Raw genomic sequence first — 576,716 nt, 5'->3', positions numbered from 1 at the left:
AAAAAGCAGAAAAAAACCGATTTATAGACAACAAATGTTTTATGAGTCTTTGTAACCGTGATAGAGAAATTAATTTGAGCCACGATAATGGAAATTCCAGAAAAAGATAAATGAAAACATTGGCTGTTATCTACTAATTATTTTTTCATCCTTTCACTCTTGAGCAAAGCGTTTCAAAGAATACAATGCTCTCTCTCTCTCTCTCTCTCTCTCTCTCTCTCTCTCTCTCTCTCTCTCTCTCTCTCTCTCTCTCACACACACACACACACACATACTAAAGCTCCTATTCAGTTAGATCAATCTTCGTCAGTACAAGTCTTTAATTTTTTTATTTCATATGATTTTCTAAAATTTTAATTGATATTATTTTTCAGAAAAATGAAATGCTCTTAGTTTTATCAAATTTTCAGTTAGAGCGCATCAATTGCATACAGTTAGAAAATAACTTTTAATAAAAATAGTCATATTTTTAAGCGCATTCTTCGAATCTTATCTGAGTGACATTTCACGAAGCCACAAGAAGCGGGTCGTCATTAGAGGAGGTATTTAGGAGTTGAAGAAGCGCTGAAAAACTTTGATGAGGACGTCAAAATAAGAATATGCTTTCAAAAGGCCTCTCTCTCAATTGGTCGTTTCTCAGACGTTCTCAAAAATGAGTTCCCCCAAACTTAAAAAGTTTTTCAGGAAAAAAATAAAGAAGAAAATTCCTAAAGTTATGAAACTTCAATCGCTAAGGAGGCTTGGAAATATTTGTCCTGATATATTTTATATTAGCCTTTTAAATCAAGTTTTTTTTCGCCTCCTCCTCCTCTTCTCGCTCTTCTTGATAAGCCGTCAAGGAGGTTGATGAATCCCCGATGAGGTCTTGTGATCCATCGGTCTGGCTGAGCAATGTTTACCAAACAGGCGAGATGTATCTCGCTCGGAAACGATGAAGTCTCGAACGCGAAGCCTTCCCCTGAATGATGATAATGCTGATGAAAATTATGCCCCTATTTACCTATAAACATCTTCATGATTCCCGCTGCTTATCTGTTCATAGCAGTTATGTTTTCATTGTTTAATCTGTTCGTAACAATACCGTTTTACTTAGTTAATCAGTTTGTAGCTATTCCGTGTTACTTAATCTGCTTATAGCTTCCCGTTTTAATTAATCTGTTCGTAGCAATTATGTTGTCATTAATCTGTTCGTAGCAATTCAGCTTTAATTAATTAATCTATTCCTAGTCATTCTGTTTTATTTAATCTATGCATAGCCATTCTGTTTTATCTAATCTATTCATAGCTATTCACTTTTACCAGTCTTATTGTTGTATTTGCATTGCCTCATCCCGGGGAGGCTTATTGCAAGCCAATTACAGTTTCTTTCGGATTTAGGTTAGGCAAGGGTGGAATCCCACGTGTTTTATGGCTGGGAAATAACTCGGGTAAAGCGACAGAATCCTCCCTCTGATGGCTGGCTATGTTTTATTTTCGTTCATTTGTCACTGTTTCCATGAGAACCGGTTTTAACATTTTTATTTTTGTCCCGTATAAAAATCGGTCTTTAAAAGCTTTCGTGTTCAAATAAAAAAAGAGTGTTTTATTTCTTAAATGAAATGGGTTTTTTTTTTATTTTTTTAATTATTTGCTTTTGGTGCTTTCCGTAAGGAAAATAAGAACGATCTTTAAAAGCTTTTTTTCTTTAAGTAAAAAATTACATTTGCTTTTTAAATGAAAAGTTTTTTAAAAATTGTTCTGGTTATTTACTCTTGGTGCATGATATTTCCTTAAGGTATGTTACTCGAGCACATTTTTTCTCGTTTGAATAAAGGAAATTTCATGCTGATCTTTGTAATAAATGGCCAGTATATGCGCTCCATATATATGAAAATGATGGGTTTCTGTGTGCGAAGTTTTGACGTCGAGGTGCTGAAAGGTGCCAGAAAATATGCTCGCGGAATAAAAGACCCTTTGGTAGGAAAGAAAACAACGAGTACAAACATGAAAATAATAAACGAAGCTTCTGTAGAGCTTTGCATTTATGTCAGGTGCACCGCTGCATACTTTCTAAATTATATTTGGGACGTTCATTTGTAACATAAACTATTCGAAAGCGTGAACTATTTCAATAATGTGTGGGGAAGCTCATTGTACCTAAGCTATCGAATATTGGTATGGAAATTTGAAATATTTAAAATTTTGCGTGTGTGTGTGTGTGCGCGCAAGAGAGAGAGAGAGAGAGAGAGAGAGAGAGAGAGAGAGCAGGCTGGTGTGTGTGTGCGTATAAGTACTTATTGATAATGGCAGGAATGTGAATTCATTTTTATTTCACACATTTCAAGGAAGATATTTCTTGTGAAGTGTCCGCTTTCATTGGGTTGTGCATATGCTTTAGGTTCTCAGATAGTTTTGTTTATTGTACATTGTTTTGTGGATCATATAGTCCTGTGAAATTAATTATATATGTACATACATAAATACATTATATATATATATATATATATATATATATATATATATATATATATATATATATATATATATACGGTATATGTATTTATAGGTTTATGAAATATTCGCAGTTCTCCTGAATTGTCAAATATGTACAGATTTCTGAAGTATACAGTTTTCTAATGTACGTTTTTCACTGTATGACTACAATGCACATTTCACGTTCCCAACCTGGCTTGCATGAATATTGTATATTCTGAGTCGTGAGTATGTGAAATTGAATTTGTTATTTTTTTTTATTTAGATGGAAATTTGAAATGAATTGTTATGCTGACCAAAGATTAATGCCGGGATTTTTCTCTCTCCCTTTTTCTCGCGGTAGAATGGTAGAAGTTTCAACGTAATGGGATTCTCTCTCTCTCTCTCTCTCTCTCTCTCTCTCTCTCTCTCTCTCTCTCTCTCTCTCTCTGAAAAATGGCCTCTCGACGTAAATTGGAAGTTTAACTCGTTGCAAGGGGTGACAGAATAGAATAAAGTATGTTTTCGGGAAACTGAAAATAAATTTAATTTGAAATAGCACTGACAACATTTCTTCCCTTCAAAGATCTGATCGAAGTTTTACTGGTCTGTAGCATATTTAGAAGCCATGGTAAATTTTAGCCTCTCAAGACCCCAAGATCTTCATACCACCGATAATAAAGGTGAAAATGGATATATAGAAAACTAATGTGCTATAGGATCGTCGCATTAGGCTGTAGTACCCACTTCCCGTAACCCTCTTATCTTTAAGTTGGTCTTATTATTTGTTGTTTTTGCTCGTGTGCATTGAACAAGCTGAATAGCCATTGTTGATACCACACAGCTATCATGTTAAGTAACAAAGTATTGAAGAACTGAAGGAAGCGGGAGAAATAAAATCGAATATGAATTGAATTGACATAATGAAGCGGAAGTAGCGACAAAGAGCTGAAACAATCATGTCCACAGATTTGCATAACATTACTAGAAAGATTATTCTTCGTTTCATACCAGAGGAAACCAGCATTTTAGGGCCTTCATGCTAAAAATAGTAAGCTGAGAGACTATCTGATTAAACTTACAATATCCTATGAACCACTGAAAGAAAGATTATATGTGACCTGGATATTATATATAGGAACTGCTGAAGTTGGTGTAGTTGGGCGTTGACCCCTTACAGTCAGAGTATGAAGAGTTTTTAATAATGGAGTGTGTATGTAGACCTTTCTCTCTCCCTTCAGTGAAGTTGATTGTGCCTCTTTTGATAGCTCTAGTGTCAAAAAGTTCTCCGGCCCTAATATGTAACAGAGATGATCCCTTTTCGATGAAAGGTTTGTAGTATGGTCCATTAATACTTCAGCACTCTTGGTAACATCGATTTTTAAAGTTCTTTCCATTTCTGACGGGCAGAGGTTTATTACTCCTGCTTAAATCACCCAGCCATCCTTCAGCTGTTGATACAGTTTGTTATTCTCACATGTGCTTAAGAAAACCGTATAAGAACTTAATTCTTTATTTTATAATTTTTAAGAATGGAATGAAGGTATATTTAGCGCACACACATAAATACACACATATCTATATTTATACACACACACACACACACACATATATATATATATTTATATATATATATATATATATATATATATATATATATATATATATATATATATATATATATATATATATATATATATATATATTATATATATAAAGATAGATATGTAATATAAATTATGTATTACCTTGTCAATATCTGTTCTAAAGGGGCTTGCCAGAGACTCGTGACTCTCAGATTTTGGAATTCTGCCTCTGGTTTTTTTCCTTCATGCCTAAAATCTGGTTTACAAGACATTGGTATGTAGCTTCCTTCTAGGTTAGGCAACACTCATTCACGTTGCACCAGTCATTTTTATTTCACCGATCTATTCCTATTTTATGTGCCATTTATAACCACTCTCTTCAGATTGACGAACATTCCCCAGCCTATCTACCTTTGCTTATTTTATTGTCAAGTGACAATACGGTTTCATCCTTGTCCTATTCCCGGTCGTTGTAGTTGTTCTCAGCTGGATAATCTGATTTCTTGTCGATCTCCCTTGAGTCGTAGGAAACCTTACATCTGGCTGGATGAAGAACTGATTTCATTACAAGTCATAGGTCATCGTCCTTCCCTTTTTACCCATTCCGTCGAACATTCCCAGTTTCCTTTACGCCAAGTCCACTCTTCGTTCCACTGTTTACGTTGCCTTATATATATATATATATATATATATATATATATATATATATATATATATATATATATATATATATATATATATATATATATATATATATGTATGTATGTATATATACATATACATATTTATACACGCACAAACACACGCTTACATTTACACTTGTGTGTGCATCTTATAATAAGCAAGCTCTAAAAGAACAGTCACTACATATATGAAAAAAGAAGATAACATAAGAAGTGAGAAGTTATATTAATATAGAACCAATTAGATATATCAGTAAAGTGACGAAAGGAAATATAAACATGTTTAGGCGAAGGTTTTAAGTGTATTAATAGGACAGAGCCCCAAATGGCCCTTTGTTTGGGATTCATTTCTTGCTAGAAAACGACAGCACCTTGGCATTCAAACACCCATGACTCTCTTTGCCTTTATGAGTGGTAGACGAAAGTTCAGTGTTCTCATTCATTTTGTTTAGTATGTTTTATCTCTCTCTCTCTCTCTCTCTCTCTCTCTCTCTTACATGTGTTCGCTTATTGTCCTATTTGTTACTACTCTCTCTCTCTCTCTCTCTCTCTCTCTCTCTCTCTCTCTCTCTCTCTCTCTTGTCTTGTTCGTTTATTGTCTCTGTTTGTTTTTTCCTTAAGATCGATAGCGCCAGTGCTCAGAGCGTTTGGGTTGTTGATGCATTTCCGAAGCAAAACGTCAGAATGAATCGTTGTTTTGATACACGAAACAGCGATAGCATTGGACGAACAGTATATAATTCCCAATTCATTGTTGTAGATGAATTCTCGTACGTGTGCGCGTGCGCTTATATTTACGTTGAAGTGTGAATGTATGATATGTATGTATGTGTATATATATGTGCGTATATATATAAAATATATATATTATGTTTGTGTGTGTGCGCTTGCGCATATTCATTTATGCACACATTTACGTGAGATTACTGTTTTGTTTGATTTTATATGTTTATGTTGCTATAATCTATAAAGACATTTACTGATAGTTTTTGTAATCCTTCAAGCTTGCTGTTCACGTTGGGACCCGGCTTTTAGTTGGCTGTGTTTTATGAATGAAGATCGTTGTTTGTTGAAAGCGCTTTTATTAAAGGGAGAATAGCTTTTCCGAACTCCATTTTATATTCGTCTTTTTTGGATGTTTATTCCAAGACTAATCTATATCGAGACGAGCAATGAATTTTTCATTAGTATACTATATGTGAAGCTTTCCATGCAAATTATTTTGTTTTAGACATTATTCCTTTATCATCGGTACAAAATGTAAGTAACCTCAGGTACACTAGTTTACGTATCATACATCATGTTACCATCCTCCAAACACAGTATAAGTGACACCCTTTTCATCATTGCACTCTAGGGTGTAAACCTTCCTCTCCCCCCCTCTCCCCGGTTAAGCTAATAAATCTCTCTCTCTCTCTCTCTCTCTCTCTCTCTCTCTCTCTCTCTCTCTCAGTGATGTTGATTGGACGCAAATGACATTCACTTGTTTTTTTATCTTAGATTTTTAAATACTTATTTTTATCGTCATCATTCTTGAAATTTGTAATAAACTATCCCTGTTGTTTTTTTTGGTTTATGTAAATATGCCATCAGAGAGGATGGTAATATAAGAACGTTCAGTTCCTTATGTTGGCACCTGGGATGAGAGAGGCTTGCCCCGTGCTGGACGACGGCTAGTTTTATATTCATATGTGGATAAATATTGCGTTCGATTGATATTAGTATATTTAATAGTAATTCACAAAGACCTCATATCTGTATATGTCTGTCTGTCTATCTATTTATCTATCTGTCTGTATATGTATATATATATATATATATATATATATATATATATATATATATATATATATATATATATATACAGTGTGTGTGTATATGTACATATAATTACATGATGTGAATATTACAGTTAGAATCTATTTTATAGTTATTATTAAACGTTGGAAGTTTGCTTCAGTCTTTTTTAGGCACTCGGGTGTAGACGAAATGGTGTTTATTAAAAAAGTGTACTTATTTATAATGAATGAAGAGAATAATATATTTGAGGGAAGGAGGCACATCGATTGCTTTGTTGAGCAAGTCATGTGACAGTGCGGAAGGCAGGAGAATAGCAACTTTCCTCCCCCAAACTTCTTGCTCAAAGTCACCCTTAAGTCTCGGGTCTTCGTCGAATCTGGGGAACTTAAAGTTGATACTACTTTTTTCCTGTGGATATTTTACACCAGCTTTTGGGGGAACTCTAAGGACTTTAGGATTGGGATCGCATCGAGTGTATTAGCTCTCTTCCCACGGTCCGCACGGACCCTTTTCAGCTGTGCATGTCGGTGCTGCCTGTCAGTCTGGATTGCTCTTTTTTAACCGAATTGTTGGGTTCGTTGTTTGTTTAATTATTGCAGTGAAGTAGGAAATGTCGAGGCACTTCGTATTCCTGCATAATTTTGTATCTCTCTCTCTCTCTCCTTGGTCGATAGTGTAATTTATCGTTCATTATAATTAGGTTTCATCAGTGGTCAGAATTCCGGTAAATGGTTTCACTTTCCGCGAGACGTTCCATAATTTTAGTGTCTATCATACTTCCGTGGAAACACTGATACTGGCGGAACGCAGCTCGAATGTGCTGGCAATTCAACGCTTTGCTTTAAAGGTCCCTTTTGAGGAGTGTTATAAAGTCCACCGGAAAACTTTTGAAAGCGGTGTCCATAATTCTTGTGTAGGAGATGGCAGGGGGTTAGCGTCCCTTTGGTGACTAAAGAAGATCCCTGTTTTTCTTGTGGAAGGTAAAGGAAGAAAATTGATGTTTTGTAAAGGCGGTGGCAGCCAGTTGCAGATGGAATAGGATTTATGATTAAATTTGACATATATTTTTCTCTGGATAAAAAAATGGAAATGTTAATATTAAAATACTACCTGATGAGGCAAATGTGACGATGTAATGAAAAAACCATTTTAATAGGATGGACACTAAGTATCCATGCTAAACTGTTTTAATAATGATAATAATAGGATAGATAAGGCTATGGTGCTTGAAGTTATAAAGAAGTGAATATCCTTCTGAAGAGGAAGTTACGTATTACTGCGGAGAGATACTCAATTAAGATAAATGCCATTTTAAAGGGATGCTGCAGGACATTGCTGAAGCCCAATGAAGTAAATTAATGACATTTCCAATTACAGGGATGGTAATTTAATTCTTGTAGAAGGTGAAAGGAAGATTTATTTCTTGTACGTGAATGTCAGAGTTACTCAGAAGAGAGATAAAATCCTTTTAATGAAACGAAAACAAAATTCTTATAAAATGGGATTTGAAGCCATGTGATTAAAAGATGAAGGTAATTCCTAAAAACGTCTGTAATTAATGCCCTCCTGTCGTGTTATCAAGCATAGTGTAATAATGATCCCTTTTAAAAGAATTTCATGGCAGTGAGGCAAAAGAACATAGAAAGATATTGAATTCTTTGGCAGGTTAGTTAATGATGCCGATTTGTTAGAGTGACGGGAGATCGTGTAAATCTTTTTTTCAAGCCGACACAGAAACGGATTAAGCACAAGCAAATGAAAGAGAGGAAGTTTGTTATTGAGCCGTATGGAATGATGTAGTATAATATGTTGTGGTGATATTATTATAAGTTGTCTCCTTTTGTTAGAATTGGGATAGTTTTTTGTGACGATTGTGTTATTTTTAGCTGTGATATGTAACCATGACAACTGATTATCCCTCTTAGCGATTGTGTTATTTTTAGCTGTGATATGTAACCATGACAACTGATTATCCCTCTTAGCATCTTCTTATGACATGGATGCTGATGTAACAAAAACAGAAATGGAAGTACTGTATCCTCATTTGAAGGATGGTGACGTGACTGATAGTAGTCTGATGAGGTTCTGAATGTTAGGGCGGATGTTAAAACCAGCATGAAGTCTTGAAAGATGGAAGTTGCTCGTATACATAGTATAGTTTGTCTTAAAGCGAAGAGATTGTTTTAGTAACTAAGAGCCCCATAAAAAAAATAAATATCAAGGCATTTAAATTGAATTTTTGCAGTTCCGGAATTGGCAAGAAAACATGTCAATGATAAATTCATCTATGCTGACTACTTACTTCGTAAGTACTGACAGGAGGACATTTGAAATAGCAGTCGGAAGGACAAGAGAATATCAATATTAAGTGTCCCCAAACTGAAATGCGGGACCTTCTAAATTAAAACTCTCTCTCTCTCTCTCTCTCTCTCTCTCTCTCTCTCTCTCTCTCTCTCTCTCTCTCTCTCTCTCTCTCTCTCTTCTATGAGAAATCCAAGAATCAAGTTCAACGTCAGTTACCATATTGTGGAATCAGATGAGATCATTATGTATATTCTAATTATCATCATTCTCACTCTTCTGATGCACTGCTCAGGTCTTTGAAGTGCTTTCTTGAAAGGAGCTTAGGATTCGCTCATTCTGTTGGCATCTCGGTCTTCATTGTGATCTGTTGCCTGTCACACGAGGCTCCCAAGTTCTCTCGCAAGTTTTCAACAGAGCAGATTGATAGCTCCATGCCACTATCCTGGCTAAAGCTCATGTATCAACGACGCGTGACTTTCTTTTGTTGGTGGTTACCAATCCAATCTGTGACCTGATCCAAGTTATTTTCGGTATTTAACTGACAGTGAGACCTATAGTGTAAAAGAGGTTATTATATATTTTGTTTTACCTTTGCACTCATATATTTAAAGTGCTTTATGGTTACCTTTGCACTCATACATTTAAAGTGCTTTATGGTTACCTTCGCACTCATATATTTAAAGTGTTTTATGGTTACCTTTGCACTCATATGTTTAAAGTGCTTTATGGTTACCTCTGCACTCATATATTTTAAGTGCTTTATGGTTACCTTTGCACTCATATATTTTAAGTGCTTTATGGTTACCTTTGCACTCATATATTTAAAGTGCTTTATGGCTCCCTTTGCAATCATATATTTAAGTGCTTTATGGGCTGTTATTTCTGCATTTATTAAATCCCGTTCAACCTAATTTCAATTTCCGCACATCCTGTGATTTATTAAGGCCATTCATATTTCATTTCAATTCCAAAGGGCTTCTCATGTCAAGAATTTTAACGTTCCTCTACGACAAAAAGTAAACTTAGATATTTTATATATGTCTGTTAAACATGATTACAACCATTGGTATTCTGTGATATGAATCCAATTCTCTTTTATTGGGCATGTCATATAAATATAGAGGTTTTTACTGGGTATATCTTATCGAGTCACTTTAATTCGTACGCTGTACAAATTTGTTCCTATAAATTTATTATGAGGTCAGTCTTTTTACAATTTATGCAATGTAAAATCAGCCATTGTATTTATTGCACACGGCTTACGTAATATAAATGAGGTCATTTCTGTTGTTGCTGTGGGATAATAGATTGACAGTGTCTTTCTCAAATGCATGAATTCTCAAACGATTTGCAGATTTCGGCGGGTTTTTTGTCAAGATCAGTTTCCCGCATAGCTCGCAGGGAAGAGTGATGTCGATGTCTTGTGTTTCGTATTGGATATTCCAGTCTTTCGAGTGCACGTCAAGGGCGTCCCTGTTGCTCCTGCTTTTGCAAGATAGGACTCTCTCTCTCTCTCTCTCTCTCTCTCTCTCTCTCTCTCTCTCTCTCTCTCTCTCTGTTCTTGCAGCATAAGTTGTTCTATTTTTTTTATATCGACTATTTTGAGCAGTGATAATACAGGACATATCGACATAAAATGTGTTGAGCAACATTTTTATCGACTCCAGATGCTAATTTCTTTTTTACCATCTAGTAAATAGGAAAATAGCATCTATGATTTATTCATTATTATCATTTCCGATAGCTCGGCCTAGAAGCTTGAGTTCTCCCAGTTATTAAAGTAATTTTGAAAAGACTCTCATCACTTGATGCGAAAATGAAAGGTCAGTATTCTTTGGATTTTTGTGTTTGATAAATGCCAAGCTGAATCGAAGAAAACAACACCTGAGTAAGGTTGGTTTTCAAGAAAACAAAGTTGACGTGTCTTCGTACCCTGAAACGTTTTAGGGAGACAAGATACGGTAAGACCTATTTCGACTATTTAATGGACAAGTCTTTTTGCATTTACTCTCACTGGTATTGTACAGTCGTAGACGAAATGGAAGCTGTTATATTTAAAACAAATAACAGGTTTCTCATACGTATATGGAGTCTTGTTATTTTCTCATTAATTAATCCCATGGTTCCTTTTTTCTTCTTTAATATTTGGGTATCGTAAATTGCATGAGCAATTAGGTGGTATATGAATCACTATGTGCAGTTAACTTCTGCATAATAAGAGAATGAAAATTAAATATTCATAAATAATAATGGTGTTTGTCATTTTAATTTTCATGATACATAACTAGGACTGAGTGGTTAGAAATATGGTGTCATCAGTCTGAATGCTGCGTTTTAACAGTTTTATATAGTTGAAATATGAAACAGAACATGTTGACATTTTTACTGCAGTTCGTTAACACTCGGTTATGTGTTTTACGTTGATAAATGCTTTATTTTTGAAATATTAAATAATTCATGGATGTTACATCCCATACATCACCTCTCTCTCTCTCTCTCTCTCTCTCTCTCTCTCTCTCTCTCTCTCTCTCTCTCTCTCTCTCTCTCTCTCTCTCTCTCAAGTTTGAGAATTAACTAGAAAGTCTGCCCCTAGCCATGAAAAACAGAACATCTTTTAATAGTGACAAATTCAGATGCATAAAATTTGGTAAGAAATCTCGGTATTTCGAGCTTTACCTCCATACTGATGGAAAAGCCAGTACAACAAAGAATCAAGTAAAAGACCTGGAAGTCTTCATCTGAGACTATCTAACAAGGTCTACTCACATTGACAGAATCATTGCAAGCCGCCGTAAGTTGTCGTCATGGATACTGACGGCAATTTCAAACCAGATTAGACCACACCAAAATAACTTTGACCTGGTGAATTGACTTGAGGGGATGCTACGCAACTTCAAATACGTTGAAAACTTTCACAATATTCCTTATTGTATTAAACTTAAGGCAATGAAGCTCAGTAGCACCAGTTATTATTATCTTTTTCAGAAGACTACCCTAATTCATATGGAACAAGTTCACGGGGGCATTGACTTGAAATTCAAGCTTCCAAAAATTAAGTTATAAATTAATAAATAAGATAAAATTATATTAAAATGGAAGGAAAATAGCATTAGGGTAGTAATGCATTGCATCTTCGCTTGAACTTTTGGAGTTCCAATTGCACGACATCTTCAGGGAGACTGTTCCACAGTCCAACGGATCGAGGAATAAAGGATCTCTGGAACTGAGAAGTGTGTCAGATCTTTGCCTTTTGGTTCCATCATAATCATAAGCTGGGAGTTGGATGCTTTACTGCCCCTCCCAGTTCTTTGTGATAATCTGGGCCTTCTCAATGCCTGTAACATATGGAACTGCGTCCACAATGCATCTCAACCATCACACAACAAGCAGTACACCTATTTAATCATAAATGAGATAAATTTCTGGTAGATTTCTCCACAAATGATTTTATACTGGAAGTCATATTTCCCTCTTACTGTCATTTTACAGAAAACCCTCAAATTCCACTAAAAAGCTTTTGGAAAACCTTTAAATATCACTACATAAGAGGTTACTAAAGACTCATAACTCTTATTTGATATTTTGTTTGAAACGCTTTCATTTCGCTAAAAGATTTTTGTACTGAAAATATTGAAATTTCACTAAATTGTATTGTGATGAAAATTCAGATTTCTAAATGATATTTTATTGAAAATAATTACATTTCCCCTACATGATATTTTACTGAAAATCTTTGAAAATCACTACATGATCGTGTACGGAAAATCCGGCAATTTTACTTCACAAGAACCTTTGAATTACCAAAAGAATATCTTTTCTTTGGAAAGACCGACTGAAATTAATTTCTAGGTAACCCAACTATTTTCCTCCTCCTCCTCCTCCTCCTCCTCCTGCTCCTCACCAACGAAGGAATAACGTGCCCACAGTAGTATATATTGAGTCTGGCTTATTGTAGAACGAAAAGAAAATTGTAGTGGTGTTATTTGGTGATGAAAATAATCTTGGGGCCAGGAATAAAAATCTTTCGGTCTCTTGTTTGCTCTGTTTTTGTAATTTTGCTCCAGCTGCTGTTCTTTTCTTCTGTTTTTGTTGGAAGTTTGAAGGTGATTTGGTTTTGTTCACTCGATGTTTTTTCACACCATGTCCCTATAATTTAGTATGTATGTATTTAATATTTGTTATTTATTTATTTATCATTTATCATTTATTCAAATCTGTGTCAGAATCACTGGTATCACACAAAGTCCAGCATATGTTTACAGGATTGCTATGTACTGAATAAATATTTTAAGGAAAAGCTTTTGGCCTTCTCGGTTGTAGTCGAGTTTACTCGCACCATAATCAGATGCCCAACAGTTGATTTTCGATTTTCTGAATAAGAACATTTTCATTTTTCTTTAGATAATTACCATAACAATTGAGCATCTTGGTGCGGTATTAGTTGTATACTCTGTTATTGTTTTATATATGTTTTGTAACTATAGATTTCAATAATTTTATGCAGAATGAATTAGAACGACTGGGAATATTAATAAAAGGGCTATTGCTTAGGGTTCTAAGTTTTTTCGCATGATCTCAACATCTTATTTACACTATTTTAGTTTGCCTTTTTGTAATATGTCTGTCGTAGCCTCTATGAAGCGATTTTGACCTGATGGTATATGCAAAGAATCACTGAAAGGAGTAAGACCTTCTCCCCATTTTTTTTCGTACTTTTTATAAATCGAAGGGTGAATAATGTTTTTCACACTTAGCCATGAATACCAGAAGCAGAAATCCCTTAATATGTGTGTGTGGTGGGCGCCGGATAATGCAAGGTTGATATTATTATGAAACTTAGTCTCTGCTTTAGTCTGCAGTGTTGGCATTCCGTTTGTTCAGCAACAGGTGGTCCGTGAAATGGAGTTTCTGATATCTTCTCGTTCATGATGTTGGAAAATAGATATTATCATTATAGTCACTCGTGGCGGTGCGTTTAAGTTATCTTTATACCTCAAACATTATGCTGTATTAACAGAAGTAATCGGTATTCTTATTGCAGGCATTATTATTAGTGTTTAGATTTTTAATTGCTGCTCTTGATATTAGGCAGTATTAGTGTTACTAGCTTTTAATACTGATTTTTTTGGTTATTGGTTTTTTCCAGTTTTACAATAGATTATGCTTTCTGTAATCACGGTTTTATTTTATATTGTATTTTAATCAACGTTGAATGCATATTTTACCTTTCGAAGAATAAATACTTATTGTAAATATGAAAAGCAAATTGTGCAAGTTCAGGACATCGGAATTAGTGGTAGACACCGCACATTGAATATGGAATTAAATCACTCTGGCTCCGAAGCCATTTGGTCCCGCCCGAATTGACTTAATGGAATAAGCTCGTGCTTCACCGCCGTCTTGGATGATACGTATTTAGATAATTTTAGTGTTATTTCACTTACTATCATTTTGTTTTTGCTTGTTGTATTGCGTATTTGTTTTTGCCGTAGGGATAACAGTATTAGAAGATGAATTTATTCAAAAGTAATTTGAAGTTACCCCTTTCTGTACTGTCAGAAATTTTCTCATTTTCAGAGAGAGTGAGAGAGAGAGAGACATAAGTTTGGCTCTGCAAAGATAAATAAAGTTAGCTGAAAATTGGATCCGCAAATTAATTTAAATCTCAAGCAGTTCTTTTTTGAAAAAGTACATTTGAAGTTGCCTGCAATTCTCGGGTAGTTACTATTTCTTTTTATTTATTTTGTTTTGATAGTGAAGTGAAAATTCCACTTGAAGTTACCAGGGAGTTGGCCAGACACAGATGGTAAGACGTTACCATGATAAATGAGTGATATTCTAGTTTATTGGACAATGCTCAATTAAATGTAAGTAAGTCAAGTTAAGTATACCTTAGTTTTACCAGACCACTGAGCTGATTAACAGCTCTCCTAGGGCTGGCCCGAAGGATTAGACTTATTTAACGTGGCTAAGAACCAATTGGTTACTTAGCAACTGGACCTACAGCTTATTGTGGAATCCGAACCACGTTATAGCGAGAAATGAATTTCTATCACCAGAAATAAGTTCCTCTAACTCTTCATTAGCCGGCCGGAGAGTCGAACTCGGGCCTAGCGAGTGCTAGGCCTCAACTCTACCGACTCGTCCAACGAAGAGCTAAAAAGGAATCTTTTCTAAGTATACCAGAACAGTTGCATCCCTAACAGGGATTTTGCTCAGGATTATTCTCCAGGTGACTTTGGCTAGCCCTCCTTTTACTTCCATCTTTGACCTGAGAAAAGATCTTGGATCTAACCGACGGCTTATCGTCACATGGAATTGCTTATTGCAAGTATCTTATTCTATACAAAAAAAAATTGAGGTGGGAAAACTCTACGGTATGTAACATCCTTATTTGCATCATCATCTCTGCATCTTTCGTAGATCCGTCTCCCATTTTCGATTGGCCGCACGTAACAAGAACGGCTCTAGCTGTACCAGAATACTTGCTGAGTTGACTGGATTTTCCATTATACCTTCATCGCGCAAGTACCCGTTTCTTGTCTCTAAATCGCGGTGTTAAAGAGAGGAAACAAACAGGATTTTGTTTTTATGTAATTATTTGGAAGGGAGGGAGGGGGGATGAGTGCTTCTCGCAGGAGGATTTGTTACTGTTCAGACTGCATTTGAGATCGATGTTCCTTCCTTCCGGCGTAGCCTAAGCCACAATTCTCAGAAGGAAGAGAAGGTTAAAAGAAAGGATTTATGTTGGGCAGACTTATCCTCTGATGCATGCTGCTGATCTTCATTCCATTTTTTCCCTCTTTAATGTTTCGAAATGTTAATCATCTCTTTGCTAGGATGTCAAAAATGACCACAAGAAGGGTTTGGGCAATGTTCAGTGAGAGATTAATCTGATGAAACTAGTAAGCTGTAAATGGAAAGATTAGCCATTTTTTATTTTTTGTGTAGTTAATATTCTGTTTTAGCGAATGCTGTTATTGGTATGCATTACCTAATTATATGATCTTATTGAAAGATCTTACAGATCTCTCTCTCTCTCTCTCTCTCTCTCTCTCTCTCTCTCTCTCTCTCTCTCTCTCTCTCTCTCTCTCTCTGTGGGAAGAATTCTACGTTTATCGAAAGGAAATTGACTCAGTACTTTTTGTGGATGATCAGCTGACCGTTCCAGTTGTCAGAATGATTATAACACTCCTCGGGATAGAATCAGCTTATTTGCAAAAGAAAGCATATTCGCTAATATTCGAAAGTTTCAGTGTATCAGCGTTACTTCGCTTCCTCTTTGAAAGGCTTCCCAGTTCTATAATGCTAAGATCGTTTAGCGTGAAGTTACGTTATTCTACTTACTCTGTCTTTATACGAGTATATATATATATATATATATATATATATATATATATATATATATATATATATATATATATATATATGTGTGTGTGTGTGTGTGTGTGTGTGTGTGTAAAATGTACAGAAGAATTAACGTCATCTGTACATGCGTGCCTATTTTATACTCACGAATATTGAACTACAAAATCGTTAAATGTCATTTCCTATACCTTAAGGAATAACTTACACCAAAAGGAATTGTAAGTGATCAGTACTCCTGCCTGGGCTAGGGTTCGAACCTGGTTCTTTGGTCTAGAAATGACTATAAACACTCGACTGTGACCACTCGGCTTTTCTCAGAAGCACTTATATCAAATATTATTCTCTATGGTATAAGTTATTACCAAGGGTATAATGAATTCGATATTAAACGCTTTTTGTGGCTTGCACATTAAATATAATATCTAGACAACTCCTTTATGTGACTGTGTGGTCGTTATTGGCCAGAATTATCATGAGTGTCATGATTGCATTTCTGAGTGTTTAGGAGAATAGCCGCCCTCGGAAAGGGCGGCGTTGTGGTGATTAATCTGATTTGTCATTAGACAACAACAAGCAAGGATGATTAAGTACCTGAATATAATGAGGTTTCGTTGGCGAATCATAATGGAGCTGTTGAATTATAGCCGACCATAATGAGGCGGGGGCGCCTCCTTGCCCTGTGCCCGTCTTGCAGTTGACCTCCGGTGCTCGCTAATTAAAACGTCTCTTTAGAGTGCCGATAATTGAGCTTGAGTGAAGCCATATATGAATAAATGGCCGCTGATGAGATTTTCCTTTGAGTTGGTTCAATTATACGAGGGGTCTTTTAAGCACGTGCAATGGAGAAGGTGCTTAATTATATTTTTTATTCATAGATCAAAAACAGGGATATGTATGTGTGGAGAGAGAGAGAGAGAGAGAGAGAGAGAGAGAGAGAGAGAGAGAGAGAGAGAGAGAGAGAGAGAAAGTAGGGCCTTTTTAAGTATGATTTCATTGCTAGAGGAAGGATAGGGTATTGAGAAAAGATTTTGCTGTAAATAGCTCTTAAATTGATTTTCCTCCATTGTGCTGTCGTAGGTGTTGGTCACGTGGACTTCGGTCTTTTGTTTTTTTGAATGATAATCCCTTTTATTCCAGTTCGCCTGTCGTATCCATAAACCTCGTTTCTTCGGGAACTCCGCATGTTGCAACTGAACTGTTTGCGCTGCTATATTTGGGTGACGAGAGAACTCCAAACTGGTTCCACTGATAGCAATTTCTGCAATAAGAATTATTACAGAAATTGCTGGGAGAGAGGAAGCTGTAGTCTGTATTCAGCTGTAGTCTGTCCTTACAGTAACAATAATGATAATTATGATAAGTAAGAGATAAGGAATTTCCCGATTATGTTCAATAATTGAAAGAACGGGCACCACCCCCACAATAATAATGATAATAATAGTAATAATAAATGTATTCTGTGGTTGAGAATAAAAACACAAAAGTCACCACAACAACAAATATAACTATTATAATAATTCTTTTTATATGCATATACGCAGAACATTCATTAAGACGTGTGCTCTTTACGTACATAAACATTGTCTTCATAAATTGAAACTAGACTTACATTTTTATGAGTGCCTTTGTTTGATCGTTTGTTATGAATATATAATCTATAATAATGAAAATCCGAGTGGATCCGTCTTCTTTGTCCGCCCGGGGTGGGGATGGGGAGGGTAGAGGAGACATGACACATCCACCCTCCTCCTGCAAATCAGTTTGTCTGCTCCGGGTGGGGGCGGGGTAGGTAGGGGATCGGTAGGGTAGGGGAGACATGACGGTCAGCGCCAGGTTCCAGCGTAGCGTAGCGCGTGCCAAAGTTCATTTATCATAATAAATTCTCAATTCAGACCTAATTTTACTCTTCACTTTTATCTCGTTATTTGTGCGGGGTTGATAAAGTTATCCTTTATTTGAGTTATCTTTATTTTATATTTATTTTTCTTTTTTCCTCCCTTTTCCTCTCAAGCGAGGAGGTCGAGGCCGATAGGAAGACCTCCTTGAAGTCGGAAATGGAGTTTGTGCTTCAAAGTTTCGAAAAATAAATGTCATGGCATGTTTTTCTCGATTGTTTTGACTTTACCGTTGTTTTCTCTACATTATTATTTCAGATTACTCTGGAAATATAGGTTCGGCATTTGAGAACTATACTTAAAAATTTGTTTTACAATCGTTCGAAATGAGTTGAGGTTGTGTTTGTGACGTTAATAATGCCATTTCAATTTTTTTTCGTATATCTTCGCAATTACTTCAGACAGGTTTTAAAAAGAAGTGAATCCTATTAGTATGAAAATCGTTGGAACTGTTTGAAAATATCATATATATTGTGACGTTAGTTGGATGCTTTAAAAATACACATTTTCTTATATTATCAGATAATGGCATTTTATTATAGTTATTATTTTGATGGAATTTATATTTGTGATAGCAATATTGTAAGAAACAGATGCATTCATTCATACATTTTTACTGATCCTGAAAGTGAACATATATGAAAGGACTTCATTTTTTCTTTATCATGATGAAAGATCTTTCATATATATAAATATATATGAAAGATCTTTTATATATGTGTATATATACATATACACACACACACATATATATATACTGTATATATATGTAGAGAGAGAGAGAGAGAGGTGAGTGGCGTTGTGCATGGAAGTGGGTGCTGGGGAGGCGAGGAGTGGCTATTGTCCGACGATGGACACAATATAAGTAAACGGTAAATGATTAATACATTACAGCTTATCAGTCAGTCATTTCTTTTGTCAGTCACTTAGAATTTCCTGTCAATTTAATGTAGCAACCGTTATGCTGTCCTAATCTGTAACTTTGTCAGTTGTGTAAGAAAATATTCCCCTTTTTTGATAGGCGTTTTCCTTCGCCTGTTTTGAAATTGGCTTCCTGTGATTGTGAACTGATTTTTATATAATTCTTCGTAACTAATATTCTGACTTATATTCTGAGTTAAAAAATGAGCATCGTATCTTAATTGATCATTCTTTGGTAGTCTCACTTGAAAATGTAGTGTAGTATCAAAGAAATAATTCATTTTGGATGGAGTTGTCAGTTGCTTAGAAACAGTCATATGCTAGAGATCATTCTACAAGGGCATTATCATTCTTCAGCTGGTTGAACTGAATCTGTTCTGCTTCTTTCTCGTTTCACAGAGTTTAGGAATATACCGAAAACCTTATATATTTTCCTTTACCGAGAGACAGAAATTGCTCCGTAAATCTCCGGCGGAAGGAAAATTCATACGCGTGACGGGAAGAGGCTGGCTGTGGTCGATTTTATCACCGAACATATTGTTGTTTTATGCACTGATCTTTCTTTTGTTTCTGTCTCATATATATGTTTTACAGGTTTAAATGTTGCCTTGTAATGTATGTACGCTTTGTCGTAAGCATTTACAAGTTTTTCAAAACTTTAAAGTTTTCTTTACTGTCTAAAAGTTGATAAACTTGTTGCTAGTAAACTGCTGCTGGTAATGCAGTGTCAGACTTAAGAAGAAGAAGGAGAAGAGAAGAGAGAGAGAGAGAGCCGAGAATAGAAAAAGATTTATTCGCCCATCTTATTTACTGCCACTTGGCTTTCGCGAGCTATCTTCCGACCTTCCGACTGAACGTCATAATGCTTGTTTGTCATCGACGTGAGCAAAGTGGATAGACGGAGGCAAATCCAGCTCACTCACACACTTGAGGGATTGTTGGGAGTAACATTGAAGTGCGCCTGGGAGTTTAATATCAGCTGGTAAATTGACTCGCAATGGGATTCTCTTGCTTGTACGTACATTTACCCACATTTTACTCTTTTTATTTATTTATTATTTTTTATTTTGATTCTCATATATGATTAGTATTGTCGCTGAAGAATCATCTCCTACAGGTAGGACATATTGTTATGGCAGGACATATTGTTATCCATAAGTTATGGGGAATAGGAGGATTAGAAGATTGGGATAAAAGAAAGACCGGGTGGTTAGGTACGTGAGAGAAAGAGAACAAGGGTAGGTGAAAGTGAGGGAAAGAGAAGCAATGATAGGACAGAGGCCGGACATCTTTGCTTTTCTTCTCAGTATGAGAGGAAGAAGAAATTTAGAAGCATATGTCATTTTTCTCTGGGTAATCCGCATAAATGGTTGAGTCCCATCGTTGAGGGCGTTCCCAGAAATGGTGTTAAGTTCCGCGCTGGGCATTTTGCGGTCGATTTCTCCTCCATTTGTTTTGACTTCCAGGGTCTCTCTCTCTCTCTCTCTCTCTCTCTCTCTCTCTCTCTCTCTCTCTCTCTCTCTCTCTCAACCATGGTGTAGTGCCGGTGACTCGGGAATAACGAAAATCCTTGGGATTGCATTTGGAAAGGAAATTTACTGTACTTATAAAAATCATACTCAGTCAGTTATTTTGCACTTTAAAATTTAAGCGTTAATGGAATTATAACACTTGCCGTGAATCTATATCATGAGTAGAATGAAATTCTGATGACCTTTGTCTCTCTCTCTCTCTCTCTCTCTCTCTCTCTCTCTCTCTCTCTCTCTCTCTCTCTCTCTCTCTCTCAAAATCCTAAGCCTCTCTACTGCTAAGCCATTCAGTCAGAAAGAAGTCCCACCTGACTGGATGGTGTTCTCTCTCTCTCTCTCTCTCCTCTCTCTCTCTCTCTCTCTCTCTCTCTCTCTCTCTCTCTCTCTCTCTCTCTCTCCGGAGGGTTATCCAATTAGGTGGAACAGAGCTGATCCAAATGGATGGCTGTTGCAGGGAGGAGCTTAGGATTAGAATTTTTTTCATACTTTTGAGCATGTTTGACTTTTTCCATCCTATTGTATACTCACCTTTGTCACAGTTGGCTAGGCAAAGGCTGTTTACATAAAGAAAATTCTTGCTGCTCCATGATATATTTGAATCCAGTTTCATTCTTTCTCCGCATTTCGGTCAGTGATATATATAAATATATATAAAGAAACATTGTCCTTAGATCCATTAAATAATACAGAAACATTGTCCGTAGATCCATTTAAGCCCCTTATGTGTTATGGGACTCATCTACCTCATCCATTAGATCCCTTTTCTATGGAGTCTTCCCCTTTTTTCTCGAGAGGAGCCTTGGGCTTAGATAGATGTGATTTCGTTGAGAGCCAACTGATTCAGCCTCGATGTATTTTTAGAAGGTTTTCTATAAAACTTAGAGTTATCTGGAAAACTATTTTTGTAGGATCAGAGGTTATTTTAGTCAGTATGTTTCTATAGGATTAGAGGACTTGATGAGTAATTTTTAAAAGAAGAGAATATTTGAGGAATTAGGATTCTATTGAAATTAGAGAGCATTTAGAAATTTATTTGCATGAGAATGCTGACTACTCTTTTCCTAGGTGACTATATTTCACGCGTTTCCGCGTCCCTTAGAACTAGTTTTACTTCTTCAGACGGTCTGGGCGATTTGCAGCAAGGTCATCATCATACCTCAGGAGTGACAGGTGGATTTGGGTATACCAGCAACGGGGAAATATTGAGTATCTGTCGATGTAGGAACGAATACTTTATACCTCTCGTATCCGAGTCTGATAAATGTGTATGGAAAAGAGGAATACACTTCATGAATTCGACAAATCACCTTTTGCCTAGGTACGCCTGGGTAGGGGCCTAACACTGCTTCTATACACTACATTTGACTGGGGAGCTCTTCTGTGTTTTCATTTTGTTTATTAACCACGGTTTTCAGTTTCTTATTTTTCGTGTTGCAGAAAGACACGAGCATTGCATGTATATGTATATTATTTGTTTCACTGATATTGAGGCTTTTCGTAAAAAAAAACTAGATTTTGCTCGTATACTTCTTAACTTTATCGTTGAAAAGTCTTTTAATTAATATATCGTCTTGGTTAAGGTGTGGGAAGTCTTGCATAATTAAGTAGACAGCCCTATAAGCGTGTTGATATTTCTTCATATGGATATTGATCATTTTTGCCTTTTTTTCTCTCATTCGTGTATAACAGTTATCTTGGACATGGCCGTAGTTAAGAAATGTATTGACTTACGTTGTTTACATATTTATTCTCTCTCTCTCTCTCTCTCTCTCTCTCTCTCTCTCTCTCTCTCTCTCTCTCTCTCTCTCTCTCTCTCTCTCGTGGCTCGAGCAAAACTGTCAAACAAATGGAATTTATATCAGCCAATGTTTTCCTACGTTAGAACTCCAGATATTATTTTAACCAGCTGTATATACTAAAACACATTTCCGTGATGTAAACCCTCTCTCTCACCAGATTTAATAATAATAATAACAGCAAAATCATAAGTAAATTTCGAAAGTAGAAATTGGTCTTCTGAAACCGCCTGCTTTCTTAGGTGATTTTCTGAGGTTCCAACTTAACTTGCCACTACTTCTTTTCCTCCCGCTTTCTTCTCTCCCTTCCTCCCCTTCTCTTCTTCCTGCTGCTCCTCCTCATCCAATCGCTATCCCCCATGGCCGTCCTCTTACCTGACCGTACTAGATTACCTCTTATGTGACTCACTTTGAAGTTTCTTGATAACATACTTAACATTAATGAACCCCAACAACTCACGGCTTCTCACGCCCGCCAATATAAGTCCCGGGAAAGTTTCATGTCGATTATCAGCGGGATGCTGTTGCCTTATTATTATTATTATTATTATTATTATTATTATTATTATTATTATTATTATTATTATATTTAATTTTGACACTTCTTGGACATTAAAGTATGTTATCGCTGTTGCTGTTTAACCTAATATTTTATTTTTGCATTGTTATCTTTTGTAATGTTCTGCTATTTCATATTTCGATCATTTGAGAGGACATGATCCAGTAATGGCTTGATACAGCTAGAGTATAATTTAACAATAGCCTACTCTTGGCTAGGCGCGATGGAATCGATGGGCTTCTTTTAACACTCACGCGAACAGAAACATTTTTGAGTTTCTACGCCAGGTCTCTTATCGCCATGAACACATTACTCACTTCTGAAAAGTAGTAAAAACAAATTGCAAGTTTATGTGTTTAGATATGACATATTTTGTAAGGTCCTTCAGCTGTCAAATTGAAGTTTTCTTTAATCATATCACGAGTGTGTAGGATCTCTATTGTTTTGATGGAATATGGGCTCTCCTCAGGTGTCGGGTTCCGGAGAGATTTTTTAGACATTGAGTCAAGGCATTGAGTGGCCATAAGAAAAATAGTTGGGGAAAAGGTGAGAGAGAGAGAGAGAGAGAGAGAGATGAGTAGAGCACTTTGCATTTGTTAATTCTTTTAACAAATATTTCCGGATTAATTCGTGTTTTGGAGATAAGGTCTTGATGTAGTTTGGCAAATTTCAAGTATTTTAACTCCGGTTGTTGTTTATATAATTGTGAATACGATCAGACATCCCAGGAATGATTAGATATATAGAAAAATCGTTTCCTTTTGTCAGAAATTAAAATAATTTTCATGTGATATCGTTATTTGAATCAGTGAGTTCTGTTCTATTACAAAATTACTTAAAAGTACTACAGTACTTGCATATGGTGTAGTATTCAACTTATCAGGCAGAAAGATGGCTCCAACTGAGTACATTAATTGAATAACCAATATGTTGTGTGTGTATGAGTAGAGATGTAGTTAAGAAGGTTTAGCAAAGTTTTTTGTTATTTATATCATGTCATCGCATTTATATACAAACTCGCCGTGGTTGGTCCCGTTAACATAAATACCGTGATTATGTCTTTGTCTCGCTGCTGTTCCCTTTTCATCTCTCTACATAATTGCTTTTAATCTTCATGAGTAGCTTTATCTCTGAATTGTGCTTTTGGTGCCTCCCTCCCCCTCCACACCCTTTCTTTACCTTTCACCTTTTGTCTTGGATGTGGGATGTGTGTGTGAGATGAAGATTAGCTGCTCCTTTGCTCTATTTATATGCATCAAGTTGTGGTTTTCATTATACGTAAGCGGACACACAAGCACAGAGACCCTCACATGCACACACGCACACATAAACACATGCATATTATAGTGTACGTACACGTCCAGAGAGAGGGAGAGAGTGGACGGACGTTGGTGCTTCAAGAATCTTAAAACACGAATTTCTGTTTTGTAATTTTTTTTATATAGAGACATATGTTAAAGAATTCTTTTCGTGAAGTTATACTGATACATCGCTATAAATTGAAATCATTCGTATTAAGAGCGAATGTTATTCTTTGCAGTGATGGTGTTTCTGCGCGCTGCTGCGTTGGCATGGTTGGGCGTCCTGCCGGTGGTGTGGTGCCTACCTCTCGAGGGCGTACGCAGTGCCCCACATCAACAACAGCAACCCACACTCTTAGAGGACCTCTCCCCTAATAACCTCCCACCGCAGGACTTTACCCAAGACGATTATCAACAGCTTCTGACGCGACAGCCTGACTCTGCAGCAGCTGCGCTCAACAGGTAAGGCTCTCGTTATCCTCCTCGTCCGCCTTTGAAACTTTCTTCTTGATTAACTGCCTTTCTTTTGTTCTTCTCTTAATGGGCTTGGCCTTCCAGAAAGGTTATTGGAGAAGACCTGTACCTAACATAATGCAGAATTAGGTAGAAGGTGTTCTAGTTGTAGAGGGTAAATACTACTGTTACAAAATGTTGTAAGATTTTATAATGACGGCAGTGCTTATATAGACTATGCTAAGGAATGTACGTCTTGTTTGAAATAATACTGGGTGACTCTTAAGGATGTCATGTTTCCGTAGTTTCCAGTGTTTTCGTGGATAGAAAAAGGAGATGAATCTGGAAAAGGTAGATGTAGGAGCATGTGTGTGGAATACGATATTGGAATAGGAATGGGATCTGGAGTGGCAGTTTTTCGGAGATGAAATGATAATGAAGAGAAGTGGCATGGTATGGTGAAAGCTTCTGAAATATTCGCAAGAAGAGAAAGTTGTAAGTGTTGCAGATTATGAGAAAATGAGTGGTGAGGTGTATCGAAAAATCAGTGAAGCAAAATAGGTAGGACGACCTGCAAAAGGTGCCGCTGCCAATAATACTCGTTAGTGCGCTGCTAAAGTTAAGCCCATCAATGACGAATCCTTGTTTCGCTTGCTGAACAAACTGTGGAATTGGCTTCTTTAATGAATGAATATTATATATATATATATATATATATATATATATATATATATATATATATATATCATAGATAGACTGATAAATGTTATTTTTGAGTGAATGCGCGTGTTTTTATGTTTAAAAGATGATAGATGTTATCATGCTTATATTACATGGTTTGCAGTAACTCTCCGTCGCTTTAATTGGCAAAATTATGAAAACATATCTCTGATCTTGGTTAGATCACTTGCTTAAGAACGCCAAAATGGTTTGATCATAGAGCGTAAATTTTAATTGGAAGTTAGGGTAACGTATATGAACTGTAATGCAAACTGTAATTGCCCCGATTCTTTTTTTTTTTTTTTTTTTATTCTTACACTCATGGAGATCCCGGTGTTCCCTTTAGTAGTATTCCTATATGATTACTACTGTACATTCTAAATTCTTTCCTCCTGCTGTCTTGCAGTATTTGAGTATAGTTGAGTTTGCTAGTTCAGAGTTTAACAAACGCCTGGTTATGTCAAGTTTTTGAATGTACGTTCTATTGTCAGACTTTCCTGTGGTTATTTCTTGAAGATTCGTTGCTTCCTTCCCTAAATCGTGGACCTTTAAGAATGAAACTCGTACATATTGGGCCTAGGAATTATTTGTGGTGTTGGCTGACGCTAGATAGTTCTAAATTATTCATTCATTTGTTAAGTAACTTATAATTATGTCAGGGGGCATAACGCGTCGCTGTTCGACCAGACTAACCTCTGCTATCTTCCCGTTTACGTGGCAGTGATAAATGATATCACAATTGGTCTTTCAAGTGCGGCAAATGACCCTGTGACATAAGCAGCAAGTCCCCCTGGCTTCGTTTGGCTGTTACGTAAGCTGTATAGGGCACACAAACGGGGACAATTCCGCTGTAAGTCGAGGCATCCCTTTCAAACAGCAGTTACTAGGCAGACCCTGAAATAGGTGTTAATGTTTGTATATCTGTGCGCGGTTATGTTGTTTGAATATTCTTATTATTTTCACTGTTTCTTTGATTTGTGTTTATGATTAAAGTATTGTCATTTCTGCGTACTGTACAGTATATAATCTTTTCCTCTTATTTTTAGGTTTCAGATGTGCTCGCTGTTTACTAATTTTTTTTTTTTTAATGGGCAACTGTAGATTTGTTACTTAGGGACCTGGTTTTCATCAAAAATTTACATTCCGTGCAACATTCATTGCGTCTGAAAGATGTAATTTCAAAATTGTATTTGACTGGAGTAAACATTGCTTGTTTTCTCTTGTCTTTAGGTAAGGCGTTAATATCAGTGACTATGGTTTCAGTCATTAGTCAGTGTTTTATACAACCCCCTCATGCATGATTTTTCCAATTTCGCATTTGCTTCATGTTCGTCGAATTAAAAGTGAAAGAAAAGAGAAAACCTAAGGGGTTACCTTCCACAAATTATCTGACCTGATATTGCCTGCTTTTAACCTCATCATGCTCCCAGACTTTTATCGTCCGCATCACTCCGCTTACATCATTTTGATCGCCCTATTTGTTAGCCTGTTGTTATAATGCTTCTGTCGTTCGCCTAAGTTGAAAAATGTCGCCGCGTCGCAAAGAAAGACGAAAGCATCGCTTCAACAAATTGCTTCAAATTTTAAAGGTTTCAAGTTACCCGGAAATGTTGATCAGCGCGAGGACGGCGATAAACAGCTGCCTCTTGTCAAATTTTTCTTGACAATGCCTGGATTCATTAAGAAGAAAATGTGTGGGCCTTTTCCATCCTCATATTCTACCCTTGTCTAGAATGACACCTCCCTGAGAGAGAGAGAGAGAGAGAGAGAGAGAGAGAGAGAGAGAGAGACCTTCCCAACAGTTTTAATCATCCCTGGAATTTACCGAAAGTCCGGAATGCAGTCGGAGGCTGTAATCAATTTACACCGACATAGCAATGCTGCTTCTGGAACGTAATTATCTCATTTTTTGTGCGGTTGTTGTGACTTGTAGTTGACTCGAGTTCTTTCCCAGGTGCAGGACGGATTTTAACTTTAGATCGGCTGCTCCCGTGCCATTGGACACTGATTCCGTTCTCTTTCCATTCAGTCATTACTCGTCGAAATTAGGAATTTAATTCGACGTCAAATGGGACTTTTATCGAAATGTAATATAATTCTGCGTATGGTGGGAGGTTATTTGTCGAAATGGAATAAAATTCGAGGTGAATAGAAATCGGCTACTTACAGTTGATGGATGAGCAATGTAGGCTATCGAATCGCGGAGCCACAGGAGAACGGGGAGGGAGGGAGGATCGGCATGAAAGGAAGGGACGAGACCCTTTAAACAATGAGTGATTTCAAGTAGGAACGAAAGGAGCTGTTTATTAAGGAATGTCAAAGTTAACCCCGGGCGCTCCGTGTTCTATCAGCTTTATATCCTGTGTTTGCAATAAAGTTTACCCTTTTTAATTCTTTTTAAAGAGGATGAAAGGGTCTCTTTTAGCTATAAAGTCATTTCATCAAAAATACCTGTCCTTCACGCCCTCCATTTTTCAGCCGTGTTTTGTCCCCTCGTGATTTTTACATTTGGAAATATAACAAAAGTAATTAGTTTCGTATGCCAAGTAATCGGATTAAAGGCGATGTGTCTCCGGTATCAAGAAAGGGTTACATGCTGGATGAAAATGAATAGAGGCATAGAGAACAAGATATGTATGATTAACTTCTCAGTTTACCAGTCATGTGCTTCGCTTCATTTTTACTTGACGTAACTTCGGCGTTGTTGTTATCATGAAAGAAGAGCCCCTTGCGTTCTCTTACGTAACTGTATTGCTTTTCCAGAAAGGCAAAAGGCGAGAAATAAGATCTATGGCAGTATCGAATATCACGCCTGATCACTGAGTCGCAAACAGCTTGATTGCACTGTAGTGTGACTTATCAGGTAAATGTAGACATCCCTCGGAATTCGAGGTCTTTTCTCCTTGAATGCTAAAAATAAATAATAAACGGAAACCAAACAAACCGACTTCTGTGACGTAGCAACCCATTTTGAATCGATGGGAATTACCCATGGACTTCGAGGGAAAGTAACAGAGATCAGGGAAGGATTGAACGGATGGAGGAATAGAGAGAATTGGTAGGAATAAAGAAGTCAGTGAAGGAAGAAAGGATGCGAAAATTTTGGAAAAGAGTTCTTACAAACAGTGTCATATAGTTTTATCATTTGTATGGTTTTACTGTGATTGATCTTTTCCTGTGAATGACCATGTTCAGTTTCATTTGTTATTTTAGCCCACTGATATGGATTCCTATTATTTTCATGAATTTTAGAAACGCCTTACCATACGCAAGGTGCTGGGATTAGTTTATTAACATGCAACATGAAAACATTATAGTATCTGATATTTATCATTTGATTAAAATTTTGAGTGTAATTTTGTATTTCAGTATTCTTCTCCTTGAAGTTGGCAGTGTTGAATGACTTGTCCTGGAGAGAGAGAGAAGAAATAAAATGTGTACCCAATTTAGAGACCAGAATGATGAGGTGAACAGCAGACCATTGAAAACCATCTGTATGAATATGTTTATATATTCATGTTTTTAGTATTTTGTCCTAAAATGAAAAGCAGTATGTGTGCCCAATAAATTTCTAGTTTAGTAATGACACTGAAACGTTTCAAAATAGGCTAAATTTATAGTGATGTTGATACTCTTATGTTAATGGAAAGTAAACCAGTATTGGGAACACCGGCAACTTATGTTAAAGAATTCGGCAGTAATGATTTCTATTATTTAAATGCAGGTATTAATAGCTTATTATGAGTCATAGGGCTTCAGTTATCATTTCTGTTGTGACCTACATAGGAGTGCACTTACAAACAGCAAAAATTTGATGTGAGGGAAAGCCTCACTGCATGGGAGACCTCGAAAATACGCTTTTACATGCTGTTCTTTTGTTTTTTTAGATCCACCGTACGCTCCGTATTGTTGACTCGTACTTTTATTTGCAACTTTTTATACGATTCCCATTGTACAAATGTTAGCTGTTTGTATTGGAGATGTGCATTTCTTTCATCTCTGATTCTGAGGCGTGAGCCAAGTCTCAAAACATACTGCGAATTTTTATTATCTAGATTTCTTTGGCAATAAAATAAATGAAGGTTATATTGCTGTCGTTATGTATATGTAAACAGATATATGTCTAAATGTATATATATATATATATATATATATATATATATATATATATATATATATATATATATATATATATATATTTATATATATATATATATATATATATATATATATATGAATTAGTATCTCAGGGTTCGAATGCCTTTAGCTGTTCAAAGCACTCACACACGTTTTACCAACTTTAGGTTATATCGATTTTAAGACATGTATTACGTTTTTTGACCAGGTTTTAGACGAAAAACAGATGAAATATTCGAAATATTCTTAGACAGCTTTATCACGGATGTATGGCCATCAGAGCAGAAATTGGACGATCTTCCACAGCCTCTCCCTGCGTGCTCGTAAGTGTGTGTGTATATATATTATATATATATATATGTTTGTATGTATATACACATACATACTCACACTTACTCATACTTACAACAGGCAAATCTCGAAGTAAAAGCATATTTTCATTTAGGCGATAAAGTTATTCATAATAAACATCGACTGAAAAGTTTGTTTTCCTGGGCTGTTGAGCTGCTTTGTATTGTTTCATTGCTTAAAGTTGAATATAATGTAAAAGTATTCCGTCATTGGAATGAAAAATGAGTAGATAACGTTGCGTGTGTTTGTGCGTGTTTGAAATGATAATTCGTTGACACAGACAGATAGAAACCACGAATGCTCTCCAACGATAGAATTCATAACTAATGCTCAAAAGCTGTTTGGATTAAAGGATCATAAGAACTGCTTGGTCTCGTATGATTACACAGACTGGCATATCTTCTTTGCTGTTTGTCTTTGTGATAAACCTTCTTGTAGAAAATAAAGAAAGAAGTGATTGAAGATGAAAGAATGTTTACATTGGAGCAACGTTAGACTTCACTTGGTAGCTCAGTGGTCTAAGTCACTGCCTATCGTTGTTTCTGAAGGCAGGCATTGGTTCGAACCCTTCCGCGTACCAAGCACTTACAATTATAATTCCCCTCTGGGTGTAAGTTATTCCCAAGGTATAGTGAACTGGATATTAAACGATCGTCGGGGTTTAATAATCGTGAGTGGATGATGTTTTTTAATCAGCAGAACGCTACAAGATTTACAAAGCTCGCTTTTTAAAATGCGTTATATATCTAGAAGTTTAAGATAAATCACATAAAAACAGATCTGATAAAGACAAAGTACGTAATGAAAATAACAGTTAACCCAAGTAATGATTAATGAGGTCGAGTCTTACAGATATTTGTGAACAGTCGTATCCTATATTCATTACAGGTTGTTTGGAGGTGAAATTTAGTGGAAGACTGAATGAATTTCAATGAAATAATGAGCAGCCTGAATAACATTAGGATATTAAGTAGACTGAGTTTTCATACTACAGTAAGATTGGACAGTACAGTGTCTAGTACGATCTGTATTGCCTTATGTACATGGATCATGTACAGCACTGGAAATATATCTAAAATGTTTTATTTACATGTAAAGCTTTAAGAAGAATATTGGACGTAAGATGGCAGGATAGTGAGAAATGTTACCTTAAGGAAAATCACGGAAGTTCGATATGCAAATGAGATAATAATGAAGGGGAAATGGAGATGGCTTAGAGATAGTGTTCCCAGCCCCCCTCTCTCTCTCTCTCTCTCTCTCTCTCTCTCTCTCTCTCTCTCTCTCTCTCTCTCTCTCTCTCTCTTTCTTCTCCTGGCGAGGAAGAATAGTAATGAAAGTATCTGTAAGCCAAGCCAAGAGAGATCCCGCTTTGATGTTTTTTCCAATTGTCATTAAGGTTAGAGCAACTAATGTAATAATCTAATTATGGAAGTATTCCAAAATTTGTAAAGTAAGTATTCACGTCACTCAATATTATTACGGTGATGGTTTCATTTCCAATCTGTATGGACATAGCTTCCTGTATTTTTGTTTTCTATTACAACATTTTTTGTTTTCATTCAACTTTCGACCGGAATATATTTGATTTTGGCTGTTTTTATCCGAACCGCTACATTGATGTACAAAGCGGGTCGGCTGTTTTTGTTTTCTCTTTGTTACAGTTATTGTTATTTGAGGCTGAGCGTGTGAACAGCCCATCTCCTCCTCCTCCTCCTCCTCCTCCTCCTCCTCCTCCTCCTCCCTCCTCCTCCTCCTCATGGGCTGACCTCTCTTACCTGGTGGGCGCTGATAGGAGCGAAGTGGTGTTAGCGGGAACCTGAAGCTTTAAACCTCTAATGGCTTTATTGCTTTTGGGCAAAAAGTTACGAGCTTGCATTTGCCCTCCGTCCAGGTCACACGCCGAGTTAACCACGTGGTTCAATTTCCATCTCCTCTGATTTAGCCGCGGGGATTGGAAGCACGCTTGCGCGCCCTTCGTGGTCCTTCGCCTTTTAATAGTTTTGTGGCAGGTGTCAGTCAGTGTCCGGCTGGGTTAACAGATCATAAAATGTATTGCTCTGTCGTACTTTAAATGGATTTTTTCCCAGAATGCGACGTGTGTTTGTGTGTAGCGCGCACGCACGCACGCTTGCAAGAGAGAGAAATTGCATATTTTTATTTTTGCTTTGTAGTTAAGCATCATTGCCATTTTTTCTCTTTCATTTTATTGAACTAAGCCTTATCATGCGATTTCTTGGACGGTTATGAAGCTTGAATTATCCTTTCTATAAACTATATTCATTCATCTTTTTCCTCTTCTCTCCAGATAAGAATTGAGGGGTCGTTCAGGTTTCTCGTTCATTGATGAATCAAAGTGATCAACTCTCTCTCTCTCTCTCTCTCTCTCTCTCTCTCTCTCTCTCTCTCTCTCTCTCTCTCTCTCTTGTTTTCTGTATATTCTCTTCGTAAGCATTGTTTACTAGGTCTGGCGATAGCTCTTCGACAAAAGCACTGGAAGTCTGGACATTTGTAAGCTCTTGAATCGCAGGACAGGAGAGCTATTAAGGATTTTCTCAATCTTCTTAAATGCAGTTCACTGAAATGGGATGGCATTGTATATGTTAAATGCACTAAAGGGAATTAATGATACTTATATTCTTTAACTTGTGAATGTCGAGTTCTAGGAAGATTTAAAATTACGAAAGACTTTCATATAGTGTGCTTCCGGCGTGAAGGGTTTCCTCAGTTCCAGGTACAGTGCATTGCGCACCTGGTTACTTGGCTGAGTAAACAGCATTGAGTGAGAGGTTTTTTGATCCGGAAACACAATATTTACTTTGATTCTAAAAATCCGTAGATTTAAATTCCATTCCAAAGACGAGACAGAATAGAGAGGAGTAATAATTGTATTGTCAAAACGAAATGTAGATACATAAAAAAAAATAACTAAATTAATAAAAAACCGCGTAGGTTTTTATCTGCCAATGCCAAACGCGCATGCTATTTTCTTCTAACTCTTCTTTTCTTTACTGCCTTTGAGCGCAGGGAAGTAATTCAAGGAAAGAAGACCAACGCACATATCTCGAAGCTTCTAAATTTCCAGCCCAAAAATATCGGGTGGTAATGCTCTCATTAATATTGTTATATTTTTGTGTCCGTATGGGGAAACACAGAACAGTTAACGTAGCTAAAAGAGACGTAATTTGTATATAAAGGAGGTCAACATCTTTGATTTTTTTCAAACAATATTGTAAACTTACTGTGCGTAACCTGTTTATTTTATTTTTATTTACTTTTTTTTTTTGCAAAGGATCATGGTATTACGACAGGGTATTCAGTGTCACTTTAATTATTCGGCGCGGAAGAAATTCCCACTATTTTTTTCAGATAATTGGCGATTGTGAGAGGAATACATTTCCCCGCGTATTTTTATAAAAGTAATTAATTACTCTAATCTGCTCGTTACACCTAATTAGCCGCTGTTTGGAGAGCCACTGTAAACAGCCCTTTTGTTTTGTTTTTGAAGAGTTTCTTGGACATCGATAAAACTCGAGCACCGAGTAGGTGTTCTCGTTTGCGCTTTTGTGACGAAGTGTGACATTCGCTTTCAGAACGGAAACCAGAAAGTCTTTTCGATTATCTTTGTGGTGGGATGATGAAGTGTCTTGAAAGAAACACTGAAAAAGACGAGCCGGATATTGTGTGGAAAGCCTTACGAGGAAATCGAAACAAGAAGAGAGCGTCAAAGACTTTTAGACTTTTCTACTTTTCTTTTTGAATAAGGACTGAAAGCCTGGTGAATTTTGAGGATAAATTTTCTCCTTTCTATCCTGTTCATAATAATCATTTCATGTTCATTTTCTAGTACGTTGTTTGCGTTTTTTATGCCAGATTTTCCATCATAAATCCTTCGCACTATTATATGTGGACTTAGGAATCCTTAAAAGCGCTGTTTACGACATTTTGTATCCTTCTTTTTCTTGATAAATTTAAACTTGCTCTCGTGAAATTCTCTATCGCCTACGCCCTTTACTCTATTTTTATACATTTAAATTTTTAGTTTTGTACCGTTCTTTATCCTTCTTCCATTATTTCACATTGGTTCATAATCATTTTTAAAGTTAGATTTGGTCCATTTAGTCTGTTTTCTGTTCAATCTATATTTTAATTCAGTTTTATGGTAATGACAGCGGGTGATGACGGTACAGGATATATTCCAGTCTTAGGCTTACAAGAGACTTCGGGATAGAGAATTGGTACTGTTAACTGTCGCCGTCACCTCTTGCTAAGTTAATTTTTGATGGCAGTGGGGCCCGATCACAGAAAGGGAGAATATACAGTATGTACAAAGTCAAAAGGGACTTGAAATATACTATTTAAAATATCTGGTGTTGAAGAAGAAAATATAAAAGCACCTTGTAGTATTAATAGCTCAGGTGATGCAGACTGTGAAGACTGCTTGCCCATTGGTTCAGTCTACCTGGAAATACTACTCCTTATTAGCTCAGTGGGTTGAGTGAATGTAGAAGAGCTATTTCCAAGGATTAAGGGTTTTAATGACTGAAGTTTACACCTAACTGGGAAAAGATTAAGTGCATACACATTCTCGAACTAAAAAACGTGGAATTAGGATAAAACAAGAATGGGTACACGTAAGAGATCGTTAAAATGAGGGCTTTACGGAATAGGGATCTGGGTGTCATGAAATTAACCAAGAGCGGAAAACACGTTGCAAAAGGGTATTTTGTTACAGGTCACCAGTACCTGCTTGGAAGAGTGCCAGTGTCAACATTTGTTCAGGTGGTCGAAAATCTTTCTTGTTTACTCATAAAAGATAACTTACATGAGTTGCAAAGCAATTGATCATACCTAGAATATGTGGTATGTCGCTTGAATTAATTATTTGATTTTCATAGCAACTGACCTTGGTGATAAGCGTGACCTTTGTGAGCAACTGACCTTGGTGGTCGGGTCGCATTTGACAGAAACTGAGCTGGTAATTAGCAAAGCCTTTCGTGGCAACTAGGCTTGGTGATAGGTGTGTGGCTTTTGTGAGCAAGTGAGCTTGATGTTAGGGTATCATTTGATAGTAGCTGAACTTGGTGATTGTTGAGAACTTGTGGTAACTGAGGTTGATTTGTGAGGCCTTTGTGAGCAAGTGAACCGGATGAATGGGGCGTTTTGATATGAATAGTAAATGGTATTCATTTCAAGTCGTTATGCGGTGGGGAATGCGTCATATTTGTGGAGATTTGCTCTTGTGTTTTTGATGAGTGAAATGACATCGTTTCATTGGATGTTAATTTAATGGTGAAACATTCTTTTTTTTTCTGAATGATCTACAAGTGTTCCTCTGGCTTATCTCATAACTAGTGCACTTTTATATATTTTTGTGGGATGATGGGTGGTTTACAGAGCTATCTAAATGTAAATCTAACTAGGTTTAAAGTGTGCCTTTAAGAGAACACCCATATCTATCAGTGTAAAATGACTTTTGTAATCTCATTGGTTTTTGTCTCATGGAATACTTCAGTTAAACCTGAGTCACAATTGATTTAGCAAATGTAAGACAGCTTTATACATTTTGTACTAACGCACTTTTTCCTTTTCTTGGTCCACAGTTACGATGCAAGCGAAACTTTGCCCTACATGTACCGATTACAGGAAGGACTAGCAGGTGCTGGCCTGCCCGCCACCGGGTTAGATGGTGACGTCACACGCCTCGAAAACCCCGACTGGATGGCCGTCGATCCCCGCTCATACCTCTTGGCCCAGTTCCTGGAACACCCTGCTGAAGAGGTCAGCCTATATCTCAGTCTCAATCTGTCTACTTATCTTCCTTTACATCTTTCCTTCCCAGTAGGAAATGCCTTTCAGTTCTTTGGAAAATTTTGGTCTTTCGGTTTGGTGAGTTATCGTAAATGTGTCAGTTAGCTTTTTATTTAATTATTTCTTTAGCATTCATTCATTTCTCATCTCGCTAGGACTTTAGACGTGAGGGGTATTTGTTAGAAGTAGTGAGACGTACTAGGGGTTAATACTGAGGGTTCTAGTGAACCTCGAAAGATATAATACTAAAGAAAATGGGAAGGATAAAGATGCCCCTAACCCAGCAAGAAGCCATAGCGCCACCTCATGAGACGTGGAAGATGATAGGTATGAGGGAATTCAGAGTAGTGACTGTACAAGTCTTACATTTCAGTGGGGTCTTCATTGCTCCACCCATTTTTTTACTGCTACGTGTAGTCAGCGCATGCTGTTCACATTAGATTATACTGGCTGAATTTCAAGCGTTAATGATAATTTTATGTAAAGTTATACGAAACGTCATCCATTATGGTGAGAACTGAGGTCACCGCGATATAAACAATTTAATAGTGTGCCAAAGATTAGATGTAAAACTCGAACATCGTTGTCTTCACCTTAATGTAGCCATTGAAACCAAGTACAGCATTCTGCGTGAATAACATTTCCAGATTCTAGACTGCTTTATCAAATGTTTACTTTCGAATATTTACTTATCATCTGTCAAGAAGACGAAAAATGTAGCAAATATTAGAAAAAGTATCATTTATTTACTAGTGTCTGGACGCACCTCCTTTACACAGGAATTTTTGCTCCGGAGTTGTTAGTTTTTCTGATATAATAATGACGTATAATAAGCTGTAGTCTGTAAATAGTGAATAGGGCCTCAGGGAAAATCTTGTAACCGAATCTTGATTCATGAAATATCTTACAGCTGTTTTGTGGCTGGAAGAACATTGGGAACACGAGGTGCCGTGTGTCACGAGATTAATCTTGACGTAAGACCTGGAACGTGACTGTGGCCCTCCCTAAATTCTTAGCGTCTCTTGGCCGTGTGAAATATAGTCAGAGTCAGGGCTTTACTTTGCTCGTTGGAAGGGGTGTTATTTCCTCTCAAATCATTTTATATCGTAATGATTAGCCTCTTTGAGTGCTGGAACCGAGGAGGCCTGACCTTTGGATGTGATTGGTGGTGATCTTGCGATTCATTGACATTAACTGATTACCGTATGCACAATACTTCAAGTATACTATTTAGTTACTTGCAGTGGCACATATAGGAATTTAGTTACTTGCAGTGGCACACATAGGAAAGACCGTGAACTGAATTTCTGAACTCGGATATTTAGTATATGAGGTTGGGGGCGGGGAGGCGGAGGGTGGGAGAGGAAGCTTGTCATATATCAGATGCATTCTAGAGAGGTCTGGGAAGAGGTGTCGTAGCCGTGAAAGAAATGGCTAAAATTAATCGCCATATTTTCGATATAATTGAAAATTAATTAGTAATGAAGATCTGCAGTTATGGATAATCGATTAGAAAATGGAGTAACCGTATGTAGAGCCTGCGTAAGACCTCTGACCAAGTAATGGCTCGGTGTAGGGAGATAAATGAAAGGAAGGTGCGACGGATGGGAGCCTTTGTCGACTGCTCATTAAAGGGGCCGACATCTAATTACTTAGGAAAAAGGCAAAGAACAATGGAAAAAATGAACAGGGAAACTTGAGAAGCCATTATTATTTTTCATTATCATACATAATGTGCATAAATATTATAAACTTAGCTTTAAATTTTTAAATTTCCATTAAATAAATTTGTCATGTATGAAAAAAGTAAGAGCAAAGAAGAAAATAGTATATATAAATATTAAAATAATAAATATCAATATAATATTTTGGCACAATTGATCATTGAGAATATTATTATTATTATTATTATTATTATTATTATTATTATTATTATTATTATTTACAAAAGGGACAGGTCATCTAGACCATAACTTTCGGAGAGGGTTTCAGCATGAAAGAATGCTCTCACGTAAGAAATAAGAAATTGATCCAAGTATGAGAGGTATATTGAAAAATAGATGAAAGTTATTATTTGATAAAATACCCTCAGTGATAGAAAAATATGTATAAAAGGTAAGCAGTTGTAACGAAAGTTACTGCAGAATGTGAAATTGTAATACTGTACCACAGAATTCCAAAAGGGGTTTTACGAAATAACTCTCATATATGCGTTCTCAAGTTACAAACGCGTACACCCGTAATCACAGTAATGATAATATTTGAAGAGACTCTCTTGAGGAGTTCTCAAAACGCATCCTGTTTGATTAGGGCTACTTAGGCAGTCATCAAAAATCAAAAGGGGGTTACTTGAATCTCACATCCAGTCCCATCGTTGTGCAATGAAAATTACTTTTCCTTTGTAACTAGTTTTGTCCATCGTGTGAATCCTCGAGGTCGTCTACCGTAGGTCGTCTATATATATATATATATATATATATATATATATATATATATATATATATATATATATATATATATATATATATATATGTGTGTGTGTGTGTGTGTGTGTGTGTGTGTGTGTGTGTAATGTATATATATACATACAAATGTGTATGTGTATATATATGTTTATACACACCTGTATATATATGTATGTATGTATGTATGTATGTATGAAGGAGAAAGAGAAGAAGAAAAATAAATGTAAATCCGCTCAGGCGAATAACAAATTTTCAATTTACAGTTACCTTCCTCTAGTCCGACAAAGGACAGCCAGCTGTATATTATGTGGAAATAAAAGCATTTGGCAGTGTTGCAAGCCCTTGTAATAGGATGAACATCCTTGTTAAACTCTTCTGTACACGGAAACCCTTCTCTCCAAATATTTCTCGTAAGTAGATTTGGAAAGATCATGCTCAACTGTCCAGGTAGGAATTACGTGTGTCATGTGAATTCAGGTATATATATATATATATATATATATATATATATATATATATATATATATATATATATATATATATATATATATATATATATATATATATATATATATATATATATATATATATATATATATATATATATATTTATGTATATATATTTATGTATATATATATATATAATTATATATAAATATTTATGTATATATATTTATATATATATACACACACAAACATACATATGTATTTGTATATATATACAGGTATGTATGTGTATGTATATATGTATACATTTTTAGCGATGCCTGGCAATTCACACTTGTGCATTGCGTATTCACTCCGTGACCTATCACCGTAAAACTAGTATCGACATCATTCTAATAATTGCAGAAATTCAGTTCATATTATGTAAATGAGGATCGTTTTTTATGAAGTTATAAGCTTTATCTTTGGAGCAGCTGGCATATATTCCATTTCCATGGCAATATCGTGCTTATTACGCAGAATGTTTCATGATTATAGGCGACCTGATTTTTCCCCCAGTGTTGCTAATAATAACTACAGTTCGTCGATAATTGCTGCGAATTTGTTAAAGAAGTCAGTAATTGATTCCATTGTAGTATTCAGTATTATTTTTGACCTTTTTTAATGGAAAATTTAAATTAATCATCTGGAGATGGTTTTCAGTACTGTTTTTCTATTTACACATTCATCATTCGACCATGTAGGTTTTAATGAAAACAAAATTGTATGTATATGATATAACACTAACAAAACAACAATGAGCTCGAAGACTATTCTTTCCAGGTTTGGTTTTGTACCAATTTGAATTTTGGTTAATAGTCTGGGCACATTTTTATGATAACTCCTATTATTATTATTATTATTATTATTATTATTATTATTATTATTATTATTATTATTATTATTATTATTATTATTTGGACCGCTAACCTGTGGTTCTCCAGGCCAGTACTAAATGCATTCGTTCACAGAGGGAATAGAATAATTGGAACCAGATATACTACTGAATATGCAGTGGAAGTATACCTGGCCTACTGTTCCCATATTAATGGTTTAACCTACTACCTTTCTCACCGGCATTGAACACATTTAATTCTCCTCCCCAAAGGTAGTGGGATGAAGTAGGCATCATAAGCAGACAGTCTCGTCTGGAAATAGATAAAAACAAACTTTCAAATATGTAAAGAGGCCTTTTTTCGCGATTATTGCTAATATTGAAAATTGCCATCCAGATAAGATAACAATTAAAAAAAAAGTCATAAACAAGGGATTTGTAGTAAAATGCTGAGGAAGACAAAAGGAAAAGATAAACAAGAAACAAACAAATAAACCTGAATATTTTCACAGATACAAGCAGCAACTGAGGCATAAATTAGAAAATTTATACAGTCGACGCGGATCACATGCAATATTATTAGTTTTTCAGGTCAGGTAATATTAACTGAGTTTTTCTGATGCAGTAATATTATTTGATTATTTTGAAATGTAATGGCAAAGGAGGATATAAAAAATGTGTTCATGAAGCTGATGGTCTTTATGTTCATAGGAATTTTCTGGTAATATCAGAGTTTTTTTGGATGATATGCCACGGCCGTGGGTGTAATCGAAAACAAGAAATGTAATGTTATTTGAAATGGCAGATCCGAGTGACATTAATTCTCGTCTCTGTTCCGCGGTTGAGTGATATTGATGGTCTCATCGTCTTGCACGCGAGAGAAATGCATTTTTGCTTTTGACGTTTAATTGAAAAGCAGTGCAATGCGATATTTTGCTGAATGTGTGTGTGTGCTGTGTACGTTTGCACGAGCGCGTCTCTGTGAGTTACGTGAGGAATGAGAGGACATGTACACACATTTGTGCTGAAAAAAGGGGAGGGGGAACATAAAGTACATCCATATATGTGTGTGTGTGTATTGTGTGTATATATATATATATTATATATATATATATATATATATATATATATATATATATATATATATATATATATATATATATATATATATATATATATATATAATATGAACAAGCCATTGCCATTAATAGAATGACCCTTGAGAAAGAAAAATAAAACACTAGGTACTAGGTACTTCCACATTTATCTTTCAGTTACAGAACCAAGGATGAATCCCATGTTCAGGAAACTTCCTAACAGCCACTGCACACACATTCTGTATGCATGTGTGTGTGTGGATAAATCCAGCACCATATTCCGCCTTGCGTAGTTATTTGTTAAGACCAGTAGTTCAAAGACCTCTGTTCCCATTTGTTGAAATATTCAGAATGTCCAAGGATCCCATGTGACTGGCTAGGCAGTGATAATCTGGGTTGTCTCAGATACAACGGAAACTCTGGTGATCGCAACAGCTCTGACAGTAAGAAGCTTCTCGTTTCCTTTTACTTGCTCCAGGTATTTTAACTTTGGATTTTATTAGTACTTAAAATTATACTCTTAATACTGTATATATTAGGGTACTTTCAGTTCCTTTCCAAAGAGAACCCTTAGTATTGCATTCTTATACCTTTTTTGAATGGTTTCTGTTGGAGATACGTTTTGCTTGTGTCGGAGTTGAACCGATGTGCCGAGTAGTTGGTCGAAAAGTAATAAATCTCTCTATTCCATAAAGTAACAATGACACTGGGTTTGCCGTTGGATTATAAATAAATAAATTAATAATTCCTTTATTTTCGTCCCGGAATGTTGGAAATATTTATTTGTTGAGTATGAATGATTTTTGTTACATTTAATGTAGAAATAATGTTTTTTCCGCTCCGATTGAAAACCACATCGGATAGTATATTTAGCCGTGCATTCTCTCTCTCTCTCTCTCTCTCTCTCTCTCTCTCTCTCTCTCTCTCTCTCTCTCTCTCTCTCTCTCTCTCTCTCTCTCTGTAGAGATAGGATCCATTCATTCTTTTGTAAATTTTGTATAACAAATTTAGATTTAATGCCCCTTTTTAGTCCGAAAGAAAATACTTTTAACATTAAATTTAGTTAAGAATATAAACCATTATCACGTATATTATTTCTTGCAAAACATAAAGGAGGCATTATTCATGACTTTAATGTAATGTTTTTGAGCATCTAAGCGAAATTTGTTTGATAAAAGAAAAAAATATTAATAATAGATGTAGTAGAAGTAATAATGATAACAGGAAAAAAAAGCGCTGACTTTGTTGAGCTGATCGTTGAGAATAGGATTAATGTATCCCGAATGTCTAAGGCTATGGAACATTACGTAAGGCAGTTATGTAGAATAAGCAAAGTTAATAGGTTTCATTTGCCTCATCCACCACGACGTTATGGTCAATTCCTTCGGCAATAATAATAATAATAATAATAATAATAATAATAATATGGTCAGTATATGGGCGTTCGTGATACAACGAGAGGAGAGGAGACCAAAGCAGCGAGATAAGTACCTAGTAGCTAGTCTAGAGTGGTGGGTCGCAATCACCGTACAAAAGACCATTTTGGCGATCACACCGGAAGAATAACATCTCAAGGGGTCTCTACTCTGAAAGGAAAATGCGTGCGGTGGAAAAATTGATTGGGGTCGATATTTTTTAGTAATTGAAATTAATCAGAGCGATGCTTCTTAACCGCCAGTTCCTTACTTATGTTAAGACAGAAGGTCTTTATACCACAGTATACTCATGGTCATTGGTGTTTAGTTTACCTCAGGTCATGCTTGAATGGGTCAAGTTAGTGCCTTTATGGCCGGCTTTGGTCTGAAACCGAGTCATACACTCACTCTCGTGGCTCTCGGATTTCATAGTGCAAACAGCCGCTCGCATTGATACCTTTAAGGGCTGTTACTGTGATGATTATTTTTTCGGAGCCTGGAACAACATTAGAACGTGTCCTTTCTTCGGTTTAGGAAGAGATTTGTTAGAGACCTTTCTCAATCTAATGATGTTCTAAAAAAAAACCTGAATCGTCTATATCTTGCATATTAGTAATAGCTGTAAAATTAAGCAAGCCAGTAATCTGAAATTTTATGTATTTATCCATTTCTGTATATGAGAAAATACGATTGATAATACAACAAAAACATGTAGGCTAATGGACTCCAAGATTAGTGTTTTGGCTATTTGGTACATCAGGAAAATTCTCTTATTGTCCTTGGCCTTCTCTTCATAATATTCCCTGAAAAACAAGCATGGTAGACTAAGGTTTCTATTTTTGAGAGGAACGAATACCTACGCAGTGAGTTTAGCCATCACTGGTAAGTTATCATCCAGGATTAAGCGAGTGCATATCTAACCCCACGTCCACCCCTCAAAAAATCCCCCATAACACAAAAGTTTTCTCTCTCTCTCTCTCTCTCTCTCTCTCTCTCTCTCTCTCTCTCTCTCTCTCTCTCTCTCTCTCTCTGGAATCTGGTTGTAGTTTGTCTCATCTCTCTCTCTCTCTCTCTGGAATCTGATTGTAGTTTGTCTCAGCGAAATTAGAATATCCGAGGGGCACGTTGAAGCACAAAGCAGCTTGGTAGTGTCTGCGAGGAACCAATCAACGTTCGGGCACCGCTACTTGCACAACCAGTCACAAATTGAAGGAGGGAGCTGGAGGGCGGATGCATGTTGGGGGAATTTTATTTACAACCTCTCAAAATAGTGGGGAATTTCTTCAATAGCCATTTCATTAAATAAAAACTAGGATGCTTGTTTGTTAATTACAGATGTTCATCTACATAAATAGTTCTGCTTCAGAGGTAGTTTTTACTGGTAAGTTGAAGATTCCGTACACTCCTATTCATTTTCCATATATCCGTGAGAAAATTTTTGAAGCAATATTACAATGAGTTTTTCTCATTTTTATGATATCACCTTTTAAAGGAAACAAACCATACAGGCCTTTGACTCTTAACATATCAGTCAGATTATAAGCAAAAAACAAAGAAAAACGTCCACACATTATAAAGTTAAGTGCTTTTCTTGGATACAACATGCTCGAGTATTTTTCTTTTATGGTACGGTAGAATAGCAAATGTTCGAACGTCGAAGCATTTTGGTCTTTATCTTTTTAATGTAACAGCCTCTGTTACAGTCATCTAGTTATCCCTGTTTAGGCTTAAACTGATGAAAACAAGGCGGGAAAGGATTACCGAAACTGTAGTTCTGTTAAGAAACGTAGTCATGATGGTTTCCATTTATTAAATATTATGTTTTCTTGATCAGGTTTGTCAGAAATCTAATTGTAATTACTCTTTTAAGTGGAAACGATGTTCATAAGATATATATTGAAATCAAGAAATGTTGTCGTGAGTCCATTGATAATGTGCATGCATTGTCATACTGATTATGGCTTATTTCATGAAGCTTTAGAAGACTTAACTTTTAATACGTTATAAACCGACAAATAATGTCACTATTAATTAGCCCTCCCTTCATTAGTTGCAATAGTTGTTAGCACAGCGTATGTGTGTGTGTGTATGTATGTATGTGCGTACGTATGTTTTTAAGTAAAGATTCGCTGGATATTCTGTGAAAAGAGACTTAATTAGATAAATGACGAATAGAAGAGGGAGGGAAGAGTATCTTGGGAAAGGTGAATAATGTTATTGTCATAAGCATAATGTACTTGAAAGAGGAATATTGTTCAAATTTATTTTATTTTTGTACCAGTTAAATGCAATTATGGAAATTAGTCAGGGTTTAGAGGAGCTTCAGTTAGTTTCATCAAGTCGCGACTTCCTGCAGGGAATTTATTTATGCCCAAGTTTCCTTTAATGGTTACATTAATGAGTATGCTTTACAGGGATGCGCACAGTATTTACATTTCCTTTGTTATTTCTCTATGTTTTTCAGAAATGCAAGTCACATGCTAGAGTCTTGGATAAAGAGGGAAAGGTTTTGTTTTTGTTTTGTTTTTTTTTGTAGGGGTGGGATCAGGGGATCTAGTTGGTCGAAGAGTGATTGAGGCTTCGCCCGAAAGCTCTAAGTAAACTGCTTGGACTTATCTTGCAGAAGCTGTAACTGTAAGCTGTAATCTTAAATGGATTAATTTTCCCAGTGTTTTAAAAGCTACAACTAATAAAGTTTAGGAACCTATTTATCCATTGTCATTAGTAATAAGTAATCTACCTCATGCTTTAGAAATTTAACATTTTAAGTGTATTGTACCGCCTTAGCTTTAAATAGAAAGAAAAGGCTTCTCCGTATTGCCCATAGACGCTTTAAAGGAGATGCAGGTAGGCGTTAAGTGACGATGGAATTACGGGAGGCTCGCTGTCCAATTGATTTTGCATATTGATCGGTGTCCCTGAAGGAAGCCAATTAGGGGAACAACGTCCGGTAATGGGCAATCAGGCGGGGGATTCGGTGATTATGGGTAATTAAGGAAGTATCCGTCTCTGGAGTCTAAATGGGTTAATTTATTCTTAGTGCATCGAGAAACTCGAGACGAATCCATGAAAAGAAGGGAATGAATCAGAAGGAGTAAGGAAACCACCTCGAGGAGATTTAAGAAGAATGAAACACTAGGAAAGATGTAAGCGGAAACCGAAGTACTTCGAACAGATGTAAGAGGAGTGGGATATTTTGGAATGGTTCAAGAGGAAACAAATACTTAGGATAGATTCAAGATGAAGGAAGACAGTTTTTGTTGATTCAAGAGGACGTTAACTTAGGGAATGAATAGGATGAAAAAATACTTTGGACAAATTCAAGAAGGAAAAAGAAAGAACGACGTGTGACAGATTCAATAGGGGGAAGAAGACGTGACAGATTCAAAAGTTAAAAAATTAAAATCCCTGGGATACATTTAATGATAAGGGGAAGACTTGGAATAGAGTCACGAGAAAAAGATGACTCTAGCTTTAGAGAGTTGTAGCTGAGCTTCAGTGGAAACACGGATTGAACTGCGTAGAGGAACAAGAAAGGAACACCAACTATAATTATGGAAGAGAACTGGGGAAAGTCTCCTAGCTACTAAGTACTTGATTCGCTTCATAAGTCAAAGATGGCAAAAGCGGGTCAATTTGACCATAATTGGAATTCCCCGTTTATCGAAAAGATTGATGTCATCATGCTCAGTAGCCTGTGTTTGAAAGTCACAGCACAATCCTCACTGGCCAGGTCTTCACAGATTACAGAAGTTCGCAGAGAAGAAGCATTTTGGTTGGCTGTTGACACATAGCAACATAATAAGTCATAGTAACAGGGATGAATACAACTGCAGCGATGCATGATTCTCTCTCTCTCTCTCTCTCTCTCTCTCTCTCTCTCTCTCTCTCTCTCTCTCTCTCTCTCTCTCAAGCACTGATATTTATGGATAGAATAATTCCCAGTTATAATAATGTAATTAAGTGACCCCTCGGAATCGATGTCTTCCGATAGATTTTGGAATGAATTGAAAACCTCAAAAAAAGAAAAATCCAAAAAGTCGAGAAAAATAGATCAGAATTTTCAGGAAGAAGTTTAGATCTTTGACATTCTACCGTAAAATGAACATTTAAAAATATAATTTACCTTGTCAGTGAACAAATTGGCAATCAGTGACCGGTGTCAAAGTGGATGCTTGAAGAGTATTTTATTTCGTTAGGTTTACCTAAATTTTCACACGGGGTTATTTTGCAAAACGAAATTCATCTCTCTTGACAGTCAGCTCGAACACTCAGACATCATCCCTAATGAAGAGCATGGTGGATACGGAGCTGAAATATATTTCAAAAGCATAGGCGATGGGAAAAATTGAATAAAGGATTTGATAACTCGTTTAGAACTTTGATAGACGTCACTCCGCAAAAAGAATTTTCTGCAGTCAAATACGTAAATCATTCCGTGTTTGAAAAGGTTTTCAAGGCGAACGGACAGAAAGATATGCGAGTTGCTGTTAGAGCTGTGTAAAGCGATTGAAAATAATGCAGAAATGCTTAATAACGACCAATTAAATTAATCTTATTTTAATTTATTTGGAGTAACTCATAACTCGATTCTGGCTGGTATTTTTATGTTAGTGCTTGGCAGTCTTGTTTTCCTATGAGATCTACCAGTCATTTCATTCTGCCAATAAGAATGTTCTCTCTCTCTCTCTCTCTCTCTCTCTCTCTCTCTCTCTCTCTCTCTCTCTCTCTCTCTCTCTCTCTCTCTCTCATCCTTTGGTTAGCAACATCTGTCATATTACGGAATTTGTTTTTAAAACAACCTTGTTGAAGCAACTTGGTTTTGAACTTAACGTGCAAACGTAAATGTAACTTTTAATTATTTCCGTCAAAGTCCTTGCACAATAGCTCGTGAAAGAAAATGGACTGGCGTATGATCCAAATATTTTGTGTAGTATTCTTGTTGAGAAAATATGTATATTTGATATTCCAATGGTTTTCCATTCCGAAAAACTGATGAAAAGGGTTAAAAGGCCACGTATAGGAGTAGAGATTTAATCTGTGGCAGCTCGCGGTATGTTTTTTAAAATATCAGAACCTGTCGAGTCTTCAGAATGTACCCTGATAACACCGCCTTTAGTTATATGGACACTTTTCTTTTGTGACTTTCAGGCTTATTGAATTGACGAACTTTGCAAATCAGTGTATTCCTTGCCTCTTCCAATAATTGTCATGGGGATTGTCTAAGGCTTCACAAACCATATGTATTTTGAAGAACACTTGTTGGGGTTTGGTAGTATCATTTATAATTCAACTTTATATTTCCAGGAGAGAGTCTCTCTCTCTCTCTCTCTCTCTCTCTCTCTCTCTCTCTCTCGACTCCCAGTTGGTAATTTTTGCTTGTCGAACGTAATTTCAGTTATTTTCCTTAATAATTTTACTGAGCTGATCTCTGTTCTTATGATCTTTTGTCTCCCTCTTTTCAGAAATTCTCTGTATGGTATTATGATGCAAGTTTGTTTTGATCCTTGCCCTCTCTTTTGCCAGGGTGTCTTGTCTTAAACAAAATGTCATACATATCTTTTGCGTATGATTTTATTTCGTTCATGGACCCTGTTTTATTTTATTTTCTGAAAACTAAATCAGAGATATTTGTATTCGATATTAGTTTGGAAGTTTAGGGAATTCTTACCCTTGACTCATGAAGACTGGGTACCTTTTTGTAGCAAAATGCTCGTGTATTAGAAAAGGGGACATCTATTTCCTCGGCATGTTTTTCATGTGTGGAATTGAGATTTTGGTATTAGACAAAATTTTCACATTTAATTGTATATATTTTTCCTCTTGTGATTCGTTGCTCCATGACCTTTGTTAAAGTGGGTGTGTTGAGAGATAATATTCGATTTGTTGTTATCAGTCCCTCTAGATTGATTCATTTCCTTTTCAGTTGTTAATGTCAGTTTATTTTCCCTCAGTCTTTGCGGAGGTATTTTCTGTTACATATTTTACCTTTTGTTAGACAGACAAAAGAGGTACTATTGTTCGCGTTGATATCTCAATGATTTTATGAACCAGATATTGGTTTTATCTTCCCCCTCAGCTCGGGAATTTGTCTTATCTCTCTCTCTCTCTCTCTCTCTCTCTCTCTCTCTCTCTCTCTCTCTCTCCATTCTGTTACGTGCAATCGATAACCAGAGCGAGATGTCGTGATTTATGTAATTTTTATACAATCTCTCTCTCTCTCTCTCTCTCTCTCTCTCTCTCTCTCTCTCTCTCTCTCTCTCTCACACACACACACACACACACACACACAATATATAAGATATCTGAGGATGTGTATATATGTGTGTGTGTGTGTGCACAAGCGGTGTTTTTCATTTTACATAACTAATATTTTCATGACTCTGCTTTTCACTTACATAAGATCATATACAAATACATCCGTGGATCATTGAAATATAAGTACAGAATTGCCACTGAAATTCATCTTTGAGATCTTTGAGGCTCGATGTTTGAACTTCAACATTCAAGAGGCGGCGAGAGAGAGCTTTACCCACAGATACAGCTGATGCTTTTAAGCATTCACGGCGAAGCTCTTATCCAAATCCTTGGATTTGCCCGGTATTTCCACCAGAAAACAAAAGTCACTCCTTGACACTTACAAGCTTTACACATTGCCTTATTCACTGTCTCCCTTACCTGCTGTCTTAGTTACTGTATTGTGTAACCAGTGTTTTATCACTGTCGGTTTAACTTCAAATCCATTAGTTCTTTTTATTGTGGTTGGGTCGTTTAATTTGATAACATTTATAGTAGCATTCTTTACATTTTTATCTTTGTGAAAAGTTATGGAATGATGAAATATTTCAAGGCATGCTACAATTAAATCAATGTTCGGCTTTGAATAAGTACTTAGTTTTATGTGCTCGTAATCGGTATACGACGAATTCTGTCATTTTCTTTCCCGTCCTCAGTGATTTTCACTGTGTGTAATTCTTAAATTCACTTCATTTCTTTGTTTTTCCATTCAAGTGTGCGTATATGTACATAAATGATACCGGCAAACTGTTCGAAACATGTCGTAAAAGAATATGTATCAACTATTATGGAGACTATCTCTCTCTCTCTCTCTCTCTCTCTCTCTCTCTCTCTCTCTCTCTCTCTCTCTCTCTCTCTCTCTCTCTCTCTCTCTCTCTCTCATATTTGAAGAGGATGTGCTTCTTGAGGCGTATTGCTAATCCCTAGAAAAGTAGAGAGAAAGATAAGTCTGAAAATGCGAACCCAGATGTGAGCCTTTTTAGAGGCTTAAGTTCAAGTGCCTTACAGTCATACTTACTAGAAAGAGTCACTGGTATTCACGCTCGTCGATTTCGGTGTGACACGGTACGATTTTATCTCTCTCTCTCTCTCTCTCTCTCTCTCTCTCTCTCTCTCTCTCTCTCTCTCTCTCTCTCTCTCTATTATATATATATATATATGTGTGTGTGTGTGTGTGTGTGTGTTTGCATACATATACATATACATATATATTGTATATTGTTCATTGGTCGCGATTAAGCTCTGTCTGAAATATCCATTATGCTTCTGCTGACCTAAGCGATGAGGTAGGCTCTTGGAAGTCAGTTAGCTATGGAGGGCTACAGCCAACGTAGAGAAAAACCAAGTAGACAGACCCCTCACCTTATCCCAAAAAGACTTGGCTGAAAACCATGAAGTTAACATACAGGCGAAAGTATTTAAAAAGTCTTGACCCTATTAAATGAAATGAAAAAGAATGACGGCAGTTAGCAAACTTTGCTGACGTAGCATTCGTCGTAGATAGCTTTTTATAAGAGTTTTGTCGCTGTGGTGGTGCTGCCAAATTGTGCACGTGTATGGTTCAAGTGCCTTACCGACCATTGCAGATGTTGTTTACCAATATAAAATGTCTTGATAATCACAAAATAAAACAAAGTCGTTACCATTGTGAATGTATGGCACTGATTAATTTAATTCCCAGTAGATCAACTAATTATATATAAGTTTATTTTTTTTTTATTTAAGTGCATAATTCTGATTCGGTAATGGTGACTTATTTGCAAGTGAATGGTGCCAGTCCGAACTGGATCAAAAGGTAGAGTACAGGAGATTGAATGCGCAGTTTGCGCTCTTTGCAATTGGTAATGTGTCATAGCTATGACCCCTTTTTTTCCTTTTTTCCATTTTTTTTTATTTGCTGCAGTGGGCTTTGCCCTCACATTCACAAACAAGAGATGGGGATTCTGATATATTGTTTACCTGTGATGTTAAACTGTGATTTATTGGATGCTGAAAAATTGGGGGGTGGGCGCTTGAATACATTCATAGCGCGGTGGTTCATATCGACAATAGTTTGCCCTATAAACGTTACACGTATATATATATATATATATATATATATATATATATATATATATATATATATATATATATATATATATATATATATGTATATATACACATATACGTATACATGATATATATGTATATATATATATATATATATATATATATATATATATATATATATATAATGTACAGTATATATATTGTAGGCTTCCACAACTTTAGCCACTGTATATACTTACACTGAAGGCTTATTAATAGCGTGTCAAACCACCCTATATACAATGTATCATTCACTTTCGTTTTCCTTCCAATGCGTTTTCTACTCCAAGTTATATTCAACGTTCTCTAGGTCATCAGATTCTCATTCCTGTCAACACATCCGATTATACAGTTTTGTTATTAATTTTTTTATTTTAAACTTGGGTATTAGTTTACTTATAGGTGCATTCGAAGAAACTGGCGCATTCTAAATTTACGCAAAAACACATAAAACGTTAGGAAAGATTAAGATAATATATCGTGCCTTTTTGAAATAGCTGGATAGGTAAAGGGCAGAAAGCTACTGAAACGTGGAGAAGAATTTATGAAACTCAGAGTATTGAATAGGTATCTTCTTGAAAACTGGTTCCTTTATGTCACTAACCTTTAAATCTGGCCTCTGTGACAAAGAATTTAAACTTGCACCAAGTCGTGTTTTTCTACAGACAGCCTCCGACACCCGTCCCTTGAGATAACAAGAACTTCTAGAAATAGGTTGGAGGTCATGACAGGTTTTACTCGGATTGGTACCGTTGAAATTATTCAAAATTTCAGGTCATGGTAGTCATATCTTACAGAATCTTAGTCTTCAAGTTTTTATGGGTATCTAATCCCAGTAATATCAACATAAGATTCATCACATATATTTTTCCGTTTATAATATAAACTCTTTTGACCGGTGACAGCTGCGATAGCTAAGGATAAGGGGCTTACTTTCCCAGGGACCCGGTAATTTTGTTGATATCATCCACATACAGGGTTTTTTATTTTGTTACTGTGATTTTTTTTTCGGCGTGGCGTTCAAACAAGGGAAATAAATAAGGAGCTACTTTTCGTGTTATGAGCAAGTATTTTTGTGACTAGCGGTCTTTCTTGTGTAGTATTTAACCACAGTTGAAGGTATAATATTTAACTCTTATTTTTTATCTGATGTCAGAACTGCAGCAGAGCAAACAACAGGCTAATGTGACAGGATGTTGTTTGCTAATCTTGCCTTCTATCATTGGTCATCAATTTTTTATGACTTGCTTCTAACGCTCTACTGAGCAAGTTTATCTACGGTATTGGTATGTGGTTTTTGGTTGATTTTCTTTATGTTTACCTTATTTTCTGGATATCTCGACACATTGTAATGCTTTTTTCAGCAAAAGCTGCATGTACGCAATAGTAACGTTGCTCGCTCTTGTTTCATGACCTTATGCTACGTAATATCTCTTGGTGATTCCTTCCGTTTAGTTTCCTTGGTATTTTCTGCGCCAGTCAAAATTCCATCGAAAATAATCATACCGACTGGAAACTAATTAGCCTTGTTTCGAGCTGCGAACGACTTTTACTTCTCCCTAAAACTGTCCATGCCCTTTTTATTTATCTCCTAATTAATACATAGCAAGAAAAATAGGCGCGTTGTATTAGCACTTAATTGGAAGCATCGTTTTGTTTTGACCTCTCTTTAAGTTCTTGTCCCTTTTTTCATTTCCTTCCCATTGTTTTCACAGCTTCGTTCAAAGAGGGACCTCGCAGCGTCATTTACTTACTTTTATCGAAGGACGTTCATTCCCTGTTATCACGTTGGCAGTGTGCAGACAGGCGACGCAGTGTGTCCTTTTAAGTGTGCCATATTTGTATACGACGCATTTTCCACCTACGTGGATTTCAGTTGAGTGCATCTGCGCACAATCACTAACATTTGACATGAATGTACTTTAACATGAAATCAACTTGTCAGATTCACCATATCTAACTTAATACAGTGAGGAACCGGAATGATATCGAGTTAACTTCACTATGAGTGTGAAAGAAAACTCTTCCTAGATAATGTCAATATTCCATAAAGGAACGAATAAGTCTCAAAGACGCCTTGAGTAACCGAGGGGAATTGCTGTACGTCTTCCGCTGACAAACCTGAGTCCGCGTTTTGAGAGTGAAAAAGAAACTGTAAGCCTCCTTGTTTAAATGTATGTGCTTGTTCTTTTAGCTGTAACCTGCGCAGTCATGCCTTCCTCACTCATCTCTGAAAGTTTTGAAAATGTCTCACGATGAGCGTAGGCAGCAGTATACTCCATTAAAAGAATAGTTCTTTGGAGGTCCTTACCCAAAGTCTTTTATGTTTGAAATCATCTCTAAGAACATGGGTACATTTTTGTAAGTACTTTGAAAGCAATAAGTTTTCATATAACTCATTTTCAACATCGGACACGTGTAATTAGTCACGGAAAAATGATGTCTACTGCATTTCCCCTCGGTTACTCAAATGTCTTTGAGACTTATTCATCCCTGTAGGGAATATTGTCATATCTAGGAAGAGTTTTCTTCTACATTCGTCGGGGAGTCAACTCGATAGCATTCCTGTTCTTCGCTAATCACTCCAATGGCATTGTACACATCTACTTCTTGAGTCATTTCTCCGAAGAACTTGGCGCTTCACATTCTAGCAGATCCTGTGTGAAATTGTAAAATGAAGGGCTAGAGCATCCGAATATTTTTCATTCATCCTCAAATTGTTGAAATGATTATCTCTTCAAATGATTTAATTCTGCTTTCTGTTTTTGTTTCCAGAAGTACATATCAAGTTTGTAGATATGAGGCGGGTTTTTCTTCATATAATAATCATATAATAATCTAAATACATCCAATTATGATTTTACTTCGAGTCATACAGTTATTTGAGTTGTAAATTTATCATACATAAACAATAAACGTTGTAAAATTTGAATAGACTTTGGGTTGACCATATTGGAGAAAAAAGAAATACTTTAGTGAACGACACTGACGTTTTTTGTAGTTGACCAGTTTTATAAAAATGAGAAAAAAAATGAATGATCACAGTCTCAGAATTCTGTAATGCTTCTCCGCCTTCTTTTCTTTTAGGGAATCCTTTGAGCACATTTTCTCTTTCATGTTATTTGGTTCTTTTGGGACCGTTGTTCTGAAAGAGATCTGTGGTATCGCTTTGCAGAGATCTAAATAAGAAAACCTAATTACGAAGATGAAAAAAAAAGATATATTTCTATAAATAACTTTTGTTCATGTTCAAAATCTTGTTTTTTACACGGGGAGTAAATGTAGAAAAAATTATTAAAAGTTTACTTCTTTTGTAGGTCGTGTTTATTTTGCATTTGTTCTTGATCTTCCTGGAAACGAAATGTTCGGAAGTAATTTTAGCAACAGATTGCGTTCACTTCTTTTCCTTGTGGGTAAAGAGATTGAGTAGAAATTCTCAATCGTTTGCCTTGCTGGTAAATAGCCATTTATAACGACACACACTCTCTCTCTCTCTCTCTCTCTCTCTCTCTCTCTCTCTCTCTCTCTCTCTCTCTCTCTCTCTCTCTCAACATTTCAGGTATAGAAATTATTCTAATATGGTGGTTCAAAGACTAATGTTGTTACCGATAAAAGAAGGTAATGGTAATTCAGTTTCTGCTACAGAAGAGGAAGAGCTGTAACCCCTCATCTTTATCAATTTTGTTGGAGCATTATTTAGTACCTTTCAAAAGTATTTCTTGCTATGGCTATCATTAGACACGTTGTTCAGCCTTGTATCAACCTGTATAACTTTTGTAAGTTCCTGCATGTAACTTATTTCTTAGTCTCGCCCACGTGGAAAGTTTAGTCACTTATTCACACACCTTAATACACCTTCACGCCCAACTGTACCTCTTCTTGGAAACTGTCCTTACACCTTTCTCTTTCTGCTTTTATAGAGTTTTTGAGCGGAAGTGTCTTGACCTCATAACCACGTCATAGTTCACAAGACGTGTCGCCCGCTTCACTATTCACCATTGTTAGCAAGCTTCACCATTCACTATTTCACCATCGCCGTTTTCTGCTCACCTTTCTTCTTCGGTCACCATCGAGTCCACATCGAGCAGCGACTGTTTATCTTTAACATCTCACCTTTTTCTTTGTATGACTATTGAATAAAAAGAAAAAGAAATAATTTACATGTTTTTCGGGGCTACAACAGTTTTTACACGGACACAGTTGTAAATAACAACTGCAGTGAAATATGGTCCTCAAACACCGTAGAGTTATGGGATATACAGTTTTCGTATTGCGGTAGAGAGTAGTATCGATTACAAAATTAATTGGCTCTATATTGACACGAGCAGCTAGGGTGCAAATTTGGTGTGTTATTTATTCTGGCCCTGTCTGAGTAAACGAGATTCCACAAATATTTGTAATCAAATGTTGCAAGTGATTTATAGGAGTAAATACGGTTTTTTTTTTTCAACTCTTTCAGAGTGAAGATTTTAGACCGCCTGTATGTGGCAAATTATTTCGGGGTGAATTTTTTCGCTTTATGTTCATCCCACAAAAATGTGTGTTTCTTTGCGTCTCGTAAATATTTAAGATTTCCTACCATTGGCCAAGGTACATGCTTATGCACAGTGCTATACGTTATTTTGTGATTATCGAAACGGAATTACAAACATTGCAAGTATATTGTGACATATTTTGGTTACACGTCATGATCCTTTGTTTCTTTGATGTTTTGCAAAACTTAAATTTTCAATTGGTAAATCGTACATCTAGTACAAATGCGACTTTGGTGTCACATGTTTCATCTTCAGATTATCTCATATTAGTAACAAGTCTGCCGAGGTTTGGAATATTTTTTTATATAAAGGTCTTTCCGTTTCTCCTACTTGTTCTTCCTCATGAATTGTGATTTTTTATTTCTTTTGCATTATTAAGTAATGTTTTTCATTGTATTATTTTATTTCCTTTGAATTTTAGTATTCACAGTCATTACATGTCTTCTGATCTTTTTGTCAGCTTTCCTGTTTTACGTTATTGCATATTTGTGCGCGTCCTGTAATTCAGGATCAGTTTTAAAGGGCTCTCTCGATCCTTCAATATCGAAACACTTGCATCATTTAGAATACAGGATTGCAATGGTTTGTATAAATCTGGGGGATCCTTTTTCGTTGAGTAAAACGTCCTGTTATGAAATAATATTCCTTTATAGTACCAAAATTTTATTATATAATTAGTATCATTGACCAGATGTCACGGTCATCGGAGGGGGAAAGTATTGTAAATTGAAAATTATTGAACGTTCCTCTCTCTCTCTCTCTCTCTCTCTCTCTCTCTCTCTCTCTCTCTCTCTCTCTCTCTCTCTCTCTCTCTCTCTCTCTCTCTCTCTCTCTCTCTCTCATCTTACTTAGAGGGAAAAAAAGACAAAAAAGATGAATCTCTTGTTGACATTAAGCCATATTATCAGGTCATTGCAATTTAAACCTGCTGGGTAATTCCAATTTGGGATACTTATATTTAATAATGCATAATTCATGCGGGCGAACCAAAGGTTATATTGCAGACGGGCCATAAGCTAGAGAAATATTTTGGGACTCCCTCTTTTGTAGTAATTCAAGAGTGGAGTAATGCCACTTAATGTCTATAGCTGTTGGAGATTTTGACTGCAGTGACACATTATATTAAAGAGAGAGAGAGAGAGAAATATCACATACTGAGTTTTGAGGGCTTTTTTTATTTAGATATGACGTGGCCAAGATATTCATGTTGAGTTTGCTAATGAACTATTTTGTGTTCAAACATTCCAAGTTCTGACGTTATCCTTGACAGAAAGACAAGTATTTTTCCATATTTGATAATTAGATGAGTCGTAAAGACTAAGAAATCTTTACAAAGGAAAGGTTTTAAAACAGACTAAAAGAACATTATTGAATATTACACTCTGATGCTGTTTGGAGACCCTTTCGCCTGGTTTTTGCTAAACAAACCCATATTTTTTTAATGTATTTTGCACTATCATCTCTGACGTGGCAAAGTTGGTAGATATGTTTGGTGTCGAAAGCTGCGGGAGTATGAATCCTCCTTGGTCCTTCTTGTCGGAACATTACCTTCTTCTCTCTCCTGAGTTCCGTCCACATTCATTACCTCTGCATCCTGTCGAAAAAATCACTTTTGCAGCTTCCGATCTCACATCCAACGTTCTCTGGGTTACTTCTTGTCGCGTCTTTGTTCGCCATTACAATTTATTTCCTGCATCCTTACTTTTGCCAAAGTAGTTTCCGCCACGCCTTTCTTTCAGCCGAATCGACTTGGCGTCATTTCCAGCAGACTGCATAAACGTTGACCTTTTTGTCGCCCTACGTTTTAAGAAATAATTTTAGTGTTCTTTTCCTACCTTCTTACAGATATACATACATACATTCGTTTTTTACAGAAACTAATGTTCTGAAATGTAATTTGGAAAGAAGCATTAGTATTTGGGGCAATAAATTTTCAAAAGGTAATGCCAGTGTAGTTCATTAGGGAACGTTTTATGGCCTTACCCGAGAGAAGTAATGAACAGTGCCTTCCTCCTCCTCCTCCTCCTCCTCCTCTCTGTTTTGTTGACTTAATGGCATTTTCGGTGACCAGGGAATGTTTCTCTTAAACACAAATATTATTCGTACATTGGGTTTGCAATTGTGAAATATGAGGATTTTGGCAAGCTTCTACTATGTTGCTTAAGAAGGCCATGTTCTTTGCGGATTTCTCATACGCAGTATATGCCTGTGATGTATTTTTCTATTTTTCTAGCTTATCTTCGTGACGTTTTTCACTTTTGGTCTTCCAGCAATAAGTTAGCCCGTAGAACACAGTTTCCGTTCATACAATGCTTATGTTCATATTTAATTAGCCTTCAAAAGACGGATAGAGTTTATCGATACAAGAATAGAGGTAAATTCTGTTGCATCAGGATTTATTTTACATATAATTGAGCATGTTTATTTTAATGATATCTTCGATTAGGCTTTATTAGGATATCCACGTTTCTCCCCGAGAGTCTGCAGCAGATGTGAGTGACGTGTGGTATTCAGTAGTAAGAAACCAGATGTAAATTCTGTCTTATCGTCGAAATTTTATAACTGCTGTGAAGTAAATGGTTGATGTTGTAGCCATTATTGTCAAGATCTCTTAATATTAAAAAAACAAGGGCTTTTACAGCAGTAAAATCAGTAGTGAAATTAACTGCTTGTAATTTTTTTTAACTCGATATGCCGTATTCATTTTGCTCTCTCTCGAGTCATTCTATGCTCAGCAGACGTTCATATTATTATTATTATTATTATTATTATTATTATTATTATTATTATTATTATTATTATTATTATTATTGAAATATAGAAGAGAAAATATCAGGTTGAATTGTGAACGTCCACAGATTCTTATGCTAATTATTATTATTATTATTATTATTATTATTATTATTATTATTATATTATTATTATTATTATTATTATTATTGAAATATAGAAGAGGGAATATCAGGTTGAATTGTGAACTTCCACAGATTTTTATGCTATTATAAGAAAAAAGAAAAGGGCATTTCCTCTGTTGAAATTACTAATCTTTAATTTGAAATTTGTGATCCAGTGGGGACGCATTAGTCTCACAAAAGCATTTGCTATTGATAGCTAGACTGCACAGTCACTGTAACCCACACAAACATTATATATATTATATATATATATATATATATATATATATATATATATATATATATATATATATATATATATATATATATTATATGTGTGTGTGTATGTACTGTATATATATATATAATAATATATATATATATATATATATATATATATATATATATATATATATGAATGTATGTATGTATGTATGTATATGCATATGTGATATGTGTATATACGTGCAAATATGTGTTTCAGTGCTAGGTAATTTATTGTTACATATGGATTATGAACGAATATTTTCAGTTTTATCTATATGATAAGGTTGTTTCCAAGTATATTTAAGGTATTTTGCTGCGAGGGGGTAAGAAATCTAGCCATCCAAATGACGATGATAATATTGTGGGGGAATAGAGCTTTTGTCTCTCCGTTTAAAAAAGGGTCAGATAAGAACATCAATCAGTTGTCGATAGAGAGAGGGGAAGTGAGGGGAAATTCATCAAGAAGCACATGCAGTGCACACACGCATTCGAATATACTGTACTTCTGGCTCCCTATTGTTGTATGATGATGATTTATGATTTAGAATCTCCTTGCCCCCTCTCTCTCTCTCTCTCTCTCTCTCTCTCTCTCTCTCTCTCTCTCTCTCTCTCTCCTACACGCACACGCATGCATATATATATGTATATATATACAGTATATATGTGTGTATGTATGTATGTATGTATTTTGAGTGTATCTTTGCTGAAAATGTACTTGATCCTTTCAATTTCATCAGTAATTTGGGTGTTCAAATTACTTCAGATGTTTCTTGGATAGATTGCACATCTCTAATTGTTGATTGTAAACCATATTTGTGCGTGCGTGCGTGTGAGTGCGTTTCTGTGCTTTATATATATATATATATATATATATATATATATATATATATATATATATATATATATATATATATATATATATATATATATATATATATATATATACATATATATATATATAGAGTTCCGTTCAGCACTCTTCATTAACTTTTCCCTCACCTTTCCAAAAGATTTTTTTTATTACTATGGCGATTTTGTTCATAGGGTTGGAGAATCTTATTTTGTTAGATGCTGTGGTAAACCATCTTACGTTACTTTTGTGATTGTGAGGTTTCACAGTTAGCGACGGGTCTCAGTACTTATAGATCAAGGTCGCTTAAGAGAAGGGGATTGTCAGTGACTACCTTTGTTAATTCGATTATTTCTCTGAGAGTGATGCAATTTGGAACATTTAAGTGGATTAGGACAGATGTCGAGAGATGAACCACTGGCTTTGGGTGGCTGTTATATTCTTGTTTCCTCCCAAAAGTACTTTGATGAAAAGTCGATTTGTTTTGCACGTTCATTTTTCCAGGTGTTCAAACCTCAGTAACTCAGTAACTTTTTTTTTTCGAGAATTTCTTGGTAGAGTACTTTCAGTTCATCCTTAACCTTTTTATAGCTAACTAGGCTGACATATCTTTGAGGAGATTATTATTACTTTTCTAGTAATGTCAACGTATTGCAGATAGCGCAGTCTAACACTAAACAGGAATGAGTAACGTTATTAGAAATTCTTTTTCATTGTTTTATGAGTAGTTCTGATTAGTTGTAGACAGATGGCGAGTGGGATACCTCGTCCATCAACAGTCTTAGAATAATTGATATTGAAATGGTGTTTAATCAGAATTTTTAAAATTGTGTTGCTTCTTGTGTTGACCCTTTGCATTTGATGTACTGTTTTAATTTGGAAGATATTGCTCAAGAAATAAATGTAAAATAGCGTTAGTTCATTTGGCTCACATCCAACCTGAGGACGGAAAGATGGTAGGTGATTTTATATTTGTTTACGAAAATTTTGAGAATAATTGACGTTAGTATCGAAATTATTTCTTCGGTCTGATAACTTAATATTATTATTAGGAGTTTTGCATTTTTGGTACTGACAAGTTGTTTCCCACCCACGCTGGTCCGTGCATTCCAAGCTTTAAAAAACGATCTATAATAATAAAATCAAAAAGGATGTGAACTTGTTTGTCCTCCCCCGGGTGACAGTAGGGGAGACATGACACAGCCACTGACTCCCTGCAAACCAGTTTGTTCGCCCCGGGCCGGTAGGTAGGGGATCGGGAGGGTAGGGGAGACATGCCACAACCACCCCCCTGACTCGCGCAGCGTAGCGCGCGCCATCAAGCTCGTTTTGAAATAATCTGTATTATCGGGGACGAGAAGTCAGTCGATAACATTTCAGTTTTGTTAACATAAGTGAACAGACTAAGTTGTAACTGGACATTCATAAAAGTATCGGCACTGCTTTTGTCCGAAGATACAAAAATGGTCACAGCCACCAAAGATTACACCACGAAATGTAGCTTTATATATGCGTTGTTTTGTAGTAGTATACATGTATGTATACTTCACACACACATATATATATATAATTATATATATATATAAACTATATATATACTGTACATACAAGATGAACAGTATCATATTATCAGCTCGTGCTAAGGATATGATTGGACCTTTGCATATTAAATTCCCTCTTGAAGAAAAAAGAACTCGCCATAACTTAACAAAACCCAGTAAGAAAGTTTATAATTATACATTTATATATATGTATATGTATATATATATATATATATATATATATATATATATATATATATATATATATATATACGAATTGGTTTTTTATTGAGAAAGTTTTTCTTTTTTGTTGTTAAAGGATGGAATGTAGCATAACGTCAGTAGTTGTTCTATATTTAGAGCGGTCGATCGTTAAAAGCTTTTTCCCGTACTGGTTAGCGTTGTTTTTTGAGACCTTATTCATTTGATAGGTATCGTTTGTCTTCTCTATTTTTGTATGTTGTGATGTCTGACGGTAAAAATTGCATAGTGAAGGACACGGGCTCTTGGGTTAAGAATCTGATTTAATTTTATATTCAGTGGAAATATGTCCATTGCGTCGATTCCTCTGTTTTGTGGAACTACTTTTCCTATTTACATTATGATCGAGAACGGCCTTGAAGATCATAGGAATTGCAACGCCACACAACAAAGAATAATGAAATTATATTTGCACTAGAAATTGCTTCGTCATTGGATTTGTCAGTGGTGAGACTACTTCAAGGGAAATTTCTTTTTATTTTTATGTATTTGTAATAGTCTTCTTCACATAATTATATCTTCATAACACCTTAAAATGACTTACGTTACTCAATATTCAAATTCCTGCTCATTATCGCCCTTCTGATTTTTAAACATTGCGATGAATTTCCTTTTGGATCGCAGTGACTAGACATGACACCAAACACTTTACAGTCATGCCCTTTGTCTGATTTTTACTGAAATACTTCCATTGAATTCTGTAGAAGTTCGACTGTGTGCGTAGCAAAACTTAATCACAATTTGAGATGAGTCCAGATGGGGATTCTGGACTTTTTGTCAGATGGAGATGGGCTGCGAGGAAGCTGAAGAAGTCGTTGGCGACAGGTTATTTCAAAACATAATTGGTGGCTTGTCATCAACATATTAAAGAGGCACGGCTATCGTCTAAGGAATAATTTTTTATGTTTTGTAGATGGTTCCAAGCGCGATTGCCAGGGAGATTTTTCCACCTTAATTCTCCTTTTAATATGAAAAGTCCTTCCCAGAAATGCAGGAAACATTTTTATCATTGTTCCGTAGATTCAACAAGATCATTTTTCTGTAAAGAGAACACATTTTATTCCTTTTGCTCCAATAGAATCTAGATCACTAAGATCAAAATAATCAGTCTCCTGGTTGATAATTAGTGTGTTCAGTCCTTATTTCAGAGACAAATAGAAAACTTTTACAGACTTGAAAGTTTACAATGTTAATTATTATATGATGTTCTTCAGAACAAGTTAGAAACGATTTACAACAATCATAGGCTAAAATTTGAGGGCAAAGGTCACCCTTTAAGCAAAAATCAACAATTTATTCATTCACGTCAGGGCGTCAGTACAAGGCATTCAAATGTTTTTTAAACTGAAATCTCATTTACAGTCAGTTCAGAAAGATCGCTGTCAGAACGGGAGGGAAAGCGACTTGTAATAACTGTTAGGAGTTAATGGTCAGTTCATGTTATGGAACTCTGTGTCCAAAGCCCAGTGGCCTGTTGGTTTACCTTTTGTTGGCTCGCTGATGGCGCTTTCAGGAAACAGTGCGGTCTGCCTTTTATGCTTCTGTTTCAAACAGATTCTGTAAGCTATCTGCAGCACCCAGTGACGCTATTTTCCAGAGAGAGAGAGAGAGAGAGAGAGCACTTCATACGCATTTATTTTTGTCCCGTTCCTGGTCCACTTTACCCAATTGCCATCTGGAATTGTAAAGGAAAATGGAATGTTTAATACCTATATGTACAGTAGGTAGGGAACACATTATACACGGGCTGTAAAGCACACACACGCACACAACTATATATATATATATATATATATATATATATATATATATATATATATATATATATATATATATATATATATATATATTTATCGGACCGCGTTCACTTAAGAGCTGTATTAGGTACGTATGTAGACGATTCATTATTCCCTTGTTTCTTTCAAGGTCATTCCGCTTGAACACTTCCTCTCTTTGTCTGTATCGGTCTTGTGAATGATAACCAAACAATAACGTCTCTCCGCCCCTCTTTCACTCCATTTTCCTCTTTGTCCTTCTCCGATGCATTGATATGAGAGAGAGAGAGAGAAATGAAACTGACCTAAAAGAAAAACAAGATGAATAGAAATAATAAAGGTAAATATATAGTAAACACAAATAAAAGATTGGTGTGAGAAAAGGAAACTAACTGGATGAAAATAGATTAGAATATGTAAAGAAAATCAAGGCATTGGAAAAAACTGTCAAATATCGGGGTGCGTGGTAGGTAAGTCCCAGATTGATAAGAATACGTATTAGCATTATGTATGAAAGCACATAAAATACCCCTCCAGAAATACAATGAATATATTTTTAGCGCTATCAGAACAGGTTGGCTTATTACTACTATTTGCTGACAATCTAGTTATCATAATTATTTTCCTGGCGCACGTTAAGCTGACGAAGATTGCTGGCCTCTGGGGACCAAGACATTGTTTGCCATGGGTCACAGTTAATTGATGAATAAGCTAAGAATGAGTGCATTGTTGAGAAACGTAGGAAAGAGAAGTAAAATTGTTCATTGTAATTTGGTTTGAAAAGAGAAGTATAGCGAAATAGATATAACAATTTTTCACGTTTTTAATTTATCGGTATATTCTCAATTATAGAAGAGGTCAAGAAAGGCCCACTTCAATCATAACTTAGGTATACCAAGTCTCTGTTGGAAATGAAAAGATAAGGCGCAGTGTAATAAATGTAAGTGCACATTAATATGGCTAGCTCTGTTAAGTGGAGAATAGCCTCTCTCTCTCTCTCTCTCTCTCTCTCTCTCTCTCTCTCTCTCTCTCTGTTTAATTCGAGTGAGAGACTCGTAAAAGGGGTAGAGGCAAGGCAGTCAGGACGAGGGCTGCGGATCCCACCATAGGAAACTGGGTTACCTGTCACTTTCTCCTGAACCTTTGATATTCCGTGCTGGGCTCTTTAGCATCAGTGCCCCCCCCCCCAGCCTTACCCCTGTTTGGCACCTTTACCCTCCAGTCGAGGCCCTCTTCTGTGGCCCTTACCTCTTTCCCATTACTTGCGTGGTCACTTTACTTTCATACGTTGCTATGCTAAATCGTTCTTGACAGTGTTTGTAGAGAATTATTTTTTCATCGAGATATTTTTCAAAATATACAGGTTTACTTATCGGTGATGTATATCCATGCGCAAAAACGAAAAACTTGAGAGAGAGAGAGAGAGAGAGAGAGAGAGAGAGAGAGAGAGAGAGAGAGAGAGAGCATTACCGAAGGTGAATGGTACAGCTCTCGACTCACGTTTGATAGGTCATCAACCTTAAAGAATTACAAGTGTGCACTCTTCTGGCTGCAACCCCTCCAAACGTAATAAATTGTTATTTGTAATATTTTATACATACATACACACATACGCATAATCCAACTAACTGTACTTATTCTTGACTATCAAGACTGTATGTCTGAGTACTGATACATCAAAGGAACGTTCACCTTCAAAATTGAATATTGAGATTATATGGCATTTCAGTGATGGTATTTGTTGAAGGCAATCAACGTTAAATATCTGGAGAGGAGTAGCTGGAATAAATTAAGGAGGGAGGAGACGGCAAATGATAAACCCGTGGGAGAGAGAGAGAGAGAGTTTTATCGGTACCATTTATATCTCTTCCTAGAGGTTGTTGAATATATAGAGTGAGTTTCCATCAGTACCATAAGCGATTACTTCTTTTTTCTGTTGTCTATCAGTACCTTTCTCGATATGAATGGTGTGTTTAATGATGTGGAAGTTATATAAAGCTGATACACGGAATTGAATAAAATGCTGGTTTGATTTAAAGGAATAATAGTATTATTTCGTTGGAAATGATGTTAAACATATCTTTCATAATATATATTTTATCTTTCGATTATTTTGAGATGTAAAGGCTTCCTTTAAAATGAGTGGGAATGGTTTTTTTTTTTGTGCTCCCTGATCAGTACCAAAATGTAGGGACTGCCTTTACAAAAAAAAAAAAGTTTGTTTCCCATCTCCCGTGCAGTATCTAAAGTTTTCAAAAAAGGCAAAAGATGCGGATACACCGGGTTAAAAAAAAACGGTTTCTATGTAAGTTTATTTTTATGAAGTGTGCACTACGACCCTCTCGATTCCACGTTCATGGCTGCACAGCTCCGAGTCGAAAATCACTGGAATTCTTACCGGAATGACGACCAACTGGCTGATTGTAATGAATCACGCTGAATTCCTCGTGGAAAGTTGCAACTAAGGATCAATTTGTAACTGGTGTTTGGTATTTAGAAGCTATTGGACGTACACACAAACAGATTAACAAACTTTTTCAATATATATATAATGTGTGTGCCTCTGTGTATGCAAGTATATATGTATGTACAGTATATATCTCGAGGGGATTAAATATTTGGCAAACAATGTCAGTGAAATTTGGGGCATCATGATTTGTAGCATAAAACATTACTAGAATGGTCGTGATGCAAATGAACAACGACAGTGGGAGATAAAATTAATTTCATCTGCGATATCGAAGGATCCACTCGAGTATATTGAAGCCAGCTCTCCAGGGCAGAATTTAAATAAGAGATAAAGGACAAAATGAAGAGCTTTTACTTGACTTTTTAATAATTTGTATGGAGAAATAAACCTACAGTTTTGTAAATGTATTTATATATATTCTAAAATAAAGCTATGGAGAGAGCTTTCGAGAATCTGTAAATATTCCTTTTCAGTCGTACAGATTCTCGAAAGCTCTCTCCATAGCTTTATTTTAAAATATATTTGCACAGTTACATAACTGGGTGTTTACTTCTCCGTTTTAAGACTCATGACACTATTAGTATTTTTTAATCATTTGTCTTCCCATACTCACAACTAAGTGCATAAAAAAATTCGTTACATTAAACGTTGAGGTATAAGGTGTGTGCATGGTGTGTGTGTGTGTGTGTGTGCGCGCGCGCGCATGCGTGTATATATAATGCATATTAGTCTCTTGCTGCACAAGTATGTTGAGGAAGTTTCCAGGATTTTTCAGTCAGCTGATTAGATGAAGAGTTGAGCGATCAACAAATCGATTATGGTTTTAAATCCTCCTTCCTGAAAATATAATTAATTTGAAAATTGGTCTCCACCGCCGCGGACCAGAATAGCCGCCGAAGTTACCATCCTTTAAAAGCCAACTTTCCGCAAGGTAATTATAACTTCGAGATCTGCGATGGATGGACACCCGTGACGTTGATAATACGGCATAAACGCCCCCTTGAAATGCAAGGGGCAAAGACCCATTAAAGATTCTTTCAGGATAATGTGTTTTAGATTTTTTTAAGATTTACTTCATGGGATTAGTTGAGTTATTGTGTTTAACGAATATTGATTTTTATTGGATTTAATTGCAATGATTATTGTTCTTTGTTGTAGGTTTTTGGAAATTATTTTGCAAGGCGATGAATATATAAGTAATTATGATGAGAACTGGTTACTTACTGCTTTGTATCTACGATTCCTCTTTACCTTGTATTTAATCTATCCAAATATTCACTTATTAGATCATTTCTATCAGTAAAGCTTCTGCTTTCCCGGCTGGTCCAGAAACAGTTTCAGTATCACCATGAGCATCATTACTCTTTAATGAGTTCATTTGGATGACAGCGTAATGACTGTAGGCTATTCTCTTTTGATTGGTCCGGAAAATGGTACTTTTCGACTTAAAAAAATTATTGCAACATTTTGATTTACATCAAGTTATGACTTAGGCTTTAAATGCCTGATTGGTTGGCAAAATAGACTACTGCATTTGACGTGGGCATGAAATTTTAGGTCAACCCGGAATTGTCACTTAGTCTAAAAAATTGGCCAACATAAATTTTATCTCTTTATTTTAAATAAAATGTATATGTTACGAACAAGGTAAATGTACATTTACGACTTGGCCTTTAGTTCTAAATCATCAATGTATTTTCTGCAGTGGGTGGAGGACTTGGTGATGAAAGCAGTGCGGGCGTGTGCTCACAAACTCGGAACGAAAACATCCTGCACGTTCAGGGGCATACACAGGTCGGATAGCATTCCTCCGTAGGGCATTCAGGCGAATATTACCGGAGATTTTTCCAAGAGAATGTGTTCGCATCATTTAAAACCCGCAGCCTGTTGCGTTCCAGTCTTATTAGGAGAGTTTTTTCGGCGGTGGGGGTTGGGTGGGTATGGTGGTGGCCGATTTTGGATGGATGATGGAGGTTGAAATTTTAACGATGTTATTACACGTGACGAAGTGTTCGGTATATGCTTTGAGCGCAGTTTTTCCTTCATTTTCTTTTCATCTTAAAATAAGATAGACATAAATTTTTACTCACGCCCATCACGAAATTGGATGTAGGCTATGCATTCTGTTTCGGAGTATGTTTGTCTGACTATCGTCAAGATATCCAAAAAACGTTAAGTGAAATATTACCTATAAGTGGGTGGTTCTGGGAAAAGAAAAAGTTTGTCAAACTATGAGATGAATCCAAGTGAAACTGAAGAGGTAGTTCTTTGATACAACGAATATTTATAATACTCCAGTTATAGTGTAAGTGGGTCGTTCATCTTAACCCATGATCGTCTTTATTTACATGTCGATCTTGAATCTTCACCTACACACAAATATATATATGTAAGTATACACACACACACACACACACACACACACACACACACACACACATATATATATATATATATATATATATATATATATATATATATATATATATATATATATATATATATATATATATATATTTGTGATAAAAGAGTAAAATTACGATAATGCATCTTTTTGGACAAGTAGAACAAGTTGACCGTTATATAAGAGAGAAATTGAAGCAGAGGCGTTTTCCCGACGAGGTGAATTCTCTGCAGAACTTAAAAAAGTATTCAACTTTTATTTCCCCCTGGCTGGCGTTAAATAATATTAATGCAATAACAACTGAATTTTCCTTCCAAATTTTTTTACTAAAGTTTCTTGGTTTATGGTGCGAATCGTGTTCTTGTTCAGCCCTTGAAAGCCTATTTTTTTTTATCCTTGAACATCTTAACAAAGTTGTTTGGCAGACACGTGTTTTTTTTCCCTTTTTGTGACCACGGACTATCAACATCATTGTACATCTGTTTTCGGGTTCGTGGTCACTGCCGTAATGATTTTAACTTAGTAACAAATGCGTGAATATAGAAACCGAGTGAATCGGTATTAATAAAAAGCAGTTCGAATGAAATGAATCCGAAAATGTAATTATTGCTGGCCTTTGAAGTGTTGAGGGTTATAATGACTTTGAAACAGATGCGCAATTAACGCAGTGAAAAAAGAAAGAAAGAAAGGAAAAAAGACTTCGTGTTAAAATGGGAAAACTCAAGCGTATGGGCGTTTAGAGTCATGCGTGATTTTGACGGGTAATTAATAGCGTAATTTTATGTAAATGTTTGATGGCATTTTTTACAGTGAGGTTCTGAGGATGGAAAAAGAATCGGCGTTTTAGTTGACTGAAGTGTATGACGTGTGTAAGGAATATCGTGGTTGGGTCTTTGTCCCCTATACTGTTTTGCTTTTGTAACTGTAGAGCTCTCATTTCAAAAGAAGCGATTCATTGCTGAAAAGAACAGCAGTTAGTAGAAAGAAAGGTTACAGTAAAATGATTGACTGATTGATTGATAACTTTGTGTTGTGGGGCGTATCAACGCCTTTACTTACAAGTTAGACTAAGAAGGGTTAGAGGCAATGCAGATAAAATTTGAAAAACATTCCCTAAAAGCGAGTTTGTTGCTAATGAGTTACGTTGCACGACTCCAGCAAGAGAAGTTACCCAATTTAATACAAACAGGAGCCCGAGCTGATACAAGACCAGCATAATCTAAAAATAGAACAGAATCCCAATTTAGAACAGTAAAATGATACAGTTGAAGAGAACCCTCCCTCATAGAGTCATCTTGGATGGAATTCAGTTCAGGTACTCATTTATCATAACTCTCATTTCAAACGGCCGCGGGAGGGTTGGGGGACCTATAGCAGCCCCGTGTCGTTACTAATTATCTGTCCGGCTGAAGTGTTATTTAACCTGCCACGCTGCAGGGACAGGGATGATTATTAGGTAGATTCTCCCGTGTGGAATGTTTATGGGTTCACATTTTGTCCAATTCATTTGTAATCTAGTAATGGTCATTGGTACTTTGTCGGAAAGCTGTCTTCTGCCTTTGGTATCGCATTTCATTTTGTATGTATTTTTTTTTATGGATGTCAGTAATCATTTTTATTCGTTATATTTATTGCGCCAACAATGCAATATTTATCATTAATACCTTTCTTTAATACCGATTGTTTCTTTTTATTTGTGTGTGTGTGTGTGTGTTCTTTGTTTTCATTTCATTATGCATTATTTTCTTCATAATATTTTATTCTTTGTTTTTGGCGGTTGTATTTTAGTAATTTATTCATTGCGTATTTATTTACTCATTTATCTAAATCAGTCACTTTTTATTTCTGTATTTACTTCAGTGAATTTCTCTTAACCAAATTAATTGGATTTATTGCAAGAAAGTATGAATGAAAGAACATCATCAAAGAGAAGGAGGTGATTCCATTCAACGTCAGATAAAACTTCCAGATAATTCATTTCCCAGTAATATCTGTCCAGTAATGTAAAGTTCGGTCGGAAAGTCAAGTGGTGAGATCAGAAGAAAATACGACCGAGCATTAACAGATTTCATGCGCCCTTTTGCTCAACCTAACATTGCTTGTAATACGAACATCATTAGAACATAACAGAAATGAAAAGAACTGCTTTTTAGAGTTGTTCCAGGTTACTAGGCTAAGATCCATTTTTTAATTAGCGGTGATATGAAGAGAAGGTTTACAAAATCTTTCTTTCTGGAAAATTACTAGTGAGCTGCACTCTAGTTCCTTGATGCGCGTTTGCGTCCCACATGTATGTACTGTATACCTCTGGTTTCAGTTTAATCGCCCCTGGTTTTTAGGAAGTGAGCATTTGTTATATATATATATATATATATATATATATATATATATATATATATATATATATATATCTATATTTAATGGGGAGCACAATATAAGTATGGTCTTTGCATTTTTAGGGTTATTGTACCTCAAGAGAAATCTCCATTACCTAAAAGTCGCATACTAACCCCGTCTGTATAAATTCAAAAAATATATAAATGAAGCAAGGAAAAGAGCAGATTATGAGCAAGACCCAATTCCATGCGAGTGATGATATGTCGGAAACAGGGTTTTGAATCTACTCCTCACTCTAGACGTGATTAGTATCCGAACACCTGGTCGTCAGCCTAAGGCTAAGCGAAGATTGCAATATTCGGAATGTGGGGTATGTGCCCGAACCTAAGACTGTATTAGAGTATTTATTTAGATTACCACGCTAGATTTGTTTGATCCTTCGTGGAGTCGGCTGCTCTATAACATTTATAGGCTGTTTTATTGTAAAGATCTTTTCAACTCAGTCACTATATACATTATCTATCGTTTAAGTGTAGGTTAATTCACCATAGCCTTACCGGATCCAGTGTTTATTGTAGTTTTAATCTGGTTTGGTTACTTTTTGCTATAAAAGCATTTTTAAGAGGAAAAAGAAACTTGGTATTTTAGGGATACGAACGAAATATCAAATTCTAACCTGCTACATATAGTAGGCTTTATTTTTTTATTTATATAGTAGTTCCTTGGTTGGTGTTGAGGGGAGGGGGTTCCTGTGAGCGAGTTCTAGGAGGGAGGGAAGAGGCTGAAGTATGTATAGTTCTCAGACATTGTCAAAAACCCTCTGAATGTGGGAATTTGGCACACTTGTCAGAAACACAGTAATATTTACATATTTCCGCCCTCTTTAGCATGGACCTTGGTCTTTGGTGTCATGGAGTGACGTCATCAGTTCACAGATTACCTTAGTTGACGACGCTTTCAGACCCATTTCTTCGTATTTCATTCTTATTTAAAGTGAGACCCCCTCAAATCACCTTCTTCCGCTATATTCAGTTTCCTCATATGTATTTTCATATTATATGTTTGTATTTATTTTTACTGAAAGTAATGAGTCCATACTATGATTTTGTTAGTCATAATTAACATGTAAAATTGGTGTACAATTATCGTGTTTCTTTGCAAGCATTTTCCAGTAACCCGTTCCTCTGTGTCCTTGCAGGCTACTGGCAGCGAAAGCAACAGTATGATCCCCATCAGGAAGATTAGGAATAGTTCAAATACCAGCAGCATTACCAACAGCAACTTCGAAAACTCCAACAGCCAGGCAAAGAGAGCCTGGCCTCATGGTTTCTCCCGACGAAGGTCCTCTGGGCTGTCCCTATCCATCGATGCCTCTATGAAGGTCCTCCGGGAAGCCCTGTATCTGGAGATGGCGCGGAAGAAGCAGCGCCAACAAATGCAGAGAGCAAGGCACAACCAGGAGCTCCTAACCTCCATCGGCAAACGGGACGTTCAACAACAGCTCCGAGGCGACGGGCCTGGTCAGGACCATCTCCCCGGGGATAGGTAAATATTATCTCACTGATGCGAGCATCGAAGAATTTTGTTTAATCCTCTGGTTCCTGTTCCTATTCCAAAATTAAAGGTTCGAGATGATGTTCCCAAAATAAAGGTGCGAGATGCTTTTCAACATTTTTTAAAGTTTGAGCCACTTTTCCAAAGCCTCAAGAATCAAGATGATGTTGCAAGACTGCTCAGATTCCAGACCCAGTCTCAGTCCTGTTAAGACTCGAGATGCTGTGGAAAGATCCCATACTTGTATTTCTATTAAAAGCTTATGAAGAGTGCTGTTGCTTGTTGGTCTAGCACTTCGCCATTTGAGCATCAGTTATTGGCAATATTAGATACCTTAATTGGCTGCAGGCAATCTTTTCACCCTGCAAGTCTTAGCTCATTATATATTGTTTGCCTTGCCTTGTAGTGTTTTTCAATATGGGACAAACTTCCTTAATTTTTCATTCATTCTAAATGCCTTTGTAGGATGGCACCTGTCTTATTAGGGAAATTTTTTAATATATATTGCATAATGGCTAAAGGAGGAAATATTTTTTAATATATATTGCATAATAGCTAAAGGTATGTTATCTACTGTAGAAAAGAGTAGTGTAATGCCATAAACTAGCTAGATTTTGACAAAGAAATTGTAATCTTATAACGGCATTTTCCAGCGGTGCACCATATGTCATTTTTATTGAACGAAAAACGGGAAATTGTATGTCTGGCGCATTGCAGTGAAGGGATATTCTCCCCTGATTTTCAATTGGTGTAATAGAGCAAATCAGCACCGCTTTACTCCCTTGTACTCTCACGAAACACCGTCTGGGACTTGACTGTTTGTTGTCAGCAAAGTCGGCAGCTTTCTGTGCTACACGTGGACATCACGATTTGATTTTCATGAATAATTAATGCGAGTTTGATTGGAACTATGCAAATTGTTTTCCTTGCACCTTAACGCGTTATATTCTTTGCGTAGAGAGGATGAGGAGGGACGGAATAGTGCTAACGAAGTCTGGGTTCGCCTTTACATCACAGGAGGAGACCATTTTACCCGGGGAGGCTCTTGAATAGAATTCGTTAATCACGAGTTTCGCACCAGAATAGAATTGTGTGAAGACCAGTGCTTTTGTGGAAAAAGCATTTTCCCTATCGCTTCTGAGCTGCCGTATTTTTTCTGTTTATTTCCGTTGTTTATTCATGCGAGTAGGTATTGAGGAAAATTGGCACCATCTCATGACGAGGGTGAATATATATTGCGATCATTAGTACAAATTCTTTATAGAATTGATGCTCAAGGAAACAGGATTAATCTTTTGTTACCTTGGCCTTCAACTATTTCCAATGCTAAATCTTTGCAGTTAAAAAATTATTTTCCATTTATCGATTAATTTATTCCTTATTTTTTCTTCTTGGAAAATGTGGCATTAAAAGCATTGCTGGTTAACTCTTTTACGTTCAGACATAAATCTGAATTTTCTAGAGATAAGTGGGTGGTTTTGAAACATTTTTTAGTGATGTACGCAGTCTATATCAGGCGATGATGTCATTTATAGCCTTGAGTAATAACGATATTTTCCTCTTGGACTCTTAAAATTTTTTTAATGTCTTGTTGTTGTTACTTATTGAATTTGTCATAATTATTTCACTGCGATAAATGGTAAAGTTTGTCTAAAGTATTTTAAACTTATCACCGATTCTTGACAAGTTTTTTCCTCATTTCCATCGAAAAGTCACTAAGCCTCAAAGCTTATCTTTGAGAGCTGCCATACAAAATCTGTACAGTAACAGTTGGTAGTTAATTTATTTATTGATTATAAATTAGGCTATACCTAGTCAGAGAGTTTGAAATCATGGCGATGTCTCGATTTTTTCCTCTGGTACACCACCATACAGCGAAAGAGTATTTAGCAAATACGCTGATGCTTCGCCAACTGTGTATATGTATGTCGTTCTAATAGTCAAAGGAAAATATTCATAAATTCAAAGGGACTTGGAAATTTTGACTAAGAATCCGTTTTCTAATGAGAAACTGATTAAATGTGACCTGCTAATAATAATATCCCTCCTAGGTGATTATTAGATTGACATTTCCATGGCGAAAGACGGAAACAAGAAGATCCCTTCACTCATTAGTTGATTTTTTCACAATTTGGATATCGTCTGATTCTTGGGCACATTAAAAGCAATTTTTTTTTCAAAGTTTGATGATTATAATCAGTACGCACCACACCTCGTATTACTCATTCACACTAATTTTAATTCGCCGGTAGTTTCGGCTCTGCTGTGTCTTCATTTTATTCAAGTCTGAAGATAACGTTGCTTTAATGAATGAGACTTACGAACTATTTTCCTACCCTTCTTATCCCACCCCATGATGTATTGGGAGGTTGGTTTAGTAAGCAATCTTAGACCCACTTTCTCTGTGCCGTTCGCAGTGTCGAGTGCTTTATTGGACCCATCACTTATTTAAAAACCATTCAGAGTGCCGTATTGTCGTAAGAATATGTATTTTTGTGTTTAGTCAACTTGAAATGAAATCTTTGTTCAGGTTGATGACCGACCTAGAAATCAAAAGTTTATTTACCTGAACGTGTAGACAGACGTCACTTTTGGGAGACCGGTTCTGTGAAAGTGAATTTATCAACCAACGTTGTAGGATTTTTCTTGATGCTCAATGTTTTAACTCACTGCTGATTAACTTGAAGTGTTCACATTTACTGGCAGTTTTTGGGTAAAACAGACGCTGCAGCTGAGCAGAGGAATGTAAAAAGTTCACCTGTACAAATGTCTCGCATTAGTTCATAAATAAATGCTGCTGATACATTCATCTGAAGTTCATAAATACGAAGGCAAGTGAGGGTTATACCGGTTTCTTAATGAAGTTTTAATAAATTAATTTCCTCGTCATTTGCTTGCATGGTTACTGATGGCCGTTTATTTCTTCTCTCCCGCAGGATCTAAATTGAAGCAACAACTACTCCTCCGCTCAGTTCATCCGCGTTGATGCCTTAGACCCCCCAGACCACCCCCTACAGCCCGGTCTTCTTTAGGACACGTCGGTGGTGGTGCGGGGGGCGGTGGCCCCAAATGTGTATTGCTCCCCCCTCCCCCCTCTTCGACAGCTAAAACTGTTCCTCTCAAATGGCGGATTTGCTACTCTCGAAGCTGTGGAACTACTCCTCCTCCTCTTCATTATCATGAGCCTCCCTCCTCTTTTCTCCTCCTCCTCCTCCTCCTCCTCCACCTCCTCCTCCTCCTCTTCCTCCTCCTCCTCTTCTCCCTCCCTTCTCCAATAGCCTGGCTCTGCTCTCCTCATGGCAGTTTTATCCACTTGACAGATGACAGATATCACGTAGCCAGATAGAAAGATGAGATTAGTCAGTAGAAAGGCCAAGCAGGTGCAAATGGAAAGTGTCTGTGTCTGTGTATTTCTGGCGATGCGTCCTCTCTCTCCTGATACCTGGTTCAGTATTACCTTTTTTTACCCTTAAGTATTGGAACACAGTGTCTCGGTGCGCGCGTGACGTCATTGTACGACCTCAAATGTTAGTTGAGTAAACTAAATATACTTTTCAGATGGCATCCACAGAAATACGATCCGACCTTTCATCAAGGCGTTATTTACAGTGGTCCAAGTTTCATTTTGTTGCCGATTCATTTTGTGTGTAATGAAACCCATTGGAAATTACCCTTCTGCTTCTATATTTACTTACGCCACGCGCAATTAGACTGCGATTTTTCGTTCGCTAATGCTAAGCGTTCGTTTCCTGTTAATTACAAGGTCGGGTGTAACTGAGTGATGCCATCCGAACAGCGTCGTTAGTTTACTTCGGTGTTTGGAATCCCGCAATGACGTCATGCGGACTTTTGGTAAGGACCGGGACGCTGTGTTTCATTTTCACCGCTACCTCTGTTGAGAAGCTTTGTAGTCGATATTTATTTATGGCATTTATCAAATCTATATTTTTGTAAGTTACTTTGTAAAGCAGCCTTACGGGCTTTTCGAGAGGACGGAAAGAGGGAAAGGAGACAGAGAGAGAGAGCGAGAGAGAGAGAGAGAGAGAGTGAGCGAGCGAGACAGAGAAACAGAGGAAGAGGGAGATATATGATACAGTGGAAAACAAAAGGGGAGGTATAACTTACCATAAAGACTGCTATATTAGGCATAACTCTATATATGATATATCTATAAATATGACAGAAGAATATGATTCCAGTATAGAAGATAAAGTCTGCCATGACATATAAAATATATCTGTGTAAATACATGCCATATTCCCTATAAATATGATATGATTCATAGATATCATATATCGATATTATCATTATTATGTAGAATAATCCTGCCCAGATGACAAATATACTTGTAAAGGAAGTATATTTGATAAATGTACTAATATGATATATATTGTATAATTGATTAATTTGATGATTATTTGATGCGTATTGTTATCATCTGGAGGCCAGTTGGGAAATTCATGTACAAAAAAATCCAATAAAAAATAAAAAGGTTATTTAAGTTTTTGGGATCAATTGGCGGTTGCCAGTCATTTGACAGGAAATTAAACTTTTGGATTCATTTTCGAGGTTAATATTGTACGTGTAATTGGCTCTTAATTTCCATATAAATTGACGTTCACCAGACAAATCCTCTTTTTTTTTGTGTGTGTCATTTATAGTAGAGTTCAAGTCTTACTTTCTGCAATGAGTTTGATGCAGATTCCTGTAGGCACTTCATTTCATCTCGGTTCTTTCTCATTTTAGTCGTTCAGGTCTTTTCATCTTTTAAAAATATTTATTTCCTCACTCAGACTTTCGCAAAATCATTCTTATGAAGTGATGTGATGTTTGAATATGTAGGCTCTAAAAATACATTTATATCGTTAGCGTTAACATGTATTTATATTCATTAAAAAATGATTTATTTGTTTACGATATTTTATGTAATATATTTCAAGACTGTTCTTTATTGTAACGAGAAAAAGTGTATTAAAGTCCATGATTATAGTTTTCACCTCTTTAACTTTCACATTCTCTACATTGATTGTTTCTGTGGTCATTATCAAGTGAAAGCATTACCTTGAGTCGACCAGTTGTTCTTTCATGGAGTGGCAGGGATTGCATCGGACTGTGACTGTGTACATCTGCCAATCAAAAGAGCGAGGCATTATTAAATCGGAACTAAAATCTGACTGGTTAAACAGGAGTTTTGTGGATCATGAAAACCTGATAGTGATTGGAGAAACTTTATGAAAATAAAGGCATTTTATTCACTGATCTACGGAAGTATCTTTAAAAAATTAACTTTGATTGTGAGAAACAACGGTTGACAAGAAAGGACCAAGTCAGTAAATCCTAAAAGAAGATACGTACATATACAAATATATACACATACATACATGATGTACAGTATTTTAGATTGCTTGAAGACCTACTGAGTTGACATGCCTTTAGAAAGAAATAGAAAATGTTGGGTACAGAAATAGCAAACTTGAGGAGTGTTTTCCTCAAAAAGGGAATGGAGATCCATACATTGGGTAATTTCACACATGCCTTGTAATCACGCTCATTTCCATTGCATATTATTTCGAGATAACTGGAAAGAAATTAGTTTCAGAATTTAAAAATGTTTTATCAATTTGTTAAGAAAGGCCTCCTTCAGTTAGGTTACTTCATAATTCGCTCGAATTGAACGGTGTTTTTTAATAATACGAGACAGATAAAAAGAAGGAATATTGATAAGCACATGTTAAATAACAAGGAGAAAGAGAGAGGCAGAAGGAAGGAAAGAAAAGGGAGGTTATCAAGCGAGCGAATGAGAGAAGGTGGAGACAGGGAAACAGAGAGCGAGGCAGGCACAGATGTAAAGAAGAGGACGATGCATTTTTGGCGTTATTTATTACAAAGAAAAATATTTATCTTTAAAAGTATTCTGGTGAAATATACAGAGAAATCAAAGCAGCAAAGTTGATGTTTCATTTTCCAAATGAGATTTACTTGTATTTTATGTACAGTATAACATGGTGTGTATATATATACATGTATATATATATATACATATATATATATATATATATATATATATATATATATATATATATATATATATATATATATATATATGAGTATTGGCAACAAGTATTATTTCACAATTTCCCAACTGGTATCAGCAGCTGATAAGCAATCTTCACAACCCTGGTAACAGATTTGTCCAACGCTTATAAATCATTCATCTGGTATTCATTATTTTCCAATATCCCTCTCGAGGGAGGGAAAAAAAAAATAGCGGAATCATATTCCGATAATGACTTTCGGCCAAGAGGAGCGAACGGAGCGGGTGTCGGCGCGCCATCAATCTAGACGACAAGAGACGCGGCAACGAAGGTCTTTTGTTTGTCTCGTATTTGAAATACATTGGCCTCATGTCGAGTCTCGCAGGGAGCTTTGTTTTTGATCCTCTTTTAATTATTCTTCAGGGAGCAATCGGTACAATTTTTTTTTATTCCGCTAATAGGTTATAATTTAAAAGTCGTTTTAATGATTAGTTTTTTTATAATCCCTTGTTGTGTTTTTATTTTTTACTTTTGTAATGTCAATTTGCACGTTGCCTTTCGGTGATTTTTCTTCATCTTTATTTATCTCATTCTTAGACGTTTTTTACTCTTCATTTTATTCGTACTTGAATCGACGATGTAGATTATTTTTCTACGATGCCGCTTAGAATATTTCATTGGAATTTCATCCTTTATCGTTTATCTTGGTTTCATTCATGTGATGCACTTACTACCAACTATTACCCCTTGTGTTCCCGTAGTTTTAAGTTCCCTCTTTCATAATCTTTTTGCACATGGCGTTTAAATTTGAATATTTCACATTGAAGAGGCTGGAAGTAGCATTATAGGTAGGAAGATTTTTTATCTTTTTATTACAATAACATCTGTTGCGTTTTACCTTCCACGACGTCATGTACTTTCATATATCTCTGCTTATGATTTTTCTTTTGTTTCGTCGAAATTTTTAGCCATATGTTTTCAAAATATCCAACTTGACTTCCTTGTCCGGTTACCTCATTTTTTGTATCATATTTCATTCTTGTTTCATTGACGCATTCTGAGTGACTTCTGAATTTCACTTACACAAAGGAGAAAGATAACTTTTTATCGCTTTTAGGGCGAAATCTGGACGGTCCAACTCCGGAAACGTATCATCATCGTTAATGTTTTTTGAGTCTTCCATATATTTTCATAAAAAATAAAAGGTTCTCGGCCATCGGTTTCGCTTTATATTGAATTAAAAAAATGGATTCTGAAATTTAAATAAATAAAATTCAGTTGTTTGCTGAATAAGTTGTAATTGTTCAATGTAGCCGACCGCTACTTACCTGTTATTTTTTATTTATAAGCATTTAAACATTGTACTGAGTTATTGCCTCATAAGTGAGAACCTGGTTATAGATACTTCCTTTGATTTTCTCTTTCTTTCTGTCAGTTAACTCGTGACCTCGACAATGTCTGGGTTTATTTAAGATAAAAATAGGAAAGCTTTCAAAAAATAGAAATGATACATAAACCGGAAAAAAAAAGTTCTGCAACCATACCTGGTGGGATATCCATGTTTTGATTTATGTACTGAAAATAAAAATCTGAAGTATTTGATTTTAATTGAGTTTTATTTACTTGACCCTTTTGAATATATATAAATACATATGTTCATTACATACAATATATATATATATATATATATATATATATATATATATATATATATATATATATATATATATATATATATATATATATATATATATACTATACACACGCACACACACACCCACATATATAATATTAATATATAGAGTCATGCAGTGTTGTTTCACCAATAAATCTTTGGTTAGGTCGGTGTAAGAGTCTGTTTCTCATAATACAAATGACAGCTGACCGTTGGTGGTTGGTGTGGAGAAGCTTATTAGACCAGCAGCCTCATCTCAAAATACTTGGTGATAAACGTATGGTTACTGAATTATTAAGGAATAAAGTCATGAAAATTTCCTTTTTTTTTGTTAATGGGGGTTTGATTTTGCTATGATGGAATTGAAGTCTTCGCAATATACTGCTACTTGGAATTCGAAATAGTATAATTTATTTCGCTCTTATTTAATAGAAAATGTTCAGCAACCCAAAGAAATTTCTACGGGACAAACGCCTATATTATGTCAGTATAGAAAAGCAGGACTAAGAGAATATTGAGTTATAAGTTTGAGATATTAGTTGTGCGATGATAAAGTTAGTAAACAGTGGCAGCCAGTATTAGACTTAATTGAAGTCAAAAGTTGCAATGAAGATTATTATTGCATCACTTGTAAAAATAACCTGACTTTCCCCTTCAGAATTCCAGAGGAAGGATGTTATAGCTGTATGTCTTTTACTGAGTTTTAAAGAAATGAATTTCAAGGATGGTGTGCCATAATATTGTACCAATAACCGTAAGTGAACAAGTTCATTTCATTGGCCTAGCAGTTTGGAGATTGTTGGTGGATGTGTCTTGAAAAGGGATTTTTATTTAGATCAGGAGGTATACAGATGAATATTACAAATGATAAAAGGAAGTAGGAGACTAGTATAAATATGGTAGACTTGTGGTCATGTTTTAAAAAGAGATGTCAACAGAAAGAGATGCATAACGTGGTAGAACACATTTCTCGTCTTGTCGTAGCCAGTACATGTATTTCCTCTACATTTACAACAGTTGCTGTTGTTATCAGTTGTTCCCAAACCTATATCTGGTATATAGTGCTTGTTTACTATCAGTAAGTTACAGATCTTTATTTTTTTTTTTCCTCGTGGAGACCTTGTATATCGTCCTTTTGGTGCCAGAATATAACCTGGATTATGATGAAACTCTAGTGTTGATGCGGAACTTTAACTGTAGCAAAGGACCTCGTGTGAGTAAAGTGGATGTTCTTATTATTCCTGTCAGATAAGTAGATAGATGACACTTTCAAGTTACGACAACTGAATAGGAATGATAAAGATGTGAATGAATTAAGTATCAGAAGTCCACCCATGTTTTGGAAAAGAATTTGGTACTCATTTGGGTTTCAGGAGGTAGGCTTGAAAGCCTCTGGAAGGGATTTTGAAGTGTCAGTCATCTTGATTTATAAATCTGTAAACGAGGAACTTGAATACGTTGGCTCAGCAAAGAAATTAAGGCAGAGTGAGTCTAATGTACCAGTTACCTCATTTAATTAGTGAATTAGAGAAAGAGAAGCCTGAAAACAATATTATTTGCGAGAAACGTTATTTTAAGTTTTCAACTGGTTCTTTTTGCTGTCTTACCTCCCGTTCGTTTTCTCATGGCTTTGTCAGGCATACAGAATAATGTTTACAGAATACTATGTATGTATGTCTGAAAACGTTCGATATATATATATATATATATATATATATATATATATATATATATATATATATATATATATATATATATATATATATATATATATATATATATATATATATATATATATATATAGGTTTATCTGCAAACACACACACACACACACACACACACACACACACATATATATATATATATATATATATATATATATATATATATATATATATATATTATATATATATATTATATATACACACACGTATATATATGTATAAATATACATATATAATATATATATATATAAATGTCTATGGATAAACCTGATACATACATCTATTTAAATACGTTTAAATTGTCAAAAGGGACTTACTTTCTGCGTTCATAACATTTTAGGCTCTGCTATTCAGTCTGAGAGTATGAAATCGCCCCCCTTTCCCCAAGATAAGGTCCACGCAAAAAGTCTTCGAAAAAGAAATTGCCATCCTCCATCTTCCAAACGTTTAACTTTCCTTGTCTTGGCTTTTCCTGATTTAGGGAAATTTTTCAGTTTCCAGACACCTTGGAAAGCTGTCCCTTAACTTAGTGTATACAAATATACCACGTAAATTTACATATTATATCAAGTAAAAGGTCTTATAAAATTTGTTTTCCTCTTTTTGGTGCCATGAAGGATTTATTAGGATGAAAGCTTACTTCCCCATTGTAATTCGAATAGAGTGGTCCGTGTCACAAGCTCTCATAGAGAAAAAATGTAGATTCATAATTATTTTATACTAGTTTGATTTGTTACTTTTTATACCTGGTGATGTGATAGCTTTGAGAAGTGGCCTCAGAATTGTAGGTATATTAGGTAAAAATGTCATATTGAAGGACTGAAGAAAGTGTAACTGGGTTTCTTCAGTTTTCTTACAAAAATACAAAAAGGGGACTCAATCATTTTATAAAGAACTGGTGTAAAGTTTAAGTCTGAATATGTTAAGACTTCTGGGTGAATAGCCGCGGGGCTGTATCACAAGGGCAAGTCAACCCGTCTCTGATTTTTCGACATGATGCAGGATTAAATGTCACCAAAATATGTTGTTTGTAAATTGGGCACTTGCTCCCTATTCCCTATCAAAGTACGTATAATCAAGAGTACGTATATTGCAGAACAAAATTCAGTATTAGCCATGAACAATCGCACCTTTCCAAAGGGTATACAGTACATATAACTAAAACACCACATTAATTCATATCATATGATATCTTTTGGCTATTTGCAACGCCTTGGGAAATGAGGACACTCCCTTAGTGACCTCGTAACATTGTTTATGCTTCGTGAGCATGATCCAGCTTGATATGGCCTTCAACTCCGTTCTTCAGATTGCACCGTCATGTATGAATTTAGTCTTGCTGACATTCCATCTCTTTTCTGCTTGTGACTTGTCTTGGGGACCTTTTGTATAGTAACGTATATAAATAAAAAATTGGGTAAATGATATTAATCTTACAAACGAATATGTAAGAAAACGGAGAGAAAAAGTGCAATATTGTTTAGCCGATTAAATTGACAATTTTTCGTTATGATGGCTCTCGTATCTGTGCCGTTACCTGAACGATTTAATTCCCTTGGCAAAAATCTTTTAATCTACTTGATTCGACCAACGGGAAGGTCACGCCTTCCATTCTGATTATGTTAACGTTTTATTCGAATGTCCGTGCTATGCAGGAGTTAGATTCTGTGTCTGTTGCTGTATTCGTTTTCGCTTCTTCATGTCCAGCGTTAATATCATACTGATCAATGAAATGAAAAGTTTGAAGGCTTACTCTCGTAATTTTTTTTATTCGAAACGTTACCTCTTTCAAGCAAGATCGTATAGAATAAAATGAGAGTGAAAACTCCATCTGCAGCCATAGGTTGATATCGCTCTGAACAACACATATTCATCCACCTTGCATAAAGAGTTTTTGTTGCTGTTTTCATTGTAGTGGAAGATTTCTCGTGTCAGAAATAGCAAAAGAACACAGATAGTTATAACTTGTGAAACGGAGGAACTTAGCCTTAGTGAAAGAGTTTCGATAGCTGTAGTAACTAAGCTCTCGTTCATATAATGGACTTAAACATCCCTGACCATACATTAGGGCTTGTCTCAATTATGAGTTGCAGTAAATGTTAATGTAAAGCATTATAAAGCGAATTTGGAAAACGGAAATTTTTTTTCTGTACATAGATATGTACTGTAGAACCGTTTGCAGACCCAAACTATACGTTATTTGTTAAAAGGACTACATTTAATGTTGGTTCAAAATATTTCATATCACTGAGTCAAGATAAATATTCGTGGGTCATGCGTAAAAGTAACCTACTTTTGATATTATACTAGTCTGCAAAAAGAATGACTCTTGCATTTGGTAGCTGTTGGATTACAGAATAGTGATAGCATTGGAAAGGCTGCATTTTGAAAAGGAGAATAAGTTTCACCGTAGAAGACCGCGTGTACTTCTGTCTAGCCTTACAAAGCATTAGTTCAAAGCTGCCCTTGACCATGAAACCTTACAGTTGTTTCATTTTTCATATAATATTAATCATATATGTAGTCTGCAAAACTTTGGCATTGTCATCTGCCAAGTTTTTCCTCTGGAGCTATCCCCAATTAGGAAAAACTGTTTTTAGTGAATTTAGGAAATTAACAATAACACATTCACCATACCTCTGGTGGTCAGATCAGCTAAAGTTGAGCAATGTTGGGTCTGGTCAGTTCTCGGATGGGTGACCGCCCACCCCCCAAAAAGTTCCATTTGTTATTAATTATTCCAAATTTTTGCTATGAACCACCTCGTTGTTGAGGAAGTCTGTGAAGATGGTCTTTATTAATAGTATGTAATTAGTGTGAGTCGCATATGGATCTAAACAAATAAAAGTGTCAAATTGGCAATGAAGTTTTCGTATGTCGCTAAGCTTCCTAGTAATCTAGAATGACAAATCGCGAATTTCGATAACTTTCCAGCAGAGACCATGCCTGCTCGGTAAATGACAACTCTCTGTTACTGAGAACTCAGGGTTCATTTATGCGCAATTTTATATTGGCATAGCAACGAGAAGTACTCTCTTCTATAACGACTTGTTCATATTGTCAGTCATATATATATATATATATGTATGTATGTATATATATATGTATATATATATACATATATATATATTGTCACGAAGTGATCAGGTACCGGGTTATTACACATAATAAGACCAAAAAATTTACCTCACTTCAGCCAGACACTTGAAACCTCATAACAAAAATATTAAGACTGAATACTCTAAAGGTACAGTGATCCCTTAAAACTTGCTTAACACTTGAAAAATCAATCTAAATTTATCAAGTTATGGATGAAGTAACAACTGATAAGCTATAAACAGACTAGGGGAAAAATGGCATCACTCCATCAAATACTATAATTGTTTTCTGGTTCTACTTCACTTTGATAAAGGAGAACTAGACAGACATACCACTTACCTTGAACACACACACCAATATCTCTAATCACTGGTGGTCAAAATGAAACACTGTGCTTTTAAAAATTTAATCAGACAAATTTATTTCTAAGTTCAAAAGTTATAAGCAGAGTTCACAATCTCAAAAGATTTACTATTACTTGACAACAGTGTAAAATTTAAGTATTTCTTAACCAAAATTAATTCACAAAACTTTATCATGAAATCAATTTAATTAAGTAAAATTCAAACCATTAACTCTACTCATGTTTTAGATATAAATCTGAACATCCGCAATTAGCCCAAGTGTTCACTAAAATATTAATAAATGGAACACTAAAATATTAATAAATGGAATCAACACAGGTATTCACTGAAATCTCAATAATAAGTATGCACTGAAATCTCAATAAAGCAAGTTAAACCAACAAAACGCTAAGTAATCACCAACACAAAACTTTGGGTAACACTGTGAAATTATAAACACATAAGTTTATGAGAGTAATAGGAAAACACAGACATATAAGAACGAAATATGCAAAAAATGGAAATATACCAACAGCAATTTCACTCAGACAAAATATGATTAAAGATTATATCAATCTCTCAAAAGATTACCTTCACTTTTTTAGAAAGGCTAAACTCACGTCTTTCTACAACTTCCTCAATGACAACACTTCAATTTTCAACATAATTACAATACCTTACTCCTTTTGTAATGTATAAAACACACTTTCTTTCACCATGGTTGAAGAACACAAATATTTTGGAACCATACACAAAATATTACATTTCGTGGGAGAGTTTTACTAAACTTATATATTTCAGGAGAGCAACCAGTATATAACCTAATATGAATTGAGAGAGAGGGAGGGGGACTTCCTGTGTCTTTTAGACCCCTTTTCAGACTAACTCTGTTAGTCCAGTAATCTTATTTTTATCCTCAAACTAAGTTGCCAATTAGTCACTTCAAATCTTAGAATAACCTGAACCCCTTTCATTCTACATTTTAGAATACCTCCGAGAATACCTAGGACACCTTCTTTTACAAACAGAATACATGAATACATACAGTATTCTAAGGCTTAGAGAAAATATGCCTGTGCTCTTATCTACATGATTGGCATTTCCCATTCTGGCTGGACACTTATGTAAATAGAAGTCCATTTGTGAGCGATCTGCGGGAAAAAAAAAACCCTGTGAATCCCTTGTCAGATTTCTTATTTCTCCTCTCATACCCTTGGTAAAGGCGCTCAGCTGAGCAAATAGCAAAACAGGATGTAGTTATCTGATTTCGTCTCAAAATATCTCCGAAACTTTAACTCCCACTATCTCCCACAAAGCATTATTAATTTTATTTCAGTCCATACATGACGATCACAAAAGAAAATACATACAAGCATTGTGCAAAAGCATACATTACAAAGTCACCTCATTACACTTCACAACATATGAAACAGCTAAAAGAAAAATCACATCAGAATACATAACACACATGTCATCTGTAAGAAAGAAAAAAGCATCTCAAAATCATATTATAATAATATACACACACACGAGTGTATATATGTGTGTGTGTGTGTAAAATCACAAGGACTTCAATGATATGGAAGGTCCAAAAGAGATTTTTGAATTTCCAGGCTTTCAGAGGCTCGTCTGCCTCCATCTCCAAGGAACCAAATACTGAAAAGCACATACATGTCGGATGTATATCATCAGCGGCTTAATCCTCTTAATCCTCGCCAAGATTAGGGGAAGTAAGCTGTAGATCTTGGGCATATATATATATATATATATATATATATATATATATATATATATATATATATATATATATATATATATATATGTGTGTGTGTGTGTGTGTGTGTGTGTGTGTGTGTGTATATACTTTTATATGTTTCCTGGTACAGGTAGATTTTACGTCTCAAAATTTATTACTTTACTCTAGAGTGACCATGTAAGATAACCAGGAGCATATAAAACAGCAAACTAAAGGAGTTATACAGGAGCTTAGGGCTCTTACTCAAAGGGAAAATGCGTGAAACACGTGGGTACAAAAATAGGCATATTTACATAACAGACAAGTTCAAAGGAAAATTAATTAAATAAAAGTTAAATTGCTGCTGCAGTTGAAAGTCCTCCAAGGATGGGGGAGGGAAAGCTTGGGGGTGCCAGGAACATGAGCCATGGAGAATTCCGCTACTATTGTCCTTCTGAAACGATATGGAACACAGGTTACAGTCTAATGCAGGAATTGGAAAATGCTTTCTACTCGAGGGTGCGCTGAAGGCGCCAAGGACAACCTCGAGGCTTGACTAGTGACTTGAGTAAGGGGGCAGTGAACACGTGGGCCGGGATTAAACCAAGAAAATCAGGGGAAAGCAAAGACACTGGTCCAAAAGTCTAATGAACGCACAATGGCGAAAGCAATGTGACTAAGCAATCTTTCAGGGCACTTTACCGTCCTACAGGAGTGTCTAGCGCTGATGTTGAAACAGGGCTTCGTTCCAGTCCATCCCACGGGGCGTCAGCTATGGTCCACATGGTTTGGAGACAAAGGCTGCCCACCCAAGGCGTGCTCTTGGGACATGGATCGGTGGAGTGGTGAAGGGGCTCCCCTGAGATGATATAGGGCTGCAGTAGTGGAGTTCCGCTTGCGATATGGTTACACTTCACCGTTCACCAATGATACTGGCCATGTGGTTGGGAGACAAAGCAGTCCACATGGCAGCAAGGGGTGGGGGAAGGAGACGTCTTAACATGTGACCTCCTCCATGTAGGTCTGAGCTGTGTGTGAGGCTGACCTGAGCATGTTGGGACCTTTTATGGCTTCTGCCTGGGCATGGGGTTGGGGGGCGATGGCCTGACCCAGGTTGTTGGTCCTGTAACAAGAAAGAGCACCAAGCAAGTTACTGCCCTAGGCGAAGGTTATCTTCTGAGTGTGCCTCAGTACCCTCTGGGATGTCTGGTTCTCAACCCTTCACAGTCTCACTAACCCATAAATACCCTAACACAGGTCCAAATAGACAGGAGCCTGTTTATCGCATCTATCGATTTTACAAAGGCAGAACGTGGGAGTCTGTTTTATTAGCTTATTTTTTTGGCTATTCCTTTATAATACATATATATATATATATATATATATATATATATATATATATATATATATATATATATATATATATATATACATGCATACATACACACACATACATACATACATATACACGTCCGACATGATGTGTGTTTTTCATTATTTGGTTCCTTGAGGATGGAGGCTTTTTTTTTTTTTTTTTTTTTTTTTTTTTTTTTTTTTTTTCTTTTTTGAGTCTGAAAGCTTGGAAGTTAAAAAATCTCCTTTTAACTTTCTGTATCAGTTAGGTCCTCCGTGAAAGTAATAACTTTACAAAGTGATTTTGAGTTTTTTTAAATATATTTATATGTAAGTATATATATATAATATATATATATATATATAATATATATATATTGTGTTTGTGTAATGATAAGTGATTGCTCCTTGTGGCCACGAAACATATACAAAAGCCAAAACAGGTGATGACTACCAAATACTATTCAAGTACTAATCAGGTTTTGATTAGATTATACGACAGCTTGTAACCAGTTCGACTTGTACCTACGTTAACTCGTGATCTGGTCGTCACGTATTTAGGGCACCTCGGAACTAATGGCATTGGTAATTACTGTAGCAGAGCAGCATTAGTTAAGCAAATGAGAAATTGCGAACATTAACGAGTATGATTTATATTCTAATAACGCGGAGTTCCTATGCTCATTTCGCAATAATAAAAATAAATTGTCAAGTTGGGAATATTTATAATCAAATAACATTACATTATGGAAAAGGGTTTGGAAAATTCTCTCTCTCTCTCTCTCTCTCTCTCTCTCTCTCTCTCTCTCTCTCTCTCTCTCTCTCTCTCTCTCTCTCACACACACACACACACACACACACACACACACACACAGTTATTCCATGTGATTACAGAAGTTAGTAGTACGAAAGAAAAAGAAAATTATAAGCTGATCGAGTGGCATATACTTGAAGTAATTTCAAGAACGATAAAGACAAGACTTACTGGGAACATATCAATGCCGTATGTTTTAGAAAAGAGGTAACATATCCTATGAGTCTTATATTCGTGTGACAGTCTGAATATATATCGTTTTGTTTTCAAAATTCTGGTATCGAAACCAAAGAAACGGGAAAGTGTTATAGTTATGAGCCTAAGAAAAAGGCTATATTTCTCGTTAGTTAAACTGGGGTGTTTTAAGTGGGGAACGGTGTGAGGTCTGTATTCTTTCATTACAGACATGCTCTGTGAAGACGTACATATACATAAAACACCATGGGCTAGGAATGCAAGAATAAAGGCGACTAAAAGGACAATAATATTGTAAGTTATTCCTAGGGTATCATGAATTCGGTATTAAACGATATTTGTGGTATAATACATATATATTATTTATATATATATATATATATATATATATATATATATATATATATATATATATATATATATATATATATATATATATATATATATATATTTACTCCTTCGCTAGTGGTTTAAGAATACTGCCATCTTAGCCCTCTATCGTAAAATGCGACCTAAAAGATCCATTGTTACCTTGTAGACGAATTGTTAGTTAAAGGCTAGGCCCGCCGCCGATGACTTTGTGTGGGTTAACAACTGCGAGTGCATGTAGTCATAACAGACGTCAAACAAATCTTTAAACCTTGCCGGATGCGTTAAGGAATGAGGATAAGGCTAAGGCGTCCCCTTAATCGACTCCGGTCAGGATCGGCCTACTAGCGTGTTACAAGGACCAAGGGTACCACAGGTTCACTACTGTGGTTAAAGAATGCTGGTACCACGACAGGGAAGTTAAAAGAAATTGTTGATCAATGCTTTATGTATACAGACTAGGTGGAAGGGAAAGAGAACCAGAGAGGTAGATAATAGGTTGAAGCTTTATTATTGTTGGTCACAGATAGGAAGAAACGGAGTAGGAGTTGTAGTGGATGAGAGAAAAAGAGTGGAAGTAAAAAAGAGTTAGTTGTATGCTTGTTATAGCAGGGGGAGATATCGTTAATGTAATGTTAGCTTACTCACTCGAGTTGCCAGGTTCAAGAGAAAGAAATAATTAAGGATGAACAGGAAACATCAATTAGAACGGTAAAAGATGGGAAGAAAATAATAATAGGAGTGGATATGAATGATAGAGTTGGGAAGAATAGACATGGATATGAGGAGGTTCATGGAGGCTACAGATTTACAGTAAGGAATGAAAATAGAAAACATGTATTCGAATCAGCCTTCATTAACACTTGGTTTGGGGGAGGCAGGTCGCCATATAGTAACATATGAGAGTTGGTGGGCAGGTAGATTACATTATGGTTAAGAGGAAGGATAGAAGCAGTGGAGTAAATTGTAAGGCAATTCTTGGTGAGGCATGACTGAAACAACATAATGTAGATTGCTAGTGAGGGATATTAAGATTAGATATAGCAAACCCAGATGGAGGCTGAAGAGATCAAAAGTTAAGTATACCTTAGTTTAACCAGACCACTGAGCTGATTAACAGCTCTCCTAGAGAGGGCTGGCCCGAAGGGTTAGAATTATTTTACGTGGCCAAGAACCAACTGGTTACCTAGCAACGGGACCTACAGCTTATTGTGGGATCCGAACCACATTATGACGAGAAATGAATTTCTATCACCAGAAATAAATTCCTCTAATTCTTCATTAGCCGGTAGGAGAGTCGAACGCTGGGCCAACAGCGTGCTAGGCGACAGCTCTACCCATCCCTCCAACGAAGAACTAGGATTAGAATAAGGGGTCCCAAAGGGAGAACAGTGTGAGCAATAGGAGGAGGTTTGTAAGAGAAAGACATCAAGTAAGAATAAATTTGCGACGGGGCTTGTGAATTGGTAGTCTAGGAAACATTTGGAATGATATGAAAAAGTCATGAGCAAAAGTTGCAGAGGAACCGAATGGATGAAAAATTATGCTACCCCTTCACTACCCGTTAGGCAGGAAGGAATTTTCGCGCGAGCACATAAAATGTCCGTGACATGGAATTGGGAGAGAAACTCAAGTTTGAAGTTCAGTAACTGGAATAGAAACAAATTATAATATAGAAAATATATGAAAAGAAACTATCATTACAAGGAAGTATTGCTGTCTTAGTAAATTAAAAGCTATCTTCCTCTTAAGACAAGCCGATCTCGTTTTCACCCTCTACTTCAGCGTGGAGTTCTTTCTTCTTTAAATACATCTATATTTTTGTTTTCGCTCTACCTGTTAAGTTCGTAATTCCAGGCTAGACATAGCTATTTCATATGAAACAGCATTGAAAGAAGATGCTCATTCTAGATACTATTTTTTTTTTTTTTTCTGTTCACCGAAAAAAGGAAAGCCAACTAAAATATTTCTCATAAAAGGAAACGTATAATTTCCATTGTCAATTTACGTTAGGGTATCTCACATTTTTCTTTTGTAAAAGAAACACCCCTGCCTTCAGCGTACCTTAAAATATAAAGCTACTTGCGTAATTAATCTGTAAACTCATTTTCTTTCAATGTTACGTAAGAATCATTTTTTCCCCTGATTTTCTCTGTGAAACTTTCGGATTAATAGGCTTTAGCACTCATATTTGCCCAAATCATCCAGAATGCAAAAAGGCAGATTCTAAACCTAGAAGCTCTTATAGAAGAGAGAAATATTCTGTACAAAACCCCCTTGGGGACGAGGACGGGGATGGGATGGAGTGGGGGTTTGGGATCTGGTTCCCAGCACATAAACTTATAATACTGCTGACATTCTTGACAAAGGTTCTTTGGTTTTGAAATGTATGCAAAGCACGGTAGAGTTTTCCATGTACTTTACTGGTGATTTAATATCCGACATTGATATACACAGTAATTTGATATCATGTTAGTTTTACTGGTATCAGAAATAAACCGTTTTTATATATATATATTTCATCGCACTGAACCGTACTTGAATCTTGCCAACTTTTTACGGAAAAACCTGTGAATAATTATACAGCGGATATTTTATAATGAAGAGGTGTTGGGAAATGTGCATTGTAATCCCTGGCAACCGCATTTTCCAGTGTAATTAATCAGTAAGCGCATTTCACACCGTCAGCAACTAGAAAAATATATCCATTTATATGGGTTGAATTTGCCCGGTAATAATAGTTGGAAAATGTAATGATAAAAGTTGTAATCCTTTTAACACGTGTTTTTTGTGAACGCGATCATGCTTTAAAAGTAACGCAACCAAACGCTGCTCCAAATGCATCACTGTATTAGTAATAATGATGTGTGTAAATAGTGAAACGATTTTTGAAGTTTTTTCCGATATAGTTCTGTAGGGAATTTTTCAGTCAGTTTTACCTTTTCCACTCTTCCTTCAAAGTGCTGAATAAAATGTTTCTACTTTGGATTTCCATAATAGCTTTAGCTGGACTTCGAAATTCTCAGCTCTACACAAGAGCATCGATTTATTCATATATTCGATGGCTCTTACGCCATCTAGGGCCAGTATATTAGATTTTTAAATGTTAACAAACCTGCCCTGAATTACGTAGCTTGTTTGCAGAGAGAGAGAGAGTCCCAAAAATAGATTTATCACTCTTTATCGAGTAATTTTTGTAAAAGGGGATTGATCATCTCCTTTGAGAACTAATGAGTGTTTCTGGCACCTTCCATTCCCTCCCCCCCCCCTTTTTCTTTTTTTGGGCACGAAAAGGAGCTAAAATTCTTCACTCTGAAATGTCACCCTCTCGGCTGAACTCCTTACCCCTCATCCTTTCCCTTTTCAGAATTTTTATAATAGAATTAAAAAAAAAAAAATGATCCGCCAGCGTTAATGAGCGCCGTCTTTGATCTTACCTGAACCAAAGAAAAGAATTAGCAGAAAAAAAAACAACTGAGAAGGGAGTATATATAAAATTCATTCATCTTGTAAGTTTCCTCTGTTTTTGTTATATGACTTATTTATTTTTTTAGGTAAATGTATTTTGAAACCGGCAACGGAATTTGTAATTCATGGAAGTTTTTACTGTTCGGGTTTACATCTTGAAATATTCTGCATTGAAATGTTTAGAACTTCATGAAATGCTTTTGTATTTCTATAAATATTTCATATATATTGTTAAATATTTCGTATATTATAAACTTTATGTATTTTGAAATAATTTGTTTTGAATTTCTTGTCTGGAAATACATATTTCATGACATTTTTGTATATCAAGAAATATTTGTGTTTCATGTCATCTGATTTTAGTGAACTATTCTGTTCATAAAGACGCTTCGTAATTTTGTGAAATACTTTGTATTTCCCAAAACGTTTTGTAATACATCAACAGGAATGGAACGTGGACCCGACGGCTTTGTTATTCTCCGAATATATCTATTTCAGCCAGGGAGCAGTTGTGTAATACAGGTAGGCGAGTCATTATTTTATTATATTATCGCCACCACGTGGAGGAGCCCTTTCACCCACTTGACATTTTTCGACGATTTAACATTTAATATTTTCCCCCCACAAATGAAAACACCAATGACATGATGTTATTATGTTGAAAGTATGAACATTCCAAGACAGGCGTCTGCCGTTGCTTCGACCCATCGGGCTCGTTGAGCCATCTCCGGAATGTAGAAGCTGCTGCTGTTTACCTGGTGACTCGTATCCTTCAGGAATGTCAACAGAAGGAGCGTGGCACTTCAACCCATCCTGTGTCGGTAAACACAAATTAAAAGGAGGAAGTTTAGGAGGTTTGTAACATTTGATAATCTTTTAAGAATAATATCCACAATTATCTACATGTCAAAATGCTTCGATATCTAAACAGAGAGCTTTCAAGAGCCTGATCATGTGAGCTGAGCAGGCTCCCAAAGGCTCTCCTTACAGATATTAGTGTGTTTTGATAGAAAAATTACTGTGGAATTCACACGTCATCGTATTTCATATTAGCATTATAACTCAAAATGTGCGAATTTTTCATAGAACTTATCTGGAAAAAACTTACCTGAAAAGCCAATCGCAAGTAAATCTTCCTCGGAATAGAATGCTTACATGCGGAAAAAATGAACAGAATAAAATAACAAATGAATATCAATAGAAATAAATATGTCATTAAACAAATAACTAATGATCGAGGTAGATCAATTAGTTTGTCTCTGATTACTTGAGTGGGAGTGTCTGTTGTTATATTACCTTCGAACGACATGCTACTGTGCCTTCCTTTCGCTTATTTATTTATCATTTGGTAAGCATTTTGTCATTTTTTTACCGTGTGATTTTCATATGTATACGAAATGCACTAATGTATTTTACCTCTGTTTTCTTTTTCTTTTTTTCCATGAATGTACAGTTTATTTGATGGATGCGGAATAACTGGAAATGAGGGCATACAGTATTAAATGCAGACTAAAGCTTTCGTTAATCTCGTCGATCTTGTTAACTTCATTTTAATGCTATTATGATTTTCTTCTCTTTACATAATAATTCTCCCCTTCTTAAATATATGTTGAAGTGCTGGGTTATTTATGAGTGTCGAAATTCTGGCGTGTTTTGCATAATTACATTATGTCGTCCGACATCTGACTTTGTGATAGATGTTAAAAAACATTGGTTTTTGGTAATGTTTGAACCAAATTCATTACACTCTTAACTTTAGAAAAATGGTGTACAGACACTCTGTCACTTCTTATTAGCTCTCTTTACAACAAAATATTTCAGTGAAGGGGAATTTACTTAACGTTTTTGCGATTTGCCTGACCTAGAGAGAATTTGATTTTTCAAAATGTCCCCCTCTTGATTCCTTTAACTGACGTGCATTCATGCCTTTTACAAAAACTAATGTTAGGTGGACATGCTGACGAACAGCTGTAGCGGTCTTTTTCATAACACTCGTTTGTCCTGGTTAGTTCTTTCTTTTTTGTAAGGCCACAATACCGACATCGAACGGACTCTTCTTTATTGCATTTCATTCCTGGGGGAAAACATTAAGCTTCTTAATATACTGATAATGCCAGCGTTCGGCATATATGGAAGCTAATGACTGCTGTCTCGGTTTTTACAGAAAAGACGCCTTTTTATGAACCGGCTTTAATTGGTAAAATCAGTATTAATAATCCCCTTGAATATCCGTTTGGCGGGGCGTGAGACTAGCAACCTCATCCCGAAATGCTTGCTGAAAAGTGACACCATCCAAATGGAAAAGGAAAATAACTGGAAAAATATTATTGATAAACGACGATATGATGTTGGTGATGTGTGATGAAACACTGAATGAATATCGCAAAAGCGCATTTTGGGATGCTCACCAGTATTTCGAGAAAGGTCTCTCACTGCTTGTTGTAGCGACGAAGAAATTAAAGTCTGGCGTTTATCCCCAGGTATGAAGTGGATCCAATAAGTTGAAAAATGGTTTCTTAAAACTTTATGGTGGGATGGAAAGCAACAACAAAATACCTCCCCATTGTGAAATTCGGACAATGAAACTGAAAACGATACAAGATTTGTTTTAGGAAACGTTTATTCTTCTCAAGTTTATTGTGCTATATTTATAACACAAAAGTTGTTCAGGAGAAGTGAAGTAATTTTATTTCGTGTTTATTTTACACTTCCATTTATTACAAAAGTATCCTTCTTTTAATTTTTCTCATTCTCTGTTTAATAGGAATTGCAGAAGCTCTTAACCGTTACTATGTAGCAAATACAGTCGAACAAATAAATAAAGATAATTTTTCACAAACATTTAGGAAATAAGCCACTGTACTCTGATACCACACGCCATTTTCTACATTCAGTAAGTTTTGCAAAAAGCCGTAGAAATTCTTGTAAGAGTACAGTTATTTTTGGACAGCGCAAGAAGCATAAAGAAGCGAGAAAAGTAACAGGGATGGTTTTATATCTCGTTTGTCATGAATATTATTTTTCTGCTCCAGTCGTAATCGATTGTATGTTGTTTCGGTGCTGATTTGTATTGCATGTCTTTCTCGTTTTGCTTCAGCTTTGAAATCATAGTACACATTCCCGTCCGGATCCCTTGTCTCAGTATTTTCACGACAAATTTGCTAACCTTTTCGCTTCGGAAATTGAATTTTGTTTATTTGCTTGTCTGACAGATTCTTTTTATTCTGTGACTTCCTTTTTCATCGCGTTGTTTGACCGAAAGGTTAGAAACTTGTCAGAGTCTTATTTCTGCTCTTTCTTTTCGATATGTTTCAGAAACAAGGAGTTGTATTGCAAAGCTTTTCAATTTTATTAATTTTGAAATAAATATTTTGAGGATTACTTTAGTTGTTTTTATTTCATTTCATTACTGCTATTATTAATGTATATTTTACACCATCAATGCTTTTTTAATAACATTTTGCCTAGTGAAGTTATCCCCCAAAAGATTCGTCTGCACGTGCTACGTGTATATGTTTGTGAAAAATATTTTGCAAAAGCAAGTGAACAGACAAATATGTGGAAATTATTACAAAATGATGAGTAGATACTGAAGTTTTTTTGCCTCATTTAATACACCTTTATATGGGCACCATTAGTTGCACGAAGCATATGAAAACGGCACTCAGTTTCTTGCCATATTCACTGTAGCATAGCCTCATCATTGGTGGCAATGGCATCAGTGATCTTGTGCTTGAAATCAGTGATGTCCCAAATCTTTGTTTGAAACACGACATTTTTAATATAACCCCATAGAAAGAAGTCCAGGGGAGTGATATCTGGTGAACGAGGTGGCCAGGGAATTGGACCATCCTTTCCAGTCCACCGGTCTGAAAATGTTTGAGTTAGGAACCCACGAACATGCATTCCCCAATGTGGTGGTGCCACATATTCAGTCAAACGGTCAAGGTAAACATCTGTAGTAATTGATGTCTCATTGAAGAAAAATGGACCAGTGATTCGACTGCACATGATCACACAACACACATTCACCTTTGGACTATCTCGGTGAAGTTCCCTAGTCACATAGGGATGTTCTGGTCCCCAGAATCTCACAATTTGTGTGTTCAGTTTCCCTGAAACTTGAAAGGTTGCCTTATCACTAAAACAAACTCGGGTGAGGAATGTTTCATCCTCAGAAATTCGTTCCTGCATGTTAACTGCAAACCCTTTTCGTCTTGGTTTATCACCTGGCTCGAGTACCTGTATGAGTGGCACTTTGTAAGCGTAAAATCTCTAGTTCTTGTGCAGGACTTTGTGCACTGTTGAACGTGGTAGCTGTAAGTGTCTGGCAGCAGTACGGATGGACTTTGTAGGAGAACGACCAAAGGCTTGCCTTACACAATCGATGTTTTCCTCAGATGTTCTTGGTTGTCCACTCCTCCCTTTATCCAACACTGTCTATCTCCATGAATTTCTTGTGCCATGCACGAATTGAGGGACATGACAGTAGCTCTCTTCCATACTTAGTTGTGTAGTTTCGCTGAGCCTGCGTATCCAATTTTGTTTCAGTAAACCATGACACATATTATGCCTTTTCTTGAGGAGTAGCCATTTTTTAGGGGTTCATTTAACAGTACTTCTTTCATCAATAGGGTACCTGAAATACACACATGCAATGTGATTAAAAACTTTGATGACTGCTGAGTACATAGAAGAAACCTGATGAAGATATCTCATCAATGGCTTTTGTAATATATATTTTTTAAATTGTAAAGAGACTTTATGGGTACCCTGTATATATGCGCGCGCGCGTGTGTGTGTGTGTAAGCATGTCAAGAGAACGAATTCTTACGGCTTCTGACCGTAAATAGTGTCTAGTTCCGTGAGCCACACGCATCAAACACCGAGAGGAAAGATTGAAGTACGGCATTCGTCAACTTTTATGAGGGCTGCAATTCAAACTGGCGGACCTCCATCACATAAGCTAATAGCATCTGTTACAGAACTATTGATTAGACGAAGCAAAGGCATGCTTGTAAAGTATAGCGCCTTTACTCCCAAGGTGCAGGCATAACCCTTTAGAAAATATATGGATATTTTAATCGCTGTCCCCGATCGATTACATAGTAGGAACAGACATCGTAAGCGTTATGGCCTGTTTCAATCCTCACTATACTCAGTTCGATGTATACATGTCTCTCACAAGTGTTTGGCTTTAATGTCAGGTTAAAAAGAAAAGCTTGTCAGTTTGGACAGTCCTGCTGTTGAAAACTTCGGATATTAGCAAAGGAGTCCAGGACAGTATTTATTCAGTGTTTGCTCTCAAGGTTACACACTTACGCATTTCTTACATTACATGCTTACGCATATCTTTCACCTTCCGGTGTTTTGTTAAAGGTTATCTTTAGAACGAGTTTTTTTAATTATTTAGTTGATGCTTTCTTTATTAAATTTGGTTTTTAAATGTTTCAATGAAAACATTTGTTTTGGTTTTTATTGAATTTTCTTGAATACATTATTTTTTAACGTGTATTTTTGAAGCAGAAATTACATGAGAAACCATTTTTGCAGAGCCCAACTGATGATATAGAGAGCGTGTGCAATATTGTCGTCATTGGAATTTTCCATGGGTGCAGTTTGCTTGGTGAAGTCTTTATGCGTGGAATTTCCTTGACACCTCTGAATGAATTTTCATTTAATCATCTTGAAAGAACATTTTAAATCCTCATGTCATTACATATTGTTATAGGAGCTTTGCATCTACCGAATGAAGGGGTGACTGGCTTCATCATTCCATGACAGGGGCTTCAAGGTAATAACTTTAGCTTTCAGCATCACCCCACCCCATCGCTATATGATCGATTATGTCGTTGCTTAAACATATTTCTAAATCACTTGAAGTTATACAAGTGTATATATATATATATATATATATATATATATATATATATATATATATAATGTCACGATGCGTATCAAGTACCTGGTTATTAAACAACTAATCTCAAAAATTCAAAAATATACCTCACTTCAGCCAGATACCTGAACTCTCATAACATTAATTATTACGACTGAGTACTCTAAAGGTAACAGTGATCCCTTAAGAAAAAACTTATTTATCAATCACTTCAAAAATCAAACTAAGTCTATCAGAATATGTGTGAGGTATCAAAATTAAACTAGAAATATTCTAGAGTAGAAGGGCATCACTCCATCAAAAAACTGTAACTGTTTCCCTGGTCTTAATTCACTTTAGCAAAACTAAAAGAACAAAACATGTTTATCACTTTGCCTTATGCACACATAATCAATCCTATTCACTGGTGATCAATAAATGAAACACTTTTTCTAAAAATGTTAAATACAAAAATTTATTTTTAAATTCAAAGTTTATAATTAGAATTCACAATCTGAAAAATTTATTATTACTTGAAAATAACACAACACTCAATTAATTCTTGAATTAAATTATGAAACAAAACTAATTCACAAAAACTTTATCAGGAATTTAAATTAATCAAGCAAAATTTAAACTATCAAGAATTACTCAAGATTTCAAATGAGATATCAAATCAAGTATGCAATGTTAAATTACCAAGAAATATTTAAAAAGCTATGTAAATAAATGTTACATCACAAACATAAAAAATGTGAAAATATAAAGAGATTGTAAATAGAAAAACACGCAAAAATACACATAAGATTTATCAATAATGATTTCACTTGTTCAAAATTTCCTAACTTATCATACCATGGTATTAATAAGTAAAATTCACGTTACCTTACACAAACTTGTGAAAACCTCTGTAAATCACTTGCTGCAGCTGCATTACCACAATACACACTTTTTTACCAGGCACCGTTACAAACTAAATAACTTTGCTAAATTCAGATCTCAAAAGTTAATGCTAATATGTGACCACAAAACACTACGTTAATCTCTTTCTAAGAACGAGAGAGAGAGAGAGAGGGAACCAATTCGACTGGTCTCAGAAATCAGAATGAAACAAATTTTAGAATTCCAGTAACACGTGAAACAATTACATGATGTCATTAAAGCATTTTGGGTGCGAGATACAATGGAGAAGCTTCTAGAAGGAAAGTTACGTCATCCCAGCAAAACGTTTTGAACGCAATCTTACAAAACATGGCGTACGTGACTCGAACAACGCATGTAACAACATGAAATCACTCGTCTTGAGCCCGTATGGGACGAATCGGCATTTGTTTTCAAAACCTGTCATCACTAACCCAAAACAAAGCGCTCACTCTTATCTTAACTGATGACAATTGAAATGAATCAAGCCCTTCCTGGACACACACACACACACACGTGTTCAAATACTACGCTTTTACCAAGAAAGATATTATTCAAAACTACGTTACTATTAAAATTGTATTAACAATTCTAAATTACGCTATTAAGTTACTGAATCATTAGCTCTTTTGAGATCTGATGCCAAACTAAATATGGTACTTTAACGATCATTATCATTACACATAACACATGAAAAAAGTAAATATGTCAAAAATATAGGAGGATATACGTATTACAAGGCAACATCATGAAAAAATATATATATATATATATATATATATATATATATATATATATATATATATATATATATATATATATATATATATATATATATATATATATATATAATTATTTATATATGCATAAGTAAATTATATAGTTATATACATATACATATAGATAGATAAAATGTGGTATATATCCTAAAATGCTATAATTCCGGAAGCATGAGTTCACAAATTTTTGGTTTTGTAAAAGTTCCAGACTCGAATTGGTATGAATTGTTCTGTCACTAATTCGTGCCAGTTGAAGCAAAAGCGAAGACAAGGCATCTAAAGTTATAATTAATACTTAATCGACTTTCCTCCCACTTCTAGAGTTGCTCTCTAAATTCTTTCTTTGGATTCGAAAGTCACACACCATGTTTAAGCAACGGTAGTTTGAAAGCTAGGGAGAAATTACTTATTTTTCTAGAATACGCAGATTTCCCGTCATTCTGATACTAATATATATACATACATACATATATATGTGTGTTTTATATATGTGTATGTATATTTAATTCCCATTCAAGTCAATGGCATTGTTTGCAGATACAATCCTTCTATCAAACTTCTTTTTCTCTTCAGGCAAAGAAAGGAGACAGATACAATACTATTTTGTATCCAAAGGCTACTAATGTGGGTCGGTCGCTTAACGCCCGTGGCGAGTGCCCTGACACTTAAAAACGCTCTGTGGTAGCTGCGTACGTGAGACGTGCAATTACAGACTGTTGCTCATGCAGGACTCGAACGTGTAAGGCAGCTCCTAACTAATAATGGATACCACAGCAACGTAGTAGAAGGTTGTATACGAAAATGTTGGATGTGCATGCCAGCACACCAGTGACGATGCCTACCTCACCAGGAGTCACATTGTATTTTAAAGCAGCATATCACAGCCAGTTCTAGAATGAGGTCAAGATCATGAAAAGGATCATTGCCAGTGGTACAACACCTACGAATCCTAACGAGAGTATTTCCATATGTGTCTACTGCCCCCCGAACGTAATCAGCAACCTAGGTATACTTACTTACTTTGTAATGCGAAATAGCACGGCCCCGTAGAGAGATGTGGAAATTGGCCAACATAGTATACAAATTTAAATGTACCGAAGGGGCAGTTGCTACATTGGTCGTACCACTACCACTCTACGCAGGAGATAGCAGTCCCACCGCGGGGCAATATTCCAACACTACGTAGATGACCACGACCGTAAACCGACATTGGAAGAATTATGAGAAACCACAAAGATCGTGCCTAGAGAAACCCAGTTCCACAGATTGCAAGTAGCAGAGGTTGTAAGTGTAAATCAACAACGGCCTGCATTAAACATACAGAGGAACATGGACTTCATCCTCCCTTCTTCAAAGAAACCACAAAACATCCGTGAGTGTCCGATGGAGAAACGAGCGACAGAACACCTTTGAACACAAGACTCGACCAGAGGTAGGAATCACGCCCTTTGCTGCAGGCTGCAGCATCGAGCGCGCCTTACGGAGTACCAGGAATGCCCTTGCTGCCCTCCAGACAAGCAACGACACAATGAGACCCTCTGACCAATAGAAGTTCAGCACCCCAATGTCCGCTTGTAGTAGTAAAAACCTTGTAGGTCAGTTTGTAATTTAGTCCTGAATATGTCGCCGATGCACGATGAAACGGTCCGTCGACTAGAATAAGTAAATGGAAAGGAACGTGAATAATTTTTCCTTACTCCTGAGAAGCTTCTAAGGAGAAAAAAAGAGGCGTAGACTGATTCATTCTTGATAAAGATACAGTATCTGCGAACAGTGCCATTGACTTCAATAGGAATTGCAAAAGAAAGAGTGTGCCTAAATAGCATAATAGCATATATATATATATATATATATATATATATATATATATATATATATATATATATATATATATATATACACATATACACACACACACACACACACACACACAGTATCCACAGTAACCCTTAACCTCTCAATTTCCTCATACCTTTTGGATACAGTTGTCACTAAAAGCATAAGATACAGCATAGAGCAGATGAAGAAATCTTACATCCCCTAGTGGAGTTCGAACTCATGTATGACAGATTAGGGCAATGTTGACCCAAACTACTCTGCCACGAATATAATGATATATATATATATATATATATATATATATATATATATATATATATATATATATATATATATATATATATATATATATATGTGTGTGTGTGTGTGTGTGTGTGTGTGTATATGAGAGTGAGAGGGAGAGAGAGAGAGCATGTGTCTGTGTTTCGCAAAATAATTCTCCATTTTGAGAGGTGCATGGGAGGAGCTAAATCCATAAACAAGATTTTCCTCCAATGGCCTCTCTGGAAAATCCGGGCTGAGATGTTCAGAGGCTTCTAATTTTGAACGCAGCGGTGTCGATCAGATAGAAGTTGATTTACATACTGTATTCTTAAGTTCTATTTCTTCTCTATTATGCTTAGGAAGGGGTTGAAAGAGAGACACTGGTTATGAATGGAAAAGGTAGTATTCTCAAGGCCATCTGTTTAATATAGTTGTTTATCGAGATGATTTGGCCCATTCTTCCAGTGGCCGTCTTTACATTTTTTGTATCTGATTCATTCTTTCATCCTACCATCATCCTTTGTTTTTATTCCCACATGCCCATAGAAAATAACTACTTCCATTCCTCCATCTTCTACGTTAACATTCAGTTTCCATTTATCTTCATAATTATGGTGAAAATATACCATTTAGGAAATCAGATATAAAATCGCAGAAATTCTGATTTTAGACATGAACGCATGGATTTTATTGTCTTCCTTTTTTTCCAAAATCATCCAGGGTGCTGTATCCATCAAATAGAACAAGGATTTCCCTGTTTCAAAAGAACAAGTAAAATGTGAAACAGCCTCTGGGTTTTGCCTCACACTTTCACCAGAACTTAATCTTGCTGATGATTCTTTTTCAATGAGATTAATTATTTTGAACCCGTGTAGGGAGATTTTTCTTTGACAAGACAGCTTGAATAAATTAAGTTTATTTTTAACCAACTAATAAAAGTTTACTGTAATTTCAGGATGTTAAAAATGACTCACTTACATGGAAAAACTAATTACATTTTTACAAATAAGTACAGAAAGACTAATGGGGAATACGGTGAGGTACAGACCAACTGGCTATTTCACATAGATTTGTTTGTGTCTGTGAAAATTTGAAATCCTTCCCCTGCATACTCCGACCTCATTATTTTCATATATTTATTTCGAGCTCCAGAAACATGGTGCCTTCTGTTAAGCAGACTTTAAATCTCGTGTGGTGTTTTACTACTTAAAACGGCATTATCTGCATATTCTAGTTTGTCAAGCTTCTATGGGTACTTAAACCTAAACCCTCTCTCCCATCTTCGACCACTCATTTCATTACGAAATGTGTGAGGATGGCAAACAGCAAAGGTGAAATAACATTCACTGGTTGTACTGCAAACTCACCTGACAAGATTCTATGAGCATTAATTCTGCCTAAACTTCGTTCGTGGATAATTTCAAATACGTATACTTACTTAACATTTTTATTACAACCTACATAGTACACTAACTCTACAGGTACCACAATAGTCAGGTTAGCTTTCTTTAAGACCTTATAGATGACTTTCAGTCCCGTCTTTAGGTATTTGTCCTAATTCCATGATCTGCAGAACAGTCTAATTCGTATATGAGGTGTCATTTCAGTCTTAGATGAAATCACCCCTGCAGTGATTCCATCTCCTAATTTTTTTATGGATCCTGCTTCAGGTCTTCGCCAGTTTCTGGTATACCAGTCAGATTACCCCACCCCCTCAACACTTAGGAGTTATTAATCTTCACCCATCTATCTTCATTCATTCCTTCCACATAACAAAGCCAGGTCAAAATACTACAACCCATATATATATAATATATATTGTGACGAGCTGTCACATTAAATATTGTAAATAAAAAAAGAATTTTTCAAAATACAGTTTTGTATTTTCTGTAGAAACATTCTTATAAATTGTTTTATTTGTATTTAAGCACTTTCTGTTCCTGTTTAAATGCTCCTTGGACATTCTCTAGTCCAGTACTTTAAAAAGTTTACATTTGTCCTGAAAAGAATGTAACAGATGAGAGAATCACAGCTGTTCATGCAGTCAACATCTGCTCGCTATTTTATATTGGTGCTTAATTGTGGTGTAAAGTGATTCTTATTATATATTAGTGGGTGCATTATAGTTTTTAACTTTTATTAAAGTTAAAAGTTTCTCGAGTGTTTCCTTATTCTTGTGCCTGGATCTTGGTGTTTTGGGTTATTAGATTATTTATTAGTGGTATATTAAGTGCTAAATAAAGTTAAGTTTAAAGTGAACATAATTCAGTGATAAACTACAACAGACATATTTTGTTTTGGTGGTAATTTTTTATTATTGCCTGCTGACTTGTATTATAACAAGCCCATTACATCGCTACCATACCACCTGGTAAAGAATATACTTGCAGTGGTGACAATATATATACATATATACACATATACACAATATATATTCTGTAAATAATATATATATATATATATATATATATATATATATATATATATATATATATATATATATATATATATATTTACAGAATATATATTGTGCGTATATATGTGTATATATTATATATATGGATTGTAGTATTTTGAGATGGCTTTGTTATGTGGAAGGAATGAATGATGATAGATGGGTGAAGATTAATAACTCCTAAGTGTTGAGAGGAAGGAGAATACCTAGAAAGGATTGGATTGGTGAGGCAAAAGATGTAAGGGAGGGCCTAAATTTCCAAGAAGTGTGAGATTATATGTACTGTAGGGATGAATGTCGCAGGTGTGTATATATACATATATATATATATATATATATATATATATATATATATATATATATATAATATATATATATATATATATATATATATATATATATATATATATATATATATATATAATATTTCGACATTAAGACTTTTCTCTAGCAGGGTGTCGGGAAAAATCACCAAACTAACATACATTCATATATATATATATATATATATATATATATATATATATATATATATATATATATATATATCACTAAACCACGTGGATTTAGTGATATTCTCAAGCACGCGTTCCTTCGTGTTGCATTGATATATATATATATATATATATATATATATATATATATATATATATATATATATATATATAATTTCTGACTCACGTCGGGATCGAACCCAGGTCTCTCAGGTGGAAAGCAAGGGCGTTAACCACTGGGCCATACAACGCCCTTGCTTTCCACCTGAGAGACCTGGGTTGATCCTGACGTGAGTCAGAAATTTATTTCTGTTCCACACGTGATTGTGTGTTGATGATTTCTATATATATATATATATATATATATATAATATACACATATATATATATATTATAAAATGTAAATGGTACCTTAGTCCAGTGTTTTTCCTCACTAGAGAGTGTTTTAAATTATGCCTAACACCTGAAAGATCCTTTGTGCATTTGTATTAAATTTTGTAGTTGGTATTTAGTCGACTGGTGGGTCTTAGGCTAGTATCATTTAAAAGGAAACGTACTTACAGCAATATGTTTGTAAGTGTCAGTGTGTTTTTGATGAAGCGATGAAGCTACAGAATTACTTTTTAAAAGGAATTCTCCCTTGATTCAGCAGTTAGTGGATGAATGATGCAGTTAACATCACTCTTGCTTTTATCTGGAGTCACTATTTTTCAGCGAAACGACCTTGTGCCATTGATTTAGTAACAATTTGCACTTTTGAGATTCTTATAACTTCCTTTGTTTCACCTCTAAATGTACGTGTACGTTCCAATAATATGTTTTAGACTGTGTTGTCAGATTAGGGCTCATTTTTCGTTGAATTTTACATGCAAGCTCGAGGATAAAGTTTAGACGTTAGTAAAGACGCTGTGTAAAAGTAGCAAAAGCAGCAAAAGAAAGAAAATTCACTTATTGGTGGGAGAGGAAACGAGTTTTGAAATGATCGATGGGGAGAGGGGGAAGTGATCTGGTAGAAGCCGAGACTGGAGCATTCTTTTTTTACGGTGAAGGGAGGTGTCAAAAAAGGTGAATTCACCCCCGTTACTTTTAGAAATACGTCATTCAGCCAGCAACAGAAAAAGGGATGCCGTGGCCTGAATTATTCTCTCTCTCTCTCTCTCTCTCTCTCTCTCTCTCTCTCTCTCTATTTGGAGGGATCTCCTATGGTTTAGATATCTAAAAAATTGAAGATCTTTCTATTAACCATGAGAGAGCATATTACCATTGCGGTCCAGAATCTAATTTCTTAAAGCTTGGAATTAAAGGTGTAGAGAAAAATTCGCTAATTTAGAAAGAATGGAGAATTTCCTCGAATTATTACAAGCTGGGACAAAAGGTATGTGATAAGTCTGTAACCCCAGTTGTATTGTGTCAGAGAGATGACCATTATGCAGGTGACAAGTGCTTTTTATTTGGGACATGATCTTTCGCTCTGAATTATACTGTGATATTCTGCAGATTACGAGTAATTTTACCTTTCTTATTATTGGCATAAAATTCGATATAGTTGTTTTCATTAGCTTTCTGTCCATTATCTGATTTAGTTTTGTAGTAATTAATTTTCTGCTCTTTGAGAGGGCAGGTGAAATGGTGTCGATAATAACCCCTTGGTGGAGGGCCTCTTAAGCAAAAAAACTGAAAGTAGTTTTCCTGAAAATCCCGCACCTTCACCAGCTGGGATTTATTTATCCTTCACCTTTTTCTTGAAGTGCCCTTCAGGTATAAATGGGTAGATTTCCATGCTCGTAGCCCCGTACGGGGGTAGTGCCGTCAGTGCACCTCATGCGGTGCACTGTAGGCATTACTTAAGGTTCTTTACAGCTTCTCTTCGGCCCTTAGCTGCAACCCCTTTCGTTCCTTATTCTGTACTTCCCTTCATATTCTCTTTCTTCCATATTACTTTCCTTCCTCTCTCAACAATCAATTCATAGTGCAACTGGGAGGTTTTCCTCCTGTCACACCTTTCAAACCTTTTATGTCAATTTCCGTTTCAGCGCTGAACGACCTCATAGGCCCCAGTGCTTGACCTTTGGCCTAAATTCTATATTCAGTTCGATTCAATCCATGATCATAAAATACTTGCTGAGAACGGAGCAGTAGGAGGAAATTGGATGAGATTGTTACCCACGTGATTCAGCTCGCGGTAAGTAGAGAGCTATAATCACAATTATCGTCATCGATAATTCTTTGCCTTATCACCTCCATTCTCTTGCGTTTTATGATTCTTCACTTTTCATATGAATATTTATTTGATTTGGCAAGTCTTGTAGCTCTTCCATTTTCTTGGTTTCTTAACGTCAGTTCTTCTTACCAGAATTTTTATTTATCGCCGTATTCCCTGTAATACATACCTTGCCCAAGGCTCCCCCCCCCCCCCCCGCCTTCTTTCTAGCTCACAGACCTTTAAAAAATTTCCTCATTTCTAACCTGCTGAATTCAGTTCCCTTCGCTGGCATTCCAAAGTCCTCTTGTGTACTGATGTCATCCTTTCTTAATGGCCTTTTCATTAATGTTTCACTCATTAAAACGATGAATGATTTGAATGTCTCGCTGAGAAATTTGAAGTGATGCCAGACCTGGTCCTCTCATTTCCTTTTCTGCAAGTCTGTAGAATAGTCTCTCTTCAGTGTCATGAACATTAATGCCAGAAAGTTTACAGGGGTTTGTAAGGGCAATTAATGCAATGCACCAGAACACTTTTTCTCTGAAAATTATCTTATTTCTCAAGTGCTGTACAGTTATAAATTTTTTTTATTTACCCGTGTTATCCAGCTTTTTTTTCCAATCCCATTTTACTACACATCTTGGGGGTAATGATTAGGTTATAATTGAAATAAAATTGCCATAGACTTCAAGAATGAATTAGAAAATAGAAATGGTAAAGGTTCGAGTCTTCAAGATATAAAAGGGCTTCGTGGTCCAAAGACTCATTATAAGCATACAGGGAGAGGAATGGAACACAATGGTAGTTCCTCGTTGGAAGAGTCGGTAGAGTTCTCGACTAGCACTTTGCTAGGCCCGAGTTCGAGTCTCCGGCCGGCCAATGAAGAATTAGAGGAATTTATTTCTGGTGATAGAAATCCATTTCTCGGTATAATGTGGTTCGGATTCCACAATAAGCTGTAGGTCCGGTTGCTAGGTAACCAAATTGGTTCTTAGCCACGTAAAATAAGTCTAATTTTTTCGCCTTCGTTAGAGTACTGTTTATCCTACTAGAGGGAAGCGACATTCTGACCTTTCCAGCCCCATATGTAGGCTGACAGACAGCTTGGAAAAAATATCTTGAGCAATGAGTAGAGAAGAAAGAGAGCGGCATTGCAAGGAAATAAGAAAAACGTTAATGAAAGGGTGGGAAATTGGGTCAATATGGTGATTTGACGCACTAAGTATCTAAAGAAAATTTTGTTCTGGTGTGTAAAAAAAGAAGCCTTTAAAAAAAATATGCCATTCGTTGAAGTGAAGGAAAATGACAATGGTTTCTACATTACCACATGACCATATTCTGTAAGGATAAAAAAAAAAAAAAAAAAAGAATCTTGATTTGTGAGGAATTTGGTTAAAGAAATAAAATCTGGAAGGATCGTAACTATCAAATACGATCAAGTTTGCGGTGAAATTTGTGAAAAAGGGATTTCATTGTAAAGGAAGTAGACAACTGTAGAGATCATAAAATTAACACATCTGTGGTTCACAAGGAAATGTGTAAAGGAAGTAGTAAAATATATATAAAATTTATTAAAACATGCTTTTATTAAAATGCACTAAAAAAAAATAATTGTTTGAGAGACACCAGGATTTTACAATTAATCATGTCTACAAAAATAAAAGCGTGGGCTCCAAATATGGAAGGAAATGCTACAAGAAATATATATATATATATATATATATATATATATATATATATATATATATATATATATATATATATATATATATATTTTTCTTGTAGCATTTCCTTCCATGTTTGGTGCCCACGATTGTATTTTTGTAAACATGATCTTGGTGTCTCTCAAACAATTATTTTTTTACTTTTCAGTGCATTTTAATAGAAGCATGTTTTTAAAGAAATTTCCATTTTTTATTTTAAAGTTTTTAGTTTTGACAGAAATTGTAACCGACTTATGATCGTAGTTAACGAAATTGATATCCGTTTACGGGGGAGAGGGAGGTAGGGAAGGGGGAGAGGGAGTAGGAAGGTGGGGGAAGGGGAAACGGGGAGAGGGGGATGGAAGAGGGGCGAAAGGGGGGAAGGGGAGGGGATGGAAGAGGGAAGGGGAGGGGAGAACACAGCTTAATAAACACTTGATCATGTGCTCTGGAAGGGATAAGGGCGAGGGAAAGGGGGATTAACACTTGATCATGTGCTTCGGAATGGGGAAGGGGAGGGGGATGGAAGAGGGAAGGGGCGGAGGAGGACACAGCTAAATTAACATTTGAAGGGCGCTCCAGAAAGGGAAGGGGAGGGGAACACAGCTAAATTAATACTTGATCGTGTGTTCTGGAAGGGGAGGGGGAAGTGGATGGAAGAGGGAAGGACACAGCTAAATCAACATTTGATCGTGTGTTTGGGGAGGTGGGGGATGGAAGAGGGAAGAGGGAAGGAGAGGGGGAGGACACAGCTAAATTAACACTTGATAGTGTGCTTCGGAAGGGGGAGGGGGGAGGGGGAGAGGTTATATAGAAGATAGATTCTACCGAGTCAAAGAAGTTGTGAAAATCCGAAGTTTCATACAAATCCTGAGATGCTGGGAGAGGTGATTGTAGGGCCACTAGAGGTCACTGCTGACCTACTGATCATGTAAGGTCGTATTGTCACCGGGATTGAGTAACCATGCAAAATTTCAAATCCATCGGACGAAGGGAACAGGTCGAAAATTGAGTTACAAGATTTGACCCAAACAGACAGACAGACAGACAGACAGACGCATAAGTCAAGTTAAGTAAAAGCACGTAAAAACTAACAGGGATCATAGCATTCACAATAACCATACTGTGTTAGGGACTGGGTAAAATAAGCCAAAGCTGTCAAGGGATCATGACATTCTCACAAGGAATTCTTTGTGATAAACTGGGTAACAAGTAAGAAATAGAGGTGATCATAGCATTCGTACATGGACATGCTTTGTAGGAAATTAGGCGAAAGAAGTAAAAATTAGAAGGGATCATAGAAAATTTGAAGGAATCAGCATTTACGCGTGGCTGCGATTTTTGTTGTTGAAGTAAATTAAGGATAAATTGGAGGGGTTCATACCATATACATTTGACCAAACTTTGTGATTAGTTATAGAAAAGAAGCAAAAGCGTAAAGGGATCGCAGAATTCACTTATGAACATTTGTATGAAATTAAGTAAAGAAGCAAACATACAGAAATGGAATTATATCATTTGCGCTTGGCGTGCTTTGTAAGGAACTGAGAAAAAGTAAAAATTGGAAAAGAGTCATAACTTTCGTACATGGCTAAGCTTTTTACGGTATTGAGTGAAAAAAGGAAAACCTTCCGCAGATCATAGCGTTCATGTATTCCATGCTTTTTAAGGAAATTGGCAAAATAATTAGAAGTTGCAATGGAATTATACTGTTCTATCCTGGCTATGCTTTGTAAGAAATTATGTGAAAGCAATATCAGTCTGGAATGGGACCTTAGGATTCACACATTGGTCAGCTTTATAGTTATGTAACGAGTTAAAACTTATGAAATAAGATCATTTTTTCAGGCTTCTTAAGTTCGTTTGCAATTTCCAAGAAAGGAAATATCTTCAGATAGGATAAATTCAGGTTTTGGAAAGGCAAGCGTGTTTTCCAGTTAGGGTTAGAGAGTAATTTTTGACCTCACTCAAATCGGTGTACATTTTTCTGATTAGATTGTATACAATTATGGTGCGGTTGTTTAGCACAAGTTTCTAGTTTGTACACGTAATGTCTGAGCGTTTAGCCCTCATTATTATTATTATTATTATTATTATTATTATTATTATTATTATTATTATTATTATTATTATTGCTTGCTAGTTGCGATTGGCTGTAATGGCACCTCTTCATAAGCAAGCATGTAGAAATATTTTAACGTAATGTATTTGGTTTCTGTTTTTAAGATGTTTAGAGTTTATTCCCCCGACATGTTCTGTAGTCATGACTTCAGTATATAAGATCCCGGTATCGTTCTTTGCTCATCTGTATTTTGAGAAGCTGGTATATATGTTTTTTTTTGTGGGGGGGAACCATTTGAACAGTTGGCAATAGAATTTTCAATTTTTTTTTTTTTTGTGCTGTAATAAAAGGGAAGGTTTACGTTAATTTTACTTAGTCTTGTAGTGATTCATTCAGTTAAAAATGAAGCTTTGAACCAAACTATCAGACGCACTTCGATGTTTTATGAGAGGTGGAACGATCAATTAATAGGAAAACGGTAAGCTTAGTAATGTGACATTTACTTAACGTTCAAGTTTACTCTAAAAGTGGAACTAAAAACCTGCTGTCTGAATTTGAATAATGACAGTAATAAAGCTTTAATTATAAAACCGACAGTACGGCGACATCAGTAATTGTCTCTGGCCGTAGATTTATTTTTACTTCTCAACATTATTTCCCTGAGGGTGAGTCCGGAAAATATGATAATGCTACCTCAGCTTATCACAGAGAACAAAAGTGACACTCTGAAGCAATGTCCTGAATAAGCCAGAATTTCTTGGTGCTAATGCTGCTGCTATGGATTTTCGGGCCCATTGTAACTCAGTCCGCTGGTACCAAACTCCTGATGTCTTTCAGGAGTCCCATTTCTTTTCTCAATAGAAAGGTATTAAACTTAACCGTACGGTTAACCTTCCTCTTTCACTGGCTAGGGTATTGGGGTTTCATTATGACCCACTGCCTGGTGCACTAGACCCCATATGTATGTATACGTGGATGTTTAAAAAATATAATTAAGATTTATATACTATATATATATATATATATATATATATATATATATATATATATATATCAATTATTATGCATTATCTCGGGAATAACTTACACCCAAGGGAATTTATAGTTCCCCATACTTGTTAAGTTATTCCCGAGGTTTAGTAATAATGGATAATAAACGACATTTGTGAATATGAAAAATGTCATGGTGTATGCAACAAAACTTGACATATATATTTATATATTTATGTGCGTTTGTGTGCTTTGATAAATTTGTATACTGTTCAGCAGAATTCCCTGGCCCTCGGGTAGTCAAAGAACTTTGTGCAATATCTGCAAGGATATACAAGAGGTGGAGTTCCTCTCATATTGTTAAAGCTAGAGGTTATTTTGCAGTGCTTAGCTTGTCTAGCTCCCTTTTGGCATACTCTCTAATCCAGATTTGATACTTGATGCTATATATGTATCTCATTTCATGACAGTTGGCTGAATTAACCACAAATTTATTTTCAGCCAAGTGTAAAATGGGATTACGGATTAATAAATAGAACGTTTGATGGCATCCTCCCCCTTCTTCGTAGCCCCAGGGTTCCATAACCCTTTTCCCCCATCCCCCAGTAGATTTTTCTTGTTGAAATGGGGCCGCTTTATCGCCTCCGAGAGTGAAGAGGGGTAGGGGGACTGAAGGTCTCCTTGGGTGGGGGAACCCCGATGGCTGCCATATCAAAGGAAAATATGAATGTAACAGTTGCTGGCATCATGGTTGATGGTTATCTCCACATTTTAATTAAACTCTGATAAACACCCTATCCAATTTCAAAAGCAATCGTAAACTATTCGGCGATGTGTATTGCCGCTGAGTGATCTAATTAATATTTGTCAAAAATAAAAAAAAATAAAAAAAAGCAGATGTACAAACGAAAAGAGGTTTATGTTATGTAAAGGAAAAAATTAATCCAGTGATTATTTAGTTTTGAGGGATGAGATTGTGGTTAAATCTCTCTCTCTCTCTCTCTCTCTCTCTCTCTCTCTCTCTCTCTCTCTCTCTCTCTCTCTCTCTCTCTCTTGTGTATCCTTCCAAGTTTGTTCTTTATTAACATAGTGTTTTTATGTTTTTATTCCCTAGTGTTCCTGTTGATGGGACATCGTTATCTTTTCATTTTTCCTGTTATTATTTCGTTATGTCATTCAATCTCAGTCCATCTGGAGTTTCCCAGGAATCGGCTGACTTTCATCGTCTTCTTAATCTCTTCTGAGTAAGAGCATTTATCTCAGAAGATACAAAACAATAAGAAGCCAAGAGCTTTTCTTTATAGATACTGCTCCACGTGTGTCACGGAAGTCGATTTATGCCACCATGCACAGAAACTTCTCCCCCCCCCCTTCTCTCTCTCTCTCTCTCTCTCTCTCTCTCTCTCTCTCTCTCTCTCTCTCTCTCTCTCTCTCTCTATTCTCAGTGAATCACTTAATTCATCAGTTTTTAAAGCTGTGGATGGAAACCCACACCCTTCTCTCTCTCTCTCTCTCTCTCTCTCTCTCTCTCTCTCTCTCTCTCTCTCTCTCTCTCAGAAATATTCCATGGGAATCACAAGCCTACTATTTATATCACCGTCAATGCAAACTCTCTGTCCTTGGGAAATGGTTCATGTTTTTTACTTTTTGCAAGTAACTGGTTGCCCAGTGGATGCCCACCACGCTTCTTCAGAAGCTCTCTTGGGTGAGCATTCAGCTGTTTAGCCACAAGTATTTCCCCTAGGGTGTAATTGTCCCACCAACATTTGCCCTCCCTTGAGAAACACTTTTGGTAAGCAGCTGGTTGCCCTAGGGCTGCCCATCATGCTTCTCCAGAAACACTCTTGGGTAAACAATCAGCTGTTTAACCGCATGTGTTTCCCTCAGTGGGGCAAGTGTCCACCAACATTTTCCTTCCTCTGTGGAAACACTTTTGGCAAGCAGCTGTTTGTCCAAGGGTTGCCCCCCATGCTTCTTCAGAACTCTTTGGTGGGTGAATAGACAGCTGTTTGGCCACAAGACCGAAGTGGCAAGTCTGCCATCAACATTTGTCATCCCAGGGAAACAATTTTGGCAAGCAGCTGGTCACCTGAGGGCTGCTCACCATGCTTCTCCAGAAACACTCGTGTGTGAACAATCAGTTGTTTGTCCACAAGTGTTTCCTCCAGGGGGCAAGTGTCTCAGGAACATTTGTCTCTCCCAGGGAAACGCTTTTGGCAAGCAGCTGATCGCCCAAGGGCTGCCCACCATGCTTCTTCAGAAGCGCTCTTGGGTGAACTATGAGCTGTTTGGCCACAAGTGTTTCTCCCAGGTGGGCAAGTGTCCCACCAACATTGGCCCCCTTGGGGAAACACTTTTGGCAAGCCGTTTGTCACCCAAGGGTTGCCCTCCATACTTCTTCAGAAGCACTCTTGGGTGAATAATCAGTTGTTTATCCACAACTGTTTCTTCAAGGGGTGAGGGCAAGTGTCCCACCAACAACTGGCCCCCCCTTGGGAAACACTTTTGGCAAGCAACTGGTCTCCCAAGGGTTGCCCACCATGGTTATTCAGAAGCACTCTTGGGTGACAGTGAGCTGTTTGGCCACAAGTGTTTCCCACAGGTAAGGGGGGAAGTGTCTCACCAACATTTGCCCCCAGGGAATTACTTTTGGCAAGCAGCTGGTCGTTCAAAGGCTGGCCACCATGCTTCTTCAGAAGCACTCTTGGGTGAACAATGGGGTGTTTGGCCATAGGTGCTTCCCCCAGGGGGCAAATGTCCTAAGAACATTTGCCCCTCCTGGTGAAACACTTTTGACAAACAACTGGTCGCCCAAGGGTTACCCACCATACTTCTTCAGAAGCAATCTTACATGAACATTGATCTGTTTGGCCACAAGTGTTTTCCTCAGTGGGGCAAGTGTCCCACCAACATTTGCCCCTCCTGGGGAAACATTTGAAAACCAGCTGGTCCCCCCTATGGCTGCCCACCATGCTTCATCAGATACACTCATGGGTGAACAGTGAGCTGTTTAGCCATAAGTGTTTCCCCCAGGGGGCAAATGTCCTAAGAACATTTGCCCCTCCTGGTGAAACACTTTTGACAAACAACTGGTCGCCCAAGGGTTACCCACCATACTTCTTCAGAAGCAATCTTACATGAACATTGATCTGTTTGGCCACAAGTGTTTTCCTCAGTGGGGCAAGTGTCACACTAACATTTGCTTCCCCCCAGGGAAACACTTTTGGCAAGCAGCTGGTCCCCCCAATGGGGAACAGTGATCTGTTTGGCCACAAGTGTTTCCCGGGGTGGGGGGGCACGTTAAGCGTCCCAAGAACATTTGCCCCTCCCTGGGAAACACTTTAGACAAGCAACTGGTCGCCCAAGGGCTGCCCACCATGCCTCTTTAGAAGCACTCTTGAGTAAACAGTGAGTTGTTTATCCACAAGTGTTTTCCCTAGGTGGGCAAGTGTCCTCCCCCCCACCCCTTAGACAACGCTTTTGGCAAGCAGCTGGTCACCCAAGGGATGCCCGCCATGCTACTTCAGAAGCACTCTTGGGTGAAGAGTCAGCTGTTTGGCCACAAGTGTTTCCCCCAGGGTGCAAGTGTCCCACCAACATTTGCTCCCCTTTGAAAACACTTTTGGCAAGCAACTGGCCGCCCAAGGGTTGCCCAACATGCTTCTTCAGAAGCACTCTTGGGTGAACAGTGAGCTGTTTTGCCACAAGTGTTTCCCCAGGGTGCAAGTATCCCACCAACATTTGCCCCCTTTCCCTCCCCCAGGAAGCACTTTTGGCAAGCAGCTGATTTGCCAAGGGTTGCACACCATTCTTCTTCAGAACCACTCTTGGGTGAACAGTGTGTGCCCACCATGCTTCTTCAAAAATGCACTTAGGGGGTGGGGGGGAAGTGAGCTGTTTGGCCACAAGTGTTTCCCCCAGAGGCAAGTGTCCCAGAAACATTGACCTTTCCTGGGGAAACACTTTTGGTAAGCAGCTGGTCACCCAAGGGTTACCCACCATGCTTCTTTAGAAGCACTGTTTGGTGAACGGTCAGCTGTTTGGCCACAAGCGTTTCCCCAGGGTGGGCAGGTGTCCCACCAACATTTGCCCTCCCTGGGGAAACACTTGTGGCAAGCAGCTGGTCGCCCAAGGGCTGCCCACCATGCTTCTTCAGAAACGCTCTTGGGTGAACAGTCAGCTGTTTGGCAACAAGTGTTTCTAACGCCATAAATACATGCTCTCTCTCTCTCTCTCTCTCTCTCTCTCTCTCTCTCTCTCTCTCTCTCTCTCTCTCTCTCTCTCTCTTAACATTCTGTGTCAACCACGTAAGTCAACAGTTTATAACACCATGGAAGCAAACTCTCTCTCTCTCTCTCTTCTTACAGTAGGTCTCTTACTCTGGAAGAATGAAATCCTCCCCTTTCATTCCTTCCGACGTTTTGTGCATTCACGTCATATCGAAGTTGTCTTCAAAGCAGCTCCATTCGAAGAATAGCGGCAGGAACGCCTCTCTCACATTTCCTTTTTCGGCTCTTAAATGAATTCAGGATTTTCTCTCTCAGATATTTATACTCCCAATTTATAGAGTACAGATTTTTCTTTTTGTGAAAGGAGACAAATAATGTGTTGTTGACATCCATAACAATGTTGCTCTTTCGAGATTGCCTTGTAAGTTTAGTATATTTTATAATCGTATGCAATACTGCATTTGACTATCGGTTTATGCCTACGGTATATTCGTAGATCATGTAATATTTATATTCATATACTTGTATTTTAAATTAAGTCTCCTGTCATGCAAGTGAGAAGGTTCAGTTGAAATACTGCACAAAATCATTTAAATGAGTTAATTCCTCCTCCTAACCCCCCCTCTCTCTCTCTCTCTCTCTCTCTCTCTCTCTCTCTCTCTCTCTCTCTCTCTCTCTCTCTCTTGTGGGTGAGTGGAAAATTAGGGACCTTAGATTAGCGCGATTAGACCAAATAAGGAATAAGACGGCAGTGATACCAAAGCAGAAAATTGCATGAGCATAGATAAAACGGCCATTGAGAGAGATGAAAGGACGCCGGAGCAGTTGCAGCTCAAAGGGAACTGACACCCGGTAAGGGGAAAGGAAATCATATTCAAATAAAGATCAAATAACTTTCGAAATCTCATGTTTATACCGACAAGAGGATTTTAGAGGCTATCTGATAAAAAGACGAGAGGACCGTTTAAGATTTATGTAAATGATTTAGGAACTCTCTCTCTCTCTCTCTCTCTCTCTCTCTCTCTCTCTCTCTCTCTCTCTCTCAGAAAATCCTTCGATAGGTTTTTTTTCTTTTTGGTGGGGCTGGAAACCTTCCGGTCTCCCGATACCGCTCAAGTAAGAAAGGAGAAGATGGAAATAAAATATCGCCTCGGTGGCATATTGATGTTTCAAGGTGCTGTGTTTACATTCGATATTTGGAAAGATCCATCGCTTTTCTGTGTAATGGGGAAAAAAAGTCGTTGACTTATCACATTCATATTCTTCGTTTAATCTGCGGTTTCATTCATCTTTTGACTGATAGTTTTTCCCGTCGTGCCTTCTTTCCTTTTTCTTTTTTTTTTCTCCTTTTTTTTTGGGGGGGGGAGGTAAAGTGGTATTCTGCGTAAGGAAACAGCGGGAGAATGTGAAAGAAAAGATAAAGCACGTTGAAGGAAATTGGTCAGGGCAGCTTCGGTCTCCCGGCTCAAAAATAGTGGGGAAAAAAACTGTTAAAGGAAACCCATAGATCAAAAGTTCTCTGTCTGACGTGCTCACACACACAACTGTTAAGGTGGGTTGGCGTGAATTTGGTACCACATGATATGTTATTCATGTTTTTGTAGTTGGAACTTTAATTCGGTTGCGTGTGCATTTCACTATTTGTTTCAGCAAAATCGTGTGTCTGTGTTTATTTGTTTATATATATATATATATATATATATATATATATATATATATATATATATATATATATATATATATATATATATATATATATATATAAATATATATATAATATATATATGTGTGTGTGTGCGTGCGCAGAAGGATTTCAAAACGCTTCTAATGATGAAAAATATGAATCGTTTTACTGATGCTTTTATTCCTTTATAAAACTAAATTTCCAAAGGAAAAACTCATTGCCAACGTAGCCTATATGCGTTAATCCTTGCATTACTTTTCAGCTTTGCAGAAAGCTAATTCTATCCGTAAAACCACTGAATCCGGAGTTATGATAATGTTTTGGGGGGGCGGGTTCCAGTTTTTGGAAGTTTAATGTTGATGAAAAAAAAAAAATCTTCCGGAGATGCAGGGAACCTGGTTCACTGTTGCGCTGAGTTGGAAAAGACTTTTTTGAATAGGTTTGCTTCTGGCCAAGTTATTTTTCATTCCTGCTGTTCAGTTGTTTTGACGTTTATGGTCCATAACACCTTGATTATTCTTTATTTTCGTTAGATTTACGAGGCATCACGCTTTACTAGAATGGCACATTCGTAGCACATCCATTTGCGTAACTTAGCGCTCCGCAGATTTAAGATGTGAGAGAGCTTCTACATTCTCTCTCTCTCTCTTTCTCTCTCTCTCTCTCTCTCTCTCTCTCTCTCTCTCTCTCTCTCTCTCTCTATATATATATATATATATATATATATATATATATATATATATATATATATATATATATATGTGTGTGTGTGTGTGTGTATATATATATATATAGATAGATAGGTAAATAGACAATTTTTTAATCATACGGCTGTTTCCTCTGTGCAGGGGATGGCGCGAGGATGGTGCATATTCCAACATGGAGTAATAAATAGGGATTAAATAGGGAAAACCATAGTTTTACTATAGAGATGGCTATATTTACCATGTGATACCTTGTCCAGCCAGTGCAAAACATTCTCAATCAGTCTATACAATCTATACAAAGATCATAGACAAACAGTAGTCGTGCATAAGAACTCTATATTATGGCATTTACTTAGTACATTGGGCGCAGTTTTCCAAGAGCCCAGAATGATTTACGCTACACCCGAACATGTTGCTTCAATACTGCTTTCTTTCATATTCATTTAATGTTTCACTCGGATACAGCCATAGACTCTCAGGGAAGATCGAATTGTTTAGTCTTGTTAATCTCAAACGGTTTCACGTTTTTCTTTCATGCCTGGAAATTTGTCATTCTTCTTTGTCTTTGTGAACATTAATGACCATCTTATTTCACTTTTATTTATTATGCATGCAGATGCATATATGTTTGCATAGTGATAATTGTTGGCAGCATTAAAAGCAAGTAAAGAGGAGGATCTGGGCGATGCTAAAGAAGATAATACATTAGTGCTGGTAGTCAGGCGACTTTGAGGTCAGTTTTCTAAATATCTTTTTTTGCAAAATATTTTCCCTCTTAATATTTACCATCTGAATAAATGTGTACGCTGTCAGGGTTACTTAGGATGGATTTTCTGTTTATGTACTATTTTTTATATATAAATTTTGCATTTTCACATTACGCTCGAAAATCAGGTAAAGAGATCTTGGGTAGTTGGATGAGGTCAACATCGCCTCCTACCGTTGAGCAATGACCTTTTTCTTTGATTGCTATCCGTTCCCTGTTTTATGGTAGATAAAACCCGGTAGTGGCCATATGACTAATACCCTAGGTTCTTGATTTGTGCCATAACCTTTCAAGCTGTGCCTTCCATATTCTTCAGTTTAATTCCGTTGCTTGAAGTTCTGCAAAGCACCATTTAATCGTTCTTATTTGTGCGTGTGTATGTTTTTTCTAGCTTCTGTCTGTTCTTAATGGTTTTATTTTTATTCATTCGGGTATTATTAGGAGCTATTCGCATTTCATGTGTAATTGATTGTATAGATTTTCTACCATCTATTGCTATTTATCCCGTGCTACTGATCACTGGCCGAATAACTGAAATCTTTTAACAACAGCACGCATACTGAACCGAAAAACAAAATTTCCTTAGTTCTGGAAAGAAGGGAAATTCAGGTGCGTAATTTTGAGGAAGGATGTGTTCAGTAAGCAAATCCAATTTAGATTTATGTTGCTGATGAGCCAGAAAAACGTTAACTAATTGCTGTTCAAACATAACATACAGATACTTGCACTGGCTCTGAGAAATGCCAAGGAGAGATCCAAATGGCCTCCATAACTCTATTTCCGGTAATGAACATTTGCATTCATCACGATCACCAATCTATTTGGGGCCAAACGAGAATTATTGGTGACATAGATCTTACAGGTGTTTCTGAATGAGTGGTAGGATAACGATTATTGCATCATTTGGAATATTTAGGGTGAGCCGATGTAAGGCTTAAATGATTCCTGCACGCCATTTGGAGGATTCGTGGATATGAAATTAAAAATTGTTGGTGGTTCATCGGGATCATTTATGGTTTCTCAGGGTATTATTGTTCTTATATTCCCATTTTTTCATATAATTACCTCACCAGATTCTTAGCACTTTCACTGTAGTGTCTTACTCCCTCATTACTCGTTCGTGTACATTGTCCTTCGCAGTTATTCTGCCATCTAGGGTTATATATAATTTCTTGCTTTGCACTTTTATATCTACATCTCAGATCGCATTTGTATATTTTCTATCGCTTCTCTAATTGACATTTATATATTTTTATCCATTTTTAAATCAATATCCTATACTGTTGCCAAGTTGACTTTCTTTTCAACCTGCTCAGATCTCATTGTTTCTAATGTATCTCTTATTATTACTATAATCTAGTATTTCTTACATTTCCTGTCAACATATTTGCCCTAAACTGAGGGTTTTTTCACATTTCCAAAATATACATTTTCCCATCTTTCTTAGTGTTCGGCTTTAAGTACATTTGATTAGGATACGAATGAATTTGCTCTATCCTTCAGCCTTCAATACAATAAAAGTCTTTTATTTTATATATATATATATATATATATATATATATATATATATATATATATATATATATATATATATATATATATATATATATATAGGTGTTGTTTGGGCATTGACGTTTCTTCAGGCCATTCTTCCCTCTTGCGTTGTACTGTAAGGTACTTAAATTTCCTTAACAAACTTGATGAATTTTAATATATTTTTTTTTCTGCTTTTATGTTAACTTTATAAAAAATTTTACTGTCGGTATAATAATTGTTATTTTAGCTTTAGTTTTAACTGCTCTTTATAATTTATTGCAGACTGATGATGTGCAAAGGATTGCACGAAACGTCTCTGAATAAAGAACTTTGAAGGCTTCTTGTCTTATGGATCTCCTGATTATATGTATATATATATATATATATATATATATATATATATATATATATATATATATATATATATATATATATATATATATATATATATATATATAAGGAATATCTTGAACTTTACTCAGATTTTCTGCCGGTTTCATATCAACCTTTGGCGTCCGTTTGTCTCTCTGTCTATCCACTTCTTCTTATCCGCAGTACATCTTTGCATATAAATATCTGTTGGTGCCATATGGATGGTTAAGGTATTGTGGTTGTGTAAAAGGGGTAGCAGGACAATCCATCCCATAGGGGCGGGTTCTTGGGTGGGTGTGCTCCATAATAGTAGGATTTCAGAGTTGCAGTTAAGGTTCTTTGCAGCGTCCCTTCGGCCCCCTAGCTGCAACCCTTTTCGTCCCTTTTACTGTAACTCCGTTCATATCCGTTTTTTCCCATCTTTGGTGGTTGGACTCAACATTCCCTCATTTTAATTCTTTTGTCTGGTTACATGAAATTATCTCCGCCGTTATGTGGGTGCCTTTTGAAGACGTGATTAATAGGTTATTTCTTTACATTTTTATGAATATTATATAGATGTGTGAGAGTATATATATATATATATATATATATATATATATATATATATATATATATATATATATATATATATATATATATATATATATAATAGTTTTCAAAATATCTTATCCTTTGGCTTGTTTTTTGTCTATGTGCATTCTATTTGGTGAAGGCTTTCCAGTCAAACAACGTTTTCTGTTTCCAGAGGCTTCCCTTATCTTTATTTTTATTTTTCTGTGTTCTTATTGCACATTAATCACTCGTTTATTGCTGGCAGTTTTGTGTGTTTCTCCAAAAAATTTAAACATTTGTTTGTAAAAACCGCTGAGCTAATTTTGAATTAATTTTGGATTCTTATGCATCTTTCTTATCATGCTGTTTTCTATGTGTTCTTTTGACCCTTTTCGTGTGCTTAATTCGTTAATTTACATTCATGGAATTTCCTTTTTTCTTCCCAAAGAGTTCCTACCGTTATGCACCAAATTCTGTTTTCTCTTACCTAGAGAGAGAGAGAGAGAGAGAGAGAGAGAGAGAGAGAGAGAGAGAGAGAGAGAGAGAGAGAGAGAGAAATTTTTACGATAGTTCGACATAATCACAAACCACTGAATAATCTCCCCAAATGTGAACTTAAAAATCGAAAGTATATAAAACCTAACCATAGGCATTTTATTGATCGATATACTCAGAGGTGTACTGTTTTCGTTCATCCCTCGATAGTATAAAAATGATTTTAGATTAAATTCTATTATATAACAGTCATAGTCTGTTAAGGTACCACCAATGGTCCCCTTTTGTAAAAGTGGCATTTTATTACTCCTGTTGATATACTAATGATAGAAAAGTCGCGATATATCGGGATTTGGCAAATATGGCATTCCTAAAGATCTCATTTGCTTCATGAATATGAACACAGCGAGCATCCAACTGGTAAACAAACTGATGAAGGTTTCTGGGGAAAGTTTGAAATCCGTATGTGAATACTGATAAGCTGGGAAGTCTGGGATAATTTTTGAAATAAGAGTCGGAGATGTGATGTTTACAGTTCGTTGAATGATCTCTGCTTTAGGCCTCAGGTTTTTGGAAACTTAATGAAAAACTGAGCCCTGACAGTTACAAAAACAGGCTGAAAATGAAAAACTGAAGTGTGACAGTTACAAAAAAAGGCTGAAACCAATCATAATTGCTGGGATAATTATCACATAAGCTCAGTGTGGAATGCTAAGACTGTGCCCTTAACTGGTTCCTAGGCTCCAATTTAGCATACTAAATTAGTGAATGTACATTTTCCTTTAAAAGTTACTGAAATATTAAAGAAATTTTGCAATTACATTACACTGGGAATATATCAGTAACGTTATGTCGCTCCACATATTCTTAAAAGATTTATATAGTTAAACGCGGATTTTGCTCCCGTAGACTAAGTATTTTATTCACAAAAAATGTATTGATATGCAATGGGAGTTGCTTACTAGGGTATGTTGAATGTTGTTTATCAGACAAATACAGATATATGTATATATATATACATACATACATACATATATATATATATGTTATGACCCGTGTTGGGCCGTAGTGCAGGATCTTATGCACTAAAGATAAATACTCAGTGTTGTTACCAGGTACACAGCAAAACTTAGTCAGTGGAAACGAAAACACAGGGGAAAAACTCTACAATATTTATTACAAACAAAATCACAAGAAAATAACCTTAAATCAACCTTGTGACTGCGGAGGATATACTGAACCTCGTAAATCCCGTGGGATTCCTAACCACTAAAACTAAGCCCTACATAGAAAAAAAAACTAAGAATAAACATCTGTACACAGGGGCAAAAATGATGCCCAAAGCAATAACTGGCCAGAAAAAAAATACTAATACCTATGACTATAAGAATACGAAAGAAGGCAAAGGATAAAAGAGAGAAAACTTAAATCTCCTACCTAGGATTTATAAACTAAACTTAAACCTAAAGATGAACAAAACCAATACCAAGGTGCAACAAAAAGACTGCCAAAAAACTCATTACAATATACATATATAAGATATAATTCACCAAAAAAAAATTAAATTTAAAACAAAAAACAAGTAAACAAATGGCATTAAATGTCTTGCCTTAATGAAGGCCGTGATCCCGTGCACCAGGACTGCTATCAAGGAAGACTCAGATACAGGTAACCACAGGTGAAGGACAAGTCGGAGACGTCCTTGTTAATAAAATAAGGGCAAATCCCTACCTGATATCTGTCTCCCTACAGTCCTCCTTACGAGCCTGAATGCTCCCACTGCTGCAGCAAAAACGGGCGTCCTGGTAAACACAATGCCAGCTGCTTAACGTCTCCGTAAGTGCAGGAGATAAACGACTGCACTTACCACCTTAGGAAACTTTTCCCACTAAGGTGGCAGCACGACGAAGTCGCAGGTGACTAAGTCAACTGCGACGCAACCAGGATACTCAGTCGCAAGTGACTAATATACACCTGCGAAGGGCAGCTCCCACACGGCAAAATACAGAATACACAACGTCGCAGGTGACCGAAGTGTACCTGCGAGAAACAGCTCCAATAACCATACACAGGACGAATATTCAATATTCCAAAAGCGCCAGCAGCATATCCGTCAGGGAGAATCAAAAGGCCCGAACTGACTGTCGAAGAGCCGCGCTCCTCCAATGTCAAACGCTGGTCTCTTTTCACCAGCCACTCGAAAATAAACACAGAAAAAAAACAAGCGTTAATGAGGCACTTACAAACATATAACGAGCGGGGAGGAGGTTTAACTTGACGAACAGCAGACAGAAGCAAAGCTTAAAATTAAAACCTTAATAACTAATATTCTTACGCTAAGTTTTACTCGACCAGCAGTAACAAGGCTGATAACTACCAAAAAGCAAAAGTAAATATAATTACGTTAATACATAATATATATATAATATATATATATATATATATATATATATATATATATAGAGTATTACATTCACCCCGTAACAAACCCAGTATTAAATAATCCGTTAATGAATACAGTATACGATATATATATATATATATATATATATATATATATATATATATATATATATATATATATATATATATGTGTGTGTGTGTGTGTGTGTGTGTGTGTGTATGTATGTGTGTTTTACAGGCAGATTTCGCGAACCGCCTGGTTTCGCTATCTGCCTGTAACATATATAATTCGCTCCTTTGCCAGAAGAGTGACATAACTCAAAAATTGTTATTTTTCAAGAGAAGCATTTTAAAGTTTAAACCTCTCTATACTCTCTATAGTGTAATAGTGACATGTCATGCCCTCTAACGGTTCGTATTACAAATACAAATATGACGTTTTTGCCAAAATATTAAACAAAGAACGGGCTATCCGCTAGTATCAATAACTCAAAAAACACATTTTTTGAGTTGTGTCACTCTTCTGGCAAGTGAGCGATATATATATATATATATATATATATATATATATATATATATATATATATATATATATATATATATATATATATATATATATGGAGACAGACAGAGAGAGAGATCTCCCCGTTACAGACAGAGAGAGAGATCTCCCCGTTAGGGGTGGCTCAAGAGGAAAGAGTACGAAGCAGTCATATCTGCATTATACTTCCATTGCAAAATCATTTACGAATCTCCTGTCCAGAGAGCTTCCACAATGTACCGTGATTCATACCCATTCACATTTGGCTCATCTGCATGTCGAACCATATACAGTAAGTACCGCTCACCTTTACCCTCTGGCGCGTAGGTCATTCTCTCCTCCATCCTTCCAATACCATAGTTTTACTTTGTGTTCAGCAACCTGTTGTTCTCTCTTCCCACAGGACTAAGCCACCTCAAAACACTCTTATATATTCTTTTACCTATGCTAGCATTTTAAACCATTTCTTATACGTCTTCATAAGGTTCAGCGATTCACTTCCTTGTGTGTCACGCGTACTATGCAAACAGCTAATTTCACAAGCTTTGTTCTTCTCTTATTGTTTTATACTTCAGCACTGTAACTCCATAGAGGTGAGATGGTTCAGCAGTCCTCTATATATTCTTACCTTGGCTTCAATGGACATTTCAAGTATTATTCTCTCTCATTCCGACTCACCATATCTCTCACTTTCATCTTGTCTTCACATGTTATGTTCACTCACAGATTCCTGCTTGAATGAACCCTTTCCATTCTTACCCATATTGATACTATTGCTCCACAGTCCTGTTTTCCATTTGTCTTCACATCTTTACTCTTGCTCACATTTACGAGTATTCTCTTGCTCCACATGCTAAACACGTAAAAGATTTTAGTTGCTTCTGCAGTTTCTCCTCACTATCTCAATTAGCACTCCATACATAAACCATTCCACCATTAATGCCTGACCCATCTCTCATCACTCATCTTTTTTCCTTTCTATGAATTTTTACGCCTTATCTTTCATATAAATATTGAACAGCAATGGAAACATAACACCTTTGTCTCTAACCCATTTTTACAACACACTGTTCCCTCTCATGTCGGCATATTTTAACAAAAACTTGGCTCCCATCATAAAAACCTTTAATCTCTCCACGACTCACCTTCCATGCCATACATCTTCAGCACCTCACTGCCTCTCTGTCAATTCTGTCTCAAGATTTTCTATTTATGTGTTGACCAAATATAGCTTTTTACCCATGCTTTCAGGTTTCTCGCTACTTGGTCCACCCACCATTTTCCTTGCCCTAAGCCATGCTGCGCTTCCCGCATCAGTATTTCTGTTATCATACTTACACAGTTGAGAAACTAGCAGACACCTTCCGTGTTATACTAAGTAATGTTCCCTTGATTTCTTCCAGTCGCCTCTATAACTTTGCTTTTATTCAGTGGATCAATAACACCTCACAAGCATTCCTTTAGAGCCCTCTCATCATCCAGTCATGCCCTTCAAACCTTGGGCAGCCGGTCAATCACACTGTGACTACCATATCACAATATGGCTCTCGTAATCCCATCATCGCATGGTACCTTTCCATTCTTCCGCCTCGTTAATTGCTTTCCTTACATCCCCAACATTCAGTTCAAAACAAAATTTATCAAACATACATTAACCCTTTCCACTTAAGCGCCGTTCAGATCTACCTTACTTTTATTGCCCCCATTCAACAAATCTTCAAAGTACTACATGGAATCAGGACAGCATTAGCTTCAGACAACTTCCTTAAATAATGTGAGATCAAAAATCTTCTTTCGCATAATTTCATCAGTCTCTCTCTCTCTCTCTCTCTCTCTCTCTCTCTCTCTCTCTCTCTCTCTGTTCTGATCTACCCTGTCTATCTTCCTGTATACTTGTACCTGAAGTTTCTCATAGGTCGTTTAGTTGCCACTCACATTTTTTTCCTTCACTGAATGTCTTATTTTCTCATCCCATCCATCTCATCATTATATGTTTGTTTTCTGTTTATATCCTTAATGGTAGAGTAGGGGGCTAGTGTGGGTTCAAATCCCTTCATGGAAGTAAAGGGCTTTTAAATTTACTTCCCATCTGAATTAGACATGTAGTGCTCAGCTTATCCAAAAGGCATGATGAAATTCAGACGTTAAGAGATCATTATTTTTTAATAAGACGAAAACATATACTGTATAAATGAAATAAAAATATTAATTGCATATATATCTGTGTGTGCGTGTGTGTGTGTATGTGTACGACTACTGGACGATGGGAACAGGTTAGTCCTTGAAAGCTTGTAACTTTTTGAGAATATAATCTTCATTTGATACCATCCTGTTTAAGTGAGGTCTATTATTATATATATATATATATATATATATATATATATATATATATATATATATATATATATATATATATATATATATATATATATATGTGTGTGTGTGTGTGTGTGTGTGTGTGTGTGTGTGCGCGCGTGTGTGTGTGTGTGTGTATGTATGTGCGTGTGTCTGGATAGATAGAGATAGAGAGGGAGTTTCGTTGCTTAGAAACTATCTCCCTAAATGGTGTGTGTTTGGAGCTTCAAGACTTTAGGAGCACTAAAAGTTTTAACCTTCAGATATCACGTTTGTTTTCTTGGGATCCAGCAATTCTTTTCTTGGGGTCTCATATCGGAACCGGGGTAACATCATCTTCCGTATTTCATATAAGCCTTTTGTTGAGCGAAATCTCTGTGACTTTTCGCTCTTGTTCGTGGAGAGAGAGAGAGAGAGATAGAGAGATAGTTTCCCTGAGTACGGTGAGAGGAAAGTCTTTTTTACTTATTTCGATTGATGACAGTTTATTCGTTGTGCTCTTTTCGGCATAACTGGATCTTACTAAATAGAAAGTAATTTGAATTTTAACTCTTAATTTTCTTTTTCCTATGTTGTAGGAATATATAGTATGTTATGAGATATTGAACTTTAGTGATAAGTAGATTTTCCTTGCAGTCATTATTTAAATGTCATTGAAAATCTCTCTCTCTCTCTCTCTCTCTCTCTCTCTCTCTCTCTCTCTCTCTCTCTCTCTCTCTCTTTATATATAAATATATATATATGATATACAGTATATATGTATATCATATATATACTGTATATATATATGTTCAATGAATGCCAGTGCACATGTGTCAGTTAGTTTTTTAAGACAGTACTTGTCCAGTTTCCTACGTCTCTACTTACCATCAAAGGTAGCATCTTCCAGGAAGAGATGAAAATTATTGCTGTTTTGAGAATTCAGTGTTTTAGCAAATAACTTCAGACTCTCATCAGGGTTATACTAGTTCTACAGTGGAACTACATTCCCAGGTTTAGCTGAGTACAGAAAAATCATTAAACAATGAAACCGTGTACCACGCAACTGACTACAGGACGGCCTGCAGAGGAAGTAGTAGTTTGCCTTCGATGGTTCTTCTCCAGTGGATAGCACCGGAGTGCCCAGTGAGAGAGTAGGGAGAGTGTTCGCCACCCCAGCCTACTAGCCAAAGAACTTTGCTTTGAGGAGAAGGACTTGTTTTACAGGATAGAAGGAATCTAGGACCAGTCTGGTTTACAAATTTAAATGTGTACACATCTTGATAAAAGTTACATTGACCACACGATGATGAGTGAGGACGCTCCTTCAAGCACATTGTAACAGCGAGGCCATACACTAGCATTTTATTGACGTGCATGAAAAAAGGACTCTAAATGATCTTTTTGAAGACACCTCAGTTGCTCACCAGGAGGATGGCTATATGCAGCATGCTGTTACTGAAGCACTTAGCACTGAACTGCAGCAGCTTATTCTGAATATTTAAGAAAATGGTGTTACAGACTACTAGGGCTCTCCAGAGTCCTGAGAGGCGTCATGGAGAGTCATCAATAATATTCACTTTCTCTTATTATGAGTTTTAAAATTCGTATTTAGGTTCCTTTTTTTCGGTCTTTTTTTTTTTTGTACTTTAGCTATCCCATGTTTTGATGTACTGAAGTATAGTTATATTGTAGAACTAGTATAGCCCTCATTATACCCGTAAGTTTGTAAAGTCCCTGCTAAATGGGTTTTCTGTGAAGAACCTCCCGTTTTCTACAGTGCCTTTTGCTTGACCTTAGGTCAGGATAATTAGCCCTGTTTTTTCTATGTAATTGTACATTCATCACCAATCCATATTTGTCCTTGTCTATTGTGTATGTTACAGAGTATCTTTGTATTTAATCTACTATTTTTATTGTCACATTATCTATATGTACCTGTCTTATTTTTTGCATAATGAATAATTGACCTCAGGTCACTTGCATGTCTTTGTACTGACGTCCGCATGCCGCTTTATAAGCGGGCTGCTTCCTCAATAAACTGGCAGTACTCACCTACCTGCTCTTTTCTTTAGCACCCTCTCACAGTGGTGACTCCCTGAGTGGTTCCCGGAGCCATTATCGGACCCAAACGGCGACTCAGTCTTGGCCCCATGAACCACCCCACGCCCATAACGGACTAACTACGGCGCTCTAACAGAGCGTTCGGCCGTTGCCGACGAGGGCCGTTACCGACCCTCGTCGGCAAATCACCAGCGTCATTAACGGACCCACATGGCACGCTCCCAAGCGTGTATTGACGTGAGTGTTAACTCACACTCCAAGTGAGAGCGCAAAAATGAGCATGGACGTGGACATCCCCTCCCACATACAAATAACCGCAAACTTCTCAGAGGTGGAAATCTCCCTCGTGCAACCCCCAATCGCACCCTCCCCCACGCCAAAACCCTTGCGCTCCTCCACACCAGCACTCGCTCCTTGCGCAATGCCCCTCCCAACGGATCAACCAAGGGCTGCCCTCACCATAAAGCTGCCGCCGTTCACCCATAACAACCTGACATCATGGCTCTAGAGGGTCGAGGGGCAGTTCAGGGTGGCAGGCCTGACTGATGCTGCAGGTGGACATAGTAATCAACGCCCTACCGGAGGAGATATATAGGAAGGTCCCCCCATGGGTGACTTCGTCTTCAAGCCCTGCCACCTACCAGCACCTGAAGGCCTCTCTTGTCGAGACCTGCTCCCTGCCAGTCTCCGAGAGAGCCGCCTGTGCCCTCGACATCGCCATCAACCCCCGGCAGGACACGAACCACCCCGAGAAGGACAGCAGCGGCAGGCACAAGGAGATTAGCCTGTCGAGGGAGATCCTCCTGCGGCAGTTCCTCCCGGAGGTTCGGGCTCAGATTAAGGAGCCCCACACCCTGCCGGTCGAGGTCCTCATAAGAACGGCGCAGCAGCTAACAGACTCCACGAGGGTGGCGAAGCGGGTATCCACGCCCGCACACCCCGTCAACTGCCTCCAGCCGGGGAACACAAAGCGGAGGAGATCAACGCCGTCACCAAGAGGCGGCCACCCTATCACCAGAATAAAGAAAGGCCGGGGCTTTGCTACTACCATAGTAATCAACGCCCTACCGGAGGAGATATATAGGAAGGTCCCCCCATGAGTGACTTTGTCTTCGAGCCCTGCCACCTACCAGCACCTGAAGGCCTCTCTTGTCGAGACCTGCTCCCTGCCAGTCTCCGAGAGAGCCGCCTGTGCCCTCGATCTCGCCATCAACCCCCGGCAGGACACGAACCTCCTGGAGATGTGGCACGCCCTCCAGGACCTCCTTCTCCTCCCCGAGAAGGACAGCAGCGGCAGGCACAAGGAGATCAGCCTGTCGAGGGAGATCCTCCTGCGGCAGCTCCTCCCGGAGGTTCGGGCTCAGATTAAGGAGCCCTACACCCTGTCGGTCGAGGACCTCATAAGAACGGCGCAGCAGCTAACAGATTCCACGAGGGTGGCGAAGCGGTATCCACGCCCACACACCCCGTCAGCTGCCTCCAGCTGGGGAACACAAAGCAGAGGAGATCAACGCCGTCGCCAAGAGGCGGCCACCCTATCACCAGAATAAAGAAAGGCCGGGGCTTTGCTACTACCACTGGAAGTTTGGCAAGGATGCTCAGAATTGCGAAGCCCCCTGCCTTTTCGCCCATCCAAAAAACGGGGGAGGCGGCAGCCACCCTCAAAGGCCACCATGGCAGCAGAAGCACCCAGGAGCCTCACACCGGTAGGGTTCTACGTCCACGACACCATCTCCGGCAGGATGATGCTGATCGACACAGGAACCATGCGGTCAGTGTTCCCGCCTTCCAGAGAGGACCGCAAATGCCCGCCAGACCCGGCTGCCCCCCTGACAGCTGCCAACGGGTCCCCCATCCTCTCCTATGGCACCAAGCTTCTGTCGGTCTCCATCCCGAGCTGGAGGTACAAGTGGAACTTCATCGTCGCGGATGTGAGGACCCCACTTCTGGGTGCGGACTTCCTGGCCCACTTCAGACTGGCAGTTGATGTCAGCTGCAAACGCCTGCTGGACACCGAGTCCTGCCAGTCCCTGCCCCTGGCGCCGGGCCCCAGCGCGCCCACAGTATGTTCCATTGCTCCCCACCAGTACGCCTCCCTCCTGAAGGAATTCCCTGAGGTGTTCAAGCCCAAACTTCATCTGGTGCCCGGAGCCCCTGCCAAGCATGGAATTTACCACCACATCAAGACGAGGGGCCCCCCGACGCACGCAAAGTCCCGGAGGTTTCCCCCTCAGCGGCTTCAAGAGGCCAAGAATGCTTTCACCGGGATGGAGCATATGGGTATGTGCAGAAAGGCCCCCAGCCCGTGGGCCTCTCCCCTTCACATGGTGCAGAAACCGGACGGCTCCTGGAGACCCTCCGGCGACTACAGGTAGCTCAACCTTGCTACAGAACCAGATCACTACCCCCTCCCGAATATGCAAGACCTCACGGCCTCTTTCCACGGGGCCAAAATATTTTCAAAATTAGATTTGTTAAAGTCCTATTTTCAGGTACCAGTAGCTCCAGAAGACATTCCCAAAACTGCCATCGTCACGCCCTTCGGGTCCTACGTCTTCGCCTTCTCCACACAGGGGCGACTTTCCAGAGACTGATGGACAGCATCCTGGGGGACTTGAACTTCTGCGTCTGCTACGTTGACGACATCCTAATTTTTTCAAGGTCGCACAAAGAACACCTGCGGCACATCTGGAAGCTCCTGCAGCGCCTGCAGGAGAACAGCCTCGTCATCAGGTTCGACAAATGCACCTTCGGCATCGAAAAAGTTAACTTCCTAGGCCATGAGATATCTCCAGAAGGCATCCGCCCACTTGCATCGAAGGTTGAGGCCGTTGTCCGATTCCCCACCCCTACCTCCGTCAGGGGTGTACAATAATTCCTCGGGATGGTCAGCTACTACAGGAGGTTCATCCCCAGGGTTGCGCACACCATGGCCCCCCTGACGGAGATCCTGAAGGGCCATCCGAAGTCCTTAGAGTGGGGCCCCAACCAGCAGCGGGCCTTCTCCCTGATGAAGGCTGCCCTCACCAAGGCAACAGCCTTGGCCCACCAGGACCCCAACGCCCTCCTCCAGCTAACAATGGACGCCAGCAACACCGCCTGTGGGGCCGTCCTGGAGCAGGTCATCAACGGAGCCCCAAACCCCATCGCCTTCTTCAGCAGGAAGCTCAGCCCCACCGAGTCCCGCTACAGCAGTTTCGACAAGGAACTCTTCGTGGTGTACCAGGCAGTGCGCCACTTCAAGTTACTCTCCCCTCCTGGAGGGTACGCCCTTCACAGTTTGGACGGACCACCAGCCGCTGGTCCACGCCTTCACCAAGATGTGGGATGCATAGTCCTCCAGGCAACAGCGGCACCTCGCAGCCATCACAGAGTTCACCTGCACCATCAAATACCTCCCCGGCAGGAAGAACCCTGTACCGGACGCCCTCTCGAGAATCGAACTCAACGCAGTGCAGCTCGGGATCAACTACGAGGACCTCGCCCGGGAACAAGCCACTGACCCAGAGATTCCAGCCTGCTGCGCTGCCATCACGTCGCTGAAGTGGAAGGGCATGCCTCTTGCCCCTGCGGGGCCAACACTGCTGAGCGACGTAAGCACTGGCCACCCCTGCCCACTGGTGCCTGCCTCCTGCCAACGTCTGGTCTTCGAAATCATCCATGGACTGTCCCACCCCTCCGGCAGGACAACGGCCAAGCTGCTGGCAGAGAAGTTTGTCTGGCACGGCATATGGAGGGACACAACGGCGTGGGTGAGGCAGTGCATTCAGTGCCAGACCAGCAAAGTAGGGCGTCACACTGAGTCGGGGGTGGGCGACTTTCCTCAGCCGGGAAGACAGTTCTGGCACATCCACGTCAACGCTGTGGGTCCTCTTCCCCCATCAGGAGGAGCCAGATTCCTTCTGACAATCGTTGACCGCTCCACCAGGTGGCCCGAGGCGACTCCCATGGAAGAAGCCACTGCCAGTGCGTGCGCTGAGGCCCTCCTCTCCATCTGGATCAGCCGGTTTGGTGTCCTGGACCACATAACTACAGACAGGGGTCCAGCTTTCCTGTCCGAGCTGTGGACCGCCCTGGCATGCCTGCTGGGGACCACTCACCACAGCACCACCGCCTGCAACCCCGCAGCCAACGGATTGGTGGAAAGGTTTCACAGGTCCCTGAAGGCGTCCCTCATGGATCGTTGCACTGCCGGAAATTGGAAGTATCAGCTGCCCTGGGTCCTCCTCGGGTTGAGGACCACCCCCAGAGCCAACGACGACCCGTCCAAAGCAGAAAAATTCTATGGGGAGTCCCTCGTTGTCCCAGGCGAACTCATCACGCAGGACCGGGACAACCTAACAGCACAGAAGCTCCGCGACAGGGTTGGAAAGTTCGCCCCCTGCCAGCGGACGTATACCGACAGGACGTCCCCCTTTATGCCTCCCGGTCTGTCCTCCACCACCCACGTCTTCCTCTGGAACGATGCCGTCCACCCGCCCTTAACAAGGCCCTACAGGGGGCCTTTCCTCGCGCTGGAGAGAAACAAAAAGGCTTTCTGGGTGGCCATCCATGGGAAGGACGACTGGGTGTCGATAGACCGCCTCAAGCCCGCAATCCTGGAGGAAGACGTAAACGGCACTCCCCAGGCCCCCCTGCAGGAGACATCGCCCCACCCACCCACCCTGCTCACAAGGAAGTCGCACGGGTGCCCCTGGAAAGGTCTGGGCCCAGGCAGGGAGTCTACCAACCACTCCCGCACGCAACACGCCAGAGTCGAACGCACCCCCCACCTGGCATCAAGGAGCCGCGTCCCTCTCCGCCGCCCCAGCAGATACTTGCCATGATCAGACGTTACCTACGTTTTGGGGGGGGGTTAGTATTGTAAAATCCCCACTAAACGGGTTTTCTGTGAAGAACCTCCCGTTTTCTACGGTGCCTTTCATCTGACCTTAGGTCAGGATAATCAGCCCTGTTTTTTCTATGTAATTGTACATTCATTACCAATCCATATTTGCCCTTGTCTATTGTGTATGTTACAGAGTATCTTTGTATTTAATCTACTATTTTTATTGTCACGTTATCTGTATGTACCTGTCTTATTTTTTGCATAATGAATGATTGACCTCAGGTCACTTGTATGTCTTTGTACTGACGTCCACACAGCGCTTTATAAGCGGGCTGCTTCCTTAATTAACTGGCAGTACTCGTCTACCTGCTGCTCTTTTCTTTAGCACCCTCTCACATGTTAATGGCTGAAACGACACTGAATAACAAAGGAACAATGTAGCAGTAATTTATAACCTTTTCTTCTAAGTTTTACCCTTGAAGGTAAGGAGAGATACAGTGAATTGGAGCACTATTGTCTTAAAACAGTCATCGCCACGTGCACATTGACATTCCAACAAAATTGTCAAAGAGAAAGAATGAGCCAGAATGGCATTTACATTGACGTGGAAATGGGTATAGTGAGCAGAGTTTATCGCATTCACATAACCACAATTATTCACAGATTTACTCCCATCTTTTATACATGCAGATATATATATATATATATATATATATATATATATATATATATATATATATATATATATATATATATATATATATATATATATATATTTATATGATGCTACCTATGGAAACTTACACCCATAGGATTGGGCCCTATACCTTTTGGTTTGATATAGAGATGATAGTGATTTTTCTATTTAGCCATCAGAAGTTGATTTCGGCTTTGATGTACATTTTCCTGTCGACTCCAGGTTCTGTGCAGAATCAAAATAAACGAACGTCATTCTTACGATAGTTTTGTCGCTGATTCACACGTGACTTTTTTTGTGTGTACATTTTCACATATTAAACTACAAATATCCTTTGATACGAATTTATTTTATTTTGGGAATAGGTTACACCCGAAGTAAATTATATAGTTGAGCCTTTTCAAATGACTACGCTTGGTACCTCATCCCTCAAAGTGACACATCTGATAAAAGCGCACATACCAAACCTTTTCCTGTCTGACAGAGCGGCTCCCAAGTTTCGACATCCTCCACCTACATTTGCAACTGTTGCTCTTTTTATCATTTTTTCATGCACGGGGGAAAAGCAGATTTCGCTGAATTCATTTCCAAAGCCCAGAGCGCTATGATTAATCACCACGGTTTTCCAGTTATCAATGTTTTCTTTCCACGTAGCTTAATATTACATTGGTATAAAGAAAACGTCTTTAAGTCTGAATTTTGTGTTTATGTCAGAGGTTTTTACACGCATTTGGCATCGAAGTTTATTGAATGTAGTTCATATGTTTTGTGTTTAGTAATGCAACTGAGATGGAAGCTGGTAATGAGAGGGAAAGTGTTAGGCCATCATCCATCAAGTATACTACCATTCAACTTGACGTGATTTGAAGAGAGTCCTCATCAACGTTAGTTCTGTAAAATTCGATCCTGCGTTGGTTTTGTCCGTCTGTGATGTAAGATGGTTCTTGGTATCTTCCAATATTGGCATCGTTTTTATTTATTAAATCTCATCCTCAAATTCCATATTGTAAGAGAATCAAATCGGTTTAAGTTTCGTGTTTTGTTGCGTCATTAAAAGGTGTATCTTACAGCTTACTTATCCATAGATTGTATTCTCTCTCTCTCTCTCTCTCTCTCTCTCACACACACACTTTTGGGAGGGGGTGGGGAGCAAGTAATAAGACGAATGTTCATATATCGTTTTTCCCTTGCATTGTGAAAGGTTTATGTTGGTGAAATTCCTTTGGGAAATGTTCCATTAGCATTCTTGTATTATGTACATTACTCGTATTTTTTTTTTTATTTACCACTGTGACAGCCACGTGATGAATTGCTCTGCCGGGTATGAAAATCTCTTGTGTTTATACTCATAAATGTCACTACTCTCTTTTGGGAAATTATTAAATTTTATGGAAGGTTACTTTCCTTCAAACAGGGAAGGGTCCGGAGAACGAAGAGGAATACAGCGTTTTGGCTAATTGATTTTTCATTTACAATAACTGGTCCTATTTTAGAAGTTCCAAAGTTGTTAACATTTTTAATGATTCTACTGAAGTCGAGAATTGGTCAAGGTATTATTCATCTGTTTCTTTTAGTACTATAAAAAATACTGTCAAAGAATTTTAACACTAAGTTTAAGATTGTCTATAGCCATACACGTTGCGAAGCCATTTTCTTTGACTCGGGTAATGAGTTAGTTTAGAACTTATGAAACTTACGTTCAGCGATAACTGATTTGATTATTCATCTAATCGTTTGCACGTGAGAATGAAAGTTAAAATCAGGTAATCTTGCATATTATTTTTATTAGAAGATGAATCTTACTCATATGGAACAAACCCACGGGGGCCATTGACTTGAAATTCAAGCTTCCAAAGAAATAAGAGAAGTAAAGGGAAATACAGAAAGAGGAGATCTGACGTATGAAAAAAGGAAAAATAAATTAATAATAATATTCACTGTGATTTGAACTGACACTGTTACGATGCGTTCACACTAGTGTTAAACATGTATGCACACGCCCGGCAACTTACTGCAATACTTCACAAACAGGATGAATGCGAGTCAGCGATTTGTTGGTTACTCTTGCCAGGACCCACCAAGACAGGTCGGCCAGGCAATGAGGTCACACGGCCTCATCGCAGGCAGGACTTGGGTCCTGCTCTTGCCAGTGCTTCCTACGATTATCCAGCATTCGCTAAATGTCCGCTCTTCATTTACAGTCGGTGACTTATTTTCAACCTGTTCGTGATATATAAGCGGTAAGTTGCCCACGTGTGTTGATGCTATGTTTTAATGTATTAAGGACGCACCCTTCAGCATATATTGGGCAAGTGTATATTTTGAACATTTGTTCCCTCTATACAAACGCAAATCCAGTTTCATAATATAAATCTTTTCTGTGTGCTTCTAGGCCATGTGCTGGTTGGTAGCAATAATTGCATGGACTACAAGCAAGCCCGTAGGTAATTAGTGCCATCAGCGCACCTCGTGCGGTATACTGTAGGTATTATTTAAGGTTCTTTGCAGCGTCCCTTCTTCCCCTAGCTGCAACCCCTTTCATTCGTTTTACTACATCTCCTTTCATATTCTCTTTCTTCCATCTTACTTTCCAACCTCTCCTAACAATTGCTTCATAGTGCAACGGCGAGGTTTTCCTCCTGTTACACCTTTCAAACTTTTTTATTGTCAGTTTCCCTTTCAGCGCTGAATGACCTCTTAGATCCCAGCGCTTGGCCTTTGGTTAAAATTCTCTATTTTATTCTATGCACAACAAGCTGAACTTTTTGAAAAAGAGTGACTCTGCACCATAACATGTTATGTAATTGGCAATAGAAAGTAATTATAGCTAAATAGAAAGTACATATTGTACTCCCTATTTTCGCCCTGTGCAGTGATCTAACTATAAAAATGAAAATGACTATTGCATGCGTATGGGTCTTGAAATACACCTGAGATGGCATTGTCTAGTGGACCTTAATAGATAACCCTCAGAACTTTATTAGGTTTTATACAGTCCGGCAGTAATCTCTGTTTTGATAATGACTTCAAACATTCATGATAGGTTTCTATCACTACTTTCTTTTTTAATTTTTTTTTATTTGTTTCTATCAGGATCACATAAAAAACTAGACCATGTATTTTTCCATATTTTCTCTATATAATGTTTAATGCCATACAAATACCATACATAATATTCATGCATAGGAAAGTTTTGATATGATACAAAATCATTTTTGCGTATTTAAAATTTCAGTGTACCCCATTTTCCCACCCGAATCAGGAACGCCGGTTAAAGTTGGTAACGCATCTTTGCTGCGCAAGATATTGAGTTAGGTATGGATCTGTGTTTGTTGTTGCCGCCCTGTTTTCTGTAATTGTCAAACAATATGCATATTTTGACTCTCTCGTAAGAATCTTGGGTACTTGCAGTCCTTATGTTTGCCTCTGTTTATTGTCGGTTTGTTTCAGTTGTCAGCTGTTCGAGATATAGCAAGAGTTGCACATTTTTGTCACTAAAGTGGTTGTGAAATGTTCAGTAAAATATCAACGTTTTTTTAAATCACTAAGAACCGTATCCTTATAAATTCTTGTCCAGAGGCGCGAAATTTATAGCTTTGTTATTTGATATCGTCGGCATCCTTTTTCGAAGCAAAATAACAACAGAAAGCAAAAGAATTTTCCTCTTCGGGAAAAACTGCGTCGCATTTTCTCTTCTTTTTATTTTCCGGTCGCGTGGAGGTCGTGTGAACCTCTAACATTTCGAGTAAAAGGTTATTAATAATAACGTCTTTAATATTAATTTTGACTGCATTTATATATGTAGGTATATATATGTGTACACAATTATATATATATATATATATATATATATATATATATATATTATATATATATTCACACACACACACACACACACATATATATATATATATATATATATATATATATATATATATATATATATTTTCTCCTTGGAGACATACTTGAAGTAATATATGTATGTGAATATATATATATATATATATATATATATATATATATATATATATATATATATATATATATATATATATATATATATATTCACATACATATATTACTTTTAAGTATGTCTCCAAGAAGGAGAAAATAACATATATTACTTTAAGTATGTCTCCAAGAAGGAGAAAATAAGCACAACAGTCACTGACACATCCAAGCTTTAAATGATGAATCTTGATTGAGCCCTTTATGTAGAAAACTTCCACTTTATTCATCTACCTACATAGAAAGCTATTTAGCAGTGCCTCCCTACAAACTACACCATTCATCTCATTCTTGCACTCAGTATCGCCTATCGAGGCCCTTGCATTCTAGGTCTTGTTCCCTTCTTCCCTCATATCACTTTGCAGCAACCTGTCGCCCTCGTGACCTCTTGACACATGACCAGTCATAATATGACCACTGTACCGCATCATCTCGCATGTAATGACATCAGCTCCAAGCGTCTACTCATTCCTCAACTTATTAATTGCACGCTAATTTCTTCATAGATTAAGGCGGCTTATGCCAGTATGGGTCCTTTCCTAAAGGCGGCCTGGAAATATAGTAGTGCTGAAGGGTATGGGAGTCCTGTAATGGACCGTTGCACTCTGACCAGCAAATAAAGATGCCTAGAAAGGCAATATTTTTACAAAAGTAATATATAGGGAGATACGTGATGACCCATCAAATTAAGGGTTGCCAAGTCACTCGAGCCGGAAGCCACAAAGTGCGTATCTAAAATAGAAATAACAGAAGGCAACATTGCAGTGGGCATTGGCCAACTGGGAGATGGGCTAAGGAGGCTTGGCGTCAGGTTGAAGTCTCAAGTGTGCGTTAGGTGTCCCATAAATATCCATTAGGTAGGTTGAATAATCCCGTAATCTGTAGGTTTACTGATGTCTTCTCCTCACTCGTATGAGGTAGGCATTCAAGGTTAGTCCCAGTCAATTATTTCTGACCCGGCAGTTTGAATGTCTTTGGTGAGATGGAGTCCATGCCAGTTTTATAGTGTCTGTCAATGGCAGCCTCTTTGAAATGGCAAGTGAGATCCCTAACAGATGAATCCTTGATTATCCCGTAATCTGAGACTTCATGCAGCTCAGGCCTCACTTTGACAGGTGTGCCCGTATACCAGGTTGGCCCTTGGAGTTTGGATAGTCAAGGGACAATGTTCGTCTTCTCTTGAGGATCCTCAGTCTTTCTCAACTGATGATACAAAACAATTTTCGTTGTAGTTATTCTATCCGAAGTCCGTACATTGTTGGAGATTATTTACTTAATAATTTCTTCGTCTTGTTTATTATAAACCATTGGTATTGGACTTTGGTAAAAGAGGGTAACGGTGTCACTGTAGTTGATTTGTTCATTGATCTGGTTGTTATAATGTACATTTAGGATTCTTTTGAAGTAATAATGTTTTAGTGAGAACATAGGAGCTCCAATAGTTTTAAGACCTTTTTAGACCAAAGGAGAAATGACCAATATATGGCCCCAGTTTGCTGGGCAAAATGCTGACACGTCTTTCGTAGGCACCTTTGTTATATTCGGGAAGTTTTGCGTTGTTGATATTTTATGTTTTATGTAGGGATCAGAAAAATGCCCAAAAATGAGGAATGAGATTTATAAACAATTTTCAGATTTTTGGCTTAAAAAATCCCCTCACTTCAACTGATACGTCATAGCGGTTTTAGAAGGCCATTAAAATAATTAAGTTTTGTTTTGATTTCTATTAATTTTCCCCAAAAGTCTGTACTCCCATTGTTCCAAGGTATTTGCTTAACATGCTTATGAAAATCAACCTGGACTTTATGATGAGTATATACAGTATGTATGTATGTATGTATATATATATATATATATATATATATATATATATATATATATATATATATATATATATATATATATATATATATATATATATATATATATATATATATATATATATATATATATATATAATATTTTAATCCCATCTGATGAGATTTCAACACGTTCTTTACCAAATTAATTGACTAACCTTTTACCAAGCATCTGATTCAAATTAGAATTTCTTTTCTGGATTTACTAATAATTAGGGGTATCATGAATTACAGGTTCATAGTATATAAAAAAATCAATTTTTTCGATATCATATATTATTTTTCTTAGATGCCACCTTCTTTCATCAAAGTTCGGATTAGCTGGAAACTTATTTTCAAGACCCCTAAGAATTTTACAATAACTCAGGATTAATATCTTCCAGGTAAGTTATAAATCGAATGTTTTCTTTCATACCCCCGGTGAGAGAACACATTAAATATACCAATAAAATTCCAGGATGACAACAGGAAGGCTGGTGAAACTCTGGAGAGAGAAAATTCTTTTGTTATTAGATTCCCAAAATATCATTAGACCCAGGGATCACTAACATCTGATTGGAAAATGAAACGCCAAGAAATATTGGTTTATGAATTGTACCGTGTAAGGCGTGTGATCAGTCTTATGTGGATTTCACAAACAAAAATGCCTTCCCCAGAGAAGAATAAAACACCCACAATTGGTAAGATACAAACACCAAAAGTTTATTTTTGATCATATAGGTAGCACTAACCACGGTTTAAGTTGGGATGCATCACATAACTTTTAAGTTAATATGTGTCGTTTCAGTGGTCGATTACTTTAACTTATTTAATTAAGAAGACCAAAAACGTGAATCCCAAAGGTTATGGAAAGAAAAAAGACTAACAGTATCCTTTCGGATTCTATTTCAAAGAAGTTTAAAACTCATTTTCGTGGCTTAGCCAAACTGAATAGACCCCACATATCCCCTAATTGTTTGCAATTTAAAAAATCCTTCACGTATAAATAAGACTCCATGCACGGCCAAATCCCTTGTTGTTTGAAAAGGTGTAGAGATACTACCTTAAGTATATAAATCTCTTCAGTTTTAATTATGTTCAATATAGCGATATTTATATGAAAAAACTACAGAGGCTTTTGGAAAAAAAGGAATTGCTAGCTTCATGCTGCTCTCTACCCATCGTACTACCCACACAGTCGACTAACCACGGGATACATATCTAAATGCTTAGTTCAACTGAGGCACAATGATTACGGGATGCTCTAGGAGCAAGAGCCCGTGCCTGCAAGTTACTGGCTAAATCTAAGTAGTAGTAGTAGTAGTAGTAGTAGTAGTAGTAGTAGTAGTAGTAGTAGCAGTAGTAGGCACAATGGATTCCTCGTGAAAAGGGCGGTTTTTTCTACCCCCGGTTTTGACCTAAGGTCTCCCGCTGCTGAGGCCAGTCTTGAAAACACCAGAGAAAAGTATTTGTAAAGGTATTGATATTAAATAGCTATATCTATCTATCTATACATATATTTTTATAGATAAAATTAGATATTTATCGTAAATAAAAAATTATATACAGTATATATGTGTGTGTGTGTGCTTTTAGACGTGTGTATTGTGCACTACACATAGTATTATTATTAGGCCTCTTGCTCTCTTTCCTCAAGTTTTCAATTCCTAACTTCGACGTATGGAAGCCCCATTTGCCTAAACTTTTCCTAATCTTTCGCGGTGTATTGAACTGAAAACTTTTGCCTTTAGTAATACCTAACTGTATATTGGATTTCGATAATGAATCCATCGCACGTTCTAGGGTTCCCATTAGATCCCCTTACACACTAAAGAGAGAGCGAGAAAGAGAGAAAGAAGGAGGGTGGCGTTAATTGTCCAGGTTGATGGTCCATGGAAAGAAAATCGCTTCTTCCGTCCTAATCATGAGTAATTAGGTCAGCTGTTCGTAGACTTCTTGGTTTGTATGTCTCACGTCTATTCAGATGTATTTTATAAAAACTTTAAATTCATATTTTAATTGACTCCTTGAATACCTGGTAAGTGATGAGTGAAGTATATTTTTTGTTCTGTTATTTTAAGATACTACATTTCTGTGTTGTATGACCGACAGCGACTGTCAACTTTTGGAAATAAATCAGTGAATGAAGTTGTGCCAGAATCTTTTACATTTTCAGTCGTTCCGATTTTGTTGTTTATGATGAACTGTGGTTTAATTAATAAAATATAAAAATAAATAAATAATAAAAGCACGAAAACCCTTACAGCATTTGTCGAATTTAAATTTAAATTTTTAAAAAATATTACTTAACTTATGAATTTTAATATACTTTCTTAGTGTGGAAGCATGAGTAAATGTATTTATTGTGTGTATGTGTTACAGTATGAGAATGTGTGCCTATGGGGTATTTTATTCTAATCCTTCGGGCCAGCCCTATGAGAGCTGAAAGTCAGCTCAGTGGTCTGGTTAAACTACTTAAATAGTACCACTGTTGTTTTGAAGATTGTGAATAAATTAAATGTGTAGATAGATATCCTTCCCAGATTTAGATCGCCGGCAAGATCTTATGGGTTGGATCCCTCGCACATGGCTTACACTCGCCTCAAAAAAGGTGTATTTTACTTCGTAGATTTTATTCATTTGCTTGTTATTTTACTTTTGTTCTTTGCATAATACTCCTTCACTTAATATATCTTCAGTACGATAAACAGTGTCATATCACAGTATCTCAGGATATCCATAACCATATTGTGAATCACTCTCCAAAATCTACAGGTTTGGTTCTTAGTTGTTTCTCTCTGACGTTCTCGTCAAAGATTCAGAGCAAAATCCTCGTCACAGTCTACCAGATAATTTTACCCTTTTGTCATCTCCGCACTATCAGATATGTTGGAAATCTGTTGCTTATTTCTCAACGGCAGAAAGACACACTATATTGACAGTATAACATACGATAAACACAGTATGGATAAAGTTTTTATGAAGCTAATATCTTTCCTCTTGTTATTGTGATGTCTCTTTATCGTATTTTGTTTGCTATAATCGGATTCTGCCTTCATGATAAACCTGAGTCGGACCGTAATGCCTGGTGAGGATCATCTGATAACGCCATATTGTCATATATGTACAAATCAGCCCTTAATCGCCTTTAGCGTCTTGTCCTCTGTAAGGGTCGTTGACTGCAATATCTTATCGTCCTCTGTTTTAGATCGACTGTTTTTTTATTTGTATATTGATGTTAGTTTTTTTTTCGTGATGAAACAGTATCCCATTCCTTATTGTCGGGCACCAGGATATAGTTAACATATTACCTGTTGAAGTATTTAAATGTGTGGCTGGAGAAGTATACAGTGTATAAAAGTCAAATATGTATAAAACTGGGGAAAACTTTGTGTATAAGATGATTCTGTTATAATGGTCCAGACTAGTTAGTGCAGTTTAAGTGGTTCGATGTTCTTGTTCATTTAAGGAACTGATCTTAGAATATCTCTTAGTGAGTACTTTTGCCAAATATCCCCTTCCTCTGTAAATGATTACTTGAATAGCGAAGGTTCTTTGATGCCACAGTCATTGTGACTATTTATAGATAAATTTATCATCGTTAAAAGCAATACTCGTATATGATCTGATATTACAGTTCAGGTGTTCATCACAAAATATTAGCGAAAGATTAGAGGAAAGCGTTAGCAAGAAGTTCTTAGTTTCTAACCTGTGATTTCCTAAGTAGGTGACGTTTTTACTTCGTATGAATATGTTTACCTGAAAATCACGTTTTCTGCCGTATCGTTTAAATTATTTCATACTTTTAGGATTTTAAGTCACTCACAGACTACCTCATTTTTGCGGTTGAAGTCGGGGTCTTTTTGTCTCAAAACAAATTGTAGCATTCCCAGGAAAGTTATGAAATTCATTCAGAAATTATCATCTTAGTAAACGATTTAGCGTTTATATGGAATAACCCAGAAAATCCATAACTGGCTTAAAAAAAAGAATAAACTGAATAAACGGAAGACGCAACTAATATTTATTGAAATCATAAGAAACTAAGGAGAATAAGAGTGCCATTCATGATGACCCTCTTATAACTGACACCCATTTAAATCACTGAAGAAAATAAACAATAAGGTACTGTTAGGAATAAGCGTTAGTTCGACCTATTGGTTTGCAGTGGTCATATCCATATGATGCAGAAGCGTCAGTGTCATAAGGCCAGGCACCAGAGGTCAAATGTCGGACTGAGTCTAGAGGTCCAGACCATTAACGCATTATCTCCACTTACCTTTGGGAAGATGTCCGTTGTGACATAAGCCCAGTGTGAATTAAATCAACCGCAAGCTCCTTCGTCATTTTACTATGAAACTCTCCAGTCACTAAACTTCCTGCCTCTTTGTTCTTTTTCTGTTCGTGTATCATAAGAGGGTGAAGAAATCTTCTTTAGGTCAGTATTCTTCTTGAGGAAATTATTAATGGATCAATTGAATCATACGTGTCTGTGTGAGCATCATTTAGTGACAATGCAGAGGTTATCCGAAGGGCTGAAAATTTCAGTTTTGAAAAGCAAAGTCAGTATGTTAAATTCTACATCGAAAACCTTAGAAGGGAAACAAGAACAAGAATCCCTTGATTTGTGTTTGCCACTTGATTCTGTTGCTTGTCTCAGGCTCTGAATTTAAATTTTTTTTCTTATTATGCCTGAGATGTGGAAGACTATCGCAGGTAAATTGTGACGGAGTTTTCCTGAAATCATGAAAAGTGGACAGCATATCAGCAGGTAGAAGCAAATGAATTCTTATCTTGTTTTTAGACAAAAGGCAGTGACTATTTGTATACCTGGAAATTCCTGCAGGTTTCCCTGTTATATTCTTGCTTATGACTAGAAAGAAGATATTGTTTGCATGGCATTATTCTCAGGGTGCGTGGAAGAGGCAGTCCGTTTTTTCCAATAACTACTGTGACAATGAACCAGTTTTTCGTAATAGTAAAAACCATACAAACAATAATAAGGTGCATGAAACCATGGAGAACGACTTTGGGAAGGAGGAAATGAAGTCAGAGTTCATTCTTCTGAAGTCAGGTGATGCTCAGCAATTATGAAAAAGAATAAGGTTTGACTTAAGGCTAGCCAGTGTTCATTTAATTTTGAGGTTCAAATGTGAATGATCACCAACTTCCGAAGTCAGAAATGTTGTTATTCCTCTTATGATTAACAAGAGATGCCTTTCTGTTCAACATATCTTAACATATCCAACCTAATTTAAAGCTTTTGTAGTAGTTCTGAATGTCAGTTGTTTCGAGTTGCAATCTCCCAAATTTAGAACATAAAATGTGTTTGATTTTCCAGGAACAATTTTGAATGGAAGGCCTTCTGCGTGGCACTCCTTTTGTGTCTTCTTGATCATATTGGGACTTTTATCTCTTATCATTTTATAGCCTTTCCTTTCGCTACTCTTTAGTAGTGTGCTGTGCTTGGAAAATAAACTGAATTATGAAGACATTTCCCCTTGCTTAAGGACAACTGTGGGCATTTTAGACACTTCGCCGCTTTATCTCCACTTTTCCTTCCATCTGTGAAATGGCGACTGTTCTCGCCGTGACGAAACCCAATTAAACCTTGTGGCCTGGAAACAAGGGACTGGAACTGCGTCATAATACCTATTGCCTATTTACCGTCGAGGGAAACCCATAATGGAGGAAATAAAAACGGAAATCATGGGAGTCCATCGAGCCGCGAACCTGGTTCCAGAAATCATCCCAAAGGTAAATAACCCGAATGAAAGACAACTCTCTCTCTCTCTCTCTCTCTCTCTCTCTCTCTCTCTCTCTCTCTCTCTCTCTCTCTCTCTCTCTCTGGAAGAGACCTTTTCAGAGGAGTTTGTTTTAATCATAGAACAGGTTATTGGAAACAATGGAGAAGGTAGTTCAGTCCAGATTGGAGGTAAATTTGTAAAACGTTGCAAAGACAAGAAATGAAAAACTTTGCGTTTGAACTTCAGATACTTAAGTTGCTGAAGTGATACGAGATTGAAGCCTTAGATCCCTTGCACAAATTAACGTTATTCCTAACACTGCCACAGATTGTTCCGTGACCGTATGCGTAAGTATGAAACATTGGTTCGTGGGAAAGTATGCTAATCTTTAGAGATTTTAGTATTTCATACTTACTTTAAGCAACCATGAGTCACGTCATTTGATGTTTATATATACTGCATATGTGTTCAAATTATTTCTACTTTTAAAAATTGTAACCCGAGAACCTAGTACTCTAGATTCAACAAACAAATTCAAGCTTGACAGAGCTTATATATTCTCTCTCAATATGTAAACATTCTTGCACATCACGACGTCTACCTGGTTGTGGTTGATATAAATATTTATTCATAGGGCTGGCATTGACTGATGCGTTCAGCCTTCTGAGTTTTATTGTTCTTTATGTTTACTTTATGCCTCAGTGACGACGGCAATACTTCAAGAAGACAGCAACTTTCGTTTAATTTGTAGCAACTCATACAGGTGGTACAGTAGTTCACTTTGTCCTCCTCAGCATTAAATTTACAAGAGATAAGTTTATTTCATGTGGAAAAAAAAAAAACCTGTGTACCGTTAACGCACGAGTTGAGAGGACAGGTTATGAAGTAGATGTCTAGTCATATGCCTTCTCTCTCTCTCTCTCTCTCTCTCTCTCTCTCTCTCTCTCTCTCTCTCTCTCTCTCTCTCTCTCTCTCTCTCACACACACACACACACACACACACACACACACACACACACACATTCCTTCAAATAACTACTATGAATAATATCTAGAGTCCATAATGGGGTGGACCAGGTTAGCATCTGTGTGTGTGTGTGTGTGTCTAAATACAGTATCTCCTTAACTGCTCTTTGCATTTATAATAGTCAGATTTCCTTATACTGTAATTAGTAACCTTTGGCGACCTTACTGTACATCATAAATGTTAGCACCTATGTATCTGATACTTCACTTCACTTGGGATACGAATTAATTATCTTTTAGACACCTGAAATATTTTTATATTAAAGTAATTGATATGGTTTTAACCGAAATGAAACAATATGTAAAGGAAAAAGCCCTTAATCTCCAGCTTTTAAATAAACGAATCATTTATTGTAACTGCCTTACAAAATTGAATGGGTTTCGTTTTTAGTTTAAAGGTGAGAGCAAACACATTGCCAAAGGCAAAAATACCTCCACTGTTGTTGAATTCATATGAGCGCTATTATTTTGCAAAATTGCTTTTCGATGATATGATATATTTAGTGACTGCAAACTATTCCTGACTGTTCTGAATGTTTGGGGATTTAATTCGCCGCCCGATTCTCCACTTCTCGGTAAATTTTATGTGTTCGTCCGTGAGACTTTTTGGTGTCGACGTTTGCTTTCCATTAGCATTGTGGAGCTTGTCCTTTGACTGAAAGCAGGCGAAGAGAGGAATCGAGTTCCCTTCAGAGAAAAGTATAGCCATTGGATTTACGTTTTTAGATGAGGCTATATAATTCTCTTAAAATGAGATTATAGGGTGCCCAAACCAGCTGTCACTACATTGGATGAGCGTGCAGAATATGGAGAGATACCCAGTTTAACGTAGGAAAAAATAATTAACCAAATCTGCCATACCCTAAAACCTGTTCTAAATGGAAGCTATGGAAGCTCGCTTGTGAGGGGCAGTCTAGTGAACTCATTCAACCTATAACGTCCTTTATGTGCAGTACATATCCATATAATGCGAAAGTGTTGTGTCATTTAAGTAGAATCTATGTAATTTGCGTTTTGTTACAGCATTCAGACCCATGTTCTTCCTGACTAGGCAACCCGGACCCTTAAAGACCACCCTGTGACGAAAAGAGGCTTTCTGTCGAAAGGAACTTTATTTTCAAATGGAGTAGCTGTTGTTAGTTTGAAACGTAAGAGTTGCATAGATGCTCTTAACGTTTTTGCATTTGACAGATTTCCTGTGGTCTGAATTTTTACTTAATTTTAGAAATACAAATTTTTTAACATTTCAGCGTATCCAATACGTCAAGCTCCTGTTTTTTTTCTTTTGTTTCACTACATTCAGACATTTTTTTTACAGAATTAGTTAATTCATGCTTTAGTTATTTTTGCATACAGTATTTATGAATTTATTCGCAATTGTAACACCATTTTATTTGTCATAGTTTGTTTTTCATACTTCACTTGTTCGATTCTCTTGCAAAAAGCATTACTGGTGAATCCGAGAGGTATTACTTCATTGTTGCAAAGGGTACCATCACATCATTGACCTTTGAGCTGTAAATGAAAGTCAGCAATCCAAACAAAACATTTTATACACCACACACACACACACACACATATATGTATATATATATATATATATATATATATATATATATATATATATATATATATATATATATATATATATATAATCTATATATATACGTAGAAAAAACAACTGTCGTTAATTACACACTCACAGACTCTTTATATTATTTTTCACCAGCAGTTTGTATATTTTTGTACCGTCACCCTAGTATGTGTAATGTTATTTTCTACCACTATGTATCAGCTGTCTTGAAAATGTCTTAACTAAATAAGGCGAAACCGGTTAAGAATATATATGCATGTATTATGCATATATGTATGTACAGTATACACACACACACACACACACATATATATATTATATATATATATATATATATATATATATATATATATATATATATATATATATATATATATATATATATATATATATATATATATATATATATATATACACACACATATATACATATATATATATATATATATATATATATATATATATATATATATATATATATATATATATATATATATATATATATATGTATATATATATATATATTCCTAACCGATTTTGCCTTATTTTGTCAAGACATTACACATAGTGGTAGAAAATCAAGATTACAATCCTTGCCATTTTGCATTTTACATGTTTCTTTTAAAATTAACAGATGTGGTTATACATTCGTAGGTTGATATCCATATTCTTACCAAATATTTCTTTTATTTTTTTAGCCGAAACCGTTCGGGATTCGCGCTTTTCGCTTCTCCCAGTGATATTTTGCATCTATGCACACACACATGACCCAGAAAGAATATATATATATATATATATATATATATATATATATATATATATATATATATATATATATATGTGTGTGTGTGTGTGTGTGTGTGTGTATATTATATACATACAATCGTTAAGCTATAAATGTTGTTTAATATCTAATTCCCTTTTCCGAAGGAGTATTATAATTGATAAGTTGTTCGTCAAGTGGCAGGCTCGAACTGCTGAACAGCTAGTACCAACGGCATATATATATATATATATATATATATATATATATATATATATATATATATATAGAGAGAGAGAGAGAGAGAGAGAGAGAGAGAGAGAGAGAGAGAGAGAGAGAGAGAGAGAGAGAGAGAGTGGTTCCTTCACTTTATGTATGTCTATCCATGGAATTGATCAGTAAGACAGGTACTTCCTTTGTGAAGACTGCATTCTTATTTGCGTAGCGCATTTCTTATTATTTTTAGGTGAGAATTTTCTTTCTTTCAAATGTAATTGCATTCATGTGAAAAGATGAAGTTGGTCATTCTACCACAAGATTTAATTGACCTGAATTTCTGACGATGAACAGAAAATTATGGTGTGCGACGATACTGATCTCGGCTGACTAAGAATTATGGCAGACTCTCTTCGCAAAAGGAATCCGAGAGGTAGTCTTTAAGGGCGAAAAATCCCGTGAAATGAGAAGCACGAAACAAGCGGCGCACAAGCAGGAGACCAAAGAGCAAAAGTGCGATGAAGTGCGGAGTTCAATTACTTTGCTCACTGGGTCACGCAATCGATTAAGCGGGATGAACGTCTTGGTGCATATGTCGGGGGTGTGTGGTCTCCGGTCTCAGCCCCCTCCCACCCCTTAAGTCCTCCTCCTACGCAAGCGCGCTTACACTTTTTTTTATGCGTAAAACCTGATTTTGAATTAAGAGCATAAATTTCAGTGAAATCAAGTGCTTGTATTTATTTTATTTCTTAACCTGATGCATTGCTCCTAATAAAGTCAAGTGTTGACATGCTTTAAATCGAGTGGTGTTCTTGTGATCAGGTGTTTATATATTTTTGAATCAGGTGCGTTACTCTTAATTAAATCAAATGTTGATATATTTATGAAGTCAAGTGTTTATATATATCTGAATCAGGTACATTACTTTTAAAGAAGTCAAGTGTTTCTGTATTTCTGAATCAGGTGCATTATTTTTAATTAAAGCAAGTGTTGTTATACTTATGAATCAGGTGCTTTACTTTTAATTAACTCAAGGTATTTATATATTTCTGAATCAAGTGCCTTACTTTTAATCTAATCAAGTCTTCATATATCTCTAAACCAGTGCATTATTTTTAATTAAATCAAGTATTTATAAATTTTTGAATCGGGTGCATTACTTTTAATCAAATCAAGTGATTATATATTTCTGAGGCAGGTGCATTACATTTAATGAAATCAGTTGTTTACGTGTGTTTTTAATCAGATATAGTGGTTTTGATTACATAAAATATTACAGCAAAATCCACGGCTCTTTGCAGCTAAGCTCCGCCCACTGCACGCCAGTGATTGGCTAGCTCTCGAAAGGGGAATGACGTCAAACTAATTAACGGTCCATATGATTATCAGCAGTGCTGGATTTTGGCGGAAATTCGTCCGAGAAACGGATGATGACGTAGCACTTCGAAGACGACGGAAATGGCGGAAATTTTTTTCCGCCATGTACAGTATATTCACATGGCAAGAAAGGAAAATAGCACTTGCACTTGTAGAATGAAATTTTTATACCAAAATTTTGTATTTGAGTTTTTGAGCCGTTTCTACATTTATGAATGGTTTACTGATAATGAATTACACTGACTGCCTGGAGAGAATGGCGGAAAACTTGACGAGGCAAAAACTGTTGTCTTTGGCCGATTTCCCAGATATCCTACCTCTATGAGGTAAGGCAATCGTACCTTCATATATTTAACCCATTCATTAGTAAACCTTTATGAAATATCATTAATAATGGAATAAATTTACGTGATGTCTCAAACTTGAACAGGTACTTTGTGATTGCTGCAACCGCGACGAAAAACTGCAGAGAAGCAGGAGGCGAGAGTGAGAATACGCAGTAAGATTTCATGAAAGGATCCTTTGAAAATAAACGTGAATAAATTGAGGAGGTTATGGTGCACATTAATTAATATGGCCTTGTTCGAATCTCATGCTTCTCATGCCGTTGTAGTCAGACTATAGCTGCACTATAGCAAAGGCCACCGTGCTTTGCAGCTAAGCCCTGCCCACTGATTATGTCACGACCATTCCCTGAAGCAGAGTGATTGGCAATGGTTTCGAAAAGTTGGTTAATCTGTGGTTCTTTTCATCTTCATTTATTTTGCAATGGTTGTTTTACCGAACTAAAATAAGTTCTGCTGATTATCAAAAAGAAACTTTTATTATCGCCTGACATAAAATCATAATACACATCTCCATAAAAATGGTAAAAAATCAGGAAAATATGAATGGAGTCAGGAGTGTTCCGCGATGCTGGAATGTTGTGTTTCGTGCAATTGTTTAAATTGCATTGTTATTTTCTGTACATAAGATAAAAGTTTATGATAATATTTTCAATAATATTTTATGTTTCCTTGCATAAATTAAAAAAATTTTCTACAAAAAAGTTGAAAATTTTACTCTTACTTGGCTACAGAAACGTAGGTTCAAGGGCCTATTCAGCTTTAACTGATCATTGACCTATTGTATACTAGACTATATACCACTAGATTATGCAGGATGCTGTGTATGCAACATAGTTACTTTTTACCTTTGCTAACTTGTGTTGCATAACTTGAATAATTGCTTTACATGTCACTGGGATTATGTGCCCCAAGAAACTACTACAGGCGCCAAAGCAAAGCGCGGCCAGCAACCTCTCGTACAGTGATATTGGTTGTCTTGTACAAGCGTGCTTTTTATTTCTAGAAGAGGGGAGACCATATATAATAATTCCATGTCGGTCTGCTCGTCCATTCTCCGGTAGTTAAACCAGTCACCAGGGTAAAGTTTCAATTCATTAAATAAATAAGCGTGAGATCATTCATTTCTCTTCTCCAACTATACATACATACATACATACATACATACATATATATATATATATATATATATATATATATATATATATATATATATATATATATATATATATATATATATTTGCATCCTTCTCCTGTAATTTTCAAACTAATTTATCATAAGCCTCATTTTGCTTTCCTACAACTTTCAATAAACTCCTCCAAGAACTCATCTGCCGATGTAGCTGCCATGTTTCCCTTTCAGTGTCTAGTTGAAACTGAAGTAAATCTTGAGATCACGCCATAGATGTGGAGGCTTCTGGCCACCTTAACTAAAACGGAAGCCACGAACCTGGCAACGGCAGGTTACGAGCTGGTCAGAGAGGCTGATGGACTCCGCCCACTTTTAGTTGTAGGAGAACACCATGGACGGTGAAGTTTATTTCCGGTTCAGACGACCGGATCCGGCGATCGTAACGTCTCTGGGGACTTTAAGAGGGCCTGACAGCTGCTGATTCCCTTAAGGAGGCAGGCCACCATCCAAAAGGTGGGCAGAAATCCAGTTTCAATGATGGGAGACAGAGTTGCCTGTCTCGAACTCTTATACCCAGCCTTAAGAGGGCCTAACAGCTGCTGATTTCCCTTAAAAGACAGGCCACCATCCAAAAGGTGGGAAGAAATCCAGTTTCAATGACCAAGACAAAGTTGCCTATGTCTCGAACTGGTATACCCAACCTTAACCGGGCCTAACAGCTGCTGATTTCCTTAATGAGATAGGCCACCATCCAAAAGGTGGGAAGAAATCCAGTTTTGATTACAGATGCAAAGTTGTCTATGTCTTGAACTGGTATACCCAACCTTAAATGGGCCTAACAGCTGCTGATTTCCTTAATGAGACAGGCCACCATCCAAAAGGTGGGCAGAAATCCAGTTTCGATTTCAGAGGCAACGTTACCTATGCCTCGAACCGGTATACCCAGCCTTAACATTAAGTGGGCCTAACAGCTGCTGATTTCCTTAATGAGACAGGCCACCATCCAAAAGGTGGGCAGAAATCCAGTTTCGATTACAGAGGCAACGTTGCCTATGCCTCGAACTGGTATACCCAACCTTAACCTGCCCTAACAGCTGCTGATTTCCTTAAGGAGACAGGCCACCATCCAAAAGGTGGGCAGAAATCCAGTTTTGATTATAGAGGCAACATTGCCTGTGCCTCAAACTGGTATTCCCAACCTTAATGAGCCTGACAGCTGCTGATTTCCTTAAGGAGATAGGTCACCATCCAAAAGGTGGGCAGACATCCAGTTTTGATGACAGAGGCAATGTTGCCTATGTCTCGAACTGGTATACCCAACCTTAAGTGCACCTGACAGCTGCTGATTTTTAGGAGACAGGCCGCCATCCAAAAGGTGGGCAGAAATCCAGTCTCAATGACAGAGGCAAAGTTGTCTACGCCTCGAACTGGTATACCCAACCTTATAAGTGGGCCTGACAGCTACTGATTTCCTTAAGGAGACAAGCCACCAACCAAAAGGTGGGCAGAAATCCAGTTTCAGTGAAAGAGGCAAAGTTGCCTATGCCTTTAACTGGTATACCCAACCTTAAGTGAGCCTGACAGTTTTCTGCTATAGCCTATCTCCAAGTACATTATTTTAAGTTTCTATTAAGCTATTTTTCATTTTACATTTCTTGTATTTTCAGACTGAGTGATGGAGTTAGATACAGCCATGGCTAATGACTCGGAGGAAATCGGATGGATTGACCAAATCCAGGCTATAACCTTCAGAGAGGCCAGGGATGCTGGTGCATCCTTCATTTCACGTTCCTGGATAGCTAAATACATTAAAAGAGATGAATCCTTTGTTAAAAGAAACTGGAACAAAAATCTATGACTGTCATCGTGAAAAAGTGTGAGAATCTTGGAAGGCCTGAAGTCCTTTCTCAGGAGTCAAAAGACATTAGCTGAGGCAGTGGGTAGACCAAGAAAGTCTTTACATAAATTGGTGCTTGAACTAGAAACAAAAAGGGGAAAGAAGAGAAGTTATTGTGCTGTATATCGTGAGTTGAAAAAATCTGGTATCAAGCCATTTCATGTTGTCAGCAAGCCCAACATCACTCAGCAACAGAGAGAAGACTGTGCATGGTTTTGTGGTTCATTTCTTAAAGATTGGGATGAAGCTGACTTTCTCCATGTTGCCGCAACAAATGAATTCTTCATTTACTCAGTTAGGAAGCCAAATCATAAAAATGACATCATTTGGGCTGCAAAGTTGGATGATATCAGCGATGACTTGCGCTATCGCCAAGTTGTGAAATTTTCTGAATGTTTGGGAATTTTTCTGTTTCACAGCCAAATGGTTAATGTGGATCATCAAAGAAAAGGGACAGTCATGGAATGGTGAATACTTCAGAGAAACTGTGCTTACTGGTGGAGTATTTCCTTTCCTCAAAGATCCTGAAAATGTGTTATCTGCTGAAGAAGTCACATTTTTGCATGATGTGGCACCATGCTTCAAGGCCCTTCAGACACAGGAGCTGCTTCAAAACGGTATCGATTTCTTCTCGTCAAGTGAATTTCCAGGTAGCTCCCCTGACCTTAATGTGTGTGAAAACATTGGTAGTATCTTAAAGGATTGTGTTGAAGCGCGCACAGCGAGCTATGATGGTATACGAAGCCTCGACGACCTGCGAAGAGAGGTGACCGAAGTGCTCAGGGAAATGGCGTTTGAGTCTCAGCTTTTTTGCAATTTGCTGAAATCATACCCCTCAAGAATGCAGGCTGTGGTACAGGCAGATGGAGGCCACACAAAATATTAAATACTCAGAGAGAAACTTAAATAAATACCTGTTCTGAATTACTTTTGTTTTTGTCTATATCAATTTTAGTTTATGCTGTAGAGGGGGGCTCTAATTTCGAAACACCCTGTATATATATACATATATATATATACTGCTCCAGAAAACTCTGAAGGACTTCCAAATATTTTCCTGCACCTCCTTGTGCTGACTGTCCCTTTTATCCAGATATTACTGTTTAACTGTCTCTTTTATCCAAATATTTCTGTTCTGACTGTCTCATTTATCCAGATATTACTGTAGTGACTGTCTCATTTATCCATGTATTACTGTACTGACTGTCCCATCCCATTTATCCAGGTATTACTGTACTGACTGTCCCTTTTATCCAGGTATTACTGTAGTGAACTGTCCCATTTATCCATGTATTACTGTACTGACTGTCCCTTTTATCTAAGCATTGCTGTAGTGAACTGTCCCTTTTGTCCAGGTATTACTGCGGTGAAAGTCCCTTTTTAGGGAGATGTGTATTATGATTTTATTTCAGGGGATAATATAAGGTTTCCTTTTGATAATCAGCAGAACTTAATTTAGCTCGGTAAAAAAAAAACCATTGCTAAACTAATGAAAATGAAAAGAACCACAGATTAACCAACTTTCCGAAACCATTGCCAGCCTATCAGCTTCAAGGAATGGTCGTGACGTAAGCAGTGGGCGGGGCTTAGCTTCAAAGAACCGTGGATTTTACCATGTACGTTGCTTGAACTGAAGTTAAGCGTCTATATATAATTTTATTAAAAGTCTATTTTAGAAACAAAGTGTGAGTCATTTTCACACTGTTAAAAATTAGTTTAATACTGTGTCTGCTGCTGCTGCTGCTGAATGCTCAATGAAGCAGATTTATTGTCTTCTTGAAATATTAGATGCAATGGCTTTGTTTTTATCACAAGTATTTTTAGGTTCGTCCGTAATTTCATCATCAGTTATTACATTAAATCATCGCCAACCAGGTGATTTTTGAGAATAGCAAATTTTGCTAATGAATAACAGAAAGAGGAAGCTAAAGATTTAAGAAACTTAATGCGTAATAAGTATAATTTATTTCACAGGATAGCAAATTATCGTTTTACAGAGCAGCAGATAGTCAGACTTACATAGGTACATGGACAGGTTAATGAAACTCACTAAAATATATTATGAGAGACGGAAGACTGAGGTAAATTGAAAGAGAGAGAGAGAGAGAGAGAGAGAGAATTGCTGCAGTACTTGAAACCTGATACAGCCTGAGGGAGAACTTCATACTCTTGATGGTCCATTAGGCATGAATTATGGTTATAGCTTAGTTATTAGGGTAGTTTTCAAGCCATAGGAAATACATGTAGCCATGAAGCGAGATCATATTTTTCACACTAAATGCCAAGAGGAGTAATTCATGGTTAAAACAGAGTATGGGGGAACAAAAGGTTTTTTTTTTCTATAATCAACTTCCCTTACGTATGGATATGTTCAGGTCCACTTTCATTTCTTTTGTAAGGAAAATTTTTAGTCTTGTTTATTCACTCATTTTCATTATTTAATCATTTCGAGTAATATTAGGCCTCTTTCTTAATTTTTATCGCTTTGCGGTGTTTTATCACTTATGGGTATTCAGTTTTTTGTAAGCCTAATAGGGAAATGCATAGCATTTTGATTTTTACAATAATCAATATCTAATTACTGGCTTTTTCTGTTCTTGTTCGCTTCAAATTATACACCTGTAAGCAGTTCTGTCTTCCCATATGCATTTGGGATTTTTATGTTGCTTTATACACAGCCTCATTTCCGTCACACATTGTTCGATATTGTAACTGTCAATAACAATAACGTCTTTTCTGCCTCGCGGGAGTGTGCGGCCTTCTATAGACTTGCCACGCTTTCATGTAGATTGGAAAAATCTTTTTTTTTTTTCTTCCATTCTCCCGCCTTGGTCCTCACGGCTGACCAGACTACCTGATAATATCACACTACTCGTTTTGGCTGTTATTATTATTATTATTATTATTATTATTATTATTATTAGTATTATTATTATTATTATTATTACTGGAGAAAGAAATCCACTGCCGCGTAACTGTATATTTTTTATTTTAGAAATCAAACTCTACAGGAGCTTTCGAGAATCGTGTAGATTCTCGAAAGCTCTCAGTGGAGTTTGATTTTTTTAATATTTGTGCATTTACATAACTGTTAATTTGTTTCTCCATTTTAAGACTCTTATTATTATTATTATTATTATTATTATTATTATTATTATTATTATTATTAAAGAACAAATCCACAGTCATGTAACTGGGCAGACATATTTTTATTTTAAAAATAAAACTCCGAACAGAGAGCTTTCGAGAATCGTATAGAATCTCGAAAGCTCTCTGTAGGTTTTTATTTTTAAAATAAAAAACGTGTTTGTACATTTACTTGACTGTGGATTTGTTTCCCCACTTTAAGACTCATGGTACTATGGGTACTGTTGTTATTATTATTAGTATTATTATTATTATTATTATTATTATTATTATTATTATTATTATTATTATTATTATTATTATTATTGCTTTCCAGCACACACCCTTTCCACTTAAGGGGGATGGATCCAAAGTATCTCACCTTTCAGCTTCTGAGCAAGTCCTTTTGGGATGGGAATGCAAGCCCCATGCCATTGACTGCCGTGGCTTCGACCCATCACTTTTGACTAACTACCAGGTAAAGAATTAACTGCTTATTAACAAGGTTGCGATTGATTATAAAGAAATTAGGCCGGATATGTTTCTCACTTTGTGGAATGAATCTCTGGTCTTTTATTTGGTAAGGCAAGATCGTTAACAGCTGAGTTATTTTATTATAATAACTACGTTTTCTTTTGCTGTAATTGCATGTTAGAATTTCTCTTTCTCTTTAAATAAAATCAGGAGGTGGTCACTAAGCAGCGCAGTCCACTGGTAACGATGGGCGATTTCTCAAGATTATAGGTCGTTCGAAACGTGAAATTGCCCATTTTTCACTCCTTTGGTCCCAAAGGTTTTACAGTTATTGAATATTATTGGAATTGTCTGGATTTATTGCTGAGTTTGCTAACGTCGTGTGTGTGTGTCTGTGTCTGTGAACAGGTTTTAAAATTTTGAGATTTGATTATTCTGTAAATGATTAATTGTTTCCAGAGAACAAAATATCTGAAATACTATATCTGTTATTTATCATATTATCAAGCTGGCATTAAGCCATCGGAAACTGACCCTGTTTTCAACGAGCTCTTTTCGAGAAATATGAACATCATCCGAGTGGATGAATTTAACTTCGCCATGAGGTTGTAACTCTCCCCGTATTTTTCAGATACTCACTATCGATAACGCAGACTTTTCATAAACAAAGATTCTCCAGAGGTTATTTATCTGTGAAGTCGACCATTTTAAACAGCCATTAACAAAACTCACCTAAAGGATAAGGAATTCTTCTTCATTTTCTGCTTCCAGAATCATTTAACCAATCCATATTTGGAGAGTAGGTCTGACATACCTTCCTAGCAATGACTGGTCCTGATTTGATCGGTAATGCCCGTCCTGGTCACTTTGCCATAAAAACTGGCCCATAAAGGCTACAAATCTCCCTTTTTAAGAGGAAAGGCAGTAATGATATATATATATATATATATATATATATATATATATATATATATATATATATATATATAAAGGACTATAAATCAAAAGGCCTTGCAGCACTCCATTGTTTCTCTTTCCTTCGTGGATTTGTCTTTATTTATATGTTCATCACGTTCCATATTTTCGTGATTCAGTTACACACATATATATATATATATATATATATATATATATATATATATATATATATATATATATATGTGTGTGTGTGTGTGTGTGTGTGTGTGTGTGTGTGTGTGTGTGTGTGTGTGTGTGTGTGTGGGATGAAACTTTATTAAGGTAGACTTGGTTACCAGAAGATCAGAGTCCTGGCAGTTTGTATCCTCGTTAGTTCCTCATTGGGATGTGGGTTCCGTTCTCAGCTAGCACTCTGCTGGGCCCGCGTTCGAATCTCTGACCGTCCAATGAAGAATAAGAGGAATTTATTTCTGGTGATAGAAATTCATTTCTGACTATAAAGTGGTTCGGATTCCACAATAAGCTGTAGGTCCCGTTGCTAGGTAACCAATTGGTTTTTAGCCACGTAAAATGATTCTGATCCTTCGGGCCAGCCCTAGGAGAGCTGTTAATCAGCTCAGTGCAGTGGTCTGGTTAAACTAAGGCATACGTAACTTTTGTATTCTCGTTTTGAAACGAACCGTCACAGAGCTTTAATTCTAAGATCTTCTTCTCAGCTTAGTCGCGTTACTATAAGGAGTCGCCGTTTTGGATGAGCTCATTATGGCTCATTCCATATTAGGTTTTGGCATTTTTTTTTTTATGGTCGGATACCCTTCCTGACACCAACCCTCCCTATTTATCCGGGTTTGAAACCGGTGCTGAGTTGAGCTGGCTACCCCAGTGGTTAGGTTAGCTTTAATTCTAAGATCATGCCTTGAAATACGTCAAATAATTTCATTTCTGTTCAAACAGCCACCGGCTTTAATAAAATTGTATACAACAAAAGAGATATCTACTGTATATGATAAAGATATGAATATTGGCTCAATAATTGTGGTAAAAACATCATAATCTAATTTTCGCTGTACGAGCCAAAGTCTGTGTGATAAAAAAAAATATCTATTTTTAGTTAGCAGAGGTCTTGGACAGTTTAATGCCTAAAACATTTCAGTGAGTATTCAAGAAAAAAAAAAAATCTTTGAGAAGCATGACAGATAAATTGTATGAACTTATTTCATGGTCTTCTTGCATGCCGCAGATTTTTGCATAGTCACCCACTCACTCAACCGACACGTTTTCTTTGAGTTACTCGCAGTACCGTCAAGAATTGAATGCTGAACACCCTCCCATTATCGAGGCATAGCCAACATCTCTCTTAATGCTTTGTTGTAATGAGCATTTGTTTACCAAAACTCTCGTATTGAACATTATATGTAATTAAATGACGTACGTTGCCTGTATGATAGTAATTGTATGCTAATATGCTAATCATATATATATATATATATATATATATATATATATATATATATATATATATATATATATATATATATATATATATATATATATATATAATTATATATACTTATATATATTATGTACATATATGTATGTATGTATGTGTGCGTGTATGAAATTGTAGTTTTAAATTCTCAACAACTATGACAGGGAAGAAGTTTATTTTGTGAAGAAGAAATGGGGAACGTTCTAGTGTAGGCGCCAGAAGTGACTATATATATATATATATATATATATATATTAGTGTATGCGTGTATTATGCTGGCCATTTTAGACTTCCAGCAGCATCCGTAAATTAAATGAAAAGGTTTTCATCGTAACATTCTTGATAAAAGGTAAACCTTTCTCGCTTCAGACAAGGTCAAACGGATCAACATTACACGCTATTCCATTTTTATGTCCGAGCTGAAATCCTACCTTGTTTTCTCTAGAGCTCTAGAAATTTCAACTTCTGAAATTTTGTACGACACTATTTTACCTTTAAAATAGTTCCTCTGTCCTTTATTCTCTTTTGAGCCGAGTACTCCCTATTAGTTCTCTGTAAAAGAAAACTATTGATATGGATATTTGTCCGTCCGTCCGCACTTTTCCTGTCCGCCCTCAGATCTTAAAAACTACTGAGGCTAGAGGGCTGCAAATTGGTATGTTGATCATGCAACCTCCAATCATCAAACATACCAAATTGCAGCCCTCTAGCCTCAATAGTTTTTTTATTTTATTTTAGGTTAAAGTTAGCCATAATCGTGCGTCTGGCACCGCTATAAGTGCCAACAACACAGGCCACACTGAGCCGTTGCTGAAAGTTTCAGGGGCCGCGTCTGAAAGTTTCATGGGCCGTGGCCGATAGTTTCATACATCATTATACGCTTCATAGAAAACAAGATTGCGCCGAAGAAACTTCGGCGCCTTTTTTACTCGTCATTTGTAACTTCTACATTTGGTTTTATTATTTCCTCACTCTTGTTTGCTTCCACTAGCCTGAAGTAAATTTTAGCCAACGTTAACTCTCTATCAAAATTACAAGACTTGTCTAAACTCAGATACCTGTTCTTCAGTCAAACAGTATTCCTCTGTGTAGTGATCTAACATGAGTACAGAAACTAACTTAAGTGCAGTTTTGCTGAAGGATGTTTTAGGTTGTTCTTCCATAGAAAGCAAATTCTGCCCTCTTCGTCTGAGGAAGAATTAAATCTTTCCAGCAGGGTCATTAATAAATTCGGACATTTTAAAAAGCATGATGGTGATTGCTATTATCTTGCACAGTACTATTAATTACCAAGAGCGACAGTAATTAGCATGTATGCTTTGGAAATGAGTCACAAAAAACACTCTGTACGACAGAATAACTTACGCAAGTAAATTAAGAGGGTAAGTCAGAATTATACGAATGCTGCGGCATAGTTATGTACATGTTCGTGATTCATAACAAATATTAACATAAGTTCATTGGGTGATGCATATGACAACGATTTAACTAGTTATTATAAGCGGCATTAAAGGCGTTAGAAATAATTTAAGATTGGGAATTGCACCATTCCTTGCTGTTTCCTTGAAGCGTATGATCTTGGGGACACTTTTTAATTGATAATCATTGTTTAGAGTGACTTCTATTATTTCCCTGTCTGCAAATGCAGTAACACAATTCCCACATGGAGGGAACTCAGTAGAGATTAACAGTGTTGTGCTGACAAGAAATGGGACAGGAGCCAGTCATGTGCTATTTGGACTGAAGGGTGGAAGCTAACAAAACCTTTCAGAGAATCCAAAGTACTCTGAGTCACAGTATATGCCGAAGTATTTTCCGTTACTGTTTAATTCGAGTTCCAAAGGGTTGATTGATACAGTAACTCAGAGTACTTTAGATTCTCTGAAAGGTTTTGTTAGCTTCCACCCTTCAGTCCAAAAAGCACATGACTGGCTCCTGTCCCATTTCTTGTCAGCACAACACTGTTAATCCCTACTGAGTTCCCTCCATGTGGTAATGTGTTAATGCATTTGCAGACAGGGAAATAATAGAAGTCACTGTAAACAATGATAATGATTATGAATTAAAAAGTGTCCTCGGTGACCAATAAGATTATATACTTTAAGGAAACAGCAAGAGAGGGTGCAATTCCCTAGCTTACGATAAATACAAGGGCACAGTCAAGCAGCTAAGCTGTATATAATTCATCGCTATGAATTACAGCCCATTCCATTCTCTGACTTTGCGCCATCGATAAATAGCATCGCGTGATCCTTATGAATAGCATCACCTTCAAGGAATTTAGAGTTAGTTCATTGTACGGGAGTGTTCTTCTCTGAGAAGGATTTTGAGCTTAGGGAAATTTCGCATATAATTCAACGTGCGATGTGGGGAGGGTTACCTTCCTGGCTCTTTTTTCCTCTTGAGAGAGACGTCGTTAATTTCCCCATTTATTCTGTTTTGAAAGCTTAGATGATCTCTGCCTCTGATTCTCTCAGAGTCACCAGCTTCTTTTAAAACATCGAAGGAATTGGACAGATTTAACTCAACACAAATACCAAAGGCCCAGGCTCGAATCCTGGCCGGCCCACAAGCACTTACCAGTTTGGGTAGCAGTTTGGGTGTAAGTTATTCTCAGCGTAAGATGAATTCACTATTAAACGATATCTTGTGTATATATATATGTGTGTGTGTATGTATGTATGTATGTAGGCTATGTATGTATGTATGTATTTATGAATTATATATATATATATATATATATATATATATATATATATATATATATATATATATATATATATATATAATATATATATATATATATATATATATATATATATATATATATATATATATATGTATGTATGTATATTTTATATAAATTTATATACATATATATTGTATGTATATATGTGTTTGTGTGTATGTATGTGTGTGTGTATTATAGTGAACACATTAACTCATTTATTAAACTTTACCCAGATTTAATTATTAACTGGGATTATTTTGACCTTTCCTTGAGTATTATAGATTATTAATAGTTATTGGCACTGGAAATCGAAGAGCAGCCTTAACTCAATTTTTAGAAGTGAGGTTGTGTTCTTCCGAAGAAGAAAATAGCCACGAACGTTAATATTTTACGTCAGAGAATTTTTTCAATCGACGAAAAATGTTCACGTTTCAGCATTTCGAAAATTTCTGTCACACCATTTCGAATTTCATTATGCAGTTCGTAATATTATTAGCCCAAGGAAATTTATCGCAGCAGTTTATAATACAAACGCAATAAGCGTGTATTGAACATTTGTCATAGACGGCTAATATTAAGCCGTTCATTTATTGGGGATGTGATTATGAACGAAGGGAGAGAGAGAGAGAATTATTTTTTTTTTATACAAGTATCTAAAACTATCGCATCGCTGACTCCTGCGGGAGGTAGTGCACCTCTCGTCGTGCACTGTAGGCATTACTAAAGGGTGTCTGCACCGTCCCGTCCTACCTTAGCTCCACCTGCTTTTTTGCCAATTACTTTCATTCCCGCTTCTTGTTCCGTTTTGCTGCCCAACTTCTCTAACAATTACTTCTTAACGAAATTGTTGGTTTTCTTCTAGTTTCATCTTTAGATCATCAGATTATCTCATTTCTTTTCTGGATTTTCTTATCCTCACTCCAGCTTGCTCTTTTTTTTCTCTTTCTGAAGTGCTGAATGGCTGAAAGTGCCCCAGTTCTTGGCTCTATAGCCTAAATTTCATGATTTATTCATTCATTTGCTACATACCTCACAGTTCCGAAGGTCAGTCCTCTAATTGATGCGTATTTTTTTTTTTTTAGATTTACTGACGATTTGGTAAATGTAAACAGAACTGTATATACGGTAGTTTTGTTGTATTGAGACATTTATGTTACACACTAAAGTCATTTATTTGTATTCTGGGGTGTTTTGCACCTTTAATTTTCGAAGCGAATCGTTGGTTTATTTGGCTGCTTTCTGCTGCATTGTGCTCATTAATTGTGTCTAGTTCTACACCTTTCGCTCTCCTAATTGCTCTGAATTATTACCCGGCTAGCAAGTATTTATGATATATTCCCTTATAGTTTCAGCCCATTGTTTACATTGAAATACTGAGAAACACAGCACTGTATCCAAACAGAAGATCCCTTAGAAAGGCCTTGGGCTATTACTGGCGGATAAATAAGCCTGTTTTTAAAACATGACAGGATGGTGTGTTTTGATTAGGTTTGTTTGTTTGTCATTATTTGTCTGTCTGTTTGTCTCTTTCTTTTCATCATTTGTCAGCCGGAGGAAGTAGGAAGTTATGTGTGGACTTCTACAAACATTTTACCAAAGGTGGGAGTCTAACTAGCGAAAATTTGTTAGCCCTTAGGATAGAAAGGAGTGTAACTGTTGAGGTTGAGGAGGTCCCTTCTGCAGGTTGGATTTTCGTAACCTAATTTTATATTAGCCTACCCATGCAGACAGAGAGCCTCACTATTTAATGTACTTTTGCTTAACTGTGTACATATTTTTATTTTAAAACTGCATAGGAAATTCTGTTTATTTCAGATATTCTGAAATATTCGGCATGAGTAAGACATTAACATTATAATTATTAGGTTTTAGAAGTTCTTATTTGAATTCTCCTTCCCTTACCCTGTCTGAATCTGGAAACGGAAGGGATCAGTTTCCCTTGCCCTGTCGTTTGCTTTGAATAATTATAGTTGCATCTGATAAAACTTCCAGAATTGTTCCTTAATTATGCCTTTCAAATCCCAAGTTTATTTGAGGTTGAGGAACTTCGCCCTGACACGATAATGAAGCTGACTATTTGTTGAGCAGATTTATCTCTGATATTGTTGAAAGCTAACTTTTGTTTCTCGAGAGATTGCAGTTGAATACATATTTCATGTGTCGTAAGGACACTCAGACATAAACACGCACACTTCGTTGCTGATCTGTGCAGTTCGAGAAATAGGAAGAATTTGTTAACGTGCACATGGTTAAGGTCCGTAGTTCTGAAATGGCGTTCCAAAATAGTTTCCAGTGCTTTTAAGGTCAGTTAAATATTCTTTTACAGCTGGAGATGGAAACGTCGTTTATAAAAAAAACTGTGATCAGTATTGGAGACCTTTTATAAGATACGCATCTAGTTTTATCAATGTTTCGTTTCTAAAACATCATTTTCAACACACACACACATATATATATATATATATATATATATATATATATATATATATATATATATATATATATATATATATATATATATATATATATATATATATATATATAAATAATTACACTAGTACACAGTTGAGATTCCAGACAAGTAAAGGTCTGTTTTCCCAACTTTCTGAAAATTACATGTATTTTGGAATTGTAATGTCACTCCATCGGTAAAATTTGGGATAGTTGCTCAATTTCTTTGACTCCCAGATTATCATAGTTTAACTTTTCAGGTGCATCAAAGGCATTACACCCAGGCTTTTGCGAAACTGAAAAAATTAGAAAGGAAAACATGAAAATCGGAGAGTAAAGTGTTAAAAAAACCTGATAAATAAGAAAGAAAACAGAAAAGGAGGTGAGACAGGAACAAGGGAATAAAACGATAAGAAAAAAATAATGAAGACCATGTTTTTGAAAAAGAAAAATAAAAGTTAAAGAAATAAAACCAAGCAAATATTAAACAGAATATGAAATAATTGACGAGGAATCTCTGATATAAAAGTGATCAACTGAGAAGGAGGTATTATACATGAATAAAGAATATAGAGGAAACAAGGGAACGGTAAAAAAAACTTCGGTTGTGAAATAGACAGAAAGGGGGACAAGAAAAGATATCTGCAAGAGGGAGAATCGTTCAAGACAAACTAGACACTAAGAATGTTACAAAGAAAAGAGAAATGGAAACGTCACCCACCTGAAGAAAATCTACAGATATGCATTAAAGAAGCTTAAAATTGAATACAAATCCAATAAGAAAGTCCGCATAATAGAAAATGTTCTCAAAATTTATTGCTATCCAGTTTTTAAAATAGATCTGAGAATTCTTATCTCCACCCAGTGTACAAATCTGGGATATAATTAGTCCAATCTGATTAACGTGTTCACAAATGTTAAGGAATTGCTTAAATATTTCTTTTGTAATCTGGATCTTAATGTGATCGAATTACCTCAGGTAAAGGGAAGTCTCATATTACATTGCCGATTATATTTAGACGATACTCAAGTTACATTTAGACAATATTCAAATTACATTTAGACGAATACTCAGTAAGAAAAATATATAAATCTGACGATTCATTTTTCAGCCCACTGGGAATTTCGACAGAAATGTAACCAAATCTTATTACAGCTACGTTTTTATATAGCCAATGTTTCATTGAAGTCTTGACCATCGATGCATATAAAATTATATATATATATATATATATATATATATATATATATATATATATATATATATATATATATATATATATATATATATATATATATATATATATATATATATATATATATATGTATGTATGTATGTATGTATGTGTATATATTAACTTTCTCACATACACAATTATTCTGTGCATGGTAGAATTACTAACAGGACCTCATTCAAACTAGATGGTATCTAATGGAGTATTTATTCAGAAAAAGTTACAACTCCATTAGATACCATCCAGTTTGAATGAGGTCCTGTTAGTAATATATATATATATATATATATATATATATATATATATATATATATATATATATATATATATATATATATATATATATATATATCTTAGCAGATATTGATAATGTTAACGGTCCGAGTAATTCAAGCACTGTCCATTAATTATGGGCTTAGCATAAATTAAATTGGTTGGCATAAATCGGTCACCACCCCCTCAGAGTAAGCCATCCTCAATATTATTATTAAAACAGTTTAACCAGACCACTGAGTTGACTATCAGCTCTCATAGGGCTGGCCAGAAGGATTTGGGTGAAATGCCAGGTCTAGGCATATGCTCTCATACTGGAACTCACTCACACAATAAATACATTTATACTCATGTTTCCATATGTACTCACTAGAAAGGTATATTAAAATTCAGAATAAGTTAAGCAACATTTTAAAATTTAGTTGTTTTAAAATTCATTAGCCCTCCTAAGGGGTTTTGTATTTTTGTTATCTACTTATATTTATATTTTATTAATCAAATCACAGCTCCTCATAAACATTAAAATTGGTATTACTGAAAATGTAGAAGCCTCTGACAAAATTTCCCTCATTGATCTACAGTACTTCCAAAATTTGATAATCGCTGCAGGTTATATTTTGGGCATTCACACAATACGTGCTTGACTATTATCAACTCTGCATTCTGGGCATTAGGGAGGAGGGCCATGTGGACTGTTCATCACGTGTCCATGTGTCAAACGAGTATGGCCTGTTCATCACGTGTCCATGTGTCAAACGAGTATGGCCTATTCGAAGACGCATCAGCATTACTTGTGTGTGTCTCTCTAATATGAACAACTCCATTTTCCAACACTGGATTTTATCTGTTATAATTTATTATTTTCAGCTTCTTCGTTCCATATATTTTGCCATTTACTTACAATGATTGTTTTTACATATCTTACATAGTCACTAACAGGGATGTTTACATTAGTTCATGTCATGTGGACCACTTTTTTAGCTGCTTTATCAGCCTCTTCATTTCCTTTAATCCCTACATGGGCAGGGATCCAACATATTTTTATATTTTTTTCCATTATTAAACAATTTATGGAGTGAAACTTAATTTGTTGTCCAATATTATTTTTTGGATTGTACCTTTGAATGACTGTAGCGCTTCTGGAGTCGCTGTAAATCACAAAATCATTAAATGAGGCTTCTTTAATTATTTTCATGGCTGATGCTATTGCACATAACTCAGCTGTAAATACTGAGGCATTATCTGGTAGAGAGAACTGATACATTTCATTATCTGGTAGAGAGAACTGATACATTTCACCTTGGGATACTGCAGCATATCCCACTCCATAATGGTGACTTAGATCCGTCGGTGTATACTGCGTAATGTGGACCTTTTTGGATTATATTTTCTACTGTATGTTGTCTATGGTGTTCTGGGGTATATGAATAACTTTTTGATAAATATTTTAAGTGCATACAAATTCTCATTTTATTCATTGTTCAAGGAGGAGGTAACTTTACTATTAAGGGTAATTATGTATTTATATTCAGTGACTCAAACAATCTTCTAGCTGTAATTGGGAAAGGAGGTGGATGACTGTTTATAAATACATCTCTTAATCCAAAAAATTTTTTGGTTGGAGAATCATTTGTCTGAATTCTCAGGGCACTCTTCATTGTTACTAGCTCTCTATGGAGAGAGAGAGAGAGAGATAGTTCACCATATTCAACTTATAAAAATGACGTTGGTGATGATCTAAAGTCTCCTGAACATGTTGTAAGACCTTCATTATGAACTGGGTCTTATGTTTTCAGCGTTGCATCTGATGCCGAGCCATATATGTCGCCTCCATAGTCAATGATAGACAGCACTGTTGCTTTATATGAGACAGTAAGGGTATGTCTTTTGTCTCCCCAAGTAGTGTTCGATAGTTTTTTAATTAGATTTAATGCTCTTTTGCATTCTGATTTCATGTATGTTATGTGGGCTTTCCAGTTCACGTGAGTATCAAATACTAATCTCAAAACTTTTGCTGTTTGTCTAATTGTTATATATACAGTACTATGGTTTCTGATTTTTAAATCTATTTCTTTACCCTTTTTCCATTTACTATTTTTATAAAACATGACGCTTGAGTTTTATCTGTGGAAAATTTAAAGCCTACAGATGAGGCCCATTCATCTATTTTTATTATGCTTTTATTAATGCCCCGTTCTGCATGTTTCAATCGGGATGATGAATCATATATGGCAAAATCATCCATATAGTAGTTATTTTAATTCCAATACAGTAGGTAGATTTTTACTGATATTTATTTCTAAAGTAAACAGTGTGCCAATAAGGACACTTCCTTGTGCAACACCATTTTCAAGTGGAAATATACTTGGCAATACATCACCAATTCTCACTTGAAAAGTGCGATTTGTCAGAAAGTTTTGGATAAACCTGGGGTAATGTCCACGGATGCAGTTTTTATGTAATGTTTTTAATATTGCATATCTCCATGTAGTATCATATGCCTTTTCAGTGTCAAAAAAGATGGCTATAGTAATTTGTTTTTGTTCAAATCCTCTTCATATATGGTCTTCTAAGTCAGATAGAAAATCCAATGTAGATCTGTTACACTGTGACCTGAATTGAGTGGGAGTCAAAATTTTATTTTCTCATATGTGCCATGTTAGTTGAGCATTTACCATTTTCTCTAGTAATTTGCATACGCATCTTGTTAAAGAAATTGGTCTGTAATTGTTTACATTACTGGGATCCTTTCCAGGTTTTGGGATAGGAATAATTATAGCTTCACACCATTCATCAGGAAATAAATTTTGAAGCCATAAGTGATTATAAAACTCTAATAAGTATGACTTTGCCAAAGGTGCTAAGTAGTAGATCGTTTCAGAACAAATATTATCACCCCCTGGGAGAGATTAATTGCTGTTCAAGAGAGCATATTCCAATTCTTCTATATTAAATTTTCTTTTATAATATATATCTTTTGTTGTTTCAAAATTTATTGTTATTAATTCTATATTATTTTTTGTTGTGTGGAAGTGTTCATCTAAATTATTATCACTACTTACATTTGCCAAGTTTTCTCCTATTACATTACTTATTTCTTCCTGACCAGGCATTCTTTTCCCATCTTTCAATATGGCGTGTCTACTGTAGGTGGTTTAACATGGGAACAATTTATTTTCTTGAATTTTTTTATATATTTTGTATCGGAGTGTTATTAGAGAGGTCTGACACACATTTCCTATATGAAATGATTCTTCCTTGAATTACTTTTCTTTAAATTTTGCAGATAATTTGTTGTAGAGAGGTTTTAATGTACCAAATTCTAGTAATAATATAGTAATTTTTTTTAAAGTTCCTTCTAATATCGGTAATGTTTTATTCACTTTGTTGAATTTTTTATTTAAATTATCTAGTTGTCTCCCTATTGAGTGTTTTATTTTTATTAATAATTCTGTTAGCTTATCAGACACCATTCTGAGACTGAAGAAAACTGTTCCGGGCTATCCCAGTGACTACAAGAGGGGCGCACAGGATCCTTGCTCTTCTTGTAAGGCACAGATGAAGAGTTTGCGAAGTTCACTGCACGCCTTTTCAGCAGGCATGACTTGTCTGAACAGCGCAATTGACGCCTGGGACTGAGCACCTCAGAACTTGAGGACATACGATGAGCGTCCACTGTAAGGCCTTTCCAATGGCCTTTGGTTGCAGTCTGGGACATGTCAGCATTCTGAACCGAGGGGCCAACTGCTCGTGGGCAGACCCCACCGACCTCCCTTAGGCTACCAGTTTGACTCCTCTCAGGTGCTGGGGAGTATGCCAGAGACCTTGGCCTAGGAGAATCGGTGGGCCGAACAGCCACCTCCTCCACTACCACTGCACTAGCACTGGGTGCTAATGGGCCGCTCTGATTCACTTTTAAACGTGAGCACTTTAACCGAGGACGCTAATTTGGCGGTCGATTCAACAATTAACTCAAATCGTGTGTTGATTTTCAACTCCAGGCTGGCCATGGGGATGGGATCGGAAACGTGAGAGCTGGGTAAAGGAGAGGTTTGAACAGGTAGAGGAGTTGGAATGGGATTCAAAGAAATTAACAGGAGCATTCGTATCTGACTTAGCAGACGAATCCTGACTAGCTAGTGCTTTACTAATTTCCCTAGCGGTCGCTTTCCTTTTCCTGTCCCTAGCAAGTTTCTTTAAATGGGAGTCTAAGGTCTTCCATTTCTTTATGTCCCAATCATTACATTCTGTACACCTCAAGTCAACAGAACATGTTTGTCCTCTACACTGAATGCAAACCGTGTGCAGGTCATACGATTCCTTAGTCAATCTTGTATTACAACCTTTGCTACAGTACTTTACACTAGAAACACTAGTGTCAGACCTTATGAAAAATTTCAAAAGACAAGTAAAAAAAACGGGCAAAAAGTCGTAAACCGGTTAATCAAATCTTGCTTATCACTAACTAAATTGTGCCGCAAGTCTAGCAAAAGAATATTTCACCAATTGCCAATGAGAGAAAACAACCAGCACAGTAAGAATTCCAAAATTCAAGCTGGTGCCAACCACTGGACTTCAACCATCAGCCGGCAGAAACAAATGGAAGCTCTTTGCTAAGTTGTTCCTCTTCTTCCCCGCTAGTAGGCGGGGCATGCACCATAACCCAAAACAAGCGAGAGGGCCCTCGAATTTCAAAATTTTAAGTTGCCGGATAGTAGAAACTAATGGCTATGTAATTATTGGGTAAGTTACTTATATAAAATGAATGGTTCAGACTATAGATCTACTGCATTATTAAAGAGGGAACAGAGAGAGCTGTGTCTTATAAGTCAAAACTCCACGTCTGGGTGTTTGATTTGGTAGCCTAGCTGCATCTGTGCCTGATCTAGCATGTAGCTGGCATGAGCTGCTACCTCACAGAGGGAAGAAAGAAGAAAATCAGTCAATCTGCCATTCTCTTCTTATCTTATGCCCTCTGAGTACCTTAGGTTAATGCTTTTTTGTCCAATAGGAGCATGGGTGATTACAACTGCTGAGCAGCCACCACACATCCACAGGAGAAGGTATCTATGTAGAATGAAGTAAAGGTGGTCTGGTGTTTCCAGGCACCTGACCTCATTACACATGCTACTGAAAAGTTGCTTTGAAATGCAAAGGATAGTTCCATGCACATAACTTCATGAGCTCTCTCTCCAAAACTGTATGATGCACTTCAACTGAAGTGTTATAGGTCAACTGATTATAGCGCAAAGCCAGAAAGAAAGGAAATTTCTGGAAACCTCATCCCTGTGCTCGCCAGAACTTCAAAGGGGCACTGACACTGGCCTATGAAGTCAGGTCCTTCTTAGGTAGTACCTTATGCCTCACACCAGACAGAGTAGCATCTTGTTCAGATACCATCAACAAAGTCTAGGAGAGAGGAAATGGAAAAGTTCTTGTATCTCTCATCTGGAACTGATGGGTTCTGGGTTTTTGCCACAAACTTAGGAATGAAGAAGAGCAAGAGAGATTCCCAATACCTTAAGTGCTGGGTGAGATAAGAAAGGCCATATGACTCACCAATGCACTTTGTCAACACTATGGTTGGAAGGAAGGCAGTCTAATGTGTGAGGCCTTAGTCAAAGGCCACTCTGTACCTACTATCTGGCCCTGGCAACTGAGCTGCTCTATCATAACATTCCTCCTACCCAGAATGTACCTGACTGAATGCTTGAGACTGAGCTGATCTGCCCCATTCCTCCTGCCCAGAATGTACCAGACTGAAAGCTCAACAGTGAACTGCCCCATCTCACATCTGCCTTGCCAACAGAAGTAAAGGGGGATTGCCCCCATCCCATGCTTACTGACAGTCCTAAGACTGCTCATCAACACTAAAGAGTGACCTGTCACCCGCTCTTGGAATGTTTGCAGGGCTAGAAGCTCCACATACATTTCCAAAACGTTGTTTTGCTTATGAGGTCTGTCCTCTATTCACACACCTGAAGCATACATAGTGCTCAGGTGCATGACACCTATTTCCCCTTTTATGCATCAGTGAATGAAAGCATCTTGATACTGGATAGTTCAAAGGGACTTCTGCAAGGAGCTTCGTGTCATCCAAGCACCAAACACCACGTCCACTTTCCCTGACCTCCCCACTCTCTGAGAGAGAGAGAGAGAGAGGGGGGGGGAAATTGCTTGAGGATGACCCACGTTACTTCAGTGACATCATTACAGTGAGGTGCTCAGATGGGAGGATTCCTGTCACAACAGGATCTGTGCTTAAACCTCCCTGAGCCTGCTGACATGAGTCTAAAGGAAAGAATTTTGCTACTGCTCTGTCCATGAACACCCACATACTTTGCCTTCTGCTATGGTATGAGATCTGACTTCTCCTGGTTTGCAAGTAAGCAAAAACCATTGCTAACCCTTAATAATGAAGGTGCTCACTCAAAGTCTGATGGAACTTCTTGCGAGAGGGTTTCTGAGACCCTTTCTTCTTCTTCTTCTTCTTCTGCCCACAAAAGGAAGAAGCAGAAAATGAGGAGGAAGAGCTTGATGAGGAGGAGGAAGATGATAATGTGTTTGAGTTTCTTCACCTTACTCTGCCTACGAGTCTGACTCCCTTTGGCAACAGTGGAAAACATGTTTAGCAGGAAGCAGCACCAGATTCTGCACATCTAACCAGAAATACGAACAGGGGAAAAGTCCAGGAACACAGCAAGACATAATCACTAAATGGCAGTTGGCAAGAGAAAAAGTGCTCATCACTGCTGCTTCAGTTGTCACTGATGCAAGTGCAAAGGGAGTTAACTGTGAAGGAGGAGCTTCCTCAAATATGACAGGTGGCTGAGGTGACCTATCAAAACTGATGTGGTTGCCAGGACAGACCACCTAATGGCTTTGTCTGCTTCTTGGGAATGAGATCCAACCTCTTCCGTTCATCACAATCACCAGGCTGTTACATGCAGCACATGTATACCACTTGGGTGGGTCCAAGCTGAAAGCAAAGGCGGACACTCTCATTAACACCCACAGGGCCATTCATCAGTGTAAAACATAGGGCTCTGAATAAGTTGACAGTCCTGCCGCAGACAAAGTTGTGGTACTTCCAGGGTCCTCCACCAGTTGCTCTGGCGCCTGATCTTAGGACACATTCAACCAGAATGTGGAAGATATGTATCTGGAAAGGTGAACAGGTACATTTGCTGTCATTCAAATAATTTTAATGTTTAGCATTTGGCAATTTCCATCTTACAGGATAATACTTTACTTACAAACATTTAAACTATATTTTTCACAAGAGTTTAGATTACATTATTGATTTTTAAATTACTTTTATCCTTAAGGAAAACAGACAGGAATTTTGGATGACGCTTGTAATATGGGAAACAGAATTAATGTCAGTTGCAATTTGAGAGGAAGCTCATCTGCACCCCCTAACCTACTTTCTATCGGATGATCAAATGGCTCCTGTGGTATTTCTGATTCTGGCATTACGGACTGTATTACCGATTAAGGTCATGCAGTGGGGCAGATGTAACTAATGTATCTCATATCCACAGGCAAACTACAAGATTAATCTCAGAAACTGCACATAGCTCCCTAGATGGTATGAGAGTTTAGTCACATGAAAAGTTCAAGAAAGTTTATACTTTCTTGAATGAAGAGTTTGGAGACATTTAAGACCACTAGTGTGAGCAGAATATAAAACTGACTGTTTTTTTTGGAAAACTACCTTTGTGTTACATAAACCCAGTACAGGTATATTTCAAGTGTAAAAGAGAACAAGGGTTAAAGTTAGACTTCAGATTTAGTCTCTATGACATGGGGAACTGTATCAATTATGCTTACTTTTCAGCTGGTCCATTTTCATCAGGTTAATCTGTCCATTTATTTGATTAAGTTCTTTATGCTTTTCACTAGACTGGGAAGGCTTCTTCTGCCCTTCTTCTTTTTCAGGAATTTCTTCTGTTTCTATTTCTTCTTCCTAGAAAAAAAAATTCACTTACCTCATGCTAAAAATAGCAAATTTTTAAAGTAATTTGCATTTTTCCTAACATACAAACCCAAAGTTCTTTACATAGGATTTAGCTTGCAAACGCGAGCTGGGACAGTCGTTTAACTTTTAGACAAGACTGTTAACCACTGACGGGTAGGGGAAGACCCACCCACCTGTCGGTCTGCGCTCCACTTTACTTTCCGGTCCGGGTACCAGAATGAGGGGTGGCTGAGGTGGGACGTAAAAGCAAAGAACTTTAGGTTTGTATATTAGGAAAGATACAAATTATTTTAAAAATTTGCTATTTATTCCTAAACAAATACAAACCTTTGTTCTTTACATGAGACTTACCCAGGTGCCAGAATGAGGGGTGGCTGAGGTGAGACGTAAAAGTAAAGAGCTTTAGGTTTGTATATTAGGAAAGATACAAATTACTTTTAAAAAATTGCTATTTGTTCCTACACAAATACAAACCTGTGTCCTTTACATAGACTTACTCACTGGTGGGGGAAGTATAGACAACTCTGAACCAACTGGTTGGTTCTACCCACCTGGAAACACCTTCTTGGTCTGAAAGAGCTGAGGAAGGAATCCCACACCTCTAACTTGTTTAACATATGGGATGTTGCAACTGCTAGACTTCTGGGCATAAAGTAATGAGTTTGCTTTCATTACCTTTGATGAAGGCTTGAAGGAACCAATAAATATTCATCAGAGACAATAAAACTTGCTATTAAAACCAACAGGTTTGTTTAATTGTCTATCCCTCTTCCCCCCCTTGTCTCGATAGAGGGGGGGACATTTATCCAATCAATCTACAAACAAGATGAGGGACAGGATACCCTCGTCCTGTATTCACCTGCATATCTTGTCTGTCCGGTGCGTGACAGCTCGCTACCTACTTCTCTGCAGTACGAGAGAAAAACTAAAAGAGGAAAGGAAGGAGACCAGTCACTCACACACACTCTCTTGCCTCTCAAACACCTTACACAAAATGTTACCTGTTTCCTCAGGGGAGCTGGGTGAACTACACAACTTGCTGGGCAGCCACCTGACGGCCCAAAGAAAAATGTGTCCAAGGACTTGTGGGCAACGTCCCAAAGGTAAAATAAGGTAAATGCGGTCTGCCATGACCACACACCTAATCTTATTACCTACTGAACCAACAGATCCTTTCGGAATGCCAAGGACAGGGCGATGCCCCTAACATCATAAGCCCTTGCCTGGACCAAACTCCTGTCTTCCTCATCAGAAGAGTACACCCTTTTGGTTGTCTCATGAAGCCAGAAAGACATAGTGTTCTTGGACACCCCTTTCTTGGCCAAGCCTGTCCTAATGAGGTATCAACACTCAGGCCTCACATGTCGAGTTCTCTTGTGGTAGTACTCCAGCACCCTAACCAAACAAAGTAGCATCTCATCCTGATCTGGGGCAAAATCAAGCATAACAGATCCTCATCCCCATGAGTGCTTAACTTTGAAAGAAAGGCTATGAAGCTGACCCACTTTCTTCAGTGAAGCTAAGGCAAGAAAGAAAACAGTCTTCAAAGTCAGATCCCTGTCTGACGACTCTTTACAGCTCATACAGAGTACGAGTTAGGCTCCTCAAAATGAGAGTCACATCCCACTCGGGGGGCTTGAGTTCCTTAGGTGGGCAAAACTATTTGAAGCTTCTCATTAGTGCTGAGATCTCCCACAAGGATGAGAAATCAACTTCCTTCAACCAAAGGACTTGGCCAAGGGCATCTCTATAGCCCTTAATGGCCAAAACAGAGAGACGCTTCTCTCAGCAAAAAAAGACGAGAAAGTCTGCTACTTGATGATGACAAGCTCTGACAACAGAGATATCCCGTCAACAACACCAACTACAGGTACCACTCTGCATGTAGCCACTTAGTCAACCAAGTTTCGGGGTGATCAGGACCCTATTGATTACCTGATAAATCAAACAAATTGGAGGGAAGGCAAAAGCTTCTAAATTGTCCCATGGGTGTTGGAAAGTGCCCTCCATCATAGCCCATGGGCCTGGCATATTTAAGCAGTACACCCTCCATAACTTGAAGTTTCTCCACAATGTCTTGGTGTAGGCACCATTCTGTCCTTATCACCTGACAGGCAACAGAGCTTGTCTGCCACTACATTCCAAGAACCCAGAATGTACCTTGCTGACAGATCTACTGAGTGTGCTACTGTCCACTCGTGCACCTGCATCGCCAACCTGTGCAGCTGGAAGGACATCAGTCCTCCCTGCTTGTTGATGTATGCCACTACCATGGCACTCTCACTTAACAACACCATGGAGTGCCCCCTCACTCAGTCCTGAAACTCTCGCAAGGCTAAGAAATCTGCCTTGAGTTCTAGGACATTGATGTGGTGTCTGTTGTTCTGGTCCCACACACCTGAAATCAGCAACTCCTCCAGGTGTGCGCCCCATCCCTTGGTCAATGTGTCCGACAACAGAAGCATCTCAAGAAGGGGAGTGCACTTGGCACTCCTGTTATGAGGTTTCTGTCGGCTAACCACCAAGCTAGATCTCTACTACCTACCTCCAACAGAGGAATAGGAGAGAAAGGAGGGTCCCTCGCCAGAGACCAAAACTCCTTCACCCTCCACTAAGAGGAGCAGAAGTGAAGCTGCTTATGAGGGACTAGCTTCCCCAACAATGACAAGTGACAGAGAATGACCTGCCACTCCCGAGCAGGTTGTTCCTGTTGAGACAGGAAGTTCTGTGCTACCTCTCTACACCTGCTGATAAAAAAATCTGAAGGGATGAATTTCACTGCTGCTGTGTCTGTCAGCAAGCCTGGATACTTTACCTAAGTTGTAATAAAACTTGAGATGATGATCTCTGTCCTGAAGCAACTGCAGCAACAAGCTCGCCAGGACCAACCAATCATCCAGGTACCTCAGAAGACATATCCTGTGTGAATGAGCCCAAGCTGAGATCAACGTGAACACTTGGAGGCAGTTGAGAGCCTGAAACAAAGTGCCCTGAACTGCAACACTGCCCCCCCCCCCAGGTAAAGTGGAGGTAATTTTGGGAGGACCAATGGATAGATATCTTGAAATATGAATTCTTCAGATCTACCAGAAGCGTAACGTTGCCCTCTCTGATGGAATCAAGAACTGAGTGAATTGATTCCATCTTGAACTGGGTCTGGTGAACTAACCGGTTCAGTGGAGAGAGGCTGATGACCAGTCTCCAACCGCCTGTCACCTTCTCCACTAGGAAAAGACAGCTGTAAAGCCCTGGAGACCGGTCTTTCATGACTTCCACAGCGCCTTTCCAGAGCATCACATTCACTTCTTCTCAAAGGGCGCGATTATTCTGCGAACTGGGAACATATGTTTGGTATCAGACCGGATCAAAAGTGAAGGGTGGTGAAGACTCAAAGGATAGTAGATGCCCTACCCAAAGGACAAAAAATATAAGGTTATATGCTATCAGTGTGAAATTTTTCCTAATATAAATTACACAAATAAATGCCTTAATGAGGTTAGGCCAGGACATGGTATTCTAGTAAAGGTGGTCTGGTTAAACTAAGATATACTTAAAGGTTTGTTCCCATCGTTGTACACTCACCCTAAAGTTTTCTTCATAACATATAAAAATATTTGCTATCAATATATTGGCTCCGCGCCTGTTTTTACCTTTTCAACTGGTTTTTTCTACACTTTTAGGGGTTCTGATACTGGCGGTGCATCTGTTTGTTGTTGGCCAAATGGAATGTCCCTTCGCCGTGTTTAGCACTGGCCCCGGAGGGAGGAGGGGTACCCATACGTTAACAAGTTATTGCACTTGCCGGACGGGATATGAACCGTTCGAAACAGACGTACCCGTGCTCTGTCTTGTGAAGATCGCGTATGGAAACCCCTTGTTGGATGGACATCAGGGGTTAATCACAGGTTAATTACACTCGAGCACCAAAAATTAAAGGTAAATTCATAATTAGCAACCAAAGAACTGTAGGAAAAGTTAAGTTAGAAGGCAGTCGCCACCGCGGAGCTACTATATAGTTCTACCAAATTTTCTACATAGCCTATATACGTTACCGCCGTACATGTTTTCCGTTCAGATATTGGAGAGGCTCAGATATTGGAGAGACAAATAAACAAACAACTGTGAGGATAAAGTAAACAAACACTGAACAACCACGCCTACACAAGTCACGAGTCAGACGACAACTCACAGCAGCAAAATCAAGCTTTGCGGTCTTATACAATTATTATAATATTATGAAAAATAGTAATCATTAATTTGACTATCACTAATACAGGAAAACAAATCCCTTACTTAGATATGGGCGTTCTGGTGTTGTTGCTATCCCATGGAGGCTTGACAATTCCCGTTTGCTTCGTCCCTCTCTTGTAACAAATTTACGAGACGCAACCGTTCAAATTTCTCCCTCATAAGGCCCGTGCTTCTTTTGCTTATGGCAATGGAATTGCGTGAATGCACCACACGGTAAGAAAATCCGAAAAGGAAATACATCACAAAGCACTAACTAGGACACCGACTGAACCAGAACCACAGTTACCACACACAAATTGAGACGGTTTGTTGGTAAAACTCGACTCTCTGTTTGGAACTGTTACGTATGTATATAATTTCATATTTCCGAAAATACGCGGTAAAAATATGTCAAGAAATATAAAATATTATATGTATACTAGTTGGCATGGTACATCTGTGATATGACTATGACAAGTTCAAAATATCGAGATACATAGATATATATTTACTTTATTATTTTAATATTTTTTCTTAGAGAACGAACAAGATCTTATCGTAGAAAATGGGTAGTTTTAGTAGGTAACTAAAGTAAGTTTCTCGCTTTCTACAGTACTATCCAGACACGGAAAACCATACAGACATTGTACGACAATTTGTCGCTCAATGTCGCTCATACAGATACTCGTACATATTTACTGTGATATTTTTTTTTTTTTTTTTTTGAGAGAGAGGCAGTTTTCATCGTAGATAATGTGTATTTTAGTAGGAAAGTAAAGTATATTTCTCACTTCCACCTATAAAGTCATACAGAATGTTTGCGATAATTTTTCGCTCAATGCCGCTCAAATGCCGGTAAATGCAGTGAACAAAAATGTAAAAAAAAAAAACAGAAATTTTTTTAGCAATAACATTTCAGGACATGTTTATTTAGATATATACAAGTCCAAAACTGTAAAAAACTTAAAGTCGATAATTCCTCGAAATTCGGCGATCAGCGCGCCCCTTAAAAACTACTAAGGCTAGAGGGCTGCAAACTGGTATTTTAATCATCCACCCTCCAATCATCAAACATACCAAATTTCAGCCCTCTAGCCTCAGTAATTTCTATTTTATTTAAGGTTAAAGTTATCCATAATCGTGCTTCTGGCAACGATATAGGATACGCCACCACCGGGCCGTAGTTAAAGTTTCATGGGCCACGGCTCATACAGCATTGTACCGAGACCACCGAAAGATAGATCTATTTTTCGGTGACCTTGATTATACGCTGTAGCGGCTGTACGGAAAATTCGACTGCGCCGAAGAAACTTCGGCGCATTTTTTACTTGTTTTCTTTCGTTTCAGATGTCACAGAAAGTAGGAGTAACCCATGGACAGTTGTAGTCATGATGATAGCCCTGGTTACCCCAGTCACAGGAAATATAGTTCTATACAGAAGGCTCTTCTACCTGGAGGAAATTGCGGCTCTTGTTAATCCTTCAGGACATAATTATACCCTCTCCGAGGAAAGCAGTATCGATCCTGTAAACTCTCTGTTTAGCTGTCAAACTTTCGTGAGAATCATTTGAAGAAAAGATTTTAATTCCTTTTGTATACTTATATCCAACTTGCTGCCATACGCGACAGCAGAGAAACAGCAAAAAGGTCAAATTCCCCGACCAGGATCTGCACGCGATTTCGCCTTTCTCACGATTAAGTATCTCCTCTATTGTTTTTTTTTATTTTTTTCATTTCCTTCGGTCCTGAGGAAAGGTCGTTAGGCTACCTATTAATATGAGCACTTAAAAAAGTAATGATTATAATCCAAAACACCGTAAAGATAGTGAAAGTTTAATTCACGGCCAGTCTTGCTGATTACCATGTATGACTTAGGTATGCCAATTGTCTTATAATGAAGACTGACGGCACCGATAACTCGGTATATTCTGTTTCGCGCAATGTTTTTCATACAATAGAAGCTGTATATATATATATATATATATATATATATATATATATATATATATATATATATATATATATATATATAGAGAGAGAGAGAGAGAGAGAGAGAGAGAGAGAGAGAGAGAGAGAGAGAGACACAAGTGCACGTAATCTGAGTCAAGGGTGTAACTTTGTTCTTTTTTTAATACATTGTAAGTATCATGCAAGTACGCTGCATATTTATGAGGCGTAAGTGTATAAGGGTGTAAATTTCTATTTAAATGACTTTGCGGATCTATAATAACATTTTTCATACATAATACAAACGTATTTTAGAACAGGGAATCTATAAAAACACGTTTATGTGAAATTATACATGGAGCCCTGGGCGCTTCATACGCGTATGCTCTGAGGGTTTTCAAGCCTAATATGGGGAATGCTGCTCCAGTACTCATCCATGGTAGCAATAACAAAAAAAAAAAGCATCCTTCATTTTTCGAGAAGGATCACTCCTGCTTTACTTTTCAAGCAGAGCTGAAGTTAATGTTTAACGGAACAACATTTTTGTCTGAGTTACACGAACCACACTTATGAGTGATGAAGAAAATGTCGTGAGTCAAAGCAAATAATGTTGATGGCGCCTTTCCTTTTGTGTGGTTCAGGTACCTGAGTTTAGAGAGGTCCTGGGAAGACGTGGCGAGAATATTGCACAAGCAGCAGAAGCTACATGATTTGCAACTGGAAGTGTGGAAGGCTAAGGTTGGGAAGGCATCGTAGCCTCAAAGACGTAAGTATTTCACTTTAAAGACAGGGAAGTGTATATATATATATATATATATATATATATATATATATATATATATATATATATATATATATATATACTTGGCATTTACCCTGTAGGGTGGGTAGTACCGTCAGTGCACCTCATGCAGTGCCCTGTAGGCATAACCTAAAGTTCTTTGCAGCGTTCTTTCGGCCCCTAGCTGCAACCCCTTTCACTTCTTTTACTGTGCCTCTGTTCATAGTCTCCTCCATCTTACTTTCCACCCTCTCCTAGCAGTTGTTTCATAGTGCAACTGCGAGGTATTCCTCCTGTTACACCTTTAAAACCTTTCTACTCTTAATTTCCCTTTCATCGCTGATTGACGTTATAGGTCCCGTCAGCAAATTCCTGAGATGTATGCTAGTATTGTACCAGCCCCGGTTTTTTTGCCATCCCCCTAGGTTAGGTTAGGTTAGCTTGGGTTAGGTTAGATTAGTAACCCTTAGTCGTAGTTTATGTGTGGGAAACATAATGAGATTATTTTCAAGAAAATTCTATGGTTAGTTTTTAAGATATGGCATCCGGCTTTTTTCAGGGCAAGGTCCCGGACTCGGTTACATCCCGGGAAAATACGTCCCGGCGCTTGGCCTTTGGCCAAAAAATCTGTATTCCATTCCATTCCATTTTTTACTTGGCATTTATGCGTATTGTAGCAATAATACTTCTTATCACCAGGCATTACTACTAACTTCTCATGATGGTTTATGACCACTTTAAAGTCAGTTGATGCCAGAAAAACATTTTGGTCTCTTGAAAAATGAAAACACCAAAGTTTCATCCACACCAAATCTACACTGTAGTAATTGATAGTCATCTATAGTTATATCTAAACTCTATGGGCTTTAAGCTTCTATTTTCATATCCAGGTGTTTGTATATGTATACAGTATATTTGTTTGTATGTACAGTATATATATATATATATATATATATATATATATATATATATATATATATATATATATATATATATATAATATATATATTGTATATATATATTTCTGAACAGGCATGTGGTGATAATATATGAGCCATTAGTTTAAAAAAAAAAACAGAATGAGATGGATACAGTATTATTACTATTAAAAAGAAAACATATTTACCTGATGATTTCGGCTAACATGATTTACCTTGGACATTTTCTGTTAATCCCATCCCATTTAGATACATAAATTTGTGGAGGCTAGATTTCACGGAAATATTCCTGCATTTTCTTAATCCCCAGTGAACATTTAATAAATGTTTATGATTTTGCTCAAGAAAGTTTACAGTTTATCAGAATTAAGTTACTGGAACTTTAATTTTAAAAAGGGGATTTTATAGGTTATTTTCCTACACCTTTCTGAACATGTAGATTACATGTGCTTGAAATTACACGTACACTCAAACACAAAACACAACTATATACATACATATATATATATATATATATATATATATATATATATATATATATATATATATATATATATATATATATATATATATATATGTTACGTGGGGGCTTGGCTGATGAAATTATTAATTAAGTAATGTAATTTATGAGGCCCTGAGTTGCCAAGGGCCCACGTAAGCTGTCATTTACAGCTAAAAGTTAACCTCAAAGACAGGCAATTACTTAATGGAATAAGGCCGCCAGCCGGGGAATCACAATACAAGGGATAAAGGGTTACCCTGCAACACATGGATTACACTAAACCCCCCTTATTCCCAATTGGTCCCAACAAAGAAAGAATGTGTAGTTAGCGAGGGAATTACATGAACTATCGCCCACGTCGGACACAGTCAATTTTCCCTTTGCTTCATGTAAAGTTTTAACACAACGGATGTCTGTACTATTAGATATTGTACGCAATTTAGTACTGGTAAAGGTTATTTCTCTTCCGAACAATGGGATCGAGACACAAGGCTGCCTGAAATGCTGAAAATTACTTATTTAACCCTCCCTAATTCCTATTTACTGCATGGGAATGGTTTATACAGTCGTTAAGCAATATTAATTATTCTTACACTAGACTTCATAAAAGTAAATTGTTTATACCAATACCGTAGATGGTGGCAAAGAGGGAAAACAACGGAACTGGAAATACGGAAAGAGATAATAGCGAGTCAAAGAAAATTTGGCAAATCTCAAACTTACCATTGATGTAGGTAGCTGCGTATGCAACTGACAATCAGAAGTCTTGATAATAGCCGTCGTCTCAGCTCACTAATATCATTGAAAACAGTAAGGGGACAAGCACAAAGAATTTGTTATACCCCACGCATGCGCATTGTGTGGCAGCAGGTCTGAAATTTTGACAAACATCGCGGAATGCATAGGACAAAGCAGAAGGAAGCTTAAGACCACCTTTACTAGAGGTTACTGGGTGAAAACCCTCTCTGTGGGGTAAGTCCCTAATGCTAACCTTGCGTAAGTGAAGACGCCTTCTTGTCTTTGTTCGCGTTATCTTTCCTACAATAAAAATGCATAGAGGGCAAACAGCAGAATATTTATAAAAATATATATGTTAAGAGCGAGAGAGAGTGAGAATATGTGTACATTTAAAGCTAATAATTGCTTAGCAGTGATAGTTTCTTAGTTTCTACTACTGTATTTTTCTGTGGCTCTTTGCATGACTTAGGTCAAGGGTGTGGCTGACATATTAAAGGTCCACTCATTAGCAGACACCTTTTTTGAAGTTTTTGTAGTTTACTGTTCAGTTGTGTCCTCTGAAGTGAATGTGTACTGGGTTGTGAGACCTAGGTTTTTATGCAAATTTTTTACGCAATTCTGTAGGCCTAGGAACGTACTTTGACCAGGGCTGGAATTAGTGTTAATGGGAATGATGAGCCAAAACACTGGCATCGATTGCCAGGGTGGAATAGTGACATATAGCAAAATATTTTGTTGACCACTCAGGGGAAGATGGAGAACTGCAGGGTCTCAATGACCTCATTGTTGACCTGGTCACGAAGGTTTTATGGTGTAGGTGAAAAGAAAAATTATTCTTTTAGCTGTAAATAATGAAGGGTTTTTCTGCCTTTATGCAAAAGGCCGTGAAGATTTGAAGGTGCCAGGTGATGAACCCTCCATGAGTGAAAAGAAAATGGTATGGAGGTTTCTGCACAATGTTCATCTACGATTCATCCGTTGAAGTATGAATGTGACTGTAATCACTGACTTATTTTTTCTCTGGAGCCTTCTCATGTATTGGGTGATTGATTATATGTGTATATATATATATATATATATATATATATATATATATATATATATATATATATATATATATATATATATATATATATATATATATATATATATATGTGTGTGTGTGATGCAGAATACATTTATATGCTGAAGTGTATATAATGTGTGTATGTGTTTGTTTTGAACTTTGATTGTTTTATTAAACATGCTGGGTATTACTGCATACCTCCTTGTTATTTGTATCTAAAAATGACTGCATATTGCATGAGCGCAGTGTGTTTGTGTCACAATGAGGTTTATTCTCGATTGTTAGGAAATATTGTGGGAATGGATATCGAAAAATGCCTGATAAGAGACATCCCCCGCAATGTGATCCCAGATTTATGGGCTAAAATGGGAATGCAGGTAGTGGTAATTATATCCTCCATCTTACTCAGTCACGAAGCTTTACCTCTAATTGCGGTGTTATTGTCGTGTTAGTGTGTGTGTGTATATATATATATATATATATATATATATATATATATATATATATATATATATATATATATATATATATATATATATATATATATATATATATATATATATATATATATATATATATATATATATATATATATATATATATATATATATATATATATATATATATATATATATATATATATATATATATTATTACTTATTAGCATGGGAATGGACCAATCTAATAGAGATTTTTCACAGACCTTGCAGAACCACTTACCGTGACTAATCGTAATCAATAGAAACACCTGGATAGAAAAGGTCACCACTGAAAGCTCTGATTAATTACAAGATTCTGCTTCATTGCACAGTTACAGCATGGCAAATGAAAATAGAGCACTCATACTATTCTTAATACAGCAATCTATGATACAGTTTAACAGCAAATATAACTACTAAGCTTCCAGAATAAGAAAATTAATTCTACAAAATTGGAGCACAAAGGAACCTGAGGGCTCAGGAAACACTATGGGATCCTTGGGACTTCAGTTACAGGAACATTAGCTTGCAGCCTGGCAAGGTTAATGAGATTGCCTCCTGATGGCAGATTTTCCACTACACAAGGTGGTTGTGAAAGAACACGAAAGCGCTTGGTACTCCTTTATTTTTCCTGTAGCCTTGGCTATATATATATATATATATATATATATATATATATATATATATATATATATATATATATATATATATATATATATATATATATATATATATATATACTTTTTTATATATATACATTATACATACACTGTATGTGTATATATATAAAATTTCATACTTATATGAATATATGTATATGTATATATGCATATGTATGTATATATATATATATATATATATATATATATATATATATATATATATATATATATATATATATATATATATATATATAAATATATAAATATATATATATATATATATATATATATATATATATATATATATATATATATATATATATATATATATATTCTTATGGTTTTACCTGTGAAGGGGCTTGAATTCTGAACAGGGAAATTGCCTTTATGATTTTTCTAAGAAAATAATTCACTAACCATGAGAAATTCTTGTATCTGACTATTATTTTGGGTTCAGGCAACCATAACAGAAAAAGAGATGAGCTGAATGTTTAACCCAACAGGGAGAAGTTGGAGACAAACACTTAGGTTCGCTTATATTTACATCAACAACAAATCAGAAGAACGGGGACTAAATGAGGCATGGAAACAGAGTCCTGGCAAATAACTAAATTACAGTAACAAATAATAACTGAAGAATGTCGAAGAAATCCATTTCAAGGGTACTGTAGGGTACTGCAGTGGTTGGGACCACGGCAAGCAGGGCACAATCAAAGGGAAGTTTCCACAGCAAGCATCTCTGTCTGCAATTGAGAATGCACGAGGTTATATGACAGAAGAAACAGCACAATCAAAGGAAAAATCGAGAAGTGCACTGAAGGTACCAAGGTGTCTCGATTTGCGACACCGGAAACACACACTTATGAGTTAAAATAATGCACTGCAATAATAAAGTCAGGTCTAACATGGAAATTTGAAAAAATGAAATGGAAAATCAGTGAAATAATAAGTTCGTAACTGATAAAGAAATACCTCTGATCAGGGCATGTTACCTTTGTCAGAGCTTTGTCTTCGCCGTAGATAATAATGGAGGAGGAATTTAAGTGGGGGCTTTCACTGGAAGAAATACTTGAGCTAAGCAAGGTAGCCACGTGTTCACGGGTATGGCCCAGAAGGAGCGGAAAGTCAAAAGGGGAACTGCTTCAGTCTCTGCAGCCAAAATGCCTCTCTCTGAGTTTAGGTCACATGGCCCCTTATATGACCTTTGGTGGATTAACTTCCCACGCTCTCTTGACAATCTATTTTCTATGATTGCACCCGTGGACCTTTGGCACGCTGTCTTTGACCCGGTCAACCGCATAGCAAGACAAGGGCCACATGGTAGGTTGGTTGCTATAGGCCTCTGAAACTCTCTCCTCGAGTTAATCCTCTTCACCAGCTCGTCATAGTCTACAGCAGAGATTTGTCTCCAAGCAGCTTCGTTCCTGGAACAGAGGTTTCAGAGCAGTCACTGGTCCAAACACAAAGGGTTAAAGAGTGTCTAGGGAGCAATAAGTGAGAAATTAAGAAGGGGCAAATGTTTTCCATGGCCTTTCTGTAAGTCAGCAGTATGATGAAAAATGACTGTGCTTCTTTAAAGAGAATAAAACAATTTAAGTTTTACGTTAACTTCTCTTAAAGGCATAAGGGTTATATGTTACTTTACTCCCTTCTGTAAAACTTGGAAGGCGAGTTAGCTTGGGAAGGGTGTCCCTTTTGTAATATATATATATATATATATATATATATATATATATATATATATATATATATATATATATATATATATATGAGTGTGTGTATATATATATGTATATATAAATTTCTGACTCACATCAGGATCGAACCCAGGTCTTTCAATTGAAAGGCAAGGGCACTGCCCACTAGGCCATACAAGTCATAAAAGAAGTTGGAACCTAAGTGCCACTGCTCGCATACCAGCGTGTTTTCCCCAACTCCCCGACTCAGCAATGACCCAATTGACAGCATTTCATTCGAATTATCCCTTCTGAGTGAATATGATAGAAATAATCAACACACAATCACGTGTGGAACAGAAATAAATTTCTGACTCTCATGAGGATTGAACCCAGGTCTTTCAATTGAAAGGCCTGGGTTCGATCCTGATGTGAGTCAGAAATTTATTTCTGTTCCACAAGTGAATGTGTGTTGATTATTTCTAGTGTGTGTATATATGTATATGTGTATGTATATATGTATATATATATATATATATATATATATATATATATATATATATATATATATATATATATATATGACTATTTATCACATCACCGTGATTCATATACAATCAGAAAGCTACAAACGTCCTTTAATATCCAATTGGATATTAAAGGACGTTTGTAGCTTTCTGATTATATATATATATATATATATATATATATATATATATATATATATATATATATATATATATATATATATATACATACATATATATATATATATATATATATATATATATATATATATATATATATATATATATATATATATATAAGATTTGATGGATTGATTTTAATTGAGTTATTCGAGTTCATAAGTCCATAATAAAATTATGGCGTCGGAGGAACAGTCAATCCCGGCTTAGAAACTTATCACCCTATTAAGAGAAAGTGAACACGTTAATGCCACTTTCTTAAAATGTAAAGCTTTTTTAAGTTTGGAAAGAATGGTTAGGTTCGTTTATACTAAACTAGAATTTTGATGAGGAATTTAGGGAGAATTAACTCTAGCCGAGCACTCGGGCAGAAATGCTGACCTTCCCTACGTTATATATTTGCAGTGCGAGATCTGTGCTCTTCGTAATCTGTTCGGCAAGAATTCCGGGTATTCTTATACAGCCAAAAGTTTTTTGTCCCTTGGAATTTTGTGTTGCTTTATTCATCGAACGACTAATATTCATGCCTTATGAAGTCTTCTAATGTCCGTAAATTATCGTTCTCTCTCTCTCTCTCTCTCTCTCTCTCTCTCTCTCTCTCTCTCTCTCTCTCTCTCTCTCTCTCTCGTTACATACGTGTGCGTGTAGGACCGCCAGAGCTTATGAGCAAAATTATTCATCCTGTAAGACTTTTCTTTTTCTTATCAATTTCTTGCTAATAACATTTAAAAAGAGCGGAATAAAAAGAGAATGTTTCACTGGGAGCATCTTGATTCGATTCTCATGACCTTTTAGGTGACAACTTTCTCCATCAGCCCAGAGAATGGAGAAAGTTTTCCTCCTTTCTTCCCGGGGAGTACAAGTATTCGAAATACTTTCTACAGGTCCTGGCGTGCATTCTAGCCGCGGGTGTATTTATGTATGCGTACATGTATGTATTTGCTAGAAGTATACATACCCGCACAAATTGTTTTGCTCGTTTGCATACGTGGATGCGTAAGAATAATCAGGAAAATATTAAAAGTTCATCAGGAACTTACTGGAAAGGCAATTTATCCTTTTTGGTCCTTGTGCATAAACATACTATACATTTGTATTGGTTTTGGCTAATAGTTATTGCGCTATAAATGTATAGCATTTTCTTTATTCAGTTAACTTTAGCTTGTCATTTTGACCTTTTTAGTTCGTAATTTTACTTTTTTTTTTTGGCACCCTGGTATGAATTACAGTATTGTTTTTCAGCTGACACCCGAAAGAGTATCATATTATGAAAACTAACTCTACGCAGACTGGTCGTAGAAATATATTGAGAATCAAAAGTTTTTTTTACCTTTTTTCCATACATCTTAATTTGGAATTACTCGCATAAATAACACTGAGAAATATCCCATTTTAAAGGCAATTTACACTTGAGTTGCATGGTGCAAAAAAAATTATACCTATGCTGTAACCTCGATTTTTGTTAATATTTTTTGGCCAAATAGGACATTGTTGTTTTTTGACTACCTACAGTTCATCATTTGGAGTATTGTTCTACATTAAAATGCACCAAAATCTCCATCCTAGCTTGAAAAAACTAAATTTACATAGACTAATCAAAGAGAAATATTGTTATGAGCAAGTGTGGTCAGCGAGAGACGGGGTTACCGTGATAACTGTTATATATATACTGTATACGAGCTTGATGGCGCACGCTACGCTGCACTGGAACTCGGCGCTGCCCGTCATGTCTCCTCTACCTTCCCGATCTCCTACCTACATCTCCCCTTCCCGGGGCGGACAAACAGGTATGCAGGACGAGGGTAGATGTGTCATGTCTCCCCTACCTTCCCGATCCCATACCTATCCCGCCCTCACCCGGGGCGGACAAAGTGATTTGCAGGAGGGTGGATGTGTCATTCTCCCCTACCCTCCCGTTCCTCTACCTACCTCACCCTTACCCTGGGCGGATGGACAAGAATGATCCACTCGGACTTTATTATTATGGACAAGACTTACTGGTATAGAGATACACATCGTATTTTAAGTGGTTGGATGTATTTCTAATTATTGTTAAAATGGAATTTACTGGAAAATTGGCTGTTTAAGGAAAATGTGTAGCAGTGGGCAGAAAGGGTGTAGTGTATTGAAAGCTTATGATTATCTAAAAAACTTGCAGTAAACTGAGATATGATAGAAATTAGTGACAGGTAATATTTCCATATACTTGAGCAGTCAAAAATCACTAATTACTCAGTTTTTGCAGCGCTTGAAAACCACAGTTTACGCACTGTGTACACAATAATTTTATGCTAATAGAATTCATCATAATTTAACATGGGTATTTTTACTATCAAATTATTATTATTATTATTATTATTATTATTATTATTATTATTATTATTATTATTGTTGTTGTTGTTGTTGTATTATTACCTTGATCTACAGATCATGAATTGATAGCTTCATTATAATTTTCATGAAGCAGAACTAGAATCTTCCAACAGTACGTTAGTCTTCGCTGTGTATAAGTACCCAACAGCCTTAAATGACCATCTCGTACGGAAGAAACAAGCCATTAATTTGAAGAAGTGGTTTAATAACAGAAACAGATATATCGTTTCCCTTTCGCTCGGTTTTATTTAATTGCTAATTTTCGAAACACACGATCAGCATTTTCTTCTTTCGTGTAAGAAGACATCTGAAGGGGGGAATTAAATGGAAGGTACTTGAGAGCTTAATGAAGTCTCTCTCTCTCTCTCTCTCTCTCTCTCTCTCTCTCTCTCTCTCTCTCTCTCTCTCTCTCTCTCTCTCTCTCTCATACTTCCTTCGCATCTCTCTTTCTTACTTCCTTCGCATCTTTCTTCTTTTCTCCGTGTAATACTTTCCCTTTCCACCACACTCACAATTCTTATCATGTCTTCTCTTTGAATGCCCTCTCTCTCTCTCTCTCTCTCTCTCTCTCTCTCTCTCTCTCTCTCTCTCTCTCTCTCTCTCTCTCTCTCTCTCAGAGAGTGACTTAATTTTATCCCTGTCTCTGTTCCACAAAGCCTGGCATTACCAGTTACCGGTTTCTCTTCATGGCTGCTCTATAGACTCGATCCCCGTCCAAGGATAAGGCTAAATGAAAGTCTTACAGAAAGATTAAGATCTCCGTTTTTTATTAGGGATCTTTTATATAAAAGGCCAAGATTATTTTTTTTTGAACCATGATTGCGTTTGTTTTGCTCTTCACTTTTATTTTTTTTTATGTTTTTATTCTCCATACACGTTAATAATTTTAATGTTTTTACTCGTTGTATTGTCAGTTTAGTTACATGCTTTTCTGGATTTATGTTCATTAATAATTTTATTGTACTCTTCTTGTTGCCTTATCCACTGCATTAATGGCAGTACTTCAAAAGATATTCAAGTTGCAGGTGAACTGAATGTTTGTTTTGTTACTTGAAAGTCATTTTTTGTTCATTTTGTTGCTCTGTATATTTTTTCCGTCGACAGTTTATGCGTTTATTTCATTTACTGCGTGCTGTCCGTCCAGTGGTAGAGTTGTGTACCTTGAAATATATTATTGTATATAATCATATATTTATCCTTATTTGTGTGGGTATTCATCCTTATTTTTCATTTTTTTATTTTTTTTTTTAATTTTTCTGTTGCTTTCGTCCGATTTTTAAGACAGGGGAAGCCAAGTCAGTCACGTTCTGATTCGATTCCAGTCAGGATTTGAGAGCGATTCTCACTCAGAGAGAGTCCTTCCTTACTCAGGGTTTGTCCTTGGGTAATATCGGCAGTTTTGTGTGTGTTTTGTGTGTGTGTGTGAGTGTATTGCAGTGTATCAGAACTTTAGGTGACACTTCATTGCACATCTAGCAAACTAGCAACTTCAGTCTGCAGTTAATGCATTCTGCATGTATTAATACTGCGCTGTACCAGAATACCTGAAAATGCATCATTTTGCATTTGAACTGTTGCGCTGCAACAAAACACAGTAAACCACCACCCTACGTAAGTAGTATTCTGATCCCAGTTAAGCTTCGTTCGTTGTAAGAAAAATGCGCCGAAGTTTTCTGTACAGCGTATAATGATGTATGAAACTCATTGCCACGGCCCATGAAACTTTCAGCCACGGCCCGGTGGTGGCCGGTGTTGTTGGCACCTATAGCTGTACCAGACACAAGATCATGGCTAACTTAAACTTAGATAGAATAAAAACTGCTGAGGCTAGAGGGCTGCAATTTGGTATGTTTGATGATTGGATGGTGGATGGTCAACATACCAATTTGCAGCCCTCTAGCCTCTGTAGTTTTTAAGATTTGAGGGCGGACAGAAAAATTGCGGACGGACAGACAAATAGCCATCTCAATGGTTTTCTTTTACAGAAAACTAAAAACTGTGAACGTCTTGCATCTGTCAGTGTACAGGAGTACGGCGAGTTTTATGTAGGTCACAGTGAAATTTGCGTGCCAACACAGTGACTGACCAAGAGATGGGGAAGTTGGGAAGGGGATCCCTTGATGTTTGGTCATGAGGACCGCTTATGGAACGGGAAGTGATACCAAAGAAACACGATGCGATGCATCTTTAAGACCACTTAGGAAAATGAAGGTTGTAAAGTATCGCAAGCAATGTAATGTAACTGGGACTCAATTATTATCGTTATTGTTCAGAAGATGAACCCTGTTCATATGGAACGAACCCACAGGAGCCACTGATTTGAAATCAAGCTTCCAAAGAATATGGCGTTCACCAGAAAGGAGCAACGGAAAGAAGAGATCAGATATTAGAAAAGATAGATAATTTAACAAATTGATAAATAAATAGATACAAAATTTAATAAAATAGATGCCGAATTGTTTTAGGGGTAGTTTTGCATTGCATCTTCGCTTGAACTTTTGAGGTTCCAGTTGCACAACATCCTCAGCAGGGAGACTGTTCCACAGTCCCACGGTGTGAGGAGTAAAGGACCTCTGGACCTGAGTAGTTCAGGCACATTTACTGCATGTTGGTGTTGCTGTTCAGGAAATCTGGTCGCTCTCGGCATGAAAAGAGGATCAGGGATCAATTGTGAATGGAAAAGATCTTTGTTAAAATACAACTTATGAAAAAAGTACAAACAAGAGACTATCCGTCGATGGTCCAAATCATGACTGCTAATATTAGGAAACAGAAGCCTACCACCATGAACCACTCTATCTAAAAGAGATAAATCTCTGGCAAAAGCAGAGATCCACACCGGAGAACAGTATTCTAGTAATGGAAGGACAGATGACTTCAAACAGGTTACACTGATTTTATCACCGACATAGATATATGAGACCCTACGTACAATAACTAATTTTCGTACGGCATTTGCTGACACTTTCAATAGGAATGTAAGGTGCATATTTGTGGTTTATGGAAAAACTCAGGCATTTGAAATCGGATGAAAAGAATTACAACGGACTTTCATTTCAGGTGAACTATTGCCAGGGCCGGATTAAGGCGGGGGGGCCCAGGGGCCTGGGTCCCGGGCCACCCACCAAGAAGGGCCTCCTACCAATAAAAACAATACATTTTAATTTAATAAGGTTAATATTGTAATCGGGCACTTATATCAAGAAAAGTGTCGAGAGAGTAATCCTGGCTATACATATAACTCCATAAGAAAGAATGAGCTATTATAATTATATGTGTTAGTTACATCATTATTTTTATATAAATAATTGTAACTGTATATGTGTAAAAAAATATGGTAAGAACAACTTATGCTTATTTTATTTTTTGTTTATGCATGTTAATAACATCAGACGAATAGTCCTATTGTAGTATTTCCTAAATAAAACTGTCCTACTAATATATTAGTATTACTGTATTTTGGCTACTAGATTAATTAGACTATAGTTTGTAGTGTATGCAATAGGAGTTGGAAAGGGGGCCTCCCACCAGAGTGGGCCCCAGGCCTCCCATCAGTTTAATCCGGCCCTGACTATTGCACTTGTAGCACTGCTGCAGTGGTCTTCACGCGATAAAATTATCCATCGTAACGGATAATATTGTTCGTTTTTTCCCGGGACAAAATGATTCATTTTGTAGTCTTTGTAATGTTAATGTGATCGTTACTTCGCCTGATTTCGTACCATAACTCTTTAGGAGTATGATACCGCATATAGACGGTAAGGTCGTAGACAAAAGCTAGGTCATGTATAGAAGAAAGGGTTATTTTTATTTGACTGTATTTTGATACAGTGAGTTTTTGTATTAAGGATATTTTAGATTTTATGATTGAAACTGATTTTTTTCAGCTCGCTAATCGGCGCTTAATAACAGTAATAATAATTTAATAATGTGCTTCTAGCTAATGAGGAAAGATAGAGACCCAATGTATGCAAACTACCATAATCTAATACAAATTAGAAATAATGGATTAGCGAGTGCAGTTGCTGGAAGGGGGAGAGAAAATGGAATTTACTGGTGCTGAAAATGCTACCATTTTGATTCCCTCTCTTCGTAATAACATTTGGATGCCGCATTGAAAATGCCCTGGCTGAGTGACTGCGAAAAAGAAGAGGGAAATATGAAATTCTATTACTGTTTGGTTAATAAGCTTATTGTTTCTCGATGCCTGGGATTTCCACGTGTGTCTGTGCGCGTTTTTTCTTTTTTTTGTGTGTGGGAGGGGGAGGGGACGGGGCGGCCAGTGATGGAGGAATATCGGAATATTTCAAAATAAAATTCCTGGTGTTTTATATGGATTTGGAACGGAAAAATAGATTTCGTCTTTTTTTTTTAATCAGCTCGACTTTTCATTAGTGTCGCGAGCGTTCGCATTTTTACTTTCTTTATTATTTGCTCTTGATATACCTATTTACAGTCTTCGCTTGCATCTTTTCGTTAAGGACTCCATTCATAAGGTAGATGTATCCTGAAAAAAAGGCATTTTACAAGAGAACTTTTTATGAACATCAGTTCCAGTTATCAGTTAATTTCGTTCCATCGTCATACAGTGCATGACTGGAAAAGAAAAAATTAATGGACGTGAATGACGCTGGACGTCAAATATAAAGTAATTGTTGATAATCGTAAAGAATTAAGCAACTGAAAAATAGTGAACTGGAGTTTGAGATATATTTCTGAGAAAACAACAGGATGTTCATTGGCAGTGTTTCCTTCTCACAGAGGGACGTTCCAAAAACAAATTCAATGGTCATTTCCACATCATACTTTAACTGCCGAATCACAGATGAACCTCATGTGCGCAAAACTACCTCATTAGCTGCACTGAAGTCACACCAGGAGCCCATCTAATTCCCCAGACACACTGCACCATTCACTTACATTTGCACGCACTCTCGTGCTTCCTGATTAATGCTCTTTCTTTCGTGTGCCTCTTTCATTCCCTCTATGCAGCTCTCTGTAGGGTTTTCTCCTTCCTGCAGAGATTTCTGAATTATATGCTGTTTTCAAAAGTCTATCGTCCTCCATACTTCCCACATGACCAAACCATCCTTTCACCTATGCTAAGCTTTTGACATCTGTGTATATTCATACTTCTCAGCCTTTCAATTCTTCTTACATTACATATACTGCATGAACAGTTCATCTCAACCACCTCAACATTTTTTTCTTTCATTCAGCATCAGCACATTGCTGCTTTTAAGTGAGAGTTGGCTTAAAAACTACATGATGCATTTCCACCTTGGATTCCATTGACAAAGTTTTTCCCAAAATTTCAACCACCCTCCCACGTTCCTTACTTTACTATTCGGTAGTTCTTATTTACTAATGTTGCCATAGTCCTTTGATGGGTTGATGGCGATTCTAAGAACAAAGACTGAATTCGACGGGTATATGGGCAACAGGGTCAGTATCAACTTACATCTCTTGATAGTCGGGTGGTTAAAGCCACTGTCAATTGTTGTTTCTAAACCAGACAGCGGTTCGGATCCTGGCCAGTGCAGAAGCACTTGTCAGTTATAATTCCATGTGCGTGTAACTTATTCCCAAGGTAATCTGAATTGGATATTAAATGGTATTGATGAAATTATTATTTTATATATATTATATATATATACATATATATATATATATATATATATATATATATATATATATATATGTGTGTGTGTGTGTGTGTGTGTGTGTGTGTATATATATATAAAGAGAGAGAGAGAGAGATACACATACTTTTATATGTATAAATATATAAAAAGTATATTTATGTGTGTATGTATGTAAGTATGCATATATGTATCACAATTAGGGCATTAAATATAAAACTAATGGTTTTTACAACTACAAGGGTATACCCCAATTATTTACTACAATTATTTGATGACTCGGCGTTTAATTTAGATACCTGAGGGAACGATTGAAGAATCCTTACAACAGTATTCTCCTTTCCTATCGTTCACTAAGCGTCCCCAGAACATATCATGAGAGAGAGAGAGAGAGCGAGCGGGAATGGCGGAGCGACAACCACACCTCGCACAAGACGGACCACACGCGATCAGATCTGGAAGAAAACAAACATCGTTCGTTCGAAATTACAGGGCGGCGAATTCTTATTAAAGAGCGGCGAAGGATAGTTACAGGGCGGCCACTTTCAAATTACAGGGCGGCGAAGTTCATGAAAGAGCGGCCGAGTGAAATTACAGGCGGAGCCGTCGTTACGGATTAGCTCGAAGGAATGCGAGGAGAACGAATTTCCTAAGAGGCGGAGGGGGGGGAGGAGAAGGAGGAAGAGTCGCTCCGCTGCAGAGGCATCTTGGCGCGACCGATTGGTCTCGGGGCTCGTGAGAAGAGAGGTGCACAGTAGAAGCCCTTAATTATTAATATGAGTTCTTATACGTCTGTCTGTCTGTATATATATAATATATATATATATATATATATATATATATATATATATATATATATATATATATATATATATATATATATATATAGATGTATATATATTATATATATATATATTTATTTATGTTTGTGTGTATGCAATTTGTTTAAATTTTTACATATATCAATATAGAATCCACGTACGTTCCTTACGTATTGTAACACTTATGATCAACTATAGCAACAACTGTCTTAATTTTTCATTCACTACCACATGTATTTATATATATATATATAATATATATATATATATATATATATATATATATATATATATATATATATATATATATATATATATATATAGTGTATGAGAAGAAAGAGAGAGAGAGAGAGAGATTCTGAGGACGCTGGAATTCATTGTGTATGCGAATTCAATTCAACCCAACTGTGCCTCAGTTTTCCATAGTGGTGAAAACTAGACGACTGTGGTGGGTCACAACCAGGGACCAGGGTGGTGACGGGCATCTGCTCAGAACCAGAATACTTACATCGTATGGAAGTAGCCAATTGTTGGTGTTGGGGTGGGCGGGGGCGGGATCTGCTTAGTACTTGGATGGCACACCACAAAGAAACGCCAGTCGCCGTTGCCATTGAAGCCCTCCAATAATTTACGGGGTTGTCGTGAGGCTAGCAACCTCACCCCAAAATATTTGCATGAAACCTGAAGACTAACACTATCTTGGGAACTATATTGTATATATGTATATATATATATATATATATATATATATATATATATATATATATATATTTGTTGTATGTATATATATATATATATATATATATATATATATATATATATATATATATATATATATATGAATTTTTATCATATCACGTCATTGGAGGGTATTAGAGGGTGTTGGAGTTACTTAGGTACCAATCCATTTTCACTTATTATTCCCTTTTGATGATATTCCGTAAGTAGTGCGAATTGGGTATTGTACGACATTTGTAGCCTAATGTTTATGTATAGTGTATATAATTATATGTGTGTATGATGAATTGCTTCTGCATTGGTAGTAAGCACTACTGCCTGGGCATCAGTGCCTTACAAATTACAGAAGAGTGCCTACCAAAGGGCTGTTACTTCATTCAGAAAGGAAAGTTGGATGTATGGCACTTTCTTAAGTCACTGTGGAAGAGCAAAGTTTATAAGACTGGGGTTAAAAAAATATGTATTAAGTGTAGTGAACGGATGTACAATTGGAAGTAAGAGGTGCTTGTCGCGTCAAAAGGCTTTGGGAAGTGCGCAAAAGCACAGAAAAATAATCCTGATATTTATCATTGAAATGGGGTGGAACACTTTGGGAAGAATGTCCTAGTAAACGTTTATGGTTGTGACTCACCACAGTTGTATAACTACACGGTACATATTTCACTGAAAAAGAGTGAATATAAAAAGTGCGGGTTTCTATGACAGTATCTGTTTGGTTAAGAAATAAGATTCTTGTGAAGTGGCTTGGTCAGACTGAGGGGAGGAAGATGACTGGTTGTGAGAAAGGTGAGTAATTTGAAAGTTTTTGGCTGGAGGAGGAAAGTGAACCCTAAAGAGTAATAAGTGAATAAGTCAGACGTTCAAGACCAGGTATTGTATATGGTTTTATAAATTCAAGAATGACATACAGAAACTCTGGCCAATGTCTGTTTGCACACGTCTTGCTTGACCTATTTATCTGCATGATTACAAAGTAAGAGGCTTTTCTGCATTGTTTCCGGCTTATGCCTGGGAATTGCTTTGTTACTCTACTGAGGCTCACTTCACTTTCTGCATGTAGGGTGAAAGACCAAGACTCATTCTGCTGAAAGTCTCATTAGTCACTGCCGTTGTTTTAGTTTTCTGCAAAAGAAAACTATTGAAATGGCTATTTGTCTGTCCGTCCGCACTTGTTCTGTCCGCCCTCAGATCTTAAAAACTACTGAGGCTAGAGGGCTGCAAATTGGCATGTGGATCATCCACCCTCCAATTATCAAACATACCAAATCGCAGCCCTCTAGCCTTAGTAGTGTTTGTTTTATTTAAGGTTAAAGTTAGCCATGATCGTGCGTATGGCACTGCTATAGGTGCCAACAACACAGGCCACCACCCGGCCGTGGCTGAAAGTTTCATGTGGATCATCCACCCTCCAATTATCAAACATACCAAATCGCAGCCCTCTAGCCTTAGTAGTGTTTATTTTATTTAAAGTTAAAGTTAGCCATGATCGTGCGTATGGCACTGCTATAGGTGCCAATAACACAGCCACCACCGGGCCGTGGCTGAAAGTTTCATGTGGATCATCCACCCTCCAATTATCAAACACACCAAATTGCAGCCCTCTAGCGTTAGTAGTTTTTATTTTATTTAAGGTTAAAGTTAGCCATGATCGTGCGTATGGCACTGCTATAGGTGCCAATAACACAGCCACCACCGGGCCGTGGCTGAAAGTTTCATGTGGATCATCCACCCTCCAATTATCAAACACACCAAATTGCAGCCCTCTAGCGTTAGTAGTTTTTATTTTATTTAAGGTTAAAGTTAGCCATTATCGTGCGTATGGCACTGCTATAGGTGCCAACAACACAGGCCACCACCGGGCAGTGGCTGAAAGTTTCATGGGCCGTGGCAATGAGTTTCATACATCAATATACGCTGTACAGAAAACTTCGCTGCATATTTTACTTGTTTCTTCCTGTTTATCCTCCTTCCGAAGACCTCGGCACTTGCAGCTACAGTATTCTCCTCTACCGATTTAAGTTGTTTTGAAAAAGTCTGGTCGCCAATACTATCCATAATTTTTTTTTACACTATTTTATTTTTATCTCGCCTTTGCTTTGTGATTTATCTACTCTTCTTGAGTAAATTATTTACAGAATCATGCAGTCCCAATTGCTTCATTTCTAAATCTATTATTCCCTGAAACAAGAGCTCTATCACACGTACTCTTTTCAAAAGTAGCTAGACAGTTTTTATTTTCTTTTTTCTTTTATGATAAGCAAATCTCTTATTTTTATAGACTAGTCCGCCCAGAGTGATTAACTTTTTTATTTATAATGATAAAACAAAGGGCTGTTCTCTTGTATTTTTCTCCATCTGATGTCTGATATGTCATTTACTTACTTTTAACACTAGAAATCAAGGCTAAGTCTAAAATTAAACTTCATCCTTTAATGAAAGAATACGACTGGCTTATATTTCAAAACCCATGTTATCTATCTCTGTCCCTCTTTCTCTCTCTCTCTCTCCCAGTGATAATCACAACATATTTTATTCGCTGGAGTAACATCTTGACCACATTTAGTATTGTTTCACAGTTAAGGAAGAATGTCTGCGGGTAGCTAAAATCTGTAGAGCTAGAACGATGCAGCACTTGTTGTATCAGGGAGACTCTTGGGATGGGTGACAGTATAAAACTAAGGCATTAGGTCGAGGATTGCCGGAATAAAAGTAGGTGTGGCAGAAGGAAAAAATTGCAATAGTATGTATGGGTCAGGAATGTAAGGGGATGACATTGAATGAGGATTGTCTCTGTAGAAATCTGAGTGTATGTCTTACTAGGTTTGTAGGAATCTGAGTGAGCGTATGCCTTACTAGATTTGGGAACGTGAACGGTGGTTATGATAGATGATTTCAATGCAAAGGTAAGTGATAGGAAGTAACACGATCATAAGGATATTTTATGTCTATCAGCTACTTTCTATTGTTACTCCAGTCTAAATCATCTCTTCCATCTCTGATTACCTTTTCATTATAAACTCCACAAGAAGGGCAAACAGCAAAGATGTGAGTTTTCCCAACAACCTCAATAATTACTGCAAATTCACTTGACAAGGCCCTGTTAACATTAACTCTGCATCTTAGCTTAAGGATTATTTCAGTTAGAGTTACATTACTTTGAGATGCCTTCTTGTAATCAACAAAGGGGGAGGGGGAGGGGGGTTTCTAATTATCAGCCATTGGTACAAATATGTGATTTGTATGTGTCCTACCTTTTCTGACACCAGCTTGCTCATCTGTAAGTATTTTATCAATATCCTTCTCTAGCTTATTGGGGCAGGGCATGGTCAGTATTTTGGCAATGACTGACGTAACTGCAATGCCTCTATAGTTACCTCATTCACCTGTATTTACTGCATTTGGTATGATTTCTTATAACCATTCATCAGCATTTGGTGTTAAATATACTTGATGATAAAAGGATCAGAAAATGTTCAATCACAGAATAGATTAACCAAAGAAGGTAGTAGGATGCATGCAAAAGATTGGATGGAAGTTTGGAGTGCCTATGGAAGCATAGTTTTGAATGTATGAGGGGATTGTTGAGCCATCTCACCTCTGTGGAAGTTGAATGCTGTAGAGATAAACTGTTTATATAGTTGGTGTCCCATAAGAAGAACTAAAAGGGTGAGAAATATGAAGATATACAAAAGAAAAGGTTAGCATGGGTGAAAAGATGGATCAGAATGATTTGAGATGGTTCTGTCCCATGGAGAGAGTAGATGATAGGCTGGTGAAAAGAGTATATTATCAGAGGTACAGAGATATTGAGACTGGAAAGAGAGGAAAACCTGGAAAGGCCTAGAAAGCTGGTGTGAGGAGATATTGCAAAGGAGCCCCAACATCCAGAAAGAGAGAGTTTGTGAGCAAGATAAAAGTGAATGGCACAGTACATGTAAGTAGTTCAGCCCGTTGCTGATGAACCTCCTGTATGAAGCGGCTTATGCAGCTGAAGTTTTTTGCACGGGGATTCAGCCATGATTATGTGTGTATGTGTGTGTCTGTGTGTTCACGTGTGTGTGTGTGCACACAAATATATGAATTATTATTTAATAGTTCAGCAGTTTAAATATCAGGGGGGCATGGCCATACTTGAAACATCCACCCTCACAAGAAAACCGTCGTAGTAATTTTTCATTCGTAAACAATTTTTCTGATGCTTGTAAATATACAGGTTTTAAATTCCGCGCATTAAGAACAAATTATATTATACTCTGGCTACATCAACAAATGAGACTAAATAAGTGACTTAAGTGACTTAGAATTAAGGATTGAATGGCTGAAGTGCACGAGGGTCCTGGAGATTATGAGAGATGAAGTTCCCTTTCCTCACTTTTTTCGCAATCGCAAATATATCTTTAACCCATTATGTGTGACGTTGGATTGAGACTGAAAGGCATCTCGCGTGATGTTGAAGATTGCTTCTGCCTCTTCGCCGTGAAGAAAAATTGCTTGATATAATAACTCTGTATCTTGTACACAGGAAATTGCTTCATATTTGTCCTTAGTGTTGATGACTCTGATTCTGCCCGATTACTCATTTCGTTAGAGGTTATTATTCATTTCTCTTATTGTCGACATTTTGGAGGATTTATGATATTTCGCATTCTGATAATACACAATAGGAGCAAAATTCAGCTTTTACAGGCATAGAGTGAAATCTTTGCTCCTACCCAAATGTTGTCCACAGTTCAATTACAGGCCCACAATATATTCCTCCACCAATCTCATGTTACAAATCACATAATGATTATACAGTACGACATTTTGGTTTTAACATCAGTGACCTTTCCCCACCGTGTTGACAAGTTTTAAATTACTGTCTACTTGCCCTAAACACAGAGATTGTCATATGATATATTAAATGACAGTGATCCTCAAGATGAGGATTTTGCCTCAAGTATCACCTGCAATTCCCCCAAAGGTTGGGGTAAAATGACAGTTTTTTCAGTCTAGTTTGTGATACCTTTAATGTGATGTATACCATGACTAATTTTTTACAAACATTTCCATGTTAAAAAGAAAGGGATGCACATTGATATCAGTGACATCTTTACTAACTTCTGCAGAAAGATATAAAAAGTACAAAAATATGATAACTTTACAACTAATAAACTAAAGCTTTCAAAGAGACATCTTAACAATGTCTTTATCAATTAGTTAGGGCATGTGCGTCAATGTCAACGCGGACTGCAGGCTTCTAACTATACCGTTACTGTACTGAAGTCCCAAAGCATGTGCATTTTTGGCCACCAATGACCCCCATGCTACCCCTATAGAATGGGATGAAATTATATTTCTCGTCATCTGCTCGTTGAGGAATTTTTTATGACTTATCTTTTAAAATATTTCCATCTATTCAACTAGAACTGTCTTACGGCTGTTTTTAAAAACACTTCGATGTTGAAAAGAATGAACCCTTTACATGAATACAAGTATTCATTTTGAACGAATTAACAAGGACTGATGATAAAACTAAGATCTGCACATTTATTCTTCGTAAACCAAACAGCCAATACTGACGGTAGAATTAAACCCATACTTTTGTTCTCTGCACCATACGGCCAACAATAATGGCGAAGTGGCCAAGCCCATGGTACCAGTGATGAAACTAAGCCTTCGCATGTATGCTTTCATTGCACTAAGAAGCCAGTGCTGATATTAAATGTTTGCACTCCTTGCACTAAATAACCAATATAAATAGTAAAATGAAACCCTCACGTTTGCATTCTCATGACACCGAATATCCAATATTGATGACAAAATTCTACCACACACGTTTGTTTTCCCAGCACCATTTCTCCAGTATTCATGCTCAAGTGTTACCGTCACACAGTAATTTGTTCTTTTCACTATAACCAGTATTAATGCTAGAATTAAACTCATATGTTTGTTTTTGTTGCACATAACCCAGTTTATGGTCAAGTTAAACCCACGTTTTCTCTCTTTGTGCCATAGTCAAATATTTGGCAAACTTGAACATGCTGTTACTCTCTTTGCACCAAATGGTAAATATTTATGGAGAAGTAAATGTCGAGCACGTTCATCAGGGCATTCCCCGTAGGGAGTTAGTGCCGTCAGTACACCTCCCGTGGTGCACTGTAGGCATTACTTCAGGTTCTTTGCAGCGTCGCTTCGGCCCCTAGCCCCCTAGCTGCAACCCCTTTCATTCCTTGTATTGCTGTACCTCCGAACATTGTTTCATCGTACTTTCCACCCTCTCCTGACTACTGTTTCAAAGTGCAACTGCGAGGTTTTCCACCTGTTACACGTTTAAACCCTATTACTCTCTATTTCCATTTCAGTGCTGAATGACCTCAGAGGTCCCAGCGCTTGGCGTTTGGCCTAAATTTTATATTCTATTCAGGGCATTGTACTCCTAGTACAAACAAGCAAAACTTGAATTTTGCAAATAATTTTAACAACTAACCACAACTGTCAGAGCTAGAAAATATGCCCACGTGACCTCGCCTTCAGGGGTCATTTCTTGTTCATCAGTCAGTGGGAAGGCAGCCATGAAATTTATAGGTTATTATTCCTCTGAATCACATATGGAGTTTTATACACCTTTCAAAATCCTACCCTAAGAGTCACTTATGACACTGTGATGCGTCATTTTCAGCCATGTTTAACTTGTAATTTTAACACTTTAATTGAGTGTTTAAACATTCCCCTACAGAGTAAAAGCATTCTCCTTTAATAGATCTTAATGAGTGGTCATAAACAGCGAGGTAAAATATCTCTTATCGTAACTCTGACTCTGGTACAGAGGACTGGCCTTCAAAGACCTGCTCCCTCAAAGCCTTAATACAAGGAATAGAATCTAGGGCAAGAGGTTTTTCCCCATGTTGCTCAGGTCCGATGCAGAATTTGGTCGGAAAAGAAGCAAATTAGCTCGTTCATCTCTACTCTTACTTAGTCTGATTGGCTAGCATCGAAAACTCTTTGCTGCGTAACTTTTGATCCTCGAGTATTTCTTGGATCCTTTTATTTTCTTAAGCTGAATAGATAGGACCCTACTGATTTTTATTACCGGGATATGTTTTATCGATGTAAAATGAATTGAGAAACGTTTTTCTATTGTTTTATTTCTCTTTCTGTATGCCTCTCTCTCTTTCCCTCACATCTTTATACTTGGAAGTAAAGGAATAATCTACGTGCTTTGAGCTAGCTTTACAACATGACTGAATTTTCTTCTTTTCGTCGTTGCCTCCCTTTCTGAAATAAGTACAAGTTTATTCTGTAAATGCTACACACGCGCGCGCGTGTTTATACACACACACACACACACACACACACACACACACACACACACACACATATATATATATATATATATATATATATATATATATATATATATATATATATATATATATATATATATATATATATATATATATATATATATATATATATATATATATATATACTTTATATATAGTGTATATATTTACATTATATAAATATATATTTATATATGTATATGTGTATATATATATATATATATATATATATATATATATATATATATATTAGACTGTACACCTACATTATTTACCATACGTCTCTTTCCTTTCTCTAAGGGTTGGGCCAGAAGCCTATACACTTCCAGTATTTCATCCAGTCTTTAGGGGTGAGGTTGCTAGCCCCAAGGCGTTGTTAACCATCTGCAGCTGGGTAGACTGGTGGAGGGTAGGCCAGAAGCAGTCCACAGACCTAGAAAAAGCTCTATTCTACCACCATCCTGGTAACAATAATTGCTTCATCTTCCGTTTACCCCCATAACCTTACTCTTGTTTACATTTAATGTCAGCTTGCTTCTTTAAGAATCACTTCCAAACTCTTTCTCCACATTTTACATTTTCTGTTCACACTCCCGGTCTATTTTGTATCATTGAAAATATTCCATTACACACTCCGTTCATGCTCTATAGGCCAGAATTTAGCTTCCTTGATGTATTCAAGAGTGTCTAAGCGTGTAGCAAGATAACATACACCATTTCAGGCGATCATTCTCCTAGCCATGTTCACGAATGCCGGGAGAACATCCACTCTACAATATTATATTACAAATAAACTTATGGATTGTTAGGATGAAGATTACAGAATTGCAAAACTATTGTTTGTTTACAGGTATTATTTAAGTACTCAAAGTCCCGTTTCCTTAACCTAATTATATGAATGTATTTAATTGCCTGGGTTAAATATATTTAGAATATCCTGATGTGTAGCAAGGCTCCATACACAAATTCTGGGTGAGCAGCCTCCATGCTCAATTCACGAAATCTAAGTAAACAACCACTGTGATTGTTTGAAATATTTTCACGTAACAGTAATGTATATTGTATTACAGTGATACATACTGTAATACATTATTAGCAACCTTCCGGTTATCAGGTTATCAGGGTGAACACTGAAGTATGTACAAAGCTGTAATATGTTCCCTATGATTATTTACGTGCTCTAATAGAATTTCCACAGCCCAGTTATATATACGTATGTATTTTATGGTTTGGGCCCTGACTTTGGGTTGAATTCGGAAGTTACGGGCTTGATTACAACACTTCCCCACACACAATCACTCATAGTCTTTTCCATTCGTGCATATTGTGCCCTTTCACATTTGTCTAGCTTAGAGCCAAAACATCCTGTCTTCTCTCCAAAAGCAAATCGGATAACTTTCACTTCTTATCTTGTGCACCACATCGTTTCCATTCAAGACCCAAAGACCTAAAGCCAAGTAATACTTCACACAAAGTGCCCTTCCCCCACATAAATTACTTTCTTATCTTTCCCAACATCTGATCACTAGCTGCAATCACAAGGTCTTTAATCTTTGGGAAAAGTTGCGTAACAGCAAGACAATTCTAACAAGCAAACAGAACGAGGAAAAAAAAAATATCCTCCTTGTCGGAGGGAATGATAGTGGGTCGTGTGAGTGGCGGATGCTTTAGCTAAAGTTTATAAAAATCAGCATTCTTAGAAAGTGTCGAATATTCTCTGATGAATGAGATGAGGAAATATGGAACAAACTAAAAACGAATAAATTTGGTTTGACTGAAGAGAAATTGACGGAAAAGAAGCAGTTGCTTTTAAAATGAATTCTGCAGTGATACCAACATTCAAGAAATGACTCATCCAACTGAAAATGACATTATTATACAGAGATATTGCAAACGTTATATTCCTGGATCATTCTCCCAATTAAAGAATTTCATGAACCAAGAATGCAAAAAGCAAAGGTATAACCTTTCTGTGAGAAAGAATTTGGTTTTCATAGAAAGATTAAACTTTTTTCTGAAATTTAAGGTGTAAGAATGATTCCCTTATTTTTTAGGTGATTAATTACCATCGAAACTTATTCATAACGTCGATGGCCATACGCGTTGCGACGTCATTTGACTTAAACCAATCAATCATGCCGACAGGAAACGTATGCACGGCCTTCGCCCTAGAAAACTTGTGACAGTATTTTCCATATTTGGTTTTGGCTTAAATTCCAGACAAACAGAAACTCTGAGGAAGCAGTGAGAGAATGTCGAGCTAAAATTCCCTTCTGGCAGAATCGTGTTTGCTTGTTAGTAGGTCATATTTAACTGCTGATATTTGACGAAGGAATCGGGGTGATCTGTGTGTGTTTTTCCAATTTACAACGTCAGAAGCGTTCTTTGTGTCTTGCGGAGAGCAATTTTTGTATCTCCTGCGAAAGAGTCGCAACTGAGTCTCATATTTTGCAACGCCGAGCTATTTTTCGACTTAACAGAAAATAGCGAAATATTTTGTTTTTCAAAGGTGCAGATGTGACACTAATTGGTTTCCTCCGACAGTAGACGAAGAGAATGAAGTGGAACTTGAGTATAAAATTGCCATAACCTTTGGGTTGATGCTTTTCTTGCTCTCCTGCAATTTTTTTTCAGTCTCTTACGGAAAAAATTTTAGTTGTCCGGGATTGCTTGTCTATTGACGGTTAATCTCTGTACAATGATGATTGTTCGGTAACAGACTGAAGTGTATGTGGACGAAGAACTCTCTCTCTCTCTCTCTCTCTCTCTCTCTCTCTCTCTCTCTCTCTCTCTCTCTCTCTCTCTCTCAGGCGAATGTTAAAAGACCTTTAACGGGTCAAGTGAATTGGTGATTTGTACAGCGATTTGTATTTTGTTTATAAAGTTAGATACCTCATTAGAAGCCTTTGCATGAATAAGTGGCTGCCTAACTTCCGGCAACAATATTTCAGTTATTTAAAGAGAGAGAGAGAGAGAGAGAGATGAAAATATTTGATTTCGTTCAAGTTTTTTTTTTTCTTGCGCACTCATGGGTAATCTACGGGAAATACACTTGACATTCAGACTTGACGTTGACCAGCCCAGAGAAGCCTCTTTCATTAATGGTCCTCATTTGAGTATAAGGAAGCGGGGTCTGTAATTCAATAGAAAACATATTTCACTGACAGCCTTCATTTCGCGTTAAGATATATGAGAATAAACATTAGAGCTGAGGCAAAAATTAAATTTATTGCATAGAAACAAGTAATACTTCTAATAGACAACACTGATTAATTGATTATAAACCGGCATCCAAAAAGTTCAGGTCATCGATGCCAGAAATATAAAAATTATATGCAATGAATAATTTGAACCCTACACAACAAAAATCATGATAAACATTTTCCCAGAAGCATTCATCAAATTTATAGGTATTTTATAGATGATTCAGAGTGTTACACATATAAAATCTTTACTAAAACTGATAAAAACCAACGATTAATTCGCTTTTGAATAAACCAGATATCCTCAACAAAATATAATATTCGAAAGGATTTATTAACACCATTCTTTCCGAGGGCTTGGGAAAGAAGATAATTGCCTTCCTCATCCCGGTATTCGGGGAAGACGCTTACACTACAGTTCCCATAACTAGAGCATTTGGCATTAGTTCAGCAAGTGCAGCACTCCCAAGGGGGGGCAATCGAATTACCAAAACAAGTGAGGCTGACCAGCCGTCAAAAGATTATTAGTCATACGTCATATGTGACCTGTAAATTCTGAATTTTCAAAAGACCGTTTCCTATCTCCTTGCCATATTACAGTGTAACACCATAAGAGATATGATGTGGTAGTTGCCAGCATTTTCTGGATACTATCAACAAGACCTTATCACTAAATTTGCCAATCCTCCTTCAGTTTTCTGCTTGGGATAATGTTCCCAAAAGGCAAAGGAGTTTTTCTCGGTTTTTTTGTTTAATGAAATTCATGACCAGTTACAACCAAATTTTGTCGTTTCTTTGCGACTTATTTCACCTGACGATGAATAGTATCTTCCTTGAGGAATACCCATATTCAACTCCAATAATTCACGCTGCAAAAGGCCTGTGTGAAATTCCGCCTTCCTTGCGCTTTAATCTCTACAAATGTCCACTCATCTCCAGCCTCCGGTCTCACTGGCCTTCCAGCTCTTCTGCTGCCCAGAGGAAACCATTGATGCCCAGAGGAAACCATTCTGACTCTTATTTTGTTCTGTTCTCCTGGGGGGCGGGGGGAGCTACGAAGTGCATGTTCAAGCCCTCTCAACATCTCTTTCATCGTTGTCTCATCTATAAATGTAACTTAAGTATTTTCCTTTTTGTTATCATTTTTAACTATTCGGCCATCTGACTCCTCATATTCTAGTAAAAGTTTTGTTCTCAAATTGAGAAAATCTTTCAAGTGTTAACTTCATTCAATTGTGGATGCTCTATAATCATTGCTTCGTTTTCCTTACATTTCATAAGTTCCATCTCTACATATACGATGCATTCTATTAAGCAAGCTTACTAAATCTTGTTGCGTCTTGCTGATTTACACAGCATCATCTTCGTATTCTAAGTTTGTCAAGTTTCTGTCGTTACTCCAGTCTAAATCTTCTTTTCCATCTTCAGGCACTTTTTTCTTTATTAAATCCATTTCACATAAGACTCCATCACCATTAACTCTACATTTACTCTTCATCATTTTTGGTAAGGCGAGCTTTATTTCGATACCACTTTTGTCAATTCATATAAAATCATTCGTGATTCAAACTCAAGATGTAGGTTATATCAGGTGTAACATTTAGTTGCCTTACGCTTGATGGTAACTTGTTTTCTTAAATGGCGTCTGTGTCATTACCTTCTTAAGAGAGAGAGAGAGAGAGCGAGAATATGATTGTTTCATCAACGAGAAATAAGTAATGAGGGATAAGTATTTTTCTTTAATCTGAAATACCTTCTTAACATATATTTTCCTCAGTGGGTCTGAGTTCCCTTGCTTGAGGGTTCACGCTTTCTTCGTCCATTTATTTTTCATATTTCATTTATTTTGATAATAATAATAATAATAATAATAATAATAATAATAATAATAATAATAATAATAATAATAATATTGGGCAGCGGTATAGGTAGAGCAAACGTTCTTAACATGTATCATTAACGAGTAGGTTTAACACCAGAGGTTTATATATGACCGAAAACAGATGCCAAGATGAAGAACACCATCAAGAATAAAACGACTTTATCCATCAAAGTCGTCGAGAACATTTTAACTTAATGAAACTTTTGTCTTGAGAAGTTCGCTTGACTGCCGCACTGTTTCATGTTCAATGTATCAAATACGCCTCTCTCCGCACTTTTTTTACCCTCTGTATTTATATAAACTTCAGTTAGGGGGAATGTGCTGCACACTGTCTGTAAAGATTATTTGCTGCAATAATGTGCATATGACAATTTAATGTATAAACGCTATGTAATATATTTTCCTTTTATTCATGGGAGAGGGAAAGAGAGGGGGATGACTCTTGTTAGCGAAACACTTGGAAAATTATGTGAGCATTCAGAGGGGTATCACTTGTATGACTTAGTCAAAGAAACCGACTTACTTTTATAATAACTTATTTCGTTTCCGAAATCTACTTGCAGACTTCCTTCATGTGGTTCAACGATAAAAACCGCGTTGCAACACGAAGTCACAGCGTTCACCAAAGGCGCCGATAAAAGCATAAAATTTGTCAAAGAGAATACTGTATACGCAGAGATATCTTCGGTCGTATAAAATAACTAGCAAACCGAATTGCAAGTTGCAGTTGCTCTCAAGTGAAGGCTTTCCGAACAGTGCAGAGCCGTTATCTAAATGACGATGAGAAAATGGAAGTGAACGAATACTTTGCTTGCATTATTTACGGCCGCGTAAATACTAGGTTTTGCCCCTCGAAGGCTGGTGTTGAGTCAGACATCAATGAGCATTTGATTTACCTCGATTATCGTGTAATATCATTCATCTCGTAAACTTCAGGAATTCCGTATTATGGGTTATGTTTTCAAGTCTCAAATTTTTTTGAACATTACGAAGATGGAGATTAAAAGCGAAGTCACAGCTTCTAAACCACGTCGGGTTCAGAGAGAAATTACCTGTCTGATTGGCTGATTTCCTCGGTGTCGGCCTTGCTTCCTCTATATTTTCCATGAGAGAGAGAGAGAGAGAGAGAGAGAGAGAGAGAGAGAGAGAGAGAGAGAGAGAGAGAGAGAGAGATCCTATAAATGCTCTCACACCAGTTGAGTACCTCGCTCAATGCTCTCCTGCTCTCCATCTGCCATGAGAGAAAGAAAGAGAAGATTAACTTATAGTTTCTGTAACTCAGGTGTATTACCTTGCAGAAGGCTCTGCCTCTTCCTCTCCCATGAGAGAGGGAGAGAGAGAGAGAGAGAGAATACGATTATTTCATCAACGAGAAATAAGCAATATTTTTGTAACAATGAGGGATAAGTATTTTTCTTTAATCTGAAACACCTTGAAATACCTGATTTCCTGATGTCGGTAAAACAGAGAGTACATAGCATTTCTTTAGCCGAAAGGGCGAGAGAGAGATCGGTAATGTTTGTTAAGTGTGGACCAGTAAAATAAACAACTGGAACAGTGAGAGGTAAGTAACTTCCTTAGTCTCTCTTCCTTGTAACAGTGAGAGATAAGTAAAATAACGCTCATTTGAAATAGTGAGAGGCAGTAATTTTTTAGTCTGAAACAATCAGACAGGTAATTTTCTTTTCTCAAGAAGAGTGAGAGGTAGGGATATTTTCCTTAGTCCAAGCAGTGAAATACATTTAACGTTTCCTTAGCCTAAAACCATGCGGGCTAAGTGATACTCTTCTTCAGTCAGAAACAATGAGAGATCAGTTACTTTTCCTTCGCCTTAAAGTGACGGATGGTACCTATCCTCAGCCTAAAGTCGTGAGAGATCAATAACTTTTCCTTACCCTGAAAAAGGGAAGTCAGTCATTTTTCTGTCGCTTAAATGAGTGAAAGATAAGTTAAGTTTTCTTCTGAAGCAATATTTCTTAGTTTGAAAAAATAAGAGATAAAATCCTCTTCTTAGTATGTACAATGAAAGATAAATAACTTTCCTTATCCTGAAAGCGTCAGAGACAAGTAATTGTTCTCAATCAGAATAACCCTGTGAGCTAAATAGCTTTTCCTGAGTTTAAAAATACGACAGAACCTAAAACTGATCCCGTGAAATCTCCCTCCTTTCGAGACAGACTCTCACCTGAAATTCCCGATGAGTCTCTTCGAGGGAGAGATGCTTTAGGAGTGAGAAGTAAGAGTCTTGCTTTCACGGTCAATCTTGATGGAGCCATCTGCAAACGATGTCTCGTTGAGCCTCGCTTCCTGCTGATTCGTCCGGAGTCTTTCGGTATGCAAATGGCACAACACAACTCCGACAGAAGTTTGGGAAAATAGTTCAGGGTACAGACATTGCTTTCAGCAGTCCTGACGCCAAGCCTGTTTCTCTTATCAAAGTCTCTCTCTCTCTCTCTCTCTCTCTCTCTCTCTCTCTCTCTCTCTCTCTCTCTCTCTCTCTCTCGTTTGGTGCGCGGGAATTTATTACTTTTTGGTGTTTTCTGACATTTATTATTATTATTATTATTATTATTATTATTATTATTATTATTATTATTATTATTATTATTCTGGTATCTGTTTGTGATAATGGAATAAGTTTTCGTTACACTGAGTTCTGATTCTGAACGTGTATAATTTAAGGAAGTACACCGTTTAGTTACTCAGCTATTCCTTGGGTGTGTTATTTCGTCATAAAGATAAAATCTGAACGAATGTAAGACTCCGAATTCATCTTCACAAAAGCACTCTATATTACTTTTCCTAGGTAAATCTCTCAACCATTGACATACTGTCTCAACTAATATTCCTTTGGGATTTTCTCATTTTTTCCTGTTTTGCAATTCCCGAAATAGCTGTTATACGTTCACGAATGCTGCATTCACAGCAATGGCCTCCTTTTAGTTTCATTCCGCCATAATCCTGATCGCCTTGCAATGCAGCGAAACTTCTCCCTTGAAGACGATTAGAACCCGCAATATTTTACGCTTTTTCCCCGGAGTGGGTCATGCATACGACGCCGCCGCATATTTATGCCTTACTCAGGTCTCTGACGAGCGCTGCAACTTCGTCGTTTCAAGTTTTTTTCTCTCTCTCTTTCTTTAACGAATCGGCTTTGAGAGCTGATTTGAGGAAGGATTTTATTTTATTTTACTTTATCTTGTTTCGTAGATATGATGGTCAACGAATGGCATGGAATTATTCCCCAGTCCAACTTTTGTTCCGCTTTTGTGTAACTGGTATATTGTCTCCATCCCCTGCTGCATTAATTAAAGTGATGTAGAATCTTTAATTATCTACCTGCGTTTCACTATACCTAAGTGTTATTTCCAAACATTTTCTATACCTGCTGCTCTAACTAAAGCAATCTATATCTTGTTTTTCACTTCACCTGGTTGATTAACTCATTTGCCTCAAGGAGGCAGTCAGATTTAGTGAATGTTAACATATAATGGTCAGCTAAGCGGAGCCAAGAGCCAGTGCCGAAACTCTTGCTGATCCATTGCTATTGTAAAGCGCCGGTGTTCTGCAAATGCGCGGTTGCCGCGACGCCCTCCTCTGGAAATCGAGATCGCAGTTTCTCTGAAAAAAGTTAAGTATATCTTAGTTTGACCAGACCACTGAGCTGATTAACAGCTCTCCTAGGGCTGGCTCGAAGGATTAGACTTATTTTACGTGGCTAAGAGCCAATTGGTTACCTAGCAACGGGACCTACAGCTTATTGTGGAATCCGAACCACATTATAGCGAGAAATGAATTTCTGTCACCAGAAATAAATTCCTCTAATTCTTCATTGGCCGGCCGGAGAATCGAACGCGGGCCTAGGAGAGTACTACCCGAGTACGATATCGACCCATCCAATGAGCTTTTTCTCTGGACTTCATTCAGAAGCGTAACGGAAGATGTTTATCGTAGCTCCTGCACGAATAGAAACATTGCCGAGGATAAAACGCACAGCGAAGGAAGATTTCTCAAAGTGGGGACAACTTTTAAGTAAGTTGAATATTCTTGAAGTTCGCTCGTTATGAGAGAATATTCAAGATTGTTTCCTCTCCTTCGATGATATCAACATCTTAGCTGTCGAAGCTGGAAAGGCCCCATGGTCTTCTTCGGTCATTACTGCTCATGACTTGCGAGCAACTTGGTTGGGATGTTATCATGTGTGTATATATATATATATATATATATATATATATATATATATATATATATATATATATATATATATAAGATAATCAATTAATTCCAGGCACACACCCGAACTAAATGCACACGAGAAAGACCAACTATATACATACCCTACTCCGTTTTTTGTTCATTTTAGTATTTGATGTTTGAAGACAAAAGCTTTGAACTTTGGGATGGGGAATGTCTCCTTTAGGGAAGGCGTCATTTCAGTGTTCAGTGAGATATTTAATTGATCTCGAAGAAACTGTGTGAACGGAGAAATGACCCCTGAATTAAAAACTGCCGTGGTTTTCGAGTCTTCTCCCGAGATATTCAGCAGAAAGTTGAAAAATTCCGAAAAATCATACGGCAAAGTAAGGATTGTTATTTCAAATGTTACTGCCCTCCAGCTTTGCGTTGTTATTGAAGAAAACGCATTTGCTGGTTAGTTTATAGGAACAGTTTCTTCTCTTACGAAGGTACATAGTTTCCTTATATATACGAAATATTTTTTCAAATGTGCTTTCCACTCTGTGTAAATTATGCCTGCGCAGTCTTTACACAACTGTTCTTTGCATTTTAGGATTTTCAAATTTTACAAAGTTATGCTTGCAAATCTATGATTACTTCCGTTTCTTGGTTCTCCTTGGCATATTATTCAACTCTTCAGTTTCTGGTCGCCTTACCACCTGCAGAAGGAATCTCTTGAGACTTATGCTTGTTCCTGCAAACCAATTACAAATGCATTTCCATTTTACACTCTGATCAAATTAAAAAATGTCTGCAGAGGAATTTGAGAAAAGTCTTGTTCATTAAAGTCGTTATTTAACTTACCCTTCCTTTTCCTTGAACCAGGAAGAGATAAGTAACTTGTTCTTTTTATGACACAATGAGATACAAGAACTTTTCTCTGAGCCTGGAACAGTGAGAGATGATAAGCTCTTTTAAGTTCGAAACAGTGAGAGGTAGGTTGCATTTCTTTCGTCTAGAAATGAAATATATATGACTTGTTTGTGTGAAACAAATCGATAGGCAGCTTTTGAAGAGTCGGAAACAGGGATATATATAAGCCACTTAAGGTCAGAAGCAATGGGAGATAAAAGACATTTACTCAGTTGATTTCAGAAACTCTTCTTCTTTAGGAACAGTAAAAAATAAGTAATGTTACCTTAGCCTGGATCTGTGAGAGATAAGTAATGTTTCCTTAATCCGAAAGTTTTCCATAGTCTTAAATAGGGAGAGGTGGGGGTCATTAATCTGGAACAGCAAAAGGTAAGCCACCTTTCCTTAAGTGTGAAGTAGTGAAAGCGAAGTCATTTTTCTTTCTTAGAATTCCTTAAGAAGCAGTAAAAGGAAAATAACTTTCTCTTGGTTGGAAACTGAAAAATAACTAAGTAACTTTGTCACGTTTAGACTGTGAGAAATAAGCAGTGTATGCTTTGAAACATTAAGAGCTAAGGAACATTCTCGTAGTCGGAATCTTTAAAAGATAACGTTTTCTTAATGCGAAACACAGTGAGATCTGTAGCCTTTCTCAGTCTGAAACAATGAGAGCGAGATAAATTTCCAAATTAGGAAGAAGCAACTTTCCCTGTACGGAGTGAGTGACTTTTACTCAGCCTAAAACATTGAGAGGTCAGTAAATCATTATTAGCCAGAGTAAGAGATCAGTAAATTTTCTACGTCACAAAAACAGCTTTCATATCAGTAACTTTTCCTTCTGAAACCGTGAGAGCTAAGTAAGTTTTCATTAACTTTTGTGAGATAAGCAAGATTCCGAGTTTCTAAAACCGGCTCTCCTTTCGATACAAACTCATTTTAGATTCCCGACAAGCCTCTTCGAAGGAGATTCTTTAAGCGAGAGATGTAAGAGAGACTTGCTTTCAAGGTTACTCTTGATGAAGCCATCTTCAAACGACGCCTCGTTGAGCTTCGCTTCTTGCTGACTCGTCCGGAGCCTTTCGGTATGCAAATGGCACAACACAACTCCGACAGTAGTTTGGGAAAATGGTTCAAGGTACAGACGTTGCTTTCAGCAGTCCTGACGTCAAGAGTATGTTTTGTCACCTGTCATTTTTAATTCTTCACTTTTTTGTAACCTCTGCAGTATTATTCATGGTGAAGAAATGCCGTTAAATATGAAGAATATAACGGAGGGTCAAGATAGCAAGTCTCGAATTTAGGGGCTTTACGTAAAATACTGCCCGAAGCTCTACCAATGGCCTTTATTATGCATACTTACATGGTGAGGATTGAGACTAACACCGGGCTGGATGACGGTAAACCTAAAAACTGTGAATATATTTTGTTCATTATTGTTACTATTATTATTATTTTCAGGTAGGATTCGAACCCATGCATATTATGTCATTTTATCCCAACATGCATGGGTTCGAATCCCATCAGGGAAAGTTAGTCTCTTCGTAAATATATTATTATTATTATTATTATTATTATTATTATTATTATTATTATTATTATTATTATTATTATTCGCCATGATATTATGGTTAGTTTTCGCTTAAGTAGACGCTGATTGTGAATGCATGTAAGTTTGGGTTCTCTGAGAGTCTTCTTAATCAAAACTTATTAGGATTTCTTAATTCATGGTTTTCTGTTGATAACTACTTTGACCATGGTCTTAATATGTAGGGCTCTGTATCTTGTCCCTTCTTTGTGTCACCTTAAGTAGAATTATGTTCATCAACATTAGTTTCTGCTGACCTTGTTAAAGCGAATGATCTGTGTGCATTTCTGCTCTTGTCACTTTCGTCCATTTCAAATTTTAAGGTTTTATACCTAAGAAAAGTAGATATTTTTACATGTTTTAACAACTGTGGTAATAAAGATGGAGGTCTTCCCCTTTTTAGTTTTCTGTAAAGGAAATCTATTGTGCTTGCTTTGTCTGTCCGTCCGCCTTCAGATATTAAAAACTACTGAGGCTAGAGGGATGCAAATTGGTATGTTGATCATCCACCCTCCAATTATCAAACATACCAAATTGCAGCCCTCTAGCCTCTGTAGTTTTTATTTTATTTAAGGTTAAAGTTAACTATAATCGTACTTCTGGCACCGCTATAGGTACCAACAACATAGGCCACCACCGGACCGTGGCTGAGTTTCATGGGCCGTGGCTTAGGCCACCACCGGACAGAAAACTCGAATGCGCCGAAGAAACTTCGGCGCATTTTTTACTTGTTTTTTGGTGTGATAGTGAGAGATTTTGGTGCACCATTTCTTTGGATGTTTCGCTTGAGGTGTTTTCTCTCAAATCAAACGGAAAACGTCTCAGAAAATTTTTGTTTACTTATACAATCATCCCCACCATTTATGTTACCGAACAAACCCATGAAATCCACGGGCTGACTTTGAGGTAGTTCTGTCCTCAAGTTATCAGTGTGACAAGTCCTATTGATACCTCTCAGATCCGGATATTGTCAGGCGGTCAACAAAACCACTACAGCTCCCACTATTGACCTCGACAGATAACCTCACTCTTATATCCTAGCAATAGTGTCACCTCTCAGTTATCAACACAGTGAGGAGTTAATGAATTTGGCCAACAAGATAAGGAGAAGCTAAGTGAATTAAATGGAGTTAGGGGATTTGAAAGTGCAACTAAGGGAAACCTCTACTGTTGTAATAGTCAATAAGGAAGTAGGGCAGTAACATGGAAGAGGGGAAATGAGAACAGAGGTAGAGTCAAAGAACAAAATGTGGGCACAACTGGAGAAGGGAAGGGAGAGAGGAATAGCTTTTTGGGGGTAAGTGGGTTAAGGAAGGGGGAAGATGGATTTTTTGTGATTTAAGGAAGTGAATTAGGACGGGGGTTACGAGAGTATGGTGGCATTTGCTGAATGGTGGGTGGTAAGGGTCTGGTCTAAGGATTTGGAGGGTGTCAGTGTGAGGTGGTGAGTTTTAAGGGGGTGTTTCTTGGACGGAGCTAAACTTGACTGAGCATCTGGTGAATCTTTTGCTGTTTGTTTGACTTTGGGAGAATCACGATCAGAAATCTTGCGATTGGTTGTTTGCTGTGTGATGTTTGGTGATACAAAGTTGGGATGGAGTAACTTCATCACCCCTGCCATCTTTTACATAGGTCATATATATTGGGAGAGTTTCTTGGCACATGTTTGCACACTGAATATATATATATATATATATATATATATATATATATATATATATATATATATATATATATATATATATATATATATATATATATATATATATATATATATATATATATATATATATATATATATATATATATATATATATATATATATATATATATATATATAGAGGAGAGAGACAGACAGACAGACAGTTAGTCACAAAAACTAATAAATATGGTGGGTTGGATGGTCAGTTATTATAACATGGTTATATTTGAAATTTCTATAAATATCCACGTTAGTTTGCTTGCTTTATTATTGTTTGCTTGCATTTAATTACGGTTATTTGGTTAGGGTACTTATGTGAGAATGTCCTATTTGCCATCGGTAAATGGCGTGGAATTGCAGTTATACACACACACACACGCACACACACACACATATATATATACATATATATATATATATATATATATATATATATATATATATATATATATATATATATATATATATATATATATATATATATATATAGATATTATACATTTTTATATGTTTTATATATATGTATGTATGTATGTATGTATGTATGTATGTATATACTGTACATTTACAGAAGTAGTAATTTTTACTCTAAAATATAATCCGCATAGTCTTCCAAATCCAAATGCCATATTTGAGTATTTTGATGGGGAAGGCTCATTTTCAATAATTTATATATATTCTCTCTCGCTCTCTCGCCCTGAACCCGACGTGGTTTTGAAGATATGACCTCTCGTGTAATCTTCACCTTCATGATGTTAATGGGAATTTGAGACTTTAAGACGTAACCCATAACATGGAATTCCTGAAGTTGACGAGATGAATGATATTACATCGATAATCAGTTAAGTCAAATACTCGTTCATCTCCCTGATTCATCGCCAGCCTTCGCTGTCAAAACTTAGTGTTTATGCGCCCGTAAATATTGCAAGCAGAGTATTCGTCGACTTCCATTTTCTCGTCGTCATTTAGATAATGGCTCTGCACTGTTCGGAAAACCTTCGCTCGGGAGCAATTGCAACTTGCAATTCGTGTTACTTGTTATTCTATACGGCCTGAAGATGTCTCTAGGGACGGTCGTGTACAGAGCTACTTACTCCTTCGATGGCCATTTGAGACATTTTCTTCCAAACAATAAAAAAAATTAACTGCAAAATGACGAGATGTTCTTTGACTTCTGGACCATGTAAGAAACAGACGTTCCAATATATTGTATTTCTTTTACCATTTGGAAAAATTATTTTTTTTTTATCTTCGAAGAAGCAACAAAATATTTCATCCATGGATATATTTCTTTTTCTTCTTGAAATCCATTGTGATATGAAAACTCTCATAAATATCAGTTTCTGAATGGGAAGCACCAACAAAAGGCTTTCTATAAGTTATGCATTATGACATCTACCATTCACAGTAGTGTTATTTAAAGTCCAAGAATCATAAATTGGAATAATTAACGAACGACCATACCATGAGTAATATGAAATGTCTGTGTATTAATCGGGGTGTGCGCTTGAAATTAATCGTTTATCTTTTGATGAAAACATCCCAACCAAGTTGCTCGCCAGCCATGAGCAGTAATGACCGAAGAAGTTTTTGGGACCTTTCCAGCTTCGACAGCTAAGATGTTGATATCATCGAGGGAAAGGAAATATTCTTGAATCTTGAATATTCTCTCATAACGAGCGAACTTCAAGAATATCCAACTTACTTAAAAGTTGTCCCGACTTTGAGATATCGTCCTCCGCTGTGCGCTTTTTCCTCGGCAATGTTCCTTTTCGTGCAGAAGCTACGATAAATATCTGTTTCGCTTCTGAATGAAGTCGAGGAAACAGCGATCTCGATTTTCATAGGATGGCGTCGCGGCAAATGTGCATTGGCAGCACACCGTCGAAGCTTTTCTACACTAATGGAACGGCTAGAGTTCTGCACTGGCTCTTCGCTTCGCTTACCTGACCGTAATGTGTTAACATTTACTGAATCTGACTGCCTCCATGGGGCAAATAAATGATTTCAGTCACTTGTAGTGACAGTCAAAATATATAGATTACTTTAGTTAGAGTGACAGAAGTAGAATATGGTTTCTAGTTACACATTGATCGATACAGTATAGTGTAACATACATAGATAATGAAAGACTGCTGTAGTTTGTGTTGCAGAGAATAAAGACAGTAGAGTAGATAAATTAGATTGATGAATAATTACAGGCCATTCCCCGATCATCATATTTGAAATAAAATTAAATAAAATCCTTCTTCAGTTCAACTCTCAAACTCGACTCTTAAAAAAAAAAAAAAAAAAAAAAAAAGCTTGAAACGACGAAGTTGAGCGCTCGTCAGAGACCTGAGTAAGGCATAAATATGAGGCGGCGTCGTATGCATGACCCACTCCGGGGAAAAAGCGTAAAATATTGCAGGTTCTAATCGTCTTCAAGGGAGAAGTTTCGCTGCATTGCAAGACGATCGGGATTTTGGCGGAATGAAACTAAAAGGAGGCGATTGCTGTGAATGCAGCATTCGTCAACGTATAACAGTTTTCCAGGAATTGCAAAACAGTTCAAAACCCTGAAAATCCCAAAGGAATGTTAGTTGACGACAGATATGTCAATGGTTGAGAGATTTACCTGGTGAAAGTAATACAGAGTGCGTTTATAACGGATTCGGAGTCCTATATTACGAGTAGTTCGGATCTATTTTCATGACGAAATAAGTTCCTCGTTGGACGAGTCGGTAGAGTTCTCGGCTAGCACTCTGCTAGGCCTGAGTTCGAGTCTCCGGCCGGCCAATGAAGAAGTAGAGGAATTTATTTCTGGTGATAGAAATTCATTTCTCGGTATAATGTGGTTCGGATTCCACAATAAGCTGTAGGTCCCGTTGCTAGGTAACCAGTTGGTTCTTAGCCACGTAAAATAAGTCTAATCCTTCGGGCCAGCCCTAGGAGAGCTGTTAATCAGCTCAGCGGTCTGGTTAAACTTTTTTTTGATGACGAAATAACACACTTGAGAAACAGTAGAATAACTAGCCAATGTACTTACTGGAATGATACACATTCTGAATCAGACGTCAGTGTAATGAGAACTTATTACAATATCACAAACAAACATCAGAAAAACAACAATAATAATAATAATAATAATAATAATAATAATAATTATATTATTATTATTATTATTATTTTATAAAAACACCATAAAGTTAGGAATACCCGCGCATTAAAAGAGAGTGAGAGAGAGAGACTGGAACCGTGATAAAAGAAACACGCTTGACGTCAGGACTGCTGAAAGCAACGTCTGTACCTTGAACCATTTTCCCAAACTTCTGTAGGAGTTGTGTTGTGCCATTTGCATACCGAAAGGCTCCGGGCGAGTCAGCAGGAAGCGAAGCTCAACGAGGCATCGTTTGCAGATGGCTTCATCAAGTGACCTTGAAAGTAAGTCTTTCTTACGTCTCAGTCTTAAAGAATCTCCTTCGAAGAGACTTATCGCGAATCCCAAGTGAGAGTTTGTCTCGAAAGGAAGGCGATTTCCAGGATCAGTTTTAAGTTCGGTCTTATTTTTAAACTCAGGAAAAGTTATTTAGCTCACAGGGTTATTCTGATAGGGAGATTACTTGTCTTTGACGGTTTCAGGATAAAGAAAGTTACTTATCTTTCATTGTTCCAGAATGAGAAAAAGTTTTGATCTCTCGTTGCTTTCAAACTGAGAAAAATTTGCTTCCTTTGTTGTTTCAGAAGAAGAAAGGTTGACTTATCTTTCGCTCTCTTAGGCGACGGAAAAAAGGACTGACTTTTCCCCTCTTTAGGCTGAGCTTAAGGATAGGTACTACTTATCTCTCATTGCTTTAAGCTAAGGAAAAGTTACTTATCTCCGTTTTAGGCTAAAGACAAATTACATTTCACTGTTTTGACCGGGGAAAATACAACTACTTCTGCCATTCTGCCTTTTTTGCATTTAAAGTACTTGTCTTATTGTTGCACACTAAGAAAAAGGTGCTTATCTCCTGCTGTTCCAAACTAAAATAAAATATTGATTATTTCTCACTGTTTCAGATGAATGTATTATTGCTAGTCTCTCACTGTTACAGATTGAGGTAGAATTACTGATCTTGCACTGTACCAGACCAAGGAAGTTGTTTACCTCTCATCATTCCAGTTGTTTATCTCTTGCTGTCCACACTTACTAAATATTACTGATCTCTCTGCCTTGAGGCTAAACTACAGTATTTCCTATTGTTATAAGAAAAGTGTTTATCACTCTCTGACTGAAGAAACGTTATTTACATGTTACTGCTCCAAACTATGGAAAGATTAGTTGTTTTATTTGTTTTACTAGAAAAGGGTTACTAGCTTTCACTGTTGCAAACCAATGAAAATATTTTTATCCCTCTCTGTTTCGGACTAAAGAAAAGTTAGTTCTATCGCACTGTTTCAAACAGAAAAAGTTGCTGACCTCTTATTTTTCTAGAGCGAGTAACTTTACTTATCTCTCACTCTCAAACTAAGGAAGGGTTGTTTTGTCTCTCGCTGGTTAGACTAAGGAAAAGGTTTTCTTAATATACCTCAGTGTTCGAGTCATAAACAGTTTCTTACCTCTCACCTTTTCAAACTGAGGAAATTAGCCTATCTGCCACTCGTTGAGAATAAGGAAGAGCTACTTATCTCTCTGTTTCAGACTCAGGAAAAGTTAGCAGTCTCTCACTGCTATAGAATGAGAAGAAAGTTACTGATTCCTCACGTGTTTGCAACCCTCATTTTTTTCACCTTTCGAAAACATTTCTTGTTCCGCCATGCTGCTGGCTGGGGAAAAGTTACTTATCCCTCCTTGTTTCAGAGAAAGAAAAGGTTACTTGTCTCTGACTGTTACTTAATTAACGAAAAGTCACTCATGGGTTCAGGCTAAGAAGAAGTGCCTGGTCCTTCACTGTCTTAGACCGATGGGAATTGTATTAGGAAGTGCTTTAGGAAGTAATGGGAAGTGTATTAGGTTTAATGTGACTCCGATTGCTAGGTGCTTTATCTTGGCTGCAACTGAAAGGTGGATAGTTTGTCTAGTCCAGTTGGAGAGTCTTCTGATCTCGGAATATTTAAGATAGGAGCAAATTCATTCCTGCTCTGTGCTGACGTCTCCCAAATTTCAGGTGTATCGGTTTTATTGTCGGTTCCCTCATATTTATTTAATTATCATCTTTTCCTATAAGTTGTCTCTCCCTCAGCAGGTTGATTTCCCTTAGGAACCCTCTTGGGTTGGGGTTGATCGTCTGTTGACTCTGACCTGAAGGGTTTTCAGCTAAAGATTTAAGGAAAGAAAAAAAAAATAATTAACGGAATTCAGTTCGCATTGATAGATCACCCATTTTGTGACGCCGTAAGGTTTTTAGCAAATAACAAATAAAGCAAGTCTGCTATAATGAATTCAGCTCGTCCGAAGTTTGTGTTATCGGGGAACCTTGCAGTAGCTAAACTAGTCTGTTGTGTCAGTGAGGCGAGTGACCAGATGGCATTACGGAGCCAGAAATGAAGGAGGAAACTGTGTGGAAGAACGGAAAACTGGAAGAACCACTTAAAAATTCGCTTCTCGCCCTTCTGAACATATTCAAGCGCCTCTGTAAAGAAGGAAAATTACAAGAAATACGAAAAAATCACAGGAAAACCTTGACATTATAAAAGTCGGTGGAAAGAAACAAATCATTATACTGACCATTCGGACACCGTGTACTGCCGGTGTTAATGGGCGATTCTTTCGCAAAATAGCGACCAGATATAGTAAATTGTAAAAACGAGAGGGAGAGAGAATAAATATACTTAAACAATTAGAAAAAATCTAGGCGAAAAGATGAAGATTCGGTTGTAACGCAAGAAACAAAAGACAACCCAAATATTAAAAATAAAGCCTGTCTATATCCTTCAGGTTTCCACAACACTTGCCATTTACCTTTACAGCATGATAACAGAAGTCTTCAAAATACTGAACCTTCCTTCATTTATTCTATTATATTAATTCTATTTATTCTATTAAATTTATTTTTGTGCTTCATATCAATAATTAAAAACTCAAATAATATTTGGACCGTGTATCAGAGCAGTTTTAATCAGTTAGCTGGGATTTATTAGTATTTTTCTAAAAGTAATCTCCAAATTTCAAGCCAACAGACATTTTGCGTTCTAAGGAACTTTTACTCACATTTTTATTCATTATCTTTGATCATTTAACTCAAATTAAACTAGAACATAAATATAATAGCTCCCAGTATTTTCGAAAGAAAAAACATTATTATTGTAAATAAATAAATATACCTGTGAGCTCCTTGGAGTAACTGCATATGACACGTGTAACCAAGAGAGCTGCTCAAGCACCAGCTAATAATTCCAGGAAACGATGAGAAGACGAAAAAATCCGTTCATGAGATCCAAGGAACTGATGCAAATTGCAATCCCTGATTTGCATATGATGATCTGCGTTGGCCGAGAAACTCCCAAAGCTAAAGAAGCTCGGTGATTACTCGATTTAGCCACAACTCTTTCATGTCTCATCATACGGAAGGAGTGACATGCAAATGAACCTGTCGAGTTCTTTTTCATCTCACGAAGAAGGTCGATAAGCGTCCTCAAAAGAGTCATTTGATAATTTTATGAAACTGAAGAACAAATCTGATTCTCAGAAACTTTATAATTAAGATTTCAGATTTCCCTTTCATTCTCAAGCTATAACTGCTTTGACATGGTAATTAATTAAAATTATTAAAGATAACAACAACCTCTTATATGAAACCTCTTTATGGCGTTCAGTCCATATTGTAGGGCTTCGTTTATTCATGTGGAAAAACAAACCTTCACTTTGTTTATGGAAGAAAAATACCTGAAGATTTTGCAGCTAAGGGATTTCCCGTGTGGATACATATGATTTCAAAATGTTTTAATTATTGTTCATGTGTTATTGATGCCCTTAAGGAGGTATTAGTAGATTTTAGGAGCTTTTGGGGTATTTGATTCAGAAGTTAGGTTCATAAGAAACCACTTTGCAAAGTTAGCATATCCAGCATAGTTTGTAAAAGATCTTACCAAGAAAAACAAGAAAATCTGCACACAAAGAAAGGTATAAGTAATATAGAAAAGAGAAACATCGTGAAATTGCGCTTCGGTAAGAGGGTTACAGAAAAAAAGACTAAGGAATGATAACAACGAATTCATGTTCCATTTTAGCAAATACCATCAGGTGTAACGTGTAGATGAACAAGGCCTCATATAAAGATTAAAAATATGAGAAATAAAACGCAGGCGATGTATAAGTTATAAAATACGAGAATTGTAAGCCCTCTTATGTGGGAGAAACAGGAAAGAATTTGGACAAATTTCTTCCGAACGTAAAACAAACGACTGGAATAATATTTTAGCAAATCATTGTTGGGACAAAAACCGCAGAATCAACTGTGATTATTATAAAGTGGTAAAAAAAAATGGTAGAGTTGGGAAAGCGGCATCAATTCAGTCCATACCACGGGGTCTGGAAAAAATTCTTTAGGATCAACACGAATTACGTCGTACTGGACTCCGGCATTTTGGATGTGGTTAAAGAGGCTTATGTGGTTACTGTTTCTGTGGTTAACCAGCACCACTTATCTGGTAATCCTAATCCGGACCCAAAGGGAAAACCTTCACTGTATTATCTTTAATGTTAAAGGAAATGGAGGCTTGGTGAAAATTTTGCAATGGCAGAGAATACCAAGGGCAATCTTCACTTGCATTTTTTCTGACAACGGCGGCAGTAACTCGAAAACTGAAAAATTTTGCAGTGTTATAACTATATATCTGTACTTCGAAAACTCTATGCGAGAAGGATCTTTTTATCTCTCGCAATAATTATAAAAATACTACTACTACTACTACTAATGATGATAATAATATCACAATCTCCCTCGTATTCAGAAATATAATAATACTCGAGCTAGAACAATAAGAAACTCAAGCAGGACAAAATCATATAAAGTATTCCAAAGAACATAACCATTTAAGCGTGAAAGGCACTTTGCTGAATGACATGGTCGATGAAGAGATTTAGCCTTCACTGACAGTTGATGTGGTAATTACTGTGTGGAAGCACCTTCTTGATATGACATACGTGATAATCAAAGAAGAATCTCCTGTTTCTGGCACAGAGTGAGTTCTGATCACTTCAGTAAATTGTGATGGGGTTTCCCCTTCTGGAAGCACTGCTCTGGCCTCACAGAAATCATGTCTTGGTAAAAGAGCAACTGTTATTGTCAGTCGATACTGGTTCTTTTTTGCTGAAGGAAGTGGGTTATTGAGATCAAGGCTAACTTTACAAAGAGTTGAACCGCTTTGTAAGGTGGCCTTGACAATGGTTTTCTTAACGTTGGCTTCGGTTCTGTTCGAGTACAGCATGAATAAGTCAATTGTCTGATGTCATCAACAGAGTATGGTAAGATTTGACTACAGATCAAATGAATCGTTTGTTATATCAGGGTAACATAAATCCGTGTGGAGTTGAACTTGTCTAAGGAATGATATCTGTAGCAGTGCTTCTCTACCTGCTCGATAAACTGTCATGCTGTATGATTCTAAGCTGTTATTAGTCAAAAGTGACAGCCTATAAGGTAATGCCACCCAGTAACAAGTGCTTCCTCCTCCATGGCTTAATGTCTACATTCCGAAGAATGGGGAGGAATTGAATTCAGTGAGCTGACCTGATTGACAAAGCGTGGCAGCCATGGCATATTCAGATGCATCAGTTTCAGCTTCAAATGGTTCTGTAAGATCAAGAGCCGCAGCAGCTGAACTATAGATTTGACGTTCCGTAGATTTTGAAAAGCATGACAAGATAGGGCTTTATAAAGAAGCTTTTATCAATAAGTGGGTGGATTGTTTCAGAGAATTTTTCTATTAATTTTCAAGCAGTGCACAGATACACTCATTATTTGCTTCGTTTTCAGGTAGTGGTATTCTGAGTAGAGGGGGAGGATGTTGGTGGTCAGGCTTCATCATTCCATCTTCGGTGATATAGCCAAGAAGACTAATAGCCTTGAAAGAGAATGTGCATTTTTCGTTTAGTGTCTGGCTATATCTGTGAACTGTGTTCATGAACTGCTGCAGGTGATGGTCATTTTCTGATATGTTGTGCCCACTTACTGTGATACTGAACATGGCCATTGCAAAAAAAATGTTCCAATTTCTCAGTTGTTATAATCTCGTCTGTGACGTGTTGGAAACATGGAAAAGGAATTGGTTAACCTGAATATGACTGTGGTTTGCTTCAAATGCAGTATGGCATGCCATTCTGTTTGTCTATTTGATTATAAGCACTCTGTAGATTTTTGGTATTGAGAAGTTTTACTGAGCTGCAACTTGACCATTTAAAAGGAGATGGCCATCCAAATGGGTAAAACGTTTTATGGTCACGAGAAATTATAACCACGTGTCGTTTACTTATGGTTTGCTCCTTATATCCCAGGCTTAAGCTCTCCAAGCTCAATTGCTAGACACGGTGCCATTTTTTTTTTAATGGTTTCTTACCAGTGAACCGATAAACTTTCAATCACAGGGAATATAACACCTTGACCACACAGCAATCAGCTTATGATTAGTAGTAAGTTTTGCTAACAGTGATAATGGTAAGTCTTCCGATCATAAGAGTTGGCTTTTCTCTATCAAATGGAATTTAAATGTTAGAGTTCTGCTAAAAATTTTCAGTAAGAGTAAAGTGTAAAGAGGAAGTCCAAGCCCACCCCAGCTTTTTTCAGAATTTCAAGAGAATTATGGATATAGTTAGTCACGAAATGTTGCTAAGACCAGTTACATCCAACTGGATACGTTTCTTAATAATGAATTGCATCCTTTCACAGACTTTCCCTTATCAGTAAGAGTAAAATGTAAAAACTAAACTCATTTATTGAACATTGCAAGAAAGGGAAAAAAAAATATTAGCTATAAATTACTGCCCAGACGAAATGTATCGAGTTGAACAGATTAATAAATTCCCACCCTCGTCCATTTACATTCCCGAAAAAAATATCGAAAACCTATCTTCGTTTTCCGTTCCCAATTGGCACCAGCTTTAAACAGTGATTGACTTTGATCATAATGCATCTCATTGTCAGTGAATTTCCCGGCTTTCAAACTCATGGTATCCTCGTCAAACAAGTTAATAACAGATGGCCGTGACACTTCAGAACCTCAAAAGCTTTGAAGCCTAAACTATTCACTTGCATGTCATTTCATTCGAGAGGATATATATATATATATATATATATATATATATATATATATATATATATATATATATATATATATATATATATATATATATATATATATATTTTTGTGCGTATGAGTGTGTGTAATGATCATAATAACCCCTCAGCTTCTCGATTTCATCATATCTTTTTGATCCACTTAACACAACAAGCCTTTTGAGCCAAACAGGAAGCATAAAATAGATACCCAACCTTACTGTACAGATATTTCTGGTAAAAGTTACCTGTGATTCTATACTATATTATATATATATATATATATATATATATATATATATATATATATATATATATATATATATATATAGAGAGAGAGAGAGAGAGAGAGAGAGAGAGAGAGAGAGAGAGAGAGAGAGAGAGAATTTTGCAAAATTGTTGAATATGAAGAATAGAACAGATGCAGAATTTAAATGTGCAAGTCAAAAGAGGTAGTAAAAGTTGAGAATGCTTATGGAAGTGAAAGAGAAGTGTGTAAGGATCGCAGTTAAGGGACTGATGAATGGCAAAATATCAAGGATTGTTGGGTGAACAAGAGAGGTACTGTAGTGGTACCGGAGTTTTAGGGAACTAATGTTTTAGGGAACTAATTGTAAATGAGAAGAGTAAAGAGCATAGTTTAGTCTCATAGTTTTTTGTCATATCAAGAAAATTTCTTAATCGAAGGTACGCAATTATTCCACGTTACCTACAATCTAAATTTTATTTTTTCTTATTTTCAATTTATACTGTAGGAGGTATCTTATGAACTTGTAGATATACAGATACTATCCTTTACCTTTCTTGATAGTTAGCACGGTAAAAGTTATATTGATTAAAAATTTTTTAATTATTATTGTTGTTGTTATTATTATTTACAGTGGCAATAACATACAAGGTCAGTTTCGTTTGTAGTATAAACTGCTATTTGGCAGATTAGGTAATCATGTTAAGCCAGTAACCATAGTTGTTGCAACGCCATTTTAAGAAAAAATAATCTAAAACTAATTTGGATGGGAGGAAGTAACAAGATATTTCAATTTTTGCTGTGTGTGTGTTTGTGTGAGAGAGAGAGAGAGAGAGAGGGGGGGACACTGAAATGCCAGATAACTCGAACTTCATGGAGGTGCAACGAGAGAGGAAGAGCGAATTTCATTTTTGCGCCGGATCGAACCAGAGTAGCAACGCGATCGCACCCCGGGAGAGCTTTTGTGAAGCAGACACCCAAACGAGCGACGACCGGGACACGGATGGTCTGAGCAAAAGCTAAAAGTTCTGGACACATTACCTGCCTTAGAGTGTGCATCGGTTTTGGTGCCAGACATCAAGCCAGCGGTGCAAACAAACCACTACACCTTAATCAGTTGGGTTTTTCACAAGTTTATGAGCGTTCCTTACTCGTGAAATTGCAACCCTCTCTCTCTCTCTCTCTCTCTCTCTCTCTCTCTCTCTCTCTCTCTCTCTCTCTCTCTGTTAAATGATCAGATATGTAAAACGTCCTGACCTTAGGAGCATCACTGACCTGCAACTGCACTGAGGTTGTGCCACACACATACACACACATATCTATATATATATATATATATATATATATATATATATATATATATATATATATATATATATATATATATATATATATATATATATATATATATACATGTGTCTGTGAACAAAGTTACGGCCACGAAGGAAAGCGTGAAATAATGAGATGCTAAGTACTTTCGTCTTATTACCAAGACATGGTCACAGCAACTAAAGATATGCAGAGACAAGGGCGTATATATATGATGGGTATAAGTCCTAAGGGAATACAAAAAGGTTGGGAGGTCACAGAACGGTCAACGGATTAACATCGAAATCTATAGTGGTAATCTTTATTCTGTCTTTCAAATCCTTCTTTAACCAGTCTCTGCAGTTTCTCTTCACTATCTCCAGTCAGTAGTGTATCACCTGCGAACAGTAACTTTCCACACTACATTCACGACCTATTTTTTTGCTTCCGGCTTTCGTCTAATTTTAGTTCCCTCACTTCTGGCATCCCTCCATCCACAAACATATCTGTCCATTATAAATGATATAGGAAACTTTTTTCTGTAATAGTCCGTCATATTGCCGGTATTTAAAAGAGAGCTTGTACTTCCATTCTCTTTTTTTTTTTCCTTAAAGCAATTAGAATGATCACATGTTATTCAGTTATAATGTTCATTATTTATTTGTGCTTCCCAGCTTTATAAAATTGTTAGTAAGTGGGTCCTAGATAATATGTATTTGCACACACACACACACACACATACACACACTTTGTGAGCTCACGCACTCAGCGCATGCAACAACACTCGAGCCACTCACGTTCATTGAGAATGATTTGTGGAACCGCTCACTTTCCAGGGAGCTTAATCCAATTTGCAAGGACGCTTTTGGTCGGACTTCGGAAAACTGGGGAAAAAAAGTGGCGAAAAGAAGATAGAAATGGAAAAGAAATCGTGGGATGGTCTGGCCATTTCCTGCGGCGAATATACGATGCAGAAGTGTTGACTGACCAGCGAAAAGCGCGCTGGCAAGCTTGTGGTCTGACCTGAGCTGGCGTGTGCCGTGCGCGGGATAAAGGAAATGCAAATAAAGACCGAAAGAGCATACAGTTTCTCGATAAATATTTGGATATTTAAGTGCTATATCTAATCTCTTGGAATGTACTATGAGGTTTCTTTCCACACACCAGGGGAAATTTTACTGTATTTTTGTTAAAGTTTACTGTGCTGAGTAAATTATTTTTCAAATAGATTTTTATTTTCTTGATTTAGGGAAGGTAATATTGTCGATGTCGATAAGGTTACAGTAAAGCTAATTTTATCCTGGTTGCAATGGGATTAATTGCAGGAATTGTGGAAGATTACAGCATCACGGTTTCGATTCTGCATGTCGTTAAAAGGCTTACTATCTACCTTCAAAACATGAAAGTTGAAAAAGCCGAGAATTAGCAAGAAAGCTGCATATGAGAGAAAAAAGACACGAAGGTTGTAAAATTAATATCGGGAGAAATAATTAGGTTAAGAATGGTTGAAAGGGATGAGATAAATAAGTTGACCAGGATATCTGGGACGGTTAATGGTGTAAAAACACTACACACATACATGCACACAGACACACACACACACACACACACACACACATATATATATATATATATATATATATATATATATATATATATATATATATATATATATATATATATATATATATATATATGTGTGTGTGTGTGTGTATATATATATATATATATATATATATATATATATATATATATATATATATATATATATATATATATCTATATATACTCTGGCTGTTCTTTGTTCCTGCTTTTCATTAATTTCTGTGGCCCGCCTCTCTGCTTGTCTTTGCTTGTCTCTTTCCCGAGCTGCCATTGGCGGTTCTGGACCATCATCAGTAGTGCCTGTTGTTGTTCTAGAATTACCCGCTGAGTCCATTTCGAAACGAAAATTGCAAAGCTCAGCCAAAAACCCTTTATATACCGTCGGGTCACTTAATGTTGAAAATTTCGGGATAGTTTTATTAAAATATTCTTGAAGACGTCTTCACAACTCCAGGATCCTTTGAAGCAATCTTCAGCTCCTGAAGCATTCCTGGTGAAATGTCCATTGGATTATAACGTCTTCTTAAATTCTTAAAGACTCCAGGATTCTTGTCAGATCCGCTTCCCTTCAGGGAAGAAATCCAAAATCTGTTTTTGGAATAATTTTTTCCACCTCCTGGAGAAATTCCCATTGGATTATAACATCTTAAATCTTAAAAACTCCAGGATCCTGGAGACTTCGGAATTCCCAGAAGCCTCCGGACACACACATCTGGACGCACACAGACGCAGAAAGGCAGCCAAGGCAGAAACAAACATACACGGAAAAGCAGCCAAGGAAATTAATACAATAGAGATATATATATGTGCATGTGTGTGTGTATTTGCCTAGAGGAACATGTGTTTTATACTTTTTTCAACATATAAGCCGTTATCCATAACAAAGCTGGCTCCAGAGTAAAAACATCACAACAGTCACTCCCAGTTCAGACCCCCTGCAACATTAAACACTTCATACACCAACACCAAAGGCTAATTAGCAGCGAGCCAAACCCCTGTGCTCATACTGAGTCATTCACTTGTGTACTGCATGTACTCTCGTGCATCCTTGTTATTAAGGCTCTTCCTTTCCAAACACCTTTAAAGTATACACTTTTATCTTCCACTCTTCCCACACGAACAGACCATCTCAAAACACTTAACTATCCTTCTATCTACGGTAACCTTTTTACCACGCTTAAGTATCTCCACATTTCTCACCATTGTAATATTATTTTTCACAAGCCCCCATACACTGTTAAAACGCCCCTTCATATTTTCCCACTTGGCCTTCATAGATACTCCAAGTCTCTGCTCAGTCTCATGCACACACTCCTTTCATCACATATCCTGTGACCCACTTCTCCCACGCTATTGTCATCCTTATTGAAATTCATTGCTTCATCGTCTTAATTTCCAATACTAACATAACCTCATCTTGCCTTGGTATGGCGGTATTAGAGTGACTGATTAGCTGATGAGTGTTTGCAAGATATGTCTGGATGAAGGAAAAGTTTTGAAGGAGTAAGTGAGAGGAATAGGTCAAAGTTGATAAATGTGTCTTTAAGAATCACAGGGGCATAATACTACTTGATATACCGGGGAAGGCGCATGGTTGACATTATTTGAGTAATGATAGCCAGCAGAAAGATAGTGGAAAAGAAGTGCTGGCCTAAACAGAGAATGTTTGTGGATCAAGTGATTATCAAGAAACAGTAATATGAAAGTTTGAAAGTAATGGGACAAAGTTGTATGCAACAAATGTGGACCTAGAAAATGCCGTTAATAGAATTAATAGTATGGCACTGTGGATGATGCTGAGTATGTAGCTCATAGACGATAAGTAGCTAAAAGCAATTAATATTTTTGTCATGAAAGCAAAGCATATGTAACGTCCAGAGCTAATCCAAATCTCATATCTTTATGGATGGAATAGTCCAAAGTCAGAGAAATGCAATTAGACGTACAGGTAGATGAAAAGTTGTGAGGTAAGAATATTGTTTGTGAACAAAGTGCGGAATGCTTAATGCTTGTAGACGATACTCTGCTGGTTGGGGATAGTGAAGAGAAACTGCAGAGACTAGTCTGAAAGTGTTTGCAAAATGAGGGCATGGATGCTAAAAGAATGGAATTCCGTGATTCATGTAGGTACTGTATTGGAGAGTAAACATAACAGATAATGGTAGGATAAGAGATGTAAATCATGAATAGCCGAGGCAAGAAGAAAACAGTGTGTGTGTGCGAAAGATTGGGAAGAACCTTGAATTGTCTATGGAAGCCAAGGTGGGAATGTATGCAGGTGTAATTAAGCTGAATATACATTATGGAAGTGAAGCATGGATATTGAATGCACAGAAAGAGGAAAAACTGAAGCTGTTGAGATAACTGTTCACTAAAGTCACACGGAAAGTATGTGGTGCAACATGGACATTGCTGCCCTAGAATTGCCAGTGGTTTTGGCAAGGCAAAAGACTGCCGAGTAAAAGGCCGTGGACCTTTTGGTAGAAAGAAGTGTCCCTTAAAAGACAGATGAGTATAGCATAGTTTTAGAAATTCATTTTCTTCATGTTTGGATTGAGAGACTCGGCTATAGTGAGCAGCTCTTTCACGAGAAGGTCACTCTAAAATCAAACCATTGTTTTCTAGTTATGGACAGTGTCCTAGCCTCTGCACCATGGCCCCTCACTGTTGGAGGCATACTCAAGCAAACTTTTATGTCAGCTTCCTAGTTTTTCTTGATTTTTGAACGGTGTGGTGGGCAGGCTTAGTAGAGGATTGGAATATAAAATTTAGGTCAAAGGCCAAGGTCACTAGGCGCTGAAAGGGTAATTAAGAGCGAAAAGGTTTAAAGGTATAACAGGAGTAAAACCGCGCAGTTGCACTATGACACAATTGGTAGGAGAGGGTAGAAAGTAAGACGGATGAAACAATTTAGGAGAATGTGGAAAGTAAGATGGAAGAAAGAGAATATGAACCTTGAGTAAGGCCCATACTGCACCGTGTCAGGTGCACTGACAACGCTACCCCACTACAAGGAGGCTTAGTAGAGGAGCCAAGGATACCTAGTGGTTTATCAAGAGGTTGTCTTACCTCCTTATCCTTACCTTTCCTTTACCTTCATCTTTGAAATTCAGTTTCAAAACCATCACTACTGTCCTTCCTTGAGTCAAAATGGCTATTCTGCTTGGTGCGTTGCCTCTTCTATGTTGACGGGTTTTTACCGAGGTTTTGTTGTCTTTTGCATGGAATCCGAATACCAGTCTTTTTACACGTAGTCATGTTTTTACTGGTTTTGTTATCATTATTATTAAGTTCGTATGTAAGTATGACAACATTTGCATTGATTTTTGTATACTTGTGTCCATACTCTGTTGAAGTACCACATTTTTCACACTGCCTCGCCCTAGCTGTCTGAAAATGTGAAAATTGCCGACCAGTTTTTATGGCTATGGTATGGATTCTGATACCCTTCAAAGTTTGATACTTGCTGTCACTTTACTTAAACCCTCATTATCGTTAGTCTTAATTTAGCAGATTTTCTCAAATTCTGATTTGTATATATATATATATATATATATATATATATATATATGTGTGTGTGTGTGTGTGTGTGTGTGTGTGTGTGTGTGTGTGTGTGTGTGTGTGTGTGTGTGTCTGTATGTGCGCCCGCGCGTTTGTGCGTATGTATGCATGTGTTGTTGTTTTTGTCTGTAATTTCCCTTTGCATCTTATTTCTTTTCTTCAAGGTCTGTCATGTAACGTACAGTGGCATTCTGCTTGGAAAGTCAGTAGTCTTTACAGCTTTCATTTTGAAAATGTGGAAAAGATAATAATAATAATAATAATAATAATAATAATAATAATAATAATAATAATAACGTTGAATGTGCGATGAAAATATAATTTTGCATGAGGTAAAGTTTTCAGTAATATTACCCTGTACTCAAGGTTTTATAGAAATACCGTTAGAAGGTAAATACAAACGTGTCAGAAGATGCGTGCAAAGAAGAATGATGTTGGGCATTATGGGAATATGAATCCGTGCGTGAAAGCGCGCAGACGCACAATGCAAAGAAATAAAAAATCGGGGACCCGAATTGGCGGAAACTGAATCGATGACAAATGACAGATAACAAAGGGGGTGAATGCATGAATGGGACAGGAGATAATTGGAAATAAATGAACTCGGCCCACGCCGTTGAGATGTCAAACGGAGTCGCAAAACACGGACACTTTTTTGTTTTGTTTTGTTTTGTTTCGGAGCGATGAAAACAACGTAAATAAATAGATGAGCGCGGAGACTGGAAAACACCCAGACCCTAACGATGGGTGAAGGACGGCGACCCCGTGACGGACGCTTTATTGGGTCGCGTCTGCCTGTTGCTGCTTCTTCACTTTTCAGAAGTTGTTGCGCGTGGCTTTATTTCCCGGAATAGCTCGGACAGTATTCGAAAAGAAATCTAAGAAAAACGCTAAGAATACTTGTTTTCTGGGGGGATGGGGGAGTTGGAGGGTGGAAGGTTGAGCACTCGTTCATCAGAATGATGATTATAGCAACAACACCAGCGCCATCTATTATTTCAGAGTTTAACCTTTACAGGAAACAGTCTTCTTCAGTATAAATAAGCGACATTTTACCTTTAATTTTACAGGGAACTTTTTTCCTATAGAATCTCTTTGTGCTTTATTAATATTTACATTTCAAAATACAATAAAAAGAAATGTACAGATAGAAAAAAGGCTAAGGTATTTAAACATCAGATTTGACAGTTTGTGTAAGAAACACATGGAAACGGGATTTTCCTGTGAGTTTGTGGTCCATGCAAAATCCACTATCAGTGTTTTTACAGCAGACTTTTGAAGCCACTCCCCAAAGTGGTTTAACGTGCAAACAAAAATGCAGAACATTGAAATTATGTCCTATTTCCATGCATTTTTTACGTAAACTGTCAGTTCTGATGTGTACTTTATCCATTCATACGTGGCTGAAGAGACGTAAAAAAATGAATTCACTAAACTCTCTCTCTGATACGAATCAATCAACAATTTACATGAGAGATTACTCCATAGAAACTTCCAATCAGAAATGGATATAACTGACACCAAAGGTACAATATTTCTGGTATCAAGGGCCCGTAAGTGAGTTTGCTTTTTACATGTCGAAAGTTTATCATTCTCATTAATTTGCTTGTGTGGTCAACCATATTGTAGAAGGGATTAGCTATGTAAGATATATTGTGAGCAGCCTCTATAGGAAACATATGACTTAATTTTGTACCAGGATGATTAAGGCTAACTGTCATCCATACCTTTCAGATGTCATAATATTCAAATATGCGCTTGTGAAAATAACTGCCGCATTATAATAAGCGTTTATTTTACCAATACCTCCTTTTGCTCTTTGAGGTTCAAGAATTCTCTCTCTCAGTTGGCTGATAAGTTCTGCACAATGAGCAACGGAAAATTGCTTGCTCTGTCAATTTTGCTATGTCCTTGCCGATGGAAACGCATTTATTGTGTCATACCTTACTTAAAATTATATACATAATAATGATAAAAGATTTTTGGCACATAAACAAAGACCGATTTGAAAGCATAGTTCCTACCGAGGAAGGTAGTGCCGCCAGTGCACCTCACGTGGTGCACTGTAGGCCAAGATCTATAGATATAGACCTTACTGTAGGCATTACTTAAGGTTCTTTGCAGCGTCTCTTCGGCCTCTTGCTGCGACCTCTCTCATTCGTTTTACTGCATGTCCGTTCATAGTCTCTTCTGTTCGACTTTCTACCCTCTCTAAGTGTTGTTTCATAGTGCAACTGCGGGATTTTCATCCTGCTACACCTTTCAAAGCTTCTTACTGTCAATTTCCCTTCCAGCGCTGAATGACCTCATAGGTCCCAGCGCTTGGCCTTCAGCTTAAATTCTATATTCCAGTTCCAAAGCATTTACTCATTTGATCATTCCAGCTTTCATTAATCGTCTCGTAATCATTAAATATTTCAGTTACTGTGAATTTGTTTTTCTGATACTACATTTATATGTGGTCAAAATCTCCCTATTTACCCTGTTAAAGGCTTTCTACTCTACTTTTCATTCAAAGAAGAAAAAAATGCTTCCCAGGTACAATGTTATGCAGAATTCTTCAACCTATTGACCAAAAGTTTGCAGCAAATTCATAATTAATATTAAGCTTTGACATAAGTCTCCAGTTACTCAAATATATTATATCTTTTAGAACCAGCATTCAAATACATTGTCTTTGACTACCCCCGGTGAAGGTGGGTACATAAAACTTATTTTACCATTTGTGTAAACTCTGGTTTTTAATGCTTTTAATAGTTTTTTTTTTTTTTTTTTATTAAATTGGTACATAAAGCTTCATTATCATCATCAGTGAAAGTATTCTCCGTTAACATTGGAAAAGTCTTGTAGTAGCTCCGAGTCTATATTTACTCCGGAGAAGCGTGTCTGATAGAGGCTTCAGCCTGATTTTTTCTCCTTTACATTTTTACAGTAAGTTATGTGAGGATGCTATTTTATTTGCTTACGATAATTTGTGTAGTTACCCCCAGTACCGTTTTCTATGTTGCTTAGCGTACTTAGTAAGTGTACGATCTTCGAGAAGACGTTAGACAGGTGCTTCTCAGCAAAACGTGGTCCCGTTCTAAGCTCTTGAATTAGGATAGATGTTTTAATTTCGTGGTATGTATTGTTGAATTAACACAGGTACATTTATTTATATTTAAAAGCATATATTTAGCTGTATTTAAAAACATATCAATTATAATTTTGCATAATATCTATGTTCAAGATATTTCCAGAGATTTGTGGGTTGAAATGTGTTTTTGAGATTACGTTTTCTGTAAAGTGGTGTGAGTGTGTGTGTGTGTGTGTGTGTGTGTGTGTGTGTACGCGCGCGCGCGCAAGTCTTAAGTCAACAGCAATTTTGAATAGACTAATATCTCTTGTGATCTCTAGTGTACTTTAGACAGAAGAATTTTTTTCAGGTCGATATAAAGATTTTTGTGTTTTTATCATGTGCGTGTTTCTTCGATTAATGAGAAACCGTTATGTTTGCCTTCTGCGATGCGTTGCTGCTTAAGTATTGAAAATTACACATCACAAACGTATATATATGTATGTATGTATATATACCGTATGTATGTATGTATATATACTGTATGTATGTATGTATATAAATATAATATATATATATATATATATATATATATATATATATATATATATATACCCTGTCATATGAGATGTATATATATATATATATATATATATATATATATATATATATATATATATATATATATATATATATATACAGTATTTATACTGTGTATATATATATATATATATATATATATATATATATATATATATTATTATATTTTCCCAAGAATCCCAGTCACCAACTGCTTCACTTAAAGTTTACAGAGACATGAGGTGAGCCAAGAAGGGAGATTAAGAGAAAAAGACAGCTGGCCTGCACACCTGGGACTTAGTCATAGATGTAACCAACCCCTGAACCAAGGTCATATCAAGGGTCTCACCGAAGGAGCGAGGGAGAGACGCGTTGCTGGACGTGAGAGAGACACTAGCTGGACGCGATCAAGACATATCTCCTTCAGAAAGCCAGGCCCTTCCACGTGGTCCTATCTTGTAAGGACCTATAGTCTTCTTACCCGTGAAGCCCCTATCCCTTCCGCCGCCATTTTTCCTCACGAAGCCACCTCTTCTACGAGGTAAAGTGATCTGTTGCAAAAGTTCTTCTGTGTCAGTCACATCGTTCTAATTCTTGTACTAACTTCTTATTTCCATTTCTAAGTGCCAGTATTTCCATATCAACCTTGCCCTTGTTAGGTCAGTGTTATGTAATTGCCTGTGTTTGAGTAATTACATAAAATCCTGTGTTCAAGGCTTCTTGGCACCCTCTGTGCTCGCCTTGTCCTATGTATAATTTACTGTGCCTTTACTGGCTTTTAATTTGTGAACCTCTCTATTTGCAGAGGGTGTGTTAGCCGTGGAAATCTCTCTTGAGTGTACCTTGTGTCAGCCTCATCACACCGACGGATGTACTTTCAAGTTTTCCCAATTATGATTAACCTCTCAGGCCTTGCATGCCTGAGTAGTCCAGTTCATCTTCTGATATTTCATTTCATGTGAATACACGTAATTTTAAACTTACTAACGTGTTTACTTACAAATACCTTGTGAGTAGAGCCCTCAGCTCATGTAAATTCCCCCTTTTTCCTTATTTTCTTTACAAAATATAGGTAAGTAACGAAATCATTCATTTAGAGTGCATAACTGGCTCATGGTAAGCATTTCCCCAGGAAAAATCGTAAAAATATATATAAAGAATTTCCATCACATTGTGTAAAGACTGGCCACTACTACTTTAGAACCTTATTACTCACTGATATAATAACACATGTTTCATCTTTTGGAGATGTCCTGTCTTTAATCTGTCTTTAAAGACTTTCAGGTGTTAAGAATTAATATTTACCAGTCCTTGCTTCATGGTCTCATAATGCTAGGTAGTTTTTAACCTGTTTATCCGCTGTAGCTTGTTTAGAAAATTAACAGAAGCTTGTTTTAATTTAGTTTTTATTGGGACATCCCACTGCTCCATTACAATGCTGGTATGTTTTGTTGGTGTCGCTCTTAAGTCTTTCGTAAAATCGTCCTCTCCAAAAATGAAGTATTCAATTTCCAGTACCATTCAACCCATTTGATATTGATCGTCGTTAATAAAACTGTGTTAGCATTATGATGTGGTCTTTGATAAAGAATGAAATATTTTTCATTGTTTTGTGTTTCTATACAGTTCACATACACACGATTAGTTCTGTAACCATAACTCCATCGAAAATATGTATAGGTAGGCATTTTTTTTTTTTTACATACATCTCTCGGAGTTAATTGCGCTTTTGATACCGATCTTTCGTTACCTGTAAGTAATGTAATTTAAGTCTCTAGCTAAAATTAAATTGGCTTTATTTCTTAAGTAGCCTAATAAAGAATATCATTAGAAGAAAGGTTTTCTCTTTCTTATTTTTGTTAGATCCTGAGGGAAATTATTCCTGTTTAGTGGATTCCTACAAAAATTATACTGTATACCCATTTTATATTTTTTTTCATTTGACTGTACCGAAATACTGGACATATATTTTTAAGCAAAAAACAAGCCCTCCTCCTTCCATCAACTGCAACTGCATTCGCTGGAGACCTTACGTATGTCGTTTCTTAGCAATCAGTCCAGAAGTTTGCAATCTCTTTGCGTCGTATAACCTTTTTATCGGCGTTTATAACTAGCATATTTGGTTTATTTGTCACAAAGATGTTCAGTTGTAATAGTTCTATAAGCACACCTCTCTAGAGACTGTTACTGTTGTCTAATCTTGTGATTGAATAGTCTTGTACAAGTATTTTTAATGTATAGGCTATATTTAAGTATTTCTTTATGAGGACGACATGTCGAAGGTGATAGTGCTTTATTTTCGCTACGTTTTATGCTGGACCTGTTCATCAATTGGTACGCTAAAGGTCCACCAAAGTAATACAGAAGTCTGTATTACTTTGGTCTTTTTTAATAGCACGTTTTTTTTAGGTTTGCTTTTGACCTTATCAATATGCATTCTGTTTCGTCTAAGTTTAATTTCAAACGCCTCTGTTCATCCATTGGTTGTATCTTCAGTGTTGTTCATAACTAGGTGAATCTGTGTATCATCTGCTTAAAGCTTACACTTCACTTTAATTCTTTTTCATAGTCCATGATAATTCGAAAAATTTTATATATATAATAAATAATGTCGCTCCTATGACACTGCCTTGTGGTACTCCTCTTGGTATAGTTTTTGGGGCTGATTTACAGTTTTAGATTTATACTTATTATAGTTTCAAGAGTGAGATTGCACCTATTCATTTCCAGTGCACCTTCTCCCGGGCTTATTTATGTGAAATATTTTATAATAATCGTGTATTACTGAATCAAACAATTCACTAAGGTCAGTTAGTGTTAGTATGGCACACCTATCAACAACTATTTTTAAACTAAATGAGGTCAGTATAACAGGTATAAGCAGAGTATAATACTGTTTCGGTGACGTGATTTCGTCGTTTAAAAGCTGACTGATTTTCTGGCAAGATATTGCACCTTTCAAGATGTTCGACGGGCTACCGGTGATAGAAATCTGAAGTCTGATAATGGACCATTGTTAGAAAATTGGCCGCTCTTTCAATGTCCACGCTAGGAAATGTTTCACTATCACAATATGTTTTATTGGTTTCCTTTATTTTTCATAGGTTTCCTCATACTCGGTCTTTTTTTTTTAACTTCCTAGCTCTTCTGTTAGGGGTTCTGAGAGAAAGATATCCATCTTATGTTCGTTTAGTTGAAAACTGTTAATTATTTTATTCATTTTTGCTCTCAATAAGTTTGCTAATTCAATTCCAAGTTCTTTATAATTTTTTTTAAACCACTTACAAACTGACAGCTTTCCTCGTGTTTGTTCCTTCTTTGAGTATTTTCTGTTAGGGGACCGTATTTTTCCTTCTCATAAAGTCACTTATACCTTATTTTTCGATGTTATGAAATATTGCTCTTAATTTCGAAGTTCTTTTCCACCAAGCCTTTTCAGTTCACCGTCTTTTTCTCCGGGCTTATATTTTCCCATCACTAAACCATGAAGAATTTTGTTTAACTTTCATTTTTTCCTCACTGATCGGACGGCGTTGATTATAATTTTACTTAAATCCGATAACCATCAAAGAAACAGCGCAATCGCTGGCATCAACACTATTTATGCTATCAGTATTATTGCAGTAAAAAGCCGTTTTGAATATTCTTGAAATCACATACACATTCGTCTGAAGATCATTTTTGCTTTCTAGGTGCACTTTCGGTCTTTCTGTATTTAAGTATTCGATTTGCGGTGACGAGAAATCGCAGTCTCCTGAATTTTTTGACAGTTCAGGTTACTGTTACTCTTGACTGTGTCTACGAACAGATCTTGACAATGACTCAAGATGTTTACAAAGTCTTATTACTTCTGTTTTCACTATCGTTAGTCCACAAGATAGTCTTCATGAGTTTGACTTATTTCACCATTAAATATATTTAGTCTAATATTTCATTACTGAAGGTTATTCCATTGAATAATATCTGTAGATCAGCGCTGTTCTTATTATCTTGTTTTTTAAGATGTCTCAGGTCAAATGGTTCATATTAATTTTTTCCTTGGTTTTACAAGCTGTAGTTGCTTTAGGGTAAAATTCCTATTTCCCGCCGGTTTGTCCAACCTCCTGCCTTTGGTATTTGATAAGCTTAATGTTTATCCGGCATCATTTTGTTCCGTGTTTACCTGTCTTCTATGTCATTACTAAGCAAAGTTTCTGCCAGCGGTGTTTTACCAATATGATTATTTTATTATGTTGTTTTCAATGATTCTATTCAGCAGAGACTGAATGTTCGGTTGGCAGCACTCAAATTTCTAGTTGTGTCGAAATCTCTGCCAATTAAGGAGCTGAATTCATCTTGAGAACAACCTGTTTGTCTCTTGCTCGTTTCAAAATGGTCTAGGGAAACAAGCATCCTGTTGGCTTTCATCACTTCATCCTCCCAAAACTTTATCAGCAGCCACATATCCACGATGCATTAATATTTCTTGCACTTCTGAGACCCTTGCCGGACTTGCATCGGCCTCAGATATCTAGAACCCTTTTTTTCTAGCTTGCCAAGCCGCACACATTGCTTGTGTTGAACGTAGACAATTATCCTTTTTATTCAGTTTCACTACAAATTCTCGTGGTTTAAATATAGGTATGTCTCGAATTTCTGTGAATTATGCTGTCTACCGATAGACTGGTATCTTTTTTGTTTTCTGTACTTTGACGGTTCGGGTTCAAAGTGTATGATTTTCTTTTGGTAAAGAAGTCACGCAAATATAACATATTCATACACACACACACATATATATATATATTGTATGTATGTATGTATATATTTCATATATATACATATATGCACATTATATATATATATATATATATATATATATATATATAGAGAGAGAGAGAGAGAGAGAGAGAGAGAGAGAGAGAGAGAGAGAGAGAATGATGATGAGTGTTACCGCTAAGGAAAACGAATAATTAAGACTTGTTGCTATGTAAATCAGGGGAAAACCGACAACTTGATGAGGTAGACAGTATTATTATGCCAGTTCGAAATAGCGGTTTTGACAGAAGCGAAATCAAACTGGTTAGCTGTAATACTTTTTGAATGGCAGAACCTTCACAGATGTGATGAAAGCTGAATAGCGTAAAGGAGTTGTGAATACCTGTCATCATCTATTTGAAATACCTTTGCCACGCTGGGCATTTTCGTCAAAGCTGTTGATTTGCTTTTAAGAACAAGGGACTCCTGCCTTCATCTCAGCAGGACAGAACTGGAAGCGCTGCCTTTCAGTAGAAATTAGCGAGTTTTGGGATGTTTTTGATATAAATATGTCAAGAATTAAGAAAAAGCAAGAACCACAATACCAGAACAGCACTCCAAACAGGGTTGCATAGCGCCAACATAAAGCTATAATGTTTGAGGTGAAGAAAACAATGCTCACCATCAAAACAAAATGCATCAGCTTTGAGATAACTGTTCGGCAATGAGAAATGTGTGAAGTTTCCAAGACACATTTAAAGCAATAAACAACCAAAGCGTTGAGAGAAGTGAGACACTGAATAACGTTTTCATCAAGTTTAACCAACCACTTCGGCAGGAGAAAAGACAGTGAAATTGATAGAAACTGGGATTGCAAGTCACTGATGGAAGCCGTATGATAAATACGCTCTCAAACTCAGAGTTGATAGACAAAGAGTGACCAATTTGTTTTTGTGTTAACAGTAACATCTTTAAAACAATCAGATAAAAAGTTAGACACAAGTCTTAGAAAGGAGTAAAACCCCCGAATTTCTTTGCATTTGAAAACTATTTTGCAAAGTTTTTAAAAGAAGTTCAAATATCAAGAGCGACTGAAGGTCTTACAAAAACTTGCCGAGTTGTTGGCTAAACGCTCGGTGAACCTTGTCTTGCAGAAACCGCATTAGTGATCTGTCAGAGAGAGAGAGAGAATTATCGAAGATAACTCGTTCCCTCTTCTTTTTATGATTTCCCTCCGGCTAGGGCTTGATAACGACATTAGGTTACCCGTCTCAGTGGTCTGTCCATAAAAGAGAATTTTGTTAGGATTTTGTAAGAAATTATGACGTAAAAATAAGATATTAAAAAGGCATGCTTTATGAACAATTTATGGATGAACTTTTTTATTGTCTTCTGAAGTTGCGAATAATATTTAGTGATGCTTTTGGCTTGTTAAATTATAATCATAACCAACTATATTTGATGTATGATAGAAGTTCAAAATCCGTATACTTTCGATCATTGTTCATTGTCTCTATGCAGCTGCTAATGGAATGAATATGTTTTGTCCATTAAATAAAAATAAATCGCCGACGTTATCGATACACTGACACCGTTGTACTTTATGCTAAAAATACTTCGGCTTCCCAGAATGAAAAGGTTTCTTTTAAACAGAGCAGAAGGGAGAGTCAACAAAAGCTCTCCTCAACGCTTTCAAAATATTTAACGAAAATATACAATAGAGTAGAAGACAAAAAAGTAAAAAAGAAGTCACTGCTTATCATTTTACGTTTGATTTTGGTGAGTATTTCCTCCTCCCCTCTGCTGCTGTTAATAAAACCAGGTCCTTTTATCGCTCATTTTGTAACAAAAGACGAGTGCGAGAAAAATAAAGAACTGATTTCGTTATTCACTTCTGTAATATATCCCGAAATACACCAAAAAGTTGGTTCCCCAATTCATATACATTTCCCACGCACTGGTGTCTTCAAATTGACTCCGTGTACGAAGATGCAAAAGGTCATGAATTTTAGCTAATTACTAAATGAGATTGTCTATCTTTGCATTTTGATTTTTCATGAAAAATTGAATGAAACGACCATAACTGGACTAGATTAGCTGTGCAAGAAATGGGTGAAACAGAGTTAAATGAACTGGTATCAGATGAATTCTTACGCCAGCCTTTTCGAAAGTCATTTTGTGTCTGTACCTGGAAGGTACTTTTGTGGATAAAACTGAGAGTCGAGTTAACAGTTTCCTTCCAGCCTTTGCCATCAGGAAAATTGCCGATTTTGGACCCATGTGTTCTACGCGACAAAGTATCCTACGCATATGTCTCGTGTCAAAAGGTCCTTATGAAATTATATAGAAATTGTTAAATTTTTCTGCCGATCTGGAAACTGTCGCGGAAAATCATCTGTAGACCAAATTCAGCAGTTTGGCAAAATTTGGAGGAATTCTATGTCCCGAAGCAGAATTCAGTAGCATACTTTGCTGAAAATGCCAGGCATACAGCACGAGACGTGGACACTTGTGACATTCTGTCTAAGCTACGTCTAGGCAGATGTCTAGATGTGGATGTAGCTGTAGCTTAGACATTCTGTCTAAGCTACATCTACATTACAGACCCTAAAGCACAGCTAAGTATAAATAATACTTTAAATTATTTTTTTTATTAAGTTTTGAAGCATTTATTTATTCTAAATAACGAACATGAAGGAGATATATATGACTAAATGTGTTTGGGGCCATTAGTAGGAATGGTATCGTGCGGACCTTTATGTGTTAACCCCGGATGCGGGTAGTGCCGTCAGTGCACCTCACGTAGTGCACTGTAGGCATTACTTAAGGGTCTTTGCAGCGTCCCTTCGGCCCCTAGCTGCAACCCCTTTCATTCCTTTTACTATACCTCCGTTCATATTTTCTTTCTTCCATCTGACTTTCCACCCTCTCTAACAGTTGTTTCATAGTGCAGCTGCGAGGCTTTCCTCCTGTTACACCTTTCAGACCTTCTTACTGTCAATTTCCCTTTTAGCGCTGAACGACCTCATAGGTCCCAGCGATTGGCCTTAGACCTTAATTCTGTATTCTGTTTTATTATTCATGTGTTAAGTAATGTAATGTGTGCTGTTGATATTATTAATGAGTACTGGTATATGCGTGAGTATTTGATAAATAAAATAATTCTGTGCGCACCTGTATTCAATTGAGAGCACTCAACGAGTCAGTTACCTCCAGTGGAGAAAGGAGGAGAGTGATTGTTTACAAAATCGTCTCCTTGATTAAATAATCTTTTGGGAGGAAAATCGCTGGCTTGTATATTCAGTAAACATCGCATAATTGCGAGGTCTTACGATGAAGGGAATAGTGGTTTATGGCATTTAGCTTACAATGAATGATTCGATAGAAGATTTTAAAAACTCCAGAACAGATTCTAAGCCCTCCATTATGAATTAAGGGTCTTTAAAGTTCATTCTGATTCTGATTTATATATTTGACATCCATTACCAGTTATGGACATAACCAATTACTTTATATAACGACATTACTGTTAATTTATCAACACTCCAAGTAATGCGAGAACGTTTCTTTGGCAAGAAAAGCACATTCTTCCTTTCCCTTTCACGTAAGCAATGTGGTTTTTATAATTCAGATTCGAGTAAAAGAAAAAAACCTAAAACTTTTAAGGAATGACAAAAGAGCATAACAGTATTTCTCATTTTCAGCTCAAGATTATTATTACTCTTCCGTTTAACATCCACGTAAAACATAATAGCTTTAGTTTTTTCGAAGGCGAACTGAACGCTAACAGACCAGGCCCATTTGTCCACTGTATAGCATTCTTTGAGTATGACGAAAATTGGACATTGTGCTAAAATAAACTGCTAGATCATATATTTTCAGGTGACCATACATGTCAACCTATACGGAATGTTGATAAATTATACAAATTTATGCTCTTTTAGATGGCTTGTAGACATGCACATAAGACCCAACGGACTAAAAAGATTCTAAGTTCTGTTGCTTCCTGTTCAGTTTGAGGATGATGGATTAACGCATGATCATACTAACAAAAATTGATTGTATGCATTTGTTTCATCAAACCTACTGTATTCACTTATAGGCTATGCATGTAGGATGTCAATAGTATTTCGGACATTGTCAGTACGGTGTTATATTCATTTTGCTCAGACTGACATATCCTAAGGAGCTTTATGGATGCTACAGACGTCTCCAGAGTAATTTTTTCTTCCGTTAAGTAATAAAGACGCATATGTGTATTGCATTAGCCACAAGGATTCAGAAAATAGAAGTAACATGTTTGTGACAATTCGTTAATGGATTTTCATAATAAATTCTCTCTCTCTCTCTCTCTCTCTCTCTCTCTCTCTCTCTCTCTCTCTCTCTCTCTCTCTCTCTCTCTCTCTCTCTCTCTCTCTCTCTCTCTCTGTAGGTCGAAAATTTTAATACCACCCTGATTTATATGTGCATGATTATGTGCATTTCTCTATATGTGGGTGAAACATGTTTCTAAGCCAAAAGAAACAGGCAGAGAGGGAAACAAGATTATTTACACAGGCTGATAATCATGAAATCATGGTAATATACATTTACGCTTGAGCAAGTTATTTATCTCCTGCTAGCCAAACATTTACAACTGAAATACGCGAACATAAAAAAAATTCTGTGGGTTTCGTGAAGAAATATACTAGGGAAATCACAAATACTTATCGGAGCATGATCATTACTGGAGTCAAGATGCAACAAAGGTGGACGAGAAACCTTCAGACTCATGGTCATGGCACGCGTATATACGGTCCAAGGGCAGAATAGTCGGAAGTGCCCCAGTACTCGGTTTGACAGCCAAAATTTCACACATCAGTCAAAGCCCTTTGTACAATAAGATACACACGGAGTAAAAATTTGCGTGAAGACACTATTCATACATAACATGAAAGAATAGAGTATTCAAGAAAACTTTAACCCCGCCGGGGATCGTGCCGTCAGTGCATCTCGCTGGAGGGTTTGCCAAAGGGTTCTTTTGCATCGACTCTTCGGCTGCTTACCTCTGTTCCCTCTCCGCGGTGCTCTGTAGGCATTACTTAAGGTTCTTGGCAGCGTGCCTTCAGGCCCTAGCTGCAACCCCTTTCATTCCTTTTACTGTACCTCCGTTCATATTCTCTTTCTTCCATCTTACGTTCCGTCCTCTCCTAACAATTGATTCATAGTCCGACTGCGAGGTTTTCCTCCTGTTACAGCTTTCAAACATTTTTTTTTTTCTGTCAATTTCCTTTTCAGCGCTAAGTGACCTCATAAGTCCCAGCGCTTGGCATTTGGGCTAAATTCTGTATTCTATTCTACCTCTGTTCCCGCTTCATTTTTTTTTCAGTCTTGCTGTCGAGCTTTTCTTACCATTGCATTTTAGTGCAACTGTTGAGTTTTCTCTCGGTTCCACTTTCATACCCTTGTAATTCGTCAAAATTATTTTCTGGATCCCTGTATCTTGCTGTCCATCTAATTCCCTCTTGAGCGCTGAGTGGTTGAACGTGCCCGTGCTTGTGGTTATAGCCTATGAATATCATAAATCAGTCAGTCATGAAAACTATGAACTGTAACTGATAAATAAATAGGGCCTACCAGATGAACCAAATGAAGTTCAACAGGAGAGCCTCCAAAAGAAACCTGGGAGGAGATGGTAACTTTTATTGCGAGATGATAGTAGTTTGACTGTCGAAAATATAGTATATATTTATATTTGGAGTGCAAGAAAAAATTTTGAAGATATTGGCAGAAATGCACATAATTTGTAATTGGATGTGCAGTCTTGATGTGGAAATAGTTCATGTGTAGCACATTCGAAGACGGGTAATTAAGCCAACAACATGACGAAATACGAGCGGGGCATAGTTATCCGGGTACGACTCTTGGGTAACTTACTGGAAGCATATCTAAAAAAAAAAAAAAAAGTAGCAGTGTATGTTTGTGTGGGGCATGCATGGCCTATGAAGAACTATTATGGACTGAAAGAGGCGATCGGTGAACACAGCACTAAATTAGCATAGACAGCTGTAGATATTTCAATGCTTTTAACGTTCAATCGTAAAGTTGTTTTCGATTATGCTTTACAATGATTAAAATTAAAGCATCTCAAAATAAGGGGTCGTTTTACTCGCGTCAATTTTCGCATTGCAACCCCCGTTGGACAAGTTGTCAATTTCTTTGTTTATATGTAGAGGCCTATATCATCGCAACGAAGAGACAAGATGTCTCAAGTATTTTTTCCATTACATGCTTTGCAGGTTGACGCATAATATCTATCTTATATTTACGCCATGCACTGTGTGCAGTCCTTGTACAGTCTAATATTTACCTGTCAAAATGTTTGTGACCAAAATTAACTAAGATGACAGTCCGAACGTTAGGTATATATCGAAGGCCTCGTAAAAGATAGATATAGGAATTTTAGTGCTGTTTTTATGGTGTTGCATATAATGACGTTTATGATATTGCATGTAATCACGTTTTCAGGCTTTGCGTAAAATATCTTTTAAAGTTTCGTAGAATGAAAATTCGAGCACTAGTAAATAGGAAGAAGAAGAAACTGGTTGCGCAACGAGTAAGTATTTTGTTTTGCGATACGTTGCTTAGTGGGAGATGCTCTGCAAAACATGGCGATCGTAATCACTTTTAATAAACAATACAGATACTGAGTGAATTTTTATCTTAAGAGGGCTATGACGGCCCCTGCATAAGCTATTGATGGGTTGTTAAGACGTTAGGGATGAGAAGGTAAGTGATGTTATTCGGAGCGGTTGTGGCTTTGTTATCGATTTCGGGAGTCTCGCTCGCTCGCCCTCCCTCCCTCCCTGCGCTTCATTTTGTTTTGTTTACGTGTGAATTTAGGCGCCTTTAAATTCCGCGGAGGGTGTGAGTATAGAAAAATCGTTATTATTTTCGTTCCTCATAAGGTGGTGGTTCTCACCCTAATGCGTTGCGGTTGCTGCTGTCGCCGCGGCCATTTCAAAACAATTAACGTAGCCTTGGCCCAGGTTGCGTTAGTCTACTAAAATGTTTGTTGAGGCTCGCTCACTTCATGATTATCTGCTACGTAATCGTCCTCGTCCTATAACTTGAAAGGAGCGCATGCAGAGCCTGGGGTCGGGGCAACTGTAGACGCAGTATGCATTTCTGAGGGAATACAGGCCTAACCTAACCAGACTTACCTTAAACTAACCTAACCTTGGATTCCGTGTCTAAACCCGACCTGGGAGAGGGGGGCGTCATCCCCATGGACCCCCAAGTGATTCTACCCATTATAAATTTAATAAAGAATCGTATTGATCAAAAAATAATTAGATAAGTAAAAACTAACATGGCCTAAGCCTGGTAGGTTGTTTTACTGGGACTAGCTTAAGTGAGCTTTGTTTTTACGAGAACACAAACCGTTGCCTCCTCCGTAGGAATATTCCTTGGTGTGAGCTGCTGTTGACCGTTGGAACTTGGTAACAGAAATTTAGCTGATGGTTGGCTAGGTGTGTGAGTGGGGGAATACCCCTCACTCACTCACTCACTCACTTTTATCAATCATATTTGTTGTATGTATGGCGTGTTTTTGTGTGTTTCACAGTTGAAAGAGAAGAAAACAACTCCGAAGGTGCACAGCATGAGGCCCATTATGTAGCCTAATGGCTTTCTGCTCCCTCCATTGGTGTTTCTTGCAGGAGTAGGGTTCGTACCTCTCAGTTAGATATTATTTTACTTTGAACCATTATTACATTTTGGCCCCCTTGAACCCCCCCAGAAAACCTGCTAACATATTATGCCAGGTCATGACCTAACCAGATCCAATCCACCTAACCTCACACACGATGGCGCCCCCTTACTTGGCCCGGGGGGGGGGGGGGGTTGTTCCCCTCCCCCGGACCCCCACCAGAAAGCCAGTAAAATGTATAACCCTAAATTTAAAAAAAAAAAAAGACACTTACTTAGTCACCTTAGTCGAAATCAGAATCATCGGAAAAATCGGGCAACTTGGCTGGTTTTGGCGGGATCTGGATGGCTGGAACTGGCGGAACAGGGACGGGTGGCGATGACGATTCCATTTGTACAGCGGTGTCTTGGGATTATCGGGTTTCAGCGAAATTAGGCTGCATTTTGGTGGGTGTTGACTCTACTTAATGGCCACTTAAGTTTAAGAACACTAGCAATGACTTCTCGTCATTGCATAAAACAGCTAAATCAAGTGTCGTCACCAGATTGGCGGCCGCAACTTGCAATTGTGCAGGATGCAACGCAGACAGCACGGACGACATCTTGGCAAACTGGGAAAGACTGTGTTAGGTATCAGGGCAAGTGGGGTCGCGAGGAGGGTCGGGTCGCGGAACTACTTACCTTGGCGGAGTGATTGTGCCTGGGCAGGTGTTACGCGGCCTGGCCAACTAAACTGTAAACTACCCGTGGTAAAGTCATCTCCTAGTAATTCTTCTGCTGCTGCATCAGTTCCTGCTCCTTCTAAGGAGCTCAACACATTTAAGCCTCCTGTAAATGTTATCATGCTTTTAGGAGATATCCCGACAGTATTGGTCATGGCACATATTCCAGCAAAAACAACAATCCACATTTTAACCAGTTTGGGAAAAGCAAAGAAAATAACTGCAGACATGCTTCTTCCTCCTTGTCTTACGCCCGTTCTTCCTCACTCAAGAAGAAGAGGTCCCGTAGGGCTATGATTAGGCACCTTCCCTCTTTTTAGGGTTGGTGGCCATTTACGTTCACATCACAATGAGATCTACAGTAGGTATGGTTATCAAGGAAAGGGGTTGCTGAGTGTGTTTGGGACCCTAATTCTTTTTGTGCGTCTTAGACTTTTAACCCCATTTATTTTTATGAAAATAAAACCCATCACCTTATATATATACAGGCAGTCCCCCGGTTATTGGCAGGGGTTCCATTCCGGTGCTTATCAGCACCTTTATCCTCTGTTAGGTATGTATCGGCGCCGATAAGCAGAAATCGGCACTTATGGGTGCTGAAAATAGCCGATTTTCGTTGCTAGACAAGCCCCGTAAAACCAGATCACCGAAAACTGGGGACGGTGTGTAGTGTATTAGTATCCTTCACCGCCAACTGGAATACGTCATTGAACTTGTTAACTGGTGGTTAAGGGTGATGAATGGATAGAATGCTCCTCACTCACTCATCTGCTACCACATGAGGATGTTTGCTGTGATCCATCTAACTGCTAAGTCAAACTTGTGTTTTTTCTTGTTTTCTGAGTTTTTCTCTTTATTGTCATGTAGTGTAGAAGTTTGAAAATGACTCGGTTTCAACTTGTCTGTCACCGAAAAATTAACATCCATTGACAGTCGGTCATGGCAACACTGTGGGATGTACTTGCCTGCAGGCAGAGGATGAGAGAAAAATGCTGGAGGAAGGACATGGGAGAGAATAAAAAATCAGTGCTTTTATGAAAGAGACAAGAGAAAAACAAACTGATATAAAGAGAGAGATATAGAAATAACAGTAATTCCATTATGTTAAAGCATCATAATATAGGACTAGGCCCCGACCTTTTAGTTTTTTTTTCTAACAATAGATAATTGACGAAATTCAGTACTTTTCATATAAAAATTGTAACATGAACCCCTAAACGCCTGTTGGACGTAGCAAACGTCGACTAAAATTGTCTGTTGAATGCCGAGTGGACGTAGCAAACGTCGACTACAAAAAATTTCAACCTTCGGTCAACTTTGACTCGACCGAAATAGTCGAAAAACGCAATTGTAAGCTAAAACTCTTACATTCTAGTAATATTCAATCATGTACCTTCATTTTGCAACAAATTGGAAGTCTCTAGCACAATATTTCGATTTATGGTGAATTTTTTTTTTTAAACTTTTTTCTTACGCCCGCGCGGTAACTCGGCCGAAAATTTCAGAAATTCTTTCGTCATTTTGTCGTAATTTTTGCACTGTTCTGTATTAGCTGTTACATAAAGTTTTTATATGAAAATGTGCACAATTTCATGTACAATACAACAGAAAATAACTCATGGTTGTAGCTTTTATCAGTTTTGAAATATTTTCATATAAATCACGATAACTGCCAAAATTTCAACCTTCGGTCAACTTTGACTAGACTGAAATGGTAAAAAAAATGCAATTGTAAGCTAAAACTCTTACATTCTAGTAATAATCAATCATTTACCTTCATTTTGCAACCAATTGGAAGTCTCTAGCACAATATTTCGATTTATGGTGAATTTTTGAAAAAAAACTTTTTCCTTACGTCCGCGCCAGAAATTCTTTCGTCACGTTGTCGTAATGTTTGCACTGTTTTATATTAGTCATTACATAAAGTTTTATATATGGAAATGTGCGCAATTTCATGTAAAATACAACAGAAAATAACTCGTGGTTGTAGCTTTTATGAGTTTTGAAATATTTTCGTATAAATCACGATAACTGCCAAAATTTCAAGCTTCGGTCAACTTTAACTCGACCGAAATGGTAAAAAAACGCAATTATAAGCTAAAACTCTTACATTCTAGTAATATTCAATCATGTACCTTCATTTTGCAACAAACAGGAAGTCTCTAGCACAATATTTCGATTTATGGTGAATTTCTGAAAAAAAAATTTTTTTCCTTACGTCTGCGCGGTAACTCGGCCGAACATCTCAGAAATTCTTTCATCATGTTGTCGTAATGTTTACATCGTTTTACATTAGTCGTTACATAAACTTTTATATATGAAAATGTGTGCAATTTCATGTAGAATACAACAGAAATTAGCTCATGGTTGTAGCTTTTATCAGTTTTGAAATATTTTCACATAAATCACGATAACTGCCAAAATTTCAACCTTCAGTCAACTTTAACTCGACCGAAATGGTAAAAAAACGCAATTATAAGCTAAAACTCTTACATTCTAGTAATATTCAATCGTTTACCTTCATTTTGCAATAAATTGGAAGTCTCTAGCACAATATTTCGATTTATGGTGAATTTTTTAAAAAACATTTTCCTTACGTCTGCGCGGTTACTCGGCCGAACATCTCAGAAATTCTTTCGTCTCGTTGTCGTAATATTTGCACCGTTTTATATTAGTCGTTACATAAAGTTTTATATATGAAAATGTGCGCAATTTCATTTACAATACAACAAAAATAACTCATGGTTGTAGCTTTTATCAGTTTTGAAATATTTTCATATAAATCACGATAAATAGAAAAATTCGACTTTCGGTCAACTTTAACTTGACTGAAATGGTCGAAAACTGCAATTGTAAGCTAAAACACTTACAGTCTGGTAATATTCAATCAATTAGCTTCATTTTTCAACAAACGGGAAGTCTCTAGCACAATATTTCGATTTATGGTGAATTTTTGAAAAAAAGATTTTTACGTCCGCGTTATTTAATTCATGCATCATCTTGTGATAATATTTTCTCTGTGTTGCTTTGATCGTTTTAAAATTTGTTATATACCAAAATCATCGCAATGTAGTGTACAATACAACTAAAAAAAATTAAGTCATTAGCTTTAACCGTTTTGCTTACAGCGATTTGTATACAATTATATACAAGTTTTTTTTCGCTGTCATATATTCCAATATTTATATATGATAATGATATTTTTTCATTTCTGATGGTTGCATACTAAACTTCAGGCAATGACAAAAAAATGAGCCAAAAATGAACTCTTAATCTTAAAAACTAAGCGTGCTGTGATTTTTGAAAAAACTTTTTTCCGCTTCGGGCGCTAACTCACCGAACGCCGCTGGCATACGGGAGACGTTTTTGTAAATAGGGCTTCGGCGTTAAAGGGTTAAATAGCATACCCTACCCTTTTATAAGTTAGAGCTCACAGACAAGTGTGTAAGATTTCCAGTTAGGCTGAGCTTTTCTTTATTATATACATATCTTTCAGTATTGTTACTCAACCTGGTTCGAGGCAAAATCAGCACACCTTAGAAAAACAAACGTCTCTACACGTGCCTCCAAGAACAGATTTTTTTTTTATTTCTCTTATTGGGATTTACAAATACTTGTTCCTACACGACATGCAAACCATTGGTCCTCTGTATTAGGAATTACTTACAGCGAAGCTGGAAACGGCCGTTGGAACTGTTTACCAAGGTGGTTAGGCATTAACTACCAGAATGGCATTCTCCTCCTGCTGGTGCCTTGATGAAGGAATGATTGTCAGGTCATTGGACTATATAACAGTAACATAGCCAAGTCCTGGCAGTGGATATCCTTCAGGAGAAGTATCTGTTTTCCTTCAGGTCTCAGCCACCTTTCATCAAACTTCTGTTCCGTCTCCTCTCCCATGTTCCTGACTTAAGGGGCAGCCAGCCCGGCTAAAGCTAGTCATCTTCAGTGTCCTGTCGTAGCTGCAGAAGCTGTCCCCTTGGGCAGCTTCACCTTCGATTCTCTTCATGGAGAATGAAGGAGATCTGCTTCCATTTCTTAACCCTTTCCGCTCTCGAAGGATGAGGGAGGATTTAGGCTGGTGCTTGATCGACAGGAACCTCTGAATATGTCTGCATATTCTCCTTGCAACATGCTTCTATTCTCAGATGCACCAACCATGGAATAGGCTCACACTTATAAGACCGTTTTCTTCGAGGTGTGCGACCAAGATACTAAGTACCTCCTCATCAACATCCTGGAACTCAAGGCAGTTTCCTGGCCCTCCGAGAGTTTCAGGATCGGTTTTTTGAGATACTCTCGGGTATTGTTAGGCTACAACACTACAGTAGTGGCATATGTCAACAAACAAGAGGGTCTCATTTCCCTCTGTTGCTTCGGTTGACTTTGCAGGTGCTCGAGTGAACTATGGTACACTCTGTAGAGCTGTCAGCCAGAAACATTTCAGGTAGTGGGATGTATTGGTCTTGCTCTCCCAGGGACCTCAGGCCCCTAGGTGGCATGCGACTCTCATTTAGGGTTCCTGTCTCGTGCTCCGGATGCGTCCTTGCAAGAGTCGTCAGACAGAGTTCCAACTCTCAAGACCATCACTTGTCTTCCTCCAGCATTGGAGAAGAGGATAGACGACCTTTGTGGACCTTCTTTGCTGTGAGCATTCAAACGATGGGGATCAGTAGCTTTTTTGTGTGACAAATTCTCAGACCCCTTTAACTTTCTCTCCTGCGCAGATAAAGCTATTAGAGATGGCTCACAGGAATTAGCTGCCCTTTATGCCAAGGCCGTGCTTAAGAAGTGCGAACTTTGGGTCTCGTTCACATCGAAGGGCGTTACAGCCCCACAGAAGAAGGCTCTCCTTTTTTCCCCTCTAGATAAGTAACATTTGTTTCCACAGACCACCGTAAGTGAGATTGCAGCGAGTCTACACCAGAAATCAATGTAAGATTTGTTGACCCAGTCGACGAAGCACCAGAGGAACTGGTCTGCCTTCTCAGTTAAACCATCTCTTGAGCAACCAAAGCTATCTTGTGGAGGGAATCAGAGACCACGCTCCAAGTCCCGAGGATCAGTTAGATTTGCTCCCCGAGCAATCAAGAAATCATCTGTCAAATCATCTTCTCGCAAGTGAGAACTTAGTCATTCATGCTCCATTAGGGGGGCCAGGCTTCGTCTCTTCTGGGAGAGATGGAGCAAAAGGGAGCCGGATCAGTGGGTGGTGAAAGTTTTAAAGGAAGGACACTCTATCCCCTTCAGGGAGAATCCACCATTGACCAACACTCCTGTTGTATTGACAGCTTATTCCATAGGATTGGAGAGGTATTCGGCCCTATCGAAGGAAGTGTCCTCTCGTCTGAGCAAAGAAGCAATAGAAGTAGTAAAAAAGGCAGACTCAAAAGGATTTTGCAATTGCCTTTTTGTAGTGCCCAAGGCTGCAGGGGGTTGCAGACCGGTGCTTGACGTAAGTGCTTTGAACATCTTCGTAGAAAAAACAAAATTCAACATGGAAACCATCCACTCAGTTCTTGCTTCCATCTGTCAGGGAGATAGGAAGATCTTCCTGGACATGCAAGATGCTTATTTCCATATTCCAATTCAGTTTCGAGCACTTTGTTTCGGTCTCTCAGTGGCCCCACAAGTTTCACTCGAGTGTTGGCTCTTTTGGCAGGTTGACTACATTTAGCGGGAGTGAGTATTGCTCTGTATCTGGACGATTGGCTAATTCGTTCACCCACGAAGAAACGCTGCATGGAGGACTTACAGAAGACTCCTCTTTTAACCCAGGAGTTAGGATTTCTAATGAACTTCGAGAAATCACAAATGATTCCCACTCAGAAGATTCTTTTTTTGGGAGTTCTGATAGTCTCTTCTCGTTCCGGTGAGCCCCAACCTATACTTCTATTCCGATGCGTCCGACCTAGGTTGGGGAGCGCTCCTCGGGAACCTGGAAGTCTCCGGGAGGTGGTCTTCGGAGGAGAAAAGGCTTCATATCAACTTGAGAGAGTTGAAGGCGATACATCTAGGTCTACAACACTTCGCGACACAGGAACACAACAAGACTGTAGCAGTGCATGCGGACAATACCACACCCTTAGCATACATTATACATCAAGGGGGAACCCACTTATTTTCACTCCGCGAGGTAGCAAGAGACCTGCTATATTGACAGATCGCAACCAGGCTCGATTAGTCACCCTGCTCATACAGGGCAAGTGCAATGTCTTGGCGGACGAGCTGAGCCACCACAAGCAAATTCTGCCAACAGAGTGGACACTAGGTCTTTGCGTTGGTTTCATTAAGGCTTATCCTCTCCGGCCCTGACAGGATTTTGACTGTCTACAGACTCGTCAGAGCGAAACGATTTTCTAAATCAGCTTTAGGGGGTATTGCCAAAATTATACACATCTCTTCCAATAATGTCTACCAAGCTAAGTGGGCATGTTTTACGAGTTGGCATAAAGGAAACAAAGTCTCCTCCCCTAAAACATCTATCGCTCAGATAGCAGACTTCGTTCTCTATTTGAAATCATCTAAGGGGTTGTCTGTCTCAACAGTAAATGGTTACAGAGCAATGCTCGGCTCCGTTTTCGACATAGGGGTCTTGACATCTAGAACAACCAAGACTAGTCCAAAGTAATTAAGTCTTTCAGTATCTCCAAGTCTAAGAAAGAGGAGTCCTTCTCTTGGAATCTTGATGTAATTCTCAAGTGGCTTTCCGACCGTCACTTTGAATGTAATTCTCAAGTGGCTTTCCGACCGTCACTTTGAACCTATGCATTCTTCCTCTCTAAGGGATCTGATTCGGAGAACTCTCTTTCTGGTTGCCTTAGCAACAGCTAGGAGAGTAAGTGAACTTAAGCAATAGACAAAAGGATCAGTTTTTTACAAGGGAACACAGTCTGCTCCTTTTTGCTAGGATTTCTAGCGAAAAATGAAAACCCATCACATCCTTGGCCCCATTCCTTTTCGATTTCAAGTTATTGAATATTCTAGGCACGGAAGAGGAGAGAGAGCTGTGCCCAGTACGTCCCCTCAGATATCATTTGCATCAGATAGAGAAGATTAGAGGCCAGTTTAGTAATCTCTGGTGTTCAGTGAAAAACCCCCCTCGACCCCTATCGAAGAATGCTGTTTCATTTTTCTTGAGGGATCTCATCTTTGAGGCACACACTCAATTAGCGGAGACTGACTGACTTATCGCTATTGAAAGTTAAAGCTCATGAGGTAAGAGCAGTTGCTACTCTTCAGTAGTGTTCAGACACAATCTTTCTCTCTCTGGGATCCTGGAGGCAACGCATTGGAAAGGCAAGTCGGTGTTTGTGATGCACTATTTGCGGGATGTCGAGACAGTTTATGATAAATGCTGTACCCTGGGACATGTGTCCGTAACTGGCGTGGTGATGGGTGAGGAAGTGTAGGAAGTGTTCCTTCCTTTTCTTTTCTCTTCACCTCGAAAATGGTGTTGAGTTCTTGGGGAGCCTGGGAGGGTACGATGTACCTGGAGTGCCCACCAGTTTTGAGTGTTGGGTAGTGGTCTTGTTTTTTATCATTTAATCATTATGTTTAATTATGGTGTAGGTGACTTTGTTTTCTGGTACAGGTAGTGCTCGAGTTATGATAATTCACCTTACAATAATTTGATTTTGCGATGGGGTTAGCAATTAATACCAATACAACAATATTTATAAAATATTTTTAAATTTCACGTGGGCGCAGGCAGCAGTGTGCAATCAGGCAGCAAGAGAGACCAAATTACAATAGACCAACTTCTTTTCCTCCATCTCTTTATCCCATCTTCAAGTTATTAAAAAAATAAAAGAGAATGATAGAAGTATTGTTAGTAACATTATACTCTTGCATAAATGCTTACAGCCATAAACAACCAGACGAGAAACTGTTGTTTTGCTTATAACCGAATCGGATAACAAGAGCCGTTTGGCTTGTATTTCAAGCGTTGTACGGTAGTACACAATTACTGTAGTTATGTTACAAATGATGTTGAGTAGAATAAGACAGGTATATTTTTCCATTATACCCTTATTCACTATAGAGAAAAAATTGGCACGGAAATATACTACTAAATTTAAGCTGCAAGTTGTAGCTGAAGCTGAGAAAACAATGTTCAAGCTGTAATAACTATAATTATCATGCATCAGCAACCTGGATGAAACTCTACCATAAATAAAATTGGAGAGAATAGTATTTTAATCAAAACTACTGGGTATGAAAGAACACATATTACTGCCGTTTTAACGCCAATAAAAGATAAATACATAAAACTCGTGTTATGATGAAATCAAGTGAAAATAGCAAATGGAATATTTTTTTTTTTTTTTTTTACACAAAACAAGTATGCCCCCAAACGCCCAACGTCATCTATTAATGAAAAAATAGCTAAATTAATTTCACGAGGAGATGTATTTAAGTTATATTTCGACTTAAAAATACTTTGTATAACGAAAAATATCCTTGTCCCATATAATTAAAGTATCTAGAGATTCATTTACGCTAACTAGAAGCAAGAAAATCGCTCTGAACAGAGTTAAATGCGGCGAAATAAACTTACCGCATAATCGATTTCCAAACCAAAACATTGAGCGCTATGATCGCAATTTATAATACAAAAGCAATATGAGAATATATACAATATTATTGGGTACAGTGTAGTAGTAAAGCATAACTTTTTAAAAGATCCATGTAAAAGATGCACAGTCATTATGTTGATGTTTGTATAATACAATATATGAATACAGGCAGTCCCCGGTTAATGGCGATCCGGTTTTATGGCACATGTCTAGTAGCGAAAATTGGCAATTTTTGGTGCCGAAAAACACCGATTTCTGCTTATCGGCGCCGATAATTGGGTATTGGTGCCAATACATACCTAACAGAGGCGCCAATAACCGAAAATCGGCACTTTTTGGCGCTGATAAGCCGAAAAAGCGCCAGAAATTGCCGATTGTCCCCAGGGCAGGGGCAATTATGTATGCTTTGTTGGCCTTCGGTGTACACCTTCGTCGCAAAGCTTGGTCTTATACTTCATCAGCCTTTGGAGTACTCCTCCGCTGCGAAGTGTCCCACTTAGGTAGAGCTGCATATGGCCATGCCGCCACGTCTCTACAGGTTGAGATGAGCGCCACCATAGGCAGTATCTACCTGCAGCAGCTCTCTCATCAGATAAGGAACAACAATTACCTCATCAGTTATAACTTAAGCCTTTGACCATGATTCCCCACCACCCACCTTTCAGTGTGGAATCAGCTGGGTAAGTTACTTATATAAAAATGACATTTTTATGATAAAATTAAGTTTTACATATACTTACCCAGTAATTACAAATGGAGCCCACCCCCCTCCTCGCACATGGACTCTTTTTTTGCATAAACAAATTGTCACATTGGTGATGTTCCTCTTTCGTACCCCAAAAGTGGTCAGGGCATAGTCACCTAAACAAAACAAAGGAATCGCTACCACGGAATTCAGAATTCTAACTGCCATTCGAGTTGAAGCTCTTAGCTAGGTAATTACTTGGTAGGTATATATAAAACTTAATTTCATCATAAAAATTTAATTTTTTCAAAGTAAATTGTGTTTTTCCTAACTATAAAACCTGAGGCCCTTTATATTATATTTATGCCCGCCTCATGCCACCCCTCAGTTTTTCATCTGTGCCGAAAGGCAAATTGGAATATTTACATCCAAGCAGGCGGGACTCCCGCCTATTGGATGGTCGTTACTGCCTAACCACCTTGTCCAAGAGTTTTAATGGCAGTTTCCAGCTTTGCTGTAAGTAATTCCTAATGTAAAGGACCTCAGGTTTGCATAGTTAGGAAAAATACAATTTACTTTAAAAAATTGTGATTTTATATTTACTTACCAAGTAACTACATGATTAAAGCCCTCCCACCTCCCCTCTCAACCTTCCCTGTCATGGACATAGGGCACAAACGAATTGAGCTCTTTAGCACTGTTGTACCTATTCTTCCCCGATAGTGAGCATGGTCTAGTTACCTACACAAACAATAGCACGTTAACACAATTTCTAATTTTGAACTGCTGAGGTTAAGTGAAACATGTCTATGTAGTTACTTAGTAAGTACAGTATATATAAAACTATTTTATCAGAAAAATGTCATTTTAGTGACTGTCATTTTATAGGGCTTTTAGACCCAGGTAGAGGGGTCCCCTCATGCCGCTTCTGTTTAATTCTGGCTGAATTGAAGTGGTTTTCTTCACAAGGCAGCTCTTTGCTGCACATGTATGAGAGCCATGCTCCTTGAATGGAATGTTGTGGGTTTCAAGCAAGAAACCTTTAGCTCGATTGTCTGAGCGGATTTTGTCAAGCTGCACTATCCATTATCCTCTTCTCAATGTGGGAATCAGCTAACTCCAACAGTAGGTAAGATTCATCCCAAATAATGTACCATACAGGCAGTCCCCGGTTAACAACGATCGTGTTTTACTGCGCTTGTCTAGCGACGAAAATTGGCAATTTTCGGCGCCTAAAATTGCCGATTTCTGCTTATCGGCACCGATAACTGAAAATCGGTGCTTTTCGGCACTAATAAGCCCTGAAATTCGCAGAAAAGCCGCCAAAAATCGCTGATTTCCGGTTAGCAGCAATTTTCGGTTATCATCACACCCTCAGAATGGAACCCCCGCCGATAACCGGGGACTGCCTGTATATACCAGCGTATAAGGCAATTCATCATATAAGACAATCCCCAATTTGTTAAATAACACCATCAGCTGATGTAAGTTAGTTGGTACATAAATAAAATCAATAATTATTGGATTTATCGCACCAAAAATGTGTAAAGCAGTATCTTCAAAATGTTAAAATGTTTGGCAAAGCTCCCCATCACAAAAAAATACTTTTGTGTTCCGTTAGGGAAAATATAAGCATTACGGAAGGTATTCCTTTAAAATTGAAAAGAACCCCGAAATTATTACAATACATTCTGTCTTAGTGCCAGATCGATAGGTTCTTCTTGAATGCCATAGATCGATGGACAACTGTGGACCCTAGAGATTTTGCTTCAAACATACTGATGACCACCATGAAATTGCAGGGTACATTCATGTCATTTCCCTGGACAGAGAAATGATCTCTTGCCTATGGTCAACATTCAAATGCAAGAGGATAGGCATGTGAATTTCACAAATACATTCTATCCTAGTACTCGAACTACATGTCCTTTCTGAATGTGACAGACATGTGGATGACTTTGCCTTCCAGAGATTTTACCTGAAACCTACTGATGACCAGTAGGAAGTTTCATAGTTAGCTTGGATGATCAGATCGCTAGCTAGAGAAAGGATCCCTTTGCCATTGTTTCTTGGGCAGCTCGAAGCCAAAGAACTAGCTGTTACCTCTGGGTTGAAGGGTTAGACTATGTGGGTAACACAGAAGTCATACTGACTTTGGTGCCACAGGACCATTGAAGGGAAAATGATCACTCAAGTTGGTAACCTTCGAATATGCAGAGTAAGCATATCAGAACAGAACCAGCAACAGGAAATCGAGAGAAGAAAGAGTATGATCCGTTTTCTTTTGAGGTTGAGCGAGAACTGAAAAAACAAGGTCAACCATCCTATCCCCTGATTTCATCGAAACAGTGCCATCTTGCTTTAGATTCCTAGTTGGTCATTGTACCGAAGGTACTTCTGTCTGTCCAAGTACTACCACTGTCTCAGACCTGACATGTTAGATCACATCGATACCGGAAGCTTAATGGTTTAGCGTAGCTAAGAACCACTGATCAAAGTTCCATGGCCATAAAAGTTCTTCCTGTATATACATTATTGGTATGAAAACCAATCTGATAGAAGAAACTGACAAGGGAAAGTAGGCATGCTCAATCACTTCACTTTGCCAAAGAAGAGGAACTCCTGTAACTGTGCATGGGTATAGACTCCAGTGACAGAACTTGTCTGACACACATCCCTCATCCTGGACTACCTCTGACTGACGTTTGTTTTGAGCATGCTACTGCAACTCCATTCATCAGCACTGCATACAGAGATGATGATAGGATAACCCCAGGGGATGTCCTATGATAAGATGTTCTATGTAGAAACGTGCTTAGTACTCTACTGTCAACGGACTTGGCACCGCCGACAAAGGAGACGTCCTAGTACTGTCAATGGAGTTTGCATCAGCAACAGAGGAGACGTCTTGTAAGGCGATTCCCTATGATGACATCAGTAATCCACTCAAAAGAGCAATTGTCCTACGATGGTAGGACACCCTGTCAACAGAGGAGATGTCTTAGTACTGTCAGTTGGATGTCCATCGAAAACAGAGGAGACATCCTACGAGGAAAACCCGTGATAACAACAGTAAGCTGCTCAATAGAGGCATTGTCCTATGATGATAGGACATACTCCTTTTTTCAGATATTATATTATTAAGTTTAATAAGATTAAATAATAACATTAAATAATGAAAATAATAATTCTCTCTCTCTCTCTCTCTCTCTCGAGATGAGAGAATTTTTATGCATATGTATTATGTAGTATGTTAATTTGTTTTGTATGATAAATATGTTATTTTCATAATAAAATAAATTTTTGAACATACTTACCTGGTAGTTATATATATGGCTTAAGTCCCTGACGTGACGGCAGAATTTCAAAAACTCGCGGCAATCGCCGATCGGGTAGTCAGGTGATCCACCTGTGCGCCCTCTACCCAGGTAACTGGAACCATTCTACATATTCCTCAGATCTTCCATGCCCCTAGTCTCTAGAGGGGAGGAGGGTGGGAATTTAATTATATATAACTACCAGGTAAGTATGTTCAAAAATTTATTTTATGAAAATAACATTTTCAAACATCTAACTGACCTGGTAGTTATATATATAGCTGATTGACACCTTTGGTGGAGGGTCAGAGACAGCTAACATTGTTGGAATTGAAATACTAAAAATTTGCAAAACCAACTAAAGGTTCCTACCTGTTAAGGAAGCTGACTTCATTGTTTTCCTGCCTCATTATGTCTGCATTCCTTAAGAGATCCAGCGATCCACCCAGGGGGCTGAAAAAATCTCTAGGGGCTGACAACCGGTATATAACCTCTATGTGACTAGACCTCCTTTTAATACCCTTGTTCCGGGCGCTACCAAGGAACAAACGACCACCTGACTAAAAGAACTGAAGTAAAGGATACTATTTAAAAAACTGTCTGCTAATGATTGCGGAAGGATGCGTCCAGCCTTCGCAAACAACCATAAACAACATCTTAGTTCCAAGGAAGAAAAAGGGTATTGGGTTATGGGATTGTAGGAGTAGCCCTTTCTCCCACTACTGAATTCGCAGCTACAAACGGACCCAGCGTGTAGCAGTCTTCGTAAAAAGTCTGTACCTGTTTAAGGTAATGTGAGGCAAAAACAGACTTGCTCCTCCAGAAAGTCGTATCCAAGATACTCTGGAGGGACATATTTTGTTTAAAAGCTACAGAGGTTGCTACCGCTCTGACTTCGTGTGCATTAACTTTCAGAATTTTGTGGTCCGCTTCCCTACATCCTGAATGAGCTTCTTTTATTAATTGTCTGATAAAAAAGGACAGAGCATTGTTAGACATTTGTAAAGAGGTTTTTTTGACCGAGCACCAAAGCCCTTCTGAGTTCCCTCATAAGTCTTTTGTCCTTTCTAGATAATATTTTAGAGCTCTTACTGGGCACAGAGCTCTTTCTATTTCCTCACCTGTGATATCCGTCAGGTTCGGAATCTCGAACGCTTTGGGCCAGGGTTGCGATGGACGTTCATTTTTTGCCAGAAAATCTAGTTGAAGTGAGCAAATTGCTTTGCCTTGTCTAAAACCTATAGCTTTGCTAAAAGCATGAATCTCACTTACTCGTTTTGCAGTGGCTAAACTGACTAGGAAAAACGTTTTCATGGTGAGATCTTTTAAGGATGCCTTTTGTAAAGGTTCAAATCTATCACTCGTGAGGAACCTCAGGACCACGTCTAGGTTCCAAGCCGGTGATTTTTGTACCCTCTCCTTAGATGTTTCAAAGGATCTGAGAAGGTCCTGTAGATCCGTATTGTTAGACAGGTCTAAGTTCCTGTGTCTAAAGACCGATGCCAACATACTTCTATACCCTTTAATGGTCGAAGTTGAAAATTTAAGATTCTTCCTAAGATGAAGAAGGAAGTCTGCTATCTGAGTCACAGAGGTACTGGTAGAGGATACAGAGTTGTTCTTGCACCATCCTCTAAAAATTTCCCACTTGGATTGGTATACCTTAATGGTGGAAGACCTCCTTGCTCTTGCGATCGCGCTTAGCTGCCTCCTTCGAAAAGCCTCTAGCTCTTGCGAGTTTTTCGATAGTCTGAAGGCAGTCATGTGTAGCGCTTGGAGGTTTTGGTGATACCTTTCCAAGTGGGTTGTTTGAGTAGATCTACTCTTAGCGGAAGTTTTTTCTGGGTGTCCACTATCCATTCCAGTACCTCTGTGAACCAATCTCTTGTGGGCCAGTAAGGAGCCACTAGGGTCATTCTGGTGCCCTCGTGCGACATGAACTTCTGCAGTACCTTGTGGATTATTTTGAAAGGTGGGAATGCATATATGTCCAAATTTGACCAGTCCATGAGGAACGCGTCTATGTAAGCAGCCTCGGGATCCGGAACGGGAGAACAGTAAGCCCCTATCCTCTTCGTCCGTGCTGTGGCGAAAAGGTCTATGCATGGTCGCCCCCAAATCCGCCATATGCTCTTGCAGACGTCCTGATGTAGCATCCATTCTGTGGACAGGACTTGATCTTTCCTGCTCAGCATGTCTGCTCTTACATTTCTCTCCCTTTGAATAAAGTGGGTTAGTAGTTTCACATTCTTCTCCTTCGCCCAGAGAAGAAGCTCTCTTGCTGTCTCGTATAGAGACTTGGAGTGAGTGCCCCCTTGTTTGCTGATGTAGGCCAGCGCTGTTGTGTTGTCGGAGTTGACCTGCACCACTTTGTTTTTTACTACATGTTCGTATTCCTTGAGAGCTAGAAGGATTGCTGTTAGTTCCTTCTGATTGATATACCAAGTTTTTTGCTCTCTGGTCCAGGAGCCCGAGACTTCATTGATTCCCAGAGTCGCTCCCCATCCTGAGTCCGATGCGTCGGAGAACAACACTAGGTCTGGGTTCCTCTGTTTTAGGGAAAGGCCCTCTTGCAGTTTGATGGGGTCGTTCCACCATTTTAGATATTGCCTTACAGGTTTCGAGATGGGGATGCACTTTGTCTCCAATTCTTTTTCCTTGTCCCAGTTCCGATTGAGATGGAACTGCAACGGGCGAAGATTTAGTCTCCCCAAGGAGACAAACTGTTCTAGAGAGGAAAGGGTCCCCAGCAGACTCATCCATTCCCTCACCGAGCATGTCCGTTTCCTTAAGAAGCTCTGAAGCTTTTCTAAGGCTTGTTCCGTCCTTGATAACGACGGAAAAGCCCGAAAAGTCTGACTCTGAATCCTCATCCCAAGGTATAGAATCTCTTGGGATGGAATCAGCTGGGATTTTTCTTTGTTTATAAGTAGGCCCAGTTCTTCTGATAACTGAATTGTCGTCTAAAGATCCTTCAGGCAGCGTGTGTGGGAAGGGGCTCTGAGAAGCTAGTCGTCTAGGTATAAGGAGATTCTGATGCCTCTCGTGTGCAGCATTCCTGCTACATTGTTCATCAACCTCGTGAAAACCTGAGGAGCGGTGTTTAGGTAAAACAAAGAGCTCGAAACTGGAACACTTCTCCCTCTTGAAAGAATCTCAGATATTTCTTGGAGCTCGGGTTGATAGGGATGTGGAAATACGCATCCTGAAGATCCAATGATACCATCCAGTCGTGCTGTCTGACTGCTGCTAGGACAGATTTCGTCGTTTCCATCGTGAATTTTGTGTTTTGAATAAAAACGTTGAGAGAGCACTCACGCCCAGCAATGGTCTCCATCCCCGAGTTCTTGGGAACCAGGAATAAGCAATTGTAAAATCCTGGGGAATCCACGTCTTGAACTCTTTCTATGGCCTTCTTTTGCAACAGAAGAGATATTTGTTGTTGCAGAGCCTCCGCCTTCGTTTTCTTCTTGTATTTGGCCGAAAGGTCTATCGGTCTTGATGCTAGAGGGGGCTTCCTGAGGAAAGGGATCTTGTACCCCTCTTTGATCAACTGGATGGACCATGGGTCCGATCCTCTCCTCTCCCACTCTTGCCAGAAGTTGTTCAGTCTGGCTCCTACCGCTGTCTGAAGGAGACTCCCATCAGACTCTGTTTCTTCCTTGTCTGGAGCCTCTCTTCGTTGATCTTCTCCCAGCAGATCTTGAGCTTCCTCTACTGAGGGCTCTGAAACGAAAGGGCTGAGACACAGGAGCTTCTCCACTATTCTTCCGTGCGACGAAGCTCGTTGGCAGTACTTTTCTGGCTGTTTTCGTAATCAAGTCCTGCGTGGCCTTTTGTGCTAAGGCCGATGTGACTTCTTTTACCAGCTCTTGAGGGAACAGGTGAGCAGAAAGAGGAGCATAAAGGAGTTCTGATTTCTGAATAGTAGTTACTCCATGGAAAGAAAAGAGCAAAGATGTGCCCTTTTCTTTAAGATCCCTGCAGAGAAAAGTGCCGCCAGTTCGTTGGCACCATCTCTGAGAGCCTTATCCATACACGCCATTATATGTACAAGATCCTCCGTGTCTGCATTCTTGCCGGTGTCCATCTTCTTACCCAAGGCTCCCAGGGTCCAGTCAAGAAAATTAAATACCTCAAAGGCCCTAAAGATTCCCTTGAGAAGGTGGTCCATTTCCGACGAGGACCAAAACACCTTTGACTTCCCCATAGCTGTGCGGCGGGAAGCGTCTACTAGACTCGAGAAATCCCCCTGGGAAGAAGAGGGAACTCCCAGGCCTAGAGATTCTCCAGTCTCGTACCAAACGCTAGATCTAGACACTAGTCTGGCTGGGGGAAAAGAGAACACCGTCCGGCCCAGATCTTTCTTGGTATTCATCCACACTTCCATCAATTTTAAAGCTCGTTTGGATGAGCGAGACATAACCATCTTCGTAAAGAAGCTCGTTGACGACGTCTTTCTTAAGGTAAATTCCGATGGAGGAGAACGAGGAGTAGCTGGAATGAAGTTATCAGGAAAAAGTTCCGTGAAAACTTTCATTAATCTCTTCAAGTCCGAAGAGGGATGTTGGTCTTTTCGCTCTTCCTCGTCCGATACGTCATCCACCGGGTTGTCTGGTGAGTGAGGCAGATCGTCTTCCACATCATCCGACTGCCCTGTTACCGGGTCGGCAACGTCCTCTTTTGTATATTGGAGTTCAGTTTCATGACGCTTGAAGTCCTGGCGTCCGTCATCTTGACGTTTGGCGTCCTGGCGTCCTGTTAGAGCATATTGACGTCCAGTTTCTTGACGCCTGGTGTCTTGGAGTCTATCTTCTAAAAGATTAACTTCCTGGTGTACAGCCTCATGACGCTTGACGTCCTGGCGTCCAAATTCTTGACGCCTGGCATCCTGGAGCCCAATCTCTTGACGCCTAGTGTCTTGGAGTCCATCTTCTAACAGACCAACTTCTTGGCGTCCAGTCTCATGACGTTTGATGTCTTGGCGCCCAACCTCGACGCTTGACGTCCTGGAGCCCAGTCTCTTGACGCCTGGCGACTTGGAGTCTATCCTCTAAAAAATCAACTTCTTGGCGTCCTGGCGCCGAACTCCTTGACGCCTGGTGTCTTGGCGTCCATCTTCCTGCAGATCAACATCCTTGTGTCCAGCCACATGACGCTTGACGCCCTGTTGTCCAACTTCCTGTGCGTCCTGGCGTCCAGACTTCTGTCGTTCGCTGTCCCGCCAAACCTTGAGGTCACTTGAGAACTGGCCGCCTGTGCGACATCGGTCAAAAGCTTCCTCAGGTTGACGTACAGCGATCGGAACTTCTTGAGTAGGACCAATGTTCTTTCTATGTTCGCTGTACCACCGATCCTTGAAGTCACTTGAGAACTGGCCGCCTGTGCACATCTGTCCCAAGTTTCTTCCGGGTGGCATACAGCAATCGGAGGACGAACCGTATCTTTCTTTCCTGCAGGCTGCAAGACTTGAACTAGGGAAGAGAGCTTCTGTTGCATATCTTTAATCAGAAGGAATTGTGGAGTTTCCTGCTGCTGGGGACAGACCGGGGAAGCCACAACTTCATCTATCAACTCTTCCTCAACGTCTCGTAAGGATTGTGGAGAGCGTTCTGGGGACGAATACCAATCCGAGGGAAGGGGAGGGGCATGTACAGAGGGTAGTAATGCGTCCACCTTCTTGCTGTCAGGCGTCCTGATCGGACCTGCCAGTTTACGTCTACTTTTGGCAGGAGAGCTACCCTCGGAGTTGGAAGGAAAGCGCTCCGGGCTGCTCCAGTGGCTACACCCTGGAGTCTGAATTGTCCCTCTACGACGTCCTTCAATAGCAGGAAGTTTTCTCTTGAGAGGTCTTGATTCTGACTTAAGACGCCAGCCCCGTCTGGGGACTGCGTTGTCCGAAGACGAAGAACATGACTTTACCTCGCCTTTTCTATGGCGAGGGTGAGCGTCCTGGGAAGCGTCAACAGGTACGCTCGAGGGGACGACCGCTCGGGGACTAAAACCTCTCGCCTCCCTTCGTCTTTCGACATTCCTTCTCAGAGGGGTTGGTGAGCTTGGAAGAGGTCCAGGACTAGGAGCGCGACAGGACCGAGCGGCCGCACCCTCCACTGCACTTGCACTAATCTTTTCACTGAAATTTGCACTTTTCAGATCTCTCATATCCGACCATAACTTCTCCCTGTCTTCTGCAAGGGATTCTACCCGTTTCCCCAGGGTTTGAATGGCCGCCATCATATCCTTAAGAGTTGGTTCTTTATTACCTGTATCAGAAGGGGGGTTAGAAATTACCGCTACTGGGGAAGGATCAATTGGATTGTTAGAATGGGGCAAAGAAATATCTAACCCCTGGCTATCCTTTGAAGAGTGAGATATAGAACTCTTGGCTCTTCTGAGCCGGTCTCTTTCAAGTTTCCTCACATAGCGACTGTAATCTAACCATTCTCTTTCAGACAGACCCAAACATTCGTCACATCTATCGTCCAATTCACAACTCTTACCTCTACATTTTACGCATATTGAATGGGGATCCAAAGAGGCTTTAGCAAGTCTAGTCTTACATCCCCTCACACACATTCTTACACTCGATGAAGAGTCAGACATGTTGAAAATCCAAAAGAGAGATCCAAAAAACAAGCAAAGGTTCAAACCAATCAGTATCTAAAAGGGCTAAGAATAATCCAAAAGCAAATCCAAAAGCGAGCGAAAGCCAAAGCCAAAGTGTACTTCACCAAAACAACTGAAAAAACACAGGCTGCGAATGAAATTCCAATGATGTCACCGGTACGGCGGCAGGGAAGATCTGAGGAATATGTAGAATGGTTCCAGTTACCTGGGTAGAGGGCGCACAGGTGGATCACCTGACTACCCGATCGGTGATTGCCGCGAGTTTTTGAAATTCTGCCGTCACGTCAGGGACTTAAGCTATATATATAACTACAAGGTCAGTTAGATGTTTGAAAAAATGTTTTATATAAGCTACTTACCAAGTAATTACATGGCTATTAGTTTCTGTTACCCGGCAGCTAGAATTTTGAAATTGGCGGTAGCACTACTTTTGTTTTGTCTAGGCGAGTGACCCCACCCACTTTCGGGATGAGAGAGGAACAAGCTTAGCAGACGAGCTCAATATGTTTCTGCCGGCTGATGGCTGTGGTTACAGTGATTGGCAGCAGCAGTTTTTTAAAATTTCTCTGTTGATCTTGGATCATTGGTGAAGTATGCGCTTTATGGTAGCCTTTTCGGCACAATTAGTTAGTGTCAGGTTTTCTGTGAAGACTAGTATTACCGAATTTGACAATTATTTGGATTTTCTTTGACTCGACTTGTCAGCATGTCCAACTCAGGCTCTCAAAGTGTTAGGTATTGCAGTAGAGGCTGCAATACAAAACTGACTAAAGCCTGTTGTGACCCTCATACTCTCTGTACTTCTTGCAGGGGTCAAATATGTTCCCCTGAATTGACCTGTAATGAGTGTCCCTTGGGATCTGAAAATGTGGAAGATTTGAATAGTCATTTGACAAATTAGACGGGGATAAAAAGAGAAAAGCAGCAGCTAGAGCTAGTGGTAAAAAGACTTTCCCCAGTCAGGTGTCGGCAAAATCTTTATCTGATAATTCTGATTCTGTATCCTTTGTTCCACCTGATCCCATGTCTCAATCTGTACCAATTACTCCGCACCCTGGCTCCCTTACTCCCGATCCTGACCTCATTACCAGCCTTGAATCGAGAATTAACCTCAAGTTTGGGTTACACGTTAACACGATGGAGAAAATTGGTGCTTCTGTTAAGTCCTAATGGACAAAGTGAATGTGAAAGGTAATAGTGAATTGTTAGTGGAGGAGTTGGCTGTCTGTCCCGCCAATTCTCCTAGGCCAAGGTCCCTGGCAAACTTCCCTAAACCTGGGAGGAGCCAAACTGGCAGCCCAAAGGAGGTCGGTGGGGTCTGCCCACAGGCAGTCGCCCCCTCAGTCGTACCTGTTGCCGATTCCCAGGTTATGACAGAGTGCCGCTGGAAAGGTGTCTTTATGGAAGTGGATCGTCTGTCATCTAGTATTTCCAGCAGTGACTCCAGTCCTAGGTGCCAATGGCAAGGCGAATCTCGTCCTCTGAAGAGACACGGCCCAGGTGCTTCTCAACCTTCTGCTGTTCCTATTAAGAAGGTTAAAGAGGCTTCTCCGGAACGTCTTCCTTCCTGTAGCTTCTGGGACAGCCCGCAAAGTTTTTCCCAGGATCAACCAGTGTTAGTGGGACAAGTTCTACCTTATAAGCACGCTGCTTCTCGGAAACACTCTTCTGCATCAAGAACTTTGTCTTCTTCTCAGCGTGCATCATCTGCTTCAGAGGACTTGCCGAGACAGATTGTGATGTCGGAACGCTCTCCAGCGCCCATGTGCCCAACTCCTGTTCTTGTAGCACCTGTTCAATCTGCTTTTCCTGAATCTTCGTTGGCGGAGAATTCGTCTTTGGCACAGGGTTCATGGTGCTTCTTCTGATGTTCCTCCCACCTTGCGCCCTTCATCTGTTGTGCATCCATCGTCTCCTTAACACCTCTTTGCTGAGCTCTTTTTGGCTCCTGAGCGCTCATTGGGTCCTGAGCATCCATCGGCTCCCGAGCACCCACTGACTCCTGAGCGCCCATTCCCCTCTTGCAGTAAGACTCTCCTTTGGCGCCTAAGGCTAATTCCACTTCCAAGCACCTGATTTCGTCCGTTTCTTCGGCAGCGCCCGTGTCTTCTTCGGTTCTACCTGCTCCAGCTACGACAGTTGAGCCTTCTGTTTTGGATCCTCCGTTCAGTTGATCCAATGCAAATTGGACAATGTCCGGGGCTTAATTCAGAAAGCCCCATCAGTACCCCAGCCCCTTGTGGATCTGTCGCCAATCTCTTTGGAGGAAGAGGAAGTAGCGGACCCTGCTTCCCCTCCGTCGGCGTATGCCTTTTTACTCAATTTTCTGCTGGTGACTTTTCCTGATCACTTCCCTCCTGCAGCTCCGGCTTCAACGTACATGATGGATAATCAGACGCCTTCTTCAAGACTACCTAAAACGATACTGTCCTCTTCAGCTAAGAAGGCTCTCGTTGAGGTGGAGAACTGGCTCTCAAGCAAGAGGAAGCAGGGAAGAGTCTCCATTTCTTGCCCTCCGTCTAGGTTGTCGCAGAGAAGATATCTTTCATATGCGACCAGAGAGGCTCCCTTCATGGGAGCACCTGCTTCCTCCCAGGGAGACTTCTCTGGTTTAGCTAACCCCTCCAGACGGTCGGCATTCAATACAGCCAAGATTTTGCTCTCATCCTTGGAATTGGACCATCTGATCAAGCATTTATTCAGTCTTGGAAGTGCTCAGCTTTCTTGACTGGGCAGTAGGAGCTCTTGCTTGTAAAGTGAAGGAGTACCCTCATATCCCTGAAGACTTCTCTTCGGATTTTTTGGGAGTCATCTCTTGCCTGGATAAGGGTATTAGACAGCTCTTTTGAATTATCCTCCCTTTTTGCAATGGGTATCCTCAAGAAAAGGGAGCTTTGGTGTTCATGCACCACGTAGGGGGTTTCTCCCTCCCAGAAGTCTGCACTCCTTTTCTCGCCTCTGGACAAGAAGCGCCTTTTCCCTCAATCGACTGTGCTACAGATTGTGGCTGATCTACAACAGAAGTCTATGCAGGATCTCCTCACACAATCAGTGAGACGGCCTAGAGAGTCTCCGGCCTTTCCCCCTAGGACAGTTTCTCCTGTCCAACCCCAGCCCTTTCGGGGTAGAGGCAGACAAAGAGGCTTCCCCAGACCTCGCAGAAATGCCCGTTTCACCCTCAGATCTATCAAGAAGTCCTCCTACAAACCACCCTTACGTAAGTGAGGATCTAGTTATCCGCACATCTGTGGGGCAAAGCTCCTCCACTTTTGGGAGCATTGGGAAGCAAGAGGAGCAGAGAGTAGCCTTTTTTTTTAGAGAGAATCCAACTCTAAAAGAAGGCTACTCAATCCCGTTTCTGGTAAAGTTCCCCCCCTTGAGCAACAAACCTGTTTTATTGACAACCTACTCGTCAAACTCCGAGAAGTTTTCACCCCTCTCCCAAGAGGTGACAGCTCTCCTTGAAAAAGAAGCAGCCGAGCTAGTCGAGGACACCTCATCTCCAGGGTTCTACAATTGACTGTTTGTAGTCCCCAAAGCATCGGGGGGCCGGAGGCCAGTCCTGGATGTAAGTGGCCTGGACTTGTACGTACAGAAAACCAAATTCAAGATGGAGACGTCCCAGTCCGTCCTTGTATCCATTCGTCTGGAAGATTGGATGATCTTGATAGACTTGAGAGACGCCAACTTCCATGTCCCAATTCATCGGGGTTCGAGGAAGCTTTTAAGGTTTGTGCTCCAGCGCAAAGTGTACCAGTTCAGAGCCCTTTGCTTCGGTTTATCAACAGCCCCACAGGTATTCACGTGCGTTCTTGCCCCAGTGGCAAAGTGGTTACATCTGATGGGAGTCAACATTTCATTGTACCTTGACGATTGGCTTATTCACTCCCAGCCGAAGGAAAAATGTGCGGAGGACCTTCTCAAGACCCTTCTTCTCACCCAGGATTTGGGCCTCTTGTTGAATTTCCAAAAATCTCAGCTGACTCCTTCTCAGGAGATAGCTTATTTGGCGATGAGGGTAAACTCTCGGAGTTTTCAGGTTTTTCCCTCCCCCCAAAGGGTAAACTCCTGCCTTCAGAAGATAAACAAATTTCTCGCCCTTCTGTCCTGTTCTGCGAACAGTTGGGTGAGCCAGTTGAGGACTCTCTTGTCCATGGAGCAGTTCATGTCCCTAGGAAGGCTTCACATGAGAAACCTACAGTTCTTTCTGAAAATCAACTGGAACAGGAAGAAACACCTGGATTCTTTCGTTTTTCCAGTAACGAAGGAAATAATAGAGGATCTGGCTTGGTGGAATTCAAGAGACAAGCTCTCTCAAGGGAAGTCGCTTCTCCCTCTGAACCCTGACCTAGTGTTTTATTCAGATGCGTCAGACCTATGTTGGGGAGCCCTCCTGGGAGACAGAAGTTTCAGGCCTGTGGAATTCGGAACAGATGAAGTGGCGGAATTCGGAACAGATGAAGTGGCAAATCAACATGAAGGAATTGACGGCAATTCACTGGCGATTGCAAGTGTTTGCATTGGAGGTGTCCGGGAAGACAGTGTCCGTCCATTCGGACAACACCATGGCTCTATCTTATATATAAGAAAACAAGGGGGAACTCATTCTTTCTCCCTTCGCCAAGCAGCAAAAGCCCTACTCATTTGGGTGGATCAGATTCGAACCCAGATCCTAACCAGATTCATTCAAGGGAAATGCAACGTTTTAGCAGACGAACTCAGCCGTCGAAAACAAGTTCTTCACATGGAGTGGACTCTAGACCCTCTAGTTTCCATAGAGATGTGGAAGCTGTGGGGAAGACCGATTCTAGATCTGTTTGCGACCGCAAAAAATCATCTCCCCCTGTATTGTTCGCCAGCGCCAGATCCACAAGCTTGGGCGACAGACGTAGACGCGATGCTTCTGGATTGGTTGAACATGGATCTTTACACCTTTTCCCCTTTCAAGATGGTGAGGGAAGTGTTAAACAAGTTCGGAAATCAGAATGTAAAGGTGACGTTAGTAGCCCCATTCTGGCCAGCCCGAGAATGGTTCCCTGGACTTGCTGGAGCTTCTTGTGGATTTTCCAAGACTATTACCTCAAAAACCCAGTCTACTCAGACAGCCACATTTCAGAAGGTTCCATCAAGGACTGTCCACTCTGGCTCTGACCACATTCAGACTGTCTGCAGATTGGTTCGAGCGAAAGGATTTTCAAATGTAGTTGCAGACGCTGTTGCTCGTTGTAGACTTTCCTCGAGCAAAGTTTACCAAACCAAGTGGGCAGTCTTCTGTGACTGGTGCAGGAGAAACAACATCTCGTCCTCTAAGACATGTATAGTGGAAATCGTTGATTTCCTTCTATATTTGAAGTCTACCAGGAACCTTTCCACCTCAACCATTAAAGGCTACAAAGCAATGTTGAGCCCTGTTTTTAAACATAGGGGTTTAGATCTCTCTTCTAATAAGGACCTTTCTGATCTTATTAAGCCGTTTAATACGACCAAGCAAAAAGAAGATAGGCTAGTAGCCTGGAATTTAGACGTGGTACTGAAGCGGCTGTCGCAACCACGTTTTGAACCTTTGCAATCTCTCCTTAAAGGACTTTACTAGGAAAACTCTGTTCCTAGTAGCATTAGCGACTGCCAAGAGAGTCAGTGAGCTTCACGCTTTGGATAAAAAGGTTGGTTTCTCTCAAGGTAATGCAATCTGCTCGTTTATCTTAAGATTCTTATCCAAGAATGAGTCCCCTGCCAACCCCTGCAGAAGCTATTGCCAAGTGCAGGCAACTATCTTCTTCTGCAGTCTACCAAGACAAGTGGGCAGTTTTTCGGTAGTGGTGCCGGGAGCAAAATATCTCCTCGTCTCAAATGCCTGTAGCCCAAATCGCAGATTTCTTTTACATCTGAGAACATCGAAAGGACTCACAACATCTACTGTACCATCAAGGGTTACAGAGCGATGTTGAGTTCAGTTTTTAAACATAGAGGAATAGATGTCTTCAAACCAAGACACCAGCAACTTAATTAAACCTCTGATTACTAGTAAGTAGGCAAAACCCTCATAAGTAGCTTGGAACTTGGACATGGTCCTCAAATGGCTGTCAGGACCACTGTTTGAACCTTTGGATTCATTGTCACTTCGGAATCTGACGAAGAAGACCTTATTCTTGATGGCACTGGCTACAGCCAAGAGAGTCAGGGAGCTTCATGCCATTGATAAAAGGATAGGTTTTTCACAAGGCAATGCAGTTTGCTCACTAATTATGGATTTTTTGGCCAAGAATGAGGATCTGGCTAACCCTTGGCCTCGCTCCTTTTCAATCAAAAGCCAGTCAGAAGTACTAGTTCCATCCGATCAAGAGAAAGTCCTCTGCCCAGTAAGAGCCTTGAGAATATACCATGAAAGAACCAAAAACCTCAGAGGTTCGGCCCCTAATCTTTGGTGCTCTATTAAAAACCCCAACTGTCCTTTGTCCAAGATTACATTATCATTCTCTTTAAGATATGTCATTTTGGAAGCACACTCAGGAGTTCAGGATAATTTACTGCCCTTGTGTAAAGTAAAGGCTCATGAAATAAGAGCCATGGTGATGTCCTTTCCCTTCAGACGTAACCTGTCTCTCACTTCAATTTCCAAGCAACAATTTGGAGGTGCAAGTCAGTGTTTGCCATATTATACTTACGGGATATTGAAACAGTGTATGAAAAATTCAGTACTTTAGGTCCGTTCATTGCAGCTGGCATGGTATTGGGGGATGAAGGATAGAAGGAACGCCTTCTTTTTCCTCTATCCACTCTCCTTAAATAAGGATAGTTGTACTTCTTGGGAAGTCTGGTGAGCACTGAGTCGTGTGTCACCAATCAGTGTTTTATGATTTTGGTTAATATTTCTTTGTGGTGTAGGTTAATTTTATGTGGTCTCTGTTGTCCTGTGTACTGCATCCAGGGCAAGGGCATATCTACATATTGATTATGTGGCCATGTGTGGATTGTAAGCTTTGGCAACCTGCAATTTACCTCCTACGTTGCAAAGCACCCACTCAAGTAGAGGCGACTTTTGGCTCTACCGCCACGCCTCTACAGGTCAAGAGGAGCTACGACTAGAGGCAGTACCCGTCTGCCATTGCTCCCTCACCAGATAAGGTTACAACAAGCATTTCAAGATGCTAGCTAGTTTACTGTTCCAAATTATCCTCCATATCGAGTAGTCTTTTGGGTAGCATATGCCCATTCATCCCACCTCCACTCAATGTGGGATTCAGCTATGTAATTATTTGGTAAGTTACTTATATAAAAATGACATTTTTGTAAGAAAATAAAGATTGCAATACACTCCCTGAACAGCTGAATTCACCCTTAATCCCACTAGCCCGAACAGCTCTCAATTACCAACCCCACAATTGGGAATTTTAACAGCCAGTGTTACCAATGCTGCTGGTAAAATTTTGTCACTTGCGCTACCATAACAAACGGTTGGCAGTGCTGACACAGGTGTGCGCCAACACTCCCACTTTCGTCTGTTGCTTTTTGTGTTTGCGCTGCGGGAAGTTTGTTTCCTTCTGCAGTGCGAGGTTTTAATCCTATTGCCTGACTTCTCTTTGTATTTTGGACTTCTGGTGAAGACCTAGATTGTGTTTACCGGTTTTTTCTGCTGGATTTTCTGGATATCTTCAGTGTGGAATGTCTTTTGGAATTGGACTCGCTGGTTCCCCGTCTCCATTGGTCATCATGGACTCTTTCCCCTTCTACTACTGCACCTTCGGCCGTGACGTTGACCTCAACTGCCCCTACAACTGTGGATGCTGGTGCTCATCACGCCTCCTTCCTGCAGGAGACGGATGAATACCTTGAGACACGATAGACATTCTGTCAGGTATGTAGGAAAGTTAAGTGTGATGTGCAGACTCATTGCGATGCATGCTCCAATTGGAAGGCCCAAGAGATGGAGGATTACATTTGTCATCGCAAGTCTTTGGCTAGTAAGAGAAGCAAATGTCGGTCAGATTCTCGCTGCCTCAAGTGTCTCAGGCTTCTGCTACAAGTCAGTTGATGGATTTAGCGAGTTCAGAAGTAGACAAACAGGTAGAGGATAGGATTGCAAGTAGTATGGAAAATTTTATAGATAGTCTTCTTCAACATTTCTCAGATAGGGACAGTATAGTGTTAGGATATCTAATCCTTCTTCCTTTTCAGCTCTCCTGCATGTTCCAGAACCAGCCCTAACAGGTGCTAAGGGTAATGGCAGAACTGCAAGCCTCCGAGTGGGTAGGGTCTCCCGTTCCCGCTGGCGCGGAGCAGGCAGCAAAGGCTCCCCCCCCTCCCAACCCCCTTGTAGTATTGATAAATTAATGTTGATAATGTTAGTCAGGATCAAGATCTAGGTGTGATAAAGGAGGATAGGTCTGGGTTAGGTAGTGAGGAGAAGATATTAAGGGTGCAGAGTCATTCTCCTGGACAGGTTCCGGTTTCGAGTTCAAGTGGTTTTTGTGCTTTGGCAAGAGTTTCGCCTTCGTTGCTTCTTTTCGGTCTGGCTCAGTCTCAAGTCAATGTTTCAGTTCCGGTGGTGCAGAATCCTTCTGCTTTTGCTCCTAGCTCACTTCCGACTGTTTCTGAATCTCCTACTGTAGTTTCCCTCTTCTCTGTGTTTTCTTCTCCTCTATCTAGACAGATTCTGGTGTGTCCTTTCAGCTTCTAAAAGTAGTTTGTGGGACCTGCAATTGGACGTGGCGGAATATAAGGTGGATTTGCTGGGTCTTTCGATGGGTACAGACCTATGGTGAGAGGTTATTTTTCAAATGGTTTCTCTAACATTAGAGAGTATGTGACATAGTAGTGTAGTAGTGTCCAGGATTCATTTTGGATATGTTTCAGGATTATTGAGGGGGGCCAGATTCGGTGTACCCTCTGTCCTTTCGTTCTCAGTTTTCTTCTGGGTTATCTGTCGCTTCATCTCCTGCTCCCTCATTCTCTGTTGCTCCTTTTTCAGTCTCCCCTTTGGTCGCTTCTTCTTCTGCTCCAGTCTTTCCTGCGCCTTCCGCATCTTCTGTTTTCCCTCCTCCTGTTCTGGTCTTTCTTGCGCCTTCCGCATCTTCCGTTTTCCCTCCTTCTTCGACTTTGGCTTTCCTCTTCTCGGGTAACTTTTTTTTATGCTTCTGCTATTCCTCTGCCTCCCGCCTTTCCCTCCTTAGTACAGTCTTCTCCGGCAGGAGGAGCTTCCGGACAAGTGAAAACGCAGTTTCAGCAGAATTTGGCCGCAGGCGTCTCATGTTCCATCCCTTCAGGTATGCACAACCCCTTGCTTCCACTTCAAGCGGCTGTTTCGGTAGTATCAGGTATTTCACAGGGTTTGCCTGTCGCTTCCAGTTCCGGTTTACGCTCCGCGGTTTTGGCGGGGCTTGCGGTACCTTCTTCGAGTGGTCCGCGGCTTTCATCGCCTGCATTTTCTGCGGTGGTAACTCCGAGGGTAACTTCTACCTCTTTCATTCTCCCTCCTTCTTCTTCATCTTGTTCCATCCCTCCGCAAGCGGCTTCCTTTGCGCATCCTCCCCCACGGTTTGGCAATGTGGGTTTGGCTACTCTCACTTGTCTTCCCCTTGGTAATACTTGGGAATCAGCTCCGGGTTTTTCTCGGTTCAGCCTTCTCTTCTTCCCGGCGGGTTCAACTATGCGGATTCAGCTCTGGATACCCAATTAGGTGTGGGTGCGCACCATTCTGGTTAGGTGGTCCACTTGTGGACTCTTCATCGTTGTCTGGGCTTCGTTCAGTGCCTCCTCCTTCGTCAGTCTTAGACTGTTTGAACATTGCAGAACAGGAATCTTATCCGGAGGTGCAGGAGATTCAGGCGGACTTAGGATGTCCTCTTGCCAGCAGTAACGATTATGGACGCATGCTTGAGTATGTTACCTCTTCATACCCTCAAGCTAGAGCTCCAGGCCTCCCAATTTAGTAAAGTAGTAGTAGTTTTTTTGAGAGAGAGAGAGAGAGAGGCTTTTTATGCCACTAAGCCAGCTCCTGCTTCATTTTCGTGTTGGCTGGTTTGGTTTGATTGGGTTAGACAGGCTTTGGAGGACAGGATGGTCATTTAGCGTCGGTAGTGGCTTTTAATAGACGGGACTCTTCTCATCTCTCTCCCCGTACGACGATTTACGCAGTTCGAGGTAACCCTTTGGCAGGTGTCAGGTTGCCATTCATTGAATCGGTTGAGGCAATCCTGTCTAAGTCTCCGGCATTGTCTTGGCTCGTAGGGACTTCTCTTAGGGAAGCAGGTGCTTGGAGGATGTGTTGCGCAGTCCGACTGAGGCTCTTGCACACCCTCTCTGGATGCTGTCAGGTTTACTGTAATGGGGTTCTAAAAGAGTAACGGCTATGTCCCTTCAGATCCTTGGCTGTTTGCAGTCTAATAAATTTATCTCTAGGGGTCTGGCTCACCAGGCAAATGCTTTGGTTTCGTCTACAACATTTGGAGCAGAAAAGTCGAAATTTCTATCTTGGTCATCTTCCCCCTCAGTATCCAGACGTTCATAAGAGGGATTGCTTAGAACACCTTATCCTTAGCTAATTCTTTTCAAGGATGATGACGTAGCCAGTATGACGAACGTGGTTGCTTCTAACTCATGTCTCCGGTGTCGGCAGTTATGCATCTTCAAGGGTACAGAGTGTTAGGTATCTAGACAATTGGTTGATCCTTGCCTCCTCTCTAGAGGAGCTAGTAAGAGGGAGGGAATTCTTATGGAGTTTCTATCCTATTCAGGTAGGAGGATTCTCTCTCTTCCTTTGAGGGTTTTCCCTACCCTGGAGAGGATCTAGTCGGTCCTTCAGCAGATAGAAGGGTTCCTGTCCAGCACGGAATGGCCAGTACCAGCTTGGAGAAGCCTCTTAGGGAGAATGTCCTTCTCTCTCTCCCTCTTTTAATTCCAAGGTCTTGTCTCCAGATGCGCTCTCTTCACGTATGTCTCAGGAATCGCTGGGACTAGCGCAACATGAACGCAGTTATAGTCGGGAGCGATTCTTGCCTGTTGGATCGTCTGTGGTGGTCATAAGAAGTGCATCTGACACCGGGAAGGTCTATCGACTCCCCTCTTCCTGACGTTCATCTGTACACAGATGCCTTAGATCAAGGTTGGGGAACAACCTTGAAGGAAACCCAGGCCTCGGGCCTCTGGTTGGGGGGGTTTGGGAATGAGAGGAGTCAATAAATCTTTGGGAAATCAAGGCTGTAAAGGAAGCCCTCAGTTGTTTTCAGTCCTAGTGCGCAATAGAGTAGTGGCTATGTTTAGCAACAGCGTAATTGCTGTGTCGTATCTGAAGAAGTCGGGGGCAGGCTCAGCAGAACTCAATACTATAGCACAGAGAGTCCTGAGAGGGTGCGAAGAACGAAAAGTGTCTCTTCTTCACCAATTTATGTCAGGGAGTCTCAACTTATTGGCCGATTCGCTAAGTCGCTCCCGTCAGGTATTGGGGGGAGAGTGGACTATGGCTCTGGAAGTAATATTTCAGGTTCTCCGGAATTGGTCAACAACTGTGGACTTATCCGCAACATGATTAAACAATCGTCTTCTGGTTTATTTCTCACCAATGGTGGTCCCCATGTCGATAGGCACCAGTCGCTACAAATGGAATCACATGCAGGTCTATGCCTTTCCTCCATCCGGTCTCATTCATCAGGTAACGAGGAAATTGCGGGAGAGTGTCAAGACGTCTATGACTCTAATAGCTCCCTGCTCGCCATAACATGCTTGGTTTTCGGAACTCCTAGAGCTCCTGATGGCAGTTCCAATGTCCCTACCCATGTGAAACTTCGTCTCAGGCGACCACATTCGCACCATTATTATCCAAACCCTCGCATGCTATACCTAGTTGCAGGGTGACTAGAGAGAGCCGCTAGACCGTCTGGACTCCCTAAAGCTGTGTCTAGACAGCTCTCTTTTAGCTTGAGAAAGTCAACCCATAAGCCTTACCATGGTTCAACTAGACAAGGTATAGAAGTTAGTGTCGTAAGGAAGGTCATTCCATCTCTAGACCTTCCATAGCCAAAATAGCTGATTTTCTTTTATTCCTTCGGAAAGTCAAGGGTCTTTTGTATTCGGCTATTGCTGACTACCACTCAGCGATTAGCAGTACAATTAGTTTCCACCCACCTGAAATCTCTGGTAGTAAAATAATTGATGATTTATGATGTTCTTTTAAGATTGAACATCCTGTCTTGCCAACTCAGGCCCCTCCGTGGGACTTGTCAAAAGTACTACAATATTTTTCTTGCATTCCCCTGCCTTTGAACCCATTGAAGCTATAGCATCAAGACACTGACTAAGAAGTTGCTTTTTCTTATGGCTTTAGCTTCAGCTAGAGGGTTGGGCGAGCTTCAGGCAGTTTCTAGGTTGGGTTTGTATGTGAGAAATGATACGTATTTGTCTGTCTTCTGGAATTTGTGGCGAAGACAGTCGGAGGTTAAAACTCTGCTTTGTTCATTTAAAGTTCTTTATCTGCAAGTGTTCGTTACCTGCAATCCAGCGGGGATATCTTTATGTCTGGTGCAAGCATTAAAGTCTGTTTATCAAAGGTTGAAAAACTCCGTCCGCTTCTGCACACACTTCTTGTCTCTCCACGGAATCCTTCCCGTCCACTGTCAAAGAATGCAATTAGTTACTTTCGAAGGGAGGTGATTTCCCAGGCTTCTCAGGGTTCTTCTTCAGCGTCTTCAGCTCTGTATTTCCCTGACCGCACAGTATTCGGAGGATGTCCGCTTCATCTTCCTTTCTAAGGAATTATTCAGTGCCTTCTATTCTGGAGGCTGCTACTTGGAAGTCCGTCTCAGTGTGTACTTCCTTTACTTAAGAGACGTTAGATTCGCCTCATAGCGTGTAGTGTGAAGTCTACTATCTAGGGTGCGTTCATTTAGCTGAGGTGGTATTCACTTACTGCGGAGGTTTGTAGGGTTGTTCTCTTAGTCCACGTGTAGCGGCGAAGTCTATTATCTAGGGTGCGTTCATTTAGCTGAGGTGGTATTCACTTAGTGGGGAGATTTTAAGGTTAACTAGATAGAGGAATTCCTTTTAGTCTTTAGAATTCTGAGGCAACAGTGATAGTATAATCACATGAACCTAGGTTTAGTACGTTTTAAGTATCTTAGTCTTTGATAGTTTCCCTACGAGAGTCCAAGGGGGTGCTCTAGTAAGCTAGGCTATTTTGTCAGTGTTGAGATACTTCTTTGCTCGTTGATCATCGGGCCTTATCCAGAGGATCAGCACCTCGGCACACTGCTTCATTCCCATCCATACATGAGAGGCTCTGAATAGCCACATGGGAGGTTCATTGTACTCCTCCATACATGAGAGGTTCTGAAGAACCACATGGGAGGTCAACAGACCGAGACAGTACGGACCTGATGGACGATCAAAGTACTCTCCAGCATGTCTCATCACCAAAAGCATCGATTGATAAGGTGAGTGTATCACTAAATAGATATACTATGCAGAGCAGATCAGTGAGCTGCCATTTCTGCGGTTGTAAAAGGGATGTGCCACAAACTTAGATGGTTCTCATTCTCCTCCATACAAGAGAGGTTCTGAAGAGCCACATGGGAGGTTGACGGACCAAGAGTACTAACCTGACTGTCAATCAAAGTACTCTCCAACATATCTCTTCACTGAAAGTATTGATTGATATGTTGAGTGTATGACTAAACGGATATTTATGCAGAGCAGATTGGTGAGCTACCATCCCTGCGGTTGTCAAAAGGCACACAATAGAAATGATCCCTCCTCTAAATGTTGTTAATCAGGCAAATTCAGGTGTTCAGGGAGTGTATTGCAATATGAAGTTTCCATAATAAAACTAATATTGTAATACTTACCTGAACACCTGAATGATTCCCACCCTCTTTCCCCACATCAGTTTTGACCTTGAATAAAGCAGTTGACGAAAGTGGGAGTGTCGGTGCACACCTGTGTCAGCGTTGCCAACAGTTTGTTATGGTTGCTCAAGTGACAAGATTTTACCTGCAGCATTGGTAATGCTGGCTGTTGAAATTCCCAATTATGGGATTGGTAATTGAGAGTTGTTCAGGCTAGTGGGATTAAGGGCGAATTCAGGTGTTCAGGTAAGTATTGCAATATTAGTTTTGCTATGAGCATAAACGAATTGAGCTCTTTAGCTACGTTGTACCTATTCTTCCCCGATAGTGGGTGGGGCAGCATACCTACACCCAAAACAAAAGAGCGCTACCGTGAATTTCAAATTTTGAGCTGCCGTGTAAAGTAGAAACTATAGCTATGTAATTATTTGGTAAGTATATATAAAACTTTTATTATAAAAATGTCGTTTTTAATGTATTAGGATAGATAACCCATGCATCCCACCTCCTATAATGTGGGATTCAGCTGTGTAATTACTTGGTAAGCAGCTTATATAAAAATGACATTTTTTATAAAAATAAAGTTTTATATATACTTACCAAGTAATTACATGATCAAAGCCCTCTCTCCTCCCCTCGCATGGTTGGAAGGCATAAACATATTGAGCTCGTTTGCTAACTGGTTCCTCTCTTACCCCGACAGTGGGCAGAGTCACTCGCCTAGCCAAAACAAAAGTACAGGCAGGCAGTCCCCGGTTATCGGCGGGGTTCCGTTTCTAAGGGTGTGATGATAACCAAAAATCGGCAATTTTGGGCTTTTTTTGGTGATTTTCAGCAGTTATCGGCGCCTCCATTAGGTATGTATTGGCGCCAATACCCAATTATCGGTGCCAATAAGCAGAAATCGGCGATTTTCGTAGCCGAAAAATGCCGATTTTTGTCGCTAGACACGTGCCATAAAACCGGATCGCTGTTAACCGAGCCCCCCGTTAACCGGGGACTGCCTGTACTGTAGCGCTACTGCAAATTTCAGAATTTTAGCTGCTGGTTAATAGAAACTAATAGCTATGTAATTCTTTGGTAAGTATATAAAAAACTTTATTTTATTATAAAAATGTCATTTTTACATATGACACTTGCCAAGTAATTACATAGCTATAGTTTCTACTTTAAATGGCAGCTTAAGAATTGAAAATTTGTTGTTTTGGTGCAGGTAAGTGCCCTGCCCTTTTTCCGGGAAGAATAGGTACAGCGCAGCTAAAGAGTTCAATTCATTTCTGCTGTTGATGACCAAACATCGGTTGTTCAGCAGCTGTGTTTTGTTAATTCAGGAGTAGTTTCACCAGATGGTGATGTCTATTGAAGGAATTGGTGAAGTACTCTTTCATTTGGTAGCCTCCGAGCTACATTTTCATAGCTTAGCTTAGTTTACCTTAGCCTATTTCAGTTTTTTTTTACTATTATGTCAGACACGAGTGTGACCAGTAACCGGTTTTGCAGCAAAGGCTGTAATACAAGGTTGACTTCATTTAAATATGACGAACATTCTGTTTGTTTTCACTGCCGTGGACAAGTATGTTCCCCCAACTTGACTTGCGAGGAATGTAAAGATTGGGACATCAGTAAATGGAAAGGAAAGTGTTGACCAATCATTTGGATAAATTAGAAAAAGCTAGGCTTAGGAAAGCGGCTGCTAGAGCCGAGGCTAGAGCTTCTGTGTCCTCTACCCCCAAAGTGGCTTTTTCGACACCTTTGACTTCTCGTTCCCTGATTCCTGCTTCTCTCGCTGTCCCTACAACTCCTGTTACCTGGCTCCCTTCCCCTCTGAACCTAGTGCCATCACTAGTCTCAAAGCTTGGATGGATAAGAAATTCAATGCTTTAGTAAGTATTGTTGTTCAGATAGGACCGTCTGTAAGAGTTCTTTTGGACAAAGCAAATGAAAATCATAGTGCAAGTGCTAGTGCCTGCACCAAGGTTAGTGTTGTGGAGGGGGCTGCTCATCCCACCGATGCTCCTAAATGGAGGTCCCTGCCAAACTCCACGGCACCTGGGAGGAGTCAAATCATAAGTCAAGGGAGGTCGGTGGGGTTTGTCCATGAGTAGTTGCTTCCTCAGCCCAACCTGTTGCTACTTCCCAGGTTTCGGCAACCAAACGCTGGAAAGGTGTCCAATTGGATCACACCTTATCTTCCAGTGATTTGGATTCGGAACCCAAAGGACACTGTCACGTTTTCAGGAGCCTTCTAGGCCTTTGAAGAGGCACGTTACAGACGCACATCCAGCGGTACCTCACAAGCACTATAAGGAGCAAGAGCCCTCTTGCAGATATTGGGGCGACAGAGCTTCTTTTGGACACTGAGCTCCCATTGCCTAGTAAGCACCCATTGGCTCCCAAGTTCCAGTTGGCTTATAAGCGCAGTTTGGGATCTCCCTCTCCCGTTGGATCCGAGCTCCCTGTAGCTCCTAAGCCTGCTGCAGGTTCAGTTCATTCTGTAGCTTCAGACATCCCTTTGCCTCATAGCTCTCCAGCATTGGAATATGAGTCTGAGGCTTTAGATTCAGATATCCCTATTGCTGCAGGTCAACCTGTTTCGTCGCCTTCTGTTTCACAGATCCTCAAAACCATCTCCTCTTCACAAGGCGCTGATCGCGTGAAGGCTGCAAGTACATTAGCATCCCAAGACTCTTCTTTACTTCCCATTCACCAACATTTAGACATCATGCAACTATTGAAGAAACCCTTGTCTTCGAAATCAGGAGAACCGCAGCAGGATTTTGGTGCTTCCCACTGTATCCTCAGCAGATAAGGAACCTGAACCAGAACAACCTTCATCAGCCTGCACCTCATTAGTGAACTATTTTCCAACGGGCCTCCTCCTCCTCCGGGATCATCGTTCTTGTTACATCAATCTTTGAGTACCATTAGACTCCCGAAGATGGCCCTCTCTACTCTTCCAAGAAAACGTTGTCATCTTCCAAGAAAGCGTTGTCGGGGATCAGCTCTTGGCTGTATGAGAAGAGGGAGTTGGGCAAAGCTGTATTTTGTTCTCCTCCTTCTTGGCTTTCCAAAAGGAGGTACGTGTTCAATGCAACTGGGGAAACTCCTTCCTTGGGAGTTTCTGCCTTCTCTCGAGGGGATTTCTGTGATCTGATTGACCCTGCTCGTCGTTCGGCCTTCAGTGCAGCAAAAATTACTTTCGTCTTCTGAGTTTGACCGCCCAGTTAAGGATATTTTTAAAGTATTCGAGATCTTCAGTTTCCTTGTCTGGACAGTGGGTGCATTAACCAAGAAAATTGAGAATTGTTCTTCCCTCCAAGAGAACTTTGCAGCGGGCTGGCTCGGAGTCCTGTCTTGTGCAGGTTCAAGATGGGGCAGAGGATTTAGCTTCCCTTTTTTCATTATGTATGCTGAAGAAAAGAAACTTGGTGTTCTTTCACCTCTAAAGGAGTGACACCGTCCCAGAGATCTGTTCTTCTTTTTGCTCCTCTGGACAGTACCAGCCTTTTTCCTTGAACGACATTAGAGCGGGTAGCTACGGAATTGCAAAAAAAGGCCACTCATGACTTGCTAGCACAGTCGTCCAAGAGAACAAAGGAATCGAACCGAGCACCTGCGGTTTCATTTAATCCTTGCCTTTCTCTCCTCTCCAGCCACGGTCCCTTTCAAGGTAAGAGAGGAAGCGCTTCCTTTCACACACGCACAGATCTCAGATCAGTCCGCCTTGTCAGCAAGAAGTCCTCATCTAGACCAGTCTCTAGCAAATGAGACTTCAGTCCTCCGTTTACCTGTGGGCACCAGACTCTTAGACTTCTGGAGACAGTGGGAGGCCAGATTGGGAGAACCGTGGGTACTACGGGTTCTCAAGGAAAGATATGCGATCCCCTTCAAGGATACCCCACCTTTGTCACCTGTGCCCATCACCTTAAAGGCATACAGGCAGTCCCCAGTTATTGGCGATCCAGTTTTACAGTGTTTGCCTAGTGACAAAATTTGGCAATTTTTGACGCCGAAAATCTCCAATTTCCACTTAATGGCACCGATAATTGGGCATTGGCACCGATACATACCTATTTTCGGTTATTGTCATGCAGTTAGAACAGAGCCCCTGCCAATAACTGGGGACTGCCTGTATTCAGTAAGCTCTGAGAAATTTTTGACCCTCTCAAAGGAAGTCACAGCTCTTCTCTACAAAAGAGCTATAGAGGAGGTAGAAGACGTCGTCAGAGGGGTTTTACAACCACCTCTTTGCAGTCCCCAGAACCTCTGGGGATTGGAGGCCGGTACTGGATGTAAGCGCTCTGAACATCTTCATCCAAACCACGAAGTTCAGGATGCAGATGAACAGCTCAGTTCTCGCCGCAATTTCTCAAGAAGATTGGATGGTCTCGATAGACATGAGACACACTTACTTTCATATCCCAATACACGGAGATTCCAGGAAATTCCTGAGATTTGTCTTTCAGGACAAAGTTTTCCAATTTCGGGCTCTATACTTCGGGTTGTCAACAGCCCCTCAAGTCTTCACCAGGGTTCTCGCTCCTCTATCTCAGTGGCATCATCTAATGGGTGTGAAAGTTTGTCTATATCTGGACAACTGGCTCCTACAATCATCATCCCAGAAGAATTGCACGGAGGACCTTCTCAGAACCCTACAATTAACCCAGCAGTTTGGCATTTTAATCAACCAGGAAAAGTCCCAACTAGTTCCCTCTCAGACGATAGTCTATTTAGGGATGAAGATAGACTCTCGGGCTTTTCTGGCTTTTCCGTCAGATAAGAGAATACTGTCATGCACCCAAAAAGAACATAATATTCTGAGTCTTCAAACCTGCTCGGCCAACAACTGGATGAGCCTACTAGGGACTCTCCTCCATAGAGGTGTTCATTCCTTTGGGGAGACTGCATGCGAGGCCTTTCCAGTTCTTTCTGAAGGCCAGTTGGAACACGAAGATTCTTCCAGATTCCTTCGTATTCCCCATCACACAGGAAGTAAAAAATCTTCAGTGGTGGCTCGTAGAAGGAAGTTTCCACCCAGGGAAGTCCATGTCTCGTCCGAACCCGAACCTCTCAGTGTTCTCCGACGCATTGGACCTAGGTTGGGGAGCAACATTAGGACTATTAGAAGTGTCAGGGAAGTGGTCCCTTCGAGAGAGGAAACTGGACATAAATCTGAAGGAGTTGAAGGCAGTTCAACTGGTGCTTCAACATTTTGCCTCAGTAACTCGAAACTCAGTGATTGCGGTTCATTCCGACAAGATGACGGCTCTGGCTTTTATTTGAAACCAAATAGGCACTCACTCTCTGTCTCTGTGCGAGTTAGCCAGGGATCTTCTTCTTTGGGCACACAACAACAATACACAGATTCTTATCCACCATGTTCAGGGCAAGTTAAACATATTAGCGGATGAATTGAGCCATTGCAAGTAGGTTCTACCCACGGTATGGTCGCTGAATCCACAGGTGTGAACCGACGTGTGGAAACAGTAGGGAACACCGAGGATAGACGTGTTTGCAATGTCCAGGAACCATCGCCTCCCCCTGTATTGCTCTCCGGCACCAGACCCTCAGGCATGGGCAACGGATGCGATGCTTCCGGATTGGTCACATCTGGAAATGTATGCCTTCCTTCTGTTCAGTCTAGTAAGAGATGTGATCAACAAATTCAAGACGATCTTATCACGCATCGATGATCCTAGTAGCTCCTTTTGGCCTCAAAAGGAGTGGTTTCTAGACCTAGAATTTCTGTCAGACTTTCCGCAGCTCCTCCTACAGAGGAAAAATCTCAGACAACCTCATTTCAACAGATATCATCGAGGTTTGTCCACTTTTGCTCTGACAGGCTTCAAACTGTCAGGAAGTGGGTTAGGGCAAAAGGAATTTCAAGAGAAGTTGCGAATGCTATCACAAAATGTAGACGCAAGTCTTCCTCAAAGCTCTACCAGGCTAAGTGGGCAGTTTTAGGAAATGGTGTAAAGAACGTAACATTTCTTCTTCTACCTTTGTAGTCCAACTAGCCAGCCTTCGTTGGCTGAGTCGGTTGAGCTTCGGACTGTCACTCAGTGGGCCGGAGTTCAATTCCCCTGGCCGGCTGATGAAGAGTTAGAGGAATTTCTGGTGATAGAAATTCATTTCTTGCTATAATGTGGTTCGGATTCCACAATAAGCTGTAGGTCCCGTTGCTAATTAACCAATTGGTTCTTAGCCACATAAAATAAGCCTAATCCTTCGGGCCAGCCCTAGGAGAGCTGTTAATCAGCTCAGTGGTCTGGTAAAACTAAGGTATATTCAACCCCTTAGTCCAACTAGCCAAATTTTTACTTTACCTAAGATCTTTGAGAGGCCTCGCAACTTCTATGATAAAAGGTTACAGATCCATGCTGAACTCAGTGTTCAAGCATAGAGGTGTGAACATTTCCTCAGACCCGGACATTTCAGACTTAGTCAAGCCTTTTGACACCAGGAAACAGAAGTCAGCAGCCAGTGTCTTGGAACCTAGACGTAGTCCTACATTGGTTGTCAGGCCCTCCTTTTGAACCTGTGCAGGCATCCTCCTTTAGGGATCTCCCTAGAAAGACACTTTTCTTAATCGCGTTAGCCAGCGAAAAGAATCAGCGAGTTGCAAGCTCTGAACAAACAAGTTGGTTTTTCACAAGAGACAGCTGCTTGGCATAAATTTTAGGCTTCTTAGTCAAAAACAAGAACCCATCTAACCCTTGGCCTCGTTCTTTTTCCGTCCAGAGTCTTGCAGAACTAGTGGGACCTTCAGAACAAGAGAGAGTATTTGCCCAGTGAGAGCATTAAGATTCTACAGCGAGAGAACCAAGAATATTAGAGGGGGTTTATATAACCTCTGGTGTTCTGTTAAGAACCCTGTACATCCTCTCTCCAAGAATTCTATCGCTTTCTTTTTGAGAGACATTATTGTAGAGTCTCATTTGGGAATTCAGGAGAATAATTATTTACCATTGTTAAAGGTAAAGGCACATGAGGTACGGGCAGTAGCCACTTTCTTGGCTTTTAACCGCAACCTCTCTCTAGCTATCATAATCCAATCGACTTACTGGAGGTGTCACTCGGTCTTCACCAGATGTTATTTACGGGACGTCGAAACTGTGTTTGAGGACTACAGTACGCTGGGTCCGTTCTCCGCAGCTGGCGTGGCACTAGGGAATGAGGGGTAGGAGTGATCTTCCTATTTCTCTATCTCCTAGCCTTGATTAAAGTTGTTGAGTTTTTTGGAAGCTGGGGGTACTTGGTACCTAGAGTACCCTCCAGTCTTCGTCTTTAATGGATGGGTAATACCGTTATTCTGTTTTAAATGGTGTACAGGTAATATAGTTTTATGATCAAGTGTTAATTGATGTCTTTGTGTTGGCCAGGGCAAGGGCAATCGTTTTGTCGAAGCTTTGTTGAGTCATAGAACTACTCTCTGACCACAAAGCTCCCACTGAAGTAGGGGCAGTCCTGACACTACCGGTCATGTCCCTATGGGTCGAGATGAGCAACGACCAAGAAGCATTATCTTCCTGCTCTTGTCCTCTCCCCAGGTAAGGTTACAACAGGCATTACCACAATGCTTGCCTTTTTCTGTTTCAAATGCATTCCTTTATAATGTTTTTTGAGTAGTACATGTCCATTCTTCCCACCTCCTATCAATGTGGGATTCAGCTATGTAATTACTTGGTAAGTGTCATATATAAAAATGAAATTTTTATAATAAAATAAGGTTTTATATATGTACACCAAGTAATTACATGAACAGAGCCTGTCCCTCCTCCCCACATGTGGACGTAGAGCATAAACGGACTGAGCTCTTTTGCTATATTGTACCTATTCTTCCCTGAAAGTGGGCTGGGCACTTGCCTGCACCAAAACAAAAGAGTGTACCGCTAATTTTCAAATCTTTAGCTGCCATTTAAAGTAGAAACTATAGCTATGTAATTACTTGGTAAGTATATTATAAAAATGTCATATTACTAATTTTCAAATAATAATGTAAATACAGCAAATTATCAATTCATTAAAGAAAATATACTGAATTAGTAAGATTTTAGCTAAATGAATTTTTCCCCTTGTCTTTTTCTTAGTTTCCACGAGCAAGGGGGGGAGGATGTAACCTGTCAAGTATGTCAAATATCTTGACATATTGATCACAGGGGTAGAAAAGTGTTGCCCTCTTGGTGGTCGAATATATGATGTTGCCCATTCAGTGCGCTCTCTCTCTCTCTCTCTCTCTCTCTCTCTCTCTCTCTCTCTCTCTCTCTCTCTCTCTCTCTCTCTCTCTCTCTCTCTCTCTCTCTCTCCAAAGGAGAGATATGAATAGATAGATAGAAAGGAAGAGTGGTTGATGGAAAGATATACATAATACATCTGTGTTATTGACATTTTTAATTGTTTAACCATGCAACTTGGTTCACCTCTCTCTCTCTCTCTCTCTCTCTCTCTCTCTCTCTCTCTCTCTCTCTCTCTCTCTCTCTCTCTGGCTACGTATATATTTTTCAGGGTAAAATGCTTAAGATGACTTTGAAATTATATTAATAATATCATTTCAAAGATTAATACAGTAATAGGTTAATAATTTAAGGTATATTTGATGTAGGACAATACTTTTAAGTATACATTTGGTATTTGAACTTTCAAGATAGGCAGTTATAAGCCATCTTAGAGGGGGTGTTGACTATTCATGGGGGTCTGGTATGCATCCCCCACAAATACAAGGAGGTGTACTATATTACCCTGTAATAATGGTACTCTGGATAAATCAAGTAATAAAGTGAGAGCTCGCTCATCCTAACGTCTTAATTTTGGTAATTACCTACTGTAATTACAGTTGTTTTGTTTACACTATACAGTAATAGTTGTGTCACTAATGATTGACTTGAATTATTTACAGTGTTGATAGTTGTGATGGAAGTGAACTATTGACACTTAGCCTATCATTAAAAAACTCTATAGGATTTAAGGTTTGCTTCTTATATGGCGACCCCCAATTTTGGGGATGATTTTTTAAGGTTAAAAGGTCGCCTTAAACACCGCCATATATGATAAATTTTCATAATAAAATTTATAATTTGGATACTTAAGTACTGTTAAAGTAGATTCCATCCAGCCTCCCCACAAATTAGTTGCCTGTCAGGGAGAATTCTGACGAGCTAAAACATTGGAAACACGCCTGGTGGAGAACAGGTGTATCAGACAGTCATCCGGGCAGCCATTCGATCTTTTGTTCAAACGCTGACTTGCCTATCGGCGTGGCGATATAAGCTGACTTTAGCAGTAGTTTAGTATCCAAATAGTAAGTTTTATTTTGAAAATTTATATTTAGAAGCTAACTCCTGTCAGGCTATGCTGTAAGGTTTATGCATATTAGTAAGCCAGATATCAGACTGAAGAGCATAGATTTCCCGGCTTGTCAGCGTTTCTATATATACCAGGTTGCACCTTGCCTTTTCTTCCATCAGTAGTATTGTTTTCTCAAATGGAGGGTAAATCTGACCTTTTCAGCCCAGCCCAAGCACCTTACGAGTTCTTAGGCAAAGCCTCATCTGAGAGCGCTCTCTCATTACAGTCTGATTAATGTAGTCTTGGCAAAATGTGGCAAGGAGTCTTCTAGCATCCTGTTCAGCCTCAGAGAATGGGGGGGTTCTCTCTCTCACTTTCCTATTGTGAGTATGGACCAGATTCTCAGGACTCATCATCTGATGACAAGAGACTTGTGGTTTCCTCTGACCCCTCCTACATGTTGTTTTTGGACAGGATGCTTCTTACGCCCTGTGGAAGCTGTAAAATACTTCCTGAAAGGACCCTGATTCTTAGTAAGCATAAGGAGGAGGTAACCAGGATTATCCTTCCTTCTGTAGCTTTGTGAGGTACCTGACAAGCTTATGACTCCTCTGTGGAGGATGCCACCCAAATTACGTGTTCAGAGATACACAAGTCAAAGCAAAGGACCATCCTTGCCCTTTCAGATGAATTTTGCTGTGTTTCCAGGAAATTCAGACACAGCCTATCCAGGTTGTGGATGTCCCTTCCTCATTCTGGCAGAGTGACATTGCCTGCAAACCCCTAGATATCTTCTTGGGACCTGCAGTGATTCTTCAGCTGGATATGTAGGCACCCAGCTCTGCCTGAAGAGACAACTATCTCACCTAAGTACTTTTGGTTTAGTGTAAGCCTAGGAGATGAATACTGTGACTGGACTTGCTTTTTCCCTTCCACTCTGGATCAGCATATAGGCCAAAGTATCAGCTAATTTCAGGCTAGATACATGTGCCTTCACCTTAAGCATCCAGTCTTATCTTAGTTTCTGAGATGTCTCTCCATGCTCTCTTGAAAAAAAAAAAAAAAAAAAACTGTGAGGTTTTGGTGACATAAGTAGAACTACTTGCTGGACGAATTAGTTGGTATTAAGTAGAAGTAGCTGCCTACTAACTGGAATTCCCTTATGAGGCATTTCATGGTTCTCCGATGTTCCCCTTACTTGAGTTTCCTCTCAAATCACTTCACTCACAGCCTGAACCTTACTGCTTTGTCATTCCATATATGCCAGATGGGTAGAAGGTCATAAGAGTTGTTGAATTTCCAGCTCACACACACCACTGGGAGCGTGACACTTCTGAGTAGGTTAAAAATCAGAAATCATTCCATACCAATTGGCCAAACAGCAAAATTTTGGGGATTAGTATTTGATACTCACTTGAACTGGAAAGCCCACATAGCATAGCCTACATGAAATCAGAATGTAAAAGGGCATTAAACCTAATTCAAAAACTATCGAACACTACTTGGGGAGCTGATAGACATACCCTTACTGTGCTGTATAAAGCAACAGTGCTGTCTATCACTGATTATGGAAGCAAAATATATGGTTTGGCATCAGATGCAATGCTGAAAACGTTAGACCCAGTTCATAATGAAGGCCTTCAAATATGTTCAGGAGCTTTTAGATCATCACCAAATTCATCTTTACAAGTTGAATGTGATGAACTACCTCTCTCTCTCCATAGAGAGTTCGTAACAGTTAGGTAGTCCCTGGGTTACAGCGGTCTCAGTTTACAGCGTTCTGACTGTACAGCACTTGGCTCACAGTGCCATACCCAGGTTAATGGCGCCATACCCGGTTTTATGGCACCGTAAGTGTCATTTACTCCCATTATTATGATGATGATGTGATTTACGGCATTTTTCACGGTACCGCACACCATCAGGAACAGAACGCCTTCCGTAAACTGGGGACTTGTGTGTATATATATATATATATATATATATATATATATATATATATATATATATATATATATATATATATATATATATATATTTTCACATTTCCGTGGGGGAATTTTCACATTCGCGAATTTTTTCATAGAGCAATACTGTATTCAGTAATTACAGTACTTTATTTTCATTTTATTTTCATGACTAAATATATTTTTATGATAAATGATTTACTAATTTCCAAATGTTAACATTAATGTAAACACAACAGAATATCTATAAATGTTTAATACAAACTGAATAAATCTGTAATACAAATTGTAAACTTGTTAAGCTCATTCTGGGGCCCACTCTGGAATGACAGGTGTGCCCCAGAATGACCTTAACATGTTTGCAATTCTCTCTCTCTCTCTCTCTCTCTCTCTCTCTCTCTCTCTCTCTCTCTCTCTCTCTCTCTCTCTCTCTCTCTCTCTCTAAAATGTTAACAGTAAGTAAATCTTCAATACAGATCATAATCTTGTCAAGCCCATTCTGTGACCTACGATTCTCTCTCTCTCTCTCTCTCTCTCTCTCTCTCTCTCTCTCTCTCTCTCTCTCTCTCTCTCTCTCTCTCTCTCTCTCTTAAGGGTAATGTAAGATGTATTTGAAATTATATTACTGTACTGTAAAGTGTTTTTACAGTATCTGAAATATTTGCTAATTGTTTTCATTTTATTTCCCAGTCTGCTTTTATTGAAATGCAAAAACATGAGAAAATGAATGACAAAGTAACATCAAGTTTATATATAAAACTATGCTGTACAAAACAAATAAACATACATGCATAAAAAGTCAATCTTTCTCTTATCTCAGAGAGAGAGAGAGAGAACTTCAGTGTTAATACATCGGATTGTGGCGGAATTTCAAAAAACAAAAAAAACAGTAGACAACACTCACCCTGGTCCTCGGTTGCTGGAAGATGGAGTAAGGCGTCCACGGTCGCCAACACAGCACACAAAAAAACACAAACCCAACCAAAACAGAAAAACACACGACTCACGAACATACAGCAACAAGAACAGCACACTAACAAGGAAAACCAACAACTCTCAAAATGCACACAAAAAACTGTCCAAAACCAAACAACAGACCAGCACTAGCTCTGGCTCAAGACTGCCTCCAAAACCGAAAAATCCTCACATATATTCCACAGACAGACAGCGCTGTAAACAAACTAACGACCTCATCCCTCTTCCAACAACCGAAGCACTCACTAACGACAATTACACTCTCTCTCTCTCTCTCTCTCTCTCTCTCTCTCTCTCTCTCTCTCTCTCTCTCTCTCTCTCTCTCTCTCTCTCTCTCACAAAATGTTGGGAAATGCTAAATAAAAACAAATTTATTCATCCCTCTATATTTCTCCCCTTTTTAGCATTTCCCAACCAACACCTTTCACACCTCTTTCAAATCGCCTTACACGCAACACCCACGGATGCTCACTAGCAGGTCCTCTAGATCGCGTTCATGGGCACGCAATCATTCTCTCAGAATCATTCTCTCTTCTAGCAACATTCAAACTCACATCTTCATCCATTCTCTCTCAGATTCACGCTATCTTCTTCACTATTACCACTCTCAATTTCATCCACAATCTCATCTATACCCTCTAACTCGTTCCCAAATACCTCCCCAATTCTTCAACTAACCCATCCCATTCGCTCATTGACCTTTCCAATTCTTGCAACGATTCATTCATGCTTTCAATCACTCATATATTACTGCTACGCTCTCTTACTCTTACACTTTCGCCACCTCCAACCGCTCACTAACCCCTACACGTTCAGTCAACTCAGTTATATCAAACCCGCATATGCTATAACGTTCTATTCATACCATCCCATTCATCCGTATTACACGCTTTATCACTCATTTCCACTTTGGCACTCACACCCTATCACACAACTTACGATCACTCCGTTCACTTACGTTTTTTCCCTTTCTTACGTTTCCTACCATACTCTATCAAAACAAATTGCTGATCCTCATGCAACAACCCCTCACGTACATGCATCACACGCACCGCTTGCATCCTGGAGGACCCACCCATTTGAACCCCCTTCACACTCAGTTTCCATTCGCTGTCACAGTCACCTCTTTCGTCTACATACACTTGATACATGCCCATCCATTCCACATTCGTCACACTTCGCTCTCGGTTCTGAACACATTCTCGCATAATGCCCATTCTTACCACAGTTGCCACATATTACATTCACTGGGTACCCTACAACCATTAGCAATATGACCCACCTGTCCGCACCTGTAGCATTTAACCCCTATCTTTCGTACACTCCTTACCAAATGTCCCGATTGCCCACACCCAAAACACGCTCCTAAAGCCCACCTACACTGATTCTTTGTATGTCCTTCCTTTCCACATCTAAAACACTTCGCCGACTTCCACTCATCGACCTTCCCTTTGTACACTACTATCCCTAACCTGTCCAACCCGTTGTTCCCTTACAAACCCACCATTCATCCTCACTGGCACCTCCACATTACTTGCTCTTACACTCCTATCTATTACACTATCGGCCATTCTCATTGGGCCCTCAACACTGCATCCCTAAAGCTTCCAAACTCTGGTACTCTCATCTACCCCAGCCCTTACACTTACACTTCTGCTCTCTTTTATAACCCTGTCAAGCTCATAATCTTCTACAATTTCCAAAATTTCTCCCCAAGTCAACCTTTCATTCGTCCATCTTTTCTTCTCCTTCCGCTTCAAGTTCACAAATTCTCTAACTCCATCTGGCACTGTCCCTAACAACTTCCGTACTAACTCCTTACATTCATCTATCCCATCATCCCCAAACTTCTTCCTTGCCAACGTCCAGCCTACAAGCATACAGTGACAAGGTTTCCCCAGCTTTCATTCTTGCCTCATCAAATTCATTCTTCCTCTTATACTTAACACTCGCTTTCATACGTCTCGCTTGCTCAACTAGTCTAGCTTTCACCTTGTCATACTCAACATCTCCCACACTCATAATAACCCTATACATATCAAGCAAAAACCCAGTCAAATATTCTCCTAATTCTCATGCCCACACTCTCTTACTTTCCCATACTTATCCTGACAAAACCTTTCATACTCCCTAAAGAAATCATGCACATCCCTACTTCCATACTCATTATACTTTTCACACCGGGTACCTCCCTCACATACATAGCCTTTCTCACTTCTTTCTCACTTTCACTCCCACTTTCGCTACTTTCACTCTGTCCTTTCATACCCTCTTCCGAATACAAAGAGTCAACTTCCGCACTTACATTCATCTTACTCATTACACTCTTCTTCCCCCCTCTTTTATCCACTCTTATCCACTCACCTCCATCCACCTCACTATCACTACTGCCTTCACCCTCTCCCTTCTTTCCTGCCTTTCCCACTTCCTTACCCTTCTTACCAATTTCCTTTCCCTTTCCCTTCTTCCCTTTTTCTTCCCCTGACTTATCCTTACTTTCCCTCTGTTCCTTCCCCTTGCTTTTCATTCCCTTTTCCTTACCCTGCCTCTCATTCCTCGTTTCTTACTTCCTATTCCCATATCACTTTCATCACTCACGCCCATTCACTTCTTCCTTCTTTTCTTTCTCTCTTGCCCCTTCACACGTTCCAGAGAACCTGCCTCCAACAGCCCCTTCTCCAAAAACACCCTTGAACATACCTTTCACCATCTCTTCCACACCTTTCATCATTCCCTGCAACTTTTTATCCATCCTCTCTTCTGACTCTTTCATCTCCCCTTTCATTTCTTCTTTCGCACTCCTTAGCATTCCCCCCATCTCCTCCAACTGACTCCTCAACTCCTCATTCTCACCCCTCAGCCTCTCATTCTCCTCTCTTGCCAGCCGCAACTCCTCTCTCAACCTCCCCAGTTCCTCTTCCATTCCCTCCAGTCACACTACCAGCCACTAATCTCAATTGCAGCTGCCCCACCAGCTGCCCCACGTTGGGCGCCAAATATTATGTGGCGGGATTTTAATACACAAAAAAAAAACAGTAGACAACACTCACCCTGGTCCTCGGTTGCTGGAAGATGGAGTAAAGGCGCCCACGGTCGCCAACACAGCACACACAAAAAAACACAAACCCAACCAAAACAGAAAAACACACGACTCACGTAACATACAGCAACAAGAACAGCACACTAACAAGGAAAACCAACAACTCTCAAAATGCACACAAAAAACTGTCCAAAACCAAACGACAGACCAGCACTAGCTCTGGCTCAAGACTGCCTCCAAAACCGAAAAATCCTCACATATATTCCACAGACAGACAGCGCCGTAAACAAACTAACGACCTCATCCCTCTTCCAACAACCGAAGCACTCACTAACGACAATTACACACACACACACACACACACACACTCTCTCTCTCTCTCTCTCTCTCTCTCTCTCTCTCTCTCTCTCTCTCTCTCTCTCTCTCTCTCTCTCTCTCTCTCTCTCTCTCTCTCTCTCTCTCTCTCTCACAAAACGTTGAGAAATGCTAATTAAAAACAAATTTATTCATCCCTCTATAGGATCACAGTAACTTGCTAGGGACAAGAATTCACAATGGCTGGGAGGAGAGTAAGAATGTTGAGTGTTACCTACGTATGAAATTCGGATTTTGAATAATTTTACAGTGATTAGAGATGAAATATCAACAGTGATAAGATATTCTCTTGTGTACTGTTATAATATGTGTGATAATCATACTGTAGTCAACTAAACTTGTAATGAAATGCGGTGCGATAAGTCAGACAAAGCAAAAAATATGGCAACATTACTCAGTCAATCTGTCGTAAACTTGGTGGATTTATTTTTGTGTTTTTTATGTTACGTATGAAATTCGGACTTTAATTAAATAATTTTATGGTGATTAGATCAATACAGTATAAATGGATACTGTAAGTGAAATCAATAAATCTATGGGAGATGGTGAGGACTAACCACAAAACGATGTAAACCAAGAACTTAGTGTAGTAAATAATTTTTTTATCAAATGTATTTGTACGTAATCACGTAAATACTAATATGATGTAACAAACTTAGCCGTCTCTTTGGAGGTACGCATCCCTTCGTTCTAAACTACCCACATATTTTAGATATGCTCTGTACAGTAGTACTATTCTAAAATATGTACCTGTACAGTAAATATCATTTCAAAATCATCTTCCAACACAGGAAAATATCAATATATAAAATGTACGCCCAGTGCATTACAGTATGTACAGAACGATGCGCAAAGTTACGTAGGCCAAAGAAAACGTGTGTCTGAATGATAGGGGATACTTAAGAGTAACAGTTGTAGGCTGGCACTTATTTTGCAACATGACTTTGAAATGATATTAGGGTGTTCTGGGATGATGGTTTGAGGTATACAGTATTCTTGTTTGAACTGTCAAGTCTGGCAACGAACTGTTAAAATAGGTAGTTATAAGCATTTTAGGGGTGTATATAGCCTACTCAAGAGTAACAGTAGTAGGAGAGTACTGTACTGTAATGCAAGGTAACTTTGGATGTTTTGGGGTGATGGTTTGGTGTGTATTTTCGTTTGGAATATTAGATTGTTTTAGAGTGATAATTTAAGGTATATTTTTGTTTGAAATATCAAATTAAGCAGTGATATGTTGAAACAGGCAGTTATAAGCTTTTTAGTTTAAGGGGTACAAGGTGTTTGGCAGTTATAAGCATTTTTAGAGGGGATTTTTGCATTTCCGCGGTAGGTTCTGGAAACTATCCCTGCATAAAAATGGGGTAGTACTGTATATGCATATTATGTGTAATGTTTTTGCATGCATTTGTAGATATACATGTATATGCACATACTTATGTAGTTACATATAAGATATATAATTATATAATTCTTAGTCCTGAAGAGGCAGAGTTTCTTTATGATGCGTCAGAGTTGTAACCTCTCCTTGTAGGCCTACTTCTGAGGCCTTGGGAGGAATGTCTTACTGCTTTTACAACTCAGGTGTAAGTAACAGAAACAGCTGTGTAAATCATAGAAGGTAGCCCTGCTCAACCTTTATTAGCTGTTTTTGACTGTGGCCCATCATTGTCTACTTAACCCCTGTATGTTTAAGGTCATCACCTAAGATGTCTCGAATCAGGAGATTAGAAATTCTTAGCACTACTTATGAAGTCTACCCACTAAGGTCTTGCCCCTACAACCTCTTTTGCATGAAAGTTCCATTTAGAATTTCCCAATTTACTCTCGAGTTCTGCTTCAGTCAAGTTCTGGCTCACATTCTAAGTGAAAAATTTTACACAAGTAACCATTACTGAAATTTTGAACTCCCAGTTAAGTAGGCTGTGTGGATCCTCAGAAGACCATGAGCAGATTTCCAGAAGTGTCTGGCAAAGCGTCAAGTAGAACATTTGGTAGTGATGGTTCTCAGGGAAGGACACTGTACTTTCTGTTAAACAGTATTTTACCCCTATCAACTTCCTGATATCCTTTTCTCCACACAGTTCACAGTTTGGAAGGGTAGATTGGACAGTTGTTATGTACAATGATATCGAGCCATGGGCGTTGCCTGTCTCAACCAGTTTATTCATTTTCTTCCTTTTTGGTGAATGATTCAGCTTGATCCTGGCGGCCCTCCAGAAGGGTAAATTCATCAGCACATGGTCTTGGGGAAGGGACCATGGCCTCTTTGTGGGTCGACCTTCGTGTCTTAAATCTTTTTGGGCTCCAAAAAAGGAACCTAAAGCTTCGATGTGTCCATGCTTGCTGAGGGGGTACTCGATCATGTGAATAACCTGGTCTCTGGGGAGGAGAATTTACTTCACTTGAACCGCTTGGAGAAGCTTCTTCCTCTTCCTCTGCTTCGACAGAAGTGCTTCTACACACCCTCAGAAGGGTCTCTGCCAACTAAACAGATTGGGTCCAATCATCCCGAGAGGACTCCGTGTTCGGGAGACTGTACCAGTCTGGCGGTAGGGCTGTCTCCTACCTAGCCCACCAGATGGCAAACCTGTTGCTGAAGAGGAGAGATGCTGTCCTGAATCAGATCTCGAGGTCTAAAGGTCTCTAGTCGACGTTGACCTCAGAAACGGACTGTTGCTGGGTTCTGACTCTCTCTTCCCCAGAGAGTTGGTAGATGCTGCGGTGGACAAGAGAAGTGCCAAAGACAACTACTGCCTCGTTCACCAGGCAGTGGCCAAGACCTCCAGGTCTTCGCATGCTGCTGCGGCCCAACCCTAGCATCAGGCTAGCATTTCCTCAGCCCCTAAGAGGACCCAGGCTTTGAAGGGCGCTTGTGGAAACACCCAGCCTTTTTCTACCTCTGCCAAGAAGGGTGCGCAACCACATCCCTTTCAACCCTCTTTGCAGTCAGGAAAAGGGGGCCAAAGGTAAGGAGAAGAAGGGAGGATGCTAGCAGCAGCATTCCCCTCCAGCTCCTGAGTAGATGTCCTTTGGGAGGGCTATCTACTTCCCTTCGAGTCTCAGCCACCTCTCACCAACAACCCGGTCCATCACCTAACCTATGTTCCTGGCTTGCCAAAGGATCTTGCACTAAAGGAAGAGGTGCAAGTGATGCCAAAGAGTGCTATAGAAGTCATGTCGGATCCGCGCCCAGGGTTTTACAGCCACATCTTTCTCGTAGAGAAAGCCTTGGTGGGTTGGAGACCATTCATAGACCTCTCTCCCTTGAACCGATTCGTTTGCCAGACTCAGTTCACGATGGAAACGGCATGCTCAGTGCTTGCTTCTATCAGGGAGAACGACTTCATGCATAGGGTGGACTTGAGAGATGCGCATTTTCAAATACCCGTCCATCTGTCCTCTTGCAAGTACCTACGCTTTATCCTCAGGGAAACTATATTCCAGTTCAGGTACTGTGCTTTGGGCTCTCGGCCACTCCCCGAGTGTTCACGCGAGTGTTCAACCTGGTGTCAGCTTGGGCCCATTCGTCTTTTGAGGCATCTCAACAATTGGCTTGTCCTGGTGAGCACCTACTCATAGTTGCTCCAGGACAGGGATCGGCTTCTCAAGTTTTGCTGCAGCCTGAGGATTGTAATAAATCTCAAGAAGTCGATCTCATCCCCAAGCAGAGGATAAAGTACCTGGGCATACTGATAGACAAGGTAGCAGCAAGAGTCTTTTCGTCGGACTCTCATATCAGAGGTTCAGGAGGACAGCGCAGCTGTTTCTGTCTCAATGGGAGCAGCCAGCTCGGCAATGGCAAATCATCCTTGGTCACCTGTCATCATTGGAGAAGCTGGTCCGTCATGGACACCTTCACCTTCGTTCTCTCCATTGGAGAATGAAGGAATTCTGATCCCAGTCTCGAGATCCTCAATCCTTTCTCATTCCTCTATCAGAAGAAATGAGAGAGGACTTAGGCTAGTGGATGGGCACCAGGAACCTCATAATAGGAGTATCCCTACATACTCCCCCCCCCAAGATGCTTTTGTTCTCTGATACATTGACCAAAGGATGGGATGCACACATGGAGGAGTTGCTGACTGCGGGGGTGTGGAACTGAGACGACAAGCAATTTCACGTCGTCTTGGAACTCAGGGCGGCCTTCCTGGCCCTCCAAGAATTTCAGGTTCGAGTGATGGGACACTCAGTGGTGTTGATGAACGACAACACCACGCTAGTGGCATAGTCAACAATCGGGTGGCGGGTATCTCCCCCGCTACATCAGTTGACAATGCAGGTGCACGAGTGGGCAGTAGCTCACTTGATAGAGCTGTCAGCCAGGTACATTCCAGGCAAAAGGAATGTAGTGGCAGAGAAGCTTAGCCGCCAAAATCAAGTGATAGTGACAGAATGGTCCCTTCACTCAGACATTACGGAGAGGTGGTTCAAGCTGTGGGGGCTTCTGGCCATCGATCTGTTCGTCATCCAGCATAACAGAAAACTGCAAATCTTCTGCTGCATTGTGCCAGAACCATGGGCCGCTGCAGAGGACTCATTCCAACAACCATGGAACAACCTCGACGTTTACGCCTTCCCTCTGTTTTGTCTGATTTGCAAGGTGATCAACAGGGTGTTGATCACCCCAAATCCTAGGATGATTCTGGTGGTCCCCATATGGGCACATGCCTTTAGTATCCCGGCCTGAGAGAGAGAGAGAGAGAGAGAGAGAGAGAGAGAGAGAGAGAGAGAGAGAGAGAGAGAGAGAGAGAGAGACCTTCTGTGTCAACCACACATAGAGAGCATTACCATCAGGCAGTGCAGTCCGTGTCTTCACAGCTGGAGACTATCCAGCATCTCTTGCGAGTGAGAGGCTTTTCTTGCCGTGCAGCAACGGAGATGTCTGGATACCTCAGACAGTCCTCTGCAGTGGTATAATGGGTCGTCTTCTTTGATTGGTGTCTTAGACAGGGTCTCTCCGGTCGGAGCCACTGTTCAGCAGGTCACGGACTTCCTCGTCTTCCTTTGCTAAGAGAAGCTTCTCTCCATTTCAGCTGTAAAAGGCTATAGGGTCGCACTTGGCCTATCTTGTGCCTGAAAGGAGTAGACATCTCATCCTCTCTGGAGATTTCACCACTGATGAGAAACTTTGAAAGATCTTGCCCTCCGAGGGACCTCAGGCCCCCTGCGTGGGATGTGACTCTCATTTTGAGGAGTCTGACTCATGCACCGTACTACCCTTTACGAGAGTCATCAGACGGATCTGACCCTCAAGACCGTCTTCCTGCTTGCCCTGCCATTGGCAGAGAGAGAGTAGGCAAACTTCATGGACTTCCCTTCGATGCTAAACACTTGAGGGGATGGGGGATCAGTTACACTCAACTTTGTCCCAGATTTCGTTGTGAAAACTCAGAGCCCGTCGGTCCCTGATGCCAGGTTCGAGTCTTTCACGATCCTGTCCCTATCCCTAGAGGATTTTGTTGATAATGATCTAGACAAGCAGCTACTGTATCCTGTTAGAGTGCTGCAGTACTATCTTAAGAGGACTTGACATCTCCAGCCTGGGTGTAAACGAATCTTCATTAGTATTGGCTCATCAGAGAAAGAACTGTCCGAGAGCACGATTTCTCTGGCTTCATGAGACGATCAGGAGAGCATACTCTGCAGCTGGCTATGATGACATCAGTGCATTCCACCCAAGAGCTCACGAAGTCAGGGGCATTAGTCCATTCTTCGCATTCCGGAAGAATCTGTCAGTTCCTCAGGTACTTTAGGCAGGGGTATGGTAACAACAGACCAATGTTTACATCCTTCTACCTTCGGGACGTTACCCACAAGTCCTTGGACACTTTTCCCTTGGGACTTGTGGTGGCTGCTCAACAAGTTGCATAGCTTACCTGGCTTCTCTAAGAGGACAGGTAGCATCTCGCCTAAGATGTATGGTTATGGAAGTGAGAGTCATTGGCATCTACTCCTCCTCCTTCCTCATCATCCTTCAACCTCTTCCTTTGGGCAGAGAGCAGGATTTGAGCCATCACATGCTGGGACTGGGGGCCGATGCAGTCAAGTTTTCACATCGAGCATCCATTCTATTTTTCTATCTTTAGATTTATATAGAGGCAATCCTGCTCCTTCCTCTAGCAAGGGGAGGAAGGAGACCCTGACAATACGACAAACCCAGTGCTTATATTTGCCATATTTTCACCAACTCTTAGATTCACCCTAGCCCATTTTCATGTGAGATTATAATTCATTCATTCAAAAAGGCCCAGAAATCTGACAATTGATCTTGCAGTTCTTACACTCTGTTCAATATGTCAGAGGCACGCTACTCTTCCTCACTCTATTGACCAGGAAGAGAAACCCAGGTGCTGCAAACTCCAGTCAGTTCAGAGACTCACTCAGATTCCTCCCACCAATATGTGTCTTCCTTATGTAAAAGATGGAGGGTCTGTATATTGTGTAGGAACAAATGACAAATTTTAGAAGTAATTTGTATTTTCCCTAACTATACAAACCTGAGGTCCATTACAGTTTTATGCCCACCTCATGCCACCCCTCAATCTGATACCTGTGCCGAAAGGCAGATTGGAATGTTTACAATTGGGCAGGCAGGACTCCTGCCTACCAGATGGTAGGTAACTGCCTAACCACCTTGTTCGAAAGTTTAACAGCTGTTCCAGCTTTGCTGAAAGTTATTCCTTATGTAAAGGACCTCAGGTTTGTATTGTTTGGAAAAATACAAATTACTTTTAAAATTTCTCATTTTGGATACTTGCCTGCTGTTAAACCACTTAATGCACCGAAAAACCGAAATGCCATTAAACGATGCTGCCAGTAAGCAAGGACTGCCTGTACCTGCAGGTGATCATTTCAGCCACTGGCAGGGCGAGTGTGGGCAACCCCATTCCAACTCATTTAGACAAGGGTCTTTCTCACATAACCCTGAGGGAAGAGTCCAGACCAGAGTGAGGAAGGGATGCGCATTCCATCCATCGCCTTCCCTTCTTCACCAAGATCTCCTCCACTACCTCTTCTCTTTTCACAAGAAGTCCTTTGGGTTTTGTCCTTTTTGAAGGGAGAAGTAGGCACTCAGTTAGTTGCAGGTAATCATTTTAGCCACTTTAGGGGCAAGTATGGGCCACTGTGTTCTTGCTCATTTAGACAAGGCTTTTTGCATAATCTGGAGGGATCACCGTAGAGGAGTTTGTCCTGCTTGCGTTGATGTTCTTCATTTCACAAGGGAGCCTCTTCTTCAGTTGTGCTGGCCCAAGTGGCCAGCAGCTAGCGTCGAAGCACCCAAGCTCCCAGTTGCAGATGAGCGCTCATTGGCGCCTGTTCACCATCAAGTTTCGTCTTTGGCTCTCGCTCCTTCAGTGCTTCCTGAATGCCCATTAGCACCCACTCCTCCACCTTCTCATTTTTATGTCATCTTGGACAGTGTTCCTCCTTTGGTTGATCCAATCCAGAGCAGCAGGCTAGACAACATTTTAAGTTTGCTTCAGAAGGCACCTCTGGCATCTCAGACCTGTCTCTTCTGAAGAGGTCATAGCGGATCAGGATGTTCCTTCGTTTGCATACTCTTCTTATTGAGGTTCCTGTTAGCCACCTTTCCAAGCATCTTTTTGCCAGTGACTCCTCTCCTGCTTCAACTTTTTTTTTTTTTTTGTGGAAGCTCCCTCAGCTGGTTCTTCGAAGTTACCTAAGCTGGTTCTCTCCTCCTCAGCGAAGAAGGCTCTGAGCAAAGTAGAAGGGTGGCTTGCAGAGAAGAGGGAGCAAGGTAAAGCAGTTTTTTGTTTTCCGTCCTCCAAGCTGTCTAGGTTGAGTTATAGATTCTATGCTATGGGAGAAGCTCCTTCCCTGGGAGTCTCTGCCTCCTCTCGGGAGACTTTTCTGGTCTTATAGATTCGGCCAGGAGGTCAGCTTTCTCATCAGCCAAAATTGTTTTTGGCTTCGGAACTTGCTCATCTACAGAATATTTTTAAAGTGTTTGAGGTAATGAGCTTCTTCGACTGGGCGGTGGGCGCTTTAGCTCGCAGGATTAGAGACTGCTCTTGTTTGCCTCAAGATTCCTCTTCGGACCTTTCAGGAGTGCTTTCCTGTATTGACAGGGGCATTCGTGATAGTGCATAGGAGATGGCTAGTCTTCACACCAGGGGTGTCCTTAAGAAAAGAGAACTGTGGTGTTCTTTTACATCGAAAGGGGTCACTCCATCTCAGAGGTCGGCTCTTCTCTTCACCCCCTTGGACAAGACGCTCTTTTTCCTCAGGCTACAGTTTTAGACATTGCATCTGACCTGCAGAGAAAGAGCGCTTAGGACCTGCTTTCCCAATCTGCGAGACGCCCTAAGGATTCTTCTGCTCTTCCAACCAGATCTTCGACTCCTTTGCAGACTACTCCCTGTCAGAACTCCCGATCTAGACCGTACACCAGGACAAGAGCAAGTACTTGTTTCCTACAGTGTTCCATCAAGAGGTCTTCCTCTAAATCTTCCACCAAGAAGTGAGGATATAATCCTCTGTACTCAGGTAGTAGCAAGGCTCCTCCTCTTTTGGGAATGGTGGGAACAGAAAGGAGTGGAATCCTGGGTAGTGTCTGTCCTGAAGGAGGGCTATGCTATCCCGTTTGTGAACAAACCACCTCTAGTCCACGAGCCTGTCATATTGGCGGCTTACTCTCCAGGCTCAGAGAGATTTGCTGCTCTCTTGGTAGAGGTCTAGTCTCTTGTTCAGAAAGAGGCTATAGAGGTAGTAGAGGACATTCATTCTTCCGGATTCTACAACCATCTCTTTGTAGTACCCAATTCATGAGGGCTGGAGACCTGTTTTGGACATAAGTGCAGTGAATGTCTTTGTCAACAAGACAGCCTTCAAGATGGAAACAAACCAGTTAGTTCTAGCATCCATTTGCCAGGGAAAATGGATGGCGTCCATAGACATGCAGGGCGTGTACTTTCATTCTGCTTCGAGAAAGTACCTCAGGTTTGTGTTTCAGGGCAAGGTGCCCCAGTTTTGGGCTCTGTGGTTCGGTCTCTCAACAGCCCCTCAAGTGTTTACCAGGGTATTAGCTCCCCCTGCAAAGTGGCTTCATCTGATGGGGATAAAGATCTCTCTGTACCTCGACGACTGTAAGCCCTTTGTCGGCCGACTCGGTTGAGCTTTCGACTGTCGCTCGATGGGCCCGAGTTCAATTCCCGTGGCCGGCTGATGAAGAGTTAGAGGAATTTATTTCTGGTGATAGAAATTCATTCCTCGCTATAATGTGGTTCGGATTCCACAATAAGCTGTAGGTCCCGTTGCTAAGTAACCAATTGGTTCTTAGCCACGTAAAATAAGTCTAATCCTTCGGGCCAGCCCTAGGAGAGCTGTTAATCAGCTCAGTGGTCTGGTAAAACTAAGATATACTTAACTTTTAACTGTGTTCCCGCTTGGAAATTCAATGCACAGAGGACATTCGCAGAACCCTTCTCTTGGCCCAGGACTTAGGTCTCCTTAGCAATCGAGACAAGTCTCTCCTGACTCCTCAGGAGACTCCTTATTTAGGATTGATGATCAACTCTCGGGATTTTTGGGTTTTCCCAGTCCCGAAGAGAATAGAAAGGTGTTTTCAGACAGTGAATAAGTTTTTGGAACTGGATTCTTGCTTGGCCAATCAATGGATGACCCATCTGGCTACCCTCTCGTCCATGGAGCAGTTTGTCTCTGGGAAGGCTACATCTGAGACCTCTTCGGTTCTTCCTAAGAGCCAGCTGGAATCGGAGGAAGTTTCCAGGCTCGTTTGTGTTCCAGATAGCTATGGAAATCAAAGAAGACCTTCAACTCCAGGAAGAGGCTAACAGAAGGGAAATCTCTTCCTCTGAGCCCCAGCCTAGAGTTCTTTTCAGACACTTCAAATATAGGTTGGGGGAGCTCTTTCAGGGACAAAAGAAGTGTCAGGTACTGGGTCCCAGGAACAGCAAGATTGGCACATAAATGTGAAGGAATTACAGGCAATATTTCTAGGCCTACAGTGCTTCACTTCAGAAGTGTGCGGAAAGACTATTGCAGCGCATTTGGACAGCACAACTGCACTGGCGTTCATCAAGAAATGGCGGGGGGAGGGGGGGACTCACTCTTTCTCCCTGTACGAAACAGCAAAGGTTCTTCTCTGGGTAAACCAGAAAAACGTGCAAGTAACATGCTTTATCCAAGGGAAACTCAATGTTCTGGCGGACAAATTGAGCCGTCAGACTTTGTATCTGAGACTTTGCCCAAAAGTCCTTGGGTACTTTCTTCTAAGGACCTGCGGTTGCTGCTCAACACAAGTAGTTGTGTGAGTTCCTCTTGGACAGAACATCATCTTCGTAAGGTTTATAGTGGTGAAGGGTTGTGTCCTCTTCCATCCAGCAGCTTACTGCTGTATATGCAGTGGCCGAGCCATTTGCAGGTACACAACAGAGCTTCCTATCACTGGTATTAGTATTTAGTATGGGAGACTTCTTCCATCTTTTAACTGTAGATCAGGGGTAGATCATTTTAGTTTGTGATATTCCTGCTTTCTGAGCTGGCCTCTTTCCTCACACCTGAAAACTAATTCACTTAAATTTCTTTGAGCAAGGCAATGTACAAGCCAAACTCTGGCCTATGAACTTTTCAGCTTCAACATTACATATGCCTTGCTGTACAGGTGTAGGAGTCATCATCTTTCCCTGTTCACATGTCACAAGGGATCTGACATTTCTTGGTACTAAGATTGTTACATGGACAATACCTCCCACCTAAGGAATGTGTCTTCATAGGAAAGACAAAGGTGTGTATACTTGTAGAACAAATTGCAAATTCTTCATTTGCATTTTTCAGATAAACAGATCTGTTGCCAAAGGTAAAGTGATGCTGATAGTCGAGGAAGTAGATTTGCCCTCCAACCCCCCACACCTTTCTCTTGCTGCTAATTAAGTACCTTGTTACCTGAACAACTTTTGCCGAAGATAATCTGCATGAAAGACATCAAGTTTATGTATTTATATTTAAATGTTAATGCCTAACTATTGAAGTGTTCTTCAGTGATGTGATAGAGTGTTGATACGTATGCTAAATGTTAGTTATTTGTAACTCTTATATTGCAGATGTCCAGTTCATTTGTGAAAGACTGTTCAGATGTGTCAGCTCCAGGAAATTCAAGTTCTGGAAAGACTGTAATAATTATAGTCAACAATGAAACAGGAAACGTATCCCTAGATCAAGACGAATTGCAGAATTTACTTGGTAAGGATGTTTTCATGTTTTCTGCAGAGCAGTAACATAATTCTCATATTTACTCATAGTATCAAAACAGTGCATCACATGTGCACGTTATGCTTTACTAAAGGGTGTTTTTAACATCCCACGGGCCCCTAACTGCACCCACTTTTTACCTATTTTTCATTTACCTATTTTTCACCTTTATTCCCACTTCCTTCAATTTCGCTGTCTATCCTCTCCAACAAATGTTTTTCATTGCAACTGTGGGTTTTCTCCCAGTTACACCTTTGGATCCTTGTACATCTTTATTTTCCTGTTTTCTTCATCTTGCTGTCCAACCACTCCAACTCTTTCCATTGTCTTATTTGCCAGAAGGCTGAAAGTGTCCTAGTGCTTGGCTTTATGGCCTAGATTTGATCAGATCATCAGTTGTTGATCTGCATAATTTGGACTGTGTGATCTTGTATTGTTGTTATATATAAATTATTTCTGAAATGCTACTAGACTGTACTTGCATCTCTTCTTATTAATTGTTAACCTTTCAGCAAGCCATGGGGCAGATGGGTCCCAGGTTAGTGTTGTCAGAATGGGTAGTGGTGGTGTTGGAGGAGTGATTGGAAATCCTGGTGATATTGTCACAAGTCCGTCGATTGTTGCAACAGCTGATGGCACAGCGCATGTTAATTTTACTGTTGAAGGGTATCCTGCAATACCTTTGGAAGGTAAGGAATTAAAACACTTGCTGGAGCTGGAATTTTTAAAAAGTTAACTTTCTAATGCTCAAGTATGTTTTCTGGCATTCAAAGCTTAATAAAATCTGGCACTATTTATACAATTTGTTTTACATAGGAAAATCTGTTAAATTGATGCATTGTCACTACTAGATACCAGATACAGTTATCAGTGCTTACAGTGCTGTAACTTGATGTTGCATCAAGTTACAGCACTGTTAACTTGATGCCTATCCTTGCCGTTTGCGCCATCAAATCAACGGCGCTGTAAGTGCCATAACTTAATGCAACATGAACTTATGGCGCTGTAAAACGCCATTAATGCACTGAAAAGGCCGTAAGATTGAATCCGCCGTAAATTGGTGTCGCCATAAGTCAGTGATGCACTTTATTGACTATAGGAAAGAAAAGATAGATGACTACTGCAGGACATTTAACAGCACAGAGACCCTCATTTCCTCATTGTTAAGATATGGTATATCAGAAGTAAAGTTAGATATTGTTATGTATCAGAGTAAAGTTAGTCATTAATTGGCTACCTACAAGGAGATAATACAGTAACCCCTCTTTTAACTGCACTAATAGGTCTAAAGGGGCGTCGGTACATAAAAAATCCAGTCATGTAAAGAATAAATAGCCAGGCATAAGGTTAGGGTACCCCAAAGCTTTAGTATAACCTTGGCTAGCCTATTGGAATATACACTAACAAAAAAAAATATGTAGAATCCAAAGAAATAAATAACAAGTAGTTTACATGTAGATCTCCACAAATATGCCTTTTTAATCTGGTTCCTCGACTAATTCAGCTGCAGTTTCAAGTAACTGGGGCATGACTTGCTGTTTTGGTTACACTATACTCAGTTTTTTTTACCGAGGCGCATTTGCACTGACTCGCAGGGGTGCCCTTTTAGCTCGGAAAAGTTTCCTGCTAGCTGATTGGTTGCAAGTATTTTGTCCGAATAGCATCATTGTTTTCAAATAATTACCAAGTAATGTGAATCGAAACTTATTTACTAACCTAAATTTCCCCCTCAGATATATGTTTTGTCAATAAATAACATTAACGAATAAAGAGATTATAAAGTATTGTGATGATAAGTCTAAATTTAATAACAACACCCGCCGAAGTCAACGACAGGAGCTTGTTTTCGGATGCACGCTGCATAATTTTTTTACTTTTCACATATTTTAACACCAATTGGGATAAATTACACTAAGCATAAGAAAAACATGTTATTATAAACTTTCTTTAAATGCCAGAATCTACTAAAAACATGGAATTAATAAAACTCGCCATTGGTGAAAACTTCCGAGGAGGTAAAAGGAACAGCCTGTGGCTTTAGATAAAATTTAGATAAAATTACCTAGATAGGTAGGTCCAGTTATTCATATGGTATCCACATGCCAGCAAATGTTGATGGGCAAGAAAACTTTTCAGATACATATCTTTTATAGGCTTTTGTGCTGAAGCCTTTTGTTATATCATTATGATAAATATGAAGAGGCTATTTTTTCTTTTACATAATAATAATGTACTTCCCTTATTATGGCTTTATTTCTTGCACACATTTCAAACTAAGCTAGCCTATGTCTATGTGTCTTACACCATTATTTTACAATTGCAATAAATTTTGCTTAACTCTTTCAGGTAAGGAGTAACAGTAAACAGTAGCTGATGCTTGATATAAGTTAGGCTAGGTGTATGTAGGCCTATGATGTAAGTCTGTATAGAAAGGGTTTGCTAATTTTGTTGTAAAGGTATAGATTCTATTAACCCTTAAACGCCGAGCCTCTATTTACAAAAACGTCTCCCGTATGAAAATGCGGCGTTCGGTGAGTTAGCGCTGAGCGGAAATTTTTTTTTTTTTTTTTTTTTTTTTTTTTTTTTTTTTTTCAAAAATCATAGCACGCTTAGTTTTTAAGATTAAGAGTTCATTTTTGGCTCATTTTTTTTTTTGTCATTGCCTGAAGTTTAGTATGCAACCATCAGAAATGGAAAAAAATATCATTATCATATATAAATATTGAAATATGTGACAGCGCAAAAAAAAATTTGTCATATATAATTTTATACAAATCGCGCTGTGAAGAAAACGGTTAATGCTAACGGGTTATTTTGTTTTTCTTTGTATTGTACACTAAATTGCGATGATTTTGGTGTATAACAAATTGTAAAACGATCAAAGCAACACAGAGAAAATATTATCACAAAATGATGCATGAATTCGTAACGCTCGTACGTAAAAAAATGTTTTTTTTTCAAAAATTAACCACAAATCGAAATATTGTGCTAGAGACTTCCCGTCTGTTGAAAAATGAAGCTAATTGATTGAATATTACTAGACTGTAAGTGTTTTAGCTTACAATTGCAGTTTTCGACCATTTCAGTCGAGTTAAAGTTGACCGAAGGTCGAATTTTTTCTGTTTATTGTGATTTATATGAAAATATTTCCAAACTGATAAAAGCTACAACCATGAGTTATTTTCTGTTGTATTGTACATGAAATTGCGCACATTTTCATATATGAAACTTTATGTAACGACTAATATAAAACTGTGCAAATATTACTACAACGTGACGAAAGAATTTCTGAGATGTTTGGCTGAGTTACCGCGCAGACGTAAGGAAAATGTTTTTTTTCAAAAATTCACCATAAATCGAAATATTGTGCTAGAGACTTCCAATTTATTGCAAAATGAAGGTAAACGATTGAATATTACTAGAATGTAAGAGTTTTAGCTTACAATTGCGTTTTTTTACCATTTCGGTCGAGGTAAAGTTGACCGAAGGTTGAAATTTTGGCAGTTATCGTGATTTATGTGAAAATATTTCAAAACTGATAAAAGCTACAACCATGAATTATTTTCTGTTGTATTCTACATGAAATTGCGCACATTTTCATATATAAAAGTTTATGTAACGACTCATGTAAAACGATGCAAACATTACGACAACGTGATGAAAGAATTTCTGAGATGTTCGGCCGAGTTACGGCACGCAGACGCAAGGAAAAAGTTTTTTTTTTTTTTTTTTTTTTTTCTCTTCAGAAATTCACCATAAATCGAAATATTGTGCTAGAGACTTCCAGTTTGTTGCAAAATGAAGGTACATGATTGAATATTACTAGAATGTAAGAGTTTTAGCTTATAATTGCGTTTTTTACCATTTCGGTCGAGTTAAAGTTGACGAAGGTTGAAATTTTGGCAGTTATCGTGATTTATATGATAATATTTCAAAACTGATAAAAGCTACAACCATGAGTTATTTTCTGTTGTATTCTACATGAAATTGCGCACATTTCCATATATAAAACTTTATGTAACGACTAATATAAAATGGTGCAAACATTACGACAACATGACGAAAGAATTTCTGGCGCGGACGTAAGGAAAAAGTTTTTTCAAAAATTCACCATAAATCGAAATATTCTGCTAGAGACTTCCAATTGGTTGCAAAATGAAGGTAAATGATTGAATATTACTAGAATGTAAGAGTTTTAGCTTACAATTGCGTTTTTTTACCATTTCGGTCGAGTCAAAGTTGATCGAAGGTTGAAATTTTGGCAGTTATCGTGGTTTATATGAAAATATTTCCAAACTGATAAAAGCTACAACCATGGGTTGTATTTTGCTGTATTGTACATGAAATTGCGCACATTTTCATATATAAAACTTTATGTAACGGCTAATATAGAACAGTGGAAAAATTACGACAAAATGACGAAAGAATTTCTGAAATTTTAGGCCGAGTTACCACACGGGCGTAAGAAAAGTTTTTTTCAAAAATTCACCATAAATCGAAATATTGTGCTAGAGACTTCCAATTTGTTGCAAAATGAAGGTACATGATTGAATATTACTAGAATGTAAGAGTTTTAGCTTAAAATTGCGTTTTTCAACCATTTCGGTCGAGTCAAAGTTGACCGAAGGTTGAAATTTTTTGTAGTTGACGTACGGTACGTCCACTTGGCACCCAACAGACAATTTTAGTCGACGTATGATACGTTCAGTAGGCGTTTAAGGGTTAATAGCACCATTTTCGGTTTGAGGATACTGTATTGTTCCATAAATTGCATAAAAATCACAAACGAATTCATAATTTCACCGAGTTACGACTGCGATACCCCTCCCTCTCCCTTCCATCCCCGCCTTGGTATTTGGCAGTAGACGCCTATAGCCTACTAATCTTTAAAATGTATACGTGTATACAGTCATACCTCCAAATTACGCGAGGTTAGGTTCCGGAGCCCCTCGTGCAAGGTGAATTTTCACGTAAGTTTGGCATGGTCTTTAAAAATGCTAATAAATGTTTATTTCCAGAGTTTAAGTACTAAATATGACCCTAATCATGCTCCCAAAGTATTAAGCTAACTTTTAAATGAACTAAAGTTAGTGTAATTTTATTTAAAATTTAGCTTATTACCCTTAAAAAAGGAATACAGTAAATGGTTGACATAAAAATTGAGTACTGCACAATTTCATAATAGCGCATTTACAGTAGGTGCGTACGTATACTAATGTTACCCCTAATTCATGGGATGGCGTTTTCTTTGCCACTTAAGAGTAAAAGCCGTTTTCTTTGTGTCACTAGGCAAAACGTCGTGTCAGTCAACAAAAGTACAATTCCATAAAATATCGAAAACATGTACATAATGTTCGTAGAAGGTAGTACAGTACAGGTAAAATTCAATCAATGTAAAATTTATACTGTACAGGTAATGACGTACAGAGAAATAATTTGTAAAAGTATGTTTGAGCGCTAACTACGAGAGAGAGAGAGAGATACTGTAATAAAGTAACTGTACTGCTTTTGTATCGATTTATTTATGTAAATATATAAATACAAATTTTCCATTCTGATTTTACACCTAAAAACACAAAAACTTAAAAATTAAACACACTTTCTACAGGGTATCATCTTTGAAAAATGCAGTAACTAAGGGTATCACATCTTGTAAAAGTACACCAACTGAACGTGCTGTAATTACATGCACATACAGATTGCACCAGCACTTTTCTCCGAGGTGAACAGAGTAATTTTCAAAGAATGACACTTATACAACTCTTAGTTACATCTCTGATATTACATTAACGAATTCATTTTATCAAATGAGCGACTGAACAACCTCATCTCAAGGTCATGTAAAGTCCTTGTGACAAAGACTTTGCAAATGGACATAATACTTGTATGATATTTATGTACGGAAATATAAATATAAATTTTCCATATCGATTTTACAGGTAAAAGCATGAAAACTTATAAATGTACTTCAAACATTAAACAAGCTTTTTCTGCAGGGGTATCATCTTTGAAAAGTGCAGTAACTTTGCAAATGGGTATCACATCTTGTAAAAGTACACCAAGTGAATGTGCTGAAATTACCTTTGCATCATATTTATGCATGTACAAAAATAAAAATAATACATTTTCGATACAGATTTTACACATGAAAGCATGAAATGCATTTTTCATAGAGATTTTACACATGAAAGCATGAAATGCATTTTTCATAGAGATTTTGCACATTAAAACATGAAATGCATTTTTCATACAGATTTTACACATGAAAGCATGAAATGCATTTTTCATACACATTTTACACATAAAAGAATGAAATGCATTTTTCATACAGATTTTACACATAAAAGCATGAAATGCATTTTTCATACACATTTTACACATAAAAGAATGAAATGCATTTTTCATACAGATTTTACACATAAAAGCAGGAAAACTTGTAAATTACTTCAAAAATTAAACACCCACTTCTGCAGGGTTTCTCGAGAATTTTGTGTGTCTGTGAAAAAATCGTGTAAGCCCATTAGTTAGGTTTCAGTGAAAAGTTCGTGTGCGTGTGAATTCGCGCAACTCGAATCGTGTAAGATCAAAGTATTACTGTAGTATATTTTCTTAGTCACATATTCTTTTACTTCTCAAAATATCTGCAGAAACTCATGTTAACCTTATATGTGTCCTGAACAAAACGCAAAATAAGAAAATAAAAAGTTTTCTTATCTCGCATTGTCTGCTGTAACTTACATGAAAGAGTAAGTTGTTAATTTCTGCGAAATATATTTTTATTAGTGTGCACCTACAAAAAGAAGCATAGAAACTATTTAATTGCAGATATAGCCATTAAAGTAATCTCGATAACGTAACACTGATTTCAACACCTACATAAATCAGGAAAAAGCTGCAATGACATAAATCAGGAAAATGCTGCAATGATAACCAGCTGGGATATTTTCCCGCCAGGCCGCCACAGGCTGTTCCTTTTACCTCCCCGGAAGTTTTCACCAATAGTGAGTTTAATTAATTCCATGTTTTTAGTAGATTCTGGTATTCAAAGAAAGTTCACAATAACATGTTTTTCTTATGCTTAGTGTAATTTATCCCAGTTGGTGTTAAAATATGTGAAAAGTAAAACAACTATGCAGCGTGCATTCGAAAACAAGCTCCTGTCGTTGACTTCGGCGGGTGTTGTTATTAAATTTAGACTTACCATCACAATACTTTATAATCTCTTTATTCGTTAACATTATTTATTGACAAATCATATATCTGAGGGAGAAATTTAGGTTAGTGAATAAGTTTCGATTCACATTACTTGGTAATTATTTGAAAACAATGATGCTATTCGGACAAAATACTTGCAGCCAATCAGCTAGCAGGAAACTTTTCCGAGCTAAAAGGGCACCCCTGCGAGTCAGTGCAAATGCGCCTCTGTAAAAAAAAACCAAGTTTAGTTCTTTTCACCTGTTGCTGTGCTCACGCTTGTAAACATGAGATTGGTGTTTTCTAGCATTTATTTATAACTTTGCACTTTTGGCTAAGTGATTAAAAGAAGTGCATTCCATGCCTTGAAAATCATTAATTATATACAGTATGAGCCATATCCGTAGTACAGCTCGGAAAGCTAGGCTATATTCTTTAAAATATTAGGCTATAATTCACACATCAAAGTCATTAATATAAGTGTTTAGAGTATGCTACCATGATAGGCTAAAACATAACACAATTTTGCACACGAGGTAATAACATGAGTAAGAAAAACTAATTAGGAAAATAATGCCAACATACTAACCAACTCTGTGATGTATAGACACCAATTAAACTAGTGAACCTTGAAAGTAAGGTTTTTTAGTCTTATAACTATATATAAATTTATTTAGTAGATGTTATATATACAGTGTCATTGAAAAGTAATTTGTTTCTACCAGGATGCAAGCCATCCCCATTTCATGATATATTTTTTTGAAAAATAATTTGTTTTTACCAAGGTGCAAGCTATCCCATTTTGTGAAAGAGTATCCTTCAGTGCATGCTGGAATAGTTTGTTGAAACTTGGTAACATGGTAGTTAACTGGCAGTAGGAGGGTGAGCTGGGGAAATCTCCACTTCCCTACTGCTACCAAGCTTTTTACCTTTGGCTGCCATCAAGTGAGGATATCTTGCTCCGATCCTGCTGCCTGCAAAGTTGAACTTCATACATCTTGTCTTATTTCTTTTCTTAATGTACTCTTCTTATTTCTTTTTTTATTGAATGTATGTTTTTTTTTCTTTGTTCAGCATGTATTTGAACAAGAAAGTGAACAACAAAAGGTGTAGAGGACATCAGTGGGTGTTTAGCTACTTGATGTCCTTGGTTTTACTGTACTATCATAGAGTAGGTAACCACCCACACTCACTGGCAGTGGTGACCTGGGTAGGCAAGCAGTGTAAAATACAGGCTTTTCTCCTCTGGCCCTACCCCCTGAGGAGAGTATGACTTGTGGGCAGGATTAAATCAAGACTGAATCCTCCTCCTCCTCCTTTTTATGGGAGAAGAGGAAGTTCTTTTGGACTTTGAGTGAGTGCCATCCTTCTTCAGGGGATTGATGATCACATTCACACACTTGTATGGGGACTTTTGGTGTCCTTAGGGTTGACAGGGCTTTCTGAGCATGCATGTAAACCTGTACCTCCCTGTTTGCATTCGAGATGTGGACATTCCTGTACTCCTCCAGTTCTCATTTCTGGTTTAGTTACACTACGAAGGGTCTGATACTGCCTCTTGCTGTAATGCCTTTTGTAGTCAAGGAGAGCAAGACTCGTGGGTGGAGTAAGGTGAATATACACAAGCAGGTGTCTTCTTCATCGTACTCCTCTTTCTAAGCTTTGCCTTCTCGTCTGCTTTTTCCCTCCTTAGGAAGAAGAGGAAGTTTCAGAAGACATTTCAGATAAAATTTTGTCAAACTTCAAGTGAAAGCCTTCCTTCTAAAAGGATTGATAATGGCATTTGCTCAGTTGCAGGTTGGACTCATACCATAGGTAAGGTTAACAGGGATTCTAATGAGTGTTCTCTGAACCAGTGTCTTGCCACTTACTTTCAGAACACAAAGGCTCATAGGTCCTCCACTGTTCATGGACTCTTTTATTGCTGTTCGAGATGTGCAGGGAAGAGTCAGCACCACCATCTAGCTTAGCGAATCTATGACCTCTGGATCATGGGTGTGCAGACAGAAGGTTTACTTTTAATACTGCGGGGTTTCATGTTGATATGTATGCGTGTAGTCAAGGGAGCTCTCAGGTTGAGGTTTGTGCATCGAGGACCCCCAATGTACAAGTACACAATCCCTGGATCATGTACAGTTGCGAACAAGTCCACCTGTTATACTTTGGTGAAATTATATGGTAACAGTGTTTACTAAGGGGGGTTGCTCTTTCTCTGTTAGCACGAGTTCCACCAATCAGCTCTTAACAGTTGTTATAGTGGGAGGAGTCTTTAGGTATGGTTGGAATACACACACTAGACGTTGCTGATGAATCCAACAGAAGCACTACTAGGGATGGAGAAAATTCCACAACAAGCAATTGAAAGTGTGTAGACTCTCAACCATTCCCATATAGTAAAGTTAATTAGTTTGCCAATGATAACAGTTATTTCTATTCAGAGGTTTCATGTATTCATGGGTGCTCCTCTTGAATACACTGGAGAGGTTATTCCCTACACACCGGTCATTACAATAACAATTATTACATGTTAGGTTATGGATAAATGCATCATTTTCTACATGGCTTATATTTTCTAATATTAATTGTAATAAAAGTTTTAATGCCATAAGGATGAATTCCTTTTGCTATTATCATCGTCATTTGTGTCAGGATAATTAAGAGACGGAGGTCTCTATTGGTGAATAACCCCTTCAGTCATTTACCTGTCCATTGTGGAAAGGGCTATTTGAACTCCTTTTAGATATCAAATTCACCTTTCTAATAAATAAATGATAAGAATCATGATATGGAGCTAAACCATATGCATAGATTTGTGTATGATTTTATTTTTACTTGGTGTGTGTGTGTGTCTAACTCCAACCATATATAAAGACTCCTCCCACTAAAACAACTCTAGAGCTGATTGGTGGAACTCGTGCTAACAAAGAAAGAGTCCCCCCCCCACCAGTAAAAACTGTTACCATATAATTTTTCGAAGTCTCTCACCAAGAAGTAACAGATGTACAGTACTTGTTCTCAACTGCAATAGAGGGTTCACACATGGAAGCTCCCCTCATTACAGTGCTCTGTTATTGGGGTATGCCACATGCTTGTGATCATGCAGGTATTCTGGGTGTTCTTGGTTTGTCCAGGATACTTAATGTCTGCGTGCAGTGTCACTTATAAATGTTCCTCTGTAGTTTTTAGTTTACAGTAGTTTCAACCAGTCGTACAATAGTCTATGGGAATGTGGATTACAATTTCAAGGGCTTTCAAGTCAGCATCAAAATGAGATTCAGCAGTTGGTACCGCTGGGTCCAGTGTGTTTGTGTCCACATTCCAGATTGGAGGTTGGTGTCAGCTGTCCCTCTCTCAAGAGAGATTGCAACTCCTGTCTTGGGGAATATGTTAGGACTGGAGGGCCCTTGTCCTTCAAGATCCCCTTAGGCAGAGCTGGAACAGAGATCAGTTGGCTTATTGTGAGCTTAATGATGTTAGGGGGTTAATTACTGCTCCTTTGTCTAACCCATCTTGTTAGTAGAGCATACTCCAGGGTGCTTTCAGGAGGTCAAGTAATCAGACTGACTGCTGTGATTACTGCTTGCTTTTGATGTCTTAGCTTAGAAGACCTGTGGATCAGAATGTTTTCTGTTACTCAGCAAATTTAGCAAGACACCATCCCACTCTATTATATTGAGACTTCAGTCTGCAGACTGACAAAAACCTTCCCCTGAGGAAACTGACAGGAAGGTACTGGCTTGGTCTGTGGCTGAACATCTATGCTAACAGTGCCAGCGTCCCAACACCTCGTTAGTACTGTACTGGCAAACAAGGTAATGGTGTCTGTAAATGGAACAACTTTTCTGTACAGCTTTGTGCTGTAATCAAACTATGACTCTTTCAGCAAGCCAGACATTTATGCAGTCCAGGCAAAATTTCACAAAATTAAAGCCAAGGGACCATCCCTTGTATTTTGGAGCAACTTTTCAGCAGCACATTATTGAGGCCAGATTTTAGCTGCCTTCTGATTCCCACTTTATGGTTCTCCAAGGTTTTCATAAAAGTGCAAGATCTCAGACACATCTCTCTTGGGGTAAGGTCCATATTGCTCCATCATCTCTTTGCCAGACCAAATAGAAGGTTATGGAAGTCAGTGCTCCCCTGCACATTAGTGTGACTGGGAACATGACATTTCCAAATGGAGATTCAACTTTTTAGTGATTTGAGAGACAGTCTGCCATCTAAGGAGTGAGTCTATAGAAAAGGTGATAGGTTGTTTTTCTCTAGGTAACAATAACAAAATAGTTAGGTGATTTGTATTTTTCCCAGGTATACAAACCAGTGTCTTTGATCAAATTATCGCCTAAACCATCCCACTTAGTTCCTAATGCCAAGAAAAAATTGCCTGATGACAGTAACACCTACCATCAGGTAAGTGCATTGTTACCGGGTTTCAACAACCAATTCCATCTCACACTGAAGGATATTGTTATATAAAAGGCCATGGTTGGTTTATATGCATAAGAGAAAAACAAATTACTTAAGATTTTTTTTTTACAAACATTTCTGCTGTGTACAAACAGCTCTCCATGTTCCTAATATTGGGCAATTGAGATGGGAGGGAAGTCTGCAAGTGTTAGAAATGGATAACTGGAAATTAAAAGAATCCTCTCATTGGTGGTTGTTAAAATGCACTTTAAAATTATTTTTAAAAAAGCATTGACGAACATATAACATTGGAAAGCTACATCCAGACCAGATGTTTTATATAAGCTACTTACCAAGTAATCACATAGCTGTTAGTTTCATTAATCAGCAGCTAGAAATTCGAAATTCGCGGTAGCGCTACTTTTTCTTATGGCTAGGCGAGTGACCCCGCCCACTTTCGGGGTAAGAGAGGAACCAGCTTAGCAAACGAGCTCAATATGTTTCTGCCAGCTGATGGCTGTGGTTACAGTGATTGGCAGCAGCGGTTTTTTGGACATATCTCAACCTTCCTTCTACTATTCTTTCTAGTGTCTTGAATACATGCTCCAAAAGCTCTAGTCCTTTGTAGTTCCCACGTTTAACACGTCTCCTTTTTGTTTATACATTTTAATCATCCAACTATCGTTCCAGTCCCTTGGCATTTCCTCTACATCCCAGGTCTTTTCCAGTAGTGTGTGCACCCACTCTTTGCCTGGATTTCCCAATGCTTTAATCATTTCTATTGTTACCTCTGGCTTTCCTGCGGCTTTATTTACTTTTCCTTTCTTCATAGCATTCTCGACTTCACTCTTTCTGATGTTTGCTGTTGGTCCTTTTACTAAAGGAACATTTTCCAGTTCTTCACACTCATTCTGTGTTTAATAGTTGTGAAAGATATTCTTTCTATCTTCTCTTGGCCTCTTCTTCCTTAATTAAGATATTTCCATTTTCATCTTTAATAATTCCAACCTCTCCTACATCCTGCCTGTCTTTTCTTCTCGCTTCTGCATTTCTGTAGATTATCTTTTCTCCCTTTGGTGTTCCCATCTCACCACTCTCTCTTGCCTTCTCCCTTGCAATTGCTACCTTTCTGTTTGTTTCCCTCTGTCCGTCTATACTCCTTTCTTGTTTGGTTTTTGTTATCTTCCCACCCTCTTCTGGCAATCCTCTTTTCCTTCACAGCTGTTTAAACCTCTTTGATTCCACCACCATGTTTCTTTTTCCTGTTGCTGCTTACCATGTGTTCTCCCCTTCATATCATACTATGTCTCTTCAGGTGATTCCGACATTCCATTTACATATCTCTCTAATCTGGCTCTTTTGACTTTACTTTTGAACTCTCTTGCCTTCTCCCCCTTTAGCTTCCAAGTTTTGATCCTCCTATTCTTGGCTGGGGCTTTTGTTTTCCTTATGGCTTTCAAATTAAAATCTGCCAATACCAGTTTATGTTGAGCTACAACAGATTCATTTGGAATAACCTCACAATCCATAATTATTTTCTTGTCTTTCTTCCAAACCAAAACATAATCAATTTGTGCCTCATTTTGTCCACGTTTGTATATTACCAGGTGACTTCTTTTCTCAAACTGTGAATTCAAGACTACCAGATTCATAGCTTCTGCTAATTCCAACAATCTATCACCTTCCTGGTTTCTTCTTCCAAAACCTCTTCCTCCATGTGTTCCTTCAAAGCCATCAGAACTCTCACCTACATGGGCATTCATGCCCCCAGATAACACTAATAGTTCAGTTCTTGGAACTCTTTCTATATATTCTAATTTCCCTCTGAATTCCTCCCCCTCTTCACTACACCCTTGTTGAGGGGCATATGCCGAGATGATATGCCATACTCTCTTATCTTTCACAAACTTAAGCCCATGAGCCTGTCACTGATATGCTGGACCACTATGACATTTTCCTGCAAATCTGGATGGAGAATAATTCTTACCCCATTTCAAGTTCTTCATTGGAGGGGTGGATAGAGCTGTCACCTAGCACGCTGTTGGCCCAGCGTTCGACTCTCCTACCAGCTAATGAAGAATTAGAGGAATTTATTTCTGGTGATAGAAATTCATTTCTTGTCATAATGTGGGTTCGGATCCTACAATAAACTGTAGGTCCCATTGCTAGGTAACCGGTTGATTCTTAGCCAAGTAAAATAAATCTTAATGCTTCGGGCCATCCCTAGGAGAGCTGTTGATCAGCTCAGTTGTCTGGTTAAACTAATATACACTTTACTTACCCCATTTCTCCTCATATCTCCCTTTGTAGTAAACTTTATATCCTCCAAGCTTTCTTGCACTTTTCCCCTTCCATTTGGTCTCTTGTATACATGGAATCATAATTTTCCCTCTCTACGTGACATCAACCAACTCTCTTCCCTTTCCTGTGAGACTGCCAACTTTCCAATTCTCATCTTTCCTTTCTTTTTCCAACCCTTTCTCCTTACTAACTTCTTTAGCCACAGCCATGTGGTACCTTTTACATATTTCTCACTGTCATCGGGATACTGCAGTGTGTCGCAAATGGGGTATGCCCAAGCCCTATTGCGTTCAATTATTGACTTGAAATTCATTTAATTTTTGCCACTGTTTTCTTATTCGGTTGGCTAGACCAGGCAGCAACTTTCTCCATTTATCCGGGCTTGAGATAGGCAGCAAATTGGACTGGCTTGTCCCCCCATTGGCTGGGTTACACTACATACAAGAACACAGTTGATTCAAATCAACTTTGGGATTGGTGAATTTACTTTATTGATGCAGTTTATGGAAACGTGATTAGTGAATTTACTTTATTGATGAAGTATATGGAAACAGCTTCAAATAGTACCAGAACAATTTGCATCAAGACAAGAATCTATTTGCATATATATCAATGAACTCTCTCTCTCTCTCTCTCTCTCTCTCTCTCTCTCTCTCTCTCTCTCTCTCTCTCTCTTCAAGAATAAACATTTTGAAAGGAAAGGAATAAACATTAAAAATGCATAACATATAATATTAAAATTTTAATGTTTGACTTGTGTGTGTTTGTACATCCATATGTGCGTCTTTGTAAAGTTGTAAATGAATACTGCATTTAACGTCAAGAGAATAAAGGTGCAATGGTTTATACGTGACTAAAAAATCTGAACTTTTGGAAGTTTTTGCAAGTTACTGACTGTTTATGCAATAATATACAATGTGTGTACTAAATAACCAGGTTATACATTTTGTGCAGTTTAGTTAGAGAAGACTCATTTCACCTGGGTAAATTGGTCCATCAAAATTGGTATTTTGCATGACTTATCCTTTGAGGTTTATAGCTACTTGTGAAATACGACTAACCTGGTGTGGAACAATATCTGAGAAACAGCGCATGTTTGCATACGTGTATGTCTGTAGATCTTTTCTGAGCTTATAGAGCACAAAAAAAAAAAAAAGTATCTGCTATACTGTATCTATTAATCTGGAAAGTATGTTAAGGTTTTGTGAAGTAACTAAGATGTTAGGACAGAAACAATGTAGAAAAAATGAAATACGGGAAATATTTATGAACTCTCTATATAGACTTGTGTGCCTTCATTTGTTATTGGTACCAATTTAGTTTAAGAGTGCCCCCCCCCCATTGGTTTTACGCGTTTCACATTTCCGCAGTTCACTTTGTCGTAGTTTTTGTGGAACACATTATTCACTTGTCCGTGCAGGAAATTTCACTAATTTGCAGGTTTTTCTTTGGGCCTTATCTCTAAAGTTATCACTAACTTGCTTTTTTTCGTAGAGCAACACTATTTGTTCACTAATTACTGTATTTTTCATTAGAATGTATGTATATTGAGAGAGAGAGAGAGAGAGAGCTGGGGTTTTTACATTGAAGTCTAAGCACAGTATAAGTGGATTCTGTAAGTGAAATAACGTTTCATTGATATTTTGCTGTTTTTTTATTAAAGAATATTATACTGTTTGAGAGAGAGAGAGAGAGAGAGAGAACTGAAGTGTTTACACGTACATCGAAGCACAGTACTGTATCTTGCTGGGGACGAGAACTAAAAGCACATAAATTATGGCTGGGGTGAGAATGTTGAGAGTTGCCTAGGTATGAAATTCAGATTTTAAATATTTGAACAGTGATTAGAGATGAAACATCAACAGTGATAAAATATTATCTTGTGTACTGTTGTAATGTGTGTGATATTCATGGTCAACTAAACTTGTAATGAAATACAGTACAATAAATCAGATAAAGCAAAAAATATGGCAATGCTACCTACATCGATCTGTCATGAATTGCTGGGTTTGGTTTTTTTTTTTTTTTTTTTTTAAGTACAATCATTGACATTTTCATTAAAGAATATGTACAGTACTGTACTGATATACAAGAGAGAGAGAGAGAGATTACATCGTCACAGAAAAATTGCTACTGGAGCCTACGTATGAAGTACTGATTTTAAATATTTTTCTGGTGATTAGATCAATATAGTATAAATAGATTTTGTAAGTGAAATAATATGTTATGGATATTTTGCTGTTTTCACAGTATGTATAGTGAGAGAGAGAGAGAGAATAATGGCACAAGAATTTTTTAATAAATTTATGGGAGATGGTGAGGACTAACCACAAAATGACATGAACCAAGAACTTACTGTATTAAATAATTTTTTTTATCATAAGTGTATTTGTATGTAATCACAATAATACTACCATGACATAACAAACCTAGCATTCTGTTTGGAGGTATGTGGCCCATTGTTCTAAACTACCCATGTATTTTAGATGCTCTGTGCATTACTAGTATAGGCAGTCCCCGGTTAACGGCGATCCGGTTTTACGGGACTTGTCCAGTGATGAAAATTGCTGATGATTGGGTATTTGTGTCGATAAATACCTCACAGAGGTGCCAATACCCAAAAATTGGTGCTATTTTCAGTTATCAACGATTTTCGGTTATCATCACATTCAGAACAGAAACCCCGCTGATAACCGGGGACTGCCTGTACTATCCTAAAATACATACCTGTACAGTAAATATAATTTCAAAATCATATTACAACACAGGAAAATATCAATATATGTAAAATTTACACCCAGTGCATTACAGTATGCACAGAACGATGTGCAAAGTTACATAGGCCAAAGAAAACATGCATTTCTGAATGAATAGGGGATACTTAACCCTTAAACGCCATGACGGAAGGGTAATCCCTTCATAATCTACACAGATGGATCCAAAAATGAAGCTGGAGTGGGCTCATCAGCCTATTCAAGTGATAAAACTATCCAAATGGGCCTTCCTCTAATATCATCAGTATTTACAGCAGAATTAACAGCCATACAATTGGCTCTCAAGATTATAACAGAAAAAAGGAATTCCTTCAGCACTCATATTGAGCGACTCGAGAAGTGCAATTGAAGCAATAGGATCATTTAAATCAAATAATCACCTTGTCCAAAATATACAACGGAAATACATCAGTTAATTACAAACAGCCTTCAAATTCAAATTTGTTGGATCCCAGCCCATGTAGGCATTGAGGGTAATGAGAAAGCAGATAAAGCTGCAAAATTGGGTTGTACAATCCCCCAACTACTATGAAAGCACCCATATCAGACTGGCTAGCATCAGTTAAACCCTTAATTTATAGGGATTGGCAAAATGATTGGACAAATATACCCCCACAAAACAAAGTAAAACAAATTAAGAACGAAGTTAAAAATGGCATTCTTCTACCCAAAAGCAAAGAATCAATGAGGTTATTTTAACAAGACTCAGAATAGGACACTCCAGACTCACACATGGTCATCTGATGTCAACTCCGCACACAAACCCAATAACTTGTGAAAGATGTAACATCCCAGTAACAATCAAACACATCTTGATTGACTGTCCCAGATGGCATCATGAAAGAAAGACTTATTTACAAAATAAATCAATAAAGGATATTCTAGCAGAAGGTAATAACTTTTCAATTAATAATATCATTCTCTTCCTAAACAAAATTAAATTGATAAGTAAAATATAATCTTTTTTTTTTTTTTTTTTTCCTCGATTGTTTTTTTCTAATTCTCCTCCCCCTTTTTTTATTATTTATTTATTTAGTTAACTACTTAATTTTTTTATGTACTCTTTCCCCCATTCTTTTCCCAGCCCGAGAAGAACCCTAAAAGAGTTCAGAGGTCTGGTTAAACAAATCATTTATAACTAACTAACAGGCCTCTATTTACAAAAGTGTCTGTCGTATGCCGGCGGCGTTCGGGAGTTAGCACCGAAGCGGAAAAAAAGTTTTTTTAAAAAAATCACGGGATGCTTAGTTTTTAAGATTAAGAGTTCATTTTTGGCTCCTTTTTTTCTCATTGCTTGAAGTTTAGTATGCAACCATCAGAAATGAAAAAAAATATTATCATATATAAATATTGAAATATATGACAGCGCAAAAAAAAAATTTTTCATATATAATTGTATACAAAACGCGCTGTGAGCAAAACCGTTAAAGCTAACGAGTTATTTTTTGTTTCTTTGTATTGTACACTAAATTGCGATGATTTTGTTATATAGCAAATTGTAAACCAATCAAAGCAACACAGAGAAAATATTATCACAAAATGATGCATGAATTTGTAACGCGCGGACGTAAAAAAAAAGTTTTTTTAAAAAATTCACCATAATCTAAATATTGTGGTAGAGACTTCCCGTTTGTTGCAAAATGAAGGTAATTGATTGAATATTACTAGACTGTAAGTGTTTTAGCTTACAATTGCAGTTTTCAACCATTTTGGTCGAGTTAAAGTTGACCGAAGGTCAAATTTTTTCTATTTATCGTGATTTATATGAAAATATTTCAAAACTGATAAAACCTACAACCATGAGTTATTTTTTGTTGTATTCTACATGAAAATGCACACATTTTCATATGACTTATGGTAATGTAGTACAAAGAGAAATTGAGTAACAAACAAGAATTAGCTTAGCCTACACTATGGTATATCGTATACATATACGGTAGCCTAGCCTACATTATACTGTACTCTGTATTTGCATAATATCGTATTATACAAACATCAACATAACGAATACAGTAAACCCCCCGTATTTGCGGATGATGAGTACCCCACACACACACACACCTGCGAATAGCTAAAACTCGCGAATACATAGAGCCCTTCTAAAAACACTTAGAACTGCCTATTTTGATAGTTCACACGCACACAAAACTGAAAATGCTTAATGCACTTTTTGTGATAAAACTGGTAAAATACTCGGGTAATGCTCGACTTATGATAATTCACCTTACGATAATTCAATTTTGCAATGGGGTAAGCAGTTAATAATGATACGACAATATTATTTATAAAATATTTTTAAATTTTGCGCAGGCACAGGCAGCAGCGTAATCAGGCAGTGAGAGAGACCAAATTACAATAGACAACTTTTCCTCTATCTTTTTATCCCATCTTCTAGTTAAAAAAGTAAAAGAGAATGATAGAAGTATTGTTAGTAACGTTTTACTCTTGCGCAAATGCGTACATCCATAAACAACCAACCAAGAAACTGTTGTTTTGCGTATAACCGAATCGGATAACAACAGCCTGTATTTCAGCCATCGTACAGTAATAAACAATTACCGTAGGTAAAGACACAAATGACGTTAACTAGAATAGGACTGATGTATTTTTACATTATACCCTTATCCGGTTTGGATAAAAGATCCTCAAGGAAATATACTGCTAAATTTAAGCTGCAAGTTGTAGCTGAAGCTGAGAAAACAGTGTTCAAGCTGCTAATGACTATACTGTAAATTATCGTGCATCAGCAACATGGATGAAACTGGATCGTAATTAAAATGGGAGAGAAAGTATTTTAATCAAAACTACTGGGCATGAAAGAACACATTACTGCTATTTTTACGCTGATAAACGATTAATACACAAAGCTCGTATTGTGATGAAATCAAGTGAAAATAGTGAACGGAATCTTGAAGTTTTTTAGACAAAACAAACGGCCATCGTCAATCGTCATCTATTATTAACGAAAATAATTGATAATTTATGAAAGAAACAACTGTCTGAATTAAGTTTCATTTGGCAACTAAAGACGTTGATAATATCGGTAAAATACAATCAGCTGATGATTTTAAGAATGTAAGGAAAACCAGAATGCAAATGGCACATGATTGCTATGTTCATATTTTGCAGAACAATAATATGACAATAATACATGCAATATGATTAGATATAGTAAAACAACAGTTTTATTAAAATTATCATTATTCTCAGTACAACTATTATTTGACTTTTGCAAATCTCTCTCTCTCTCTCTCTCTCATCAACCAATGTACTTAAGATGTTGCTCCATCCTCTAAAATATCTGGTTTTTAGAATTTTGGATGAAGGATTGACAGCCTGTACCGGCATGAACAACCGAATTGAGAAACGGCTGATTGCGATGTCATATACTGTAACCCTGAAGTAGACAAGTTAAAATTTTGCTGATTCTCAATGGTGACTTCCATAAGTAAAAATTATGTAAATTTTTATTCATCCTTCATAAATTAAAGCTGTGGGTTACAACCGAGGCTGAATAAAACGAATAAAGGGTAGGCTGTAAAATGTTTTGGAATAGGCAAAAGTGATGTCCAGAATTGGCAAAATCTCACTTACTGCTTTTACAATAAAGTAATCTTCACATTTTAAACCCAACTTTGTTAATTTACAAGAAAAATTATCTCTGAATTATGTTTCTTCAAGTAACTAATGGCAGTGAAGCTGTCTTGGTAGTTTTCAATCAGCCGAAATTTTGAGAATGTAAACTATCAAATGCAAAATTAGTAACTCGTTGTAATAAGCGTTTTAGGGGTGTATATACTTAAGAGATCAGTTGCAAGAGGGTAATGTAAGATGACTTAGGGTGATTTGGGATGATGGGTTGGGGTGTCTTTTTGTTTGAAATAATATTAAATTGTTTTAGTATGATAATGTATATTTTTGTTTGAACTATTGAATTACTCAGTGAATTGTTAAAGTAGGCAGTTACAAGCATTTTAATTTAAGGGGTACAAGGTATAAATATATTTTATAGCAAAAACACACATTCACATTTATATACAATGATATATCAGAGTTTCTTTTATATCTGTGTAGGCTCGGACACTTTTATCCATTATCTCGGTGAGCTAATATATATATATATATGTGTGTGTGTGTGTATATATATATATATATATATATATATATATATATATATATATATATATATATATATATATATATATATATATATATATAAAGATAAAAAGGCCCATAAAACACTTTGAATGTTGCAGCCGTATACTTGAGCACTTCCTTCTGTGCCCCAGTTCACTGGTAAAATACGGACATATGAAATGTTACAAGGATATACTGTATATACAAAGCATATGTAGGTGTGGCATTAAGTCTCAGATGGTATGCAGGTGACCGTTTCCCAAGAAGGAGGGAATATAAACAAATCCCTTGTGGTTTTTGGCCTCATTAACTCCCGTTTGGCGACATGTCTGGTGGTCGTGTTTCTTGGAACACCAGAAGAGGTCTGAGGAAGGTGTTCCAAGAAACATGACCACCAGACGTGTTGTCAAATGGGAGTTGATTACGCCAAAAACCACTAGGAAATTGTTTATTTTCCCTCCTTCTTAGGAAACGGTCACCTGCATGCCACTGGAGACTTAATGCCACACCTACATATGCTTTGTATATCTACCCTTGTAACACTTCATATCATATGTCCATATTTTACCAGTGAACAGGGGCACAGGGAGTGCTCGAAATATACGGTTGGAACATTCAAATAGTGTTTTATGGGCCTTTTGTCTTCATATTATACTGTGTTATTACAGTAAAAGGCATTCATATATATATATATATATATATATATATATATATATATATATATATATATATATATATATATATATATATATATATATATATATATATAATGCATGTATGTATGTGTGTATGTACAGTGGCTCCTCGGTATACTAATTTAATTTGTTCCAAATTCCAATTTGTATATAGAAATGTTCGTATATTGATCCGAATATTCCCACAAGGAATACAGGTATTGCCCTATTTACGATGGGTTTAAGTTCCAAAAAGCCCATCATTTGAAAAAATCATATCTGGAATATATGTCCTAGCCTACACTAGGGTAATCAGTACCATCTATACATACATGGTAGCCTAGCCTACACTACATAGTATACTCTATGCATATACGGTATAGTAATTATTAATGTCAGCTAATTCTGCAGGTTCACTGCAGGTTGACTCATGATAATTCAGTATAAAGAGAAATTGAATAACAAACAAGGCTTAACCTACACTTTGGTATATCATATACGGTAGCCTAGCGTACATTATACTGTACTCTGTTTTCACATATTTACATCGTATTATACAAACATCAAAATAACGAATGTGCATCTTTTCCATGGATCCTTTAAAAAGTAATGCTTTACTACACAGTATCCAGTTGTATATATTCTCATATTGTTTTTGCAATATAAATTGCGATCACAGCGATCAAATGTTTTCGTTTGGGAATCGATCACACAGCTTGTATTTCGCCGCATTTAACTCAGTTCAGAGCGCTTTTCTCCCTTCTGGGTAGCATAAATGAATCTCTAAATACTTTGTTTATGTGGGACAAGGATATTTTTTGTTATACGAAGTGTTTTTAAGTCGAAATATAACTTAAATATGTCTCGTTGTGAAATTAATTTAGTTATTTTTTTCATTAATAGATGACGTTGGCGGCTGGCTGTTTGGGGCCATGTGTTTGTCTTGTGTAAAAAATCAAGATTCCACATTCGCTATTTTCTCTTGATTTCATCATCATACTACGAGCTTTACTATTTATCTTTTATCAGTGTGAAAACAGCAGTAATATATGTTCTTTCATGCCCAGTACTTTTGATTAAAATACTTTCTCTCCAATTTTATTTACAGTCGAGTTTCATCTATGTTGTCAATGTATGATAATTTATAGTCATTAGCAGCTTGAACATGGTTTTCTCAGCTTCAGCTACAACTTGCAGCTTAAATTTACTGTAGCTGTGTATTTCCTTGCCGATCTTTTCTCCAAAGCGGATAAGGGTATAATGTAAAAATATATCAGTCCTATTGTACTTAACGTCATTTTGAACATAACTACGGTAATTGTTTAACCATACGATGGTTGAAATACAAGCAGAACAGTTGTTATCCGATTTGTTTAATAGCAAAACAACTTCGGTTGTTTATGGCTGTACGCATTTTCACAAGAGTATAAGGTTACTAACAATACTTTTATCATTCTCGTACTCTTTTAACTAGAAGATGGAATAAAGAGATGGAGGAAAAGATGTTGGTTTATTGTAAGTTGGTCTCTCTTGCTGCCTGATTGTACGCTGTTGCCTGCGCCCACGCAAAATTTAAAAATATTTTGTAAATATTGTCGTGTTAGGAGTTATCTTCTTTTTTATGTTATTTGTTGTATGTTTGTATGGATTTTAGTCTTTCTCTTCTTACCTTTGTTTCTTTCGAGGTGTCCTTCAGATCGCTTCTTTCGAGGTGTCCTTCAGATCGCTTCGCGGATGATGTGCTATCTTTGTATATTTATTATTTTTAAGTATTGATATCTCTCAGAAAGGCGTATAGAGACGAGATCGGTAATTTCTTCACTAATTAGTACTTAGTATTATAAAGATCAGTACAAAATTAACAAGTTACAATGATAGAAAACGATCACTCTTGACTCAGTCTATAAGGGGAACACTGAAGCGAGGGGAGACGTACTCTCCCTTGAAGGACACAGTTCTGAACTCTTCTCTCCTCATAGGTCTCTAATTCGCCAGAACCCCCCCCAAAAAACTTGCTATCTGCAATCTCCACCTCCTTCTAGCCTTATTGGGCGTTATCACTGTGTTCTTTGCCCCCCCTCTCTCTCTCTCTCTCTCTCTCTCTCTCTCTCTCTCTCTGCTACACCACAACAGTCGTATTGGTATTAATTGCTAACCCCATTGTAAACTCGAATTATTGTAAGAGAATTGTCGTAACTTGAGCACTACCTGTAATGGGAATTCAGTTAATTCATCCCATACTCATGAATTTCCCCCATACCCACCCTTTTTACCCACTTTATTACAATTATTTTAAGTGCAAGCACAATTTATAGTTTAATGATAACCATATTCAACAAAATAAATAAAAGAATAAAGCAGTTCACAATAAAATTTAACATGAAAGATGAACAAAATCGTATGTCACCGCAGTGATGCACAGCTGAATTGAGATAGAGGAAGGAAGCATTTATACTGTTGAGGAGAGAAGAGGAGACAGTAAAAACAATACTGTATGTACGTAAAAGCAGTAGCAGTGATAATTCACATAAAAAAATAAAAGTGAATTTCACAATAAATATAACATGATACATTATTATAGAACAGTCAAATGCAATACAGTAACAAAAAAAATTGAAATAGAGTCTTACTTAGCTTGTGTTCAGGACTGCGCTGAGTGAGAAGATAGAGAGGAGAGGGAGGTGATGGTGGTGGATTATTGGGTGGGAGATGGGGTCTGCTTCCCACTGACTTCCTAGGTGTACCACTTTGACCGAGCTATGTTTCGCACATTTGCCCTCACATACATTCAGTTCTCCTGAATCACTTCTTTTTGTTACAGTAAAATACTGGACCTGTCAAGTGACACTTTATTTTTACAATTTTTTAGCACTGTAAAAGTAACTCGTTCCCACATCTTGAAACACACTGGCACCGCGTTTAGCTTCTGCGCGCCTTGGGTTGTTTAAATGACTTCCTTGTGAAAAGAGACTTAATCTTACTTGCATTCTTTATTTATTACTTATCTGTTTGCAAAATCCTCATGTTTATTGGATTATAATTTTAAATTCTGCTGTCTGCCAACACTTAGTTGATGTTTTGTGGCATAATTGCACTCAAGATCCAAGTGTAAAAAATACATCAACATTCATACACAAGTGAGGGATTGTTTTCACATGTGCCAGATGCTGATTACTCTCTCTCTCTCTCTCTCTCTCTCTCTCTCTCTCTCTCTCTCTCTCTCATACATGCCTACTGACACATGATCTGACACACACACACTATTGATTCCTTTGATTATTATTGCAAAATGTGAATAAAATTGATTTTATCAACCTTTGCCTACTGCGACTATTTGGTATCCTCGTGGGATCCTGCCTCTCCTCTCTCAATCCTGGCAGGCTGCTCGCCATTTTCTACCAAGCGGCTCATAAATCAGATATTTTAATTTTTAGTTTGTGCATTGAAACAAAATCTTTCGAAAATTTTACTTTGTGTAATGAAAATACGAATAACGAATCATTCGTATGCTTAGGAACCAATGTGTATATGTATATGTATATATATATATATATATATATATATATATATATATATATATATATATATATTATATATATATATATATATATATATATATATATATATATATATATATATATATATATATATATATATATATATATATATATATATATATATATATATATATATATATATATATATATATATATATATAGGTTCCATATATGAACAACAAAATTTACAAAATTTTTGAAAGTTTTACTTTGTATTCCTTACCTTTTATTACTTTACACTCTTAATTGTATTCCTTACCATTTTATAACTTTGCACTCTTAATTTAACTGCTGAACACATTAAAAAAAAAAATGTTAAAAGGGAGATTTGTTTGGGTGGGCTGAATGAATTATAATGATTCCCTTTATTTCTTCTGGGGAAATTTGTTTCATATTTCAAACAAATCACACTTCAACCAGCCTTCTGGAATGGATTAAGCTAGAAGTCTGAGGTACTATATATATATATATATATATATATATATATATATATATATATATATATATATATATATATATATATATATATATGTGTGTGTGTGTGTGTGTGTAGTGTGTATATATGTATATATATATATATATATATAAATTTTATATATACAGTAGTACCTCAGACTTCAGACTCAATCCATTACAGAAGGCTGGTTGAAATGTGATTTGTTCGAAAAAGAAACAAATTTCCCCAGAAGAAATGGAGGGAATCATTATAATTTATTCCAGCCCACCCAAAAAAATCTCCCTTTTAACATTTCTTCTTTTAATGTGTTCAGAAGTTAAATTAAGAGTTTAAAGTAATAAAACGGTAACAAAGGCAAAGTAAAACTTTGACAAATTTTGTTGTTCATATGCAGAACAAACTTGTATCTTGGAGGTTGAAAGAATTTTGGTCCCTTGTGAGGGATTCCCCTCTGTTTCAAATCCCTCTGTCAGCAGAGATGAGAAAAGACCTACTGTGGTGGCTGAAAGATGAAAACTTGACCTCCGGAGTGCCTCTTCACGAACACACACACACACACACTGATGAGCTTTTCTAAAAGATCTCCTGACTTCAGGAGTGTGGAGTCTTCAGGACAAGCAACTACATATCATCGTGCTGGAATTTAAGATAGCTTTCCTAGCACTTCTGGAGTTTTGGGAAAAGTGGCGGGGCACTCCGTAGTTCTGATGTCAAACAGCATTACAGTGGTGGCTTATGTACACAAACAGCGGGCCTAGTGTCATGTCAACTTCACTCACTGATGGTACTTTTGCACCAGTGGGTGATCGATCACTCAGTAGACCCCTCAGCCAGCTATATTCTAGGCAAGAGGACTGTAGTTGCCGACAAACTTAAGTCATCAGGGCCAGGTCCTAGGGAAGGAGTGGTCTCTCTAGCAGGAGATAGCGGACAGGCTCATCCATCTGTGGGGGAGACCAGTGATAGACCTGTTCGCAGGACTCAGCCAGAAGCTAGAGGTTGGCAGAGGAAGTACATGCCTCCCCTCCCTTGTGCCTGATCCATGATGTCTTGAATAGAATGATGATTTCTCAGAATCTCTGGATGATCTTGATAGCTCCCTGGTGGCCTCTTGCAGAATGGTTCCCAGATCTGCTAACTCTACTGTTAGTAGTTCTGATATAAATTCTTGCATGGCACAACCTCCTCTGCCAACCTCAAGTAGAAGGATATCATCAATCAGTAGAGTCACTATCCCTTCACAGCTGGAGACTATCCAGTATCTCTTGTGAGCGAGAGGTTTTCTCTCAGGACAGCGGCAGAAATATCTGGCTGTCTTGGAAGGTCTTCCTCAGTTGTGTACCAAGGAAAATGGGCCATCTACTGTGAATGGTGTCGTCGACTAGTCAGAACTTCTGTTCAGCAGATAGCTGATCTTGTTTTTCTATGGACAGAAAAACATCTTTCTGTTTCTGCCATCAAAGACTACAGGGCTGCCTTGGCTCTGGTTCTGCACTTGAAAAATGTGGACCTGCCCTCATCTTGGGAAATCTCCATGCTGCTCAAAAGCTTTGAACAGTCTTGTTCTCTCAGAGAACTTGAACCTCCTACCTGGGACCTGACTATGACACAAGTAGTCTCACTCATGCGCCATATGAACCTTTGCGACGGTCTTCGGACAGAGACTTGACCCTCAAAACAGTCTTCTTACTAGCTTAGCTTCATCGAAGAGAGTGGCCAAACTCTATGGTAGCTTAGCTTCATCGAAGAGTGGCCAAACTCCATGGTCTGTCTTTTGTTATTAAACATATCCAGGGATGGGGGTCAATAGCCTTCGAATTTGTCCCGGAATTCTTGGCTAAGACTCAAAATCTCTCAGTTCATGATGACAGATTTGAATCCTTTTCTATCCCTTCCCTTGGGAATTTTGTTGACAATGATCCAGATGAATTACTGCTTTGTCTCATCAGGGTTTTTCGCAGTTATCTAAAAAGTACTCGTCACCTAAGGCTGGGGTATCAAAGACTTTGTGAGCACAGGCTGGAACAAGAGAGAAGTGTCCAAGAATATCATCTCCTTTTGGCTACGTGAAGTAATTAGGCATGTCTGCAGTTCTTCAGCTTCTAATGCCGACACAGTGCATGCAAGAACACATGAAGTTAGAGGATTAGACCTTTATTTGGCATTCAAAAAGATTTTGTTTGTTCAGAGGGTTTTGAAGGCTAGTACTTGGCTTCGCCAGACCACCCTCACATCCTTCTATCTATGGGACATTGCCCACAGGTCCTTGGACACCTTTTCCCTGGGTCCATGGTGGCTGCTCAACAAGTTGTGTAACTCATCCAGTGCCCCCAGTGGGACAGTTTGTATCTTACCGAAGATGATGGTATGAAAGTTAGAACGAATGAGACGACTGGTCTTTTTCCTTTTCCCTTTCTTCTCTACCAGCAGGCAGTGGGAAGATTGATCCATCATACGCTGGAACTGGTTAGATACAGGCAAGTAGCCTTGGTGCTTGAGTGTATTGTAACCTACACGAATATAACCTTTCAGTAGCAAGTCCTTCCTCTCTCTAGCAAAGAGAGATAGGGGAATGATAAAGCATGGCTACCATGCTTTGTTATGTGAACAGATATAGATCTTTGATTTCCACCTATCCAGTGAACCTTTACATTGTATATTAGCCCAGTAGTCCAACTGTTTGATATCCATTTATCTAACAAGTCGGAGGCTTGCATCTCCTTCCTTTGCTTTCACTTATCCAGGAAGTGACACTAGGTGTGCTGAACCTCCTGTCGGCTCAAGACTTTCTTTCCTCCCGCCAAAAATGAGTCTATCCTTACGTTAAGACCCAGGTTTGTTCCACATATGAACAAATGACATTTCTTATTAATATGTATTTTTCATAGCTAACAAACCTGCGGTCTTAATGCATACAGGCAGTCCCCAGTTATCGGTGGGGTTTCCATTCCTGACAGCATGACGATAACCGAAAATCGGCGATAATAGTGCTGATCCCTGGTTATCAGCGCCGATAACCCTTTAACGCTGAAGCCCTATTTACAAAAACGTCTCCCGTATGCCGGCGGGGTTCGATGAGTTAGCGCCGAAGCGGAAAAAAAGTTTTTTTTTTTAAATCACAGCACGCTTAGTTTTTAAGATTAAGAGTTCATTTTTGGCTCATTTTTTTTTTTGTCATTGCCTGAAGTTTAGTATGCAACCATCAGAAATGAAAAAAATATCATTATCATATATAAATATTGGAATATATGACAGCTAAAAAAAAAAAACGTATATAATTGTTTACAAATCGCGCTGTAAGCAAAACGGTTAAAGCTAATGACTTAATTTTTTTTTAGTTGTATTGTACACTAAATTGGGATGATTTTGGTATATAACAAATTTTAAAACGATCAAAGCAACACAGAGAAAATATTATCACAAAATGATGCATGAATTCGTAACGCGCGGACTTTTTTTTTTTTTTTTTTTTTTTTTTTTTTTTTTTTTTTTTTTTTTTTTTTTTTTTTTTTCAAAAAATTCACCATAAATCGAAATATTGTGCTAGAGACTTCCCGTTTGTTGAAAAATGAAGCTAATTGATTGAATATTACTAAACTGTAAGTGTTTTAGCTTACAATTGCAGTTTTCGACCATTTTGGTCGTGTTAAAGTTGACCGAAAGTCAAATTTTTTCTATTTATCGTGATTTATATGAAAATATTTCAAAACTGATAAAAGCTACAACCATGAGTTATTTTTTGTTGTATTGTAAATGAAATTGCGCACATTTTCATATATAAAACTTTATGTATCGACTAATATAAAACGGTGCAAATATTACGACAATGAGACTAAAGAATTTCTGAGATGTTCGGCTGAGTTACCAGCGAGACATAAGGAAAATGTTTTTTAAAAATTCACCATAAATCGAAATATTGTGCTAGAGACTTCCAATTTATTGCAAAATGAAGGTAAACGATTGAATATTACTAGAATGTAAGAGTTTTAGCTTACAATTGCATTTTTTACCATTTCGGTCGAGTTAAAGTTGACTGAAGGTTGAAATTTTGGTAGTTATCGTGATTTATGTGAAAATATTTCAAAACTGATAAAGCTACAACCATGAGCTAATTTCTGTTGTATTCTACATGAAATTGCACACATTTTCACATATAAAACTTTATGTAACGACTAATGTAAAACGATGCAAACATTACGACAACATGACGAAAGAATTTCTGAGATGTTCGGCCGAGTTACTGCATGCAGACGTAAGGAAAAAAAATTTTTTTTTTTTTCAGAAATTCACCATAAATCGAAATATTGTGCTAGAGACTTCCAGTTTGTTGCAAAATGAAGGTACATGATTGAAAATTACTAGAATGTAAGAGTTTTAGCTTATAATTTGTTTTTTTTTTTACCATTTCGGTCGAGTTAAAGTTGACCGAAGCTTGAAATTTTGGCAGTTATCTTGATTTATATGAAAATATTTCAAAACTGATAAAAGCTACAACCATGAGTTATTTTCTGTTGTATTGTACTTGAAATTGCACACATTTTCATATATAAAACTTTATGTAACGGCTAATATAGAACAGTGCAAAAATTACAACAAAATGACGAAAGAATTTCTGAAATTTTCGGCCGAGTTACCGCACGGGCGTAAGAAAAAAGTTTTTTCAAAAATTCACCATAAATCGAAATATTGTGCTAGAGACTTCCAATTTGTTGCAAAATGAAGGTACATGATTGAATATTACTAGAATGTAAGAGTTTTAGCTTACAATTGTGTTTTTCGACCATTTCGGTCGAGTCAAAGTTGACCGAAGGTTGAAATTTTTTGTAGTCGACGTTTGCTAAGTCCACTCGGCATTCAACAGACAATTTTAGTCGACGTTTGCTACGTCCAACAGGCGTTTAAGGGTTAACTGGAGATCGGTGTCGAAAATCCAGCTATCATCATCACTAGACAAACCCCGTAAAACGTGATCCCGATAACTGGGGGACTGCCTGTACTGCCCACCTCTGACCACCCCTCGTGATTCTCGGGCTGGAAGAAACTGAACGCATCACGGGGTTAGAAGAGGTCGGCAGTTGCCTCCTCATTCATCCTGATGACTAATCTCCAATGCCATCAATTCTTTGCATCACAATTGTAATTGTTTTTTACCGGTTTCAAGCTGGCGCTAAAAGATTTATCCTTAAGTAACTTAAGACCACAGGTTTGTTAGCTATGAAAAATACAAATTAATGAAAAATTTGTCTTTCCATCCATGTATGAGCTAAAAATTCGATTTACGAACGCTTGTGAAAATGGCGCGTGGCTGGATGGGATTGAGGGAGGAGAGGCGGGATCCCCTTGAGGAAACCAAAATGGTCGCAGCAAGCAAAGGTTGATAAAATCAATTGTATTCACATTTTGCAAGGATAATCAAAGGAATCAATAGTTTGTGTGCGCGCATGTGTGTGTAAGAGAGAGAGAGAGAGAGACAGTAATCAATCAATCCCTCATGTGTGTATGATTGTCAACATGGTTTTTACCCTTGTATCTTTAGTGTAAGGAGATTATGCCACAAATCAACTTATTGTTGGCAAATGCCAGAATTAAAATTATAATTCAATAAACATGAGGATTTTGCAAACCAATAATAAGTAAAGAATGCAAGTAAGAAAAGGAAAGAGAGATCAAATAACTTTTAACAGGGAAGTCGTTTAAACAAAATTCAAGGCACGCAGAAGCTAAACGCAGTGCCAGTGTGTTTCATGATATGGGGATGAGTTACTTTTACAGTGCTAAAAAATCGTAAAAAGCCAAGTATCACTCGATAGGTATTTTACAATAACGAAAAGAAGCTATTCAGGCGAATCAAGTGTAAGTGAAAGAAATGGGCAAAAAGTAGTGAAAAAAAAAAAAAAAACATCCCGAGCCCAGCCCCACCTGGGAAGTTGGTGGAAAGTGGACATCCATCTCCCATCCAATAACCCACCACCATCCTATCCTCCACAGCCCCGAGCACTCGCTCAAGTAAGACGCTTTCGATTTGTTATTGTTACTGTATCGCATTTGATTGTTTTTAAGTTGTATCATCATGTTAAATGTATTACGAAATTCCCTTTTATTTTTTTGACGTGAATTATTACTGCTTTTACATACATACAGTAATGTTTTTACTGTCTCCTCTTCTCTCCTCAACAGTATACTGTAAATGCTCCCTCTCTCTATCTCAAGTCAGCTGTGCATCACCGCGGTGACATATGATTTTGTTAAACTTTTGTGTTAAATTTTTTTGTGAAATACATTATTCTTTTATTTATTTTGTTGAATATGGCTATCATTAATTTATATTGTGCTTGTGCTTTATTACATACCTGTAAAGGAAAAAACATGTTAATACAGCTTTTCTCATATGACACGGTAGGAGTACAAGTATAAACAAGACAATCTGTGGGTTGAAGTACAAGTATTTGTTCAAAAAAGACACAAAATTTCATTGAAAATTTTGGTGGAAAAACGAAATGTTTTATTTTTATCCATGTTAACCCTTAAACGCCGACTGGACGTATCGTAAGTTGACTAAAATTGTCTGTCGGGTGATGAGTGGACGTACCGTACGTCGACTACAAAAAATTTCAACCTTCGGTCAACTTTGACTCGACCGAAATGGTCGAAAAACACAATTGTAAGCCAAAACTCTTACATTCTAGTAATATTCAACCATGTACCTTCATTTTGCAACAAACTGGAAGTCTCTAGCACAATATTTCGATTTATGGTGAATTTTTGAAAAAAAAACTTTTTCCTTACGTCCGCGGTAACAGCTGAAAATTTCAGAAATTCTTTCGTCATTTTGTCGTAATGTTTGCACCGTTTTATATTAGCCGTTACATAAAGGTTTATATATGAAAATGTGAGCAATTTCATGTAAAATACAACAAAAAACAACCCATGGTTGTAGCTTTTATCAGTTTGAAAATATTTTCATATAAATCAAGATAAGTGCCAAAATTTCAACCTTTGGTCAACTTTGACTCGACCGAAATGGTCGAAAAACACAATTGTAAGCTAAAACTCTTACATTCAAGTAATATTCAATCATGTACCTTCATTTTGCAACAAACTGGAAGTCTCTAGCACAATATTTTGATTTATGGTGAATTTTTGAAAAAAAAAAAAAAAACTTTCCTTACGTCCGCGCACGGTAACTCGGCCGAACGTCTCAGAAATTCTTTCGTCAGTTTGTCGTAATGTTTGCACTGTTTTATATTAGTTGTTACATAAAGTTTTATATATGAAAATGTGCGCAGTTTCATGTAGAATACAACAAAAAATAACTCATGGTTGTAGCTTTTATCAGTTTTGGAATATTTGATATAAATCACAATCAGTGCCAAAATTTCAACCTTCGGTCAACTTTAACTCAACCGAAATGGTCGAAAACTGCAATTGTAAGCTAAAGCACTTACAGTCTAGTAATATTCAATCAATTACCTTCATTTTGCAATAAATTGGAAGTCTCTAGCACAATATTTCGACTTATGGTGAATTTTTGAAAAAAACTTTTTTATGTCCGCGCATTAAGAATTCATGCATCATTTTGTGATAATATTTTCTCTGTGTTGCTTTGATTGTTTTACAATTTGTTATATACCAAAATCATCACAATTTATTGTACAATACAAAGAAAAAAATTACTCATTAGCTTTAACTGTTTTGCTCACAACGCAATTTGTATACAATTATATATGAAATTTTTTTTTTCGCTGTCATATATTTCAATATTTATATATGATAATGATATTTTTTTCCATTTCTGGTGGTTGCATACTAAACTTCAGGCAATGACAAAAAAAATTAGCCAAAAATGAACTCTTAATATTAAAAACTAAGCATGCTGTGATTTTTTGAAAAAAACTTTTTTTCCGCTTCAGCGTAACTCCCGAACGCCACTGGCATACGACAGACACTTTTGTAAATAGAGGCTCAACGTTTAAGGGTTAATATACTGTTAAATAAATAAAATAGTGGGACAATTAAGACCATTAGTTCACTAACACATTTTGTTTTCAACGAAAACATTCCGTAAAATGCAAAAATATACATAATCAAAATAATTGTAATTCAACTTGTGAATTTTAACAATAAGTACGACTATACAGTACATTTCCTCATATCCCACTTGGACAGGGTTGTTTTTTTTATTGTTACTAACATCGTCATCAGTTTGCAGTCATAAATCTGAGGACTGTCCAGGAATATGATATACAAGTGATGACTCATAACCACAACAGATTTTGTGGTATTTTTCATACCACTATATTAAAATTAAAATTATTGTTGAATTCATGTTTTCATGAAGAAATAATTATATGAAGCAAGTTATTGAGTAATTTTTGCCATCAGCAGTCAAATATTCAAGATCATGGCAACGTTCAAACTTAGTGCAGTCACGACATATGTCTGTAAATAGAACAGAAGTAGAGGGCTGTCATTGGCCTGCAGATCTCCATGGCAACCAGCCAGCCAATCAGGTTTTAGCTGTATTCTGTCTGAGAAAGAACGTTTTGCTCAGAGAAGCTGACAATGATGTAACGATGGCATAAGTGTGTGTGTGTTTTGAATACAGCTTGTAGTTTTTAATAGTGTATGTATTTTACTGATTACATGAAGAATAGAATGAATTCCTTCTTATTACTTTGAGTGCAGAATTGTTGGTTCAGAGATTCTTCAGCAACAAAAATTATATATATATATATATATATATATATATATATATATATATATATATATATATATATATTGTTATGGGCCCACGTCCATCAAACATACACAAGTCTCTTAAAATACAAATAAAGTCACTAACGACCAAGTCCACAATAGGTGGAATGGCCGCAGCAGAGTGTACAGAGATGGAATCAAGGAGGATAAAGAAAAACTGAAAATAAAACCTTAATATTTAATACAAACTTTTTAGAAAGAAATGACCTCTGAGCCTCTTACAAAATACATTAAATAAACACAAAAATCAACCACACACTGAAAACATCGAATAACAAACACACTTACACCAAATTAAGATAGACTATAGAATTACACTTTAAAGAGAGGTCCCTGAAAGTAATAGAATGTCAAAAAGTCAGAATAACCTAACTTATTACATACTAAACACTTATAAAAAAAAAAAAACTGCTTCCCTTAAGTGAGCTCTAAAGAGTAGTAGTGGCTAACGCAGCCTTCAAATCACGGGTCGAGGGGAATAATATATATTCTTGAGACCTTACCAAACGCAAGAGAGGTCCCCTTGGCAAAAATCACTGGACCAAGGGCGTAGACAGAAGAAAGAATCACTTTATTGTCGCAAGACGATCAATGGACACGGCCGTCTGACAGGTAATCACACCTTACCAGTTGGCAGAGAGGTCCCCTTGGCTAAATCACTGAACCAAGGGCGTAGACTGAAGAATGAATCAATCTCCCAAAGGAGGACAGCAGCAGCAACTGAAGAAAGGCAGGTATCGTAATCCAGAGTTAATCCTCAAATAAGTCAAGCCCTCACAATGTTAAAGGTCCAGAAACGACTACCAGACCAGGGGAGACAGCGCCGAATACAGCTCCAGCCAACACCACACATGAAAATAAAACAAGCTCATTGTAATTAAAACTATACAAGTCAGGAATGTCGGGGAGGAGGAAACAGGGCCATTACGTTCCAAAAATAATTACAGCCAAATTGACTTCTTCAAAACAAAATAATTTATGTTAAATTTAACACATACTGACACCTCCTCACCCAACAAAAAAAAAATTTCCACAAGAAAATTTTTCTACAAAGTATTGAACTTAACTCAAAATTCAAAGAAATATATAAAAATTCTAACATAGCAATTTAATCTATATGAAATAAAACAGGGATAATAAGAAAAATTAAAGTCTAATGACAAAACTCAAAAGTGATTAAAAATACTATATCACATTGCCGGCAAAAATAGATTAGAGATAGTGGCAAAAAATTTTGTACCACTTTCAATACAGTCAATAAATATAAAATCTTAACCTTAATACTAAGACTTAAAACTAATACAAGTAAATAATTTATAGTGACCACGCCAAAAATAACATCAGTATCAACATATGAAGGAATATGGTAATATCCCCATGAACTCACAAGTGGAGCGGTGGGCACAGGTTAGCAGAGCACCAATGTTAACAAGACTAACCTATTATTAGACTAAATCTAGATAACCGACAACAAAAATATAAATCGACCACACTGGGGCTAGTGTTACCTCAACCAAGGTCATCACTCATACACCAGCCTGTAGCGCCTAAAAAACGGCCGTGCTGTGCTACAGACCCATGAGCCCGTGACCTGGTTAAATTATTCTGAAAACACAAATATCAGTCAAACAAAAATAAGGACCAAAACCTTAATAGATTAACCTTAACTTAGTCTAGGTCACCACTCATACACTAGCCTGTAGCGCCTAAAAAACGGCTGTGTTGTGCTACAGACCCGTGAGCCCGTGACCTATCTAAGCTATGTAAAGAAAGAATTAATGTGGACCATTGGCATAAACAAAGAATAGGGACATAACAGTATATTATTAATGGTTTATAAAAACTAACCATCAATCACCAAAAATAAAAAAAAACCTAACACACTGTCCACATATCAATGATTTACTACACCCTCAATATTGTGGCCCTTCACAACACTTTCCAATAATGCCTCTTTTCACTCCAGAGAGCGTCCTTACTCAACACTACTGGTTTTTGTGACTCATTGAGTTTCAAAGAGCATCTTTCCACTACACTACACTCAGTTTTAGTGCATCTATACTTCAGAGAGCGTCCTCACACTAAACGGGTTTGGGCCTTAAATACAATACACACATCATTAATGGACATACACAAGACAATGGTAACACCTTAAAATTAACCTGGACATACACAAGACAATGGTAACACCTTAAAATTAACCTCCACCAACAACACACACTAAAGTAAACAGAAATCAAAAGTACCCTTTAACCACTCTTAATCAAAGACGATAATCAAGAAAAACCTGCAAATCACGACATTTAACATCTTAATCTTAAATACTTAATCCTAAATTATTTCATAAACAAATCAAACACCGGACACAACATTATTACAACACACCTGGAAACCTTGTACATTCAATAAATTTATAGAATTAATGAAATCAGTTAATATAAATATACAAAACAACTTTACAAATAATAATTAACGAAGAACAAAAAGGTTTTTTCTCAAATCAACCTATCGATCAGTCACTGATGCATGACAGCGCATCAGCGACAACATTGCTTTTGCCTGGAATGTGTGAAAAGCTAAAATTCCATTCCAGGAGCTGGAGGCTCCAACGCATCAACCGTTGATTTTTATTCCTAAACCTGTTCAAGAAAATCAACGGATTATGATCCATTAATATTTTAATCGGAGTCCCTGTAGAGGATAAATACACCTGAAAATGATTAACAGCTAAAATTAATCCCAAAGTCTCTTTCTCTACAGTCAAGTATTTCCGTTGTGGCGGGGATAACTTTTTGGAGAAATAGGCAACAGGATGAGATACTCCATGAGCATCTTCCTGCAACAAAACTGCTCCAACCCCAACATCACTCGCATCAGTAGCAAGCGAAAAAGGAACGTCAAAATCAGGGGCTTTCAATATAGGGAAATTCATTAGGACCTGCTTTAATTTTTCAAAGGCATTTTGGGCATCATTAGACCATACAAAAGTCACATTCTTACATAATAAATTAGTCAGGGGCTCAGCGATATCAGAAAAATTCTTAACAAATCTACGATAATACCCTACTAAACCAAGGAATTTTCTGACATCCCTGCGACACTGGTATTTCAATATGCCTAATAGAGTCTACGTTTGCCTGTTTTGGAGCCACTTTCCCAAATCCTACTGCGTGACCCAAATACACAACCTTTGCTTTGGCAAACTCACTCTTTTGAGGTTTATAACCAAACCAGCTTTCCCAAGTACCTGAAATAAGGCCTTAATACGTTGAAGATGGGTGTCCCAGTCATCACTATAAATCACAATATCATCAATATAAACAACACACCCCTCTAAACCTTGGACCAAAGTATTCATTAACCTTTGAAAGGTTGCAGCAGCATTCTTCATCCCAAAAGGCATTACTTTACATTGGTAGAGTCCTCGCTGCGTTACAAACGCTGACAAATCCCGAGCCCGTTTGGACAGCGGAACTTGCCAATACCCCTTTAACAAATCAAATTTAGTTATATATTTTGAATTCCCTATCCTGTCAATACAGCCCTCTATCCTGGGTAAAGGATAACTGTCAGGCTTTGTGACCTCGTTGACTTTGCGGTAATCAAAACAAAGCCTGAATTGACCATCCTGTTTCTTTACCAAAACAACAGGTGAAGACCACAGACTGTTGCTGGGTTCGATCAGCCTGTGTCGTAACATATAATCAACCTCTTTATACACAACATCATTTTTAAATGGATTTAACCTGTAAGGGGATTGTTTTACCGGAGTTGCATTACCCACATCCACATCATGTTCAAGGACAGTGGTCTGTCCTGGAACATCCAAAAATAAATCCTTATAACTAAAAACTAACTTTTTCAAAGATCCCTGTTCTACTAAATTTAAATGTGAAACCATTTCTGAAAAATTTTCTAAAGAATGTTCATTATCATTAGGCCATTCGGCACCATCAAAACAATCATCATCAAAATTACTCACGTCTGGAAAAGAAAAAGAATTAATACCATTACACTTTGTAGTATCACCAACTAATGCCACGGGAATAACTTTGTCACGACCTTTATAAGCTTTTAACATATTTATGTGACACAGCTGGTAGGGTCTCCTCCTTTCAGGAGTTTCAACTAAATAATTAATATCACTTAATTTCTTTAAAATTTTCCACAGTCCTGAAAATTAAGCTTTTAAAGGGTTTCCTGGAATGGGAAGCAATACCAAAACATTATCACCCACTACAAAATTACGCTCCTTAGTCTTTCGGTCAAAAAAAGTATTTCATTTTCTTTTGGCTACACAATAAATTTTCACCAGCAAACTTCCAAGCCTTCGTTAATTTATCACCCAAATTACTAACATAATCTAATAAATTTATATCAGGGCGTCCCCTCCCAAGATTCACGAACCACATCCAATGGACCACGCACACAATGACCAAAAATAAGGCTGAAAGGTGAAAATCCTAAAGATTGACTCGGTACTGACCGAAATGCAAATAATAAGGCAGTTCCTTATCCCATTTGGAACCATTAACCAAACAATATTTTTTTATCATAGACTTCAAGGTTTGATGAAATCGTTCCAAAACACCTTGACTTTCAGGATGGTACGGAGAAGAAGTCACGTTTAATTCTTAATTCAGCCATCTTCTCCCTAAATAATTTACTCAGAAAATTAGACCCACAATCGGACTGAATTACTTTGGGCATTCCGAACCTGGTGAAAAATTCAATTAATACTTCAACAATTTAACAGTTTTTACATTTCGTAGTGGTATTGCCTCAGGATATCGAGACATCCTATCCATAATTGTTAAAATATACTGATTGCCACTACGAGTTTTCGGCAGAGGACCAACCACGTCAATAATTACCTCATTGAAAGGTTCAGAAACAACAGGAATAGGATGTAATGGTGCCTTTGGAATTGGTTGATTAGGCTTCCCGACCTTTTGACATGCATCACAACTATTTAAAAATTTTTTAACATCATCTTGCATCTTAGGCCAAAAATAACTTTCACACAATTTACGAATGGTTTTAAAAACACCAAAATGACCAGCCAAACCATTTTCATGAGCCAATGTCATTAACTCCTTTTGATAAACAAAAGGAACCATAATCTGTTTTACAGTTTCACAACCTGTGTTAATGGCATCAAAAGGTCTACTTATTCTATACAAAATATTATTAATTATCTTAAATCGAGGGACAGTCAAATCAGTAATTTTGCTAGACTCAACTGGCAGGTCTTTAAAATCTGCTTTTCTACTACACAACTACTATCTCTCTCTCTCTCTCTTCGGTTGATAACTATAGGCCTTAATTACTAATCAGCCAATTCTACTACACAACTACTATCTCTCTCTCTCTCTTCGGTTGATAACTATAGGCCTTAATTACTAATCAGCCAATTCTACTACACAACTACTATCTCTCTCTCTCTCTCTCTCTCTCTCTCTCTCTCTCTCTCTCTCTCTCTCTCTCTCTCTCTCTCTCTCTCTTCGGTTGATAACTATAGGCCTTAATTACTAATCAGCCAATTCTACTACACAACTACTATCTCTCTCTCTCTCTCTTCGGTTGATAACTATAGGCCTTAATTACTAATCAGCCAATTCTACTACACAACTACTAGCCTGTAGGATACCCTGTAAGTGTATACATACACTTACACATTGCATTAAGGTAAAGTACATTTACTCCCCCCCCCATCATCTCTCTCTCTCTCAAAAAAAAAGAGAATGGTAAAGAAAAACCCAGAGAGAGAGAGAAACTGCAAATTTGTATAAAAAAAAGATTTTTGAGAGAGTCGGTAATCAATGTATGGAGTTGGGTGAGCACAGATTAATTTTTGGTGTAAGATATGAGGAATTATTTAACAATAAGATTATGAAAAATAGGTTTTGTGTATTGGAAATGAATGACAAAATGATAGTTCAGGATACATGTACTGTATAGCTTTTTAGGACAGTATCTGGTAACCCTCTGGTCCCCAGGGTGTTGGTTACGAGGGTTTATATTGTACTAAAAAATTGCTCTCTTTTATAAGTCTTATTTCAAGGGTATCCACCAGCCACTTTAATTCTAAATTTACTAATTCACTTATGATACTCGTTTTTACTTATTCATTTTTTAGTATCCAGTTTCCTCATCTTTCTCTCACTATCAAATCCACTTGCAGCAGTTTATGTTGATGTAAACATCCTCTCCTGCTACAATGTAATCCTTTTCCCTGATGCTGTCTTTACTTTTTAGATTTAATAAATCTTGTGTGTCATCTATTCCATTGTTAGTTGTCATGAACTTCTCTTTTAAACATTTAATCCATATCTACACTAGAATTCTAGTACTGCATCTCCGTCTTGGTTTCTCCAAAGCTGTGTTTTACCCATCACATTTTCACAAGCAAAAACAGCTTTTGATTTCATGGTAACCTTTTCTGCAGGACAAGTTACCGGGGGAATGAATTATGCAGAACTTCCATTAGATCAAGACGCATTCCAGCGACTAGAGAGTGTTCTGGAAAGTGAAGAAGCTCGTGAAATTCTTGGAGAACCATTGTTGAATATGGTTGCAAATCCTGACCAGTTGGGGACTTTGGACCAGTTAATGGATTCATCTCTTTTCGAAGGTATGTACTCACTGAATAATAAGCATGGCAAGAAAAGGGTGTCATCTTTGTTTTGTCAGTGCATTAGAATAGAATAAACTGATGTCTTTGTATGAAAGAACAGACTGTTCTTTTACAATGCTTTGACTCAAGTTGTCTAGTGCCTAGTAGTGAATTATTTATCAGCCTTAACAGTAATTAAACTGGGATACTGAAACCATTCTCATCAGTTATTTTCTCATAGTACTGCATGAACCTCTTAAAACCGGCAGTCTGCGGTCCGAGAAGTCCAGTGGTTCGACTCAATTTTTAATCAGCTGCCATTTTTTCTTTGAGTGGCCATGAGGCTGGCTCCACATATTGTTTACAACTTTTCTCAGAATCTGCAGAACGTTATCTATGACTTTCATCGCCTAAATTTAATATCTTCATAATTATTGCAATTAGTTTCTTTGTCATTTATTTAGATTGTAGAGGGTAATAAGATGACAAAAATAATGAATTTCAGTGATCACTCAGTGTATTTGAACATCATCATAAAAAAAAGTTAGCGAAGCACACCGCCATCTGTTGAGGAAAATGAGCGCTAAACATTTGCTAACTAAAGGGGAAGGATATACATACACTTTTTTTTTTTTTGAGAGAGAGAGAGATGATGGGGGGGGGAGTAAATGTAGTTTACCTTAATGCAATGTGTAAGTGTATGTATACATCTTCTTTAGTATAGATAAAGATTTATGCTTGTGCTTCTTACCTCTAACATATCTGATCTCATGGGTGGCATATCAAATGAGTAAATATACAGCTTTGTAAAAGATATGATGAAGACACTACACACACTGCTGCTGCTGGCTGCTACAGCAGTAGAGTGTGTAGGTTATACTGTCTTGATCATATCTTTTATATAGTTGTATATTTACTTTTCAATTAACCCTTAAACGCCTACTGGACGTATCATATGTCGACTAAAATTGTCTGTTGGATGCCAAGTGGACGTACCGTACGTCGACTACAAAAAATTTCAACCTTCGGTCAACTTTGACTTGACCGAAATGGTCAAAAAACGCAATTGTAAGCTAAAACTCTTACATTCTAGTATATTCAATCATGTACCTTCATTTTGCAACAAATTGGAAGTCTCTAGCACAATATTTCGATTTACGGTGAATTTTTGAAAAAAAAAAAACTTTTTTCTTACGCAAGCGTATGTAAACTCGGCCGAAAATTTCAGAAATTCTTTTGTCATTTTGTCGTAATTTTTGCACTGTTCTATATTAGCCGTTACATAAAGTTTTATATATGAAAATGTGCGCAATTTCATGTACAATACAACAGAAAATAACTCATGGTTGTAGCTTTTATCAGTTTTGAAATATTTTCATATAAGTCACGATAACTGCCAAAATTTTAACCTTCAGTCAACTTTGCAACCAATTGGAAGTCTCTAGCAGAATATTTCGATTTATGGTGAATTTTTGAAAAAAACTTTTCCTTACGTCCGCGCCAGAAATTCTTTCGTCACGTTGTCGTAATGTTTGTACTGTTTTATATTAGTCGTTACATAAAGTTTTATATATGGAAATGTGCGCAATTTCATGTAGAATACAATAGAAAATAACTCATGGTTGTAGCTTTTATGAGTTTTGAAATATTTTCATATAAATCACGATAACTGCCAAAATTTCAAGCTTTGGTCAACTTTAACTCGACCGAAATGGTAAAAAAACGCAATTATAAGCTAAAACTCTTACCTTCTAGTAATATTCAATCATGTACCTTCATTTTGCAACAAACTGGAAGTCTCTAGCACAATATTTCGATTTATGGTGAATTTCTGAAAAAAAAAAAAACTTTTTCCTTACGTCTGCGCGCGGTAACTCGGCCGAACATCTCAGAAATTCTTTCGTCATGTTGTCGTAATGTTTGCATCGTTTTACATTAGTCGTTACATAAACTTTTATATATGAAAATGTGCGCAATTTCATGTAGAATACAACAGAAGATAGCTCATGGTTGTAGCTTTTATCAGTTTTGAAATATTTTCATATAAATCACGATAACTACCAAAATTTCAACCTTCAGTCAACTTTAACTCTACCGAAATGGTCAAAAAATGCAATTGTAAGCTAAAACTCTTACATTCTAGTAATATGCAATCGTTTACCTTCATTTTGCAATAAATTGGAAGTCTCTAGCACAATATTTCGATTTATGGTGAATTTTTGAAAAAAACATTTTCTTTACGTCTGCGCGGTAACTCAGCCGAACGTCTCAGAAATTCTTTCGTCTCATTGTCATAATATTTGCACCGTTTTATATTAGTCGTTACATAAAGTTTTATATATGAAAATGTGCGCAATTTCATGTACAATACAACAGAAAGTAACTCATGGTTGTAGCTTTTATCAGTTTTGAAATATTTTCATATAAATCACGATAAATGGAAAAAATTCGACTTTCGGTCAACTTTAACTTGACCGAAATGGTCGAAAACTGCAATTGTAAGCTAAAACACTTACAGTTTAGTAATATTCAATCAATTAGCTTCATTTTTCAACAGACGGGAAGTCTCTAGCAGAATATTTCGATTTATGGTGAATTTTTGAAAAAAACATTTTTCTACGTCCGTGCGTTACGAATTCATGCATCATTTTGTGATAATATTTTCTCTGTGTTGCTTTGATCATTTTACAATTTGTTATATACCAAAATCATCGCAATTTAGTGTACAATACAACTAAAAAAAAATTAACTCATTATCTTTAACCGTTGTGCTTACAGCGCGATTTGTATACAATTATATATGAGTTTTTTTTTTCGCTGTTATATATTCCAATATTTATATATGATAATGATATTTTTTTCATTTCTGATGGTTGCATACTAAACTTCAGGCAATGACAAAAAAAAAGGAGCCAAAAGTGAACTCTTAATCTTAAAAACTAAGCGTGCTGTGATTTTTTGAAAAAAACTTTTTTTCCGCTTCGGCGCTAACTCACCGAACGCCGCCGGCATACGGGAGACGTTTTTGTAAATAGAGGCTCGGCGTTTAACGGTTAAGTCTTTTCCTTTGTATGAAAATTAAATTTAACTTTTCCATGTTAGCTTCACTCAAAAGTCCTAGGTATATAGTGTTTAAGTGGATGTTCGACATAAGTAATTTATTCCTTTGCCCTCTTGCATCATTAATTTATGCCCCATTTACAGTAACTGATTCTTCATTTAACAGTATTTCAGTACTCTATCTCCTCTAAATCTAGGTTATTGTTTTTTACTTATTAATATTAGCTTCACATAATCAAGTATCTCCCCAATGTAATAGAAATGTTCTACCTCTTCCAAGGCCTAGCCTTTTGCCAAAGAATGGTTCTATTTGTTTTCTGTACTGTTTGCTCTTATTATACAATTTGAACATATTTTGTTATCTTGAGTATCTTGTTGTGCCATCTGTACATTAAGTATATGATAGCCATTAAATATGAGACTTCAGATGTGATAATGCTTCGTGCTCACCTGGCAGTATTGCCTCATTATACATGTTTAAATGTGGGGTACTGGCCCTGCAGTTGCCTCATTATAAAAGCTGATGCATATTATTGATTTCCATGGCATGAAGTGAGACCAAAAGTAGCTAATCTCTGCCATTCCCCTTGGACCTTTGCTATTATTTTCAAAACTTCTACAATTGTTATGGAATTTTTTTCTTTCCAAAAATAAAGTTTTCTATTTTTATATTTTATATACTTTGCCTCTTTAAATTAACAGTTTGTATCTTCTTAATAGTAAACATTGTACGCATTTAAATGGTTGAAACATAAGCAGCTGCAGAGGAAATGGATGAACTTTAAGATAAATGCAACAAAAAAAGTAATTTTGCAGAAAGACTAGGAAATAAATAAGGATGAAAAATAGATTGAGGTGATTAGGTATACAACAAGAATAGGAGAGGACCATTTAGTTGAGGAACGCAGTAGACATGGAAGTGGAGGTTGCCACTCATTAATTAATTATAAAGGTTATAGACAAGTTCTTGAACCAGAAAGCACATAAGATAGGAGAGTGGAGCAAACCTGTCTAACCTCACAAAGAAAAACTCTGATATACTGTATAAATTAGAGTATTTTTCATTGTGTTTTCTAATTTAAAAGTTGTTCATTATTTTTAGTGCTCTTGTTTTTTTAGATTAACAGAATAAAATATTTATGGTACATCATTATTCCAGGGACTGAGCAAGATAATGTTAATGACGCAGAAAATGTAAATAGTGAAGGTATCACATCATCTAAGAAAACACGATCTCCCCCGAAACGCAGATCACAAAGGCAGATGGACAAAGCAGAGAGAGAAGAAGTAAGTAGATAATGAGGATTCAGTATTTTGGAATAACCATTTATGAAGCTGTTAAAATATAATAGTAATGTAGTATTATTTTTTTCATAGTTTCAGTTATTTTCAAGGCCTGAAAGTACAGTGTGATATGAGCCTTATTTGCTTTTACTTTATTTTAAAGGTGGAAAAGATCCTGGCTGAAAATAAGAAACTTCTACAGGAAGAAAAGCAGCAACTTGGAGAGCAGCAGATTGTGGAAAATATGCGCAAGATGCACACTGTTGATGAAGAAGAAGAGACTGAGGATGAGGAGATGGAAGAAGATGAAAGTGATGGTGATGAAGAAGATGGATCAGAAAATATTGTATCTAGAAAGACTGTCATAGGTAAAAAAAGAGGAAAAGTGTCTGGAAAAGGCCGTGGGAAAGTGAGGGGTAAAGGAAAATTGGATACTGAGAAGGAGAAACTACAAGACCCAAAGGGAAAGGGCAAAGGAAAGAAGAAAATTGAGGAAGAGGACCAGGAGGTTGGTTTGGGAAGAGGTGGTGGTCGTGGCAAAGGCAGAGGAAATATGAAAGAAGGAAATATTGGAAGTGGTAAAGGTAGAGGTCGAGGTGCTTTGAAGAAAGATGGAGAGAGTGCAATAGGAAAAAAATTTGAATCTAATACCACTGACAAGACTGTTGGTGTAGTTGGACGAAGAAAGAAAACTGATGTGAGTGATAATGATGAAGAAAAAGCAAAGCCTCTAAAGAGTATTAAAAAAGGTGAAACTGAATCATTTAATGAAAAGTCTAATAAGAATGAAAAGGAGGACAAGAAGTCTCAGAGAGATAATACTAAAGTTGGCATTAAAGATAGTGTAGATGATAAGAAAGCTGGAAACCAGAAAGACCCAAAAAATGGTGTTAATGAGACTGAAAGGAAGTTGAGAAAGGGTATTAAAGGAAAGGAGGACAGTGATGCAAAGTTAGGAGACAGTAAAAGTGTTGAGAAAAAAATAAATAAAGACAAGGATGATGGTAGTGATAGTGGAAAGAAACTCAAATTGAGAAAGAGTGCCAGGAGCAAAGGAAGCAGTGAAGAGATTGATGAAAGTGGAGCAAATCTTAAGAAATCTCAGTCTGAAAAGGAAAGTGATAATGATAAGTTAAGATCAAAACAGGGAAATAAAGGAAGTAGTGAAACAGTAGCAGAAGATGAGAATAATGCTAGAACTAAGGAAATAGTCGGTGTAGAGGAAAAGGGAAATGCTGATGCAGGTAAAGTACTTGCTAGGAAAGGCTTAAAAGAGAGAGGTGATGACAGTGAAGCATTGAAAAACCAAAAGCAAGGAAGTAACTTGGAGAGTGTTAAAGATTTTGGGAGGAGAAAGATAATGGTCAGAACGCAGAAGAAAAATAACGAAGGTGGGTCAAATGAACCTGTATTTTCAGAGGAAGTGAAAGGAACAGAAGATAAAGAAATGGATGTTGATACTGCTATTACAACAAATGAAAATGTAACAGGAATCAATGCAGGATGTTCTGGTTTGTATACAATTTTTTGGTTTTCTTGTATGAATCATTTCTATTTTTACTAACAGTTAGCTTGGTGTACTTTTTCCTACAGACATCTGCTTCCTCATCATCTGTATCACCCTTTAACAAATACAAAAAAGGCTAGGGAGAAGTGTTTATAAAATTATTCGTGAAATGAAGGGTTGATTTGTGAAACCAATGAGCCTGATTAAGGAATTTTAGGCATCTCTCCATTTTTACCATCTCTATCATTGCACATAGTTATAAATCAAGTATAGTAAACCACAAGATAGTTATTAGTTGGAACATTGATTAAACTCCACTAATTCATTAAAAGAAAGTTTTGCCATTTCTTTTAATCCATTACTTTGACTTACTCAGATGCCATTCCATGAATGTTAAGGGTAGGTTGTTTTTTTAGTATAGTGCATTAATTGCTCTCCATAGACTTCTTGGCTAGCACCAAAAAAAAACAGGAAAACTTTTGACAAGGTTTTTATTAGGAGTGGTGAAGGTACTTTTAATTTGCTTTATATTTTGATAATTGTGTTTATGGATGTGATAAACTTCAATTGAATACTATCCTCAGTCAGGCATTAGATTCATGATAAATGCTGACTAATTGAAACCTTAGGTATACAGTACTGCAATACTTGGGATTCTAAACTTTTAAAAATTAATTTTAGTGAAATATAGTTATTCCTAAGTCTTCTCCTGGACAACCTCATCAATCATATAAATGCCTCCAAAGCAATCTGCAACTTTCCATAGAGACTGGTCCTTATTGCATGAAAGAAAAGGATTTTTTGCAAAACTGAAATTACCCGGACTCTTGTATGTATCAACCAGACCTCTTATTCCATGAATATTTCAAGCTAACAATAACTCCAAGTTTTACCCTAACTTGTTTTTGTGGTTTTCTAACCATGTTCATTTAAATGCTAATTACAGCATATATCAACCATAATAGTGCAATTGTTACTATTATATAACTCCATTTCTTCACAAGGAATTCCCTAGGTAAAATGAATTACTACATATTAAGGAGTATTTGTGGCTTAATCTCTGTCATGTATATTAGTAACAAAACTAAAATAAAAAGTCATGCAGTACAGATTTAACATCCAGATTTTGGTGCCAGCTGTCAGGCATCCGGCACCACAATCCAGGCACCAGGTGCCACCTCTTCACTATCAGACTACAGTGACCCCACTAGATTGCGGTTCAGCAATTGCAGATTCAGTACTTCTCGTACTTTTCTGTGAAACGTATCTCCAAATATATTGCGAGGGAATTCACTAATTTGTGGGTTTCTTCATAGAGCAGTCGGCACCAATACGCGATTATCAGCATTGATAAGCGGAAAACTGCGTATTGGTGCCGAAAATTGCCGATTTTCATCAGTAGACAAGCACTGAAAAACCGGATCACTGATACCGGGGACTGCCTGTATTTTCATTTTATTTTCATGACCTAATACATTTTTCATGATAAAAGAATGATTTAACTCATTTTCAGATATTAATATTAATAATGTAAACAGCCAAATATCAGTCAAATGTTAAGGTAAAATCTCTTAATATTGATATATTATCATCGTAATACGTACTGTATAAAGAAAACAATGTTACCCCCCCCCTCTCTTTCCATGACGACATGCTATTGGTTGAAAGGGTGGGACAATTAAGCTTGTAGCTCAGTGCTTTGTATAGACTGTCAATAGTGTATAAGTAGTATTTAGTTTCTCTCTCTCTCTCTCTCTCTCTCTCTCTCTCTCTCTCTCTCTCTCTCTCTCTCTCTCTCTCTCTCTCACTTCTGCTCCTACTCCGTCAGCAGTGTGTGTCCCTCTCAGAGCCTTGGAACCCCTCCAGATCTGTCAGCCGCGTATACCTCAAGCAGAGCTTTGGAGCCCCATCTGCAATGGTTAGCAGCTAGGCAGAGTCTCTCTCTCTCTCTCTCTCTCTCTCTCTCTCTCTCTCTCTCTCTCTCTCTCTCTCTCTCTCTCTCTCTCTCTCTCTCTCTCTCTCTCTCACTGAAATAAGAGAGAGAATTTCTATGCATATGTAATATGTTTGTTTTGTAAGATAAATAAGTTGTGTACTAATTTTCAAATATTAATATTCATGTAAACTGCAAAATATCAATGTGAACTGCAAAATATCAATGTGAGAGACATAGATAGAAAGGGAGAGTGGGTGATAGGCAGGTACACATAATATATACTGTATTATTGACATTTTTAATTTTTTGACCCTCAAGGGATGGGCTTGATTGTATATCAAGCACACCCCCAAGCCGGGCAGACTTTAAGGTTGGCCAATTTAAGAAAAAAACATCAATAGAAAGAGGAAGATATGCAAATGCACATTGCGTAAGAAAAAATTCTAAACATTTTTCCCTATCTTCCACGGGAAGTTGAAAGTGGATGTTTACAACACTGGGGGGGGGCTTCTTTTACAAAACACTCATAAAAATATGTTAATTTTACCAAGTTATACATGTTTTTCTAATCATTTATTTCAGTGTATTTTTTGTAAAATTATAATTACAGCTCACACAATATCATAACAGATAAGAACTAAAATCAGTAACAAATTCTAAGTATGATGTAAAATATTTACGAGATCTACTGAGATGGGGAGAAGCAGTAACTTTTTGTGAGGTATCCATGTTTTTTCTAGTACTTCTTTGCACTTTTCTTTGCAAAACTACAGTTATAGCTGACATGCTATCATAAAAGATAACTAAAACCAATAGCAAGGAAGGGTTAGAAGTAGCAAATCTGGGTTATTGGCTGGAAGGGTTAGAAGTAGCAAATCACACAGCAGGGTATAAATAAAGGATATGTTACCTCAATGCTGATTGGCTCGTAGCACAAGACTGTTGGTTGCTGGTTGGCTTGTAGCTCTGATGCTTTTCAAGGAAGTTTCACCTTTTTTTTATGATTGATTTTAGTTTAATGTTCAGGGATACTGTATATTCTTATAACCTAGTTTTTTGAATTAATCATTATTTACTTTTGTATACATACTGTCACTTCTCAGTTCACTCTCTCTCTCTTAGGGGTAACCTAAATTAATTTTCACTACTGTGCATGGGGGCAGTGTCTGATTTTTGTTGATAAGATCTTACGAAAGCATCGAATATGGATCGTGTTTTGGAAGTAGCTATTTAAAGCCACAGCCTAATTGGCAAAAATATGCAGTGATGTCTAGTGTTGATAAGGCACTTATCAGAGTAAATCAAAGAAATTTAAAGGGAAACTTAGCTAAATCTGGCTGGCTCATAGATAAATGCTAGTAAAATGTCATCACTGAAGGCCCTCCCACTCATTGATACTGTAGTGTGTGTCTCTCTCTCTCTCTCTCTCTCTCTCTCTCTCTCTCTCTCTCTCTCTCTCTCTCTCTCTCTCTCTCTCTCTCTCTCTAACACCTTTATTCAGAATCAAGTATGACTCTTTCATGACACTAAAATAAATTAACGCCATATAATTAAAGACAAAAAATCCATGAAAAAAAAAATTTATTTTATGTTATGAGAAATGCCTCTTAAATATTCAATGGGAGTCCTTTCATTAAAATTTTGGACAATTCTAAGAATGCGGGAATCAGTATCCCTGTACTTTTTCAATTTGGCGGATGGTGAACTGCCTGCTATAAGTGATTCCAAATAAAAATCTCTACCTTTCTGAACTTTGTTAAGTGCATTTATGAATTTCCAGAGTGTAGGATGTTCCATTCCTAATTCCATTTGTAATCTGTTCGCTCCTTCTGCATGGTTGTTTGTTTTATCTTCATGATTGAAAGTTCGAAAATACAAATTCCACATTTCCAATGGAAAGAGTGGTGCACGTCTGCTATTTCCACGTCTGTTTAACCGACCTATATAATTGTCTTCAAGCCAGTTCAAGATTGGCACATGCTCTGGGGATAATTCATCAGCTAAGACATCAATATATGAATCAATATGATTGACAGGTACAAATGCAAGCGCCAGTATCATCTTTACTTGTAAAGAAAACTGGCTATCGTTATTACAGCGAGAACTTAGACCCAAAGCCGCATTGTGTTTTTGCATGGTTTGGCTAAGGTGAAAGAAGCACCCTTTTAGTTCGACTTGTGGAAAATTTTCCTTGATTGCCAAAAATGCTGCAATTTCAAAATCACATACAACCGATTTCGGGTTTACTGTTGGTTGATATTCTTTTATCATTTTAAATAGCCTTGAATATGTAACTTTCCGTTTGTTAGGTAATAGAGCATAAAGCACTGGAATGACACCTCTGAATTTTTGAGCCATTACAATATACACCTGAGAAAATAGCGTGGGAGCAATCTTAAACCTTCCGTCTACATACCAAACTTCTGCTGATACCAAATGTTGCAACCAACTTCTCCTTCCAAATAGCAAAATTCTATCTTCACTGGGACCACTGTCTTTTAATAAAAAATCTTCCTTCTGGTTTGGCTCTGTTTCGTAGGTCGAATATTCATCAGGGATTGCTAAATGATTTAGGTCAACTGGATTTGGCGGAGAGGCACTAATCTGATTCCGTTTCCGATTTAATAGTTTTTAGAGCCGACGAATTCGGGAGTGATCCTTGCACCGCTTGGGGAACATTACATAAAACTTCATTAATCACTACACTTGGGCTTTCCATCGTCTCTTCAGCTCTGGTTTTAATTTTTGTAGTTGTCCTTTCTACTTCTACTTTTATCGGTGAAGAGTCATGGGTGTGAGTATTCAAGACTTTAACTACGTTTCTAAATCTTGTGTGTATTCTCGCTTTACACCTGCCGAGCTGATCACATTTCCAGAACATCAAATTGCTGTCCGTTTGCTGAATTTGTCGAAAATGAACAAATAGCCATCATGAGAAAATTTTGCTTTGCCTCTCTGACTTAAAATTGTCTCCATTGTAATGGGTTTACTGAAAGAATGTAAAACTGAAAGTGATATATCGAAAGGTTAATAATTACTTACGTTTTTGTTGACAAACATCTGATTTCATACTTGGGTACTTTTGTTTGTAATTGGTAATTAATTAAGTAATTGTCGTCATGCGTTGAAAGGTTAAAAATTACTAACGTTTTTGTTGACAAACTTTGATTTCATAGTTCGGTATTTTTGTTTACAAATAGTAGGATTGGTAATTGAGTAACTGTTGTTTCGTTTTTATTTACACTGCCTTGCAGTGTGTGTGTGTGTGTGTGTGTTGGACCGGTGATGAGTTGGGGCCGGGTATAAGTTGGGCTGGAGATGAGCTGGGCCGGAGATAAGTTGGGCCGGAGATGAGTTGGCTGGCGATGAGTTGTCCCATTTCGCTCTCTCTCTCTCTCTCTTTCTCTCTCTTTTTGATGAATCATGTCTCAAAGTAGAGTACAATAAGGGAATGGGCATCGAATGAGAATATTAATTGTATAATACAGTTCCATGACGCAATCCACGTTTCCTTTAACTTGAAATATGCACCAAGTCTTGCATACTCACTCTCGGTTACTTCATGTTGACTCTCAAAAGTTCCGGTTCACGTGTACCTGCTTAGTCCTGCTAGATGAATGTAACATAACACAAGTGTTCTAACCATAACTTCCTGAATGCATGATCAGTCACTTAATAAATCCACAGTGCTTGGTATAGCACCCTTTTTGGCGTGCCTCTGTGTCAGTTTTGTTGTTTCTATATACACTTGACTCATTTACTTGAAACTGACACTAATGTTTGTTGTAGGGCTGTTGAGTGGTTATCAGTGAGTCTGTGCATTTCAGGTTGTATCTATTTATGTATTTTTTTATGGATTTAAAGTTACTCATTCTTTCAACACTCAGTTATTTTGATTATTTAATTTACATTGTTTATTATATATATATATATATATATATATATATATATATATATATATATATATATATATATATATATATGTATTTTATTTAATCATAGCTACATTGCCGTGCTGAATGATGCTCGTAACTCAAAGTTCAAGCGCGTGGTCTATCCCGTAAATTTTTATAATCCACTAATCCATTGATTATACTATACTGTATTGAAATTGAAGGAAATATGAAGTAAAAAAAGGCAAATATTGTAATATAAGATTATGTAAAAGGATATGCTGTTGTTTGTTTAAGATCAAGCCAGCCTTGTGTATATCAGGGTCTTGCGCTTTGAGCAGACCATAAATGAAAAACTTTCGATGGAAATAGAGAAAATAAAATTTCAGTAATTATCGCATATCCTACTCAAGGTATTGTTTATTGTACAAGGGGGTAAAATATTTGTGTTTCTACGATCATCATCATGCTACTGGGAACCCTGCTATTACATCTGATGTCGTAGTTTACATCACAACTAGCCTCTCACTGGGTGCTTACTAAATTTACCTAATTTTCCCCTTAAATTTCTTTGATTTACTCTGATGAGTGCTTTAATTATCCACATTAGACATCACTGCATATTTTTGTCAATTAGGCTGTGGCTTGAAACAGGTATTTCACGATCCATATCCGATACTTTGGTGAGGTTTTATCGACGAAAATCCATTTGACACAGCCCTGAAATGCGCAGTAGTAGCTGTGAGCCATATATTTTTAAGGGTAAAAATGTAAGATGACTTTGAAATAATATCAAAGTGTTTTAGGATAATAGTTTTAGGTATATTTTTGTTTGATCTATTAACCCTTAAACGCCAACTGGACATATCATACGTCGACTAAAATTGTCTGTTGGGTGCCGAGTGGACGTACCGTACGTCGACGACAAAAAAATTTCAACCTTCGGTCAACTTTGACTCGACCGAAATTGTCAAAAAACGCAATTGTAAGCTAAAACTCTTACATTTTAGTAATATTCAATCATTTACCTTCATTTTGCAACAGATTGGAAGTCTCTAGCACAATATTTCGATTTATGGTGAATTTTTGAAAAAAAAACTTTTTCCTTACGTCCGCGCGGTAACTAGGCCGAAAATTTCAGAAATTCTTTCGTCATATTGTCGTAGTTTTTGCACTGTTTTATTTTAGCCGTTACATAAAGTTTTATATATGAAAATGTGTGCAATTTCATGTAGAATACAACAAAATACAACCCACGGTTGTAGCTTTTATCAGTTTGGAAATATTTTCGTATAAATCACGATAAGCGCCAAAATTTCAACCTTTGGTCAACTTTGACGCGACCGAAATGGTAAAAAAACGCAATTGTAAGCTAAAACTCTTACATTCTAGTAATATTCAATCATTTACCTTCATTTTGCAACAAATTGGAAGTCTCTAGCACAATATTTCGATTTATGGCAAATTTAAAAAAAAAAAACTTTTTCCTTACGTCCGCGCCAGAAATTCTTTCGTCACGTTGTCGTAATGTTTGTACTGTTTTATATTAGTCGTTACATAAAGTTTTGTATATGGAAATGTGTGCAATTTCATGTAGAATACAACAGAAAATAACTCATGGTTGTAGCTTTTATCAGTTTTGAAATATTATCATATAAATCACGATAACTGCCAAAATTTCAACCTTCGGTCAACTTTAACTCGACCGAAATGGTAAAAAAACGCAATAATAAGCTAAAACTCTTACATTCTAGTAATATTCAATCATTTACCTTCATTTTGCAATAAATTGGAAGTCTCTAGCACAATATTTCGATTTATGGTGAATTTAAAAAAAAAAAACATTTTCCTTACGTCCGCGCGGTAACTCGGCCGAACAACTCAGAAATTCTTTCGTCACGTTGTCGTAATGTTTGCACCGTTTTATATTAGTCGTTACATAAACTTTTATATATGAAAATGTGCGCAATTTCACGTAGAATACAACAGAAAATAACTCATGGTTGTAGCTTTTATCAATTTTGAAATATTTTCATATAAATCACGATAAATAGAAAAAATTTGACCTTCGGTCAACTTTAACTCGACCGAAATGGTCGAAAACTGCAATTGTAAGCTAAAACACTTACAGTCTAGTAATATTCAATCAATTAGCTTCATTTTTCAACAAACAGGAAGTCTCTAGCACAGTATTTCGATTTATGGTGAATTTTTGAAAAAAACATTTTTTTTACGTCCGCTCGTTACGAATTCATGCATCATTTTGTGATAATATTTTCTCTGTGTTGCTTTGATCATTTTACAATTTGTTATATACCAAAATCATCACAATTTAGTGTACAATACAAAGAAAAAAAAATAACCCGTTAGCTTTAACCGTTTTTCTCACAGCACAATTTGTATAAAATTATATATGAAAATTTTTTTTTGCGCTGTCATATATTCCGTTAGCTTTAACCGTTTTTCTCACAGCACAATTTGTATAAAATTATATATGAAAATTTTTTTTTGCGCTGTCATATATTTCAATATTTATATATGATAATGATATTTTTTTCATTTCTGATGGTTGCATACTAAACTTCAGGCAATGACAAAGAAAAGGAGAAAAAAATGAACTCTTAATCTTTAAAACTAAGCGTGGTGTGATTTTTTGAAAAAAAACTTTTTTCCGCTTCGGCGCTAACTCCTGAACGCCGCCGGCATACGGGAGACGTTTTTGTAAATAGAGGCTCGGCGTTAGAGGGTTAAGATGAGCAGTTATAAGCATTTTAGTTTAAGGTATTACTTCCCTTTTAGCAGCAATTATTACAGCAATAATTATTTCAAAATCCTGTCTTTTTCAGACTAGGATTTTTGTGTCCCAGTTTTGAGCTTGTTGAAGAAAGCTCCCACCTCTGGCATTTTCTTCATCCTTGAGAAATCTCTCAGGGACTTGGGAGTTGGACTTTCGTTGAAAAGGGAACAAGACAAGTGTCTCTTGTCTTTTCCCCCCTCTGGTGTGTTTCGACGGAATTATCGTCCTTGTCGTAGCTTTTATCAAGATTTTGAAGTGAAGGTTTTTCTTTATTTGACACAGGAGCACTGGCTAACCAGTTAGAGGACTTCCAAGTGTTCACCGAGAAGCTTCGCCTTGGTTTTCCTCTTAGTCCTGTCCTGTGTGGACAAGGACAATTGAAACGGTTTTTAGAGATCTCCACTCTTCTTTGGAAGCTCAGATAGAGAGCTTTAGTGCTCCTTTACTTCTTTGAGAACCACACAGTTGCAATCAGCCTACATTTCCTCTTCCTCAATACAGTCTCCATCACAAGAGTCAACTGTTTGGATCTCAGTCTCAAATCTTGGAATTTTTTCGGCTTTTCCGTCTGCAAGAGGATCAGGCTACTTTCAGATGGTCTGCTAATTTGTATTCCCTTCTTTTTTACTCAGAACGTTAGTGGTTGAGTCTGCTGGGGACTCTGTCATCCATCGAGGTGCTTTCATGTTAGACAGACTTTATAGGAGGGTTTTGCTTTCTTCCTTTAGTTTCCATCCAGTTCCGAGATTTACAGCACAGTCAGTAAACACCATAATGTTTTTTGGTTCTCCACGACCACTGAAGATACGCGTGACACTTGCCGTTCTCCATTTTTGTCAAGCAGTAAAGAGTTTAACCTCATCTCACAGCCTTTATGCAGTTTTGCTCTGGTTTTCATCTGTCTTGTCTTCGGTCTGTCTTCCTTGGAAGACCTTACTTGGGTTCCAGTCAAGAAGAGAAAGTGCCTTGATCCCTCTCGGTCCAGCGCTTCCTAATGGCACCCGTTTCCTAACCTCTGGAATCTACTTCTGAGCTCCTGGCACCTGGTACTGTTTCCCGAACTGACATCTGTGCCAGAGCACTCAGCACTATTTAGCCAGTATTGCATCGGACTGCAGGAAACTTCGTCACCATTGTCCTGTGACCAAGGTTTTTGTGCCTCTTGAATTTTTCAAGCAAGTCCAATAAGAGTCGATCCCACACGGATGTCCTCATGTCCATACAGCGGTCAAGAATCAGCAGGGTTAGCAACTAGTCTGCTCAGTTGTCCACGAGCGCGTGATGAGATGCAAGCTCTCTCTAGTCGGCCATTCCCCAAACTGGGGATCTAGGCTTTGGCCTCTATGGCATAAGTCTTCTCTCAAGTCCTCACTCCTACAATCATCATCATTTTCTGACCATGAACATTAGTTTCCTGAGTGTCCATGTATCCCAGGACAGCTGACATCCTTGTTTCCGTTCAAAGGAAAACTCGGAGGTGTTGAACACAAGACCAACTTGGACGGGGAAATACAGCCGGATACCATAGTTTGTTCCCATAGGCCCGGATTTAAGTTGGACATGCAGTGGTAGCTGTCCGAACTTAGTCTTTGAGAAGGAAAGTTCCTTCTCTGAGACTAGACTTAGTCTTCTGCTCAGCTCCTTCATCTAGGTCGGGGAGCCTGCTCAAGGAACCGGAAGGTTTCTGGATTGTGTCCCTGGAAGAACGGAGCCTGCACATCTTTGGCAGAGAGCTGAAGCGATTCATTTTGGGCTTTGGTGCTTCGCAACCCTTTTTCACTCCTAGACTGGTAATTAATTTAGACAAGACCACAATCCTAACCTTATTACATTAGCAAGGAGGCCCTCTTGCTCATGCTCTCGCCATCAAACAGAAAGAGAGAGAGCTTTTACTGCAGACAGTCAATCGAGTTTTCTAGTCACTCGATTTTTTTCAGTTTAAGTTTTGGGAGACAATCTGAGCTGTCAGAAGCTTGTTCTTCCCTCTCAGGAAGCGCTGAACAATTTTCAGGCTCATCACAGTCCCGTTCTGACCCATGGTTTCCGAACTTGTCAGGGTGGTTGGTGGACTCTCCAAGACTCCTTCCTCAGTCCATATCTCCCAGTCAACCTTACTTAGAAGAGATGCCACCAAGGGTGGCTCGCTCTTAATCGGACAGGCTTCACGCTGCTCGGAAGCTTGTCAGAACATAAGGTTTTTTTCAACACGTACTACAGAGGCTATAGCTAGATGCAGACGTCAATCTTCTAGACCTGTCTGTCAGACTGAATGATTTCCGTAGATGGTATCTCACACTCTTCGTTCCTTCCTCCAAGGCATCTGTGACCCAAAGTGCAGAGTGCGCCTTTTCTTAGAAGATCCAGAATCTCTGACATTCCATGTTTAACAAGTCTTGGGCTACGGACTCAGTAACATGGTTTGCTCATTTACCCTTAGAAGTTTAGCCATGAACAAGCACCCTTCCAAGACCTGGACCCATTCTTTCTCCCTAAGATCTTATGGAAGAGAAGACATTCTTGACAGCCAGGAACAGGGCTCCGGGCACCCAGGAGTGTCAGCAGCTCTTGAGCTCTTTCCTCGCCTGTCTTCCAGCTCACCTGGCAGATTGCGTCTTTTCCGAGATCTAGAATCTCTCATAAACCATCATTAACAAGTCTTGAGCTACAGATTCAGTAACATGATGGGTTACTCATTTACCCTTGGAAGTTTAGCCATGAACGAGCACCCTTCCAGGACCTGGACCCGCTCTTTCTCCCTAAGAATTTATGGAAGAGAAGGCATTCTTGACAGCCAGGAACAGGGCTCCGGGCACCCAGTAGCGTCCAGCAGCTCCTGAGCTCTTTCCTCGCCTGTCTTCCAGCTCACCTGGCGTCCAGCTTGTTTGCCACAAATTACAGCCTGTCACCCAGGAATGCCTACCAGCTCCCGAGCTCTTACCTCACCTGTCTTCCAGCTCGCCTGGCACCAGCTATTGCTCCAAGCACCTTGGAGTGCTCCACCAGCTCCCGAGTGCCTAGCTCACCTGGCAGCCGGCTTGGCTGGCTCCAACTACAGCTTGGTGCCAGCTCAGAGCAACCAGCACCTGGCTCTAACTCCTGATCGTCTGGCTCCAACTCTCCCCTCATCCTTGGATAAGTGGAAGAACAGAGAGCTCTATCCAGTTGGAGTTCTTCAGGTATTACTAGAGCAGGATTGGTAGAGCAGAGGGCCGTACATAATCTATAGTGTGGTGGCATGGACTCTTTTCACCCTCTATGTACACTTGTCCTTCATCCTGATGGGCCATATTTATGAGACCACCCTCAGATGTAGGAGAGCATTTTGAGTATGTTTTAGTTAAAGCTAAGGACGTCAGAGCAGCTTCTACCTCATTAACTGTCAGGCACAAGATGTCCCTTATTTTCGTTCTGCAATCGATCTTCTGGATGTGTAATCGTTTTTCACTTCTCACAACTTTATTGAAGTTAAAAGAGTGTTGATATTTTGCAGTAAAAGTCCAAGTTAAAACAGTGTTGATATTTTGCAGTAACTTGCAGTCATTGTTAGTGACTGGCCTGGTATCGCGGAAGGAAGCTAAGGATTTTCCCCTACTATCTCTTCACTTGGGGAGGTGTTTTGATTTTTTAGGAACCGGGGGGTTACAATGTACCTGGGGCACCCACTGCTCTCAATGGTGGGGTTGCAGCTTTATTTCAGTGTAGGTGACAGTATTGTTCCACTACTGCTTTGGCAGTGTTTGGAGTACTCCTTTGCTGCAAAGCTCCCACTTAAGTAAGAGGCGCTCCACGGCTATACTGCCACACCACTACAAGTTAAGATGAGCACCAACCAGAGGCAATATTCTCCTGCAGTAGCTCTCTTGACTGATCAAGAACAACAAGCAGTGTCGTCAATGGCAGCAACCTTTTTACTTCAAATTCATTATATGTCCTAGTGTTTTGGAGTAGAATATGTCCATGTATCCCACTTCCTGTCAATGTGGGATTCAGCTATGTAATTACTTGGTAAGTTACTTATATAAAAATGACGTATGTATATAAGTACAAAATCGGAGCCCTCCCTCATCCCCTTGCATGTACAAAAGGCACAAATACAATGAGGTTGTTTGCCGAGTCATTCCTGGTATTCCCATTAGTGGATGGGACTAGTCGCTTACATTAAACAGTTAAGTGTTAGCACGAATTTTGAATTCAAACTGCCCCGGTAGTTTAAAATTAATAGCTATGTAATTACTTGGTAAGTATATATAAAACTTTATTTTATCATAAAAATGTCATATTTCATATCTTGAAGCACCATGTTTTCAGGATTGAGCATTATTTTAGCTTACAAGTAGCTTATTATGAATAATTATTAAAAGGTGTAAAAAATGTAAAACATTTTCTACATTAGCAACGCTTCTTGTTCCCCATGTGTGTTTGCTATACCATAAAATATGTAATAACACCGAGATGGCTTTTGTATGCATAGGTTACAAAAAAAGGGGAAAATTGGAAAACCTACAAAATGCTTTGTTTTTTAATGCCTTCATTAGGGACATTAAGCATCCTCTTAAGCATACTGGTAATGCTTCTTGTACACTTTATTCGTATGATAAACTTCAGCAAAAGGAATGATACTAAGAGGTATTTTCTTTAAACTTTAGTCACAGATGTATATGTAGTTTGCTTCCTTTTACATGCTCCTTTACCCCCTTTTTGGCAATTCTGTGGTAGGATAAGAATACCATACTTTAGGGTTTGTGATTGTTCTCCACATAATGTCCTGGAAAATGCCTCTCGGTTAGTCTTGTTTCAGTAGTGCTTGAAAATTGACCCAGGTCTCTCAGATTTTTTGCCTTGATGTTCTTCTAACAAGCAATAAGTTACTTTTCCTTGAATTTTTTTTTTCTGTCTAAGTTATTGTTAGATTCTGAATATTATAAAATATGCTTTCATTAGGTGATGTTGCTTCAGTTATGAACTGATAAATGTCCTTTGCACTTACTGCTCTGAAACTTGGTTTATCTAATATTGGGCTGTTTCCACTAACTTTCAGTGGTACGTATGTGAACTAGCCTCATTGCAATTTCAGTTGCAACAAAAGCATTTATATCCACAGGAGTTAAATCTGTCCACTAATGATAATATCTTGATCTTTTGAGTAAAGGCTGCTAGTTAGGTATTATAGAATACAAATGTATGTTTGATTCTTTAGCACCATAATCATATATTTCATCACAAAAAAAATTAGCAAAGCATTCATACAGAGTTGAAATTTTCAAATCCAACTACCTTGTGAAAGTCAGTATTGTTTCTTGTATTATTGAATTATTTGGAATTATTACCGTTTGATTTGACTTCAAATACACCATCATTGTCGTCCTTGTCATTATTGTAACCATCATCATTCTCACTTTCCAGCAGGTCAGGATCATCAAAATCATAATCAGATTCAAAATCAGAAACAAACAATATTTCCTTGATTTCTGTGAGTAAACCTTGGTGAAGAGTTAAGCCATCAGAAGGTTTCAAAGAATAAAAGGCTAAGGTAAAGTTAAAGAGAAAGCTAAAGGGCAAGCAGGTGGCTTATGAACATAAGCAAATATTCGTCTTTGATAAACGATATACCCTTGGCGAGTTTGAAGCTAATCCAAGGTAAATATTGTTTTGTATGACAAAATATGTAAATTGTAATAATAACATATAGTTATATATAGTTACATGTCAGTGTCACATGTCACAAAACCAAGAAGCCTGTTATAGGTAGGCTGCACCACTAACAAAACTTCCATCTCAGCAACGATGCTGCTTTGTTGAGAATTACGTTACTCGTACAAAAGATGTAATTCTAAATGGCAAAACTGTATCTTGCCATCACAAAACTATTTCATGATTCTAACTGTACATATGAAAATACCAAAAACTTACCAATTTCTGTTATACTGTATATGAGGAAATTTGTTAGCTTTGTACTTTTTGCCAATATATATAATATTGTCAGTATGCGGCAGCAGTATAGGACCAATTACATTGTCTGCAGGGGAGATAATGCTAATATTTTTTACATGGTGTGGAGTCAGTGGGTTTTTTTTGCAGTGAAGTACTACAGACTCTAGTTGACTTCAGTCATCAAATCACAGTTAAAGTGTGACAATATAAGAAAATATTAAGTTAGTTCTATGAATACTGTTAACTTTAAATTCTCTCAGATCTTATTTAACAAATTTTTTGGATAATGTGAGAATCAGCCAGAGGAAACAAAGACTTATCTTTTATCCTTGGAACTTTTCAAATTTTAGAATTGTAGACAAAAATTGTTACAAAAGCATCAAAGTCATCATATTATAAAATGCTAAGTTATGTCATGAATTTCATCATAAACTCTTAGCATTTTCTTTATGAACAAACTTCAAAACTTCATGGACCATGTGTACATAATTCTCATGGACAATATGAGAATCCATCAAAAAAGTTGTCTTTGAAGATTTTAGATCTTAAAGGGGAAAAAATTGTTACAAAAGCGTAGACGTTGTTTCATACTTTTTACCATAAATTGCACAGTCATGTTTTTGAATTTCATCATAAAATCCGTGCAGTTTCCTGCTGAACAAACTTATAGTTGTCACAGACTTTATTCGCCTAATTTATTATGCAGAAATATAATTTTCATCTATATTGAAACAAGCCTAGCTCTGATTTAAATGTGGAGATGAGTAGTCTTTACCTTAGCTTAGGCTAGTCTGTGTTAGTTCTTTATATATATATATATATATAGAGAGAGAGAGAGAGAGAGAGATTTGTTGCTTAATATATATATTTTTAGCAGTACAGTATGCTGTGTAGTATAGTGCAGTAGTCACTTAATTCAGGAAAAAAATAGTGTCACACTGACAGGAAGTACAGCACAGTATTGTAAGTGAAATATGTTAATAAAAGAGTTCAGTACAGTAAATGAGGCAGCACTGCACAGTGTCTTTGTTAGCAATACTACATACAGCCTAGCTGCTCTTTAAAACACTTAAAAATCTAGTCTTTTATTAACATTTTTGATACTTCAGTTGTTAAAGTGAATGGATGTTGACCTAACAGACATTAAATGGATTCAGTTGTAATTCCCTTACCCTCATCTTGCTACCTAATTGTGGATGATAGTCACAGTAGACTAGAAACACTTATCCATTATAATTACCTTCAAGTAGTGTGTGTTGCTTAATATATTTGAATATAAAAAAGTCACATGTATAAGTGATAAAAATTTATATTGCACACAGATATATCCTGTATCTGCTGATTAACTTGCCCATGGTCAGCTAGCTGCTGAAAGGAGTTGGGGGAGGGATTTTACCCACATGTTCCCCTTGTCCTGCCAGGTCGGCAACGTGACCTCCTCGTGGTTATGGTGACGCGGGTTCGTGTCCCGCGACCAGCAATCACAAGTCTCTTCAATTTCTTGCCTTTGGATGTTACGGCTTCGTAGTTACAAGCATATCCAAAAAAAAAACAGCAAAGAATTCGAGAAGTTAAGAGGGCATTGTGGCTATTAGAATTACATTTATATTGCACACACTTATACCCTGTATCTGCTGATTCACTTGCCCATGGTCAGCTGCTGAAAGGAGGGGGAACAGATTTTACCCACGTTCTCTTGTCCTGTTAAACATCCATCCATGTATCACCCTTTTGTACCCCCAGTCACTTGCCACCTCTTCACACTCAGTCTGAGCGTAGTCTTCTACTACCGCTTATTTCCCTTACAGCACTGTGCACTCCATTTCATTGTTCAAGAGGAAGTCTTCATAGACCCTTGCAGTGGCTCCAAAGCATGTTAGAAGTGAAAGTGGTATGTAAGCAAGCCCAAGAGGGATATGAGGTGTTTCCATTATTGGAAAAGGTAAAAGCCGTAGATATGATTGAAATAGAAGAAAAATCACTGCCTGGATTGGTTGGATATTCAACAAGAACGAATAATATGTTCGTAAAATTTTTTAACACGGGAAAACATTCATGAAAGTATTGCTATGGAGCCTGCAAGTGTGGAAGGTAGTCCACATTGCAGGATAAAGTGGTGTTAAAAACAGATGTAGATAGAGGATGTGGATAGAGTAAATGGTGAATGGAAACGTTGTAGATAGAGGATGTGGATAGAGTAAATGATGAATGGAAACGTTGTACAGTTAGTTCCCGGTTATTGGCGATCCGGTTTTACGGCACTTGTCTAGCAACAACGATAACTGGATTTTTGACGCTGATATGAGCCAATCTCTGCTTATCGGCACTGATCCTCACTTAACAGCGGCGCCGATATCCAGTTATCAGCACCGATAAGCAGGGATTTCGGGACTATTATCGCCGATTTTCGGTTATCATCACATCGTCAGGAACAGAACCCCCCGCCAATAACCAGGGACTGCCTATACAGCAGAAGGCCTTAACTCTCTATAAATAGTTGTGTGAAAAACTAATATTAAAGAGGGAACCAATCCTTTTACAGCCAGTAGGGATGCTTAAATTGACTGTAGAATTTGCATGTGTTGATGAAAAGGTTTCTAATATTTCCTGCAAAGTTAAAAGAAATAAAAAATGGAGGCTATGATCCCAGGCAAGTTTTCCAATTCTGATGAAACTGGACTGTGCTGAAAGGAAATGCCTGGCCGGACCTATATCCATCAAAGTGCTAAGCAAGGACTAGTCTTTCTTAAGCATAAAGGCAAACTCAGGTGCTAATGGCAGTGTGGCTGGTTGCATGATTCTTGGTGTTGTGTACCATGCGAAAAATCCCCATGCTCTGAAGAATGAAAACAGAAGCTTCTTCCTGTTTACTGGCAACACAATAGCAAAGTATGGATCACTGCAGTCTGTTGCCATTGAACACTCAGTGTGCAGGTTGTATTTTTGCCTCCTAACACAGCCTCTTGACCAAGGCATCATAGTGTGTCAAGGCCACATATACCCTATAGGTCTTCAACATGATATGAGCAGCTACTGATGCCAACCCTGATGTGAATGATATAGACTGCTGGAAGTTATTGACCATTGCAATGTATGGGGAGCAATGGATGAAATGAAGCCACAAATGGTAAATGTTTAGTAGAAGAAGTTTTCTAGTGTGGCTGTGAATGACTTCAAAGGCTCTTGACGGTGAAGTGCAGAGGATCATTTAATTGGTAAGACAGTGGAATGGGGACATGATTCATGACATTGTTTATCATCTTGAGAAGTATACAGGGTCAACAAACAAGAAATTGTAAGACCCTATTAACCATGTACTTTAAACGAGAAAAAAAAAAAACCAAAAAGCAAAATGAACACTTGAAAAGATGATTGAGGTATTTAATATAGAGCTAAAGATAAAATAAAGGATGATGAGCCATCCTTGGATCATATCATCAAAGCGACCTGTTTGACATGTGAAGCAAAGATACCACTAAAGCAGATGTATGGTGAACTCATAAGGCAAAGAAAACTATTGCCACTAACAATGTTCTTACAAGCAAAAGAAGTTTAAGAGAAATGTGTCCTCTTTTGCTCCTGATATTATTTATCTGTTGCCATCTTCTACTTTTGGGTCTCCTCTGCCTTTTCCAGGCCCTTAGGATAATCCTGATGACTCATCTGATGTTTGGTCATAAGGTCAATTGCCTGAATGCCTTCACAGCACCTATGCCATCATCCATCTTCATTCCATTATAATAGCCACTGTACAGTATCATTGCCATCATTATCGTCATGGTCAAATCACCATAGTACGAAGGGGGAAGCAATTGATGCTCTGAGAAGTACTAAAGCAGGATGTATAAACCCCTGGGGTAGGCTGCAGCAGAAAATGTAGGGGAAGGTTAAACAAAGCCCCTACTATGGCAGTAACACAGTTGACTTTGAATGGTTCCTTGATTCCAGTTACTATCCCAATCCCATTACCTTTCATACATGGTCAGTAGTTTTCAATCAGCTAATTTTGAGATTTGAGTACCATCATCCTCTCCATCTAAATTTTGATTAATGCGTTGGTGGGAAAATAAATCAAAATTTTTAAAACATACAAAATTATACTTGGATCCAAGTTCCCTCTTCTCAACTCTGCTTGTTTCACTTATCTAAAACATGAAGCAGTTAGTGACAGGGGTCTCCATATGTGCATCCTCAGTACTGGACTACCTGCTAACTTACTTACTTACTTACTCTTTTTTTTTTTTTTTTTTTTTCAAGGTCTAGGTGTCTAGGTTGTCATGGACCATAAAATTAGGCTAAATTATAAGTAACGGGCTTGTATGAGAAAAATTTTATTTTTAAAGAGTTAAAGTTTTATCTATCGGAATAACATTTTTTACACTTGAAACTAAATTTCTTAGCATAATGTAGTTTCAGAGCATTTTAATGATAATATCTCTCCTATTTGCAGGTACACAGGTTAAATCATTCAGAATACCCATAGACAAATTTAATATAGAAGCTGCTCTGGCAAAGGAGATGTTTGGTGAATTAGACCTAAATGTGAAGCCCAGTGCAGTTAAACCTAGGAGCAACTTAGGTGAAAATAAAAGTCCTGAGGGCCAAAAATCTGTTGCTTGTTCTAAGTCAATAGCTGATCTTAGTGCTGAAATATTTGGTGACTCAGAATTACCTGACTTAGAAGTGGACATCAAAGGTAAAAAAGCCTTATCGGCAACTCCAAAATTTATATCAGATTTTCAGCCATCTGTGTCATCCACACCCAATACAGTAACCAATAATAAAAAGATAGAGAGCCCAAGTGAAACTATTTTATTTGATGATTATAAAGTTAAAAACGAACCAAGAAATTTACTAAGAAAGAAGGTTATTTCAAAAGAGCCTAAAATGGATCAAAAAGTAGATGTTCTGTCCACACAAGTCAGTGGTAGTAGAAGTGTTGAAGTAAAACCCTTAAGCAAGTCTGAAGTAATGGTAGTAAAGACTAAAGTGCAGAAAGAAAATGTAAATGCAAATACAGTAAAAGATGTAGGAAAAGAAATAGAAGAAAAGAATAAAATTAGTCCAGAAAAGATACCTGTTGGTGAAGGAAGATCCAGACTTATTCAGGTGAAGAGTCCTGTTGGTATTCGTCAGGTTGTAGTATTAAATTCTGCTAAATCCACCGCAAAAGAAACATTGGTCAAAGTTATTGATCCTATCGACCCACCAAGAGAAGAAGATAGACTAACAGTGGCTCAGATATGTGCGAATGCTAAAAAGGAAGCTGCCATGAAAAGAAAGTTGGACCTCCAGAAGAAAAAGACTACTGATATAGACAGTGCAGGTTCAGAGATGACAGAATTCAAGAGTAATTCCGAAATAGTTGGAATGCAAATAAAGAATGTAAAAAATAAGGGAAAAATTGAGAAAATGTCAAAGACAGAGTTCTATAAAAAGGAACCCCCTCCAAAGATTGTAGATTTAGAAATGAAATTAGAAGATAGTGTACAGCTAAAGAAAAAAGAGGCTCAGAGAAAGCGTGAGGAGATTCAACGTAAAAGAGAGGAAATCTTGAGAAAGAGAGAGGCTATCAAACTCAGAAAAGAGCAACAAATGAAAGAAATTATGCAGATGAAAAGAGAAGAAAATCATGAACAATCTGAGCAAGAAAATAAAATTGAAAAGCCAGTTCAGAAGGTTAAGACCATCTCCGTATCGGTAAAGAATTCTGCTCCTGAATCTCAACGAAGTAGTAGTAACAGTAATCAGGAAGCTCTTGGCAAAAGAGAAGTTCAAGTTATTGTACAATCAAACAAAGGCCATGGACTTCAGAGAGCAGAATCTGTTGAATTTCTCTCAAAGGTCAAAGGACAGATGACCAGTCCAAGAAAACCACCTTTAGAAATAGTTCAGAAGAATAAGGTCAAGATTCCAATAACAAAAAATGAGTCGACTTCAAAGAAGCCTGTTAGAAAAGAACCAGTTATGACTACAAAAACCAAGAAAGTAGAAGAGCATCCAAAACCTGTTGCACCTGTTGAGGAGTCACCAGTACGCCGTAGTGGTAGAGCCATTAAGAAGAAAACCTTTGGAGATGAAATGTTGACATTTGACCTTAAAGAAGAAAAAACTCCTGATGGTGAGGGGGATTCTGGATCAGAGGAAGAACCAGAAAGCGAAGACGAGGTAAGTCAGATTGAAGAAATATAAGACTACATTTGTTTTATCACATCCCCATTAATCATGCATTGCCTTGCTTTTGTAGACATGGAAATTGTAGTCACACTAACTTGTCGGTTAAGGATTAGGTTTCACTGCTCATGTCCACTTGTTCTTATGATGCAGTGGTTACTTTACTTGTGAAGTTTGTTGAATCAACTTTTTTTTAAACATCTGACTTACCTGGTAGTTATATATATAGCGTAAGTCTCTGACCCGCGGCAGAATTTCAAAACTCGCGGCAGTCGCCGATGGGTAGTCAGGTGTACCACCTGTGCGCCCTCTACCCAGGTACTTGGAACTATTCCAACTATTCCTCAGATCTTCCCTGCCGCCGTACCGGTTGCATCGTTAGGAATTTCACTCGTTTGGCCCGTGTTTTTTCAGAGAGTTTTTTGGTGAAGTACACTTTGGCTTTGGCTTTTGCTTGTTTTTTGGATTTGCTTTGGATTTTCTTGACTCTTTTAGATATTGTTTGGTTTTGACCCTTGCTCGTTTTGATCTCTCTTACGATTTTCCTTTTCCAAGATGTCTGACTCTGCTTCGAGTGTGAGAATGTGTGTGAGGGGATGTAAAACCCGGCTTGCTAAAGCCACGTTAGATCCCCACTCGATTTGTGTAAATTGCAGAGGTAAGAATTGTGAGTTAAAGGACAGATGTGATGAATGTTTGGGTTTATCAGAGAAAGAGTGGATGGTTTACTATCGCTATGTTTGAAGCTTGAAAGAGATAGGATCAGAAGAGCCGGGAGTAGTAGATCTCGCTCTTCTAGAGATAGTCAGGGAGTTGACAATTCTCCTATTATTAACAATCCTGCTATTCCTTCCCCAGTAGTGGTAGTTCCAGACCCCCCACTGACACTGATAATGAGCCTACCTTGAAGGATATGATGACGGCCATTCAAACCTTTGGACAAAGGGTGGAATCCCTCGCAAGAGACAGAGAGGATTTGTGGTCGAATGTGAGAGATCTTAAACACTCAAGTGGAAATAAAAGTGCTAGTGTTGTGGAGGGTGCGATTGCTTGGTCCTGTCGTGCTCCTAGTCCTAGACCTCTTCCAAGCTCACCAACCCCTGTGAGAAGGAATGTCGACAGACGAAGGGAGGCGAGAGGCTTTAGCTACTGAGCAGTCGTCCCCTCGAGCGTACCTGTTGACGCTTCCCAGGATGCTCGCCCTCGCCATAGGAAAGGCGAGGTTAAAGTGTTTTCATCCTCGTCGGAAGACACAGTTCCCAGACGGGGCTGGCGTCATACGTCCATGTCTAGACCCCTCAAGAGAAAACTTTCTCCTGTGAAGCGGCGTCGGGAAGTGACGCTTCCTACTCCAGGATGTAGTCATTGGAGCAGTCCAGAGCGTTCCCCTCTTATCTCTGACGATTGCTCTCCGGTGAAAAGCAGACATATGTTGTCACACGGGCGGCCGTCTGCTTCCGCTGAAGATGAAATGAGATCAGAAGCGTCCCCGGAACGTCATTTCCAACGTCTCAACGCAGAGAAAGAATTAGTAGCTGATATGGCGGCTCCCCCTGTCGATCCTCAACAGCAGGTAGCTCTGCAAATCAGTCTAATTCAAGACATGCAACGGAAACGCTCTTCCTTGATTCAAGTCTCACAACCTGCAGAAAAGACAGATGCAGATTTTCGTCCACCGATGGCTGTATCGTCACCCTGAGGAAGCTTTTGACCGATGTCGCACAGGCGCCAGTTCTCAAGTGACTTCAGGGTGCTGCGGACAGCGAACGTAGGGAAGAATGTTTCTCCAATTCAAGAGGTCCCAATCATTATCGTCAGCCTGAGGAAGCTTTTGACAGATGTCGCACAGGCGGCCAGTTCTCAAGCGACCTTAAGGTTTGGCGGGACAACGAATGTCAAGAGATTGCACGGCAGGCGTCGAGATTCTGGACGCCAGGACGTCCAAGTGGCTGGACGCCAGAACATAGTTCATCAGGACTTTGGACGCCAGGCGTCAAGAAGTTGGACGCCAGGACGTCAAGCGTCATGAGGCTGGACGCCTGGACGTTAAGCTGCAAGAAGATGGACGCCAAGACGCCAGGCGTCAAGAGACTGGACGCCAGGACACCGAGCGTCAGCATGATATTTTGAAAGACGTCGCTACTTCAGTCTTCGGACAATCAGAAGAAGAAAATGAGGATATCCCGCAGTCTCCTGTGGATCTTATTGAAGAGATTTCAAAAGAAGACAATATTAAAGGCCAGCAACTTTCATCGGACCTGAAAAGGCTTATGAAACTATTTTCGGAAGTTTTTCCAGAGAATTTTATCCCGACTGCTCCTCGTTCCCCACCTTCAGAATTTACTCTTGGGAAAGGCGTCTAAGGGGGCAGCATTTACGAAGATGGTTTTGTCCCGCTCGTCTAAGAGAGCGCTTAAAATGATGAGTGAGTGGATGCTTTTGAAGAAAGAACAAGGAAAGACGGCCTTTGCTTTTCCTCCAGCCAAACTAGCTTCAAGGTCTAGCATTTGGTATCAAACTGGAGAATCGTTCGGCCTTGGAATACCTGCCTCTTCCCAGGGAGACTTCTCGAATCTTGTTGACTCTTCTCGTCGAGTGGCAATGGGGAGAACGAAGTTTTGTTGGTCAACATCAGAATTGGACCACCTCCTCAAAGGAATTTTTAGGGCCTTTGAGGTCTTTAATTTTCTGGACTGGACCCTGGGAGCTTTAGGAAGAAAGATGGAATTATTCAACACGACTGACATCAAGAACTCAGATATCTGATGTCGTGTATGGATAAAGGGATCAGAGATGGTGCCAACGAATTAGCAGTGCTTTTCTCAGCGGGAATCCTGAAGAAAAGGGCCCATCTTTGCTCTTTCCTGACTAATGGGGTCACGTCCAGTCAAAAATCTGAACTGATTTATCCCTCCTTTTCTTCTCACCTCTTCCCTCAAGACTTAGTAAAAGAGGTCTCTGCATCCTTGGCCCAGAAAACCACACAAGATCTGATATCGAAAACAGCAAGGAAAGTCCTACCAACGACTTTCACCACTAAAAAGAGTAAGGCTGAGGCTCCTGTGTTTCAGGTATCTCAGCCCTTTCGTGGTCGGCCCTTAGGTAGAGGTTCCTCTAGAGCGGGTAGAAGAACTTCAACGAGAAGTGGCTCTAGACAGGGAAGAAGCAGGACCTGACTATCTTCTCCTGCAGGCAGCGGTAGGTGCCAGGCTTTCCAACTTCTGGCAGGTATGGAAGAAAAGAGGAGCGGATCTTTGGTCCATTCAACTACTCAAGGATGGGTACAAAATCCCTTTCCTAAGAAAGCCCCCCTTTAGCAGACAAACCAATAGATCTGTCGCCCAGATACAGAGACGAATCCAAGGCACAGACGATTCAACAGCAAGTTTCCATATTATTGCAGGAGAACGCAATAGAGAAAGTACGAAATCTGGATTCACCAGGGTTTTACAACTGCCTTTTCCTGTTTCCCAAGAGCTTGGGGGGGGGGGTGGAGACCAGTACTGGACGTGAGTGCCCTCAACGTCTTTGTACAAAAGACGAAGTTCACCATGGAGACAGTAAAATCAGTGTTAGCAGCAGTCAGACAACACGACTGGATGGTTTCCTTGGATCTTCAGGATGCATATTTTCACATCCCTATCCACCTGGGCCCAAGAAATAACAGAGATTCGCCTTCAAGGAAGAGGTATTCCAGTTTCGGTCTCTTTGCTTCGGCCTAAACACTGCGCCCCAAATATTCACGAGACTGATGTCAAATGTAGCGGGAATGCTGCACACGAGAGGCATCAGGGCCTCTCTGTATCTGGACGACTGGCTCCTCAGAGCTCCTTCCTTCAATCGCTGTCTGGAGGATCTTCAAACGACAATCTGTTTATCAGAGGAACTAGGACTTCTGGTAAACAGACAGAAGTCTCAACTAATTCCATCCCAAGAGATCCTGTACCTTGGGATGAGGATTCAGTCTCAGGGTTTTCGGGCTTTTCCGTCACCATCAAGGATGGAACAGGCCTTGGTAAAACTACGGGACTCTCTGGGGAAACAGACGTGCTCAACGAGGGAATGGATGAATCTACTAGGGACCCTTTCCTCGCTAGAGCAGTTTGTTTCCTTAGGAAGAGTAAACCTTCGCCCACTCCAATTCCACCTCAATCGTTATTGGAGCAGAGAAAAAGGGTTAGAGACAGAGTGTATCCCCATTTCAGAGACAATGAAACAATGCCTTCAGTGGTGGAACGACCCAGTCAAGCTTCAGGAAGGCCTTTCATTAAAACAGAGGAACCCAGACCTAGTGTTGTTCTCCGACGCGTCGGACTTGGGGTGGGGAGCAACATTGGGAAAAATGGAGGTATCGGGATCCTGGACCAGAGGGCAAGAGAAGCTCCACATAAACCAAAAGGAGCTGACTGCAATATTTCTAGCCCTCAAAGAGTTCGAGCACTCAGTTCAGGACAAAGTCGTGCAGGTCAACTCCGACAACACGACGGCATTGGCCTACATCAACAAGCAAGGCGGAACCCACTCCAGGTCGTTGTACGAGATGCCGAGGCAACTCCTTCTCTGGGCGAAAGAGAAGAATGTGACTTTATTGACACGGTTCATTCAAGGGGAAAGGAATGTGAGAGCAGACAGTCTGAGCAGGAAAGGTCAAGTCCTGGCAACAGAGTGGACTCTTCATCAAGACGTCTGCAGAGATTTGTGGCGGATTTGGGGACGTCCATGCATAGACCTCTTCGCCACAGCACAAACGAAGAGGATGGAGATGTACTGCTCTTCCGTACCAGATCCCGAGGCAACGTACATAGATGCGTTCCTTTTAAATTGGTCCAACCTAGATGTTTATGCTTTTCCCCCGTTCAAGATTATAAACAAAGTCATTCAGAAGTTCGTGTCCCACGAGAGCACCAGGATGACTCTAGTGGTCCCCTTTTGGCCGACAAGAGAATGGTTCACAGAGGTGTGGGAATGGATAGTGGACACACCGAGAAGTCTGCCTCTAAGACCAGATCTACTCAAACAACCCCACTTGGAAAGGTATCACCAAAACCTCCAAGGTCTACAGCTGACTGCCTTCAGACTATCGAAAAACTCGCAAGAACTAGAGGGTTGTCGAAGGAGGCAGCTAGAGCGATCGCAAGAGCAAGGAGGTCATCTACCATCAAGGTGTACCAATCCAAGTGGGATATTTTTAGAGGATGGTGTAAGGACAACTCCGTTTCCTCTTCCAGTACCTCTGTGACCCAGATAGCAGATTTTCTTCTTTATCTCAAGAGGATACGTAACTTTTCAGCCTCGACTATTAAGGGATACAGGAGCATGTTGGCAGCTGTCTTCAGACACAGAAACTTGGATTTCTCTGCCAATAAGGATCTCCAGGATCTTCTTAGATCATTTGAGACTACTAAGGAGAAAAGGCAGAACTCACCAGCGTGGAACCTAGACGTGGTCCTAAAGTTTCTCATGTCTGCTAGGTTCGAACCTTTACAAGAGATTTCATTTAAAGATCTCACCATGAAGACTCTGTTTTTGGTTTGCTTAGCAACTGCTAAACAAGTCAGTGAAGTACATGCCTTCAATAAAACTGTCGGTTTTAGGAACGGCAAAGCTATCTGCTCTCTACAACTGGGGTTTTTAGCTAAGAATGAACGTCCTTCACAACCCTGGCCCAAGGCGTTCGAGATTACAAATCTGGCAGAGATCACAGGTGAGGAGTTAGAGAGAGTCCTGTGTCCGGTAAGAGCTCTGAGAGCGTACCTGCAAAGGACGAAAGATTTACGAGGCAAGTTAGAGGCGCTTTGGTGTTCAGTTAAGAAGCCCTCTCTGCCAATGTCAAAGAATGCGTTATCCTTTTTCATAAGGCAGTTGATAAGGGAAGCTCATTCAGAATGTAGTGAGGCGGACCTCAAGCTTCTAAAGGTTAAAACCCATGAGGTCAGGGCAGTTGCAACCTCTGTAGCCTTTAGACAGAATAGGTCCCTACAAAGTATCATGGATCTACCTTCTGGAGAAGCAAGTCAGTGTTTGCCTCACACTACTTGAAGCAAGTACAAACGCTCTATGACGACTGCTATACACTGGGACTGTTTATAGCAGCTAACTCAGTAGTGGGAGAAGGGACTACCCCTGCAATCCCATAAAACAATATCCTTGATTCTTGCCTTGGAATGGTTGAAATTTTATGGTTGTTTGTGGAGATTGGACGCAGTCTTCCACAATCATTGATTTTAGTCAGGTGATCATTTTGTTCCTTGGTGGCTCCCGGAACAAGGTATTATAGGTTGTCTGTCACATAGAGGTTGGTACACCGGTTGGCAGCTCCTAGAGGTCTTCAGCCCCCTGAGTGGATCGCTGGACCTCTTAAGGAAAGCAGACATAATGAGGGGGAGTTCATTGAAGTCAGCTTCCTTAATCCAGGTAAGAACCTTAAGTTGGTTTATTAACCCTTAAGCAAAATTCCAACGATGTTGGCTGTCTCTGACCCTCCACCAAAGGTGTCAATCAGCTATATATATAACTACCAGGTAAGTCAGATGTTTAAAAATGATATTTTCATAATAAAATAAATTTTTGAACATACTTACCTGGTAGTTATATATAATTAAATTCCCACCCTCCTCCCCTCTAGAGACTAGGGGCATGGAAGATCTGAGGAATAGTTGGAATAGTTCCAAGTACCTGGGTAGAGGGCGCACAGGTGGTACACCTGACTACCCATCGGCGATTGCCGCGAGTTTTGAAATTCTGCCGTGCGTCAGGGACTTAAGCTATATATATAACTACCAGGTAAATATGTTCAAACATTTATTTTATTATGAAAATATCATGTTACTTTTTTTTTTTTTTTTTTTTTTTTTTTTTCTTCTTTCTTCTTCTTCTTCTTCTTCTTCTTCTTCTTCTTCTTCTTCTTCTTCTTCTTCTTCTTGGAAAAGGTTGAGAAAATTCATGGGGTGTTTTGTTTGGTTCAGTGGAAAGTAACAAATATGATCCTCAGATTCAAACACAGCAGTCTCCACTACAACAGCTTTAGACTCATTAGATATATAAGAGCCAAGCAGCAAAATATATTTTCTGAGTTCGTCCCTGTGTCACCCGGTGAAATTCCTTTCTTGCACGAATTTCAAGGTATAAATATTGCTAAATATACCAGAGAAAAAAGCTATCAGGAATGCTGGGGTTACTACCCCCAGATCGAGCGCCTTCTTATACCAGGAAGGCGTCGGTATGGATAAGGGTGAGTGAAGAAATCACAACCACAGAACCACACTCGAAAGACATCCCAATGGCAAAATCCCTCGGAAGAGCGGAGAGCCGTACCAGCTCCCAGCATGTCGTCGAGCAGCTTTACTGTATCCAAGTTAAGTACCATCTTATTGTGGGGTTTTTATGATAAGTTTGGCTGTTTCAGCCCGTATTTATTATTTATACGTGGTTCTGTTATGACGCTACGGCGTCCCCTAGTCAGCCATGTCAACCGCGAGGACTTCTCTTTGTCGATTACATTGCTTATCGTTATTTCCCCTAGGATTCATCCTGGTGGCGTTTCCTAGGCTGGGTTTTTTCGGTGTTTCTCTAATGATAATTTTGTTGAACCGCATCATTAGGGTTCCTGCATTTGGGTTCCCGTCATCTTCCCGCTTAAGTAACTCCCCAGGATGTTTCCCCTTGGACAGTTATAGCTTTATAATTATTATAGTTATTATTTTGCTTGTGCTTGACGTCATGTTTTCAACTGCTTAGAATTATTAATTGTTACCGTAGGGGCGTCAGGTACAGTTTTCCTGTTTACTTCCTGTTGCTTCTCTCGGTTAGGCTACGCGCCTAGCACAAGCACAAGATTATTTTATTGTTTAATGTATATATGATGGAGATTTATTATTATTCTGGTTAACTTCCCTTGTGTGGGGTTTCCTATATCCTGCCTAGTGTATGTTAGGCTTTTTTTTTTGCGCTTTGGCCTCCTGCTCTCCCTTTCACCCTGGGTTAGGTTAGGCGAGCGGAGGGGATCAGCAGGTAGAGGGAGTTTCTGTGGTTGTTCCATCCACTGACCGTTGTTTGGGTTGTGGAGTGAGACCCCATTGTCCTCCCCTTCTTTACGGAGGGGTTGAGGTTTTTTCTGTGGGTGTGTCTCCTCCATGCTTTTATAGCATTCCCCTTTCTTTCGGCTCTGGTTGGTCTTCGCACGGGAATTTCTCTCCTGTTGTTTCCTCATCCCTCCCTTTCCTTCTCCCCTTTTTATTTCATAGGCTACCTCTATGTGTGGGGTGAGAGTATGGAGGCCTTAGGTCGCTATTCCTTTCCCTTTCCTTCGGGGTAGGCCATGATCTCTCCAAGCTGGTATTATTTACCTAAGCGTGGTTGTGTTTACAGTTGAGCAGGTGAAGGCATCTTCCCCAGTCTCCTGTTTTCCTCTGCTCTGGCCTACTCCCCTTCCTTACCCCACCAACCCCCCTCCCCTTCCTACCCTGGTCTACCCTGGGTCCAGCTCTTTGTCATCTTCTCGCTATGGGTGACGTTGGTGTCCGGACGACCACCCCGAGTTGTTGGATCTTCCTGGTGGAGGGATTCGCTCCCTCCCAGGGCTGGTCCCAGATGGCATTTTTCTTGGCTCAGTGTCTCGTTAACCTGCTCTCCTAGGATCGAGCAGGTTTTCGAACATTCTCAGGGTTACTTTTTTCTCAGCCTTGTCCCGCGTTCGCTCCGGCGTTCGGGATGCTCTAGTTGGGTTGACTGGCGCTTACACCTGCCCTTGTGGATCTGTGGTGTTTTGTAGCCTCACCCTTCTATTGTTCTCTAGCGGTAGAGGCTTGGGATCCCCGGAGGGGGTGGTGCCGGACTCCGGGGAATGCTGATTTTTATGTCATTGTTAACCGATTATGTTACCATCCTCTGTATATATATGCATTTATTTTGTTCCGCATTTGGGGCTCATCCCGCGTTGGATATATATTTGTTTTCTTGTTATTGTTATCAGAGTCCGGTGATCCTACCCTTCCTGGTTCTGCCGTTTATTCCCGGCATCCCTTGTGGTAAGGGTCCTGTTGACTCGGCTCTCGTTCTGCGGAGTATTCCGGCAGTCGAGGGGCTTCTTGCTTACCTTAAATTTAAGTTACTTTTTCTGGCAGGCCCGTCTCTGGCGGGTTTTTCATTCCGCCGGAGTGCTCCGGCAGTACAGTTTGAAAATACCTGTGCCTGCTTAGTTTAAGTTTCTTAGAGTGGTAGGTTCATATACTGTTCACACTTACAGACTGTTCGTTGTGAGGAGCCCGGATGTACCGCCACCCTCCACCAACCGGGCATGTGGTGTGTCGGACCCACGCTGGCTGTGCGGTCCGGCTTGATGACCTGATCGTCTGGCATCCGGAAGGCTGTGAGGTTTGCTTCGCGCTCTGTGGATGCATCCAGGACTAGTCGGTAAGCTGCTTACTTTCGTTCTTCACGTTAGTTACAGTTTGCTATGTTGTCATATCTTGTGTTGTAGCGCTTATATATTTTACAGTATATTAGCCCTTCCTTGATTCCCTTCGCCCTTTCAGGCCGACGAGTCCTCCAAGAAGGAGGCCCTAGAGTGTCTCCGCGCCTGGGTGGCTGGGTTCGGGAGGAACGTTCCGTCGGGGAAGCCCTACGTCCTCGACAGGAAGCTGAGGGACTTGCTCTACCCCGGCGCCCGGATCGCTGCGGCCGTACCAGCTGATGTGGCCGCACCCATCATCGAGCAGATCCGGGTCGTGACCAAGCCACTACAAGAGGACCCCCTTTACGCGGAGGTTTCGGAGGACGTCGCCGCTCTGGATTTGGACCTGGAGCCCATGAATACCGAGCAGGACTAGGAGGTAGGTAGAGAGGTAAGTGAGGCAGTGGGGGCGGGCGCCCTTTTTGATTCCCCTTCATCCTATGTATCTTCTTTCCAGGGCTTTCGCTTAAATCTTCTATCTTGAGGGACAGCGCTCAGTCTACTTTCCCCAAGTTGAAGAAGTCGTGGAAGGCGAAGGGCTTCAAGTCCTCGTCTTCCCGCAAGACATCCCCTTTCCCCCCGTCGAAGCCAAAGGTTGCTGAACCTGTGGCCTCCGGGAGCAAACCAGGTACCTCGGGCAAAGGAGCGAGTAAGAGGGTGGCCAGGCCCAGCCCTCCTCTCCAGCCTGCCTTTGACCCTGAGGCATTTGCTGGGATGTTGTTAGAGAGGTTCTCTACGGAGGTAGAGGCCAAACTTTCTAAGTTGACGGAGAGGCTTCAGAGTCAGGAGACTCTTCTTGCTGATATGGCACGCTCCGGTGGGGCCGGACCACACTATCAGATCCCTGACACTGCTACCCTCCCTCCTTTTGATGTAGGGAACCCATGGCGTTTTGCTCTTCGTGCTATCCGGCATGAAGACACCTTGACCATTGAAGGTCTAGGTACCAGGCGTCTAGAGGAACTGGAGTTCTTCCCGGCTGATCTCTTGCCCCCTACCCAGGCTTCAAGTTAGGCTGACGGAGGAAGCCTGGGCACGCTCAGACAAGGTCCCTAAGGAGACGGTGATCTTCCCTAGGGATCAGGCGCAATCTGCTCTCTTGGCGCACCTTTTCCGAGTGGTGGGCAGAGAACACGAAGTTGACCCCCTTCAAGGGCAACTTCACTATGTTTTCTCTCGGGGATAAGCTGCCCACTCCCTGCCTGAACAAGGTTGCTATCGCAACTGCTCAGGCTTGCTTGGATGGCAAACCCTTGCCTCAGCTTCGGGAATCAGGTCCTACGTCTCTGATCTTCCCAGGGGTGACGAGTTCTGGAAAGAGCGCCCGTCCACATTTACTGTCGGTAAATTGGGCGATTGCGTCAAACCAGTTCAGCGAGCAGCTTCCTAAGCTTCCGGAAGCTCTCCTGAAGGCTGAGTTCGAGGCACGGTGTCGGTTGAGCCGGTCTTTGAACTCGCTGTGCCTGTCAGAAGCGACCGCCGTCTCCTTTGCAGAGGAGCCATTGTTTCAGGTTCTGACTAAATCCCTGTTAGCAGGGTTCCAGTCGGACCTGTACGACTTCATGGTGGCAAAGATGAACTGCCGTAAGTTCATCTTCGCTGATGCCACCATTCGTCATGAGCCTAACAGACTCATGAAGAGTTCTTTCTGGGGAGACGATCTTTTCCCAGAAGGAGAAGTCTCCAGTGTCCTGGGCGAAGCAACCAGGGCTAACCAGAGTCTGCGCTCCCGGTGGGGTATCTCCGCCTTTAAGCGGAAGACCCCTGAGTCTAGCGGTTCCCAGAATAGGCCTGGGAAACGTTATAGAAAGCACAGGAGACCACAACACCAGACGGTTGTTCAGGCAGTTCCGGTCTCGACGGTGAACCAACCGTCCACCCCAAGGCTCAACCCCAACAGTATGTGCTGGTTCAACCAGCCCAATCCCTTGTTGCGCCCCACGCACGTCTCCTGCACGCACAACCCCTACCTATGAAGGCCGTGGGGTCTTAATAGGAGCGCAAGGGGGAGGGGTAGAGGTCGAGCCCCCTACAGAGGCAGGGCTGGATCCGTCTCCCGGGGGAAAAGTGGCTGCGGTAGAGGAAACAAACCTGCTTCCTCCCACTGAGACCAGTCAGGTAGGCGGACGCCTATACTGGTTCAGAGACCAGTGGTCCTTCAGTCCTTGGGCACACAGCATTGTGTCCAAAGGCCTGGGTTGGAGCTGGATCAGGGACCTCCTCCCCTGACCAGGTTTTATCAACCCTCCTCCAAAGCCCTACAGGACTTTGTGACGGAGCTTCTCAACAAGAGAGCAATAAAGAAAGTGAGGCACCTCAAATTTCAAGGCAGGCTGTTCACTGTCCCCAAGAAAGATTCCGGCCAGCAAAGAGTGATTCTAGATCTGTCGCGTCTAAATCTCTACATACAATGCGACAAATTTCGCATGCTTACAGTTGCTCAGGGCACGGACTCTACTGCGCGTGGAGCCATCACCACCTCTATCGATCTTTCAGACGCTTATTATCACGCCCCGGTTTGCGGAACTTCTCTCCCTTCCTGGGTTTCAGACTAGGGAAACAGGCCTACTCCTTCAGGGTCATGCCTTTCGGGCTCAATATAGCCCCCAGGATATTCATAATGGCTGGCGGAAACAGTTGTTCAGCAGCTACGGTCCCGGGGATCTCCTAGCAGCATACCTGGACGATTGGATAATCTGGGCCCCAACCCCACAGGAGTGCCGGAAGGCTACAGCCATAGTGATCGAGTTCCTGGAGTCATTAGGCTTTCAATTGAACAGGAGAAGTCCCGCCTGACTCCGAGTCTCGGTTTCAGTGGCTGGGTCTCCAGTGGGACCTAGCCTCGTACAGGCTATCCCTCCCGCCGGCCAAGCGGAGGGAGATAACCGCTGCTACCAGAAAATTTCTGAACGGCAAAGCAGCATCCCGCCGGTCTCGAGAGGATTCTCGGCTCTCTTCAGTTTGCTTCAGTGACAGACCTGCTCTTGAAAGCAAGACTAAAAGACATAAACAGAGTGTGGCGGAGACGAGCCAATGTCAGGCTCAGAGACAGAGTCTCTTCAATCCCGCAAATCTTGAAGACAAGGCTTCGACCATGGTCCACAGTCAAAGGCCTTTCGAAGTCTGTTCCCCTTCAATTTCCCCCCCCCAGCTCTGGTAATCCACACAGACGCTTCATTAAGCGGCTGGGGAGGGTACTCACCAAAACAAAAAGTACAAGGGACATGGTCTATAATGTTTCGACAGTTCCATATAAACACCTTGGAAGCTATGGCAGTGTTTCTAACTCTGAAGAAACTTTGCCCCGCCGGCCAGATTCACATCAGGCTGGTGTTAGACAGCGCCGTGGTGGTTCATTGCATAAACAGGGGCGGCTCCAAATCGAGTCATGTAAATCAGGTGATGTTAGCTATCTTCTCCCTGGCGAACAAGCACGGCTGGCATCTGTCAGCCACCCACCTAGTGGGGTGCGGAACGTGGTGGCGGATTCTCTGTCCAGAACTACTCCATTGAGACGGAGTGGTCTCTGGACGGGAATCGCTTCAATTGATCTGCCGCCAGGTTCCGGGACTCCAAGTGGATCTGTTCGCCACAGAGAGCAATCACAAGCTTCCCTGTTATGTGGCTCCCAATCTGGACCCCCATGCCTCACGCCACGGACGCAATGACCATAGATTGGAACAATTGGGAGAGGATCTACTTGTTTCCCCAATAAACATGTTGAAAGTACTGCACAAACTCAGGTCATTCAAGGCCAACTAGCCCTGGTAGCCCCCATTACATTAAGAGCAACTGGTTCCCTCTGCTTCTGGAGCTCAAGTTACACGGTGTCATCAGATACCCAAACCCAGACTGACCCAAGTAGTACAAACCAAGACTGTGTCAGCTTCCTTAAAAATTCAGAACGCCCTGGTTTTATGGACTTTATAAAATTTGCTGCTAAAAAGGGAGCAAACATTGACCCCGTTAACACTCTGTTTCTAGAATCTGATAAGAGAGATTCTACTCTCAGGCAATATGATTCAGCAGTCAAAAAATTAGCATCTTTTTTGAAGGCATCTGAAGCTCAGACTATGACTACTAACCTAGCGGTTACCTTCTTTAGATCATTGTTTGAAAAAGGCCTATCTCCGGCCACTATTACTACAGTTAAATCAGCCTTGAAGAAGGTATTTTTGTATGGTTTTAAGATTGACCTTACAGATTCATACTTTTCCTCCATCCCTAGAGCATGCGCCCGTTTGAGGCCGGTAACACGCCCACATTCTGTTACCTGGTTCCTGAACGATGTTCTAAAATTAGCCTCTGATATTGATAACTCAATGCTCTTATCTGGATCTGTTAAGGAAGACCTTGTTTCTGATTAGCTTAGCTTCAGGTGCCAGAATCTCAGAGCTATCTGCTCTCTCTAGAGGTGATGATAACATTGATTTCCTCCCGTGGAGAAGTTCTCCTTTCCCTGATCATAGGTTCCTAGCTTAAAAATGAAGACCCTCAGGACAGGTGGTCCTCCTGGAAGGTGGTGCCTCTTCCACAGGACCGGTCCTTATGCCCAGTCTTTACCTTAAAGGCTTACTCACTTACAAAGAACTCCTCAGTGTATGTCGGGTCCTCTCTTTATCAGGGAAAAAGGTGGAACTCTTTCCTTGAATGCTATAAGACAGCAAATTCTGTATTTCATTAAACAGGCCAACCCGGATTCAGTTCCTAAGGTTCATGATATCTGTGCGGTAGCTACCTCTACTAATTATTTTCATAATATGGATTTTGCTGAACTTACCAAGTATACGGGATGGAAATCACCTCTAGTGTTTAAACGCCACTATCTAAAATCACTTTTCGAAGCTCTGAAATTCTCTACAGTGGCTGTGGGGAGTGTCATCCCCACCTTAATTATCCTTAACCCTTATCCGTTCCCCGCCCGCCTGCCTCATTTATTTCTCTGCCTGTTCTCCTGGATCAATCATGCCTCACTGCCTTGCTCCTCATAATTGATACTAGTATTGCCATTATTATTGTTTGTCTTGGTGATTGTGTTTTGTTATGCTGTGTATTTAGATTTAAGCCTAGAGGTACTTGTTTATTTTATTTTACGCTTGTATACCTCACATTTTTTATATTGTATAAGGTATATTGTGTATTTCTCTTATGTATAGTTTATATTTACCTGTCTATGACATTGTATTGTTAGGTGTTTTGTTCCACCCATTTCTTACCTGTGATTTGATTCTCTTTGCTTTGCTGAGATATCATATTAAATATATTTTTTCATAGCATGTGTTTTTGTTCATGATCACCTTTTTGTTTATTTTGTATCTTGGCAGTCTTGGCATGATTCTCCGTTACTATTTTACCGGGTGACACAGGGACGAACTCAGAAAAGGGATTTTGACAAAGGAAAAATCTATTTCTGAGGGAGGCCCTGTGTCACCCGGTGATGTGGCGGTATTCACACCCACAAACAACACAACACTCACCCTGATCTTCGGTTGCTGGAGATGGGTAAAGGTCCACGGTCGCCAATCACAGCACACAGAAACCACAAAACAAAATTTCAACCAAACCTCCACCAACAACGAACAAAAAAAAGAGACACATGCACCATCAATATCGGTACCGAAAAAACAAAATGAATTCCCGTTCACTTTCAAGGTTGGACCTCAACTGCCCAAGACCTCCCAAAAAACGAAAAAACTCCCGACAGACCGACAGACAGAGAGACAGCCAGAAACCAACTCCAACAACCGAACCACTCAACCACCACAATGACAATTACACTCTCTCTCTCTCTCTCTCTCTCTCTCTCTCTCTCTCTCTCTCTCTCTCTCTCTCTCTCACAAAACGTTGGGAAATGCTAAATAAAAACAAATTTCTGATCCTCTATATTTCTCCCCCTTTTAGCATTTCCCAACCAACACCTTTCACACCTCTTTCAAATCGCCTTACGCAACACCCACGGATGCTCCCTAGCAGGTCCTCTAGATCGCGTTCGCGGGCACGCAATCATTCTCTCAGACTCGCTCTCTCTTCCAGCAAGATTCAGATTTACATTTTCTCCTCCATTCTCTCTCAGATTCACGCTATCTTCTTCACTATTACCACTCTCAATTTCATCCACAATCTCATCTATACCCTCTAACTTCGTTCCCAAATACCTCCCCAATTCTTCAACTAACCCATCCCATTCGCTCATTGACCTTTCCAATTCTTGCAACGATTCATTCATGCTTTCAATCACTCGTCTATCACTGCTACACTCTCTTACTCTTACACTTTCGCTCACCTCCAACCGTTCACTAACCCCTACACGTTCAGTCAACTCAGTTATATCAAACCCGCATATGCTATCGTTCTATCCATACCATCCCATTCATCCGTATTACACGCTTTATCACTCATTTCCACTTTGGCACTCACACCCCTATCACACAACTTTACGACCATTCAGTTTACTTTACGTTCTTCCCTTTCTTACGTTTTCTACCATACTCTATCAAAACAAATTGCTGATCCTCATGCAACAACCCTCACGCATACATGCATCACACGCACCGCTTGCATCCTGGAGGATCCACCATTTGAACCCCTTCACACTCAGTTTCCCGAATTCGCTGTCACAGTTACCCTCTTTCGTCTACATACACTTGATACATGCCCTTCCATTCCACATTCGTCACACTTCGCTCTCGGTTCTGAACACATTCTCGCATAATGCCCATTCTTACCACAGTTACCACATATTACATTCACTGGTACCCCTACAACCATTAGCAACATGACCCACCTGTCCGCACGGTAGCATTTAACCCCTATCTTTCATACACTCCCTTACCAAATGTCCCGGTTGCCACACCCAAACACGCTCCTAAAGCCCACCTACACTCATTCTTTGTATGTCCTTCCTTTCCACATCTAAAACACTTCGCTCGACTTCCACTCATCGACCTTCCCCTTTGTACACTACTATCCCTAACCCGTCCAACCCGTTGTTCCCTTACAAACCCATCATTCATCCTCACTGGCACCTCTACATTACTTGCTCTTACACTCCTATCTATTACACTATCGGCCATTCTCATTGGGCCCTCAACACTGCATCCCTAAAGCTTCCAAACTCTGGTACTCTCTCATCTACCCCAGCCCTTACACTTACACTTCTGCTCTCTTTTATAACCCTGTCAAGCTCATAATCTTCTACAATTTCAAAATTTCTCCCCAAGTCAACCTTTCATTCGTCCATCTTTTCTTCTCCTTCCGCTTCAAGTTCACAAATTCTCTAACTCCATCTGGCACTGTCCCTAACAACTTCCGTACTAACTCCTTACATTCATCTATCCCATCATCCCCAAACTTCTTCCTTGCCAACGTCTCCAGCCGACAAGCATACAGTGACAAGGTTTCCCCAGCTTTCATTCTTGCCTCATCAAATTCATTCTTCCTCTTATACTTAACACTCGCTTTCATACGCCTCGCTTGCTCAACTAATCTAGCTTTCACCTTGTCATACTCAACATCTCCCACACTCATAATAACCCTATACATGTCAAGTAAAAACCCAGTCAAATACTCTCCTAATTCTCATGCCCATACTCTCTTACTTTCCCCATACTTATCCTGACAAAACCTTTTCATACTCCCTAAAGAAATCATGCACATCCCTACTTCCATACTCATTATACTTTTCACACCGGGTACCTCCCTCACATACATAGCCTTTCTCACTTCTTTCTCACTTTCACTCTCACTTTCGCTACTTTCGCTCTGTCCTTTCATACCCTCTTCCGAATACAAAGAGTCCACTTCTGCACTTACATTCATCTTACTCATTACACTCTTCTTCCCCTCTTTTTATCCACTTTTATCCACTCACCTCCATCCACCTCACTATCACTACTGCCTTCACCCTCTCCCTTCTTTCCTGCCTTTCCCACTTCCTTTCCCTTCTTACCAGTTTCCTTTCCCTTCTTCCCTTTTTCTTCCCCTGACTTATCCTTACTTTCCCTCTGTTCCTTCCCTTGCTTTTCATTCCTCTTTTCCTTACCCTGCCTCTCATTCCCTCGTTTCTTACTTCCTATTCCCATATCACTTTCATCACTCACGCTTCCATTCACTTCTTCCTCCTTTTCTTTCTCTCTTGCCCCTTCACACGTTCCAGAGAACCTGCCTCCAACAGCCCCTTCTCCAAAAACACCCTTGAACATACCTTTCACCATTTCTTCCACACCTTTCATCATTCCCTCCAACTTTTTATCTATCCTCTCTTCCATCCTCTCTTCCATTCTCTCTTCTGACTCTTTCATCTCCCCTTTCATTTCTTCTTTTGCACTTCTTAGTATTCCCTCCACCTCCTCCAACTGACTCCTCAATCTCTCATTCTCACCCCTCAACCACGTATTCTCCTCTCTCAACCTTACCAGTTCCTCTTCCATCCTTCTCTTCAGTCACACTACCAGCCACCAATCTCACTTGCAGCTGCAATACCAGCTGCCCCACGTTGGGCGCCAAATATTATGTGGCGGTATTCACACCCACAAACAACACAACACTCACCCTGATCTTCGGTTGCTGGAGATGGGTAAAGGTCCACGGTCGCCAATCACAGCACACAGAAACCACAAAACAAAATTTCAACCAAACCCTCCACCAACAACAACAAAAAAAGAGACACATGCACCATCAATATCGGTACCGAAAAAAACAAAAGCCAGACGAATTCCCGTTCACTTTCAAGGTTGGACCTCAACTGCCCAAGACCTCCCCAAAAAACGAAAAACTCCCGACAGACCGACAGACAGAGAGACAGCCGTAAAACCAACTCCAACAACCGAACCACTCAACCACTCACAATGACAATTACACTCTCTCTCTCTCTCTCTCTCTCTCTCTCTCTCTCTCTCTCTCTCTCTCTCTCTCTCTCTCTCTCTCTCTCTCTCTCTCTCTCTCTCTCTCTCTCTCTCACAAAACGTTGGGAAATGCTAAATAAAAACAAATTTCTGATCCCTCTATAGTGACCCTCCCAGTATCTGGTTTCCCCCCCTGCTTTGGCATGCCAAGCCTGAGGGTGGTGCTAGACTGGAATGAGTTTAGATGGCGCTGGGGTCACCGCTTGGCGGGCGGGTGAGTGTGGGAGCTGGTACGGGTCTCCGCTCTTCCGAGGGATTTTGCCATTGGGATGTCTTTCGAGTGTGGTTCTGTGGTTGTGATTTCTTCACTCACCCTTATCCATACCGAACGCCTTCTTGGTATAAGAAGGCTCGATCCAGGGGTAATAACCCCAGCATTCCTGATAGCTTTTTCTCTGGTATATTTAGCAATATTTATACCTAGAAATTCGTGCAAGAAAGGAATTTCACCGGGTGACATAGGGCCTCCCTCAGAAATAGATTTTTCCTTTGTCAAAATCCCTTACTTAGCAATGTGGAAGCTGTAACCCACTACTGCTCAGGTTTACAATCCCTTATCCAAAATTGTAGAAACTTTTTTTTTTTTTTTTTTTTTTTTTTTTCAATAGTATCTGTTGCAAATCTCAAATAGTTTAGTTGTATTTGAAATAATGATAATTATTTTGGGTGAATCCTACTGTTATAGTTAGCTTACATCTTCATGCTGTTAGGTGTGATTGGCATTCCAAGTGAACAAAATAACACTTAGCTGATCCAGATGGAATGTTTGTAATCACCTCTTTCCACCAGGTGGCGCTGGAATGTTTATGTTCTTGTTAGGATTCATCCTGTCGTGTCCATGTGCATATGATGTAAATCAGCTGTAATAATTTCAACTATTTCGGCCAGGTTTTCTCCTGTATGGTATTGTGCTTGTTTTCTGATTTGCATTGTCATTTACAGCAAGCAGAGATTGAAGTATTAGTTCTGTACAAATAAGTTTTATATAAACCAAATGTATTCGGTTGTGCTTGATGGTCATATGGGTGTTAAAGTTAGGGGTAATGAGTGTGATAGATTATTCTGGCCATAATCGTACTCAATCTTTTCTTTATTTCCGGTGTTGCTCCTCCTCCTAATCCTCCATTGCCGGGTAGGTCTGATTCATCTCTCACTGCCTCTGCTCTGCCTTCTTATGTTCCATGTGTGATTCAGTAGAAAGGGATTGGTAAAATTAAGAAAGATGTCACTTTACGTCTTTCATCTGTCAGGCATTTTACCAACTGTATTGTAGGTAAAGTTCATGGTTCCCCCATAGTGTTCAACATTTTTCAGTTTCCTACATGAGCGAAAGTGTTGGTATCTTGCCTTGTGGAATATTCTGCATCAGTAGGTCTCTGCCAAGGAACCATGGGGTGAAGGTCTGTGCTTTTTGCTACCTTGCTCTCAACCATCTACAGTCTCGAATTCAATGTGTTCTCCAGAAGATTTATTCAGTATAGTTGAACACTTTGTCAGTTGGCTTACAAGTTATCCTCATCTGGCGAGAATAACAGTGATGTGTGTGACACAGTTGAATTATCTAGAGATTTTGGATACAGTCAACACCTGGAATTTGGGGCGTAAAGGCTCCACAACCCCCCGCGAATAGCTAAAATCTGCGAATACTTGACACCCCTCTATAAACACTTATAACTGCCTATTTTTATAGTTCAAACACCAGAAACCCCCTCTAAAAATGCTTATACTTGCATATTTTAATAGTTTTATCATAGAAATTGTATTAGTCGCAAAAATAATATGAAAATACAGGCAGTCTCCAGTTTATGACGAGGGTTCCGTTCTGGCGCCGCATCATAAGCCGAAAATCATCATAAACCGAAATAATCATCGAAAATCATAAGAAAACCTTACTTTTAATCCTCTGAGTATCCTTTGGGTAGCTTGAAAATGACATAACCTGCATTTTTATTGAGTCTTCCAAAATTTTACCATTCTGCTGTTTTGGAGCCAGAGAGAGAGACTGCCTCACTGCTTATCTACCAGAAAAAGACTTGAATTTCACAGAACTACGTTGCTCGCCCATTTTTACTTTTAAGTATCATCCTACATCAAAGATAATGTATAGCTTAAATTGTTATTCTATTACTACTCTATTAATCTTGAGAGAGAGAAGTAATAAGCTTTGGGCAAAAGACAGGGTGTGATATTTCTTTGTTTAAAATTGAAATAATTTACTTGAAAAATGCTTAAATGTTGTAATTACAGTATATTATTATTATATTTAATCATATTAATATTTGAAAATTAACATTTATTATTAGGTAAGTTATTTATTTATCATAAAAACGTGGTTAGTCCTCACCATCTCTCACAAATTTGTTGAAAAATTCATGTGCTGTCATTCTCTCTCTCTCTTATCTCGGAGAGAGAGAGAAAAAAAATACCACTCACCCTCCTTTTAATGTATGCAAAGTCCGTGAGGTACAGACTTTGTGGTTGGTTAAAATCCCACCATTCCTGCCAATAGCATGTCATCAAGGAGGGCAAGAGAGGGGGGAGGAGGGGCCGGTTACATCGTCATGGAGAGGGGGTTGCTACGAGCTCTGTTATTGGCTACTTCTAATCCCTTGAACCAATATCGTCTCGTCATGAAGCCTACGTCAAAGCAATAAAAAAATTGTCATAACCGATGATGGGATTTTAGTATATTTTTATGTTTATATACACAGTAATCCATATTTCTTTGAAGGACATATGTAGTAAAGAGAGAGATGGGCGGTTGGCCTTACGTAAATCTCGTGAGTGGAATTATTTGGGGAGAGAGAGAGAGGGATATAGGCAGTTGGCCTTACTTAAATCTCAAAAGTCAAATTATTCGTGAATTATTCAGGGGGAGAGAGAGAGAGATATGGACAGTTGGCCTTACTTAAATCTCAAAAGAGTGAAATTATTCATGAATTATTCGAGGAGAGAGAGAGAGAGAGGTTTAATGAAGTGATTACATCGGTAAGCAGTTTTATGATTTCACAGGATTTTAATTTAAAATTTTATCGATACTTTGCTGTGGTTACCTTAATATTAACATCTGAAAATTAGTAAAAAATTTATCATAAATGTATTTAGTCCTGAAAGTAAAATAAAAATCAGTAATTAGTGAATATTGCTCTATGAAAAATCCACGAATGTGAATTTTCTTCCGTTGTATACATTGGACCGAGTCATCCGAAATACTACCGTCAAGAATCGTAAGAAAACCTTACTTTTAATCCTTTGGGTGTCTTGAAAACAACGAATCCTGCATTTTTATTATTGAGTTTTTCATAATAAAAACTTTCAAACATTGACCATTCTGCCGGTTGGGATGCATATTTCTTCCGATTGGCGTCGTCCGAAATACCATCAAAAATCGTAAGAAAAATTTACTTTTAATCCTTTGGGTGTCTTGAAAACAACAAATCCTGCATTTTTATTGAGTTTTTCATTTAAAAAACCCTCCAAATATTGACTATTCTGCCTTTGTGGGTGCATATTTCTTCCGATTGTTGCGGGACTGGCATCGTCCGAAATAACGTTGAAAATCGTAAGAAAACCTTACTTTTAATCCTTACGGTGTCTTGGAAACAATGTCTTCTGCATTTACATTGAGTTTTTCAACAGAAAAACCCACAAAATTTGACCATTCTGCCATTCTGGAGCCATATTTCTTCCGTCGGATCAGCTTTGTCAGCGTCGTAAACCTGGAATGTGTTGTAACCCTGAAAATAATTTTTTTATGAATATATTTGAAAAGCGTCGTAAGCTCGGAACATCATAAGCATCTGAACCACGTGCCAATACTTTGGTTGCTCAGTCATTTACTTGCCCTGTATCATCAGTTATTCCTTCCATATCTGACATTAACGCACCGTCTCTTACTCAGTTTCCACCTCTACTGACTTGTATTCCTCAACTTTAGACAACTGTACCCATTTGTACTAGCAGCTCTTCCTCTTCTGCAGCTTGTAGTGTTGTGTAGATGGCCTCGGTTGTCAGCATGGTCTTCTTTTGAGCTGAAGCTTCCAACTCTTGGATTTGTTGTGGAAGGTGGAAGTTCGAGCCAGGGAATTCATCTTCCACGTTGATGTCATGCAAGAACCCTCTCCTTCTCCTATCCAGCCATCTGGTGCTTAGCACTGGCATCTCGTAATGTCGTTGCAGGGTGTCCCAGTTACATCAAAGTCTTAGGCATTTATTACCACTTCACCTCAGTCCACAGATTTACCATTTTATACTGTCTCAGTTCTTCCTTTAGACAGATTCCAACCCTTATTTGAGAGATTCTCATTTGGCTTTTAAGTGATTCATATTTGCATTGCTCTGGTTTTCCCCTCTCCTATTGCCAAAAATGAAATGATTCCATTGATTCTCTCTCTCTCTCTCTCTCTCTCTCTCTCTCTCTCTCTCTCTCTCTCTCTCTCTCTCTCTCTCTCTCTCTCTCTCTCTCTCTCTCTCTCTCTCTCTCTCTCTCTCTCTCTCTCTCTCTCTCTCTCTCTCTTCAGCTCCTGTTAAAATGTGTTAAGGAGCATTTTGAGGTAATCTCAAGTGTATCCCTTAAAGTTGCTTTCGGAATGCCACTTCAATAAGCTCTTTGAGGTAATCAAGGCTCACATTCTAATTTAAAGGAGCTCAAAGGCAACCATAACTGGATGTTTTAAACTCTTCAAGGTCAAGTAGGAGGCCATACACAGAGTTTCTGGAGTGCCTGACAAAGCTTCAAGAAGAACCTTGGGTAGTGATGGTTCTCAGGGAAGGATATTTTTACATTTTGTTATTTTTCCACTCTGGTCAGCATTTCCAGTATCCTTGGTCAGCATTTCCAATATCCTTCCCTGCCCTCCCTCTTTACTTGGAGAAGTACAGTACTCAGTTTTGGAGGAGACCAGACAGTTGTTATGCAAGAATGCGATCTAGCCAATTTTAGACTAGTCACTGAGGTTTTACCATCGACTTTTTCTTGTTCCTAAGGCCTCGGGACTTGGAGGCCAATACTGGATGTTTCTGTTCTCAAGTTTGTTCATTTTACTCTCTTTTTGATAGTCGTTCAGTTTGGCCTTGGTGGCCTTCTGGAAGGGTGACTGGATGTTCAACATGCAAGATGATTATTTCCTTGTCCTGATCCATCCTCTGTCGAGGAAGTATCTACACTTTGCCTTTAAAGGGAAGGTCCTCCAATTCAAAGCTGTGTGTGTTGGTGTGAGCTCTGCACCACACGTGTTCTCCTATGTTTCAATTCCATTAGAGGGAGGGAGGGAGTCGATCTGCTAGGTGTGACTTCTCCCAAACCTGGATGACAGGTTAGTTTTCATTAACTCATTTCAGGCGATCTTTTGCACTTGGCCATGGTGCTGGGCATTCTGATCATTGTCAACAAGCCATGCTTCTCCAACCCATTCAATTGTTTATCTTGGGTTGAAGGTAAACACACTTTTTCACTTATACAACTTACCCGGTAGTTACATATAGCTGTCGTCTTTGACATCACGGCAGTATTTCAAATTTCGCGCTAGCGCTAGCGGTACGACAGGTGATCCCCCTACCCTCCGCCCTCTATCGGGGTATTGGGAACCATTCCAAGAACACGTCATTAGTTGTTGCCGTGCCGAACCGGTAACACAGTTCCGCTGCTGGTGGTATTTGTCAACAATTCGAACTTGTAGCTCCTTTTTTGGTGAAGTACTTGTTTTGTTGTTTTTTGCTGGCGCTAGTTATTGCTTTAGCTTTGATCTTAGTTAGACTATTATGTTGATTCAGGTTCTAGTGGTATCCGGTTTTGCAGCAAAGGCTGCAAAACCAGGCTTGTTAAGCTTAGTTTAGACCCACACACTTCTTGTTTTTCATGCAGGGGGCAAAAATGTTCTGCTGACTTGACTTGTAACGAGTGTGAACTACTAACTTTGTCTGACTGGAGTGTTTTGGGGAAGTACATGAAGAAGTTAGAGAAAGATAGGATAAGGAAGGCCTCTTCTAGGTCTTCGAGGTCAGGAGGTAGTCAAGAGGTTTTCGTAAGTCCTATTAACCCTGCTCCCCCTGCAGTTCCTGTAGTTTTACCTGCCCTGGACACCGTTTCTCCCAATCCTGATACCGTGTCAGTCCTTAATGCTTTTATGTATACCATGCAGAAAATGGGAGACAATTTGCAGCGGTTAGTAGACCGCAGTGATAGTGCAAGTGTTGTGCTTTGTGTAAGTGTTGTGGAGGAGGTAGCTTCTCGGCCCATTCACGCTCCCAGGTCTAGGCCCCTGTCAGGCTCCCAGGTTCCAGGGAGAAGGCATGCCGAAAGCTGAAAGGAGGTGAGTGGGACCTGCTCCCGAGCAGTTGCCCCCTCAAGCAGTCCTGTTGCCGCTTCCCAGGCTGCTGGCCCTCACCACCGAAAAGGTGAGGAGCGGATAGTGTCGAGTGGCTCCAGTTGGAGTTCCTCTCCTCCTAGAGGATGGCGTTTTCGCGACGCTTCCAGACCTTTGAAGAGGTCTCGTCAGCTGTCACCATCGAAGATTCCTAAGAAGAAGGCGCTTCTGGAGGATCCTACCCCTTCCTGTAGCTTTTGGGCAGAACCGGAGAGGCTTTCTTCGTCGGACTCGTCTCATTCGTTTTTGGCTGAGCCTCCTTATAAGAAAGTTGCAGCTGAGAGGTCTGCTTCATTGGCGCCAGCGACTCCTGTGGCTCTCCCTTCAGCTGTTCCAGTTTCTGTGACTCCTGTTCCTGTGGCACCTGCTCCAGCATTCGATGGACCACAACAGCAAGTGATTGACGGAATCAACGCCCGTCTGGACTCGATTTTACAGCTTTTGTCCAAAAGTCAAGTCTCTTTGGCTCCTCCTACGATGCCAGCGGCGCCCACCTCGACTCCTCTTCAGTCGCCCCGGTAGCGCCACCGCCTGCGCCTCCGTTGGCACCACCTTTGGTTGCTGTACCGACTGCGCCTCCTTTGGCGCCTCCTGTGATGCCAGCGGCGCCCGCCTCGACTACTCTTTCAGCCGCTCCGGTAGCGCCACCGCTTGTGCCTCCATTGGCGCCACCTGTCGTTGTGGTACCGACTGCTCCTCCTTTGGCGCCACCTTTGGTTGCTGTACCAACTGCGCCTCCGATGGCTCCTCAACAGGCTCAAGCTCTTTCGGTGACACAGCAAGAGTATGTCACGAGCCTCCCAGTCCCTGCTCGTGTAACTCAGGCTTCAGTTCAGGGGGACTTGGATGGAGACGTAGTCCAGCTGGACTTGTCCCCAGTATCTGACGAACTCCTCTCTGGCTTAGAGGAGCAGTGTAAGGAGGAGAAGTCTCCGCAACTCTCTTCTTACAAGAAGCTCTTGAAGTTCTTCATTGAGAACTTCCCTGATTCATTCTCGCCTGCGGCTCCTCCGTCTCCTGGGTCCCAGTACAAGAGGGACAAGGCTTCTGTTTTTTCTTCGGACTTTACAAAACTTATCCTGTCCGTCTCGGCGAAGAAGGGCCTTAAGAAGATGGATGCTTGGCTGGCCGAGAAGAGGGAACTTGGGAAGAACGTTTTCTGTCTTCCTCCTTCTCGTCGTTCCTTCCGTAACCGGAGTTGGTACGAGACTGGGGAAATGTTTTCCCTGGGTGTGGCTGCCTCCGCGCAGGGGGACTTCTCCAGTCTCGTGGATGCCAGTAGGAGGACCGTACTTAATTCTGCGAAGGTTTTCTTTACATCCTCCGAACTGGATCAAGTTTTCAGGAGCGTGTTTCGGACTCTTGAAATAGTGAGCTTCCTGGACTGGGCGATTGCGGCCTTAGCCAGGAAGATTAAGGATTTTGATCTTCCTTCTGAGCTCTTGGATGATGTGGTAGGAGTAGTGGACTGCATTGATAGGGGCATCTGCGAAGGTGCAGTAGAACTTGTCTCTTTATTTACGACAGGAGTTCTTAAAAAGAGGCAACTTTGGTGCTCCTTTTTAGCAAAAGGTATATCATCAAACCAGAAGTCGGCTCTCCTGTTTTCTCCTTTGGACAAGGCACATCTGTTTCCACAGGAGTTGGTGGCTGTAATTTCCCAGGTGTTAGCTCAGAAGTCAACCCAGGATCTTTTGTCTCAGTCTGCCAAGAAGGCGAAGAGACCTGTGCTTTCTATCACTTCTGTGCGCGGTGTTTCGTCTCCTGCTGTCGTTTGGTCAGTATAAAGGGAGATCCTCTAGACCAGGGGTCGGCAACCTATGGCACGCGTGCCAAAGATGGCACGCCGTGTGCTTGCATATGGCACGGCATGTGATTCGAAAATGCAAAGAAAAAATCCTAACAAAACAAAAAAAGAAATTATATATATATATATATATATATATATATATATATATATATATATATATATATATATATATATATATATATATATATATATATATATATATATATATATATATATATATATATATATATATATATATATATATATATATATATATATATATATATATATATATATATATATATAGAGAGAGAGAGAGAGAGAGAGAGTATGTATTGTGCATTATTATTCTTATCTATATGGTTTATTTCCTTTCAAATCATATGATTAAAAAGTAATTTTTCCTATGATACATGAATTAAAACAAAAACGTTTCATATTCATGATGAGGGTACGGTACATGATTGCATCGAGATGTAGGCTGGACGAGATGTAGGCTAGGCGAGTATGATACATGAATTGTAACAAAAGCGTTTCATACTCATCACGATGAGGGGTGCGTGATTGCATCGTACTCTGCTGTTGTTTCAGTTACTCTTTAGCCACCTTACTTAAAACCCTTCCCAGTTTAATTGTCGCCATGGCTACTGCGAAAAAGTCAAGCTTGATGTCCGATCATTTCAGTCGTCATGGACAAATGACTTTGGATTTATTCAGCAGAATGACCGTGCTGTGTGTGCTCTCTGCTGCGAGAATGTCGTATGCCGACATCAAGTGTTAAAGACATTTGAAACAAAGCACGAAAAAGACTTTCAAGGATAGTGCTGACAAAGCTGAGGCGATCAAGAAAGCAGTATCCCGCTATGGAAAACAGAGTAATGTGTTTAAAAACTTAGTGCTAGCAAAAGTAATGAAACTGAGGCCAGTTACAAACTAGCTCTGTGTATTGCTAAGCATGGAAAGCCTTTTACTGATGGAGATTTTATAAAAGCAGCTTTCTAGAGTGCTCTGAAGTATTATTCGATGGAATAACAAACAAACACGTGATTATCTCAAGGATAAAAGACATGCCTGTCTCAGCTAGGACCGTGGAGAGACGTATTTCTGAAATGGCTGATAATGTAACCCAGCAGCAAACGGTTGCTTTAACAATTACACCTGTGTTCAGTGTTGCCCTGGACGAAAGCGTGGATATAAATGACATTCCCCACTTGGCTGTTTTGCCAGGTATAGTGACACAGAGGTACCACGAGGAACTGTGCTGTCTTAAACCTATGTATGGAACCACCAAGGAGAAGACATACTGAAGGCATTCACCGACCATTTTGAGAACAGAGGGTAGACATAGGAAAGATTTTTGCAATTACAACGGATGGTGCTCCTGCTATGGTAGGGAAAAACAAGGGTTTCTGAAGTTGGTTGAGAGAAAATTGGGCACCCCATTCTGAAATTGCACTGCATAATTCATCAAGAAAATTTATGTGCCAAGATCTCGAGCTTTGTTCTCAAGAAGGTGATGACTACTGTCACAAAAATAGTGAATTTTGTTGTTGCACACTCTCCTCTTATGCACAGGCAGTTTCAAGCTTTTCTTGAAGAGGTGGACAGTGTGTACAAAGATATACCTTTGCATTGCAGTGTTAGGTGGTTAAGTTGTGGGAAGGTATTGGAGAGATTTGTGGGATGCTTTGATGAAATCAAGGTTTTCTTATCAGAAAAAGGCCAAGACTATCCTGAGTTGGAAGACGGAGATTGGATTGTGAAACTTATGTTTCTCTCAGACATCACCAAACATCTAAATGAGTTCAATCTTCTCCTGCAAGGTGCAGGAAAAACGGTATTGATTTGTACGATAATTGGAAAGCATTTGTTGCAAAGCTTGCAATCTACTCAACAGATGTGGAAACCGGCTCTTTCCGTTATTTCAAAAATCTGAAAAACTTATCTTCAATGCATCCAGTCAACACTTCTGATCTACAACTGTACATGCAAGAATTAAAGTCAGAATTCTCAATCAGGTTTCAAGATTTTCAACACATGGGCCCAGTGTTTTCATTTTTAATCAGACCGGACACCTTTAAATACAGTGACTTGGACACGACTCTCTTTGAGTGGATGGAAACTGAGGAATTAGAAATGCAGTTAATCGATTTTCAGGCCTCAACATTGTGGTCAGCTAAATTCAAAGATCTTCGAGAAATACTGGAAAGCAGTAAGAATGATCATGCAACATCCATCTTAAGGTCTTGGGCATCACTACCTGATAAATTCAATTGCATGAAGAAAGTAGCTTTTGCACTGCTATCAGCGTATGGATCCACATATCAATGTGAGCAGATATTTTCACAAATGAAGCACATCCTCAGCCCTCATCGCAGCAGGCTTACAACGGATCACTCTGAGGGTTGCGTGAAACTCAAGGTGTCGAAATATTCACCTGAAATTTCAACTTTGGTCAAAGGGAAGCAAGGGCAAGGATCGCATTAATACTAAGTGTATAAACTTCAAACCTAAAATAGTTTTGTTACAGACAATAATAGATGCAGAAAATAAATAAATAAAAATTATATTTGAATTACATTTATTGTATGCATGTTCAGGAAAATACAATATAATTACAATGGCTATTACAGTACAATTATGATTTTCATTTTCCTATCCCCAGGATATATGTATATTATCTATAATAGTGCTTGAAAAATAGCACCTGGCACGCAAGGTACTTAAAAAAAATGTATTAATTATTAACTGGCACAGAGTGTTCAAAAGGTTGCCGACCCCTGCTCTAGACGTGTTTTTGGCAGGGCCAGAGGAAAAGGCAAAGCCACGCCTAGAACCTCGACGGTCCCCCGAGAAGAAGTGAACCTTTTGTCCTCCATTCAGCAGTAGGAGCCAGACTGCAAAGGTTCTGGCAAGAGTGGCAACGGATCTCGGCAGACCCTTGGACGATCCAAGTTTTAAAGGAAGGATATGCCATCCCCTTCCTTTCCAAACCTCCTTTAGTGGAGGCTCCAGTATCTTTGCAGGCGTACTCTCACAACTCCGCGAAACTAGACGCCCTTCGCTCAGAAGTCCGAACCATGCTGGAGAAGGAAGCGATAGAACTGCTTCATGCCCCTCTATCTCCAGGATTCTACAATCGTCTGTTCCTGGTTACGAAAGCCTCCGGGGGATGGAGACCCGTACTGGACGTGAGTGCGTTGAATGTCTTCGTTCAGAAGACGAAGTTCTCCATGGAGACAACGCAGTCGGTCTTGGCGTCTTTACATCAGGGGGATTGGATGGTTTCTATAGACCTCCAAGACGCTTACTTTCACGTTCAATACACCTAGATTCAAGGAAGTTCCTGAGGTTCGTCTTGAGGACAGGTGTATCAGTTCCGTGCCCTCTGCTTGGTCTGTCGACGGCCCCGCAAGTTTTCACAAGGGTCCTGTTATCAGTAGCCAGACACCTTCACCTGGAAGGAATCCGAGTATCTATGTACCTCTCGCGATTGGCTGCTCAAAGCGGCATCGAGGAGAGCTGTATGGAGGACCTATCAAAGACTCTTCAATTGGCAAAGTCACTAGGCCTCATTGTCAACGAGAAGAAGTCTTGCCTTACTCCCAGTCAGCAGATTGTCTATTTGGGAGTGAGTCTGGACTCTCAGACTTTTAAGGCTTTTCTATCCAGTCAACGGATAGCCTCATGCCGGCAGAAGATCGACGACTTTCTGCAGAGGAAGAATTGTTCCGCGAAGGATTGTTTTACCTGCAGGAGAAGTGGCCCAGGAAACAGTTCCCGGACTCCTTCACCTTCGCCATTTCGGAAAAGATAAAGGAGTTCCTCCGTTGGTGGAGGTCAGAAGGAAGACTGACACAAGGGCTTCCTCTTCAGCTTCCGAACCCAGACCTAACTTTGTTTTCCGACGCCTCGGACAAGGGCTGGGGAGCGACTATGGGGACAAGAGAAGTTTCGGGCCAGTGGCAAAGAGAAGAGAGATACTGGCATATAAATCGAAAGGAACTAAAAGCGGTTCACTTAGCTCTGTTGGCTTTTCAACAAGAAGTGGAAGGCAAATGTGTCTTGGTCCAGGCGGACAACACGACCGCTCTGGCATACATTCGAAAAGGGGGCACTCACTCGTGGTCCCTCTACGAGACCATGAGGAGTTACTAGTTTGGGCGGAGGAGATCGGGACCAGACTAGTAACGAGATTCATTCAAGGGGAGAGAAATGTAGCGGCGGACCTTCTCAGCAGAAAGAACCAGGTCCTGTCCAACGAGTGGACTTTACATCCCCTAGTTTGCGAGGAGCTATGGAAGGTATGGGGACGTCCGCTCATAGATCTCTTCGCAACCGACAAAACGACTCGGCTGCCCCTTTACTGCTCTCCGGTTCCGGACAGCAGGATGTCCTGACTCTCTCTGGATTCTTGAGTCTAAAAATTGTTTTGTTTTGCTGTTTTCTCAAAACTTACTTTTTTCAAAACTAAATGCTTATTTCTCTAAGAAGACTGAACCAAATTCAATGAAACTTTTACAGAGTGTATCTTTATTTTTTCATCTGTGCAACTTTTATTTTTGCATTTTATTTTTGAAAAGTGACTGCAGGATTTTTTTCAATTGCTAAACAAATGAACTTAAAGGTCAAATTTCTAAATTTCCCTTTGAGAGCATTTTCATTATTATTTGTAGAATAAGTGGTAAAAATTTGAAGCAAATCCCTTCAATCAGAAGATAGAAACCGTCATTTACTTTATAATGGGTCCTTACAGCATCAGCACTCCCCTTAAATCTAGTAGGCCCTCGACTGTTAGACCTTAACAGCAACAGAAGTCAGTTTATTGGTATTGGTGCTTGTCATGAGGGATTCCCAGCACCCATATCTTGGGTAGGCAAAGCGATTTTCTCTTCCAGGGCTTAAAGTATAGTATATTGCTTTATGTAGTCTTAAATTCTGGGACATGCTGATTTCAATATATTGGTAATGACTTTGGATAAGGTCTTCCGGTCTTTTGAGCTGGAAGCCCCAAAATCTTCCTTTCATCGTTTAGTATGGAATTTGGACATAGCCCATAAATTTGACGTTACTTCAGTTTTAGCCTTTGGATTAAGCTTCGCTGAAGAACTTAACTTTCAGAACACTTTTCCTTTAGCTCTTGCTATATCAAAGTGTATTATTGAGCTTCTAGCCCTTCCTTGTAAAGGTTTGTTCCATGGGGGACATGTCTCTCTCTCTCTCTCTCTCTGGTATAGGGCTAAAATCAACATCAAAGCAAATCCCTTCCAAGATTTGTGGCAGTGCCTAATTTAACTGCGTTAGTAGGCAGTGAAGAGGAAGCTCTGCTAGATCCAGTTGTAGCTAGGAAGACTTAACCTTAGAGCCTTAGAAAAGGAGTTAAGAGTTTATTTTGTGGTGTTAGGAGGCCAAACACTTGTATGGCCAAATGATCTCGATCATTTGCCATCATTGAAAGTAAAACCTCACAACATCCCCGCTGTAAGCGAGTCTTTTAAGTTCCTTTTAAAACCTTTTCATAGAGAAAGTTGTCAAGAGCCCAGTGGACATGGAACTCAGTTTTGGCTTGCTTTGTTTACAAGACACCAAATTTTGTATGAAAACTGTAAAGCCCCTAGTCCTGTTGTCATGGCCAGAACAAGTTCCTCCTGAACCAAATGTGGGAGAATCTTCCTTGTTCCCCAGAAGAGCTCCCAAACCTAGGTCCGATGTGTCTGAGTAGAAGTCTAGGTCGGGGCTCAGAAGGAGAAATTTCCCTTCTAACAGTTTGGCTTTGGAATTCGACCAGTGCAAATCCTTTTTGATTTCTAGGGTCACAGTAAAAATAAACATGTCCCAGAATTTTCTTCTGTCCCAGCTGGCCCTCAGGAAGAACTGCAGTACTCTCATACAGTCTGCCCAGAGAGACAAACTGTTCTATGGAGGCTGGAGTCCGTAGAACACTCATCCACGTGTTGTCTCTGCAGTCTTGAGGAGACTGAAATTCACTGACCGTCCTTAGGCAGGATTCTACTCTCTCTTGGGGGATGGAAAAACCCAAAACTCTGAGTCTTATTGTCATTCCCAAATGTAGAATCTCCAGTGTCGGAGTCAGCTGGGATTTCTGCATATTGATCAATAAGCCCAAGTCTTGGCTGGGAGAAGGGTCTTCTGAAGGTCCACCGTACACGTCTCCTTCTCCTTCGATGGAAGAAGCCAACAATCCAGATAAAGGGAGATATTGACCTGCATTAGATGGAGCCACTTTGCGAGAGGGGCAAGAACTCGAGTAAAGACTTGAGGAGCCATTGAGGTACTTCTTGGAGTCCGGATTGATGGGGATGTGGAAGTATGCATTCTGCATATCTATGGAAATCATCCAATCTCCCTGGCAAATCGATGATCGGACGGTCCGGTTTAATGCTCTCCTCATGAGGAGGGATGAAACTTCTTGGGAGAGGGCCGAAAACTTCTCCAAGCCTACTGAGTAGGCAGTCAATAAAAAAAAAAAGTATACCTTAGTTTTACCAGACCACTGAGCTGATTAACAGCTCTCCTAGGGCTGGCCCGAAGGATTTAGACTTATTTAACGTGGCTAAGAACCAATTGGTTACTTAGCAATGGGACCTACAGCTTATTGTGGAATCCGAACCACATTATAGCAAGAAATGAATTTCTATCACCAGAAATAAATTCCTCTAACTCTTCATTAGCCGGCTGGAGAGTCGAACTCGGGCCCAATGAGTGCAAGGCCACACCTCTATCGACTCGCCCAAGGAAGTCGATGCGATGGGCGTATTGACTAGGGGTGCTTTCTCCCTGAACGGGATGGAGTAACCCTCCCTCAGGACTTCCACGCTGGTAGAGTTGTCGTGCCTTCTCGCAAGTGATGTTGGTGTCGAGGGGGATGTTCTTATGGCAGTCCTTTATCCATGCCGCCATTGCCGACTCCATCCTTATGATAGTCTTATCACTCACTTAAGAAACTGTTTTAGTATTACCGTAGAAGCTAACACTCTTGGCCTTTCTTATCTCTTCCTCCTTCTTCTGGTACTTTCATTCACACCAAAATGGCTGGCTACAGCTGCATAACTCTTCCCTTCTTTCAACATATCCAGAAGTTGTACCTTCTTCTGGTGCATAAGCTCTGCCAGAAACCTTAGACGGAGCAGCCCATTTAGGAGGCATCTTAGGACATGATTACACAGATTAAAACTGCGAAGAAAGACGTGTAAAGTACACAGGTACATAGTGAAACGCTAGCACAGTACAGTAATGTAGAGGCACGTACAGTGAACTGACAGAGGTGCAGGCTCCTTACATACATCTCAGAGAAAGTCTTGGGGGGTAGACAGCCAATCAGCACCAAGGAAAATGAATGTGCTTCTGGAATGGCTGCTTTACAATATCATTGTGCCTAGGTGTATCAGCATCCCAAGTTGCATTATCCTTCTGCTAGAGCTTTGCATTTGGCTTGGCTTGGGGTGAACCTTTAAAAAAAAATACATTTTATTGATATTTTGCTGTTTACATTACGGTCAACCCCTGCTTATTTGTGGTTCAGGATCTGCGACTTCACTTATTTGTGGATTTCTCTGTGGAACTTATCAACGAATTATTCGTGAAAAATTCGGTAATTCGTGTTTTTTTTTTTTTTTTTTTTTTTTTTTTTTTTTATGAGAAATATTCACTAATTACTGTGAATATTATTTTCATGACTAAATACATTTTTTATGATAAAAAATTGTTTAGCAACTTTCATATACTGTATTAATATTAAAGTAAACACAGCAAACTATCAATAAAATATTTTTTTTTAATGCATATTAAATATTAAGGTACTGTATATAGTACTTAACTTCCCAGTGTTTCCCCATGTACAGTACAGTATAAAGAAAACAGGACTGCTTCAATATTGTACTGTATGAGAGAAAATGGATGTATTTGGAAATAGGGATAACTTGAATAGGTTTCACACTAGGCTGTGAGCCATATATTTTCAAGGGTAATCTTTTAAGATAACTGTGAAATGATATTAAAATGTTTTAGATAATAGATTAAGGTATACAGTATTCTGTGTAGGATGATAGTTTAATTTATGAGAGAAAATGGATGTACTGGAAAATATGGGTAATTTGAATACTTTTCACTCTTAGCTGTAAGTCATATATTTTTAAGGGTAACGTTGTAACATGACTTTGCAATGATATTAGTATTTTAGATGATAGTTTAAGGTATATTCTGTGTAGGATGATAGTTTAAGGTATACATTTGGTGTAGAACTATTAAAATAAGCAGTTATAAAAGTTTTTAGAGGGCGGTCTGGTTTTTGAACTACAGTGATCCCTCGTCTATCGCGGATAATGGGGACCAGAACCCCCCGCGATAAGTGAAATTCCGCGAAGTAGCATTGGCCCCTCCCTAGGGAGGCATATACTGTATATACATACCGTATTTGACGGCGTATAAGACGCACTTTTTTAACAAAAAAAATGGCCTAAAAAATCCCTCTGCATCGTATGTACATAATGTAGGCTCAAAATTTAAGAATTTTGGCCGAAATTATACATGAAACGTCAGTAGATGTTGTAGCCTTGCCTAACATTCGGTGTTATCCTAATAACCTATTAAAAAAAGTTTATTATAATTATTTATCATTATCACACTTACCATCACTGCAATTACTACTGCTAGTATTATAATCAATATCTACGTTGTTATTATCGATATTTTCATTAAAATGTGTTAATATTATTATCGTCGTCTACAGCGGATCGCCGCATTCCACATTTACAGTACGTATGCTGCCACCTATTGGTGATTATCTCGAGAGCTTTACGGATAACAAGGCTTCGTTCAGTTGGTAGTTGGCAATTCCTGCTAACATTCTCTTTATGCATAACAACATGGCTTCGATCAATTGGTGGTTGACAATTCCTGCTACCATTCTCTTTAGGCATAATAACAAGGCTTCGTTGAGTTGATACTTTGTAACTCGTGCTAGCATTCTCTTTTAAGAATAATAACATGGCTTTGTTCAGTTGCTCACGAGACTCAAGCCGTTACATAGGAAACATTTTTATTTATTGAATTTTACTCCTTGATTGCATACTTTTATAATATATAATGGATATATATAACATATATTACCGTAGGTAACACCTTTATTAATGTTTTTGTTGATTCTGCCGGTAAGAAACAATGTTTACAAATGAATGTGTTGCAATCTATTGGTAAACCTATGAGGTAGCTTTCAGCAGCAGACGAAACATTCGATCGTAGTAAATGGCTGATTGTATAATACATATTTTGATAAATATAAATATGGTAAATAACTTCTTTATTAATGTTTTTATTGATTCTGTTGGTAAGAAGCAATATGCATATGATAACCTAATACTAGTTTTTAGTTACCAAAATCATATGAGCATAGGCTAGGAAACCTTATTTTTTTCCATCAATGTCCTGCTGAAATTGGGGTGCGTCCTATGCAGACATGCGTCTTATAAGCCATCAAATACGGTATATATTTAAAGGCTTTATAGCCTTTCCCACACTGTTATAATCACTTCCTATGCACTTAAACACTGTATTACTATTTTGATCTATCACCGTAATATGCATAAAAAAAAGATCGTCCCATATTTGTAATGTTTACGTTCTGAGAATCAGCTGACTGAAGCTGCTCACTACTAATCAGAGAGAGAGAGAGAGAGAGAGAGAGAGAGAGAGAGTACATTTTAATTTTTCGATGAATATTTCTGAAAAATCCACGATGCAATGAAGCCGGCAAAGTTGAAGCGCAATGTGGCGAGGGATCACTGTATCTAAATGGCCAGTTACAAGCATTTTTAAAGGGAGGATGTCAAGTATTCGCAGATTTTAGCTATTCGCAGATGTTTTTGGTCCCTATTCCCCACGAGTACCGGGGTTTGACTGTAATATTTGAAAATTAGTAAATCATTTTTTTACCATAAAAAATGTCTTTAGTCATGAAAATATAACATGAAAATGGAACGACTGACTGGTTCCACAGACGTAAACATAGTCCCATAATTCTAAAAACTACCCACGTATTTTAGGTATGCTCTACTGTCATCCTAAAACACTTCAGTATCATTTCAAAATCATCTTACAACACAGCAAAATATCAATAAAATGCACAGTATGCACAGAATATCAGTGCTGTTATGGATAGTACCCTGTACTGTATGCGATGCTCAAATGACCCAGCATCCCTGCCCAGCTTCCCAGTTCACTGCATTGCGTTTAGTGTTTGCATGTTGTGTATTGGTGCTGACTTTGCCTATCATTTTGAATCATGCCCTAAGATGCCTCTTACCTTGCTTCTTCAACGGCTTACAGGAAAGAGCCTAAGCATCAGAGGAAGGTCATGATGCACAAGGAGAGGACAGAAGTTGTGTTGCATGAGGGGAAAATTACGCCAAAGTAGCCCCCATTATGGTGGCCGTGCCGAGAGTGTCGTCTACTTGATCAAGAAGAAAAAAAATGTTGCTACCATTGTTCATTTACTCCTTTACCCCCCAACGGTGGAGAATTTAGAACAATTTTGAAAGTATGTCCCAAATTCTGAGGAAAGGCAGGGAGCTGCAGAAGATGATAGCAGCATGGGATCCTTTTATGGAATGTTCCATAAACTTTTCATCTGCCCTTAACGCTGTCATGGAGCCCTATAATAACATCTTCATCAGCATGAAGAAGTACATGGCCATGACCCCACCTCCCGAAACCCCTGAAGAAGTCCATGGAGTGACTGAAGCGCCTCCTGAAGAAGGGGAAGAGGTGCCCCCACAGGAGATGTAACTCCTCAGCTTTGCTGTGCAGTTACATCATCATTCATTCATCAAACTGCACAGCTAATTCATCATCATCATCTTCAGACAACATTGATCACTGATGAGTACTCATATGATTTACATAATCTTAATATTAAATATTTTTAATGTGCATATATATTTCTCTCTCTCTCTCTCTCTCTCTCTCTCTCTCTCTCTCTCTCTCTCTCTCTCTCTCATGTGAATTACCAATTGTAAAAGAAAATGGGATGGCTTTAATACTGTATGAAAGAAAATGTGTGTGCCTGAATATAAGGGGAATTTGATTAGTTTTCACACAGTTGTAAGCCATGTATTTTAAGGGTAATTAATGTTGTAAGATGACTTTTAAATGATATTAAAGGGTTTAGGATGATAGTTTAAGGTATATTTGGTGTTTGAACTATTAAAATAAGCAGCTATAAGTGTTTTTATAGGGGTCTTTGGTGTTTGAATTATTAAAATAGGCAGTTATAAGCATTTTTAAAGGGGCGGGGTCTCAACTATTTGCAAAGTTTAGTTATTTGCAGGTGGTTGTGGTCCCTATCCCCTGCAAATATCTGGGGTCGACTGTATTTACATGAAGCCTGTTTGGTGAGCAACGATAAATATTTTAGTGATACTTGCAATAAGATTTTATGAATTTCAGAACTGAAGTATTAATGAATATACGTTATTGAATTATAATGAAAACTCGCATAGTTTCCAGACTTTAATTGTATTCTTATTCATGCATTTTATTCAAATTTTTGCACAGCAGCTATCCATTTCAGTCTGTTATACTCAATAAACTTTTCTTTTGATTCATGGGTCCACATTTGCAGGTTGCATTTCATCATTTTACTGATGTTCCTGAAACTATGTTCAGTATGTAATACAATCATTTTAATTGTTGCTTTGGTGAACTCAGACTGCTTTAGCGTAGGGCATTTTCTAACATGTATTGTTTTATGGAACAATCTGCCTACTTTTCAGTCAGAAGAAACCTTTGTTTAAGCAGTTATCCACCACCTTTATTAACCAGAGCTAACAAAATTCCTAGTCAATAAATATAAACATATTTCCTCCAACACTAAAATTAAGCCATCTTGGATAATGCATGGAGTATAAGTATATCTATGCACTCTGGTACTATCCAACCAAAAATAATGCACGTACCCCTGAATGTCATTAGGAACTTAGAATAGAACACACATGACCTAAGGCCCACATTATTCATTATATTCAAATTTTTGTTTGATTCATGGGTCCACATTTGCAGGTTGCAGTTAATATTTTACTGATGTTCCTGAAACTATGTTCAGTATGTAATACAATCTGTTTAATTGTTCCTTTGGTGAACTCAGACTGCTTTAGGCCAGGGCATTTTCTAACATGTATATTTTTATGGAACAATCCGCCTACTGTTCGTAGGTCGATTGTCTTTGTTAATATAAGGATCATTAGTTTTCTTCTTTGTCCCTTTTATAATTTATAGACACCATGTACTATTGTTTTTTTTTGTTTTTGGAGCCAGTCTAGAGTCAATATCATTGGTGTTTCTAGCTTACTTTTGAGTGGTTGGTATATTGTAGTAAATGCTGTGGTCTATATATATTCAGAGGTTATAGATAAGGTGCTTAACATTTCAGAAACAAGTTTCTGTTATGCTCATCACAGTTAACTGCAGTAATATTTCTACAATTGATTTTATTTGCAGGACGAGGATTCAATAGAAGATTATGATGATCCAGAGCGATTATGGTGTATCTGTCAGAAGCCACACAATAATCGCTTTATGATATGCTGTGATAGGTGTGAAGACTGGTTTCATGGGACCTGTGTGGGTATCACCAAAGCTATGGGTGAGTTGTCTTGTTTAAAAGTTATCTCTGTGATACATTTTTAGTATAGAACCAAAGCAGGAGTTATTTAACTTTCATTTTGAATATGACTTCTAGCATCTTATATGTAATTTCATAATATTCTTTTATATAGTTCATCTTTTGCTTTGTATACTCTGGCTAGTTTAATGTTCTCACCCTATTCGGCTGCTCCCACTTCCCTCAAAATGTTTATGTATACTCAGCCATCTTCAGTAACTGGTTCTCAAAGAACAAACTTTTGAGTCAGAAGAGACCTTTTTATAAGCAGTCATCCACCACCTTTATAATGAGAGCTAACAAAATTTATAGTCAATAAATGTTAACATGTTTCCCCCAACACTAAAATTAAACCACCTTGGATAATGCATGAAGTATATCAGTACACTCTGGTACTATCCAACCAAAAGTAATGCATGTACCCCTGAATGTCATTAGGAACTTAGAATAGAACACACAAGACCTAAGGCCCACATTATGTAGTATATACTGATGACTCCAAACCATCCTACGGTTTAGGATTTTCGGCAGTATAGTACAGTATCACCGAATGAAGCAAGTCAGTTTTCTTTACACAGTAATGCATCTATTTTCTCAAGGCAAAATTGACTGCAATACAATCAGCAATTCAGAGTATTGAAAACATGTGACTATAGAAAATTCTGATTTTTTCAGTGACTCTAAGTGCTTAGCCCTTCAAAATTATTGTCCTAAAATATCATGTTCAACAAATTTAAGTTTTTATGCCAAAATGTGCTGTATTCCCTGGTGTTGAAGATTCTCCAGGCTTGAAGATGCACCCTAGTTTTGACTTGGAAATCAGAAAAGAATTAAGAAACAAGGTTGCACCACTTCACAAATTGGAGTTTGTTTTGGTCAGTGTGTTGTGCACATTTTGGCTGATACAGCATATTGGTTATTGTAAATTTTTCATGCTTTGTTTTTTTGAAGTTCATTGATTTTAAAGTTTAATAAACATTTTTAAAGTTGACATACCAGTGAAGTGAAAAACTTGGACAGAATATCAAATAATGTATACAATGTAAACCGCCCAGTTGTTTTATCAAATTTGTTGCCTAACTGTGTCTCATTGCGTGTAGATGGATGGGCTGCGGATGGTGAAGGATTTTATTGGATGTGGACTTATACAGCAATTTCTTTAATCACAAAGGGAAAAGTAAACAGCACAATAGGAAATACTACTTTTAAATGGAGTAACATTTTATTGCACAATTACACTTCTCAAAAACACCACGTGAACGTGACATCCCAAATAGAACAAGAAAAAAAATAGAATAAAGGTTAAAATTCACACGATACAGATTGTGCAAACAAGAACAATCAATCTTCAAACCCTGAAAATATTTTGCACATGGCATCCCAAAATATTTAGCACATGACATAGCAAATAAAATAAAAAAAATAGAATCAAGGTTAAAATTCACACAATACAGATTGTACAAATAAGAAACATTTTAATCTTCAAAAACCTGAAAATAATTTGCACGTTGTTCAACATTAAATTTTGTGAAAGTATCTTACAAATATGTCTGATTACAATAGTTTTCATGTAGTAATATTTGCCAGTACAGCAAACCCCCCGTATTCGTGTCTCATGATTCACGAGCTCACGTACTCACAAATTTCTCTTTGGAACGTATCTACCCATTATTTGCGGAAAATTTGCCCATTCGCGGTATTTTTCACTGAGAAATATTCACTAAATACTGTATTTTCATCTCGTTTTCATGACTAAATGCACTTTTTGTGATAAAACTATTAAAATACTCGGGTAATGCTCGAGTTACGATAATTCAGGTTTGCAGTGGAGTAAGCAGTTAATACCAATACGACAATATTATTTATAAAATATTTTTAAATTTTGCGCAGGCAGCAGCGTAATCAGGCAGTGAGAGAAACCAAATTACAATAGACAACTTTTCCTCCATCTCTTTATCCCATCTTCTAGTTAAAAAAGAAAAAGAGAATGATAAAAGTATTGTTAGTAACATTATACTCTTGCGTAAATGCGTACATCCATAAACAAGTGACCAAGAAACTGTTGTTTTGCTTATAACCGAATCGGATAACAACAGCCGTTTACCTGTATTTCAACCATCGTATAGTAATAAACAATTACCGTAGGTTATGGCACGGATGGCGTTAAGTAGAATAGGACTGATATATTTTTACATTATACCCTTATTTGCTACGGGTAAAAGATTGTCAAGGAAATATACTGCTAAATTTAAGCTGCAAGTTGTAGCTGAAGCTGAGAAAACAATGTTCAAGCTGCTAATGACTATACTGTAAATTATCGCGCATCAGCAACATGGATGAAACTCGATTGTAATTAAAATGTTAGAGAAAGTATTTTAATCAAAACTACTGGGCATGAAAGAACACATTACTGTTATTTTTATGCCAATAAACAATAAATACGTAAAGCTCATATTATGGTGAAATCAAGTGAAAATAGCGAATAGAATCTTGAATATTTTTTACACAAAACAAACACCCCCAAACGGCCATCGTCAATCGTCATCTATTAACGAAAATAATAGATAAAATACTTTCACAGCAAGAAGTATTTTAGCTATATTTCGACTTAAAAACACTTCGTATAACGAAAAATAACCTTGCTCCTTATAAATAAAGTATCTAGTCTCTAGAGATTCATTTACGCTAACTAGAAGCAAGAAATGCACTCTGAACTGAGTTAAATGCGACAAAATAAACACCACGTAAACATTTCCAAACCAAAACATTGATCGCTATGAACGCAATTTTTAATGCAAAAGCAATATAAAAATATATGCAATATTATTGGATACAGTGAATTAAGGCATAACATTTTTCAAAGATCTATGGAAAAGATGCATATTCGTTATGTTGACGTTTGTATAATACGATATGCGAATATACAGTACAGTATAATGTAGGCCAATATATCATATACCATAGTGTAGGCTAAGCTAATTCTTGTTTGTTATTCAATTTCTCTCTGTTGAATTATCATAAGTCACTTTGCATGAACCTCCAGAATTAGCTGATATTAATAATTACTATACCTTGTATGTAAAGAGTATATTTTTTAGTGTAGGCAAGGCTACCATACATGCATACAGTGCATGGTACCGAATACCTTAGTGTAAGCTAGATTATGTTATACGTTTTGGTATTGCTTACGTTTTTTTCCAACATCATCATCATACAGGTGCCATATCCCCAAGGACGTCGGCAATCATGGCTCACCACTCCTCTCTATTTCTGGCTCTCTGCAGCAACTGAGCTGCAGACATTCTTCCTCCAGTCATTCTCACCAATCCATCCATATATTTTTGTCTATGTCTTCCTCTCAGCCTCCTTCCATTGATTTTACCAGTGAGAAAGAGATGTTCTATATCTAGTTCTTGTCTTCTCATAATGTGACCCACAAACCTTATTTGTCTGCCTCTCACTGAAGCCAAAAGTTCTCTCTCAGCGCCTTCTCTCTCTAATACCTCCTCATTAGTTTTCCTTTCTGTCCATAATATTTTCAACATCCTTCTCCAAAACCACATTTCTGCAGCCTGTAACCTCTCCTCGTCTGCCTTCCTCAAGGTCCAAGTTTCACAGCTATACAACAATACAGACCAAACAAAACATTTCACAAACTTCCTCCTTAGGTTCATAGATTTTTTGAGTTGGTGACTAATTTCTTGGTCTTTCCAAATGCATCTTTTGCCATGGATATTCTCTTCCTGATCTCTTTTTTGCATTTTCCATCACTTGTGACAGTGCATCCTAAATAATTAAAACTATCGGTTTGTTTAACTGTTTCAGCATTAATTCTTATATCTGTTCTTGGGGGATTTTGTCTTTGGTGATAACCATAACTTCTGTCTTCTTAATATTTATTGACAGACCTCTTTCTCTGCTTGACAGGTGTAAAGTACTGATTAAAGCTTGAAGTTTATCATGAGAGTCTGCAACAAGTGCTGTATCATCAGCATATCTGATATTATTAATATTGACTCCTCAAACCTTAATTCCTTCCGTATCTCTGAGATCTCTCATTATCATTTCACTATATAAATTGAAGAGATCAGGTGATAACACACAGCCCTGTATTACACCTCTCTTGATGTGCCGAGTCTCTGATTCATCATTTTTTACTTTCACTGATGCCTCTTTATGATTCCAATATAAATTCTTTATCAGTCTTAGATCTTTCCCATCAATATTTATCTGATCCAATATCCTTACAAGGTGTACATGTCTAACCTGATCAAAAGCCTTTTCATAGTCAACAAAACAAACAGATAGATCCTTTTTCACGTATATTGCTCTCTCCATCAACATTCTCAAAATTAAAATTGCATCTCTTGTCCCTTTATCTCTCACAAAACCACATGGTTCATTGCCAATCTCTGGGAGTATCTTATTTTTTATTCTATTCAAAACAATCCTTAATATTATTTTTGTGATCTGACTCATGATACTGATAGTCCGGTGTTTATTGCACTCAAGTGTTCGAGGTATTTTTGGCATTGTGATAAATGTCGATTTATACATCTGTGTTGCAGGCTCTCCATCTTCATATATTCCTTCCACTATTTCCATTAATATATCAATGATTTATTCTCCCAGAGCTGTCAACATCTCTGCTGCTATTCCATCATCACTTGTTGCTTTATCACTTTTCATTTGTTTTAAAGATGCCTCTATCTCTGATCTGATTATACTAGGTCCCTCTCTGTTGTTTATACTAGGTCCCTCTCTGTTGTCATTGAAGTCCTGATGTTCTATTCTATCATCTTCAAACAATTCTTCAATATGTTCCGTCCATCTTTCCAATATTTCTTTTGACTCCATTACTATGGTTTTCCAACAAACGATGGTTTTTTTTTGGAACCTAACCCCATTGTAAGTAGGATAATACCTGTACAGTATAAGCATTTTTAGTTTTTTTTGTGTGTGTTTGAACTATCAAAATTGACAGTTCTAAGTGTTTTTAGAAGGGTTCCAAGTATTCACTGGTTTTAGCTATTCGTGGGGGTTGTGGTGCACATCCCCTGCGAATACGGGGGATTAACTGTAAATCCTTTTAACTACAGTTTCACTTTTTTCAGTTAATAATGTTCCATAAAAGCATGGTCATTCAAGGAGAGTTAAAATACCAGTAGTCTGCCAATACAGGAATAATTCTGTGTGAACATGCATATTTTTTTATGATACTTTTGATTGCTATTTTTAACTAATTATGATTTAGACACTTCATTCAGGGTTCATATAGAGGAATCCTGATACTGTATATACTTCCCCATCAGTAATTTTTTTATTATATCTAAAAGCCCTAATATGTAGTAAAATTAAAACAAGTAAACTGACTGTTTGTTGGTGGTATTCTTTCCAAAAAAGAACACCACATTGAGGTAACATCATCTTGTTGTCAAAGTGGTCTCTCTTATGTGACAGTAGGTATTTCAGGTATAACCCACAAAATCAAATCCTTGAATGGAGAAAAACTCTTAGAATAACACATTTTAGTTGTTGTCTAATCCTTGAAATAGATTTTATTACAGCTTGAAATTTCAGTTTTTCCAGGTATTAAAATATTAAGGAGTTGAAATGTGGTAAATTATGTGTAACATTTTCATTAAGAAGAAACTCTTCAGGCCAGTCCTATGAGAGTTAACCCTTTTGCTGCGTGAGACTGATCTCGTCAGTCATCGAAAAGTCTCATCCATGATGTGGGACTGATCTCCTCAGTCATCATTCTTTTGGTTCTAGTTAGGCAGCTTATAATAAATAAGATGTTTCCCTTGTCATTTTTAGGAGCTTTTGTCTGTATTCTAGTGAGAAAATGGCAACATTTGCTTTCAACTTACAGAATAATATCAAAATGCTATAAAGGGTGGAGGTTTCTCTAAATGAAGTACAGTACAAAAGTTCTTATTTGGAAATAACAATGATAGTAGTAGACCTGAACTATCAGGTAGTTCTGATAGTATCAGTAGTGAATATGGTGATTTTTATTATATCGTAAAGGTAAATCTATCATGGAAAATTTTTTGACTTCAGGTTTTATCAGAAATGGTCTTGGATCAGGGGAAATGACATAGGAGGAAGCAGATTTGTCAAGCCACAGAGGTGTTGAGTAAACAAAGAAAATGTGATAAAATTTGCGAATGGAAAACCATTGAAGATTCAGTTTGTAAAAAATCCATGCTCTGAAACTTTTATAGAAGATTGATAAATTCACATTTCATATAAGTAATTTACCAAGTAATTACATAGCTATAGTTTCTAACTCGCATGGCAGTTTTTATTTTAAAAATCGTGGTAGCACTTCGATTGTTTAGTGTAGGTGACAGGCCCTGGAAATACTGGAAACAACTTAGCAGATAGCCTTGTGGTTCTGCCGGCTCTCGAGTAACATTGGGGTTTGCTGTAGCTATTTTTTTTTTTTTTTTTTTTTTTTTGATTTTCAGTTGTATGGCTGGATTTCGGTGAAGTATTATCACCTATCTAAGTAGCCTTTAAGCTTTAATAGCCTTAGGATAATTTTTTCTAGTTCTTTGGTTATTATTATGTCTGATTTAAGTTCACCTAGTTTCACTATTTTAGCGAAAGTTGCAAAACCAGATGAATCAAATCTTCATATGATCTCACAATCTGCAGTAAATGTAGTGGGCAGAAATATAGTAGGAAGAAAACTTGTGCTAAATGTAATGATTAGCAAGAATAGAAGGTACTTAAATCTCAACTAGACAAGTTAGAGAGGGATACAAAAGGAAAGCGCCATACTTAAATCTCAACTTGACAAGTTAGAGAGGGATACAAAAGGAAAGTGCCTGGCTCCCTCGCTTCTGAACCTGATGCCATTGTCAGTCTAGAGTCTAGGATTGACAAGAAAATTAACCTACTAGTTAATACAGTGGCAGAGTTAGGTGCATCACTGAAGGTGTTTATGAGAAAACGTATTCAGATGGCACCACTTCCCGCAAAGTGACAAGTGATAGTGTTGTGCAAGTGGAGGAGATGGCTACTCGCCCCACCAGTTCTAGACAAAGGCCCCTGTCCTGCTACCCTGAACCGGGGGGGAAGACATACCAGATGTCCAAGGGAGGCCGGCGGGGTTTTGCCCATGGGTAGTTGCCCCCTCAGTTGAACCTGTTGCACAACCCAGGTTTTGACAGACAGCCACGGGGAAAGGGGTCTTGTTGGATGTGCACCAATTATCTTCCTGTATGGCGCTACTTCCCAAGTGTCCAGTGCCAGCTCCTGAGCACCCAATGCAAACGTTTTCTTCATTCTTCAAGGCCACTGAAGAGACGCGCAGACAATGGTTGACATTTTCTGCTTCTTGTCTAGTAGTATTAAGACTAGCCACATCCCACAGCCTTCCTGCGGTTTCGCTGTGAATCCCTGTCTCCTCCTCGGTCTGACAGCCAATGGAACAGTGAATACCTTCTCTTCCTGAACACCCATTTGTTGAGCTACCTACCTTGGCCCCAAGTGCCAAATGAACCCTCTCAGACAAGTGCTCCTGAGTGGCACCATTTCCCAAATGCCTGGCACCAGCTTCCGAGCTCCTGGTGCCAATTCCTGAATGCCCGGTGCCTGCTCTGGATCACTCGGTATCATCTGTTTAGTAATCGGCTCCTCCTGCTGAGCGCCAACCTCCCGCTCATGGACGTTTTTTCTGCATCTTCTTGAGCGCCCAGCACCAGTTCCTGTTTGCCCGGCACCAATTCCCGAACGCCCAACACCAGTTCCCGAGCGCTCAGCACCATCTCTTTAGTACTCAGCTCCCACCTTAATAAGAACACCACTGTCGTACTTTCTTAAGCGCCCGGCTCCAGCTTCCAAATGTCCTGCACCAGTTACCAATCGCCCGGCACCAACTCTTCAGTATCTGACTCCTGCCTCTGAGCACCAGGCACCCTCTCACAGGCATTTTTTCTGCTCTTCAGTCTGTTTCAGGACCTAGGCAACTTTTGCCTATAGTTCAAGACAAGCTGACATTGACCCCTTTTAAGCGACAGTTAGTGTCTCAAGAGTCCTGTCCCATGCAGACAAGACATTTGAGATCCGAAATTAAGACCCTGTTGAAGAAAGCTCCCTCCTCTGGCGCTTTCTTCGTCCTCCAAGAAGTCTCTGAATGATTTGGGAGAATTGCTTTCGGCAAAAAGGGAGCAAGGCAAAAGCATCTTTTGTCTTTGCTCCCTCTGACCTCGACGCTTTGCATTCTTGTCAACCAAGACAATGTTTGCTTTGACGGAACTAGACCTCCTTGTTGAAGGTCTTTTCAAGATTTTTTTGACGTTCTTAGCTTTCTTTACTGGTCAGTGGAAGCACTGGCTAAGAAGATAGAGGACTTTCAGGATTTATCAGGAGATATTGCCTTGGTTTGTCTTGGAGTCCGGTACTGTACGGACAAGGACATTTGAGATGGTTTTTAGAACTTTGTTCTCTTTACTTTTGAAGTCTTAAGAAGAGAGAGCTCTGGTGCTCCTTTACTACTAGGGGGGTCACACAGTCGCAGAAATCAGCCCTTTTTTGGACCAACGTCACCTCTTCCCTCAGGACACAGTTGAGTGAATAGCATCCGATCAGAAGAATTTGACACAAGTCTAGGTTTTGACAAGGCCACTGTTATGTCCGTGCGCAGGCTTTTGTGGGTTTTATGGACTTTTGAAGGTTATTCTAAGCTTGCCAGATGTTCGCTCTCCCATTAGTCTGTCGGGTTTTGCAAGGCATTGAGTCCATGTACAGTTCTTCATATGTCTTCAGTCTGTATGAGATGTTATCAAGTCCGCACAAAGCTTTATCGAGTCCAGATAAGACATCGAGTCCACACAAATGTGTGCAAGTCTGCACAGTTGTCAGAGAGTCTGCGTGGCTGGCAGCGAGTCCGCACAGTTGTCTGCAAGTCCCCATGGTTGTCAGCAAAGTTCAAGATGGAGATGAACCAGACAGTCCTGTCATCCATTCACCAGGGCGATTGGATGATAACCTTGGACATGCAGTACGCATACTCCATGTTCCCATCCATCCAGACTCCGTATGTATCTCAGGTCCGTCTTATGGAACAGGGTTTTCCAGTTTTGGGCTCTGTGCTTCGGCCACTCTTGGCACTTTAGGTCTTTACTCGAGGCCTTGCTCCTCTTGCAGTTGGCTTCATTTACCCGGCATAAACATCAGTCTTTTCTTGGATGACTGGTTTCTTCGATCCCCTTGAAGAAGTACACGGAGGACTTACAAAAACTCTCCTCCTCTCACTAGCACTGGGCATCCTCAATCTGCAGAAGTCCCAGCTAACCTGCATTTGGGGATGATTCTCAACTCTCGGACTTTTCAGGCTTTTCCGTCCCCCAGAGAATCACCTTCTGCCTTCAGACAATTCACAGTTTTCTCTCCCTCTCATCTTGCTCGGCCCATCATGGTTGAGTTTTTTGGAGGACTCTGGCTTCCTTCGAGACGTTTGTCCAGCAGGGCAGACTCCGTATGAGAGTCTTCAATTCTACCTCAAAACCAGTGAGGACAGAAAAACACAACCAGACAACTTTGTATTTTCCATAACCCGGAAATCAAGTCGGACCTGCAATGATGGCTGTTTGAAGGCAGACTTTCGGAAGGAAAGTCCCTTCTTCCTCTAAGCCCCAACTTAGACTTTTACTCAGATGATCCCGATCTAGGTTGGGGTGCCCTGCTGGAAAATCTGGAAGTTTCCGGGATGTGGTCCCCAAAACAGCCTTCACATAAATGTCTGGGAGTTGAAGGCAATCATCTTGGGTCTTCAGTTCTTCTTGGCCATAATCTACAACAAAACAGTGGTAGTCTATGCGGACAGCACCACGGCACTGATGTACATTTGAAAGCAAGGTGGCACTCATTCCTTCTCCCTCTGCTAGACAGCAAAGGATCTTCTCCTATGGGCAGATCAAAATCGAGTGACCATCGTCACTCGATTTATTCGAGGGAAATTAAACGTTTTGGCAGGAAGTGAGCCCTCAGAAGCAGGTCCTTCCCACCGAGTGGCCCTTGGATCCTCTGGTCTGTCTCAATCTATGGAATTTATGGGGCAGACCAACTTTGGACCTGTTCGCCACCTCAAGGAACCATCACCCTCCTCTCTTCTGTTCTCCAGCCCCGGTCCCTCTGGCATGGGCAGTGGACACCATGCTTCAGAACTGGTCCAACCTGGATCTCTATGCCTTTCTGCCCTTCAACAAGGTCAGGGAAGTTATGAACTAGTTCCAGGCACACCACAACGTTACGATGACCCTCATAGCCCTGTTCTGTCCCCTTCTTTAGTTGTTGGTGGAGTTTCCGAGGCTCCTTCCCCAAAAACCATGTCTACTCAGACAGCCCCACTTCAAGAGATACCACTAAGGGTTGTCTGCTCTTGCCCTGACAGGCTTCAGACTGTCCAGAAACTTGTCAGAGTGAAAGGATTTTCAAGAGCAGCTGCAGAGGCTATTGTAAAATGCAGGTGTCAGTCATCTTGACCCATCTACCAGGCTAAGTGGGCAGTCCTCCTTAAATGGTGCATCAGATATAACGTCTCTTCTTCTGAGTCATCTCTGACAGATTGTGGATTTCCTCCTTTATCTCAGTACCTCTAGGGGTCTGTTGTCCTCCACATTAACCCTTAAGGGACAGACTAAATATATATATTAAGCACACCCCCCAGACTGGGGCAAACTTTAAGGTTGGCCAATTTAAAAAAAAAACATCAATGGAAAGAAGATATGTAAATGCACATGGTGTAATAAAAAAATTTTAAAAATTTTTCTGTACCATCCATGGGAAGTTGAAAGTGACTATTAACATCCTTGTTTGGGGCCTCTTTTACAAGACACTCTTAAGAATATAATGAAAATAATCATTCTCTCTCTCTCTCTCTCTCTCTCTCTCTCTCTCTCTCTCTCTCTCTCTCTCTCTCTCTCTCTCTCTCTCTCTCTCTCTCTCTCTCTCTCTGAGATGAGAGAATTTTTATGGTACATGTATACATATGTTATTAGTTTTGTATGATAAATTAATTATTTATATATAATAATAAGTACTAATTTTAAAATACAGTATTAATATAATTAAATAATAATAATATAACTGTAAATACAAAATTTTTACTATGCATGTGATACGTATTTTAAACATTATTTGACAGGAAGGGGGGAGTGTTGCAGATAGCAGGTCAAAGAATTCCTAAGTAATTCTCTCTCTCTCTCTCTCTCTCTCTCTCTCTCTCTCTCTCTCTCTCTCTCTCTCTCTCTCTCTCTCTCTCTCTCTCTCTCTCTCTCTCTCTCTCTCTCTCTCTCTCTCTCTCTCTCTCTCTCTCTCTCTCTCTCTCTCACATAAATAATTTCACTCTCTTAAGATAAGGACAACAATTACCTTTTTGAATAATCCTGACGGGTTCCGGTGCTTGATCTTCAAGACTAAATTTCATAATCAATCAATCAACAATTCTCTCTCTCTCTCTCTCTCTCTCTCTCTCTCTCGTAGTTAGCACTCACACATATTTTACAACTTATTACTATTTCTCTGTGTCTTTACCTGTACAATAGAAAATTTTAAATTTATCTAATTTTACCTGTACCCTCTGTGAACTGTAAATGCGCTAGTGTGGCAAATATTACGTTCTAAAATATAGAGATAACTAAGAGTTATATTAATCCAAATAAAAAACATGGTTTGTGAAAAATCACTTCCGAACCAAGAGAAAGAGACATACTAGAATAAAGTAGCCCTTAGAAATGAGGTTGAGAAGACATATAAAAATAGATTGGTTGGAAGGGTGAGAAAGAGAAATAGTATAGTAATTTTCACACTGCTGTATTTTTACGTCAACCATTTAATTTTTTTTTTAAGTAGTATATTAAGCTAACTTTTAAATGAAATTACATTAACTTTAATTTTATTTAAAAGTTACCTCAATACTTTGGGAGCATGATTAGGTCATATTTAGTCTTTAAACTCTAGAAATAAGCATTTATTAGCATTTTTAGAGACCATTCCAAACTTAAGCAAAAATTCAATTTGTGCGAGGAGTTCTGGAACCTAACCTCGCGTAAGTTCGGGGTATGACTGTTATAAAATATTTATGAGATTTACTGAGGTGGGGAGATGCAGTACCTTTTTGTGAGGTATGCATGTTTTTTCTATTTCTTTGCACTTTACTATGAAAATTACAGTTACTGTATATCTGAACTACAATCATGAAAGATAAGAACTAAAACCAACTGCAATCCCTGGGTAAATTTATGAGCAAATAAAAAAAAAAGATGTCCTGGAGCTATGGAGAGGCAGTACCTACCCCCATGAAATCTCAAGGCTGGCTGATCTGCCTCTCTCCTGTACTGAGCTAATACAGTTGCCATAAGTCATGTATGGCCCAGTTAAGTGCTATGAAGAATTTTCCAGCTAATTTCATCCAAATCGGATGGCATGCAATATTAATCCTCATAATAGTTAGCCTGGCGTTAACTCAAAACCTGTTATAGCTGCTCATTTCGTGCCCGTCCAGTAAGATTTAAGGGATATTGAGTCATGCTTAGCTCTGTTTTTAAGCATAGGGGTCTGGATCCGCCTTCAAGCCCAGATCTTAACGACCTCACCAAGTCTTTCAACTCGGCCAAGTAGAAAGAGGTCGACTTGGTCTCTTGGAACCTAGACGTGGTACTGAAGTGGCTAACAAGCCTCTCGATTGAACCCCTTCATTCTACTTCTATAAGGGACCTCACTCGGAAGACTCTGTCTCTTTGACTACTGCCAAATGTGGCAGTGAACTTTAGGCCATCAATAAGAGGGTAGGATTCTCCCAAGGAGACACATTTTGCTCCCTTACCCTTGGTTTTCATAGCCAGGAATGAGGACCCGTCCAAGCCCTGGCCCATTCCTTCATCATTTAGAGTTTGATTGAAATCCTTGGTCCAGAAGAAGAAGAAAGGGTTCTTTGCCACGTTAGAGCCTTAAGGTATTTTCTGAACAGGACCGAGAAGATCAGAGTGTTGTCCAGCAACCCCTGGTGTTTTGTTAAGAACCCTTCTCACCCTCTTACTAAGAACGCACAGTTGTTCTTGCTGAGGGACCTGATTTCTGAGGCACATTCTCGGATTCAGGAGGACATTTTTGTCTACTTTTAAAGTGAAAGCTCATGACCTCCAAGCAGTCGCAACCTCATTAGCTTTCAGGCACAATATGTCTTTCACTTCCATTCTGCAGTTAACCTACTGGATCGATCTTTGCATCTCACTATTTAAAAGAAGTTAAAAGAGTTTTTGAAAATTGCAGTACCTTGGGACCTTGAGCAGGGACTGGCATGGTATTCGGAGATAAAGTATGGAAAGTTCTCTTCTCCCTGTATCTCTTCGCCTTGAAGTAAGGCGTCGAGCCTTAGGGAGCTGGGGTTTACAATGTACCTGGAGCACCCACCACTCTGAGTGGATGGGCTGTGGTCTTGTCTCAGTGTAGGTGACAGTGTTGTGTGGTTGTTTTTTATATTGGTACTGTGCCCAGGGCAAGGGAACTTACATATGCTTTGCCAGCCATTGGTCCTATCCTTCTATGCAAAGCTCCCACATAAGTAGAGGTGCCCCATTGCTTTACCGCCACGCCACTGCAGGTTAAGATGAGCACCAACCAGAGGCAGTATTCACCTGCAGTATCTCTCTTATCATGTAAGGAAATGACAAGCATTGTTTTAATGCTAGCAATTTTTCTATTTCAAAGTCATTACCATGCGTTAATGTTTTGAAGTAGAATATGTCCATGTATCCCACCCTCCTTACAATGTGGGATTCAGCTATGTAATTACTTGGTAAGTTACTCATATGAAAATGAAATTTCCACAATAAAATTAAGTTTCATATATATTTACCAAGGAATTACAGAATCAGAGCCTGCCCTCCTCCTGTTGGGTGGACATAAGGACACAAACACAATGAGGCTGTCTGCTAAGTCGTTTCCAGTATTCCCAGTGGTGGGAGGGGCCTGTCACGTACATTAAACAATCAAAGCGCTGCTGCGATTTTTTAAATAAAAGCTGCCATGCAAGTTAGAAACTATAGCTATGTAATTACTTGGTAAGTATATATGAAACTTAATTTAATTATGAAAATATAATTTTTTTACAGAATGCCAAGACTTAATTTTTTGCATTTTTTATTATTTTTTTTATTTTTTATTTATTTATTTATTTTTTTTTTTTTAGTTTTCAGACAAAGTTATTGGCCAAGAGCAAGCATTCAAAGTTTGTAATAAATATTTTCTTACTGAATAACGAAAATGGTATTACCTCACTCCATGCTTTGAGAGGTATCACACTGAAATGAATCACCAATAACAGCTACATAATTCAGTACAGTATTGGGATAATTACCTACATATCATTTGCATATTTTATTGCACTATTATAATAAAACATTATAATAGTACAGTGTAATATTATAACAGTAATGAAATTAACAAAGAATCGAAGTACAAATGTAAAAGGAAGAAAATTAGTTTGTTACGTGACTAGCAGGACACTGCTCTTGTCATTAGTGGTAAGAACAGGCTCGCGGCAAAAGGATTAAGCTTAACTCAGTGGTTTGGTTGAACTTAAGTATTACTCATAATCAGCTGTTTTAAGAAATCATATTTTCATAGTAAAGGTTCTCTTAACATTCTCAGGTGTCACATATTCTGTTGGTCCCCTCATCCCATTAATATGCATATTTCCTTTTTTTTTTTTTTTTTATCCTTTTGCTCTTCTACATGCTTTCTGTGTTTTCATTCAGCTGGGTTAGGAATTGATTAATTCTTCCATCATTATAATTTTCCATAATCATCTGCCTATTGACCTCTGCTCTATAGACCTTTGCATTTTCACACTGGGTACTGCCTTTGTGGTGTGAGCATCCCACTGTAGTTAATATTGAAGGCCCTTTTGCAGCTTCAGTTTAGTGCCAGCTACAACTTTTTGCCACTTACATTTCATATATTCCTTAAAATCTTTTTACAGTCTCCTGCAATCTTGCTCTATATTTTTCATATTACAGGTTATAATGTTCTCTTACTTGTCTGCTCCCATTGCCTTCAAAATATTTCCATGTATTCAGGCCAACTCTTCAGTAACTGGTTCTCAGAGAATTTATAAAAATTTTCAATCAGAGACCTTTTATAAGGGATAATGTATAATCAAGGAACTTTTATTATTCATTTTCAATCTCTATGATAACTATAAAGCTTTATGGTTAACACAAAAATGTTCTTAACTTAGGTGTTGGAAGTTCTGCACGTTATTTCTTTTACAATATTTAAGCCACCAGCAGCAGAGTTGTTGTAAAATGTGGTTTTTGGTGAGTTAGAAATAGGGTAGTTAATTTTCGGGAAACCATCCTAGTGACGTAACTGTTGCTGTGAAAGTAATAAGCGCACAGTACCCCCCCCCCTTTTTTTTTCTGCTGCTGCTGTTGTTCACTCTCCCTTAACACAAGGATGAGGCTGCTGACTTCAGTTTGGAGTAGATGTGCAGTAAAAGGGATTAGTGTCATAAGAGGATGAAGTGAGACAATCAAGACTTCATTAATGAGCAATGTTGTACAATGTTCACTGCATGAGACTACACATTGGTAGCACTCTACCTATCTTGCTCTAATTTTCCCATTAGTTAATTATGGAGTGCACAGTTAATCACAAAAAACCCACTCTGTATCTTCCTAGCTTTTTAAATACAAAATACTAGTTTCCCTTAGTAGCTTATGCATAAATTTAAATAAAAGAAAGTAGCTTATGCATAAATTTAAATAAAAGAAAGCAGTAGAAACTGAGATTTAATGAGTGACTCTTTAATTTCTTTGCTTGTAAAAAAAATCTGCGTATGTTACATTTGAAATAAGTACAACCTGAGCTAGTTGCTCCCAACTCATGGGATATCTTAGAAAGGATTCTGTTCATGTAATCATAATTTTCAAGAAAATAGAAACTGAGATTTATTGTGCAACTCCTATATTCGTGTTGTTGTAAACCACTGCAGTGATGTTTTAGAATCGAGACAGAATGAGATCTTGTTTGCAACCCACCATTTAAAAACAAGTTATTTGGGGAAGTGTTACAAATGCGTGGAAATGTGACGGTGTTCTCTGTAAATAATCCAGTACCTAATGATTTTCATTATTGTCAGAAAGCTAGTTATTTCTTGTATGACTCCCTATATCCACACAGAGCTTTTTAGTATTAATACTGGAATCAGTTATCCTAAAAATTGCTCAAAAATTTTGTTTCTTTTTTCCTGCCACTAGTAATGGTGATTTGACCCATAATCATGTAAGGTGGCTAGCTTTAATGTGTTTAATTTGAGATGAAAATAAAGCTTCTGCCTTTAGATTACAACCTACTAGTTCTAGCAGTAGAGTCAATGTACTACTAAAAGATCAAATCCAATTTGAGCCTCTTAGATAAAGCCTGTGTCCATTTTCCATTGTATCCACACTAGCCTGCAAGTTTTCCCAGTTTTTACATATCTCAAACTTCTTTGCTTCTAAGTATGAACTTCTAAAATATCAACTTAAGTACTACTAAGCAGTGTTTGATCAGGTAACCATACAGCCTATTTGCTGATCACTTACAAGTGAGTACTCCTCGATCTTGGAGCTGTATGGGTTTCATTTGTTGAAAATAATGGTTGGCAGTGTTAAAAGGAAATTCAGAAAGCAGAAGCTTCATTTTATGTTGGAAGTCAGTGTGTTATTAAACAAAACACAAAGTTAATATAGGATTTATTTACCTTGCAAATTATTATTACTGTAATATATCTATAAGTATGATATTTGCCATTAAAATTTCATGTGCCAACATGTTTGAGATGATAATCAAATTTTGGTATTTATGTTAGGCAGTGGCAACTACTCTCACAAATATTTTAATTTATATGTAGCACCAAAAGGAAGTTTACATTTACTGGATTTGTATTTAACTCTTGGGATTCATTGTATTTATGGTCAAATACATCTTCATAAAAAAAAACTTAGTAAATTGCATATCCTTGAAATGATGAATGTTTTGGCAATTTTTAGGGCTTTACATGAAAATTCGATGAAACTTTAAGTAAAAAACTTTATCGTAGAATGCCTTGAAATTGAGAAAAATTTGTTTCCTTACTTGGCCCTATAATCACAAATAGCTTACTTTCTTGCAAATCATCTCCATTCACACCAATTTGTTACATCTTAAAAGATAAATGGCCTCATTGCACATACCCAGACCACCCTCCAGCATCACCCATGGTTTCATTCTTTCGTGCAACTCTTGTGGTTAGACTTTTTCTGATGGTATCATTCTTTCATGCAACTCTGTTATGCTCAGACTTTTTCTGATGGTTTCATTCTTTCGTGCAACTCTGTTGTGCTCAGACTTTTTCTGAGTTGCTCTTGTAGGGCTTGCATTATTTTTCATTTTCTTTGTAATGCTATTAATTGCTATTCATTTATGGATGTATATACTTTATTCCTATTCTTCATACTAATGTTGGTTTGTAGTGATTTGTAAATTTGTAAGTTTTTATTAGCTGTTTTTTCCTGGGCTGATGGCGTGACTTTTAGCAATGTTACTGTAAACACTACACACTCAACTTGAAATTTATTGTGTTTTGCATGTTAGGCCTGTTGCCAGGCATAGACCAAATAAAAAATGCAAGTTTTCTCTTTTCTAGAGGTTATTAAAGATAAAAGGCTGTTAATTTTATTGTACTGTATTTTTCTCACATGATGTTAATTTATATTGCTTATGTTTTCTCCCCTTTAACATGTTTCCTAAGTAGTAATTAAGGAATTTATAATCTCAAGAACATAATTGCCAGTGAACATTGTTGATTGTTTGACTTTATTATAAACTTCATCATCAGGTCAGCAAATGGAAGATGAACGTCAGGAGTGGGTTTGCCCCAAGTGTAAAAAAGCTGAGAAAGCCTTGAAGAGTACTGGTATTTCTGTACCACAGAAAAAAGAACCTGTGTCTGTGATTGCATTAGGGAGTACTCCTGCATCCAAAGGCAAACCTGAGGCCAAAAAGGCTTTGAGTGAGGGGAAAAAGGAATTGCAGATCAGTCCAGTAGCACCTAAAAAAGTATCCCAGGGTGGGAAGAAAGTAGAAAGCTTATCATCTTTGAAAAACGTGGAAGAAACTCCTGTGGAAAATGAGGATAGTGATATGACTGAAACGTCAGCATCATCATCAACATTCAACAGAATTTCAGAAGAGGAACCCAAAGTAAGCTTACCTTACATATTACTCAGAGAGGTATATATTGTAACTTGTATTTCTCTGTGATTTCTAATTACCGTAACATGAACATTGTTATGAGCTGTTGCTTTTTTGTTTATTTTGTTTACGTTTTGAGTAAACTTCTTGAGTTTTAGAATATACTAGCTAGCAACACTGTTTAATTCTGCCTTCTGTTTATTAGATAAGTACACAGTGTTCAGATATTTACTGTTTGTCTGGAATTTCTTCCCAAATTAATGATGCGCTGTGCTTCTGTTTTAATTTTGTGTATTTTTTTCACTTTTTTTACCATGATTATTATGCACTTGACTGAGTATTTCATGAACTCGAGTTGTGTTATTCATTGGTGTTGCTCATCAAATTCTCACCTCTGCAGTGTGTGCTAGAGTCGTGCAATAGGCCTCGAAAACCTGACTGGATCTACTGTAGCAACGAGTGTGTTCTCAAGCATGCACAATTGTCCCTTAAAATAATGGGAAAAACTGACAAGGTTTGTCTTCTGCTTGGCTGCTCTTGATAATTGTATGATGTCTTACTTGGGACAAGTACGTTCAAGTTTGCTATTTATTAACAAGCCACAATAGAATATATAAATTAAGATGGAAAAAAACAAATCATTAAAGCTAAGCCTAAGATGAACCTAGTTTAGTTCAGTAGAATACACCATCATCATAACATTGTGGAATGTTAATAAATAACGTAATCTTAGAGAATCAACTAAGTGAACACATTAGTTGGTAGATCTTTCAGTTGGCCATTTTAGTTTAATTTTTACAGTGGTAGAAGTACCCTAGAAGTTTTGTTCATAGGTAGTTGGTTTGTAGGCAGGTGAAATTTCACTGACTAAAAATAATTTCATAGGGATACAAATAGCAATGAACTTACCTAGAGGTTGAAAGCACTAATTGCTCAGCAACACATTCCATAGCACGTCATATTCATTTGCTAGTGTAGATCATTTCTTTTTTGTGTTTGTAACTTCCAAGTTTAACCTTTTAGCCTTCAAGTTATTAGTTGGTTTGTATGAGATTGATGCAAAGCCTATATACATGTGTTATTTTGGCTTTCCCAAAATAGGTGCCTTGTAAGTGAAAAAAACAAAACAAGATTCAGTACTACCGGTTTTGCAGTTGAAAAGGCAAAAAATGTTGGTTCTTCAAAAACAAATGAAAAGTTGAAGCAAAATTGGAACCTTAGCAAAGATATTTAGAGGAAAGGATAAAAATATGAAAACTATTTGTTTCAGGATCAACAGGCATGGTGAAGTGTTCATTAGAGGCTTAAAAATGCTACCAGGTGGTCTCATTGCATTACTTAGGGTACATAACGTCCTTGACTGCATGAAATTAAATTGCTCAAAAGTTTTGAGTGAAAAACTAAAACATTTTAGAACCTGATTTTGAGTAGAAAGTTGATATCCCTACTTTTGAAGTTGAAAAAGCAATTCATACTCCCATTATATATGTGTAACAAAGTTAATGAGCAAGAGGTTGGCATTAGGAAACAAATAAGGCAAATTACCGTAGCTGTAATTAATTGGGCAGTTGCTGGGTATACTGTTTACTGTGGTAGCATTCATGAGGTAGTCACCTTTTATAAATTAAGCTATAAAGACAGTATACTGTAGTATGTAATTTGGTCAAAGGCATGCAAGCCATTGCTTTACACTTGTTATTTCCTGGTCTTGGAAGATCAGAGCAAGTTCTTAATCAAAGTCATATTGGACTTAGTCTTCAGTCCTTAGAGATTTTCTTAAGGGTGGGAGTTCCCAAAACTCAAGTATGGCAAATCACAATGACCACTTTATGGATGGAGCTGTAATTTTTCTGTATCACTCTTTGTAAATTTATTTCATGATATAATGCTCTTTTAAGATGCTTTCATTTTCTTTGATTGTATAGGTTCTAAAATAGAAAAAGACAAAAATAAAAATGTCGGGGTAAAATTAGCCAAAAAGTTTGTTTGGATTAAGTCATTTGCTGTCATCAGGATCTCAATAGTGGACATTGGGGTAACAGCTGTTAACGTCATTTGAATCTTAAAAAGGGCTAAATAGGAATTGAAGTAGCTTCAGTGGAGCTGTTCTCATTTAAAGTACTACTACTTTCCAGTTGGTTTACAAGTGTGTGGTTTACCTTCTCTGCTTGTGTGATGTATGCTTTAATTTACTACATATTTCTGGATTTCAGTTTTCTTTTGCAGCATTGCATATACAGTAAACCCCCTGTATTTGCATTCTCACAATTCACTGACTCGCTGATTTACGGGATTTCTATGGAATGTATCTAAATTATTTGGGAAAAATTCAGCAATTTGCAGACTTTTTCATTGGGAAATATTCACTAGTTAGTGTATTTTGATGTTATTTTCATGACTAAATACAATTTTTATGGTAAATTATTTAAATTTTGAATATTAAGATTAATAATAATAATAACAATAACAATAATAACAACACTCTTAAGATTAAATAATACGTAACTCAATGAGAGAGAGAAACTGGTTTTCTCCCCCCCGTTCAGGACAGACCTGACCTCATGAAAGTGAAGATGGATGCTCAGAATTGATACTACAGGCAGTCCCCGCTTTACAAGGGGGGGTTCCATTTTTACGCTGCTTCGTAAACCGAAAATTCGTTGAAAATCGTCAAAAATCCTAAGAAAACCTTACTTTTAATACTTTGGGTGTATTGAAAATGATGTAAACTGCATTTTTATTGAGTTTTTCACAAAAAAACTCCAAATTTTTATTATTCTGCCGTTTTGGAGCCATATTTCTTCCGTCGGATTGGCGTACAACGCATCGTAACCCTGGAACTTGCGTCATAAACCGGAAAATAATTTTTGATGAATATATTTGAAAAGCGTCGTAACTTCGGAACATCGTAAGCCTGACCCGTCGTAAACTGGGGACTGCCTGTATTGAAACATTAAAATTATATTAAAGTACTTTTGAAATTATATTAAAATGATATATAAGTGTTTCAGGATGATAGTATAAGCATTTTTAGGGGGTACATGTTATGATAAAATAATGATTTACGGTACCTACTAATTTTCAAATGTTAATATTAAGTTTAACAAAATTGAATAACAGCAGTAGCTCTCTCTCTCTCTCTCTTTCTCTCTCTCTCTCTCTCTCTCTCTCTCTCTCTCTCTCTCTCTCTCTCTCTCTCTCTCTCTCTCTCTCTCTCTCTCATGTACGTATGTTGCTTTTGTTTGGTAAATAAGTGATTTGCCTAATAAGTACTAATTTTCAAATATTAAGATTATTAAGATTGAATATATAATAATAATGATGATATTGAAAAGGATGGGTCTAATATGCAAATTTATCTTATACAGGATCTTTTCTATTTTCCTTATAAGTCACTTTTCAGGCTCAGTGATGTTGGTCAGCAACTGGCCAATATTCATATTGGAAAAAGAATAGTGTGTGGAATGCGGGAAGTCTTTTATTGAAATATTCAATCAGAAATCTGTGGATTCCTTCGTGGTCTGGATTCAGGTTCTTCTACCTCAGGTTGTGGTACCGTCGACATGTATCGACCAGCATTTTGGCCATCCTCTGGACGTGGTTGAGAAGGATCTGGAGAAACAAGGTGCTTGGTTTGGTATTTATGGGGGAGGTCTTGATCGATGCTGAATTATGATTGGCTGCCCGGGGCAGGTCATCTCAGGCAGAGCCTTCTCTCCCGTGTTGATGTTCGGGGCTCGTCTAGCGTGCGAGCAGCATTGTAGTGCTAGGGATGAATGAGAGAATTCCGAGCCTCAAATGTGGAATTTTGTTTTGCTTGCTCGCTATGGAGGTTGCTCGGGGCAGGTCTCCTGGCAGCCGTGGGGAGGAGAAAGGTTTCCTGCGTAATGTTGAGGGTTGGTTTCTCCTTCCCGATGTGCAGTGCTTCCAAGAGGCGCAGGCGGTGGTGGTCCATAGTTTGGTCAATTATTCCCATATTCGTGACTATATCTTTCCTTGCAGTTCTCTGGTTTTGGGCGGTCCTGCCATAGTTAAAGTTGGCTCCCTCTTGGGGGTGGCAGGAAATCCGATAGGAGAAATGCATGGTGGTCATACCAATGTAAGAACCGGGGCATCCTTGGATGGGGCATGAGTACCTGTATACCACGGTTTTCTACAAGGGGTCTTGTTGAGGGGTGGTGCGCTGGATTGTTATGCATCACCAGGCTGCTCGTCTTTTTGTTCTTGTAATAAGTGACCAGATGAATATTCTTATTGGGGTCAGCGGGGCAAACATTATTGTCGATGATGTTCTTGAGGGCACGTTCATCTTCTTTATATTTATGATAAAATTGTCCATAGAAGAGCTCTGTTATAGACGCTGATGGTGGAGCACTTATACCTTTCAAGGCACTCGTTTCCCCCCGTTCATACACATACCCAGATTTGTCCGCTTCGTGTAGACCTTTGTAGAGAGAGGCGCTTCTCTCTACTCCACAAGGACGTCAAGGAAGGGGAGGCAGCGGTTTTGGCTATGTTTGATGGTGAAACTGAGGCAGTCATGGTTGTGGAAAGCACGTCTCAGGTTCTCTATCTCCTGTTGTGAATTGGTGCTGACGAAGGTATCGTCGATATAGCGCATGTACATACTTGGTTGGTCTGTGTCTTCGAATACCCTTTGCTCCACGGTGCCCATATAGAAATTGGTGAAGAGGACTCCAAGGGGAGAACCCATCGCCACCCCGTCGAATTGGGTGTACATACGGCCACGATGGTTGGAGAAAGAGGCCTTTTTCCTGCATATTTCCAGGAGGGCATGCTTAGGGATGTTCAGGGATGGGGTGGTGGGGTCCTTATACACACAGTCCAGGCTCATCGGGATGGTCTCATCGACAAGGACATTGGTGAAGAGGGACTCCACATCCATCGAAGCAATACATCCTCGGTGGGCCACCACTCTTAGGGCCTTCAGGAACTCTGCTGACGACTTCAGGCTGTTGCTCCCCGAGACTTAAGGGGTTAGGGTGGCATTGAGCCTCTTAGCCAACTGGGGTACATCTACAGGAATGTCGGAGCACACAAGTGAGGTAACCCCGAGCCCCATTATCAGTCAGATTCCTGCCCTGACGTACCAGTTGGCTAAGGACCAGGGTCATTGTAGCCTAGCAGCATTGTTGCTAACTTGCACACTATAGGCCCTTACTGAAACCTTGTCCAGGTTGTGATGAATTTTTACCTGCACACCACCTTAAAGTTCTTGTGAGCTATGAGGCAGTGGTCTAGGGACCCAAATAGGTCAACATTCTAAAACTGTAGCAGCCCTTGCCTTGCCCCTTTAGGTCTCCCATGAGTGTAGGCAGGCCATGGGCACTGGTCATTTATGTACAGGCAGTCTTCGGTTTACGATGGAGTTTCCATCCTAACGCCGGGTCATAAGCCAAAAATCATCGTAAACCTAAATAACCGTTGAAAATTGTAAGAAATCCATACTTTTAACCTTTGAGTATCCTTTGGGTATCTTGAAAACAACATAACCTGTGTTTTTATTAAGTCTTTCATAAAAAAAACCTCCAAAATTTTACCATTCTGCTGTTTTGGAGAGAGAGAGAGAGACTGTGCTTGCCTCACTGCCTATCTACCAGAAAAAGACTTGGAATTTCACAAAACTACAGTGCTCCCCCATTTTTATGTGGGAATAGGTTCCAGAACTTACTGCAGAAATGCAAAATCCTGAGGAAAGCAAAAATTCGCTCTTAAAAATGTTTATGGCTGCCTCTCTTGAAAGTTCAAATACCAAATGTATACTGAAAGTATCATCCTATATCAAATATACCATAAATTATTATCCTATTACTACTGTATTAATCTTTGAAATTATATTATTAATATCATTTTAAAGTCATAAACATTAGTACCCTTTTCCAGCCACAACGAGAGAGAGTTACCACTACAACTTACACATTCAGCCATTCTTGTGCCAGCACGGGCAAAAGAGAGAGAGGTTTATCTCTTTAATCTCTCCAGAAATGTTAATCCATTTTTCTTTACTGCAACTGACAACAAAAAAAGTATGCTTTTTCTTTGTCTTCCAAAGATGTACTACTACCTTTACTACGCATTTTTTAAACACTATGAACACACACACACACACACACACACACACAAGCAGTATGCTTATGTAAGAGAGTCAAATTAGCAGTATCTTTTCCTGAGAGAGAGAGAGAGAGAGAAGGGGGGGGGGAGGCTGAACTATCTATTTATCCACTTTTCACATTCTACCCTTTGGCGAGATAGAGAAAGGAAGGAAGAAATGATCCTCTACCCTTTGTCAGAGATGTCAAGTAATTTGACATTCGTATTTGACAGTTCCACCCTCCCCCACAGCTTCAAAGCCCTGGGCAAAAGATGGGGATGACATTTCTTTGTTTAAAATTTGAAATGATTTACAATAAAAATACATAAATATTATAATTACAGTATATTATTATTATTGTTTAATATTATTAGTATTTGAAAATTAGTACTTATTAATAAGTAAATCATTTATAAAACTCTCTCTATTAATAAGTAAATCATTTATAAAACTCTCTCTCTCTCTCTCTCTCTCTCTCTCTCTCTCTCTCTCTCTCTCTCTCTCTCTCTCTCTCTCTCTCTCTCTCTCTCTCTCTCTCTCTTTCTCTCTCTCTCTCTCTCTCTCTCTCTCTCTCTCTCTCTCGTCATGGAGCAAAGCAATAAAATAAATTGTAACACAACCAATGATGGAAATTTGGTAAATTTTTATGTTTATATACAGTAATCCATTTTTCATTAAAGGATATATGCAGTACAAAGAGAGAGACAGACATGGGATGTTGTTCTTACTTAATCTCAAAATCAAATTATTCGTGAATTATTTGGGGAGAGAGAGAGAGAGAGATATGGGTGGTTGGCCTTACTTAAATCTCAAAAGAGTGAAATTATGCACTGGGGAGAGAGAGAGGGGTTGAATGAAGTGATTACACTGGTAAGCAGTTTAGTGATTTCTCAGGGTTTTAATTTTAATTTGCCTTGTTTATTTATCTTAATATTTGAAAATTAGGAAGTCATTTTTTTTATCATAGAAAATGTATTTAGTCTTGAAAATAAAACAAAAATTAGTAATTCGTGAATATTGCTCTTTGAAAAAATCTGCGAATGTTAATTTTCTACCGTGGAATGTGTTGGACGAAGTCATCCGAAATATTACTGTCAAGAATCATAAGAAAACTTTACTCTTAATCATTTGGATGTCTTGAAAACAACAAGTCCTACATTTTTATTGAATTTTTCTTTAAAAAAATCATTCAAATATTGACCATTCTGCCAGTTTGGATGCATATTTCTTCCATTCAGAAATACTGTCATCAGAAATACCGTCGAAAATCGTAAGAAAACCTTACTCTTAATCCTTTGGGTGTCTTGAAAACATCTTGCATTTTCATTGAGTTTCTCATTAAAAAAACCCTCCTAATATTGACCATTCTGCTGGTTTGGATGCATATTTCTTCCATTTGGATCGGTGTCGTCTGAAATACCGTCAAAAATTGTAAGAAAACCTTACTTTTAATCCTTTGGTTGTCTTGAAAACGACGAATCCTGCATTTTCATCGAGTTTTTCATAAAGAAAATCTGCAAATATTGACCATTCTGCTGGTTTGGATGCATATTTCTTCCATTCGGATCATTGTTGTCTGAAATACCGTCAAAAATCTTTAGAAAACCTTACTTTTAATCCTTAGGGTGTCTTGAAAACACTGAATCCTGAATTTTTATTGGGTTTTTCATTAAAAGAACCCACCAAATATTGACCATTCTGTTGTTTTGGATGCATATTTCTTCCGATTAGCGTCGGACTGGTGTCATCCGAAATACCATCGAAAATCGTAAGAAAATCTTACTTTTAATCCTTTGTGCATTTTTATTAAGTTTTTCAACAAAAAACCAAACTTTGACCATTCAGCCATTTTGGAGCCATATTTCTTCCATCGGATCGGCATTGTCAGTGTCGTAAACCTGGAACACGCATTGTAACCCAGAAAATAATTTTTGATGAATATATTTGAAGAGCGTCATAAACTCGGAACATTGTAAGCCAAGCCCATCATAACCTGCAGACTGTCTGTATATGTTTGATCTCTAGATACTGACCTGCCCCTTGCCTTTTTAGCTCATTACAAATCTATATACCAACAAAATGGTAACCTTCAGTAGATTGAGCACTGATATTAATGAGTTAATTTCTCCTTTATTTTACTCTTAGGATTGGTCCCATCTACGAGTTTTGGTTAGGAATATGAAGTACTTTGATAAATGAGATGAAGCTCCTATTATTGGGACTGTAGTAGGCAAGGTAGAAAGTACAATGTAAGTCACAGGTAAGCCTTGGGACTCTGATAGTCTGACTGGAACCCAGATAACCCCATTTCAGCCACAACACAAGTGATTCACTGATAAATGATCCTGGTTGAATGACAACTGCAGGAGGTTCCCAAGTGGGAGACATTGCTCTTCCAGTCACACACTTAGAAATCCACAGGAATCTGGGAACGTTGGTTTCATGTTTGAAGGCGACCCAGCAAAGTCTCAGAAATAGGTCTTCAGCAGATGTAGCATAAGCTGTTGCCATACCTGGCAGAGCTTGTACCATCAAGTTATACCCAGACTCAGTGTTGAGCTAGCTCTAATTTTAGATTTCCTCCTGTGTCTTAGACAAGAAATTGTTAGACTTGGCTATCAAGGAATACAGAGCAGTCATCTACCAATTCTTTAAGCTATGTAGTTTGCACGTGAGATTTTGAGTAGAACTTCAAGAAATTATGCTGGATTTTGAGAAGAAAGTATTTTGGAAGTTATCCAGACCTATTACTGCCGAAGACTAGTTAGATTTACACACTCTCTGGTTAGGTGTACAAGGCTTTAGTTCCATAGTTTTGTTGTTTGTAAATGACTTCATAGACAAGGCTAAAACACCATTTCACAACCCTTGGTCATCCTGTCTATTGCTGCCTAATAACGGTAATGAAGAGGTTCTTTTTCTCTGTCTGATAAGAGCACCAGTTTTGCTCCCTTTGGAGACAGAGTACCAGGAGAAATAGCTCATATAACTATGATCCTCATCAGTCTGTTCTCTCAGACTCCCTTCAAGAACGATTTCCTGGTGATGGGCATCATCCATGGTGTCTGTGAGGTTGGAGGTTCTTTACTTCTATATTTCTTACATGTCCTCCCTGGTAACCTCGCTCCCTCTCCTGTGTTAGAGTTTGGGAAGTAGAGTATTCATCAGTTTTCCTTTGGGCAACCAGACTTCTTGTGGTTAGGAAAACTTTGGTTTCTCCTTCCATTAATGAAGGACTGAAAATTATCTCATGTCTCCCTATGTAACTGAGTTTCACTCAGGAAAAAGGAAGACATGTCATCCTATATATGTTTTTCCACAATAATTACCCATTTGGCTAAACTAGCTCTCAGCTTCAGTCAAACAAACTGTTATGGTTCCGCCAGTCTTCCCATGGTAACTACTACAACCCTCTCAGTTCTTCCTCCTCCTGAGGTACTAACAGGGTTCATTTATCTTCCTCACAGGGAGTGTTCCTGCCCCATTCTCTTCCCTGAAAAATTGAGCAGAAAACAGCTTGCAGTTCCCCAGGCACTACAGTACTGTCAACCATGGTTCTTATTGCATCTTTTATAAATGCAGAACAGCTGTAAGAAGACCTTGGTATCTCTCCATCTGACCTTGTGTCCTTGAGCAATCACTCCAGTTGTTTTAGCAAGGAAAAGGACCTGAACTCTGCTTGCTGCTTCTTCACAGGGCATAGTCAGACCTCTTAAATCCAGCACTCCATGGCCCAGCAACTCCCATAATCCAGGACTTTTTGAATCAGCTGCCATTAGTTCTTGAGCGGCAACACACATCATTTCAGATTTGGATTTTTTCAGATTTCAGAACTGAACCTTACTCCGTGAATGCACAAGCGCAGTTTATTTCCAACGAACATATTTTGTGATACTCAAGAATAAAAAGCATACAAAAGAACCATAATTTGCGTATATATTGTACTCGTGTATCATCCGATCATTAAAATTTCATCCAAAACATGATTTCATCATAGACATCATGTATAGAGTGAGGTGTATTTATAGTAGATTACACTAGGCTAGACTTTCTATACCTGACTCAGTTTCGGTAAATACCATTTATATTGCATATTACCGTATTTGATGGCTTATAAGACGCATGTCTGCATAGGACGCACCCCAATATCAGCAGGACATTGCGGGAAAAAAAATGTTTCCTAGCCTATGCTCATATGATTTTGGTAAGTAAAAACTGTAGTATTAGGTTATCATATGCATATTGTTTCTTACCAACAGATTCAACAAAAACATTAATAAAGAAGTTATTTACCATATTTATATTTATCAAAATATATATGTATTATACAATCAGCCATTTACTACGATCGAATGTTTCGTCTGCTGCTGAAAGCAACCTCATAGGTTTACCAATAGATTGCAACACATTCATTTGTAAACATTGTTTCTTACTGGCAGAATCAACAAAAACATTAATAAAGATGTTACCTATGGTAATATATGTTATATATATCCATTATATATTATAAAAGTATGCAATCAAGCTCTGGAATTTACTGCGTTTCACCACTGCAGCTGAAGTTTGTAGCGAATAGTGTAACTTTGCCTCTTGCTTCCCGTATCCATATTTGCAGGGGTAAAATCCAATAAATAAAAATGTTTCCTATGTAACGGCTCGAGTCTCGTGAGCAACTTAACTAAGCCATGTTATTATTCTTAAAAGAGAATGCTAGCAAGAGTTACGAAGTATCAACTCAACGAAGCCTTGTTATTATGCCTAAAGAGAATGGTAGCAGGAATTGTCAACCACCAATTGATCGAAGCCATGTTGTTATGCGTAAAGAGAATGTTAGCAGGAATTGCCAACTACCAACTGAACGAAGCCTTGTTATCCGTAAAGCGCCCGAGATAATCACCAATAGGTGGCAGCACACGTACTGTAAGTCTATAAATGTGGAATGCGGCGATGCGCTGTAGACGACGATAATGATATTAAACATTTTTATGAAAATATCGATAATAACAACGTAGATAATGATTATAATACTAGCATTAGTAATTGCGGTGATGTTAAGTGTGATAATGATAAATAATTATAATAAACTTTGGTTTTTAATAGGTTATTAGGATAACACCGAATGTTAGGCTAGGCTACAACATATATGTGACGTTTCATGCATAATTTCAGCCAAAATTCTTAAAGTTTGAGCCTACATTATGTACATAGGACGCAGGGGGATTTTTTAGGACTTTTTTTTTTTTTTTTTTTTTTTTTTTTTTTTTTTTAATGCGTCTTATACGCCGTCAAATACGGTATATCTGAGTTAGCTTTTAACTAATATACTGTATAGGCCTAGAAGCGCAAGTTCATTAGGTTAAATGCAAATCTTCATAGTATATTAAATCAGGCTTACAACTTGTGACTTGTCTAAGAATTCATTACTCTTTCTTATAATTAACAATCACTTACTATTGCGTGCAAGACACTGTCGTAAACAACAGCAAGTACTGACATAATCAAGAAACTGCTGTTTGCCAGTGTGAGTTATCATAACGTAACACACGTTTATTAAGGGTTGTGTTACAGTTGTCAATTTGTTAAAAAAATTTCTAATTTTCAGTGGTGACTTCCATAAATAAAAATAAGATAAATCTTTATTCATCCTTAACGCAATGGAGAAAAAAGTATTAAGAAAGTATGCCACAAAATTTATTGTTGTAGCTGTGGCTGAAGAAATGAATAATGTGCAGGCCACAAAAATTTTGGAACAGGCAAAAGCAACATCCGATATTGGCAAAATCACACCTTTACTTCATTTAATTTACTGCATTTATAAATAGAGTAAGTTGTACTTTTCAACCCAGCTCTGATAATTTACCAAAAAAACAAGAAATGCATTTCGTTTGGCAAGTAATGGCTGATGATGATGTTGGTAAAACACAATCAGCCAATGATTTTAAGAATGTAAACATTACAAGAATGCAAATGGCACTTTTTTGCTATGTTCATAAACTATAATATGATAATAATATGACAATATCTCTGTCACACACATACGGGAAGGTTTAAAGAAACAAAAGCAGCAGATTTTTTTTATGTTTTTGTTGAAAACAAAAGCCAGAAAAGTTTTGAAAGTGCCAGAAAACACTGAAAGGTGCCAGGAGGTCAGAGTTCAACAGTATGCTTATACAAGCAGTCCCCGGTTAACAGTGGGGGTTCTGTTCCCGGCTGAGCGCTGATAACCGAAGATCATCAATAACCGGAACAACACAGTAATTAAAGTAGTAAATGGCATTTGCGATTCTGTAAGCGCTGATCGGTGCTGATAAACCACTCACCAGCCTCAAAAATCGCTCTCCAACACCGATAATACACCTACCAATGCCAGTAAATACTCAACTGACGCCAATAAATTGCTTACTGGCGCCAAAAATCTGGTAAACATCTTTAGCCAAGTGTCATAAAACCAAGGATGCCAGTTTTAAGAGGTTGGACTGTATTACTAACCTCTTTGAAGTGGTACTAGGATGGATAAGATGTAAGTTAGTACCTAACCTACTGGCTTCCTTCCTCTAACTTACATTATGACACCTGTACACCCCTGGCTCAAGTTCATTGATTACGTGTTGGTGGTCATGCTATTATTGTAGCTTTCCCACCTTTAGACAAGTTTACATCTTTAAGTTCTCAGTTGGACTGAGTTAAGAAATACCTCAGACTCCAGGTCTCCCTCTCTCATTTGCACCCTTCCTAACTGTAGATACCACAACTGTGTTTGTGCTGGTCAGACATATGCAGGTGAGCCACCCAACCTAGCTCTTATATTTGGTTTTGATGCTTTGTTCGCTTCATTAATGGGAAGGGGGAGGGATAGATAGGTGCAAAGCTTTATTGTTCATCCAAGGAGGATGATAACTTTTTGTTCAGTTTGCTTTGGAACAATGCCATTTTCATTCCATGTGGTGCAACCTCTCACCTGAAGAGTAGGTCTCCCTAGGATAGAGAAAGATTTGTATTCGTGTAGGAACAAATCCCAGACTCAAAAGAATTTGTATTTTTTTGAGTTATGCAAACATGAAGACTTTTACTCATTAAACTTGAGCCCTGTTGCTGAATGAAGAAGACATGAGTCGGGCGAGTGAGTTTGTTTCCATCCCCTCGCTCACCTGCTGCTAGTTAAAGGCCTTGTTAACACAGGTCAGTTATTAGACCAGTTGCTGTCAAAGATTGGGCTTGTATATCTAGGAAAAATTCAAATTATCTTGAATTGCCATTTTTTTATTGTGGTTAGTTTTTGAAAATGTTATGTTAAATGTAGGCATCTAGGATACTAGTCTATTTTTTGCAAAATTTTAATGTAGGCAGGCCAAGTATTACTTTCAAGAGAGAGTTTAGGAGAAGTATCATCATTTTCATAATATCCAAGTAACTTATTTTTAAACCTTAAGGGACTCATTTTAACTCTTAGTAACCTGAAATTACTAGAGCCTTTGGTTCCTTATCTTAGTCCCTAAGTGGTTTCATGGATCTTATGGATCACTTGTCAGCTTTCTGTGGCATTCAGCAGTTAGCATTTCCTTCCTAAATTTTGATTAAGACTATATAGAAGCGATGAGTATGTGGTGAAACATAGAATTTTTAATAATGAGAGTATTTTTTCGTGTAAACCCACATCACTTGCATCATATACTTCTCCTAGCCCCACTGCTCTGATAGCTGTGTGCTGGTGGATCCAAATACTGCATGCAAAGAATTGCCACTTTATTTTATGTAAGTTAGGCCAAAGACTGTAGTGGGAGGTGTTTATGAAAAAATCAGTTTCGCTTTATTAAAAAAAAAACTATATCTTTTCATTTGGAACCTTGAATGCACTTTTAGCTTAGTTATCACAACATTCCTGACTTTGGTGTGGTTAAACATGGTTATGTATGAAATTTTTTATTACTTTTTCAGCAGAAATTTTTATGTGGCTATGTTTACTGACATGTGCTAGTGTATTAGGGAGGGAAGCCAGAAACAGGAAAGTAAACTTGTATACTTAACATATTGTTTCAAGCAAACTGGTCATTGGTAACTGTTGATAACATTTAGTCATTATTAAACAAAAATGTTTTCATATTTCAGTAACCAAGTAAAAACTGAATTTTAGGAAGATATCATTGTCAAATTATTAGAAAGATATAGTTGCCATATTATTCGTTCTCCTGACTAAATGTCTTCTCAAGAAGAAAAAGGAGCTTTGTTAAATACCTGAAATCAATAGAATATCATTGATTTTCATGACAATGACATCTCAAGCAAAAACATGAAATTTTTAGATCTTTAATGAGATTTTTTCCCTTGTACATACATGGGGAATATAATCCATCTTTATCTTTTTCGTATTATTGGTCTTTCATCATTAAAAAATTATTAACCTAGACCAGTGTCCATAATTGCCAAGTTTATATCTTTAACTATAAGTTATCCATGCATTTTTCTGACGAAGCTTTTTTTGCCTTTGAGCAATATGTGTTGTTGGTTAATACAAGAACTACATTGGAAAGGTCTATAGAAGGAGAGTAAAGTATGGTATCACTTTGTTTCTACAGAAGCTAATAAGAAATCAGCATTTTTAATAGGACCCACACTTTTATAGCTAAACTCCTTAAGGTTACTACTGACAAGAATTGAAATACCTTATTATTATTATTATTATTATTATCATTATTATTATTTGTAAAATTAGGAAAAAGACCTTCTTTAATACAGGTTTTGTTAAACAAAATGGCAGTTTCAACAGCATTTATTTTAAATAGTAAGCGCTCAGTCCGTCTTATCAATTGCTTTTCTTGTGCTGGAATGGTTGCAAGCAATTGACCGATATTCACATCCGGTGATTTAGTGATGTGTAGGAGGTAGTTCTCGTGGGGTGTCGACTAGTTTCGCCCTTCTCATTAGAGCATCATGCAGGACAGGATCGCAGGATGCAATGGCTGTAATGCGTGGATTAGCCATTGCAAAAATGACGATGTATCTTGCGTATGGAGAATGTGACCCCTATTGGAGCTGACAAAGAACTCAAACTCGTCATCTACTGTCAGAATTGACGTACCAGGGACCTAATCATGAAAAACAATCCGACCCCGCCAGCAAGAGATCCTTTGAAGCAGACGAATGTAGTCTACCAATTTTCATGCCTTGCCCGTGGATATCCTGGCTCTTACATTGGAATTACTATAATGAAGCTGTCCAAGAGAATTTCGTGTCATGCACAGGAAACCACACCAGGATCGCACATCAGGAAGCCATCTCCCACGACAGTATTATCAAAAACACCAGGATAATGGGAGGGCCCCTGACCAGCGAAGTCTGTGACTGCTAGAGCCACTCCTTATTCAATTCAATAAGAGAAGCCCTTACTGAATAAAATGCAGGACGTGCTCTTCCTCCCCACCAACTTGAGAAGAAATATACCAGGACAAGTCAGTAATACCAGACCGAGCGACACCTCTGTCCCATGGATACCCGATGAGACAAGCCACCCAGCAGCCAGTGAAAATTCGAGCTGCCGTGAGTCACACAACAAATACCTGATGAGATGGGCAACCCAGCAGCCAATAAAAATTTGAGCCGCCGTGACATCACTCAACGTCACGCACCACCCAGTAACGTCATGCCCCTCCCTCGACGGTCTGCTAGGCTGCAGCAGCTTGACCTTCAACACTGAGTCGACGTGAGAAAAGCTTTCTCCAGCCAATAGGAGGCCACCAGCCAATGACAAATCAGCATGAGGCAAACCCCCTGCTGACCTACGACTATCTATAGATTAGATCCCTCTAGCATCACCAGTCTACTCCAATCCACTGCTGTGATCATACTCGGATGAATCTGGGGGAAATGTTGGCCACTTCAAGATTTCGACATGCAGCCTAATTTGACTTAAACCTATCAGTATACAGTGTATATAACCTTATGGGCTATGCCCACGATAGTTGAATTACTCCAAATAGATGTATGTAGAAATCCCTGGAAATTAACTCCCTTCTGATGAATCACATTGGCGCATTACTTGCCAGTTGCAGTAACAGAGAGAAAACTATTACAGGCAGTCCCCGGTTATTGGTGGGGTTCCTGTCCCAACGGCATGACGATAAGCGAAAATCCCCGATTTTCGGTTATTGGCGCCTCTGTTAGGTATGTATCGGTGCCAGTAAGCAGAAATCAGCACATATTGGCACCAAAAATTGCAGATTTTCATCGCTAGACAAGCCCCGAAAAACTGGATCGCCGATAATCGAGCCCAGCAATAACCGGGGACTGCCTGTATAAGGAAAATAGAGAAGACTCTATACAAGATCAATGCAGCTGATGCAGCTATTTCTTTCTTTGAATAGTACATGTTTGAAAGAGGGTCTCCTACCAATATTCTTCTTCTTCTTCTTCTTCTTGAAACCTGTTCATATGGAACAAGCCCACAGGGGCCATTGACTTGAAATTCAAGCTTCCTTAGAATATGGTGCTCATTAGGAAGAAGTAAGAGGAAGTAAAGGGAAATGAAGAAAGATACCCCTTATTAAAAAGACAAAAATAATATATATAAAAATGTATCAAAATGCAAGAAGAATAGTATTAGGGTAGCAATGCTTTTCATTTTCGCTTGAACTTCTGAAGTTCCAGTTGTATGACATCCTCTGGGAGGCTGTTCCACAGTCCAACAGTGTTAGGAATAAAGGACCTCTGGAACTGAGAAGCTCAGCAGCGAGGCACATGTACTGCATATTGGTGCTGCTGTTCAGCGAATCTGGTTGATCTTGGCAGATAAAGGAAAGAGATCAGAGATCAGTTTTGAATGTGAACGATCTCTGTTGGAATACAACTTATGAAAAATTGACAAACAAGAGACCATCTGTCAATGGTCCAAGCCATAACTGCTACTATTAGGAAACAAACCTCCACCATGAACCACTCTATCTAAAAGAGAAAAACTCTAGCAGAAGCAGACATCCACACCGGAGAAAGTATCCAGTAAAGGAAGTACAAATGACCTAAAACAGATTGCACTGATTTTATCTCTGTTATAAATATATGACGCCTTGCAAACAATACCTAACTTTCATGCAGCAATTGCTGAAACTTTCAGTAGATGTTTCTCAAAAATTAGATATGAGCCAAAAGGTACACCTAGAATAGTTAAAGCTGAAGACTCATTCAGCACAGTTCCATCCACCTGAAGGGGAGGATGGGGTGGGAAATCTGTACAAGGTCTGCTAATCAATAGTGTTTTCGTCTTACTGGAGTTCAGCCTCATACCCCACTGACTACACCATTCCCTGATCCTGTCCATGTCCCGATTGAGGCTGAGGACAACTTCATTTCTCATAAGTGGAGACTTTACGACAGCCACAAGCATTGCATCGTCGGCATACTGAACAGTCTTGTTTTCCAGGCCAACAACCATGTCACTGGTATACACTAAAAATAACAGTGGACCAAGAACACTGCCCTGTGGAACTCCAGATATGATAGGTCTTGGCTCACCAAAGATCCCATCCCACAGCAACTCGCTGTTGCCTACCTGTAAGGAAATATCGAAGTAATTCTAAATCACAACCACCCACTCCAAGATTCTGAAGTTTACGAATAAGTGCCCTGTGATTTACTAATTTGAAAACAGCACTAAAATTTATTTGAATTACTTTGCACTGAAAACCCATATGAAAGTTCCCTTGCAAATGGCATATCAAGTCTAAAAGAGCATCGCAAATTGCAAACAATTACCAAGGCTACACTAGGTAGTAATTCTGCCTGATTTCCTTCTGGTGTAGAACTTGTTGCAATAGCACATGAAAAACTCTGTTCTCTATTTCCTAATGTCTGAAGATTGTATACAGTAATCCCTCGATTATCCTGTATACAGTAGTCCCTCGATTATCCAAATAGACATTATACGAAGCGCGACACAACCAGATCCCAGGGGCCAAAGATATGTATATAATATTTAGATTTCAAAAAACTGAAAAACAGATAATTGATGGTTGGCAATGATGTACAGGTCTAAGGAAATGTTTGTAACACTTCTTCACCCATAAACACTGAGAAAGAGTTGGGGAAGGGGGTTGGGGTTTGGAAGGCTTGGTGCAGTGGAAGAGGAGCAGCAGTAACGATGTTTAAAAGGAGAAGCATGGAGAGAGGGAGTTGTATGGGAAGGTGGGTGGGCAGAGAAGGACTTTCCCCTTGCTGGGAAGGGGGTGGGAATGCTGTGCAGAATTTGTTTGACTTTATCAGAGCTTTTTTTGTTTTATGTTTTTTGACGTTCATGCTTTTTCCACATTTTATTAAAGGATTTTACAGTACAGATAGGCATCGACTTACGCACGGTGCAACGTACGACAATCCATGTTTACGACAGCGAAAAAAGTTACAAAAATAAGAAAACTATAAAAAAGTTATAAAAGTTTACAAAACATGCAGTGTGCAGCGCTTACGAGTAGCAGTTCCTGCGATGCATTTATAATAGACCTCGCACTCAAACATGTACTGTATATCCAGCATGATATACTATGATCATACAATTAAACAATTTAAGAATGTTTAGCTAGATTGGATAAATTAAAATCTTAACCAGCCAAAAAGGCGAGATCAGTATGAAAAAGAATACTAAGGACAATAGCACATGACCTAGAAATTCCACATTCAACTGTCAACAGTTCTTAAGGATTGAGAAAGTGTACTTGAAGCTGTTTAAGGTTTTGCTTCAATGGTGTGGATAGAAGACCAAATTAAAGAACGAACACCATTAAGCCTTATTACCATCCAGGCAAATGCTGGAAGTCTGTGTCAGACCTAAGGAACGTGCAGGTGATGACTGTCAACTAGAGTTCATTGCAAGTACTGGGTGGTTAATAAGGTTCAAAAGAAGATTCAGTTTGCATAATGTTTGGGTAACAGGAAAGGCAGCGAGAATGTTCGTCGATAGTTTTGATGAATTCATAAAAGAAAAATTATAAAATATTACATTTCCCATGCAAAAATATGAGTTGATTACCATTCTTAGAATAAACTTAAAAAAAAAAAAAGTAAATGCGAAAATATAAGCATCAAACACGTGCTCCACGTGATTTCCAAACATTGTAAAAACGTTCTGTAATGTTAAGATGAAATGGAAATTGGTTGAGATAAAACTAGAGACAGTAATAGTAGAGTACTTTCCAATACTATAGAATTACTATGGTGCGATATTCATCAGTGTCAATAGAAATAAGGTTAAACAGATTTTAGTTTGGGCGCAGTTACCACTGGCTTACCATCAAAGCATATGAAACATAGTTGTAAATGTGGGGCAAGTTACAAAACATTGAGATGAATTAGAAAATTAATTAGTTAATGAAACATAATGGTAACAAAATATTCTCCTGTGTGCTTTAAATATATAAGTATGATATCCAGTTAAAGAAAACTAAATTGTGTGTCTGCGTAGGATGGAACGCCACGTGTAGGCTAGATGTAAACGTGAAGTAAGTTACAAACACGAAAGGTAAGTTACTTATGCAAAGTTTCCGTAGTATTACCAGGCAAAATGGGAAATCGATGATTGCAATAAAACAGATGATTAATAATATCTTTGTAATGCATTTTCTTAAAAACAATACACTAAGAGTCTAGTTTACAGCACAATATGAGTAAGGCAATACTCCCTAGTTTAATTCTTGGTAAGGGAAAGCAACAATGTAAAAAGGCCGATTTACTGAATTCTTGGCAGTCCTCAGTTAACGGCAGGAGTTCCATTCCTGGCTGAGCACAGATAACCAAAAATCTTTGATAACTGAAACTTCACAAATAATTATGGTAATAAATGGCATTTACAATGTTGTAAGTGCCAGTAAACCCCTTAACGGCACCGTTAACTGCTTACCGACGCTGATAAATCGCTTACCGATGCCAATAAACAGCCTACCGATGCCAAAAGTCACTTACTATCTCTGAAAATCTGGTTACGACATCGTTAGCCAAGCGTTGTAAAACCAAAACGCTGTTAAACAATGCTGCCTGTAAGTGAGGACTGCCTATAAAACAAATGAATATAATCATTATTGTAAAGAATGATAAGATAGTTACTGTATAAAAATATATTCATGGTGATAAAACCATGGTAGACGTAGGTTAAAGGAGTTATGCTATTAAAATCGACTTCCAACATGCATGCAAGAACCTAACCCTATTGTAACTCGACACCTACATAACTTATAATGAAATAATCAAGCACAATGCAAAAGAGAGAGAGAACTGATACTGTGCTAAGAAATACACCTTCATTCATATAGCTCATAACACGCACAAACCTAATAGTACTCCTACTGTCCTTTATTTCTCATTTTTTATTTCTTGGTATTTTGTCATACAGTAATTTTCAATGCATAAAATAAGGAATAACCAGAAACAGTGGTGAAAAACCAATAAAAATAACAGTGAAAGAAAATAACAGTGAAAGAGAGGGACATCAAGCATTCTTGATTGTTATCGGCTTGAAAGCATGACGGCACTTAATTTTTCATTTTATGTCACTTTATCACTTTTAATTGGCTGATAAGGATACATCAGTTCAGTAGCATATGGTAGAAGTTACAGGGTTGTGAAGCACTCATGTGTTTTGTAAGCTTTTTCACTATTGGCGGAAATGCGCATGTCATGACATTTTGATTTTCTGCTCTTTAATAGCTTATAGACATAGTGTCATAAACATACCTTTCTCTAATTGGTTACATCCAGAAAGTATCAGTGCATTTGGTAACAAAGAGTGCTTTTGCTCTGATGGCTCCTTTGGACACTGCAGTCTCAAGGGAATTTTAATACTAGTCCCTCACTTTTATCAGTTTTTAAATTGTAGGACAGGCAGTAAAAGAGCAGACAGCTATTCAGAGAGTAATCTATCAAAAAACACTACATAAAGAATGGTTTGTTTGCCTTAAGGTACATGTTTCTAGTTATTGATAAGAAACTATAGGATCCTTGCTAAATGTTGCTGAAGTCTGGTTGGTATTAATAAGAAATGGAAGGAAATGATTGAGTTCTTTCATTTACTTAGGTGAAATAGTTGGAAAACTGCTTTTTGTTGCTGTTAGATTGGTTGGTCGCATTTAAGTCATGGATTGTTAATGGTAGAGCAACTCAAACCAATGAGTGATGAATGTTTTGATTTCTTTCACTGTTGAGCACGTTGCTGGTCAAGTGCCCATGTCCTAGGGTCTTGGTCTTGAGTTTATGTTTAATCTGAGCAGAGATGAAGAGGGTAGCTACTTTCATTTTATGGCATGCAAAGGATGGTATGTCCAAAGCCAGTGATTTTATTTTATTTTTTGAGGAAGCTGATCATCCTTAGTAGTTTTTTAAACCTCACTATGCCCATATCTTTTATGGCGTGTAAAGTTGGGAGCCTTTATCACAATACATGCCATACAGTATTTATTTACATGTTATGGATTTCATTGAATTTTTTGCTATTTACATGTTTATGGATTTCTGTAAATTGTGCATCAGCGAATGAAACCATGTTATTTGAATTTTGCTTTAGAGATTTAGCTGTAAAAGATTTTTTCTTTTATGTAATAGAAAGCTTTTTTTTTTTTTTTTTTTCTACCAAAAGTGGTATAAGGACTTTTGAGGCAGGCTAAAAAATAAAACTGGGACATAGGAGGGGTACCACAATTTATTCAACTGTGAGCACACTTTAATTCTGCATTTGAGATTTTGAGGTGACGTATGACATACACAACCGAGGAAATGTGTTGACATAATAGTGTTTATAAAAGAGGGAGAGTAACTTTTCATGAGTTGATTTTTTTGTAGGCTGATGAAATTTTTTTAAGAACTGCATACTTTATTATTTACAAGGAAAATACTAACAAACAACAGACCCCCAAATGACTCAGAACCAAGTTACAGGACAGATGGGTATGTTCCATGAGTTATATTAGAGAATGGTGCCTTTAACTCAAGTCTTGGGTCCACAGCTATGAATTCCAGTTTCCGATTCTCAAGCTTTGCTCTGTCATTCAATATTCTACAGAGCTGTGTAGTTTGTTATTGAGTAATCATTTAACCCCTTGCAGATGGGTAACATACATATATGTTTGCTTATAGCTTTGGGGTGGAATCTAGGTAACATACATGTGTGTTCAAGATTTCACACCATACAGTTTGAACAAGTTTTGCAGGAAAAGTGTTCAGATCACATCCGTGGGCCATAAATGACTCACGGCAACTTTTACCCCAACTCTAATAGCTAGTGGGTACAGGAGAGAAAGAGAGAGATCAGTTTACCTTGAGATGTCTTAGTGGAATGTTGTCCACCATTCCGATTCAAGGAAGTTTCGTAAATATTTTACAATAAATAAATATACTCAGAATATGTTACTGATTTTAGTTTTTATCTGTTATTATGTTGTGTGAGCCGTAATTATAATTTTACAAAATAAAATAGAAAAAGCACTTAGGACTTGATAAAATTAGCATATTTTTACGAATGTCTTTTGGAAAAGAGGCCCCTCGCAGGGTTGGAAATATTCACTTTCGACTTTCCCTGGGAGGTACAGAAAATTTTTTAGGATTTTATTTTCTTATACCATATGCATATGCATAGCTTCCTCTTTCCATTGATGTTTTTTTTTTTTTTTTTTTGGCCTGGTCTAGGGGTGTGCATAATATATATTTTGCCTGGACTGTGAGGGGTTAAGGGGTGCGCCGATCTTCGAGTTTCAAAAAATGAACATAACTGAGTTGACAGTTTTGTACTGTTTGGTGCCTAAGTAAACATGTTCTGAAGTGTTATTGCTAAAAAAAAAAATTTTTTTTAGATGGATTAATTGACAATTTTGTTCATCATTTTTATTGCTGTGTGAGCAACAAATTGTCACAAAACTTGTAAATAATTTTCTAATCCGTTTTTCTAATCCCGTTTAGTTCCAGATAATTGATATACAGGTTGACCATCACTAATCCGGCACTAATTTCGACTAGTGCAATTTAAAATTTCTTGGGTTACCACAACAGCCTGCCGTTACTGTTTGTTGCACTACTTGCGTGTGTACATACTTACCCTATGCACATGATTATCTTTTGGGTTGTAAAAAAAGTTAGAAAATGCAGTAAAAATAATAATGAAAATAGCATAGAATATGTATACAGTGAACCCCCTGTATTTGCGGGGGATGCGTCCCACACACCCCTCCGCGAATAGGTCAAATCCGCGAATGCCACCCCTCTAAAAACACTTAGAACTGCCCATTTTGATAGCTTAAACCAAGAAAAACCCTGTAAAAGTGCTTATACCTGAGTATTTTAATAGTTTTATCACAAAAAGTGCATTTATTCATGAAAATTATATGAAAATACAGTAATTAGTGAATGTTTCTCAGTGAAAAATAACGCGAATGGGTGAATTTTCCGCGAATGATGGCTAGATATGTTCCACAGAGAAACCCGCGAATGTGTGAGTCCGTGAACCATGAGAACGCGAATACAGGGGGTTTACTGTAAAGAAGTGTTACTACAGAAAACAAAACAAGCTGTAGAAAGTTATCAGACGCCAGCGAGTGAATTTATGCGTTCATACATACCCTATGCACACGATTATGTTTATCTTTTGGGTTGAAAAATTAAAAAATGAGAAAATACAGTAAAAATGTAAATGAGAATAGCATACAATATAAATTTAAAAGATCATAAGCATAACACAAACCAAAACAAAATGCAGTAAGTTCTCCAGTGCCAGAGAATGAGTTTGTGCATTCATACACACCCTACAAACATGATTTTGTTTATCTTTTGGGTTGTGAAAAAAAAATTAGAAAATGCAGTAAAAATATATATGAGAATACCGTAAAATGTAAATTTAAAAAATCATAAGCATATTACCACAAACCAAACAAGCCATAGGGGGTTCTCTGACACCATAGAAAGAGTTTGTGCATTGCCACATATCATATACAAACAATGTCATATATCTTTTGGTTTGTAAAAATAAAAAATGAGAAAATACAGTACGGTAAAAATATAAATGAAAAAAGCATAAATTATAAATTTAGAAAATCAATCCTAACAACACGAACCAAAACTAGCCATAGTGAGTTCTCTGACTCCAGAGAATGAGTTCGTGCACTCGTACTTACTGTATACACACAGTTGCATTCATCTTTTGAGTCGTAAAAATTAAAAATAAAAAAATACAGTAAAAATAAAAATGAGAATAGCATAAAATATAAATTTAAAAAGTCATATTCCTAATAACACGAACCAAAGCAAGCTGCAGGAAGTTCTCCGATGCCAGTGAATGAGCTTGTGGATTTGTACATACTCAAAATACACGATTGCATTTATCTTATGGGTTGTAAAAATAAAAATGAGAAAATGCAGTAAAAAAAGAAAAGAGTAACATAAAATATAGATTTAAAAAAATCATAAGCCTAATAATTAATAAAACAAGCCATAGGAAGTTCTCCGATGCCAGCGAATGAGTTTGTGCATTCGTATGTACCCAACATACACAATTCCGATTATCTTTGGGTTGTAGAAATAAAAATGAGAAAATACAGTAAAAAATATAAATGAGAATAGTATAGCATACTGTATATAAAAAAATCAGATGAAGAAAATGGGAATCCTGACAGCCCTTCACCTAACATGTAAATGTGCTTACTAGTTGCACATGCCAGCTCTTCACTTTGGAAGTGGCAGTGATGAACTTTCTTGTGTAAGTCAACAGAATTACCAGTACCATTTATTTTGCCAGTGCTTCATTAAAATTTCACTTGATATTCGTTTAATATTTCTGCCAGTCCCAGTGATGCCAGATTAGTGATGGTCAACCTGTACTTGCATTACCCAGCAAAATATCTGTTTTCTCCAGTGATAGTATATCACTCAAAATTTTCTTTCTGCTCGGCACCTGTCAAAGAAGCACTGCAAATGTACTATGCCAAACAATTTACAAATAATTTGTATTTTGTGACATTTTTACACATTTGTATTTCTTGACTTATTCTTAAAGTCAAATAACCACAATCTATAAATGAACATGCTATATACAGATGATATACAGACATGCAAATGAATAGCAGTCTTCCTCATCACCATTCACTTATCCAGAATTTATGTTGTAAGTTGAAATCATTCACAAATCAATTTATATTTTTGACAAATGGTAAAAACAGAGTGAATATTATATTTTATTTCCTTAGGATATCTTTACAAGGTGTCTGTTCATGAATATAAAAATATGTAAGTAAATGGCAACATTTCTTTCGGGCGCTTCATATAGTGACGCACTGTACTTCACGAGTCATGTCATGCCTAGCTTTTTAGTGCATTTCTGAGTACAGTTTTTTTTGTCATAGTAGAAGCACAGAAGAGGTGTATAATAAGAGATATAAGAACTATATGCACTCTGAGAAATGAAAAGGCAAGAAATTGGAAAAAAAAGGCAAGTCTCCATTAAGATATGTCATGATTGTCAATCAGCCAAGAGGAAACCAAGCAAGGAGCACATATTTCATTTATTTTTTTTTTTTTTTTTTTTTTTCGGGGATGTTTTTCAAATGAAGAAACACTGTAATGGCAAAAATCATTTTTCTGCCTATCAAGGTTTCAAAGTTATAACAAAATAAGCAAAAAAATATATATATATTTTTTTGCTGTTTTCTCAAACCTTGTATTTAAAAAAAATAAGCAAACATGCCTCAAAGAAGACAGAACAGAGTTCAGTGAAACTTACCCAGAATGTAATATAACTATGTAGCTTCAGTCTCATATAAGAAAAACTGGTTTTGATTGCAACTTTTTCATGTATACAGTATTTTGAAAATGACACCAGTTTTATTTTTTCAACTGTAAAATTTATAAACTTAGAGGCCAAATTTTTTTATTTCCTTACGCTTATATTTTCAGTATTAGTTGCTTAATAAGTGGTAAAAATTTGAAGCAGATCCCTTGTATCATAAGGTTGCAATGCCTACTTTAAAATGGGGCCTTATGGCAGTGCTGTGCCCCTCAAGTTTCGGGTAAAATAATCTGTGCAGTGGTTCCATCATAACCTGGTGTGGTCCATCTACAGTAAGTTTCTTTATTACTGGACCCAAGAATGAATATTAGTGTTATTTATGCATTCTGGTGATGAAATTTAGTCATAGAATGAAATAAAAGGGTTGCATGATATAGACAGCATTTTATAAGTGACATTTATATACTATTTGTGTAAAAGAGAAACCTGAAGAGTTGAAAGATTTATTGGAAAATGTGATGTGTTGATAATGAACTGCCTAAAGTTGGTGTCCACTCAAGATAGGAATCCAAGTTAGATTTAATTTTATATACTAAAAATTGATGAGATGATAGGAAGCTAGACTTGCTGATATCATGAACACATTTTGTGTAGTAGAAAGTCATAGTAGTAATAAAAAAATTGAAAGAGGGTTTGGGATAGGATTTAGAAAGAATACTGGGATGATTACATGAATTGTCATGGCAACACCTGAAATGATAATAGGTGGGTAGCTAGAAGATTGCATAATAAAGCATATTCAAAAGTAAGGAGCTCATCCTGAGCTATTTCAGGTTTTAAGATTCTTGAGAAAAATTTTAGGAAATGATCTGGCAAATAAAAAAACTGGGTAAAATGCATAACCACCAAAGTCAGATCTAATAAGACATAGTGAAGCAGTGGAAACATGTCCTTGTTCAGAATTAGCTCCAAAAAAGTAGAGAATATACTAGGTTCTTGCTGGGAACAGAGGAGACATTTTCATATTTTAATCCCACACTTATCTTAACAGACTTGAGCAAGGCCAGGTTGGGTAAATTTGGGTGGATGGTTAGGAAATCAAAAAACAATACATATGAATATAGATAAAAGAAAGTGAATGCAGTAAGTGACAAATGTCCTCTAACATGTCAAAAGCCTTTACCAAAAATTGATCTGTAAATGATTTATAAAGTATCCATAAATCTGGGTCAGTAAATAACATTCTATTCCAAATCTTTTCAAAACCTTTTACAAAAATTTAAAAGATTTATCAATAAGTATGTGATAATAAAAGATTTATCAATAAGTTTTTATCAGCAAAAGGTTTATCAATAAGTATATATCAGTGAAGGATTTCCAATAAATAAGATGTCCTGAAATCCTGTCAAAAACCTGTACCAAAAATTGCTGGAACATAAAAGTTGTAAAATAGATATACATCTTCATTAATGTAAAATCACCACTATATAAGTCTCTAGGAGGAAAATACTTTTATTCATAGATGTTAATAAAATTTTATATAAATTGTTAGTATTAACGGAAGTTTGCCCCAACAGTAACAATCATACGTGCTTCACATATGATGAGAAACAAAAGAAAAGTAGCTTCCATATATACTCACGTATCATGCAACTTTTGAAGGCCTAATTTTGAAGGTAATTAAAAGGGGGTCGCATCATACACGAGATATAAAATTACCATATGTGATATTCACATATTAGTATCGTATTATAAAATACAAACGTAACGAATATACGTCTTTTCCATGAATCTTATAAAAAGTTATGCATTACTTCACTGTATCTGTATATCTCATATTACTATTGTATCATAAAATACATACATAGTAGTCATGCACCATTCTCATTGTTTATGTTTTCATGAACGTGGACAGTGGTACCTTTGGGAATTTTTGTTTAGGCATCAATTCAATTTCCGTTTAAAGATAATCAGGGGGAAAGTTTTGTCCCATCTGCCATACACATTAAAACAACAGTAAAATGTGTTTTTTCATGCCAAGTAGTTTTGATTAAAATCCTCCTCTCCAATTTAATTTATGGTTGAGTTTGATAGCATATCGAAGTTTGGGGGAGTTTCATCCATCTTGCTGATGCACGATAATTTATAGTCATTAGCAGCCTGAGCATTGTTTTCTCAGGTTTAGGTACAATATGCAGCTTATATTTAGCAGTATATTTCCTTGCTGGCCTTTTCTCCATTGTGAATACTGTACAGTAAAGTCCCTGTATTTGCGGTGTCACGATTTGCAGACTCGCCTATTCGCGGATTTCTCTGTGGAACACATACATGCATTATTTGCTGAAAATTCGCCCATTTGCGGTATTTTTCATTGAGAAACATTCACTAATTACTGTATATTCATGTCATTTTCATAACCAAATGCACTTTTTGTGATAAAACTATTAAAATACTCAGGTACCCAGGTAGTGCTCGAGTTACGATAATTCGCCGTATGATAAGTCGATGGGGTAAGCAATTAACCCCTTCGCCACCGGGACGTACACATGTACGTCTTTTACGGTACAGTAATAAAAGACCGCGACGTACGCCTATACGTCTTTCATCCCTCCTCGAAAAGCAGAGCTGTTTTCTTCAGCTTGGATGGGTTTCAGGCGTAGTATTGTGTACGAGAGAGGTGCAGAAGCTCCACCCACTATTCATTCTAGCCAATGAGTGTCCGATGGTCGTCATGACGTCATATTCATATGGGATATTATAAGGGGTATCGTCCAGCAGCACATGTCAGTGCGCCTCAAGCTGTTATGTATGAAACATTGTCACGATCTTGTGAGTAAACCATTTGGATTTGAAGGCTAAACTTTTTCTCCTTTTGATTGCAGTTATTTTACAGGTTTTTTTATTTTTCAGTATCATGATGTCGGATGATAGTATTTCAGATCCTGGGTAGGAATACCTGCCAGATCTGTCAGATGATTATAGTGATAGTTGTTATAGTTGCTTAGAGGATGACAGCGACACCGAGATTTTAGAAGACATTGAACCCATTATCAATGAAGGTTGGCAGTTCATAACAGATCCATTTTGTGACAAGCGCCCAGACCCACCCCCCGATTTCACGGAGGGTGACAATGTGATCTCTGTTTGCACACCTGACTTCACCTGCCTACGAGATGCATTTTGTTTCTTTTTTTGTGATGATGATATTGACAGACTGTGTGAATGGGTGAATGCTCAGGCAGAGGAGTATTTTCGGTCAACAGGAAAGTGTACTATGTTTTTTGAAAACTTCTTTCATTTTTTTTTACACTAACATGTAATTTTTATTATCATCATTTTTTCTACTACAAGTTGTGGTAGTAGTGGTATTACTGTTGAATTTTTTTATTATTATTATTATTATTATTATTATTATGATTATGATTATTATTATTATTACCAATGCCATAAACATTCATTGATGTATACTAACTGTTTCCGTAAGAAAACTAGTAAATACTGCTGTTACTACTAGTACTATTTTACTAATACTTTACTACTTTTTCTGCTACTTTATTTCTACTACTTTACTACTATTTCTATTTCTGCAATTACTTTTTCCACTAAATATTCCTCTTTTTCAATATATATATATACAGTATATATATATATATATATATATATATATATATATATATATATATATATATATATATATATATATATATATATATATATATATATATATATATATATATATATATATATAGCCAATGTGGTGAAAAATATTCATTGGTATGTACACAATGTTTTCACATAAGAATATAAATGAAAAATATGAATAACAGAAAGTTTAGTGGGAGCAAATGATGACTGATATACTCGCGGTCTCATGCGGTATGCAAGCGTTATCGGCAGTGCAACAGGCCAGTGGCGAAGGGGTTACTACCGATACGATAATATTTATAAAATATTTTTAAATATCCTGCGGGCACAGGCAGCAGTGTATAATCAGGCAGCGAGAGAGACCAAATTACAATAGACCACCTTTTCCTCTATGTATTTATCCCATCTTTAATTAAAAAAGGTAAAAGAGAATGATAAAAGTATTGTTAGTAACATTATACTCTTGCGTAAATCCGTACAGCCATAAACAACTGACCAAGAAACTGTTGTTTTGCTTATAACAGAATTGGATAACAACAAACGTAGTTATAGTACAAATGAAGTTAAATAGAATAGGACTGATATATTTTTACATTATACCGTTATTCAGTATGGATAAAAGATTGTCAAGGAAACATACTGCTAATGACTAAACAGGCAGTCCCCGGTTAATGGCGGGCTCGGTTAACAGCGATCTGGTTTTATGGCGCTTGTCTAGCGACGAAAATTGGCAATTTTTTATGCCGAAAATCGCAGATTTTCACTTATCGGCGCCGATAATTGGGTATTGGCGCCAATACATACCTAACAGAGGCGCCCCAATCGATGTTTTCGGCACCGATAACCCCCAAAAATCACCAAAAAAGCGCGGAAATCGCTGATTTTCGGTTAGCAGCGATTTTCGGTTATCATCACACCCTCAGAAACGGAACCCCGCCAATAACCGGGGGACTGCCTGTACTGTAAATTATCGTGCATCGGCAACATGGATGAAACTCAGTTGTAATTAAAATCAGAGAGAAAGTATTTTAATCAAAACTACTGGGCATGAAAGAACACATTACTGTTATTTTTACGCCGATAAACGATAAATGCGTAAAGCTCGTATTATGATGAAATCAAGTGAAAATAGCGAACGGAATCTTGAATTTTTTTTACATAAAACAAACCCCCCCAAACGGCCATCTTCAGTCGTCATCTATTAACAAAATTAATAGATAAATTAACTTCACAACTAAACGTATTTTAGTTATATTTCTACTTAAAAACACTTTTAAGTTAAAAGTTAAGTATACCTTAGTTAAACCAGACCACTGAGCTGATTAACAGCTCTCCTAGGGCTGGCTGGAAGGATTAGACTTATTTTATGTGGCTAAGAACCAATTGGTTACCTAGCAACAGGACCTACAGCTTATTGTGGAATCGGAACCACATTTACAGTATAGTGAGAAATGAATTTCTATCACCAGAAATAAGTTCCTTTAACTCTTCATTGGCCAGCCGGAGACTCGAACTCAGGCCAAGCAGAGTGCTAGCCGAGAACTCACCGTGTAACGGAAAATAACCTTGCTCCTTATAAATAAAGTATCTAGACTCTGGAGATTCATTTACACTAACTAGAAGCAAGAAAGCGCTCTGAACCGAGTTAAATGCGGTGAAATAAACACCGTGTAAACGTTTCCAAACCAAAACACTGATCGCTATGAACGCAATTTTTAATACAAAAGCAGTATAAGAGTATATACAATTTTATTGGATACAGTGAATTAAGGCATAACATTTTAAAAGATCTATGGAATTGGTGCATATTCATTATGTTGACTTTTGTATAATACGATATGCGAATATAGAGTACAGTATAATGTAGGCTACGCTACCATGTATGCTAAGCTAATTCTTGTTTTTATCAATTTCTCTTTGTATTGAATTATCATAAGTCACTTTGCATGAACCTCCAGAATTAGCTGATAGTAATAATTACTATACCATGTATGTAAAGAGTATATTTTATAGTGTAGGCTAGGCTACCATATATGTATACAGTACTTGGTACCAAATACCCTAGTGTTGGCTAGGCTATGTTTGAGATACGTTTTGGTATTTCTTACTTTTTTCCAACAAACAATGGTTTTTTTTTTGGAACCTAACCCCAACGTAAGTAGGATAATACCTGCATAAGCATTTTTAGTGTGTTTTATGTGTGTTTGAACTCTCAAAATAGGCAGTTCTGAGTGTTTTTAAAAGGGTTGTAAGTATTCGCTGGTTTTAGCTATTCGCAGCGGGGTGTGGTATGCATCACCCGCGAATACGGGGTTTGCTGTACATAAAATATACATAAAATATTTTTAAGGGTGAAAATGTGGGGGTCACATGATATGCGAAATCATGCGTTACACAAGTATACAGTATACGGTGCTTAGAGATATTTGTGTAAGTTAACATGTGATACAAAACTTTTGTGCTTTTACAAAGTCCATCTTTCAGTGAAGGATTTGCTTTGTAGTAACAAAAATGATGTTTGTTAATTGTGTATCACGAAATATAAGTTGCCTTAAATTTTAAGTATAATGAAAAATCGAGATCAGTTATGCTAAAAAGCACCATAAGATTGAAACGCTGTAAGGCAGAGCTGCCGTAACCTGGGGACTGCCTGTATATTTACTCAAGGAAGCAGCTTTTCTCGAATATAATCTTTTTATTAGCATTTGAAGTTATGAATTTCTAGTAAACATCAGTGCTCAACAATATTGTTCAGTATGCCGATGATGCAACATTTGTGGGTGTAGTAGTCTCTCCACATCCTAGAAATGAAGCTGCCCTCAGCCTCAATCAGGACATGGACCAGATCAGTGAATGGTGTAGTCTGTAGCACACAAGGCTGAACTCCAGTAAAATGAAAACATTGTTGATTAGCAGATCTTGTACAGATTTTCCACCCCATCCTCCCTTCAGGTGGGTGGGACTTTGCTGAATGAGTCTGAAGTTTAACTATTCTATGTATAACTTTTGACTTGCATCTTACTTTTGAGAAACCTCCAATGAAAGTTTCAGCAAATGCCGCATGAAAGTTAGGTATTGTTTATGAGGCCTTATATATTTATAACTGATAAAATCAGTGCAACCTGTTTAGGTCATCTGCTCTTCCTTTACTAGAATAATGTTCTATGGTATGGATGTCTGCTTCTGCCAGAGATTTATCTCTCTTAGAGTGGTTCGTGATGGTAGGTTTCTGTTTCCTAATATTAGTAGTTACAACTTGGAACATTAAAGGATGGTCTCCTGTTTGTTAATTTTTCATAAGTAGTATTTTAACAAAGAGTTTTCATATTCACAATTGTTTCCTGATCCTCGTTATCTGGTGAGAGCAACCAGTTTTGCTGATTAACAGACCAGTATGCAGTAAAGTGCCTCGCTGTCAAACTTCTCATTTCCAGAGGTCCTTCATTCCTCACACTGTTGGACTAGAGAACAGCTTGCTTACATTTTTATTTATTTATTAATTTGTTAATTTATCTGTTTTTCTGATAACTGTTATCTTTGTTTACTTCTTTCGCTTGAATATTATATTCTTTGGAAGCTTGAATATCAAGTCAGTGACCCCTGTGGACTTGTTCCATATGAATAGGGTTCATCTTTTGAATATATAATAATAATAATATAATAATAATAATAAATGTAAATTGGTTGTACTGTCATTGTGATCAGGTTATGTTCCAAAAAAATTGTAAACTTTTTTGAAGCCTTAAATTATATTACACAGCTGCCTCTGTTTTTTTTTTTATTAGATTATGCCAGATCCTATGCAGGAAGCACATTGACATACTTATATTCTAATGTTAAAGGGCTCAATGTTAAATGATAGCAAGAAGATTGCTAAAAAGTGTGTTCCCCGGGACATTCTTCCACAGAAGGCCAGCCGTATGAGATATAAATGAAATAGCTTATTTGTCTGGTTAAACTTCTTAAAAATTATAATCTTCCATGAAAGATTTGGGCTGTTACTTTTGGATCTTTAGTCTGTTCTTTTATCAATCTTTTATTTGACAATTCATTGTACTACAATAAACAGCAACTCTTAAGGTTCTTAACAGACATTTAAAATAGTAAGGTTTCAATACATGATTGATAATACTCATTGGAACTGTAGCAGTAGGAGTAGCAGAGTGTTCGACATTTTTATCAGTTTGCATTATTGTATTCAGGGATGTGAACAAGTACAAATTGAACTTTGAAGGCAGTTACTTATAACTGGCATAAACTTTTTACAGATGTAAATGAATGGAGCTTCTCTGTATATATTGTACTATTTGTGGAGTTATTGTCAGCTAGTGAATATACCAGACATGACCATAACACATTGAAGAAGAAATTGTATGGCAGTGTATACTATTTCAGAATTGTTATAAAGTACAATAACTTAGTAAGACCAGTGGTGACAATTCTTGACTCGTAGGGCTCACCTGAAGGTTTTATGAAGTGAGAGGTTAAAGTGATATGGTGGTCATTTTAAACTTCATAATAATTTTGACTAGGTATGCATTCGTTTGCCTAGTTGTTCTCAGAATGTGATATTCATGCTTGATATATTTCTCAGTTGAGACTCCCTCAATTACAAGAAATATAGAGGTATGATCTTCGTTTCCATCTTCAGAATTTCACGTAATGCGGGCCCGCTGTTAATAAAAAGCATCCAATAAGATTCTAAACTTTTCATATATATTTGAAATTGCAATTGATGCCAGTGGTGGACAACAAACTTCAGCTTTTTGTGTAGCTGGAACTTCATTGGGAGATACTTTATGGCTGGTTGTCTCTTCCTAAACCAGAATAAGGCCACAATAAGGAACGTTCCTGGTGCAATCTAGAGTTTCCCCACTATAATTTGAGCGGATCCTGGGCCATTTACAGTTTGAGTCTGCAGTGAATGGTTATTCTTAAAATTACTGTTAAAGGAAAAAAATCTCATTCCAAACTAGGTATATATTACTGAAACATTTTTCCAGACACAGAAAATAGACAATATACAGGCAGTCTCCACTTGTCGGTGGCATCGGTTAATTGCTTTTCGGTTTTACGGCGCTTGGCTAACAACAACGTTAACCAGTTTTTCAACGCTGGTAAGTGATTTTTGGTGCTGGTAAGTGGTTTATCAGCGTCGGTAGGCAGTTTATCGGTGTCGGTAGGCAGTTTATCGGCATCTGTTAGTGATTTTTGGTGTTGGTAAGCGATTTATGTGCTTGTGGCGTAGTAAACGCTAGTTATTACCATAATTACAGGCAATTACTGGTTTACAACAGGGTTTCTCTTCCTATGCCATGTCGTAAGCCGAAAATCATCGTAAGCCGCAAGATCGTCGAAAATCGTCAAAAATCCTGAGAAAACCTTACTGTTAATGTTTTGGATGTACTGAAAACAATGTAAACTGCATTTTTGTTGAGTTTTTCATAAAAAAAGCCTCCATTCTGCCGTTTTGTAGCCATAATTCTTTGTCGGATTGGCATCGTAAGCGTCGTAACCCCAGAACGTGTCGTAAACTGGGAAATAATTTCTGTTGAACATATTTGAAAAGCGTTGTAACCTCAGAACGTCGTAAGCCGGACCCGTCGCAACCCAGGGACAGCCTGTACTGTAATGTTCTGGTTATTGACAGTTTTTGGTTATTGGCGCTTGGCCGGGAACAGAACCCCCCACCATTAACCGGGGACTGCTTGTACTCACCAGAAAAAAAAAAAAACCTAGTAGGAGATAAAAAAGTTTGAATCTCAATACTGCGACAAAATCACACTGCAATAAGATTACATTACTGCTAGGAACAAATAAGAAAAAGGATTAAGAGAAGCTCAAGACAAAATTGGCAGAGGTAAAAACCCCAACACTGGTGAATTGAAAGAGCAACATTAAAAGCTATGATTGTTATGAAGTCACACAGTGGAATGAGGGATAGGGGATTGTGCCAGATGTGGGTCTAAGTATATGCGTCGAAGTTTTTTTTTTTTTTTAGAGCATGATAGTGTAAATGGGATGACCTTCATGGAAATAAGGCTTCATATGATTAGTAAAGTTGTAAGAATAATGCGAGTTATGTAATAATAACCGCCGTGTACGTGGTACACAATATGTTCATAGTTTTAACATATTTTAATGTCAGAATAAATGAAATTTGCTTTAATCCAAGAACTATGTAAAATCTGGTAGAATTACTTGAAATACATGGCTTCCAAAGAAAGTTGGTTAGCTCAGGGATTGATACTTTACTGTGTTCCTTATTCTCCCATTGGATTTTGTTTGCTTATATCAGTGGATCATGTTAGTGGCATTATTATTATTCACCCAGATGTTATATAATTGTGTATCAAAGAAAAATAATTAGTTTATTTTTCTTTGTGACGATGAATAATTAGTTTATTCCTTGTCACAATTATGCAACTGGGCAATACAGAAGAGAGCAGATAATGGAAAGCATTATAGATAAATGTTTGCTTTTCACCTACCCATATATGGATTATTGTTGTTTTCGTTATGGTTATTATAATTTCTTTTAGACCGCTTGAGTTAAATTTCAGTATTCTCATATGGGTTGCATCAGTGATTAAAAACTTCAGTTACTAAACAATGGAAAAGCAGTGTCCAGATACATCATATAGCATTGTGGTGTACCACATATTAAAAATACAGTTGATATTAGAGGATGTTTGCTGTTTATGAAAATGAGTCTGTTACGAGTAATTGGATGAATTTATCAACATTGTTACTTGCACAGTTTTGGAAAATTGCAAGAATATGACCTTAATATTGTACCTGATTTACCCAGTTTTGGTTGAATAAAATTTTTTTCTCATATCTATAAAGGCATCCTAATGGTAGAATAAAAAACTAGCCTAGGTAATATTCTAGATATGTTGTAGAAATAGGAAATGAACTTATGTGATATACAGAGTCTCAGTCCTGTAATTTATGATCTCAAGGAAGTTGGATGAAATATATGTAGTAGCATATTCACTACACTGATTTTCTAATCAAGTAAGTAAGGCAATTGGGTTTTGTCGTTACTTGGATGGTTGACAACCATCAGCGAATGTCACAAGTTCAGTAGTGTCATGATCATTGAAGTCAAGCAGCATTGAATCTGATTAGTTAAAGATAGAGGACTGACTACCAAAAGTCATTGACAGAAAATCCTGTGACCCTAGGGTGATCCCAATGGGTATATAACTTCACCCAAGAATCAGTGCTGATGCAAGTGGCAGGAAGTCAAAATTATTCCTTTAAAGTAACAGATTGAGTCAGAGACATTTTTTTGGTTTTTCCAAAGGGTTTTAAGAGTGAAGAAATGTGTAAAGGTGACATTCAATCGGCAAAAGTTTTCAACATTTTCTCCATGTCTCTCTTGCTCTTGTTTATAGCTCTTACTTAGTGTCACCTAGAATTATATATTACTGTACTCTTATTTTACCAGTAGATATACAATTTCTGGATTACTGTTTCCTGTCTCTTATCTTCTTCATAAGATTTGTTTCCAAATGAAACTACATATATTCACATGACAACATTTTAAGTAAATAAATTCAAGGCACATAATTTGTGAAAAAATCTCTGTGAAAATTGCAAAGGTTTATCAATAATATAAGTAAAATAGCTCAGAATTAAGGCCATTTATGATTATTGGGTGCTTAAAGAACAATTATATTTAACACTATGGATTTAGTTGCACTGTTACTCTAAATTTGATTATTTTGTTCCTCCTAAGTACTGATATTTATTTGATCTAAAAATGAAGCTCAAATACCATTGTAGAATACAAGAAACTTGTTTAACTAGGGGAAGATGTCGTGAGCCAATACCTATCATACATTAGTGTTTATATAATTATGTTAGTATGAAGTTTAGTTAGAACTGGCCGGAGTTATTTTACAGTGTAAAGTCAGTGGTTTTCTAGTAAGGTTCTTGTTCACTGTTGATTACTTTTGTAGCAAGTACTAAAAAATAGAAAGTTTTTCCACATTCCTTCCCTTAACGTTTTTATTATTTCTTATTTGTCAGGATTTGGAGGAGCATCAGATACCAGGAGTCACTCCAGGAACACTGAAGAGTGAGCCAAGAGTGCTGGTATATGAAAAGACTACAGGAAAAATCCTTTCAGGTAACCATCTCACGTATTGTGCTATTATTTTTATATCTTGTAAAAATAATAACGAGTTATGTGACAGATTGACATCATTATCAGTATTAAGTGCATTCCAAACTTTTTATGTCAGCACCTTTGATCATAGTCATTGCCATCATCATTAATTTTACCTATTACTTTTATAGAATTAGACATGTAACACATGTTCACTATCCTCTCTTCCCCAAGTTTCCATCTGATCTAGGTCTTTATCCATTCCTCTTTTTCCATGATTTCCTTGTGCCCTCTACAGGCTGCTCTGCTACTTCTAAAACTAAGCCAGTCAGGAATTATGCCTGGTGTTTCATTTTCCCCTGTACATTGCATATATACATCATGTGTTCTGGTGATGTCAGCATTGCTTGTGTGTGTGTGTGTGTGAGAGAGAGAGAGAGAGAGAGAGAGAGAGAGAGAGAGAGAGAGAGAGAGAGGGAGAGAGAGAGAACATGCTTGTTTGCTTGAGTTGAGATTACACTTGAAGTAAGGGCATTCAACCAGAAGTCATTGGATTGGAAGGGCATGGTATACAGGTTATGTCATAGCCTAGGTTTTTAGAATATTGATCTTTTTTTTTTCACCACTGGACATAGGGCAACTAAATATGATGCCCAAGATGACCCAGTCATCAAAAATAGCAGCACAGATGCCCCAGTCAGTTAAGCAGGACAGTTAAAATTTTTCAGAGTTGATTAATTTCTTTTAAAATCAGGTGCAAGTTATGTGGTTTGAAATACTTGTGCCTGAAGTTCATGTAGCATTCATTTGAAACATTTAAGCACAACTAATTTGTTTCAACAGGATCAGAAGCACCATCTTTAAGAGAAGTAAAAGTATGGTTGAAAGACCACCCAAACTATGCCATCCTTCATCCAGGAATGATGAAAACATCTGGAACTCTAGTAAAATCTATCAAACCAGATGGTAGTGTTTCTGGCTCTGATGTATCAGGGTAAGTTATTTAACAATAAACAGTCTCTCTCTCTCTCTCTCTCTCTCTCTCTCTCTCTCTCTCTCTCTCTCTCTCTCTCTCTCTCTCTCTCTCTCTCTCTCTCTCTCTCTCTCTACATCTAATTTTTTTAGAACTAGAGAAAGTTAATTGAGTAGTTTGTGTATCAATATAGAATTTGCTTTTTCTATCATCTTGTAATTTTACTAATTACAAAGAAAAATTGTTTTCTGCTTCATAATATTTATGGTATATGTTTATTATTGCTTCTCTAGATTTTGTACTCTACCTTTCATGTTTATTGCAGGCAAAACAAAGTTATTCATGTGTCTACACCATCCTCTCTGACTCCTGTCAAGGCCACTCCCCAAAAGCTCACAGTTGTCAAGTCAGCAGATGGCCGCATTATAGTCAAGGCTGCTGAAGCTCTTAGTAAAGGTTTTATCAACACATCTGCTACTGTAAGCAAAACAGCCTTGACAAGTAATACCCCCAAACCGGTGGTAGTGTCAACTAAAGGTTCAGTGGTGAAAGATACAGAAACAGAAGAAATTGAAAGTGATCCCAGGATTCTTCCAGCCATAGATGAGGATGATGAGTTAGATTTAGCCCCTGCTAAGAGAAATGCAGATAATCTGTTAAAGAGTGGTGCAGATGGTAGTCCAGTTAAGAAAAGTGTGGAAAATGGCCAGCAGAAAGTGAATGACTCTTCTAAGGTAATTGAATCGCTTAAAGTTTCTGACAGTGTCACTTTCAAGAGCATAGAATCTCTTCCAGCTAAAGCACTTGATGCATCTAGTAAGGTTACTTCTCCAATTAAAGACATGAAAAAGGTGAGACATTGTTTAAGCCTGCTAATTGTTAGCATTTTTTAAAACCTAAACCATTTGCAATATAGGTTACAAAATTACATGTTAAGTGTAAGTATTACAGTAGAAAGGAGACAGGTAAAATGGAGAGTACAGCAATTTTGCATTTATTAGTCACTAAACACTAAACATAAATTACATAATATTTAAAGAGCCCCCATGTGGTAGTACCATCGTTGTACCTCGTGCACAGCAGGCAGTGCCATTTCAGCCCCAACTGCACCCACTTTAATCCTTTGACTTTGCCTTTAGTCACACTTTTTCCTTATTCTTCCTGTCCATCTCCTCTAACTTACCTTTTAGTGTAATCCTTGTACTTCGTTTCCTATATATTTTGGATCTCTTTATCTTGCTGTCCAGCTACTCAAACTGAATGGTTGAAAGTACCCCAGTGCTTGGCTAGACAGCCTAAATTTCATAAATCAGTAATTGAAGGGAAAACTATATTGTACATGAATCCAGACTGAGGCAAAGTGCAGAGTTCTGGATGAAAGCCCTTTTAAAAAAGTTCATCTTTTCAACTTTCCTCTCTTATGCAGTCACAATAACTTTTACAGCTTTTAATAATCTGAAAATGAATATTTAAATGTTGTTTGAAAGCAGAAGTATTAGTTATTATAAATTTTTTAATGCTGATACCCCTCCTCTTGCATATTTAGAGGAATAACTAAATAAATAATTTATGTTTATACTGTACCCCAGAACATTCTAAACCACAACAGTATATTACAGTGAAAGAGGACATGCTATGCAGTCTATGATAATGTCTCCAAATATCCATCAAGAATAGGACTTGCTGCATATTACATAATGAAATTTTTTTTTTCATCTGACAGTATCTCTTCTTGTAGCAGAATTCAACTACAGTGTGGTCAGCTGTTAAGGTATTAAAATTAAGGTATTGCGAACTTTACACTTGAAGTGTATGGAGGTACTTGAGAAACTTTAAAATTTTGCCCGAAAATAATCTTTTCAATAAGTTAGATTTTTGGTACAAAATCTGTGAAGATGATATAAATGCTATTGTGTTGGACCCCTGCTCATATTGTCATAAACCCTTAGTGGATGGATCCCCTCATGAGAGGATGTAAAACAGGGTTTGGTTGATGGATAGAGCCCCTCAGAGGAGTATTAATATGCACCATACAATTTGGCTGTATTGAGCGGAAAAGAGTTTCCATCACTTCAATGGCCCATAAATGAATGGTGACAACTTTAGAATCCAGCTCAGGTCAATCAGTGGGCATTTCAGGGAGATCAGTATTGTTCTTGACTTGATTGGGGGATGTCTTGCTCCTCTCTCTCCCATGATTTCTTATTTATTTGCTCATAAATCTACCCAGGGATTGCTGATGGCTTTAGTTCTTATCTTTTATGATATGATGTCAGTTATAATAGTAATTTTGCAAAGAAATATTATAAAAAACATGTATACCTCCAAAGAAGTCACTGCATCTCCTGATCTCAGTAAATTTATGTAAATATTTTACAATAATTATACTCAGAATTTGTTACTGATTTTAGTTCTTATCTGTTATGATACTGTGTGAGCTGTAATTATAATTTTACAAAATAAAATCAGATAAATTATTAGATAAATTGTGTATAACTGGGTAAAATTTACAAGTGTTTTGTAAGAGAGGCCCCACACAGGGTTGTAAATAGTCACATTTAACTTCCCATGGAAGGTAGGGAAAATTAAAAAAAAAAAAAAATTCTTACACCATGAGCATTTGCATATCTTCTGCTTTCTATTGATGTGTTTTTTTCTTAAATAGGCCAGCCTTAAAAAGTATATCTTAGTTTAACCAGACCACTGAGCTGATTAACAGCTCTCCTAGGGCTGATCCCGAAGGATTAGACTTATTTTACGTGGCTAAGAACCAACTGGTTACATAGCAACGGGACCTACAGCTTATTGTGGAATCCGAACCACATTATGATAAGAAATGAATTTCTATCACCAGAAATAAATTCCTCTAGTTCTTCATTGGCCGGTCAGAGACTAAAACGCTGGGCCAACAGCGCCCAACTTTAAAGTTTGCCTGGTCTTTGGGTTGCATGATAAATAATAAGCCTGTCCCTTAAGTGTTAAGGAAAATGAAGATGAAAAATCAGCCAACACTGCATCTGTTTAGATCAGATCAATTATAGCCATTCTTGTAAGAGTTATTGTCTCTAAGACCTATCTAGTTTAATAATGGTCATACAATTTGACATGATGTATGTGAAGTAACAGTTAAAATATCAAATCCATCATTGATTGTGGCACATGCCGAAGAGGGTGTTACTTGAAGTAATTTTATCTTGTCTTTGAATTGATCACACTTGGAGACATAAATATTTGATGATTAACCCTCATAACCCAATCACTATGCATAGAACACATGTCAATACTAATTGGTGAGCATATTTTAGGTGGATGTGTTCAAACTACTGCCAGCATTATTTGTTCATATACAAAACAAACCCTCGGTCTTAACATTAGGATAAACTTGTAGCGCAAGCTGGAATCCGTTAAAATCAGTAAAATTATATATGCAAGGGACTAGTGGCATCTGTCCTTAGTCACGGGTCATGTCGGACCACCCACACCCAAGCAGTACTCCATGACTTCATTAGTTACTCTTTTACTGCCGTTGAGAAAGGACGTGTTGTTCTCCCTCTCCTCTCTAAAGCCAGTTTGGTTTGCCTGTTTTTGCTTTCTTTCTGTGTTTCAGTGTGTGGATTTCTACTGTGTGGACATGTGCTTGGATAATGGATACTTTTAACCGTCCTGCGAATGTATCTCCTGAATCTCATAAGAAGCAAAGGAAATGTCTGGTTGTTGGTGGCTTTCCTGGTTCTTGTTTCCTTCAGTGAATATGGATCCTCATCCAAGTGTAGTAGATGCAGAGAGAATGTATGTAATGCAACTAATCCTTGTTCTGTATGTCGTGATTGGTCAGTGAAACAGTGGAAGAGGTTTTATTGGAAGGGTCAGTACGAGAGGAAGGAGACGACTCCATCTTTGATTGATAGGGATTCGTCTTCATTTTCCTTTGTTCAGTCTCCTCGTGATGCTGTTCCTTCCTTAGAGAGGCCTGTTCCAGTTGTTTCATCTCCTGTAATAGAAGTTTCCCATACCCCTTCCTGTTCGTCCATAGATTCATCGGGGGATGCATTTGGAGGGGATTCGGGTAAATATATGTTTAATTATGCCTCTTCTTTTCTTTCGGGGAGGAAAGGGCATCTCCTTTGTCTCATTTTCCAGCTCCAGATGGTCAGAGGATGGTGGGCATGTGGTCCTCACTAGGCCTATCAGGACTACCAACCTTGGATGGCCTGTTGTCTCACCACATGGCTTCCTGCTACCCTCCAGTCCCTCATTCTTTGGGGGTGTTCCCCCCACCCCCACCCTCCATTATATGGGATCGAGTACGACAGCATCCTCTGGAACACATATGGTACCAATTCCACATTATTTTGGGGCTCCCTTGGTAATGCCTGGAGTGGTACCAACAGACTCTTCACATGTTTTGCACAGTTTAGTGACATCACATCCGGGTCCATCAGTGACATCACCTTCTAACACAGCGGCTGTGGTGATGTCAAATCCTACCCTTTCCATGCCAACAACAACAACTACGTCTTCTGGGATGACGTGGAATTCTACATTGATGGATTTGTCAGCGAGAAGGGTGATGGAGAAATTAAGGAGTGTTAAGAGGAGAAGTTTAATAGGGTATGCAAGGAGAAAAGACTTAAGTCTTCTTTTTCTGCCTTGTCATTGGCCTCGTCAGATTCGTCCGTTGTACCTGTGCGTGCTCCAGTTAAGCATTGGAGGATCAGAGACTTCATGGCTGTTCCTCGTGCCAAGAAAAGAAGGACAATTTCCTCTTCTTATTTGGCCCGAGACTAGGGGCTCTGTCTCAGAGGTTGGTGGTCATGGTTCTTCCACCATCATTCAGTCTAGGAAGCTACAGACGTAGCACTGAAAGTTTTGTCGGGTCCAGTCTTGGGAATGAGCATGGACGTAGCGGGAGTGTCTTCGAAAAATGTTCGAAGGTCGCCCTTGGTGGCTCAACGGACAAATAATATATGCGGTGAAGCTCCTTTGTCTCCAGTATGGCCGATCAAAGTTAGAAGGAAAGATGACAATGCTCCAATCAAGAGATCTATGGTACTGAAAGCAGAGGATTCATGTATGTATGACAACGGACGTTCATCTTCTAGGCCGTTTGAAAATGAAGTTGTTGGTCAGGCGTTCAAGGTCCAGATCTCCCAGGAAAGTGCCTAATTCTCCCCCGGTACATGTCGGCCATAGAAGTATGGATAGATAAAGGCGCAATTCATCACAAGATCGGTTGGGCGCCAGGGAACGGGGTCATTCATGTTCACGGTTGAAGAGCAGAGAAAGGATTCAACAGTCATCGCCCCTTGGACATCAACTAGGCCAAGAGAAGACGAACGTGCTTCATGTGATAGTTGCGCTTCGGCGAGTATTCATGATGTTCCAGTGCCTTCCTCTTCTGGTGACGTGGTTAATGAAGCGGAAGACGCCAAAATTCAGGATTTTTGTTCCTCTTATGCAGAAGTTATAGATCTGATTAGTCAGTTTAATAATCTGTTGAAGAGGACTGAAACTCCTTCAGTGATTGCTCCTACTGGAATTGAAGCACTTCTAGAACCTAAAAAAAGATATTAAGACGTCCTTTGAATTGCTGCGCCCTAGTCATGCAGAGTCAGTCCTGCACCATGTAAACTCATGGATTTCGGACCTGGATAACTCTTTACGGTCGAATGGAGCATTCAAGTTGCTTCCTCCTCCTCCTCTCTCTCAACATAGGAGATATTATATGACTCCTGTTATTCTGCTGTTGGGTAGACCGATCAACCCAGATGACGTTTGCTTGAGACTGGGTCTGACGATGGATCCAGTCAGAATGGAATCTCCTTTCCTTACATGTCAGGAAGCCGCTGCATTGGAGTTGACAGCCTCTTCTGTCTTCCAGACAGCATCTTGGTTAGATTTATGGTCAACAGCGGTAGCTAAGATTGTCTCTTCGGATTCAGCAAGGAGTTCAGTAGATGAGACAGCTTTTATCAGATTGCTTCAATCTGGTTCTAAAGTTTTTTCATATTTAACTGATCGGAGTGCCAACGTATGGGCTAATGTTATTTTAATGAGAAGGGATGCAGCCCTAGCCAAGATAAGCCGCTCGGTGGATGGGGACTCTTTGTTGTCGCTCTGGAATTGGGGATATTTTGGAGTCCCAATTGTTGTTACCCAAGGAGAAGTTGGAAGCTGCTGTCGGTAGATGTCGTACGGATACTAACGACAGGCTTGTTCAGCAAGCTGTTAGTAAGTCTAATGTGAGTCGGTCTAACATTGCAAGGCAGACTCAACAGTGCCTGGGCTTTTGCCGTAAGTATCATATATCCATCCATCCATTCAACAGGCTCTGCAAAAGAAGTTGGTAAGGTCTACTCCTGCCCCTAAACCTACTCAACACGCTCCAACAATGAAGAAACCATCCCGGCAGTGGCCCTTTCAGAGTCGACCTGCGAGAAGAAGGGGATTTAAATAGGGGCAGAGGCAGGGGTAAGAGATGATAGAGTGGGCACCTCTCCCCACTTAGTGCCACCAGTCGGGGGATGCCTGGTGAGCCATTGGGCTGTGTGGCAGAGATTCTGGGCGGAGCTGTGGGTAGTAGATGTCCTGAGGATAGGTTATCTACTTCATTCGACTTCACTCCACCTCTTTCAGACCGTCCTTTACCACTCCTTTCTTATGATGCGCTATCGTAGAAACATCTCATTTTGCAAGAAGTGAGGAAATTGATGGAGAAGGGAGCAGTAGAGCAAGTAACGCTTCCTTCAGTGGGCTTCTACAGCCAGATCTTCCTAGGACCAAAGGCCAATGGTGATTGTGTCAGGAAGACGAGGTTCAAAATGGAGTCTCCGAGGACGGTCTTGGCAGCAGTCAAGAAGGAGACTGTATGCTGACTACAGATCTAATGGATGCATACTTCCAAATCCCAATCCATTACTCATCACGGAAATTTCTTCAGTTCAGTCTTGCAGAGCAGGTGTTTCAGTTCAAGGTGCTTTGTTTTGGCCTGACAACATCTCCTCAAGTGTTCACAAGATTGTTCACACTGGTGTCGACATGGGCTCATGCCCAAGGGATCAGACTGATAAGATAGCTGGTCCTGGCAAAATCTTGGGAGAACTTACCTCAGGACAGAGATCGGCTGCTTCAGTTTTGTCACATCCTATTGTGATGAATTGGGAGAAATCGAATCTGGTCCCCAGTCAAAGAATTTGTATCTGGGTATGATTATAGATGCAGCACAGCTGAGTTTTTCCATCCGATCAGAGAACAGAGAAGTGCAAGAATGTGATTGTGTCCTTTTTGTCCGAGGAAACACAACTAGCAAAGCTGTGGCAAGTAGTTGTGGGACTACTAAATTCTCTAGAGAAATTAGTTCCTCATGGACGTCTCCATATGCAGTCGCTACAAAGGAGACTGAAGGAGTTATGGTCTCCAGCAACAGATCATCCTCACATAAAATTCCTGTCTCCGGAGGTGAGGGAAGACCTGCTGTGGTGGTTGGGCGTCAACAATTTGACAGTAGGAGTGCCTCTCTGTGTGCCCTCTCTGGATCTTATGTTATTCTCAGATGTGTCGACCGAAGGTTGGGGTTCTCATCCAGAGGACCTTCTAATTTCAGGAGAATGGAGTCATCAAGACAACAACACATAAATGTGTTGGAGCTGAAGGCAGCATTCTTAGCATTGCAGGAGTTTCAGGAGAGGGTAATGGGTCACTCCGTAGTTTTGATGTCAGACAACACTACAGTAGTGGCATATGTAAACAAGCAGGGGGGGGCTAGTTTCTCGACAATTTCATGTTATGACACTCCAACTGCATCAGTGAGCTGTAGACAATTCAGTAGAGATCAGGGCCAGATACATTCCAGGAAAAAGGAATGTGGTAGCAGACAAGTTGAACCGTCGGGAACAGATTCTGGGAACGGAGTGGTCTCTGCATCAGGAGGTGGTGGACAGGCTGTTTCTTATATGAAGGAGACCTGTGATAGATCTCTTTTCGACAAGGTACAACGCAAAACTGAAAGCATTGTTAGACACCACTGCAGTGGCAGAGGACACCCTGCAACACCTGTGGAACAATTTGGACGTATATGCGTTCCCTCAGTTTTGTCTGATTCACCAGGTCGTGAACAGAGTAATGAGGTCCCAGATTCTCAAGATGACATTACTAGCTCGTGTGTGGCCTCAGGCAGAAAGGTTCCTGGACCTGCTTTCTCTGCTGTCAGAAGTTCCGAGAGAGTTACTTTCCGGGCACAATCTACTTTGTCAACCTCATGTGGAGAGGTGCCATCAGTCGGTACAGTCCCTATCTCTTCACGAGTGGAGACTTACCAAGTATCTCCCACGAGGGAGAGGGCTTTTCTTGAGGAGCAGCGTCTCAGATGTCAGGATATATCAGGAAGTTTCCAACATCCTTGTACCAGGGAAAATGGTCTGCCTACTGTGATTGGTACTGTAGATGGGGTTCTTCTCCACTCGGATCATCTATTCCACAAATAGCTGATTTTCTAGTCTCTCTCAGAGTAGAAAATCATCTTTCTGTGTCTGCCATAAAGGGCTATAGGGCTGCTCTAGCGCTAGTTCTGCGTATGAAAGACATAGATATATCTACATATTGGGATATATCTATGTTGGTTAAGAGTTGGGAGCAGTCTTGTTTCCCTAGAGAACTCAAACCTCCTAGTTGGGATTTGGCTTTCATTTTAACTAGTCTTACTTGAGCGCCCTATGAACCGTTGCGACAGGCTACAGATAGAAACTTGACCCTCGAGGCGGTTTTCTTGCTGGCCCTAGCTTAGGCAAAAAGTGTAGACGAACTCCATGGTCTGTCTTATGACATCAAACACACCAAGGGTTGGAAGTCTTTAGCTTTTAGATTTATTCCAGAATTCGTTGCGAAGACGCAAAATCCTTCAGTCCATGATGAAAGATTTGTCTCCTTTTCTATACCTTCTTTGGGAAACTTTGTTGACAATGACCCTGACAAAATGTTGTGCCCTGTCAGGGCGCTGCGTGCTTATCTAAAAAAAAAAAAAAAAAGGATCAGTTCTTCGCTGGACTGGACGATATCGTTCTCGGCTATCACTCTGCAGGGCCGGCGTTCGAATCTCCAGCTGGCCAGTGAAGAATTAGAGGAATTTATTTCTGGTGATGGAAATTCGTTTCTCGCTATAATGTGGTTCGGATCCCACAATAAGCTGTAGGTCCTGTTGTTAAGTAACCAATTGGTTCTTAGCCACGTAAAATAAGTCTAATCCTTCGGGCCAGCCCTAGGAGAGCTGTTAATCAGCTCAGTGGTCTGGTTAAACTAAGGTATACTTCTTCTTCTTTATCTAAAAAGGACTTGACATCTCAGACCAGATTGTCATAGAGTTTTTGTTAGCACAGGCCAGGTCAAGAAAGACATCTCAGACCGGATTGTCGTAGAGTTTTTGTTAGCACAGGCCAGGTCAAGAAAAGTGTCCAAGAATACAATCATGTTTTGGCTACAATAGACGGTCGTGAATGCCTGTTCACCTATATCAGGAGCTTCAGACAGTGTCCCACAGGCAAGAGTGCACGATGTTCGAGGTCTAAGCTCTTCATTGGCAGTTAAGAAGAATATGTCTGTTCATAGAATTCTGAAAGTTGGTGTGTGGCCTCGCCAAACCACTTTCACTTCCTTCTACTTGAAGGACATTGCCCATAGGTCCCATAGGTCCTTGGACACTTTATCCTTGGGTCCGGTGGTGGCTGCTCAACAGGCTGTGTAGCTCATCCAGTGCCTCTGGCAGGTCAGTTTGTATTTAATCTGAGATGATGGTATGAAAGCTAAATGAATGAGATGACCAGTCATTTCATTTCTTCTTTCTTTGTTCTCTTCTGTACTTGCGGGCGGTAAGAAGAGGGTTTCGTCATGAGCTGGAACTGACATGATGCAGGGGAGTGCAGTGGCCATACTGTTAGAGTAATCAATAATGTAAGGTTCCTTTCAGTAGCAATACATTCCTCTCTTTAGCAAGAAGAGAGAGAGAGGAATGATAACAAACCTACATATGGCTACATCGGTTTGTTGTAAGAACAGATAGCATCTTGTCTTCCGTATATGCAATGAACTGTGAATTGTATTGAAACCCAGAAGTCTGAACCCAAGGCCTACATATATCTGAGGTTCAGAAGTAAAGGTCATGTTTCTTAGAATTCTCTTATTCAAAAGAATGACTGGGTGTGGCAAACCTCCAGTCGGTTAATTTACTTACCTCCCACCAAGAGTGAGTCTATCTTAATGTTAAGACTGAGGGTTTGTTTCGTATGTGAACAAATAACAAATTTATTAAATTAATTTGTATTTTTCATAACTAACAAACCTGAGGTTTTAACATTTAAGGCCCCCCTCTAACCACACCTCTGACAGCTTAACGTGGGTTGGAAGAATAACTGATGAAGTCACGAGAGTATTGCTTGGGTGTGGGTGACCCACATGACTTGTGACCAAGGACAGATGCCACTAGTCCCTTGCATATACAATTTTATTGATTTTACCAGATTCCAGCTGGCACTAGATGTTTATCCTAATGTTAAGACCTCAGGTTTGTTAGTTATGAAAAATACACTTTAATGTAATAAATTTAATTTAATTTTAATAAATTTAATAAAATATGACAAATTTAGTAAATTTGTCATATTTCAAGTTTTGGAAACAAATTTGATAATGACATTCTGGTGGAATCTTTATATATAGTCATTAAATTGTTAGACTTTCAACTTGTTAAATAGTATCTGATTTTAATTTCTCAGAACAAATCCTGTGGACCAGCTATGTAGGAGTAAATAATTTTAGCCCTGTCATCTTATCATACTTGCAGACTCAGAGCAGGATTGAGAGGGTTTTTCTTAAATAACACCGAAAATTGGAGAAGGGTAAAGGTACCAAAATATTGTCTAGGCTGGAATAGACCAGAGGAGACAGATGAAAAATAATAGAAAACTGCTCCAGGAGCTGATGGGATACTGTATAGAACTTTATTATCATCTGCAGCATGCTATTGAGGCTCATAAAAAATCATGCCCCTTAGGGAGTTTTAAGATTACAACGATGGAGATTTGTCAGATATCTATTTTCAAGTTTACCAATAGCTAAATTAAAGATTTAATGTTATCATTAAGAATTGTATCCTTGACAAATTGAGGTAGGTGGGAGTGCTTTATTTTTTTAGTATATGGCTGATTTCCCATTATCATTGTAATTTTTAAATCCTGTTTTATTGACTTAGGGTAACTGATAGAGTTCTTATCACCTCCTCCCTCTCTTTTTCACTATCTCTGTGAGTACCCTAAGTTCAAGCCATTATCTGTGTCCTTTCTCCACAGTCCTTTGAGTATTCTTAAGTAGTGTTGTCTTTCAGCTTCCATGTTTAACACTTTCTTTAATAATTACTGTGTCACCCCCTCTCATTGTGCCCAAACAGTGGGAGTCTTTGAGATCTATTTCTACCTTCTGATCATCACGTCCATTTGTTTTCTGTTGCTCTCCTGTAATGAGCCTCAATATTTAAATCCCCTTGTGTCTGGTTCATAGACAAGCTCAGTTCTTACTTATGTTTCAAAAATCCTCTTTGTTATTTGATGGGTGGTTACTCCTGTTTGTCAGCAGTCCAGAAATCATCTATCTCCATTTCATCCAAGGTGTCCCTCTCACATATATAATCCTTAAATTTCAAGCTCACAAATGATTGTCACCAAGGTGTTATTCCAGTCAAACCTTGCAACCCTGGGTGTGTTCTTTGAGATAATCCTAACGTGCATTTTGTAATTAGTACATTGATAACTTTTCCATGTTATAGTTACAGTAAGGCACCTTTCTGATATCAATTATGAGAAGACTATTTTTTCCAGAGACTGCTAGCAGTTCATTGATGAGACATTGTATATCAGTTTTTAGCAACTGTCTGCTCTAAAAAGATGAGAAGAGTATTTTCCTTTAGCTTCCAATTCTTTACCAGACAAGCCTATTTGTCATAGGTTTCAGTAATATCTCAGCTCTGTCAAGAAGAAGCATTCTATTCATGAGACTACTTTAGTTATAGGCATTTATAAGTTGTTAATGGATTTTATATTGCAGTCTAAAAGACGTTACCTTTTTATTTATTTTTGTCAAAAGTGAATTGTTTAAATATAATTATAAGGTGTTATATTTGTTCATGCATATTTTCAGACGCCTCCAAAACTTGGGGCTGTAGAAAAGAAAGCAAATGATCCAAACATCGTAAGGAATAATGTGAAGAAAACATTAGCGGAATGTTTGTTGAAGCGGTCCAAGGAGGCAACCAGTGAGTTCGAAGATTTAACAGAAGAGGATATTAATGAGCTTGCTGATGAAGTTGAAAAGGAATTATTTATGTTCTTTAGCAAGGTACCTCTTACTATATTGCATGTAAATTTAATCTGTATTTAGAGTAATACTGAAATACTTTAGGTTTTACTAACGTATTTGTAACTAAAAACGTATTAAAGTTTAATTTCACATTTAAGCCTAAGTTAAGAAATTTTAATTTTGAGAGGAGCACAGAAATTCAGATCTTAGGTAAATTTCATGAAATGGCAATGAAGTACAGACAGTTCCTGGGTTATGACGGAATTGGATTACAACGTTCCGAGCTTACAATGATCTTCAAATATGTTCATTAAAAATTATTTTCCGGGTTACAACACGTTCTGGCTTTACGATGCCGATCCAACAGAAGAAATATGCCCTCAAAATGGCAGAATGGCCAAAATTTGGAGAATTTTATTATGAAAAACTCATTAAAAATGCAAGATACCCAAAGGAAATTTCAGGTTTTAAACTGGGGACTGCCTGTATTATGTTAGTGTATTACTGCACAGGTATATGGAATTTTTTTGTTGTTTGTTCTTGTGTTCAATGAGATACATGGTATTTGAATTTTACAGGATGTGGGATTCAAGTACAAGTCACGGTACAGGAGCCTTTTGTTCAATATAAGGGACACTAAAAACAGTGGTCTCTTTCGCAAGATATTGAACGGAACCATAACTCCCTCAAACCTTGCTAAAATGACTTCAGAAGAGTTGGCCTCCAAAGAACTTGCTGAATGGCGGGAAAGAGAAGAAAAGAAGGTATGCTTTTCTATATTTGTTCTTTGGAGCTTCCAATTAAAGGTTTTGCATGCAGATGTAATTATAAAAGCCGGAGAAGAATTTTAAGTGAATACCAGATAGTCTGATAGGATTTGTTAATTTCACTATTTTCAGTTAGACTATGTATGTACAGTATAGTTTAACTTAAATAAATCGTTTTGAAGAGTATATTTGTATTGGAAGAGAACTTCCTTTATCAGTTTTTCATATTTAATTATTCCCTACATTATAGCATGATATTGAACAAATATTTTGTGATTTGTGAGATAAATTAAGCCATAGAAATGGGGATATTATTGGGGTTAACTTCGTTATGTATAGTGTTTTGTTTGAGGTAACTAGGGTATGTTTGGGGTTAACATTAGTGTGTTTTGGGGTAATTGCAGTTTGTTTGGGATTAGTTACAGTATATGTAGGAGTTAACTATGGTATGCTTTGGTGGGTAACTGCATTATGTTTGAGAGTAATGGCAGTATATTGGGTGTAATATCTGGGTATGTTTATAAATTCTGTCAAGGAATTATAATCTGGCACAGTGAGCACCAGATCCAGGTGGTAGTACCTGGATTTGGACCCCAAGCTCAGGGTATGAATTCCTGATGCATTGTATTTTGACACTACTTTAGGTAAAGGCCATGTCCATAATTGGCAGTTGAGACCTTGCCCGGGATTAGCACTTGAAATATTGGCAGCAGGATGACAGATAGGGTTAAGGTGCTGAAGTCTGTCTTCTTGGCTTCAACTGTGGACACCTGGCAGGTGACATTGGTTAAAAACCAGTTGAAAGTGGCAGGGATAATTGGCTTTAGTTAGGCAGGAACTATACACTATATGGAACTGGGTATCCTTCGGTATATTAAGCACTTCAGTCCTCTATAGGGTCTACAACATTAATGGGTAAACAACATTGAGAAATGGCGCCAGTCTTCTACCTGTGGGATTGCTAAGGAACTCCTGCTTTATAAACACTAGGATAAATTTAAAAAAATAGGAAATTAGAACAAGAAATCTGACGTAAATTGGAAGGATAACACAGAAAGAAAAAAATGTTGTGGACTGAACATCTTAGCTATTTGTAAATCACAATGCAGGGAATGGGAAAAGGTATTTAATGGGGTTTAATGTATATATTTATTCAGGAAAAGCAGCTGGATTTGATTTAGTCATTATTTAACACCAAATGCAGATAAGGCACTGACTGACTTGGAGAGTAGTGACCAGTAGGTTGCTACTGGTAATATTTAAAATAGTGCAGTGTGAATATTATAGTGCACTATGCACTATTGAATGAATAATGAATAACTTGAAGGAAAAAAAAAAAAGATAAGTTTGGATAGAAATGCAGAATTTTGTAGTTATATTACCAAAAAAAGATGGGAGAATTTTTGATGATGTAAATGCTAAAGTTTGTAGGAACAGTGAAGATATGGAAGATGTGATAGGGAAGGAAGGCCAAGAAGAGACTGCAAACAAAATTAGGTGTAATTTGTGTTTTGTGTTACAAGTACAGTAATCTTATTAGAGGTTCTTCTTTCTGTTATTAGCGGTATTCTTCCTACTTCAAGGGCAGCACCCACAAATAGATATGAACACCTCCCAGTGACATTCATGGAAACTAAGTATAGGTCACGTGGCCATTAAGTCATAGAAACTAAGTAGACCACATGGCCATTAAAGAAAGAACACTGTAAGATGCTGGGATCTTATAGGTAAATAGATGTCAGCAGTGATCACTGCTTACTGCCATTATAAAGCTAAAATCAAGAGCACTCGAAAAAAACATTTGAGCAAGTATTAATTATAATACAAAATTTAGTAAAGATGAACATCAGGAGGCTTTTGCAGTTGAATTTCAGACTAGATTTTAGTTTTAGAAGTCACGTCTGGGAAAGTGCAAACAATCAGTGAGGACTTGATTAACAACAGAGTTGTAGAAGGTGTTTACCATCATAGCATTCTTTGGCTACAATTTTTAAAAAATTAGAAAAATGCATTTAACCCTTAAACGCCAAGCCTCTATTTACAAAAGTGTCTGCCGTATGCTGGCGGTGTTTGAGAGTTAGCGCCGAAGCGGAAAGAAAGTTTTTTTTTTAAATCACAGCAAGCTTAGTTTTTAAGATTAAGAGTTCATTTTTGGCTCCTTTTTATCTCATTGCCTAAAGTTTAGTATGCAACCATCAGAAATGAAAAAAAAATATAAATAAATATTGGAATATATGACAGCGTGAAAAAAATTTCAAATAATTGTATACAAATCGCGCTGTGAGAAAAACAGTTAAAAGTTAATGAGTTTTTTTTTTTTTTTTTTTTTTTTTTTTTTTTTTTTTTTTTGTACACTAAATTGCAATGATTTTGGTATATAACAAATTGTAAAACGATCAAAGCAACACAGAGAAAATATTATCACAAAATGATGCATGAATTCATAATGCAAGGATGTAAAAAAAAGTTTTTTTAAAAAATTCACCATAAATCGAAATATTATGCTAGAGACTTCTCGTTTGTTGCAAAATAAAGGTAAATGATTGAATATTACTAGACTGTAAGTGTTTTAGCTTACAATTGCAGTTTTCGACCATTTTGGTTGAGTTAAAGTTGACCGAAGGTCAAATTTTTTCTATTTATCGTGATTTATATGAAAATATTTCAAAACTAATAAAAGCTACAACCATGAGTTATTTTTTGTTGTATTCTACATGAAACTGCACACATTTTCATGTATAAAACTTCATGTACTGGCTAATAAAAAACGGTGCAAAAATTGCGACAAAGTGACTAAAGAAATTTTGAGATTTTCAGCAGAGTTAGCGCGCGCAGACATAAGGAAAAAGTTTTTTTTTTTTTCAAAAATTCACCATAAATCGAAATATTGTGCTAGAGACTTCCAATTGATTGCAAAATGAAGGTAAATGATTGAATATTACTAGATGGTAAGAGTTTTAGCTTAAAATTGCATTTTTTGACCATTTCGGTCGAGTCAAAGTTGACCGAAGGTTGAAATTTTGGCACTTACTGTGATTTATATGAAAATATTTCAAAACTGATAAAAGCTACAACCATGAGTTATTTTTTTTTGTATTCTACATGAAATTGCACACATTTTTATACATAAAACTTTATGTAATGGCCAATAGAAAACGGTGCAAAAATTACAACAAAGCGACTAAAGAATTTCTGAGATTTTCAGCAGAGTTAGCGTGGACGTAAGGAAAAAGTTTTTTTTTAAAAATTCACTATAAATCGAAATATTGTGCTAGAGACTTCTCGTTTGTTGCCAAATGAAGGTAAATGATTGAATATTATTAGAATGTAAGAGTTTTAGCTTACAATTGCATTTTTCGACCATTTCGGTTGAGTCAAAGTTGACTGAGGGTTGAAATTTTGGCACTTATCGTGATATATATGAAAATATTTCAAAATTGAAAAAAGCTACAACCATGAGTTATTTTTTATTGTATTCTACATGAAATTGTGCACATTTTCATATATAAAACTTTATGTAATGGCTAATAGAAAATGGTGCAAAAATTACGACAAAGTGACAAAAGATTTTCTGAGATTTTCAGCAGAGTTAGCTGATGCTTTCTTTTGGGATAAGAAGAAATTCACGCATGCGCAGCCGGGTCACGCTTGTAAACAAAACAACAGCGTGATCCGTGAACTCCCAGCATCCCTCAAGGCGCGTGATTTAAAATTTTCCGCAAACTAGGCCTATAATTATTTTTCCGTGAATATTTTAAAAAAAAATTTTGTAGTCGACGTATTTTATGTCCACTCGGCACCCGACAGACAATTTTTGTCGACATTAAATACATCCAGTCTGCGTTAAAGGGTTAAAGTTTAGCTCACTGCAAAACTGCATACCTCCATTATTTATAAAGTTAAGTATACCTTAGTTTTACCAGACCACTGAGCTGATTAACAGCTCTCCTAGGGCTGGCTGGAAGGATTAGACTTATTTTACGTGGTTAAGAACCAATTGGTTACTTAGCAACGGGACCTACAGCTTATTGTGGAATCTGAACCACATTATAACGAGAAATTAATTTCTATCACCAGAAATAAATTCCTCTAACTCTTCATCAGCCAGCCGGGGAATTGAACTCCGGCCCATCGAGTGACAGTCCGCAGTTCTACCGACTCGCCCAACGAAGAGCTTTCCATTATTTATAAAGATACGGAGGTCTGGTGTGTTTTAGTGGGAAAGTCTGAAATCCCAAGTATACCAAAAATGCTTGCTTGTGCTTGTTTGTCTTTGCCAGCTTGTCAGAATGAAATGGCACCTCATATACTGTGAAAGCTAAGTAAATTAATTCACTGCTGTGGTTAAGCTACTTGATGATAATCTTCAGACTGGAAATGAGGGAACAAAGTCTGATGATTAGGAATAGGGAGTCATAGTGAAGATACTGATGAAAGGTGACTTCAATGGATGTAGTAATTAGAGAGACATTGTATTTATATTGGTCATGGTGAAAATATTCAGTATGCTCTCCTTAGTAGACAGGAGAAAGAAGTTGAAACAGTTCTCAAAGATGAAAAGGCTGAAGTCTTAAATAAAAATGTTTATTAAAGTAAATTTTTCACATGTATTTCTCTTGTTGCAGGAGTTGCAAGCAATTGAGAAGTATGAACTGGATATGATATCTCTTGGAAATCAGTACATAATGAAATCTCATAAAGGTGAAATAGAAATTGATAAGGATGAATTTATCAAAGACAAAGAAAAAGGTAGGTGTTGTTGTTTTATATTGTAGGAAATTTTACCCATTTTCTTTTCAAGTACCTAAGATTTTCTTTGGCTAGTTTTAAATATTTCCAATGGTAGTTTAATTTCATATTATGACATTGCTGTGTTCATTATCGAATTATATAAATGAGTCCATTAGATGTGATTTCCAGCTGTATGAAGCTGTGTTTGAGTGTTTTTTTTTTTTTTTTTTTTGAAGCAGGTAGAGTTTTCATATTTTACTTATGTATTTACTTTTTATTATTTTGGTGATCATCATGGAAATTAGCTCTCTTTAAGTTTACAAAACAATAGGTCCTTATGAAAAGATTTTAGTGATTTAGTCACAGGTATAGTTATAAAAGTATTTTAATCGGCTCTTGCAGAGCTGGTCGAGTAAATTAGGTTTTTGTATTAATCTTTTTTAAATGTTCTGCTGTTCATTTTAGATTAATTGTTTTAATGAAATAAACTCGAAACTATCAATTTCACGTAGTTATTAGGGTTTAAATGTTATTTTGCAATTTTTTTCTGACAGCACCAGAAACTATTAACGCCTTGCCAACTGACCCTGTTATGGGACTCCTAGGCGACACTTCATCAGGTCACAAAAACCATTTATATGATGTAAACTGTAAAATTTGTACGGGAAAGCAGGATTCTACTGCAGTCTCGCAAGATCTGGTGAGTTTTACGTTTGTGTATTTCCTCATCTGAGAGAAACATTCTCCAACTTTCTCATTTACATGATCTTTCCATTGTGCAAGAGCACACCTCTTCAGATTTCTTTCATTTTCTCTGTGAATGCCTGATGCCCGTATTTGACTGCATAGAGAATACTGTTTTCATAACATACAACACCTAATAGATTATGAAATGTTATAGTCCAAAGCTTGTCACATGAAGCAAATACATGTTTTTCAATTCAGAATCTTTTAGAATTGGAAGAATAAACTGCTCACCTTTATCATGAGATGTAAAGGCTGAAATCTCCAAAAACATACATGACAGAGGCCACCATAATTGTCCTGTGCACTAATTTTAGCTATATCTCTTAACCCTTAAACGCCATATGCCGGCGGCGTTCGGGAGTTAGCGCCGAAGCGGAAAAAAACTTTGTTTCAAAAAATCACAGCACGCTTAGTTTTTAAGATTAAGAGTTCATTTTTGGCTCCTTTTTTTGTCATTGCCTGAAGTTTAGTATGCAACCATCTGAAATGAAAAAAAAATATCATTATCATATATAAATATTGAAATATATGACAGCGCAAAAAAAAATTATCAGATATAATTTTATACAAATCGCGCTGTGAGCAAAACGGTTAAAGCTAACAGATTATTTTTTTTTCTTTGTAATGTACACTAAATTGCGATGATTTTGGTATATAACAAATTGTAAAACAATCAAAGCAACACAGAGAAAATATTATCACAATATGATGCATGAATCCGTAACGCGCGGACGTAAATAAATGTTTTTTTCAAAAATTCACCATAAACCAAATATTGTGCTAGAGACTTCCTGTTTGTTGAAAATGAAGCTAATTGATTGAATATTACTAGACTGTAAGTGTTTTAGCGTACAATTGCAGTTTTCGACCATTTCGGTTGAGTTAAAGTTGACCGAAGGTTGAATTTTTTCTATTTATCGTAATTTATATGAAAATATTTCAAAACTGATAAAAGCTACAACCATGAGTTATTTTCTGTTGTATTCTACATGAAATTGCGCACATTTTCATACACAAAAGTTTATGTAACGACTAATATAAAACGGTGCAAACATTACGACAACGTGACGAAAGAATTTCTGAGATGTTCGGCCGAGTTATCGAGCGGATGTAAGGAAAATTTGTTTTTCAAAAATTCACCATAAATCGAAATATTGTGCTAGAGACTTCCAATTTATTGCAAAATAAAGGTAAATGGTTGAATATTACTAGAATGTAAGAGTTATAGCTTACAGTTGCATTTTTCGACCATTTCGGTCGAGTTAAAGTTGACCGAAGGTTGAAATTTTGGCAGTTATCGTGATTTATGTGAAAATATTTCAAAACTGATAAAAGCTACGACCATGAATTATTTTCTGTTGTATTCTACATGAAATTGCACACATTTTCATATATAAAAGTTTATGTAACGACTAATGTAAAACGATGCAAACATTACGACAACGTGATTTAAAGAATTTCTGAGATGTTCGGCCGAGTTACCAGCGCAGACGAAGGAAAAAGTTTTTTTTTTTTTTTTCAGAAATTCACCATAAATCGAAATATTGTGCTAGAGACTTCCAGTTTGTTGCAAAATGAAGGTACATGATTGAATATTACTAGAATGTAAGAGTTTTGGCTTATAATTGCGTTTTTCGACCATTTCAGTCGAGTTAAAGTTGACCGAAGGTTGAAATTTTGGCAGTTATCGTGATTTATATGAAAATATTTCAAAACTGATAAAAGCTACAACCATGAGTTATTTTCTGTTGTATTCTACATGAAATTGCGCACATTTCCATATATAAAACTTTATGTAACGACTAATATAAAACGGTGCAAACATTACGACAACGTGACGAAAGAATTTCTGGCGTGGACGTAAGGAAAAAGTTTTTTCAAAAATTCATCATAAATCGAAATATTGTGCTAGAGACTTCCAATTTGTTGCAAAATGAAGGTAAATGATTGAATATTACTAGAATGTAAGAGTTTTAGCTTACAATTGCGTTTTTTTACCATTTCGGTCGAGTCAAAGTTGACCGAAGGTTGAAATTTTGGCAGTTATCAAGATTTATATGAAAATATTTCCAAACTGATAAAAGCTACAAGTATGGGTTGTATTTTGTTGTATTTTACATGAAATTGCGCACATTTTCATATATAAAACTTTACGTAACGACTAATATAAAACAGTGCAAAAATTACGACAAAATGACGAAAGAATTTCTGAAATTTTCGGCCAAGTTACCGCGCAAACGTAAGGAAAAAGTTTTTTTCATAAATTCACCATAAATCGAAATATTGTGCTAGAGACTTCCAATTTGTTGCAAAATGAAGGTAAATGATTGAATATTACTAGAATGTAAGAGTTTTGGCTTACAATTGCGTTTTTCGACCATTTCGGTTGAGTCAAAGTTGACCGAAGGTTGAAATTTTTTGTCGTCGACGTACGGTACGTCCACTTGGCACCCAACAGACAATTTTAGTCGACGTATGATACGTCCAGTAGGCGTTTAAGGGTTAAGATGATAAGCAGCCAAGAGGATGATATTGATACAAATGGTGTAATATAATATAAATGGTAGTAGGTCAGAAACAGAATCAGAAGACTAGCATGGATTACGTTGTAATAGTCACTGTAGGGCCCATCAACAACTAATCTTTGCAAGTTGTTCAGTATGCCAATGATGCAATGCTTGTGGGTGTAGTAAAGTGTCCACTTATGAAAAATGAAGCTGCCCTCAGCCTCAAGCCTCAATCGGGACATAGACTGATTCAGGGAATGGTGTAGTCGGTGGGGTATGAGGCTGAACTCCAGTAAAACAAAAACTATTGATTAGCAAATCTCATACAGATTTCCCATCCCATCCTCCCCTTCAGGTGGATGGAACTTTGCTGAATGTGTCTGAAGCTTTAACTATTTGATTCACATCTAATTTTTTTTAGAATCTAATGAAAGTTTCAGCAAATGCCACACGAAAGTTAGGTATTGTTAGTAAGGCCTCTTATATTTACAACAGTGATCAAATCACTGCAACCTGTTTGTCATTTATACTTCTTTTATTGGAATACTGCTCCCCAGTGTGGATGTCTGCTTCTGCCAGAGATTTATCTCTTTTTAGACAGAGTGGTTTTTGGTGGTAGGTTTGTTTCTTAATAGCTGTTATGATTTGGACCATCAATGGATGGTCTCTTGTTTGTCACTTTTTCACAAGTTGTATTTCAACAGAGATCTTTCTCATTCACAATTAATCCCTGATCCCCTCTTTTTTTGCCGAGAGCAACCAGATTTGCTAAACAGTAGCACAAGTATGCAGTAAATGTGCCTCACTGTCAAACTTATCAGTTCCAGAGGTCCTTTATTCCTCTCACCATTGGACCATAGAACAACCCTCCCAGAGGGTGTCGTGCTATTAGAACTTCAGAAGCTCAAGCAAAAGTGCAGTGCATTACCACCCTAATACTATTCCTCGTGCATTGTGATACATTTTTATCTATTTATCTATTAATTTATTTTTTCTTTTTTAATAAGTGGTATCTCTTCTTTCTATATTTCCCTTTACTTCCTCTTACTTCTTCCTAATGAGCACCATATTCTTTGGAAGCTTGAATTTCAAGTCAATGGCCCCCTATGGGCTTGTTCCATTTGAATAGGTTTCATCTTCTGAATAATAACAATGGTAAGGTAAAAACCAGTACAGTAATAATAGGAACGGAAACGCTCCCCCAATACCCATATGTCTTTGAAAACAAAGCCCCGTATGGTTTAAACTTTCTAAAGGAGTCAAGTCAGGATCAGTCATACAAACTTTACATCTAGAATAGAGAATCATGTAAGACTGGAAATTGCAAGAAGTGCATCAGAAATGCCCAGTCTCCTTGTAAAATCTTAACTACAAACTATGGAACATACTTCTTTGGAGCTAAGTGATTACTGATCTTCATTAAAGCAAAAATACTGTTGGGGTGTAGACCACCATGAGCATCAAGGTCAAGTAAAAGATTCTTAATGCCATAGGACCAAAAACTAAACTAGTCAGCTTAGCTGCAAGAAATCAGGAGTGGGCATACTGAATCTCAATTTTATGCTTAATGTTTGGAATATAAGCCAGTGAGGTTGCTTTTAATGACAGTTGAGTGACAAAACCCTCAGGTGTAAGCATAGAAGTCGTTGTTGAGTCTGTTGTAAAAAGTGCGGATTTAGAAGTAGCCCACTATTTATGCTCTTAATTTATACCAGAAAGGGTTTATTTTACAGCTGTAATGTATTCATTTTCAGCTACAACAAAATGAGTTGTAGCTCTTAGTTGGGTTTAATTATTGCATATCAAGTCAACTCTCTTTTTTTCCAAGGTGATAAGGAAAGATTTTACATATTTGTTGAGAGAGAGAAAATGCTATCATTTATTATTTATGTAAGTACTCTACTGCAGGATAGTACAGTGTAGTTTTTATTTATTTTTTGTGTTTTATTCATAACAAAAATTGAATAGTATCATGTATGTGTATTTATAGTAAAACCATTAATTATAAAGTGCCTTACTCAAGCACAGCGTACTCCTAGCAAGGAAATTTATTCAAGCTTGCGAGATGAAATAGCTCCTGCTCATTCCCAGACCATATGGATGATGCCAAGATCTTGTCATTCATTCATACAAGTCAGCTGTTCACCCATATTCTTCGTTGCTATCCCAGGATTTTTTTTTTTTTTTTTTTTTTTTTTTTTTTTCTCCTCCTCCTCCTCCTCCTCCTCCTCCTCCTCCTCCTCCTCCTCCTCCTCCTCCTCCTCCTCCTCCTCCTCCTCCTCCTCACCTTTGCGGCGGCACTCATTTTTATGCGTTTATCATTACTGGGCCTGGCCTTCCCAAACACATCATTGAACTCCCACCTGCTTTAAATGGGTAGTTTTCCTATTCTAATATTAGTCTTCCATCAGGCTTTTGTTCCAGACTACATTACCAAAACTCAAGCTTTTTGGGGGTGTCTTACCTCATTGTATAACCATTTGCTAGTCGTACTTTGCCATCTTCTCTTGTGAGGACCTACCTCTTGTCCTTGTCAGGGCCATTAGTCCCTATCTTTTAGTGCTCTGAGCACAAATGTCCATCTTTCCTTCCCTTTCTCCATGCTGGTCACCGGGTTTCGTTTCAAAGATTACTATATCTTATTGGCCTTTTCCAGTAATTTCCAGATCATATTTGGATGCATTGCAAGAGGAATTCTCTTAGCCTATGATCAAGATTCATGAGATTTGTGCTCATTCATCTTAATTGGCATTCACATTCAGTATAGAGCTCACAGCTATACTAAGAGCTGGCATTACACCTTATTGAGATCCTCTTTGTGTTACTCACAAGTCTTGTAATAAAATATCATGGCAAGTCATGTTTTTCCAAAATTGACAGGCGAAAGAGTCAGTCATCCACATGTTTCTCAGTATATTTGGTGAGTGTCTCTATGGAATTTTTGTTATGAGTACAACCAACTAATCTCTGTTTCCCACAGGCTGATAAAGGCTGTTTGTCCACATGTGAAGAAGTTCAACTTCTGATCATCTATTCTTGCATCATTTCTTGATATCCTTGTAGGCTTCAGTTCCATTCCTTCATTATTCTTCCTTATTTGCGGTTCAGTCATATGATTATTAGGTTTGACCAGTATGAGAGATAAATAAATTAGGGATGAAACTGCTTAATACAGTAATTGTGATTAAACTGCTTAATACAGTAATTGTGATTAAACTGCTTGATACAGTAATTGTAAAAGCAATTATATGAATTAACAGTATTTTTACAATAGAAAAAAAATGTTAATAAAAACCCTTTAATCATAACTTCTAGTCCCCTCCTCCTATCTTGGCACTTTTGCTTCTTGGTTATGCACAAAAGAATTGGACGGCTCAGGCATCATCCGCATGATCTGGGTGTGTGCATTAGGTATATCATCTTGTTAGGTGAAAAAGGTTGTGTGACTAGGATTACAATTTGCAGGTGTAGGCATTTGTACTTGATAGGTCAGTATGAAAACCATTTTGTGTTACAAAAACATTGTATTGTATCTTTAAAAACTTGAAAACATCCTTACACACAAAAAGCTTGGTAAGTGATAACTTATATTGAATACGTTTTTAAGAAGGTTAATATAGCATAGAGTACAGCTTATTTACATGGTGGAAACAATGGAACAATAAAGAATAAAGCAAATAAAAGTTATACACTCTTCACATACACATTAGACACTGTTTGGCTAATAGTAATTGATAGAATAAAAAACTAATGTGTAGTATACTTTTTGATAGTCCCATTTAAATTGTATCAAAGAAAATAAAAATTTATAATTTCCACGCATGGTGTGCTTGAGTCTTGTGAAAGGCAACCAACCTTGCTTTTATTTTGCACTGCATTTGATGCAAGTGTTAATTATTTTTTTTTTTCCCCCCAGAAGTACAAAGGAAAACATGAAGACAAGAAAGAGTTCAAGGATGATAGATCAGAAGAAGAGAAACTAAAGGACAGGAAAGAAAGGAAGAGTTCATCAGACAGAGATAAGGGCAAAGAAAGGCACAGACACAGAAGTAAAGATCATGATAGAGAGAAAAGCAAGAAGCATAAAAGAGAAAGGAGCAAGGAGAGAGAAAAAGGTGATAATAGAAGTAAAAGCAGAGAGTCTGGCAGAGAGAGAAAAGACAGTGAAAAGGATAAGTACAGAGACAAACACAGAGACAGAAAGGAAAGTGAAAGGGAAAGACATAGAAGTAGTGACAGAAAAGAAAGACGAGACTCTAAAGATGAAAAAGAAAGAAGACACAAACACAAAAAGGACAGACGAAGTTCTAAAGATGATAAAGAAAGACAAAAAGATACTGAAAGAAAAAGAAAGTACAGTGAATCTCGTAGTGATGATAGAAAAAGAAGGGAAAGTGAAAAATCAAGACATAAAGAACATGATAACATTGAAAGTGAGGTAGAGTCTGATAAACTTGAACGAGAAAAAGCTGTTGTTAGCACCAGTGAAGACATAGTTGTTGATTTTCAACGTTTTCGACGTGAGAGTTTCTCAAATCTTGACCCTGATGCCAAAGACTCTGTTCCAACATCTACTGTTGTTGGGTAAGTTAAACATTTTCTTTAGTATCTTGTGATCGCACCACTGTGTGCAGTACATCTTGGCATTTTAAACCAAGTCATTTATATTCTTGACTATGTAATGCCTAATGATGCTATATTTCTTTAATAAAAGTAGATTTTATGTTTTCCTTCACTAAAGCTTACTTTTGGTGTTGTAATTGTTTAAGTTTGTAGTCATTTAAAGAAATGGACCATCCAAAATTATCATATTTTAGGGCTACCAGCACTGGTTACTTGTGGGAGGGCAAGTACCAGCTCACAATTGCATGTCAGATGGGCTTTGAATTCCATAATTAAATGATCATCCACTCATTTGAGTGGTTTTTAATTTTATAGTATTGATAAACTGGGGAACATTATTCCCAGCAAGAAAGAAGAAAGGATACAAAACCTAGATATATGGCTTTATCACAGAACATTCAGAAATATTTTCCCTTTTTGAGAAACAGAAGTAGTATTATGCTTAAGCTTCTCAAAAGTCAGTATCTTATTAAAAAAAAAAGTACACTTAAAATCTTAAGAGATTCATACTTTTGAGTTTTATAAGGGTTAAGCTTCATGCCCCAAAGTACTCCCCTCATGAATATGTACCAGATCTTTATTTGAAGATTCTGTAACTAAAGACCTAAGGCATTGAGAAGGAATAACAGCTAGAAGAGTAGCATCATCAGCGTATGCAATCAATTTGTTCTTTAAACCTTGCCACATGTCACTAGTATAGATAAAAAAATAACAGGTCAAAGAAGACTACCATCAATTCCCAGTTATTTTAATGTGTAGATAAGTGCTTCTTGATTCACACAGTTAAAAGCTTCCCTAAAATCTAAACCTTGCGTACCTCTGCACCCTCACCATGAGCACTGTGCAAGACAATAGATACTGACTAGAGTGCATCACAAGTACCAGTGCCTTTAGAAAACCCAAACTGTAATGCTGGAGCAGGTTATTATCTTCGCCAAACCTACGAAAATGCTGAGGGAGCAGCTTCTCAAAAACCTTAGATGTTCTGAGGGGCATAAGGACAGACTTAGTTCTTTTTTTATACTGCACTAGTATATATATGACTCCTGTGACTATATGAAATGATCTCTTTGTAAAAAACAAAATAATGGCTTTGTAATACTTGCATATGAACATATCCAAATTTTTCAAAGTAATTTTTATTTTCTTTCCATAAGGCTGGATTTCCAGTACTGTATATACTTCCACTTTGACATAAACAGTATTGAACTGTGGCTGCCACTGCCCCCCCATAGTCTGCCTTTACAAAAGTTAAGTATATCTTAGTTTAACCAGACCACCGAGCTGATTAACAGCTCTCCTAGGGCTGGCCCGAAGGATTAGATTTATTTTGCGTGGCTAAGAACCAACCGGTTACCTAGCAACGGGACCTACAGCTTATTGTGGAATCCGAACCACATTATGATGAGAAATGAATTTCTATCACCAGAAATAAACTCCTCTAATTCTTCATTGGCCAGTCGGAGAGTCGAACGCTGGGCCAACAGCGTGCTAGCTGAGAGCTCTACCCACCCCTCCAATGAAGAACATATATTATTTTCTCACTAATACCTATAGATGAAGAATATGTAAATTAGGTTTAGTTTGTAAGAAATATTAAGAGTTACAGAATTCAAAAGTTATAATGAAAGAATTAATGCATTTACTATTACTCTCATCTTCCTCATTTCTGATTGTATGAAAATGATAAACAGCTTTGAAGATAATATGTGGGATTGGGAAGGCCTTTAACCACTACCAGGTGCTAAGTCTGTTCATAGTATTTTGTACACTTCACACCTTGTCTTTTTTTATATGTAAAGTTTGTCTTTTGTATTTGTAAGCTTGATGTTTGTTGCATAAATTGTTTACACGTTGTGTTTCTTTTCTGCTTTCCTTTCTTACACCTTTAATAATTACATTGTAATCATATTCACATATTTTACTTTATCTTTCACTTATTATTTTTCAAACATCATGTAATGTAATATTCTTTTAGTAGCATGGAGAGTTAATGTTGAGGGAATTGTAGCTAGCAATGCCATTTCCAGAACATTAAATCATAAAAGCTTTGGTTCATTTAATTACTTCTAAAGATCATTTTATACTGTGTATCATTGAAGCTAATCTTCCTTTTTATATTTCAGGAGCCCAGATATAATAGAACTTAAGGATGATGGCAGCAAGCGTGGTGAATCCCCTAGCACATATCCTGGTAGCCCCAATAGCTATTCAGGTTACATGCCACCATTACCAGGTGGTGAAGCTCCTTTGCCCCCACCTCTCCCAGATAGTCCACCAGCTCCACCTTATATTGATTTACCCTCTTCAGATAGTCCAGCTACCCCACCTTTACCTGATAGTCTTGACAGTCCAAAAACCCCATCTCTACCTGATGAAATATGTTTGTCACCCTCTACTGTTGATGAAGACGATTTTCCCAATACTCCCCCTCTACCAGATGACGATATTCCTGCCACACCACCATTGCCATCTGAAATAGATAGCAGTCTTAGTTATGATAAACCATCTACCCCTCCTTTACCCTTCACCAAGACAAGTCTGCCATCATGTCCATCAAGCTCTACTGAAAACAAAGACAGGCTGACTCCACCCATAGAGAGTGGACATGGTGCTGGGACAAGTTCATCACCAGTCCCATCAAAATCAGGTGAACCCATTATTGTATGGAAGGGGGCAATTAACATGACTGATGTTTCCAAGTTTTATGCTTCTGCATTTGAGGTAAGAGAAATGCCTGTGTATTATAATTGTTTAAATATAAAAAAATGTATGAGTGTATATTATATAATTATTAGTCCTAAAAGTGTACATTTCATATTAGTGAACTGTATTTGTAAACTTTTCTTGGTAAAGACATTTTTAAGTATTTGTTATTCTTGAATGCTTGTAAGTCTTTGGTCAGTCACCTTGGAGTTGCTAAAAACTTAGGTGTATAGCAGTTTGGGAGTATAATTAAATGTAAGCAGTACCAGTTATGGTGTTTACTGTATATTGTTGAGGAACAGTAGCTGTTCCAGTAGTGTGTGAAAATAAACATCAGGCTCTGATAACTGTAAATAGTTTATGTTTAGAAAGGAAAGTTTTTTATAAGCGACTTACCAAGCAATTACATAGCCAACAGCTTCCTACCACGGCAGATCAAAAATTCAAATTTTGCTGTTTTTGGCTAGTGCAGTCATGAATCTTGGTTTATCTTTTAAGGCTTTTGTTGATAAAGCTTCTGTTCTAGATGTTTGTGCTACCAGTGCTAGTAAAGTACAAAGTGAGAGTGTTGTGTTTTCTGAGGAGGCAGCTGTCTGTCCTACCAGTGCTCCTAGACAAAGGTCCCTGTCCCGCTCCCCCCACACCGGGGAGAAGACTTAACGGAAGTTGAAGGGAGGCTGGTAGGGTTTGCCCACAGGTAGTCGTCCCCTCCGCCTAGCCTGTTGCACGTTCCCAGGTGTCAACTGAGCGCCACTGGAAAGGTGTCTCGTTTAGTGCTTATCGTATGTCGGATTCGGAAGATTCATCATCGGATGGAAGGCGTCGTCGGCATCGGTCTTCTGGTTTTCATCCTTTGAAAGAGGCATTCTGTGGCAGCGAACAGCTCTCCTCCTCCTGTTAAGAGACTTAAGGAAGTCAGCATTAGTTCTCAACCTTCTTGCAGTTTTGCTGATCCACCTCCTTCGTCACCTCAGGTTCAACAAGCAGCCTGGGATAGTCCCGGAGTCTCTTGGCACCGAAGATTGCCAGATCTCATCTCCTAAGCACTCTCATAATGAGCGCCTGCCTTCTCCTGAGCTCCTGGTGCTAGCTGCTCAGTTTCAGGCACCTGAGCCTGCTCGTTTGGAGCCAGCTTCTTCTCGCTTGGCGCCAACTTCAGACTGTTCGACTCCTGCGTCTTCTAAGCACCCAATGCCATCGCTGCCTCTCCCTCTTTCATCGCCTCAAGAGGATTCTTTGGCTCCGAATAATGACTTTCTTATAGAAGAAAACGCTTCCTAAGTCCAAGGATTTAGTTCTCTCTCCTGTTTCGTCAGAGGAGGAAGAAGCGGACTATGATTCAGCACCTGCTTTGGCTTATTCAATAACAGGTTCCTGTTATTGAACTTCCTGTACTTCTTCCAGCCTGCTCCTCCAGACTCCTTTGCCGCCTCTGACTCTTGCCTTCCTAAGCTCATCCTCTCCTCTTCTTCGAAGAAAGCATTGAAAGAGGTCGATGAGTGGTTGACTTCGAAGAGAGCTGCTGGCCCCCACCTTCCTTGGGAGTTTCTGCCTCCTCCCAGTTGGACCTGCAGTGGTGGCTGTCCAAACTAACTTTCAGAAGGGAAGTTCCTCTGAGACTTGGCTTAGACTTCTTCTCAACACCTTGATCTAGGTTGGGGAGCCTCTTGGGAAACTGGAAGGTTTCTGGGACATGTCCCCAGAAGAACGGAGCCTTCACATCTGTGTTAGAGAGCTGAAGGCGATTCGCTTAAGGTTTCAGTGCTTCTCGACCCTAGTTCACTCCTAGACTGTGGTAATCCATTTAGACGACCACAGTCCTAACATAGCAAGGAGACTCTCTCTCATTTTTTCTCCACCAACAAGAGAACTTCTGTGGATGATCAAAATTGAGTTTTCAAGTCTCTCGATTTATTCAGGCCAACTAATAAGTTCTGACGGACAGACTGAGCCGTCATAAGCTTGTTCTTACCACCGAGTGGACCTTGAATCCATTGGTTTGTTGGGATCTATAGAATCTATGGGGCAGGTCGACTTTGGACCTGTTTGCCACCTTAAGGAACCTTCATCTTCCACCCTTTGTTCTCTAGCCCCAGACCCTCTAGCATGGACAACAGACTCCATGCTGCACGTTCGGTCCAGTTTGGACCCCCATGTCTTTCTACGTTTCAACGTAGTCAAGGAAGTGCTGAGTAAGTTTCAGGCTCGTCCCAATGTTACGATGACCCTCTTAGCCCTATTCTGACCCATGAAATGATTTTCAAACCTGCCACAGTTGTTGGTGAACTCTACAAGACTCTTCCCCAATCCATATATACTCAGCCAACCTCCCTTCAAGAGACCACCAAGGGTGGCTCGCTCTTGTCCGGACGGGCCTTAGACTGTCCGGAAGCTTGTCAGAACGAAGGGGTTTTTCTAAACGTACTATTGGGACTATTGCAAATACAGACGTCAATCTTCTAGCTCTGTCTGCCAGAATAAGTGAGCGATTTTCCATAGCTGGTGTCTCAGACTACATCACTCCTTTCGAGACATCTGTGACGTGAATTGCGGATTGCCTCTTATCTGAGGAGATCTAGAATCTCTCGTATTCCTCCATTAAGCTATGTTGAACCCAGTTTTTAAGCAACTTCATCAAGTCCTTTGACTAGTCCAAGCAAGGAAGGAAATCCAGCCTCCTGGAACCTGGACATAATGTTGAAGTGACTGACAGGTCCCTCTTTTGAGTTACTATGCTCCTCTTCTTGGAAAAGACCTTACCCAGAAGTCTATCTTCTTGGTGACCTTGGCTTCTGCTTAAAGGTTTTAGTTAGAGCCAAGCCATCGTTCTAGAGTAGGTCTTTTTCACAAGAAGACACGGTTTGCCTGTTTACCCTTGAATTTTAGCCAAGAACAAGGACCTATCCAAGACTTGGATCCATTCTTTCTCCCTTAAGAACTTAATGGACATCCTTGGCTCTGAGGAAGAATAGAGAGCCCTCTATCCAGTTGGAGTTTTCAGATATTAGTGGAGCAGGACCGGAAGAGCAGAGGTCTATCCATAGCCTATATTGTTCTGGCAAGGACCCATTTTGACCTCTGACTATGAGCGTATTGTACTTCATCCTAAATGGACTTTATTCCTGAGACTTCTCTCAGATTCAGGAGAGCATTTTGCCTATTTGTGAAAGCTAAGGATGTCAGAGCAGCTTCTACCTCAATAAGTGACAGGCACAATATGCCCCTTACTTCCATTTTGCAGTTGACCTACTTGAAGTATAATCGATCTTTGCTTCTCACTATTTTTAATGAAAGTTAAAACAGTGTTAAAATTTTGCAGTACCTTGCAACCGTTATTTAGTAACTGGCATGGTATTGTGGGAGGAAGCATAGGATTTTCTCTTAATATCTCTTCACCTTGTAGTAAGGTGTCTGGTTTTGGGGAGCCTTGGGTTACAATGCACCTGGAGCACCCACCACTCTCAGTGGATGGGTTGTGGTTTTATTTCAGTTTAGATGACAGTATTGTCTGTTTGTTTTTTTATATTGGTACTTCGCCCAAGGCAAGGGCACCTGTTGATGCTTTGCTATCCATCGGAATACTCCTTTGCTGCAAAGCTCCTACTTAAGCAGAGGCGCTCCACAGCTATACCGCCAAGCCACTACAGGTTAAGATGAGTACCAACCAGAGTTAGTATTCTCCTGCTGCAGCTCTCTTAAGTGTTAAGGAAACGACAAGCATTGTTTTCAATGCTAGCAACTTTTCTACTTCAAATTCATTACAAGACTTAATGTTATGGAGTAGAATATGCCCATGTACCCCACCTCCTGTCAGTGTGGATTCAGCAATGTAATAACTTGGTAAGTTTCTTATATAAAAATGCTATTTTTATAATAAAATTAAGTTTTATATATACTTACAAAGTAATTACAGAATCAGAGCCCACCCTCCTCCCCTCTGATGGATGTAAGGCACAAACAATGAGGTTGTCTGCTAACTCGTTCCTGGTATTCCTGTTAGTGGGCGGGGTTAGTCATCTACACTAAACAATTGAAGCAGTACCGCGAATTTTTAATTTAAGCTGTCGCGTGAGTTTTCAAGGCATTAGCTATGGTCTCCTCAACCAAGTTCTTCGTACAAGACCACCTCTTCGAAAGTAATAGGATGAGTCCTTTGAAACAGATTATGGCTGACATATACCTGTTTTTGGATTAGTGTCTCTTTCTTGGCAACTCCACCCTGTATTTGGTTTTACTCAATATCAGTATTGTCAGTGAATTTCAGGAGTGATGACTTGCCTCACACGTATTGCAAAGTTATAAGGATAAAATTCTTTAGAGATCCTGGTCAGAACAACCCAGCACTCTCAAGAAAAAGGTCACAGTCATGTCTCCGTGGTCAGTTAGGTGGGAAGACCAGAGGTACATATGACAAGTAAATGACAGAAAATAGTGTAGCTGTGGGCTGAAAGTATGCTGCAGAGACGCTTTGGTATCATCTACTATATATGCAGGATCTTATCAGGGGAATTAGGAGCTGTTGCTCTACACTTATACAGTAAACCCCCTGTATTCACGTTCTCACGATTCACGGACTCACCGAATGTATCTATAAATTATTTGCGAAAATTCAACAATTTGCAGACTTTTGTCAGGAAACATTCGCTTATTAGTGTATTGATGTTATTTTCATGACTAAATACATTTTTTATGATAAAAAAATGATTTGACTAATTTCCAAATATTATTAAGATTAATAATAATAACAATAATAATAATAATAATAATAATACTGTAAGATTAAATAATAATTCATACGTAACTCAAAGAGAAAGAGAAACTGGTTTTCTCCCCTCCATTCAGGATGGACCTGACCTCATTAAAGCAAAGATAGATGCTCAGAATTGATATAATTTTAAATATTAAAGTTACATTAAAGTACTATTGAAAATATATTAAAATGATATATAAGTATTTCAAGATGATAGTATAAGCATTTTTAGAGGGTACATTTTATGTTAAAATAGTGATTTACGTTATATACTAATTTTCAAATATTAATATTAGGTTTAATAAGATTAAATAATAACATTAAATAAAAATAATACTCTCTCTCTAATTTAGATGAGAGAATTTTTCTGACATTTAATACGTACATATCTTTCTTTTGTATGATAAGTGATATACTTAATAAATACTAATTTTCAAATATTAAGATTAATAAGATTAAATAATAATAACAACGATAATAATAATAATAATAATAATAATAATAATACAGTATTTTCCATGCATTTGTGTAGTAAATTTCTTGACATTTCAAACAGACAAATAGTGATTCCCAGTCTTTTTATTGTCAACTTGAGAAAGGAGGGGGGAGGGTAAATGTTAATTTACCTCACAGTTTTTGACATATTGGTAGGAGGGGAAGGGGAGTCTTGCCCTCAAAAGCTCAAAGATTTCAATCTTCTGGTATCATAAGGTGTTATTCTCTCTCTCTCTCTCTCTCTCTCTCTCTCTCTCTCTCTCTCTCTCTCTTGCCCCAGCCAGCCTTGTTGAATATAAGTCGAAGTGTTAACTCTCTCTCTCCTTTGGCTGGAAGGCTTAGAAGTACGTATGTATATATTTTTAAGGATACTAATGTTTGGGATGACTTTAAAATTATATTACTAGTATATAATTTCAAAGATTAATACAATATTAGGATAATAATTTAAGGTATATTTGATGTAGGATAATACTTTAAAAATATATGTTTGATATTTGAACTTTCAAGATAGGCAGTTATTGGTGTTTTTAGAGGGGAAGTAGCAAGTATTAGCGGATTTCAACTATTCAGGGGTCGTCTGGAATGCAGCCCCCGCAGATAAGGGGCATTTACTGTATTCATATCTTGGGTTCAGTGGTTGTTATTATAAGTTAGTTTTAGTGAGACCACCAAGCCACTTTTAAAGACTCATAAGGCTCAGCCAAAGGGCTAGTTCCTAAAAGAAGATTGGAGCAGGATAAAGAAGTTGGGAGGATCAGGGAGTAGGCAACTTTACTATTTTTATATTATGAAATATCAACCAGATATCACAGGATGTGAAGAGGTATTGTAACCTTTTATGCCAAAAGGTTCATTGAGATCCATCAGTAAATTTTTGCCTAATGACATTTCTAGAAAAAATTAATCAATTTCTAAAATGTATAGGCTTCTGTATTTTTGTAATTTTCAGGTTTAAAACAATTTGAAAATTTAGAAATATATAAAAAAAACAGCAAAATTACAATCATCCAGAAATGATAAAGGATTCATGTCATTTTTCAAATTTGAAAATTGATCAGAAAATTAGAAAGCCTATAGATTTTGAATATGAAATATTTTACCTAAGAGAAAAAAGTTGTTAAAAGTTTTACATTTATATTTGTATACAATAACACATGGTGTGATTACAAGTCGTGGATTTGGACATGGCTCCTGGTCCTGCCTTATCAGTTCTTCGGAGGCCTAGGGAGGGCAGTATGGGAGAGTTGGCAGATTGTGTATTTGGTACAGTAATTCAGCTGGCATAGGAGCATCCTTTGGTAGTATGTACTTCTTCCTTTGTCGCGCAGTTCACATAAATTTCATTTAGTATGCTTCCGGGGATTGAATCTCAAAATGTAATGTAAACAAAAGCACAATAGTGAAGTAGTACACAATTTCTTGTCACTGCCCATAACATTATCATGAAATTCTCAAAAGTTACTACAGTCAGAACACAACAGCACTGATTCCAGTTAACCCTTAAACGCCGAGCCTCTATTTACAAAAGTGTCTGTCGTATGCCGGCGGCATTTGGGAGTTAGCGCCGAAGCGGAAAAAAAGTTTTTTAAAAAAATCACAGCACGCTTAGTTTTTAAGATTGAGAGTTCATTTTTGGCTCATTTTTTATGTCATTGCCTGAAGTTTAGTATGCAACCATCAGAAATGAAAAAAATATCATTATTATATATAAATATTGAAATATATGACAGTGCAATAAAAAATTTCATATATAATTGTATACAAATCGCGCTATGAGCAAAACGGTTAAAGCTAACGAGTTGTTTTTTTCTTTGTATTGTACACTAAATTGTGATGATTTTGGTATATAACAGATTGTAAAACGATCAAAGCAACACAGAGAAAGTATCATCACAAAATGATGCGTGAATTCGTAACGCTCAGATGTAAAAAAATTTTTTTTTCAAAAATTCACCATACTTCAAAATATTGTGCTAGAGACTTCCCGTTTGTTGCAAAATGAAGGTAATTGATTGAATATTACTAGACTGTAAGTGTTTTAGCTTACAATTGCAGTTTTCGACCATTTCGGTCGAGTTAAAGTTGACCGAAGGTAGAATTTTTTCTGTTTATTGTGATTTATATGAAAATATTTCAAAACTGATAAAAGCTACAGCCATGAGTTATTTTCTTGTTGTATTCTACATGAAAATGCGCACATTTTCATATATAAAACTTTATGTAACGACTAATATAAAACGGTGCAAACTTTACGACAAAGTGACGAAAGAATTTCTGAGATGTTCGGCCGAGTTACCGCGCGCGGACGTAAGAGAAAAGTTTTTTCAAAAATTCACCATTAATCGAAATATTGTGCTAGAGACTTCCAATTTGTTGCAAAATGAAGGTAAATGATTAAATAATACTAGAATGTAAGCTTTTTAGCTTACAATTGCGTTTTCAACCATTTCGGTCGAGTGAAAGTTGACCGAAGGTTGAAATTTTGGCACTTACTGTGATTTATATGAAAATATTTCAAAACTGATAAAAGCTACAACCATGAGTTATTTTCTGTTGTATTCTACATGAAATTGCACACATTTTCACATATAAAACTTTATGTAAAGACTAATATGAAGCGGTGCAAACATTACGACAAAGTGACGAAAGAATTTCTGAGATGTTCGGCAGAGTTACCGAGCGCGGACGTAAGGGAAAATTTTTTTTAAAAATTCACCATAAATCGAAATATTGTGCTAGAGACTTCCAATTTGTTGCAAAATGAAGGTACATGATTGAATATTACTAGAATGTAAGAGTTTTAGCTTACATTTGCGTTTTTCGACCATTTCAGTCGAGTCAAAGTTGACCGAAGGTTGAAATTTTGGCACTTATGGTGATTTATATGAAAATATTTCCAAACTGATAAAAGCTACAAGTATGGGTTGTTTTTTGTTATATTTTACATGAAATTGTGCACATTTTCATATATAAAACTTTATGTAATGGCTAATATAAAACGGTGCAAAAATTAGGACAAAATGACGAAAGAATTTCTGAAATTTTCGGCCGAGTAACCACGCGGACGTAAGGAAAAAGTTTTTTCAAAAATTCACCATAAATCAAAATATTGTGCTAGAGACTTCCAATTTGTTGCAAAATGAAGGTAAATGATTGAATATTACTAGAATGTAAGAGTTTTGGCTTACAATTGCGTTTTTCGACCATTTCAGTCGAGCCAAAGTTGACCAAAGGTTGAAATTTTTTGTAGTCGACGTACCGTACGTCCACTCGGCACCCAACAGACAATTTTAGTCGCCGTATGGTATGACCAGTCGGCGTTTAAGGGTTAACCCTGAATGAGGGTTTTGAAGAAAAAGTTATCTAGCTAATTTAAACAAACACATGAAGTAATGGTTTATTATGTTATGACAGAACATGAGAAAAAAAATCAGCTTACCAAGCAAGTGGTCATGGCTTGCACCTATGGAAAAAGATTAATTTTTAGTACAGGCAGTCCGCGGTTACCAGGGGGCTTCCTTTCTGAAGGTGCCATGATAAGCGAAAATTGCCGGGTATGTATCGGCACAAATAAGCGATTATCGGCACCAGTAAGCAGAAATTGGCAATATTCTCTGAAAATCGGTTTATCGCCAGACAAGCCCTGAAAAACTGGATCGCCAATAACCGGGGACTGCCTGTATATAATGTCTGTGTGTGCCTGGTGAAAGTCGACATTGGAAGTATAAATATATCTTTACTAAACTTGTCAGCATGTATACTGAATATAAAATATGAACCTTTACCACTGTGGGGTAAACAATTGAGACTGCTGTATAACATTCGTTGTACACCATATTCCATAACTTGCAGCCCACCACAGTTATTTCTTACTGAAACTCATGTCTGGTAAATCTGTGTATAGTAACATAGAGATTATAATATAATGGTGTACACAGCATGTGGCATTGGAGGGGTAATAACCTTCAGTATAACATCCCTGGAAATCTGCCATTCATATAAAGTAATGTGCCTGATACTATAATTGTTGTACACCATAATTTCCACAACCCACCAAATTTCTTTATTACTGGAACTCGATGCTTGGTAAATCTATTGACAGGGATTACAGTACCAAATAATAATATTTCAGTGGTTTACAGTGTACAATATTACAGTGGTAGAAAACCAAGGCCCTGCAAACCCTGCATTTGCAACAGCTGATTGGCCTGACAGTTGCACCACCAACAGCAAATAGCCAGCAGTTAAACAATGAGTAACAACAAATAGAACTTGATATTTCAGTAAAATTACAGAACCTTTTAGAACATGGCTGTTTAATTTAATGTGGCCTTATGTTTTTGTTATATAAACTATGTTTATTTGTGTAGCTTATGAGTGATACCAACAGGTAATTACATCAGTTTATTTGGAATAAATGAGTTAACCCTTGATTATTCAAGAGTTGAATTGTAAACATCTCATTTGTTATGAATTTGATGGGAAGTGGTGTTGCCTTATTTTTGGGGGTTTTCTAATCCAGCAATTGTAAGCATAAACCTGAATTACACTTCAGATTTTAGGGGTTGACTTATATGCCAGATCGTCTCATACCCCAGCACATGTGGTAAGAGCTAAAATCCAGACTTGAAACTTAACATTTGACAATTTTCAATGCCTTTAAAAGAGATTTGGCAAAAAAATTAAAATGTCACTTTTTGGGGGGGAAAAGCCTCGTATCATTGCTAACCCTCTTGAGTAGGAAGAGATAGAAAGAACAGACGAAAAATAAGAGGCAGGAAGCCGCACATGTTATACTGTAATTGTTTCTTCCTACAGTGCTGGTGCAGTGGCAGATGACTTTTTTTTTTTTTTCCAGGTTTCAGGAAAGGCTCGTTTCCTCCCTGAAGATGTACCAAAGGTTGTTGAGGTAGTTGGAAGAATATCGCCAGATACTGTATGGAGTTACATTGCACAAACAAAGAAGACTGGTTCTAAGGTAGAGTGTTTTTTAATTGTCCTTATTGAAATTTTTAGACATTTTAATGATAGTAACTATGGACTGGGTTTTTCAGTTGGGTATGAATTAAGTGGCTCATGATAAAATGTTTTGAGAAGAATTGAAAGGTTATGTGTAGTCCACATTATTTACATGATGTCAAAGAATTTTTCTTTTTTTGTCCATGTTAATGGAAATGTGTTTGGGATTTTGTAATGACTACCTCTTCAATACAGCATCGCGGATATTATTTTTAAATGAGAAAACATGAACTTTTCACACTGTTTTTGCTCTGGACTGAAAATCAGCAGCATATTAGGGAAGATTTGTGTCTTCTGCTCAGCTTCATGTGTTAATTTCCTGTTAGGCATCTGTATCCCTGACTGCTGTTGAAATGGTAGAAGACAGACCGTAGGTATGCATGATTTGCAATTAATTCTACTTCATTTCTGTGGTATCTTGGTGTTTGACTGTGTACTGAATAGTGATTTCATTCTTGTCATTATGATACTATACTCAGTTTTTTTTATCGAGGTGCATTTGCATATAATACTATACTCAGTTTTTTTTATCGAGGCACATTTGCACCGACTCGCAGGGGTGCCCTTTTAGCTCGGAAAAGGTTCCTGCTAGCTGATTGGTTGCAAGTATTTTGTCCGAATAGCATCGTTTTCAAATAATTACCAAGTAATGTGAATCGAAACTTATTTACTAACCTAAATTTCTCCCTCAGATATATGTTTTGTCAATAAATAATGTTAACGAATAAAGAGATTATAAAGTATTGTGATGGTAAGTCTAAATTTAATAACAACACCCGCCGAAGTCAGCGACAGGAACTTGTTTTCAGATGCACGCTGCATAAATTTTTACTTTTCACATATTTTAACACCAATTGGGATAAATTATACTAAGCATAAGAAAAACATGGTATTACAAACTTTCTTTGAATACCAGAATCTACTAAAAACACGGAATTAATAAAACTCGCTATTGGTGAAAACTTCCGGGGAGGGAAAAGGAACAGCCTGTGGCATTAGATAAAATTTAGATAAAATTACCTAGATAGGTAGGCCTAGTTATTCATATGGTATCCACATGCCAGCAAATGTTGATGGGCATGAAAACTTTTCAGATACATATCATCTTTTATAGGCTTTTGTGCAGAAGCCTTTTGTTATATCATCATGATAAATAAGATGACAAATATGAAGACGCTATTTTTTCTTTTACATAATGATAATGTACTTCCCTTATTATGGCTTTATTTCTTGCACACATTTCAAACTAGGCTAGCCTATGTCTATGTGTCTTACACCATTTTTTGACAATTGCGGTAAATTTTGCTTAACTCTTTAAGCTAAGGAGTAACAGTAAACAGTAGCTGATGCTTGATATAAGTTAAGCTAGGTGTATGTAGGCCTATGATGTAAGTCCGTATAGAAAGGATTTGCTAATTTTATCGTAAAGGTATAGATTCTATTAATAGCACTATTTTCGGTTTGAGGATACTGTAGTGTTCCATAAATTGCATAAAAATTATAAACGAATTCATACCGCGATACCCATCCCCCTCCCTTCCATCCCCACCTCGGTATAAGTTTTCTTATCTCGCATTGTCTGCTGTAACATACATGAAAGAGTAAGTTGTTAATTTCTCCAAAATATATTATTATTAGTGAACACTACAAAAAGAAGCATAGAAACTATTTAATTGCAGATATAGCCTAAAAGTAATCTCAATAACATAACACTGATTTCAACACTTGCATAAATCAGGAAAAAGCTGCAATGGCATAAATCAGGAAAATGCTGCAATGACAATCACCTGTGATAGTTTTCCCGCCGGGCCGCCACAGGCTGTTCCATTTATCTCCCCGGAAGTTTTCACTGATAGCGAGTTTTATTAATTCCATGTTTTTAGTAGATTCTAGTATTCAAAGAAAGTTTATAATAACATGTTTTTCTTATGCTTAGTGTAATTTATCCCAATTGGTGTTAAAATATGTGAAAAGTAAACAAATTATGCTGCGTGTATCCGAAAACAAGCTCCTGTCGTTGACTTCGGCGGGTGTTTTTATTAAATTTAGACTTGCCATCACAATACTTTATTATCTCTTTATTTGTTAACATTATTTATTGACAAAACATATATCTGAGGGAGAAATTAAGGTTAGTAAATAAGTTTCGATTCGCATTACTTGGTAGTTATTTGAAAACAATGATGCTATTCGGACAAAATACTTGCAACCAATCAGCTATCAGGAAACTTTTCCGAGCTAAAAGGGCACCCCTGCAAGTCGGTGCTAATGTGCCTCGGTAAAAAAAAACAAGTTTAGAGCACAGTATGTGAAGCAATCGATTTGATTTATTTTTTAACCAATAAATATGAAATAATTTGTACTTATTATGTGCTTTTCAAAGAAGTGGAGGCTAGAGGTAGCTTTAAAGTGTGTGGTGTAGTGGGGTGGCATTGCTTGGAATGCCATTTGTTAGCAAGAAAGGAAAAAATAAATTTATTACTAAAGTACCTGTATGACAGAAAAGATGCATCCATAATTTTGAAGCATAAGGAAATTGCATCTTATCTGACTTAGTATTTCATCTATAGACACTAAAGTAAAGCATAACTTTCATCTTAGCCATCTTGTTTAGCCTTCATGTAAAAACCTGCTCAATTTTAAATTTTGCATAGTGTGCTTTTTATATATTTATAGTACATATGCTATATATGTAGACAACACTGAAGTAATAACTAATTATTTAATATTTTTTTTTTACTAGTATTAAAAATCACGTATAAAATATCTCAACCCCATACATTGGAATCTCTTCAAGAACCATTAAGATTGTGCAAAGTTGTGCTGTAAGAATTGATGAGTAAACTGTAACTGCCCACAGTTTACTGCATTTAGGAAGGTAGTTCCAAACCCTTAACCCTGTCATCAAGTTTGGAACTGTCTGTTTGTGTAATTGTAGTTAAAAGGTGAACTCTGATGACTCTACGGCCATACATTGTTTCGGTGGTGTATGTTCATGCATGTATTTGTATGTGCAGGTTAATGAAAATATGAAGAAAAATAAAGTTTAGTACAGGTTGACCATCACTAATCCGGTGTCATTGGGACCTGGAGGGTGCCGGATTAGCCATTTATTAGGCTAGAATACACAAAACCCAGTAGCTAAGCACCTCATCTTAGAATTAAAATATCCCATAAATCAGTACAAGTTGGTTAATAAAGAAAAGACAATTATCAAATACAGGTAGTGCTCGAGTTACGATAATTTGACTTACGATATTTCGAGTTTACGATGGGGTTAGCAATTAATACTGATACGAAAATATTTAAGAAATATTTTTAGATTTCGCACAGGCAGCGAGAGAGACCAACTTAAAATAGACCAACTTCTTTTCCTCCATCTCTTTATTCCATCTGCTAGTTAAAAAAAGTAAAAGAGAATGATAAAAGTATTGTTAGTAACATTATACTCTTGCGTAAATGCGTACAGCCATAAACAACCGAACGGGAAACTGTTGTTTTGCTACTAATCGTATCGGATAACAACTGTTTTGCTTGTATTTCAACCATCGTACAGTCAAACAATTACTGTCGTTATGTTACAAATAATGTTAAGTACTGTATAATAGGACTGATATATTTTTTACACTATACCCTTATTCGCTTTGGAGAAAAGATCGGCAAGGAAATATACTGCCTCAGTAACTTTAAGCTGCAAGTTGTAGCTGAAGCTGAGAAAACAATGTTCAAGCTGCTAATGACTGTAAATTATCGTGCATCGGCAACATGGGTGAAACTCGACCATAAATAAAATTGGAGAGAGTGTATTTTAATCCAAACTACTGGGCATGAAAGAATACAAATTATTACTGTTTTCACGCCGATAAAAGATAAATACGTAAAGCTCGTATTATGATGAAATCAAGAGAAAATGCGAACGGAACCTTGATTTTTTTTACACAAAACAAACATGCCCCCAAAACGGCCAGCCGTGATTCCCGCGAACGTCATATGTTAACGAAAAAAGTAGCTAAATTAATTTCACAACGAGACGTACTTAAGTTATATTTCAACTTAAAAACACTTCGTATAACGAAAAATATCCTTGCCCCAAATAAATAAAGTATCTATATTCATTTATGCTTAATAGAAGCAAGAAAAGCGCACTGAACTGAGTTAAATGCGGCGAAATAAACACTGCGTTATCGATTCCCAAAACAAAACATTGATCGCAATTTATAATACAAAAGCATTATGAGAATATACGCAATTAGATACAATGTAGTGAAGCATAACTTTTTAAAAGATCCATGAAAAAGATGCATATTAGTTGATGTTTGTATAATACTGTTAATATGTGAATAGAGTTCAGTATAATGTAGGCTAGGCAACCGTATATGTAGCCTATACGATATACCATAGCGTAGGCCAAAAGACAATAATAAATGTAAAAAATGGAACAGCAAAAGCATGCCTGCGTTTACGAACACCCCCAGTTTGTCGATGCAGCACGCAGCGCCACCAAATCGAAGCGGCCGGCGAGCAAGTTAGCGCAGCGACCCGGGAAATTTGAAAATTAGTGCGGAAACATTAGAAATTACTCTAGCCGGAATTTGTGCCAGATTACTGATTGTTCCGGACTACTGATTGCCGGATTAGTGATCGTCAACCTGTAATAAATAGTTCCAATATAATGCCTTTCCATATATGGGTTGTAACTTTTAACAAATTTTCTGGCATCTTTTAACAACTTTGCTGCCAGACCACCAGATAGGTTAGTGTTTGACTTTTTGAGCAGTGGAATTAGCAGTTCTGTTACACTGTGCACAGTAACAAATCAGATACATATAAGCATGTTCCATTGCAATTTAATAATTTTCATGCTTACTGCAAACTTTGTGATTTCAGCCGGGATTCCACAATTCCAGCTGCATATGTTAATGAAGAATTATCATTACCTATGAAAAAATTCCCCACACTTTGTAATGTATTTCTTTTCATGAAATTTTATGGATTTGAAGGGGGTTTAGAGTGTAGAATTTTTAATTTAAAAACATTACACGAAGCGTTTTACGTGTAATTCATTTATTTTTATATATGTAACTTACCAAGTAATTACATAGCCTATGTTTCTAACTTGCGTGGCAGCTAAAAATTTGAAATTCACAGTAGCATTCGATTGTTATAGGGGTGACCAGGTCCCACCCACTGTCAGGGGAGGAAGAGTACAACACCGCTGAATAGTGTCAGTCCGTTTCTGCTGGTTAATGACTGCAGTTCATTTATTCATTGTGTTATTGTTTCGAGATTGTCGCTGGATGGTTGCTCTTTGTCTCCATTTGGTGACGTATTTCGAACTTTTGGTAGCATTTAAGCTATTTTCAAATAGCCCAGGATTCGTTAGACTCGGTATTAGCGAATTATTTGCCGATTTTGACTTTTCACAACATGTCCGACGCTAGCTCTTCCAGTATCCAGTTTTGCAGCAAAGGCTGCAAAACTAGGCATACGAAAGCATCTTATGACTCCTACCCAATCTGTACTACAAGCACCATCCTACTTACAACCGAGCTTGGTTCCAACCAACCGGTTGTAGGTCAAAATGGATGTAAGTCGAACCTACTGGGTAGGGCATAGTATCAGATATTTGCTATACAAAGTACCTACATTAACTGTAATGTAATGTACAGGCAGTCTCCGGTTATCGGCAGGGGTTCCATTCCGACGGTGTGACGATAAGTGAAAATCGGCAATATTTGGCACTTTTTCGGCGCCAATAAGTGCCGAAAATTACTGATTTTCAGTTATCAGCGCCTCTCAAGTATTTATCGGCACCAATACACGATTATTTTCGCCGATAATTGGAAATTGGCACATATCGCCGCCGAAAACCGGGGACTGCCTGTACAATCAGTATTTCAATCCTTTTACCATAATGTACTTGTACTGTTATATTTTAATCATTTATCTAATGTATATTATGTACAGGTAGGCATACGACAGGGTTAGGTTCGTGCATGAATGTCAGAAGTTGATTTTAATGTAAATTGGTTTGCGATTCAGTCTACAGTACAGTGCTGCTGGTAGGGCAGGGTAGCTCAAATTGATGCTGCCTGAATGATGAGAGAGCTCTCCCGAGATGGCGCGTTGCCAAGTAACTAAGTGGTCAGCTGTTTATGGTGTGTACTCTTATGCATCAGCCTGCCCAGCCACACTGCCAGAAGTACGGTTGTAAGTGCGAGTGGTCGTATGTCGAGCAGGTTGCAGGATTTGCAATTGCAGGGGACAAACTTGCTCTATTGATTTGACATGTATCGAGTGTAGGGACTGGGGTCAAGGTAGGTGGAAAACTTTAAAATCTCACTTAGATAAGTTAGAACGAGACAGGAAGAGGAAAGCGGCTCTTAGAGCCTAGGCTAGGAATCTAGCCAATGTAAAATGTTCTCCTAAATCGCAATTACTGATTTACCTGTTCGGTCTCCCTCTCCTACTCCTATTTCCCCTTTAACCAGTCCTCTACCTGTCAAACCTACTCCTTCACCGGCCCCCATGCTTCCGAGCCTAACACCATTGTTAGCCTAGAAGCCCATGTTGATATGAAGTTTGGGATCATTGTTTCGACTATGGAACAGTTAATTGCTTCGGTTAAAGTGCTTATGGATCAAGCTAGTTAAAAGTGCAAGTATTAGTGGAGGAGGTGTCTGCTCATCCCGTTGGCTCTCCTAGACCAAGATCACTGCCAGGCTCCCATGCACCAGGGAGAAGGCATACTGGTAGTCCAAGGGAAATCGGTGGGGTTTGCCCACGGGTAGGCGTCCCCTCAACCGAGCCTGTTGAATGGTCCCAGGACTCAGTGGACAGCCACTGGAAAGGTGTCCATAGGGAAGTGCATGACCTTTCTTCTAGTTCTTCAGACTCCAGTTTGGACAAGAGGTGCCGAGGTGCTTTTACGAGATCTCTCGTCCTCTCAAGAGGTACATAACAGTTACCAAACGCTCTTCCCTGCCTCCTTGCAAGCATGCAAAGGATACTAAGTGCAGTCCTCGGCCTTCCTGTAGTTTTTGGGCTAGCCCTGAACGATCTTCACCCCATTGACAGTATTTGCCGCCCAAGTGCCTGCCCTTCTCACGGAAGCGCCCAGTGGATTTGGAGTATTGAGCTGCATCTGAAGCTCAGTGCCCGCCAAGCGCCCCATCAACGGCTCGGCACCCACCAAGCACTTGGTGCCAAACTCAAATCTTCCAGCATCACTAACCGAGTGCCCAGTTGATTCCTTTGTCCACCATTGGCCCCATACAGCATACTTTGTCAGCAGATCCTATTCAGCGCCATTTGGACGAAATTATGAACCTCTTGCACAAAAATCAAGTAGTAACACAGGATCCTCCTGACTTTGTGCCTTCACCGATTTCTTAAGAGGAAGAGGTATTAGACCAGCCTCCTCCTTCCACGCCCTTCTGTAACCTCCCTAGGTATTTTTGGTTGCCTTTCCATCCTTTTTCTCACCTGCAACCCCAGCTTCCCCTGCCTCTGCCTGCTATATGAGGAACCAGCCTGTTGACATCTCTGGTCTTGTCTTCCTCATCCAGGAAACCCTTGAGGGAAATGGACTTCTGGCTGTCGGACAAGAGGGAGCAGGGCAAAGCGGCCTTCTGCACTCCACCCGCCTGTCTCACTTCTAAGAGATACCAAGCATATGCTATAGGAGAAGCTCCCTCCTTGGGAGTCGTTGCCTCCTCCCAGGGGGACTTCTGTTTGATTGACCCTAATAGGAGGTCAGCCTTTGCTTCAGATAAGGTTATGTTCTTGACTACCAAGCTTGACCACATCATGAGGAATATGTTCAAGGTTTTTGAGGTCCTAAGTTTGTAGGACTGGACCGTGGGAGCACTAGCAAAGAAAATCAAAGACTGTGAGGATATGTCAGAGGACTTTTCTGCAGACTGGCAGGGGATTTTATCCTGCACAGATAAAGCTATCAGGGATGGCTTGATAGAACTAGTTTCTTTATCCACGACGGGTGTCTTAAAGAAACGTGAACTTTGGTGCTTTTTTACCACCAAAGGTGTGACTACATCTCAGAAGTCAGCACTTCTCTTTTCTCCTTTGGACCGCATGCACCTCTTCCCTCAAGCCACAGTCCGAGAAATAGCTTCGTAGATTCAGAAAAAGTCGACACAGGATTTGTTAGCCATTTAGCCAAACGCTCCAAGGACCTTCCTTATTTCATTACGAAGTCAACCCCTCCTTTGCAGCAGCAGCCCTTTTAGGGCAACAAGACAAGATTCTACGCTAGATTGTGCTCCAATCTGCATGCAGCACACCCAGCCAAAAAGACTCCCTCAAAGCCTTCTTCTCATGGATGAAAATCCAGTCCTCCATTTGCCAGTAGGCGTAAGACTCCTATGCTTTTGGGAGAAATGGGAAGCCAGAGGATTAGTACCAGTGGGTCTCGATAGTAATCAAAGAGGGGTACTCTATCCCATTCAGGGAGAACCCGCCCTTAGTATCAACGCCCATTGCATTGACAGTCTACTTGGTAGGGCTCCAAGAGGTTTTCAGCACTTGCAGAAGAGATGTCGGCTCTTTTCGCAATAAGAGCTGTAGAGCTGGTTGAAGATGTCAACATTCCAAGGTACTACAACCATCTTTTTATGGTCTCCAAGTCATCCAGGGGATGGAGACCTGTCCTGGATGTCAGCGCCCTGAATGTCTTCATTCAGAAGACAAAATTCAAGATGGAAACAAACCAGTCAGTTCTCTTGCTCATGCAACAGGGATTGGATGGTGACCATCGATATGGAGGATGTCTACTTTCATATCTCAGCAGGAAGTACCTCAGATTTGTGTTCCAGAACAGAGTCTTCCAACTTCCAATTTTGAGCTCTATGTTTCAGCCTCTCTACAGTTGCTCAAGTATTCACTCATGTTCTCGCCCTGCTTGCAAAGTGGCTGCACCTCATGGGGATCAGTACATCCCTCTATCTAGACAACTGGCTCTTACATTCTCCATGGAAGAAACAGTGCACGGAGGACCTACAGAAGACCCTTCTTCTGACCTAACATCTGCAATTACTCATCAGCAAGAAGAAATCACAGTTGTCTCCATCTCAAGTGATTCTTTATTTTGGAGATGATGATAGACACTGAATTATCAGGTTTTTCTGTCCCCCAAAAGACTACAATTGTGTCTTCAAAAAGTCTGCGACTTCCTCGCTCTCAAGTCCTGCTCAGCCAACAGTTGAATGAGCCTTTTGGGAACCCTCGCATCCATCGAGAAGTTCATAAGCCTGGGGAGACTTCATATGAGGGTTCTGCAGTTCTTCCTGAAGGCCAACTGGAACAGGAAGGCCCACCCAGACTCAGTCATCTTTCTGATCACTGGAAATCAAAGAAGACTCGAGATGGTGGCTAGCAGAAGAACGTCTCTTGGAAGGGAGGTCTCTCCATCTACCGAGCCCCAATCTTTTATTGTACTCAGATGCTTCAGATCGGGGTTTGGGAGCTCTTCTGGGAAATATGGAAGTCTCAGGAGTCTGGCCTCCGAAAGAGAAGCTCCTACACATCAGTGTGAGAGAATTGAAGGCAGTACACCTGGCCCTTCGATCATTCTCAGAAGTGACCTTCGGCATGACAGTAGCATTGATGTGGGACAACACCTCAGCTTTGGTCTACACAAAGAACCAAGGAGGCACTCACTCTTTCTCCATTTACGAGGCCACCAAAGACCTCCTTTTTTGGGCGAAGAAGAACCGCACCGTTCTAGTGACAAGATTCATTCATGGGAAGCTAAACGTAATAGCAGACGGATTGAGTCAGCGCAGACAGGTCCTTCCCACGGAATGGGCGCTAGATCCACAGATGTGCACCGACCTGTGGAAGTTGTGGGGACAGCTGTCAATAGAACTGCTCACAACGTCAAAGAACCATCGCCTCCTGCTGTTCTGCTCTTTGGCCCTGGATCCTCTGGCATGGACGACAGATGCCATGCTCCAGAATTGGTCCTTCCTAGACTTGTACGCCTTCACGCTATTCAACATGGTGAGGAAAGTGATCAACAAATTCATATGCCATCAGGACACGAAGATGACTTTGGTAGCCCCTTTTGGCTTTGAAGAGGATGGTTCCCAGATCTCCTTGAGCTGCTAGTCAACTACCCCAGGCTCCTTTCACAGAAGCCAAAGCTTCTTAAACAACCGCATTTCTACCGGTTTCATCACAACCTATCCGCTCTTGCTCTGGCATGGTTCAAACTGTCAGGGGACTCTTCAGAGTGAAGTGATTTTCAAAACCAGCTGCGGAAGCAATTGCTAAGTTTAAACGGCAGTCTTCTTCCAGAGTCTACCTAGTGAAGTGGGCAGTATTCCGCCGCTGGTGCAGAAGTAGTAACGTCTCTTCTTTTGAAACCTCTGCAACGAATATCACAGACTTCCTTCTTTTCCTGAGGACCAACGGAGGTTTGTCTTCCTCAACAATCAAGTGGTACCGAGCAATGTTAGGCTCTGTGTTTCAGCACAGGGCCCTCGATCTGGGATCCAGTCAGGACATCAGCAACTTGATCATGTCTTTTAACGTGACCAAGGAGACCAAGACTAATGCAGTATCATGGAATTTGGATGTCATCCTGAAATGGTTGTCAGGCCCTCCTTTTGAACCTCTTTGCACATTTCCTTAAGAGACTTAACAAGGAAAACTCTTTCTGGTCGAGTCTGCGAGTTGCAAGCCATTGACAGAAGAGTAGGGTTTTCACAATGAGATGCGGTCTGCTCTTTTATGCTAGACTTCCTGGCCAAAAATGAGACCCCCCTCTAAGCCTTGGCCTCGTTCCTTCACCATCAAGAATTTTATGGAAATTCTTGGACCAGAAGAGGAAGAGAGGATTCCTTGTCCCGTCAGGGCACTAAGGTATTACCTTAATATAACCGCTAAGATCAGAGGTCCCTCGAGTAAGCTCTGGTACTCTGTGAAGGACCCTTTTAGACCCCTTTCCAAGAACGCAGTATCGTTCTTTTTGAGAGACGTCATCCTGGAATCATATTCAAGAATTCATGAGAACCTCCTACCAGTCTTGAAAGTTAAAGCCTACGAGATTAGAGCCGTAGCCACCTCATTGGCTTTTAAACATAACATATCTTTGTTGGTGATTCTCCAGTCAACCTTCTAGAAATGCAAATCTGTGTTTGCGAGACAATACTTATGTGAAATAAAGACTATTTTTGAAAACTGCAGTACCCTGGGTCCGTTGTCTGTAGCTGGCATGGTGTTAGGGGAGGGAGCATAGGAGTCTGCTCCTATCCCTCCTCTTTTTGCCTTGATTAGGCTGTTGAGCTCTTGGGGAGCCTGGGAGTACTATGTACCTGTAGTATCCACCAGTCTCTTTTGTCAGTTGGGTAATGGTTTTAATGAATACAGTGTGTAGGTGACAAAGTTTTCTGGTTGTTTGTCTTTATGGTACTGAGCCCAGGGCAAGGGCACTCTTGTATGGTTCATGAACTGCGTAACCTCCATTGATGCATTGTGGCATTTGGAATACTTCTTTGCTGCAATGCTTCCCACTAATGTAGGGGAGCTCCACAGCTTCACTGCTGTGCCACTATAGTGAAGATGGTGTCAACCAGAGGCAGTATCAGTCAGCAGCAACTCTCTTAACAGATAAGGTTGCAACAACTTTTTTAACCAACGCTGATAGAGTTTTTGTCTCATATTCATTCTTCTACTGAAAGTTTTTGAGATACGTATGTCCATGCATCCCACCTCCTGTCAATATGGGATTCAGCTATGTAATTACTTGGTAAGTTACTTACATAAAAATGACATTTATATAATAAAAAGTTTTATATACTAAACAAGTAATTGCTGAATTAGAGCCCTCCCTTCTCCTCTCTCACAGACTTTAAAGGCATAAACGGACTGACGCTATTCAGTGCTGTTGTACCTTTCCTCCCCCGATAGTGGGCAGGACCTAGTCACCTACACTAAAATAATCGAATGCTACTGCAAATTTCAAATTTTTAGCTGCCACGCAAGTTAAAAACATAGGCCATGTTAGTATATATAAAATTTTATTTTATTATAAAAATGTCTTTTTTTCATTTTGATATATGATTTAGATCTGCTAGTTTCAGCATTTATTAGGTACCCAAGAAACAACAAATGGTTGTCGACAATAAGCGGGAATACATATGTAATTCAATATTTTTGTGAAATGTCATTTTTAAGTTGCACTGTACTGGCAGGTCCTTAGTCCTGTTCCTTGAAAAATCCATTATGCCTTTATTGCCTTAAATAGGTTATATAGGCCTGGTTCTTAGTAAACTGTTGTGGGTCATAACTGTTGGCAAAGAGAGAGAAATACAGAAGTTACTAATTAGTGCTTTTGTCAAAATGCCATCATCATCATGAAAAGTGGTGAACCCCTTAAACATATATTTCTCCTAAGGTTAAAAGCTCCACAATTGTAGGTGCCTCAGGCATCTCTAAAATTCATAAGAGCAAATCATTCTCTTGTATGCATAAAGTGTTTCTTTTTTTTCTTTTTTTCCAGGAAATCCTTGTTGTGCGCTTCCAGCCATCAAATGAAGAAGAAAAAGTGTCATACATAGCGTTATATTCTTATCTTTCTTCGAAAAAGAGGTAAGAACCCTTATTTTCTTAAAATTGCTAAGGTAATATTGTTTATATTATAAGTAATAGTAGCTTGTGAGTATTGCTTACTCATTAAAAAAGAACTCATATGGTATTAGGCCATCTGGAAGACTGTGTGAGCAAGTAGACATAAGTTAATGTTAGATGTTTTCAGTAGCAAGAAATCTTTAGCGTTGCGATTGGCAACTTGCTTCAGCTGCCTTGGGAAATCTAAGGGCTGTCTAGGAATCTGCTGCTTTAAGTCATTACCACATTGATGGCTCTGTAAATTTTTATTTTTCAAAACACAAAACAAATTCTCCTCCAGTTCCTTTCTCTTACTTTTATGTGAAATTGCACTTGATACTTTAACCATAAAAAGAAGCATAAACGAGGCTCATTTCCCCCAATAAAGAAGGGTACAAAGGATTCATAAATAGGTTAATACCTTGGATGATGCAGGATTGACATGCCAGCAACATTATTGGATCCATTCTGGATGTACCATACTTGATATGTTTTCAATGTCTGACCATATACAAGTATTTACTGCCCTCTTCCAACCTCTGTTCTTGAAGCAGCACCTAACCACTCACCCTAATTTACTTGTTTGGGGACCCTCATTTTCAATATGTTGTGTGTTGTATTATCTTCCTTGTCTCTGTTTCGAATGTGGCATATGTAACTCATTAATAATGGCACATATGTCCCAAGATTTTCCTAATGTGAATATCATGATCATGATACATATTAAAACTGCTTGCTCACTATTGCCTTCTTTTTTTAATATTTTACTGTACTTTCAAATATTATCTCCTTTTTTGAACATATAACATACACCATGACTCTGCAGTGTGTCCACATGCTAAGATCCTCTTTATAACAAGTTTTAGTTTATGCCTTATTGAGTGGCTGAATTCTTCCAAGACTAATAACAATCAGTCTGGGTCTTATCACCAAGTATGAACCTGTCCACTCACATTCACTATACACGCCTTTACATGAAGAACATATCAAATGTAGCTCCTATTGTAAGGATGTGATGAAGGGCTATATGAAGAATGTAGGTTATACTTCCCAAAGAAAGTGGAATGATACAAGTAACAGATCACAATACAATAAATCTTACCTTTATTCTATTAATGGAAAAATCAATACAATATTAGTAAAATGGTGAGACAGAAACTGAGAGCCATTGCTGTAGACTAGTAAAACAAAAAACTTAGTTACATAGTTTCACTAAATATGAATAGCAAGAGCTAAAACACAGGAAAATTAAATAGATGGGAACACTAATGGGCTTACATACTGAGCAATGGCTAAAAATTACTGTTTAATAATGAAATCAAGAAAATTGAAGAGTTCACTGATAGAAAAGCACATTCCAAGAATTGACAGATTTCCCAATTGGGGAAATTTATTGAACACCACTAAGTATGTACAGTAACAGAACTGCATCAAGTAAGCCACCATTTAGCTAAAATGCACTATAGTAGTTGATATTCACATGCGAACTGAAGCAAAATTGATGGGAGGTGGGTAGTAGTTGAAAACAAATGAATGGGACATCACAATAAAACATAATGTTGTTGGTCCTGAGGTAATACAGCAGCATGATCTGCTTAAAACAAACACACATCTAGGAATGAGATGGTGCCTTTCAGGGCAGTGTGAAGCTGGTGTGATTAGGATCCATTAGCATGGAACAAAGCTTTTTGTGATTAATGGTTCATATGAACAGATGCAAATGTTTTTTTAATGTTAACTATTGCAGTTGTACATTGTATGTATATGCTTAGTTTTCAATTGTTCATTGGTGGTTTTTTTTTCACATTTTCAGATATGGTGTCATTGGCAATTGTGATAAGGAGGCTGTGAAGGATTTTTACATAGTTCCACTGGCATCACATCAACCTATTCCCCAGGTAGGTTGTATTCTTTTAGGGCCTTATTTATGCCTACAGGTATCAGTATGGCCTTAACATGTGGAGTATGCAGTTAATCAGAATCTGAGAACTGTTTCAGCCATTTACATAGTTTTCTTCAAGATAATGCTAGGTTGGTAGTAGAATGTACTGGACACTTTTGACAAGTATGTAAGTACTTGTAATAGCCAACAGAGACGTCTTAAATTCCTAATTTCTTGATTCTGTTTGGAGATGCATGTCATTACAAAGCCTTGAATGTGAAATGATCAAATAAAGAAATTCCAACTACCAAAGCAGAATGACTTGGGATGAGGTTCAGCCGAAACATAGGTGTTCAGATGTTTTGACATTCAGAAACATAGGTAACATGGGAGTTATAGTGGTGGTACTTGACAGGGCTAGGGATTATACAATCATATTTTCCTAGTAGATTAATGGTACCAATACTCCCAGATGCAAAGGAACTGCATCTAGCTAACTTGAAAAAATAGCAGAGAATCTAGCAGCTAAGTAATTTTTTTTGTTCAGTAAAAAAGGAAAATACCATCGTCATATATTATTTATTATATAATTTTTAATTTTTTATATGTGTAAACTGCCTGGTACTTTAGGACTTAGCATTTTTAGAGATACTACGTATAGGAAAGTACAACATTAGTCCCAGTGCATTATTCTCTGTTTCACTTTTCACTTGTTCCCTTTGCTCACCTCTTGCCCAGCTGCCAAACACCTGTATACATTGAGGAACAAATATTTTTGATAGTTTAGAAGTGGCCTAGTCACACACTTTGTAATAAGAGTAATGGTATCCTGAAAATTTACACAAGTTTTTTTGTATTTCTCTATCAGAACTTTTCTGAATAGAAGGCAAACCTTATGAGAGGCATGGTTAAAATACCTAATCATGGTGAATGAATTAAAATTTGTTTTTCATTGCAGGTCCTTCTTCCATTAGATGGCCCAGGATTTGAAGAACACAGAGCACACATGTTAATTGGAGTTATTATTCGTGCAAAACATAGGAGGATATATGATCACATAACTGGTTCTTGGCAGATTGTAGGAGGAATTAGTAGTGTACAAAGCAATCCTCTTCACAAGAGTTCAGGTACAGTTATTTTAGTATACACTGTATGGTTTTAGATTTTTTTTTTTTTTTTTATTTAATAATGTCAGTAGTTTATTTAACATAAACTTTCGACTTTCTTTTTCAGAATTACCTGAGCGAAGCTATACTCCTCCATTACCAACTGATCAAGAGTCAGAAGAAATCCAGGTTCCCTCCACAGATTCAGAGGATGATACAAAGTTTGATGAAAGATTAACGCCGCCACTCAAGGACATAGTAGTTGATAGTACTACAGAATTTCATGCTCCAGGGTCCCATAAACGACAATCAAAAAGCCAGTCAGATTTGGATCAACCCAAAAAACGTATGAGTTTAGATCGTAGACTCCAGGAAGTAGTTGATATAAGTACAGAGCCAAAGAGTCCTGCGGAATTCAGTTTTGCTGATGGGACTTTGGATCAAGAGTCAATGTTGGCTGAACTTAATAGACAAATAGAAGTTCACAAAAAGGAATTAAGTGAGATGCAAAAAACTGTGTTAAATGAGGAAGAGGAACCCTACAGTCCTTCAATGTCCAACAGTGCTTCCCCTGGAGAGGAACCCTTGAAGCTTGATACCTCCAAAATCAATATTCCATCAAACTTACAAGAGATTTTGAATAACATTAAAGAGAAAGAGCTGGAGATTAAAAACAAAGAACAAGAAATAAAAAGACGTTTAAGCCTGGCAGCTGATCCAATAGTAATGAATTATGCGAAGCTTCAAGATGCAGAGGAAAAATCTTCCAGTGGGGAAAAAGTTCCTCCTAGTGATGTAGATTTAAGGCCTGTCCTGCAGCTTAAGCCAAAGGAGGTAGAGCGCAAAGAAGATGTTGACTTGCGCATATTGCATGGGAGGGACCCAAAAGAGCATTCAGCAACTAGTGACGTGTTTGGAAAGAGTGATGATACAGATCTGAGAGTCCGTGATCCACGTCTAGCCAGGGCCCATGCAGCAGCTGTCATGGAAGCTATTGAGAAAGGGAAGACTTTAGGTACTTTAACAGATGAGGAATTATTGGCTAAAGCTTTAGAGATGGAAGGTAAAGAAAACTCTAATAAGCAGGCACAGATGAATACAGAAATAGAACCTATGTTCCAGCCAGTCCCTCCTCCACCGTTCATGGCTGCTGGACCTAGTGGATATATACCTCCACCAGGTCACATGGTACCACCACCTAACACCATGCCATGTCCACAGCCTCCTGGTATGGTAGGAATGCCATTTATGAATCAGGTAGCTCAGCCAACTCAACCTATAGGATTGTATGGACCAGGTGGAGGACGTGATCAAGGTGTTCAGGGACCATCATGTATCCCTGGTCCACAACATGAACCTAGCCAAATGGGACACCATGGGATTTCGAATCCTAGTGCAATGGGGCCACCATGTGGGCCACCAATGCATGAAGGTCCTGGTCTTCCAGGGTGTGGACCAAATCCTATGGAACCTCCATCACGGTATGGGGATTCCTCCAGATACCCTGATGAAGGTCATTGGGAAAGAAATTATGATGATAGGGATTGGGATTATGGTTACAACCACTATCCCAAAGATGACCATTATAGGAATACTGAAAGATACAGAGAAGGAGAGTGTTACAGAGAAAGTGACTATTTTAGAGATAAAGAAAGAGACCGAGACTGGCGTCGTAGACAAGACCGAGAAGGTGGTTATAAGAGACAACACTTCAGGAAAAAGGCCAAATTTGATAGAGCAGGGAGTGGTGATCATGAAAGGAGAAGAAATAAACAGTATGATAGAGGTGGTGATGGGGATGATAGTGGATATGAAAGAAGAAGAAGCAAACAATTTGAAAGCAGAGGTGGAAATAGTGAAAGCTCAAATGATGGCAACCACGATAGAAAAAGGAGTCGCTTTCCTGAGTCTTCAGGGAGATCCAAAAAGAAGCATGAGAGGAATAGAAATTGGAGTAACTTTGAAAATTTACACAGAGCAAATGATGATAACAGAGGACCAGAAGATGGTGATGATTGTCCCTATGAAATTGACTATTAAGTATGTAATATGAATGGAAAAACTAATGATAGTTGTTATTTCAGTATGCAATCAGGATAATTGTATATTGTAAGGGCACAAGGACCTTTGTATTGTTTTATATTTCCAAAGAATACCTGATGCAAAACTGAAAATGTGTTGATATTTATTGATGACAGAATATGGTTTGTGTGCTGTATGTATATAGCAGTTTTGTTGACCAATGAATTTTTCTTTTAGGCAATGTTCAGGAGAGTCTTTTTCTTTAAAAGAAATACAAGGATAGGGCATTTTGTACTGTATAGGTCCTCATTTAGGTATTGGAAATATTAGGTGTATAAATGTTGGTATAGTGGATTTAGGCAGTCAAGTTTATGTACAGTTATGCAAGGTGAAGACAGAATTTCTTGTATATAGTAAATGACCTGCAAATTTTTCCTTAAAACTGGAAGTGTTATTTACATTAGCATTTGTATATATGTAGTATAGGTAGTTTTAAGTCTTTCACATGTAAATACAAGAGTTATTCCGTTGTAATACACGATCACCGAACTTTTTGATCCTGCCAGTCCATGATCTTTTAAATTAATCTTTTTAGTTTCTTAACAAAACGTAATCAGCATACGTCACATAAAACACCTTAATTTTTATTGAATAGTGTCATTGGTTATAAAGGTACAAAAGGTATAATTTAGTATCTTGATATTTTGTAGGTTTTAACCAAATGTTTACATATTTTAATAAGAATGGATGGAATTCAGTTGTCTTTATTTCTACTATTAGGAGCCTGATTTGGTACCTGTTGAAAAGGCAATCAGGATTTATCTGTGTATTAACAGATAGACTTGCAACAGAGGGTGGCATTAAGTTCCATGAATTTTTTCTTGTGTCGGACCTAGTCAGCCCTACTTGCAGATGGCATGAGAGATTGTTTAGGGCATTATGATATTAAGAGATGTCAGGTACTTAAATATCAAGTACCAGTAGGTAATTTATAAAGTTGTAGTGTCAGGTGCTACAGGCACGTGAGTTTTGAGCCTTTCATAAGGCTGTTTATATTTATATGCATAATCAAGTTTCTACTGAGGGCGTTTTTAATCTTTTTCATTACCGTGTCTTGAAGAAATACCATTTCAAGTAGACCACATTGTCACCATGTTATAATCACAAGGACCAGCGCAACTGTTTTAAGCCCTTTTTTTATATAAATATGCAAACAGATGTGTTTTTTAAGTGCCAAGCATGGATAGAGTTGGATTTCAAACCCATTTGAAGTACAAAGTATGAATCATAAATCTGTGGTATATTTTCTTCATCATGAATGTTGTTGATTTAGAAATAGTAAGAGTAAATGAGAGAGTGAGTTTGAAAGGTTGAATGTAAGTTATTGCTACTTAAAAATTAAAACAAAGTGGAGTTACTGTTAAAAACTAAAACTTCCCGCTTAACAATCCAGAGTACATTTTGTGTCTAGTAAACCTAGGATTAGTAGGAAGAGGAAGGGAATAATTAGTAAGGAAAATTGGATTGACAGAAAGGAAGAACTTTTTGGAAGACGTGGAAACAAAGGAAGAAAGGTCAGTAAAATATTATAAAAGTATGCTTTCTGTAAAAAAGGAAATATTTGGTTTTTTGCAAAATTTGTCATGTTTTTCATTATATTTGCCCAGGATGAGCATGGTATTTGGTGTGTCTTCAGTAGAGAATAAAACCGATATAGAATACATAAGACTTGGGTGTTATTTTCATGATGTGTAAAATGGAAGTTAAAATTACTGAATATTACATTAATAATTTCAGAACACCCCAAGTTTGTCTAGAATTATGCTAGTGAAGCATTGTGCTTTTTCTAAGAATACTCACTGGGAAAGTGCAGCAAGTTATAGTCAAAACTGGAATTCATTTTAAAATCATTTCTTATAGTCTGGTCTAAGATGTATTCTCATTTTCTTAAACTCCTTCTCTCTCTTTCCCCTCCCCCTCTCTTCTCTGCTCTAAATGTATAAAAGAAATACTCTGATCACACTTTTGTAATTTAATCTATAACTTTATTTTAAAAGGTGCCCAAATTGCAAAGCTACATTTTAAAATTACCAATACCCAATGTTTATAAGTGCAAAAACTTGAATATACCAGTTCTTATTTTATTCATTGTGGATTTGTGATTCAAGTAGTTGACTTAGTGCAATATTTTCTTTGTCAAGATTGAATAAGTGTGCATGCTGTTGTTATTTGTACTTGAGAGATTGCATCTTGCACATTCTTAATGTTATCTATTCATAATTGATCATAAGGAAATTAATGTAATTTTATGAAATATCAGCTTGGTTAATAAGTTTTGCATCTTTCAGAGATCTACATCTTTTTTACAAACTCATTACTTCAACAAAGCCTATTTGTATATTGCTTGCAAATTCCAGGAATGTTAATCCACTTGTGGAAGGCAAAAGGGATTCTGTGGCTCCGTTAGGGCAATGCACTGAGTTGCATTCCCTTTGATTTCTTGTAGTTTATCTGCTAATGGTGAACAAGTTTCATGGATTCCCAAACTTTTTGGACAGTTAATAAGTGGCTGGTCCACTTTTTATTTTTATTTATTTTCTTGTGATTTACATTAACCTTGTCCTGGTAATACAATTAATTACACTTACAATTTAAAGTGAAACGCTGTTATGCTTTTGTGAACAGTGCCTAAAGCTTAATTCATCAGACTGAAGGTAGTTCCAGAAGTTCATTAAATTGTTTCTTTACTGTCTCTTTTCTCCAGCACTAAGGCCTTTAGTCTCTGTGATTTATAATATGCAAGATTCGGAAAGGTCATCTGTCTCAAAAACTCCTGACAAAACCAAGTATGAAATTAGCAGTTCTGTACTAGCAAAAAATATATTACCTCTGCTTCACCAATGATTTTTGTCTATAGATGGGATGTCACTTTATTTCCTAGATTCATGATGCTCTGCTTTAGTAGACGACTTTGGTACAAAGTTGTCTTCCAGTCTTCACCCTCCAGCTGAAAGGAATAGCTTCACCTCCTCTCAGGTATAACCTAGGTAGTCAATCCTGTTCTTAGTGTCTCTGAAAGACATCAAGTCTGCCCCAGACTTCTGATCCAGATACCCATTCCTGGTCTTGGACTGTCTGTGAGAGACTTCAAGTCTGACTTTTCCCTTCAGAAGATAGAGAGCCATGGTGTTCATTTGAGGGCTTGCCAAATTTGAACTTTTTAGCAATGTCTTGAACACCCAGTTCATATTTTTAGGTTAACTCAAATGATTTCAGCTTATTGGGTCAGTTGACTCCAGCAGACATAAATCTAAAAGTGTGACATTTTCATTCAGGCAACCAGGAGGCAAACCAGCCATGTTATGTCTCACTTTTCTACTGCAATAATCAGACCTTTTTGATCGGGTTTAGTTGATCAGTGTGTTTCACCAGTTTTTTCTTGGAGAGACACTCTTGGAGCTACTGTAAGGAGTTGCTCCAATTTAAATATCAAATATAGTTCATAAAGAACGAACTTCCTTCCAGCCCAGTGAAAGTTAATAATGTAACTTAGTGGTAGGGTTTAGCTGTTTGTGAATAATAATGATGATAATAATAAGAATAATGCTTTTCTCCAAAAATCACCATAGCATTCAGAAAAATCGTCTTGGTTCAGGTGGTCATTTTTGTATCACTCAACGAAGTCTTGATTTAATTTCTGATTCTTTTTGGAATGTTAGGAGCACAAAACTACATTTTTTCTTTTGAGATTAAAGAAATATGATTATTAAAATAAAATTAATTATTTCAACACAAACCCATTACTTTTAACTAGATTGCCCTCCTCCTGACCCCAGAGCTCTGTCACAGGTAGATCAGACACAGGAATGAATAGCTTACTACCTGGAATGATGGGTCTGTGGGCACAAGTGCCAGCCTACATTAGCCATCTGTTGTTTTTCTTCTACAAGTGGATTGCTGTGTCTGGTATTCACGCAACACACAAATGTGCTTTGTTACAGTAATTGCTGAAAAAAAATTTATAAAAAAAATTGTTTTTAAGCACAATAATTAATTTAGGTTTTTTTGGCTGTTGCACTGGCAGACTACCACAACATTTCGAGGACAAAAATATACAAGATGCTTCAAGTAATGATAATTTATACCCCAGTGGTTTCAGCTTCTTGGCTGAAGTAGCAAAATTAAAACAAAATTTGTTTTTAGTAATTTAATAATTTTTTCTCCAGAATAAAGTTTTAATAGACACTCAGAAACCTGGTACAGTGGAATTACTTTGCTTCAGAACATGGTTTTTTTCTTATGGATTATTAATTTCTTGAGATTTTGCGTGTGAAGCTGGGAACTGATAACCATTCCTAAAAGGATAATAGACACTTATTTAATTGCAAAAGCTCATTTATAACAATGATTTATGGTGTCAGAGTAATTCATCATCATTTACAATATTTGAAAAAAGAAAAAGATTGTTGTTATCACTTGGGAAGAAAGGAATTTATAGTTTGTCACTTGCTTCACACCACAATATAACATTGCCAGGCAGATCATTAGAACAATCCTAAATTCAAGATAGTTTATTATTATCTGATGTCTGCAGAATCTTTAGGTGTCGTGATAAAAAAAAATGTGTACTGTACAAGCAAATGTTATACATTAGGTTATACTTGCATGAAAGATAAAATCATCAGTATTCATCCGTAAGAGCTGATATTTATAGAATTTCATGGAATGTCAAGGGATTCTTGAAATGCACCTTGCATTCTTTCAGGTGAAATGTGTCATATCATTGGCTATTCTTTATGGGTATCTGAGAGTTGAGAGTCTCGGTTGTATGGCCGCATGTTGTATACTGTAGCTATGCCAAACCACAAAGTTGGAAAACCAAACAAATGTTAAATTATTCAGTACTAGTGTAATTTCTTTTGTTGTTAATTCTGAGGCAAAATTTGGGATGAAGAAATATTGAAACTAGTTTTTCAGGGTCAAAGTACAGATGCAGATTTTACCAAGTTGATATAAGTTATCCAAGTGGAATTCTATTTTACATTTTGGGGATAAAGTTACATCATGAAAGACATTTTTCTTTACATAACAAGTGATTATGAAGAGGAATATTGATTTAAAGTATTAGTAATAGGATAGGGCATAATGACGTCATGATCAGTACAGTAAAGTGAAATAAACGTTGGATACAGTCAGTACTTTTAAAGACCACCAAAGAATATCAGATGCCACTATCACAAAAGCATCTGTGGGATGTGGGCAGGGAACCAGCAAACTCTCCACTAAAAATCATTATTCAGAATGAAATGGTAACCTTAAGGAACTTTTTCTATACCATTGCATGACCAGGTGATAAAAGTAAAGAACATATATCCTGAAACAGACCGTAGAAATATGTCTGTAGCAGAAATGGGGCCTGATGAGCCCAGAAACATCAAAAGCTCCTTAACAGAATGAACAGGGAGCCAGAAGGGAGAATGTAAGTTTGATGGAAATAAATATAATTTCTCATTTAAGGGGTTTTATTAAATGGAGAGCATAGTAAAGTTATTATTTTCTGGTAACTGAAGTAAAAGCTTTTGATTTAAAGGTTTATAATTGTAGAATACCCTGATGCACAAAGATATGACATCATCATTATCGTTTTTACATTGGCTTTTATCTGAGTGAAGTTAAATGTGAAATGAGTTCTGTCCTCACTTCTTTGTCCTGTGCTCTTTCTTGCTGAACTCCAGTCAGGTCTGGTCCTCCCTTTAATCCCTTTAACACTTTTTCACAATGTCCTGCAGGTCTTTGTCTTGTTGCTTTAATGTCTATTGGTCATCTGGCCAACTGTTTCCATCCTTTGGTCACCACTCTGTCATCCAGTTCCTCATTCATAATAGAATCCACTTCATGTTCCTGCCATAAATCTTGCATTCTATAACCAAGTAAGAGTAGTACAGGCCTTATTTAACCATCATATGTCTTTGCTATGCTATACAATCCCCACCATACACAGTACTTAATTCAATCTCACACCTTCCAGACAACAGTACCTGGCCACTTTCCTGGCTAATTTTTTATTGCTTCACTTCCAGTGACTGTAATATAGGCTTGCCAAACTTCGTTTTGCTTACATTGGTTTTGATTCCTCTCCCTATTCCACGCTTCCACCTTTATATGGTGGGCACTAGCATTTATCTCAAGTTTTGCTGATACATTTGTCCTTGTTTTCACTCTAGACTTAATGCTGTGGTAAAGTAACATTGCTATAATGGCCTTGCATTGTGAAGGCTGAGAAGTCACATTCCTCTTGCTTTACTAAGGTAGAAGATTGGTTCAGTATCCAGTGATACTATTATTGTTGGCTATATGCAGTCAGACCTGTCTTTCTGTAAAATAATTCAGAAAATATGGACATAAAATTCTAAATTCCAAATCATTAACAATTTAAAAGAGGATGGTGGAATTTTTAAACAGTCAGAAATGATAAGTCAAGGACATTATTTTCAAATGAAGTCTATTCATTGTGTCTTTGTTTTGTAGCAAACATTAACAAATCGGAAACAAATGATACCAGCCACCAAGTGCAATTGGTAGTAAAACTACTGTTCACATGGGCCTGTTACATCCGATGTCATTATTGACAAATCTCTGCATGTATTGCACATGAAAGCGAGGTAAAATTTTCAGGGAAAAGCCATAGTGTTATCTGTTTTTTAGATATTTTGGGACAATTGCCACAGACCTTTCTCATACCTGTATAGTAAGGCTCTTTCTGCTAGTCCTACCTCTTTTTCAGTTTTTCAGATATTCTGTTAAACTCATCGCTTACTTGCCGCTATTTCTAGATACAGTAGTCCTTCAGCTTTTTCATTTTTTATTTTCTTATGGCCGTTTTAACCTTTAAAGTTAATATGCTCTCTCATGGTCCTTTCATTATGCCAACATCTTCCAGTTCATATTAATTTTTGCCATTCAGGAAATTTTCAGAATATAAATAATGCATAACTGGTGTGAATGTTGAAACATTGTGGATCCCTGCTCATGTAGCATTTAAGCCAAAATTGCAGCTACTCTGACTAGATCAAATACTGTATGAATATTATATCCATAAAATCATCTTAAGTAAATGACAGTCTTTGTGGAATAATGAATCTAATAGTAAATTATACCAGATTAAACCAAATTTGGATTCTGGTGGTCTACATTCAATAAAGAATGCCACATTGAAGTAATATTTTTTTCAAATTTCTCTCTCATTTGACCCTTAAGGAATAACCACTTGACCTTATCCCTGATTGCATAGAATGCAGAAAATACTTACAGTTAAACATGTTTTATGTGAATATGCATTTTACATACAGTGAATATCATCATGGAAAAAAATCGTTGAAAGATGTTTTGTCAATGTTTTTCACTTTTTCCAATTGTTAAATTTTGAAGGATTTGTAATATATTGAATAAGATTTAATATCTTTACCAAAACAAATCCTTCAGACCACCAGCCCCATGAGAGACAAGAATGTTAACTGTGGTCCGATTAAACTGCTTATTAATGTTAATAATGATAATTTCTCAGTTTTTGTTATTTATATACTTTAACCTTTTACTCTACATGTTTTCCATCTTCCCTTGGGTATTTTGGTATCTGGAATATTTTTGCTATTTCCTCTTGGTGTGTGAAAATTATGTTGATTTAATGCCTTTCAAATCCTCCTGTTCACCTTTCCCACCTGTCTCATAGCCTTCTTCAACTTCTCCATTTTCTTCCTGCCTGTCCTCTGTGAGAGCTGGAAGGATTCTCTTCTCTTCAGTTGCCTTTTCACATCAGGATGATATCATCATGTCTCTTTCTTTGTAACCATTATCCAGTGTCGAACAAACTTTCTGTACTGCCTTGTGTGTGCTGGTCTCCACTTACCACATTTTGATACTATAGCACTCACAACTCTGTGTAACTGTACTTTCGTTACAGACAGAAGGGAAAGAATACTTATCACATTGAAAGTACAAGGTATTCCTATTTACTTAAGAAATCCAGGATGGAACAATAAACTAAGATTATTTTTTTGTAGGTAGTGTCAGATGTAAAACAAAAATTAGATAACTTAAAATGTAAGTTTTCTTTGGCATTGATAATTTGGAGCTTTTTTGGTTTTCATGGGTCATTAAGCCTTAAAGTTCCAGTGGAAGGCTATTGCAGCTTTATTCATGGATTTTGTGTGTAGAAAACTTATTTGAATGTCTCAGTATTCATCAGTACCTTTGCGCAAGTTCTTCTGACAATGAATTTAGTAATTCAATGGGTTTTTTTAATAATAGAACCTGGTACCATGAGGAAAACAAGGGAAGAGAAAGAATAAAGTGACAATGCATTTATCAGGGCAGCTAAACAACTAAAAATAGTTACCTTACTACATTACTAGAAATTAGAGCAATCAGAAATATTTCGTATGCATATAGACATGGACTCAAAGTTATGGGACAAAAGCCTTTTGCAAATATTCGACCTTCCCCATCACATGCAGCCACAATAACTATGATGTCTACATAATAAAACAGGGTTAATGATGGCTTAATCAGTTATGATAAGAATGTAATTATGTACTTGTGCATTCTTCCATCACCAGGCCTGCTTTTCTTACCAGTGAGTACAATGTATAGGTTGCTAGTAGGATCATAGATATAGCAAAACTTCATTTCATAGCCACATGTAATATAGACTTGGTTTAAGTAATGAATTAGATTTTTAATAAGCTTTGAATAGATTATTATAATAGATATCACCATCTTTACAACTTTCCAATTAGATCCCCTACTGTATATTACTGTACAACTTCCAGGTAAATTGATACAGTATATTTATCACATAATATACTGTAGTAAAGTGTATGATGATAAAAACCAAAAGCTCTAATGTAAATTAGAAGCTAGTAAGGATTTGCATATTGATTTTGTAAATAGCTGTATATTTCTTTTAAAGTACTGTATGAATGCTATATCTCGAAGTTGTAGTTTAGTGGTGTTACAGGTTTACTCAAATTTTATCTTCTTATTTAAGTACTTACATGAAGTATGTTATAGTTAGCACTGAGCTGCTGTCTTTTGTTATTTTGGTGTTTTCATGAGTCACCTGTATATTGTACTGTCATGATAATGGAAGAATGCCTATATATATAATAACAAGCATCAAGTATCTACCTACTGTATCCCGTTATCATCTCAGTGTTTATGGTCTTTCACAGTAAAATTTTATCATGGCAGCTTTGTCAAGGATATGGCTGGATGTGGTTGGAGGTTGAACATTCATAAAAGGTTTTTAAGCCATACCCTTGTCTCAGGTTCAGATCTTCAGCATACACAATGTTTTGAGAGCTGTGCTTTTCATTTTATTGTTGTGTAACCCTGTCAGTTGTTTAATTACCTTGATAAATATTATACTTTATTCTTGGTTTATTGCTGTTTTCCTCTCAAAGCTTTATGTTTATTTCAGTTTTCACAATACTCTTTCGTTCTACATCATCAACACTACTTTGGGACTAGACTGCGCTATCCCATCACACTGTTGTTATCCTCGTTTATTCCTTCTAGTTCATTAGTAGTGCTGGATGTATGTGAGATGCAAATCTCAGTTCATTTAGTAATTAAAATGTTGAGAATGCAATACTGCGTTAACAGAATAATGCCAAGAACCAAGAGAGGCATATTCTTTAAAAAACTCAAATGTTTGCGCTTTTACCTGTTCTTAAACGATAGTTGTCAATCATTTTCTCTTTTTAACCAATTCAGTAATCATTTTCTCTTTTAATTTACCTCAATATATTTCAGTTTTTGGAACTTGCAAAAATAGAGTTTGTGTTGCCAACCCATCTATCCCAAAGTAATTCTTACTGAATTTTGTTTTGGTTTATTCTTTAGTCCTTGTCAAGTTAATGCATAAACATATTGCGTAAGTATTATATAGAATTTCAGTGTCTCATATAATGTTGACAATTCATTTAGTATTATTATTATTATTATTATTATTATTATTATTATTATTATTATTATTATTATTATTAGCGTAACCATACCTAAAGAGGATGACAGTAATATAAGAGAGTTGAGGTGGCAAGTCTCTGCCTCAGGGGCATTACCCATTTAGGCTTAGACCAAGGTACCTTCATCCTACTTACACTATTTATATACAGACTAGTGGCAAAAGAGGTTGTCCCTTGCTAGATGACAATGTTTAGCTTATTACCCTAAAACTGTAGTAGCAGAGGAAAGAGAATCTTTAAAGTTCTGCATAAAAAATGGATCCTAGATTTTTTGTTGTCAGTTTCCACCTACATCTTTTGTAAATTCAGGGAGTCAAGTTCATAGTACTGTATTGCCAAACAGTTATGAAAACTTAAGTAAGAAAGTGGAAGGGTTTATCTCTTACCATATTTTTTCATATGTACTTTTTTTTGGGTGACAAGCACAAAATTCAAATTTCTCAGTGATACAGGAGCCAGAGCATCAGTTTGGTTAATGCATTGATATTGAAGGAGTCTGAGTTCAGTGGTTGTTGAGACATGTTGTGATATGTAGCTGTGTGATGTTGCATTCATTCACAACAGATATGACTGACAGCTTTGATAGAATTTCAGTTACGTATTCTGGTTTGGATTATGAGAAGGTGAGAAAATGTCAGAGATGTGCTCAGGGGTTGGGAGATTGATGGCGATATGTTGGGCATGTGTTGAGAAGGGAGGGGAGCATTAATTTCAAGGAATGGTAGGTTGGAAAATAGGAGGGCCAGTTAGATTATTAAGATAGAGTAATGATATACTGTATATATCTTGGATGGGAAGAGTGTCAGAACAGTGTGTTGGCTAGACCCCAATTGCAGATGTCATAAGAAAGGTATGTAATTCTGCATAGTAATTTTTACTGAAATTCTCCATTGCTGCATTCCTTTTGATTTTATTAATGTTACACCATCACATGAAGATCTTTGTTGCAAAGGAATGTACTAGAAGAGAGAACCTTAGTAGAAAGTTTATAGAAAATGCAAATTTTCTTTAAAAGACTCACAAAGGAAAATAGCTGCATTCCATTTAGCATTGTCACGAACAGTAATTAAGGCTGATAACCAGTTGCTGGCATTGCAATTGGTAATTCAGTAGTGATGAATTTGCTGGCTTATATGTACTTAATTGTGATACAATTTACAAGATATGTTACAGTAATCAATTAGGTATTGGTAATATTCAGGGGCATTGGTTGGAGCACCTTAGTCCCTGTAGTGTTGGACCAGTTAAAACACCTTGACTAAATCTCCTTGTATATTAATACAGACTTTGAAAGGTGAATTTGATATATTTACTACCTCTGCCCATGTTTGTCTGTCAGGTTTGCAGGATTTTGTAAAATTTTTGTGTAGAGTTCTCAAAAAAAAAATTGACCAGTCATAGGCGTGACTAGCAATAAGCATTTAAGGCTTTTCCAGAGAAAGAGGCATAATTTATGCAGGGAGGTCCCCATATTGGGGTGGGTTGCTCAGCCTTGGCCTTTGAATGCTCATTGTGAAATACTTTTGCAAGACCCCTCCAAACTTTAAGACATTTTGGAAAAGTTTGTCAATAAAGGTCTATGAAAAATCTAGCAAGACAATTTTCAAAAGCCGGACAGCTATCTGGGAAGAAGCCAAAGAGATGAGATAAGGAATAAAAAGAATGTAATGCAGCATGAAGCGAAAGGCATACTATAACCCCCTCCCCACAATTTTACCACTTTCAGTGAAACATAAAGAGCGCAAGTAAGTGAAAATGCAAATATCAGTAGGCTTATATTTTGCAAAAGGTATTCCTATAGGTGCTGAGGAATAACTAAGTCTTGAAATCGGAAGTATCAAATAATGACACATTCTTTGTACAGTAGTCACAGGTATTACTACTTGCCCCCTAATCCTGGGATCCATGAAACGTGTTCACAGCATTCAGAAACGAGAGAAAGTAAATTGGTAGATGGGAAGCGTCAAGCCAGGAGATAATTACATAGTATATGAATTTTTTGGGAAACTAGGGTAATTTGTGATGGGTTACAACATGCAAAATTTAGTTCAGTCATAGGAATACATATGCAACCCTTTCATATGTTAAAAACAGCGACGAGTGTTTTTAACAAAAAAATGATGAAAATGTAATTTTACAGTTATAATGTAAGTATTTCTTGTGCTTAATTTTTGTTTCATAATGAAATGCTAACAAATCTCACCAGTCATGATGTTACAATTTAGTGCTGTGTATGTGGCAATATATGGCTTTCCTGGCCTGGTCGTCTCGGCTTCGCCTTTAGAAAAATATCCACGCACAAGTAAGACATATTTGGTTTCTTACTGCTGTAAAGTACAAGGAATCATGATGCCTATACTCATGCATTCATAGCTGAGCTTGGACCAAAATTTGTCGTGTTAAACACTCTTTGGCTGAATTGATTAAAGACTACTGAGCAAGAAGACTGTCAGAAAGTTGTGGTAGAACTTCGTAGGAAAAGGCCTGCATCCACGATTTCCGAGGTGGAAACCTGGTATAAAATCTTGCATTATTCATTTAACAGTGTATTTTCAAATCGTCAGAAGTTATGGTTTTATTTTATTATTATTATTATTATTATTATTATTATTATTATTATTATTATTATTATTATTATTTTTTAGGTGTTCGCTTTTGCTGTTGAACGAATTTAGATTCTTCACGGGAAGAAGAGTAGGCTACTAAATACAGAAAACAGCTTAAACCTCATATTCCCTTTTGTTTCCTTTGTTTTGGCTTGTTATAATAAATCATATAATATTTGTATTGCCTTATTTCTTGTATGGTGTCTTGGATGAAACCTGGAATTTTTTATGAATAGGGAAACTGGCAATTTGGTTCTCGCTTGTTGTGGAGTAACAAGTAAATAAAAATACATGGACTGTTATGGCTTTGGAGTGGCAGGCACTCTGAAAATATGTTAGCTGCTCATTATGTTAGCCGTGGCTTTCAGCAGCTCCAACTTCATTGCCTCAATGATATTTTGAGTCGTTTTCATTCAGGGAAATAACAGACAAGAGTAAGGTTGACATTTGGTCAGAAAACCAAATAGAAATTCTTACGAAGCCAGGAAAACGAAAATAATGAAGCAACTGTTCAAGAAAAGATTTCCCAATGAATTCTCTCTGTTTTAAACTTTAATCATAATATGGCACATACAACACGAAACCTAAACTTCAGGTAATTTGGTTTTAAGTTATCTTCCAGAATGTATTCTGCTTTAGAATCAGTGTTACAGATACCGTCTTTCAGCAGAGGAAATATATGTAAAAAAAAAAAAAAAAAAAAAAAAAGCACGCTGTTGACAGTGCGGAAAATCATTAAGAAATTCTTACCAGTTGCATTCAGCACCAAAGAAAGCATCGGCGCTTAGTGAGCCGTAAAAACAAAGATGCCTCATACACGCTGACCCTTGTTATGTGGTATTTCCGGACAAAAAAAAAAAAAAAAAAATCCTGGATGGTTGTAAGCATACCCTTCTACGGTGTATTTTCTTTATACAATATGTCCTAACGGTGTACCTGATGATGAATGAATACTGGTATTATATGACCAGTAAGTGAAGCATTCAGAAGCATCCAAAATATAAGAAAAGTAATTAATATAATTGAATGTGTGGCCATTTAGTATGACAGTAAAAAACTTATAACGTGAGCAATGAGAGGAAAAAACAGATGTAGAATTGAAAGTGTGTGTGGTATGGCAGATGTTGACAGAAAATTGGGTGTTTAAATAGTAGAGCAAGGAATCTACAAAAATAAACATCGAACAATTTATGCAACTTAGGTTAGTGTAGGAAAACCTGGTAATGACTTCCAAATTCATCTGCTAAACGCCGGAAGAATGATTTCAAATTTGTGTCAAATAATTGCATTAATACTGCAGTGTTGAGTACAGAAAATTCCTACAAGGGGTATGGAAAAGGTGGAATTTCTTGAACCTGAGAAGTCAATAGGATTTTTTTCAAAGATGAATAAATTTTGAGGCGTGGCCTGACGAGCTAAGTTAACTCGAGCAAACCGCACTTTTGCTAAAGTGTAACTTTGGTAACACGCGAGAGAAATGTATCGTAATGCCCTACATTGAAAATGCAAGGTCCTGGATATTCCATATCAAAGTAGTGACCACGTAAGGGAAAGTTGCAGGAAATTGGACCTATCATATTTCAACAAGGGTAGATGTCTTGGTGTATCTTGTGTCCCTTGCAATTCTTGATTTTTGCCATGCTGCTGAACTGACTAGGAAGAAGCGAGCCGTAATCTGGAAGGGAAAATAAGAACTTATATATGTTTAAAGTCCTCCAAGCAAGTATTTCACCATTGTGTGTGTTTTTTTTTCTTTGGTATTTTCAAAGTTTGAGCGACTTAATTTATGGTGGAAAGCTGACACCAGATAATGTAGACAAGTCTCTAACGTCTTACATACGTATAAATAAATATACACGCGCACTCTGGTGTTTATAGCTAAGCTTGTTCGTTTATGTTTTAAGTTGCTAATGATAGTTGTATGGGATATGTATTGCACTGTTAACTTTAATTAGTGAAAAATAAATTTGTAAATTCACGGTCGTTTTTATTTTCCTTCTTTATTATTGCATTATCGACTTACTAGAAATAATAAGCTGAAAAGTACCTGAGTCAAAGCTTTAGCTGCTGGCTGGTATTGAGACTTGTCGGAGCTATTTATTCGTGCGGTTTTTTCGAGTTTGGTGCAAATTTAAACTTACACACATAATTATATATATATATATATATATATATATATATATATATATATATATATATATATAAACATATAATACTTATATATATATATATATATATATATATATATATATACACATGGATATAATAATAAATGTGGTTCTATATATATTTACATATACAATCACACATGAGTTCAGGAACAACAACAGTTTAGATAGAAAACTTGATAAAACTAAGTAGCTTCTTACTTAAATCTACAGTTTCATAAAATTTTATTAATAAACTTACTATTAATATCATCTAGAAGGGTCTTGTTTTATAAGGGTCATTATTAGTATTAGCATGCACCCACTTTCTGGCCTTTTACTTTACCCCCTTTCCTACCCCTCCAACCATTACTTCTCATCGCAACTCTGTGTTTTCCACTCTTTAGATTGCTGTCCAACCACTGCAACTCCCCTGTTAAGTGCTGAATGGCTGAAAGTGCCGCAGTGCTTGTCTTGGCAGCATAGTTTCATAAAATCATATTCTTTCTATTCTGTAACCTCCCAGTTGCCCTCCTTATGTCCTCAACAGTCACTTTTATGAGCTTCATTTCAAAATGAACGCTACATTAAAGTGATATTATTCTGTATTGGAATTGGTCATTCTTGCCAGACCCATGGGTTCAGTATTTAATGAATGACCCAGAGCAATAATTACAATCAAATATTTTTAATGATTGCCCAACTTCCAAACAACAATGTATTAATTGGAAGCAAATCCTTGAAAGGCATTATATCAGAATCTTCAGCATTTTCATTTTATCTAATGAATTTTTAAGGAGTTGCATTTTAACAATATATTTTTAAGGTTAATAAAGCCATTAAGAACAAACCCTTAGGGCAGCCTTTTGAAGAGTTAAGAATGTTAACCCTATGGCCTGGTTAAATTTTTAAAAAATAATTCTACCAGCTTTCTCAAACTTACACTAACCCTTTCCCCTATAGAATCTCTCAGTTCTGCCTCTCTGCTCTCGTTCACGTTCAACAGATTTTAAAAATATGGACGTCAGGAAGCCAGTATTGCAATCTTCAGAGAGCATTTCTTCATCTGCGTATTTAGACCTGAAATCCATGAGCTCATTAGCCTTTCACTCTGTATTTAATTCCAAGTATAACAACTAATCTTTTTCACCAAAGCCGTTGCTTTTACTCCCCCCCCCCCATCTTATTGTACGCTTTCTGTTTCTCTTTATCTTTCTTTTTGATCTCCCTATCCATAGTTGCATCTCGAATCAATATTTTTCTTACAATAATTTTCTCGTTTTTCCATCCCACCTCTAATTGTTTCTGTTCCATCTTACCACCGTCCAAAAATCACACATACTCCCTGCCAACTCTATGTCCCATTCTAGAATTTTACATATTTCAAATAATCTTTCAGCTTTAACCTTAACCGATTTTTGTCCATTTTCTCCTTATATGTTCTCCTCAAATTCACTCTATCAAACTCACTTGTGTTTAGTACTCTGACATTTTTAGCTCTTCCTTTCCATAACAATTTCCATCTACCTTGACATGCTTCAACTAAATAATGGTCAGAGATACCTCTAACAGATCACCTTCTCAACATTACGTCCATTACCTTGGTTTTCCGTCTGCTCTGCACTAAAACATAACCTTACAAACCATTCCTCATCATTTACATCATCAGGAACATCCACCCTTGCCGTAACCCAGCAAGGCAGATTCACTTTCTCAACAACACACTTACACTTTTATTCCTTTCCAATCCTGTCCCATAATATACTCGTTATCACACTTTTTCTCCTGCCACTGCAAACTATCAAGACCCACTGGAGTTAAGGAGCCCTCTCCTCCTTTTAGATTAAAGCTCCCCGTAGGGGGTTAGTGCCGTCAGGTCACCTTTTGCAGTGCAATGTAGGTATTACTTAGGTTCTTTGCAACATCCCTTCGGCACCTAGCTGCAACCCCTTTCATTCCTTTTACTGTACTTCAGTTCATTTTCGCTTTCTTCCATCTTAATTTCCACCCTGTCCAACTGATGCATAATGTGACTGCGAGTTTTCCTCCTGTTACATCTTTCAAACCTTTTAACTGTCAGTTTCCGTTTCAGCTTTGAATGACCTCACAGGACCCAGTGCTTGGCCTTTGGCCTAAATTCTATACTCTATTTAGATTAAAGCTAGCCATATGCCAGCAGGGTCCCTTGCCTGCGGCAGTCTGTAAGTGTGGTAAGGTATGAGATGAATTAGGTGGTCTGGTGAGGACCTCTGGACTCTATAGGGGATTGAAACTTCATGAGGAGTAATCCCAATCTGTGAAATTTCTTTCTTTGTTGATTTTTCCTTTTAGTTTTTCTTTTATACCTAATCTTAGATTTTTTTTAATGTACTAAACTGTACACTGGAGAGTTGTTCCATTCTGGATCTATTGTAGCCCTGAAGAAGACCGTGAGTGAATGGCTGAAACAGCTGTCGGCAGTAAATGGAGCAACGCAGCGACGATTTTTGCCATTATCTTCAATTTTTTAGCCCTTGAGGATGAGAGGAGACTCGGAGGGTTAGAGAACTAATGTCTTAAAATAGTGGACTCCACATGTGCATTAGCATTCAGTAAAAGTTGCTTACAAGAAAGCCTGTGACCTGAAACATATTATAATATATATATATATATATATATATATATATATATATATATATATATATATATATATATATATATATATATATATATATGTATATTTATATATAATTATATGTGTGTATAAATACATATGTATATATGAAGCAGCAGTAGTTCACCTGATAAGACTGAGGAGCATAGGATAAGCTTTATCATCACAGCGCCTAGAAGTATCGGAATGCTATCAATGAGATTTGTCATTGGAACTACAGAAAATCAGCCCCGTAGGGGGGTTAGTGCAATCAATGCACCTCACGTGGTGTACTGTAAGCATTACTAAAGGGTCTTTGCAGCGTCCCTTCGGCACCTAGCTGCAACCTCTTTCAGTCCTTTTTCTGTACCTCCGTTCATATTCTTTTCCTTCTTACTTTCCATCCTCTCTAACGATTGTTTTATAGTGCAACTGCGAGGTTTACCTCTTGTTACACCTTTCAAACCTATTCCTGTCAATTTCCCTTTCAGCGCTGAATGACCTCATAGGTCCCAATGCTTGGCTTTTGGTCTAAATTGTGTATTCTATTATCTACAGAAAATCAGTTTCTTGTTGCATCTGTATGTTAAGAAAATATTAAGAACACTTTTTTTTAATGTAGAAGATTGCTGTTAAACTAAAACAGAATTTTTTACATGTGTGTATGACTGTGTATTTGTGTAGTGGAGTGTGAAAATCTATCTGTTATGTGCACATTCGATAAATGCATATCTGATTTGTAGTCTTAGGTATGAAAATTAGCTAATCTTATCATATTCAATAATATTTTTCATAAATTACCCATTTTTGCTTTTTTCTGAATTCATGAAAATATATATTTCTTGGTATTTTTTTAAGTAATTCCGAACGTTATTTTCTTCATGAAATTAGTCTTTTTTGAGAATTTTGTGAAAGTCTAAATTAAATACGTATATGTAAATTTATGCCAAGAAAGTTGGACCTAGAAAAGGTTTTAAATAGAATCGGTAGAAAGGCAATGTGAAATGTGTTTTGGATCTATGGTAGAGAGTAAATCATGTTATTTCTCATTGCTGCCTTTATGGAAGGAGTATATAATGCAAGAAAACTGAAAAAAAGACAGTGGTTGTACGTGCTGCCTAATGGGATAAGAAACTTAACCCCGAATGAAATATGGAATAGTTCTAGTTCGAAGATGAGACAGTAGGCCACTAGTTCGAAACAGTGACGAAAAACTGCAGTGACTTGTGAAAAAGTTTGAAAGCGTTTGCAATATGAGCAAGTTGGGATTGAAGTTGAACAGTAATAAGGTCGCGAGCAGCTAGTATTAATATGGACGGCTGAAGAATGGCAGTGATTATTTCGTTTAGTTCTCTGGGAATAAGTAGGCTATCAAAGTTACACTTAGAATGAGAGATGTGGACCACAGAATAGGTGAAACAAGGTAGATAGCAGGGTGTGCGCAGAATATTGGAAGAAATTTGTTTTGTTTACACAAGCCAAGATTGTTTAGCTAAGTCTCCTTTATAAAAAGGAAGTGGATATGCTGAATGTGAATGAAAGGAAGACGTTGAAACTGCCGACATGAGCTGTTAGCATGGTGTATGTGTAGTACGAGAAGAATTGAAGGGAGGATAAGAGTGGAGAGATGTAGAAGTGGAAAGAAAGCTAGCATACGTGAAAGAATGGGTGAGTGTTTTGGGATGGCTTGGTCATTTGTAAAGAATTGAAGATAAATGCTGCTGAAAAGTGCATAATTAAGTTTTAGGAAAAGGAAAAGAAGAAGACTAGAAAATGCTGGATAGAAAGTAGGAGTTACTACGAAGGAAATTCCTTAATATCCACAAGGATCTAATAGAAGCGTGTTGCAGTGTTTCTAGGGGCTTGAAAGACTCCTGGTGAGCATTCCTTCTTGAAGGCGTGTAATTGGCTGATGTGGAATTTTTCTGTGCAGTTCAAAAGTCAAAGCATGAATGCGCCAGTGACTGCTGTGTTGATTTTATCCAAAGGTATCCTTAGTTCGGAGAAAATGGTTTTTATGTGTGTATATATATATATATATATATATATATATATATATATATATATATATATATATATATATATATATATATATATATATATATATATATATAATATACTGAATATGAAATAGTGACTTTTGAGTGATAAAAATGAAAGGTTCTAAAATACGCAGTATCTTTATTTTATTCATATATATATATATATATATATATATATATATATATATATATATATATATATATATATATATATATATATATATATATTTATTATGATTATAATGATTATTTATTTTTTTATAAAAATACTTTTCCATAATTTCAGACTATTATTTAAATGTAAATAAGTTCGAGGTTTATAAGATTTTTTTAACATACTAAGGGGTCACATACCAAAACATAAAAAGATTGCTCATGCTAAATCTGTTATCCGACCTTTTTTATAATTCGAATTCATCATTTTTAAATATGCCATGTTTTAGATTAATCATCGTTTACTTCCGCATTTAACATATTTACTTTCAATGCATATTACTATTAAATTCACATGGTGTTGCACGATAAGTTTTAATAATTACCGCAAATAACCGCTTTCATTTAGTCCAGGTGACGATACGAGTAAGGTATGAAGTGAAGGACGTGGTATGTAAATGACAAGACATTCACGAGCTGTTTAGACGTTGCTTATTCCCGATCCCTATACAGTATTAAGTGAGGCCTCTTCTCTAGACTCACTCTCTCTAGCTGTGTGCCAATTATGATCTGGTCTTAATTTAGACCCAAAGATGATCTTGCTAGGAAATGCCAACGTTTTCTCTAGCGTTACACCCACGCTAACATGCATTTATCTTAGGTGTTTAACACAGAAAACAGCATTCCTCTTTATATTGTAGTTTTAATTTATTGACATCTTGTGCTTTCAGTATCTAGCGACATTCACCTTACTATCTTCACCTGCTTCCTGGGTACTTTACAGTATGTAGCTTATATTAAACTTCTTACAACAATTATGCATGCAGAAACCTTTAGCATCTTGTATTTTGATTTGTCTTAATTTTAGCTCAGTTGTGGTATAAAAAACCACTCATTCTTCTCTGTACCGATATATCAGTATATCTATTTACAGTATACAACAATTGGCAGCTTGTATTTCCTTGTTTTTTGTTCTTATCTCATAGAACACACACACACACACACACACACACACACACACACACACACACACATATATATATATATATATATATATATATATATATATATATATATATATATATATATATATATATATATATATATATATATATATAGATAGACATTAGGTCACTTCCTTTCAACAGGGGACGATTTTAGGGAAAAGAAGAAAAACGACACACGGACACTGCCACATTCATACTTCCAACTGCTGAATCGTGAATGAATCCCCTTATTCAGTCAAAATACTCCAGTTACCGATTCATACAGCACACGCGCGCGCGCGCGCACGTACTAAGAACCAAGGTTCTCTTTGGATCTTGCAAAGAACACCATTTTGCACTTTTTGTATGCAGTACCGCATTCTGAATCTTGTTACTGAAAAATATTATGCACCACCTGAGGCCGGTAAGCAAGTAAAAAGACAGAATGGTCTGGTTTTATCTTGGTGAGATTAGGCCTTCAACTTGAAAGGCAGTCTATCTGGCTGATACTGTTTATTTTTGTTCATTTTTGTAGATCATCAAAAATTTTAGTGCGTTAAGTATTCCTGTGTCAAAACAACTAAATTATTTTATTCTCTTCAGGTCGAGCGACGTCGACTTCAAAAAGTACGACAGTTTTTCTCGACGCTGTCGATAAGGAGATCTTGCCAGAGTTGATTTCGCTGTGCATTCATCTGGCAACCCTAACCAGGAGGTAAAGGCAGGGTTACGAGAATATACTATGGTTGCTCGTTCTATGAGTTTATTTCTTGTGTTCGTATACCAATAATGGAGATGGCAGGCAAGCTGTGGTGAGTGAAGAACAACGAAAGTGGCACAAGTTACGCTTACAAAAGAAATATTTTGCAGATGAACGACGTAGAGGTGGGAGGGGTCAGTCCTCCCTTCAACCATAATAAACAACACACCTTTATGTATTTACTGCTTTTCAGTCAGGATTAAAGTCATCGCAGCAGCTGTTCCCTTTAGAATAGTTACTCAGGGCAATGGGCATGCTAGTCTTCCAGGAAATCAAGATTTTCCTTGAATGAGTTCGTGGTTTTCATGCTATTAAAGATTCTGTCCCCTAGCCTAAGGGGACACGACTTGTTGGATTTGTCTCGCATGACCTGAAATGTTGCTTCCTTTTTCTTATACTTTCTTCTCTTCACTAACTTATTGACTGTATTTTGGACAGGTAACGGTATTTTGAATGCCAGTTTTTATTGATAATAGGTTTAACTTATGGTGTTATTTAAATGGGCAGGGGTTCACAGAATCTGTCGAAGAGCTAATCTTTAGCCTAGGCCAAGCCAATAAGCTATTTCTGAAAATTTTAGAATAGTCCTTTAATACTTTAATTTTTTGCCAAATAGATGACCAGTAGATTTTTCTGAATACTTATGCTGCTTTATGAATTTCTGACATTTGTTTTTGATGCAAACTACACCTTTTTGTTATTCCAGCTCCCAATTTAACAATTATAAGATACCTCAGTGGGAAACTAGGGTTTTACTGTAGGTCAACTAATTATGAGTGAAGTACACCTTCGGGAATGGTGTAAAATGCATAAACCACAAGATAAGCTGTCAGAAAAGTACTTGGTTCAACAATAGTTCATCTGTAATCAGCATCAATCACAAAACACAGCATTAAATACAAAGGTGTCAAAACGCCATTTAAACTAACACAGCAAGGACGGTCTAGTAGACTGGTTCGTGACACTCCAGTTCTCATAACAGTGATCACGATCTGGTGGCTATGTCCTCCTGGCTCTTACTCCAGGAGAACATCAGGTGTGGCTGAACTTCCAGTCATTGAGAGACCTACACTCAGATTCCTCCCACTGAATCATGAGTCCCTATATAAGTAAAGGACCAAGGGTTTGTATTTGTGTAGGAACAATCGCATTTTTTAAAAGTAAAATGCACTTTTCTAACATACAAACCCGAGGTCCTTTACTCAGCTTACCCACCTTATCCTCCCCACAATCTGCCCTAGACCGGAAAGTAAAGTGAATGTGTGACCCTGGGAGGGTGGTAGCATGGGTTCCCCACTACTACCACCCAACCACCCGGCCGGTTGTTATACCACCGCACTGCCTTGTTAAGTCTTTAGCGGCCAGTTCAGCTTCGCCGAAAGTAACCCCCATATAAGTAAAGGACCTCGGGTTTGTATGTTAGGAAAAATGCATTTTACTTTTAAAAAATGCGATTTTCCTTCCCTTCCTTAACCTAACCTACCTTATGACACCAGGCCTTGAATGAATCCCCCCACCAAACTTGACTAATATAAGAATGTTAGTCAAAGGGTATTATAATACTGTACAGGGATGCATCTTGACCCACTTAATCGGATACCTAGGGTTTGGATTCCTATCTAAGTGGGAAGGGGAGGGGTAGAGGAAGGCTCGTAAACCCCCACCCCTCCAGCCTAACAGGATTTGGTATGGTGAATTCGTGGATAAGGATAATGGCACAACAACCAAAATAAGAAGTTTCCATTTCATTGGGACCCAGTTGAGTGTGCAATGATTTTACTGTCCAGCAGCAGTAGCAGTGTAAGAAAGCCTCTGCTGCTGATTTAGGCCAAGGTGATCATTTGCTTTGGTCCAGTAAGAGGGAACCCAGTGAATGGAACAATCTGTATACTTCCTTTCTTTTATACAGATAGTATAAACAGTGCAGTTATACCATGACTCCCTCTTGTGTAGAATTTGATGAAACATATATGTTTTAGGACACAGTTTCCTTTGACCAACTTCATATCTTGCAAAGATAGGCAAATGGGAGAATTATCAGTGACATGTTCTTAATGATACATATTTTGGCATTAGACCTTGGCAATTCTAGTGAATTATTTGAAATTTGCTGTCTATAGGAAGTGATTATTTCCTGTGATCAAAATACTTTATTTTTAGACTTCTTGGAGTTACTGTTGAATTTTGAGACAGTGTTATGTCAATCTTGTGAAGTTACCTTTGGTTTCAGTGGCATTACTAAATTCCTCTGATCAATCCAGGACTCATTTCATTGTATTCTTTATGATGTTCAGACATTCCAGCTAGTTTGGGCTGACTTTTGTCTTGTTTCTTGAGTATGTGCGTTTCAGAACAGTGATTTTTATTTAGCTTCACTACATAGCTTTTGTACTGTGCTGCTGTTTGGAATAGACACAGTATGCTTTTGTGCAGCAAGAGGCTGCAGTCTCTTCAGCACTAATGAGAAAAGCTCCCCTAGCCTTATTTACTTTTCTGAATCTTACTTTTGGCTTGTTTAAAATTGACTTTCTCCATCATTCAAATAGCCTGGATATCTCTGTCTCAAAAGAAAATGTGCACTTTTTTTTTTAAGCTGCTGACTGTTCTCTACAGTAAATGCATAATGGGGCTTCATTAAAATTACCATGAGCAATTGTGCTGTGATTGGAGCATATACTAAGCATCTCATTTAGCCTTTTGTTATATTTTTATTTAGGTTGTATATGTTGGCAATGATAGAATCTTGATGGTGAAGGAATTTATGGTGATAGAGAGCCATCCTTATTGATGTTGGCAATCTACATTGATTGAAAGTCTTCATTCTAAAAACTTTTAATATACCTTAACTTTCCAGATCTTCTTGTATTTCTTGTTCTTCGAGTACTAATAATTCTGATGCATGTTTACCTGCACTATAGAAGTTGCTTGAATCTTAACAGTGAACCCAGGGACATGAGATAGACCAGCAGTGAACTCAGGGACATAAGATAGACTTATGCCCTTTCAGCCACTCTAGACAATAATCGGTATGTCCCTCTCAAAGCACTGGCACATGCACTGTAATTTGTGTGACAAGGTAAGGTCCACACCTCTGCTCAAACACTTGGGCTAGGGGCAATCTTTGTCCTTTAATTATCAGCACAGACAACTAATGTTCCTTCCTCAAATGAAGCAAAAAATCTACTTATTGTTGAATAGTGCATGCTAGAATTAATCTGTCTTTGCTGACACCAGCCACAGGAGATTTTCTCTTTGGTCTGGCAAAGCTTGGTAGTAGAAGGCCTAGTTGTTGGTGATGACTTCACCTTCCTTGCTTGAAAATCTGTTAAAGAGGTTTCACTTGATGGCCATGTAAGCGGGAAGGTTGAGCTGGTGCAAATCTTAGCGGTAATGTATGAAGTAAGGTTGACACAAAAGGTTTTCAGTCAGTAGTGCTAGAAGGTCGAGGTACAACTCCCTTTGAGGACATACAGGATCCACCAGCATCAGATTCATGCCTTGAGTCTCATAGTTTGTTCCGATACGAATACTCCCTACACCTTCATATATAGGAGATTCCCATTGCTCTTCGCGTGCCTTGGCTGAATGTAGACTCGTTCTACTGAAATCCACTAGCCTCCTGTCTGGCCTGGTCTGATCCCACCACGTGTGGTCAGTTGCTTTCCAGCCGAGTTTGTGGTAAGGTGTATCTAGACGCTTCTGTGTATTGTAGTCTCTTTGACTTTGTGCGTTTTTTATGGGATTTGTTCTTTTCCCCATACATACTATGAACTCAGATTTTGTCTCTTGACAAAGTGTCATTTGTAGCTTAAGTTTCTATCAGCAAGACAGAAAGATACCCACACGTGAATTGATCACGTGATCAAGTGTTGGTGTGGGAATGTTGTTCAGTCTTACCCATCTTTCGAGATAAGATTTTGTCTGTCTTTTTATACGGAACACTGAAGTGTAGTGTTGAGAAGTCTCCAACTTTGTTTGTAATAGTGTGTTAGCTCAACGAGTGATTTTGAAGTTGATTCCTGTTTATGCATCACCATAGAAAAAAATGGGAAGCACGAATTATGTCGAAGCAAGGGCAAAGACAAATCTTGTGGGAAATTCATGTCGCATGTGTTAGTTGACCCCCATTCAGTTTGTATTTCTTGTAGGGGATTGAATGTTCCTGGGAGGCCACTTGGAGTGAGTGTGAAAAGTGGCCGTCTTCTCAGTGGGAGAAATATAAGAAAAGGCGGAGGAAGAAGCCTGTGCCAGTGCCCAGAGAATCTTACCCCTGCATCCCTTCTCCCTCACCCACAGTACCCAACCATACTCTTTCTCCGTTACCCGTCATGCCTGGTAGGAACCTTTTTCCTCATCTTTTTTCCCCTGTGCATAAGGAAGTTCTATGGGAAATGTTGGTGGTGGTGTGGCAGACACTCAACAAAGAATTCCAGGATGGGTAGCACGATGGTTCAGGTACGAGAGAGTAGGAGCGGCAATTGTTCTGGAGTGGACTCCCCTTTTAGCCCTTCCCTACCCATGGGAGACCACGAATAGGTAGGGCTCAGTGGATTCCAACAGAAGAGATGGAGGGCTTCCTCTGCCAAGTGAGACTCCACTCTGGAACTGGCTTCAGGACGGAAGAGGCTTCGTCGACCAGATTTGCCCCCTGGGACGAAGGCCGTGTGGAGAAATGATCATCATTCCGTTAATGAACCGGATCAGAGACAGGAAAAGCAGCAGGAGAGTCGTTGTTCACCATACCTGCCTGGGAACACCTCCTGCTCAAGTCCTAGAATCGTGATGTGACAGTGCTTCCTCAAGGTATGAGCGACACGAAGAGAAGAGCCATCCCTCTTGTCAGTGTTCCAAGGACACCTCCTGTTCATGTCCCAGAAGCTCTACATGGCACGGTGCTTCCTTGAAGTATGAGTGACACAGAGGGAAGAGCTGTCGGTCCAAGCACCTGAGAAGGAAATGCCTGAAGATATTACCGACTCTTCTTTTCATAGAACAGATGGTTGAGACCATACCAAAGGCCATGCATTCTGTTTGTCTTCCTTGGTTCCCAATGATGAAATCTGCATTGGAGGAGTTGGATAGCCTAATAGTAGGGGAGGAAGGTTCCCTAGCCTCCTCCAGGTCTCAGAAATTGCTGCTCCCTCTGTTGAAACGTCAAGAAAAATAATACTAAAAATAAAAAAAATACAAATATTAAAAAATAAAATAAAAATTAAAATTCTAAAAATAAAAATGGAAATAAAAATAAAATAAAAAACTAAAAGTCAAAATAGAAATAAAAATACTAAATATAGTATGTCACGGAGAATCCGACCTATCTTCCAAGGAGTTTGAGTGCAATACTTTCCCGGTTGGCTGGACACTCTTCCTTGGAAGCCTTATGACAAATAGGCTCTTAAGTTCACCAGCGGAAAATTGGTGATTGTTCCTACACGATATACAAACCATCGGTCCTTTACATTAGGAATTACTTACGGCAAAGCTGGAAACGGCCGTTAAACTTTTGAACAAAGTGGTTAGTCAGTAACTACTGTACGGTAGGCAGGAATACCCGCGCTGCGGATGTAAACATTCCAGTTAGCTTTCGGCCATCATGCGTTGCAGACCTGTTTTCGGAGCTCTTTTTTCCTGGTGGGATCTTTTTTATCTTTTTGTGTAAATATTGTGTGTGTGTGTGTGTATTTGATATTTATTAATATACAAACCCACGATTTATGATAGCCTTACGTAGGCCATCATCCCCCAGCATGTGTGTCTTGGGGGTGTAACAAGTTCGCTCCCCTTTTATTGTATCTCACGCCCTCTGCTTGTACAAGGGCGTGAATGTATCCCTATTCTGACTTGTGATTAGTTTTGCTCTTCGCCGCCTCGCTGTGGACGAGTTTGCCAGGAGGGAACTTCGGAGGAAGGTTGCCAGGCGTCGTTGGAAAGTTTTTACTTCCTACAATGCCCTTGGTAGCTGTCCCTTTGTCCTCATTTCTCTCTCCCGGTAAGATCACAGGTGAGGTGGGAGGGGCTGTCAGGTGACCTCTTCTCTGGAGCCTCCTCTCCGTAGGGCAGTTCCCCTCAGAGCGAGAGGATTCTCCCTCTACTAATCATCTTTGGTTTTTTCTTCAGGTTGACAGTGAGCATCGTAGGCACAGCAGTAGATGGCTGGATATCCCACTATTGGATATCTTATCCTTGAGGAGTTTTCCTGTGACACTCATACAGTGGTTACTTCGGGAACGACCACAGTACCTTAGTGGTGATAGTGTAGGTCCACGTCTGTCTACGATTTATGTGTATCTGTGGTCCCGTCTACTCCTGTTGTGTCTCCTGTCTTGATTGCTCTAGTTGCCCTGGCGACCAGTCTCTGGGCAGTGCCTGCTGTGCTTCCTGCCATAGCTGCCTGGTTGCCCCTGTCGCTGCTGCTGACTATCCTGAAGCTCCTGCCAGCCGGGCCGCTCGTGTCGTACCTCCTTCCTCAGCTGCCCTAGTCACTCCTGTTGCTTCTCCTGGTGTTCCTGTCACGTAGCCCGCTCCCATTGCGCTTCCTGATTTAGCTGCCCGGTGGTTCCTGTGTTTCTTGACCAAAATCCTGTAGAAGACGTCGGAGAGAGATCATGGAAGAAGTCCTGTGAGATGGTAAGCTTCACAGTGGTGAAGTTTACTGTGGGGGAACAATATCAGAGGAAGGCTGCTAAGGCATCATAGGAAGGTTTTACAACCCTGACGATGCCTTTGGTGGCTGACCCTTCGTCCTCTTTCTCTCTCCCGGTAAGCTTCCCCATCTGTTTGTCTCTCCTTCGTTCCCTTGCTCGCTTCGTCAAGCAGAAATTGCCGGGCAGGTGGTCGGGGGGGGAGTCAAGATGTACTCATCTTGGGGCCTCCACTCGCTCCGAGGGGGAAAACTTCCCCTCAGAACGAGAGGAGTCTTTCACCACTAACCCAACTTTTGATTCTTCAGGTTTGGTGGCTGAGCATCTGCAGGGCCTCCTGACCCACCTGACAAGGTTTCCGGTGGCGATCCATGAGGCTCCAACTGCAACTACGACTATGGTGACCATGACAGCATTCGCGAAGATGCTGGCGACTGTGTCTACTCACCTTCCTACGCAAGTGACTTCTGCCCTGGCACCCCAGCATGCGGTGCCCCTGCCTCCGGGTTTCCCTGTGGCCCCATCAGCTCATGCTGTGACTCCTATGATGGTCACTTGGACTGTACCGCATGTGATGGTTCCAGCTGCTCCTTGGATCTATGCTGTCCGGGCCACTGTTGCTGCGCCTCATGCCCCAGCTGTCCTTGTTGCTGCTGGTGCTCCTGCTGCTGCTGATGCTCCTGTTGCTCCTGTTGCCCCGGCTGCTCCTGTGTTTGCTGCTGCTCCCTCATGGATGGGGGACCTGACCGCCATCCTGAAGATGATGATGAAGAAGAGGTCTCGTAAGGTGTAGGTCTTCATCGTCTGCAGACTCCTACCCTTCCTCCTCCGAGGTTTGTCGGCCGAAGAAGAAGAAGGCTGCCTCTCCCTCCACAGGAAAAGCAGTGGGTTCTCTTGTCAGCTCTTCCTGGCCTTCAGGTTTGGGGACTGATTCACATACCCCACCGGGGTCTTGTGTTTCGGGAGCCTCAGCCGCGTGGGCCCTGGTCCGCACTCCCGTTACCAGTTCTAAGAAGCCCGCTTTTAAGATTGGTACTATGCCTGTCCCTTCCCTAATTTCTTCGGATCCTTAGAAGGAGACTGCTCCCATTGGCCGTCCTGCACGAGATTCGGGAGCAGTGCGTGCTCAGCCAAGCCAAGTCACACCAAGTGCTCGAGATTCTACAAAGTCTCGGGCACCCAGAACCTGTACCGGTGAGTCTGCTCCCTGGTGTGGTTCAGGCACAGGTCGAGAGAAAGTGCCGAGACATGGCGGTGTCTCACACTTCCTGCCATCCCTGCTTCTAGTGCTCAGCCAGGTTCCCAGGCCGTTGTCTTGGTCCCGAGGGTCCAAGCACCTGGGGAGGCAGAGAGGAGGCCCCCTGTCCAGTCTTCTTCTCAGGAGGTTTCGGCCTTGAAGAAGACTGTTGCATGTTGTGAGGATGGCGCAAGTTCACGACAGCCAGCTCCCGAGAGCTCGACTCTGCCCACCCCCCAATCGCGTTCGCGGGACTGACTCGATTGAACCTCTCCACTCTCCTCACTACAGCACTTCTCCGAGGCGTAAGTGCTCTCCCAGACCCATGCTGCTGTCACCACCACGGGTTGGTGACCGCCCACAGCCCGCCTCTCCTGCTAGTTCTGCTGGCAGGGCAGGTGGGAGTGCCCTATCCTCCTCACCTGTCCCCTTAATCTCCTGGGGTTTCACTGGGAGGCGCGAGCCAGACAGGAGGGACTCCAAGGAGATTGCCTCTTCACGGGGTTCAGTTACGAGGTCTTACGCCCTGGGCTCGGTTCGTGGACCTGCTCAGTCATACACCCAAGTAGTCGAGGAAGGATCCCAGGGAGGACCACACTTTGGAAGGACTTGAGGGTCCTCTTCCCCAGGATGCAGACACCCCTGAGATACAGAGGACTTTTGCGGAGATCATCGCACTGATTCTTCAGCTTCAGCACAGTGATCTTGGGGCTGGTGCTATGGCCTCTTCTGTGGATTACCCTTCGGGCCTCGAATCCTTTTGGGGTCCTAAGAAAGAAACCAAAGGTTTTGGTGGGGCTACCGTGGTCCTCTCTTGCTGGGGTACTCGAGCAAATGAATAACCTTGTTTCTGGGCAAGAGAACTCCCTTCGGTCGAACCACTCGGACAAGCTCCTTCCCCCATCTCTGCCTTGCCAGAAGTGTTTCTACACACCCTTGGAGAGGTTCTTGCTGACTAAGCAGGTTGACCTGGACCTGGTTCGTATGGGCCCGGGTCTTTTGCTGCAGCACCTTGCTTTGGAAGGGGTCTCCCTCTCGCAGCAAACCTGGAGGCTACCGCCATGGCGGCCTTCCAGGCAGTTTCCTGGTTAGATCTGTGGTCATTCACAGTATCCAAGGCTGCTGCTTCCTCAGGTGCTATCATCCCAGGGGAGGACTCTACCTTAGGGAGACTGTGCCAGTCTGGAGGTAGAGCCATCTCCTAGTGAATCGGATCTCCGGGTCTGTTGGTCCCGAGTCTGCATTGACCCTTAGGAGTGGACGTTGTTGTTTTCTACATCTCTCTTTCCCAGAGAGTTGGTAGATATGCAGTTGACAAGAGATGGGCTGAAGACAGCGACCACCTTGTGCACCAGGCAGTGGCCAAGACCTCCGGGTCTTTGCGCACCACTGCAGCCTGACCCTTGGGTCAGGCTAGCACTTCCTCGGCCCCTAAGAAGACCCAGGCTTCAAAGGACGTTCGTGGGAACACCTAGCCTTCTTCTTCCTCTGCCAGGAAGGGTGCGCAATCGTGGCCCTTTCAACCCCCTTTCCAGCCTGGAAAAGGGGGCAAGGGGAAGAAGAAGAAGGGAGGACTCTAGAGGCAGCGTTTCCCTTCAGCTGCTGCCATTGGTGGTGGGGTGCCTGTTGAGCCATTGGGCAACATGGCAGTGACACGGAGCCGAGACCTGGCTAGTGGATGTCCTTCAGGAGGGATATCTACTTCCCTTCGAGTCTCGGCCACCTCAGCAACCCGGTCCGTATCCTGACTTACGTTCCCGGTTCGCTGAAGGATCGCACAGTGATGCAAGAAGTGCAACCCATGCTGAAGAAGGATACTGTGGAAGTCATGTTGGATTGGTCCCCAGGCTTTTACAGCTGTATCTTTCTCATAGAGAAAGCCTCAAGGGGTTGGAGACTGGTCATAGACCTCTCTCCCTTGAACCGGTTCGTTTGCCAGATTTGGTTCAGGGAGGACGACTTCATGCTCACAGTTGACTTAAGGATGCATATTTCTAAATACCCATCCATCCGTCCTCCTGCAAGTACCTTCACTTTATCCTTGGGGAGGCAGTGTTCCAGTGCAGGTTACTCTGTTTCGGGCTCTCGACCACTTCCCAGGTGTTCACGCAAGTGTTCACCCGTGTGTCAGCTTGGACCCATTCGCACAGGATACGTCTGCTGAGGTATCTCAACAATTGGCTCGCCCTGGGCGAGCTCCCGCTCGCAGTTGTTTCAGGACAGGGATCAGTTCCTCAAGTTTTTCTGCAGCCTATAGGTCGTGGTAAATCTCGAGAAGTCCGATCTCATCCCCAAGCAGAGGATAAAGTACCTGGACATGCTGATAGATGCGGTAGCAGCAAGAGTCTTTCCCTTGTACTCTCACATCAGCAGGTTTAGGAAGGCAGCGTAGCTGTTCCTGTTTCAACAGCAGCAGCCAAGCTTGGCAATGGCAAGTTGTCATCGGTCACCTTTGTCATTAGAGAAGCTGGTCTCTCATGGGCAGCTTCACCTTCGTTCTCTCTAGTGGAGAATGAAAGAGTATTGGTCCCAGTCTCGAGACCCTCAATCCTTTCTCATTCCTCTCTTGGAGGAAGTGAGAGAGGATTTGGACTGGTGGATGGGCGACAGGAACTCTTAATAGGAGTATCTCTTCATACTCCCCCTCCTGACATGCTTCTGTTCTTGTATGTATCGACCGAAGGATGGGACGCACACCTGGAGGAGTTGCTGACTTTGGGAGTGCAGAATTGAGATGACAAGCACCTTCACATTAATATTCTGGAACTCAAGGCAGCCTTTCTGGCCCTCCAAGAGTTTCAGGATCGAGTGGTGGGGCACTCTGTCAACAAGCAGGGGGTCTCGTGTCCCTTCCACTTCACCAGTTGACAATGCAGGTGCACAAGTGGGCGGTAGTTCACTGGTAGAGCTGTCAGCCGGATACATTCCAGGCAAGATGAATGTAGTGGGAGACAAGCCCAGCCGCCAGAATCAAGTGATAGGGACAGAGTGGTCTCTTCACTTGGACATCATGGAGAGGTTGTTCGAACTGTGGGGGCACCTAGTCATCGATCTGTTCGCCACCCTGGCACAACAGAAAACTTCAGGTCTTCTGTTCAGTCATGCTGGACCCATGGGCCGCTGTGGGGGACACATTCCAACACCCGTGGGACAACCTTGACATCTATGTCTTCCCTCCATTTTGTCTGATTTGCAAGGTGATCAGCAGAGTGTTGATCACCCAGAATCTCAGAATGATTCCGGTATCCTGACCTGCTAGCTCTGCTCTCCGAGGCACCGAGAGAGATTCCTCCCTGGCCCAACCTTCTGTGTCAACCTCACATAGAGTGGTACCACCAGGCAGTGCAGTCCCTGTGTCTTCACAGCTGGAGGTTATCCAGCATCTCTTGCAAGCGAGAGGCTTTTTGTGCCATGCAGCAACAGAGATGACTGGATACCAGGCAGTCCTCTGTAGTGGTATACTAGGGAAATTGGGCTGTCTTCTGTGGTTGGGTCGTAGATGGGGTCTCTCAGTTGGAGCCACTCTCTCCAGCAGCTACTATTCAGACTTCCTCGTCTTCCTTCACTGAGAGATGCTTCTCTCCGTTTCAGCTGTAAAAGGCTATAGAACTGCATTCAGCTTAGTCTTGCAGCTGAAGGATGTAGACATCTCCTCCTCACTGGAGATTTTGCTGCTGATGAGAAGCTTCAAAATGTCTTGCCCACCCAGGGACCTCAGGCCCCATGCATGGGATGTGACTCTCGTTTTGAGGAATCTGACTCGTGCACCGTACAAGCCTTTACAAGAGTCATCAGACAGGGATCTGACCCTCAAGACTGTCTTCCTGCTTGCCCTGGCATCGGTGAAGAGAGTAGGCGAGTGTCTTGGTCTTTACTTCAGTGTTAAAAACTTGAGGGGATGGGTATCATTTATGCTTGATTTTGTCCTGAATTTCATAGCGAAGACTCAGAACCCATCGGTCCCTGATGCCAGGTTCAAGTCCTTCACGATCCCCTTCCCAGAGGACTTTGTTGATAATGATCCAGACGAGATGCTACTTTGTCCTGTGTGTCGTCAACTCTTCATTAGCATTGGCTTGTCCAAGAAAGAAGTGTCCAAGAACACAACTTCTTTCTGGCTCCGTGAGACGATCAGGACATACTCTGCTGCTGGTGAAGATGACATTGGTACCTTCCTCCCGAGAGCTCACAAAGTCAGGGACATTAGTCCAACCCTCACATTTCAAAAGAATCTGTTGGTTCCTCAGGTGCGGAAAGTGCAGGTATGGTCTCTTCAGACCACCTTCACCTCTTTCTACCTTCGGGATATTGCCCACAAGTCCTTGGACACTTTTTCTTTGGGACCTGGTCCTTTAACAGGACAGGTTGCATCTCGCTTAAGATGTTCAGTTGTGGAAGTGAGAATTACTGCATGAGTGACTGGCCTCTCCTTCTCCTTCCCTCTCATCCTTCTTCTCTTCCTTCGGGTAGAGAGTGGATTCGAGCCGAGACATACTGGAATTGGCGACCGATGTAGGTAAGTTTATACATCGAGCACCCGTTCTATTTTTCTTTTGCCAGATTTATAGAAGCAAACTTGCTCCTTCCTCTGGCAAGGGAAGGAAGGAGACCCAGACAGTAAGACAAACCCAATACTTGTATTTGCCTTACTGTCTCCGACTCTTAGATTCTTCCTAGCCTAGTATGAGATTATGATTCCCTCACTCATTTGAAAAGACCCAGAAATCTGACAATTGACCATGCAGTTCCTATACTCCGATCAACATGTCAGAGGTGCAGTTCTCTTTCTCGCTCTTATCAACCACCTCATGCCACTCCTCAATCTGATGCAAGGCCGAAAGGCAAATTGGACTGTGTACATCCAGCCAGGTGGGACTCCCACCTACCAGACGGTAGTTAACTGCCTAACCACCTTGTTTGAAAGTTTAATGGCTGTTTCCAGCTTTGCTGAAAGTAATTCCTAATGTAAAGGACCTCAGGTTTGTATAGTTAGGAAAAATACAAATTACTTTAAAAATTTGTGATTTTGTATAAGTAACTTACCAAGTAATCACGTTGCTATAGTTTCTATTAACCGGCAGTGAAAAATTTTGAAATTTGCTGGTCGTGGTATTTTGTTTGGGTAGGTGACTAACCCCGCCAACTTTCTGGTTAAGAGAGGAACAACCAGCAAAGGTATTCAGTTTGTTTCTGCTGGCTAAGGGCTGTACACCAGCTTTTAGCAGCAGCTCTGATTTTGGAATTCGTTTTTCCTATTGATTTCTCATCGTGTTTGGTGAAGTATTCTTGCTCTGATAGTCTTTCAGCATTATTAGATAGAGTTAGACTCTGTTTTTTTACCTTTTTTGTGATTCTTTTTACAGGCAGTCCCCGGTAAATGGCAGGCTCGGTTAACAGCGATCCGGTTTTATGGGACTTGTCTAGTGACGAAAATCGCCGATTTCCGCTTATCGGCGCCAATAATTGGGTATTGGCACCGATACATACCTAACAGAGGTGCCGATAACTGAAAATTGGCGCTTTTTGGTGCCGATAACCCCCAAAAAAGCGCCGAAATCGCCGATTTTCAGTTAGTGGCGATTTTCGGTTATCATCACACTCTCAGAAACGGAACCCCGCCGATAACGGAGGACTTCCTTATTTATCAATTGTGATTTTAGTTGACTTGTTTTTTCCAAATGTCAGACTCAAGCTCGACTAGCTTTAGGTATTAATTACATCAAAGGCTGCAATAAGTGTTTGACTAAGGAATCTTATGATTCACATTCTATCTGCACAGGTTGTAGGGGACAAATTTGTTCAGAAGCCTTACAATGTAATGAATGTGTAGACTGGGACAGTAAGAAGTTGGAGACTTTAAGATCTCATTTAAACAAACTGGTTAGAGATAAAAAGAGAAAAGCAACAGCCAGACAGATAATTAAGTCTTTAGCTAGTCAGGGATATCCTGTTGATCATGATATTGATAATGCTAACATCGAGATTGGCATTCCTGTTATTTCTGTTGATCCCATACCCAGTTCTCCTGCTATGCAACCAGCTCCTTTACCTGGCTCTCTCGCTTCCGAACCCAACACCATTGCCAGCCGTGAGTGTAAAGTTGATAAAAGGCTCGAATTGATTGTTGAATCTATTGTGCAATTAGCCTCTTCTGTTAAGGTCCTTATGGAAAATAAGAGTGATTTAGAGCACCCTGTTGCTCCTAGTGCCAGTGTGGTGTCGGTGGAGCACCCAATTGAGTCTGGTGTCCAAGATGTGTTGGTGGAGGAGGTGGCTACCCGTCCCGCCGATTCTCCTAGGCAAAGGTCAATGTCATACTCCCCTAAACCTGGGAGGAGTCAAACTGGTAGCCTAAGGGAGGTTGGTGGGGTCTGCTCACAGGTAGTCCCCCCCTCGGTTGAACCTGTTGTTGAATCCCAGGTTGCAACCAAACGCTGCTGGAAAGGCATATCCCTGGATGTGCATCGTCTTTCATCTAGCTCAGATGATTCTTCTCCCAGATGCCAGTGGCATTTTGTGGATGAATCATGCCCTTTGAAAAGTTGTGCAGGTGATGTGTCTCATTCTCCTCGAGTACCATGTAAGAAATTCAAGGAACCTGTTTGCAGTCCTCTCCTGTCTTGAATCAACATAGCATTTTATTTGGACAATTGGATCCTTCGCTCCACGTCGAAGGAACAGTGTTTGGAGGACCCTTAGATAGTTTATTTGGGAATGACTTTCAATTCTCATCTTTTTCGAGCTTTGCCCTCTCAGTAGAGAGTAGAGTCTTGCCTACGAAAGATAGATGAAATTCTTCACCCCCAGACATGTTCAGCGAACAATTGGATGAGTCTCCTTGGGACATTGGCCTCCATGGAGCAATTCCCTGGGGAGACTTCACGTGAGAGTGTTCCAGTTTCTCTTAAGAGAAAAGAGGAATGGGAAAAGATTTTCAGACTACTCCATGTTCCCAGTGACACAAGAAATCAAGAAGCACCTACTTTGGCGGAAGTCAAGAGACGGGTTGCTGGAAGGGAAGTCTCTGTTCCCGCAGAGCCCAGACCTAAACTTTAATGCTGACACATCAGATCTGGGCTGGGTAGCCCTTATAGGGGACAAGGAAATCTCCGGGACATGGTCGAGAGATCAGATGTTATGGCACGTAAATATCAAGGAGTTAAAAGCAATCCACTTTGGTCTGATAGCTTTTTCGTCAGAGTATATAAGCAAACAAGGAGGAACTCGTTCATTTTCCCTCTGCGAGGCAGTGAAGAACCTCCTTCTCGGGGCGGACCAGAATCATACGAAGTTAATAACCAAATTTGTCCAAGGCAAACTGAATGTGTTGGTGGATCAGCTGAGCTGACAAAACCAAGTCATTTCCACAGAGTGGACTATCGATCCACTGGTCTGTCTAGGTCTATGGAGATTGTGGGGAAAGCCAATGTTAGATCGCTTTGCGATGTCAAGGAATCATTGACTTCCTCTTTTCTTTCTCCAGTCCCAGATCCGCAAGCATGGGCAACGGATGCCATGCTTCTCGACTGGTCCAACAAGTTCCTGTATGCCTTTCCTCCTTTGGGAGTGATAAGGGATGTACTAAACAAGTTCCGCCTACACCAGAATGTGTCAATGATTCTGGTAGCGCCCTTTTGGCCCTTAAGGGAATGGTTCCCAGAGTTCATAGATCTGCTGGCAGACTTTCCGAGACTCCTCCCGCAAAAGAAAAAGCTTCTCAGACAACCCCACTTCAGGCACTTTCATCAAGGTTTGTCTTCTCTGGCTCTGACAGGATTCAAACTGTCAAAAGACTCCTCAGAGCAAAGGGTTTTTGAGGGAGGCTGCGGAAGCAATTTCAAAATGCAGACGCTGATCCTCAGCTAACGTTTACCAAAGCAAATGGTCAGTTTTCTGTAGTTGATACAAAAGTAATAGAATCTCTTCTAAGACGACTCTGACAGAGATTGTGGACTTCCTTTTGTTCCTAAGGAACTCTAAAGGCTTATCCTCATCTACAAAAAGGCTACAGGGCGATGCTGAGCTCTGCATTCAGGCATAGGGACCTGGGTGTATCCTCGAATCAGGACCTTTCAGACTTGATTAGGTCTTTTGACACAAAAAAACAAAAGCACTCGGAACTTGTCTCTTGGAATCTGGATGTAGTCCTGAAATGGCTCTCTGGACCCCCTTTCAAGCCTTTGAACTTAGCTTCATTCAGAAACTTGATCAGGAAGACACTTTTTAGTAGCCTTATCAACAGCCAAAAGAGTCAGTGAGATTCAAGCCATTGGCAAAAGGGTTGGATTTTCAGGAGGCAATGCTATCTGCTCCTTTACCTTAGGTTTTCTCGCTAAGAACGAGAACCTGGCCAATACTTGGCCCTGATCCTTCAGCATTAAGGGTTTAGCAGATACGCTACGATCAGAAGGAGTAGAGAGGGTCCTTTGCCCGGTGAGAGCCCTAAAGTTTTATCTACACAGGGCTGAGAAAATTAGGGGTTCTTCAAGCAACCTCTGGACTTCGGTCAAGGATCCTTCTCGTCCTCTTATGAAAAATGCTCTGTCCTTCTTCTTTAAGGATATCATTCGTGAAGCACATTCACAAATGAGAGACGAGGATTGTCCTGTCTTGAAAGTTACAGCTCATGAAGTCAGATCTGTAGTTACTTCATTAGCATTTGAATACAATATCTCTCTCTCCTCCATCCTCCAAACTACTTACTGGAGGTGTAAATCTGTACTGTGTTTGTGTCATTACCTTTGAGATGTGGAAACGACTTTTGACAATTGCAGTACCCCAGGACCTTTATCGATGGCTGGCATGGTATTGGGAGAGGGAGTATAGGAAGCATCCCTTCCATCCTTATCTCTTCACCTTGAATCATGGTTTTGAGTTCTACGGGAGCCTGAGGGTACTTGGTACTTGGACACCCTCCAGTTTGTAATGGTTGGTGGTGGTATTTTAATTTTATGGTGTAGGTAACATCATATTTTTATCTGGTTGATGATGGTACTGCACCCTGGGCAGGGGCAAAATTTTTTGTGCTTCATTTAGTGTACAGAGGTGTCCTTTGTTGTAGAGTTCCCATTCGTAGTAGACAACCCTTGGCCATACAGCCACGTCTCTATGGGTTAAGATGGGTGCAAAACCAGAGGCAGTAACTCCTGCTGTGGCTCTCTTACCAGATAAGGAAACAACAAGCATTTTGATAATGCTAGCAGATTTTATTCCCTTAACTCATTAAATTTACTAATGCTTCCCACCTCCTGTCAATGTGGGAATCACCTATGGAATTACTTGGTAAGTTACTTATACAAAAATGATGTTTTTATGATAAAATAGAATTTTATATAGTTACCAAGTAATTACAGAATGGGAGCCCACCCACCTCCCCTCACATGGACATATGCATAAATAAATTGAAGCTCTCTGCTCAGTTCCTCTCTTTCCTGAAAGTGGGCAGGGTCATTTACCTACACTGAAACAAAACAAAAGAATCGCTACTGCGAATTTCAAATTTTAGCTGCCGATAAGAGAAACGGTTAGCTATGTAATTACTTGGTAAGAGTATATAAAGTCTGATTTTGTCATAAAAATATAATTTTTTATAATAAGATAGTTTTATATATACTGTACTTACCAAGTAATTAGAGAATTGGAGCCCTCACTCCTCCCCTCTCATGGACATAGGACACAAATGAATTGAGCTCTTCAGCTGTGTTGTACCTATTCTTCCCCAAACGTGGGCGGGGCTAGGGGCTAGCAACCTACACTACAACAATGGAACTGCTACCGTGAATTTAAGCTGCCGTGATAATTAGAAACTAATAGCTGTGTAATTGATAAGTATACAGTATATAAAACTTAATTTTATTATAAAAATATCATTTTTTCCATTTCTTCTACCACTTTCCCCCTTTTCTTACTTATAATTATTGACTGCATTGGGACAGCACTTTTTACATGTTCCATTATTCATTCTTCGTTCTTAAAGATTGTGTCAATAGTTGAGCAATTCATGTTATGTATACTCTACTGCCATGCTGTCTCAACCATTTTTTAACCACTTAAATTTCTTTATAATTGCCACTTTTGTTTCCATTGAGATTGCTTGCTGTTTTGTACCACTGCCACTATCTTCATTGGCCTTACACTTGCCGTTAGCCATGATAGAAAAAGGATGGCCTTGATATTTCATGATAAAATCTCACAAATACATCAGAGCACAACAGATGATGTCTTACCACTTGTGTAGGTTCGAGAGTCTGAGGCATCATTTTGGTGTTAGGTACGGTGCTGTTCGGTATGGGTAGCGGCAAAAATGTAACTAAGCAGAGGCACAATAAAAAATTTGAACTTATGGCTGGCAAACGGAGTGCTTTGAACACAATTTTAATTTATGATCACGGTCTTAAGTAGTTGAGCGTCTGTACAGTATTCTTTAATAAAATTTTTAAAAAACATAAACATAACATAAAACATAAAAAGAAACTCTGGCAAAGTCAGATGTTTACCTACCCCTCTCCACCCATCCCACACTGTATTCCCACCCCTGTTCCACCCACCTTCCAGAACAACCCTTTCTCTGAATGAATTCCTCTACACAGCCTTCCTGCCCTTCTCCCATGGCACCCAGCCATCTGACTGTCCCCCCAACCTTGGAAACTTCTCCAGGCCTCCCACATCCCCCAAACCCTTTCTCAGTCTCTTTTATGAGTGGAAGTAGTGTTACCAACATTTCCTTAGGTCGCGCAGCATTGCTGACTATCAGAACAGTTTTACAAAATTTTTAAAAATCTTCTGTATATTATATAATTGTACCCAGGTCCAGTGCTGTCAGATAATGCAGACCTGGAAAATCAAAAGATTACTTTTGAAATGCCAGTCTACTTTTGCCTTATTGACATTTGTGACATTCACATATGAATGGGTATTTACTCAAGGCTGTTAAATGCGATGGGTCAAGTTTTACCACCAGTTGAAGATGTTAGACACTCTTCTTCCTCTTCCTCCTACTACACATCTCCCTGTGTCATTCATCATCATTCTTGGTAGACAGTTCTTTGGGGTTGAGAACTCCTATGTCCCAATTGTTTGGTTAGTTACAGTGAGTCACACTGAATGAATACGAAGCATCTACCATGCCCTGGGTGTTTGACTTATCATAGCACCCCACAACACCTTGGAAACTTAGTTCTCATCTACTCTCTCCCTCAGCCATCCATTTTGAACATCTTTTTGTTGCATAGGCTATGAACTACTGTAATTAGATTTTATAACATAAAACATGTTTTTCGTATAAACCAATCAGTCATATCATTTGTGCCCACTTTACATCCCTTCATTTCACTACATTAGATCCTGTCAGTGCAATTGAGTAAGCTGAGTAGCTAGCTCTGACCAGTGTTCAACAAGTGCACATGTGCATACAGTGATTTGTTACTCTACCACCTCTTCATTCATGAAGACTTAAGACTTTGTATGTCTGGGGACATCATGACTGTAAATTAGGCCTGTGAGATTGTTGGGTTTTATGATAAATACTGTAAATTTTAGATACATTATTAAAACTTAATTTTTTATTTGTTTACCATATTAATATTGGTTATTTAATGGCTTGCTGTTCTGGAGAGACAAGCTTAGAAAATTAATATTAATGCCACGTTTTTCTTGCTGTGTGAAAATGTGCTCATTATGAATTCTGTAATGATATTAGGACTGTATTCTTAGTTGACATACAGATTTACACTAATATTCATCATTTCAGGTAAAAAAAAGATAAAAAATGTGGGAGTAAAGTGTCTTAACAATGTCAGCATGGATCACTGGCTACTGAGCGATATATTGGAATGCTCCGTGTGCCTAGAACAGCTCGGCTCCACCTCAAAAGTATTGCCCTGTCAACACACATTCTGCCGCAGATGTCTTGCTGATATTGTTGAAACTCACAAGGTTAGTTGAATGTTTCTTTCATTAGTGAAACACTGATTGAATACAATGTTTCTTTCAAGAGTAAAGTACTGATTACACATATTTTTTTGTATTTTACCATCAGTTGTTTTGCTGTAATATACACTAATATATTTTATAGGTAATCTGAGAAGTATGTATGTTCTGGAACTTTAGGATCATTGGAGCTAGGATATTGGAACTCATTATATGAATGATTGGTTTGTATGAAAAGATTAATTTTGTTACAATTTTTCTCTAAACAACCCATAACCTTCCAATAGCCTAAATCCACAGTACTGTAGTGCAATCTCCAGACACGTCCCCAAAGCTGTTTGTTTAATAAATGCAGTCATGCTTACTAGAGTGCCTTAATCTTGCTTCATATTACCTTTATACCTGCTAATTTCATCATTACCTTATCTCATTTATACCCAAGTGTGGGAATTTTTGGACATTTTTTAAGTGCTCAGACAGCAGACAATCTCTCATGTATTCAGTTACTGTGTGCAAAGTGAATTTTTATTTCTTCACAGTGTTAGTTTTTGCATTTCATTTGGTAACAGATCTCTTATGTTACTTACTTGAAGAGCTCCTTATGTTATTCCTTGTTGCCATTTCAGTTTGAGGACGTTTTTTTATGCATAATAATATATTGTCATGTGTATCATCAATGTAGTGATGTCATGTGTGTAGTCTTTTTGTCTAGTTCATGTAACGTTATTTAACCCTAATTGCCTTAACTTGTTCAGTTTTAGAGGTTTATATGTAATATGAATCGCTTCTAAAAATTTGTACATTACAGTGCAGCCTAGCAGCAATGTAGCTGATTACAGTGGTTGTATCTACTTATGCTTATGATAAGTGCATACACACAGTCAGAGTGTAGTGTTTCTTAACATAATGCATATGGGTGTGTAGTATTAAGGACAACATTGTTTTAAATATGAGGAAAAATATCAGAGGAAGTTAGAAAGAGAATGCAGTAAGTGTGTAGTGTTCCATTCTAAATAATGCACAGTAATTTTGGGTAATCTTACCTTGAAAATAGTGACATAAAGCAGAGAGAGGTCCCAGTGTGGTTGTGGTGACTCGGGACATTTTAGTCCATGTCAGAATTGTTGAATGCCATTGGTAATGGAGTGAACAGTAATGTTTCAAACTCTTGGTTTTAAGGCCTTAGACTGAGGCAATGAAGTTGAAAGGGTGGGGAGAGTACCCAAGGGGTCTGGTTGGGGTGAGGGAAACTGCAAAGAAAACCCAGGCAATGGCACAGTGTTATGTCCAAAAAGACTCCTTAGTCGGAAGCAGTTGATCGTCGTCTGCCTTTATGACTAAAGTTCTGTTTCATCAGCTACAATAATTAATTCCCATAAGGGCCTCTAATACATTAAGGCTCCCAGGTTTGATTAGGTAGTTATATTTGTAAGTGTATCAAGCCACTTGGTTGGTGAATCCGAAAGTGCCCCAAGCTCTAAAATCTTTGTAATGTCGTGGGTGGCTCATCATTCTCCTCTTCCTTCTCCTCCTCTATTTTTGGAAGACTCATTCACAACTTTCTAAATTATTTCATCTTCAGTGTGCAACTGATACCCAGAGTCTCTCCCTTCCTCTTGAAGCCAATCTGCTGCTTCTTTGTCAGTCGAGGATTGAGCAAATTTTTAGAAGGCAACAGAGAAATATCTGGATTTTAAACTGGCAAAGTCTTTAACATCTTTAGTATCCTCCACTAGCTTCTAGGCAAAGTTATTGGTTGCCAGAGCCTTTCACATTGCAACCAAGCTAAATATCGTAGACTGCAAGTTGTATCAATTTCAGTTTTCTGCAGTCTTCCTTCCTCCGATACCTTCTTTACTTTTAGAATCTTTATTTAAGAATATAGACCAATACAGCCTCATACTACCATAATTCCATGCTGGTCCATGGGCTGTATCAAGGAACTGGACACAACAAAAAACTAGAGGTATTTTGTTCAGTCGTTCCAGATCCCTGGGCTGTAGCAGAAGACACCCTTCAGCATCCTTTGGGACAGTCTGGACATCTATGCCTTTCCCTCTCTTGCCTAATCCTTCAAGTTATCAACAGAGTGATGATCTCTTGGAACTTCAGGATGACCCTTGTAGCTCCCATGTGGCCACATGCAGAATGGTACCCAGATATACAGTAGCTCACCAAAATAACAGATTAAAGCGTCCGAGCCTACCTCACTATAAAAGAAACTCCAATATTTTATTGTATATATACGTGAATGCGTATTTTTGCTGTAAAGTACAGTACAGTAAACCCCCTGTTTTTGCGGGGATGCATAACACCCCCTACGAATAGCTAAAATCTGCAAATACTTAAAACCCCTCTAAAAACACTTAGAACTTCCTATTTAGATACTTTAAACACAAGGAAAACCCTGAAAAAATGCTTATACCTGAGTATTTTATTAGTTTTATCACAAAAAGTGCATTTAGTCATGAAAATTATATGAAAATACAGTAATTAGTGAATATTTCTCAGTGAAAAATACCGCGAATGGGCGAATTTTCCACGAATAATGTGTAGATACATTCCACAGAGAAA

At 38.4% G+C, this 576,716-nt stretch overlaps 5 protein-coding genes across 28 annotated transcripts in view; all 5 read left to right on the top strand.

Moving 5' to 3' along the window:
• Window positions 1-76,222, top strand: part of Dh44 (diuretic hormone 44) — a 358,705-nt gene extending 282,483 nt beyond the window's left edge. For all 8 annotated transcript variants that reach the window (XM_067127356.1, XM_067127362.1, XM_067127354.1 and 5 more), the window contains 4 exons: window positions 24,433-24,655; window positions 35,455-35,632; window positions 70,878-71,224; window positions 74,170-76,222. In XM_067127356.1, coding sequence (XP_066983457.1) covers window positions 24,435-24,655; window positions 35,455-35,632; window positions 70,878-71,224; window positions 74,170-74,176 — 753 coding nt within the window. In that variant the 5' untranslated portion in view covers window positions 24,433-24,434 and the 3' untranslated portion in view covers window positions 74,177-76,222. The remainder of the gene's footprint in view (window positions 1-24,432; window positions 24,656-35,454; window positions 35,633-70,877; window positions 71,225-74,169) is intronic.
• A 54,769-nt stretch (window positions 76,223-130,991) lies between these two features.
• LOC136852225 (uncharacterized) lies at window positions 130,992-131,693 on the top strand. The gene has a single exon (XM_067126672.1). It carries the CDS (start codon window positions 130,992-130,994, stop codon window positions 131,691-131,693), a length of 702 nt encoding a protein of 233 aa, XP_066982773.1.
• A 1,800-nt stretch (window positions 131,694-133,493) lies between these two features.
• LOC136852224 (uncharacterized) lies at window positions 133,494-134,144 on the top strand. Its single transcript, XM_067126671.1, has one exon. It carries the CDS (start codon window positions 133,494-133,496, stop codon window positions 134,142-134,144), a length of 651 nt encoding a protein of 216 aa, XP_066982772.1.
• A 117,310-nt stretch (window positions 134,145-251,454) lies between these two features.
• Window positions 251,455-534,711, top strand: pps (protein partner of snf). Of its 4 annotated transcripts, none has more exons than XM_067127352.1 (24): window positions 251,455-251,640; window positions 313,056-313,194; window positions 313,716-313,892; window positions 353,910-354,095; window positions 358,297-358,424; window positions 358,585-359,932; window positions 378,936-380,653; window positions 419,681-419,825; window positions 437,722-438,086; window positions 438,478-438,591; window positions 475,610-475,709; window positions 476,532-476,682; window positions 476,987-477,395; window positions 488,839-489,036; window positions 489,576-489,761; window positions 494,390-494,513; window positions 495,050-495,195; window positions 501,666-502,333; window positions 504,499-505,096; window positions 515,185-515,304; window positions 527,869-527,957; window positions 529,789-529,873; window positions 530,816-530,984; window positions 531,091-534,711. In XM_067127352.1, the coding sequence occupies exons 2-24, from the start codon at window positions 313,056-313,058 to the stop codon at window positions 533,001-533,003; spliced, it is 9,276 nt and encodes a 3,091-aa protein (XP_066983453.1). In that variant the 5' UTR covers window positions 251,455-251,640; the 3' UTR covers window positions 533,004-534,711. The 4 variants fall into 4 exon arrangements, with proteins under 4 accessions (XP_066983453.1, XP_066983451.1, XP_066983454.1 ...); XM_067127350.1 differs by having other exon boundaries at window positions 476,987-477,512; XM_067127353.1 differs by lacking the exon at window positions 438,478-438,591.
• Window positions 534,712-554,178: 19,467 nt separating this feature from the next.
• POSH (Plenty of SH3s) overlaps window positions 554,179-576,716 on the top strand; it is a 235,756-nt gene continuing 213,218 nt past the window's right edge. For 8 of the 14 annotated variants that reach the window (XM_067127348.1, XM_067127345.1, XM_067127347.1 and 5 more), the window contains exons 1-2: window positions 554,247-554,388; window positions 573,964-574,148. In XM_067127348.1, the coding sequence (XP_066983449.1) occupies window positions 574,014-574,148 (135 nt within the window). In that variant the 5' untranslated portion in view covers window positions 554,247-554,388; window positions 573,964-574,013. Of the gene's footprint in view, window positions 554,389-573,963; window positions 574,149-576,716 lie in introns of all 14 variants that reach the window. The other 6 variants (XM_067127349.1, XM_067127346.1, XM_067127343.1 and 3 more) reach the window with 1 other exon arrangement.

This window comes from Macrobrachium rosenbergii, chromosome 25, assembly GCF_040412425.1.
Source record: "Macrobrachium rosenbergii isolate ZJJX-2024 chromosome 25, ASM4041242v1, whole genome shotgun sequence".
Classification (NCBI taxonomy): domain Eukaryota; kingdom Metazoa; phylum Arthropoda; class Malacostraca; order Decapoda; family Palaemonidae; genus Macrobrachium; species Macrobrachium rosenbergii.
This window is presented reverse-complemented; position numbering and strand designations above follow the sequence as displayed.

Excerpts from the sequence above, each read along its gene's own strand:
- LOC136852225 (XM_067126672.1), top strand. The coding sequence starts at position 130,992 with ATGGCAGCAGAAGCACCCAGGAGCCTCACACCGGTAGGGTTCTACGTC.
- LOC136852224 (XM_067126671.1), top strand. The coding sequence starts at position 133,494 with ATGGATCGTTGCACTGCCGGAAATTGGAAGTATCAGCTGCCCTGGGTC.
- pps (XM_067127350.1), top strand. The coding sequence starts at position 313,056 with ATGTCCAGTTCATTTGTGAAAGACTGTTCAGATGTGTCAGCTCCAGGA. Across the intron at positions 380,654-419,680 it reads AACCAGAAAGCGAAGACGAG|GACGAGGATTCAATAGAAGA; the intron begins GTAAGTCAGATT and ends TTTTATTTGCAG. Across the intron at positions 527,958-529,788 it reads TATCTTTCTTCGAAAAAGAG|ATATGGTGTCATTGGCAATT; the intron begins GTAAGAACCCTT and ends TCACATTTTCAG.